We start from the raw sequence: 563052 nt of genomic DNA on the forward strand, positions 1-563052 counted from the left end.
GTTGAGAGATTGATTACATATAGGTAGCTGAGCAAGTAAGTACATATATCAATTATAATGGGAGCCAGGTTCTTAATGAAATGTGAGGCAATGTTAGCTGCTAGGGTGGGAAGAGCTGTAAGAGGAGATTTAAGAAGAAAGTAGCCTCGAAATACTCATTTTGGAAAGTAGAAAAGCAAGTAAACTAGGAGGTATAATACAATTGTCAGATGGTGTTCAGTGGGCATTTGATATTTGTTCTATGTATTGGTTTCTTATTGGTGCTGTAATGAATTACAGATGACTTGGTTACTTAAGACAGCACAGATTTATTGTCTTAGTGCTGGAGCTCAGAACATGAAATGAGGTTCACTGGGCTAAAATCAAGGTGTCAGCCATCCCTCTGGAGACTCTAGGGTAAAACCTGTTTCCTTACATTTTCCAGCTTCTAAAGACCACCTGCATTTAAAAAATTTTTTTAATTCTGATTTCTTCCCACATCCTCAAAGGAAGCAGTGGAGCAACTTTAAAATCTCGCTCTCTCTCTCTCTCTCTCTGTGTGTGTGTGTGTGTGTCCCTCCCTCTCTCTCTGACTGCTGTTTCCATTGCCACAACTACTACTCTGACTCTGCTTCTGTCATCACATCACCCTCTCTGAACCTCCATCTTATAAGGACCTTTGTTATTCCATTGGGCTCAGAAGGTATATCCAGAATAATCCTCATTTCAAGACACTTTTTAAAAAATTATAGCTGATTTACAATGTTGTGTTAGTTTCTGAGGTACAGAAAAGTGATTCATATATATATATATATATATATATATATATATATATGTATATATATATATATATTTCTTTTCAGATTCTTTTTTCATATAGGTTATTATAAGAATCTGAAAAGGAATACATATGTATATATATATATATATATTCCTTTTCAGATTCTTTTTTCATATAGGTTATTATAAGAATCTGAAAAGGAATACATATATAAATATATATATGTATTCCTTTTCAGATTTTTTCATGTAGGTTACTACAAGATATTGAATACCGTTCCCTGTACTATATGGTAGGACCTTGTTATCTGTTTTAGACATAGTAGTGTGTATCTGTTCATCCCAAATACCTAATTTATCCCTCCCCCGCTTCCCCTTTGGTAACCATAAGTTTGCTTTCTATGTCTGTGCTCATTTCAAGATTCTTAATCACATATGCAAAGTCCCATATTCAGTTTCTAAGGTATAGAACATGTACATCTTTGGTGGGGAGTATTATTCTCTCTACCACATACTATGACTCTGAAGTGAGAACAGTCAAGAAAGTTTTCCTTTTCTGCAGCTGATACGCGGAAAAAAATGGAGGAAGTAGAAAGTTTGGTTTTACCAAGATTGTAACCCTGAAGGGAGAAAGGGAGAAAAGGTAATTCTAGTGATGGATCTTAGACTCTAAGTTGGGTAAGAAAGGAAGAGAAGACACAGTGGAGTGGGAGGGATGATTGATAATTAGACCGTGGTAAGACCAGTGGGCTAAAGGTCTCAATGAGGTCAAAGAATTGCTGAGTGCAATGCCTAAAATAGGCTAGTGGATGCAAGGAATTAAGATTTCAGAAGTGTGCATTCATGCTTTGGATGAGGTCAGAGGCGTGACCATGTGAAAGGACATCTGAGGTGGGATGAAAGAACAATTATTGGATGCAAGGGAATTACTTGCAATTGTTCTGTTTAAGAAATTGGAAAAAGGGAAGTCACTGAATAAAGGGAACAAGGTTGAAGTTTGTCAACAGATGCAACCCATGGAGCCAGAGTAAGGTAAATAATAGATAGATAGATAGATAGATAGATAGATAGATAGATAGATAGACAGACAGATAGGGTTAAACAACTAGCTATTCATTTTTTTAACCCTGTAACTTTTGCTTATTAGCAAAACCAAAAGACAAGTCAGGGGTGTTATTGGATAGAAAATTAAAATCATTCCTGTGCTCCATCTCTTCATGGAATGCTAATAATCTGGGTTACTTAGTGTTATGGGCTGAATTGTGTCCCAAAAGTCGTATGTTGCATGGACATATATACACTACCAAATGTAAAATAGATAGCTAGTGGGAAGCAGCCACATAGCACAGGGAGATCAGCTCAGTGCTTTGTGACCACCTAGGGGGGTGGGATAGGGAGGGTGAGAGGGAGAGGCAAGAGGGAGAGGATATGGGAACATATGTACATGTACAGCTGATTCACTTTGTTATACAGCAGAAACTAACACAACATTGTAAAGCAATTATACTCCAATAAAGATGTTTAAAACAAAAAAGAAAAAACAAAACAAAATTCATATGTTGAAGCCCTAAACCCAATACCTCAAAAGGTGACTATATTTGGAGATTGGACCTTTGAAGTGGTGATTAAGTTAAAATGAGGCAGAGTAGGCTGTAATTCAATCTGACTGTTGTCCTTATAAGAAGAGGAAATTGGACACCTAAAAAGAGAGACACCATGGATGTTTGTGCACAGAGGAAAAACCATGTGAGGACATAGTGAATAGGCAGCCATATATCTGCAAACCAAGGAAAGAGGCCTTAGAGAAACCAAACCTGACACCTTGATCTTGCACTTTCCAGCCTCCAGACCTATGAGAGAATTCCTGTTGTTTAAGCCATCCAGTCTGTGGTATTTTGCTATAGCAACAACAGCAAACTAATGTACCTAGTTTGTTTTAGAGATTATTATTTAGAAATTGTTTCCAATTTTATTTATTTATTTATTTATTTTGCGGTACACGAGCCTCTCACTGCTGTGGCCTCTCCCGCTGCAGAGCACAGGCTCCGGACGCGCAGGCTCAGCAGCCATGGTTCACGGGCCTAGCTGCTCCCTGCATGTGGGATCTCCAGACCGGGGCATGAACCCGTGTCCCCTGCATCGGCAGGCGGATTCTCAACCACTGTGCCACCAGGGAAGCCCTATTTATAAATTGTTCCTAATTTTAACACTACTGTAGAAAGTTCTTTCTAGCTGGAAGTTCTTTTTAGTAAGGATCTCAGGATTCACTCCATCTTACTTCCTCTTAAATTCTCTGAATCTTAATGAAGAGGGCAATGAGAAGCATTCATGTAAGTGAAAGGTGATGGCCTATTTCCCTTTGGTTCCCAGACTTTGCTTTGATCTGCAGAAATTCAGCCTCGATATGAGGAGATTATGTTGTGAAATCTTCATTGGCCAGGACACACATCAAGTCTTTTCCACAGACTCTGCCTGGAAAAGTTTGAGTGCAAGCTGGCAGTAATATAAGAGCAACCTAGGAGTCCAAGTTCTTTCCTGCCTGCCTCCACCATCTGTCTTCCCTGTGGCAACTGATTTTACACTTGCAGGCAGGCAAAGAGGTTTTGCTATTTATAAATTAAGGTGTTTGTGCTAAAACACCCAGGAAACAAGCAGAAGTAGAAGGAAAGGTTGTACAGTCTTACACAAGTAAGAAGTGAAACATGAAAATTAAATACCTCATGAAGGATGGCTTGGCAAGATGACCCACATCCTATTACAGAAGACATTAAAGAAGTAATTTCATCTATTTGGAAATATTACAACAGCAACATAATGTGTCCTTGTGTACTCCAATTCTTGCTTCTGAGCTACAACATTAATTTGTGGGTACCTTTCTACTCTCTCTGATCTTGAAATGTTTACAGAAATTACCAAACTTTTGGCCACCAAGCAATTTGTGAAGTTCCTGTAAGAAAAAAAAAAAAAAAAAAAAAAGAATGAAAATGTGTTGGTAAACACAAGCTGGGTGAGAGTCTTGGTGTAGATTATGTCCCATGTCGTCAGTTGGGCACATCATTGGCAGCAGAAGCCTGTGGTAAGAGTCTACACCTGGTGCACTCAGTTGAAGCAGGCCACCAGCCCAGTCCACTGTGAGTACCTTGAGAACCACTGCTACAGCACCCATCAAGTAGTTCACTCCATCTTTAACTTGCCCAGTGAGGCCTCCCCACTGTTCCATCAGCTAACGCAGCAGGTGCAGTGTGTATGCTCTCATCCAGAACATGTCTGGATTTAATGATGCTCCATGTGATGCCAAAGAGGCTTTGTATAAACAGTCGTCCTGCCATGAATGCCTGTCATTGCCAAAAACACATGGCAAGAGAAGAGCATGTTTTACAATGCTTACGGTGCAAAGGGGTGCATGCATGTATTTTAAAACAAACAACAGAGTTAAAGGCATAATTATTGCTATTGCCTCCTTCACACTGGAGTCTCCCGTACTGTGAGAAAACAACCAACCTTAATGTGTTACATAAAATCATAGAACTCAAGCCCCTCATTTTACAAATGAGGCCTAAAGACTTTGTTCAATGTCACATGGAAGGTCACGCTGATTTCTTAATATCTGATCAAACGTACTTGCTAAAAGTTCACGGGCCCTATGCCTACAATTTCAGATTCAGTGAGCCTGGCTCAGGCCCAGGAATCTGCATTTTAACAAGCGCCCCTGGTGACTGCATGCAGGAGAGACATACTGGGATAATTAAGGGCAAGTCTCAAGCATCCTTTCATTTTATCTGGAAGAACTCATTTCAGCATTTTTTTATGGCAGCTCAAGTGGTAAGGAAACTCCCCTAGCTTTTGTTTCTCTGAAAAGTCTCTCTCTCTTCTTCATTTCTGGAAGACAAAATTTGCCAGATATTCTTTTTTGGCAGTTTTTTTTTTTCTTTCAGCAGTCTGAATATATTATTCCACTTTCTCCTGGCCTATAAGGTTTCTGCTAAGAAATCCACTGATACCCTATGAGGGTCCCCTTTTAAGTTAAAGCTTCTTTTCTCTTGTTGCTTTTAAAATTCTGTCTTTGATTTTTGATAGTTTTACTTTAATGTGTCCTGGAGAAGACCTCTTTGAGTTTTGAGGGGGACCTATGAGCTTCATGAACTTGGATATCCAAATCTCTCCCCAGATTTGGGAAGTTCTCAGCCGTTATTTCTTTAAATAAGCTTTCTTCCCTCTTTACCCTCTCTTCTCCTTCTGGAACTCCAGATTGTTTCTTTTGCTCCACAAATTCACAGGTTGTTTTTTTGCTCGTTTGTTTTGTTTTGTTTCGATGATATCCCATAGATCACATGCCTCCTTCTTCACTCTTTTTTTTTCTTTTTCTTTTGTTCTCTTCTGATTAGATAATTACAAAGGTCCTGTCTTCTACTTCATAGATTCTTCATTTTGCTTGACCGTTCTGATGTTGATGCCCTCTACTGCATTTTTCATTTTCTTCATTCTATACTTTAGCTCTAGAATTTCTGGTTTCTTTATTATGATTTTCTCTTTGTTAAACTTATCATTTTATTCATGTATTATTTTCCTGATTTTGTTGAATTGTCTGTCTGTGTTTTCTTGTAGCTCATTGAGCTTCCTTAAGATAGCTATTTTGAATTCTTTATCAGGTAAATCACAGATCTCCATGTCTTTGGAATCAGTTCCTGAAAGATTATTGTCATCTTTTAGTGGTGTCTTGTGGTCTTGATTTTTCATGTTCCTTGAAGTCTTGTGTTTCTGTCTTTACATTTAAAGTAGCAGTCCCTACTCCAGTTTTTACTAACTGCCTTCAAGAGAAAAATATCTCCTATCAAGTCCTGCTAGGGTTTCTGAGGCCTTTGAACAAAATTAAAAATTAAATAAACTTACAATCAAATAAATTATATTACAAATAATGGGTATATATAATCAAAACTCATCACTTCTTAATGATTCTACTACATTTTACTCTTACCTATATTCTTGAGGTTAGGTCTAGGATATCTGCATGGTGAAAATACTATAAAATAATATTCCAACTTCTAATCCAGTAACATCACATTGGTAGCTTGAAATCAGCCATGATGGTAGTATTTACACCACAGAAATGAGAAAATGCTACACATCAGGGCTTGATTTACTGTTTTGTTGATAATCCAGATGGAGATTCGGCAAACACTTTCTATAAAAGGTCAGGCAGTATTTTAGGCTTTGCAGGCTGTACAGTCTCTGCCACAACTACTCAATGCTACTGTGATAGAGAGAAAGTGGCCACAGACAAAACGTAAGTGAATAACACAGCTATGTTTCAATATGACTATTTACAAAAACAGGAGCAGCCAGACTGGGCCCATAGGCTGTAGCTTGTCAACCCGTGGTCTACACTTAACAAAGTGATAGATAAAATGCTAATGTACATCAAATTTAAAAGAATGCCATAACATAAGGTAGTCATTAAATTGTACAGGGCACACACAAAAAAAGAGAAAATATTCTTCCAGTATTCTAAAACTATCATCCAATTCAGCAAAAAGTCTGTCATCTCTTTGATAAGCCAATGAACTTCTAACGTACATCATAGCTATTTCACTTTCATCTTACTTGCTGACATGAATAAAAATATCAACAGACATTTATGTTGGAATCATGCTTTTAAAAAAATACGGGTATTTATTCTGAAATAATAAATGTGCCTCCATTTTTTGGTCAGATATAAAAATAAGGTTTTTAAATAGGCTGACATATAATCACAGTTTTTTTCTCATCTTCTTTTCCTTTTCTTCCTTTCTTCCTTTTAAATATTAGGACTTAGAACACTTACCTCTAGTACTTATTTTACTAATTTGCTGTACAAACTAGGATGCTTTGAGCAAGAGATAACAGAAAACTTAGTTCAACCTGTCTTCAAATATAAGTTTCTTGGCTTATATAAGACATACATCTAGGGGATTGAGCAGGTTTCAGGGTTGGTATCATCTATGGCTCTGGTTCCTGCTGTTCTGCCCTCTGTTGTGTGTGGCTTCCTACTTAGGCCGGATTTGAAATGACTGTAGCACTTCTGGTCCATACAACAACATCCAGAGGAAGACAAGAAAACTCCCAGAAGAGGGATGAGGCACTTTTCCCATAATCCATAGCAAGTCTCTGCTTCATGTTTATTGGCACAGATTGGGTCATGTGACAATTTTTGAACCTATCCCAGGCAAGGTGTATAGGCTTAACCATAGGCCCACCCTGGAACTTTTAGAATCAAAATATAAAACAAAGACCACCAGTGTTTTAAAAGGAAAAAAAAAAAAAAAGAAACGAACTTATATTCATTATCTTGGCACACAGGGAAACCTAAGCCAGTGAGGAAATCACTGAGTAATTTGCTCAGTGGGGAAAGTAGGTGTTAGTGGCACTTATACTTATTAAGCATTGAAAATTATCCTCTGGGAAACAATGGAACAACTCCATCTGTCTGTAAACAGTTGATAACAATAAGCCCCACTGCTCATTGATAAGCATCTTCAATTAGTTCCAGTAAGGGTCAAATTTCATAGTCTTTAATCAACTTAATTACTTAGGACCACTTGTGATGAAATGCAGCATCCAATTTTGGTATCTCTAGATGAGAGTAAAATTATTTTTATTTCACTATCAACCTGCATCATTAGCATTCAGCCACTAACATTTAAAATAGAGGGAATTGAAATCAGAGAATTGGATACACAGGAGATGAAAGAGTTGAGAAATCAGGAGATGAGATGACAGATTAGCAAGAGTAGGAAGCTACTACCCAGACCCTAGACTCGTGGGACAAAGGGAAATGTGGTGACAGTATAGCCCAAAAGCTAAGGTCAACTGATGGAAACTAAGACCTCCATCATCCTGTCTCACAGAAGCTGGAAGAGATGCTCCTCAAGGCAGAGAGAGGGAGATGGAAATACCCTGGCTTCTCCCTTCCTCCTGCCCTCCAGTCTCTCACCAAGGCCACCCATTGGCCAAACCTCAATGAAACCTGGATGATGAGATAATGGGGGGAAACAGGAAGTGCTATTTGCCATGGTCATACCATTCTTTATATATAGCGCATAGGAACTGATGTATTGATATCTGACTGCAAATAGTTCTAAGCCTGGTACAGAGAACCTGCCAATGAATGTGTGAATGTATGTAAATGTACATTTACAGGGATGCTTCTAGAAGTCCATCTACATGGAAGAATGTTAGTCTTTTTTTTCTAGGCTATGATAGTTTTTTTTTTCTATTTAATTGTTCATATTTTCTGATTCTCTTCAATGACTATATATTACTAAAGTTATTTTTTTAAGATTTACAAATTATTTTTAGGAATTAAGTATTAAAATTGGAAGTTTTATTGCAAACATTTGGTCAATAAATCACTGCTTCTTTCAAAAAATCTATATTGTTACTCATGCCCACATTGTCCAGAGGGCATGTAGGTATAATCCATCATAAGGAATAGTCACACTCCTCAGAGTGGAGTATTTACAAAAACAAACAAGTCTTCTTTTTGCTCCTATTAGCTGCCTCTCAGAATAAAACATGAATATATTATTGTCCTCACAGATGGACTCCTTACTCTTAGCAAAGCTCCCACCTCCTCCAGGCGTGAGGAGTGGAAGTAAGGAAGTAGTTACAGGGAAGATAATCTCATCCTGCCACAGTCTTAATGGTTCAAATATTTTCTTTCTCTGTAAGAGTAAAGTATTAATTGCAGGATTATCACAAAGCTGGCAGTAAGCAATTGCAAGATGCTGATGGATGAAGTTTTAAGTTTAATGTACTTAAAAGTGACATCTCAGTACACAGGAAGACATAGATAGGGAGTTACACAGCAGCATGTCCAAGCTTCCAAATCCCCAGGAACACCCCCAAGATACTGAGGGCACGAGGGGAGATGGGGTGGAATCCAGTCTGCTCTCCTCCGCCATTCTCACAGGGTTTTCATAATCTCTTGACCCTGCCACTGTCTGCAGATTCTGGCCATCTGCTTGTCTGTCCAGTAGATACTAGTAACTACTAACACTCCCAATACATTCCCAAATGCCTCCAGATAGGTTGAGAAACTGAGTGAACTAAAGGTCAATTTTTGCCTGGCATACTACCCCCCTGGTACAATGCACATCAATCCGGGCTGCCTGTTAAAATCAACAGGGAAGCTTTTAAAAATGCCAATACCAGGGCCCAAGCCTAGAAACTGTGAGTGGACGAGTCTTGTGTGGACCTGGAGCATCCACAGTTCTAAATACTAGTCAGGTAGAGCCAGGGTTGAGGATCACAACTCAAAACCAGGCACAGATCTACCAAAAGTTATTTCAGAAAGTGCTTCTTAATAAGTGTACATGCATCTCCCACTGGGAATGACACCACAGGTTCTCTGTCTCTCTTCCCCAAGGAAAAAACTAAATGGAATTTTCCAGTTGTTAACTTTAGACACTTTTAGAAAGCCATTTGCCTCACTATCACCCTCACTTCAAAAGGAGGATTGAAGGAACCCAGGTCCACTTAGCCTGCTGCCTGGGCCAAAGATCCCAGAGTGGAGTGAAAGGTTCAAGAAGGGTAAACCATTTACTCACTTCTCCACAGGTGTTTTGGCATATTGTAGTTTTATTAATTTTTAGTTCTCAGATAAGACTTGTCCATATTAAAATTTACATGCACAGACACACACACACACAGGTAAATCTTCTGGGCTTAGCCCAAGTCCTGTTTTGAATAATGGGCCCTTAACTACATCACTTCTCTCATTTTACTAGTGGAGAAATTGAGAGAGGTCAATTTGGTTTTCAACTTAAATGTCTCTTCTCCCAAGGAAGAGTCCCAGTTCCCCCATAAGTTACATTAAAACCCTTGTTCGGTAGTCCCATCACCCCTTCTATTTCCCCTATCAGACCCCATTCCACACATCTTACAATAGCCTGGGATTGCCCATCAGACTCAAGTCCCTGAGAATAGACTGTGTTCTCTTGTTCATCAGTGTATTCCCAGTGCCAGGTACTAACTATATCACATTTTAGGGGAGATAATAGCTCTTCTTTCATTTTCATCAAGTGAATGCCATTTTTGGTATGCATGGAGTCAAATATCCTAATTTCTCTTTTACAAAAACACATTCCACCTTAAGGAACACGATAGGAACATGCATTCCTTCAAAGCCATGTCACTGTCATCACATATAACAACACCTTCAGAGTTGACTTGGAGGTTTGGGCCAAGTCTAATAATTTTAAAAAATCCTGACAGATAACTGAGTAAGATTTAAGAATGTAGTTTAAATTGTGTCAGAAAGAATTACCAAGGTTTTTATTTCTAGAAAGAAATATGACATGTGAGGGGAAGTGAGTTGAAAAGTGAGCACAGGCATGAGGCAAATTGAAGAGGAGCCCGCTGGCCAGGACACAGGAGAATTTTTAGATGATTACATGTAGTTTTGGCTGTTTTAGAGTGCTTGGAAGAAAATCAGCAGTCTGATTTTCTAAAAAAGTAAAACTGCAAGATATGAGCCAACAGTACAAGGCACTAATCTCCAATATCTAGAAATCTACCTAATTTTTCAGTTGAGAATACTGTGGAAGAAGATGTCTAATAAGTTGTATATGTTCAGAATCTCATACTTTTTCAAATGCTCTCACCTTTCCTTTCACTTTGAAGAAAAGCATTTTCTTATTAAAATATTCTTTCCCAGCTTCCACATCAACTTTCTATAGCCTTGAATGCATGAATATTTTGCTTCTGTTTTCTCATCATTCTTTTAGAAAGACTACTATGTTGGTTTGCTTTAAACACAAGGTCTCTGCTAGGTGACCTGTGTCTTTTAAAAAACTTCTTCTTTCACATGAAAATATAAAAGAAAAAGACCCTACTAAGTCTCTTTTCAAACGATTCTGTAGAAATTTTTTTCCTCCTTGTCTTCTTTATCTTGTGAACCCATGTGTGTTACTACCAATACCTCCATCTGCCTCTCAAAAATAAAGATCAGGTACATTCACTCCTCTACTAGGTATTTGGCAAAACTCAGAGGGGAGGTTGTGATCATCTTTTTCACAAGTTATCTTGTGTGCCCTCTGCATTCTCCCATGGGCAGGATGGAAATGCACTTTGTATTTCCCGCTCCCCATCTCACCAGCTGATCTTCCTGTCTGGCCTTCCTGGTGGTGGGAGAGGGTAAGAAGACTAGTTTCTACAAGTGCAACATGTGGTCAGAAAGAAAAGCAGGGTCCACAGAACAGCATCCCCTTGGTGATACGAAAGACAGGCAACAAAAAGATGCAACAAAGAGAGTTGCATGAGAACAAAAAATAAATTTGAGCACTTGGGCCACCAGGAGACAAGTTGATGGGTTGTGAGCCAAGCTGAATTAGGAACTAAAGAATTAGGAGATAGTAGTGAACATCATACTGTTGGACTTAGTCTCAATAGTCAACATCAGCATGGTGAGCCAGGTCAGGACCAGGTTATTACCAGCTCTGACAACAGAAGGCCTTGTTTAAAGCAGAAGGGAAGAATAGACTTTTCAAAAAATGGTACGGAAACAGTTGGGCATCCCTCGACATAAACTAACAAAAAAATGAACCTTAACCTAAACCTCCACACCTTACACAAAAATTAAATCAAAGTAGATCATAATCTTAAATATAAAAGCAGAACATTTTTAGAAAAAAAAATAGGAGAAAATCTTTGGCATCTAGAACTAGGTGAATAATTCTTAGACTTGACACCAAAAGTATGATCAATAAAAGCAAAAACTGATAAATTGGATCTCATGAAAATGAGTTTAAAATGCTTCATAGAAGATCCTTTTAAGTGGATGAAAATTCAAATTACACAGTGGGAAAACATATTTGAAAATCCCATGAGACAAATGACTTGTATCTATAATATACAAAGAACTCTCCAAACAACTTAAAAAAATCCAACTAGAAAACAGGCAGAAGACAGGAACAGACATTTCATGGAAGAGAATATACACATGGCAAAGAAGCACATGAAAAGATGCTCAACATCATTAGCCATTAGGGAAATGCAAATTAAGACCATAATGAGATATCAGAGAATAACTGAAATTAAAGTATAGTGACAACATCAAATGCTGGCGAGTACGTAGAAAAATTATATCACATCACTGGTGGGAAAATAAAATGGTTTAGCCACTCTGAAAAAAAAAAAAAAAAAAAAGAAAGAAGATGGAGATTTCCTGCCTGACCTGGGAATTATGCCCTCATGAGCCTCAGAGTAGTTCTTAGCTGCCTGATACCATGTGTAGTGGGATCATATTTTAGGAAGTAACTGAAGTTTATACTTCATTTATAAAAACAAAAATTGTTAAACCCACTGGTGATGAGAATATATAAAATTTTTAATAAATCTTGCTTCAAGGGAAAAAGCCTATAGCAGACCAATTCAAAGATTCAACAGAGAATTTACAGGGAAAGAGAATGGCTAGATCAGTGTTTGTCATGCTCAGTACTATGGACACTTTGGACCTGATAATTCTTTATTTGGGGGGTAGGGGACTGCCCAGTGGATTATAAGATGTTTAGCAGCATTCCTAGCCTCTACACACTAGATGCCAGTAGAAAACCCCGCTTCCTCCACCAGGCTGTGACAACCAAAAACATCCCCAAACATTGCCAAATGTTCCCTAGAGGGAAAAAATACCTCTGATCGAGATGCATGGGGTTAGATTACCATTGGTTAGACTCAAATCAAAAAGAAAAGAGTGGTTGGTTAAAGGTTACTAAATTCTTGACAGATATCAGCTGGGTATGTAGGTAACTGGGCTCCCAGATTTTTAATCCCATTAAAGTTCCTCAGGAAATGGTTTAAACATTTTTTCAGGATTGCTATTTTCTCCCTGAAAGGAGATTGTGAATTACATCACACAAAAGTTCTGTTCCAGATCAGATCCGACTTGGGACAATTTTCTTTTACAACCTCTAGGACACATTTATATTCATGACCCTCTTCCCAAGCATTTAGGCAATAACAATGACAGTTTTTCATATGCTCTGCTCTTGAGGAAAGCGAGATACAGCAAGAAAAAATCAGGTAGACACATTTCTAAATATTATTATTAAATGCCTAGCAGGACCAATCACAGGAAACTTAAAGAACAAAAGCCAGACCTTCCATTTCAAGAACCAGGCCTTTTGAAAGACCAAACATGTGTGCAACTCAAGGTTTGAGAATCTGGAGCATTCAGAATAGAAAACACACACACACACACACACACACAAATACAGTATTCACACACAGAGGGAAAAAATGCTCAGAATACAGAGATAACACAGGGAGTTATCTAAAAAAGCTCTATTCCTGACCCCAACCAGGGTGAAAACAGATATTGGAGAATGAGTGGTACATCAAGAGAAACACTTAGCTCCCCAGAGCAATGAGGGCAGGTATAAACAGACAGAGGGCCTAAGGAAATTGCCCACACCACTCCCACCCCAACCTGTCTTCCTCAGTTCCCCATAGCATGGGGCAGGCAGGCACTAAAGAGAGCTGAGAGTGCCAGTGGCCAATTTGTGGAGCGGGAATGTGTCACTGAACAGGGACAAAGTGACCTGCTAGCAGAGGGCTAGAGAAGTGACCACCCAAAGTGAGGTTTAAATGAGAGTCACAGCTAAATCTTGGAGGAAGCTACAGCTCCACCAAGAGTCTGGGTTGTCTGAGTTGGCAGGATGAGACCTCATCTATGGGCCATGCTAAAAGAATGAGTGAGTTATATTAGAGGTGGACACTCCAACAGTGGATGCAACAAGAGCAGAGCGGTGAAAGGGAAGAAAGGGGGCAGGAGAGAGGACAGATCTCTGAAAGTACAGGCTTGTAATATTTTAAACACTTCATGATAAGAACAAAAGAGAACCCCAGAGTGACAAAGCTAGGCAAACTATACTGATTCCTCATCCTCCTCTCCTGAGAAATTCAGGAAAACACACCCCCTTAAACACTAGCAACAAAAGACAATTGCAAGTGAATTTCCTATAAAGTTATGATAAGCGGAAAATGAATAAACAGCAGAACAATATTGCTGCAAATAATAAAGGCATTCGGAAATTTGTGGATGTCTATTTATTTATTTATTTAGGCTGCATCAGGTCTTAATTGCTGCGCGCAGGCTTTCTCTAGTTGTGGCTCGCGGGGGTTACTCTTCGTTGCGGTGCGCGGGCTTCTCATTGTGGTGGCTTCTCTTGTTGCAGAGCATGGGCTCTAGGCGTGTGGGCTTCAGTAACTGTGGCACATGGGCTTAGTTGCGCCACAGCATGTGGGATCTTCCCGGACCAGGGCTTGAACCCTCATCCCCTGCATTGCAGGCGGATTCTTAACCACTGTGCCACCAGGGAAGTCCATAATTAAAGCAAGCTAAAAGAATATAAGAAAATTATAGAAGCAATATAAGAATAGCATAAGTCAAAATTTTAAAAATCTCAGAAATGAGGTGATTGAGCAAAAGAGAGCTGACAAAGGAGAAAAATTAGAACTCATAATAAGGCATGTCGGGAATTAAGACAAACTAGAAAGAACACAAGAGCAAATAATAATGCCATAAAAGAAATAAGAGATTAAAAGAAAGAAAAACTTTAAAAGCGAAAGGAAAAGAAGAAAAAAATTATAAAGATTTGAGAGAAGCAATCAATATAGTAGATAGGCAAAGAAGCTACAGCATACATAGGAGTCACCAAACAATGTGTAATTCAATGATGCTTTCTGAAATATAAGAAAACTTGAATCTACATATTTAAGGGGCATTTTGTATACTTGGAAAAAAAATCAAATCAGGCAGTCAACATCAAAACATTGCCTAGTAAAACTACTGAGCATTTTAAAAAGAAAAGGGAGGGGATCCAGGCAAACAGACCAAGCCACATAAGGGGAAAAAACAGATTGATATTACACTTTACAACAGCAATGTTTTACACCAGAAGACTACTGAGTAATATATCTAGGTTGCTCAAGAGAAGAAAATGTGAGCCAAGTATTTTATGTCCATTCAAACTGACCTTTAAGTATAAACACCACACACACACAAAAAAAAAACTATTGTGAACATGTAAGAATAGGATATTATTCCCATCAGCACTTGCTGAGAACTCTTTTAGAAAATAAGCTTTTCTAGAATCTGGAGAGGCACTGGCAAGAAGAATGTTCCTGATCGTTGAATATATATTTACCTGTAGAACTGATTTTTGTTTAATTTTTGGATGACGGTTTCATAAACTGCTACTTTACTAAATTCTCTTTTTGTTTAGAGTAGTTTTTCACTATTTCTTTTGGGAATCAAGCTATATAATAATATTATCCACAAATAGAGAAAGTTTTACTTCTTTTTTTTTTTGCGGTGTGCGGGCCTCTCTCTGTTGTGGCCTCTCCCGTTGCGGAGCACAGGCTCCGGACGCGCAGGCACAGCAGCCATGGCTCATGGGCCCAGCCGTTCTGCGGCATGTAAAGCCCCTTGACAAGGGCTTTACATTGCAAGAAAACTTTATATGGTCATAATGTAATATTTTATTAATGAGCTGTTAGATTCTTTTCCCTAACACTTTATTTAGAACATTTTAATTGATGGTCATAATGAGATTGACTGGTAGCTTTATTTTTTTGGTGCAAATTTTGTCAGATTTGGAGATCAATTTACTTCATAAAGAGAATTCAGGAGTTTTTTTTTTCTTTTCTCAAGCCATGCTCTGGAATAGTTTAAATACTACTAGGATTAGGATTAACTGATCTTTAAAGTTTTAGTAAATTCATGTGAAACCATCTGGCCTTTAGAGTGGAGTGCTGTTTGATTTTTCTATTTCTTCTATGTTAATTGGTCTATTTATAGATTCTATACCTGTTGGTGAATTGTATTACACCAGAAAATTACTTGTTTCAAATTTATTTGCAGAGAGTTATGAAAAGTAGTCTTTTATAATTTTTAAAGGTTTCTCTCTTCTGAACATCCATCTCATGATTTCTAATTTTGTATATCTAAGTTTCCTCTTTTCTTTGTTAGTTTGACCAGTGGTTTTTCTATTTTGTTGATTTTTTTCCCAAAGAAGCAGGGTTTTTTTTTTTTTTACTTATTCATTAGTTCACTCTTTTTGTTTTATTTTGTGTTCTAATTCATTATTTTCTATTTTTGTCTTTATTAATTTATTCCTTCTGTTTATTTCCTTTGTAACTCTTTCTCTAGATTTTTGTGTAAGGTATATGATTCATTTGCTTTTATTTTATTGCCATAGTTATTTAATGCCTTTTGTACTCCTGTTCTGATATATTAATGGCTATAGAACTACATTCTGAAGATCTAACCTAATATGAATATTACAAACACATAGGGGACTGGCTGAATTGAGTTACATTCATACCCCTATGCAGCCATGAAAATAAATGAGTTAAATTTATATAGGTTGCCTGGCAGAAATTTCTACAAATATTTGTTTAGTGAGAAAAGCAAGATGTAAAGAAAACTCCATCATTTTCTTTAAAACAATGACAAGCCTTTAAATACATACTAGAATATGATTACATATCCATGGAAAGAAATGGAAGAATAAATACATCTGTTATTTGGGGGGAGGAGGGAAATCATGTGAAAATAAGAATACACACAGAAAAATGTTTTTAAAACATGACCAATAAAAATTACATGCTCACATTTAAGATAATTATAAATACATGAAAATCAATATAAAGAGAAACAAAAAGATGATCACTAAAATGTTAAATCCTGAAACCTCAAAATGGTATGACCCTAGGTGTTTTTAACTTTCTTCTTTATACATATTTTTTAAGAAGATAAGAGAATGACAAAATATTTTTGTGATATGGGCAAAATCTCTCACAGTTATTTTCATCTGAACTGATCCTCATTTCTACCAATATATATTTATATATTTTCCATTATCTCTATCTTATTTTTTATATAGATTAAAAATCTCTCAAAGAGAAGCTAATTTTCTATCTGACTTGACAAGGGCTTATAGCTTTGCAGAAAGTGGTGAGAGTGACATTTTTTCCTTTTTTGTCAGAAAAACCATGAAGATTTAGGAGTTGATTTAATAATGATATTTATTTTAAAATGAATATGATACAGGAATGAGTAATCCTTCCATTCATTTAAAAATGTTTAGAAATGTATTAGAGTTTCATGAAAACTGGATCCCACAATTTTAGAGCAGTATGGTAAAATTACAAAGGATTCAGAGAAGCATCGAAAAGATTACTAAAGGAGCGGGCTTCCCTGGTGGCACAGTGGTTAAGAACCTACCTGCCAACGCAGGGGCCACGGGTTTGAGCCCTGGTCCGGGAAGATCCCACATGCTGCAGAGCAGCTAAGCCCTTGTGCCATAACTACTGAGCCTGCACTCTAGAGCCCACGAGCCACAACTACTGAAGCCCGCGCGCCACAACTACTGAAGCCCGCGCGCCTAGAGCCCATGCTACGCAACAAGAGAAGCCACTGCAGTGAGAAGCCCGCGCGCTGCAATGAAGAGTAGCCCCTGCTCGCCACAACTAGAGAAAGCTCACGTGCAGCAATGAAGACCCAACACAGCCAAAAATAAATAAATAAAATAAATAAATTTATTAAAAAATCAAAGATCATTGAAGGATCTGAAAAATAAAATGTATGGGGCAAAGTTAAAGGAAAGTATTGTTCAGCAAAGTAGTTGAAGAGAAACTGAATAGTCCTTTTCACATCTATAAGAGCCTGTTCTACAGAAGAAGGGGGCCAGCTGGTTCCAATCTCCATTAATGATGTAACCAGAAGGGGGAAGATGGAGGAGGAAATTGCAGCAGATGAGACATGGGCTGACTACAAAGACCCCGGTGGCCACATTTGTCAAACATGAGGATGAGTTACTAAGGGAGGCTGTGGGATCACTTCTCCCTTCTCCTCAGGGGCACTTCCCCCATCTGTCTGGAGTGGTTTAAATGCAACCCGGCCTCGAGAGAGGTGAACACCCTCATGACTTACAGGCTCATCTTGTGCTGTATGTCTACAACATATTTGGAAGGGTAAATTTAAGGCTAAAACTATTACATTCCCTTCCATCACTCTCCACCCCAGTGTCCAATAATGGAATATTTACTGTAAAAGTTTATGAGCAGCATGGCAAAGGTTGGCTCCAGCAGGCAATTTAACAGAGAGTGGCCCATGGAACAGTATAAACCTGGCTCCACTACACACGATTTCAACAAAGAAATTTCACTGTGTCCTGTAAACCTAATTAAAATGTTTTTGCTGGTTTCCTAAACAATTTGTTTTACTTTGGACCATTCTATTAATATAAGATCTTAAAAGTTGTTGTGAAGCAGAGCCTTTTTGCAAGATGGCTGTGTCTTATTTTGCAACCATATTTCATAAATAGTTGTTTTTATCATTTGTATTATGATTATTATTAAAGTAACAATGAAGAAGAGATCAAAAATCATCCCAAAGCGCTATGGGAAGAGGATCAAGGATTCTCCAGGAAGCATTGTGGAGAAACCTATGGAAATCAGGCCGAGAAATTAGTAAAGAGACCTAAAATGGCTTAGAAATAGCCAATACTTAAGAGTCCTAATGTTTTTATAATATTTAAAATTTCTTATTTGTGGTAAAAAAAAAAAAACCCGATAACAGGAAATCAACCATCTAAACCATGTTTAAGTATTCGGTTCAGTAGTGTTAAGGGTATTCACATTATCGTGTGACAGATCTCCAGAACCTTTCATCTTTGTAAAAACTGAAACTCTATACCCACTAAACAGCAGCTCCCAATTTCCCCTCCCCCAATCCCTGGAAACCACCATTCTTTCTATTTCTCTGTTTGACTACTTTAGATACTTCTTATAAGTGGAATCACACAGTATTTGTCCTCTTGTGATTGGCTTATTTCATTTAGCATAATGTCCTCAAGCTTCATTCATGTTGTAGCATGTGGCAAGATTTCCCTTTTTTTTTTTTAATTTTATTTATTTTTGGCTGCATTGGGTCTTTGTTGCCGCCCACAGGCTTTCTCTAGTTGTGGTGAGCAGAGGCTACTCTTCCTTGTGGTGCACGGGCTTCTCATTGTGGTGGCTTCTCTTGTGGCAGAGCATGGGTTCTAGGTGTGCAGGCTTCAGTAGGTGCAGCACGTGGGCTCAGGAGTTGTAGCACACAGGCTTAGTTGCTCTGTGGCATGTGGGATCTTCCCAGACCAGGGCTCAAACCCATGTCCCCTGCACTGGCAGGCAGATTCTTATCCACTGCGCCACCAGGGAAGTCCTCCTTTTTTTTTTTTTTTTGAAGGCTGAATAATGTTCTCCTGAATGTATGTATATACCACATTTTGTTTATCCATTCATCTGTGGATGGACATTCGGATGTGTCCTAATTTTTTAAATGTAACATAAAGTATTTTGAGAAACGTGTCAGTTATTGTGCTATTGTCTCTCAGCTCCAAACTCACCCTCTTATTTTCTGTTTGAGGCTAATGGGACTGAGTCTCTGTAAATCCAGTCTCTTCTTTGTTGGCTGACTCCATTGGACTCTGTCCATAGGAGGCGCTAGAGGGAGTGCGCTGGCTGGAGGAGCCGGTAGAGCTTGCTCCGCCTTGGCCTCCATTGCCTTCTGTGTACTTGGAGTTCCAGGGTCTCTCTGGCCTACCAGTTCCTCCCAGCACGATAGCAGCAGCTGAATGCAGCCTGCAGTTTTTCTAACAACTGCAGGGCCAGCCTCACTGCACCAACACCAGCAGCACCAGAGCAGCCCCCTTCCAGGGACCTGAGAGGCACCTCCTTAGGCCCCTCCTCTGAGCTTTTGCCTTTTAGTAATTTCCACCTTGGCCTTTTACCTCCAGCTTTAGTTAAGGGTGAGAGCTGCCTCCTGCAGTTGTTACCTCTGAGCTACATCAGCATCCTCTTCCTGCCATTTCACTACCTAGTTAACAACTATACACTATACCTAGTTAATGATTCTCTATATTCAATTTACTCTGTTTAAATAGCTGATCTGATTTCTACCTGCTGACTGCACCTGAACTGATACAGAAATCATGCAAAAAAAAAGTCACCTGAAGTTCTCAGGACCTTCCAGAAAGGAAGAACAAGCATAGGCATGGCCAAATAATTGAACAAATATATTGTCATTCATAAGCGAAAGACAAGTACAGTATAGAATGCTAAGCTATGTTCCAAGGAGAAGGAATGTAGGTTGTTATGGAAGATAGAGGTTGGCCCCTAACCCAGAGGGGAGTTATCTTATCAGGAACAGATCTGTGCATGAAACAGTGTTGGAGAAGGGCTGGAGCAACCATGGACCTGGAACCTCCACTCAGAGCTGAAGCCTGCACTCAAGGGCTGCTGCCACCCTCTGCTCTCCTCTGGGTGTTTCTCCACAGTCACGGGTCACTGGTGAAGGCGAAAAAGCAAAACATGTGAGTGTGTGTGTTCTATCTCCTTTACATTCCCAGTCCCCCAAGAGAGCAGCAAGGAACACTTTAGCTTTAGCTCTGTAACTCTTCCAGCCCCGAGGAGGGCCCAGCCAGAGGAAACAGCTATTGTAGTCAACAATCGAGGTCTCCGTTTACCACAAAATTCATTTATCTGGGAGATGTATATGAGCTATTGTAAGGATAAGCCCGTGGGTGCTCATCAGAATAACTGACATTTCCTGCACCACGGCTATGTGCCAGCCATTGTCTTGATAGCTTCTTATCCATGAACTCCAATTCTTCAACAACATCCTTAGTATCATTACTACCATTTTACTGATATTCAAAGAAATTAGTCTTGAAGAGAGTTAGTGAGCTTGCCTAATGTCTCACAAGCAGGGTTTGATCTAAGATTCTAAGATTCTTTGGACACAACAGCCTGCAGTGTTCTCTCTACTGCCCATTTTTATGAAAGAACATAAAATTTCAAGAAACTATCCCGTTAGTCCACTGATTTATCTTCTATTTATACAGCTTCAGACAAAATACTTAATAAAAATCTGCTGCCTGGCTTTTAAATATAAACAGGCTCTTCCTTGGAAGTAGAAAGAAACTATTCACATGATGATAGTATGTCTAAATGTAAAGTTATTTATATGTTAAACTTTGGGAGTTAGACTAGTAGAACCATTCTAGAGAGTGATATTCTGGTAGTACTTAGCCAAAAAAAAGTGTGCATATACCCTTTAACCATGCTATCCTAAGCCCTGGGTATGTATGTATGTATGTATATATATATCCCAGAGAAAATATCACACAGTCCAGAAGAATCTTCATTGTAGTTTTGTGGTTGCAGAAAGCAAGCAATCTCAGTGCCCATACTAGGGAAGCAGACAGGTAAAATGTGATGGATGCACGTTATTGAGTTCAATGCTGGAAAGCTTAAGAACAAACATCCCATTTCCTGGGCTCCCTTGCATCTAGGGCTCTGGATCTGGTTGAGGCTACTCTGTCAGATGGACTTTCATGACATTTGGAGGGCAGCAAGGAGGCAGAGGCTGGCATCCTGCTGCTTCAGCTGGTTCTGTTAGCAAGAGGTTCCCGAAGACGCCTGCTCTGCTGCTGGGCTTCCTGACCGCAGTGGCCTCCTGATTGTGGCAGGGCCACATGATTTGGGCACCAGCAGCTTCTTAGTTCTGTGGTTTCTTGTCGGCCTTTAAGCTCTTAAAGCAATTCTTTGAGGCTCAATTTTTAACCTTCCTAACAATTCTGTAAACCGTGTATAGCCCTGTCATAAGTCCATTTCTGCTTAAACTAAATAGAAGAAGTTCTGTTCCCTGCCCTGACCAAAAACACCGCATCACTGTCTACCTTGAAAGGGATGCCTTAGACAGAGCTTGTCAAGATCTGTGAAGAGTAATCTGCATTTCTGCGGCAGAATAAACAGCTTTTTGCTTTTCTTTTTTTTCTAGAAACAAAACTAATGTCTAGCATGCTTCGTGATCAGTAAATACGATGTTAAAAATAAAATTTCTTAAAAATAAACATGCAATGATATCTCCTACTAGCTATATACACAAAATATTTAGAAATATAACTTTATTTATACCAATATACTTTGTGCAAGACTTGCAGGCACCTCAAGGGAAACCTTGAATCATGTTCTGCTTATTTTTGTTTTACTTTATAGTCTGAGCTAAAATTGAATTCACTTTCTTTGTTTGTCTAGCTTTATTTTAGCTTATATGAAACTAACTATGGAATTTGAGGAATCTTAAGGAAGCTTCTCAGATTCCCCTGCGACAAAACCAACAGCTGTACCACTGGATAGGATGTATACTGTGCCTCTATTCTTACAAGGCATTTTATGCAGTCTCTTTCCAGCTAGAAACAGTAATTTTCAACATGTACGGAAGGAGGAGAAGCATTTAAAGCTAGTTTTATGAAAGCACACATTGTTTTATAGAAATAGCATATTCCGGGCTTCTCTGGTGGCGCAGTGGTTGGGAGTCCGCCTGCCGATGCAGGGGACACGGGTTCGTGCCCTGGTCCGGGAAGATCCCACATGACGCGGAGCGGTCTGGGCCCGTGAGCCACGGCCGCTGAGCCTGCGCGTCCGGAGCCTGTGCTCCGCAACGGGAGAAGCCACAACAGTGAGAGGCCCGCGTACCACACACACAAAAAAAAAAAGAAAGAAAGAAAGAAAGAAAGAAATAGCACATTCCTGGTAGGTTGCCTGGGCCAGGGTCTGAGCAGCTGAGGCTAGAAAAGAGGACAGATAGGCCAGTAGGAGGAAACCTCCATTGAATGGCTACAAGTCCCTAACCATTGCACCTACCACCAGGGGCTCCAACGCCTGGAAGGTACCTGAACTTTGGGCACCAAAGTTAGACTCCTGTCACCTCTGTCCTTAATTCTGCAGCCAGTTGTATCTTGGGAAAGGAATTGGTTTAAAAAAAGCATCTGTTCTCATTTGCCAGATGACGAAGGGAAAAGCTTAACTCGATTTTCTGGAAAGGGAAAGTGAACCCTAACATCACTGCTTTTATTATCTGTTTTAACTTAATTGCTGAACTTGAGAATGAAAAACCTATGTATGAGTGCCCACCCCACTGCTTAGCCCTGAGACCTGGGTCAAGTCACTCAGCATAGGCTTCTGTTGCTTCACTGTGGGGATCATTGCTTTCTGGTCTAATCCCAAGCTTGTGGCTAGGGTGACATAAAATATTATGCAAGAAATCTCCTTAAGAACTTGAGAAAAATCATACAATTGTCAGGCATTAGCACAGAAATGTGTTATACTCTTATCATCCGTGTGATGACTACCAAGTTCCAAAAACAGCATCTGCTCCTAAAACTGTTGCTAACAGACATTGATCATTCTTTCTTTAGTAAATATTTATCAGGCACAAGTGTCTGTTGAATGACCATATGTATGAATGAATACAGTGTGCTCTGAGGGAACAGGGCCGATGGAAGTCACAAGGCAAATGCACGACCCAATATTGCACAGAGCCAGAGGAAAGGAGAACAGATGCTTCCTTGCTTCATCCTCTGTATTTTTCACTCGCGATACAGCAACTAAACTGTAATCACTTTTGAAATCCCTTGCAGGTGTTTCACTTGGCTCCTTTGCTCAAGCTCCAATGACTTTCCACATTCTGGAATCTGTGGTAATGGCGGATAATAATGTGCAGTGACAGTAATTAAATTATGAGAGGGAGGAAGATGTGTATCATGGCTGCTCTCCACGACTACAAAACATAACTCTTTTATCTACTATGATATTAGAGCAGTTTAGTAATGGATGCTGTGGTGATACCCAATGTCCCAAAAGACCCACTGTTTTTCCAAAGTCATTTCACTGGCTTGGTGCATCTGTGTTGGTAAAAGCACAGCCCTCTAATGCATATAGATAGCAATTGCTGGGCCGAGGAACAGTATCGTACCATTAAATTTTGTAAGATGTGTATAGACCATTCTTTAATTTCCTCTTTTTCTAGGATACTGGCAGAACATTCTCAAATGACACTGAAATGTGAACTTGGTTGCTTATTTTATACTCATTAGAAATAAATTTTCAAATTCACTTAATTATAATAGTGACTATTTACACGTGTAACACACAAGGTCTTATCTGATTTTTCATCTAAATTTGAAACAAACTCTGTGAGCTCTTGAAGTTTTTCCGTGTTAATATTTTATAAAAGATTTCTGAAGACTTCATAATCCCAAAGCAAAGAACATTAGAAATGGGGAATCTTGCCAAATTTAGAATCTTTGCATTTTGATGTAGACAATCCAACTGTCTGGAAAGTATCCTCCTAGGGATTATATGAAACATGTGCTGTTTCACTAGTCCAAAAAACTTTCCCTAATACATTTACCAATCTTTGGGTGGAAACTATTTTTTAAGAAAACTTTCTCTCCAATAATAGCATATTACCAAGCCCCACTCCAGACCTGCTAAATCAGCAACTCTGGGGCAGAGGAGATGCAGGGGGCTGGGGGGATGGGGAGAAGCTGTGTTTTAACAAGTCCATCAGGTGATTCTGATGCAGTGGTTCTCAAACTTTTGCCAGCCCGAGAATTTGCATGTCTGAGTTCCCAGGTGATGCTGATGCTACTGATCTGGGGGACCAAAAGATAGAGACCACTGCTCTACAGTATTTTTTTAAATCTTATTATCACTATAACTGTTTGACAGGCTAAAACAACCTTCCCAAGTAATCTTACTAAAATTATCAGTCATTGAAAAATCTCTGTGAATTTTCTTACTTTTATAGAGACAGTATATAGTGAGTAGATAGGAATGTAAGAGTATTTCATCATACCATAGGAAAGCTCCCAATTGATTTATTTTTTTATTAATTTTTATTAGAGTATAGTTGCTTTACAATGTTGTTAGTTTTTGCTGTACAGTAAAGTGAAACAGTTATACTTATGCATCTATCCACTCTCCTTTAGATTCCCTTCCCATTTAGGTCACCACACATTATTGAGCAGTTTCCCTGTGCTATATATTAGGTTCTCATTAGTTATCTACTTTGTACATAGTAGTGTATATATGTCAATCCCAATCGGCATTTTAAAAGTACTGTGCTTTTCCCAAATGGCTGGGTCTTGAATCCTCTTGTTTATGTTCTATTGCCTTTTGGTGTTTCTTGTAGACATTATCCCTGTTAAGCTATGTAAGGCTCTATTTGGCTTCATCACTTTTCATGGGTGGTAGACATGGGAAGAGGTAAAACTTGGTTCCAGGATCCCTCTAGCCTTGTGGTACAAAATTTATGAATGCCACACAAGTGATTTCATGGTAGAAAAAGTCCTTAAGCCAAGTTGAGAACAAGATTGCTACTTCGCAAAATTCCAGCAGAGTGCCATCCACATTGTTGCAGAATGGTGTGCCTGGAGTTGCATTATGCACAGCCTGCTTACCCTTAACAATAACCCTGGTTGTGAAGTAGACACGATATTTCTACCATCTCTGTACACACATTTTGTACTTTTGTTCCCGACCCTTAGTTACGGTGCCTAAAATTAATCACCTTACCTCTGTCCTAAGGACAGAGCTCTGATAGTATGCTAATGACTTCATGCAATGTAGGATAACTACTCTTACATCTGAGTAGCTGTTACCTTTTGGGGTGCCTTCCTATTTATGGTCCTCTCTCTAAAATGCTTTCGTACCCAAGGGAGTGAACACCTTCAGCCATCTCTATACCACATGACATAAACCACTGGACATAGCTAATTGGATCATTGGTGGCACCTGACAAGGGAAAGAGACTAGACTGGCTGTCTGATGGCCAATAAAAATTTGTCAAGGATTTGAACTAAGAGATATAAAGACTAAGTATTGGGAGCTGAATCATATCGATGCAAAATATTAACAATAGATTTCAATGAATCATTAAATTTCCTGAAACTGACCAGGTTCCCACCCTTTCTGAAGTCTAGTAGTTTTCACTGATTCTACAAGATACTCTATTCTTTTTCGGTACTGGTTATACTTCACTTACCAGCTCTTCCCCCAGGTCTTCCCTCCCTTCTCTTACATGCTCTGAGCTCCAGCAGCTCACCAAAGTACACTGCGTCACTCTGGGTCTCCTGCTGCCTGGCTTCCATTGGAGTTGGCCAATGGAAGCACCTGCAGGTCATCAGAGTATTTCTTCCCCTCTCCCTTCCTCCATGCTTCAGTGCCTTCTCTGCTAGTAGTTGCAATCCCCCCAACTACAACTCCTCCCTGACAATCCCTCCCTCAAGGTTTCAACTATCACCAGGCTCTAGAAATACTAGAGGTGTTTAGCATTATAAGTGGTACCCGCTTTCCACTGTTGCTGATCTCTAGGTACCTCGCCACCCCTTGTTGCTTTCTTTAACCATGCCCTGTAAGCATCCCTTTCATTAATGTTCATCTGAACCATTTGGGTGAAGTCTACTTCTTGTTGTAACCTTAACTGACACCTTCCAATAAATTTTCCTATTACTGGTTAGATAGTAGTATTCACTTAAATGGGTTGTAAGTGGACCGTGGCACATGCAAGCAATCATGACTTAACTAAAATATGCTACCTTTTAGAGAGGCATTCAAAATTTGAAAAGATGATATCACTTTCAGGTAAACATGGTAGATTTATCTCTGTTCCTTCAAAAATTCCATGGAATAGCAGAACAAAACTATTCAAAAAGTACCAATGCACAAAAGAATGGAATGGGAGAGAAGGCCACAGTGAACTAGAGATGGCGGTGAGATTTAGGAGATACTATGTGGGTGGAGGAGTAAATGACCAAATGATGACACAGCCCAGGAAACCAGCCTAGCAGAGGGGATGCCAAGAGGCAGTGAGCTGATTTCCCCATCCACAGCCTCAAAAGCAAGGACTAAGTAGTACCAGGGAAGGGGTGGGTGTGGAGAATTGCCCTAAACAGGAGGATTGGTTGAGAGCCTGTATGTGAAGTTATTGAAACTCCACGTCTCCTCATGGACTCCCCAGATTTTGCTCTCAAGAAATGTAACCAGAACTAGTGAAGGATGGGTATGTAAATTGTGGAACTCAGTCTGAGTAAGAGTCCCCCATCCTTCCCTGACCCCCACTCCACCGAGCCCCACTCCCACCCTTTCACCTACTCTACTTGAAGATTCTAGCAGCCACAGGGGATTGGAGAATTCTCCTCTAGAGAAAATGACATACCCAGAGAGAAAACGTCCAAGTATTGACAATTGAAAATCCAACAAAGGGCAAGATTTATGTCTGTTCACCATAGAGAGAAACATACAGGTTGACAAGCCCCACTGCTAAACAAAGAAAAATGTCTTTTTAGTGTCCTGCTCAAGTATGAATGGAAAACCCAAGCAGAACCTGTCTTTGGCCTCTTGCCTGGCTCTCCATTTAAGATCCCCACATATCATAGGCACAAAAACTAAATATATTAGAGAACACATGATACCTCTCACTCCAGACTTATCACAGAGCCAGTACAGTGAATTACAACCACAAGCATGCATTCTAAATATCTTGAATAAAAACAAATTTTTGACAATACTCTTGAAAAATGTTTACATTCACTTTAACTTGCATTTTCTGATGAAAATGTGTTCAAATTGTATACACTCTGAATACAATTATGGCTATTTTTAATTCTGTAGATCATTACTATCAATAACATAAATCATGTAAAAATCTTGCTTATAACATAATTAGTTTGCTGAAATAAAGGCAAGAAAAATAACTTAGAGAATGTGTTAATAAACATTCATAAATTATATCTATTTTATTGCTTGTCCAGACATCTATAGCTCTATGGAATACTCAGACATGAGCTGTAATAATTAAATTCAATTGTCTTTGATGTTGTAATGATTTCCAGGCATAATAAAATCAGCTTTGCATACTTTTAAAAAATTATTATAGTCATTGTTTTGAAAGTATGCTTATAAATTGAGGAAAATTGAACAGTGTGTTAGCTTGAATTGTATTTTCTAGATGTTTAGATATATGGTATATGGGCTTCCATTGGCGTCTTGGGCTGGGTCCCACAATATTAGGGGCAGACCTAAAGCACTCACCATTTGAGGAAAGCCTCAATAGGGAAATGAAGAAAGAGTATAAAGCAAGTGAAAGAAAGGAATTTTAAGGATAAAAATGAAAAAAGAAAAGAAAAACCAATGCAGATGTCAAAATTCTCTTTAAAATTTTTAAATGATTAGTAATCTCAGAAAGATAAAAGAAGCCATGTATTCCTAAAAAATGGATCGGGATCTTTTTTATTATTTGAATTCAGTAAGAAGGCTCTCTTGGAAATAGAGAAAGCAAAAATTAAAAGTACCAATACACACTGGTAAAAACTCAACAGTAAAAAACAATTGAATTAGAGCATGGGCAAAAAATATGAATGGACGTTTCACCAAAGAGTATATACAGATGTCAAATAAGCACATGAGAAGATATTAAACATCATCTGATGTCAGGTAAATACAAATTAAAACCACAATGAGGTATCACTGTATACCTATCAGAATGCATTGAATAAAAAATAGTGACAATATCAAATGCTGATGAAGATGTAGAAAAACTAGATCACTCATACAGTGCTGTTGAGAAAGTAAAATGACACATCATTATGGAAAACACTTTAATAGTTTCTTATAAAACTAAATATACAACTACCATACATGTAATCCAACAATTGCACTCGTGTGCATTTACCCCAGAAATATGAAAAGGTTATGTTCAAACAAAAATCTGTACATGAATTTCCATAGCTGTTTTATTCTTAATAGCCAAAAACTGGAAACAACCCCGATGTCCTTCAACAGTTGAATGATTAGACAAATATGTTGTGGAATACTACTCAGCTATAATATGGAACAGCAATTGATAAACTAAACAAATTACATGAACCTGGAGGGAATTATATAAAGTGAAAAAAGCCAATTCTAAAAGGTTACATAATGTATGATTCCATTTATAGCACTCTTAAAATGACAAAGCTATACAAATGGAGAACAGATTACTGGTGGTGAGGAATTAGGGATGGGGTGGGGAAGGAAAGTGGGTGTGGCTATATATATCTAAAAGGCCTAGATGAGGGATGTTTGTAGGGATGGAAAAGATCTCTATTTGACTGTTTTAGTATCCTGGTTATGATATAGTAGTACAGTTTTGCAAAATATTATCATTGAGGGAAACTGGATAAAGAGTATTCAGGATCTCCCTGTATTATTTCTTACAATTGGATATGAGTCTATAATTATCTCAAAATAAAAAGTTTAATTTAGAAAATAAAGAAGTACTGGAAGATCAATTCAAGGAAACCTAGAAAATAGGACATAAAGACAAAGATGTTTGAATACAATACAATAGATTAAAAGAAAAATTGGAGAACCAATTGGGTCCAAGCAAGTCCTGAAGCCACAAGTAAGTTACATAAAGAAATAGTCCAAGTGCCCATGGTCCACACTCCTGCTCCAGTGCCTTTTCTCTCCCAGCCTGCACCTATGGCCTCATGGGCAGTTCCCTATGATCAGCTGACAGAAGAAGAGAAGACTGGCACCTGGATTACAGGTATGCACAATATGCAGGCACCACTCAAAAGCAAATAGCTGCAGCACTACAGCCCCTTTCTAGGACATCCCTGAAAAAGAGTAGTAAGGGAAATCACCTCAGTGGGCAGAACTTGGTGCAGTGTACCTCATTGTTCACTTTGCTTGGAAGGGGAAATGGCCAGATGTGTAATTACTGATATATACCAATTTGTGGGTTTTGGCCAATGGTTTGGCTGGATGGTCAGGGATTTGGAAGGAATATGATTGGGAAAAAAATGGTGACAAGGAAATTTGGGGAAGAGGTGTGTGGATAGACCTCTCAGAACAGACAGAAGACATGAAGATATGTGTGTCCCATAAAGCATTTGATAAATGTTCACCAAAGGGTGACATCAGCAGAGGATGATTTTAATAATCAAGAAATTAGGATGGCCCATTTTTTTGGATACCAGTCAGCCTCTTTCCCCAGCCACCTGGTCATCACCCAGTGGGCTCATGAACAAAGTGACCATGATAGCAAGGGTGGAGGTTATGCATGGGTTTACCAACATGGACTTCTATTCAACAAGTCCTACTTGGCTATGGCCACCACCAAGTGACCAGTCTTCCAGCAGCAGAGACCAACACTGAGTCCTCAACATGACACTATTCCCTGGAGTGATCAGTCAGCTACGTGTTGGGAGGTTGATTATATTGGACCACTTCCATCCTGGAAGAGGCGGCATTTTGCTCTTACTGGGATATACATTTACTGTGAATATGAAATTGCCTTCCCTACATGCAACCGAAAACTATCATCCATGGACTTACAGAATGTCTATTTACTGTTATGACATTCCACACAGCATTTCTTCTAATCAAGGAATTCACTTCACAGCAAAAGAAGTATAGCAATGAGCCCACACTCATGGAATTCACTGGTCTTACCATATTCCCCACCATCTTGAAGTAGCTGGCCAATGGAACCATAGAATAGCCTTTTGAAGAATTGGTTACAGCACCAGCTAGGTAATATCTTGCAGGGCTGGTGCAAGGTTCTCTAGAAGGTTGTATATGCTCTAAATCAGTATCCAGAAATGATTCTGTTTCTCTCATAGTTAAGAATCAAGGGGTAGAAATGGGAGTGGTACCACTCACTATTACCCCTAGTGACCCACAAAATTTTTGCTTCCTGTCTCCATGACTCTATGCTCTTCTGGCTTAGAGGTCTCAGTTCCAAAACGAGGGATGCTTCCTTCAGGAGACACAACAATTATTCCACTGGACTGGGAGCTAAGACTGCTACCTGGACACTTCAGACTCTTCATGTCTCTGAATCAACAGGCAAAGAAGGGAGTTATTATGCTGGCTGGGGTGATTGATCCAGACTACCACAGAGGACATGGGACTACTACTCCCTAATGGAGGTAATGTTGCATATGTCTGGAATACAGGAGACCACTAAAGATATCTCTTAGTATCACTATGCCCTATGATTAATGTCAATGGAAAACTACAATAACTCAATCTAGGCAGGAATATTAGTGGCCCAGACCCTTCAGGAATGAAGTTTTGTATTACCCCACCAGGTAAAGAATGACAATCAACTGAGATGCTTGCTGAAGAGTAAAGGAATATAGAATGGATAATAGAAGAAGATAGTTATAAATACCAGCTATAACCACATGACCAGTTACAGAAATAAGGACTGTAATTGTCATAAGTATTTTCTTATTTTGTTATGGATATGTGTGTGTATATTAAGTAAATATCTTTGTTTTCTTCCTTCTCTTATTCCCTTATCATGTAATATATTGTACCATAAAAGTACAGTATAATAAAATGTACTTACTTTACATCATAGTACTCAAGTTACAGGACATCAAAGAGTAAACATGATTCATGGACTTTTCCTCCTCTTCTGGAAAAGGGGTACGTGCATTTTGGTTGTATGCAGGATAGTTGTATCATGTTAGGTGGAATTATGACCTTGTTATTATCTTTATTTGGGGATTAATATGGTTTAAGAAGATGCATTGGGTGCCAAGTTGACAAGGGCTGGATTTGTGGCATTTAATTTTATGTAGAATATACACCATCGACCATCTTGGTTCTCAGGCCTTCTGAAGTGGACTAGAACTATACATCAGCCCTCCTGGGTCTTCAGCTTGCCGACTGCAGATCTTGGGACTTTTTAGCCCCCATAATAGTGTGAGCCAATTCTGTATTACACACACACACACACACACACACACGCGTGCGCACGCGTATATGTATATGTTTAACTTATTGGTTCTATATTTCTGGAGAACACAAAATACCTCACCAAGGGCCCCTAAAATAAATGACAAAGGCTCATAGCCAATCACCACTGTCAATAACTATGAAGGGTCTGAAATTTTATACAACTTGTAAGCAAACAAATAAGCCTGCCACAGTTTCATAGGTTCTGGCAGAAGAAGAGATCCTCCTGGATTAGAGACAAAGGACTTTATTACAATACAACAAGCAGGATGCCTTTCATATTCACATGGTTCACCTCGCTCCATAAGTCCCATGGGGGAAACACAGAGCAACCCAGGTAGATGTTGCACATGCTGTGGGTTTGTGTCACAGCTGAGAAACCCTGAGCTTGGGAAACCCAATTCTTTTATAGTAGGCTACAAGCAAAGCTGCCCAAACTTTGCACAGAGGGAAACACTGCCTTAATATGTTGGATGACAACCAAATACACCCTCTGTTAAAGAGAGAGGCACTATATCTTCCAAGGCTGTTTTCTATACAAATGTCTTTGAAAAGATAATTCAGAACAAAAGGCTATCAGTGCCTCAGTTCACAAGACATGTAGAAATACAAGAGACACAGGGAGAACTGTCTCCCCAAACCCAGAAATAAATAAAAATAGAGGATTTTAAATGTTTACACAAGGAAAGAACAGGTCTATTCAGGCTTTTAATTACCAACCTTAGAAGCTAGAGGACAATGAAGCAATGCCAGAAGACTGAGGGAAATTATTTTCAACTTAAAATTCTATACTCAGTCAAGTTATCAACTGAGTAACAGATAGAATAAAAACATTGTCAAACATGTACAGATTTTAAATTAATTTCTGTGAACCTCCTACAGAAAACTACCAAGAAGCTATGCGCAAATCAAATGAATTTAGAAAAGAAACAATATGAGATCCAGTATACAGGAGATTCAACACACAGGCAATCAACAGAGAGAAATTCTAAGAGAATGGTGAAAGAAGTCCCCAGATAACTGTGCAGTAGGTCATAAGAGCATCCACTATAGACTGGAAAAAGAGAAGAGATGGCTTTGCAGGGAGAGATCCGGTGGTAGCAGAGTGGGAAGGAGGGAGAAATGACCATTTAGTTGACCATTTGGAAAATTATATTGACAGGAGTTGACAGAGCTATTTGAATTTGGGGCCCAATTAATAACAGGCATAATTTATTTTGAAAACTAAGCAAATGGAAAAAAATTGAAACAGTTATTAAGTCCAGGGAAAGCAAGGAGTTTTGAAAAATATAATAAGAGTACAGTATCTGACAAGCAGAGAATAATATTAAATAGCCAAAATAATTCAAACAAATACTAGCTGTTAAATTACTGTGTTGTAACTATATTGGGAAGATGGGTGGAAAAGGATTAGAAGTGATGGTTATATAGAAGCTAAATTCTTGTCCACTAGTAGAATTCAACAAATGATGTCTATAATTAAGAGCTAAAGGAAGTGGCGATTTGAGCATTTCATTTTAAAATGTGGAATTAATATCAGTAGCAATAGCTAAAAATGCTGAAAGTGGTTTCTTCATCAAGGAGTGGGACCAGGAGCATGTATGAGTAAGGTAAGGAATGTCTTCTGGGGAAGGCAGTAATAGTAAGTCATTTTCTCACTGACTTCAAACTTACTTTTTTTTTTTTTTTTTTGCGGTACGCGGGCCTCTCACTGTTGTGGCCTCTCCCGTTGCGGAGCACAGGCTCCGGACGCACAAGCCCAGCAGCCATGGCTCACGGGCCCAGCCGCTCCTCGGCATGTGGGATCTTCCCAGACAGGGGCATGAACCAGTATCCCCTGGGTCGGCAGGTGGACTCTCAACCACTGCACCACCAGGGAAGCCCCAAACTTACTTTTATTATGTATATTTAAATTCTATAAGACTTAAAAATTTATGCTTAACTGATAAGAAAGAAAAAAAAAAAAAACAGACCTAAGAGACTTCTGATCCTTAATCCAGTGGTTTTCAAACGATATGTTATGGGCTCCAGGTCTAGATGGAGGTGTTTTAGGCCTCATCATTCTCTTGGTTACCAAAGTATCACAGTTTGAAAAAGTATCACATATATTTTTCAATAAGTACATTGGGACTCTCTGCAGGTTAATTTCAAGACACTTCTTCTGTTAAAACATAAGTAGTGAATAAAATGAAAACCCAAAGTAATAATATAACCTAACAAAATAAAATAGTGAAATGAAATAAAAATATAAAGGAATAAAATACACTTGGAAAGGACTATCTTAAAATAATAAATTCCTAATCACAGGATGGCATATATCCAAAATGGTCTGGCATAGAGCTAAGTTGAAGATGAAAGGCAATTTTTGTTGTTTTAAATCAACCTACACTGTCAATACACAGAGCAAGCTGTCTGACAGTCAAGTTGTAATTCTCTTCAGGAAGGAACATATTCCCTTCCATCTTTGTCCCCTGTTTATATCAGCCACATCTTATTGATGCATTTATAAGTGAAGATCTTTTTACTGCAAGGAGCATAAGTTCAATTCAAACTAGCTTAAGGGGAAATAAAATGGAACATATTGACTTGTGTAACTGAACAGCTCGAGAGTAGATTTTTAAACTGGATGGACCCAGGAGCTCAAATGTCAGGTCTCTGCCCATCTCTCAGCTTCCTCTGTTTTGACTTTATTCCAAGACAAGTGCTCCACTCATGGCATGACGCTCCAAGCATACAGCCAACAGTCTCCGCTATCCCCTAAGAAAGGACTGCTCTTTTCCAAAAACTCCACAAAAGTTCCATATTGGTTCTGATTGAACCAACTTAATTTGCTTGCCCTTCTATAAATCAAAACCCTCTAGACCCATATGGGACACTGCCGATGGAGAATAAAAAGAGAGGGCTGAGCAAATTCTTTGTTAGATTTGTTAATAAATATTTAATACGACGGTAAATGGTACTACAATCCTGAGCGCCAGTTACAACAAGTGGGTTTGTTTTCCTCACACCAAGCAGTTCTCCAACAATTCAACTCAATTCTCTCTCGAGAGGGCAGCAGCCTGCAGGTTAAGGGCTAGTGCGACAAGACCGCCCCTCACTCCCAGCACTTCAGATGCCAGTCACAAGTCCAGGTTGCCACTTGTGCTTCTCACTAAGCACCTATCGAAGATTCCGATGACCCCCTCCTTGAGTTCCATTTATTCACTAGAACAGCTCACAGAACTCAGAAGCACATTTTATTTACTAGATTGCCAGTGTATTATAGAAGGATAAAACTCAGGAACAGCTCAATGGAAGAAGTGCCTAGAGCAAGGTGTGGGGAATGTGGGTGAGTTTCCATGGTCTCTGTGGACACACAATTCTCCCCAAATCTCCACATGCTCTCCAACCTGGAAGCTCTCCAAATCCCCTCCTTTGGGGTTTTTTTTTGAAGGCTTCATTGCATAGGCATAATTTCAACCTCCAGCTGCTGTCTCTTCCCCAGAGGTCAGGGGGCTGGAACTGAAAGTTCTCATCTTCTAACCGCATGGCTGGTTCTCCTGGCAACCAGCCCCCATCCTTAGATGGGGGGTGGGTGTCCCAAAGTCATCTCCCTTAGCATAACAAAAGACATCTTTTGGCTCTCACCACTTAGGAAATTCCAAGGGTTTTAGGAGCTCTGTGCCAGGAACAAAGACCAAATAAATATTTCTTATTATAAATCACAATATGACAGGTATCTTTTAAAAAAGTATTTTCTATGTGTTTGCTGCTTCTATTTTCTAGAAAGAGTTCACTAATCTGCTGCCTTCACTGCTTCTGCCTTATAAACTCCCAAATGTTCTACTACCTTCTAAAGTATAGTTTCCACCCCTAATACCTCTGGCCAAGGGCAGGAATGTCCTCCCTAATCCATACCTTACAGACAGTCCTTTGACATTGATGATCATTCCCTCCTAGAAATGTTCTCTTCACTTAGATTCTGGGACACTGCACTCTGACATCTCTGGCTCTGCTTTTCAGTGTCCTTTTTGAGTCCTTTCTTTGGCCATTCCTTAGGTTAATATGCTTCAACATTTGTATCCTAAGTCCTCTGCCCAGTCCTATATATTTTACATTGGCAATTTCTTCTGCATTCATTATTTTAAATACTATGTTTAACCAATTAACTGTTAACTGTATATTTCTGCCCCATTCTTTCTCAGGTTCAGAAACCTTGCCAGAGACTGTTGATGTTCACCAATATCCCAATTCTCCTGTTCTTTATGGGCACAGAGCTAAAATGTATTTTTCAGCCGCCTTTGCAGTTCAGAGTGATTATATGATGGGTTCTAGACAGTAGAAATGAGAGGAAGTGATATTTTCCACTCCTAGGGCTAACCCATAACCCCCAACCCCACTATGTGCAGTACTTATTCTGCCAGGTGAATGAAAGAATGCCAGATATCTGGAAGAAAGACTTAGGTAGAAAGAGTCTGAATTATTTTATGGAGCAGATTACATCCCGCCACTCCAACCCACATTGTACTTTTTCTTTTTTCTTTTTTTTTTTTTTTTTGCTGTACGCGGGCCTCTCACTGTTGTGGCCTCTCCCGTTGTGGAGCACAGGCTCCGCATGCTCAGGCTCAGCGGCCATGGCTCATGGGCCCAGCCTCTCCGTGGCATGTGGGATCTTCCCGGACCGGGGCACGAACCCGTGTCCCCTGAATCGGCATCATCGGCAGGTGGACTCTCAAGCACTGCGCCACCAGGGAAGCCCCGCATTGTACTTCTGAGTGAGAAATAAACTTGTATTGTGTTAAACTACTAAGGGGTTATCTGTTTCAGCAGCTAACAGTATTTACCTGAACTAATATAGAACCATTTACCTAACTGCTTCCATAGCTTTGTCAAACTCAAGCAGATACAAAGCAAGCTCATCTTCTTCTTCCCCCCCGCTCCCCCCCAACCTCCTCCTCCAGTTCTGATCCCTTAGTGATTACCTCATCGGCTTAATTACCTCAAAGGGAAATCTGCCAATCTTGAGTCCTTCCTCTCCTGTATCAGGCAAGGCCAATCATCAAGTGATCTCTGGAATCAAATCACTTTTCTCTATGCCCTGGCTGGATCACTGCCATGGCCTCCTAAATGCTTTCCCTGCTTATACTCTTGCTTTTTTCTAATGCATTCTCCACAGTGCCACCAGATCAATCTTGGAAAACTGCAAATAGAATCATGTTACTCCTCCACTATGCTGAAGATAAAGCCCAAATACCTTCCCATGGCTTAAAAGGCCCTATATGATCTGTTTCTTGCATATCTCTCTAGGCCCATCCTGTATGGTACTCAGTCCTCTACCAGGCTGAACACCTTCCTGTTCCTTGAACAGGTTGTGAACTCTGAGCTTCCATCTGCTACTGCTTTGGACTAGCGAGCTCAGTGATGGCAGTGACGTCATCTAATTTTTATGCTGGGGTATTTCCAGACTGTTTGGTATAAGTTAGCACTCAAGCATTGCTGAGTGTCTGACAGACTAAGTTTGGTTTGACCACAGACAAAACCTATGTAAATACCCCATGTAAAGACTGATATCAGAGTCTCAGCCATGTTAATATCCATAAATAGGAACGCAGAAAGCAACAGTACTTTTGAAATGGTAATCATATTAGTTGGGGGGAAAGGTAGGTAGCTGTAACAAAGAGACTCTGAAGGAGAATGGCTTAAAGAACAAAAATATTTATCTTCCACTCATATAACAGTTCTGATGTCGGTTGTCCAGGTTGGCAGGGCAGTTCTTTTCCATATGGACATTCAGGGACCCAAGTACCTCCCCTCACAGTGCTCCTTCACTCTTGGGGATAGTGTCATTATCTACAGGGACAAAACTGGATCACCATAGGTTCAAGCCAGTGGAAAAGGAGAAGAGAACATGGGAGAGAAGGTGCACAGAGGAGAAAAGAACATACAGGATGTACCAGGCAGGATTCCACCAGAAAAACAGCACCAGTAGATAATATATATATCTAGCGATTTATTGCAAGGAATTGGTTTATGTGACTATGGGTGCTGGCTAGGCAAGTCTAAAATCCATAGCACAGTCTCTCCCAAAGGGTGGACTGGAAATTCTCAGACAGAAACTGAAGCGTTAGTTCCCAGGTAGAATTTCTTCTTCCTCAAGGAAATATCAATTCTGCTTTTAAAGCCTTTGAACTGATTGGATCAGCCCCATCCTGAGCATAAGCTCTTTTAAAGTTAACTCATGTTAATCACAGCTACAAAATATCTTTACAGCAACACCTAAATTAGTGTTCTATTGAGTAACCGGGGACTATAGCCTAGCCAAGTTGACACATAGAACTGACCATTACAGAGAAGAGGGTAACAGAGAGGAGAAGGGAACAGAGAAGAGAAGAGCACATAGAGGAGTATCATCGGCTGCCTTGGGTCCCAGGTGAAGTGAGCAGTTTCACTTCGACTCACTTTCCATGATGATCACATGGGTGTACCCAACTGCAAGGAAGCCTGGGAAATGTAGTCCAGCCACGTGCTCAGTAGAAAAACAAAAACAGTTTTGGTGGATAATTAGTAATCTCCACCACAGCAATGGTCAGTTTTGAGAAAGAAGGTCTCCGTTCTTTGGCTATCCATGCTTGTTCCTTGTACTACAGAACTGAGAGTACACTTTACTCCTTCCGAAGAAAAGTCTTACCTGATACCTAAAGACCTGAAAGCACTGCTGGATACAGATCAGCTTATGTATACAACAGATCACACAAGGTTATCTCCTTGGCACTGCTTGCCCAGCTGCTCTTTTTACAGTAACGATATGGGTTTTGTGATCAAACTTTGGTACTTGCTTCTGCAAATTTCTATCATTTATAACCCTACTAAATATACTGAGTCTGTATAATATCACTGACACTCTACCACTGACATTAGATTAAAACTATTAAGAAATTGTGATTCTAGCAATTAGCTAACTAAGAGGGAATAACACAATAAAATATTTTGGCTATTTTAACCAGAGATTTCACCACGTAAGAGCAAGCTTCCTGCCTTTGGTACGTATCCAAGTGTGTGAGATAAAGCCAGGACTGGAGATGGAAGAAAGACATGTTTCTGTCCTCTTAGCAGCTTTATTTCATTTACTCTTTTTTGAATCTATAGAAATGCCTAGAATAACTTTTCTGCTGGCACCTATCGGTTTGTCTCCTCCTCATTCTCACTCTTCCTAAAATCTACTGGTAAGCAAGGAAGGAAGGGAACAGGAGACAGCCGGCAATGGCATTGCTTTATCCTCCCTCCAGTCCTGACTCCTCCACATTTCACAACACTGCTGAAGCTAAGAGGCTTAAGTGACTCTCATGCTAGTGAGATACCCTATCAGTGCACTCCCATCACGACAGGGTCCTTAAGACATTATATATAGGGGCTTCCCTGGTGGCGCAGTGGTTGAGAGTCTGCCTGCCAGTGCAGGGGACACGGGTTCGTGCCCCGGTGCAGGAAGATCCCACATGCTGCAGAGCGGCTGGGCCCATGAGCCATGGCTGCTGAGGCTGCGCGTCCGGACCCTGTGCTCCACAACAGGAGAGGCCACAACAGTGAGAGGCCTGTGTACCGCAAACAAAACAAAACAAAACAAAAAACAACATTATGTGTAGATGCGGATTGTAGTTACTATTCTAATATATGTCCTGCTGCAAAATGAGGTGAAGGTAATAAGGAATCCAAATAAGATATGGTGCCTATTCTCCAAAAATTTACAAATAAGCAACATCATAGATGAGGGCAGAACAAAATTAGGGCCCATCACTTATGCAAAGAACTTTTGGGCTTTTTATGAACATGCTCTCCCTCCTCCCCTTGAGGTCTGTCTCTAGTTTTTTCTGACAATATTACTGAAGCCAGCTGGAAAGAAAGAGGGTTGGAATGAGGCTAGATAAGAAAGTTAATAAAACTAAGTCGTCTATGAAGGATAAACAGTTGATACCACCATTCTGAGCCGTAACACTGTTTCCCACAGTCAATGAGGATTCAAGATTTCTTGAACTGTTTGCATTTCAAGTCAGGAACTGTGTTAAGCACTTTATGTTTACAAGTAGATTTACTTCTCCAAAAAGCTAATTCTGTGAGGTAAGTATGATTAGCCCCAATTTTCAAATAAGGAAATCAGTGTTTAGACAGGTTGATGAATTTGTCGAAGATCAAGTTGCTAGTATGTAGCAGAGACATTACCACATCTTTTTTTTTTTTTTTTTTTTTTTACCACACACACACAAGAGATGCTGAGCTATAAGGAAGAGTCTACAGCAGATTTAAAATTTATTCCCACTCATTAAAGATGTGAGAAATAAAGACTAAATCATTAAAGATTTTAATAAGGAGACATTGCAGAACACATTTTCTAAAGGTCGTAAAACTACTTGGATAGATTAAGTTGAAAGCTAGGTGGGTGCAAGTACAAACAATGTTATCCATGTTGGATATTGGATATCCATGTTATCCAATGGCTGCTGAAATGTTGTCTGAAATTAGCCTTAACTAGAATCAAAAATAAATTCCAACACATACTCAGAGTCAGTGGGTCTTAAATTACAATCATGTGAGATTTCTTCAGAGACCCAAGATATTAAAAATGAAATTGTATTTGTCTATAATATTTTTGTCACTTCATGTTAAATATGTCCTTTAAACTATTACTACTAAATAATAGTTTTCACTTTCTAAATGACTTCAATCTCTATTCTAGTTTTCTTTCAAAACTTATCTATGTCGTACCTCATCCACAAAGACAATTTTCAAAATACCAAACTTCATTTCTGCCTCTATTAACATACTTTTTGCCTGTAAAGGAACTCTTTTTTTATGAACATGCAAATAGCATCTAACATGATTCCTGAACCAGGGTAGATAATAATAGTTTGTGTTAGAAAAGAGAGACAGGGAGGAAGAAGGAGAGAGAGAAAATAAAAGAGAGAAAGAAAGAGTATTGATTAGTTTCCTTGAGGACAGAAATTTTGGTAGACACGAAGAAAGAAAATAATATGTTTGCCCAAGATGCCCTCACAGTCACAGAAGAGAATAACAGCAGCATTATCACTGATAACATTAGTTGAGCACTTACTATGTGCCATACTTTCCTTGCTATATAGTTACCATTATTCTTCTCATTTTAATAATTGAGCACACTGAAAAACAGATTACACAACAAGCCCAAAGTCACAGGAAATGGTGAAGCCATCATTTAAACCTTAGCAATCCAAGTCTAGATCCCACACATAACCAACACTCTGCTGACTTCCAAACAACCAGATAACTGCAGTGTTCCATGGGAAAGGAAAACTCTGTTCCAAGTGCCAAAGGAACAGAAAGGAAGGAATATTCTGCCCAGGTGGGAGAAGTGAGGGTGTTTGGGTGAGACTAAGGCGTAGGTGGCAAGTGGTGTTTAGAGAAGGGGTGATGTCGGACTTCACCTTTGATGGTGGAAATCACATAAGTGTTGGATTGGGGATGTTGAGGAAGGAAAGACAAGCCCAGGCAAAGGTAAAAATTTGCCCCAAACTATAGATATCTGAAAGTACATGGTATATTCTGTGTGTGCAGAAGGCAGTAAGGGGGTGGGGGGAGCATGCAGCAGGGCTAAAGACTCTCAGTGTGAGTGGTAAACTGACTGTGAGAAATATTTTTAATTTTCATTCAACAACTATGTATTGAACACCTAGTACATGCCGGCACATAGCAGTGAATAAAAGAGGCAGACACTCTTTATGGTGCTTACATCCTAGTGGAGGGTGACAGGTAATAAACATATAATGTAGCATGTGGTGATAAGTACTAAGAAGGAAAATAAACCAGTGTAAGGAGACAAGGAGTCAGGAGTGGAAGTTATCTGAGATAGGCTGGTAAGGGGAGGCCTCTCTGATAAGGCATTTATTTACACAGAGACTTAAATGAGGGAAGACTTCATTTTGCGAGCCAGGAAAGTTCATGAAAGATTTTAAGCAGGGATGTGACTTGATCAGCTTTCCTTTTCTGAAAGCCAGTTTTTGCTGATGGCTTCGTACAGGGAGAGGGAGTTGAGGCTAATGAGAAGAGAGGACCACTTAGAACACTACTGCAATAATCCAGATGACAAAATATGATAAACAACTACAACAGCAGCAGTGGGTGTGTAATTTTAAAATAAGAATAAGCTCTGTGGGGGACCTAGAATGCTGAGAAAATGTCTCTTTTTAGTAACTTAGACCAGAGGCAATTGTAGACATGCTAAAAGCCAGAGGATATTGAGAAAGCAGACAAAGAGAAAGGCAGAGAGTTATTTATTCCTTGGCCTGCAGCATCAATGGAAATGGGCATGAGTGGCTGAAGAGAGAACGTGGACCATTTTCTCACTTCCCAAAGCAAGTGCTACAAGAAAGGAAGACGAAAACCTTGAAGTAGTCTTAGCTTGAAACAGTGGTAGTGTCCAATGTCTCTATAATCATGGAAGAAAATGGGAGATAATGGATTCCAACAGCTCCTAATTCCTTCCCACCTACACAGATATTAGCCCCCCATGCTGTATCCCCCACCAGCGTGTGTGTGTTCCCCCCATGATGGTTATTGGTCCTGCGAGATAGGCAAGGGTGGACACCCTGCAGCAGGGCAGGGGACAGAGATTAAGGTGGTATGCAGACAGGAGAAATGGCCTGGGATGTGTCTACTCTTAGAGGATTAAAAGAACAGAAAGTAAACAACCTATAATGAAAACATACACCATAGACCATCATAGAGATGGGCAACATGGGGCTTCAGGACAAGGCCCAGCCTGGAGACCGAGGCTGGCATGAATCTTCTTTCTTTCTCCTTCCCCCAAATTCACAGGGTTGGTCCTGGTGAGGTTGGGAGGATAGCAGTCTAGAGAAAGCTACCATATAGCACTGCAGGTGTGTGATACAAATATGTTTTTTCTATGTGTGTCTTAGTGTGCAAAGACTGCTGGCATGAGGGGAGATCGGCCAAGACGGTGGAGCAGAAAGACCCTGGGTTCACCTCCTCTCACGATTACACCAAAGTCACCACAATCTGCAGAAAAACCATCGATGAAAAAACCGGAAGCTACCAGGAAAGATGTTCTACAACTAAAGACAAAGAAGGAAGCACCAGGTGACTGGAGTAGGATAAGCAGGCTCGTGATATAATCAAATCCCATACCTGCCCAGGGTGGGCAACCCACAGACTGGAGAATCATGAGTGCAGATATTCTACCATGGGAATGAGAGCTCTGAGCTTCACATCAGGCTTGCCAGCCCAGGGCTTCTGCACCAGGAAGATGAGCCTCCAGGGCATTTGGCTTTGAAGGCCAGCAGGGCCTAATTTTGGGAGCCCTGGGGAAATAAAAACTTGGTTTCTAAAGGGCGCACACAAAACCTCATGCAAACCTGGACGCAGGGCAAACGCAGTAATTTGACAGGAACCTGGGCCAGACCTACTTGCTGGTCACGGAGGGTCTCCAGGAGAGACGGGGTTGGCTGCGGCTCACGCCGAGGACGTAGACACTGGCGGCGGCCACCTTTGGGAGCTTTCTGGTGAGGGTGGTGCCATCGCGGGTTCCTCTCTGTCTCTACAGGCCAAGACTCAGCCTGTAGGGGCCGGTGCTAAGACACCTCAGGCCAAACAACTAACTGGGCTGGGACAGGCCCACCCCTTGGCAAGGAAGGTGCCTAAAGACTTCCAGAGTCCAGCAGCGGCCTCTAGATGTACCTCTAGACACGCCCCTAGACACGGCTCTGCCCACCAGAAGCCCAAGATCCAGCTCCACCCACCAGTGGTCAGGCACAGGCCTTTCCGGCCAGGAAACCTGCACAAGCCTCTAGACACAACCTCACCCACCAAGGGGCAGACACCAGACACAAGAAAACCACAATCCCCAGAGCAGGCCAGACCCTACCCTGGGACCAGCTGGTCCCCGACCCTGCCCACTAGCATGCCAATGCAAGCTTCAGGACACCCCGAATCACATACCCAACTGTGTCACAAACCACCACTCTCCCCTATGCCCCCCGGTGATCTGACACAAGCTCTGGGATCCGCAGGCCCCGCAGCCAGACTCCAGGACCCAGCTCTGCCTGCCAGCAGTCTGGCACTAATTTTAGGACCTGGCTTCACCCAGTTCTCCTGGATCCCACCCACCAGGGAGCCAGCACTGGCCCCGGGGTACCCTAGGGGTCTGCAGCCAGCCACCTCATGACCAGGCCCTGCTAACCAGCAACATCTGCACAAGGCAGGGCCTGGCAACCAACCAGACTAGGGGCAAATGAAGCCTACTAGACCACCCATATAGTCAGTCCACCACAACAGAAGGACCCACGCAGCTCTCTTAGGGGGACCCCATAGAGCATATAAGCTTGAGAGATGAGAGGGGAGTGCACTGCTGGGATGCATGGCACGTCTCCTACAGAAGGCCACTTCTCCAAGTCAAGAAACCTAACTAACTTAACACATACATAAAAATACAAAGAGCAACTTTAGATAAAATAAGGCAGCAGAGGAATATGTTGCAAACAAAGCAACAAGATAAAACCCCAGAAGAAGAACTAAGTGAAGTGGAGATAGGCAGTACCTGAGAAAAAGTACAGAGTAATGATTGTCGAGGTGATCAAAGAACTCAGGAGAAGAATGAACGCACATGGAGAGAAGTTAGAAGTTTTTTTAAACAGAGAGTTAGAAAGTATAAAGAACCAAACAGAGGAAGAATCCAATAACTGAAAGAAAAAGAAAAAACCACAACTAGAAACAAGAAAATTACAAAATGAAAAGCTCACTGATAAAGGCAACATACAGTAAAGGTGGGAAATCATCCACACACGAAACTAGTAGGGAGGTTAAAAGACAAAAGTAGTTAAATCATCTATATCCACAATAAGCATTTAAGAGATACACAGAACAATTGGATATACAATAGGATATTAAAGCTGGTGGCATGGGATTAAACTCTTACTTTTCAGAGGAGTCGTGGTCTGTGACTAACGCTTGTTTACAAGAGTGTCCTTGCCACATTATTAGAGCTTGGCACCATGAAGAGTTCAATAAATGCTTGGCAAGTGGGGAAGCCGATTTAAGAACACTGGGAAGCTGTTTTAGGGTCTCTAGTGGCCATTTTGGCAGCTGGAGCCCCATTTGGGGGTTAGAGATACCTTCAGTCTGTGAGTTGCTTTTGGTTCTGGAGAGCTAAGAGGAAGTGGAGCAGGACAGAGAGGGAGAAGCTGGCCGCTTGTCAGATTCAAGAGGTGTAGAGGGCCTCCCTGGTGGTGCAGTGGTTGAGAGTCCGCCTGCCGATGCAGGGGATACGGGTTCGTGCCCCGGTCTGGGAGGATCCCATATGCCGCGGAGCGGCTGGGCCCGTGGGCCATGGCCGCTGAGCCTGCGCGTCCGGAGCCTGTGCTCCACAACGGGAGAGGCCACAGCAGTGAGAGGCCCACGTACCGCAAAAAAAAAAAAAAAAAAGAGGTGGAGAGATACGGAGGCTTCCAAAATTTCCCTCGAGCATACTCAGCCCAGGCTCTAGAGGGAAGAAGGATGTCTGGGAACCCTGGCAGGATCCTACAATCACAAGATGAATATCATATACATGCTTAACTTCCACACATTCACCTATTTCTGCTCCACAACAGGGAGCAAGAGGGAGCAGGGATTGAGGGGTAGGGAGGGGTGGTTAGAAGAGATGAGAGATGGAGATGGAGAGGGGGAGGGATGGGGGAGGGGGAGGGGGAGGGGGAGGGGAGGGGGAGGGGGAGGGGGAGGGGAGGGGGAGGGGGAGGGGAGGGGGAGGGGTAGAGAACAAGAATCAGTGAAGAAGAAATAGCCACATAGATTTCCTTGAACTAAGCGTCTCCAAGTGAGAGACGTGAATCCATTGTTCCCTTAGCCTCTTGGTACCCACATTCAAACATTTAACTTTCTGCAGAGTAAGGCATCTAAACACAGGTTCTTTATCTGGTACTCAATTACAGAAACAGAAATCTGTTCCAAAGCATTGAAGGACCTGTAAGAGATGGTATGTTGATCTCCAGTGTGACAACTTCCTAAGGGATTTTCAAAGGTTGTTTAATGCTTCATGATCTTCAGCTTCTGTGCTGGGCTTAGTATCCACCCCAGGTCATGAATAACGTGTGACACTGTTATATTGCGCAGGGACCTGTTCCTGATGAACTGGGAAAAGGGAACCTTTTCCAGTCAGGGTGTAGGTGCTGCCATTTTGAATAAGAAGTAAACTTGCCAATTTAGTAATGTGATAAAAGGCATATGTATGAAGACATGGTTTGTAGTCAGATCTGTGTCTCTGAACATGTCAGATTTAGCCAGGACTTCGTAATTGTGAAGAAATTTCTCCAGTTCACTTCTGTCTTCAATCAGTAAGTCTCAAAGTTTCACTTCCTAAACTATCTCCCTTATCCCTTACTCTAGCTCCTAGATCATTTTCCCCTTACCAGACACTTCAATGTTCTAGAATCTTGCCATGCTGTTCCCTCAGGGTGGATATTCCTACCTCCCATCTTTTTATATTTATGGAAATCATATTCTTCCTTCAAGACTGTGCTCTAAGTGTCTTTCTTAAACTAGCCACCTTCTATATTTGCCTACTTGTCTAATTATAACTCACAATATAGTTAACATATTACTTATGAGACAACAGAAGTGGAAAAGACTTTGAACTACATGTAAAGTTTGAGCTACATGTTAAATACATTACACCAATTTTTTCTACTTTGTGTTATAACTAGTTATAATTATTTGGCTTCTTTCTTGTGTTAGTTTCCTATTCCTGTAGTCGTCATTCAGATGACTCCCGCCAAAGCTGTCATCTCACTGCAACCATATGAAATAGCCTAAGAACCACCCATCAACTCATAGAACCATGAGAGATAATGATAAATTGTTTTAAAACAGTTTTCTGGTTTTCTGTCAGGCAATAATAGAAAACCAGAACACAGCCAAGAACATTCCAAATGATACAAAGATCTAGAAGCTGTGAACAAATGTCTTTGCACACATGTGTTTTCTGAAGAATTCATGTGTTGAGGTGGCATAGTGGAGAGAGGGCTGGGACCACTCAAAGGGTCTGTACTGACGCAACAGGAAAGAGAGTGCTGCTGAGGCTTGAGACACAAACAGGAACCTCACAGTGGCAATAAATTGGAACTAAACATGCTTTGGAGCCCTCCCTGGTATCACCTAAGGATCTGGGAGCTTTAATGGCTCCCAGAAAAACTCATTGAATCACTTATACATTAAACAAATACTCAAGGAGAAATTTACCAGGGGAAAGAGACAGACAATAAATGAGTGAATGAATATGATATAAATGGACAGAGACTTGGTCACTCATGGGGGTTGTCATTATTGCTCTCATTCCCTCTGCTACCCAGCACTACTGTGTTGTGCCTGGCCTGTCACTATCCCTCAAGCTCTGCTGTCTGAGTACATGTATAGGCACCACATCCTATGGCCATAGAGTCCCTCATTGCTGAGTCTCAGCACTCAGCGTCCAGTGCCACAGCCAGTGCCTGGCCATCATGCAAGTTGGCCATGATGCTGCCATTCAAGGAACCCCAGAGGCCCCATCATTCCCCCATTTTCTGAAGGTGACTTTCTATCTCTTGGCTCTGTCCATTTCTGCCTTATTTAACCCACAAGTCTATCCACCTCTGGGAAAACCAGGCTAATCCATCTTGATGATCTAGAAACCCTTCAACTGTTTACTCCACCCATCAGGCTGAGGGTAGGGGTGAGGATAGGGAGCAGGGGGAAGGGACAGAGTTCAGCCTCCAGGGACCAAGGATGGTCTCTTCTTCCTGGGATGGGGAGTGAGAGGAGATAGTGAGTCCACAGAAAGGAGAAATACAGTTTTCATCTTCCTTTTTCTAATAGTTCGTTCTATTGCACACAGTTATTTGAGATAGGAGAATTGGTATTTTAGTCCATGGGGGAAAAAAACCATTCTGAATTCTTGCAGTACATATAAAATTGTTTCTTGAACTAAAATGATGAAAGAATTTATCAGAGGGAAGATTTGAAGATAAAAAGTTCATGAAAGAGATTTTCCTTATTTATAGCCCAGCCTTCCCTTGAAATGAACAGTATTTCAGTTCATATCAGGATAATTAATAGACCTGAGAAAGCAGTATCTAACACCTAACACCTTTTAAGTAACACCTAACAAAGGTTATATTAAAAGGCGATAATGCCTATTGCATTAAAAAGCAAAATATACTACAGAGCATAAAACTGTCCTGTGTGTCCATTTCATAAGTTCAATCTTTCCAAAAAGATAAAAACATCGTAAGGTTCAGCACTTCAGAAATTAAATGCAATCAACTAAACATGAAAGAAGGTTTTGGTATTGGTGGATTAAAACGCCAATCTGAAGCAGTAACATTTGAGAAAAACTGGCAGCAAATGAAAAAGTGTCATTTCCAGAGGTATCATTATTCAATCAGAGTTTCTTGCAATATAGACAGGGCAAAATAATGTGGGAGCTGTAACTCCTTGTTTCATCAAAAAGGAAGCACATCCATGGGGAAGATTCTGAGGCTGGAATCAGACTTGATCTGGTACTGCAAACTCCACCCTGAGTGACCTGGTGAGTCACTGACTCAAAGCTCCTCTCCTCACTCCTACCTTGGAACACTCCTACCTGCCTGCCTCTCGGGGGACTCAAGAAATATATGAAAAATATGCACAATGCTTTTTCAAAACCCTATACAAATGCTAATTCCCATTGTTACTTATTATTGTCAAAGTTATTTTGCAACAGTTGAGATATGGTTCTAGACAGGATAGGAGGATGGTGCCCTAAGAACTTACAGTGCTTAAGGTTACAGTGGGGTATGTGTGTGTGTATGTGTGTTGATTTCACAAGAGGACAATAAATAGAAAGCAATATTTTCAAAGAGTATTACACAAAGAAATATTTGTTTGGGCAGAATTTTTCCCCAGGTTAGCTCAAGTCTCTTTATCTTCATTAGTAATTTTTTTTTAACTTTTATTAATTGGGAAAATTTTCAAACATAAACACAAAAGTAGAGAGAAATACAATATAAAATGAAATCCCATGTACTGATCATACAGAGCCACAATCAATATTCTGCTTGTAAGGGACTGAATTGTCTCCCCAAAATTCATATGCTGAAGCCCTAACCCCCAGTACCTCAGAATGTCAATATATTTGGAGACAGGCCCTTTAAAGAGATGATTAAGTTAAAATAAGTTCGCTAGGGTGGATACCAGCCTAATCTGACTGGGGTCCTTATAAGAAGAAGAGCTTACGACACAGGACAGACACCAGGGTTTCCCTCACACAGAGAAAGACCGTGTGAGAACACAAAGAGAAGACAGCTACCTGCAAATCAAGGAGAGAGGCCTCAGGGGAAATTGACCCTGCCAACACCTTGATCTTGGACTTCCAGCCTCCAGAATTGCGAGAAAATATGTTTCTGTTGTTCAAGTCACTCAGTCTGTGGTACTCTATTATGACAACACTAACAGAATAATACACTACTGTCTTTGTTTCTTCTATTATTCTACTTTTATTTTGTTAGAGTTCTTTAGTAAATTTGGCTCTCATTAAAATATTGCTGTTTAGCTCATGGGCACCCTGTGCTCTCCTGAAGCAGTGGTTAAAGACATGTTCCAGGAGGACAGTTGTCATTCTGGGCCCCAGAGCCACAGGAACAGCAAGTGTCTATTACAGGAGAACCTGAGGTTGGTACCCAGCGAAGGACATAGTCACTTATGTTCATATAAGGGGACAGGGTCTAGAGTCCCTCTCTTAGACCAGGGGCAGCACCACCATATTTTCTACTTCAAATTCTCTTTATGTTATAGGCAAATTTTTAAAAAATTTATTATTGCAAAATTTGGAGACATACTGTAGTAAAGTCAAGGCATCCTTGAGCTACTCTGACTAGGAAATATTATTAAAATATTTACACAAAAATAGAAAGTAGAGCTTTACATCCCAATAAAAAATAAAATATGCTCGAAATAGGAACCTGCTAACATACAGGGTTGTCAGCAACAGAAACACAGATGGGAATAGAGTCCGGTAGCCATTCCACAGAGCTAATGTCAGAGCCCACAGTGTCAGGCCAAATTAGAATGGTATGAACTGCAGCAGGGCTGGCACCTGCCAAATTCAGCCAGACACAAGTTCTCTGGGGGTGTGGGCCAGAGGCTGTTTCCACAAAGTCCTTTCAATTCCACATCTAAGAATATGGAAGGATTCAAGACCTGTGAGTTGGAGAAGATAAGGAAATAGGAGAGGAATGGAGTCCAGACCTTCAACTTGTACCTCTGACCAATATGAAATAGCAGAGAACAGATTTATCCTCCTACACATAACAACTAAAAAACCAAACAAAATATATGAAACACAGGTTCCCATGACATTGTATATTAGGCAAAAAAAGAACAGTGATCTCTGACAGATGGGAAATAAATGAGATAAGCCTTATGAATACCTGAGTTTACTGCCTAGAGAAAGTTTATAGTCCATGCTGCAGGGATGGGGAACCCAAGCAAAGCCCAGTGGTCTCCTTGTGTTGAGGATATAGAGTTGGGAATCTAGGGCACAAAAGGTGGTTTGAGTTCAGAGGACAGAGTACTGGAAATGTGATAGGTACACAGAGGGAAAAACCCCAAGGATCTGCAGAGAGGCTCCCTCAAGTATTCTGTTGAGTACTGATCAGCACATGCATTTGAGGAAACCACCTGAAGTCTGCCAGGGGTGAGACTAGGAGGGATGGCAGAGATATGGAAATGATCAGAGGGAACAGTGCCCAGAGATCACACAGAATCAAGAACAGTGCCTGCTCTCAATAGCCAGAGTGGAAAAACCTCATAATTCATGGAACATTGCTTAGAGAACTAAGTCTCTTGCCTAAAGTAGTGGGGAAAATATAACCCTTGACTAAACACTCTAATGAATAAAGGCAAGGCACAAAAAGATCAAACCATTTTAAAGTAACTTATCTGCATTGCAGAATATCGTAGAATAAATATTGCAGAATATTTAAAAGGATACAAAGTATCTAGCATCCACAAAGGTATAATATACAATGTCTGGCATACAATCGAAAGTTGCCAGGCAGGTAAAGGAGCAAAAAAGTACAACCCATAACAATAAGAAAAATCAGGGACTTCCCTGGCGGGCCAGTGATTAAGACCCTGTGCTTCCACTGCTGGGGGTGTGGGTTCGATCTCTGGTTGGGAATTAAGATCTCACATGCCTCACAGTGTGGCCAAAAAAAAAGAAAAAAAAAAAAGAATAAGAAAAATCAATCAACCAAAACTGACCCAGAGTAAAACAGTATTATTATATTGTTTTATCATTGTAACTGTTGCTATAACTGTATTCCATATGTTCAGTAAATTAGAGGAAAGTTTAAACATGTTAAGTAGAGACATGGAAGACAGAAAGATGACCCGAATTGAACTTTTTAATGATACCTGAGATGAAAAACACACTGGATGATATTAGTATCAGGCTAGACACTGCAGGACAAAGATTATTTGAAGACATAGCAATATAAACTATCCAAAATGAAACACCAAGAGAAAAAAGGCTAAAAAAAAAAAGCATCCTTGAACTGTGGGATACCTTCAAGGAGCTAAATATATGGATAATTCATGTCCTAAAGTGGCAGAGGGGACAGAAAATATTTTAAGAAATAATGGTCAATTTTTTTCCAAATTTGATGAAAACTGTAACAGCACAGATCAAGGAACTCACCAAATTCTGAGCAAAGAAACATGAGGAAAACAAGGCACATCACAATCAAATTCTCAAAACCAGTGATAAAGAGAAATCCTGAAAGTACGCAGGTTTTAAAAGACAGGTCATTTAAAGAGGAACAAAGGTAAAAGTGACAGAATATTTCTTGTGCAAACTAGAGAACAGTACAGAAGCATCTTGAAAGTACTAAAAAAGAAAAGGGCAACCTGGAATTCTTTACCCAGTGAAAATCTTTCAAAAACATAGGTGAATGACACCAATTCTATATAATCTCTTCCAGAAAATAATTCACATTATGAAGCAGCATTACCAAAACTAAAGATGTGCAAAAAAAGACTATAGGCCATTCTGCCTTAAGAACATAGATGCAAGAATCCTCAACAAAATATTAGCAAATTAAATCCAGCAAAATGTAAAAAAGAACACTATATCACAACTAAATGAGGTTTATCTCAGAAATTCAAGGCCGATTCAATATTACAAAAAAAAATCAGTGTAAATTAGTTAAATTTAAAAAAGGAAAAACCACATGATAGTACCAATTTATTCAGAAAAAGCATTTGAAAAAATTTAACATGCATTCATGATTAAAACAACAACGAACACTCTCACAAACTAGGAATAGATACCTGAAAAGGGGTACCTCCAAAATTATTCTAAAGCCAACATCACTCTTAATGGTCAAGGCCTCAATGCTTTCTATGACCAGGAACAAGGCACAATGTCCACACTACTCACTCTTATTCAGCATCAAAAAACGGCAAGCCCTTGACCGTGTGATAAGGCGTGAAAAAGAAGCCTCTGTTTACATATGACAATTGTTTATGATGCAGAAAATCCCAAGGAATCTATAACTAAACTCCCAGAACTAAGTGTAGCAAGGTCACAAATAAAAAATCAGCATACAAAAACCAACCATATTTCTATATATACTATCAATGAACAACTTGATATTTAAAAATATAAACATATTATTTACATTTGCTCCAAAACAATGAAACACTTAAGTATAAATCCAATAAATCATGTGCAGTATCTGTATGTGGGAAACTATGAAATGCTGATGAAAGAAATCAAATATGACCTAAATAAATATGAAACATAACTTCTTCATGAATCGGGAGACTCAACATAGTTAAGCTGTTGATTCTACCCTAGTTGATCCATGTATTTAATGCAATGCCAATCAAAATCCCAGGAGTTTTTTTCAGATACAGACAAGCCAATTCTAAAATATATATTGAGAGGCAAAGCAACAGCCAAAACCATTTTGATAGAGAACAAAGTTGAAGGACTCACACTACCCGATTTTAAGACTTACAGTTCCAGTAATCAAGATAGTAATATATTGATGAAAAAATAGATACATACACCAATGAATAGATCCAGAAATAGGTCTGCACAAATATGGTAAGTTGATTTTAGACAAAGACGCAAAGGTAATTCAATGGAGAAAGGATAGTCTTTTCAACAAATGGTGCTGGATCCTCAGCCTGTACCTCGCAATTTATACAAAAATCAATTCAAAGTTGATCATAAATCTAAGTGTGAAATGTAAATCTATTAAAAAATTTAATATAGAAAATCTTCATGAACTTTGAGCAAAAATAATTCTTAGATATAACAAAAGCAGTCTGTAATAGAAAAAAATTGATAAATTAGACTTCATGAAAATTAAGAATTTTTGCTCTACAAAAATTTGGTAAGAAATTAAAAGTCAAGCTAGTGAGTGCAATATTTGTAAATCATATATCTGACAAAATTGTATCCAGAATAAAGGACTCTCAAACCTCAAATAGAAAACAGCCCATTTTTAAAACATTGACCAAATATTTGAACATGTGACCAAAGAAAATATACTGATGAGCACATAAAACATTAGCCAATAGAAAATGTAAATTAAAACCACAATGAAAGACCACTGAACATATTATAAGAGTGGTTAAAATTTTTTAAATATAACAAAAAACTGTCCATATGAAGTGTGAAAAAGGATTCGGAACAACTGGAACTTTCATATGTTCCTAGTGAGACTGCAAAATAGTGAAGCCGCTCTTGAAAACAGTTTGGCAGTTTCTTATAAACATGCACCTTCCATATGACTGACTCATCAATTCTACTTTTAAATATTTACCTGAGATCAGGTGTCACAATTTTTTTGTAAACAGAGTTTTATTGGAACACAGCCATCCTTATTTATGTAATGAGCATGGCTTTTTCATACGTTAGAGGTAGAATTGAGGAGTTATGCCAGAGACTATATATGGCCAGCAAAACCTAAAATATTTATTAGTTGTCCTTTTACAGAAAAAAGTTTGCTGATCTCTCCCTAGAAAAATGAGTGCAAACGCTCACACAAAAACCTGCCCACAAATGTCCATGGCAGCTTTGTTCATCCTTGCCAAAAAAAAAAAAAAAAAAAAAACTGGAAACAACTCAAATGTCCTTTGATATGAATGGATAAACTCTGGTAAATCCATACAATGGGATTTTACTCAATAATACAAAGAAATGAATAATTGAAACACACAACAACATAATGAATCTCAAACTAATTATGCTGAGTGAAAGAAGCCCGGGGTGGTGGGGGGGAAGAGTACATACCAAATGATTCCAATTATATAAAGTTCTAGAAAATAGAAAACAACCTATAATGACAAAGTGTAAATCAGTTGTTGCCTGGAAACAGGAGATGGGGTGTGGAAGGGCAGGAAGGAGGAATCAGAAATGGACAAGATGAAATTTTAGGGATGATAGATATGTTCATTATCTTGATTGTTGTGGTGGCTTCATGGGTGTATATCTAGTTAAACACTTTAAGTGTGTAGTTTACTGTATGTAAATATATCACAATAAAGCTATTAAAAACCCAGACCTGCTCGAGTTCAGTGTCTGCACTTTTCACCACAATGTGCTACCTTCATTCTCATGACAGAAAGGAAGTCATGAAAAGCCCTAAACTCCAACACCAGGCTGTAATAACAGCCTGTGGTCCTTTAATCCCCAATGCTCTAATCCTGGGGGTGGTAGGAAGACACAAATTGCCTCTTCACAGGACTCCTCTGCAGTCATCAGAGCCAGAGCCACACGCCTCCCCATGAATGAGCCTGCAGGACTTGCCCCCCCACCATCTGTCTTCAGTCTGCCCCATCTGGCCGTGACTGCTTCACCCGGCTCAGGTAGAGCCCCTTAGACATCCGGAGAGAGGCCCGAGCATCTCTATTTTGAGACTCCAAGAAGCCAGAGGAGTGTGGATTTATTTAAAATAAACAGTGTCTATCACAGGTTGGGGTTTCTGGAAGCAGATACTAGTTGGAATGCAAAAAGTTTATTACGGATCAATACCTGTGAAAGCAGAGGGAAAGAAGCAGGATTGGGCAGAGAGATAATCAAACAGAGAAGTCTGGCAAAGCCTTGGCCGACTTGGAGGGGAGCTGTGGAATACCTCCCATGCCCAACAGAGATGTCCTGAGTCAGGCCCAGATGCTTGGGAATTTATACCCCTGCCTGCCTCAGTCACGAGAGGCAGGCTGACCAGGAAAGCGTGTGACATTGGCTGAGCCCCTCTCCACAGATGAGGCTGGCCCTGAGGGAGGTCATGGCTGGATGCTGTCCTGTCTACCACCTGGCCCTTGTAGAGTCAGGGTGACAAAAGAGTTATATATGCTCATTTCTTTTAAGAAAAGAACTATTATGAAAAATACCGGTATACAAAATACAAATATGGTCTCTTGCACCATTTTGCTAAGCAGGAAACACAAGGAATGGGAAAAGAAATTGGGTCCCCTAATTAATAACAAAGAGATCTAGTTCACTAGTTTATCTTTTGTGTCTTTCACGTGTTGCCCAAGTTTTCTGAGGCTTGTCACCCTGTGAGATGATGTTGGGTGGCAGATTTAAGAGCTAGCTAAGAATTAAAGAGTAAAACCACATACCTACCTACCCTACCAGGAAGAAATTGCTTGTTATATTCAGAAAGAGAAACTAGACATGTATTATGGGTATGTTTGACGGATTGTAAGAAGCCAGATAGGTGTGATGCAGTAAGAAACTGGAAGAAGATAATGAGGCAGCCAGCAGGGGCTGAGAATCCTATTTATGGTGCTCTGAGCTTAAAACAAGTGCCGGCAGAAGCAGCAGGAGGAACGTGGGCTGCCAGCTCTGTCATTAACAACAGGAGAATTTCAGGGAACAGTTGCTGCAGTAGTAGGAATTTGCCAAATACCAATACAAAAAGTTAGTATGCTACGACATCAAGAATAGGAACAAGGGACTGTGAGGTGGTATTTCTCAAAAATGAACTGTCAGAATTGAGCTTTTATTAATCAAGTAATAGTGTTTTGCTGTTGGATGATACTGTTTGCAGAGTGTGGAAAAATAATGAATCAGAATTCACAGAACGTTTAAAATGCCAGTCTATGAAAATAAAATGCATTGTTTTTAATGATGAAGAAAAACTAGGATTTCCATGGAAATTAAATCAGGGGACAAGTGTAAACAGTACTGGCAGTGGAATAAGTGGTAAAATAGGCAAGAATGGGCCTCTGGGATCTCCTCTCCTCTGTTTGTCTCTTCCACAGTCTAGAGGGGGCTTTGGGGCCCTGGCAGCTATGGCTCCTCTTCCACCATGCGGCCCCCTCTACCTGCTCCGCCTGATCACCCCCAGTCACCAGCCCTTTTCCAACACACCAGCTGTGTGTCCTTTATCCCTAAGGACCTCCATGGAGAGTGCACAGCAGACAGCCATGAGGTGCCTCAACTAATCTCTGGTTAAACAAACTAACCTGAATGTGTATTATCCTTCCAGAAGCATATGGATTTTTAAAAGGACTCCAAGGGCTTCCCTTGTGGCGCAGTGGTTAAGAATCCGCCTGCCAATGCAGGGGACACGGGTTCGAGCCCTGGTCCGAGAAGATCCCACATGCCTCAGAGCAACTAAGCCCGTGTGCCACAACTACTGAGCCTGCGCTCTAAAACCCACCAGCCACAACTGCTGAGCCTGCGAGCCACAACTACTGAAGCCCGCACGCCCAGAGCTCGTGCTCCACAAGAGAAGCCACCGCAATGAGAAGCCTGCGCAGGCAATTCCACCTTCTCTACCTCCATTACCTCCCAGCAAACACCTCTCCTCCTGGGAATAGTAACAGATTTCTTCCCACACACGAGCACCTGGGAATCTTTCTTACATTTCAAAGAGCAAGGGACATCACTTCTCCATGTGGTCCAAATCCATCCTTTGTAGAAGGAACAGCTCAAATCCTCAACGGGGATCTTTTTACCTGGTGAAAGTCTTTGCTCATTTCCTTTATGTATTATTATACCCAAAATCCTTGTCACTAGCTGACAAGTAAACTGATATTCCTATAGGCCTTTTTTTTTTTTTTTTTTTTTTTTTTAGCTCCTGTGGCAGAATACAGATTTACTTCAAACTCCAGATGGTCAACTCCTTTGATCAGGGCCCACAGCTTTTTCTTTATGTCCCCCCCAAAGCTTGTTTAATGCCTGCAAAAAACCAAATGACCAGTAAATTCCTATAGAACCAACTTGCACCAGCAGAAAGACAAGTCTTCTTATACTACAATACATAAGTGGTCAATTCCTCTGAGAGAAAAATATTTCTGTAACCTGTTTCTCACTTGGAATCCTACAAGTTTCCTAGAAACATTCCTCAGGACCTGCCTGTGTTCTTCCAGGGCTGCCAGAAAAGCTGCCTCTCAGCCACCCAATTTCACCTATTCCTTTCATTCTGTGCAAATCTTCTCACAAGAGACAGGAGTACTAGTTTTCTCATCAAGAAATGACTGGTGTCTCCAAATGTCACTTGCCAAGTATAATAGGTTGAATAGGGTCCTTCCAAAATCAGTATTCACCTGGGACCTCAGAGTGTGACTCCTTTGGGAAATAGGGTCTTTACATATGTAATTAGTTAAGGATCTTGAAATGAAATCATACCATATTTATAGTGGGCCCTAAATCCAATGACTGGTGTCTTTATCAGAGAAACAAGGAAATTTGGAACAGAGACACAGAAGAGGCACAAAGAAGCAGCCACATAAAGACAGAGGCAAAGATTGGAGAGATGTAGATTCAAGCCAAGGAATGCCAGAGATTACTAGGAGCCTTGACTTTAAACTTCTAGCTCTAAAATTGCCAGAGAATAAATTTGTTTCAAGCCACCCAGTTTGTGGTACTGATATTTTGTTACAGCATCCTTGGGAAACTAATATACAGAGAGACAGTCAAACTTAATATGCCCAAAACTGTCCTTCACATTTTGCCACCTCCCTTTACCTTTTGCTGTCAGGTTCCTAGAATATAATCTGCTTGACTTATGATGAATATGGTATGGAACAGTAAAAAGAACATCAGCTTTAGAATCAGGCTGTGAGTCAAAACTATGACTGGAGTCATTTAGTTACATGAAGCTTTACTTTCCTTTTCTGTCAAGGGGGAGTAGTAACTTCCCTATTAATAAGATAATTCTAGCATTTAATTCAATTATATATTTATACACCTTGAAATATTTAAAAACATCTGGTGTATCTTGATGAAAACTGGAAGGTAGACCCATATGTCAGAGTGATATGACACAAAAGGAGACATTTTTTAATCAAACAAAATGTTAATAATTTCCAAGGTAATTAATCTAATCAGTCTTGTTCATACACTGACATCACCTGGAGATTTTTTTTTTTTTTGAGTCCCACCCTAGACTAGCCTGAGGCTGGAAGAGGCATTGGGTTTTTTGTTGTTGTTGTCGTCGGTTCGTTGGTTTCTGTTTTCGTAAAACAAGGCTCTCCTTTGTGCAGGCTTTCCCATTTGTTTCCAATTCATAAGGCATGAAATGGAATCAATAGAATTTATCTAGTAATGTCTCCAATTATTTGCTTCCCTTATGTCACATCATAAGAAATGTAATAAAATAATGAGGGTCCAGACACAGAAAAACCATCATACCCTACACAGTGATCCCTGATAATATTTTAATAACACATACACTCAGTGGAAAAGACACTGAGACAGGCTGGGACCTGGGACCCTTTACTGGAGGGCTGCACCTGGACAAATGTCTCCTCAAGCAATGGAATACAAAGAAATTTATTATAAAGGACTTAAAATAACTGCATGCAGGCACAGTTGAGGTAATTATGAACAATAAGATACAAAAAGGGCACAAACCAACTGTCACTTCCGAGGTGCCAGGACCAAAAACAGGGTACTTCTGTGTGATCCCTGCACAGAGCACCAAAGGGGTGGGCAGCCTGCTTAAACCACCCCTTGAGCCTAACTCACCAGTCCACCCCCCAAAGGGACCAGCTCACCCAGAGTGAGCAAGGGCACCTGTTTCTTGTTCTCGCTCCCTCGTGAGTCCCAATAAAGCCTTGCCTGAATTTCTCACCTGGCCTCTTATCAATTTCTATTGATTAAAGAGTCCAAGGACCCAGGTCAATAACACCAGCACAGATTATGGCTTTCATCTCCATTACAAATTCCGTAGTCAAGGTGGCTGAAAATAAACCTGTCTACTCTAAGTTTAAAGAGTAGCTATTTATTATCCCATGGTGTCTACTGTATTTTGTTGTTGATTGCGTGTGTGTGAGCACACGTGTAGGTTTGTGTATATGTGTGTATATTCCAGTTACTAGTGCATAGTTTGTTGTTTTCTGTCTATCCCCATTCCTTTTGCTTCTCCTCAGCCTAACCATACAAAAACTTCCAATCACACAGCATTGCAAAGCCCTTTCACATAATCCATATTTTGCTTCCCTGGAAAAGAGACATTGATTGCCTTCCCATCTCAAGTGTATGTACCATATAAGTTGTTTGTGTAGGCATAGTGCCTCAAAATGCATCCAAAAATAAATATTAATAAAGATAGCTTTGAATCTCAAATATAGAGCAAACCTCCTCAAAGAGAAAAGCCAGCAGTGTCCTTGGTAATAGAGTTGCCTGTTGCCATGGGAATGATTCTAAAGATTCTACGACATTTCCTAAGACCACAAGAGCTAAGTGGAAAGGATGCCTTTCAGACACAAATCCCATGTTTATCTATTTACCTGGAAAACTCTGGGGAGTTTTCCCCAGAGTTTGTGGTTCCCCAGAGTATGTGGTTCAAGCATTACAAGATTGCTATCTGGAATTTGTTATTTTTCACAGGTACACAAGCTACAAAAAAACAACATGAGGGAAAATAACAACAGATCACCTAAATTTTAATACCATTAAATCCTGAGGTATAAATGTGTGGGATAACAATAGAGTTCTCATTTTCATGTCTCTGACTCTACCAAGACAAGAACACTAAGCTTTGCTGTTCACACCATCAAGGAGCCTGTAGGTAAGAGTGTAGCAACACCATTGTCTCATGCACATTTTGTCACCATCTGGCTTTCAAATAAGACTCCCAAGGACTTAGCTGATTGGTTCTGCTGCAACAGAAACAGGACCAGGAAACCCTTCTGACTTGTTATGACTCTGTTCTTTATCATGGAACCCATGTTCGGAAGTCAAGACAAAAGTTAGCCTGCTCAGCAGCCCATGGACACCGTGTGAGAGATCACCAAGGTACAGCTTTGTTCCTCACAGGAGTGGGGTATCACTGGCTAACTCCCCCTGGCCAGCCTGCACCTAACAAAGGTTCATCCTTTTCTAAAAAGTTGCTCCTTTCCAAATACTATGTAGAAACAAACAAAATTGCCAATCTCCAACCATTTTTGGACCTATAAAAATGGCAGGTTCTTCTAGTCAACCTAATATTGTTATTCTACAGGCTCTACTTAGAATGCAGATATTAAATATTTTAATATAAAAAATCCTGCAGTTCTAAAATTTATTTAAATATGTATAGATGTAGCTACATCACGTATTCCATGCTGTGTCTAATCTAGCTAAAGGAATTTGTTTCTTAGACATTCCTGTTTCTAGAATAAATTTTGAATGTTTACTATGTGCTAGATGCTGTGCCAAGTACCATGTGTTTTTTTCTCATTTAAGATAATAAGTCTATAAGGTAGATACAGTTGGTGAGTATCTTTCCCTAGGTCTTAAAGCCCAGAAAAGGTGAGACCTGTATTTGACCTTGGGCAGTTAGACTCCACAGCTTAACTGACCAGGGTCCTATAGTGTTGGAGCTGGAAAGGTCCTTGGAGAGCATCTAATCTAGTGCTTTTCCAATTTTGTTTTACAGCAATGGAAGCTTCTTATTAAGTGAAACTTTATGTGGAAGTCCTAGTGATAAAGCAGTGGGAGCGGAGCTGCTTTGGTTGAACTAAGAGAAAGCAGAGGACTCCCTGAGACTTCTGACTCCACCAGGAATTTCCACCCTTTTTAAACTATAGACCATTGATGTGTCCAAACTTCAAGGAGCCACCCAGCAGCATACTATACCAGCTCCAAGTCTGTACCCTCTCCAGGGAACCTGTGTTACACAAAAATTCTCCCATGTGAATATACACCATCCTGTCAAGCCTTATGTTCTGTTCTCCCTGACCCAATACTTTCAAGATCCAAACCCACATGGGTTCTTCTGGTTTCATCAGTATATGTAAGCCAGTTTTTTTTCAGTGAGTAAACTGTATTCTCCTGGAGAACTTACTTCCCCTCTTATTTTACTTACTGGTCTGGAGGAATGAGACAAGGTGAGGGTGGATCTTGAGAAGAAAAAGCATCTTCTTTCAAGGCATATTCCTCAGGCCAGGTCTTTGAACAGGCTCCAGGGAAAACAAGGCTGCTTTTCTCCACCCTCTGACAAGGGGAAGAGGTGACTGCTGCAGACCCAGAACTCAGAAGACTCTGGAGGTTCAAGCTTTTATCCATCCAAATGTTCCCATCCCAGGTCTTCCTTATCAGAGTCCTTGTTTTTCAGAAGAAACCTGTCACACCTGTGCACTCAGTCCCCCTTTAGCTCTATCACCTCAGTCCCCCTTTAGCTCTATCACATAAGCATGATTTTCAACATGCTTGAAAATCTTCCCTGTGGCTTCACCAGAAGAGAACCTCTTTAAGTGCTGCCATGAAGGCCCTTTGGATTTTATGCCTCACTCTGAACTGACAGATGGCTGAACTGAGCCTGTTGTTTTCATTCTTGGAGATTTCTGCAGCCAGTGCCCAATCCTTTAAATTATCAATACCCTCATACCACTCAGGTGCTAGAGCAACTACTTTACCTTTCACCTATCCCACTTCCTAACCTACCTCAGGTGAGTCTTTTTTATTGTGATGTTTCACTATGCTACAGATTATCATCAGGAATCACCCACTGACTATCAGCAATAGGTCCTTGTTGCTATTTGACTAGTGAGTGATTGCTCCAGAATATCATCCTAAAGGTCTTCTTTCTAAAGCTATTCCTGATATCAAATAACTATTTTGGGTTCCCCCCAAATCAGTGCCTGAGGTAAGATTTCTGTATAGTAGTTTATTTAGTTGCTGCTTCTGGGGAAGAGAGGTGAATCACCAGGAAGAATGAGAATGGGGAAATAAATACATATATATGCTATTGATATTGTAACTGTGAACAACAAAGGCTTGATTTCATAGGACCTCCTGAGCAGCATAGAAAGTACCTCCCAAAATTGTCCCCTGGAGGGACTAGAGACAGAAGCACTTATTCACGACGTACCTGCATCGTGCACACTGGCCCAGAACATCATTCAGCACCTCCTTGGACTCTGGTCACTGGGTTTCCTAGGATTCCAGATTGGGAACTCTTCTCAGGCTCCATATTCTTCCTGAGTGACCTCCTATTCCCAACATTGCAACTTTATAATTGTGTATTTAATTGTGGCTTTGATTTACATTTCCCTGATGGCTAGTGATATTAAGCATCTTTCCATGTGTTTGCTGGCCATTTGTATATCTTCTTTGAAGAAATGTCTATTTCAGATCTTTTGCCTGCTTTTTAAATGGGCCACTTATCTTTTATTGTTAAGTTGTAATAGTTCTTTATATATTGGTTATTTCTCCTCTTTCAACCCCACACTTTCTGCCTGGAACACTCTTAAGTACCAGCCCTACTCACTTCTTCTCATCCCTTGTCTTCACCTGGGCTTCCCTCCTTGTGGGATATCTTCCCAGACTCCCTCTAGATTAGTTTAGGAGGTTCCCATGAGCCCTGTTGGCATCCTGTCCTTCCTCTATCATGACACTTACAAGAAGGCACTTTTATTAAGTGCCTACTATGTGTCTATTCCCATTTAATTCTCTCTACAAGCTATTGAAGTGTATACTACTATTATTCCCATTTTACAGATGTTTAAACTCCATTTTCTATTAAGCAGAGGCACTTGGATATGAACCCAGTAAATCTAATTCCAGAGCCTGTGTTCTTTGCACTACACTATTTCCTTTTTTTTTTGTATTAATATACTGTAACAAGAAAATTTATGATTGCTTAACTCAACTGTCTTTCTTCTCCACTGACTATACCCTGGATATAGAAGAACTCCAGTTTGCTCACTACTGAATTTTCAGACCTATTCCAATGCGTGCTATATCATAGTTGCTTAATAAATCATTATTGTATTGATGTATTAATTAATGACTCAAATAATCAGATCATGCCCCATTCTGCTTAGAGACTTCTAGTGGCTTTCCATTAAATAAGTCCAAATGATTTTTCAAAATATTGAAATGAAGTTGCACTCTCCCAACCACTTTCTGCCTGACTTTAGCAGTACCCCCTCCTCAGTTTTCTTTTTCTCACTTAAACTACCTGCATTACATTCCAGCAGTACTCAACAGTTTATAGCCTTAGACCTCATCAAGCTCTTTTATAGTATAAACCATTTCTTGAAATGTTTATTTCTACAGCTTTTACCTAAAAAACTCTTATCCATTGGAGACCCAATAGCCTTTTCAGAAAAGCTTCTCTGATACACCCCCTCCACACATGTACCCTGGAGTTCATCATTTCCTCTTCTGTAATACTACAGAATTTTGCATATATTTTTATTATTGCATTATCAAACTGTATTATAACCTTATTTACTAATATCTCTGCTTCCCCAATTTGACTGTAAACCCTTTAAGCACATCTTTGCCCATATATATATTTTTTCTTTTTGAGCAGTAAATGTCTTTTAGTTGATGTTATACTATTGTTTAATGGACAGGATTTTTTTAAATTTCTAAATGGGACATAAAATAATGGTGCACCTTATAATTCATGGTGCCTTAGATCAATGAAATACAGTACCTAGTAGTACAGTATAGCTGGTCAATAATGTGAGTTCAATAAATGTACCTAGTACATAATAATTATTCAATTAATATTTTTCAATATGGCATTGAATTAAGACTTTTGTTTGGTATAAAGATGTGAAAATTTTTCTCTACCAATGAATTATTATCTGTCCTTGCTTTACATGGGAATTTTACTATTCACTTTGTCACACTTTTTACCCAAGTTATCTGGAAGCCCAGATCTAATTCTTACAGCCAAGTGAAGTAAATTAACTTGCTAATGTTAGCCATTATTCCAAGGTACTAAGTCTGAAAAAAAAGGGAAAGGAGATTATATCATTATGATTAAATAAACATGAAAAACACCAGCTACCCTTGCTATACAAGGGGCAGCCTAATATATTGAACTTAGATCATAAGAGATCAGTGCTCTTTTCATGGAGATAGGATACATAGTAACAGCAGATGTGTTTGGGAGGAAGATAAATTTTAAAATGTAGAATTTGGGGACCTGGAAAAGTATCCCAGAGAAGATTAAAGAACTCCAGAATAAACCCTTTAGTAAAAGTCAAAGATTTTCCTGAAGCAAAGTATACATAATGTTCCTTATGCAGCTTCCTTATGCAGTTAGCTACTTTTTTGTTGTGCCAGTTGCCTTATAACACTCATGAAACAGATTTTTACAGGGTGCATCTTACGTGCCAGGCACTGTTCTAGAAGCCAGGAGTATCGTGGTGAATAAGACAGATGAGATCCCTGTTCTTATAGTGTTTATATTTTACTTGGAGAAGGCTGATAATAAAAATCAACAACAACAAAAAATCAACAAATAAACACAATGTTCCAACGAAAACAGGAATGGGATAGAGAATATTTGGAGACACTACTTCAGACTGTGTGGTCAGAGAAGGTCTCTCTGAAAAGATGACATTTGAAATCAGAATCACACACACACACACACACACACACACCACAGTCACTAGAAGAGAAAAAATGGAGTGCAGACGCAAGAACAAGCTTGATGGATATGAGGTTGGAATACAGTGGCAGAGTGACTGGCAGAAGATAAGGGCAGGGTCTTAGCTCGGGCTGCTATAACAAATACCACAGACTGGGTGGCTTAAACAACAGTTTATTTATCACAGTTCTGGATCCTGGGAAGTCCAAGATCAAGGTGCCAACTTATTTGCTTCCTGGTGAAGACCCTCTTCCTAGTTTGCAGACATCTTCTTGTGTCCTCACATGATGGTAAAGAGAAGCTTTAGTCTCTTTCTCTTCATATAAGGACACCAATCCCATCATGGGGGCTCCAGCCTATCGACCTCATCTAAACCTAATTACCTCCCAAAGACCCACCTCCTAATACATCCCATTGGAGGTTAGGGTTTCAATGTATGAATTCTGAGAGAACGCAAACATGCAGTCCATAACAGGCAGTAATATACATGGGCCAGTGCTCATAAGTCATGGGGATCATGTCTGGGAGTTTGAGGTTTAAGTGCAATCAGAAGCTGTTTGAGGGTTTAAAGTAGAAGCATGACACAATTAATGACACAATTATACACATACACACACACACATATATATATACATATGCACATACACACAACTAGATATACACATTTTTTCATTCATTCTGACTACTGTGGGAAAAAAAAAAAAACAGACTAAAACATCTAGTTAGAAATTACTTCAATAATCCTTGCAAAACAATGGTGGATGGTGGGTGATAGAGGTAGGTGATAGAGTTAGAGATGGAAGGAAGCAAGAAGATTCCAGATCTGTTTGGGTGAAGATGTTAACAGGAGTTGGATATAGGAGTGTGAGAAGAAGAGTGGAATGGACATGACCCTCTGGGATTTGAGCCAAAGCTCTTGGGGAGATGGTGATGCTGCTCAGTAGGAGAGAAAAAGACTAGGGGAAGAACAGGTGGTAAGGGGGATGGGAGGTTGAGAAATCAAGGCATTTTTACATGATAATTTGACTTTAAGCCTCTTGTAGTTATAATGACAGGGACTACTGCAGGCATGTTTATGACTGTAAAAGGAAATAAAGCATTATTTTGTAAATTGCCACAAAGAGGCATTGCCATATTATGATTCTTTGCACGTACCTGAGGAAAGAATACAATCTATTCATCACGGATTGGAAAATGAGCTCATAATACATAAAGCTTTCTTCTATCTGTGAATTATATATTTTTTATGATTATTTAGAAACTGTTCAAGAAGAAAAGAATTAATGAACAGTATTTTTTTACTCAGAAATTTATTTTAAATCTCAGAGATGCCAAAATGTTCTCTACCAAAAAAAAAAAAAAAAAATGGGGTAAAATCTGACACTATTAACAAATGAACAAATATAGAAACCAATTTTAAAAGCATATTCTCTTACAATTTGATTTTTTAAATAGCAAAATTATAATTCCTTGAATTGTCATGTTAAATTCCTCCTCGCAACTAAATTGAACTGATGACATGAGAAATTGAGAGTAAATTCATTGTGATATTTAAAAAGAAAAAGAAAACCTCCTAATTCGGTGACTGCTAAAATACAGTTTCAGTGTGAAAGCCCTTTGTTTTCACAATGAAGGGTGGTCTGTGAGGGACATTTGACCCATTAGAACTAGCTCAGAAACACCTCTTCCCTGAGCAAATAGAATCATTAACCAATTAGAAATGGGAATGGTATATAGGAGTCAAAATCAAATGAAGACGGTACAAGGGTAAAAGTGTATTTGATTTGGTGGAGGAGCAAACTCAGAATATTCGTTGATTTATCTTTGTGTGATAGCTTATGAGTGATTTTTTTTTTAATTTTCTAGAAATCTTGGTATTTTTCTGGCTTAAAAGGCTAAGTTAAATTTTGTGCACAGGAGGGAATCAATGAACAGATCATGGAAACATAGAAAACATCCAGAGTATGGTGGGGAAGCAGCAGGAAAACTTCCATGAAAGGGGATAGAAAAAATTCAAAAAGTGAGGCTATAATTAAAAAACCTGATAATTTTCCATGTGTACCCCTGTTGCTCTGTCAAAAGGAACAAAGGCCTTTTAGGTCCTGTGCACTGAAACCCAATCTAAATATGATGACAAGGAGGCTAGAATATTGCAAGTCCAGTATATTATTTAGGCCTTCTCACCCAAGTGCTGGGATTTCCACACTCTCCTGGCCCTACATGCCTGGCAAGATTGTATTTTATGAAGAAAAATCAGAATACATGGTGTCCCAGGTATGACTGAGCTGATGAAGGACACTGTGCAGAAAATCTAAAATCTGGACTCTCCAGCTTGCAAGGTCAAATTCCTTATGCTATATGTGCTCATTAGTAACAGCTACATCTTTGAAGTAAAGCAAATAAAGAGAAATTTAAGAATATAGGACATTAATATTAGCCACTGAGGAAAACCTCTAATCATTGAACAGTTACGATGCCCTTGAGATTTTATTTGAATAGCATTCTTTTCTTTTCAGCTGTGTCTCATTGCTTTCTTCAGAGATAAGTGTTGTAAAGTATTCTTATAAAAGCTACTGTTATCCTTTCCCATGTCAGTGGTTTGTTTTACCTATCAAGCAATTGTGAACTCCTTGTTGAGAAATGCTGAAATCTGTGGTTACATAAATAACAGACAGATAAAAATGATTATTAAGCAGTATGCCAGGAGCTGTTGTATGTTTGTTTGTTTTAGCAATCCTAAAATCTAAATATTTATACATTATATTTTATAAGGAGGACAATATTTATATGGCATATTTGGAAATGAACAAATGCAGACACAAGAGTCAGTATAGCAGCATCAAATCTACCAATTTCCAAACAAGCAAAACATATATATATAAAATATATATTCATATATGTATTCCAACATAGTCCAATATATATTCCAATTAGGCCCTGGAGAAATTTAAAGAATTCAGAAAGAATTTGGAGCCTAGAAGTACATTTATGCTTAATGCAACCAGGATGCCAGTACCATGTTCACCATGATGAAAATAGGTGAAGAAAGAAACTTCTAGCATTGTATCCTTGGAATTTTGGGGGGTTTAAGCTTAAATCAACTATGACCTAAACATAGTTTGGATGACCTACTATTCTGGTTTCCTTTACCTTGTTGACAAGATACGACTAAAAATAGCTATGGAATGAAAAGTCACCAAATTGGAAGCCAGTAAGTATAACTTCTAGGGACCCCTGGACAAAGAAAGATGCCATGGTTTCATCACCAGATGAATGAGAATTATAGAACCTGTCATAAAATGTAAGAATGTTGCAAGACAAAATACTACACCATTTGGGAATAAAATAAATAAATCATATAAAATCATTCCCTTCATTACAAGGAACTGTAACACTTGAGACTATGCTAAGTCACAAGTCCTTACCCCTAAGACAACTACATCACTAAATAAGTAACATCAGATCCTCTGGCTTAAAATCAAAGATTTAGTTCTTCACTTAAATTTTAAGGGTTTTAAAAACATCCTAAACTGAGGAAATCTAGCAAGAATAAACTTGTGTCATTTCTTAAGAAAAATATTTTCTTAAATTAAAATATTACAAGGGTAATCACAAGATAAATCAATATGAAGTTATAAAAATATTTTGTAACATAAAAGACTCTAATAAATACCCCTACACCATAAAGGAACATGACCATAACACAAGAGTTGTGGAAGGTCATACTTATAAGCATTTAAGAAAATTTGAGATGGCATCTCTTTTACACTCAGTAAAATGTAAGAAGAAATGATTTCTATGAAAAAAGAAATCTTGCTCCATTATTGTCATGTGACCTTGGGAAAATTACTTAGTTTCTCTGTGGAAGATTAAAATTTCCAAAAATGGCAAGAGGAATATTTTTGGTTTCACACGCCCTTTTAGAGCCTCACCACACTTCAGTAAGAGTAGAAATCTATCCCACCCCTCCTTGATACTGGGTGTGCCTTTGTGCTGCTTCAACAGATGTAATATAGTAGAAATGGCACTGTGTGCCTTACAAGGCTAAGTTATACAAGGTGACACAGCTTTGTCCTGCCTCACTCTCGAGGGACACTTACTCTTGAGACCCAGCCACCGTGCTCCGAGGAAGCCCAGGCCACATGCAGAGGTTACTTGTAGATCGTCCATTTAAAGTCTCAGCCAACAGCCAACATCCACGACCCGCCATGGGCAGGAAAAATTCTTCAAATGATTCTGGCCCCTAACCTTCAAATCAACCCAACTGACACTGAGTGGAACAGAGGTGGGTACCCCTGTTAAACCCTACCTAAACTGCAGAAATATTTGAAATGAAAAACATGGTCAAATATTAAGCAGCAAAATTGTATAAGACAGAAATTTTGTTGTAAGGGGAAGTCACAAGAAAATCTCCCAGAATACAAAGAAAAACGCAGAAAAATAACATGATTATAGGAAAGATGAAGGAAAGGATATGATGATGATACGGCCAACTGCCTTTCCTGAAGAAACTTCAGCACCTACATGAAAGTAAGTATGTCCCCAAACACACACACAGGAAAATACAAGAAGGAAAGCTTTTTAAGCTGAAAAACACCAACTCTACAAACTCACTATTTCCCAAGTAAAAGTAAAACTGAACTATTTGAAAATATACAGAGGCAATGTCTGTACATCAAAGAAAAAAAGAAACCAGAAACATTCAGGCAGGGGAAACGTTTACTTATAAATGAAAAAAATAAAGCTGCTTCGAAACTATTATTAATGTAGAGAAATTACTGTGCATTTTAAGAGGTTTACTGAGGTATAATTCCATACAATAAACTGCATACAGATAAAGTATACAATTTAAGTTTTGACACATGTATGACATGTGGAACCATCACCACAATCAAGATAATGAACAATTCCTCAGCCACTTTGAAACCCCATCCTCCCCGCTGCACACTGTCCCCCAGCAACCACTGACCTGTTGTTGCTATTTATTAGTGTGCATTTCCAAAAATTTATATTATTAGATATTCAGTATTCACTTTTTGTCTGACTTCTTTTACTTATTTTAACTATTTTGAGATTTGGCAGTTTGTATCTTTCAAAGAGTTTGCTCATTTCATTACAGCTGTAGAATTTATAGGCCTAAATTTTCCTATTCTTTTATTATCTTTTTAATCTTTTTAAAATCTGGATTAATGTCACCTTTCTCATTCTTATGTCTTGTCCTTTTTTTTCTCCTCTATTTGGTTAGAGGTGTATTTAATTGCATTGATCTTCCCAAAGAACAAGTTTTGATTTCATTGATGTTCTCTATTGGTTTTTTCTTTTCTATTTCATTCATTTTTGCTCTGATCTTTATTTTCTTTTTTTTTTCTACTTTGCATTCAATTTTCTCTACTTTTTCTGATATCTTAAGATGGAAACTGAGATCTTTTCTTTAAGAAATGTCTTCTTTTCTAATACAGGTATTAACTGCTATAAGTACCCTCCGACGTCTGGCTTTATGTTGTCCCATGGGTTTTGATGTTTTGTCACTTAATTTCAAAATACTTCCTAATTTCCTTTTTGATATCTTCACTGACTAATGAGTTATTTAAAAGTGCTTTATTTAATTTTCAAATATTGAGAGATTTTTCCAAAGATCTTTCTATTATTGATTTCTAATTTACTCCCTCTAGTCAAAGAACATAGTTTATATAATTTAAATTCTATTAAATTTATCGAGACTAGTTTTATGACCCAGAATATGGTCTATATTGGTAAATGTTCATGTACATTTGAAAAAAAAATATGTGTTCTCCTGTTGTTGAGTGGATTGTTCTATAAATGTCAATTATGTCAAGGTAGTTAATTGTATTATTTAAATCTCCTATATCCATAATTATTTTCTATTTGTTCTATTGGTTACTGAGAAAGATATATTAAAAACTCTGGATATAATTGTGTGTTTCTTCTAGCAATTCTATCAGCTTTTCCTTCATCTGTTTTGCAGTTCTGATATTAGTTGCACAAACATTTAGGATTGTTATGTCTTCTTGATGAAGTTACTCCTTCATCATTATGAAATGACCTTCTTTATCCCTGGTATTATTCATTGCTCTGAATTTTACTTCATCTGACATTAATATAGCCACTCTAGTTTTTTTAGATTCATATTAGCAGGGTATATCTTTTCCCATCCTTTTACATTTAGCCTGTTTATGTCCTTATATTTGACATGTACTTCTTGTAAACAGCATATTGTTTGGTCTTTTTATTTTATCCAATCTGACAATTTCTGCCTTTTAATTGCAGTATTTATTCAATTTACATTTAATGTAATTATGATATGGTTAGCCTTTAAGACAACCATCTTGCTATTTGTTGTTTTATTTTTTCCATCTGTTTTTTTTCCCTTTTTTTCTATTTCTGCCTTCTTTTGGATTAACTGAATACTATTTTTGATTCAATTTTATCTCCTTTGTTGGCTTAATTACTCATTACTCTTTGCTTTCTTGTTTTAGTGGCTATTTAAGGTTTAGAGTATACCCTTAAACTTATCACAATCTGCCTTCTAGTGATATACTACTTCACACATAGTGTTGGAACCTTCCTCTCCTACCAACTTGATGCTATCCTTATTGTACGTTACCTTGTTATTTTTGTTTACACAGTCATTTGGCTTTTTAAGAGATTTATGTAATACAATTTTTGTGTATCTACCTCTGTAGTATTTTGACTGTTCTTCATTCCTTTGTGTAGATCTGTATTTTCATCTGGCATCATTTTCCTTCAGCCTAGAGGATTTCTGTTGAGAGTTTAGCTAAATTACTCCATAATTCTGCTGCCTTGGCACCCATTTTGTGTGGCCAAGCAGCCTGTAGGGGACTTGAACTGACATTAGCCCCCTCTCAAACACCTGCCCTAGATAATAGCCTGCAAAGTCATAAGTAAATATAAGTTCCTGATATGACTCCTCCAACCACCCCTGTGATAAACAGTCTCTCCTGGCCCCCAGAGCCTTCCCCTTGTGAGCCCCTTAGATAAGAACCCCAGAATAAAGCAGCCCCGCCCAAGGCCTGTCTGGAGAGGGGGCTAGCCACAGCAGGAGCTCACACCTCCCCATTCTCCACTCCAAGAATAAAGCTTTCCTTTGTTTCAGAACCAAACTCAAAGGACACCAGGCAGGAGGACCCTTGGTGGGGCTGAACTCGAAAGGGATATCCCCATAAAAGAGAGAATACAAAACTTTTCTAAAGAAGACAGTGGGTGTTTCAGAAAAGAGGACATGTAACCAAAGAAAATAGTTAAATGGAAAACATTGTGTCAGAAATGTTCAAGAGAGGGCTTCCCTGGTGGCGCAGTGGTTGAGAGTCCGCCTGCCGATGCAGGGGACGCGGGTTCGTGCCCTGGTCCGGGGGGATCCCACATGCCGCGGAGCGGCTGGGCCCGTGAGCCATGGCCGCTGGGCCTGCGCGTCCGGAGCCTGTGCTCCACAACGGGAGAGGCCACAACAGTGAGAGGCCCGCATAGCGCAAAAAAAAAAAAAAAAAAGAAAAAATGTTCAAGAGAGAGACCTTCAAGATGGCGGAAGAGTAAGACGCGGAGATCACCTTCCTCTCCACAAATACATCAGAAATACATCTACATGTGAAACAACTCCTACAGAACACCTACTGAACGCTGGCAGAAGAACTCAGACCTCCCAAAAGGCAAGAAATTCCCCACGTACCTGGGTAGGGCACAAGAAAAAAGAATAAACAGAGACAAAACGATAGGCATGGGACCTGCACCAGTGGGAGGGAGCTGTGAAGGAGGAAAGGTTTCCACACACTAGAAGCCCCTTCACTGGCGGAGACTGCGGGTGGCAGTGGGGAAGCTTCGGAGCCACCGAGGAGAGCGCAGCAACAGAGGTGCGGAGGGCAAAGTGGAGAGATTCCTGCACACAGGATCGGTACCGACCAGCACTCACCAGCCCGAGAGGCTTGTCTGCTCACCCGCCAGGGTGGGCGGGGACTGGGAGCTGAGGCTCGGGCTTTGGAGGTCAAGATCCCAGGGAGAGGACTGGGGTTGGCTGCGTGAACACAGCCTGCCGGGGGATAGTGCGTCACGTCTAGCCGGGAGGGAGTCTGGGGAAAAGTCTGGAGCTGCCGAAGAGGCAAGAGACCATTGTTTCACGATGTGTGAGGAGAAGGGATAAAGAGTGCTGCCTAAATGAGCCACAGAGATGGGCGCGAGCCGTGGCTATCAGTGCAGACCACAGAGACGGGCATGAGATGCTAAGGCTGCTGCTGCAGCCACCAAGAAGCCTGTGTGCAAGCACAGGTCACTATCCAAACCTCCCCTCCTGGGAGCCTGTGCAGCCCACCACTGCCAGGGTCCCATGATGCAGGGACAATGTCCCCAGGAGAACACATGTTGTGCCTCAGGCTGGTGCAACGTCATGCTGGCCTCTGCCGCCACAGGCTCACCACTCATTCCGTACCTCTCCCTCCCCTCGGCCTGAGTGAGCCAGAGACCCCGAATCAGCTGCTACTTTAATCCCGTCCTGTCTGAGTAAAGAACAGACACCATCAGATGACCTACATGCAGAGGTGGGGCCAAATCCAAGGCTGAACCCCAGGAGCTGTGGTAACAAAGAAGAGAAAGGGAAATCTCTCCCAGCAGCCTCAGGAGCAGCGGATTAAATCTCCACAATCAACTTGATGTACCCTGCATCAGTGGTGGAATACCTGAATAGACAACGAATCATCCCAAATTGAGGCTGTGGACTTTGGAAGCAACAATATATATATATTTTTCCTTTTTCTCTTTTAGCGAGTGTGTATGTGTATGCTTCTTTGTGTGATTTTGTCTGTATAGCTTTGCTTTTACCAACTGTCTTAGGGTACTGTCTGTCCACTTTTTATTATTTTTTTTTAGTATAGATTTTAGCACTTCTTATCATTGGTGGACTTGTTTTTTGGTTTGGTTGCTCTCTTCATTCTTTATTATTCCTTTTTAATATTATTATTTCTAAATTATTTTTTATTTTAATAACTTTCTTTTCTTTTTTTCTTTCCTTCTTTTTTTCTCCCTTTTCTTCTGAGCCGTGTGGCTGACAGAGTATTGGTGTTCCAGCCGGGTGTCAGGCCTGTGCCTCTGAGGTGGGAGAGCCGAGTTCAGGAAATTGGTCCACAAGAGACCTCCTGGCTCCACGTAATATCAAACAGTGAAAGCACTCCCAGAGGTCTCCATCTCAACGTTAAGACCCAGCTCCACTCAACGACCAGCAAGCTACAGTGCTGGACACCCTATGCCAAACAACTAGCAGGACAGGAACACAACCCCACCCATTAGTGGAGAGGCTGCCTCAAATCATAATAAGGTCACAGACATCCCAACACACACCACCAGACGTGGCCCTGCCAACCAGAAAGAAAAGATCCAGCCTCATCCTCCAGAACACAGGCACTAGTGCTCTCCACCAGGAAGCCTACACAACCCACTGAACTAACCTAAGCCACTGGGGCAGAGACCAAAAACAACGGGAACTATGAACCTGCAGCCTGTGAAAAGGAGACCCCAAACACAGTAAGTTAAGCAAAATGAGAAGACAGAGAAACACACGACAAATGGAGAAGGAAGGTAAAACCCCACCAGACCAAACAAATGAAGAGGAAATAGGCAGTCTACCTGAAAAATAATTCAGAGTAATGATAGTAAAGATGATCCAAAATCTTAGAAATAGAATGGAGGAAATACAAGAAATGTTTAACAAGGACCTAGAAGGACTAAAGAGCAAACAAACAGTGATGAACAACACAATAAATGAAATTAAATATTCCCTAGAAGGAATCAATAGCAAAATAACTGAGGCAGAAGAATGGATAAATGACCTGGAAGGTAAAATAGTGGAAATAACTACTGCAGAGCAGAATAAAGAAAAAAGAATGAAAAGAGAACAGTCTCAGAGACCTCTGGGACAACATTAAATGCACCAACATTCGAATTATAGGGGTTCTAGAAGAAGAAGAGACAAATAAAGGGTCTGAGAAAATATTTGAAGAGATTATAGTTGAAAACTTCCCTAATATGGGAAAGGAAATAGTTAATCAAGTCCAGGAAGTGCAGAGAGTCCCATACAGGATAAATCCAAGGAGAAACACACCAAAACACATATTATGCAAACTATCGAAAATTAAATATAAAGAAAAAATATTAAAAGCAGCAAGAGAAAAGCAACAAATAACACACAAGGGAATCCCCATAAAGTTAACAGCTGATTTTTCAGCAGAAACTATGGAAGCCAGAAGGGAATGGCAGGACATGTTTAAAGTGATGAAAGGGAAAAACCTACAACCAAGATTACTCTACCCAGCAAGGGTCTCATTCAGATTTGATGGAGAAATTAAAATCTTTACAGAGAAGTAAAAGCTAAGAGAATTCAGCACCACCAAACCAGCATTACAACAAATACTAAAGGAACTTCTCTAGGCAGGAAACAGAAGAGAAGGAAAAGACCTACAATAACAAACCCAAAACAATTAAGAAAATGGTAATAGGAACATACATATCGATAATTACCTTAAATGTAAATGGATTAAATGCTCCAACCAAAAGATATAGACTGGCTGAATGGACACAAAAACAAGACCCATACAAGTGCTGTCTACAAGAGACTCACTTCAGAGCTAGGGACACATACAGACAGAAAGTGAGGGGATGGAAAAAGATATTCCATACAAATGGAAATCAAAAGAAATATGGAGTAGGAATTCTCATATCAGACAAAACAGACTTTAAAATGAAGACTATTACAAGAGGCAAAGAGGACACTACATAATGATCAAGGGATCAATCCAAGAAGAAGATATAACAACTGTAAATATTTATGCACCCAACATAGGAGCACCTCAATACATAAGGCAAATACTAACAGACACAAAAGGGGAAATCGACAGTCACACAATCATAGTAGGGGACGTTAACACCCCAATTTCACCAATGGACAGATCAACCAAAAAAAACAAAATAAAGAAACACAAGCTTTAACTGAATCACTAAACAAGATGGTCTTAATTGATATTAATAGGACATTCCATCCAAAAACAACAGAATACATTTTCTTCTCAACTGCTCATGGAACATTCTCCAGGATAGATCATATCTTGGGCCACAAATCAAGCCTTGGTAAATTTAAGAAAATTGAAATTGTATCAAGTATCTTTTCCAACCAGAATGCTATGAGACTAGATATCAATTACAGGAAAAAAATGGTAAAAAATACAAACACAAGAAGGCTAAAAAATACACTACTTAATAACCAAGAGATCATGAAAGAAATCAAAGAGGAAATCAAAAAATACCTAGAAACAAATGACAATGAAAACATGATGACCCAAAATCTATGGGATGCAGTAAAAGCAGTTCTAAGAGGTAAGTTTATAGCAATACAATCCTACCTCAAGAAACAAGAAACATCTCAAATAAACAACCTAACCTTACACCTAAAGCAATTAGAGAATGAAGAACAAAAAAACTCCAAAGCTCACAGAAGGAAAGAAAGCATAAAGGTCAGACCAGAAATAGATGAAAAAGAAATGAAGGAAACAATAGCAAAGATCAACTAAAATTAAAAGCTGGTTCGTTGAGAAGATAAACAAAACTGATAAACCATTAGCCAGACTCATCAAGAAAAAAAGGGAGAAGACTCAAATCAATAGAATTAGAAATGAAAAAGAAGTAACAACTGACACTGCAGAAATACAAAGGATCATGAGAGATTACTAAAAGCAACTATATGACAATAAAATGGACAACCTGGAAGAAATGGACAAATTCTTTGAAAAGCACAACCTTCCCAGACTGAACTAGGAAGAAATAGAAAATATAAACAAGCACAGAAATTGAGACTGTGATTCAAAACCTTCCAACAGACAAAAACCCAGGACCAGATGGCTTCACAGGCAAATTCTATCAAACATTTAGAGAAGAGCTAACACCTATCCTTCTCAAACTCTTCCAACATATACCAAAGGGAGGAACACTCCCAAACTCATTCTATGAGGTCACCATCACCCTGATACCAAAACCAGACAAAGATGTCACAAAGAAAGAAAACTACAGGCCAATATCATTGATGAACATAGACGCAAAAATCCTCAACAAAATACTAGCAAACAGAATCCAGCAGCACATTAAAAGGATCATACACCATGATCAAGTGGGGTTTATCACAAAAATGCAAGGCTTCTTCAATATACACAAATCAATCAATGTGATACACCATATTAACAAATTGAAAAAGAAAAACCATATGATCATCTCAATAGATGCAGAAAAAGCTTTTGACAAAATTCAACACCCATTTATGATAAAAGCCCCCAGAAAGTGGGCATAGAGGGAGCATACCTCAACATAATAAAGGCCATATATGACAAACCCACTGCAAACATCATTCTCAATGGTGAAAAACTGAAACCATTTACACTAAGATCAGGAACAAGACAAGGTTGCCCACTCTCACCACTATTATGCAACATAATTTTGGAAGTTTTAGCCACAGCAATCAGAGAAGAAAAAGAAATAAAAGGAATCCAAATTGGAAAAGAAGAAGTAAAGCTGTCACTGTTTGATGATGATATGCTACTATACATAGAAAATCCTAAAGACTCTACCAGAAAACTACTAGAGCTAATCAATGAATTGGGTAAAGTAGCAGGATACAAAAATATTGCACAGAAATCTCTGGCATTCCTATATACTAATGATGAAATATCTGAAAGAGAAATTAAGGAAACACTCCCATTTACCATTGCAACAAAAAGAATAAAATACTTGGAATAAACTTATATAAGGAGACAAAAGACCTCTATGCAGAAAACTATAAGACACTGCTGAAAGAAATTAAAGAGGATACAAACACATGGAAAGATATACCATGTTCTTGGATTAGAAGAATCAACATTGTGAAAATGACTGTACTACCGAAAGCAATCTACAGATTTAATTCAATTCCTATCAAACTACCAATGACATTTTTCACAGAAGTAGAACAAAAAATTTCACAATTTGTATGGAAACACAAAAGCCCCGAATAGCCAAAGCAATCTTGAGAAAGAAAGACGGAGCTGGAGGAATCAGGCTCCTGGACTTCAGACTATACTACAAAGCTACAGTAATCAAGACAGTATGGTGCTGGCACAAAAACAGAAATATAGATGAATGGAACAGGATAGAAAGCCCAGAGATAAATGCACGCACATATGGTCACTTTATTTTTGATAAAGGAGGCAAGAATATACAATGGAGAAAAGACAGCCTCTTCAATAAGTGGTGCTGGGAAAACTGGACAGCTACGTGTAAAAGAATGAAACTGTGTATCGTGTTAGAACACTCCCTAACACCATACACAAAAATAAACTCAAAATGGATTAAGGACTTAAATGTAAGGCCAGAGACTAGAAAACTCTTAGAGGAAAACACAGGCAGAACACTCTATGACATACATCACAGCAAGATCCTTTTTGACCCACCTTCTAGAGAAATGGAAATAAAAACAAAAATAAACAAATGGGACCTAATGAAACTTAAAAGCTTTTGCACAGCAAAGGAAACCATAAACAAGACCAAAAGACAACCCTCAGAATGGGAGAAAATATTTGCCAATGAAGCAACTGACAAAGGTTTAATCTCCAAAATATACAAGCAGCTCATGCAGCTCAATAGCAAATAAACAAAAAACCCAATCCAAAAATGGGCGGAAGACCTAAATAGACATTTCTCCAAAGAAGATATACAGATTGCCAACATGAAAGGATGCTCAACAACACGAATCATTGGAGAAATTCAAATCAAAACTACAATGAGGTGTCACCTCATACCAGTCAGAATGGCCATCATCCAAAAATCTATAAACAATAGATGCTGGAGAGGGTGTGGAGAAAAGGGAACCCTCTTGCACTGTTGATGGGAATGTAAATTGATACAGCCACTATGGAGAACAGTATGGAGGTTTGTTAAAAACTAAAAATAGAACTACCATATGACCCAGCAATCCCACTACTGGGCATACACCCTGAGAAAACCATAATTCAAAAAGAGTCATGTACCACAATGTTCATTGCAGCACTATTTACAATAGCCAGTACATGGAAGCAACCTAAGTGTCCATCAACAGATGAATGCATAAAGAAGATGTGGCACATATATACAATGGAATGTTACTCAACCATAAAAAGAAACGAACTTGAGTTATTTATAGTGAGGTGGATGGACTTAGAGAGTGTCCTACTGAGTGAAATCAGAAAGAGAAAAATAAATACCATATGCTAAGACATATATACGGAATCTAAAAAAAAAAAAAGTTCTGAAGAATCCAGGGGCAGGACAGGAATAAAGACACAGATGTGTAGAGAATGGGCTTGAGGACACGGGGAGTGGGAAGGGTAAGCTGGGACAAAATGAGAGAGTTGCATGGACTTATATATACAACCAAATATAAAATAGCTAGCTAGTGGGAAGCAGCTGCATAGTACAGGGAGATCAGCTCAGTGCTTTGTGACCACCTAGATGGATGGGATACGGACGATGGGAGGGAGACGCAAGAGGGAAGAGATATGGGGATATATGTATATGTATAGCTGATTCACTTTGCTATAAAGCAGAAACTAACACACCATTGTAAAGCAATTATACTCCAATAAAGGTGTTAAAAAAAAAAAAAGAAAAGATAAGAACCCTACAAGACTTACCAAACCCCTGCTCCTTTGGGTTTGAATTCACCAATTCAGCATTAGCCAGGAAACCTCAAAGCAGTCCACCTGCAGACACTCATAAAGGCAAGAGTCCCCAGTCCCACCGCTCCTCCTCTGTCTGCACCCTGCCTTGGCCTCCCCTTGTGGCCCCTCAAGGTGTGCTGTGTACCTCCTCCAGGACCTGTGAGTAATACACTTTCCTATTTCAATTCCCTTGTGGTCTTTTGTTGAACCTCACCATCCAACACGCTGGGACTCTACTTAAATGATAATTTAACAAAGTCACAACCACTTCCTTTAAACATTTCTTGTAGTGCAGGTATGCTTGTGATTACGTTTTTCAGCGTTTGAAATTCTTTACATCATCTTTATTTTTGAATGGCACTTTCACTGGTTATAGGATTCTAGGATTAAGTTTTTCCTTCTCTTCCATTATTTTAAACAATGTTGCTCCATTGTCCCCTCAATTGAATGGATTACACTGAGAAATCTCCTGTCTTCCTTATTTTCTCTGTGTAGTAGTCTCCCCTTATCGACAGGAAACATGTTTTAAGACACCCAGCAGATGCCTAAAATCATGGATAGTACCAAACTCTGTATATTCCAGGTTTTTTCCTATACATACCTATGATAAATTTAAATTTATAAATTAGGCACAATAAGAGATTAACAACTAATAATAAAATAGAACAATTATAACAATATACTTAATAAAAGTTATGTGAATATGAGCTCTTTCTCTCTCTTTCTCTCTCTCTCAAAATATCTCATTGTACTATACTCACCCTATTTCTTGTGATGACATGCGATGATAGATTGCCTACGCAATAAGATGAAGTGAGTTGAATGCCATAGGCACCGTGACATAGCATTTGGCTACCACTGATCTTCTGATGATACAATGTCAATGGTTGGGGATCCAGGCAGGATGAAGCAGGACAATGTGAGATTTCATCACACTACTCAGAAAAGCATACAATCTAAAACTTATGAATTTTTATTTCTGGAATTTTCTATTTAACATTTTGGGACCACTATTGACCACAGGTAAGAAGAAAAAACATACATACATATCTTATTTCACTGTCTACTTTAAAAATTTTCTCCTTATCACTACTTTTGAACAATTTAATGATTATGATGTGCCTTCATTCTTTTCCTGTCTCTAGTCCTTGGAACATTTTTAAGATTCTTGGATCTGCGGCATTATAGTTTTCAATAAAAATGAGAGTTTTTTCCATCATTATTTTCTCAAACACTTTTCTTTGCCCCCACCTTCTCTCCACTTCCAAATATATTAGACTTCTTAGAGTTATTCCACTATTTACTGGTGCTTTGTTCAGTATATAAATTCTTTTTTATGTTTCATTTTTTAATAACCATTTTACTAGTAATTTACATACCATAAAATTCATTCTTTTAAACTGCACAGTAGTTTTTAGTACATTCACAAAGTTGTGCAACCATCACCACTATCTAATTCCAGAATATTTTCATCACCCCAAAAAGAAACTTCATGTCCACTAGCAGTCATTCCCCATTCCACCCAGCCCCAGACCCTGCCAACCATGTGTAATTTCTGTCTCCATGGATTTGCCAATTATGGACATTTCACATAGATGGAATCATATAGTAATTGGCCTTTATATCCGGCTTCCTTCACTTAGCATTAACGTTTTCAAGAATCATTTATGTTGTAGCATTTATCAGTATTTCATTTCTTTTTATTGTTGAATAATCCATTGTATGGAGGTAATATTTTTGTTTATTCTTTCATCAGTTGATGGACATTTGGATTGTTTCCAATTTTTGGCCATTATGAATAATTCTGCTATGAACATTTGTGTACAAGTTTTTGTGTGAACATATGTTTTTATTTCTCTTGGGTGTATACCTAGGAATAGAATTGCTGGTCTGTGGTAACTATGTTTAAACTTCTGATTAAATGCCGGGCTGTTTTCCAAAGCAGCTGCACCATTTTACATTTCCACCAGCAGTGTATGATGGTTCTAACTTCTCTTCATCCTCACTAAAACTTGTTATCATCTGCCTCTTCTATTATAGCTATCCTAGTGGATGTAAAATGGTATCCCTCTGTGGTTTTTTATTTAAATTTTCCTGTAGTTAATGATGCTAAGCATCTTTGTCTATCTTCTTTGAAAAAATGTCTATTCAGATCCTTTGTCCATTTTAAAAATTGGGTTGTCTTTTTATTATGTTGTAGTAGTTCTTTTTATATTCTGATCCCAGCCTTTATTAGATATGTAATTTGCAAATATTCTGTGGATTGTCTTTTCCCTTTATTGAGGTGTCCTTTTAAGTACAGAAGTTTTCATTTTGATGAGGTCTAATCTTATTTCTTCTTTTATCCTTTTCTTTTTTTTTTTTTTTTTTAGTGTCACACCTAAAATTCATGACCTTAACCCAAGATCACAAAATTTACTCCTGTATTTTTCCTAAGGGTTTTATAGTTTTATCTCTATACAAATGGCAGAAGTTACATGTAAAATTTTTTTAATTCCCCAATAAAATCTACCAAAATCTAGAGTACGCATCATAACTAATGATGAAATATTGGAAACTTTCCCCTGAGATTGGGAATGGATTGGGAATTAGAAAGAACGTTCACTAACAACACTTCTATTGAATATTGTACTGAAGGCTTTAGCCAGTTCAACAAAGCAAGAAAAGCAAATAAAATACATAAATAAAATGTATAAGGATTAGAAAAAAACAAAAAAAATCCTCATTATTTTCAAATGACATGATTATGTACCTATAAAATCCAAAATGATACAGAGGTAATTAGAATTAACAAGTGAGTTTAGCAAGTTTACTTTATACATGGTCATCACAAAACAATTTATTGCATTTTCTATATACCACAAATAAGCAATTTGGAAATTAAAATTTTAAAATGTTACTATTTCTCACAGCAAGAGAAACATCAAATACCTAGGAATAAATCTAATGAAAGATGTGCAAAACCTTTACACAGAAATCTATAAAATTGTATTAAGAGAAATTAAATAAGGTCTTAAAAATGGAGAAATATACCACATGAATGGATTGGAACAATTAATAATGTAATTTATCAGAACTCCCCAAAATGATACATACTTTCAATGTAATACCAACCAAAATTCCAGGAGGTGCCTGAGGGAAATTGACAAGCTGATTCTACAATCCATATGAAAAATAAAAGAGCCAAAAATATCCAAGAAAATTCTGAAGAAGAAGAGAAGTGGGAGCCCACATTCTCTGATATCAAAACATTATAAAACTATAGCAATGAAGACAGTACAGTAATATTGCCAGGACAGACATAGACTAATGGAATTGAATAGAGATTCCATAAAGAGACACACACACATACATGGGTGCTTCATTGTTCACAAGGGTGGCATTGTAGAGTCATGGACAAAGGACAGTCTTTAAAATAAATGGACTGGCTCAACTGATTATCCATGCCGGGAAAAGATGGAATTGGGCCTATACCTTATGCTATACACAAAAATCAATTTTAGGGGACTTGTAAATTTAAATGTGAAAAGTAAAAAAGAAAGCTACTAGCAGGTAATATAAGAGAATATCTTCATGAACATCCAGGGCAAAGATGTCTTAACACTAACCATAAAGGGAAAAAAAACGAACTTGGACTAAATTAGGGATCTATACATCAAAAGACATTAGCAACACACATGACAAACACAGGGTTAAGATTCTTAAGTAAATGCCTCTTAAAAATAAATAATGAAAGATACAAATTTACCACCCCACCCCAAAATGATCAGAAAACAAAGACAATCTCTATGAGATTATTTATAGTCAATGAACATACTAACATGTGTTCAATCTCACTAGAGAATAAAGATAAAGAGAAATAAGATTTTTAACCTAGTAGATTGGCAAAGATGAAAATTTAAAAAAATTAAATTTAGTATTAACCAAGATTTCAGCACTTTCATAAACTTATGGTAGGAAATTAAATTGGACAAGTTTTCCAGAGACTATATGGCAATGTATCACAAAATCCCTAAAAAATATATCTATTCTTTGACCAATTATTCCACTTCTAGAAATTCATCCTAAAGACTCTGGGATATGGAAATTTTGCAAAAGTGGATTTTCATTACTACAATGCTTATATAACAAGAAGTTAGGAAAGAAAAGTCTAGCAATAGGAGATGGGTTAAATATGTCATGATAATCCATATAGAAAGAGACTATGTCATAATTATAAATAATGATTTGGATCAAGGATAACCACCTCAGATGTCCACAGGGGCAAGATGTAACATAAATCAGTAAAGAGGCTCTTTGGCAAACTGGATAGCACATGCACCTTTTGAAGAGGGCAACTCAAATCAATTGATGCCAAGTAAGAACTGGGGGAGGGTCTAGTGTTGTCAGTATACCTAATATTTTAAAAGAAGTAGAAAATTGAAGTTTTTATGTGAAATCTCCTCATGTTTAAAAGTTGTCTATTGTTTAGAATTTTTTGAAAAAATTAAGTGACCAAATAAAATATGTCATTTATGGACAGATTCAATTCAAAGGCTGAGAGCTCCAGTGTACGTATATATATTATTGACATAAAAAGATATCCATGATATATTGTTTTTATTGTTGTAAAAACCCTGTTACAAAGCAGTTTATATAATATGATCTCATTTTTTGTTAAAAATGAAAGCACATTTATATGTATTAAGAAATGCTAAACAGGGTCTAAGAGGTATAAATCTAAATGTAATAGTGGGAGATTTTTACTTTTTATATATTTTTCTATTTTCACATTTTTATATTGATCATTAATATTTTATTATAAGAAAATAGGATGAAGTTTTTTTATTTGTGATTGTAAAAGAAAGAGTTAATAATTTAGTTTAAAGTTTTGAGAATTAAATTAAACATCAAAATCATTGAATAAATACTCTTGCACAAAATTTGGACAGACCAGGATTCAAAATCAGTTCTTCCACTTACTATATCAGTGGCCTTTGGCTTTCTCACCTACAAAATATCAGTGATAATACCTACAATCACCGTCTCAAATTCCCTGGGTAATGTAAAAATTAATAAACAAAAATAGAATGAATATCTACCACCCTGCCTTCCTAGCATCGTCAAAAGCTAAGTGGAGACAAGGGGGTTTTTTCTACAGAAGTTCAAGTTTGGAAAAAAACCAGACACTTGTAGAATATAATAATGAAAAAAGGTTGTATGGCTTTTTTGTGCTATTCCATCAGGAGGTAAGACCTCTTCCCTGGCAATTTCTCTACTCTCAGAATCTAAAGCTCCTCTCTGCCCCATACCTCAATCCCTACCTACGAAGGATACCCAGAGCAGTGGAGCAGAGAGTGGCTGACACCAGAAGGAGCATTAGATGAGGTGGAATCATATCATGTTCTCAAGAATATTTGGGTACTAGAGCCTAAGTGTGCGTGGAGCCACAGGAAAAATGGAATAAACTAGAGAAGCCACTCTCAAGGATTGGATTTGACCCTCAAGTAAAGACATGAATAAATATTCTTTGAAAGTTTGCCACCCTTTAGCTTCTCTTCCCACCTCTCTGTAAAGACATGAATTTCTCCACGTGGTACTCAGGGAAGTGAAGAGGTCCACAGGTGAAAGCAACCAACTGGCTAATGCAAGGAGGGTTTTGTTTCTGTCTATATCACCTCTTTTTCATCATAAGGGGCTTAGATATCTGCATTCCACTATTCCTTCCACTGTGAAGGGTAAGTATAATGGAGGGTAAAGACATTTTTTCAGGCTATTGTAGTACCACTGGAAACCTACCTTCAAATGAGCTCATGTGTCTTCCCAAGCGCCCAGTTTTAAACCTAGGGAGAAATATCATCATATCTGGTCCATGGAAATATCATACCCTGTAAGATATTTTTTATATAGTAACTCATTTTCTTTATCATTCCTTTTTCAATTAATTCACAATAAAAGAGAACAATAAAAGTGTTGTTTCATATCTTTACTCTCTCAGTAACGTGCAACATGAACATAATAGTGTTAAGAAGTCAGAAATAACAACACAGTTGCTATAGAAGATGTTTATATTTGCAAAATTTCAACAATGATCTTCCCTAGGTTCCCCCAAATTAGCATATTTGTTAACCAAATTAATTAAGAAGCTTTTCAAAATAAAAGCAATGTTTTAAATAGATATATTTCATAACCATAGAACATTTAGTTCTGTTGGAGGTAACAAACATATTACACTCAAGTACTCTCTGAAGATATTAGGGTAAAAATGATCTGGATACAATTATAAATGTACCCTAATTAGTCATTTGCTTCTTTTGTGTGTATGTTTTTCTGCATGTGTTAAAATTATATCATAGATACTTTGTAATCGGTTAGTCCTTAAATCATCACAACGTTATCTGACCCACAGAATTTATATCAGCTCAAGGTGATGATATGATATTGTTTGAACAATGTCTTTAAATTTAAATTTAGTGCTCAATTAAATGCAATGAAAGTCAAGACCTCCTAGCTGCCCATGTATGTTAGAGTAAATGAATGCTAAGATTCCCAGTTAGGAAGAATGAGACCTTCCTATAAATCACAACCTTGAAATTTCATAACTGAATATCGTTGTCACATCAAAATCCTAATCTCAACAGAGTTTTCATGGTGTTTCAGAGTACCACATAAGTGGGTATAAATTCACTTATGATCAGCTTTTCCACTGAAAAGTAAACAACTACAGAAAACTTTCTAAAAATTGATTTTATTTAATAAATATTTTAAAGAGTTCACTAACTGAAGACTTTGCTGATCTTCCCAGAAATTCTGATCAGTTGTTTATCCTTCATTCACTTTTATTTCTACTGTGATTCTTAGGAATTTGTCTAATCTATAATCTATTAAAACATCTATGCATGATAAGTTTGGCTTCCTTCAATTATAAGCTGTGTTATGATCTCCAAATTAAATGATAAAGGTAGAGAAGTAAAATTAAACACAGCAACAGGTTATAGTTAAGTGCTCTTTAGAATTTCAGATTAACAAATTTGTCCCAAAATGATAAAGTAATAACTTACTAAATGAATAACACAACACAGAATAGATTTTAACAGCATCTCAATCTCTCTCTCCCGTCCTCACCTCTCTCTCAGTCTTTCTCTTTTGCTCCCTCTCTCTCTCTCCCTCTCTGTCTCTCTCTCTCTCTATCTCTCTCTGTCTCTGTCTCTTGCTCACTCTCTCTCACACACACACACACATACACACACTTCCGCCCACATCCATACGTGAGTGTGTACACACATCTCAGAATTTTAAAACATGGCTACTAAAGGTTTTAACTTAGATAAATTAACTATGTTAAAATACTGACATTGTGAAAATATCTGTTTATGTCCAATACCCCAGAGAGGGCATCTTTTTGTGAACTTCTAAAAAGCTTAAAGAAAGAAAACCAGAAGGAAAAACCAGAGTCCTTGGCAGGAAGGCTGGGTGAAGGCGTGGCTGCCACTCAGGGTCACAGCTTCCCATTTTCCTCGCTGCTCTCCTTCTCCTCTATGGCCTCCAGGCTGCGCTTGCTCTTGGCCTCGGCACCACTGCTGGGGGCTTTACTAAGGCCACAAGACAAGCACGCCAGCTGGATCTGCTTCATGTTCTCTATAGCTTCATTCTTGGCATTCTTCAACAGATCTCCTTGGCCCTACAAACAGGCAGAAATAGACACCAAAGAAGAATGTTATGGGCCAGGCAGCTCCTAAGTGACTTCACTCTATATCCTTCATGCTGTTGCCCAGGGAGGAAACAGACTCAGACCGGAGAGCCCACTTTTCCAACATCCTTTTCTTGCATTATTGGGGGTCTTTGCTCTTTAAGTCAAGGACCTCAACCTGAGCCTTCCTCATTGTCTCTGTAGTTGCTGGCAGCCTCTGGAGATTTCCTGTAGGAGGGAACACCGTCTGGGGACCCTTCTCTGAACGTACCAAGGACAATCAGCCCTTCCATCACCAGGGTTCGAGACTACACACTGCTGTAACTCCTAACCCACCCAGCCCAGCATTCCTAGGCTTGGGAGAAAACAAGGGAAGAAGCTCTTCCTCAAAGAACTGAAAATTAAATCAGCTTCTCAGTGTAAAAGAGCTTACAAAGCAAATCTCTGTAAAGTAAATCACACACCCTTATGCTTGGTAAGCTGGTTTGTAGTATATTGGGTCATCGCTGCAGCCTGCCTTTTGATAAGTTCCTATTTACCCATGTTCTTTTCTATTATCCTGGGGACAATGTTCCCATCTGGCTGATGGAGAGAGGCTCCAGAGGCTTATTATGTCAATCAAAACAAAAAAGCAAACGAGGATCGCAGGAAATCATCAGTTGTCAGTTATATCAGAGTCTGAGAAAGATCTTTTCCAATTATTTTTTTTCTTATATTAGGTCATTGTTATAATGATCAAGTGTATATGCTGACATTAGCCCAAGGGGCTGAAGGAGTAAGTGTGGGGAAGCCAGAACATGTTTCCGTTGTGTACAGACAAAGAGGAAGGAGCTCCGTCTCTCCCCTCCATTCTCACGACAATGCCTGGGAGTGTGACCTTGAAACTGGAGGTTACACGAGCTGCTGGAGAGTTCCTCTACAAAGCAGAGACTTCGAGAAAAGGTAAGTCACTTATTTTATGCAAGGTACTTCATCATACACTGTTTGATCTCTTTAATTTGATGAAAGCTTTTACCTTAGGGTGTATGAGAACCCTAAAATTAAAAATGCATTGCATTAAAAATGCCTTGGAATATTTCTTTCCTCAAAATCTGTACAAGCACTTGCCAATTCTATCTTATGTCATAAAATCCTTCAAACAACAGCCTTTAAATATATGGGATGAATAAGTACAACTTTGCCTAGTACTTTTGTTAAGGTGAACTTACCCCCAAGTACCTCAATCATGGATTGGGATTTTAGAAGTAGACTTGGAAGTTGTATAGTTTAGCCTTCTCATGAGGAGAAAACAAGCTGAGCCTGATGAGGTGACATGATTGACCCAAGGTCACAGCTGGTTAATGACTGAGCTGGGACTTAAGTCCAGGTCTTCTGCCTCTCGGTTCAGTGCCCTGTTCCGCACACCACGTTTATAATTTAGACTAAAACTAAAGACTAGAGAATGAACACTCTTTCAGATAGAGATAGACTTTCTAAGGGAAAAATATGCACGACACAAGCAGAACTTGGGGAGTATAGGCATAATGAGTCCCTTCTGGACGTTAAAAAAAGTCACATCCGGGCTTCCCACGTGGCGCAGTGGTTGAGAGTCCACCTGCCGATGCAGGGGACGTGGGTTCGTGCCCCAGTCTGGGAAGATCCCACATGCCACGGAGCGGCTGGGTCTGTGAGCCATGGCCGCTGAGTCTGAGCGTCCGGAGCCTGTGCTCCGCAAAGGGAGAGGCCACAACAGTGAGAGGCCCGCGTACCGCAAAAAAAAAAAAAAAAAAAAAAAAAAAGTCACATCCACTTTGAAAAATGCAATTCTGAAGTGATAATGATAATAATACAGCATAGAAAGTGATCACTCTCTGCAGGCATTTTTCTTCATACTTTACAAATGTTCATTATTTGTCACAACATCCCCACAAAATAGGCTCTTTTCTTACTTTAAGTTTACAATGAAAACAGAGGCCTAGAGTGATCCTCCTTCCCATACTCACACAGCTGCTAAGTGGTGGAGCTGGGGTTGAAATAAAGTCCAGCAGTTGGCTCCAGAATCTGTAGTCGTAACCACTACATGATATGGCATCCCTTCAAGGCAAACTGTGCACTCTCTACAAAGCACAGTAAAGCCTCCCAGTCATTGTCACCCATGGAAACAACATGGATAAAAACGCAATCATTAACCAGGTGGCACAGTCGGACAGAACTTATAGATGGGATCTACAGAGTCAGGAACATAAGATGCACCAAGATTCGTTGGCAGGAACAAAAGTCAGAGTATCTTAGTTTTGCTTTTAGCTCCAACAATTTCCCCCTGGGCCATTTTATCTCCTGTAAAAATGATGAAAATATTCTTCTGTCTTTCTCACAGTTTTAAAGATTACAAAAAATGTTGAAAAGCTATTTGTTGGAAATAAAAACAAAAATAAACAAATGGGACCTAGTGAAACTTAAAAGCTTTTGCACAGCAAAGGAAACCACAAACAAGATGAAAAGACAACCCTCAGAATGGGAGAAAATATTTGCAAATGAAGCAACTGACAAAGGATTAATCTCCAAAATTTACAAGCAGCTCATGCAGCTCAATATCCAAAAAACAAACAACCCAATCCAAAAATGGGCAGAAGACCTAAATAGACATTTCTCCAAAGAAGATATACAGACTGCCAACAAACACATGAAAGAATGCTCAACATCATTAATCATTAGAGAAATGCAAATCAAAACTACAATGCGATATCATCTCACACCAGTCAGAATGGCCATCGTCAAAAAATCTACGAACAGTAAATGCTGGAGGGGGTGTGGAGAAAAGGGAACCCTCTTGCCCTGTTGGTGGGAATGTAAATTGATACAGCCACTATGGAGAATAGTATGGAGGTTCCTTAAAAACTAAAAATAGAACTATCATACGACCCAGCAACCCCACTACTGGGCATATACCCTGAGAAAACCATAATTCAAAAAGAGTCATGTACCAAAATGTTCATTGCAGCTCTATTTACAATAGCCAGGACATGGAAGCAACCTCAGTGTCCATTGACAGATGAATGGATAAAGAAGATGTGGCACATATATACAATGGAATATTACTCAGCCATAAAAAATGAAATTGAGTTACTTGTAGTGAGGTGGATGGACCTAGAGTGTGTCATACACAGTGAAGTAAGTCAGAAAGAGAAAAACAAATACCATATGCTAACACATATATATGGAATCTAAAAAAAAAATTTTTAAATGGTCATGAAGAACCTAGGGGCAAGACGGGAATAAAGACACAGACCTACTAGAGAATGGACTTGAGGATACAGGGAGGGGGAAGGGTAAGCTGGGACAAAGTGAGAGAGTGGTATGGACTTTATACACTACCAAATGTAAAATAGAGAACTAGTGGGAAGCAGCCGCATAGCACAGGGAGATCAGCTCAGTGCTTTGTGACCACCTAAAGGGGTGGGATAGGGAGTGTGGGAGGGAGGGAGACGCAGGAGGGAAGAGGTATGGGGACATATGTATATGTATAACTGATTCACTTTGTTATAAAGCAGAAACTAACACACCATTGTAAAGCAATTATACTCCAATAAAGATGTTTAAAAAAATAAAAAGAAAGAAAAGCTATTTGTGATTTAAATAATCACAAGTAAACTATGCTATACAGTGATATGAAAAGCAATTAACATACTCTATTACTAAAATAAATATCTCGATAGTGTGCATATTTTAATATAAATTTTACTAACTTGTTTAAAATGCATCTACAAGAGTCTGTTTTTACAGAGATATGTATATTGCTACTGCTTTTACAAACGCAAAGATTCCTTTTAAAATACTGTATTAATAAACAGATTATACCCACACTCATTTTCAGAGTATTACTTTTAAGTGCTCCCTTTTCTTTTAGTGTTAAAATTTTCATCAGGCATTTTTAAAGCATAAAAAAAGCAAAATTGGCATCTTCCCTAATTGCAAGAGAGGAGTAAAACATGCAAAAATATCAGGCTTGATACTACTAATGAATAATGTTCTCATGTCACTTTTCCTGCAGCAGGTTATAAAACATATCTAATTAATCAGCCAGAATGTCAGCTCATCGGTTCTGAGAGGTGGCATCCAGGCCTAAATGTCAGACTGTGTCAGTTCTGGTAAATAGAAGTCAGTCTCTCTAGAAAACAAAGGCCAATTGGAGAAGACAGTTTGTGGCAATGCACAAAAACAAAGGACATCATCTCCTGATAACCAGGAGACAACACGCCCTGGCTGCACGATACAGGCAGAAAAAAATTGGAAAAGAAGTTAAGCTATTAACTAACAGAAGAAGAAAAAATGAAAGACTAAATTATGAAGAGTTTCCATTGAAACACTGATGTAAAACTGTTGTTTTCAATATTTTTTTTAAGAAGGAGGCATAGAGGTCATCTTTCTGTTCTGTGGTTAAACTCCTTGAGTGTTCTCGATTAAGTTAGCAGAAGCAGAAAAGACTCATTCTAGGCAAAATTGTAGAGAGGGTGAAGTTTATTGTTAACAAACCCATCTTGGCATTCCTTTTCCGGGCTGACTTTTTCCCACCATGCTTTCAGTGATTTCTGCTGACCAACTAGCATCCCTCTCTCTACTCTGTTACACTCCCTCTCAAACTCCTCCTAACTAGCCAGCTTATACCACATCCCCTCCCTCAAAACGCCTCTGTCCTATGTATCACTTCCCACAAGACATATTAGGTACTCAGATCAGCTAAGCCACTTAAAGGTTTTGGTGTGTAGTATGCATTTAAGGAGTAATATAACAGGGCATTTCTAAAGAATAGGCTCAGAAATTCTCCTCAAACAGAGGTCTTGGGAGAGAGGCAGAAAGGAGAGAAGCCCAAGAGAATTCATTTTACTTGGTGGTATATAAATTGTAACATCTCCTGGGAAAATAAATCTGGGATTGTTATGGCCTGGAATGTAAAATTAATGGACAAGTTGACCACTGAATACTCAACTTGAAAGAAATGTCAAGCTGTTGCCAACATTTCAATATACTAGCAATCTCATGGGAATTTTTAGTTTCTCTCCTCTGGTACTAGGGATGCTTCAGGGGGAAAAAAATGAGAAGGACTGCTTTAATCCAAAGAAAAGTTAAGAGTAATAGAAGGCATCTCAGGCAGACTTATGCTGATGGGACAACAGGACTATCAAAAGTATCAACAGCAATGACTACCAATTCAGCCTCCACAGTTATTTGACTTCCAAATGCCACAGTCCATGGAAATCCCAACACATTTAAAAAGTAACACTTGGAATCATAGAAAACCATAGAGAGATCATTACAGAGATTTTTTTTTTTTCGGTATGCGGGCCTCTCACTGTTGTGGCCTCTCCCATTGTGGAGCACAGGTTCCGGACGTGCAGGCTCAGCAGCCATGGCTCACAGGCCCAGCCGCTCTGCGGCACGTGGGATCTTCCCGGACTGGGGCACGAACCCGTGTCCCCTGCATTGGCAGGCGGACTCTCAACCACTGTGCCACCACGGAAGCCCACTACAGAGATTTTTGAACCTAAAAATTAGTAATGATTAATGAATTTTTTTAAAAGGAGACATTAAGCATTCATAACCAAATCCTTCCAACGTCATTAAATTGCAATTAAAATAAATCATCTAGAAATCAAGAAATATCTGATGCAATTAGATTGTAAATGGGACTGATATACTACCATACCACCACAATTTTTATTACTACTAATAAATTATTACTGACAATAAAATGCTATCACAACACTAAACAGAGGCTAACACTTTGAACACTTAATATACTAAATGTAAACCAATTTGCACATATTATCTCATTATATCAAAATCGTAAAAGGGGCTAGAATTCTAAATGTGAGTTATCTATTAGTTATATATTTGTAAGTTATTTAATAACTATATTTTATAATCTATCAAAAGACATTTAGAATTTGTGTTATTCCTGTTCTTACTAAGAAATGAAGTTTCCTTCTATTGATTGAAAATAGTTTTGGCTACAATCTGGCAGAGTAACTTACAAAAGACATTGACATCCATGGCTCTTAAAATACCCATTTTTCCCATGAACTGCCCTATCCCTTGTGATATTAGTGTATGAAAGAGTGGTCAAACATCATAACTAGTGTCCTTGTCACGTGTGAAGGAAATGTGTGGGTTGTCTCAGAGTACACCACAAATATTTAAAGCAGCTAATTGAGACTCTGGGAATGGAGAGGTCCTCACATATACACAACTACGCGTATAAACAAATGCAGCTCTGTCACCGGGCAGGCGTGTATGGGTATTTTTCAGCACACACTCAACGGCTGAGTGATTCCCCTGAAATTCTTCCCATATGAGTGTCCACACCCACAGCTAGAGCCACCCCTGGATAATACTGCAACAAAAGTCCACCACAGACAGCATGGTAGTATTAGCACCTCTTTATTTGTTCCAGCTCCATTTGGTGGACATGACCATGTTGTAGAGGGCTGTGTACTACCACCATATTAACAGTTCAAAAAGCACGCTTTTGGGGAATCTCTGTATTTTCTAAAGGGGGTAAATGTTTTGCTCCAAAGAGGTAGAAACAACTATTACAATGTCCTTCATTTGAGAAATTAAAATAGCAAATCAAAAATGTGCTGATGTCATGACAGATACATTTCTCTTGATGTTACATTACTGGAATATTGGGTAAAACTATGCAAAGATGGCTTGGGATTCTTGCTCTCCAGAATGAAAGCCTAGTTTTGTAGGGAATGTATACAACATGTTAGCAAGAGTTACAGGCACAAAGATGTAGCCATTAGGGAAATTATGTACAAAATACCTCAATTGCACAAAAATAGAAGTTTTCATTGCATAAAGTTATTAAAACTCAGATTTATTATTTTTCAAGACCTTGTCCACCAAATATTTCAACTGCATTCTACTCACCACTTAAGAAGTTGAATTTTTACTCTATGAACTTTCAAGAAATATGGATGAATAGTTGAGAGCAGTTCTGGTCTAAGAGTATTGACTTATTGGAGCTTTTTATGTTACTCTTCTTCTGAAACTCTGAACTCAAAACAAAGGAAAAAACACTACCTTTCAAATATTTATTACATAATTCAATTAAACTATTTCATTTTTATAGGAACAAAAAGTGAATTACATTGGACATGTTTACCTGAGCCATTAGATTTTATACCCTTTATAAAGTTAAGTTTTTAAAGTTAGTTTTATGACTGATACATTTTAGTATTGGTCAGAAACTCCAATTAATCAGATATTTCTGAAGATTATGGAAAGAGAACATAAGTAAATATTTTTAATATCTGAGAATCTAGATCTGGAGGAAGAATAATTTACAAAATGTAGAAGATACTTCAAAGAAATTTTAAGAATAATTCAATGCCAACAAGACCACATAACATTATAGAATAAAGCAGAATGACATGTTTAATAAGCACAGCCATACAAAAGGCTCTAAAAAAATATGAAGTCATACTCTATTAAAATTCAACATAATGAAAATTATGTTTGAGAGTTAAATTTGAAAGCATATGTTTTAAGACCTGACAAATAAGATTTTCTTTTTCCACAAGTCTTTCTCAAATAACATCTTGCTTTGTTACAATACCTTTCTCATCAGGAAATCTTGACTGACTTGAGTGTTGAAGGAATGAAGGACACTATTTACTTCAAAATGGCAATTAACCGCATCTTAAGCAGAAAGCCTTTGTATTAACCATGTTTTTTAAAAATAGTTTTTAATATAAAGGAGACCATTATTGTGTCCCTGTGTGTGTGTGTGTGCGTGTGTGTATAATACTATATGTAAATAAAGTAGTTTAATAGTATTTAAATACTAATCACTAATAATAATATAATTGCATCACTTTAACAGAATGAAATATAAAAATTGTATGATCATTTCAATAGTTGCATAAAAAGCATTTGACAAAATTCAACATCTTTTTATGATAAAAACTCTCAACAAAGTGAGTATATAAGGAATGTAGCCCAACATAAAAAAGGACATATATGACAAGCCCACAGGTAACACCACACTCGACAGTGAAAGGTTGAAAGCTTTTCCTCTAAGATCAGTAACAAGACAAGAGTGCCATAAGAGTGCCCACTCTCACTATTTCTATTCAGCATAGTACTGGAAGTCCTAGCCAGAGGAATTAGGCAAGAAAAATAAATAAAAGATATCCAAACTAGACAGGAAGAAGTAAAATGATGACCCAATCTTATATATAGAAAACCCTAAACACTCCATCAAAAAAAAAAAAACTGTTAGAACTAATAAATGAATTCAGTAAAGTTGCAGGATAAAAAAGCAACATACAAAAAAAATCAGTTGTGTTTCTATACACTAATAACAAACTATCAGGAAAAGAAATAAATAAAACAATCACATTTACATTAGCACCAAAAATAATAAAATACTTAGGAATAAATTTAACATAGGAGGTGAGAGATCTGTACACTGAAAATTACAAGGCACTGATGAAAGAAATTAAACACAAATAAATGGGAAGATATCCCATGTTCATGGATCAGAATTAATATTAAGATGTTCATACTACCCAAAGTCATCCATAGATTCAGTGCAATCCCTATCAAAACTCCAATGGCATTTTTCACAAGAAAAGAAAAACAATCCTAAAATTCGTATGGAACAACAAAAGACCCCAGATTGCCAAAGCAATCCTGAGAGAGAAGAACAAAGTTGGAGGCATCATACATCCTGATTTCAAACTATATTACAAAACTAACCAAAACAGTATGGTAGGGCTTCCCTGGTGGTGCAGTGGTTGAGAGTCTGCCTGCCAATGCAGGGGATGCGGGTTCGTGCCCCGGTCCAGGAGGATCCCGCATGCCATGGAGTGGCTGGGCCCGTGAGCCGTGGCTGCTGGGCCTGCGTGTCCAGAGCCTGTGCTCTGCAACGGGAGAGGCCGCGATAGTGAGAGGCCTGCGTACCACAAAAAAAAAAAAAAACAAAAAAAAACAGTATGGTACTGGTGTAAAAACAGACATGTAGACCAATGGAACAAAATTAAGAGTCTAGAAATAAACACATACATATATGGCCAACTAATATTTGACAAGGGAGCCAAGAATATTCAATGGGGAAAAGATAGCCTTTTCAATAAATGGTGCTAGGAAAACTGGGTATTCACATACAAAAGCATAAATTGCAGCCTTATATTGCACCATTCACAAAAATTAACTCAAAATGGATTAAAGACTTAAATGTAAGACCTGAAATCATAAAATTACAAGCAAAAAATAGGAAAAAAACTTGACATTGATCTTGGCAATGATTTTTTTAATATAACACCAAAAGCACAAGCAAAAAAAAAAAAGCAAAAATAAACAAGTGGGACTACAACAAACTAAAAAGCTTCTTCACAGCAAAAGAAACAAAGAAGGAGATGAAAAGGCAACCTATGGAACTGGAGAAAATATTTGCAAACCGTATATCTGATAAGAGGTTAATATCTAAAATACATAAGGACCTCAATATGCATGTAGTAACTCAAAATATATAGCAACTCAATAGCAAAAAACAATGTGACTAAAAAATTGGCAAATATATGAATAGACATTTTTCCAAAGAAGATATACAAATGGACAACAGGTACATGAAAATGGGCTCAACATCAACATCAAAACCACAATGAAATATCACCTCACCCCTGTTAGAATGGGTTTTACCAAAAAGACAAGAGGTAATAAGCATTGGCAAGGATGTGGAGAAAAGGGAACCCTTGCACATTGTTGGTGGTAATGTAAATTGGTATGGTCGTATACAAAAACAGTGTGGAGGTTCCCCAAAAAATTAAAAATAGAACTACTATATGATCCAGCAATTCCACTTCTGGGAATATATCCAAAGGAAATGAAATTAAGATCTCAAAGAGAGAGCTGCACCCCCATGTTTAATGCAGCATTATTTACAATAGCCAAAACATGGAAATAATCTTAGTGTCCATCAAACTAATGAATGGATAAAGAAGATGTAATATATATAGAGAGAGATTTTATATATATATATGTGTGTGTGTGTGTGTGTGTAAAAAGGAATATTATTCAGCCATGAGAAAGAAGTTAATCCTACCATTTTCAACAACATAGATAAATTTTGAGGGCATTATACTAAGTGAGACAAGCACACAGAGAAAGACTATATGTGGAATCTCAAAAAACCAAATTAATAGAAATGCAGAGTAGATTGGTAGTTGCCAGAGGCTGGGGGGTTGGGGGAAATGGGTGAAGGTGGTAAATGGGTACAAGCTTCTAGTAACAAGATGAATAAGTTCTGGAGATCTAATATACAGCATGGTGACTATAGTTAACAATACTCTTTTGTATACTTGAAAGTTGCTAAGAGAGTAGATCTTAAAAGTTCTCACCATTAAAAAAAAGTAACTACATGAGGTAATGGATTTGTTAACTAGCCTTACTGCGGTAACCATCTCATAATATATACATATATCAAATCATCACCTTGTACACCTTAAATTTACATAATGTTATATGTCAATTATATCTCAATAAAGTTGAAAAATAATAATATAATAATAATACAAAATTAATAATAATCAAGTAACAACAGTGCTGATGACAGGTAGTATTGATGGGTAACACCTGAATTCATCAATAAAACCTATTACATTGAGATGCTTTTGTTGACCAGACCATAAAAAGAAGTATGGAATTTAATGTCTCCAATTCCCACTCATTGTCTCTATTGTATCCTGTTCTAAGCTATGTATATATGAACGGCTTTCTCTCTTTGATTTAGGAACACTGGTGGTCTTTGTTAGCTATCAATTAGGACTTGGGTCTTCATTTTTGTCTTATTCATCTATCAATACATCAAGCAAATATTTATTAAACATCTACCATATGCCAGACTTTGTCTTCACCTGTGGTTGTCAACCTTATCAAAACCAAGATTCTTTAAAACAAATATTTTGTAAGGCTTCCTTTAGTATTCTAAAATGAAAGTCATAAATAATATAACCTAGTTATATACATTATTAAAAATTAAGTAAATGTAGTATCTTAGCTATAATGTAAGGAGAAATAAGAATGGTCATTTAAAATAAAATAATATGTATTTCAATATGTAAATGCCCAGGCAGGCACACAAGAAACCATAATGAAGTAGACAAATGCCTGTACTTACTTAATATGAATTCATTTAAATTTAAAAGAGAGATAAGATCAGATGCCTTTCCACACACACAAGATACAGGAAAATGACAATGCAGATGTACTACAAAGACACTAGTATAAAAACAAATAATGGCAACTGACCAGACTTATTTACATACAATAAAAGAAGGAAGGAAATAACCTTAATTAAGATAGGGATAATATGTCAAGACGAGTACAGAGCCTCACCATGGAGAAAAAGTCTGATAATCTCACAAGTGAGGAAGTAAGTAAAGTCCATACACCCCACCAAATTTGCCAAATCTTCAAAAGTACCTCAAAGGACATTTTCCTTGTGGTTGACAATATCAGCTTCTACTTCGCAGGATACTGTGGGATGCTTATCATGGATTATCAATAATAAAGTTTCATATTAAAACGAATATCTCACTTCAGTTTGTTCCAGTACTACTGTATAGCAATTATACAATCAGGTGGACAGAATGCCCAGAGCAAATACATTATTCAATAATTTGGAAACAATGTCTTTATTCATTTAGGCTTCCCTCTCATTAACTACCTTTTCCTCATGTACTGGGCCTTTCACATAACTTCTTGTTAAATAAACATCATTTACAAAAGTAGTCTGATTTGTATTTTAGAGGGTGTAGTCAAGCAGGACTTGAGAAAGTCTTGCAGGACATAGGGCAGTTCTTCATTATGTTGCACCATCCTGCACAGTGCAGGACAGCCAGCATTCCTGGCCAGTCCCACTAAATGGCAGGAGAATCGCCCCCAGTCACCTCTACAATGTTCCAAAACACCCTCTAGGGGTCAGTACTGTGCCCATTAAGAATCATCAGGCTAGACTCTGGGGATAACACGGTGAGCACAGATCCCCTCCTGCCCACATAAAACTTAAGTCTAGTGAGGGACACAGGCAAAAATTTAAAAAAATCACAAAAAGAAAGTTATGTCTAATTGCAAGTTGTGCTGTGTGCTTAAAGGAAAGGAATGTGATGCTGTGAGAACGGGTATTCTAGGGGATCAGTCAAGGCTTCCTCATAAAAGTGACAACTGAACAACAATTTGAAAGGTGGAGAGGCTTCTTCATCTTACAATCAGCGAAATACGATGTAAGGATCTTTTGATGCTCACCTTGAGTCCTCAATCCTTCTACAGTCTTACAGATACAGATATAGAGAGTATGGGAGAGTGTTCTGGAAGGATACTGCCTCTACAACACAGTACCAAAATAGTCTAATATATCCCATTTTTCCTCATATTTTATTTACTTAGAATTTACTTTGTTTCCTTGAAATTTATACTTGGGAAAAACCACTGAAAGTGGAAAATACTCAATAAAGTTTAATTTAGTGACAGTATCATTTTGTTCTGCTAAGTAAGAGATCTTAGTAATTATTTCAAATTTTTGAAGTACAGCTATAATGTTTTCATAAATATATAGATGAAGAAATGGACTCAAGATAGCTAAATAAATATATTGCCCAAGTTCACACAGAAAATAAGTGTGAAGGAAATAACTAGTAACGCCTGCTTCCCAGACCAACGGATGCTTTTTCTTCACTGCATTATTTTTCTTTGTGTTTAGGTGCATTATATGCTATATTGCTCATGTCATCTAATAGGTCTTAGAAATGTAGAGAAGAAAAATATAGCTTAAGACTTATTTGGTTTTAAAAAGAAAAATGCTTTGATAGACCCTCAAAAATGCTTTGATAGACTCACATAAATACTACTTTTGTGCTCATACTTTGATGTCTGACCTTTGCCTTCAATATGGGTACAGTTTGGAATAATTTAATAATTTTAATCTGAGCCAAATTTTCAGAAGACTGCAATACAAAAGCAATGATAGAAGATTCATGATTAGGGAAAGTGTGGAGAAGATGACTGGTTTTCATTTTAAAGACCTCATCATAAGCTCTAATAGATCAGATCCAAAAAAGAAGATTATAAATGAATCAGTCCATTACAAGTACCAGCTGAACTTTTTTTTTTTTTTTTTGGAGTATAATTGCTTTACAATGGTGTGTTAGTTTCTGCTGTACAATGAAGTGAAGCAGCTATATGTATACATATATTCCCTCTCTCTTGGACCTCCCTCCCACCCCACCCCCCATGCCACCCATCTAGGTCATCACAGAGCACCAAGTTGAGCTCCCTGTGCTATACAGCAGGTTCCCACTAGCTATCTATTTTACACATGGTAGTGTATTTATGTCAAACCTTTTTGAAGAATGCTACAACGTAAAAACTCATCAGTTAGTTCTCAGATCCCCAGGATACTGATTCTCCTTGCAGTACTCATGAACCCTAAAAGTCACCCACATAAGATGGCTGCCCAGGATAGTACACACAAGTTGAGAGCAGAACCAGAACTCCAGGAGTGATGAAGGAATATATCTGATTCTAAGGATTCCACATTTCTGTCATATAATAACAATTTGGCCTAGAGGCTTTGAACTGTAACCATACTGCTATTCTACAGGTGAACATATAGTATGACCTGCACAATCAGACTACTGGGGTTCAAATCCACCAAGTGTTAGCTTTTTGACCTTGGGCAAGGTCATTCGATGCCTCAGTTTCCTCACCTATAAAATGGCTATGATAATTGTACCCATCTCTAGGTTTAAAAGCAAGATTAAGAGAGATAATACATGTGAATCATTTAGAACAATGCCTGGCATACATGGTAAACTCTAATGATTATTAGCTATTACTATTATTTTATAAACAGAAAATGTAAAGCTTTCAGTAAATGCAATGTTTCACTATCAGTAACATTATATATATATATATATATATATATATATATATATCAGTAATGTTATAGATTTCTACTCTATTTTACCTTCTAAACTGTGAGGAAACATAAGCACTTTGAAGCTTAAAAAAGACAAGTTGGTAAAGTCAGGGGGAATAAACCATTACTGAGAATAAAATTCAGGATTGATCACCCATTAACCCTATGAAAAATCTCATAATGTTTAAAATAAAAAGAGTAACAATTGCACTGATGTGGGAACTTTCCTTGGGAAACCCCAGAACGTGTAATCTTCCCCCCTCCAGAAGTCTATCTTCTTATTTGTAATTTAGAAGTTACAACACTGTTCAGTGTAAAACACAGAAGCATTGCTCACTATTGGAATAAAAAGTTTTAAACAGCTGTTTCATTTAAGCCAGATGAGAAATTAAAAATGAACTGAAATCATCTGTCACCAAAAGAAATTAATGACAAACATTATCTTTTGTGACAGCACTGTTATATTTCTGAAGATACTATAAGATAGATTTCTGCCAGGGTACTCTGTTTAAGAAGCCGTCTATCTGCTTTGGGCAAATGGCTGTGAGCTTAATCCACTTGCAGAAAATGTCAACAAAATTGCTTCAACACCAGTGAGCTGAATAATAGAAAACCCCGAGCTAAATGTTAAAAATATGTTTCAACTGCAGAAAGCTTTGTGAATTTAGGTGTGTGTGGTGATACTGGTATCCTGAGAATTCTCTTGCAGGCATTTTGACAAAAGAGCCATTCAATAAAACAATAAGTCACTGCCTGTTGATTTCCCTGCCCTCTGCTCTTTCCTTCCCTTTATTGTGATCATCTGCCTCTATGTCAACAGATCTAATAAGAAAGGACAGAAGAGTGATATCAACCTTTAGCAAGGTGACAAAGGTAATTAATTGCACTTCAGATGAAACTTTGGTAGTAGATGGTCATCATCACAAAAAATATATTGTTTAAAAGTTCTAGCATCTCAAAGTAACTTTCCTTGTGTAATGAATGACCCTGAAATCCAACTTCATACAACTATCTTGAGTGCCACAAGCCACACACAGAACAAGCTTCTATAAAAACCTCTGCTTCACCAACTCGTGCTATTTCCATTTCAAAAAGATTATTTACAATGGCTTGAAGGATGTAGGATGCTTTAAACCCCAGAGCAGACAAAGGCTATAGAGATAGTTACTAATATTAGTTACTAGTTACTAATAGTAGAAGGATATTTTAAAAAATCCATTCTGGAATTTACTTGGTAAGGTTTCACTTTAAGAAATTACTGATTGCATTGCTTAAATTATTGGCTACTTGATTCACCCAAAAAATAAATCTGCAAAAATGCCAGAATAAGAGTGTAGATGCAATAACAAAGATCCAACATCAGGGTGAACTGATCACAAAATGGCTTCAGCTGCTTAACGGCCGCAGTGCTGAGACTTTCAGTAAGCAAGGGGTTTCTTGTGACATCTGGCCCTGTGTTGCACAACTCCAGGGCCTCCTTTCACACTGTCTTCTATGCGCATAGCATTCCCTGCAGCCCAATGACAGATGTACTGCATCTGGTCTAGACATGTCCTTTCACCAAGGACATTTATTCTTTTTTTTCTTCTTTTTTTTTTTTTTTTTCCGGTACGCGGGCCTCCCACTGTTGTGGCCTCTCCCGTTGCGGAGCACAGACTCCAGACACGCAGGTTCGGCGGCCATGGCTCACAGGCCCAGCCGCTCCGCGGCATGTGGGATCCTCCCGGACCAGGGCACGAGCCCATGTCCCCTGCATCGGCAGGCGGACTCTCAACCACTGAGCCACCAGGGAAGCCTGGACATTTATTCTTTATTCTCTGCCAAATCATAATGCTCTTAAAAAGACTGAAACTGTCCCCTTTAGGAGTGCATCATGGCATGTGCAGAACTACCCTACTCAGTGGCTCTATGGACACCCATTTACACTGGTGTGACTTCTAGTTTCAGTGTCGGTTGCCATGGCCAAATAGCTATTAGCAAGACATTGTCAAAGGGGCAACTGCCTTGTACTCTCCACTTTTTTTTTTTTTTTTTTTTTAATGAGGGTCAGGCAGCTATTAAATGAAATGGGCTACTTTTATTAACAGTTAAATCAAGCAGCAGCCAACTTAGCTCCCTCCACAGTGACTGTTTAGAGATTTAGTCATTATGAGGTATTCACTGTTGGTGGCCCAAATCCAGTAGGGCATTTGGTAAAAGACTAGACTACTGTTACTCCAAGGAAATGTCAAGACCTGCTTTCCCTAATGTGAGACTTGCTCAAGTTTCAGATCTCAAACTCAAGCCATCCACAACACCAAACTATTAGCCACACATTTTCCTCATGCTTTATATGTTTGTTTTTAAAATTATGCTGCTCAAAAGTTAAAATAATAGCATCCAAATTTCCATATTGTGTCATGTTGGCTTAATCAACTTATCTACTGCTATCCATCTGTCTGTGTAGACATCATCCTGAATACCTCAGTAGGCATATCATGAAAATAAGGACATTCTAAGTAACCACTCTACTATCATTGCCCCCAGCAAAGCTGGTATTCATTCAGTAATTTCATCTGACTGTGGTGCATATTAAACTGCTCAAATGTCCCAAAACAACTTTTACAGCTTTTTTAAAAGTCCAGAATCCATTCAAGTTTCACACGTTCCTAGCATCTTTGGAAATAATGATCCAGCTATGTGAGTTAGAGCAAAAGCACTAGTGACAGGTGAGTGCACATGGAAACTCAACAGCAAGTTCACAGCAATAAGTACCACTTCCTTGAAAGACATACATTTATTACCTCAGCTTCACTCCTGTACACTTAGTGGAATACGCACCACTAAATCATCATATACACATACACTTGTCAAAACATTTCTTCTGAATGTCAAATACCATCACTCTTATATTCTTATTTTTAAATCAACTTTATAAATATATACGCCTGGAAAAACTCACTATACATTCACCAAACCCATTCAATTTTGTGAATGTCATGCTGCTCTTCCTAGGCAGGCCTCAGATTTCTTTCTAGAATAGATGACTGTGAAAATCAGACTATCAGAAACTTCAATTCCAATATTTCAGTAGCTGGTAGTTTTTTAGGCCTTAGCTATGCAAACCAAAAAACTCCACATTTTTAGAGGAACTTTAAATTATCCCCATGTAAAAGATCCAGAACACCATTTGCCAAGCCTTGCATGACCCTGTCCAAGTCCACAGACCCCTGCTAAAGAAAACAGTGTCAGGCTGAACTTGAGCTGGGATGGCTTTGCTCTGTGCTTTAAAAACTCATCTCCCCAGCCACAACTGGTTAAACCAAACATCACACTGGCCCAAGAGTGGCCACTCAATGGGGGCCAGTGACCTATGACTCCAGGCACCAATGACACCAATTAGTCAAACCAAGCAGATGAACTCTCTCAGAAAGTGAGCCTGGGAAATTCGAAAAGCCTTAGCTGCTCACAAAAAGAGATGCTAGGAAACAGAGGGAAGAAAGAGAGAGCAGAGAGCTGAACTTAAGGCTACAGCACTAGAGTGAAAATTCTGAATTCTTGCTCCTGAGAGAGGAAAAGATAACACAGTGCCTTAAAGCCTCCTTGATCTGTCATGATCTTCTAGCCGGAGGTTCTGTGAGTCTGTGGCTTCCCTTCTTCCCAGGAGATGCGTTGCTTGCATTGTCATTTATAGTCTCACCCGAAAAAAGCTTAAATGAGTCCCTGTTCCCTGTAACTCAGGCAAAAAAAAAAAAAACCCAAAGTCTACCAAAACAGAGTTTAAACCATGCTTTCACCCCAGCTAAGGCTTTCTAAGCTTCTTGTAGAGAAAACCAGAATCCATCAAATAGATAGAAAGGACAGGGATTGTGGCTGATGTCTGCAGTGCAAAGACAATTAACAAATTATGAATTGGCCGTGTGACCTTAGGACTATCATTAACTCCTGTTTCCTTTTCTATTAAACAAGGGGACTGGATGAGATGTTCTCTGAGTTCACTTATATACCCAATGTCTATCATTTATTAATTAGGGCTCGATTTAAAATGGCTGTGTTAAAATTCATTACCTCATTATTTTAAGTAAGAGAGACTGTCTAGTGGGAAAGAGATAAAGAAGCAATGAAAGTGTTATGTTAGGGGAAGAACAGGGTGCTGTGGAAAACACGTGGCAAAGATCCGAACCTTGATGAGGCGGGAGGGGCAGGAGATGGCGCCACATCAGAAGAGGTATCCTGAAGGCCTGGCACCTGCGGTGAAGTGCCCAATGCAGAGTGTGAATGAAGGCTCCCAGGGAGCAGGGGTGCCAGCAGAAGGGAAGGCCTGTATAACTGCTCAGCATGACAGCCTAACTGGTGCCACTGAGGAAAAAGTTCAGTGTGTCTGGGGCTGTGCCTGAAAGAGGAAGGTGATGAGAGGCGAAGCTGGACGGGAGGAGGTCACAAAGGGCTCCGCAGGCAAAGTTAAGAAGTTTTCAGGACGAGCCATGGGAAACGCTGGAAGGGCTTTAAGTGGGCAGAATGGCCATGACCAGACTTATGTTTAGAAAGGTCACCAAGCTGCTGTGCTTCGGAGGGGGGCAAGGGTATATGGAGAAGGAAAGATCTTTCACTAACCAGAGGATAAATAACTAAAGCCATAGCTATGGGGATGGAGATCTCTTAGGGAGATATGTAGGAGGCTGACCCAGCGATACTTGGTAATTGCTTAGAGATGGAGGTTTAGGGAAAATAATCAAGGATAACCCCAGGATTCTTGCTTGGATTGCTCTGAGTTGTCATTCGTTCATTCAAGTAGGGTTAGCAGAGGTGTCGTGGAGGGCAGGCAGGAGATGGGGGTGGAGATGAGCACAGTTTGAGACGTGCTGGCCTCGCTGTGGCTGAGAGACCCCCAGAGTGCAATGCCGGGTGGGTCCTTGGGAGGGATGTGTGGGGAGTGGAGGTCATTGAGGGGTAGGAGGACACACTTGGACCAAAGATATACATGTGGGATTCACCAGCATAGAGGGGGCAATAGAAAACATTAGCATGGACAGGATGACCCAGAAAGAGAGGATGGAGGAAGAGAAGAGAGCCTAGGCTAGAACCCTAAGAAACGCCAGAATTTAACAGAAGAGTAGAGGAGGGGTAACCTGCAAAAACTGCTGAGAAGAAAAAGCCAGAGATGTAAGAGGAAGGCCAGGAATGTCCAGAGGATGTCCCCCAAATCCAGGGAAGCGGTGCTGCCAGGAGGGAGTGATCAGCCACGTAGAACGTTCCCAAGTAGTCGAGGGAGACAAAAGCTGAAACACATCCACAAGATTTCGTGACAAGAAGGTGACTGGTGACTCTGATGAGAACAGTTTAATGGAGTGTCAGGGGCTAAGGAGTGCATGGGAGGTAAGGAAGTACACACAGCAAGTGTAAACAACCTTGTTAAGAAGCTTGGCAGTGTAGGCGAAGAGAGAGATAGGAAGTAAAGTAGCTGGAGGGGAGCTGAAAGTATTTATAAAAGCCATTTTCTATGTATAAACACGGTTAAGCTGAACAATGAATTGTGAAAGCAAAAAGACAAAACATGAAATGGAATAACTAAAAGCCTCTACTTCTTGGACTGATTGTTATTCTCACTTGATCTTCATGGTATCCTAATGTTCCTTCTCCTTATATCAGAGCCTGTTATTTGTATGAAGTGGGAAAGTTACCCAGCAATTAAACATGCAAAGCATACTAATTTAAATATATAAGTAAATCTACCTAAACTCAAAAGTAAAAAAGCAGGGCTTGCACATGGTCTATGTATTTATAACTACCCCCAGAAAATGAAGTTCTCACTTTTTCCACCAGGTGGCGCCCCTGTTTTAGGCTTAGATAGGGAGCCCCGGTCTGTCCACAAAAAGCTTGTGTTCCAATGGTTAGAAACCACCTTCTAACACCATTTAGTTAATTCCTCTGCTTCCATGTAGATTTGCACCTCAATCATTCTAAGTATGTAAGAGAGACCTCAAATAAATTCTGAAAACTTACAATGTCATAAAAAAAAAATCCATGTATCACCAACCGGTATATGCAAGCATTTTTAGATGGAAAATATCTTTTCCAGCAAAATCTGAATAGTCATGCCTCTTCAAAGACAAAAAAAAAAAAAATCTGGCTACTTGCTTTATCAATTTGGTGAAAGGAGAAAAAACTAATTCTAAAATGTCCAATAAATTTGTTTTACATAACAATAAATAGGTTAAAATATCAATGCCTCTTTTATGTATAAGGCAGTATCTTTATACTTGCTGTTTGGAGAATTTTAACATACATAACTTAATCTAATATGATGTAAAGCTCTCAGGTTTAAATAATTTGTTGATTGTTCTAAGACATAAAGATCTTTCCTCTACTTGATAGGGGTTATTAGCATGATTTAGCATTCAGGAAATGTTATCATTACGCATGTATGAATATTCACAATAAGCAAATTATGTGGGTTGAAGGGCAGGTGGAAAGGCCCACCCCCCCCACAGATACTTCTCTTTGCCCCTCTCCCATCCTGCTGTACCCGAAACACCCATTAACACCAGAAATAACACAGGAAAGGGGAGGGGAAAGATTAGTTTTACAACTACCAGTGTACAAAGGGGTTAAACACACACACACACACACACACACACCATACTAGCTAAAACCAGTTTCCCTCACTTGCCTATCTTTTAGGAGACAGTTCTAGCATTTTTAACTTGTTAATAGTATAGCATGGACGTCAGCACCTCAGGTTTGGGACCCAAATGCAAATGAGAGAAGCACTAAGGTAGCTATGGCTCCCTCCACAGGGCCCCTTGGGAAACCCCCATGACCATCCCCGGAGACAGCACATCATGTTACTCCTTATTTATCCCTCTTTCCTCATTTTCTGAGAAACTTGAAGAAAAAAAATCCAAAACATTAGCCACTGAGCAAAATCACCTCAGAAGGCAGGAATGCCCATGGGATATTTGGAGAATTGCAGAGGGATTGCCATGGCTGGAGCACAGGGGGAAAGTGAAGATGAATACTGTACAAGAAAAATAAAAGCAGCATTAAGGTCATTAAGGAAAATAACCTACTTAACAAGGTAAAACAACCTCATCAGAGACGAATTAAAAGAACTGTATACACCCAGACAGGATCTTAGAACTTTGTTGCCCTAGAGACTTGAGAAGCTGTACTCCTCTAAGGGAAATACTTGTTTGTTTCATAGAAGCATGTCTGTTGTGCTGCTTATGTAAAAATTTACGTCATGTCTCTTCAGAACAAATACTGACACAGTCTCACCATCTGCTAGCGGGATCCCCTGGGCCACTCTTCCTTACCCTTTATTTTTTTTATTGCAGTATAATTGCTTTACGATGATGTGTTAGTTTCTGCTGTACCGTGAAGTGAATCAGCTCTATGTTTACATATATGCCCTCCCTCTTGGACCTCCCTCTCCCCCATCCCACCCATCTAGGTCCTCACAGAGCACCGAGCTGTGCTCCCTGTGCTATACAGCAGGTTCCCACTAACTATGTATTTTACACATGGTAATGTATTTATGTCAAACCTAATCTCCCAATTCATCCCACCCTCTCCTTCCCCCGCCACCATGTCCACACGTCTATTCTCTAAGTCTGTGTTTCTATTCCTGCCCTGCAAATAGGTTCACCTGCACCATTTTTCTTCATTCCACATATATGCATTAATATATGATATTTGTTTTTCTCTTTCTGACTTACCATTTAACTTTCCATATTTATGTCTTGGAGCAGCCAGGCTGACACCTACCAGAGGATGTTTCAGCACTGAGAGAAATCAATGGGTCCTGGCAGCCATCTCAGCTCCCTTCAAAGGGTGACCTTTAGGTGTGACAGCAAAAGTATATCCCCTACCATAACATATTATTTTTTTTAATCCTCCATTTCAGGTTGCACATTTTTAATAACGTCTCCCACTAGTGTCAACTTCAAGGGTGCTGAACCATCACAGCTGATTTCCTTCTTCTCTACCCACATTTCAGTCTCTTCTTTTTTCCCATGTACTTGGAAAAATGGAGCTTGGCTGTAGTGAAGTCGAGATTAGTTTTCTCGGCTGTGGAGGGTCCAAAGTCTGCTATGTTATTTCAAGGGAACAGTTTCCAACATTTCTCATCTCTATAAACCACAGGAGGTTTATTTTGTACAGTCAGGTGTTTTAAGTAAAAAGAAAAAGAAAAATCTTAAAGGTCCCCTAGTTACTATGGACAAATTGCTCATAAATATAAAAATGAACACTGTAAGAATGCAAAACCTCAATATTCATAATACTAAAAGAAAAAGAAATCTATCTCTAGTTTAAAAACAAGCCCCATTCCTCATTTTGAAGGCCAGCCTAAGATGAGATTTGTACCTTGGCCTGCAGCCAAAAGTGGACTATTTTGGTCCATATATATAGACAGATATAGATATAGATACATAGATATACAGATATCTTCTATTCTCTAAGGAATGAACAGTTAAGGACTCTCTTACTTTACTTTGTAATTCTGGTATAACTCTATAGCCCAGACAACAGGCACATGTGGCTATTGAGCAACTGAAATGTGACTAGTGCCATGAGGATGGAATATATAATTTTATTTAATTTCAATTATTTCCATTTCAATAGATACCTGTGGCTAATGTTGTCCACGTTGGACAACACAGGCTAAAAGACGGTGCCAACCTTCAGCAATACAGTGAGTTTAGTAAAATTATTTTTCACTCTCTCCAGCCTCTTTCCTGGCATAGCACTTTCCACAGTTAGAACGAAATAACTGATGATGGCTTGCACTTTTTAACATTTGCATCTCTCACGAGAACACACACTTCTTAAGTGCAGTGGCTGCCTTTGTCATGGGCACAGCTGTATGTCTAGCAGGTAGCACAGAGCCTTGCCCAAAGCAGAGATCCAAAGCATCTGTCAAATGAAAGAATAAACTAGGTGCCATTGACTACACAATCACCTCAGCCTAGAATTTCCTTGACAACCACCTCCTGCAAAATCTCATTTTCCAACTTTTTAATTCTCGCAAGGAATAGTCAATTCACCCAAAAACTAGCCCATCCATTTATAACAAATATATTGCCCCCTACCTTTTACTCAGGGCCTTTTTAACAAGAATTTTCTGGAGGATGGCCATGATACCAGTAGCAATTTCAGGGTCAGGTGGAGTGATTACAGGTATAATTCTCCACCTCTTTGAGGAGGCAGGAACCAATGGAGTAATAATGGATATATTTCGTGGGAGACGTGAACCAGTGGAATCCTTCTAATCACACGACTAAGGAGACTGTCCTATCTGCCCACATCAAGACCAAGTCATGTGACCATTGGCACCCCACGTCACATAAAAATGCATTCTAAGTAAATTATATTTTGGGCCAATTATTAATAGAATATTGTGGCATGTGTTTTCCTAATGGGTTTTATATTAGAAAATTCCTTAAACTTTAGCTTACAATCTTTCTCTTCCTGGGTCACTGCTATGGATTTTCATCTGTTGAAGCCTTAATTGCCAACATGATGGTATTTGGAAGTGAAACTTTGGGGAGGTAATTAGGTTTGGATGAGGTAATTAGCCCCCATGATGGGAGTGGTGCTCCTATAAAAGGGTAAAGAGATTTAAGCTCACTCTCTCTTCACCATATGAGGAAGAGGGTTCTCACCAGAAATCGACCTGCTAACTCTCTGATCTCAGACTTCCCAGCCTCCAGAACTGTGAGAAATAAATGTTTGTTGTTTAAGCCACCCAGTCTATAGTATTCTTGTAATATCAGCCCTAACTGATGAAGACAGTTACTATATTAGTTTCCTAGGGCTACCAAAGCAAAGAAGCACAGACTGAATGGGTGGATTAAAAAACAGAAATGTATTTTCTCACAGTTCTGGAGGCTAGAGCTCTGATATCAATGTGTGGGTAGGGTTGGTTTCTTCTGACGCCTCTCTCCCTGGCTTATAGATGACCGCCTTCTCCTTGTGTCCTCACCTGGTCTTTCTTCTGGGCGTCTATGTTTAATCTCCCCTTCCTATAAGGACCACCAATCAGATTAGGGTGCTCCCCATGACCTCATTCTAATTTAGCCACCTCGTTAAAGACACTACCTCCAAATAAGGTCACATTGTGAGGTAATGGGCATTAAGACTTCAACATATGAATTTTAGGGGAACACAATCCAGCCCATAACAGTGACCTCTCTCCCAGTGCTCCAATCTGTGACTCAAGTTAACTTGTTATCTATATCCAAACACACTGGAAACCCATGTTTAAAATTTGGGGATAGTTTGCCTATTGTACTATGAATCAAGAGCCCTTCTCTGCCCATCTGAAGACCCCCCTGCATTTATAGATTTGTAAGTTTAGGATTTAATTATTATTATAAAGTATGGCTTTACTGCTGTCAATATGTTTTTTCATATGTTATATATGAAATAGATACATAACCAGTGGAGCAGTCTTGTCATAAGATAGACAAGGACTCTGGGTCCAGAGAGCCTGGGTTTCAATTCTGGCTCTGCCACTCATTAGCTAGTTGACCTTGTTAAAGGTTAGCTATCACCTAACCTCTCTGTCCCTTAGTTTTCTCATTTGTAAATCATAAATATTAGTAGTACTACACTATCTGGTTGTTATTGGAATTGAATGGTTTAATAAGTCTGAAGCATTTGGAACACTGTCTAGCAGAGGATAAGCATTTTATAACTGATAGCTATTATTACTTGTTGTTGTTGCTAAAGTGCTTTCTGTATTAAGAAAAATATTTCTAAGAGAATCATATTCATCAATTTCAACCAGTCATATGTCTGATTCCAGTTTTAAGGTGAATATTCCCTAAAATGTCCCATTTCTTTCTGGTGTACACAAGCTGTTTTTCAATAAGTCTCTAAGTTATTATAAAAATCAATGATGATCTCAAGATGAGAGGATTTTTCCACAAGCGTAACAAAGACCAGTGGGAGAAGGTCTGCCTGATTGGGGCATAAGTGAAATCCAGGAAGGAGAGCAAACTCTCAAGGCATTTTCACATAATTATAGCCCTAGGTGTATGATGAGCTCTTGATAAATATTTAAAGAGTGACAGTGATGAAGATGGTGATGATTCACAAAGGGAGGAAGGAACTCAAAGATAAAAGTTACTCAGATTTTTAAAAAAGATCATATGAAAAATTCTAAAGTTCAGTCACTTGGATTGTTAATGATATCTGAACCATGCTGGAAAAAGACAAAAAATCCAAAGATAATTAAAGTATATTTTTTCATCCTCTTATGAGCAAATAAAGGCAATAGTCTAAAGTCTTACTGTAGTAGGGTAAATTTTAATATCATTTCAGGTTTAGATTCAAATAATTCAGTTCAGCAAATACATCTTGACAACATACCACCCGCTGCTTCTATTGCAATAGTAAAAAGCTGAATGTGGGAACCAGTTGTAAAATGTAGAATAGGCCCACCAAAAAGTGTCTGTAATGTGTACTCAGAATATTTGTGTATGTGTGTGCACACTCCGTTTACGTGGCATGAACTGAGGAAAACGGTTGGAAGTAGCTGAAGCAGTGATCTGGAAAACTGTGTGACTCTATAAACAACCTGAGAATAGTCACTAGTTGCCGGACAGAGAGAAGATGAGTACCTGGAGGATGAGAAAAGTAAAAGTGGGCAGTGGGCCTCCTGAGAGAAAAAGCTAAAGCCAAATTACCAATCTAGTGCCCATGGGTGCCTGCCTGTGTTTTGTGAAGACAGAATGCCCTGGTCAGAAAAGATGGGGAGGAATAGGCCAGGGAAAACGAAACTCCCCAGCAGTAGGAAGAGGAAGCAAGAGGACAATATGCCAACCCCATGAGGAAATGGAGCTGCCAAGAACTGCAGAAACACCCAGCTCCCCAACTGGCACACAGGCATCAAGTGGTGACCTTGGACACCATGACTGTGGACGTGAAGAACAAGCTTTGGAGTCACACAGATGAAGGTCCTCATCAAGCTCTGCTGCTTCCTAGTCAGTTATGTTCTCTTGAACAAGCTGCTTAGCTTCTGTAATCCTCTGTGTTCTCAGCTTAAGCTCAGCACCACAGTGAGGCCCAGGCCCAGCCCTGAAGAAGCGCAACTTCTTACGAGAAAAGACATGGGAACAAATCCTTACCATACAGGAGTGAAATTGTGTATCAGCTACAGATACAGCACTTCTAAAAGAAAGATTATGAGGTTTTGTTGGAAGTTGAAGAATAGGGGCATGGAGAGCAAAGAGCAGGGAAAGCTTCCCTAGAAAAGTCATAGATGACCCTGTGCTGGACTGAGTGATGAGGCAGAGCTGGGCAGGTGACTGAGGACAGAAAGAACGTTACAACTGGCAGGAACAGCATGCGTGAAGGCACAGAGTCCTGAAACTGCCCAGTAGGTCCAGGAGCCACAGAACTGTGGGAGAGTGGGAGCATGAAATGTGGAGGTACAGAGCTGTACAGAGGCCGCATCACACTGGACCTTCTAACCAGGCCAAGAATTTAGAATTCGTTCCTATGGCTGACAGGCAAACATCAAAAAACACTTCTCTCACTCAAGTCTACTTGGGCTGTTAAAAAAGCTTGTTTGTGTTTTTTAATCCTCTTAAATGAATTTAGAGCATTCTTTCCTGAAGATTAAAAAATATTAATTAAATTTTCTCTCACAAGCTTGTATTAGACTTGAAAAGAGGATCGGATATTGTTTTTCCAATGCCTCTTGTTTCTGTTATCTGGAGTTACAAATGGAATCAACCAAGTTTGGTTGTCAAAACCAATTAAAGTTAAGACCTAGCTAAGCTACAAATGAAATTTCCTCATCTGATGTATCTAATACTCTGGATTGTGGAGCTTCTCTACTGCACTTCAACAGACAAATTAAGTGGCAGGTTCACAAGAAGACACACATTGCACATGGATCCTTGGAAATTACTAAAGACTTCTCCTAAATGTAAATCTTAGTAGGAAAAATCACTGTAGTAGGCAATAAATAAAATTAATATAAGTAATAAATACTTAAGGACACTCCCCCAAAACTTCACGGAAAACAGAAGTTTAGAGATAGAAAAATGATTACATTGACCATTTCATGGCAGCTATGTGACAAATCCAGAAGGCACCATTCACATAGGCTCAAAGGGAATGGCGCCCCCTAGAGCTGTGCAGTACACAACTCATATGGTAATATTACTGCATATCAGCTCTGACCCATTCAAGGATCAGATTGTTAAAACTTGGGTTGCAAAAAGGAAACTATGCTGTGTAGAAATGTGTAATCAAGAGCTCCAGGAAGATAATTTTAGTTGTACTGATATTTAACTTCACTGAAATTCATAAAGTCTCATGTGATTAATCATCGAGGCCAGCTGTAGTTCAGAGTCTCCTGTGAAAACTCTTCCTGGGTATCCTTGACAAAGGAGCCAAAGGAAATGACCTTCCCAGGAGCAGTTATTTAAAGAGTAAAAACAGTGGTAATCACTTTACTATTTGCTCCCTTTCCCTCTGACCAGAGAGGAAGTTCAAGAATAAGATGTTTCTGAGACTAACCCAATAATCTGTAATGTGGTGGTTGGTAAGTGAAGGATGACAGAAATGATTCAGTCTGAGTGATATAACTGTAATTTAGTAGCTAAGACAGTACTTTCCAAAATTCAGAAATGGAATTTCCACCCTGGCAATGTTTGTAATTATCACATTGTTATACACTTTTATGTTTTTCACAAGAACAACTGAGGATACTTTTAGATAACCAAAAAGTCAGAAGAGATATTTCTCCAATATTATTATTATATCTACATGTATTATTACAGAGCTTACAACGAGTGAGGTTAGTAAATGGATTGTTTAATATAGTGTCAGGGGGCTATGTTATAACACACATACACATACACATACACACACACACACACACACACACACACAGAAGCACACACTATATATACACATGATTGTTTCTTTCAATGGTATTCTTCCTCTCCCGGACAAAAATGTGTTATAGATAAAAGAGAGGAGGAAGGAAGTTGCTGGTTTTTCCCTCTCTGGTTTCAGATTGCATAAAAAGACTCTATAGGCTGACTCAGAGGATACACAATATACATTGTTAAGAATCTTTAGTCTCATTTATTCAGACTTAATATTAAGCCATAGCTACAATTAAAACACACTTTTCATACACAAGCATTTACATGCCAGCTTCATTTTTTAGCAGGCTGGGGTATCAGTTTCTTGGTTGATATCAAATCCACAATAAACAAAAGAGTCTGTTTCCTCCAACATTCTTAATAAGTATAAAGAACCATCTGGAAGATAAAGGAATGAGGAAGTCATGTGCAACCAGCCATGATTTCACCAGCAAATAAACTGTCTATAGCTCTCAAACATTAATATGACTTTTCCATGATGTTCAAATTGTACTCATCAAAGCAGTCTGAAGGAATAAACTACTGATTCAGTAATGTATGCACCAGAGAGCACGAGTAATTCTAAAACTTTCAACCTTCCCTCTCTCTATATTTTTGCTTTAAAAAAAAAAGTGAAGCTCAATTAAAACTGGAGAAGTAGAAAATTACAGTGAGACAAACCCATATTTCTGACCCAAAGCAATCAGAAATGGCTGTTGAAACCCAGGCCATAATTTTAAGGCATCTTGTGTATTTCAAATGTATGTGAGAAATACATCTCAATGCATGTTTGAGGAAGAAAGCTCAACTTTCTGAAACTAGATTTGTTAGGAATTGATCAGGAACTTCTTTTTTGGCCCACAAGATTAATATTTCTCAGGCAACAGGATTTACAAACCCATTTAATTCTAGTTCTTCCATAATGTCAGCTGCTGAGTAGCAGACAACTCGGAGATCTAGGGTATTCTAGTTGATTAAAGGGTACTTCTGAGAGATTTGGATTGCAATCTTTTTATCCTGGAATACATTGTGAAGTAATTTAAGAACTTTCCATCCCTGAGTCCATTGACTCAAAACTCCATTGAGAATAGTATCTTTTAAATAAATACTCAAAGAGTGGCTAATTTTAGAAGACATAGCTTTGTCGTGGCAGATTTACAAACCAAATCAGAAGGGGTTAGTGTATTTTGTTGTAGAGTGAACGATTCTCTTTAGCTAGAAAGAAACCTATACTTTTTTGTCTCTGAAAGCAAGCAGTTTCTACCTAATAATTTGTAACCTTTCCATAAAATCATATGATAATGCAAAAGTTTAAGACTCAATTTTAAGTCATAGTTCTGTGACAGGGAGTCTTTTCCTTTCCAAAATTATCTTCTTTCAAAACATTAACATGATGATTGTAATGATGATGATGATAAGTGTTTCTTTCTTATTCAAATACTTTTCTGAACAGTTACGTGTAGAATTTTTTATGAACCTAAATAAACTAAACTTAGTTTTAAAAATCCAAAGATATTTCTTTTTCAAAAAATCTATAACTAATCTTCTCATAAAGCCATGGATTTTTCCTTAAATGGGAAATTCAGTTCCTAATTATTCTGTGTTAGTGAAAAGGTACCTCCACTTATTACAGATGCGTAAAATATCACTAATATATGCAGAGTGATTTAAAAATAGAAAATTGTTTTACAAGAAGTGGGAAATAAAGGAGAAAAAAATCCCTCCACCCCCAACACCAGTCTGTTACTATGAATATGTAATCTCATACATGCTGTATATTTGAGTACACTAGATCTACTTAAAATAAGAGAAGTCTAACTAAACTGGAAGATAATCATTTCTGGATTGAGGGAAAGTATGATCTTTTCAATATGGCTTTAAAAGAGTAACATCTAATTTCCTTATTCTTACCCTAAAATGTTCTTTACACATTAATGTTTACAGGTATGTATATATATATGTGTGTGTGTGTGTGTGTATACATATATATACACACACACACACTATAACATTTCTTATACACATATTTCTATATGTATGTGTGTATGTTGACAATGTTAAACTTTACCCGAGCCCTATGTTCTTGGAAAACAGGGATGGTTAAGAAACCCCAGCATTTTGCGTTCCAGGAAATGGCTTACTGCCCAGAGCCACCCTTCCCCATATGACTTAGATAAGACTCATGGATGCCCTCCTTGTTTACCTATGCCAGACACAGATCCTCCAAGTTCCCTTTCGGAAATGATTAGCTGAACTGTTTGTACCCATTAACCAATTTGGACAAAACACATGCTTCCCTGACTGAGCCAAACTTAAGTTAAGCTTCTCTCCTCCCTTCAGGCCCTGATCTTTGACCCTCTCCCCATCCTGAGTCAGCATTCAGCCTCTTCTTAATGGCCTCTCAGGATCATACCACTCAGCCACCCTTTCCCCAGACCTGGTTCTTCTAACCTTGTTTGCCCCTTCCAGTAAAAGAAAAATTGTTTTTGTCTGACCTTTAAGAAGCTTACAGATTTTATGGAAGGATCATTCTCCCTATTTACTGCAATGGTCCCCTTCCCCATACTGCAATAATCCTTTTAAATAATATCTCTCTTTACCTAAACCTGGGTTTGTCTTTACCTGACCATGCACACACCACGCTTACATATACATTCAGAGTAGTGAGCTCACGCTGCTCTGATTTGGGTTAAGAATAAGGAAATTAGATAGATGTATCCCATCTTCTTCTCCCTAGAGTAACAAGGAAAGAAGACAAGCTTGTGTCTGAAAAACCTAAAAGGGCTATATAAGAAATTAGAATGAAGCACTTTTGCTACCAATGTTTTCTTTCCACATATAATTGAAGAAAATAGTTAACAGAGTAAGGACATCAAACTCACCTTAGACTAAGACTCTGTGTGTAAGAAACATATTTTCTCTAAAACAAGTTTTCCTGCAAGAAAAGCAAGACCTTCCATAACCTCACAAGTTGGAGCCAAGTCTATGATGCATCTATTCATTTGGATTCTGCCATTTTTGAATTATTCAAAATCATTATAAAGTGCAGCTTTCATCTGAAAAAAATGGACTCCCCTAAGAGACACTAAATTTAGTTCTACTGAAGATAAAGTAAAGTGGTCTGTGCTTCCATAATCATATCAACAGCCTCACTTTTATCTCCACTAAACTCCTAGGCAGCACAGCTGGGATGCAGCCACCCTAGGCAGAAATCTAGACACCATGTAACCAGCCTGCTTATTGCTAAGAAGCATTAACATTCCATCTGAACCATCCTATATTGTTGGACAGGGGCTGTTTGGAATAACGTTTTGGATTTGTGATTTTTTTATTATTATACATACATTAATTATATTCTTTAAAAAAAGACTTCACTTTTTTAACACTAATACAGTTCATATTGTACGTTCTATAATGCTCTCTGCATCTTTTCAGCTTTAAATCACAGAAATCTCTCAAAAACCAACCTTTAAACATCCTCCACTACAACTACAAGCTGTCAAATGAATTTTATGGATACACATGGACAGAGAATGTTGCTGCAGATTATTTTTTAGGAGACAGATGATTAAATTCACATGTAATTAACCATATGACTCATGACCAGGTTTGATATAGTAACAAATTAGCTATGATGCTAATGAGTGGTAATGAGCGAGGCAGGCATTTTAGAACTCTGCAGACCATGTTGAGGATGTCTACCACAGTTTTATCTTGATTTGTTTTCTTTTCACCATTATTTTCAGATTGTTTTGGCAACCACACTCAAGTATCAAGATATAAGGCAGGGTTTTGGAATCCATGAAAGGCTAAAGATATTTACTCCCTGCTCAACTGGTACTTCCTCATGGAAGACTTCCCTGACCTCCCATTAGGTCAAATCCCATTACACATTCTCATACTTCTCCTTCACAGCACTGATCACAGTGACGAATATAATATGCAGTGTGTGATTATTAATGACAGCCCCAACTATGGGTCTCATGGCCCCATGAGACCACGTTTTTATTCATGAGTACATTCTTAGGCATAGAACTCAGAACCCAATAGGGGCTTATAGGTATTTACTGAATATATGAATGTGGTTTTACCCAAAAAAAACCCCAAAATTACTATTTGCTAATTTATGGATTAGAGGCCTCTTTTATGTTGTGCACTTTTTAATTCATAAATGTTAAAGTGGAAATAAATTAAATCGACTTCTTGCGATGGAGTAAAAGATCTTTATTCTGTACTAATAAGCCAAACAATAACAAGGTTCTAAAAATGTGTTTAGGAGTACCTTTTCAAACACCTAGTCTGAGTATAAATACCTCAAACTTAGCTTATAAAACCCCTGGAATAGATGCTATGCCTTCTAAAAGCATACTCTTCTTAAGGCCTAATAATATTTTCTTTTGTGTGTAAAGATAATGGTACTGACACATGAGATCAGAGTTGTTTTTCTAGTACTTATCCATTCATTCTCTCTCACCTGCCACCTTCTTCCTGATGATAAAATGACATGCATTGTAAGGCAGCTGGCTGAGATTACAAGTGAGTCTAGGCTTGCTAGGTTGAGTGAGACTAAACTGGCTGCCACTAGAATCAGATTCTCAATTTTGGCATCATCACTGTTTTGCCTTTCCCAGTTGCAGTTACCAAACATTTCCAGCATGACAAGTACCACAGCTGCTTACCAAAATTAAAATATTATTTTAAAAATATTTAACAGGCCAAATAATTAAAATACATTTTTAAATAAACTGAAAAAATTTTAAACAAATGTAACCTAGAGAAGATATATAGTAGGTCAATACACAACATTCCTTCCACTAGCTATTAGGCACACTTAACCTAACAATGTAGGAAACTCTTTAGGTTGACAGGTAAGTCTTTGAGTAGATAGATACATAGCTAGCTGACTGGATAGGTGAACAGACAGACAAGTATGTCTTAAGGTAGTGACTACTTATATGGTCCACTCTGTACAATTTGCTTTTTACTATAGAGCACTTAACCTATGGAGTTTAACAGACTATAATCTATATTTCCAGAGTAGAAGAACTTCTGTGAATTATAAACTGACTTTAATTATTAGAACCTCTATACTGTTTATTGAGTATTTTCACTGCAGGAAGGCCTTGAAGAACAAAAGAAAGAATAAAATATCACTCTGTTTGCAAAAATTCCCAACAGGAAAACAATATTGTTAAGATGTCAATACTACCAAAAGCAATCTATATATTCAATGCAATCCCTATCAAAATCCCCATGACGTTCTCACAGAAATAGAAAAACCTATCCTAAAATTCACATGGAATCTCAAGAGACCCTGAATAGCCAAAACAATCCTGAAAAAGAATAACAAAGCTGGAGGACCCATATTTCATGATTTTAAAACTTACAAAGCTACAGTAATCAAAACAGTGTGGTACTGGCATAAACTCAGACACATAGACCAATGGAATAGAATAGACAACCCAGAAATACACCATTACATAAATATGATCAAATGATTTTTGACATGGGTTCCTAGACCATTCAATGGGGAAAGAGTATTCTTTTCAACAAATGGTGCTGAGAAAACTGGATATCTACATGCAAAAGAATGAAGTTGGACCCTTACCTTACAATATATACAACAATTAACTCAAAATGGATTAAAGACTTAAATTAAGAACTAAAACTATAAAACTCTTAGAGGAAAATATAGGCCAAAATTTCGTGACATTGGATTTGGTAATGATTTCTTGGATATGATACCAAAGCCATGGGCAACAAAAGAAAAAATAGACAAATAAGACTTTATGAAAAATTTTAAACTTTGTGCATTAAAAGACAGTATCATTAGAGTAAAATGGCAAACCACAGAATGGGATAAAATATTTGCCAATCATATATCTGATAAAGGATTAATATTCAGAATATATAGAGAACTTAGAAAACTCAATAACAAAAAAAACCCCAGGTAACCCAATTCAAAAACAGGCAAAGGACTTGAATAGACATTTCTCCAGAGAAGATATACAAATGGCCAATAAGCACATGAAAAGATGCTTAACATCGTTAACCACTAGGAAAATGCAAATCAAAACTACAGTGATATACCACTTCATACCCATTAGGGTGGCTACTATCAAAAAAACAGAAAATAAGTGTTGGTGAGAATTTGGAGAAATCAGAATTCTTGTGCACTGTTGGTAGGAATGTAAAATGGAACAGCTGATGTGGAAAACAGTATGGTGGTTCCTCAAAAAAAAAAAAACATAGAATTACCACATGATCCAACAATTTCACTTCTGGGTATATATTTATAAGTATTGGAATCATGGTCTCAAAGAGATATTTGTACACCCATGTTCATAGCAGCATTATTCACAAAAGCTAAAACATGGAAGTGTTCAAGTGTCTATCAACAGATGAGTGGATAAGCAAAATATGGTATTTATATACAATGGCATATTATTCAGCCTTAAAAAGGAAGGGAATTTTGACCTATGTCACAACATGGATGAACATTCAGGACATTATGCTAAGTGAAATAAGCTAGTCACAAAAAGACAAGTACTGCATTATTCAATTTATATTATGTACTTTGAGTAGTCAAAAATCAGAGACAGATAGTAGAATGGTGGTTTCCAGGGGCTGGGGAGGAGGGGGCGATGGGGTGTTATTGTTTAATGAATACAGAGTTTCAGTTTTACAAGATGAGGAGAGTTCTAGAGATGGATGGGATGACAGTTGCATAACATTATGAATATATTTAGTACCACTGAACTTAAAAATGCTTAAGATGGTAAATTTTATGTTTTATGTATTTTACCACACAAAAAAAATCAGAAAATAATTCCTAACAAGATGGTAGGTAGAGACCATCTTATTTGGAAAAAGCAGTCAGGAAGGGAGAAGACAGCAGTAGCGGAACCAAGCAGAACTCTGGAGGCTCCCCACACCCCTACCAAGTACAAAAGCCCCTCTATGTCCTCTGCCTCTTGTTGGTAGAAAAGCTGAAGTCTCCCAGGCCTTCCAGAGTCACAAAAAAGCAGGTTTGAATAGTTAATGATTAGGACAATAGAGTCACAGACTCAGTGTCTGATGCAAATTCCTGAGTCGTTTTACAGATACCGTAACTGCCACCAGAAGGCATGACATAAGCTGCTCCATCTTGAGCAGTACTGAATCTATGGCTAGCACAATTCCAAGAACTGGCCTCAAGAGAATGGGATTAACATTATTGCTCATAATAATCTATATCTTTGTGGGCATCAAAATAATTGTAGCTTGCTCTGCCCATATACGTAAGCAGGCAACTAAAATTGTCAGCAAAGAGACGCTATAGATCCATGTTGACATCTTGCACTCTGAGAATACAGCACCCTATGTCAGCACAAAGAAGTTACAGAAGATGGACCTTCACCCCAATCCCATAAAAATGGAATGTTGTTTGACAGCGGGGAATTAAAAGCATCTCTTTTGCTCCTTTCCTGTTTGCCCATTTCTGTTCCCTTCTAACTGTAAAAGAACTTAATTATAGTAATGAGATCACTAAGCAATTGAAACTAACTCCTGACTTATACTTTCCTGAATGCACACCATGCCTTGCCTAACCTGTTGATATTTCTCATAGATAAAAAGAAGTAAAAGAAAAATTAAGTAGTTAAAGAATGTTTAGCCCTCTACCCCAAAGCTCCCCTAAGCAATCTTGCAGGCAGATCACTCTGGCAAGATAACATTTGAAAAGTCAGCTGGACTGCACACAGTGGAGAACGATGACCCAACCTCCTCTCTCAATGATTCACTGAGATACTTCCCCCCAATTTTCCCTTAAAAAACCATCATGGCAGAGCAAAATCTTCAGAGTTGGTCTCAGGACACCAGCCCACCTTCTCCCCAGACTGCTGGCTTTTCTGATTAAAGCACCTTTCCTTTCTATTGACACTTGCCTCTTGAAGCTGATCCTGAGTTCGGTAAGAGTAGGAGGAATAATAGTGGGAGACTGTGGGAAGTAAGGATAGAAACTGAGTATAATTAGGGTTTTATAGTGTCATGGGTTTTAAAAAAAAGTGGTCGGAGCAAGACATAACAGAGAAGATATATAAGCAGAAAGATTTATGTTATTGATAGGTTTAGTGACAAAAGGATCAATATCTTTAAGAATGTAATGTAGTTTAGCCACAGAAAAAGACTGAAAATAACATACAATCCTAAAATGTAAAGATGTGTAAGGATTCCAGCAGTCATACAGTCTCGTCTTATTTTTAGGTGAGAAAATCTAGCCCCAGAGAAGATAATTTTTAAAAATAATATTAATCAGTTGCAGATTCCTAGACTCATAGTCCAACTTTCTATAGGTCTAAACTCTTACATAATTCTAAGATAACACAGATGGAAATTCACAGCCCAAGAATTTGTTATTTTGTATGTATCACTAGGAAGTATTTTCCTTAGACTTAACGGAATTTAAAACTTTGTTTAAACCCTTTGAACCTTGCTTCTCAAGATCCGTGACTTAAAGGCTCCTCAGCTTTGCCACTCAGGAGGCTCCTTTCTTAGTGAAACCTGAGGAATTTACTTATAGGGACTTCACCTCACTTCTAAATCAACTCAGGTTTGTTATTCAAAGGAAGAAGATTCCAGGACTTCTGCTCTAACAGCTTAGATGATACAGGAAAGATGGAGGCTCTGAGAGGAAGAACTGAGGCTGTAGAGGCTGGGTGAAGGAAGGAATATGAACAGGAGTATGGTCTTTGCAAAGTTTTTGCTGGCAGCACGGCTCTTAAGTTTCCTCTGTCTCATCAAGATGCGGAGGCTGACAACAGCTAGACTAAAAGCCAGTAAAGAGTAAAGCTGTCCAAGAGAAACAGGCGGCTGTCTCGATGATTCACTGAGATACTTACCCCCCCATCTTTCCCTGGGTTCTCAAGGTGGGTCCAGGATCTGGCCTTCTGCTTTTGTATTTTTGTTGTTATTTTGTTCTGTTTTCTTAACCTCAGTAGTATCTGTCCAGGGGCTCAGTTGCATCCAGTCACTCAGCAGTGATCAGGCCCTGGGGAGCTGATTCATGCTAACCAAGCTCACAGGAGATGGACTGATTTTAAAAAAGGAAGTTAACTGACTCATTTACAAAGAGACAGCCAGGCAGATGGGACTAGTTATGTCACTTGATCAACTCATTCCATCTTCACCGGAAAAGTGTGCTTGGTAAGCCAAGTTGAGAACAGAGTTGCTTGATGAATGTAGTGTCAGAACAAGGAGAATTGATGTTCCCAAGCTACACTCTCTCAAAGTGCTGTTCTGCATTGTAGGAATACACTGTCAAGGTGGTTGGAATATTCATGTTAGTTGAACAGGACACTCACCCTCTTGGATGAAGATAATAAAGCACTTAGTATAATATTTCAGACACAGAGAGTACTCAGTTAATAAAAGCCATCATTATTATGGGGCTATATATACTCTGGCAATCTAGCATAATGAGGTAACAGCATGGACTTTGGAGTTAGATCCTTGCTCCATCAGTCAGTACCCATATGCCAACAGGAAGGTTACTTAACCTCTCAAGTCTCAGTTCTCCTATCTGTAAAATGAGTATTATAATAATAGTAACTTTACAGGGTGACCCTGAAAATTACTTAATATGTTGAGTGAAAATCACTTAACTGCTCACTGTAAGCACTGAATGCCTACAAACTCTTACATAGCATTTTTTATATCTCAGATACCACTTTATAGACATTAATTCATTTAGTCCTATGACTAAAGGTGGATATAGCTGAGGAACCTGTCACTACTAGATTATATTCACCAACATCTGCTCCCCTTCCTTGAGGAAGTATATACTCTCCCAACTCCACTGAAGTCAGATATGACCATTTGACTTACTTTAGCCAGTCAAATTTAAATAGAAGAGACATGTGACACTACTTGGCAGAAAAGTTTAAAACGAATTTGTGCTTCCCTACCTCTAGGATTATAGATGGATTAGTTGAGGTAGAGTTCCCATTAGCCTGAGCTCCTAACTGACCCTTGCTGACCCTGGTAGGCAAACAGTGTGAGCAAGAAATAAGCTATTGGGCTTCCCTGGTGGCGCAGTGGTTGAGAGTCCGCCTGCCGATGCAGGGGATACGGGTTCGTGCCCCGGTCTGGGAGGATCCCGCATGCCGCGGAGCGGCTGGGCCCGTGGGCCATGGCCGCTGGGCCTGCGCGTCCGGAGCCTGTGCTCTGCAGCGGGAGTGGCCACAGCGGTGAGAGGCCCGCGTACCGCAAAAAAAAAAAAAAAAAAAAGAAATAAGCTATTGTTTTAAGCCGCTGAGATTTTCATTTTTGTTACCACAGCACAATCTGGCATATTCTAATTGATTCAGAAGCATAGAGACAAAAGGAAATTTTCCCAAGACCACACAGCTAGAAAGTATCTGGCTCCAGACTCTGTACTCTTGACCACTTTATGTTTCTTAATAATTGATAGTAACATCAACATGAAGAATAGTTGATTATTAATGCATTGTTGTCAGTGGAGGTCTGTTTCTAGACTTCATAAGTAGCTGTTCTTTTCTGAAAGAGTTGGCTCAGGTAGAAACCTAGCCTTTCTCCAGCCTCTACTATAACAACAGCCAGCAGCTGACAGAACACCACTGGAGAATTTCTCAGTGGATGACATGGAGGACCCTGGACATTTTCCTTCTTTATATAACCTCAGAGCAGCCCCCAGGGGCATAGTCACTATGGCCGCCAGTAGAGCCTGGTTGGATTCCCCCAACACACACAGTATCTCAGAGAATGATTTAAAATATCTATGGTCCTTCTGCTGAGGGTGACCCTATTTCTTCTGTCACTCAGTCTTTCAGAGATGGATGCCTCTTCTCATACTTCTTTTTCCATTAGGCCATAATCTTGTTTCCCTTCTTTTCCTGCCTCTCAACAATGAGCAAAGACTTCAGATGTGTTTGCAGGCTCTATTAGAAAGCATATTACTGACATCCATGTAATTTCCCTTATGCAGCAAGATTCCCCAGAGACGTGAGGGCCTGAAATTTAGGGACTGAGCAAGAGAATCTGTCTGAGTTAGAAACACAAGTACCCAAGGAGCTTTAGCCTCTGCTCTTCCCAAGGAAAATGAAAATGTTGTCAAGATAAAAACAGAAGGAGCAAAGCTTAAGCAGTGGTAGAAGGCCAAAAAGTTAGGTGGAAAAAGATTAGTCATATCTACTGAACATAAATCTATAAAAGAGACCCAGTTTTTTGTGGCATACAATGAAATGCATTAAATTATAAGCTGGAAATCTATCTAGGGAAAGTACAGATACACATCAATTAACAGATGTGTCCATTGATGAAGAAATCATCTATTCATAATTTATTTAACACATGTCATTCAACTAGTAATCAATGAAATTCATGAACAAATAAGAAGTCAGCCACTTCTTAACCCTTTTATTTATTTGTAAGCTCTAGTGATCACCTACTTCATAGCCTTTCCATTATAATGAAATGTTTATTAATTATATTTCTTCAATTTTTTTTATATATCTCTACTTGACACTTCTCCAGCTTGGAGAATTGATTTTTTTCATCAAACTTTTGAAAATGTTAAGATAATGGAATTTAGTTCCTTAAAATAGCCAACAGGCCAAGTTAGAAAAATATATATTGGGAAACTCACTAAAATGTTACTCTCAGGTTCTTACTAGTTTCGGTTTTATAGGTGTGACCATCTTTTGATGAAATTCTTTTTGTACTTAAAGAATTAAATCATTCTGGATAGAGTCCAAAATTTTAAATGAATTCCACTTCATGATACATTACGTTTTATCAGTGATATAGTATAAATTCATATCCCTTTTCCAGGAGACCTTCAGAATTCTCGTTAGCAAAATACTTCCAAAGTTGATAACAATTTACTACAATAAACTGGCTGTGCAGGTGAAGTTGTAGTATCTCTTTCTGGAAGACGTAAAGAACAGGAAAAATTTTCATTGTAAGATTTTAATATTATGCTAATAACCAAACAAAACTCTTTTATGAAGGACAGCATGGAGAAAAGACAGATGGAAGGAACAGTTAATGCGTGAGGGTGGGATGAGATAGAGCTATCTTTGTCCAATGATTATCTGGAAAAGACACTGCAGACTGAGTCATTGAGACCTGCATCATCATATCATCCCAAATGAACACAGAAGCTATTTAAAGACTTCAATTTTATACTCAAAAGTGAAAGAGAAAGAAAGGAAGAGGAGGAAAATGACTGTAATAACTGGCTATTGGCATGTGACGAAAGTGTGGGGAAATGAAAAAGATCTGCTAAGCAATTCCCTACTCTGGACCCATGCATAGTGCTAAAATATGGGTGAAAGAAAAACACAGGTATGGGAGCTTCCAGGACCATTGTGAGTTCAGCCTCCTTGCTGGATTATAAATCCTCATTTCTAGCTTGGAAAATTTGGACTCTGTAAGTATAATTCATGTTTGTTATATTGTAGAGCTATTCATCTTTGTCTCTGCAAATTTTTCTCCAGCATCTCTGTCATATATTAATATCAGATCAATGTAATTTTGAATTGCAGAAAACACAAACTAAAGAATTTAGTTTTTAGTCTCAGCTCAATTTCCTTTAAAGCCAATGTCCCTTTCTACCACTCCATGCTGCCCACCCACCATTTTCCTGAAGACACATTTCTCATTTTTTGTAGATCCTCCCTTACTTGTTGGAAATTGCATTGGAATTAAATATTTTAGCTACTTGAACGCACATGTTCAACAAATATTGGTCAATCATCATTCTCTTCCCCTAGATATCGAGGAGTACTTGTAAAAATTGTGTGTAAGGAAACCTTTTCAGTAAGCAATGCAGAATTTTTAGGTGAGCCTTGACATATCCTACTATTTCAGTGATTACGTCTTACCAATGTGGTTGTTACTAATTCATCCAGTTGTAAGCAATGGAAATTGCCTCTAGTAAACTTAAGAAAAAGGGCATTTTTAGGAGATTGAAAATCAATAGGAAGACTGGAGAACAAAGAAGGAACTAAGAACTTCAGATCCAAGATACAAGAAATAAAGGAAGAGCCTTAGAGAGGAGGTTCTTTTCAGAGAGGCACCAACCACTAGAGTACACAACCTCCAAAAAAGCCTGGTCTCTTTGTGTCTCAGCCAAAAATTCAAATTCCAAGAAGGTCATTTGTTTAGCACTTGGGGAAAGAGCACATAATTGACAGGTCAACTAAACGCAGTGGGGGAGAGAAGGGAAATAGAAGTTTGGAGAAGTTCACTATTCTTGTTTAAGTTCCTAGTGCTCAAGCTGAAATACTAGTAGCTGGTACATGAGCTAAAATAATAGAAGATTGATTCTGTTTCAAAAGATCTGTCTGAGAACGATTTGTACAGCATTTGCTAGGCCCCATCTAGCAATCAGTTCCTGTCACTAAACCAAACACACAAACAAACCTCAGAAAATAGCAAATGGGCTTCAGTCAGAAATTAACAAAGAAACTAACAATTACACCTCAATTTAAAAAAATTAATTAGTTGATTTTTAAATTTAAATTTAATTAAGAAAAACCAAAATACTTTTATCTCAATGGTCATCCTCACCCTGGCAAAAGTAATAGCGTATATGTACAATAATAGTATAGGTATAGATATAATGTCAAGTTTTGTGCACTATGACTTAGATATTTTTATATGTATTATCTCATTTCATTCTTATAAAACCTGGGGTGTAGGTATTATTATCACCCTCAGAGAGACTACATAACTTGGCCAAAGCCTCAGCGCTATCAGGCAGTCTGCACCCAGAGCCTGTGCCCTCACCCTGTACTAGGCTTCCTGGACTCAGTCACATGGATTGAGTCTTTCAGGAGGCAGGAGGACAGGGTAGTGGTTAGAACGATGGGCATGATATAGTATCTCAGTTCTGCCACCTACTAGCTGAAGGTAAGAAACTAAAACCTTCCTGAGCCTCAATTTCCTCATCTGTGAGATGGAGAGGGTCATATCAGGGTCAGCATGAGTTGCTGCAATGTCACACAGTTGTTGTGAAGAGGAAAGGAGGAAACATACATAAACTACTTAGTCATGGGTGCTTGTCACATGTGAAGTGTTGAATAATCAATGGCTGCTATTAGTCACATGTCTGTCTCCCCTAGTAGACTAGTTCTGGAGGCCCAGGTATTACTTTTTTGTTATTTGTGTCTGTAGCTCCTTTCTTAGTGATCAGCACATTAATGAGCCCACATAAAAATATGCTGAACAGGGCTTCCCTGGTGGCGCAGTGGTTGGGTCTGCCTGCCGATGCAGGGTACACGGGTTCGTGCCCCGGTCCGGGAAGATCCCACATGCCACGGAGCGGCTGCGCCCATGAGCCATGGCTGCTGAGCCTGCACGTCCAGAGCCTGTGCTCCACAACGGGAGAGGCCACAACAGTGAAAGGCCCGCGTACCGCAAAAAAAAAAAAAAAAAAACAAAACAAAACAAAAAAACGCTGAACAGAAAGCGTCTGTATCAGGGCTCACACTGCCATGTTGTACTCAGGTATTATAAAACAAGCTCCTCTTTATATTAATGCTATAGTTCCTGTCTCTTAAGCAAATGACACCTATTTTCCCCCACCCCACCTCCTGCCCCCAGACTGTTAACTCACGAGGTCAGGGTCTGTATTGCTTTAGTTCTTCATGGGTTCCCAACGCATAGCAGAGAGCCCAGTACATAGTAGGAGCTTAACAAATATTTGTGGACTGAATTTTTAATAAACATTTGTGATATGTATTACAGTTCACCTAGCACTTTCACATAAACATGTGCAGTATCTCTCTGTAGAGCAGGCTCTGGAGCCAACTGCCTGGGTTCAAACTCCAGCTCCACCGTTTACTAGCTGAGTGACCTTGGGTAATATACATAAGTTTTCAGTGCCTTGGTTTTCTCACTTTTAAAATGAGAATAATAACATTATTGAGTTAATAAAAGTATTAAAATGTTAATTCATATAAACCTTGTAAAACAGCGCCTGGCGCATCAGTGTTCTTTAAATGTCAGCAATTATTAATTTTGTTTGTAGCTGTTTTTCTCCATCACACTACTAAGAATAAGTTATTCCAACTGCCTAAATCATTTGTCCATTCATGTAACAAAATATGAAAAGTGGCGTCTTTACTTCGAAGTCCTAAAATTAATTTTCAGTGGAGCAAATCATAATCTCAAAAAACTGACTTCCAAAATTTTTGCAAAAATAAATGTATTTATAGAGACTCTTCCTAAAATCAAATAATCCTAAATGGCTCCAGATATTCTGTAGTTTAAAGCTTTTCCTAGTCACTTGTGTTGGATCTTTCTCCAGCAACATTTTGTGTTATTCTTTCCACAAACCAGAACAGCCATATTGACTTGACTAGAAGTATGAGTAAACCACACAAACACCAGGTAATAGAATTAGGTCGTACTGTCTTCTGCCTCCACCACAAAACTCATTGTCCTATTATGGCAAAATATGTGTTAATCCCAGTATGCATCTCCCATCACTTAGAGCACAAATTAATTAGGTCAAGTGTTAATTAAAAATTCAAGTCACCGTATTTACCCACTGACGCTTCTCTACACATTGGAGAGATGAGGAGAAAAATAAAGACAAAGGGGCACCTGAGTACTTCATTTACCTTCAGTACTGTAATGTTCCAAGCAAAGCTCTCAGTTGCTTTGTTGAGTTTTCTTCCTTTCAAGCCTTCTTTTGCCCCCAGATTATGAAGTTCCTCATGGAACTCCATCCCTTTAAAAAGAGAACATAAGAGAATTCTTTGTATAAATTTCAGAAAAATAGGCATTTTATTGTGAAAATATTATCAGTAAGAATATAATTTCCCATTTCTGTCCTTCTCATAATTTCTAAATCCCAAAACTGAATTCTCCTTCTCATTCTGTTCATCACCACCAAATGGCTATCCTTAAAAGGAAACTAAAAATAATCAATGCATTAGATTAAATTAGATTTTAAACAGCAAGGGGCCATAGACAAAGACATGAGAAGTTAAGAAGCATAGACAAAGACATGAGAAGTTACGAAGCAAATTCTTCCAACAGGTGGCATCCATCTTGTTTGTTCTCTGCCTGGTTTTTATATAAAATGGTGTAATGTGTGAATGGCTACCATATGTGAAGGATGCACATATCTTACTTTGCCTTATGAATCATCCATATGGCTTGACAGTAGGCCTGGAGCCCACATAGATAACAATGGTAATTAGTAAATGTTGAGTAAAAATAAAAAGCTTTTTTAAAATAGCATTCCTGGAAACACCCAAATGTGTCAGATTTGGGAATGGCCTTAAAATTATTTTTAGCTAAACCATTCCCCCAAGCTTGAATACTATAAAAAACATCACCATCATCTGTCTCTCCAGCCTTTGTCTTAGCACCTCAGAGATGGGAATCACACTTTCTTCTGGAAAGCTCATTCCATCTTTGGAAAGCTGTGACTGATATCAAACCAGTCTCTCTCCCTGAAACTTCTACTCCTTGGTGCTAGCTAGCCTCAGAACAACAAGGTCTAATCTCTGTGTCACAGTACAGCCCTTTAAATATTTGAAGAAAGATGTTGGATAAAGTCTACTAGAGTTTTCCCTTCCCCAGATTAAACATTCTAACATGTTTCAGCTTATTATAATTTCTCTTTAAGGATGACATCCAGGAACATCGTTCTCAAAATGGGATTGAAGTTGCCCACATGACGTAGGGTTTTACCACCACCTTCCTAGTTCTAGTGACTAGGCTTGTATTAATGCAGCCTAAAACCACATTAACTTTCCTGGTGCTAACATCACAAGCCCAGTACATAGTAAGAGCATGACTGCAGAGCCCAGACCTACACTCTGGCTCTACCACTGACTAGCTACGTGAGCATGAGCGAATTCCTGAAACTCGCTGCCATTAAATCTCCTCAATGGTGCAATGGTGATAACAAGAGTATTGACCTCATGGAATTGTGTGAAGATTAAATGAGTCAATACATACAAAACTCTCAAAGTAGTGCATGGTACATAGGAGCATAATATAAGTATTTTGTATTGTTATTATTTTCATGCTTCCTGTCAACGGAAACATTTAAACCTCCAGATCAGTAGCAAAGAGCACCATTTTCAAAGTTTGGTCTGGGTTCAAAGGTCACCTCTACCACGTGTTGATATGGGATTTGGGGTAATTTGCTCAATCTCTCAGAATCTCAGATGCCTCATCTCTAGATTGGGTATAATGATGACTACATTGCAGAGTTGTTATGAGGACTAAATAACATAGCATATGTGCTTGGTGTATCAGATGCATATATATCAAGCAACTCTCAGTGTCACCTTCCTTACTGCAGTCACTAATGTCTGTGTGTGTGGATCAGGGAGAACATGGATCCAAGAGAGATAAAAGTACTGGGGTGTGGATGAAGTGAAAATAAATAAACACAGCAATGTGCCATCAGAGACATGTAACCCATCCCACCCTTAAAGAAGGAACAAATCTAAAATGAGGACAAGTAAATGAGGCAAATGCCTAGAAGGTTAACAAGATTATGGTTCAAACTGTAAAAACAAAGTGTTTCTTAAGGGGCAATGTGAAACCACAGTTTCCATATCAGTAATAAAAGGCTTTGATCGGTTCCCAAATCACAAAAGTAAATTCAGAAACCCTCACCTTTCTAGACATCTTCAGATACCCCCTCTATATACACACAGACCACCTACCTACTATCATGTAGATCTCTTCTGTACTGAACAAAGGCTTCAGTGTAACTCAAAGTATAGTTAAACTTTAAAAGTCTGCCAAAAATCATCATTATGGTTTCTAAACGAAATGGGGGCAAGGGGGGAAGGTTACCTGCTTTCTGACACTGCACGATCTTTTCCTGGACTGTGTCTGCCATTTCTATGAGAAACCGGCTCTCTTGGATCATCTGTCACAAAATAAGCATTAAAAAGGTGGTTGTCAGAAATCCTTAAACTGGCACATTGGAAAGACAACATAAAGACCCACATGAAACTGCCAGTAATGGGGCACCCGGGCCATAACCACAAGAGATGGGAGAGGGAAGGATGATCTCTGCTCCAAGCCCCATCCACTCTAACACCAGCTAGAGTCACCTACGTTATGGTTGCTCCACTTATGTAATACGCCTGGCACACCATGGGTGCCAAGTCAATAACTGTTGAATAAATGCATACACACTCTCTAAGTCCCAGATCACATTCATGAACACCTCTTATTTTATCCCCTCGCCCCAGAGTTACTGCAACATCAAGGCAAGTGGTACTGGAACAACAGCAATGAGATATCAGAACAGGGAATCACCTAGTGATGAGGTAAAGAACTACAGGACACATCGGTGAAGTCGGCAAATTGGATTTAAGTGGCGCAAAGATGGTGGAGTCCTGGTCCTTCGTCGAGAAGGGCTCCAGCTCCATTGGCAAGAATGAACTGTGGGTCATATTCACCAGCAATTCCACAGAGCTTGTAGGCCACAATACTGAAATGGTGTCCCTGTCCTCCACATTTGGGTAGAAAGAAAAAAGACCAAGAAATAATTAATATACTGAGTGAAGTAGGGAAAATAGGACAGCTGTCGGAGAGATGAAGAAAAGAGAAATCTGTATGTGAAGAAGGGGGAAGATGAGAGTAGGTAAAGAAGTTGTGATCAGAAAGACAAGGGATTGGGGCCCTTCTTTTGAAATGACTAAAGAAAGGCACCGGGGCTTCCCTGGTGGTGCAGTGGTTGAGGGTCCACCTGCCGATGCAGAGGACACGGGTTCGTGCCCCGGTCCGGGAGGATCCCACATGCCGTGGAGCAGTTGGGCCTGTGAGCCATGGCCGCTGAGCCTGTGCGTCCAGAGCCTGTACTCCACAACGGGAGAGGCCACAACAGTGAGAGGCCCGCATAATGCAAAAAAAAAAAAAAAGAAAGAAAGAAAGGCACCAATAGGCAAACACTTCCTGAATTTCCAGCCACTCTTCTACTCCTAATAAATGTTGTCCCTTTTAATCTGACTATTCCATGTTTTATCTGTCTGGCTCAATAATCTGAAGAGAGTTCAAGGCAGAATCCAAAGTGGACATAAAAAGTCTTGAGTAAGACATTCTTCAAAATTAAGTGCTGTTGTACAAGATTGTAGTTTTATACAATCACTTTCAAATATACAGTGGTTTATGACTACAAATCTTCAAATGGAAAAGAACATTTGAATCATGAATTTTTAGTGCCTAACAACTCTATAGAAGTAAAATCAAATCATTCATTCATTTAACAAATATCTACTCAGCAGGCACTATGTGTAAGCACTGTAGTAACTACAAGGGGTATGATACATGGATGAGCAAAAACAGACACATTTCTATCTCCATGGAGTTCATAGTCTAGTACGGAAGTCTACTCAAATGATTAAATGACACATGATAATTAATTCAACCAAACTTCAATTACTGATATTTTCTGCCTAAAATGATAGTTTGAAGTGACTTATTTGGAGGGCTAAAGTGACTATTAAAACCATAAAACTAGACACCCAAGAAGGTCTAAGCTGCGTCAAACTTTTTAACTGCATTAACTCTTCCAACTCCCAAGAGGAAGTGGAATGCTTCTGAATAACAATTTCTCAAATGGTTACGTGTAGCCTGAGTTACTGCAGCTTCCAAGTGAAGGAAACTTATAGGCAAAGAAAGATTTAATATGAAGGGAATCTGATTTAGTCTTTTCTAAGTTTAGAAAGATGCTAAGTTTAGCATCTACCCATGCAGCATCAGTTGAGTTTTTATAATACTTTCAAAGTTATCAGATGTTCCAATTAATCAGATAGCATACAAAATGTTTTCATAAAATTCAAGCAAGGGAAACATTCATAAAGCACAAACACATTCTGTGACTTTACCATGAGCAAAATAGCCAATATACTGCACAATTTTAGAATCATTTTATTTTTAAGGCTAAGAGAATCTTAGCTATCAGGATCACATCCTGAATTTTGTGAAAAAGGAAACTAAGATTTATAAGAGTTAAAATCCTTGTCCAAAAAATGGAACTAATTAGTGATCAAACGGGAATTAAAATCCCGGTTTCCTGGCATCCATTTATTTTCATGAAAAAATAGCACCCTCTGATTTTGTCTAGCCTGGCCATGCCTTCACACATTCAGTCTTTTGAGCCTGAAATGTAGCTTTCCAAAGTCATCTGACCCAGCCCATCAGTAATAACATGAGGCCATGAGGTAATCAATCTATTTCAACCAGGTTCAAATATGTCCTTTTCAAGAAAAACTCCAAAAAGGGACAGCATTGGTAATTTCCTTTGATAATATCTTGACAGACATTCATTTCTCTTGGTTTTGCTCTCTGTGGAGAACATATGATACCATTATCTGATCTAAAAAAAAAGAAAAGAAACTCTATTGATTTGTGGCCAGCTTTTTTTTTTTTTTTTTTTTTGCAGTATTTTACTAAATATCTCCTCAGTGTTGAGTACAAAAGGAATATACTTCCTATATCCAAAAATGCCACAGCCTTTTCGTGAGAACCTGAGAAGGAAGTGTCATCTTCACCAAGGCTAACTCTTCTACCTCGACTTCCAATCTCACCTTTCCCTCTTCCCTTCAGGAACCCATTGCTAATGACCCCTTCTTTATTAATCTACAATTTCTACCTCTCCCCTGCTTTTTCCCTTTTCCATACAACATCTCCTACCTTAGAGTAAGCAAATAAAAACAATAACAAAATACTCTATTGGCCTTCAAGTGGTTGTCCTCATCAATCTTTCCTTAAAACACTAGCCCATGCTCATTGCTTTGACTCTTGCGGGACTCCACTGAGAACCCCAAAGTTTGGCCTCATCACAGACTACCCCCTGGCCAATTCTCAGTTCTCATTCTTGCCAGCTCAGCAGTTGACCCCACTTTATATCCCCGGATTCATTTATCCATTTTCATATCTATGCATCGATATCACCTTTTCCTTATCTTATTTTGTGATACTTATTTTTTCTAGTATTAATTACCCACACATGTACACAACAGATCCCTGCTCAAACCCATCATTGTCTTTTTTGAAATCCAATCTTTCTTTTTGTCTCTAGTCTTTTTTCCTAGGTTCTCCATTTTTCTATAACCTTACATATTCTTTTTTTTAATGTTTATTTACTTGTTTATTTCCTTATTAGTCATCCATTTTACACACATCAGTGAATACATGTCAATCCCAATCTCCCAGTTCATCCCACCCCCACCCCCACCACACACCGCTTTCCCCCCATGGTGTCCATACGTTTCTTCTCTACATCTATGTCTCAATTTCTGCTCTGCAAACTGGTTCATCTGTACCATTTTCTAGGTTCCACATATATGCATTCATATACGATATTTGTTTTTCTCTTTCTGACTTACTGCACTCTGTATGACAGCCTCTAGATGCATCCACGTCTCTACAAATGACCCAATTTCGTTCCTTTTTATGTCTGAGTAATATTCCATTGTATATATGTACCACTTCTTCTTTATCCATTCGTCTGTCAATGGGCACTTAGGTTGCTTCCATGACCTGGCTATTGTAAATAGTGCTGCAATGAACATTGGGGTGCATGTGTTTTTTCAGTTATGGTTTTCTCTGGGTATATACCAGTAGTGGGATTTCTGGGTCATATGGTAATTCTATTTTTAGTTCTTTAAGGAAACTCCATACTGTTCTCCATAGTGGCTGTATCAATTTACATTCCCACCAACAGCGCAAGAGGGTACCCTTTTCTCTACACCTCTCCAGCATTTGTTGCTTGTAGATTTTCTGATGATGTCCATTCTAACTGGTGTGAGGTGATACCTCACTGAAGTTTTGATTTGCATATCTCTAATAATTAGTGATGTTGAGTGGCTTTTCATGTGCTTCTTGGCCATCTGTATGTCTTCTTTGGAGAAATGTCTATTTAGGTCTTCTGCCCATTTTTGGATTGGGTTGTTTGTTTTTTTAATATTGAGCTGCATGAGATGTTTGTAAATGCTGGAGATTAATCCTTTGTCTGATGATTCATTTGCAAATATTTTCTCCCATTCTGAGGGTTGTCTTTTTGTTTTGTTTATGATTTCTTTTGCTGTGCAAAAGCTTTTAAGTTTCATTAGGTCCAATTTGTATATATTTGTTTTTATTTCTTTTAGGAGGTGGATCAAAGAAGATCTTGCTGTGATTTATGTCAAAGAGTGTTCTTCCTATGTTTTCCTCTAAGAGTTTTATAGTGCCTGGTCTTACATTTAGGTCTCTAATCCATTTTGAGTTTATTTTTGTGTATGGTGTTAGGGAGTGTTCTAATTCCATTCTTTTACATGTAGCTGTCCAGTTTTCCTAGCACCACTTATTCAAGAGACTGTCTTTTCTCCATTGTATATCTTTGCCTCCTTTGTCATAGATTAGTTGACCATAAGTGTGTGGGTTTATCTCTGGGCTTTCTATCCTGTTCCATTAATCTATATTTCTATTTTTGTGCCAGTACCATACCAGATTACTGTAGCTTTGTAGTATAGTCTGAAGTCAGTGAGTCTGATTCCTCCAGCTCCGTTTTTTTCCCTCAAGACCGCTTTGGCTATTTGGGGTCTTTTGTGTCTCCATAGAAATTTTAGGATTTTTTTGTCTATTTCTGTTAAAAATGCCATTGGTAATTTGATAGGGATTGCATTGAAGCTGTAGATTGCTTTGGGTAGTAGAGTCATTTTCACAATATTGATTCTTCAAATCCAAGAACATGGTATATCTCTCCAGGTGTTTGTATTATCTTTAATTTCTTTCATCAGTGTCTTATAGTTTTCTGCATACAGGTCTTTTGTCTCCCTAGGTAGGTTTATTCCTAGGTATTTTATTCTTTTTGTTGCAGTGGTAAATGGGAGGGTCTCCTTAATTTCTTTTTCAGATTTTTCATCATTAGTGTATAGGAATGCAAGAGATTTCTGGCATTAATTTTGTATCCTGCTACTCTAGCAAATTCATTGATTATCTCTAGTAGTTTTTTGCTGGCATCTCTATGATTCTCTCTGTTTAGTATCATGTCATCTGCAAACAGTGACAGTTTTACTTCTTCTTTTCCAATTTGTATTCCTTTTATTTCTTTTTCTTCTCTGATTGCCATGGCTAGGACTTCCAAAACTATGTTGAACAATAGTGTTGAGAGTGGACATCCTTGTCTTGTTCCTGATCTTAGAGGAAACATTTTCAGTTTTTCACCATTGAGAATGATGTTTGCTGTGGGTTTGTCATATATGGCCTTTATTATGTTGAAGTAGCTTCCCTCTATGCCCACTTTCTGAAGAGTTTTTATCATAAATGTGTGTTGAATTTTGTCAAAAGATTTTTCTGCATCTACTGAGAGGATCATATGGTTTTTCTTCTTCAATTTGTTAATATGGTGTATCACATTGATTGATTTGCATATATTGAAGAATCCTTGAATCACTAGGATAAATCCCACTTGATCATGGTGTATGATCCTTTCAATGTGTTGTTGGATTCTGTTTGCTGGTATTTTGTTGAGGATTTTTGCATCTGCATTCATCAGTGATATTGGTCTGTAATTTTCTTTTTTTATATAGTATCTTTGTCTGGTTTTGGTATCAGGGTGCTGGTGGCCTCATAGAATGACTTTGGGAGTTTTCCTTCCTCTGCAATTTTTTGGAAGAGTTTGAGAAGGAGGGGTATTAGCTCTTCTCTAAATGTTTGATAGAATTCACCTGTGAAGCCATCTGGTGCTGGACATTTGTTTGTTGGAAGATTTTTAATCATGGTTTCAATTTCATTACTTGTGATTGGTCTGTTCATACTTTCTATTTCTTCCTGGTCCAGTCTTGGAAGGTTATACCTTTCTAAGAATTTGTCCATTTCTTCCAGGTTGTCTATTTTATTGGCATAGAGCTGCTTGTAGTAGTCTCTTATGATGCTATGTAATTCTGTGGTGTCTGTTGTAACTTCCCCTGTTTCATTTCTAATTTTATTGATTTGATTCCTCTCCCTCTTTTTCTTGATGAGTCTGGCTAATGGTTTATCATTTTGTTTATCTTCTCAAAGAACCAACTTTTAATATTATTTATCTTTGTTGTCCTTTTCTTTATTTCTATTTCATTTATTTCTGCTCTAATCTTTATGATTTCTTTCATTTTGCTAACTTTGGGTTTTGTTTGTTCTTCTTTCTCTAGCTCCTTTAGGTGTAATGTTAGATTTTTTACTTGAGATGTTTCTTGTTTCTTGAGGTAGGATTGTATTGTTATAAACATCCCTCTTAGAACTTCTTTTGCTGCATCCCATAGGTTTTTGGATTGTCGTGTTTTCATTGTCACTTGTCTCTAGGTATTTTTTGACTTGCTCTTTGATTTCTTCCGTGATCTCTTGGTTATTTAGTAACGTATTGTTTAGCTTCCATGTGTTTGTGTTTTTTACGGTTTTTTTTCCCTGTAATTGATTTCTAATCTTATAGCGTTGTGGTCAGAAAAGATGCTTGACATGATTTCAATTATCTTAAATTTACTCAGGCTTGATTTGTGACCCAAGATATGATCTATCCTGGAGAATGTTCCATGCACACTTGAGAAGAAAGTGTAATCTGCAGTTTTTGGATGAAATGTCCTATAAATATCAATTAAATCTATGTGGTCTACTGTGTCATTTAAAGCTTGTGTTTCCTTATTAATTTTCTGTTTGAATGATCTGTCCATTGGTGTAAATGGGGTGTTAAAGTCCCCCACTATTATTGTGTTACTGTCGATTTCTTCTTTTAGAGCTGTTAGTAGTTGCCATATGTACTGAGTTGCTCCTATGTGGGTGCATATATATTTATAATTGTTATATCTTCTCTTGGATTGATTCTTTGATCATTACATAGTGTCCTTCCTTGTCTCTTGTAACATGCTTTAGTTTAAAGTCTATTTTATCTGATATGAGTATTGCTACTCCAGCTTTCTTTTGATTTCCATTTGCATGGAATATCTTTTCCCATCCCCTCACTTTCAGTCTGAATGTGTCCCTAGGTCTGAAGTGGGTCTCTTGTAGACAGCATATATATAGGTCTTGTTTTTGTACCCATTCAGCAAGCCTGTGTCTTTTGGTTGGAGCATTTAATCCATTCACATTTAAGGTAATTATTGAGATATATGTTCCTATTACAATTTTCTTAATTTTGGGGGGTTTGTTTCTGTAGGTCCCTTTCTTCTCTTGTGTTTCCTACTTAGAGAAGTTCCTCTAGCATTTGCTGTAGAGATGGTTTGGTGGTGCTGAATTCTCTTAGCTTTTGCTTGTCTGTAAAGCTTTTGATTTCTCCATCGAATCTGAATGAGATCCTTGCTGGGTAGAGTAATCTTGTTGTAGGTTCTTCCTTTTCATTACTTTAAGTATATCATGCCACTCCCTTCTGGCTTGTAGAGTTTCTGCTGAGAAATCAACTGTTAATGTTATGGAAGTTCCCTTGTATGTTATTTGTCATTTTCCCTTGCTGCTTTCAATAATTTTTCTTTGTCTTTAATTTTTGCCAATTTGATTACTATGTGTCTCGGAGTGTTTCTCCTTGGGTTATCCTGTATGGGACTCTCTGCACTTCCTGGACTTGGGTGGCTATTTCCTTTCCCATGTTAGGGAAGTTTTTGACTATAATCTCTTCAAATATTTTCTCGAGTCCTTTCTCTCTCTCTTCTCCTTCTGGGATCACTATAATGCGAATGTTGTTGCATTTAATATTGTCCCAGAAGTCTCTTAGGCTGTCTTCATTTCTTTTCATTCTTTTTTCTTTACTCTGTTCTGCAGCAGTGAATTCCACCATTCTGTCTTCCAGGTCACTTATCCGTTCTTCTGCCTCAGTTATTCTGCTATTGATTCCTTCTAGTGTAGTTTTCATTTCAGTTATTGTATTGTTCATCTTTGTTTGTTTGTTCTTTAATTCTTCTAGATCTTTGTTAAGCATTTCTTGCATCTTCTCGATCCTTGCCTCCATTTTTTTTTTTGAGGTCCTGGATCATCTTCACTATCATTATTCTGAATTCTTTTTCTGGAAGATTTCCTATCTCCATTTCCTTTAGTTGTTTTCCTGGGGTTTTATCTTGTTCCTCCATCTGGTACATAGCTCTCTGCCTTTTCATCTTGTCTATCTTTATGTGAATGTGGTTTTTGTTCCACAGGCTGCAGGATTGTATTTCTTCTTGCTTCTGCTGTCTGCCCTCTGGTGGATGAGGCTATCCACCTTACATGTTCTTAATTCCCTTTCAAATTGAGTACTGAAAACTAAACTTACAGCTTTTAGTAGGATTATACCTATGGAAAATATAATACTCAAGTATCAGAAAATAAATTTTAAAACTTTATTACTTTTTTGAGACAAAATAAATTCAGGACCAAAACATACAACAAACACTATGATTCAATTTCTCTTCAAAATCTTCCAAGTAAATATTTGTTAACCCCATAGTGTAAGAAGTTTGCTTTTCCCATAGTCTAATAGATCACTTCATAAAGAGATAATCAAGTGTGATTTAACCTTCAACATAGAAGAGTATCCCCGAGGATAACTTTAAAACCTTTAGTAACAAAAGTCATAACTTTAAAACACGTCATAATTAATATTCTCAGAACTTAAAATCATTGCTCATGTGAACTTTTGTCATAAGAGCATTTGATCCTCTTCTCTATGGGAACAGCTTCCATTGTATTTAGAAGAATAATTTTATTCTATTTTCTGCAGTCAACTTTCAATTCTTAGTAGTTATAGAGAAAACAAATAAGATGGATGGCTGAAATGTACCAACAATTCCAAACCACATTTAAAGCAACAACTTCAACCTTTCCCCCCAGCTAAGTAATTTATCTAAGTTGTTAGGAAGGGAAAATGGTTGATTTGAGTTTCATGTCCTTCCTAGATCTCTACAGATACTGACGGAAATGACATACAAAGTGCTAAAGCCAAGGAGAGAAGGTGAGAAGCATGTCTTTAGATAATCCCCCAGCTGGGCAGTCAGTAGACAGCCAGCCAAGGCTAAATTGACTCAGTAGATAGATAGAATCTGGCAGCAGCCTGATTTACATATCTGATGTCTCAACCTGAGCTCCCAGTTGCCTTTGCTGTTATAGTAATACAAAGAGCTTTTCTTTGGTTCTGTCACATGAATATCTCCTAATGCATCTTATTTCCTAGCCACAGCTTTGAATCTAAAAGAATAGAGGACTTACCCACATAAAGGTTGGCATTACTTTAAGCATTAGATGTGTCCTGAACTGGGGAGTGTAAAGTTGTCAGTTAAGATCAAAATCATTTATTTAAAACAAAGACTTTACTGAAGGGGACAGTAATGCTTTTACTCAAAGGTAGATTAAATTGTCTAACCTGTGTGAAAAAAGGCTGTCTTTCCAGCTCAATAGGGAGTTTGACTAATTGCCTAGGATCATTGCAGAGTCAATGTACCTATTTAATGGTACTGAAAAGATGAGATTTCATCAAATCATGACTCAGAAACCTTCCATAGATGCCAATTTTACCCTGAATTACATCTAAGTTCTTAGAACCACAGAACTTTATATCTAGAAGTAACCTTAACAACCATCTGTCATGAACAACCCCATTTTACAAATGAAAAAACTCAGGCCCAATTGACTTACCTTAAGCCACATGGCCAGTTAGTGGAAAAGTTTAGACTAGAACTCAGGCATTCTTGAGGTGCAGAAATTATAAACTGTTCTGTGCTGCTAATATTATATTAGAGTGTAGAATTCCTATTGCAAGTGCAAGTTGGTGATAAACATTTTATAAATTAGAATTGACCAAGTAGAGCAACATGAAACATTTTTGTCATGATTGCTTCCCCCTCCAAGTCTACCTTGCAACACACTTGAACCAGTATAGATATTCTTCCTATGAAACCTAGTAAGCAATGTACTTACTTGTGTCCACTGTTTTTTCAGGAAGGAGTTATCAAATTTGGAAAGGCAATCATTTAAGAATATGTGAGTCAAGAAAAAGTCAATCTACTCTAGACCTATTAAGAAGACAAGTAATTAATCTGTCTCTATCTTCCTTCTAATCAAAATGCTGGGTTTTAGTTTTTAGTTCTATAGTGGCTCATCTGTTCAAATTGTTTAAAATAAGACTTGAATTTTATTAAACTTGGTACATTTTAATATCTGATTGTTGTTACAAATACATTTGCTAAGTAGAATGAAGATAATTTCCTTTAATTTTTAATTTACTTAAACGTTTTAAATCAGATGGTTAAAAAGCACTATTGATAGATGGGCGTCTTTTGGTTTTAAGCAAAGTCAGTCCTGTAAGATTGTTAATTTTTGGTGAAACAGGAACACATATAAGGTTAGAACATTTGCAAGCTTACCGGAAATCCACTGTCTTTGGTGTATGTGATGAAGTAAGTATTCTCTGTCCTGGAACCAGCTCTGAATCACTTTTCCTAGCCTGATTTATAATAGAGAAGGACAGGGGAACTCACACAGAGCAGGCCAAAGGACCTCTATCTCCACATCAGTAATAGGATCTACTGCATGAGCAGCTTTCTGCATAAAAGGATCATTTTATCTTTTCTTTTCTCCAGTTGTTCTGTTTCCAAAATATAGTTGTCAGCTATATCTTGAGTAATCTTGAGTAATCATTAGAAATGTTTGTTTTTATCTCACTATGATTAAAATTTAGTTCATTCATAAAATTATCAGAAAGTTCATGAAGTTTAGTCAGTTCATGAAGTAGTATATGATCTCTAAGGGGTTTTTGTTTTTTGTTCTCTAGGATTTTCTATATACAACATCATTTTATCTGTGGGTAGAGATAGTTTTACTTCTTTCCTTCCAATAGAATGTCTTTTTTTCATTTTCTTGCTTAATTGGCTTGGCTAGAACCTCCAGTGCAAGGTTGAATAGAGATGGCAGGAGGAGGATCCTTGTCTTGCGCCTGATATTTTTTATCATGAAAGGGTGTGTTGACTTTTTCAAATGCTTTTTCTGTATGTATTGAAATGGTCATGTGATCTTGTCTTTTATTCTATTAATATGATATTTAACATTGAGTTATTTCCATATATTCAAGCAGTCATTCATTCCCAGAATAACTCCCACTTGGTCATGTTGTATAATTCTTTTCTACATGTTGCTGGACATGGTCTTCTAGTATCCGTTGAGAATTTTGCTTTCCTTTTTAATAAGGTATATTGGTCTGTAGTTTTCTTTTTTACAGATGTGTGTCTGGTTTTGGAATCAGAGTAATGTAGGTCTGATAGGATGAGTGGGGAAGTATTTCCTCCTTTTCTATATTTTGGAAGACTTAGTGAAGTATTGGCATTAATTAGTTTTTAAACTTTTGGTAGTATTCACCGTTGAAGCCAATGGTGACTAAACTTCATGAACTTTCTCCAGAATTTTCAGGCCAATTTGACGATCTCACACTGCCTTAAACTAAAACTGTTTCAAGAACTTGAATATTCAGGAATGCAAAGCAAACTTTGAGGATGCATGCACAATATTCCACAAAGGAGCCCCCCATGAGATACTTACTTATTGATGCATCTGTGATATCCTGTGTCCTTGGGACCCTGGTACCAAGTGGAAATGCTGCCAACTCTCAAGATGCTGACATTTCCCCCAATATACAAAAAATGTATCACAAGACATTGCCACACCCCAGAGTAAAAGAAGTTTCAATGCACTAAATGCACAACATCTTGTTTTTAAATAAACAGCTCTGGTTGAGCACATGCCAGTGGGCTGTTCTTTTTTTTCCAGGTTCCATTACTACACAACCCAACGTACTTTTTAAAACGCAAACTAATATAAAGTTTCACACAAACTTCATAAGGAGAGAGAATGATGGAGAGAGAGTGACTTTGACTTAATTTCAATCTAAACTTATCTCAATAAGTAAAACTACATTGGGGGACTGTTGACAACTTTTTCCCATCCTGAGAGAAGAGACTGTATTTAATCCAACCATTATGTTTGGCTTAATTGTGATACCGGCCAGTGTATTGATTCCATTGCAAGAGTGATAAAAGATACTGATTGGCTCTTTTTGCTAGATTCCTAGTCATGCTAACATAATCAACTCTTCTCCAAATCACACAACAGAGGAAAAGATTAAATAACACTTGACTCATGTTATCTAGGTTGTTTTGATTTTATGTTCAGAAAATCTGTTGCTCATATCATAGCAAAGTTTTAACTTTTATGTTAATGTTAAATAATTCAGCACAGCAGTCACCTTCAGAGAATGCTTTGGGTTTATTTTTTACAGTTGCAATCCCCTGTAACTATTCCACCTCTGATTGCTATGTTTAAAACACTAACTATCCAGAAGTGTTCACATCAATTTAAAACACTTAAGAGGACCCAAATATGTTAGGCAATACTTCCTGACTCTGCATGAAAAATTAGACAGGTGAGAACAACAGAAAAGTAGTATCTAAAGAAAAAATATACAAAGTTTAGACAATATTTTTCTTTCAAAACTATTTGCAAATAAAATTCTGCTGAGCACTGGGTGAGATGGGGTGAAAGTCGGGGAGGGGGTATAGTACATTACAAGTCACTGTGAAAAGTCCACCATAAGGACTCAAGGTCCTTAGGCTCCAGCTCAGCACATAAAACATCATCTGGTTCACTGTCTGAACACTGTGTGACTCTGTCCTTCCCCTTTTTAAGTGTAAATCTCGCCTTGCTATCAGCATTTCCCGTTCCTCAAGGACAGAAATTTTGCTTCATACCATTTCTTTCCTCCAGCGACTTGCATAGTAGTGACATGTGTGCAAAATGTGTTTGTTGAATTGACTAATCAAAAGCCTAAAGACATACACAAAATGATACATCAAAAGAGTGTTGTGTTACAAGCAGCAAATATACATGCTCCCATCTCATTTTACTTACATTTCTCTTGGTTGAAAGAGCTATCATGCTTTGCACTATGGCTATTTGTGCTGATACCTCTCTCTGTTTATTCATCTCTGTATTGCACACAATCTACTAAAATTCTTTATAGTTGGTATGAGTTGAATGCCATGAATAAAGTCAATAAATGAATTTTTTCTTAAAGTCAGTTTTGCAAGAGGTTAGGACAAAGGGCTGGACTTAGGTTGATGGATAGGGAATTAAGGCTAGGAAGTCATTTGAGGTGGTATAGAATAGAAATACAAAGGATGGAGAATGAAAAGTATGTGGCAAATAAATCAGCTTGACTGAAGGAGAAGGTTCAAATAGAAGGAAATGGGAGATGAGGGTGGCAAAACAGGCAGCATGGTGGGTGAAGGCTTTGCAAGGCTAGTTAAAAATCAAAAATAGAATCTGAGGATGATTATTCCCATTGTTGAATTAGAGAAAGGTAGAGACTAGATGGAGGACTAGTCAGCCTATTGAAAAATTCAGGTGGGAGGAGAAGAAAGCCTGTTGAGAACCTTGGCTGTGTCAATGTAAGGAAATGGATACACATAAGAAATACGGTGATGAAAGAAGCAGTAGCTCTCATTGATGTTGAATTGTAAATAAAAAGACCTTATAGGATAGCCAAGACATATATATATATATATATATACACACACACACACACACACACACACACATACACACAATGGAATATTATCCAGCCATAGAAAAGAATGAAATAATGCTATTTGCAGCAACATGGATGGACCTAGATATTATCATACAAAGCAAAGTAAGTCAGAAAGAGAAAGACAAATACCATATGATATCACTTACATGTGGAATCTAAAACATGACACAAATGAACCTATCTATGAAACAAAACCAGACTCACAGATATAGACTTGTAGTTGCTAAGGGGGAGAGGAGCTAGAGATGGGAAGGATTGGGAGTTTGGGATTAGCAGAGGCAAACTATTTATATATAGGATGGATAAATAATAAGGTCCTACTATACAGCACGGGAAACTATATTCAATATCCTGTGACAAACCATTATGGAAAAGAATATATATGTGTGTGTACGTATGTATGTGTGTGTGTATAACTGAGTCACTTTGCTGTACAGCAGAAATTAACACAACATTGCAAATCAACTAGACTTCAATAGTTTTTTTTTTAAAGACCTCAGGACTTCCCTGGCGGTCCAGTGGTTAAGACTCTGCCTTCCAGTGCAGGAGGCGTGGGTTCGATCTCTGGTCGGGGAACTAAGATACCACGTGCCGTGGGGTGCGGCCAAAAACTTAAAAAAGGACCTCATTGGAGTTAATATATATATAGAGAAAGAACATTTGAAAATCACTTGGAGGAATTGAGGACCATTGGCTTGGTGTTATCTTTTGCAGGAGTCAGAAAAGGAAAAATGAATACCTAGGGAACTAAAAAATGAACCTAGTTTTTGACCTATTAAATTTCTATTGTTTGTTCTTGAGACACCTAGGTGGTGCCCTTTAATCAAATGTAGAAGTGTGACTAAAGTAAAATTTTAGGGCTGAGGCTAGAGATGGGTTTTGAAAATAATGTACAATGTCCATGCATTAAAAGCACCACTGTAGAAGGAAAAAAGTCTAACCTAGCCAAAGAAATTTTGATAGTGTTCTACTGAAATTGCAATGTATTTCCCAGTGTAATCACCCACCGTTACAACCTTGTGTTCAGTGATGAGGAACATAAGCGGATCACCAATGATCCACGTGTAAGCCTGGTTTGGACCTTACCAGGTCGCCTGCCCTGACTGTAAGCTACTGGAGCACAGGGGCTGCTGTACCTCCCACTGCGTGAACACAGACGGCTGCCCAGGGGAGAAACTCAGTAAATGTTTGTAAAATTAAACATCTCCGTTCCTGGCTCTAGCACTAAGCAATTCTTTCAGTAACTAATTTTTATTTTTAACATCCCCAAGGTTAATCCTAAACAAAAAAAGAAAACCTTACCTTTTATTTGCAAAACATAATTATACTACTTTAACAGCCTTAAAAGACTTAGCAGTGACGCTATGACCTACATTACTTACATTAGTGGATATTTTCTTAGAGAACATGAAAATCCAGAGTGGGAAAGTGACGCTTGCTCTTCAGAGACCAGAGCTCCACCCCCGCCCCACTCCCCCCCCCCATCCCCCTGCAAATCGCGGGGCAATAAAGGGACAAGTCACTTAGAAATGGCATTCTGATTTTTTTTTTTTTTTTTTTTTTTTGCGGTACGTGGGCCTCTCATTGTTGTGGACCCTCCCATTGCAGAGCACAGGCTCCGGACGCGCAGGCTCAGCGGCCATGGCTCACGGGCCCAGCCGCTCCGCGGCATGTGGGATCTTCCCGGACCGGGGCACGAACCCGTGTCCCCCTGCATCGGCAGGTGGACTCTCAACCACTGCGCCACCAGGGAAGCCCGGCATTCTGATTTTAAATTACGGTTTGGGGAGTTTCTGAAAAACTGTCTGATGACCACAGAGCCACCAAAATGGCACTGCGGCAAGGAGTCTAACACCATAGCTCTCCTCTGTGTGTCTTTAGCCTGGGAAGGAGACATCAATTTCACCTTCAATGTTTAGAGCCTGTTCTACTTGCTTGAGTTATTGATTAATAATGTTCCCAGTTTGCTTTAGTGCTTTTCAGAAGCTGTCACTTCCCACCTCTGGCCGTGACATGTCTTTGATATATCAATCAGGAAAGTCACCTCTGCTTTTGTTGCCCTAAATATCAGCCAGGCATTTACGTAGCTACAACCCTATTCAGAGCATTGAGGGAGATTTTAGACAGGGATGCTCTTCAGTAAAATTGCAATTATTTGAGCAACTTCACACCCACCTTACCCAGACTTCGGGAACTCTGTCATTAGGAGCTCTTCCTTTCCCCAGTTAAAAAACTGCCTGTAGGACAGGATAGGTTACAATCATCCAAAGGTACAAATTACTGATAACTCAATGTGTTACTACTTACTGAGATGTTTTTGTATTTTTAAAGAGATTAAATGTCTTAACCCTAAGGAATTTATTATAATTTTGCAATTTCAAGTACCAGTAAGAAGATAGAAAATATATGTCTTAAATAAGATACGAAATGGGGGTGGGGGGTGTCTTCTGAAATTATGCCATGTAAATAAATCCACTCTATTAGGGATATATTTGGCTTTTGATTCCTTTATACCAACACAGATACTATAATTTTAATTTCAGTATAAGATGACTTTTAAGACTGAATTTCCAAAACCCTCTAGAGGAAATATTTCCAAATATTAAATTAGCCAGTGTTTGGTAAAGAATAGGACCATCTCAGGTCATTAGGGAAAAGCTAAATTTAGAAAAAAAAAATCTGTGCAGATGAACTCAAGGTCAGTGTTTTCTAGAATATCTTCATTTTATTTCCTGATGATAAGTAGTAGAGTCTGATGCACTCAGGTTGACTTTCAATAAATGTAGGTTACCTGGTTGCCTGATTTGTTTCTTTTGATACTGAAATAGGCCAAACATTTGTATCTGTTCAGAAATGATTTCAGGTTGCTTTTTATTCTAAACATAATCTGTATTCTTTTTTTAGTGGTTACAACAGCTCCTCTTGGATGGCATCTATACAGTTCATTACCATTTTTGAGAAATCTTCAAGCAACTTGAGCCTAAGTCGAGCACACAAGCTGCTCATTTGGGAATACCTGTCCCCTACCACCACCACCAGGCAATAAACCCTAGATTCCTCTTCTGCCTTGGTCACCCAAGTAAGTTTTTATTAATAGTCTCTGTGGGTCTTTTTTAGGCTTTAGTTTTAGAAGTTTTAGGTTTGCATAAAGTTGAGCAGAAAGTACAGTGAGTTCCCATGTACCCTTTCCCCCTACCTCACCCCCAGTTTTCTCCACTGTTAACATCTTGCATTAGTGTGGTATATTTACTACAATTGATGAGCCAATATTGATACTTTATTATTAGCTAAAGTTCATAGTTCACATTAGGGTTAACTCTTTGTGTTGTACATTCTATGGGTTTTGGGTAATGCATAATGATATGTATCCACTATTATATTGTTATGCAGAATAGTTTCACTGGCCTAAAAATGCCCTGTGCTCCACCTCTTCATCCCTCCCTCACCCTATCCTGCCCCCAGCCCCTTGCAGCTGCTGACCTTTTTTCCTGTCTCCATAGTTTTGCCTTAGTCTATAGGTTTCCAACTGTATGTATAAGACAGGGAACAATTTGACTAGGGTAGGGTCATAGAGATAAAACAAAGGGGATTTAAAGATTTACCATAAAGCACATTCAAAGATAGCATGGGAACTACATTATTTTCACCAACTATATAGATGCATCTATTTATATTTTATTCAACTAACATTAATTGATAACATACTATGTGTCAGCAGTGCTTTAAGTGCTAGAGTTAACAATAGTAAGCAAGGCAGACAGCTTCTCTGCCCTCCTGGAGTGTATACTCAAATTGAGGGTAAAGGAAAAGGACAGAAATTAAACAAAAAGTCAAGTATTTTCAATAGTGCCAAGTAAGATAATGGAAATCAAATACAGTTATGTGATAGAGTGACAGTTGGAGACAGTGGTTAGGGAAGGCTTCTCTGAGGATATGACATTTGAGCTAAGAATTAAGAGATAAGACGCAACTATCCATGCAAGAGAAGAACACTCCAAGCAGAGGGAACTGCAAGTAAAATGGCCTGGAGATGGGAACAAGCTGAGTCTGAAAGCCCACGTGACTGGGTGGAGTGAGCAGGAGAGAGTGTATGGGGGTGAGGCAGGGAGAAGCAGGTGAGATAGATAGGCAAGGCTAGGTCATAATTGGTCCTGTAAGCCACAGTAAGGAGTTTCAGTTTTATTTTAATGGGAAGCCACTAGAGGCAGGAAAGTGATATGATCTGATTTACGTTTTTAAATGATCACTCTGGATCTGCAGAGTATCTTAAAAGACATTTTAAAATAAATACTACTGTGAATACACCAAGAGTACTAAAGATGCCAAGCAATACAATGCAAATCCTAAAGTAAAAATGGTGTTTCAAGATCATCCTGGCATGTATCTGGTCCTTATCCACAGCACCCCAGAAAAGAAATAACCAGCTGAAACATTAGCAGTATTTTTGATTATGTCCACAATCTGCCAAGTTTACCATTTGGTATAGGGATATTTACACTGAAAAATCATTTCTATAGGGAACTATAAATGAACACTTCATTAGATGTATTTCTGCTTTCCATGGGAATTCCCTGGCAGTCCAGTGGTTAGGACTCCACGCTTTCACTACCAAGGGCCCAGATTCACTCCCTGGTTGGGGATCTAAGATCCCACAAGCCACGTGGCATGGCCAAAAAATAAAATTAAATTAAATAAAAAGAAGTACTTCTGCTTTCCACTATAGCCTTTTATTTTAAACTTTGGAAAACCATGCTGTACCTGCGATTAGAAATTGCATTTTAGAAATACAAATAAGAAAAAGCTGATGTTCATATTTGGCCAGCAGATGTGGTACCAACACCATGGGACGCTTGGGGATGTGAAATGGAAATTGGCTGACCACAGTCCAGGTGCTTTTCTGCTTATTACAGGCCCAGCTCCAGGGGACCAGGCTCCCCTCTCAGTGAGTGATTTTTCTTTCTTAGCTTAAAAGAGAATTGGAACAATAAGTGATTTCCACTGTCTGTCTCTATGGCAACAGGTACCCTAATTTCACCTCTTAGATGGCAACTATACCTATTCACTGAATAGCTTTCAGTCCCTACTATTATGATGAAAAAATTGATTTCATGAAAAATGCTATTTATGTTATAAGCAAACTTATCCCCCAGCAACCATGAAGTACAGTTTGTAAGAGGTAAAATCATTCATAAGCAGAATATACTCTGTGGGCTTTTCTTCCTTTTCAGGTGTAGGATATTTATCCCCAACGTCTCTCTTCTAGTTGTTTTTGGATGATAAAATATTATTCTTTTCTTCCTTAACATTTATTTTTATTTAATTATGAAAATTAGTCAGGTTCATTGTAAAGAGTTTGGCAAATACAGAAAAAATATAGAAAAGCATATGCAAGAAAATAAAACTCACTCTCCTTACTTAAAAGTAATAACTATTAATATCCTGCTAGCATTTTAGATATGTATACATATAAATACAACTTAAATGCTATAGTGTATATTTTTTTGTAACCAGACTCTTTCACAAAACATATTATGAGGAATTCTTCACATCATTAAGTATTCTTCCAACATACAATTTTAATGGTTTCAAAGGAGTCCATAATATGGCTTACTGTATTTTATTTAACTTATCCCTCTATGCTGAAATTATTAACCATAAATGTTTATGTACACATCTATTGGCTTAGAATAAATCTCTGGATATGAAATACATGGATCAAATGGGATAAACATTTTAAATTATATTGCCAAATTTTCTCCTCAAATTATATCAATTTATTTTCCCACTGAAGGTAGATGGATAAGAGTATCCATTTCCTTAAATTCTTTATCAGAGGTACAGTTTTTAAAAAGAAAAAAATTGCCAGTTTGATGGAGAGGGGAAGTATCTCATATTTCTATAACATCTTAAATTTAAAACTTATTTTAAGGTTAAATATGTTTTTACACTTTTATTATTTTTTTAGGGTGAGGAGATATATAAATTGCCTGTTCACCTCTGAAGCAAAGACTATTTGTTGTCCCCTAATATTCATTCTACCTCTGTTTCTTAGTAACAGAAGAGGTGACTTTTAGTTGAGCACATAGCGCTTTAAAATAAAGACATTTCCCATTTTCATTTGCAGCTAAGTGTGTCTATGTGTCAACTCCAGGTAGGAAAATGTGATCTATGCTTTTTCAGAGAAACGTCCTTAAAGGGAGAGGATACTGCCCTCTTTTTCCTCTTCATCATTCCTGATGGTTAGAATGCAGATATTATGGTTAGAGCTTCAACAGCCATTTTGGACCATGAGGATGTGCTAGAGATGGTGGAGCAGAAAGCTAGAGGGAGCCTAGGTTCTTAAGAATTTTATGGAAGTGCCACCCTGCATGGCTGGTTTCCAGATTTTTATGTGAGAAAATAAAACTTTGTGTTTTTAAGCCATGATTAGTTTGCATTTTTAGTTTCATGAAGCTGAACTTAATCCTGACTGATGTAGATTAAGATTTTTTTCCTCATTTTTTTTCTCATTGATTTTTAAGTGCTCTTTCTATTTTAAGGTGATTTACACTTTACCTGGCACACATGTCGCAAGTTTTTCCAGTTTTTCATTTGGTCCTAATTTTTTATGGAATTAGGATATGCAGAAATATAGTTATTCTTAAATTTATTTGTTATTTAAATTCCATTATATATTCAGAAAAATCAGATAACAGTATTAGCGTAGAAATATAAATTCCAGAGAAATAGTTTGTCTCAACCATCATAAGGCAGTACTGAGGCATAATTTTACTTCCTATAGGTATGCGATTAAATGGTGACATTGCAGGCTAAAGCCATTTAGATGATGAGAAATTGTGTATACTTTTGAGGACTTAATCAATAATTCATTGCTTGCTAAAGCAGAGATTTTCCATTTTTAATCTGTGGAGCTCTAGGCAATGCTTTTGAGCATTGCCTCAGAGGTCTCCACTGGGGCTTAGGTGGGGCTGAGTGGGCCAGCTCTGGCTGCCACTCCCATTTGAGGTTTTAAAGGCAGTCACTCTGTGTTATTCACTGGAGTTCCACAAAAGAACCCCTGCCATATGATTTCCTTCCCACACAGAGAAAAAATAGAGAGTAACAATTTCCTACCAGATCATAAGCAGCCAGCATCTTTTTCTGCACGTCTGGAATGGCCCCCAGAGGCTCCAGATGAGGAAAGTTGTCCTTCATCACAAGAGAGACGGAGGGAGTATTGTCACTGGTAATGAGCCGAGAGGACAGGGTCAACAGGCACTGCTTCAGATTGGCAATTGGAGGGAGTCCGCACAGTTCTTTAACAGACACTATGGCATTCTGTGGGGAAGAAAACATGGAATTACACTTCTGACCACATGACACATCCCCCCCCAGCATTTCTAGGTTTACACAAAAGTATATTCATTAAAAGCATACCCTTAAAAACATATGAAATTTGAAGCAAACTAGATTATAACCAACCAAACATGTTGAGATACGCATGGAGATAACACACAGAGCTAATTCACAGCTACACTTCATCTTTCTCAGCTTTTAACAACTGCCACAAATATGCCACAAAGCAAAGCAGATGATGACCCAAGGCTACACAGTGCTTTTCAAAGCAGGGTTGTGGAATATTCTGGAATATCTGAAATGTTCTGGACAATGCACACAAATTAATATTGACTGATCATGAGTATCTTGTTAAATTTGTATCATGATAATCATAAAAGCATGTCAGTGGTTGTACATTGGAGTGCATCTTCTTTGAGTTTTTCCCCTCAAGGTAGCAGGCTGCTATTACTCATCATACTCCTTTCACATAACCATCAGTGGTATTCCTTTGTCATCCCACCAGAAATGCAGCTGACGGACACACATAATAAAACACATTTCATGTAAAGCTACATTTGTCCATGTGACAGGCGTTTAAAAGATTCATTGGAAATAGAAATTATGCCTATTAACAATGAACAATACCTAACCTAATGTGTGTCTCATGAATTTAGTGACAATGATGGTATCCATTTTTCTAGTAATTAGGCTCTAAATAATCCCAAACCAAAAAATATCTGAGATGAGATAAATTATCAGTACTAACTGGAAAAATTTTATCTATAGCCAACTCTCCTTATTATGTATTTTAAACACGTAATACATGAAAAGGACATATTCCAAGAATTACATAGAACTACATAAAATCTACTTCTAATATATAAAGTCAGGTGTAGAAATGACTTATAACTAATCTAACATAGGGGTTTATAATAGTTATAGAATTATGTCAGAAAAAGTCAGGTAGATAATGCTGATATTTGGAGCCTATTTTTAAAATAGCAGCCAAGGCAACCCACCACAAGTTGTACATTAACAATCTAAGTATTTGTATGTGGTTTATGTAATATAGTATTTTCTATCATTTTGGTGATTTAAAGTTGATTTTAAACCCATTCCAGAATTCCTCTGTGAAATAATGTAAAAATAAAGTTTTCACCAAGTCATGGTTTGGCATTCAGCATCACATGACTAAGAACCATGAATGATCATTGGGTTTTGGTGGTGGTTAAGTCTGGATCTAAAGCTCAATATTCCTATTTATTAAATGCAATATTTGGGAAATTACTTAACCTCTTCAAGCTTGTTTCCTATTTTGAATGTAGGGATTTTTGGTGAAGGTTACTATAAAAATGTTAGTTAAAGGAGCAAATAAAGTACATTGAAAAATATTCCTCTCCTGCTTTGCTCTCATACATAGACTCCTACTGCTTCTGCCAAACAACATCTTCTTGCACATTGCAGGGACTAAGCAAGCATTTGCCGTTTGATTGTTTCTTAGTAACATGAGCCTAGAATGAGCATATTAAATAGTCTTGAAGAAAAAGGTTTGCAGCCATCTCTGATTATAAGCATTAATGAAGACAAGAAAACTGACACTGAACTCCTACATGCTAAGGCTGGGGAATTTACATATACTCTCATTTAATTCTCATAATAATCCTGTGATGTAATTATTACTATTTTTCTTACCTTATGAGGAGAAAACTGATGACCAGATATCTGAAATAATTTGCTCAAGATCACACAGGGATAGAGTTTAATCCAGAATCCATGTCCTTTCAATTAAAGCACATTTCTAAAAGAAGACTAAATAGTTTTCAACAAGGTCAAGTGCTGAGTTTTGTTTGTTTATTAGTCTTCTTTGTTTCGTGGAGGGTAATTTATTATTGTTGTACACAAACAACTAAGACATCATCTAATAGGCATTACATTTGTTTTATATGACTTCAAATACCTTTCTGTGTTCTTATCTGCAAATATTTTACATGTATACTTATAATTAGTATGCATGTATTTGTATATATAAAATTTTGTATGTTACATGCACATATAATATTTTATATTCTATTCTTTTCACACTGTTTCATATACACATTCCCGTATACCAATTTAGTTTTGTACTAGGGACATTTAATGGATATATAAAGCATTTTGCTACACTGATACTCCATTAGCTGGCTTAGTTCAGGCCAGATTTAACATAGCATTCACCATTAGAAACATAAAATATATCTGTTTTACAGAAATAAAGTTACAGATTTAGAAAATAAACTTATGGTTACTGGGTGGGGGGGAGGGATAAATTGGAAGATTGGGATTGACACATACACACTACTATATATAAAATAAATAACTTATAAGGACCTACTGTATAGCACAGGGAACTCTACTCAGTACTCTGTAATGGCCTGTATGGGAAAAGAATCTAAAAAAGAGTGGATATATGTATATGTATAACAGATTCACTTTGCTGTACAGCAGAAACTAACACAACATTGTAAATCAACTATACCTCAATAATTTTTTTTTAAATATCTGTTTTATCACAGGCAATACTGAATTTAATTCAGCAGTACATGGGGTCACACATCCTCTGTGATAATATTTTGAGGAATCAGATCATTAGTAAAACACAATGTTCACTGGTGAGAGAGGGGTCAGAAGACTCAGGAGTAAGGGAGGACAGTATGGGATTTTTCCTACCTGCATATTTTCTCTCATATCTATGGCTTCTCGTAAGGGATGAACTGCTATCTTAAAGATGTCATCTATGGTTTTAAGACCGATATTCCTGAGCATGGTATATTCCCGAACTTTCTTCCCCATTCTCACTGAAAGGCTGCGCTTCTGTGGCTTTCCTCCTCCACTTCTATTAGTTATTGCTATGTGGACAAAAAGAGTTACATGCTCCATGATGTCACCCACAAAGGAGCGGAGGGGAACATGCCGATATCCAGGCTGCAAACATTCAAATGGTATTGTATATTGCCCTATAAACTCATCCCCGATGTAGTCGTCGTCCAGAACCACAAAACGGATCATGGCCAGCTCAGGCAGGTTCACTTGAAACTCAAATGTCTCATCAAAAATAGGATTATCACTGTTTTGTTGTACAGTTTTAGTTCTTTGTTCTGAACAGTCGGCTGGAATTCCATGTATCTCTATACACACGTAGGGATCTATGACATCCCCTTTGGCACAAGCTCCCTTGGGCTTTGGGAAGTTCTGACCACTGATGATCTTAATATGAAGCACTAGAGGAGACACCCCAGGTACAATGCCCTTTGTATTTGCACTGAAGTAAGAAACTTCATCGCGCATGATAGACGGCCTTAGAACATAACCACATCCTCCATTTTGAAGAAACCAGCCTGTGTGAAGGTCCATCATTGGACCCGGAGTCTGGAAATTCATTGCCACAATCTGACAGCCACAATTCCAAAAGTCCTGTGGATTCAAGTTACTGGAATCGATTCTCATGGCACTTGGATAGATTCGTGATAAGAACTTCTTATTATAATTTACAAAATCCTCTGGGTATTCATTTGCAATTCGGCTGGCCTCTGTTTCACTAAATGAACAAATTTCCCAATAGTTTTGGCTTTTCATAGATAGTTCAAAATCCCTGTACTGAACAGATTTACAGATAGACACCAAGTCAGAGAGCTCCCTACACAGCAAGATTTGTTTCTGCTCACCATTGTAATCTACTGACATCCTTCGAGACATTTCAGCTTCTTCATCTTCGTCTGTAACTTCTCCTTCTAAAACATCTGGATCAGAAGGCAATTTCTTTCCTTTCACAATGATCATTCTTTTTAATTTTTCTGGTGATGGGAGGTAGGATTCTGACGGCAAAGGTGCTTCAGTATAGAGTTTACTGCCAAAGACCTTTTTCATCTGTTGAACCATTACCTTCTGCTGGGGTAGGGAGCAGTGATTCCCCAAGCAAAGAATGAGTGGGTACTCAGAAGCCACAAAGGCAAATTTATTTATCACCTCTATGACGCTTCGAAAGGAAACGTGTGTTGTCATGTTATTTCGATTACAAAGGATTGGTTCATTGTCTGAACCATCATTTACATCAAGTTCAATGCTTCGACAGCCCATTTTCAAAGCTCTAACATACCCGTTAATGTCAGCCGGCCCCCTGAACTGGTCTTCTATGAGATAGGTGTTGTGAGAGGCGTTGATGTAATAGTGAGATAATGGCTGGGTCATATCTTGGGCAACCTTTTTTTGTTCAGGATCAAAAATGTCACATTCTGGTGACAACAAATACTGGGTAAAGCCATCAATTGCAAGAAACCCTTTCTGACGTCCCTCTTCAGAAAGCTCATATCTCCGAATGATGTCTAAGCACATGTCCTCGGTGATATGGGTGACTCCTTGCTCAGCTTCTAAAAAAAGCATGAGATCATTGGCATCCAAATACTCTTTGTTTTTACATATCTGTACAAGTAAGAAATACACTTCTGGCCTGGTGCAAAGTTCACAAAAAGCTTCACAAAACTCCTCTTCTGTCACTCGGGTGGTTAGCTTTTCTTTGCTCTTCTGGATTTCTTTAAACTTTAACCTGATCTTGGATTCCTTCAGGGTAGGGTTGAGTTGTTTTATTAACTCTACAGAGGTGTCTTCCAACATAATCCCATTCCCATCGATATCTGCTGCTTCAAACACCTTTTTCAACCACATAAACCTTGGTGTGTTCTGGTTGCCCTCCATAAAATCAAGGGGTTGCTTACTTCGAGAAACCAGATATCGTAACCCTGACACCCAGATGTTTGCTACATCTGCTGAATTGGCAACTAGGTCCAACGACTCGTAGTTTTCCCCGTGGAGTATGGAAAAGGCACAGTCCTCACAAATCTGGTCAGCAAGGCCATTGTTTCTAAATGTTTCTGTGTTCTTCCCCAGTTGGATCTCTTTTATGGCAGAAATATCAAGCTTAGCTTTCTCAAGGTCTTTCTTGGAAGGTTCCCAGCGAAGAGCTTGGAGGTCTGTGTCCAGAGTGAAAAAACGGTTGTAAATGCGAGAATTTGGCCGTACTTTCTTCAGTTCACAGCCAGCTTGCATGAAGCTGATGCAGTCACTCGCGCTACTGATTTTCTTTTCTGATGGCATGCTGCTGAAAGACACGGTTTTCTTTCTTCCACCACATTTTTGGTTTGCAGGATCCTGTAAAGCAATTTGAAAATAATGAGTCAATTTCCTTTAGAAAATAGACAAATTCAATAACACTCTATGAATGCCTCAGACTCCATTCAGCAATTATGATTATTTGGACAAGAGCTAGCCTAAATTTTACCTTTTCACTGTTTCAGAAAAGAGAAATTGCCAAGAAAATTGATATTATTAAGTTCAGGAAAAAAACTTATTCTTCCAATGCCTGTGTGTTCTTTGAAATAAAATCAAGTATTAAGTTAACTACAAATCACTCTTATTTGTTCATTAAAGTAGATTTCCTAAGATTCTCTACCTGTTGGTACTTTGACAACCTTGCTCATGTCCCTATAGATATATGGAAGAAATAAAGCTGGATTTCTTTAAAAAGTTTTCCTCATTTACACTTTGCAACAGTTTAATTTTTATACTTAAAACTAGTTCAAATAAAAGATTTTTACCTTAACATGCATTACATCAAAAAGGGCTTACAATATAGCTTAACTAAAAAAAAAAAAATCACTTTTTTTCCTCAAACTATTTTGAAGAATAAAGTCAACTTGAAAGTCAGATTGAGAGCTAACAATAGACAAATGACTCTCACTTGAGCAATTTTTCAGATATAGGTAAACAATTTAAATGAACATTATGATAGAGTTGCCATAGGATCCAGCAAAAGATGAAAACTCTAATTTGAAAAGATACATGCACCCCAATGTTCATAGCAGCACTATTTACAATAGCCAAGACACAGTAGCAACCTAAGTGTCCATAAACAGAAGATGTGATATATATATACAATGGAATATTACTCAGCCATAAAAAAGAATGAAATGATGCCATTTGTAGCAACATGGATGGACCTAGAGATCATCATACTAAGTGAAGTAAGTCAGAAAGAGAAAGACAAATACCATATGATATCCCTTATATGTGGAATCTAAAATATGATACAAATGAATCTATTTACAAAACAGAAACAGATTCACAGATGTAGAAAACAAACTTATGATTACCAAAGGGGAAAGGGAATGGGAGAGGGATAAATTAAGAGTTTGGGATTAACAGATACAAACTACCATATACAAAATAGATAAACAACAAGGTCCTACTGTATAGCACAGGGAACTATATTCAATCTCCTGTAATAAATCATTATGAAAAAGAATATATATATAATAATATATGTAATATATATCTGAATCACTTTTCTGTACACCAGAAACTAAGACAACATTGTAAATCAACTATACTTCAATAAAAAAATAAAAATAAATGAACATTATGAGATTCACACCTACATTTCAGTATAATGCTATTAGCAGCCACTGTGTAAAACCAAACAGAAATATGAATGGATCCACTAATTTTTGAGGTTCTTCCAATGTGAATTAAATTTTGAAGCCTTTTGCCATAAGATTTCACAGGGAACACTTGCATCTTACCTTTTACCCATTTCTGTTAAGTATCCTTGTATCTTAGTCTCACAGAGTCCCGATTTCCTCAGCCCACTTGGCCCTTCCCTGAACAACAGTGCCAACAGGGCATCAAACTTCATCTGTGCAGGTTAGTGTATTTTAAGCAGGTGAATTTCTTGTGGCTATTTCCTTCTTGGGTGTGTCTAGGCCTTTTCACCTATTATCTTTTCTAAATTTCAGGTCCAGTCCTCTGAACACTCATAATCATAAGACAATGTATTTCATCTTAGTCCTAGACTATCCACTGTGTCTATCACTCTCAATTCATTTGCACTGAATATCTGAACAATGCCACTTAAAACTGGATTTTTCTTTATATTTTCTTCTGTTCAGACCATAGACTCAAATTCACAATGTTCCCAATCATATTATCAATTCAGATAATTCTCCCAGGAACAAATTTCCCAAAAGTACCTTAGTGCATGTTTAAAGTGCCCAATTTTATAAAGCATATCAAAGAGGCAGCAAAGTATAGACAGCAAAAGGCATGGTCATTAGGGTAGAAATAACTAGTCTCCAGTTGGTATTATCCCACTCACTAGTGACCTTGGGTAAGTTACTTAGCCTCTCTGAATCTTAATTTTTGCTTTTAAGTAGGAACTAATAATCATTATATATAATAGAGCATTACTGTGAGACTCAAAAGAGAAAATGTTCATGAATATTCTTTGTAAGGTTAATCTTTTTGAAGGGAGAGGAACATTTCATCATACACCTAGTCTCTGTAGGACTTTCAGTAGGCACTGACCAGGATACTGGGGGTTATCCAGAAGTTGATTCATTCCTGACCTATGAGCATTTAAGACAGATCTTCAGTGAAAAACTGAAAATGTTTAAAAACAGCCATATGATGTTACTATTTTAAACACTGAAAAGTGTAGCCAAAGTAGTCTAGGCTGTTTCCTTCAGGCATTCTTTTAAAACTGGTTAGAATTTCTCTTCTAAGGTGTCATTTAATTGCAGTCTTGCCTGTAAGAGTCTCCCTATCTTATGATTCAGAAAAAGGCAGGATGATTTATTATTCAATGGACTAAAACCTTACCTGTGAAAAAGATACAAAATTTGCTTTAGTTATGGGATGTAGGTGGGATGATTCATTAACTCAAATATATATATGATCTTCAAGTGACAAAGATATAAATTTTACTAAATTTAGATTAGAGGATATTGTCTCTTGGTGCCCTGGCATTTAAGAACTTAGCTCCTGCTTTTCCAGAGAGTTGTTATTTTTAATTATCCCACAGTGGTCAATTTCCTCATCTTTAAGTTAAAAAACAACCATAAACCTTCAGCTGTTTATATGCAGATGCACTATTAGAACACATTTAAATTTGTCACAGCTCACATGCTCAGAAATATCAGATGTTTGTGTGTATTTTTCCACACCATCAAGGCAAGAACCTAAAGGTATTGCTGAGATGGGATTAATCTAACAAGTAAAATACTGAAGGAAACTGTGAATTGTGATGGTAAATTAGACTGTGACTCAGCTTTTAAAGCTACTATTTCACTAGACTTTTAAGTATTGAGAGCTTTCACATTAAAAATTATTTTTATATAAGCAGATCATATTCCAAATAAGATGGTTGTCAACAGAATTATAAAACCTCTAATAGTTTCTAACAAAGCTTAAATGGGAAATCAGTGTTCCTCTGAATGCATGTATATATTTCCTCTACCCTATGCATGGTATTATATGACCCTTCTCCATGGTCTAAGTGCCAATCTTGACTTCAGCCACTATTTTTTGACATTTTGACATCGCCTCATATCAAGACTTTCTCTCCTAGTAAGATAAGTCTTCAAGAAATAAATGTTTTGTTTTGTTTTGTTTTGCAGTACGCGGGCCTCTCACTGTTGCAGCCTCTCCCATTGTGGAGCACAGGCTCCGGACGTGCAGGCTCAGTGGCCATGGCTCACGGGCCCAGCCGCTCTGCAGCACGTGGGATCCCCCCGGACCGGGGCACGAACCCGCGTCCCCTGCATCGGCAGGCGGACCCTCAACCACTGCGCCACCAGGGAAGCCCCAAGAAATAAATGTTTTATATCTACCCTACAAAAGAATCCACCTGCCTCGTAATGCTTGTTTCTTGCCTTGACATGCAACTTTTACATGATTATAAAACTTAACCTAAAATGCTTTAAAACTTGAAACCAGTGGAAAAGATAACAATCTTTAGGTTGTCGTCTCACAAAGGACAAAATCCAAAGTTATTACAAGCCCCCAAATGAGCAAATATATATACTTTATATATATAATATATAGAGAGAGCCATAGTACATATGAACAAATAGTTTGTTTGCTGTTGACTAGAGCCAAGATTATTTATATTCAAAATATGCTGGAAAAGTTTCAGGACTCTGATGTTTCTCTACGTCTGTTCTTTCAATGGTCAAGCTATGCATTAGCTCTGAAAAGCTGGCAGAAGGGGAGATGGAAACTGTTAGAGTAGACGGGGACGACGGGCTACTCCAAGTCTCTTTCTGAGCTTCTTCACCACCAAGGCCTCTTTGCTGAGCCCTACACCCCTCTGTAGTTCCCTCAAGAAGATCTTAGCAGATTGATGGTGGGAAAGGAGTACTATTCTAATAAACAGACTGGGGGTATCTCCAACTGAAGAAAGTTAAAGTACTGGTTATAGATCTTCCTGGTGATAAATACACCAAAAAAAATTTGATGATGAAATAAGAGCACATCCATTGCAGTTATCTATATATTAGGAAGACAGGTACTTTGGGCACTTTCCAAGAGAAACCAAAGTTTGTTTTTAGTTCCGGTGTGCTTTTGCCAGTTTCTAGCTCATGAGATGATTGAATTGACTCTAATGACCATAAGGTCATTATTATAAGGAGATTATTATAAGGTATGAGAACTTGACATTTCTTTCAAAGCTAAATTTCCTCACTCTGGAATGAAAAGAAGAGGCTAGAGTACAAATTCCTCCCCCCCAAAAATTTTTTTCTTAGAGCAGCTTACAAAATAAAAAGTATGAACAGCACATTGTGATGCCTCTACCCCCTAAATTAAAGCTTAGCCTCATATTCTAGTGGGGTCCAAAAATTAGTCAGGCACTGAGCTCAATTTTTTCTATTTCCAAACGTTTTGTGTTTAAGTTTCCAAATTATAATTTCACAAGAAGGGATCACATTTAATCAAGTTATATAATAAATAAACCAAACTGTGTTTATATGTTCTCTGAATATTTCCAGATAAGACCTTACATTTGGATCTACTGTCTTCTTAAATTAGTCAATACTCTACATGAAGGATTTAATCATCAGAATCAAGAAGAGTCTCATAAACTGGCAAAGCAATAGACAAATGTTTTAGTCTTTTATTAAAACAGTAGAAGACATTGATTTGTCTATGAAAACTGTTTCTAATATATGCATATCAAAGATAATTTCTATCTAACCTCATGATATAAGGGTTGATGTCTAATCTTAAGAATAATTTCAAAATATTAGGGGAAAATGGTCAAATGTTCTAGTTTTTTTTTAATTTTTCATTATTTTCTATAGTACTGTTGCTTATACACTATTAGGAGTAGGGTACCAGTCATGATCACATGAGATTCCCACACAAGAGTAAAGGCTTTATAGCTCCCTAAATGTGTTTTATTAAACTAAAGTTGGGGGAAAATGTTCAGATAAATTGAATTAATAAACCTGTTTCCATAAGTTCCCATTGGCATTTGCTCTCTGAGCCTAACAATATAAGATATGCTGCAAGTTCCTTAACAAAACTCAGCAAACAAAATCATTTTTCGGGGCTTCCCTGGTGGTGCAGTGGTTGAGAGTCCGCCTGCCAATGCAGGGGACACGGGTTCGTGCCCCGGTCTGGGAAGATCCCACATGCCGTGGAGCGGCTGGGCCTGTGAGCCATGGCCGCTGAGCCTGCACGTCCTGAGCCTGTGCTCCACAACGGTTGAGGCCACAACAGTGAGAGGCCCGCGTACCACAAAAAAAAAAAAAATCATTTTTCATCAGAACACACTCATAAGCCCCAGAGAGAACTCTGCTTATTCAATGAAAGCACAGTTTTGAGTCTCAATAATGAATTATTTCAATATAATAATTTCAAAAAAAGTGTACTAAAGCAGCACAAAAATGTGAATGTACCCAATGCCATAGAACTATACATCTAAAAATAGTTAAAATGGTAAACTTTATGTTATGCCTATTTTACCACAAAAAAAGAACATATTGAAGCATTGTACAAAACCTTAAGAGTAAAGGAAACAAACCCAGGTTTCCCTACCTCTGACCTGATAAGCATGTTTAAACATCTAATTGTAATGTAATGTATTCCTTCCATGTTTTTTTTTTGGGGGGGGGGTAAGTTGTTATTAAGTGAATGACGATTCTTTGTTAAAACAGAACAAATTTACAAAAACTTTAAGAATGGAAATCAAAACACCAGGTATAAAACTGTGATTAGAAAGAAACTTATTTCATAATACAGAAATCCAGCTACATAAATGCAGATACACTAAAGTGACATTCGCTTTTCTTTTTTAGTAAAAGATGGGGGGAAACATTTATTTTTGAATAGTTCTCTTAAGAAAGTCTCCACATAAAAATTTAATAGACTATAACTAAAAGGCAAGCAAAAATATAGCACATAAATCTTATTTTCACCATAAGGAGCCTATCTTTTTCTAATAGACAACCTATGAACTATAACTCTATACTAATAATATTCATTCTGGTTTTATGAACTTCCAAGCAAAATTCAGAAAAGGTTTAGTTGATACATGAAACCTTCAAAGGATTGTAGACAATATAATCTAGGACCCAAATGAGCCCCAACAATGGATGCTGAGAGGCCTTTGGTCTCCATTCTTCATTCATTCATTCAACAAACAATGATAGGTACCTACTTCATGCTAAGAACTAGCACATTTAAGAGTTTTGAAGAAACTGATAAAGTCTGACTTTTGTCTTAAATATATCAATTTGGATGCACACTAGAAGGATGTGATATGGACAAAACTGAAGATGGTGCAATAGGTAAGCAGCATTAAAGGAAAGAGACTGTGATGGCCTGAGGTAAATAGCTAATAAAAGGAAGGGTGAGAAGTGGGAAGTATCAAGAAATAGGAGGTAAAATCAGAAGTTCTTTATTCAGTCTAGGATGACTCCTAGGTTTCTGGTTTGAATGAGATGTGAATGGAAATATTGCTAAAAGAGAGGAAATACAAGGAGAGGTAAAGTTGAAAATGAAGTAGGCTTACTTCAGGTTATGGTGGATTATAGATGAGTATGGGCCATCTAGGTGAAGAGGCTGGGCAGAGGAGAAGACTTAAAGGAAAAAAAAAAAGGCTAGGGGGGTAAGAGAACCAGGAACATGAGTCTCACAGGAACCAAGGAGCAGATTTGAAGGAGCAAGTGTTAGAAAATAAGATGTTAAAGTGGCTTATTGGATTCAGTCATCAAGATATTTACTGGTAACTTTAATAAGAGAATGTCTTATGTTGCCTTCAAAATGGTGAGAATGGTGACAGGGGTGAGAGCCAAATTGCAGCCTGAAAATGATAAGTCAAGAGAAGGCTACCCTCACAATGATGGCTTTATTAACTTATATTGGTGATAGCTCAAGGAATGGAATCCAAGTCTAATGTACACATTAGATGTATGTAATGTGTGTCATATATACCTATATTTAAAGTATTGTGTCCAATGCGTCTATGCCCAAATCCACAACCGTGCCTGGCAGTTAGGCACTCTGGAAAAAACCCAGCCCCTGACACAAGGCTTAACTCTTCCCACAAAACTCCAGGAGTTGGGGATGGTGGTATCATCACTACATCTGTGGCCTTCAAGTTTCAAGTAAGGGAAGGTTGCAACTATAGAATTACACCATTTTTTCACATTGAAATTTCCAAAGTTATTCTCTCACAGTAAACTCAAATTACTTAATGCAAAGTCACAAACAGGTGGTGTCACTTACTTATGATGAGCATCATGTGACCCACCTGATGTCACTGTGTGGGACAGTGGGGGTGGAGGTCCTGATGGGCATTGCTGAGAAGTGGTTGAAGCCTGACCCAAGTTCTGTGAACCACGGGCTCTCCCTGGTGGCTCTCACTAAGCCTAGTTGGTAAGAAGCTGAATTTTCTTATCCATAAAAAGTGTTCATTCTCTACACCATCTTATAATTCAAGAGGATTAATTAAAGGCAATGTGTGAAGTTATTCATGCACATATCTCTCGCCAAGTTAAGTTTTATGTCTGTATTTAACATTACATTTAATTTATAAAAGGTGATTCATTTAATAAAATGCACTAAAGCCATCCCCTTTAGGAAATCTACTCCACAGTGTACATGCCATGGCTGTGTTATGAAATTCACTGAATTATAGGAAGCCGGAGACCCTCTAAACATTCTTTTAAATGACATCTCCTAAATGACCCTCCTCACTTGAAAACAAAATTGTTGATTTTCTAAAGGCAAAGATGGAATAAAATATAGAAAGAGTCTATTTCAGCGTGGGTTCTTAGTACCTTTGATTTGTTTTGTTTAATGGAGGAAGCTTTCTGCTGTGCTATATCTCACTGCAATCAATCACTCATTAGAATTCATTAAGACATTACTCTAAATAAAAGTGATTATCTCAAGTTCTTCTGCTGCATGGTTTCTACCCAGTTAGGGTTTTTCTGCAAGTATGATTCTCATCATTCATGTTCCATGCATTAGTTCAAAATACAGCATTCACTTATGCAAAGATTAACTGAACACATACTATGTGCTAGACACCATCCCAGTGATTAGTTCTTTAAAAATTATTAATCCCAACACTAATGGCACCTGGAATAAATGCTTTCTTTCCATCACACTTTTTATGCACAGGTTTTTATAACTGATGAAATTTGTAAGTAGAATAATGACAAAATCTTCAAATTTAATAAATCAAACAAAGCATATAACGAATGCTTCTAAATAAATAAAAACAGCTTTAAATAACATTGAGGATGTTTGAGAACCAAAACCACAAAGCGGCACAAGAGCTGGAGAGGTGATATTTAAAAGGGAGTACTAGTAATTAAGTACAGTTAAGTTACATCTTTACCACTAGGGCATTTATCTAGATACTTAAAATTGGACAAGAAAAAAATTAAGCTTTGAAATGTTCAAAAACTATAAAGGTCTTAGTTAAAATAATTTTAAAATTATTGCCACTTAACAAGAAAACAAATATGGTTTTCACATGGAGCTACACTATAATTTTATGCCATGAGAAAAAATCTTAAATTACATAGCCCTACCTGTGACTCCATTATTCCTAGATGTGCTAGAAAGACCTTGCCACTAACAGTGTGGCTAGTAAGAGTTTGCTGCAAGAACCCAGAAGATGGCATCAGTGGGTTTAGTCACACCAAAGTCCTGTTGCCATGTTCTCATAGTAACTGCTAATAGACTGCAAAGCACATTATTAACCACAATAGTACTGGATTTTCAATAGATTAACGTTTTTATAATGCCTCCTAAAATAACTGGAATAGCAAAATCAAGATTAAGGAGTTACATTCTATCAGTTTCATTTTGAAACAAGAGGCTTCTTTATTCTCTAGAGCATAATGAGTGGCACAGACTAAAAAGGCTTTGGTTTGAAATTTTTAACAAAACTGGGAAGAAACCAACTCAAAGGAATGGTAAGAATAACAGTAAATCATACCGAAGTATCCTTTCTGGCTCACAATTTCAGGAACACTATATCCTGATTTATATATTTTAAATGTTATTTATGATATTTGTTCAACAGTGGACTAAAGGTGAAGAATTACTTCTGCTCGAACTTTTTTCTATATACCTTCATCTCTGTGATTCATTCAAGAGGCAAAATCATAAACCTAATGAAAAATCTCTGATCTTTCATTGCAGATCAATGCTCATAGGTAAAATCAAAGACTATTCACCTGTTTGGAATTTTTTTCACCTGTACAGAAATTAAGTCCATATAGGTGAGGAGATCTGGCCACAGAGGAAACCAGATCGATATTGACTTTGGAAGCCCGTGTCTCCAGACGTCCGATCATTCTATTGTGCCATTGATTCTTGCCATTTCTGTTTTCCCCACAGAATGAGGGCACAAACCCTGCTATTGTTTATTGTGAAATCTCAGTAACTGATGGACTTTCTATTTTCAACTCTTATTTCCCCGCAAGTCCACGAGCATAGATGTTCCTTTATAGTGTCAACTGCCTTCTTGGGAAAGTCTTGTTTCTCACTTAAATCTCACCAATCTCCTCTTGCATCCTTCACAGTCCACTACTTTGTATACAGTAGTGGTACAAGGTACATCAACACTCCCATTTTTCTAGTCAAAAACATGATGTTTTCAACTAATCCAACTGCTACATGAAATGCATGGTTTTGCTTATTGTAAGTCCCAGGAGAATATGGTACAGTACTGTGTCTTAGCAGCAGCAATATGAACAAAATGAAGTGGACACAAATAAAGGTCATCTGACAATTATTTAGTGGCTTCTGAAGAATGACATGCTGCTATCAATCCTATTCCTCTAAGACAGATGTCCACCTCACACTCAAAAGCACTACATTTAAAATTTATCAGTAGCCTGTGCAACTCTCAGCAGAGGTGCCAAGAACCAAGTGCGCCTGGAGGCTGAGATATGATTCTGTCCTTCGTCACAAGACTCCCTACACAGCAGGCTCAGGAATCCTGGCTGAACTTATGCCAGAGACTACTTTGTTGTTTCTGGTGTGAGGATTAATCAGAGCTGCTCTTTATAGAAGGCAACATGTCATGGTCCCTATGAAAAGACAGTCTGTAATGAAGAATATGTAAATGTATGCCTTTATTTTTTTTAAGATTTTTTTTTTGATGTAGACCATTTTTAAAGTCTTTATTGAATTTGTTACAATATTGCTTCCATTTTATGTTTTGGCTTTTTGGCCGTGAGGCATGTGGGATCTCAGCTCCCCGACCAAGGATCGAACCCACACCCCATGCATTGGAAGATGAAGTCTTAACCACTGGACCATCAAGGAAGTCCCAATGTATGCTTTTAATACCTATCTTGCTAACACATCTCTTTCAGTGCATTGTTGTAGAGATTAAATAGAATGCCCTAATTATTTCATAGGTATAACTGTATAATTAACGCTTAATTAGGACATCCATCAGAAATTGATATATGATTAGGGAGGCGTTCAAACCTATGCATAATTTTATATTTTTTTCATTCCAACTAATGTTGCACATTTACTTAAACTACATTATCTGAAAAATTAAAATATCAATAGGAATGGAACATTATTAAATATAGTTCATGTCAAAAGTGTTCCTGAAAAATTTTTGCATTTTCCTTTGTGTGCTAAATAACCAGTTCACAGAATAGTTTCCGCTTCATTTTGACTTTTCAATTTTTAATGGTAATATTTACCATCAAATATGAGGCACCAATATATTATTTACATTGATTTCAGTCACTTTGGAATTTAAATGTATTCTCTAGTCATCTAAATTTGAATAAAACATATTTAAAACTGAAAAGGAAATGCCCAATATGTTTCAACACTATGTGAGTTCTACCATTTGTTATCATAGGGTGTTATTGGAGCTGAGTTTCAGAAACAGATGTGATTTATAAAAATAAAATCATGTAGAATTTGAAAGTTTCTAGGAGAGTAGATCTTAAAAGTTCTCATCACAAGAAAAACAAATTTTAAATATGTGTGGTGATAGATGTTAACTAAACTTATTCTGGTAATTATTTCACAATATATATATATATCAGATTACTATGTTTTACACCTAAAATAAATACCATGTTATGTGTCAATTAAATCTCAATTTTAAAAAAGAAAATCATTCAGAGTTATATTAGCTTAAGTGGAAATAAGGCTATAGTCAGCCTTGCTACAGAGCATAAAGATGAATTAATGAAATAGAATTTGAAAATGGTCAAATTCCAAGAATTCATGATTTTCTGTGCAACATTTGTTAAGGACAAGACTTCAGACTATATACATCAGTTATAAATTCCAATTGGAGTAAATATAATATATATAACTATTAGTGGTATTTCTTAGAGATAGAATCAGTGCCATTGTACTATATAGAAATAAACATGTTTAGGTTTCTCATTAAGAGAAAAAAAATCTTACAAGAGATTTAAAAACAATAAATTTACTTTATAAAAACATCTTGGAAATGTGTGTGACTCGGGACATGAAGATTAAATGTCAATTTTATAAAAGTATAATTCTATTGAAACCTAAAATACAATTCATTTGTAGTCTAAATCCATTTTTCTCTACACTCAGGGAAGTCTAGTCTACCACTTAATAAATAAATGTATATCTTAACTAATGGACCATTTCTTGCATTTGCATTAAGTTTTACAGATTCTAAAATTTATACTTAAGTTATTTTAAGCTTCCCAATTGAATATTTCTTCTGTAATAGATCCCTAAAAGCAATCTCTAAACTTTGTATAAGGTAGATCTCTGAATCACATATAAAATATAACGTCAATTCTCTGACACAATGCAATGTAAAAAAACATCCTTAATATTTTTTTCTCTTATGATAATAATAGAATATGTGGCTTCAGTACTTGTTACCATAGAGATGTAAAATCTTTGACTCAAATAGCCAACTTGACTTGAAAATCAAGATGAATCTGATTAAAGGTTTCAAGTTTTATCCATAACTTCTGGAATGGGTTAGTAGCAACTAACACTTTAATCCTTACTGTATTACCTCTCTTTAACTAAATATCGGCATCTGTCCGTGTACAACAAACAGATGGCAGAACTCAGAGAATGTGTATTCTCAGCACAGAGCCTCATTTAGGGGAAAGGCTCCCTGATACCCAGTGAAGGCTCCCTGGTCAAAGAAGAAACAAATCTATTGTCTGAATTTAGAAAAATGTAAAAGGAAATTATGTAAGGACTGTTTTTATTTGAGATAATAAAACTCAAAGTCCATAAACACCTTACTTATAGAAATTACTGAAATAATTAAATTTCTTCTCCCCACAGCATTGGGTTGGGGGCTAATGGATTTTAGTGTCACGATCACCACCTACCTGTATGACTTTGTGACAGGCAAAAAGGTCTATATCTATTGTTCTTATTTATCAGAATAATGTAATAATTTCTGCCTAATTCATACAGCTATCTCAAGGATCAAAGGAAATAAAGCATGCTAAAGCACTTTGAAAAGCATAAAACTCAAAAACAGTGAATTGTAGATCCATCTTACTTATTAATATAAGTAAAATATGGCAATATATTAAAAGAGTAATCAATTTTTCAAAAAGTCAGGTTTATTCCAGGGATATAAGAATGTATCAGCATTAAGCAAGCCATCAATGTAATTCAATAAATAAATAGATTAAAAGAGAAAAACAATATGATCCTACCTATAAATTCCTCAAAGGCAATAAACATTAATTCCAAAGAAAACGCTCAATAAACTGAGAAAAGAAGATAACTTCCTTCACATGATCAAAATCCTATTTCAGAATCCTAAAGGAAACATCATACCAACTGGTAAAGATTTAGAAGAATTCCCATTAAAATAAAAAATGGAAACAAAAGGCTACTATATTACTCTATATTTTAACATAATTCTGGGTACTTAAGCCAAAGCAATAAGGCAAGGATAAGAAATTAAGCATAAAATATTGTAAAGAAGGTGAAAGATCATGACTAGTTGCAGAGAAGATAATTATTTACCTAGAAAATTCAAAATGATCAACTGAAAATTATTAGAAATAATAAAACTGATGGTGGGAAAATAAAATATTAATGTAAAAAAATTAATAGCTGTCTTATACAATAAATTGCTTCTAAATGTAATGGCAGGGATGCGTAGAAGTGAGAGGAACACATTCAAATTAACAAGAGATATTGTAAACAAGCCAAGAATAAACTTAACAAGATATGTGCAAAAATTATATATAGAATTTTATTTCATTTAAAGTTGAAAAAGAAGGATCAAATAAATGAAAACATAAAAGTTGCTGGAAAGATAATATTGGTAAAACTCAAATTCTCCACTAAGCGGTAGACAAATACAATAAAATTCTGATGAAAAGCCTGGTGGGATTGTTTCAAGGGGTGGGGTGGAAGTGGCATTTCAAATAACGAAGGAAACAATATATTATTCAATTATTAGTGTTGAAAAATTCACTATTCATTTGAACAAAAAATATAAGTAGATTTCTGTTTCATGCCAGGCCAAAAAATTATTTTAGATGGATTAAAGATGTAATAAAGCATGGAAGTACTAGAAAAGATGTAACCATATATTTCTATAGTTTTGGGGTGTGGAAGATCTCTTCTTAACAAATAAATCAAGGCCACAAGCCATAGAGGAAAAGACTGATGGAAATGAGCACATAAAAACTTAAAACTTTGTCCAAATTTTTTTTAAAATCTCAAACTGAAAAATATTTGATATATATTTCTTGATTTATAAAAAGTGTTCACAAACTAATTTTGGAAAACACAAATTCACAAAATTATACAACTGCTTCAAAATTAATGAAAAGATGCTCAAACACAAATACTTATAGGTACTATAAACACACAAATAAAATTATTACTTTTGCATATCAAATTACCAAAGGTTAAAAAATGTGAGGTTATGGGGAAATGGGAATTTTGTTAAATATAAAATGGTACAACTTTTTCAGAAGGCAATGTGATAATACGTTTTAAAATGTTAAAGATGTGTCTACTTTGATCCAGCAATATCATTTTTGAGACTTTATCTTAAGGAAATATTTGAACAAATGGGCAAAGATATAAGTACATGGCAGGGACTTTCCTGGCAGTCCAGTGGTTAAGACTTTGCCTTCCAAGCCAGGCGGTGTGGGTTCGATCCCTGGTCGGGGAGCTAAGATCCCACATGCCTCACCAAAAAAACCAAAACATAAAACAAAAGCAATATTGTAACAAATTCAATAAAGACTTTTAAAATGGTCCACATTAAAAAAAAAAAAAAAAAGTAAGTGGCAGTTCAGTGCTACTCTGTCAGTAATATTTAAAAAATTAGAAATAAACTAATAAACTAAACACTTATCCTCAGTAAGGACCGGCAAAATAAATTATGGTATATTCATGCAAAAAGACTCTGTGAAGCTCTTATAATCGATGACATAGATCTATAAATCTTAAACCTTATAAATCTTATAATCTGTGTATGTGTGTGTGTATATGTGTCCTTAAAAAATAGATAATATAAAAGACTACATATTATGAGACCTCATCATTTATATATAACAAATCTGGAAGGATATATTCCAACTGGTAATAGTGGTTATTCCTAGGGGAAAAGAAGCAGGATTATGAAATTAGTTTTCTCTGTTTTGCCCAAATTACTTAAAATTAACATATATTAGTATATATTATGAGAAAACATATTAAAGATATTTCCATATCATTAGTTCCATAATTACCTCATTAGTTATCTGAAAGTTGCAGTTTATAGAGATAATAATATATATCTTTAAAGACTTACTTGAGGCATAAAGTACATTAGCTTATTTTATTAAAATAATATTTTAAAATATTAAAATAACCAATGCTATTTTAGTTAAATACAAAACTTTAAACATTTACTATTCTTGGGACAGGTCAATGCATCTCTATTACAGTATGACAAAATATCCCCTAAATATCATAAGTCTTTGATTTGGAAATTATTTTAGACTCTTACACTTTAGAATTATTGACTTTAATTAGCTTGGTGTAAAGAATGTCCAAAGCACAATTCAATTTTGTAGTGTATCTGTAAAATTAACCTCATGAGTACTTAAACTATCAATTTAAATGAAAATGTATAGTATATCTCCTTTTGAATCAAACTTTTGCTACCTCTAAGCTTTGAGAATAGATATAAGCAGATGAATGGTCCCAGAGGAAGAAAAGGAGATTAAACTCAGGTTTCCTGACTAGTTGTTTAAATCAATTTGATTTCAATTAAATGCACTCCACTGATAATGAGATTTAAATCTGCTGTATTAAATTAGGACTTAAATATGCTTCAGAGAAATTGGATTCAGTAAGAATTCCACATAGGTTACAAGAACTTTAATCTTTCAGAGAACACATCCTAATTATCAAGAGATCAACAAGTGTAGCCTTAAAAGTCCTTTCTCTGGTAGCCTTGGCCTAATCCTCTATTTTCATGTCCAGATATGGATCCCAAATTTGCCTTTGTGTTCTGTCCTCAACACGCTCCCAAGTCTTTCTTTGGAAAACATACTGTAGTGCCCAAAAAGTGTCTTTCATTGTCTCCTAATCCACATTTCTTTATTGCTTTAATTATAGCTATAGAGTCCCTTCTTTAACAGAGGTTTCTTATCTAAACTCAACTAATCCCAATTCACAAAGTGGTTTTTGTCCATCTTTGCCACTTAGAACACTCTTCTACCAATTATTCTTAACTCTCTACATTTAACTTGTGAATCTTAGGAAATTTAACTAATGAACCCAATATTCTACCTTGAATGTTACTTAAAATAGCAAATATTTTTCTGAATCATTTTTACAGTTTCAGGAAAAATAAAATACACTAAATCTGCTCAATTACCACCAGGATGGTTGCCTCATGAGAATATAATCTGCAGTATGAGAATATAATCATAAGAAACAATAAGCAGTGTAACTAGAATAAAAATGCTCTCATATCCCTTGTAAATCTGAGCCAAATTCAGTTGAGATACTAACAGTCAATTACAGTTCATATTCCTAAGCATTGGCTCACTGTTTTAAAAAACTGCCAGGTGGCTTACTTTCTTGGCACTGAGAGAAGTTTACAAAACCTTATGAAATTTGAGATAGACTTGCTCATCTTAGCAGTTTTAAAAATGGGATGAACATCATAGCCTTTTATAGGGCTATAAATTAACACATACTGATCTCTAGGCTATCAATTTGTCTGAACACAAAGATATTTAAAACACAACTTGAATTGTGTGGGCTTTTTTGTTGTTGTTATATAAGGTCATTAGTTTTACTAAAAAGCTTTGAATTCCCATTTGTTGATGAAACTGACTGGCACACCCCTGAGAGGCTAAACTTCTAATACATCTACTAATGTTCTCTGAAAAGGATAAGATATTTTATCCCAGGGAGTGTGAATCCCATGGTGAAGAAATAAAAGAAAAATATTCACATTACGGATTCTTCTTTAGTACTTAATCATAAAAGGATCATGTGCAGCATGGCTTCCAAGCCGTGCTGGGTTGGTTAAATTAAAGTTGTTTCAAAATAATGTTTCATCTCTTAGATTTCATTTCTATTGTCAGTAAAAGAACATTAAACTCATGTATTACTATAAAACTGGTAGAATGACAGAAGTAAAATACTTAATGAAACCATTTATAATCTATAACCCTTTTCTTAAAACAGCATTTCTAGTAAACACTTCACAATGAAAAGGCATAGTAATTTACAAATAGCTTAGAGATTAATCTCTGATTAATCTCTTAGAAAAAGAGACTTGACACCACATCATATTTAAATTTAATTAGTAGTACTATCAGGAAAGCCTGTAAAGAATTCAAAAGTAGATCCATAATGAATTCACTACATTTACTTTCATATTATCATCACTAGGTGGTTCCTTAATAGTAATTTTATAAACTGAAAGAGAGTGACAGCTAGTCCTACTCTGAGATTAACTAAATTCATTATTCGTTTAACAACCTCCAAGTAAAATCACTTTATATTTATAAATGAAAATCAAAATAAGGAGAGTAAGAGCATCTCACATTTTTAAGACGTTTTATACTTTGCAAAGGGCTTCCACATTTGTTTTCTCATGAAATCTCCACAAAATTTTAAGGTGAGAAAATCCAAGATACAAAAGGACTGAATGGCTTGCCAAAAATATGTAAATCAGTGGCAGAGTTGAACTCCAAACCAGATAGTCCTATTCCTGATTGATTTTTTTTCTATAAGCTCCCATTACCTCTGCATTTTACTGCTCTACTTTTCTGCATATTTTCTCACCCCTTCACCATGGTAAGGAATGCAAGTTTTACAACTCTAGCTATTTTCTCTCACCCAATATTGAATAAAGGAGACTGTCACTTTACTAGTTATCTCCTCCCAACTGTGCTATTTTACTTGGCAAAAATGCCCCTCAAGAAGAAAGACCACAAAAAGAGGATACAGTATGGAAGATAATTTTGGAATATTTTAAATTCTTTCAACATAAATTTATGGAGCCCCAATTTAGTGCAGGCACTCATCTAGGTGAGTAGTTAGGCACTCAGCTTGGTAATAGGTGCATCATAATGTCACTTGTAGTAGAAAGATATGTTAAAGAATAATCTCATAAACATATTATTAAAAATTATAATAAATGCTCTGAAAGAAAGTATTTTAGGTACAGGGGCTAACTTAGATTGCAGTGGGGTCCTACAAGTCCCCTGAGGAACTGGCACTTAAACTAGGGAAATTGCCAGGCAAATAGAGTGGGAAGAATATTCTATGCAGAAGAAATAACATGGGAAGATCTTGAGGTAACTACAGTAATGCAGACCAGTGTAGCAAATGAGAGAAGAGGGGGGGGGGGAAATGAAGCTGGAGGGGCAGGCAGAAGGCAAATCAGATGAGGCTGTGAAAGCCATTTCTGAAAAAATCTGGAGTTTATTCCATTGAGATTTTAAGCCAGAAAGGTGAAAGTCCGTACATTAAAAATATCTCTAGCTGCTGGATAACGAATCTGGGGATACAGAACTATTAAGGGAGCGATCCCTTAGATGGTGATTGCAGGAGATCCAAGTATACTAAATGGGGTGGGAATAAGAGAGAAGTGGGTTTTTTGAGGACTTACTGGAACTGAAATGGGAAATGGGGAAAGGAAGACGGGACTACCACAAATGACCCCCAGATCTCTGATTTGAGCAGTAGAGGGATTGGAGGAGCCATTTGTAGAAATAAAAAAAGCAGATTTGTGAGTGGCTCTGGAGGTATTGAGAATGCAGTTGCAAAAAGAGAACTAGACCTCAGGATAGAAATGTGGTTTCAACATAAATTTGGGAATTGGGAACTGTCAAGTTAGTTGTGGTATCTGAAGCCATAGAACTGGATGAAATAACTTAAGCGAAAAAGGCAAAATAAAAAGAGAAGCATATCTAGCACTGACCTTTGGGAAAGTATATTTTGAGATCAGTTACAAAGGAGATGGATAATGAAAGCCAAAGCAGTAGGAGGAAGCCAGAAGAGTATGTTGTCATGACAGCCAAGAAAAGAGAACATTGCAAGAAGGAAGGGGTGGTCAGCTGTGGTGAATGCTAGTAAGAAGTCTAGTAAGATGAAAAGAGATGTCCAGGGACCTCCCTGGTGGCGCAGTGGTTAAGAATCCGCCTGCTAATGCAGGGGACACGGGTTTGAGCCCTGGTCCAGGAAAACCCCACATGCTGCGGAGCAACTAAGCCCCTGCACCACAACTACTGAGCCTGTGCTCTAGAGCCCACGTGCCACAACTACTGAAACCCGCACGCCTAGGGCCCATGCTCTGCAGCAAGAGAAGCCACCACAATGAGAAGACTGCACACCGCAGCGAAGAGTAGCCCCCACTCGCCGCAACTAGAGAAAGCCCACATGCAGCAACGAAGACCCAACACAGCCATAAATAAATAAATAAATAAATAAACGTTTAAAAAAAAGAAAAGAGATGTCCACTAGATTTGATAACACGAATGCTATTGGTGGTCTTAGAATGAGCAGTGTCAGCAGAGTGGTGAAGCAGTGGATATAGAGAATAGAAAGCAGTAGATTGAAGAATTAATGTGTAGAGAACACAAAAGTTTGGCTGAGGAAGGGAGTTGAGAGAAAGAGCAATGGCTGGAGAGAGATATGAATCAAAGAGGTTTTAAATTTGTTTTTCCTATTGTACTGAAGGGAAAGAAAAAGAGAGCAATTGAAGCTAAGGACAATGGGATGTGGGGAGGATAACTGAGAAGAGAGAAAGAAAGAGATCCAGGGTTCATGTGGAGAAAATAGCTTTAATAATAGAAATTATAGAAGGAAAGAAAAAGAGGATGAGTGCAGAAATACTAGATGAGAGGGATGAGTGGTGGTAAAATAAGGGAAGTCCCACCTGGTGCCTCTATTTTATCTCTAAAGAATAAGGTAAAGTCATTTGTTGAGGATAGAGAAGGAGGTAAGGAAAATCAGAGGTCTGACAAGAGCGGAAACAGTCTTGGGTTGTTTTTGCTGGCTCGTCCTCCATTCACCCTCCTATTCCTCAGGGAATCACCTTTCCCCACTCACAGTCTATGGTCTAGAGATGGAACTGATGCTCCACTCCCTTCCCCTTCAACCTAGATCCTGGGGGTGGTCTTGCCCAGGTCTGCTGAAGCATTCACCACTCTTGCATTAATCATTGTTTCAACCCATCGCAGAACTTTTGATGAAACCACTGGGAAAAAAGAAGCCCCAGGGAAAGAAGCACACTTTTTCCTCTAGGGCTCCTAACATGGGGGGATGTAAGTCTGGAACTACTGGCACCCAACTTTATCTCACCTGGGAAGAAAACCTGAGGAACACAGAACTAAAAGGTAGAAAGAAAAAAGGCTCCTGATAACTTTTTCTTGCTCTGGATTCAGCTAGATACTCCCAGACATCAGGATCTGAGCCAATATCCCTCTCTGCTTGAGAGAATATGAGTATATGATTTGGGTAATATTAATCCCTGTGGCAAGTCAGAGAATAACTTACTAGAAAACTGATTGTCAGGCATTGTTGAGGTTCGATTTGGCTTCTAGTTGTCATGAATTTGTGGTGAAGTCAGTAACCTTAGGATTTCCACTAGATAAATGAAATTCTTTGAAATTTTCAGTCATAATACCTAACACTTTGATATTTAATGTAATTAGCAATTTGATATAATCACTACTATTATGTGATAAACAAGTTTTTAAAAACAAAAGTAATATAAGAGAATGAGAAGGCAAGCTAAAGAGTGGGAGAAAATATTTGCAAAAGACACATTTGAAATAGAGCTGTTATCCAAAATACACAAAGAACACTTCAAAGTCAACAAACAACCCTAAGAAAACAAACAGCCCTATTAAAAAATGGACCAAAGACCTTCACAGACATCTCATCAAAGAAGATATACAGATGAAAAGTAAGATGTTTCACATTATATATCATCAGGAAAATGCAAATTAAAACAGCAATGAGATAACACAACACACCAATTAGAATGGCCAAAATGCAGAATACTGACAACACCAAATGCTGACAAGGATGTGGAGCAACAGGAACTCTCACTCATTGCTGGTGGAATGCGAAATAGTACAACTACTTTGGAAGACAGTTTGATGGTTTCTTAAAAAGCTAAGCATAATCTTACCATGTGATCCAGCAATCGCACTCCTTGGTATTTATCCAAAGGAGCTGAAAATTTATATCTAAACAAAAACCTACACATGAATGTTTACATTAGCTTTATTCATAGTTGCCCAAGTTGGGAAGCAACCAAGATATCCTTCAGTAGGTGAATAGATACATAAACTGTGATACATCCAGACAATGGGATATTATTCAGTGCTAAAAAGAAATGAGCTATTAGGCCATGAAAAGACATGGAGGAACCTGAAATGCATATTACTAAGTGAAAGAAGTCAATGTGAAAACACTCCATACTGTATGATTCCAACTATATGACATTCTGGAAAAGGCAAATTATGAAAACAGTAAAAAGATCAGTGGTTCTCAGGGGTTGGGGTTGGGGAAGGGATGAATAGACAGAGCATCTTTTAGGGAAGTGTTTAGGGAAGTGAAAATACTCTGGATGATACTATAACAGTGTATACATGTCATTATACATTTGTCCAAACCCATAGAATGTATAACACCAAGAGTGAACCCTAAGGTAAGCTCTGGACTTTAAACTCTGGACTTTGAGTGATAATGATGTGTCAATGTAGGTTTATAGATTGTGACATATATACGACTCTGGTGAGGGATGTTGGTAATGGAGGAGGCTGTACATGTATGGGGGCAAGGGGTATATGGGAAATCATTGTACATTCCTTTTAATTTTATTGTGTAACAGTCTTTCCCTTGTCTAAAGTTTAAATTAAAGGCATTCAGGGGCTTCCCTGGTGGCACAGTGATTAAGAATCTGCCTGCCAGTGCAGGGAACACAGGTTCGAGCCCTGGTCCAGGAAGATCCCACATGCCGCAGAGCAACTAAGACCGTGTGCCACAACTACTGAGCCTGTGCTCTAGAGCCCATGAGCCACAACTATTGAAGCCCTCGCACTCCTAGAGCCCATGCTCCGCAACAAGAGAAGACACTGCTATGAGAGTAGCCCCCGCTCACCGCAACTAGAGAAAGCCCACACGCAGCAATGAAGACCCAAAGCAGTCATAAATAAATAAAATTTTAAAAAATAAAATAAAATATAAAGACATTCAACTTAAGTGTAAAAAGGATGTAACATAAGATCACTCAGTGTCTTAACAACATCTAAACTGGAAAAAGATGAATTAAGAGGATGGCTTTCTTCTACATTTGTATCCAAGATGAGTCAGAGATAGATATTTGCCTGCAGTTTAACCAAGGGAAAACAGGCCCTATAAATTCTATTAAATTATTTAGCAGCCACAAACAGATGCAATAGTTCATTGTCAGTGAAACAAATAATTTTCTCTCTTCTCTCTCAATGCCAATAAAGCAAACATTCACAGGTGCTCAATCAGCATCCTTGCATAAAGCCAAACAATACAACCCTTTTATGAATGACAAAGGAAACACAAACAGGGTGACAAGATAATGAGTCATTCACAAGGCAGATATTTGGAGAAGTTTTTTTTAAAAAAAAAACAATCTGAAGAATATGGGAAAAAATTTTTTTACCAAGATTCTAAACATAAAAGTCATTTCACTTAATTGACATTTATCAAGCAATTATTGGAGAGAATTCTGTAAGAAAAAGATTATCAAGATTTGAAATAGCTTTTTCTGACTTTCTTATTCATGTGGACTGGAAAAGTGATTAGTCTTACCAATCCTGGGTTGAGAGTATGCTCGGACTAAAGTCATTTTCTAAACTGAAGAAAGAAATATTCTAAAGAAGTTTCCTGTAAAGGTTTTCTGGCAAGGTGATACCTAAACCAATCCAGAGAGGACTACCACAGAAGATGCAAAATTTCTCTCTATACTAGTCTTACGTCCTAAAAATTGTTCCTCATTCCTTCAAATGATGAGAGAGTGCTTCTCTCTGTTCTAATCTTAGAGGATTTTGAGCATTCCACTATTCCCACAGTGCAGGGTGTATATAATATGTGCGTGTGCATCTGCATTCTTAAAGAAGAAATCTTTGCTGCCTCCCTCCAGTCTTCTATGTTGCATTTCTAGTTCCTAGTCTTGTGTTTTCTTGCTATCACTATGTTTTTTTGCCCCCTGATGTGGGGGCTTCTGTGGAGCTCTGTTAATTCACATCCATAGGCAAATCTATCCATCTAAATTATGCTACTGATCATGCCAAATATCCTCCAGGTGGGTAGACTAGAGGGGAAACAATGTTTCAGTGTCTTCTGTGTGTCATAGAGAAACTAGTGTTTGTCTCTGGGCCAGAAAGAAATCTGCCCAGCCCATTAATGATTCTGCCTCCATAATCTTCCCCATACCAGAGAGTCCCCTGCAATTATTTTTCCAACAATTCACATGCCTGAGGACAAATGGGTGTTCTTTGGTCTTCAAAGCATAAAGACTTTCATTCAGTCTTTGCTTCAAATTAGTTACAATGTTACAGAAGAAAGTACAGTCTTAAATGAGTCACCAATAATACTTAATATAATTTTGGTATATTTTGTCAAGACTAAGATAGTACTCTCCTTTTGGCTCAGGAAACAAATTTTGTTTAAATTTTCTAACAGAAGACTATGAAAATGATGAGGTTGGCAGAATCAATAGCTTCCTAGATTTTGCAGTCAAATCTGTCCTCAAGAAAATGGAAATTACTAGATTATAAATAATGGAATTCCTAAGATAAAAAGTAAACCTAAATTTTAAAATTATAGTTACAATATTTTAATTGTGGCTAAGTCTTAAATTGTGGCTAAGTCATGAAATAGAGAGTAAACACATAGAAAGTTCACAGTTATTTGCACTGGTAATATGGACAAAATCTATTAATTAATTAATCCTAAAAGAGGATTAAAATGGACAATTTTTTTAAGTTGCAAACTAACCTCTAAATCATCAAATTAAGGAACTCAGTCTTCTGGTTAAAGCAGAAAACTCTAGTCAGGAAATCTAAATTATAAGCTAGCTGTAATGAGCCAGAATAATGTGAACAAACTTAAATATAAGGTACTGTAATGGAAGTTCGCAAAGATAAGGATTTTGTTTTTGTTTTGATCATTGCTCCATCTTTAGCATCTAGTATTATTATAGTAACTTCATCATTCTCAAGTTTATTGCCTACCTTCCAGAGCTCCCTGAGAGTAGATGTCCCCAGTACCTAGGACCATGCCTGACACCTTGTAGGCACTCGATAAATATTGAATAAAAGCTTGTAGAAATTCCATGGCTGTGTGCTATTATTATTATTATTATTATTAGCTTATTGAGCATCTACTACAGTGCAAGCACTGTGCTAAGGGCCCTGCCTAAGAGGTATAAGCAAGATTTGAACCAGGCATCTGACTCCTGGGCCCTTTCTCTTGACAGCTACTCCAGGAGTTCAATTCCATGAGAATACAATCTCCATATAATATATGGCTTCTACATGAGCATTGGATCTTTGTACTCAAATTGGCTTTTCCTTCTCATATCATGAGAAAAAAATACTTCTTAAATGTTTGACTTTATGAGAAACTATGGAACAAAGTATTCATGTTTAAATAATGGTGTTTGATCCCTGAATGTGATGACTATATTTCTTTCTTAGAACTCAATTAAATTTACAAATATCACATTAGTCATGTGTGTAAGGAGAGCAGGTAGCAATGATTTTATCCCCAAATGACATGGGAAACAGCTCTCAGATGACTGGTTTCTCCATTTCAATATTAATTTCTTCTCTTCAGTATCTAAACTTACAGAATCTTGACAGTAATGATTCAGACAAAGCATTCAGATTTATCAATGCTATCAAACTCATAGTCAAGTGAACTTTCTCTTCTCACACAGTTAACAGTTAGCTTGACTTTTACTAGATTCACTCGGTATACTTGAGTTGAATTCAGATTATGTTGTTTTACTAAGATGTGGTTATTACAGCCCAGTTATTACTTTGCTGGCTGTTCACCACCCCCTCACCCCCTTTTCAGCCTCCTCTCTTCCTCTCATTTCTGTCTTCTCTTTCTCAGTATCCATCTGTAGTCCATATTTAACCAAGGTAGCTTATACTGAACTTCGCAAGCACAATACATATACATATATATGCATAATGTATGCAAAAACTTATTTAAGTACACACAAGAAACCTGAAAATAGAGAAAGAAGGGAAGAAAGCTAAGGGTTACTAAATAACTACACTAAAGCTTCCCAGCTAACAAACAGGATTGGAACCCAGATGTATCTGGTCTCAAATTTGCATTCTTTCTGCTACATCAGTGGTTCCCAAAGTGTGATGCCTGGACCAGCAGCAACAGCATCACCGGGGAATTTGTCAGAAATGCAGATTTTCAGGCTCCACTCCAGACCCACTGAATCTGGGGTGGGGTTCAGAAACTTGGGTTGGTTTTTTTTTCTAATCGTTTGTACCATTTGACTACCTTTATCCAATTCCCATACCCTGACCATAAAAAATCATTTAAGACCACTCATTAAAATAATGTACTGCCAGGTTCTACCCGTTTGAGTCAGTAGGTCTGAGGTAGGTCCCAGGAACACAAATTTTTAATAAGTGATATCCCACCCCCACCTCAAGTGATTTTTATGGTCAAGGAAATTTAATAACACTGTACCAAATGAGGATATTCAACTTTGTACACTTTTTTAAGTAGACATTGCATATAATTATGTGATAGTTCCATGTTAAGAATATCTGTATATTGAAACCATATTGTTTCAATACCTTAACTTGAATTGTATAATTCCAGATTCCCAGAGATTAATAATTACATATAATTGTAGGCGACTTTGAGAAAAGCCCAGTATCCATTCAAATGTAGAGAACTTAATAAAGGTTTCTATTTGTGTTATAAAGGACTTCTTGCTTTAAGAAAGGATTCATCTAACATTGTTAAGATGACCATACTACCCAAGGCAGTCTAAAGATTCAATGCAATCCCTATCAAAATACCAAGGGCATTTTTCACAGAACTAGAACAAACAATTTTAAAATCTGTATGGAAACACAAAAGACCCTGGATAGCCAAAAAAATCTTGATAAAAAAGAACAGAGCTGGAGGAATCATGTACCCTGACTTCAGACTATACTACAAAGCTACAGTAATCAAAAAGGCTACAGTACAGTACCGGCACAAAAACAGACACATGTATCAGTGGAACAGAATAGAGAGCCCAGAAATAAACCCACACACTTACGGTCAGTTAAACTATGACAAAGGAGGGAAGAATATACAATGGAAAAAAGACAGTCTCTTCAATAAGTGGTGCTGGGAAAACTGGACAGCCACATGTAAAAGAATGAAATTAGAACATTTTCTCACACCATATACAAAAATAAACTCAAAATGGATTAAAGACCTAACTGTAAGACCAGGAACCATAAAACTCCTAGAAGAAAACATAGGCAGAACACTCTTTGATATAAATTGTAGCAATATTTTGGGGGATCTGTCTCCTAAAGCAAAGGAAATAAAAGCAAAAATAAACAAATGGGACTTAATTAGACTTAAAATATTTTGCACAGCAAAGAAAACCATCAATAAAACAAAAAGACAACCTACTAAATGGGAGAAAATATGTGCAAATAACATGACTGATTGGGAATTAATATCCAACATATATAAACAGCTCATACAACTCAACATTAAAAAAACAAACAACCCAATTTAAAAAATGGGCAGAAGACCTGAACAGACATTTTTACAAAGAAGACATACACATGAAACACACAAAGGAGAAGGCATGTGAAAAGATGTTACATCACTAATCACTGGAGAAATGCAAATTAAAACCACAATGAGATATCACCTTACACTTGTCAGAATGTTTTCATTAAAAAGAACACAAATAACAAGTGCTGGCAAGGGTGTGGAGAAAAGGAAACCCTCCCACACTGTTGGTAGGAATGTAAACTGGTGCAGCCACTATAGAGAACAGTATGGAGGTTCCATAAAAAACTAAAAGTAGAGTTACCATATGACCCAGCAATCCCACTCCTGCACATATATCTGAAAAAGATGAAAACCCTAATTCAAAAAAATACATGCAGCACCAATGTTTATAGCAGCACTATTTACAATAGCCAAGACATGGTAGCAACCTAATTGTCCACTGACAGGAATGGATAAAGAAGATGTGTGTGTATGTGTGTGTGTGTGTATACACACACACACACACACACACACACACAATGGAATATTACTCAGCCATAGAAAAGAGTGAAATAATGCCATCTGCAGCAACATGGATGGACCTAGACATTTTCATACTAAGTGAAGTAAGTCTGAAAGAGAAAGACAAGTATCGTATGATATCACTTATATGTGGAAAATCTAAAAAAAAATGATACAAATGAACTTATTTACAAAACAGAAGTAGACTCACAGATGTAGAAAACCAACTTATGGTTACCTTAGGAGTTTGGGTTTAGCAGATACAAACAACTGTATATAAAAAAGATAAACAAGGACCTACTGTACAGCTCAAGAAACTATATTTAGTATCTTGTAATAACCTATAATGGAAAAGAATCCGAAAAGAATATATATATATGAACACAAATAACACATATATATCTGAATCACTTTGCTGTACACCTGAAACTAACACAACATTGTAAATCAACTATACTTCAATTTTTAAAAAGTGGCCAATGTGGAAATAAAAAAGGAAACAGACTCACGGATATAGCGAACAAACTACTGGTTACCAGGGTGGAGAGGGAAGAAGTGAGGGATAAGACAGGAGTAGGGGACTAAGAGGTACAAACTATTATGTATAAAATAAATAAGCTACAAGGATATATTGTGCAACATGGGAAATATAGCCAATATTTTATAATAACTATAAACGGAGTATAAACCTTAAAAATTGTGAATCACTATGCTGTACAACTGTAACTTATATAGTATTGTACATCAACTATATCTCAATTAAAAAAAGAAAAAAAGAAAGAATTCATCACAACAGTCATATAAACTACTTACATGTACAACTAGTACTGTTAAATGTACTCAAATGAAGAGGAAGGGAGCTGTAATTTTAGTGAAGTCTAACCACTGTCGTGCAACAAAGGGTGAAATGCCATCTCTCTCAGTATCCTGCAATATGTATGGAGTGTAAAAAGTTAGGAGTCAACATATCTATTGACCTTAATAATGCATTCGAATGAGAGGAATGGTTTGATAATTCCTAAACCAGTGTCTCCCACTCTCTCAGACTATCCACCAGTGAGTGTATATTTCACCAATTCCCCTTAGCTCCCTTCTCACCCTTTCCCCTTTTCAGTAAAAGCTGCTCCTCTCCCTACCTCTACTATCCTTTACTGTTAGAGGTCATTATAGAGGATGTGAGTGGGTGATATCTCTTTGTTACATGCTAGTAGTACAAATTATACTGGGAAACACTATTTGGAGCCCAAGAATTTTTCAGTATTCAAGAAATAATAGAAATTCTACCTGCAGGATATAAATGGATTGAGTCACTAATTAACAAAGTGTGCTGCACAGGTCCCAGATGAGATTTTCACATTCCTTATGCCTTCCTCCATTATCAGTGGCTTTCAGCAATCATTCCTTTCACATCTAATCCACTGCCGCACACTGAATTCCTAATTATAATTACCCATAATCTTTTTTTCATAAGCAGATGGAACTAGGGTTCCACAATGGAACATTACCAATTCTAATCATTACACTTACTGGGTCAAATCTGCAGTCCTTACTTCCAATTGGGCCTCGTTTACATCCAAAGTAGTTTATGGAGAAAGTAAAGTAGGAAGTTCCATACAGCTACTGATATATTTTCAAGAGTGGGTCTGGGTCTTCTATACCCAACAGTGTTGATAAATGCTTTCTGTTACTAACCACAATTTTAGATACATCAGTATCAGGCACTAATCCTGAAACGATCCATTAACATTCTTTATGTTCATTTCACTTAATGGTACATTAAAGGAAGGTGACATGAGAAAGACATTTTTCAAGTCACCTCAGGAAATGAAATCTACCACTACCTTGTAACAAATTCTAAAGTCTATTCTGTCTGATATGTTTATTGCTACTCCAGCTTTCTTTTGATCTCCATTTGCATGGAGTATCTTTTTCCATCCCCTCACTTTCAGTCTGTATGTGTCCCTAGGTCTCAAGTGGGTCTCTTGCAGACAGCATATATACAGGTCTTGTTTTTGCCAGTTTATGTTTTTTGGTTGGAACATTTAATCCATTTACATTTAAGGTAATTATCCATAAGTAAGTTCCTATTGCCATTTTCTTAGTTGTTTTGGGTTTGTTTTTGTGGGTCTTTTTTCTTCCCTTCCTCACCTTGTAACAGATTCAACATTGTTATTTCAAAACAAATAGTAATACAAAGGCAGAACTCTCTGATCAATTTCACCTATTTCATTTATTTCAAAACATAACTTAAAATGAATAATCAAATGTATTAATCAAAAAGTTCTATATGAAAGCTTGGGGTGGGTAGGGAGGAAAGGATGGACTCCATCAAGATTTCCAGAGCATGTATATGTGTTCATGCATTCCCATAAGCCATCTCCATGGATAAACTGACAGCATGAGGGTGAACTGTGGGACTGAAGTGCTCTGACACATTCATAACTACTGTTGCAGCTCAGCACGAAAATGCATGAGACCAACTAAACACGTAGCTCATTTGAGTGGAAGTGTGTTTAATATTACAATGAAGTGTGTTTAATATTACGATATTCTGTAGTCTCCAATCTTGGGAATTAATATGTATATGCTAAATTTAACATCTGTAGTGACTTGCACACCAACAGCTTCAACTCACTGACTAATCCATGTACTTTTTTTTTAACACCTTTATTGGCGTATAATTGCATTACAACGGTGTATTAGCTTCTGCTTTATAACAAAGTGAATCAGCTATACAAATACATATATCCCCAAATCTACTCACTCTTGCGTTTCCCTCCCACCTTCCCTATCCCACCCCTCTAGGTGGTCACAAAGCACTGACCTGATCTCCCTGTGCTATGTGGCTGCTTCCCACTAGCTATTTTACATTTGGTAGTATATATAAGTCCATGCCACTCTCTCACTTCGTCCCAGCTTACCCTTCCCCCTCCCCGTGTCCTCAAGTCCATTCTCTATGTCTGAGTCTTTTTATTCCTGTCCTGCCCCTAGGTTCTTCATAAACTTTTTTTTTTTTTAGATTCCATATATATGTGATAGCATACGGTATTTGTTTCTCTCTTTCTGACTTACTTCACTCTGTATGACAGACTTTAGGTCCATCCACCTCACTACAAATAACTCAATTTCATTTCTTATTATGACTGAGTAATATTCCATTGTGTATATATGTGCCACATCTTCTTTATCCATTCATCTGTCAATGGACACTTAGGTTGCTTCCATGTCCTGGCTATTGTAAAGAGAGCTGCAGTAAACATTGTGGTACATGACCCTTTTTGAATTATGTTTTCCTCAGGGTATATGCCCAGTAGTGGGGTTGCTGGGTCATATGGTAGTTCTATTTTTAGATTTTTAAGGAACCTCCATACTGTTCTCCATAGTGGCTGTATCAACTTACATTCCCATCAACAGGGCAAGAGGGTTCCCTTTTCTCCACACCCTCTCCAGCATTTATTGTTTGTAGATTTTTTGATGATGGCCATTCTGACCGGTGTGTGGTGATACCTCATTGTAGTTTTGATTTACATTTCTCTAATGATTAATGATGTTGAGCATTCTTTCAAGTGTTTGTTGGCAATCTGTATATCTTCTTCAGAGAAATGTCTATTTAGGTCTTCCACTTGGGTTGTTTGTTTTTTTGATATTGAGCTGCATGAGCTGCTTGTATATTTTGGAGATGAATCCTTTATCAGTTGCTTCGTTTGCAAATATTTTCTCCCATTCTGAGCGTTGTCTTTTCATCTTGTTTATGGTTTCCTTTGTTATGCAAAAGCTTTTAAGTTTCATTAGGTCCCATTTGTTTATTTTTGTTTTTATTTCCATTCTCTAGTAGGTGGGTCAAAAAGGATCTTGCTGTGATTTATGTCATAGAGTGTTCTGCCTATGTTTTCCTCTAAGAGTTTGATAGTGTCTGGTCTTACATTTAGGTCTTTCATCCATTTTGAGTTTATTTTTGTGTATGGTGTTAGGGAATGTTTTAATTTCATTCTTCTACATGTAGCTGTCCAGTTTTCCCAGCACCACTTATTGAAGAGGCTGTCTTTTCTCCATTGTATATTCTTGCCTTCTTTATCAAAAATAAGGTGACCATATGTGTGTGGGTTTATCTCTGGGCTTTCTATCCTGTTCCATTGATCTATATTTCGGTTTTTGTGCCAGTACCATATTGTCTTGATTATTGTAGCTTTGTAGTATAGTCTGAAGACCAGGAGCCTGATTCCTCCAGCTCTGTTTTTCTTTCCCAAGATTGCTTTGGCTATTCAGGGTCTTTTTTGTTTCCATACAAATTTCATACATTCTTTTTAATAAATGAGATTTGTTAAATACAAACCTTTGGTTTTCTTTTTACACATTCTAAGTCTGTTCATACATATCAATTCAAAACAGAAAGAGAATTTTGTCAGACTACATTGTCCATTTTCATAGTTAATGTGTTCAAGGGAGAGACCTTGCTGTGCCCAAGAGGCTTGAGCTGGTTTCTGGCTTGAGCTGGCTAAATTCAAGTAAGTGTGGGGGACAGCATTCCAAATTGGGGGACCTCCTTATCCAAAAGGGAAAAATGTTGTTGAGACTGCTAATTGTTCAGGGGTAGAAATTATAGGAACTTAGCCAGAGCTCACAATTTGTGTTGGAGACTACAAGTAATGAAATAGCATATACTAATATACTCAGGATTCTGTTATGCTAGTTCCTTGAAAATCTTCAAGAAAAAGACAAAAAAAGTCATATCCTGCTCTATTAACTGTTTTTGCATGAATATGTAATCTGTATGATTTCAATTCTGTCTTTAGTTAGCCTGATTTAAGGAAGAAAGTCACTAGAATGAAATAAAATGGAATAAAACAAAATAAAATAAAGCAATCATATGTCTCAATCATTATACTAAAATCTAAAGAGGATGGAGAACTTTTTAAAATGAGCCATACAAGAAATATATTTGGGTAGTAAAACAACCATTTTTCAGGTTGCTATGATACCTGCTACAGAGATGTAGAACATCTGCTTATACAGAATATAATTAAAATATTTTTAAAAATATTTTAAACTATTTCCTTAAAATAATTTTCTTAAATGCTTAAAGAGGTCAGTTTGGTAACTGCATGTGTTTGAGCTTACAAAATGATTCTTTTTACTCCTGAATGCTCCCTTGTGGTTTGACTATGAGCGTATATTATATTATTTTAATGTGTCAGAACTCATACGGTAAAATGAGTATTTCCTCCTTCACAGTAGACAACTTGAGAAGGGATATACTTAATTCAGGATGCTGCCTTTGCTTAAAGGCATTCTTTTATTAAATATTAAAACAAAATTTCTGTTAATAGAATTATAGAAAAGCAATGTCAAACAATATGGAAAGACATAGAAAAAAAGTAAAATTCAACCAATATCACAAATTACAGAGATGCTACTCTTAATATTTTAGCAAATACCTTTCCAGACACTTATTTATGCAAACATATGTTATGTAAACAAAAAAATTACAAAAATGTCATCCAACTATATATGTGGTTCCATAATCATTTTTCACTCCACAACATAAGAATCATTCAAAATAAGCAGTTTTTTAAACCGCATAATATTTATTTACTTAAATTCCTCTTTGATGGGTATTTCAGTGTTTTTTCCCCTTGATTTTTCTTGATTATGAACAACTCTGCAACAAGCTCAGTGCATTTTCAGAACAACATTTCAGAATTCTCTTCATATGCAAATATACACCCTCAGTTTTTGGAAACTGCACTCCACTGAGTGTATCTTTCCTTGGAAATACCCAAGTCTTTCAAAGCCAGGTCTGGTTAATAGGAGTAGCACTATTCCTGGCTACAACCGGCTGTGACTGATGGAGGAAATTCCCTGGAGTTCCATCCATCATATGTTTCTTAGGAGGCAGTACGATAGAGAGAAAAGGGCATAGACTTTGAGCCAGGGAGACCTATTTACTTTGATAAGTAACTTTTATTGAAGTATAGCATATACACAGAAAAGTGCATGAATTCTAAATATATATCTTGCTGGGTTTTCACAGAATACACTGTGTAACCAGAACTGGTATTTTCTTCTCCTTCTAATACTACTCTTCTATTCACTGCGTAATCCTGGACAAATCATCTCTCTGAGTCTAAACTGGGCATGATAATACCTGCCTTAAAGATGCACTGAGAAGATGAAATGAAATTATGTATACAAAGCTTCTAGTACTCAGTAAATAAATGACAGTTCCCTCCCCTCCTCTCCCCACACTAGGGAGCACGTTCCAGCCATATCCCAATCAGCTCGTTCTGTCCCTTAGCCTAAGGCCATCAAAAGTCTAGAACACCTTGCTCCCCTGACTGTTTGCATTACAAGCCTCTCCATTGTAAAATGAGTTTTTAATGTTTGGGAGGAATACAATCACATCAAGCATCCTAATTTAGAACCACAAGGTATTAACCAGTAAGAGATAAAGAGGCTCATCTCCATTAAGAAAAGTAGTCATTAGAATGACTTGCAAGTTTAATTCTGCTACTCGCTAAGAATTATTAAAAATATAATGAAAGGCAAAGCGCCCTCGGTTTTCACAAGGGCACCCAGAGAAGCCAGGTGCAGTCTCCCTCAGCAGCTCCAAGTGTGTTATATCCTCAAGCATAAAATCTATTTTCATTCAAAAAGCCAATATCAAGGATTTGGGGTAGCAAAGAGTGAAATTGAGCTTATTTTTTGCCATTGCTGCTAAAGCCACACAAGGGCTGAATGCAGTAACCTCAAGTCCAAATGAGTCTGCAACACCCAACACTTCCATGATTCTATCTAATCTGTGAGGCCTCAACCGTCTCTCAGGGGCTACTCTATGATGACAGCATTTAGCAATGCAGTAAGCAGACTGTCAAATGCTAATAGTCACAAAAGCAAACAGCACAATAACTTAAAAATACAGCTTCTAAAGTTTGAATCTTACTGTGTGCCAGGCTCTGTCATGTAAGCTCTTTACACACTATCACTTTCTTTTTTCCTCACGACAGGTCTTTGTGGAGGTTTCCTTATCTCTATTTTGCAGGTGGAGAAATTGAGGCTTAGAGAGATGAAGTTACCTGCCCAAGATCACATAGAAAAGATGACTAAAGATTCAAGCCTAGGCCAAGGAGAGACTATTGAGCATTTAAGCCTGGGTCTGTTGGATTCCAAAGTGTTTGTCTCTAAAAACCAGATGGCCAGAAAAGTTGCCTTTGTCCACCCTGATATTTCATACAAAGTATTACGCTTTGTCCCTGATGTCTACAGAAATTTAAAAAACTAATCAATCCCTTTGGGGTGGGAAAACACTTTGATATTGTAAGGATAGGAAAAACTGCCTTAACCAAAAGACTTCTCTGATGAAAAAATTTGTTGCTAGAATTTTTCTAGTTATTTTGTTTTTAATTAGCAGGTAATTAATAATGAGATAAACAACATGAAGACAGGGAAATGCTTTTGAAGTGGAGCTGTCTGTAATAATTTTCTCCATTTCTTTGAATGCTTTTAATTTCAAGACTGCAGCAGAGGCATCTTAGTGTAACTACCACTCCATATGAAGCTAAGAAGTGGTGGAAATTTCATATGGAAATTTTAATAATCCCTTTCTCTCCAAAGCCAATTATTTTTCTTTCCTACTTGGAACCAGCCCACCCCATTTGACTTCCAGCCATGAGCTTGGAGGTTGCTTGGAAAGCTGTAATGAGCAGAGGCTGCCAGCATGTCAGGTTCCATTGTGTTTGTGTGACTGCTGATCATAGCGATGAAACAAGGATTAGCTTTATTCTTATCACTATGAATAAATGTGATCGTATGACAACACTGGAGCTTTCATCATTTATTAAAAAGGAAAGGAAGAAATATAAAAGTGGCCATACAACCCTTATCAAAAAGTCTGCTTGTTCCCTGAGGTCAGCAGTTGATACTACTTTTGTATTATTTAGGTTGTTGTGAATAAAAAGCTTTATTAATGCAAGCATCAATCCAAGGAAAACCATGCTCATCTCACTATATTTTAGAGGACATACTATGAACGGTTTTCTCCAGCCAGATCCTTCACTCAGAATTGAAAAAGACCATAGAAAACAAAAGGTTCATTTGGAAAACTATAGAATATTGATGCATTTAACATTCAGTTCAATTGAATCAATTATTTAATTAACTGAAGGTTATCTGGAAGCGAGATATAATGTGACACTCCAAGGACATCTGGAATCTCTCTCTCACACATACACACACACGCACAGGGAGAGAGAAAAAGAGAGAGAGAAAGGCTTCAATCAGTAGTCCTTGAGGTTTGTGAATGTTATGAGTTTAAGAGTTTAAATTCATTGGTTTGTGCATTTTTCAGTCCCAAGTTCCTATAAAACAGGAAACATTATAGTTGGAGAAGGCAGGTCAGAGCACTAGCTGTTTCTTCCCAGAACCTTCGACCTGCACAACGTGACTGAAAAGTATCTGGGAAGAGAGTTTGGGAAGGGCTTCCTGTTTGTCTTCATTTATTAGACTCTTCTCCTCTTTCCCAACACGCACACATAAAACACAACATGAATGCCACATAATGTGCTGTCTCTGATTTGCCAGAATGATTTTATGTTTGTTTTCCATCTGAGGTCATTTCTGAATATATCCAGACATTGTTCCTAAAGACGCGAACTCATTTCTGTCCCTCAGAGATCATCTTCCATAATGCCCTGGCACACCGAGGAAGTGGATTCCAGCCTGCTGTAGCAATGGTGACCATCCCCACCATGAACTATCTTAACCCATGAGGAAATTAAAACTTCAAGTATTTGCTGTTTTGTTTATTAAGTCTGGACCTAAAAGCTGGTCCCAAAAATGCCTCTCAATTCCTGCAGGCCATTTGGAAGTCAATTTTTATCTCCTCCCACAGCACTCTTCTCACAAATGCTACACTGGCAAGAGGAACAGCTGGCTCCTCTCAGTCCCTCTAGTGAAGAGCTGCTTCCCAACGGGCAAAGAATGGGTTCTGAGCAGCCAGCCTCCCCTTCTACTCCCCAGAGAGGTTACAGTGACAGGGCTGGAGTCAATGGAGTTGGAGGGATAGGTTCCAAGCTGAGCGAGGCGCCAGAGTGCCTTCCCTTCTGGGCCACACATGGCCTTCCTCTCTTCCCTCTCAACTTCTCCCCTTACCCTTTCTCCTGCACACTCCTGAAACTTCAGTACACTTGAGTGGGAAAGGCAAAGGGTGCAGAGACAGTAAAATTATGAAGTTTCTTCTTTGACATGCTCTACACCAAACGCATAGCTTTTACCCCAAAGCCAACTCCCCTTCCATAGGCCTATCTCCATCAGTGACAGTTACCATTAGCCTAACTGCGTGATTTCTCCTGATCATTGCCTCTTCAGCTTAATTGAAGCTCCCTGTAGCTCACAGTTAGGTTACCAAAATGGATTGAATCAATAAAGGTCCATTGAGGGAAAAAGAAACCACTCCAAGTGTTCAAAAGAAAGGGAATTTAACACAGGGCCTCATATATACAAGTGCTGGAAGAGCTGAGAAACCAAGAGCAAGCAAGGAGGTAACCCAGAGATTAGCACAGTAGGTAGTTACTACATTCCCACAAAAGGAGGAAGTGGTGTTACCAGTACCCAAGGGCCAGAGTCATGGAAGAAGCTAGAACCACAGTGAGCCTGTTTTGCAGAAGATAGAGCCACAAAGCAAACACAACATAGCTGCAGACTCTCGCCCATCTCCTAACAGTGCCTCCCATTGGCCAGAATCGGAGCTGGGAAATAGGCAGCAGGGGTTGAACCCTCTGCCATGCAAAGAAGGGGAGTGGGAAACAAGGAAAAAATCTGGTAGCAAAAAGGCCAAGAACCAGCTCATAAGCTAAATATACTCTATTATATTTAGTTCCCACAATAAATAACTGATACTGTCATTCTACATTGTAGGAAATTAAGTCTCAAGAGGATAAGTAACATACCTGGGGTCAAATGGTACAGCCAAGATTTGAACCTTGATCTCTCCAACTCTAAACTCCTTTTTCTTTCCCCTGCTTCTCTGCTTTCTCTTGCCAGTAACTCTTCAGCTATAATATTTACACCATAATAGGGTATAGTCTCAAAGTGTAAACAAGAATGTTAAGTTTTCTTAACATTAGAATACATTATTTCTAAGTTTTTCTAATTAAGAAAGTAGTAATATCTATAAACCATAGACTCAGTTTATCATAAGCATTAAAAATATAAACTATGTTAACATTAGCAAGAGCAGGGTAAAGGGTATACAGGCTGTATCTATACTATCTTTACAATTTTTCTATAAAAATTATTGCAAAATAAAAAGTTTATTTTTTAAGACCCACTGAATGTTTAATGTCTCCATCGATACGGAAGAGTGGTGTGTTTGTTCCTCTTGTCGTCCATTTCTCAGTCCCCTTTCCAATGATTTTGTTCACTGTTCAGAGCTTTCTTGTCATCCCTGATCCCTCAAATTGATTGCATTTTGTGTTCAAGCCAGGAAACTCCAGCAATGTGAACTTGAAAGAGACAGAACTCACTCAGCTTACTTTCCACTCTCTACATTGTGGTTGAAATGTTTCCCCTTCAAATAATTACACTGCATAGCACTTTCAAATGTGACTACTTGAAGAAAACCAATTTTAGAAAATCAAAAATAGCTCACAAAGGTGTTGACTGGGTAACAAACTGCTTCATCTAGGATTCTAGAGGCCTCTAAGGAGAGTTTCCAGATGTTCTTTAGCATATGAGAGAAAATAAAGGAAGAATTAGAAAAGAAGAGGCAAGGAGAGCAAAATAGTATAAGACAGAGACTTTTGGGGGGGAAGGCCAGAGAGGAATTTTTAATTCCGGATCATTTCATATCAGTCAAATTGCCAAATGAATGATACCTGACATATGTAAGTCTTAATTTAAATACCACCATCTAAGTCAAAGGAATGTTATGAGACTTATATTTTAAAACCTTCTCACAGCACACATCAGACAAAACAATCTTTTAACAGTCTGCTTTAAACTAAAAGCGTTCTATTAAGTGTTTTCTTCTTTTCTTTTTATTACTCCCATGTTTCCCAAAATAGTACCTTTGCTGGATATTCATTTTATACACTTAAAGATACCTTTTTTTCTTTTCTTTCTTCTCCCCCCGCCACTCCCTACAACCCACCACGTCCCAGGGATGGAAGAGAGATAAAGGATCTTTAAGCATCTACATATTAGTCATGTTATTGGATAATGGAAAGCGTTATTTTTACTTTTCTGGTAAAGTCTGTTTTCCTCAAGTCTCTTATTTCTTCCACATCTCACCTACCATTGTCTACATACAATAATAACCATGAAGAAAAGAAGAAGAAGAACAAAAAACAGGCCTTGAAGCCATTTCCACGGCCTTACCAGGCAAGGGTGAGCCAGAACACCTTCCATATCAGACTGAACACAAGAGGAGGCAACTTTCAAATCACAAACCTCACCTCCCCACCCCTCCCTCACCAGCCCAGCCTGTGAGGCCCACACTCATCCAGGTGCTGGGGCATTCATCCTTGTCAAAGTCTTCCTCAGAGTTTTCATACAAGCTCTTCCAGGATGCAGTGACACTGTGGGTGATAGATGTGCCCAGCAACTCTTCATATCTACCAGTCTTCAATTATAAAAGGACAGGTTTTCTTGGCACCCTCTTACTCTCTTCTCAGCAGAATCTTTCAGGCTCCCAGTCCATCATTACTGGCACAGGCCCACCCACTTTCATTGTTCAATGGAAGGTGCCATCTATTAATAAAATGTTGAAGTCAAGGACGGTATGACCACCACACAGTAGTAAACTGGAGGTGCCAAGTTTCACTCAAAAGGCGTGAAAGATGCTGTGATTTATGGCAATCCTAATGATTCTGGACCTGTAAACCCCTGCTGCTTCTGCAGCCTCTGCCAGCTCTACTGCCAGGTCCCAGGCTATTGGACAGTACCCACTCCCCCTTAGGGGAATTTATGGTTAAACTGCATTGAAAGGCTTCCTGTGCCATCCACTTTTCTTTAAAAGGCAACACTCATCAGGAAAGTCCATTTGGGGAAATGAGAGAAAGGGTCCTGTCTTTGCTCTCTCTCTTTTGCTCTATGACTGCTCTCCAAAGGATTCCGAACTAGCTCTACAGTGAAATAAAATCAGGAGGTAATTTTATTTATTTACAATTTGCATCAGATATTCTTCTATGAAAGGTTTAGAGGAGAGAGCCAGAAAGCTTCAGGGGCTGTTTGTTAAGAGAAAAGATTTACGCTGTTGTATTCGAGGCACTTGATGTTCCTTCCCTCCAGGAATGTGATTTGTCATCAGTCACAAGTAGGAGGAGATGAAACAATCCCGGTGACTCCCAAACCATGCAGATGCACTCATACCCCGTGAGCTCCCTGCTTTACTTCAGGTAATTCTTCTGAGCACTAAACACTCAACCCTGTGATGGAATGGAATCACAGAAACCAGGCTGACCAAAATGGCACCTTAGTTCCTTTATGTTCTGCCACCACCCACCTGCTCCCTCTCCCCACCCTTCTTGCTACTCAGCTGGTGTTCTAACTCTAGACGTAAACCGTTCACTCCATCCAAGATCTTCTTCCACAGGAACCATGCTTGTTCAATTCCTAAAGTCACCATCTTGTTCCTCTATCAAACCAAATTCATACGCTTCTCAGAAACCGAGATTAAATGCAATATTCTCCACGAACTTTTTCCCAGCTAATCCAGGCCACCACAATGACTTCTCCTTTCTTTTGATTCTTATGGCATTTGGTATTTGGTACAGTGTGACGAAATGATTCTACTCTACAAGGTTCTTAATCTGTCAACATGAACATGGAAGACTTATGCAAAGTGAATGGGCACTCCACTCTCTGAATTCCATCTCCCTGCCCTGTAACAGCCATTTCAATATAGAGAAGAAACAACCCACTGTTTAAAGCTAGGACCTGCTTTTTTATAATGCAAGAAAGTCAAGGTACAAGACTAAATGCAAACAAAATGAAACAAATTAGAGATACAACATGTTGTGTTGCTCATGTGTGCATGTAGTTTCACACCACTTTATAATTGCTTCTAGTGCCCCTTCCAAGTTCACCCTTCTCCCTACATACGTTCAGTTGTGTGCCAGGTTATTTCTTTCAACTCCATTTAGTCCTTGAAGATAGAGATTCACTATGTTTTGAGCCCAAGGCTCCCCACCTGTGTTCTTAAAATTAGTTTCTGCAGAAGCAGTCGTGGGGGCATCCCTATACATGAATCACAGAACTATCCTAAAGTAACTGCCTCTTTCCTAGCCTATATGCAACAAAGCCTATTTCAGCACACTTTCTGACTCTACGGTTTCTGGAAAAGCCCCAGACTCCTTAAGAACTCTGGATAATCTACATCTCACCATATAGCTGTGTGGCAAAAAGCTGGCGCTCCCATTTCTAAGTTATAAAGTCAAAAAAGTATCTCATATATTAGTGTCCTCACGCTGTACTTTTGAGAACTCTGGCTCTGACCAGATTGAAATAACTTTCAATTCATATACATTTATGATACAGAATATAGGAGATTTTTTTTGCTACTATCACACAATTAGTCCTTGATTATAAAGTGTTATATTTTTCTCTGGTTATTTCATTTACACATGTCTTGTCTGAAGAATTTTCCAAGGAAGTGAACAGGTTTTTCACTTCTTTTCTGTCTGCCTTAGCATCTTGGTAATTTGATACTATATTGAGATGTAAAGAAATTGTATGCTATCAGGTTTAAAGAATACTAGAAGGGAAGGCCCTAGTTTGACTTAAACTAGGAGCTGACAAACTTTTTCAGTAAAAAGCTAGTCAATATTTTAAGCTTTTGGTCCATATAGCTTCTGTTGAAACTACTTAACTCTGCCACTGTAGTGTGAAAGCAGCCATAAATAATACATAAATAAATGAATGTAGCTGTGTCCCAATAAAACTTTATTTATAAAAACAGAGGACAGGTTATACTAGGCCTACAGGCCATAGCTTGTCAGCCTCAAACTTAAACTGTGAAAACATCAAAAAAGACAAATGATATATTAGCACTCCACCAGTCAACACTGTAATTCAAACTCAACTCCACAAGAAGTTTTTGATTGCTAATTAAATTGAAATTAAGAGTGGTAAGATATATACACCTCAGTGAAGATCTATCAAATTAAGTGGTACACCTGTGCCCTGGCAGGGCTCACTTCCAAGATTTTTGTGCCCCTTTACATCCCACCTTATCCCTGAGTATTTTATTCCAGAGATAACTGCAGCTAAACTCAATGAGGCACTTAGGTACTATTACTGACAATTTTCATTTGTTTTTATGTTTCATTTAAGTCCAAATAAATCAATTCTTAAGCAAATGCCTATGCATTAAAAATTAACAGTTGAGTCCTTGGCAGACCCATTGATTTCTGGCAATTAAAATTCTTTACTCCAGAATGCATATCCATGAATATCTTCCCCCTTCTCTCCCACTCTTAGTTACTTCTCAAGTGCTTGTATTAAATATGTCAATGCAAAATAATTATTCCTTTTGTCCTCAATTTCAAAATGGAAATTCTATAAAGCAAAATGAACTGACACATCAAATATTTCCACAGTTAAAAAAACAGTGAAAGTACCCTATGTAATAAAAATTAGGACAACGTATCCAAATTACAAATGGTTTAACTTTCCACCTAAAATAATGTAATATGTTTCATGTTCTCTACATTCCTAAGATTCATAACCCTCAAAAAACTACAGTATTAAATAAAGCTTAATAAACTCTGGAAAATTAAAGCAAATCTGACTTGAATAGTCAGTTGACTCACTTTAATGGACATTTGACTTCCACTAGAAACCATAATGCAAAAAACCATACATAAATGTTAAAAGGAAAATAATCTGACAACATGAAAGGACTTATCACCCAAAATTAACTCCTACATTTTGGGCTGTAAGTAAACAATTAAAACCAAGGTAGAAAACTAAATTTTACCTATACTTAGAGTTAATCCTAAAAAGAATTTAGTATAAATCGTAATAGAGTTAAAGCATATCATCTAAAGATCACAGGCAATGAGGACTATACCCAGTGCAACCACATTTTTCTGAGTAGAAAGTTAGTGGAGGTTGCAAATTAGCCAGCCTTTCTATTTCCCACAGAAATGAAGCTTTCTTCTAACTCTTATGTTGTGTGCTACCTTCTTGACCCTTTCTTGCTGACCTTAGAGAGTTTTTAGAAAATGAAACTGCAATTATAAGTGAATTGACCTACTGAAGTAAGAAACAAAGGTATGTTTAATATGATTCCAGTTTCAAATAAAAACCCCACCAAAAAATAAGCAAATAGTGGTATTCTCCAGGAAGTTGGAGCAATTTTTACTTCTTTTCTTTATTTTTCAAATTTTCTGCCATTATAATGCCTCACTTTTACAAATCAGAAGAAAATAAGAGTGTAAAGACCTACTAAGGTCCTCACAATTTGCATCTATCACTTTTATCCCTTATTATTTATACATAGTTTTTATATAATAAAACTGGTGCTATAACACATATATGAAAATCAGTCCCAATATACAGAAACGACCCCTTCATAAGTTAATATAAACTTGAGTTGCACAGGATTCCTCCTGAGCTGAGAGCAAAGTTCCTTATATAGTTCAATTACAGTGTGGACGTAACACCAGTTAAGGTCTCATGCAAAATGCCATCTGCTAGCTCATTAGTGTGCTTTTTAAGGACTTTTAAAAATATTGTCCTTCATAGAGATTACTAGGAGAAGCCACTGTGAATGGATGGCAGGTTTCAGCCACACTGTCAGAAACCCAAGGCTGAGTCCAGCAAGCCTATAGCTGAATGCGTGGAAGGGTAAAATACTGCCAGAACTCGCATGTCAATGCTTTTTATTTCATATTTAGGAAGTCTTACCAAAGTGACATAAAGCTTATTAGATATGTGCCTAACTTATACTCAGCCTAAATTGTGTTTCTAAGTAAATAATACACCAGTATACTTTGAGTAAATGGCATGTAATTTCACCCAAGTGTTTTTCTGCCAAAAAAAAAAATTTTTTTTTGAAATCTCTGTTTATAACAAGCCACTGTGTCCAAGTACTAACAGGCAATGTCTGGGCCTATCCATCTCAAGGTCCTGCTCCACATCCGAGACCTGCGTTTATTCTTCTCAGGTCAGAACCCCTTTCTCTGCCACTTCCCCCACCACACCTTCCAGATCTGTTCTCTATCCTCTGGACGGTCTTCCTGCTTCCTGGCACACTAGACTTCTCATCCTCCTCCCTCCCCAGGAACATCGTTCTACACTCTCTCACCTTTGCTACTCCCCATGAAATCTCCACCTGATGCTGGGTCTCCTTCTCAGTTCCTGGTTCTCTGCTAAGGACCTGCCTAAGGAAGACACAAAATCACGCAGCCTTGCCCTTGAGAAGGATTGTTGCCATCTCACCTAGGTTAGGCCAGCTGATCTTTGCACAGATGCCTCATTAACACACATCCTCACAATAGCTGCTCCAGAGTTAATCCTTCCCAAGGCTCCCTCGTCACTTCTCCCACCACCACCCTAGCTGCTAACACCTGAATTCACCTACCCCGTGGAGACAGACACACCCAACTATGTTTGCTTCCAGCTACTAGTTTCCACAGCTCCTTTGTCGTCCTTGTCTCCAACTTCAGAGGAGCATCTGAACCTCCCTAAAAATAAAACCTTTCTCCAACATCACAGATAGCCTTGCTTTTCTGTATGTTTGGACCTTTCCCCTAACTACTTCCTTCTTGGTTTTCAACCTTTTTAAAACCATCTTTTGCTAAGTCTAAGTGCTAAAAATCAGCACTTCTCAATCTCCAACTCCTTCAATGCATGCTCTTCCTTTACCACCTTCCGTTTCTACTCCCTTCCCTTCCCTCTTACTACCCCATCTTCTTCTCAGGTCTGGGCAGCTGATACGTGGCTCTCAAGTCTGCAGAAACTCCTCTCTTGGAAATGATTGGTGTCCTGCTTTTACCAGATTCACTTCTCTCCTCAGTCCTCATCTTCCTTGACCTTTCTATGTGACCTTTGCTTTGATGGCATTGCACCGTATTTAATCTTCAAACCATGTATTATCTCCTTTCTCTGTCTCCATGTTTATACTACTGACCTCTGTGCTTCCTCTCAACTCATAATTGGAGATATTGTCTAATGCTTTTCTCTCTGTCCACATCCAAGGTCATAGGCACCCTATAGACTCCCTTGAATTCAAATGCTCTATTTCTAAACTGTTTATAGAACATTTCCACCTGGATGTCCCATCACCATCCAAAACTCAACATGCCTTAAAAGTGAATTCATTTTTATCATATTTGCATATTCTCAAAGCAGTATGGCTATCCCACTAATTTTCCTGTTTAGAAACTCTGAAGTTATGTGGCTTCTTCTCAGAGATGTCTGCCTCCTTCCTATTCCCCTTGCCATAAGTCTTGTCCAGAACTTCTTCATCCCAGCCCTATGTTGCTATGACAACCACCTCAATTTTTACCCCCTTCCAATTCACCTTGCCCACTATTACAGATTAGGCTTCTTAAAATAATGTTAAAACACTGCAAATAACTTTAAAAAACCATGACTTGGAGTGTTATACAACACATATAACATAAACAGAGGTTGATTTTTCTCACATAGCAGGAAGTCAGGAAGCAGGCATCTCTTGGTATAGATATAGCAGTTTGGTGGTGTCAGAGACAACACTCTTAGACTTTTCTTTGTGGTAGCAAAGTTGCCATATGGCTCTAGAATTTACATCTTCATTCGAGGCAGGAAAGAGGGGAAAAGGAAGTTCCTGCATGCTATCATAAACATGTTATCATATTAAAAAAAGAACTTTTCCATAAATGCCATCAACTGTCTTCAGCTTGGCCAGAATGAGGTCATAGGGCTCTTCTACTTGCAAAGGAGGCTGGGAAAGTAGGAAATAGAATTGTCATGAGTGGATTAGACCAATCATGACCCATCTTTTGAGGACAGGCACAAAACTGAGATTCACTTATCAAAGAAGGGGGGGTGCCCAAATTTATTTTTTCTTTCCTCCTGCATACTAAGCCTGTTCTCTGGTCAACCTGGTCTCTTCTCTCAGGGTCCCAAACATGGCATGCTCACCTTCACCTTTTTACCTTTGCTCCCTTTATCCGGAACATTTTTCCTCCACTTCTCTCTACTTGCCAAATCCTATTCATCCTTTGTGGCTCTGCTCATATGCCATCTACTCCATGACACATGGAGTCCATAATGATTTCTCCCTTGAATGAACACTTTTATTCATTCATTTATTCATTCATTCATCCATATTCAGTATTTACTTACATGCGGTTCCTATGGTGAGTACTACTCAGTTGAACATTTAATTCTTGTTCTTTGTTTTCTCTGACTTGGCTTCATTTCTCTACAAATACTATACCCTACACAGAAACATGAACTGTGCCTCAGATTTCTTTTGTTATGCCCGTGTTCCTTGCATAGTGCTGAAAACATGACATATGCTTAGTAAATTACTGACTGACTAAAAAATCCTATAATTGCCTAGAAAGGACAATACATGAATTACTGAATGTAAAAAAAAAAAAAAAAAAAACACTGTGGTTGGGACTTTGAAAACAGTACATTACCTACTTATTTCAGTGAAAATATACTCCACAAGACAAGAAAATAACAATGATTATATTTGCATTTCAGTGGTGAATCTATTTCCTTTGAAAAGCTTAAAAGACCAGCAAAGCTAAGTACAATTCAAAATTGTCAAGTAGAGAAGCAGTCTGCAGACATTTCAGATCTATGGGTTAGTCTCCTAAACCATTCCCTTAGGCAGAAAAAAAAGTCAAGTGATTTATTTTAGAAAGATGCTGATCTATATGGGGATTAAGAGATCTCCAACTAACACTGCTGTCAGCCACAGAGCAGCTTTCGAAGTGTACTAAGAAGATTTCAAACTGGGAACAACTTATGCAAGAGACATAATTCCCCAACCCCATACTAACCAGGTTTTTAAACAGTCCTTATAATTTGTCTATTGTACGTTCCTTGTCCTATTTACTGCATAGATAACTTAAAACCTATGGGGACATGTTTTCTCACCACTCATCATGGAGCCTGCAGGATAGAAAGCTGTGCAACATTTGCCTCATTCTTCTTGGGCCTGAATGGGGACAGCCTCTCAGAAGCTGGGAAGAGAAAATAGTTCATAGGAAGCCCATAAACCTCCTCAGGTCCTTGTCAGAAGCTAAAATTCCACCCCCAGAGAGCTGTAGCCTGGATGTACTGCACCATTGCCGGGTACTATGTTTCTCTCTGTATCTCCTCTGTCTCCACCAGGACAAGGAAGACCAACAATAGGCCTTACGGCAAAGCTGAAAAGAGGCCTCCTTTCCCTACTTCCTTTGCTGTCAACACCACAGGATAGTATTACAATGGTTGCATTCTCAAAGAGAGAAAAAGCTGCAAATATTAACTTCTGTGAAATAATCACTAAAAGGCCTACTATCACTACTAATCACTACTATGCTGCTTGCCCAAAATGCAAAGCCCAAAAGCCGATTTTTCAAATGAGCCTATGCTCACCTGATAAGAATTCTGTCACATTTTGCCTATATTTGCCCCTAAATTTCTCAGCTAGCCCCCAATGCTGGGAACATCAGCATGTTTTGTGACTTCTACTATGAAATATGATTCAAAAAAGTGGGCTTCCCTGGTGGCGCAGTGGTTGAGAATGCACCTGCCAATGCAGGGGACATGGGTTTGAGCCCTGGTTCTGGGAAGATCTCACATGCCACGGAGCACCTAAGCCCGTGTGCCGCAACTACTGAGCCTGCATGCTGCGACTACTGAAACCTGCACACCGAGAGCCTGTGCTCCGCAAGAAGAGAAGCCTGCACACCACAGTGAAGAGTAGCCCCTGCTCACCGCAACTAGAGAAAGCCCGCACACAGCAATGAAGACCCAATGCAGCCAAAAATAAATAAATAAATAATTTTTTTTAATTCAAAAAAGTAAGTACACCTGCAAGAAATATTATTGCAAGAGTTACTCTTGGATTTGGATACTGAGTACTATTTAGGACACAATTTATTGTCCTATTTAGGACACAATGTTCATATCTGATCCATTCCCTCTCCCTAACTTCAATTTCAATGTCACCCCCATGTTTTTCACTTGGACAAAGACATATGTTTGCTCATTCTAGCAAATAACTTAGGTTCTCCACTTCAATCACAAGTTTATATGGTACACTATACATTTTCGAGAAAGTAGCAACTAAAAGTTGAGCAAACTTTCAGAAAATTCTCTCATTTATCTTAATATCTCTAGTTCTTAGCAGTTATCTGACCCATAGATGTTAACTGAATGAGTGATGTGATTGCACATTTAAAATAATCTACTTTTCCTAACATAATAAAAGCTCCCACAATATAGCACTCTGAAAGTGCTGTATTGTAATCCTGTAAATTGACTCTAAAGAAGCAAAAAATAATCAGGTAACCATGACAAAATAATCAGAAACATGAAAACCCCCCAAGAATTCAATTACAATAGCACAAAAATAGAGGTCATCCCTCCTTCATGAGACTTAGAAAATAAACAAAACAGTCCATGTAGGTATACCAAGAAACAAGAAAAGATTCCATCACTGCTATAATAAACAAATCCTGTGAAGTAATTATGTATCGATTCCACAAGGGGAAAATAGAAAATTACTTCACTGACTAGAGGAATAAGATTTCAGCATAACATCAAGAAAGCTCCCTAAAATGTCTATGGGCATCGATAGCAAATAATCCATGCTGCTTAGCATAAAGTATGGGCAGATAGGTCACTAGAATTTAGAATAATTTTTTCATGTTGAATCTAAAACAACTACAAGCAGATCCCAAAAACATTCATGCCAAATAGTCCTCTTCTTGAGAGTGAAAAGCTATGCCTTTGCACCTATTCAATTCCACCTTCCCCCTTTGTCCCACTACATCCTGACCAGCTTACCCTCCAAAAAATGTACAAAGGATCTGTCAAAATGAAGCACAATGGAGTGTTTTAAAGCATTCTTTCAATTACTGCCTTAATAGAAGGGCTTTCAATGTTTCAAAAAAACAATATTGCACTGGATGGAAATATCCTTTTCATATTCAAATACCAGCTTAATATGCAGCTTGACAAATTGCTATCTTATAGCTCTGCTTCTGGTATTTGTGAAAATAAAAAAGATAAAAATTGAGTGAATTCCAAATTTCTCTGTGTCCCTTTTTTTTTTCTTTAATGAAAGGATTAGGCAATATTTTCTCTTTCTGCTCTGTTCTGTACATAAAAAAAGCATTTCCTTGTTTCACTGCTTTTATAAACTACAGATCTCTGTACAAATACAGTCTTAAATAAACCTGAGAAATGATTGTTGTATTATTCATTTCAAAAGAAAAACCTGGTCCACAATAAAACAGTTGTTTTGTTTACACAGCACATATGCGTACAGATCCCAAAAATTCTTAAATAGCAAACATAACATTACCCTTAAATCGTAGGCAGCCATGGCATAAGAGAACCCAGATAGAAATCAAATGTTATTTACTGCACATTCTTCAAGAACTTTTACTACAAAATAATATAGAAAGAGTACATTAGTAATAAATAAAATTTGTTCCCAGCCACAAAATCAAAAACAGAGGACTGGACTCAGAAGGATGCATATGTGTATATGTATGGACTCCTCTCAGAGAAAAATTAGAAGTTTAACAGCATTATGGGCACTAAGCAATTCCATGGATTTATAATAAAGCCAAAAGCATGAAGGCAGCAAGTCAAGGGGGGCAAAGGTTCTAAAGACAACTGATCCTGGCTCAAGAGACATGGACAAAATCTGTGTTGAATATTTAAAAACATACCACAGAGAATATATACACTTCCCTTTGTGAAGTCTCCTCTTCAATTCCCTCTCACTAGAACACAAGCCCTTTTATCTGACACCCACAGGGCCTGTAATTAGTCACTTAATCAAAAAATTCAGTAAAAGCAGAAAGTAATAAAAATTGATATATAGGTACCTTAGATATTTTGTTTAAATGTAAGGTTTTCAGAATGAATCCACTAATTCAAGTTATGCAGTTAATCTTTCTTGAGTAATGATACATTGCAGTTTCTTTAAATTGCATTAACAACATAAAAGAAACTTGCGAAGCAATCTACACATGAAATACTTTATTTTTCCCCAAATCTTTGATAGTTTCCCTGCTCTCATTTAACAACACTATCAGCAAATAAATTGAATGCTTTGTATCTTTCCAAAGCATTCAATTTATTTTTCAAAGAAACAATAACGCCTTATATTTGCACTCACAATTCACAGGATTATGTAATATTTAATTAAGTTACGCAATGTTAATTACAAGTACAAATGGAATAAACAGGTTTTGGAAACAACTCAATTGACTCTTTGTAAGCATACAACTCAAGTGACAGTAGAGCATGTTAGAGAAAAGACTGTCAATCCCAAATTTTAGGAAGGGAATGCTGAGTGTCAGTTAAGTGGATGTTGGTTAAGAAAGCTTCTTCTATCATCTCTAAAGAAGTGATTTTTAAAGTATGGCCTAAGGAAAATTAATTTCAACAGTGAGGTGAAAAGAAAGGACTCTGTGGTCAGCTAAGTTTGGGAAATGCAGAGTCAAAGCTAAGCAGGGTCCTTTATTGCAGGACATAGACCTCTAAATAGCTAACGTGCATTTTTAATTTCCAAAATGGTGCTATAGAATGTAGTGTTTTCCCAATGCATTTGATCACGGACTTTGTTTTCATCAAGAACCTCTTGGAACTGGAATTCCTGGGTATGTCCTGGTGCTTAGACCATCTCCTCCTCCCCCAATTCCACTGCAACTTGTATAATTTACTTTTTAAGACTTCAGCATGGACCGTGTGATATTGTGTGCATGCTACTTAGTTCAGTTTTTAACTCTAGGGGCAGTAGGTTGCCCTAAACAAGACTCCACATTCAGCCCATATCTTATTGGAAAGGTGACACTCCAGAAGCAAGCACCACTTCCATTCTCCCTATTTTTATGGCAGTATAAGTACTTCATTATCCATATTAACACCTAAGAATTTGATTGTCAGTATAACAAATGTTAGCTAGTATTTTAGTTGGTGAAACTAGTGGCTTACTAATTACTGTGAAGAAGTTAGAAATGGGCTCTCATAAGTAAAATTAAAAATGGTCAAGAGACTTCCGGTTAAGATGGCGGAAGAGTAAGACGTGGAGATCACCTTCCTCCCCACGGATACACCAGAAATACAGCTACACGTGGAACAACTCCTACAGAACACCTACTGAACGCTGGCAGAAGACCCCAGACCTCCCAAAAGGCAAGAAACTCCCCACATACCTGGGTAGGGCAAAGCGGAGAGATTCCCGCACAGAGGATCGGTGCCGAGCGGCACTCACCAGCCCAAGAGGCTTGTCTGCTCGCCCGCCGGGGCGGGCGGTGCTGGAAGCTGGGGCTCGGGCTTCGGTCAGAGCACAGGGAGAGGACTGGGGCTGGCGGCAAAAACTCAGCCTGAAGGGGACTGGTGTGCCGCGGCTGGCCGGAAGGGAGTCCGGGAAAACTCTGGAGCTGCCGAAGAGGCAAGAGACTTTTTCTTCCCTCTTGGTTTCCTGGTGCGCGAGGAGAGGGGATTAAGAGTGCTGCTTAAAGGGGCTCCACAGACGGGCGCGGGTCGCGACTGAAAGCGCGGAGCCCAGTGACGGGCGTGGGACGCTGGGGCTGCTGCTGCCGCCGCCAAGAAGCCTGTGTGCGAGCGCAGGTCACTGTCCACACCGCCCTTCCGGGAGCCTGTGCAGCCCGCCACTGCCGGGGTCCCGGGATCCAGGGGCGGCTTCCCTGGGAGAACGCACGGCGCGCCTCGGGCTGGTGCAACGTCACGCCGACCTCTGCCGCTGCAGGCTCGCCCCGCACTCCGTGCCCCTCCCTCCCGCCCGGCCTGAGTGAGCCAGAGTCCCCGAAGAGGCTGCTCCTTTAACCCTGTCCTGTCTGAGCGAAGAACAGACGCCCTCCGGCGACCTACACGCAGAGGCGGGGCCAAATCCAAAGCTGAGACCCAGGAGCTGTGAGAACAAAGAAGAGAAAGGGAAACCTCTCCCAGCAGCCTCAGAAGCAGCGGATTAAAGCTCCACAATCAACTTGATGTACCCTGCATCTGTGGAATACATGAATAGACAACAAATCATCCCAAATTGAGGAGCCAGGAGTCAGTGCTGTGCCTCTGAGGTGGGAGAGCCAACTTCAGGACACTGGTCCACAAGAGACCTCCCAGCTCCACATAATATCAAACGGCGAAAATCTTCCAGAGCTCTCCATCTCAACACCAGCACCCAGCTTCACTCAACGACCAGCAAGCTACAGTGCTGGACACCCTATGCCAAACAACTAGCAAGACAGGAACACAACGCCACCCATTAGCAGAGAGGTGGCCTAAAATCATAAAAAGTCCGCAGACACCCCAAAACACACCACCAGACGTGGACCTGCCCACCAGAAAGACAAGATCCAGCCTCATCCACCAGAACACAGGCACTAGTCCCCTCCACCAGGAAGCCTACACAACCCACTAAACCAACCTTAGCCACTGGGGACAGACACCAAAAACAACAGGAACTACGAACCTGCAGCCTGCAAAAAGGAGACCCCAAACACAGTAACATAAGCAAAATGAGAAGACAGAAAAACACACAGCAGGAGAAGGAGCAAGATAAAAACCCACCAGACCTAACAAATGAAGAGGTAATAGGCAGTCTACCTGAAAAAGAATTCAGAATAATGATGGTAAAGATGATCCAAGATTCTATTTCCCAGATCCAAAATCTTGGAAATAGAATAGACAAAATGCAAGAAACAGTTAACAAGGACCTAGAAGAACTAAAGATGAATCAAGCATCGATTAAAAACACAATAAATGAAATAAAAAATACTCTAGATGGGATCAATAGCAGAATAACTGAGGCAGAAGAACGGATAAGCGAGGTGGAAGATAAAATAGTGGAAATAACTGCTGCAGAGCAAAATAAAGAAAAAAGAATGAAAAGAACAGAGGACAGTCTCAGAGACCTCTGGGACAACATTAAACGCACCAACATTCGAATTATAGGGGTTCCAGAAGAAGAAGAGAAAAAGAAAGGGACTGAGAAAATATTTGAAGAGATTATAGTTGAAAACTTCCCTAATATGGGAAAGGAAATAGTTAATCAAGTCCAGGAGGCACAGAGAGTCCCATACAGAATAAATCCAAGGAGAAATACACCAAGACACATATTAATCAAACTGTCAAAAATTAAACACAAAGAAATCGTATTAAAAGCAGCAAGGCAAAAACAACAAATAACACACAAGGGAATCCCCATCAGGATAACAGCTGATCTCTCAGCAGAAACTCTACAAGCCAGAAGGGAGTGGCAGGACATAATTAAAGTGATGAAGGAGAAAAACCTGCAACCAAGATTACTCTACCCAGCAAGGATCTCATTCAGATTTGATGGAGAAATTAAAACGTTTACAGACAAGCAAAAGCTGAGAGAGTTCAGCACCACCAAACCAGCTTTACAACAAATGCTAAAGGAACTTCTCTAGGCAAGAAACACAACAGAAGGAAAAGACCTACAATAACGAACCCAAAACAATTAAGAAAATGGGAATAGGAACATACATATCGATAATTACCTTAAATGTAAATGGACTAAATGCTCCCACCAAAAGACACAGATTGGCTGAATGGATACAAAAACAAGACCCATATATATGCTGTCTACAGGAGACCCACTTCAGACCTAGAGACACATACAGACTGAAAGTAAGGGGATGGAAAAAGATATTCCATGCAAATGGAAACCAAAAGAAAGCTGGAGTAGCAATTCTCATATCAGACAAAATAGCCTTTAAAATAAAGACTACTAGAAGAGACAAAGAAGGACACTACATAATGATCAAGGGATCAATCCAAGAAGAAGATATAAAAATTGTAAATATTTATGCACCCAACATAGAAGCACCTCAATACATAAGGCAAATACTAACAGCCATAAAAGGAGAAATCGACAGTAACACAATCATAGTAGGGGACTTTAACACCCCACTTTCACCAATGGACAGATCATCCAAAATGAAAATAAATAAGGAAACACAAGCTTTAAATGATACATTAAACAAGATGGACTTAATTGATATTTATAGGACATTCCATCCAAAAACAACAGAATACACATTTTTCTCCAGTGCTCATGGAACATTCTCCAGGATAGATCATATCTTGGGTCACAAATCAAGCCTTGGTAAATTTAAGAAAATTGAAATTGTATCAAGTATGTTTTCCGACCACAATGCTATGAGACTAGATATCAATTACAGGAAAAGAGCTGTAAAAAATACAAACACATGGAGGCTAAACAATATACTACTTAATAACGAAGTGATCACTGAAGAAATCAAAGAGGAAATTAAAAAATACCTAGAAACAAATGACAATGGAGACACGACGACCCAAAACCTATGGGATGCAGCAAAAGCAGTTCTAAGAGGGAAGTTTATAGCAATACAATCCCACCTTAAGAAACAGGAAACATCTCGAATAAACAACCTAACCTTGCACCTAAAGCAATTAGAGAAAGAAGAACAAAAACATCCCAAAGTTAGCAGAAGGAAAGAAATCATAAAAATCAGATCAGAAATAAATGAAAAAGAAATGAAGGAAATGATAGCAAAGATCAATAAAACTAAAAGCTGGTTCTTTGAGAAGATAAACAAAATTGATAAACCATTAGCCAGACTCATCAAGAAAAAAAGGGAGAAGACTCAAATCAATAGAATTAGAAATGAAAAAGGAGAAGTAACAACTGACACTGCAGAAATACAAAAGATCATGAGAGATTACTACAAGCAACTCTATGCCAATAAAATGGACAACCTGGAAGAAATGGACAAATTTTTAGAAATGCACAACCTGCCAATACTGAATCTGGAAGAAATAGAAAATATGAACAGACCAATCACAAGCACTGAAATTGAAACTGTGATAAAAAATCTTCCAACAAACAAAAGCCCAGGACCAGATGGCTTCACAGGCGAATTCTATCAAGCATTTAGAGAAGAGCTAACACCTATCCTTCTCAAAGTCTTCCAAAATATAGCAGAGGGAGGAACACTCCCAAACTCATTCTATGAGGCCACCATCACCTTGATACCAAAACCAGACAAGGATGTCACAAAGAAAGAAAACTACAGGCCAATATCACTGATGAACATAGATGCAAAAATCCTCAACAAAATACTAGCAAACAGAATCCAACAGCACATTAAAAGGATCATACACCATGATCAAGTGGGGTTTATTCCAGGAATGCAAGGATTCTTCAATATACGCAAATCAATCAACGTGATACACCATATTAACAAATTGAAGGAGAAAAACCATATGATCATCTCAATAGATGCAGAGAAAGCTTTCGACAAAATTCAACACCGATTTATGATAAAAACCCTGCAGAAAGTAGGCATAGAGGGAACTTTCCTCAACATAATAAAGGCCATATATGACAAACCCACAGCCAGCATCGTCCTCAATGGTGAAAAACTGAAAACATTTCCACTAAGATCAGGAACAAGACAAGGTTGCCCACTCTCACCACTCTTCTTCAACATAGTTTTGGAAGTTTTAGCCACAGCAATCAGAGAAGAAAAGGAAATAAAAGGAATCCAAATCGGAAAAGAAGAAGTAAAGCTGTCACTGTTTGCATATGACAGGATACTATACATAGAGAGTCCTAAAGATGCTACCAGAAAACTACTAGAGCTAATCAATGAATTTCGTAATGTAGCAGGATACAAAATTAATGCACAGAAATCTCTGGCATTCCTATGTACTAATGATGAAAAATCTGAAAGTGAAATCAAGGAAACACTCCCATTTACCATTGCAACAAAAAGAATAAAATATCTAGGAATAAACCTACCTAAGGAGACAAAAGACCTGTATGCAGAAAATTATAAGACACTGATGAAAGAAATTAAAGATAATACCAATAGATGGAGAGATGTACCATGTTCTTGGATTGGAAGAATCAACATTGTGAAAATGACTCTACTACCCAAAGCAATCTACAGATTCAATGCAATCCCTATCAAACTACCACTGGCATTTTTCACAGAACTAGAGCAAAAAATTTCACAATTTGTATGGAAACACAAAAGACCCCGAATAGCCAAAGGAATCTTGAGAACGAAAAATGGAGCTGGAGGAATCAGGCTCCCTGACTTCAGACTATACTACAAAGCTACAGTAATCAAGACAGTATGGTACTGGCACAAAAACAGAAAGATAGATCAATGGAATAGGATAGAAAGCCCAGAGATAAACCCATGGACATATGGTCACCTTATCTTTGATAAAGGAGGCAGGAATGTACAGTGGAGAAAGGACAGTCTCTTCAATAAGTGGTGCTGGGAAAACTGGACAGGGACATGTAAAAGTATGAGATTAGATCACTCCCTAACACCATACACAAAAATAAGCTCAAAATGGATTAAAGACCTAAATGTAAGGCCAGACACTATCAAACTCTTAGAGGAAAACATAGGCAGAACACTCTATGACATAAATCACAGCAAGATCCTTTTTGACCCACCTCCTAGTGAAATGGAAATAAAGACAAAAATAAACACATGGGACCTAATGAAACTTAAAAGCTTTTGCACAGCAAAGGAAACCATAAACAAGACCAAAAGACAACCCTCAGAATGGGAGAAAATATTTGCAAATGAAGCAACTGACAAAGGATTAATCTCCAAAATTTATAAGCAGCTCATGCAGCTCAATAACAAAAAACAAACAACCCAATCCAAAAATGGGCAGAAGACCTAAATAGACATTCCTCCACAGAAGATATACAGACTGCCAACAAACACATGAAAGGATGCTCAACATCTTTACTCATCAGAGAAATGCAAATCAAAACTACAATGAGATATCATCTCACACCAGTCAGAATGGCCATCATCAAAAAATCTAGAAACAATAAATGCTGGAGAGGGTGTGGAAAAAAGGGAACACTCTTGCACTGCTGGTGGGAATGTGAATTGGTACAGCCACTATGGAGAACGGTATGGAGGTTCCTTAAAAAACTACAAATAGAACTACCATATGACCCAGCAATCCTACTACTAGGCATATACCCTGAGAAAACCTTAATTCAAAAAGAGACATGTACCAAAATGTTCATAGCAGCCCTATTTACAATAGCCCGGAGATGGAAACAACCTAAGTGTCCATCATCGGATGAATGGATAAAGAAGATGTGGCACATATATACAATGGAATATTACTCAGCCATAAAAAGAAATGAAATTGAGCTATTTGTAATGAGGTGGATGGACCTAGAGTCTGTCATACAGAGTGAAGTAAGTCAGAAAGAGAAAGACAAATACTGTATGCTGACACATATATATGGAATTTAAGAAAAAAAATGTCATGAAGAACACAGGGGTAAGACAGGAATAAAGACACAGCCCTACTTGAGAATGGACTTGAGGATATGGGGAGGGGGAAGGGTAAGCTGTGACAAAGCGAAAGAGAGGCATGGACATATATACACTACCAAACGTAAGGTAGATAGATAGTGGGAAGCAGCCGCAGAGCACAGGGAGATCAGCTGGGTGCTTTGTGACTGCCTGGAGGGGTGGGATGGGGAGGGTGGGAGGGAGGGAGATGCATGAGGGAAGGGATGTGGGAACAGATGTATATGTATGACTGATTCACTTTGTTATAAAGCAGAAACTAATAAAATAAATAAATAAATAAAATATTGAAGGATAAAAACCTTATGATAATCTCAATATATGCAGAAAAAGCTTTTGACAAAATTCAACACCCATTTATGATAAAAACTCTCCAGAAAGTAGGCATAGAGGGAACGTACCTCAACATAATAAAGGCCATATATGACAAACCCACAGCAAACATCATTCTCAATGATGAAAAACTGAAAGCATTTCCTCCAAGATCAGGAATGAGACAAGGTTGCCCACTCTCACCACTATTATTCAACACAGTTTTGGAAGTTTAAAAAAAAAAAAATGGTCAAGAATATGGGGAGTAGCAAACATACTTTAGAGACACTCTCCCCTCTAGTGTGAACGGAATATAAGAATCCAGAAAGACTCTCCCCATGGAGGTGAACTTGATGTTTGATCTCTAAATGGCCCTGAATCTGTTAGTTTAAAAGGATTTGGAGTTGCCTGATAGTTGTGAAAAGGGTTACAGAATTCAGCCTCTGAATGTTGCCCTGTCTGCCTTGAAGGAACCTTTATGAAAGATAATAGAACTGGGACTTCCTGATAAGTTCTAAAACACGCTATATAAACTTTTTTTTGCTTGCTTGCTAGTAAGTGTTTACTTAATAAATGTTTCTGTGAGCAGCAGTAGTTAGTCAGAGACTTGCTTTTATTATAATATAGTAGAAAATTTGGGGGTAGTAGATAATACGCACTTACCTCAAATCTCTTCTGAATTACGAACCAAGGGGGAAAAAAGTAAACAGCAAAACAAACAAAACAAAAAAACCTAAAGGCTGTGCATGACCATCAACTTAATGCTAATTCTCAACACTTTTCTCCAAGGCAGAAGAAGAAATTATCTACCAATCTATCCTATGATATAAGAGGAGGCCCCAAAGTCTTATTAATCCCCAACAGATTCCCTTTTACCTGTTTCCTAGACAGATAGCCCCTTCTTACCTATCTGGATTTTACCAACAGCAATTTAAAAATGCACTCACGGGGGCTTCCCTGGTGGCGCAGTGGTTGAGAGTCCACCTGCCGATGCAGGGGACACGGGTTCGTGCCCCGGTCCGGGAAGATCCCACATGCCGCGGAGCGGCTGGGCCCGTGAGCCGTGGCCACTGAGCCTGCGCGTCCCGAGCGTGTGCTCCGCAACGGGAGAGGCCACAACAGTGAGAGACCCGCGTACCGCAAAAAAAAAAAAATGCACTCACATGAGCTGACAGGGAAAGATGTTTCTGGGGAATTTCTCTAGCTCTCATCTTGATATAAACTGATATAAAATAAGCTAAGTGTTCCCTTAGAAAGTCTGAAGAATCTAAATAGATGGGGTAAGATATTAATCCAATACTGGGAAAGCAGGGTATTTCCTGATCTTAGATGCTCAGGCACATGGCAGGATGGGCAGAGGGAAGGACAGCTTAAGAACAAATTTGACATAATTTTGTGCTGAAAGTTGTGGATTGAATGACTGGGTGGGGAAGAATCAGGAAGAGCAAATCTAATAATATCAAAGCGAAAAGAATCCATTGATGATTCTTTCCTCAAACAACCATTACTATAGTAGCTGACAAAAGATGGTTTTCATTCAATCATTCCTTTTACATTTATTTTTTGGAATTCTATTCTAAAAAATAATTTCCCCTTCTTATTTATTTGAGTATTGACCCATAGATTCTTATTTTATTCTTTTACTACCATTTATTTTTATGTTCATTGGGAAGTTAGCCCTTCAAGCTGGTTCTTGAGTCCTTCTGACGTATCTCCATCATTCATTGCTCACTTCCTTATCTTCTGGCAAAACAAGCTGTTCCAGGTTTATCTTGTTCTTTTCCTACCCCAGCAAGGAAGACTTGATTTATTTTTGTTGAAGAATGGTGTTTAGAAAACAAGATATGATACTAATTGTGTTCATTGTTACCGTTATAGTTTCTTCTTTATCCTCAAAATGGATAGAGCTAGGAGGATGGGTAGATGGATAGATAGATAGATAGATAGATAGATAGATAGATAGATAGATAGATAGATAGATAAAAGATAGAATCTATATCTATATAGATATAGAAACCATGAGTTCATACTGATATCTCCAATCCCAATCCAATACCACATGGGTTCATTTTAGGTTTCTACCTTTCATTTTAGGCTTCTACCTTTCTACCTTTGTTTGCTATAACAAAATAGTTATTAATTATAAGAGGAAAAGAATAATTTTACAGTGCAGAAATATGACAGCCACCTCACTAAGTGACCACAAATAATAACACAAGTTATCTTGTGCCCCTGATATGAGACATTAAATAGGGCATAACATCGTTTCTGTGGTATTTCTGCCAAAAATATATAATCTAAATCTAATCATTAGGAAACATCAGAGGAACCCAAAATAACTGGCCTGTACACTTCAAAAATGTCAAGGTCATGAAAAACAAAGAAAGACTGAAGAACTGCTCCAAGTTAAAAGAGACTGCAGAAAATTAGAGTAAAATCCAACTTGTGATCCTAGACTGAATTCCTAGACCACAAAAATCGGTTTTTTTTTTTCCCTTTGTTATAAGGGGCATTAGTGGAACAACTGGCAAAATCTGAACCAAGTCTTTAAGTTAGATAATAGTATTGTTAATGTTAATTTTTATATTTTGATAATTGTGGCTCTATAAGAGAATGTTCTTGTTTTTAGAAATAGACACTGAGATATAAAGGGACATTTCAGAAAAGTATATTCCATACACACAGTGTTATGGGATAGGGGGTAGGTGTGGAGAGGAGGCTCCTAGATGATTCTGATGCATGGCCAGCCAAAGAATATAAAAAAGAGGGCTGGGAACAGAATCACAGGAACTAGCCAGCTTGAGTGGGTGGAGACTGGGACTTAGAAAGACAGAAGAAGTTGCAATAAATCATGTAAAAGGAGAATCAGGAAAGTTAAGAAAGAGAGTGTCAAACAGGAGGAGAGATGTGTGATTTTCAATGTTGCACAAAGGTAAACAAGATGAGGTTGGATAAAGAGTTATAGGTTTTGGTGGACTCTAAAATGACGCAAATGAACCTATCTATGAAACAGAAACGTAATCAGGGACATGAGAATAGACTGGTGGTTGCCAAGGGGAAGGGGGAAAGGAGAGGGTTGGATTGGGATTTTGGGATTAGCAGATGCAAACTGGTATATACAGAATGGATAAACAACAAGGTCCTACTGTATAGCACAGGGAACTATATTCAATATCCTGTGATAAACCATAATGGAAAAGAATATGAAAAAGAATGGATATAGGTATAACTGAGTCACTTTGATGTACAGCAGTAATTAACACAACATTGTAAGTCAACTATACTTCAATAAAAAACAAATTTAAAAAAAAGAGTTATAGGTTTTGGCAGTTTGGGCATAGGGTACTCATTCAACAACATGAATATTGTAAATATGTGAAGTGTGGGTATGCATCATGAAAATAGAGAAACTCAGATGCTGTCCTCAAGGGGCTTGCATTGTACTGGTTCCTATGGGAAAACAGTACGAGTAAAATATGTCTCATTTGAGAACACCTGGTATCTCCAAATCTCCATCTTCAGTGGAGCCTTCTTGAAGCCAGCTAGTTCCAGGCCCCTCTATGTGGGTTCTCTTAGGTGAAGGGACAATTCTTTGGAAACTGTGGCTCTCTCTGAAGCAGGGAATGAGAGCCTTTGTGGGGACACCCTGCATTCACCAAAGTTATTTCAGATGACTAGGTTTAATTAAGATAAGGCCTTAGAAAGATGCTTGTGCTGCTCCTGATACTTTTGCTCCTGATTTGGTGCTAAGTGCACCAAATAGTCTTCAGTGCTTCTCTGATTGCATTTTTTTTTTTTTTTTTTTTTTTTGCGGTACGCGGGCCTCTCACTGCTGTGGCCTCTCCCGTTGAGGAGCACAGGCTCCAGACGTGCAGGCTCAGCGGCCATGGCTCACGGGCCTAGCGGCCACGGCTCACAGGCCCAGCCGCTCCGTGGCGTGTGGGATCTTCCCGGACCGGGGCACGAACTCGTGTCCCCTGCATCGGCAGGTGGACTCTCAACCACTGCGCCACCAGGGAAGCCCTCTCTGATTGCACTTTATCTTTGAGGTTCAGATTCCAGGTTTGTCTTCATCATTAAATTTATTCTTTTGTTCTCCATTAGCAAGAATTAAATTTTACCTATTCTACAACAAAACACATTTTCAACTTGACCCAGAAGCTGAGAAGAATGATGACACTGTTCTTTGCATGCTGCCTGATGACTCTATATTTATTTGATTTTGTAAAGTTTAGGACACTTGGGCTCGTGATCCTTGAGCAGCAAATCCAAAGTCCCAGTTCTTAGCTTTTAAGCAGACACTCCAAAGATGATTCCCAGTTTCCTAATAGAGAGATGTATGTCAGAAGGAGGGGTTGAATAAACACAGGCAATTTACTTTGTTGTCCAGATAATAATAATTGATGATAACGAGTAATATTTTACATTTTACAAAGCTCTTTCAAGTGTGTTCTTATTTGATCTCACAACCTTGTAGTAACCTGAATAAATAAATTTTCAAATCAAAAGCAAATAATCTAAAAAAATGCAATAATCTAAAGAAAAGGATGTTAATCAACTAATGATGTGATTCACCTGATGCTCAGCAAATTATTTATTTTAATGTAACAGCAAACTTACCTGGCTATTTGGTTTCCTGCACACTCCTTTGCCTTCATGAAAGCTAAAGACAGACAAGGTCCTACTTTATCTTTCTGGGGCAATCTCCTGCCACTGATAACACACAGAAACTTTAATTAAAATGACAATTAACATAGGGATTGGAAGGAGTTTGGGTTTTTTTTTTTATCTCATTTACTTTGAGCCTGCTTTAGAAATGTTAATGCCAGAATGTTTGCCTAGTACAGCCGTATCTCAGAGAAAAACTTCCAAATATTTAAAGGCTGACTTCTTTTGGCTTTTGGTTTAAAGAAAGGCAGAAAAGAAAAACAACTGATAGATTTTCACAGTCTGTTAGCACACAGACAGATTTGTTCTTAGAAAATGATTAGTTTTTTGGAGACATATGTGATAAAACTGTCATAGAGATCACAAAGAAATTTTCAGTCATTAACTTTTCTTTTTTTCCAAGGAAGAGAATCAATATTTTATATCTCTCTAAATACACAGGCAGAAATAAGCTTCACTTCCACTAAATTTTACAGACTTATTCTACATACTCAAAGAACGAAAGATAACCTGTGTCTATAGGTACCATCCTTGCATAACAATGCTATGGGATTTGTGCTCTCTAATTATTTTTGATACAATAATTATCAGTTTCTGATTGTCACCCAACATATTGAGAGGCACAAAATTAATAATAAGTTAAATATTCAATCATTTGTGACTCAACTATTTATCGAGGACCTATGAAATGAAAACAAAACAAAACCTCAAAGAGCCTCCAGTTCAATAGGGGGAAACAAGACATACATATGAATAACAATAATATAAAAACAAAAGTCATGTGTACAAAGAGATTAAAAAGTACCACTGGATGGTTATCTTATAGTTAATAAATGCAAAACCTCACCCCTTGCTTTTTTTAATTTTTAAATTTTTTTTAATTGGGTTATAGTTGCTTTACAATGTTGTGTTAGTTTCTACTGTACAGTGAAATGGAGTTCCCTGTGCTGTACAGCAAGTTCTCATTAGTTATCTATTTTATACGTATTAGTATACACATGTCAATCCCAGTCTCCCAATTCTTCCCACCCACCCTCTTTTCCCCCTTGGTGTCCATACATTTGTTCTCTACATCTGTATCTCTATTTCTGCCTTGCAAACCAGTTCATCTGTACCATTTTTCTAGATTCCACATATATGTGTTAATATACGATATCCGTTTTTCTCTTTCTGACTTACTTCACTCTGTATGACAGTCTCTAGGTCCATCCACGTCTCTACAAATGACCCAATTTCATTCTTTTTTATGGCTGAGTAATATTCCATTGTATATATGTACCACATCTTCTTTAACTATTCATCTGTCGATGGACATTTAGGTAGCTTCCATGACCTGGCTATTGTAAATAGTGCTGCAATGAACATTGGTCACCCCTTCCTTTTATGTTGCTGATATTTCTAAATAAAGTAGATATCATAATTTAAAAACAACCAATTATAATACTGAAAATGCTGTTTTAAACTAAATACCCACTTACTCAAAAGATTCTGATAACCCCAACCCAGGAGATGAGACAAGCCCAAAATCGCTCTCTTGGTTCACCATGTAAAACCAAATTATATTTTTTTAAATTTAATGATTATGCAATCACAAAAAGCAGAAAATATTTATTTAACATTACATGACTAAAGCAACTAAGGTATGATGTATGGATTTTGTTTAAACATTTTGGGGCACCTTATTAAGAGAATGATGTTTTAATTAAGCTTACTAATTTTGAATAAAATGTAAAATGAAGCAAAAAAAGGAAATCTGGCAAATCTATGTGCCCTATGAACACAGGATGTGTATGTTCTCCATTACAACATTCACTAGCTCTTGTACAGATACCTATCCTGCCTCCTGGGTCAATGCAGAACAAAAATGGAATAGCAAATACTTTGTTTAGAATTCTGCCTATGCGGTGCACTAACTGTGTAAACTTGGCAAAGTTGCTCCACTAAACTCTCTAAGCTGCAGTGAGAGTAACAATGCACTTACCTCATGGAACAGTTAAGGAAATTCACTGCAATAATGAATTAAAGCAGTTACACTGTGTCAGGCACACGGTAAGTGCCCAATAATGATAACTACTACTATTATTATCATATATGATTGTAGTATGTTGCATTTGTACATAAACATTCAATAACCACACAAAAAAGGCTATGAAAAACTCCATGATCACCTTCTCTGCTTCCTAAACTTCTTTCATCTTCCTTCCTTCAATTTGCGGAAAGCCTTTTAGTTATTAGTACTTCTGGGGACCAGAATTTTGAAGGACAGAGTGAAATGACAGAACTATCATCAGGCAGAATTTGCCACTCTCCAGCTCAACAAAACCAAGTGAGAAAGGGATGCGGCTGGAAGAATGATCAGCCACTCCAGCACTGGCAGCAGAGGGCTTCCACTAGCCTATACTCGGCAAAGGGTTCTCATGTGTCCATTTGGTGATGCCAAGTGTAGCCATCATTCCACGTGGTATATCTCTCTATCAGTTGTCTAAAATACTGCTTTTCCTGTGCTCTGGTGGTTCCTCAAAGGCACAGTGATGACAATACACAAAAATGCCTGCCACCAAAGCAATTTAGATTCCAAACAGAATGTAAGTCTCATCCTCACTACAAGAAAAATATAATTTCTAATAACACCATCTAGTAGAAAATTGTCCTGTGTTTGTGAAAATCTTTAAATTACCCTCTAAAACAATTATGTTTTCTAAGCTTGATAAGACAGACAAAAATCATTCTGACTTTTTAGTGTTGTACCTATACAATGAAGTAAGCAATGGGGCATGCCAAAAATAATTAAGTTGTGAAAATCATCAGAAAAGCCTGACAGGAACTATCACCTTCCTAAAGACAGAAAGTTTTTAGAAAGATGAATTACTCTTGGTCTCAGCATCAGAGAGTTCTCAAACATCAGCTAAAATTCATGACCATGATGTAAATAACAAAGTAAATCTAGTCATTCCTTCAGTGATATGCTGTAAATATACCAAGTTAAGAATTGTCATTCATTTATTTTTTCAATTCATCTGAATCCAACTGTATCTAATTTCAGAATGTTTGCAAATCATTGTATGTTTGTTTGAAATCTCTTTATATATATATATTTTTATTGAAGTATAGATGATTTACAGTGTTGTGTTAATTTCTGCTGTATAGCAAAGTGATTCGTTTATACATGTATAATGAAATCTCTTTAAATAGACTTAAAATGTGTGTTCTGTGAAAAGAAAAAGGAAGTTCCAAGATGGAACGGTTTGTATGAATAGGCCAGATAGAAGCCACATTAAAACCCTGTCATCTAGACTTCCCTGGTGGTCCAGTGATTAAGACCCTGTTCTTCTAATGCAGGGGGCACGGGTTCAATCCCTGGTCGAGGAACTAAGATCCCACATGCTGCATGGTACGGCCAAAAAACAAACAAAAAAACCCTGTCACCTCAATCAAGGAAAATAATTCCACAAAATTTCAAATTTGCTTTTATAACAGCTCTGAACATCAGAAACTAAGGAACTTGGTGAGAAAGCAGACAATTAATATCCTTCTCCCTGAACAGAAAAAGTTCAACACTGATGTGAGGTACAGAAGGGTTTTTGTACAAAAAATGACTGTGGCTTCTCTTCCACTGTCACATGAAGGATAACTAGTTTTATTCTGGTCAGGAGAAAAAAATTAGGAAATGGGAAATATAGAGTGAAAAAAGTAACTATTTGAAGGATAAAAATAATTCCTTATTTCTGCTAAATTGAAAACAGAATAAATCCTCCTATCAGGGTTTTGATTGCAAGGCATCTGAAGCAAAGGACCCACCATCTGGCGTCTATACATTCATCTAAAATTCTGTACAGAAAAGGGAAATGCAGTGACAATCCTAATCCCATTCCTACTGAAATTATACATGGCCTAGAAAATTTTTTATTCTTAAAATAAAAAGTCCTAGTGAGGCTAGGAAAATCTTGCATTAGATGTAGCAACTGATATTTTTACTAAACTTTTTCCAGATTTCTTATATCTTCAAATCTTTCCATATTATGTACAATCTGAAGATCTGCCTTCAAACCAGAATAGGCACGTCGCTAACACCTGAGCCACAGTCTCCGCCCCTGTAACAGAGGAATGATAGTACCCTGTTCAATTCATCCTCTCTCTCCCTCCAGCTCACTCTCACATTCATAACTATAAGAAGCTTAACCATTACATCCAACTTTCCTAAAATGTGCTCCATGAAAAAATAGGCTGCATAAAGAAACAAGTCTGTGAAAAGTAGTGTTTTACATCCTTGTCCTGAGAAGTCATGGGTATATTAGTTATTAAAGGCTCTAAGAAACCTTACTATAAAGAAACTTGTCTAAGCCAGAATTTTTCAAATTGATTTGATCCTGGAACTCTGTTCCCAGGCATACACTTTGTTCCCAAGAGGACACTGTGGCAAATACTGCATGAGTCCATGAAACCGGTAAATACACCACCACCCACATAATCACCTCTACCAAGACCTCAGACACAGTGCCCAGGAATTTTTTTTACAAGACTCTAATGCCAGCCTTGAAAACCAAGCCTATAAACAGACAACAAATGACCCCATCACAAATATGATCAATCCTACCTTATTTTCAATCTGAACAAAAGTTTTGGTCTAATGGCTCCAAAATCAGTCATCTAAGCAGGTTATTAATCACTACTTTGAAAATTCACAATCGAACATTTTTCAGATTTTCAGAAAAGTCCTAAGTGATAATTAGCACCCCTCAAACACTCCTTTTACTGGGTTCTTAACATTTACATAGGAGTTTTCCCAGATCATCCATGATACGTCCTTCGAGAGGGAGTGTGTCTTGGCAGTTTTAGTTGCACTGGGTGCAAAACTCTAGGACTCCAGTGTTTTCCTCAAGGTTGCGCCATAACTGAAAAAATGATATTCAAACTCACATACACACACACACACACACACACTGATTTATATTAAATATTAGTCTGCAATGAAACATAACCACCACCGAGACAGACATTCAGATCAGCCCATTTCCTTTCCCACTTGGGAAACATTATTCAAAGTCTGATATGACAAGCCATATGTCTTTCAATAGGCAACCTAATGAATAAAATATTGTGTAGCCATGTAATATGGCACTGTGCTGCTATGAAGAGAAACAGAGTGATCTTCAGGTTCTATTGTTAGGTGGAAAAAGCAAGGTCGAAAAGAGTGTATCTATTATACCATATTTGTGTAAGAATGGGAGAGGATTTATGAATAGATATATGTATAAATATACACATATTTGTCTTTTATTTTTATATGTATGTGTACATATTTGTTTATATTTTCAAAAAAAAATAAAAAACAAATGATAGACTAAAAATTAATTTTAAAAATTAGTTTTTTAAGTATGGGTAGAGAGTGAACAGGAGTGATTGCTCCAAATGTACCTTATTTTATAGGTTTTTTTTATATAAAGTTATTTTATTTTTGGGTCTTCGTTGCTGTCCGCAGGCTTTCTCTAGTTGCGGTGATCAAGAGCTACTCTTCATTGCGGTGTGCGGGCTTCTCATTGCGGTGGCTTCTCTTGTTGTGGAGCACAGGCTCTCGGTGTGTGGGCTTCAGTAGTTGTGGCTCATGGGCTCTAGAGCACAGGCTCAATAGTTCTGGCTCACAGGCTCAGTTGCTCCGCGGCATGTGGGATCTTCCTGGACCAGGGCTCGAACCCGTGTCCCCTGCATTGGCAGGTGGATTCTTAACCACTGCACCACCAGGGAAGCCCCATATTTTATAGTTTTGATTTCAGAATCATGTACTCGTTTTAGATCATTAAAAAACAAAGTTAAATCAAAAGGAAAAAAGTAAGGCAATCCCTAAAAATAAAAACAAACTTAAGTAAATGAAACTAAATGTATATGAAGTTGAATTTAAAATACCAAACATTGTCTAACACCCCAATGGGAAATCAAAAGAACCACAAAGAAATCCTGAAAACTGTATTCAGTAGTCCTGCTTTTTATGGTACTATCATTAGAAATTATGTTAGTTTCTAGGAATAATGCAATTAAGGTAATTAGGGAAATTCATCTATTCAGAATTTCTCATGATGTCACATAAAGGAGATATTATTGTAAAAACATTTACCATTCATTGTAGTAATTGCTTCAAGGTATGAAATTATGGTGTCTATATAACAAATAATTGTAATGTCTTAAGTGGCAAATGTAGAACCTCATTTACCTTTGAAACTCCCACACAACCTGGAACAGTATAGAATATGCACTTAAATAAACAGTTACTGATGAGTGAATGAATATTTGACCAGTATTGCTCAGGGAATACATATAAAATTACTTTAAAAATCTGTTTCATGTTGTAACTTTGCAGAATAAAGTTTAGCATTTTGGACAACTATGTTCTTCCCAAAGCATTAAAGAGAAGAACACTATTATCTGTACCTATTGCCAGAAGCAAAGACTTCCTTAGAGTTGAGAAATCAACAAGCCAAATATCGTTACAACATACTACATGGGTCTGTCCAAATCTTTTTATTGTGTTAGAATATAGAGATATACAAAGAGAACATCTCTTTTTTCTCTCCTTTCATTATAAGTATTGAGGGCCTGTTATGTGGAAGATTTTTCCTAGATTCCTTTATTGTGGTAGGTAACTGCAGTGCTGACAGAAATTCTGGAAATATTCCACTGTAGGACAGAATATAACCTCTGCAGATTTAGTGGGACAAGGGCATTACCATCCTACATGGTCAGCCAACCTAGGTCTCCTCAGATTTAATTTAAACCAGGCCCTCTGCTCCCAAGCCCAGTTCTAAGGCTGAATCTCATAATTCCAGACTGCCTCAGGAGGAAGCAGATGTTTAGAATTGGCGAGAATCCAAGGTCTTGGTCCCATGACTATTGTTCTTTATCAAGGTGAATTCCCATTGTGTTTTGGAGCAGGCTAAACGGGCATCACACATTACATTATGGTTTACTCATAATACATTATGCAATTTTGGCTGTGCACAGAGATTATCAAGCGATATGGCACACTATATTTTCCTACTCACCATCATGATTTTGAGAGTCAGTTTCATATGGCGCCACCTTCTTTCCCCCATCATCACCCCCCACCAAAATCCGTGGGAGCACGGTGTGAAAAGCACCACACCCCTCATGGTCCCCTAATTTTAAGAAACTTTTCAAAACACAGACCAGAAGTGGCAATATAAACATTTAGTAAGTGCTGACTTGGCTCTGAGGACTCTGCAATAGAAGGCAGAAAAGAAGCATGAAATTTGTTTCCTGCCCTCAAGATTCTCACCACACTGTGGGGGAAATGAGGCTCACAGATGAAAGGCCATGAAAATAACCTGACACTGAGCTTTGTCACCTCAAATGCTTTCAGAGTTGAGCCTTTAGTATTAAGCAGAACCAAGTGCCTGACACTGTACAAGGCGCTTTCCCTATGGCCATCTCACTAATCCTCACACAACCCTAGGAGGGAGGTTTTATACCTCCCATTTTAGAGTCAAGGAGGCTGTCAATCAAGGAAGTTAAATAACTTGTTCCAATCACACGGCAGGAGAGAGTCACAGCCAGGATTTGAATTTAGAACTACTTTTGACCCCAAACCATTTCCACTAGGCCACAACCTCTGGTGCTTACACAGAGGCATAGAGCATCAGTTTCTAAAGGCTTTCTTAGAAGGGAGAGAGCCATATGGGACTTGAAGGGAGGCATATCAAAGAAAGCTCAAGGGTGAACAAATTCTTAACGCTTTCAAGTTAGGGGAAAACAGTTTTCTCACAGAAAACCGGTTTGCTTTTTGTGAACAACACAAGTAACATTAACGTGTAGATCTTTTACTCTTTTTCCAGCGTGCTCTCCTGTTAATTAGCTGTTCCCACCTTGATCCTAAAAGTGAAAGACTCTATTGATCAGCCAGGACTTCAGAGGTGCTGCTACCAACTGGAACCATTCGTCTGTCCCTTCCCAACAGCATCTGCCTGCCCACTGAGTGAGACATTCATGTCACTATTTTACAAGGTATTATACAGGCCACAGTAGCAATTTTGAAAGTAAAAAAAAAAAAAATTGTTTTTAATCCACATCTCAGGCTCATTGTACATTTCACCTAAATGTTTTCCAACAGATAAAATCCATTGTAATCTTGAAAAGATCTTGTCAGGTAAAGTTGTAAGATAAGTTTACCTTCAGAGAGATAGTCATATAAGGCTGCACGTGCTCAACTGGCCACAAATTACACTCAAAATTTTGGCTCCAATGTTTTAAACATGCTGCAATGACTTCATTTGTCTAGCACAATACTCTGAGCACACTAGTTAAGGTAGGTTACTACGAGCACCACCACCATCATCACAGTGACCACCCCTCATTGTCTTGTACTACCTGTATTACATATGTGATTATATTTTTATTTATTTGTTAACTTGGAACTGTCAGTCTCCCCCATTGGACTGTAGATCATTTTATTCACCATTTGTATTACCAGTGTTTAAAACAGTATCTAACCCACTCAGTAAATATTTGTTGAAGAAATTAACCATTTCCATACCAAGAAACAGTCAATATATCTCTTACTTAGTGATTTCTTAACAGCTCTTAATTAATTGCTCGCCGTAACAAACAAGATTTTCTACAAACCAACTAGATTTAGGCCAAATAAATTTTGCTTTCTGATTTTTTCAAGTAATTATTTAAATCGTGAAGAATTTGTGAAAAATTATACTTTATGAAATAATGTTCTGTATTTCTTTTGCTAAGTAGTTACCATTTCCCACTCCTGTAAATATATCTGCCAATGATACTTTACTCTGCTTTTGTAATCCTGCTAAACTCTTTTGTGCCCCTAAAATGAATGATATAGATTAGATAAGTAGATAGATAGATAGATATAGAGGCAAGAGCAGCAAGATGCCCAACAGGTAGCCATAATCTTCCCAAGATTTCAGATTTAATGAAATAAAAGGAAAACATGATATATATCTTGTCACTTTTTTTTTTTTTTGGCCACCCTGTTTCTAGTGGGGTGGAAATCAAAGAATTCCTTCATTTTATTTTCTTCTGAGCCTCTGAACATGTAAGTGCCAAGGGTAAAGCAGACAATACATTCTGAAACATTAAGACAAAATGACTCAGTGACTTTGCCAGAGAAAGCAATAAGGATAATTTCACTGGCTACAGCTATACAAAATTATATAAGATTCAAAAATCTTTGGGGGAAAAAAATTCCTGCAATCAACCTACGTTTTCAGAGTTGATGAAATAAAAAAGAAGGCAATTTACACAGACAGATGTCCTCTGCACATCTCCCAGAGATCAAGGACTTTAAAACAATTGCCACATATTGTAGCCGGTATTAAATGGATTATTTGCAAAGGCTAACCTACTTGTACATTTGAACTGAGTCATGAATCTTTCATTTAAAATAAATGAGGCACTTGGGGAAATGCAAGAATTGTTTATTCACTCATTACAGATGCTATCACATATTCCCTCTAAAAAAAATATCCAGTATCATTTATTATTCAGCACAAACTTTCCCACGTAATAATAATGAAGATAACATCAACAACAAATTTTTTTTAAAACAGCTAATACCTTTGAGAGCTTATCATGTGCCAGGCATTGTGCTAATCACTGCTTTACACATATTAGTACATTTAATTCTAATCAGAATCCACTAACTTGTGGTCCTATCATTGTGTCCATTTTTTGGATGAGGAGACATGATTGGAAAAATCACTTGATGGAGGTCACACAAATGGTAAATGGAGCAATCTGAATTTGAACTCAAGCAGTCTGACACTTGGGCCAGAGCTATGCTCTTAATTAATAAACTATAGTTAAAGCTTAAGAATTTCCATTCCTTTGAAACACATGTCACTTTTCTTTCTAATCCAGACTCTTCTACCTAAGATAGCTGGAGAATCTCTAAACCAGAGCATGTCCTCCTAGGTAGCACACCAGTTCTCAACATTCTTTTTCCTGGTTCAGCCTGGAAGCAATAATACACAGGGTGAAACAGGCAGAGGAAATAGGGGCAAAAGCTGTGGCCACGAAGAAAGCAGAGTTCACTGCTTCACAGTTGCACATGCTCAACTGGCCACAAATTACTTTAAGATCTCAAAAGAGGTGTGAACTACTTGGGCTGAAAATTAGTAAATCTATTATGCCAAATGCCCTACAGTATTCAGCCTCAAGAAAGAAAAGTTTAATGTTTACACAAAATATCATTTTAATTTGGTTTAGCTATATAAAATGATGTATTAAGCCCACAAAGTTGTCTAAATCCTCAATTGTGCTGGTTTACTGGTGTCTGATAATGATTCATCTGACACATATCCTCACAGCTTCCTTACCCATTTATCTATAATTGGTCTAATCACTGCCCATATTTGCCTTCAGTTCTGACTATCTATGGAATGTTTTCTCAGATTTTCTTAGTGAAAGTCAAAAGATTTTCAGTTAAGCTGTGGTTGAATAAAACAGCAGTGTAATAGTTATAAGCATGGTACACAGACATGGTTAGAGTCTCCAGGTAAGATTTATTCAAAGGGTACCTTGAATCAATTAATGGGATTCAGCTGGAAACAAAAAACGACCTTGAGGGTAAAGCACCCGTCTTAATAAAATGCCCACAGATAAAGGATGATGACGTCTTGTTTAGTCATAGCACTCACCATCACAGTTTGATTTTCAATATCACTGTATAAAATCCAAAACCAGGCCCAAAGAATTATTCAAGCAAACGTAATAGAGCATATAAAAATTGGGAAGAGTTTATTGTGATTGAAAATGAAAATTTAAATTTGCTTCTGGAGTTAATAACTAAAACTGGACCTGATTACTAATATTTCTATAACAATTTCAGCTTGGGAAGGGGGGAAGCAGTAAAAGTAAACACTGAAATAATGAGCATTATATTTTGCTCTTGGAGACCCCTTTTGCCTTGGCTGCCAGGGAGCTTAGAAATAAGTATTGGTACTCATTCTCAATTAATATATTAGCCTAGGTTTGGGAAGACATGTTTGTTTTCGTCTCCCTCAACAATTGTTTGAAATTTTATTTCTAGTTGCATATACCTTTTTTTATAAGCCACTTTATATTTTTTGGAGGTAGTCAGGGTGTAAATTATAAATAAATTAGGACGTATCAATGGTTGTGGAGAATGAGGAGTGGAATTGGAACTTTAAACAACTTCCTGATGAAAACAGTTATAGAAATCTTTAGTACAGCCAGGTGCTAAACCTATACTTTTAAGGTTTCGATGAAATCAGCATAACTGACTCATAAAGAGAGGGCTAACATTCCACTGATACAAATAGTGATATTTAATTAACATCTTTTCTTTGCACCATTTCAGTGAAACTTCACATCAGTGGGCTCTTTTGCTGGTACAATACATGTAATTTTTAATAAATGTATTGAATCACACAGATATACGTTAGTTGTCTCTGTTGAGACTGGTAATTTCTGCTATTCTGTATGGGTTCTTGACCTCCAAAACCACTTTATAATTAACAGCTAGTAGTTATCAGAAGAGAATACAGACAAATGAGGGGGGTAGGACAATTTTTGGTTCAATTTCTAGGTTTCTAAGGAATTTTATTTCCTTACTGTGTGTAGTGGGCTGAATGGTGACCCCCAAAGATACCAGTCCCCTAGAACCCATGAATATTACCTTATATGGTAATTTTTGTGGATGTGAATAAATTGAAGATTTTGACATGAGGAGATTATTCTGGATTATCCTGGTGGGTACTAAATGTCATCACATGTATCCTTACAAGAGAAAGGCAGAAGGGATAAGATACACAGACCACAGAGGAGAAGACAATGTGAAGACAGAGGCAGAGACTGGAGTGATGCAGCCACAAGTCAAGGAATGCCAGCAGCCATCAGAAGCTGGAAGAGGCAAGGAACAGATCCTCCCCTAGAGATTCTGGAGGGAGTATAGCCCTGCTGAGACCTTATTTCAGACTTCTGGCTTCCAGAGCTTTGAAAAAATAAATTTTTGTTGTTTTAAGTCACCAAGTTTGTGGTAATTTGTTATAGCAGCCTCAGGAAACTAATACACCATGAAACCCCTTCGGACTATAATCTGTGCTATGTGTGAAATATGCCAAATAACCCATTCCTTCTACAAAAGTTTCAGTAACACAGATTTGAGCCCCATAGTGGAAATTTCAAAACTGACGTAGCTAAGTGAAATAGGAAGAGCACTAGAGAGTTCATCTTGATATCTGGATTCTCTACCAGGTTCTAATCAGCCAGATGAACCTAAGACAAATCATTGCCTTTTCTAAGCCACATCAGTGAAATAAGAGCCCAGCTGATCTTCAATGCCATCTGCTGGCTTTGATGGTCTACAATTTTCATTCAAAATGTCTTAACATTTAAAGCACAAAAATTTACTCATTTTAGGGAATGTATTAATTCTAATAATGTGTTGCCTTTAAATTGCAGGGGTATGAATACTTCATGGTTTACAAAACATTTTTATAGACAGTGTTTCATCTGACATCAATCTTCATAGTAACAACCCAGTTTTTAAATTTCTACTTTCCTCTTGAGAAAAACAGTCCATTATTTATATTATAGCTTCGTTCATGTCTCCTAATCTGATTTTATTTTTCTTTAATTCATCAACATCATCATCAATATTGGGAAACATTTTAAAATTCTCCCACCTAAAGCAAACAATTTCATTTGTATAGATTACTTTCTAATCTTTATCTTCATAGATCTATTTCTATTTCATGGTATCTACACACAATGAGCTGTTTACTTGGCATTGCAAAGCTACAAGGGTTCCCATTGCTCACCTGAAAGACCTTCTTATGAAGAAGTAGATGCCTTATGAAACTGGTTAGAGGCTTTGGGGTACAACTCAGTTTTTAGAAGGCAGATCAACAATCATTCTACGAGGTTTTTGTAGCCAAAGCTGCCCTCTGTTTCAATGCTCCAAAGGGCACCATGGTTAGCAAAATGCTCCAGTCTCACTCTTGGAATATTAACACTGGAAAGACAGAAGCCCAGAGCAAGGAGGCAGAGCCTCATCTACAAATCAGCAGGAAAGGGGTCCTCCATCATGTTCCTGCACACTCACCAGAGGTTCCAGACTGTTGAGAAAATTCAGAGTGTAAAAATATATGCGGCAGGAATGAACTGAGAATAAATAAATACAAATATAAACAGTGTATAAGCAATGGTTTAAAATATGGGGAAATGGACAACTTACCCCTGAAGTTCTTAGAGGAAAATGTCCCTTTTGTAGGGTATTTGGGACCTACATATATGAAAAATTATTCTTTGCTTTACCTGAATTTCAAATTTAGGCATTTTATATTTTATGTACTAAATCTGGCAACCCTACTCTCTTTTACAAAAATTTAATTTGGCCTCAAATATGCACATACACATGTACACACACACGTACACACACACTGACATTTAATGGGAAAAAGGAACAGCCCTTCATAAAATCATTGCCATTATCACTCTCAACAGCAATAACTTACTTCTGAATCACAACATCATTAACGTAATTTTCTCATGTTTTCTGCCATCAGACATTTCACTCCTACTTTTAACAACCCCCATCCTTTTATGTTGCTTCTTTTGAAGGAAAGGAACTGTTAAACTGACTCTCTCTTCTCTGTGTTTAAAATATTCTTCTCCAGACATACAGGAATCATCTCTGAATGTGTTAAGCATTCTACAACTGTTGGCCTAAGTGCCTTAATCAGCTCTCCTATTTCAGTAGGTATTTATTAAGTCTCTATTACACACACACATGGGCTGTGTTGTACAGATGTGGATGTTCCCATCTTTTTATTAGAAAAGGGACAGTCCGGGCTTCCCTAGTGGCGCAGTGGTTGAGAGTCCGCCTGCCGATGCGGGGGACACGGGTTCGTGCCCCGGTCCGGGAAGATCCCACATGCCGCGGAGCGGCTGGGCCCGTGAGCCATGGCTGCTGAGCCTGTGCGTCTGGAGCCTGTGCTCCGCAACGGGAGAGGCCACAACAGTGAGAGGCCTGCGTACCACAAAAATAAAAAAGAAAAGAAAAGGGACAGTCTGAGTTGAAGAAATGTGCACCATCTGCCTGGCTGAAAAGAAGCCTTCAGTCCCCTGCATCTTCTGGCATTGCTCTGTGTGACAGTCCACTCTCCCAGCCACCAGCCTTAACCTCCCCCTCCTCAGGAGATTTGCCTGGAGCCACCTTCTCTCCCAGCTTTGCCCAATTAACCAGTCTCAGGCTTCCCTGACCACCTCCCTCACATTGCACACTCTCATGGCAACACATAGGTTTTCATCCCTTTGTGTCAGTTGATATTTATGTGTGTCTTTAATTAACGTCTTCCTCTTCCTTAACACTTCAATCTTGTGGGCAGGGCCCCAGAACCGAAGTCAGTGCCAAACACAGGTGGGCAGTCAATAAATATTCTATATTGAAGAAATAAACAAATGAAGGAAATAAAGATCTTTCTCAAGCACTGGCCTAGAGGGACTCTCAGGGTGAAAATAAAGCATAGTCTCCATTTCAGGCCCTGAAGGAGAACCTTCCTTCCCCATCAACAGAGTGGGTGTGTTCCACTGAAAGTCACATCAAATGCTGGTACAGGAAGGACATTTTAACCTTTGAAATCTAATGGAGAATTTGCTATAATTTCCCTTCTTTTTCACTCATTACATATGCAAAAATAATGTGTGTACTTCACTGTTCCCATCACTTAGCACCAGGAAGATCTTAAATGTGAAGTTTTAAGTTAGCTCACATGGAGAAAGAGAAATAAAGGAGTGGTGGAAATGAGGGAGGGTGGGAAGGGAGGAAAGCTTAAAAAGAAAATAATTTTAAAACTCACCTTCCTACCCTACCTTATCTGAATATTTTATTTTCACTAAGCTATTTTAGGAACTGAAGGCTAGAAAAAGACTATTTCTAGATGTGTTAATGGCCTCATGATTTCCTTTCATGCTCTGCAGCAACAGCTAATTTAGTAGTAAGCACTTTTGTGTCCACTGACCAAGCCGGACCTTTTTAAGAATCTGAAATTGGAAACAGAACTTAGATTTCAAATAATCAGTCTGACATGGCAAATCGATTCTCTCTTAAGAAACCTCTTATACAAAAGGATGCAGGAGGTGCTTATGCTGATAAGCAATGCTGGACGTTAAGATTTTTTGTATTTAAGACTGAGACTCATATATTCTTAAACACTTGGGTTTTAAATATTATGGATTTTTGAAAGAATCTATCTTTTCCACTATTTAAGGTTTGCTACCTAAACATAGTTGTAAAATTAATCTTCTCACTAAATTTAACCTTTAAACATTACCACCCTAGATTTTATAAACAATACTGACCATTAAGTCCCTGTATGTCTCTCAAGAACCACAAAAATTCTATAACCAGGTACATCATGGACTTAACTTGGACACACATTCTATGGATAAGTCAGCCAAAGCCTCTTATGAATTAATATTGGAAGCAAGCCTAAATAATATCTGTAGAATACACTCAGTATAACAAGGACATTCATTCAAAGAGTATTCTCAAATGACAAATTCATTCAGAATATTTTAATCAGTTAAATGTTCCCTGGCATTGGTACATTGTGAATGATCCACTAAATTGAATGGCTAATCCACTAAACTTCCTTGTAACGCTTCTCAAACTTTCTTGAAAGTGAAAAGAGGAGTAATTTAAATAAACCAAGTGTTTAAAATCTACTGTTTCCACAAAAGGCTAGCTGCTGAGCAGAACATTTATAGAAATAGGCTTAGCTCCAGACTTGCTTTAAAAAGAATGCTAAATATATTACATTGAAGCCTTAAATATTGTGTAAAGTTTAATTTAATTTATAGGAATACAGCAGTGAAATGACATTTTAGTTCCAATTTTTTATTACTCTGTTAGTTTAATAATATTAGAACAAGACTTTCTGGTCCTATGCATGCACTGATTAATATTAATCACTTCACTTTCAGAAAAGCATCACATGTATAAATTGTTACAGACTAGGTCAAGTCCTTTTTAATGGAGTCTCTAATTAGGATCTTCAGTTGTGTGCCTGTGGTGGAAAGAGGTCTTGAAGAACAACCTGGACTCATTAGAAGCCCAACTTTGTCCAACCACAACACTGTAATGGCTCCACCTCCAGTTCAGAAGTGCTGCAGAAATACTTATAAAGGTCTGTATAAAGAATGCAAAGTAAGAAATTATTTGCCTAGGCCGCATATCCTTCTGCAAACCACATAGATGATGACAAAGTGGGCATTAGTTTAAAATATTAAGCATAAGTTGGGCCAAGAAGGTACCCAGGAGAAATTATATCTAATACCAGAAGGCAGATGAGGTGAAATAGGTAGGTACTCTATCTTGAGGAAAGAATCTAAAAGCTAGAAGCAAGAGCGTAAGTTTCTGGCTATTGCTTCCCACATTACAACTAAACCCGCTGAACCAACAAAAGATTCCAGAAAGTAACTCCAAGATGTGGCAGTTTCAAGAATGTTTTTCATAGCTTGGGTTCCATAAGAAGCACCTGTATTATACATTCATTTGACCATTAAGTGCAGAACTGTTTAGACCTGTCTTCCTTGCCCCCCACAATAAATAGATTCCTTACTTCAACACTAGTTGAACCAGCATAGTCTAAGCACAAAATGGCAAGCTCTACCCCTTGTTTTTTAAGCTATAAAGATCAAAAAAAAATTGGCAAGTCTTAGTAGAGGTCTGCATTAAGATGTTTATTATAAAAAAATTCTCATTATTAGTTCAAAATAATGATTGCTAAAATTTTCATATGACTTTCTTATGATTCTGTGTAATTCATCTAGCATCTATCATAAACAATGGGTATCTTTCAACCCCTGAATCTAGAAGGCTGGCTGGTACATGCATCTGCTCCCTGGGAATTGACTGGAGCAGGTAGCTTGCAGAGGTTGATTGGGTTAGGAATGGTACATAGTTCAGATAGAAGGCTGGAAGTCCTGACAATTGATTGCAAAGGCTAGCTCCTGTTAAGCAGAGGTGATAATCAAATGTTTAACAAAGCACATGGCAAGGGAGAAACCAATTGGAGCAGTCAGAATGGATGCTGGCTCACAGCAGTACTTGTGGTAACTGCCTGCTGAACATGGGCCCAGGGAGGATGGACTGCGCCTCAGGATACCAGCATATCTTACAGGAAGAAGCAAGCCTAAACAGCAGGACACTCAAGATCCCACAGCCTGGAGACTGAATTTTTATGGCCTTTCTAAAACTACATAGTTCAGCTTTTTCTAACTTCAAGTGCAAATGAACCTTTACAATAGCAAATCCCTTCCCACAAGCTAAATTAATAGAAATGAGGTTCTATTCCATGCAATTTAAGAGCAAAACTAAAATAGGATGTCAACAACAGAGGAAACCACATCCCCATTTTTCACATGATCCAAACCGTATTTCTATAAAATCCTACTATGGATTTAACAGAATTTTACTGATGTTAAAAAATATTCTATTTCTGGAAGTGTAAATTGGTACAATCACTTTGAAAAATGATTTGTCTGTATCTATTAAAATCAAATATATGTATACCTTGTCATCCAGCAATTTCACTCCAAGGTACATATACAACAAAAATGCACATATATGTTCTCAAAAGACATGTATAAGAATGATCATTGCAGGACTATTCATATAAGTTATTAAAAATAGAAACAACTCACATGTCCATCATCTAAAGAATGAATATATAAATTGTGGTATATTCATACAACAGAATACCCTAAAGCCATGAGAATGAATGAACTACAACTGCGTGGAACAAATGGATCAACCTCTCAAACATAATGGGAGCTAAAGAAGCCAGAAATGAAAGAGATCATTTTGTATGATTCCATTTATAAAAATTTCCAGAATAGGAAAAACTAATCTACGGTGTTAGACGTCAGGATAATCATCTTTGTGGTGAGGGAATGACTGGGAAAGGGTGCCACTGGGCCTTCTAGGATGCTCCATTTTATGATATGGGTTCTGGTTACATGAGTATATTTACTTTGTGAAAATTCATTGCATTGTACCCTAATGATGTGTGTGCTTTTCTGTATACATGTTAAACTTCAATAGAAAACATATTAAAATAACTAGAGGGGTTTTTTTAAGAATCCCTCTATAAGTGTAATGTTTCATTGTTTACAGTGCCCTTTCCCATCCATCGTCTCCATGGCAATCACAATCCTGTGTGGTAGACAGGTTGTGCAGTATTATCCCCAACTTATAGATGCAGTAGGAAGGGAATAAACATCGCATACTTTAATGCAGGTTACCTCATTTTATCCTCTAAACAACCCTATATAAGAGCTATTATTCCTCTGTGAGTTGGTTACATAGCTAGGAAACAGAAAAGCTACCATGCCTTTCTGCCTTCAAAGCCCAAGTTTTTACTAACAAAGTTTGCTGAGTCTATAGAAGACTTAAGGCTCTGAAAAGTTAATTAGCTTAACTAAGTTAATAATTGGCTTACTAGCTAAATTATCATTACCCTAGTCTTCTAACTCTCAGTCCAATAGTCTTTAGAGAGCAAAATTGACTCAGACTCATGTACCAGCCGCCATGTCTATAGAGTCTGATATTAGTCACCCCTTGTTGGTGTTAGAGGCATCTTTATTACAGGGTTCTCCTGCCATTAAATAATGAGAGGATGTATACAGCACTCAGTTTTTGCTTTTACATTTGTATAACATCGTGCATGGCATATAGGCACATAATAGAAGATTAATGAATAACTTTGATTAAATAAGCAAATTAGGACACAGTCTTCATAAAAGAAGGCTTAAAAGAAAATTCGAATGATTCTTTTCAACAAAAGTCTCCAAAATAAAAACTGAGTAAGTAAAGTGATTTCTAGTTGTTCTCTAGCTCACCAACGTTGTGACCTGAATAATTCACTTAGCCCCTGTGGGCATCAGTCTCCCAGTTCATAAAATGAGGGTTTAAACCATATGACTTCTCGGATCCCTTCAATGTGTATTATATTAGGCCTCCCTGACCACACAGAAGACCCCGCAAATGAATATTAAATGTCAAAGTAATTTTGACAAGTGCATAATGCTACTAGAGCATTACACTGTCAACTCTGAGCCCACTAAATTGGCCTGGGAGAGAAGGGACTATCTCTAATGTTAAACTGAATCTCAGTTTTTCCTTCAAAAACTTCAAATTAAGCAGACATATCTGCACTAACTATCTATGGGGTGCAAAGCATTGCAATTATAATCTACTGAACTGGGACGAAACTGAAACCACACCCCTTAACCATTCTGGCACCAGCTTTCTTACAGGTAATCTAAGATACACTATGGATGCACAAAAAAGATTCTACTCTCTGCATAAAATTATCATCAACTCTGGGAGCTCAAAGGTTATTGGAGATAACACTGAGTAATTTAACAGTGCAAATGTCAATTTGGACATGTAATAATTTGCTCCAAACAAAAATATAATTAACAATTCAATAGACCTTCTAGCTATTTGTAACTGCACTACCTGAGGCATCTATATCTTGGTTTTCTTTCTCGAACTCACACACTGTGGATACACACATACATACATTCTTACACAAAGATAGGAGGTAGGGGAGAAAAAAGGGAAAGTGGGTTCTATATAACTTTCATAGCCATATCTATCCATGAAACTTGAAGTTCATGGCCCATCCCCTCCTTTCCAAAATCTGCATTGTGGTATAAATTAAGAAAAGAACAGACTATTTCTTCCTATGCATATCCATTTGGGCTGCAATGCCCTATGGGTCTAATCTACAGAATTCTGTACAGTTGAAATATTAAGTAAATTACAACTCTGCACCTTTCTATCAATTAAGAAGGCATGTAGTTATATACTCACAACTACAGGTATGACTGTGACAAAACAAACAGTTCTTACTTAAGTCTATTCCATAATAATGTTGGGATATGAAATGGAAGTTAGTTATTAAGGTACGGGTAGAGCCAGTTAGGGATGGTACAGCTAAAATGTAGTAAAAATATCCTACTCTTACTATTACTCCTACTAGCCTACATTTACAGGGTACTTGTTATGCTGCAGGTGCATAATAAGTGCTTATATAGATCATTATATTTAATCCTGGCAGTCTACATCATCTTCATTTTATAGATCGGGAAACTGAGGTGGTACTATTTCCTACTCATCCCTCCCAAACCATTCTTCATCTTTCTCTGCCCTGCTCTGTGCCCCAGGAGGCCCACCTTTACGGGCCCTCATCCTCATGCTGCTCTTGGGGTTCTGCCAATGAAGGGGCCAGCTGAAGAGAGAAATAGCAGGATGTTGATTCCTCCCCTTCTCTCTCCCAGACAGGCCAAGGTCTTGAAGTGCTTGAGTTTCTTCTACCCGTAACACAACTCCTGTTGGGAGGCCCCTCACCCAGAGTTCCAAGAACAAACTCTCTCTCCTCTGGCCCTTTTAGGCTTAAGGGTGGCAATGTTTCCTTCTGTGGCTAGTCCCTGAGTGATTCACCATCATTTGTTGGTTCCCTTCCCACCACATCTTTGTAAACTCTTCTTCAATTAGCCCTTTGAGTGTGTCATCTGTTTGATAAAGGTTGTAAGAGGGTGAGGAATAGAAGTGAAGGAGTTGTCCACTTTGGATTGGGTGAATGAGCATATCTTAATCGTGGAGGGTTGGGGTATAGGCGCAGGTTCATTTTAAGTCACTGGATCAGCTGTCTGTGGAGGTGCTCTACAGCCAACTTCTTGGTCAGGTTTAAACCAAGTGGGGAGGGCTTCCCTGGTGGCGCAGTGGTTGAGAGTCCGCCTGCCGATGCAGGGGACACGGGTTCGTGCCCTAGTCCAGGAAGATCCCACATGCCGCAGAGCAGCTGGGCCCGTGAGCCATGGCCACTGAGCCTGCACATCCGGAGCCTATGCTCCACAACGGGAGAGGCCACAACAGTGAGAGGCCCACGTACAGAAAAAAAATAAAAAATTAAACCAAGTGGGGATAAAAGCTTTCCCGATGCAATATCATCCACACTCCTGATTTTCTATGTTACCACAGACATAGGAGGCCACCATAACAGGAGGAAGTGGTTTGAATGGGCAGTAAATACATTGCTATGTAGCAGGCTAGAGACCAAGCAAAGACAAATGGTGCTTTTACAAAAGTGGTGTGCTGGACATCCATGAAAGCATCACTGTGTACTGCCTGCCTCCCTACACACACCACTCACACACACACACACTGCCCACACACTGCTCACACACCGCTCACACACACACACTGTTCACACACACATGGCTCACACACACACACATGGCTCACACACACACGGCTCACACACACACACCATTCACACACACACTGCTCACACACCACTCACACACACACACACTGTTCACACACAGACACAGCTCATGCACACACACACACTGTTCACACACACACACCACTCACACACACACCGCTCACACACACACACCATTCACACATACACACTGCTCACACACCACTCACACACACACACCATTCACACACAGGCACGGCTCACACACACACACACACCACTCACATACACACACCGCTCACACACACACACACACACATACACCACTCACACACACACACCGTTCACACACTGCTCATACTGCTCACACACACACACCGTTCACACACACACACTGCTCTCACACACACACACACCACTCACACACCGCTCACACACACACACTGTTCACACACACACACTGCTCACACACACACACACACACCACTCACACACTGCTCACAGACTCAGCACTCATGATCGTAAAATCTCCAGGGAACCTAGCATCATTCTAAGAAGATGTATGTTAGTTAAAAAGAGTACATTAGATGTCTGGCTCTTCCCAGCTGTCATTTCCTAGCCCAACCTTCCACAATACCCTTTAATACATACACGTCTCACACATGTGCAGACTCACACACACAAACACACACTCATATAATTCACACACATCCTGCTCAACTCTTCTCAAGGAAACTCCCAGGGAAAACTGGATAAACAAGTACAGTTTCTCTTCCATCGACTTCAGTTTTCATTTCCTGTGTCCCTTAGAATCACTCTCCACCAGTCCCACCCAAATGAGACTTTCTGCTCCATTTGCCTTATCAATATCTGAGCTCAGCAACTCATTCACCATAAAGACTATGATTGAAAAGAGTAACACCCTTGAGATATTTATACTTTAACATAAGACCATCCTTGATCCAAGTGTTACTAAACACATGATTAATTATAGACTTAAAGGAACCAGCCCTCAGTATACTTTTTGGGAGGGGAGGGGGGACAGGGGCAAAGGGACCCTTTTTTAAAAAAATTAATTTATTTAATTTATTTATTTATTTTTGGCTGTGTTGGGTCTTCATTGCTGCGCAGGGGCTTTCTCTAGTAGTGGCGAGCGGGGTCTACTCTTCGTTGCAGTGCGTGGGCTTCTCGTTGCAGAGCACAGGCTCTAAGCACACGGGCTCAGTAGTTGTGGCTCACGGGCTCTAGAGCACAGGCTCAGTAGTTGTGGCTCACGGGCTTAGTTGCTCCACAGCTTGTGGGATCTTCCCAGACCAGGGATCGAACTCATGTCCCCTGCATTGGCAGGCGGATTCTCAACCACTGCGCCACCAGGGAAGCCCTAAAGAGACCCTTTTTGCAGCTCCTGAAATTTCACTGCATGGGGCACAACTTCGTCAGACTAATGCAAGGCCTCTTTTCTTCTGTTTTTTTCTCTCTGATGGCTCCACTTTGAGGGAATGGGACGTGGAGATCAGGAACGGCATGCTACCTCAAACCTAAAATTCACCCTATTAGATCTCACCTAGTTAAATTTCAGAATCCAGGTAGCCCCTTCACACACAGCACTGAAGAGATTCAAGTTCCCGGCCTGTGGAGTTGTCTGTCTGAAACAGACATTGGCATGTGCAGGGTCACGAAAAGTCCTCTTTTGGGTGTGAATCAGGAAAGTCATCCAGAGCTGTGAGCAAGCTTCTTTAACAGAGGACCATTTCTACTATCTACTGTTTAGAACTGGAACAGTGCAGTGTGTGTGGACGCAGCTCTGTTGCAGGTTAAGAAGGGAATGTCATCACCTATCACTTCTGATGATTAGAGGCTGACCTCAGCAGACCAGAAGAAACCACTCAGCTGACAATTGAGCTTCAACACCAAGACCAGAAAGAGGAAGTGGGAGCGGCCAGGCACAGAGTGGGTACTTGGTATTCAGTAAGCACAAAAAAAATGACACTAAAATTATTTTACAGTTGAGTCTCCTTCAGGTAATAGAACGAAGCACAGACTCTCTCTCTTTCCCTCTTGCCCTCTGCCTCCCCTCTCCCCTTCCTGCCCCACCTGCTCTCCATACAAGACTTTTTCAAAATGCTAGAATCTGGTGTACTGAAGACTGTCCTCCAGTGTTCTAATGGGGCCCTAACACAATTTAAGCAGCCTTAAAAGCAAGCAATGTCCTCCTTTCCTCTATGCAATTTGGGTTGATTTACTAGTAAATTAGAGAAGTTAGAAAAACAGGATGTGCTACCGTCTGCATTCTGATAACTACCGATTTGTTCAACTGATTATTTCTCTTTGAGAGGAGTGCTATTTTTTTTAACTGTATTATGTAAGCCTGAAAAGAGTATGCTCACCAAAGAGATTCTGCAAAAGTAAAGTTGCTAGGCACATAGCCGATCTTCACAAGCAAAAGTTTTTTTTTAATTAACAGACTTTATTTTTTAAAGCAGTTTTAGATTTACAGAAAAATTGTGCAGAAAGTCCACAGAGTTCCCATATACTCCCCTTCCCCCCGTGAAGTTTCTCCTGTTATTAACATCTTGCATTACTGTGGAACATTTATCAATGTGTGGCATGTGAACCAATATTGATACATGTTTATTAACTAAAATCCATAGTTTATATTATGGTTCACTCTTTGTGTTGTATAATTCTATAGATTTTGGCAAATGCGTAATGTCATGTATCCACCATTACAATATCATTCAGAACAGTTTCACGGCCCTAAAAATGCTCTGTACTCCACTTACCCATCCTGGCCCCTTCCCACTGCCCCACACTCCAAGAACCACTGGTTCTCAAAATGGGTTCATTCTTAGGAGATTCACAAGGGAAAACAGGAAAGGCTTTACCTAAAATGGTAGTACAGGAAACTACATCAATAACAGAAAGAAGGCTGGAGTTATAAGAGATATGTAAGTTATAAGTGAAAACAAAGCAAAATGACAACATATCTGCACCAGAAAGAACAAAATTTGATATTTGTAATTTGTTAAAGTCATGGATATGTGTCACAAGTTAAAGCTCCAGAGTTCCACTAAATCCATTTAAAACCTGAAAATTATGGGACAAGTATTAGGAGAATGCTTTGAGAAATGACAGCTTAATACCTTGTCTCTGAATGCAGATGACAGCATCCTCTTTTCTCCACTGAAACTCTGACAAGATAGGGGAATGTGTTCCTAGAACACATCTGCTTGGAGTGATCATACACATGAAGAAGAAAATGGCTTAAAGCTCATTCTAAAGTAAATTCAAAAATTAGGTCTTTATGATTAGAAAAAATTTTAAAGTACAAACAAATCAGATGTGAAGTTGTTTATTCCAAGGAAGGTACTCTATTGAGCTTACAAAGAATTGAACAAGAATATTTCTAGTAGGAACTTTAATTTAGGCACACCTTACCAATTTGAAATATTTTTGTTTTCCCAATTTAGCTTTTAGCTTTTTAAAGATAATTAATACCTAAGTAAATTTCATGGGAATAATGAGCTATTCTAATTGATTTGTGTTTCTATATCAGAAAAGCTTCCAAAGAAAGCATATCTTATATCCCCAAATATAAAGGGACCTCAAGTATAAAGCAATCTTCCCCATTTCCCATTGAGATGACTTGGAAAAATAGTATATTTACATTAATCCAAATACACAAACTTTTAGGGATACAGATTGCATATGATGTTTGTAACAGGATGTGAAAGTTGAACTCATTCAGTCCCAGTTTCTGCTGAAGTCCCTAGAGCAGAGGTGATACATTCCAGAATGAGGTGTGAGACACTGTCCAAGACCTGCAGTTTTGTGGTTTTACCCCTTCTCCTCACTTTTCTTGAGGGCATAAAAGCATAGGTAGACAGTAAAGGAGAATATTGGAGAAAGCTATTGGTGTGCTGTGAGCCTCATCCACCCCACAAGAGGGAGGGGCCAGGGAAGGACTTGTCCCACCTCAAGCCTAAGGTGAGCAGCCTCAACAGAATTACTTAGGGTAATCTGTGTTTCCTGGATGTGGTAGAATGGCAACTGATTCACACACCCGAAAATTCTAAAGGGCAAGAGGCTGGTTGAAGCAGCCTGGGGCAGCAAAGGAGTGGCTGTGGCTTGAGAAGCAACTGCACTCCCATGATGGTGGAAGGTCCTGTGCACCCAAAGGAACTCCACACATATATGCTGGAAATCTTGTTTACCAACCCAGATCCAGCTTCTACCTTTTACCATCCTGCTCTGTGTCCTGGAGCCTGACCTCTATAGACTGTATCTACCAAGCTTCCAGCTAGGTTCACCCAATGGGAGGTACCAGCCGAGCAAGGGAGGAGAGAGAAGAGGGGGTGCTTATTCCCCCGTTCCCTCCCTACTGGCTGAAAGTTAACAGAGGCTCTTGGGAAGTCCACCCCTCCTGCTGGACTCTCCTGCAGATACAGGTCTCTCTAGGCTCTCCTTCTCCTTCCTTCCTTTGTCCCCCAAGCCCAGGAGCAATAATGGCCCTACACCATTAACAGGTGTTTCACATCCCTTATTTGTGTTCCTTAACCCTGCCCACACTTCTATGAAGAGTCCCTGCACCGAACTCTCCTCAGTTCCTCAATTGGAGTGTGCCATCTGTGTCCACCTCAGACCCAGGTGACACTGCACACAGGGGCCAGCATGAGATCTCCTTAGATTCTAACCAAGAATTCTGATCCTCAACAACAAAAACACAAACATCCCAATTAAAAATTGGGCAAAAGACTTGAATAGACATTTTCCCAAAGAAGAAATACAACGTGGCAAATAAGCACATGAAACGTTCGTCGCTCAACATTACTAGTCACTAGGAAAATGCGAACCAAAAATCAAAACCACCATGTGCAACCACTTCACACCCATTAGGACTTTTTATTGTCATAAATAAATAAATAAATAACAAGTGTTGGTGGGGAACACTTGTGCCTTGCTGGTACACAACATAACGTGGTACAGCTGCTTTGGAAGTCAGTGTGACAGTTTCTCAAAAACTTAAACATAAAATTACCATACGACCCAGAAATTCTACTTTTGAACATATTAAAAAAAAAAAAAACCTTGAAAGTAAGGATTTGAACAGATATTTGTATACTCATGTACATAGCAGCTTTATTCACAAGAGACAAAAGGTGGAAGCACACTGGTATCCATCAGCAGATGAATGGATAAACAAAATGTGGTATATTCATACAGTGGAATATTATTCAGCTTTAAAAGGGGGTAAATTCTGACACACTCTTCAACATAGAAGAACCTCGAGGACATTATGCTAAGTGAAATAAGTCAGTCATGAAAGGACAAATAGTATATGGCTCCTCTGACATGAGGCACCTAGAGTAGGCAAATTCATAGGGACAGAAAGTAGAATAGTGGTTGCCAGGGGCCAGGGGAAGGGGAAATGGGGAGTTAGTGTTTAATGGGCACACAGTCATCTTGGAAAGACTAAAAGTTTCTGGAGATGGATGGTGGTGACAGTGCAACCGCAATGTGAATGTACTTAATGCCATGGAACTGTACACTTTAAAATGGTTAAAATGGTAAATTTTATGTTATATATATTTTACCACAATTTTTTTTAAAAAGAATGCCGATAAGCAAGTAAGAGGTCTCAACTAAAGGACCTGGAAGTGTATGGCCAGAAGCCTAGGAGCCCAGCAAAGCATTGTGAGGGACCAGCCAGGAGAAATGCTGTCACCCACGTAAGAAAATTATAGATGAGCAATTCCCAGTGATGGAGAGATTTCCAGAACCCACGGAAGATAGTGAGTACTTTCCTGCCCAACCTTTCCTCTCTCTGATTACACATGCCACCGTGCTTCAAGGTTAGCAAGCTGGTTGAAGAGGAGAAGAAACAGAAGCACAGAAACAGAGTGAGAGAGAGAGAAGAGTCCCAACATCTCCCACTGCAGACAGCCAGCCTGCAACAGCCCTGGCCTGGGATGATGGGGAAGCTGTAACTTGGATACAATTTGAAGTTTGGGATAAATACCCTGGACTGGGAACATGAGTTACTAGACAGAGACTGTTTCATAACCTTTAAGAGGAAGTGGAAGTGACTGGAAGAGTCATGAGGCTATATCTAAACTTCAAACAAGAGCAGGAAGAATAAGTAGGAGCACAATAAATTTAAACGAACATCAGGTGACAAAAATTAATTTGCTTTATGATGACCCTCCATGATAAATACTTGTTCAAACCTAATGGTTATATGAGTAATTTAATTGTCCATCTTTTAAAACATGCATCCTATAGAATTATATATTAATTTTGGAATATTACAATTTTCATGAAACAATTTTATCCAGACTCTCCATTTCTACTCAAACTTTAAGTAATCAGCTTTCTAAAAATCACATCTTCACATATGTCTAAATTGTTAAAAGCAACACTTACAAGTCATGACTGTCCAGTCATATTAGGTTAGAGATCTGTTTTCCTTCTGTCCTGAGGTATACATTTGTGATATCCACAATATAAATACCTACTGTACTGCTTTAAAAGGCATGTTTAAAATTATATGCAGTACCTGCCATTGCAAACTCATACCTCCAGGAATAATAACAGAAATTGTATTAAATTGCTTTGCCTCTTTTTTTACCCATCATGTCAGCACACCTCTGTGAGCAAATAAAAATAGCACTGAGTGAGGTCATTTCAGTCTAATGGGTTTTCCCCAAATAGTACTTTGCTGTTCAAAATAAGGTAGTTGAGTGAGTGCCCTGTAACATGAGACACTTTATCAGGATTCCAATATAAGGTGATTCCCACAGGGGGTTACGGAGGCTAATAATAAAATAACATTCCAGACTCACACTATCTTCAGCAAAATAAAATTCTCCAACTGTATTCTTTTCCTGGTAGGCAATGCCCTGTGCATTTGCCCTTCATGTGGTACACTGGTCTCTGCACATTGTATGTTATGCCTTGGGGAGTCTCCAAGTGAGAGTCTAGGGAGTTATTTCTACTTAGGAAGGTTTGGGTTCTCTCCTGAGCAAACAGGCTTCTAAATTACAACTATTAGCAAAGGCATTTTACAAGTTCCACCAGGAGTTATCCTTCCCCAGACACTTTTAAGTGTACACTTAATCTTGGCACCCAGCTCCCTTGATCAACTGTAGAAACCAGATCTTTGAAATGCAAATTCTCTAGCCGGGGAGTCAAGGCCCTTCAAAATTCCAGTGGTCCAGCTCTCTCTTCCACTCTGCCAGGAAGTTCGTGTACTTCAGTCACATTTGTCTCCTTACAGCTCACTGCTGGGGGGCCTTTGTTCTCCCGCTAGCTCTCTCTAAAGAAACTTCTACCATTCCTTTGGTGTTTCACATCCCACTCATCCCTCAAGGTCTAATGCAAATCCCTAGTCCTCATTCCTGAGAAAGTCTTTCTCCAGATCAAGCCAGGAGAAGTACTGTCTCTTCCCCTAAACTGCCAAAACACTGACTCACATGGGCTTGTCTTGTACAGAATTTCCCAGCCTTCCTGTCTTAACTGCCCAACTAGGTCAAAAGCAATCCAAGGGCAAGGACTAGTGATTCTACCACTGGATATTCCATGGCAAAGTATTCACACTGCTTAGTATGGTATCTTACACATAGCAAACTGTCATAAATAATTATTGAATGAAAAATAAGAAGAAGAACAGCAATCATAACTGTCTGAAAATGTATTCATCTAACATTTTGTTTTATGCATTGTAAAGATTCATTCAAAAAAGAACCTAGGGGTAAAACGGGAATAAAGACACAGACCTACTTGAGAATGGACTTGAGGATATGGGGAGGGGAAAGGGTAAGCTGTGACAAAGCGAAAGAGAGGTATGGACATATATACACTACCAAACGTAAGGTAGATAGATAGTGGGAAGCAGCCACAGAGCACAGGGAGATCAGGTCGGTGCTTTGTGACCGCCTGGAGGGGTAGGATGGGGAGGGTGGGAGGGAGGGAGATGCATGAGGGAAGGGATGTGGGAACAGATGTATATGTATGACTGATTCACTTTGTTATAAAGCAGAAACTAATAAAAAATAAAAAAAAAATTTTTAAATTAAAAAAAAAAGAATATATTCTAAAAAAAAAAAAAAAAAAAAGAATGCCAACTACTCTTTGTTTATTAAAGTTATTTTTTGAAAGTCCCCCAGCTAGTTGTTTCATTCAATAGGATATAATTTATCCCCTTGGGTTTGAACTATATAATTCATCCTAGAAATTACACTTCAGAAAAAATAAGTGATAAACACTCTGCTTCACTCAGCCCATTTGTATACCGACACCCTTTCCTATCTCTGAGTAGGTCCGACCATCAATTCCTTTAAACCACTGACACACACTTGGCCTCTGCATATTCCTCCTTGTGACAGAGTTTCAGTCAGCCCCAGCCTACACTTCTCTCTCCAATCTCTCAGGCTCTCTTTCCCTCTTTAACATAAAGTATTGCGTACAGGAGGCCTTCCACAAAGGAAGCATTTATCACATGCCTGATGATGCTTCCATTATTTACAAAAGAAAAACATACTTCTGCTCCTAAAACTGAAACTCAGTATCTGTGCTGAAATCCATTCAAAAATACACCCTCCAACCAACTTCTCCAATAGAGAAAATAAACTCCATTCGTTCAGTTTACATGACCATGTTGTCAAGAACTGAAACCATGGTCTGATAATGAAATATTTGACATATGGCTCATGTGGCATAAATATAAAATGTATAGCAGACCCTCACTAAAACATTATCAATTTATTTAAAGACTGTGCATCAATTCTTTACTAATCCCTATGCCCTTGCCGTTCTGTTATTCTTCAGTACTGAAGAATAATATAGACATGGTGCCAGAGCTTGAGAAAGGACTCTGTCTAAGGAAAACAAGTTCTAATCTTCATGTTGCCAAATTACCTTGCTACTTCACATCTCATTTCCTCATTCACAAAGTGAGTATTCTAGTCCAGATCAGGGCTCACAAACTCAAATGCCTAGAGGAGCCAGACAGCTACTAGAGACGATTGGAGTGGTTTGGCCAGGAGGACAACAGGGAGTGGTAGAGACTGATGGAAAGTGGAGAGCAAATCCTGCTCCAAAGGACACAAGTGTTTAAATCTAGCCTATTGCCATGTCGGAATGTGGGAGCAATATGGCCAGATCTTCTGACTCGTCTAAAGAAGCTGGAAGTCAGGACTTATCTGTGATATTAACTGACAACGAATTCCTGTCTTTTTAAAATAAAACTGTGTATATCTGATACTGTGTAGGCTCAGCCAAACACAGTTGCAGGCCAGATGAGACCTATGGCTGAACAGTTTGCAACCTCAGGTTTAAATGATCTTCCTTTCTTACTTTCTTATATAAAATTCTCTGTGTGTTCCCCTCTGTATGATTATTCTATAAACTAATGAGATTTTATATTTTACCCATTTCAGCCAGTTTCAAGAAACTTGGCTGAAAGGGAACATCAGACAAAATGACATGGCAGAGAAAACACAGGATATGAAGTCAGAAAACCAATTCAAGTCTCTGTTTCATTCTCTAGAGCTGTATGGCTTTAGGCATGCGGCTTACCTTTTTGGAGACTGAAGTTTTCATCATCAGTAAAATAGGGATAACTTCAATTGTTCTAACTTGTAGGGTGATGCTGATATTTGAGTGAAATTGTGTAAATGGAAGCACTTTGTAAACTCGAAAGCACTAAACAGCTCTCAGGAATGATTATTGTATTGTCTAACTCCCCAAAGATCAATTCAGGAGAAAAAACAGACTTTGAGATTAGCTGAATATCACTTACGGTAAAAAAGGAAAGAGACTTCTCAGAGGCCAACAATTGTTCTGATGTTAAATCTATCAAAATTATTAAATCCACATGCCTCAACTAAGACCCAGTGCAGCCAAAATAAATAAATATTTTTAAAAGTATTAAATTAAGTTAAACGTGGTGTCGAACCTTTGGGTAATTTGTAGCACACACAGAGTTTAATCTATTCTGGCCCCTGAAGCATCCACTCCAATAACCAGGCAAAATCTACTCAGTTCAGGGTCTCTAGATAGATAGACTGGTGGTAATCTTGTAGCTCGGGATTTATAATGATACACAGGACCTGTTTATAATGACAGAATCCACACTGTGTTGAGAGCTCTGAACAGTTTCCTTAGCCATAGGCTGATAAAGGATGCCATACAGTAGAATCTGATATCAGTCCCTGTTCTCAAACTGAACCACAAGAGTTTCAGTCCTATCCAAGTCCCCTTCTGTAGGTCTTAGATTTGTTATTCTCACCTGTTCCGGGGACCCCACCACTAATCACAGAGAATGCTTAGACTTTTCTGGTTAACCCCGAGAATAGCTAAGTAATCCTGTGGTTCCCTCCCATGGCACCTCACTTAACGTGGGTCCTCCCATTTGTACAAACCATTACACTCCATAATATCAGTTAAGCAATCAGGGGTTGGCAAACTATTTCTGTAAAAGGTCAGACAGTAAATATTTCAGGCTTTATGGGCCACAAGCTCTCTGTCACAATGTGTTGCTGTGGTGGTGGGAAAGCAGCCATAGACTACACCTAAATGACTGAGCACACTGTGCTGCAATGAAACTGTGATTTACCAAAAAGGCGGGAGGCCACAGCTTCCCAACCCCGGTTTTGGACTATTTATTCACTTCATTCTGTGAGCTATAGTCAATATCAGATGATATTGAGCTTTTGAAGAATTATTTTCATGAAAAAGGATGCCAAGTAAAACTAACAAAACACTGCAGCATGCTCTATACAATGGAGTTTACTTTCTCCTCAAGGTAACCCTATGCGGTGGTTATTTTGCTCCCCGTTTTACAAGTGAGGAAACTGAGACGTAGCAAGCTTAATAAACCAGCTCGGATACACAGCTAGTGGATGACAGCCAGGATTTCCTCCTAGGTTTCTCTGACCCTAACTTGCCCTTCCACCAAAGCATTCAGCTGCCCATGTGGTATACTCAGGGATTTCTGAACGCCTCTAAAAATTCCTGAGCTAATCTGAGATATGGATACTCATTAAACTTTCATTAAAGAATGTTCATAATGAAAGTGATTATTTAAAAAATTTAGCTGGAATGAATCATGCAACAGGAAGAGTAAGACTAAATTCCATTCACTATCCTTTTGTTTTCGATTGAGCCTATAGAATTTTACTTATAAACCCCTTTGTAGAAGAAGCCAGTGAACTAATCACAGGCCCATTTCTAATGCAGTAGACTTTTCTAGATAAGAAAAACCATTTTTCTAGAATTGTCACTCGGACTTCCTATTCTCTCCCTACAAACAACGTCATCAGAAACATGTTTTGCCTTCTCTTGTGCTTAAATTTGAAATAGAAATCTATCTTGCAAACCTAACAAAGTCGATGTTATGGACCACCCAGGAGACAATCATTAAAAGGAAAAAACTCCGTTATTAAAAAATTCAAATATTTAGCAGGAAGAAATCATGAGCTTGATATTCTCTCTATTGAGGATCTGGTAAATAAACCATATTTAAATGGGTTTTTAAATGTATTTTCTTAACAGTGAAAATGTTGTCAATGGATCTTAGTTCATTTATAAATTCCAACCTACTGGCTCTGATTTCTAAGGAAGTAATGTAGCTTAACTTCCTTGAAAATCAGAGCCAGTTACTGTTGAAGGTTTTGTAATACATTTGAACATTACCACTTTAGTTGCTAAGAACAATTAGTTTCAAATGTTTTCAAGATAACCAAATTTTTCTAACTACAAATTACCATAAGGGGTAAATGTAAAATTAATGAAGTAATTTAAGAGTTTCTTTGTCTTCAAATCAGTAATATGCCTTTAACTACTGACACATAGAAAGTAAAACATGTTGAAACAAACCATTAAAACATGTTTATATTTTCAAGAAATTGCAAAGTACCCATTTCCCACAGATCTGCTTAATCACTACACTAATAAAAACAAGTCTAAAAAGTTCTTCAGCAAAGCAAGATTTGTGCCTTGATAACCAACTAGTTGAAGTTTAACATAAATACAACTAGTAGTTGTGTTCCAGTTATGCTTCCCTTGAAGGGATATGAAAGATGCAACTGATAAAATAAAATCAAAAACCTGGGAAGCATAGTTTAACTTTTTAACTGGAAGATGCTGGGATTTAATGGTATGTCGTGATGAAAATATTACACTTTATTCATCCTTCTGTAATCTTTTGTTCATTTTGTAGATCTGTGTATTACTTAGATACCCAGACCTGGAGTGTAAACTGGCAGATGGCTTTAAATGCAACATACAAAATAGCCAAAATTCTATTTCAGAGGGTGATGGTAATTCTAACCACATCCCTCCAGACCTCTCACCAGCCTTTGATCCCTTTGAAATAGTGTCTTTTCATCCTCTATCTATCTTCAGTGTCTAGAACAGGGTCTAGCAATAATGGCAAAAACAACAACTAACCGTAATTCTATCCTTTTCAATTTAAAGTGATCAAAATCTATCGATAAGATTATAAATGCAAAGTTCTAGGCAAACACACTAGTCTACCAAGAAATGCTACCCAGAATATCATCACTTCAAGGCCGTGATTTTGGAAAGACACTTGGCCTTTCTTCATTTGTAAACTAGGGAAACTGAATCAGAAGATCCTTATTCAGCTTCTTTCCTGCAGTATAGTACTAATTTTTCATCATGCCCTTAGTTTGAGAGGTCTTTCTACAAGGATTTCTTTTATTGATTATTATAGATAAACTCATTGTTGAAAGTGGAGGCTCCTTTTAAGAACAGGCATATCAGGCCTTTAATGAACTTCCAGTCTCCGTTTAGCCATCACAGTCTCATCAAAAACTCCATCTGAGAATAGGAAGGGAAATAAAGGTACAATTCCAGCTACTCGTTTTCATCGTTGCCCTAAATGATTGACAGAGTAACAGCTATGTGTCAATATGATTTATTTGCAAAATACCTATGCAGAAGAGGGCAAAAATGAATTAAAAAGGGATGACTTATAATTGCTTGTTCTTGAGAACTTTCTCATTAATAATTTAGTCTGAGCAGGTAAGCAGGCAAAGGAGGCATACCTCTATGATTTTGCTCTTCTCAATAGTGTTTCCAAACCTAGTCTACTTTAAAATCAGAATCATTTCTTTTCATATAACTTCCCTGATAATCTTCATTACACATAGTGTAATTCCCTAATCCCCATCCAGAGGAGCTAAGTGGGTGTCTTAATGTACATTGAAAGGTCCTTTGCCCTACCTTTACACTGTACAAGAAGAACTACTGCTGGTTTGATTAACTGTGGTTGGATCGAGGTGTAGTGTATTTGAAGGCTAGCAAATGCAACTTCAATGCTTAAGAAAAGTCTTTAAAGCTGTCACTGTTTGCAGATGACATGATACTATACATAGAGAATCCTAAAGATGCTACCGAAAAACTACTAGAGCTAATCAATGAATTTGGTAAAGTAGCAGGATACAAAATTAATGCACAGAAATCTCTGGCATTCCTGTACACTAATGATGAAAAATCTGAAAATGAAATCAAGAAAACACTCCCATTTACCATTGCAACAAAAAGAATAAAATATCTAGGAATAAACCTACCTAAGGAGACAAAAGACCTGTATGCAGAAAATTATAAGACACTGATGAAAGAAATTAAAGAGGATACAAATAGATGGAGAGATATACCATGCTCCTGGATTGGAAGAATCAATATTGTGAAAATGACTCTACTACCCAAAGCAATCTACAGATTCAATGCAATCCCTATCAAACTACCACTGGCATTTTTCACAGAACTAGAACAAAAAATTTCAAAATTTGTTTGGAAAAACAAAAGATCCCGAATAGCCAAAGCAATCTTGAGAACGAAAAACGGAGCTGGAGGAATCAGGCTCCCTGACTTCAGACTATACTACAAAGCTACAGTAATTAAGACAGTGTGGTACTGGCATAAAAACAGAAAGATAGATCAGTGGATCAGGATAGAAAGCCCAGAGATAAACCCACGCACATATGGCCAACTTATCTTTGATAAAGGAGGCAGGAATGTACAGTGGAGAAAGGACAGTCTCTTCAATAAGTGGTGCTGGGAAAACTGGACAGGGACATGTAAAAGTATGAGATTAGATCATTCCCTACCACCATACACAAAAATAAGCTCAAAATGGATTAAAGGCCTAAATGTAAGGCCAGAAACTATCAAACTCTTAGAGGAAAACATAGGTAGAACACTCTATGACATAAATCACAGCAAGATCCTTTTGGACCCACCTCCTAGAGAAATGGAAATAAAAACAAAGATAAACAAATGGGACCTAATGAAACTTCAAAGCTTTTGCACAGCAAAGGAAACCATAAACAAGACCAAAAGACAACCCTCAGAATGGGAGTAAATATTTGCAAATGAAGCAACTGACAAAGGATTAATCTCCAAAATTTATAAACAGCTCATGTAGCTCAATAGCAAAAAAACAAACAACCCAATCCAAAAATGGGCAGAAGACTTAAATAGGCATTTCTCCAAAGAAGATATACAGACTGCCAACAAACACATGAAAGAATGCTCAACATCATTAATCATTAGAGAAATGCAAATCAAAACTACAATGAGATATCATCTCACACCAGTCAGAATGGCCATCATCAAGAAATCTAGAAACAATAAATGCTGGAGAGGGTGTGGAGAAAAGGGAACACTCTTGCACTGCTGGTGGGAATGTGAATTGGTACAGCCACTATGGAGAACAGTATGGAGGTTCCTTAAAAAACTAAAAATAGAACTACCATATGACCCAGCAATCCCACTACTAGGCATATACCCTGAGAAAACCATAATTCAAAAAGAGACATGTACCAAAATGTTCATTGCAGCTCTATTCACAATAGACTGGAGCTGGAAACAACCTAAGTGTCCATCATCAGATGAATGGATAAAGAAGATGTGACACATATATACAATGGAATATTACTCAGCCATAAAAAGGAACGAAACTGAGCTATTTGTAATGAGGTGGATAGACCTAGAGTCTGTCATACAGAGTGAAGTAAGTCAGAAAGAGAAAGACAAATACCGTATGCTAACACATATATATGGAATTTAAAAAAAAAAAATGTCATGAAGAACCTAGGGGTAAAACGGGAATAAAGTCACAGACCTACTTGAGAACGGACTTGAGGATATGGGGAGGGTGAAGGGTAAGCTGTGACAAAGTGAAAGAGAGGCATGGACATATATACACTACCAAACGTAAGGTAGATAGATAGTGGGAAGCAGCCGCAGAGCACAGGGAGATCAGCTCGGTGCTTTGTGACCGCATGGAGGGGTGGGATAGGGAGGGTGGGAGGGAGGGAGACGCAATAGGGAAGGGATGTGGGAACAGATGTGTATGTATCACTGATTCACTTTGTTATAAAGCAGAAACTAATAAAAAATAAATTTTAAAAAAAAGTCTTTATTCTTTTAGCATTAAAAGAAAATGTTTAATTTGCTTAAACTAGAACATCCCTCCTCCAGATCCCCTGATGGCTAGCTCCCTCACAGTTCAGCTCAAATAGAACCTCAGAGGCCTTCTCTGACCATTCTAACCAAAGTACCAACCACCAATCGAGTCACTTGCCACCATATTACCCTGTTTAATTTCCCTCATAGAATTTAATACCACCTATCTTATAGGATTTTATGAGGATTAACATTTTAAATCCATATTAAATACTGAAATAAGGCCTGACACATAATTAAATCTCCATGGTATTAGCTATTATCAGACATTATTTCTTTTTTTTAATTTATTTATTTTATTTTATTTTTATATTTGTCTGCGTTGGATCTTCGTTGCTGCACTCCAGCTTTCTATAGTTGTAGCGAGCGGGCTCTAGAGCGCAGGCTCAGTAGTTGTGCTGCAGGGGCTTAGTTGCTCCGCAGCATGTGGGATCTTCCCGGACCAGGGCTCAAACCCGTGTCCCCTGCATTGGCAGATGGATTCTTAACCACTGCGCCACCAGGGAAGTCCTCAGACATTATCTCTTATTACCCCCTCACTGTCATTTTCCCTGCTATTTTTCCAGTGTCTAGGACACTGCCCAGTACATAGAAGGTGCTCAATAAATTTTTTATTAAATAAATTATTACATTCTTCTCTCACTCATCATTAAGGCACAGCTGAGTGAACTCATATATTCATTCTCTCATTTGAAATGAAATTTTTATGCACAAAGCAGTGTGACAGGAAACAAGGTAAATTAATAAGTGAGTCTGTGTCCTTATGCGGGAAACAAGGCACATCATGTTACAATATGGTATGGAAACAAAAGAAAGGTATAAATCAAGTACCTGGTATGTTCAGAAGTCTCCCAGACATCAACTACCATTTACTTGTTGGAATCTCCCCAACATATATTTCATCTAAGCTCTTGACCCATATATCCTATTGTGTGCTGGACATAATCCACTCATATCCTAGAGGCACCTCAAAACTGAACTCATACTTCCCATATGATCTGCTTTTTCCTTTTATTTCTATCTCCATGGATGTTCACATACCTCTTGTATCACTCAAGGCAGAAATCTGGGGGTTATTCTATTCTCTTCCACTTTGTGCATTTCACCACATCTAATCAGTCACTAAGTCTTAGTATTTCTTTCTAGTGCATTGAGAGCTCTCCAATTTGATCCCTTCCATTCCCTCTGTATTGTCATTTTCTTGTACATTTCTCTACACAGCCTCTTACAGTCCATACGGAAGGACTTACATATCATTGTATCCCAGCATTTTTCACCATCTGGACTTCAATATGTGAATGAATGAATGAATGGTATAGGAAAACAGAAAAGAAGCCACTTCTGAGGATGTCAGGAAAGGTCTCACAGACAAGGCAATATTTGAGCTGGTTTTAAATGATCAATGGGAATTGGCCAGGGTAAGAAATAAGGAGGATATTTCAGGCCTCAGAAGATCATGGGCTTTTCTTGGAGTAGTGAAACTCACAGCATGGCCGGGACAGGAGAGACAGCTGAGTATGTGGCTAGAGATGAAACTGGAAGGCAACTGGGAATCTAAAGGGAACTTCAGGTACCACAAGTGAATTTAACTTCTAGAAGGAACAGAGAATCAAAAAATGTGTATAAGCAGAGGAGTGGCATCACCACTTTATTTTCAGTGGAGACAAGTCTGCTGGAGACAGATAGCAGTAGGAAGAAACTGGTGGCAGACAGAGGTGGTGAGGGTCCGAAATGAGGCACCACAGTGGGAATGGAGAGAAGGAGATAGATATCACATTTATTTTAAAGGTAGAGGTTGTTTGTGTCTTTTCAGTTTTAATATAGTGTTTTAGTTAAGAAATAGCAAAAAAGATTTAAACAAGTATCACCAAGTTAACATTGAGGTACCATTTTATCTGACATCACCCAACTCGATTGATTCTACCTTTGGAGGCAAGAATATACAATGGAGGAAAGACAGGCTCTTCAGTAAGTGGTGCTGGGAAAACTGGACAGCGACATTTAAAAGAATGAAATTAGAACACTTCCTAACACCATACACAAAAATAAACTCAAAATGGATTAAAGACCTAAATGTAAGGCCAGACACTATCAAACTCTGAGAGGAAAACATAGGCAGAACACTCTATGACATAAATTACAGCAAGATCCTTTTGGACCCACCTCCAAGAGAAATGGAAATAAAAACAAAAATAAACAGATGGGACCTAATGAAACTTCAAAGCTTTTGCACAGTAAAGGAAACCATAAACAAGACAAAAAGACAACCCTCAGAATGGGAGTAAATATTTGCAAATGAAGCAACTGACAAAGGATTAATCTCCAAAATATACAAGCAGCTCATGCAGCTCAATATCAAAAAAAAAACAAACAACCCAATCCAAAAATGAGTGGAAGACCTAAATAGACATTTATCCGAAGAAGATATACAGATTGCCAACAAACACATGAAAGAATGCTCAACATCATTAATCATTAGAGAAATGTAAATCAAAACTATGAGGTATCACCACACAACAGTTAGAATGGCCATCATCAAAAAATCTACAAACAGTAAATGCTAGAGGGGGTGTGGAGAAAAGGGAACCCTCTTGCACTGTTGGTGGGAATGTAAATTGATACAGCCACTATGGAGAACAGTATGGAGGTTCCTTAAGAAACTAAAAATAGAACTACCATATGAGCCAGCAATACCACTACTGGGCATATACCCTGAGAAAAAACATAATTCAAAAAGAGACTTGTACTACAATGTTCATTGCAGCACTATTTACAATAGCCAGGACATGGAAGCAACCTAAGTGTCCATCGAAAGATGAATGAATAAAGAAGATGTGGCACATATATACAATGGAATATTAAAAGGAAACGAAATTGAGTTATTTGTAGTGAAGTGGATGGACCTAGAGTCTGTCATACAGAGTGAAGTAAGTCAGAAAGAGAAAAACAAATATTTATGCTAACACATATATGTGGAATCTAAAAAAAAAATGGTTCTGATGAACCTAGGGGCAGGACAGGAATAAAGACTCAGACGTAGAGAATGAACTTGAGGACACCTAGAGGGGGAAGGGTAAACTGGGACAAAGTGAGAGAGTAGCATTGACATATACGTCCTACCAAATGCAAAATAGATAGCTAGTGGGAAGCAGCCGCATAGCACAGGGAGATCAGCTGGGTGCTTTGTGACCACCTAGAGGGGTGGGATAGGGAGGGAGGTGCAAGAGGGAGGGGATATGGGGATATATGTATGCATATAGCCGATTCACTTTGTTATACAGCAGAAACTAACACAACATTGTAAAGCAATTATACTCCAATAAAGATGTTAAAAAAAAAGGTAGAATCAATCGAGTTGGGGGACGTCAGATAAAATGGTACCTCAATATTAACTTGGTGATAATTGTTTAAATCTTTTTTTCTATTTCTTAACTAAAACACTATATTAAAACTGAAGAGACACAAAAAACCTCCTATCCATAGAACTAAATACCCAGGGGAACAATTTTCACTACAGCATTTGTGATTTTTCCAGGCAAAATTATGTGCAGTCCCAAAGGACCTCAAAGCCGGATGTCCTCTAAGCACATAACAGATACTTTTAGCTTAAGAAGGATCAGAGGCCAGAAACAAAGTCTAAACAACAACTAAAATGACCAAACACCAAGCACTTGAAAAATTGCTCAAATGATATTAGTGGGAAATATTGAAAACTGGGGCTAAAGAACAATCGATAGTGGAGGTATATAAAAATAATCATACAAAATTAAAAATGACCTAAGACAATTGACTTCAAAATTCAGAAAAACTACCATTTCCCCCTAGGAATGAGAGTGATCAGAAAAACTTTTACAATAAGCGACACTGGAGTTACACTCAAAAGTGTGTAGTAATTTCATTTGCGAAGCTGAAGGGAAGTCCTCTTCAGTAAAAGGGAACAATGACAGAAGTGGGAAAATCTGGGTGGCATTGAAGGAATCGCCAATCTCCAGTTTGATTGGCTCATTGGATACATGAACAGGAATAATGGAAATTAAGATTGAAAATGTAGGATGGAGCCAGGTCATGATGGACCTCGAATGCCACAGGAAGGAGTCTGAACTTGAAGGACCCACTGTAGGTGGGTTGAACAAAATGTGGCATGCTCAACACCATGCTTCAGGAAGAGTCACTTGTCAGGGCAGGTAAAATGGAGTGAATGGGTAGGACAATAAGGGAGGGGCAATAGGAACAGATATGGGAGAAAGTTTTGAGGCAAAAAAAAAAAAGAAAGTAGGTGGGGCTTAACAAGATTGGGATTGGAAAAGACTCAGATTAGTCCCAGTAGGGAAATCAACTGGGAGCTCATTAGCAATGAGATTGCAATGGAGCCAGAGAAGGTCTAACTGAGGAGTTGATACTTGTGGTAAGATCAATCAGACCAGTTTTTCTGCTGAGTCTTATCTCTGTATGGTCCCTGGAACTGCAGCAGCTGTCCTGCAATCAGGAAGACAATTAGTCATACTGAAGTTGACCTAACAGGAGCAATAGGGTGGAGGAAGGATGGAAAGATCTCAGGTCTTTGATGATGCTATTGAGTCACTGATTTAACTAACCATGGAATTTGGGACTACATGTTAAAATGTTATAATAAATTTTCCTTATTGTAAAAAAAATAGGGTTTTTGACTTTTTTGGTTTTTTTAAAACTCAGTAATGTGAAAGAAGGAGTAGAGAAATCAGAGGGTAGAGTCTACTCAGAATTGGAGATTTGCAAAGCAAATAAAACAGGACATGGGGACCAGAGCCTGAAGGCCAAAAATTTAAATGTCAGGCCAAAAGGTCCTTGTGGATAGGGAAGGCAGGTAAGCCCAATGTGACACGTCAAGGCAATAGATGGAGCAAGGAGCTGTTTCAGTGAGAATAAAGCCAAGATTCAACAGGAGAAAAGATTGAGAAGAGGTAGAACCATAACCAACATGGCCTGAGAAGATCATTTCACACGAGGAGTGTGTCTGTGCCTACGAGAAGCAAGAGTGTCATAGAAATAAACTTGCTTAAGTTTCAGAAACTGAAGCTCTCTGAGGACAGGGATTGGAATAGCAGATAAGTGCTCAGGTTCTACAAGATGACAGAGGAAAGAGAGGAAGTGAGCAAAAGCAGACTCTTAATGGTGTAAGATGCAAGCACAAGGTGTGAGTTGAATATAAAATGGAAGAAGTGTGGTATACAAGGATAGAGTGGTGCTCAAAACACAAGTTCTTGAGAGACAGTGAACAAACAATAGTCTGGTCGTGACAGTGGGAAGCAGGAAATTTGCTGACCCCTACTCCTCACTCTGAGTGTCAGAGAAAGTAGAAGTGACCACTAGTGACGAATTTGGCTCAGGAACTTATAACTTAGAATAAAGCCAAGACTGAGTTTTGGCAAGACTGTAGGGAAATGTCGAAGGGAAAGGTTAAGAATGTGAGGTTTGTTCAACTAGTAGAATACTAGAGTGTAGCAGAAGGGCAAGAGAGGGGAAGGCAGTTATGGCATGGGGGCTGGGGCTGAAATCTATGGACAGAAAGCAGAAGCATCAGAGGTGGGCATGTGTACCTGGGGAGAGCATTTTTAAAGAGAGAAATGTGGTGGCCTCTAATTGGGTATTTGGCTAGCATAAGGGTTGATAAGGGAAAACAGAACAGGGAGAATAAACTAAGGGGAATTTTGGTAGTTTAACAGCCTTGCAAAATAAAAATCATAAATAAATTTGGAACTAGGCAGACCTAGGTCTGAGTCCTGACTCCGCTATTTACTAGACGTGTGACCTCAAGCTTCTGTTTCCTCTTCGTTAAAATGGAAATTAAATTGAGGACTTTGCAGAGGTTTGAATAAAATTTCAAGATAATGTATGTAACATTTAGTGGTCACTTGCTCAGGTGAAGCGTTCCTCTATGACTACAGCTAGCTTCCAAGCTGCTAGGCCTGCCAGTGCAAACATCTTCTGAAGGGACATCTCAGGGTGAGGAAGGCATAAGCATCTCCCCCAACAGCATTCCTCCCAAAGTACACAGTACCATTGGAGGTAAAAGTTATTGGTTTAGCAATGGAAATGAATGAAAATTCTGAATTAAACTCTCAATAATTCAGCAGCGGAGCCTAAAAAGACCTGAAGAGGAACTTCACACACATAGTTGCAGAGGCACACTTTGTGCAAAAAAAATTATCTTTTGTTTATTCAGTGAGTCAGCCTGTTACGGCACTTGGAAATTAACTCTAATTATCAGATAAAAGTGGTTACTCTAATTACCTGATAATCAACTCCTACAAAAAGCCTAAGTAATGAGTAATAATTATCGTATCATTTCATAAAGATTTTTTTTTTGAAAGTAGGACACACTCAAGATTGTGTCTGGTTTACAGACACAATGGGACTGGTTTACAATTTTATTTAGCTTTTCACAATTCATACTAGGTCCAGGGCAATGATTTCCAAATTTAAACCTCCTGTCCAGACCTTTCCATTGAGGTCCAAGAGACCTCTCTAACATCTCGCCTTCAATAGCTAATAGGCAGCCCCAGCTTAGCATGGTGAAAGAAGAACTCTTGGTATGCTTCCCAACCAGTTCCTCCCCAGACCACCCCCTCCTCAGTAAATGGCACCACCATCTACCTAGTTATTCAAGCCCAAAACACAGGAATCATCCTTGATTTATACTTTTTCTTATTGCCCTACAAGCATCCACTAACTAGCCCTGTGGGCTGCCCCTTAAAATATGTCCCAAAACCACAACACTTCTCTCTTTCTCAATTGCCACTAATCTTGCCTGAGTCACCATCACATCTCATCTGGATTACTGGATTACTAACTCACTAACCACTCTCCCTACTGTTCCACTGTCCATTCTCCACCAAACAGCCAGAGGAACCATAAAAAGCACAAATCAGATGGTATCATTCTCTTGCTTACACTCTCCAATGGTTCATTGCTCTTACAATGAAATCCAAACTTTTCCCTACAAGGTACACCTGACTTCATGCCTACCCACTTCCCTGACTTCAACTCCTGTCATTCTCCCCCGCACACACTGCACTCTGGCCACACTGGCCTTCCTTCTGTTCTTTGAACATGTGGAGCTCATCCTCACCTTCCCCTTGCTAGTTCCTCTGCCTGGAATATCCCAACACCAGACCTTTTCATGGCTGGCTCCTCCTTTTCATCGAGGAGGAAATATTAACTCCTCAATGAGGCTTTCCCAATCTTAATTGGTATCTCCTTCTAGTCTTTCTCTATTGAATTATACTGTTTTATTTTTTCATATTTGTTGTCACTGAGATGGCATGTAGTAGCCACTCAATAAATATAGAATTAATTAATAAACCATGCACAATTTTTCTTAAAATAACATCCTAACTTGGGACAATGCAATTTCAAGGTCACCTAGAACTCACCTTCAACTCAAAAGTTGCTCAAAAATATGCTGGATTGGCTCCCATCAGCTTGCAAGTTGACGAGAAGGGATGAAAGTAAAAGTCTCAGAGCAAAATGCATTTGTAGCCTGGTATAGCTTCATAATTCATACCTGCATGCACTGTTCTGGCTAAGAGCCTCTCAGAGCAGCTAGGACTCTCTTGACAAAGACCCAGATTGTGTTTCTTGAAGAACCTGAGCAGCATCCCCCACCCCACCCCAGGCAGACAGAGTCACCAGCAGTAGGGGGGCTCCAAGAAGACTTGAGGGCAAGGGACGTTTGCCCCTGCAATGGAGAATATTGCTGAATCTCCTTCTCTGTATAGCCATCTTGTAGACACAGACAAGAAACAGTATCAGTGGATTCTTCCTGTCAGTCACCATGACACTTGTGACAACCATGCAAAGGCTTTCAAAATGTGCTGACAACTTGAAGGGACTTTGAGGAAGGTCGTAGTTCTAGGCAATGCTATAAAGTTACCCACAAAGCTTTTCACACCATAGAAAAATTTGACCTTGATTTTCTTTTTAATTTTTGCTGATTCATAGCAAATGGTATATGAATATGTCACAAATCATAAAATAGATTTTGTTTTATTTTTTAAAATAAAACCAGAAAAATAACAAGATTTAAAAAATAAATAAAACCAGGAAGTCAAAGACAAATATCACATGATATTTCTTATATGTGGAATCTAAAAAACAAAAATGATACAAATGAACTTATATACAAAACAGAAATAGACCCACAGACATAGAAAACAAACACGGTTACCAAAGGGGGGGGGATAAATTAGGAGTTGGGAATTAACAGATACACACTACTATATATAAAATAGATAAACAACATGGACCTACTGCATAGCACAGAGAACTGTACTCAATAGTTTTTAATAACCTATGAGGGAAAAGAAACTGAAAAAGTTATATATATATATATATATATATATATGAATCACTTTGCTGTATACCTGAAAGTAACACAACATTGCAAATCAACTATACTTCAATTAAACAAACAAATAAATAAAAATGAAATAAAACCAGAAAAGACCATACTAGGTTTTACAATCCAAGTCCTCTAGGTTCAATAAATAAGAAAAATGGAACCCAGGAAGTTTAAATAACTCAAGATCCCCCAGCAATTCAGAATGCTTTTCATACGTAACACCTTATCTTTTGCACTTTTTTTTTTTTTTTTTTTTTTTTGCAGTACGCGGACCTCTCACCGTTGTGGCCTCTCCCGTTGCGGAGCACAGGCTCCGGACGCGCAGGCTCAGCGGCCATGGCTCACGGGCCCAGCCGCTCCATGGCATGTGGGATCTTCCCGGACCGGGGCAGGAACCCGCGTCCCCTGCATCGGCAGGCGGACTCTCAACCACTGCGCCACCAGGGAAGCCCTCTTTTGCACATTTTTGAAGATGGAAAAAAAGTGAACTGATCGTGAAGGATAATTTCTTTATTTTGCCCTTGCTCAGGAGTTTCAGTAAAATTAACCTTAGGAGGATGCTTTCTGAGGTTGTCAGACATGTAATTAAATTCAACAAGGAGACAATCTCTTGGGGGGAAGAAAAACCTCCTTTTTTTTTTTTTTAGTCTGTTCCACTTTGTTTTTCCTTTCCTCTTGCTACATGTAATTATTTTGAAGTAGAATGCCTTCACACTAAATTTATCTTGGAAAGATTTTCCAAGAAATTAGACTTCCAAGTTTTCCAGATATTGCAAAACAAACTTCATATTTGCCTTTCTTTGACAAAACTTGGCAGCCTGCCTAGAAAACTGACATTATTCAGCATGTATCCTCATGGCATAATTCCCAAATCCTCTATAATCTTACAAAACATTCTCTTTCTTTCTGAAGAAATGTTCACTTTTAGATAAGATGCTTCCATGATCTAAACCAGCTATATCCCTTTGTCAGTTAGGAAGTCAGTTGGAGCATAATTCAGGAGGAGACTACCACATTTACAAATGTGCTCATTTAAAAAGCCCCTGATTACCAAAATGAATGCATTCACTCAGTACATTTCTGATTCGCTACCCTTTTTAAATTTTTTTTCTGTCTACAACATTTTTTACTAAACTTTTTCTTTTCTTTATTGAACTATAGATGACATACAATATTATGTTAGTTTCAGGTGTAATACAAAATGATTTTACATATGCATATATTATGAGATGATCACCACAATTAGTCTAACTATTTTCCCCATACAAAGTTATTACAATATTATTGGCCATATCCCTTATGGTATACATTACATCCCCATGACTTATCTATTATATAACAGGAGGTGTGTACCTCTTAATCTCTTTCACCAATTTCCCCTTCACCAACCTCCTCCCTCATTCCTTTTTTTTATTTATAATAATTTGACAGTTATTTCAACAGAATGCAAACAATATAGGCAGCCTCTGGGTTGGTTCCTTAAACTTTGTCCTGATGTTACTCATAAAAGCAAAAATTCTGGTTCAAATTATTTACTGACTGTACAAATGATAAATGTTAATTTGGGGGAAAAATTCAAAATGTATAACAAAGAGAGTAAAAATCACTTGAAATCCAGCCACCATCTAGAGAGAGAATAATCACTAATATTTTGGTAAGCGACATGTTGTATGTCTTCCTATGCATACATGTAATATATGATTTTATGCAAATGAAATCATACATAGGTTGGTTTGTGGAAAAGTCCATCCTTATTCTATAGTCCATCTATCCCCCCTTCCCCTGTACCACCTCTTCCCCCCAACTCCTTAGCCAATGGAACAACATAGTATATGTCCTTCCATAACTCCAAGTTCATACACTTTTATGCCAATAGCTATAATTTATTATAATTTATAATTTATATTTAAAGATGCTTAAAATATTTTCCATCATCTTTGTTACTTGGTGTTTCCTCCACCCTTTATTTTTTAAAGATGTGTTGTTACCTCAGGGGCCCCTTTCACTGCCTATTTTGCTATCTATCTCACTCACCTAGAAACTGAAAGCCCTGCCTCCTCACGTGGGGGTGATCCCCACACCTGACATCGCAGAAGGTCCTCACCGCTGCTCTCTTTCTCCCTTTCTGTTTCTTTTTGATTTGTAGAACAAGGCCTCATATAAAGGGCAAGACTATATAATAAATAACATAAATGGATGACACTGGCAAATAAATAAAGGTCACAAATATGACTGAAGAAACAGGGACTTCTTGGGGGTTTTTTTGTTTGTTTTTTTTGTTTTTTTTTTGTGTGTGTGTGTGTGTGGTATGCGGGCCTCTCACTGCCGTGGCCTCTCCTGTTGTGGAGCACAGGCTCCAGACACGCAGGCTCAGCGGCCATGGCTCACGGACCAAGCCGCTCTGTGGCATGTGGGATCTTTCCGGACCGGGGCACGAACCTGTGTCCCCTGCATCGGCAGGCGGACTCTCAACCACTGCGCCACCAGGGAAGCCCTCTTGGTTATTTTTACAAAGATAAGAAAATGCTAGACATAAAGAGTGACCTCGCTAAAACTTTGATCAGGACAAATATTTAATGATCATAATCCCAGAATTTTTACATTGTGCAACATTTTTTTAAATAACATAAACATACATAAACATATTTAATTTTCTGATGGTTTAAAGAGATTAAGGATTTTATTCTTTAGCTAAGGGGAAAAAAGAGGGGATTATTAAACACAAAATACAAATAAGATTCATGTTGAAGATTGCATTATTTTTTAATGTTAAATGAAATATGAATGGGGAAATAGTTTACTTATTAAACTTGTATATCTACCATATCCCATATCTCAGACACGGTTAGATGTTGTGGGAAAGTAAGGGTAAAACAGACAGAGCTCCTGTCTTCAATAAGCTTATGGTCCAGTGCAGCACTGTCTGACAAAAAGATAATGCAAGCCACATGTATAATTTTTTAAGGAAAAAGACACAGGTGAAATTTATTTTAATAATATATTTCATTTAACCCAATATGTCCAAAATATTATTCAACATGTAAACAACATTAAAAAATTACTAATGAGACATTTTACATACTTTTTTTGCATACTACGTCTTCAAAATCCAGTGTGTGTTTTACACTTATAGCACATCTCCAGTTGGACCAGCCATATTTCAAGGGCTACTGTATTGGAAGCACAGGTTTAGTGCACCTGTCAGACCAGGCCATGTTATGCTGTGTACAAACCACCCAACAATGCAGCTGCTTAAAGCACCAAAAATATATTTCTCGCTCAAGCTACATGTCCTTTGCATGTCAGCAGGGGAGTCAGGCACCATCTCAACACATGATTACAGTTAACAGGGATGAAATGCAGGAGTTGAGCACCGGCTATCAAGTGCATCCACCTGAAAATGACATGCATTACTTCTGTGCCAAAGGGAGACAGGTAGCCAGAGGCACTGGAAAGTGCAGTCCTATCACCTGCCCAGAAAGCTGAGAGCTGAAATATTTGCTGCCCAACACCAGTGACTACCACATCTCTTAGGCAAACACCCTTAGTCAAAAAATGTGAAAAGCAAGAAGGGAGATAAAGAGGGAGATAGTTAGAGTTAAGCTACAACAGGGGGTGAAAGGTAATGACAGCACTCAGCGTGGGACAGATAAAATGCCAAAGGAGTTCAGGGGAGAGCAAAGTGACTTCTGGCACCAATGAAGAAGCAGCTAGAAATAGTAAGTACTTGCCTGGAACTACCTTACACATCTGGAAGACAGTCCCACCTAATTAGCTCAGAGGCCAGCCTTAAGAAACCAGATATCTCATCTCTATCATAGAATACAAGTTGCCGCTGCAAACACCCTGTAAAAATGTACAGTACAATATATACTAGACTCAAACTTGCACTCTGAAAGTAATTCTGGGGAAATTGTCCTTTTAAACCACTCACTCCGAAATTATAAAACAGCCATCCCTGAACCAGCCATCAGATAACCCAGATGATTCTAGTATCTCAGAAAAGGGGGAAGGAGAGAAATACTCTGCAGTGACTAACATAGCACCATGTTCTGGGAACCTCCATCAGAATAAGAAATGCAAAGAAAAACCGAACATAGTATCAAAAAGACAATTTCAATTTCCTAAGCAATATCTTGTGAAGTTATTGAGATACTGGTTGAGAAACCTTCTTGTTTGCCCTGTAGGCTTCCCTGGCTATTTGGAGAGGTGTTAGCTATATATCTGGGAAGATTTTATGTATTACAGAGCTGTGAGATTATTGAATTTAAAAGTATCAAGGGGGTTTCCCTGGTGGCACAGTGGTTAAGAATCTGCCTGCCAATGCGGGTTCGAGCCCTTGTCCGGGAAGATCCCACATGCTGCAGAGCAACTAAGCCCATGCGCCACAACTACTGAGCCGGCGTGCTACAACTACTGAAGCCCACATGCCTAGAGCCTGTGCTCCGCAACAAGAGAAGCCACTGCAGTGAGAAATCCGCGCACTGCAACAAAGGGTAGCCCCAACTCCCTGCAACTAGAGAAAGCCCACACGCAGCTACGAAGACCCAATGCAGTCAAAAATAAATAAATAAAATAAATAAAAATTTTTTAAAGTATCAAGGAATGTACAACTGCTGGATGCCACCTTCCAGGGAATAACTCATGGAAAATAGAAGACAACTTATCTTCACGTGTCTGCTTAGGTGACTGGGTTCAGTAATACAAACTTCAGAAAAAGACAATTGTATCTTGCAGAATATCTACTGATTTGCCGTACATTGCATAAGACATGTCCCATTCTGTCAATCATTAAAGGTCACATATTTGATATGCGAAATAACTTACGGTATTTCTCATCAAATACAACCTTATCCCCCAAATCATATCCTCACACAGTAACCAAATGGCAGACAATTCTGTATTAACCCTGGAAATGGCAGCATCATCAATGTTAAAATCCAGGGAAAAAAATAACAATTTGCAGAATATCCACTTACCTATCTTGTTACAAAAGATGCACCTCATTCTGTCAATCATATAAGGTAAAAGTATTTCAGATAATAACACATAGAATTTCTCACCAGAAGAAACCTTGTTCTCAAATTCTTTCCACACAAAAACCAAATATTAATAATTATTTACTATTAAATCAACATTATTAGTCATCAGGGGAATGCAAATCAAAACCACAGTGTGATACCATTTCACATCCAGTAGGGTATATACAATAGAATATTACTCAGCCATAAAAAGGAATGAAATTGGGTCATTTGTAGAGATGTGGATGGACCTGGAAACTGTCATACAGAGTGAAGTAAATCAGAAAGAGAAAAACAAATATTGTATATTACTGCATATACGTGGAATCTGAAAAAAATGGTATAGACAATCTTATTTACAAAGCAGAAATAGAGTCACAGACATAGAGAACAAACGTATGGATACCAAGGGGGAAAGGGAGGTGGGTGAGATGAACTGGGAGATTGGGATTGACATATATACACTACTGATACTAAGTATAAAATAGATAACTAATGAGAACTTACTGGGAACTCTACTCAGTGCTCTGTGGTGACCTAAATGGGAAGGAAATCCAAAAAAGAGGGTATATAGGTACACATATAGCTGATTCATGTTTCTGTACAGTAGAAATTAACATAACATTGTAAAGCAACTATACTCCAATAAAAATTATTTTAAAAACCACAATGTGAAACCATTTCACATCCACTAGCATAGTTATAACCAAAAAACAGATAAGTGGAAGCCAAGATAATAATAATGGCAAGGATGTGGAGAAATTAGTACCCTAAGCAATTGCTGCTGATGAGAATGTAAAATGGTGCAGCTGCTTTTGAAAACAGTCTAGTACTTCCTCAAAAGAATATACATAGAGGGACCATATGACCCAGCAATTCCACTCTTAGGTATATACCCAAGAGAAATAGAAACATGTGTCCACACAAAAACTTGAACATGAATGTTCACAGCAGCATATATATAATAGCTAAAAATTAGATATAACCCAAATGTCCATCAACTGATGGATAAAAAAGTGGTATATTCATACAATCAACTATTATTTGGCATTAAAAAGAAATGAAATTTTGACACTTGGTTCAACATGGATAAACTTCAAAAACTTAATGCTAAGTGAAAGAAACTATTCACAAAAGACCATATACACTATGGTTCCATTTATTTGAAATGTCCAGAATAGGCAAATCTATAGAGATAGAGAGTAGATTAGTGGCTTGCAGAAGGGTGGGTGGAGAGGAGACGGGGAGTGACTGCTAATGATTGTGGTTTTTTTGTGGGAAGTTCAGGTAAAGAGAATGTTCTAAAATTGATTGTGGTGATGGTTGAACAACTCTGTGAATACACTAAAACCATTGAACTGTACACTTTAAACAGGAGAATTGTGTGGTTATGTGAATTTTATCTGAATGAAATAGTTCTTTAAAAAAATGCAAGGTGTGTTTACAGGCAACCATAAATACACCATTCTGACAAGATAAAGTAATTTTGATAGTGAGGAACGGAAACTAAAACTGGAAAACTAAGTTGCCACTGTGGTATGCTGGCAGTACTTTAATGCAAAGAAAAAGAGTTTGAACTGTATTCCTACCTTCCCAGCTGATTGCTTTAGGATACTATGTATATAAAGAATCCAAAACCTAATAATTATCCAAAAAATGATAGCTATTCTTGTTATTATCATTATTAGGAGGTCCCTGATCATTCTATGCAGTGCATTCACCTTACTGGGACCTCTGGCTTGTCCTCCTGGGCCCTCCATAGTCTGGATTTTATGTGACCACTTGAGCTTAGCTCTCCCAAGACCATAGGTCCATCCAACTTAATTCAATATACTTGTGAAGATTAAAAGAGACAACGGAAGACAGCTTGATTTGGGGGCCCTTAGAAAACAGAAAATAATCAAAGTGCTGAAATTCTAGCGCATAATATAATACACAAAAGCAATATCCACAAAGGTAAATTAGACTTGTAAGTTATCTTGAGGTAATAGAATGTCACTGGAATAATAAGTGAAATACAATTAAGCTCAATAATGGCTATGTTCACTAAAAGTTACTCAACCAGACACATATTATTACCAGTGGGAAGCTGTTAGAGATTAGTGTGTGGAAGACAGTGGACCTTACAAGAACAAGGGAGAAACTGAAAGTCACCCAAAATGACTATAACTTTTCCAGCTTTGATGGATCAGGACTTTGAGCCACATGAGGAACCATAGAATTTTTTTCATGTTTCTCTCCGTTGAACAAAATAACTCAAAGTACACGTGCATTACAAAGTTCAGCATTTAGGGCTTCCCTGGTGACGCAGTGGTTAAGAATCCGCGTGCCAATGCAGGGGACGTGGGTTTGAGCCCTGGTCCAGGAAGATCCCACATGCCGCAGAGCAACTAAGCCCGTGTGCCACAACTACTGAGTCTGTGTTCTAGTGCCCGCAAGCACAAGTGAGCTTGCGCGCCATAACTACTGAAGCCCGCATGCCTAGAGCCCATGCTCTGCAACAAGAGAAGCTACCGCAATGAGAAGCCCGTGCACCGCAAGGAAGAGTAGCCCCCGCTCGCCACGACTAGAGAAAGCCCACGCACAGCAACGAAGACCCAACACAGCCAAAAAAATAAAATAAATTTTTAAAAAGTTCAGCATTTAAAGAGCACTGACATTTTACTAATATTAAAAATAAACCAAGAGAGAAGATGTAATTATTTTTTCTGAGTTTCTTACCTTTTCATCTAGGACCATGCGGGAGACATAACTTTTCTGAACAACTTTTTAACTGTCAAGTAGATAATGAATATACATACGAGTCATCAGAGAGTCATACACACACACGCACACACACACACACACACACACACAAACCCTAAAATAAATTAATGAACAAAATGAAAAGTGGTTTTCCTATCTTTAAGCAGGTAATAATTTCAGGTCTAATTAGCAACAGGCCTTGTTGCTGGTATGTATCTAATGAAACCCAGGTTACTTCTAAACTTAGGACAGTTATCAATGAGTGAGCAGAAAGGGAACAAAACCTCTAACATAACACGGTGTTCTCCTGCATAATAGAAAAACAGGTTTTCATAAGGTTGCAGGGACAAATCTCCCTGGGGTTCCATGGTGTCGATACCTGCTCAACTTCCTGCCTTTCTTTAAAAAAAATTTTTTTTAACTTTTTATTTTACATTGGAGTATAGTTGATTGACAATGTTGTGTTAGTTTCAGGTGTACAGCAAAGTGATTCAGTTATACATATACATGTATCTATTCTCTTTCAAATTCTTTTCCCATTTCGGTTGTTACATAATACTGAGCAGAGTTCCCTGTGCTATACAGTAGGTCCTTGTTGTTTATCCATTTTAAATACAGCAGTGTATACATGTCAATCCTAAACTCACTAAGTACCCCTTCTAATTTCCAAGCTGGAGCAGCAACCTCCTTTGCCAGGTTTGCTTCTGTCTCAGACTCTGATGCTACTGTAGGACCAAGGCTACGTAAGAAATTAGTTGGCACTAGTCGGCACACAAAGATAGGTGGTCCAGAAGAGCTGTGAGGTAAAGAAAAAAACTAAGCAGAGACTTAAAACCACCATGGACAATCTACCTGTGGTTAAATCAAATGGTAACATGGACAAAACATGTGTTTTACTCTTCTTTAAGTGTCCCAAACTGCACATGGCAATCCTCAGCATCAGCAGTCTGCTCAGGGGTGGTCTTTCCACTGACATCCTAAATGACCCATCAATACATTTACCATCTTTCCTTTTGTGTTTATATATCTTTAAAGGGAGAAGGAGGACAAAAATGAAGATAAAAGCATTAAGAACAAAATCTGCAAGCTATTTTGAGGACATAGAGTCTTTTACAATTTATTTTTCTCTCATTTCAAAATAAAAACTTTATACTATGCCATGTAAATTCCAAGGATTAAACTTACAAGTTTAATCACTTCTATTATTCAAATACAAATTATTCATGTTTCTGATTATAATAGAATTACTACTTTAAACAGATACAGTCTTTCTCCAAGTCCATTTATTTATTTTTCTGAAACAGTATATTTCTTGTTACTTTCCACCTTTACCTGATGGAGAAACAGGAAGTATCTCAGCCTTTGGGCCAATAGAAAGCACCATTATTACCTATCTTGTAGATCAAAAATAACCCCCTGAGGTCTAAAGTTTCATTTCCAAAACTACCTCTCACATAGTCTATTATCTGATTGAAGGAAAAGACATTAACTGCCAAAGCCCTAGGACCTAAGCTTATTTTGTCTCTGAGCCAAACAAGACTATAGTTCCTAACAGAATAGCATAATAAGCAATCTTCCAAGAGCTATAGTCAGTAATTTACCAAAATTACTCCAAAAGACAGCATAGGAAGCATAAAACTTTTGCTTAGTATATTTCTTTTCCTATGATTTAAAGAAAAAGGGATTTAGAAATAAACTACTAAGTGGATTTAAAAATAAGAAAGCTACAAATCAAGATGAAAATAAGCAACTGGGTAGAGTTAATGATGACCTTAATATGTTCAAAATTAATAGAAAGAAAAAATAATAGGAAATGTTCTAAAAATGGAAGATCCATAGGCAAGCTTATGCCTCCCAAGCAGAAAATCTAACATTAGACATTAAAACCTATGCATTCTCTCTCTGGAAGATCTTCATACAAATTATCCACAGGAATCCAAGTATCAAGGGAAAAACTCTGCATACAAAATTTAATATGCAAATATATACTCTGGAAAAAGGAAAACATTCTTGATGAAATGGAATACAGCAGCTATTTAGAGCTAACACATTTATGATTATTATAAACTATTATTGATTGGGATTAATAAAGAGTAACTAAATGTTGAATTCCAAAATACAGTTTGGAAACATTCCAGAATACTTCTAAAATTGTGTGTCCTATGGAGTGTAAATATATAATCGAACACTGTTTGCCAAGAAACTGACAAATATTCTAACATTCCTGAATTACTTTTATGAAGGCTGACTTCTAGAGAAACCATAATAATGCCATACATCTGAAATACATTTTTTTAAACACAGAAAAATAGAGCATGCTTGCAAAGCATATGCCTGATGGAATTAATTTTCAAGGTCCTGAAGAAAATTTATACATATTTTGTCCAAAAAAAAGTGGCCATAGGCATGTTAACATGTAAAAAAGGATGTAGCTGGCTTAGCCATACTAAGCCATTAGTAAAGAAAATCCTGGTCCTCTAAGCCTCTCCCTTACTGTTCCCCTTTTCCCTCTACTATTTTCAGACCTACAAGGCCCCTGGGTTTTTTCTTTTCCCTAGTCCCCTATTAAAATGTATTTGCAATATGGATCTAATATCATCACTTTTTTCCTGTGTCAATTTAGGCCATGTGTTGCTACTCTCAGAGGTCTCTGCTTTCTTTCCCATGATGCAATAAAAGACTGAACTTTTTCCCATTACAAAATAAAAGGCTTTGTCCTGGTTGAAGTCATTTTAGCATTCAGAGAACAACTGCAGAAGTTATAAAACTATTTTACCTTGGAAATCTTACTTTAAACAAAAGCCCATTCTGTTTTCCTATAAAACCAGCCTGGCTATAGGAAAGATAATTCTCACATTTGAAACTGCTTGTTGAACTAATTCAACTCCATGCAAAATTAGCAGGTTCTCTTCTTACATCAATGTTCCTCCATCTTTGTATCTGGTGACCCCACTAGGTAACTCTGAAGAACCCAGTTCACAATTTCTATCATTGTCTACCAAAAAAAAGTATGCAGGAATATAAAAGCATCCCTTTTATTAATCAAAAGAAGGTAGTGATCTGAGAAGGCCAGAGAGGGCAACCCTGGGAAGGGTGATAAACCACACTGTGCTCAATGAAGAAATAGCTATTTCCTAACCAGGCAAAGGTTTTCACGTATGTCAGGAATCCTACTTCTCCCTCTGTCATTTTTAATCAGGGAGGTGGAGCTGCCACAGATGTTTGGTAGCTAGTGAGACAAGGGTCCCAAACTCAAATGCCTACAGGGGCTCAGCAGCTCACAGAAATAAACGTTGTGAACAAAGTGAGTGACATATGGGCAGTGGTGGAGATCCAGGAGACAGCAAAACCCTCCAACAGGTGGCATCTGTGACTCAGCTACACTGTGGCCATACGATGTTGCCAGATTACCAAGTTTTTTAAAAAACTAAAAATAGAGCTACCGTTTGATCCAGCAATTCCACTCCTGGGCATATAGCCAAAGAAAACCATAATTTGAAAAGATACATGCACCTCAATGTTCACTGCAGCACTATTTACAATAGTCAGGACATGGAAGCAACTTAAATGTCCAGCAACAGAAAAATGGATAAAGAGATGTGGTACATATATACAATGGAATATTCTTCAGCCATAAGAAAGAATGAAATAATGCCATTTGCAGCAACATGGGTGGGCTTAGAGATTGTCATACTGAGTGAAGTAAGTCAGACAGAGAAAGACAAATATCATATGATATCGCTTATATGTGGAATCTAAAAAAGGCTACAAATGAACTTACCTACAAAACAGAAATAGATTTACAGATGTAGAAAATAAACTTGTGGTTACCAGGGAGTAAGGGGGGAGGGATAAATTGGAAGATTGGGATTGACATATACACACTACTATATATAAAATAGATAACTAATAAGGACCTGCTGTATAGCACAGGGAACTCTACTCAATACTCTGTAATGACCTAAATGGGAAAAGAATCTAAAAAAGAGTGGATATATGTATATGTACAACAGATTCACTTTGCTGTATACCTGAAACTAACACATTGTAAATCAACTATACCTCAATATAAATTTTTTTTAAAAACATAAAATACAGATTTTCATGTGAAATTTGCTAGCAACTACCAGTAATGCAAATGTTTAAAAACACTGGATGGGGTAACTCTGGGTGAGCCAAACTAAAGCCATCAGTTGTCAGGGTGTGTCCCATTGGTTACCTGTTTGGTGCCTCTATTATATAGTATGATCACCTAGCCCAACCCCTGATACTTTTACCAGTGGGATTTTAAACTATGGAACCCGGGGGGAATATGTGATATAATGATTAATTTTACGTATCAGTCTGGAGGGTATTTTTGGATGAGATTAACAGTTAAATAAGTGAATTTGGGGTAAAGCAGATTGCTCTCCATAATGTGGGTGGGCTTCATCCACTCATTTGAAGCCCTGAAAAGAACAAAAAGGTTGCCCTTGCTGAACAACAGAGAATTCTCCAGAAGAATGCCTTCAGACTTGATCTGCACCATCAGCTCTCCTGCGTATCAAGCCTGCTGGTCCACACTACAGATTTTGGACTCACCAACCTCCATAATTGTATTAGCCAATTATTTACAATAAATATATGCACATTCTATTGATTCTGTGTTTCTGGAGAAGCCTAATACAACTGATCTGGCCAAAGTCACAGAACTAGTTTGGGGAAATTTTTAAATGAATTGTTCTAACTCTTTCCCTAGAGTATGTTCCAGTATACTGTACTGGAGCAGGAATCCTTGTGGAGTGGAAGATGGCATTACAGATATGTCTTTGTGTATGTATATACAACACCTGGAGACAGCACACACAACACGTTATTTCTCAGAGTGTAGTTGCAGCACTACAGAATCATGTAGAGGCTTGTTTATATACAGATTCCTAGGTCTAGCTCCAGAAGGACTGAATCCAGATTTCTAGGTTTGGGGCCCAGGAATCTGCATCTTTGCAGCTCCCCAAGATGGTTCCTGTGCACACCAAAGTTTGAGAACGCTGGAGTAATTAAGAGGTAAAATAGATTAGTGGTTAAGAGCACAGTTTCTGGAGCCAGATTGCCTGGGTTTGAAGCCCAACTGCATCACTTAGTAGCTACATGAGTGACCTTGGGCCAGTTACTTAACCCTGTGCTTCAATGTAGAGTATACTTCACACCTTACATCTCAGAGATGGTGCGAGGATTGAATAAGGAAAAGTTGTAAAAACTTATGCATAATCAGCCTTTAATTAATGGTAGCTATTACTAAACTGTCGCATCACAGGTGTTCTGGCACATTTTCAGTATCATGCTAATTGATATTTATAGCAATGATCACAGTGGCACTTTAAGATCTTGAAATACTTGCTAAAGCAAAGATCAGTGTGGTTAGATGCTTCATTTTATGCAAATTCTTTGTAACTTGGTAATTTGCGTGTAACATCAATGGTAACTTTCTAGAGATTAGAACATTTGATAAACCTGAATACCACACCTGACTATAACATGTAACAGAGTTTGCTGTATATGTGTACCATGTAGTGTGAAGAGTGAGAGATTTTCTTAGGTAGTGTGGTCTTTCTGCAGTGTACCTCCTCTTCTTTCTCTATTTCTATAATGGTTGACGCTATATTTTATTTATGTTTTAGCTCTCCAGCCCCTAGCTTAGACAGCCTCCACACAGGCATTCAAATATAAATATTTGTTGAATTAAATTTTCACACTGACATAATGGCTTTGATCCAACATTCTTTCACTAACAAATTCTCATGATGATATCTAAAAAAAAACATACCTAAAGAAAGATATCTAAAGAAGGATATACAAACAGACGTTACAAAAGGAGGTTAGAAATAATGACACATGGAATATTTGTCTCCTCCCACCAAAAAAGAGTCCAATTCACTCAACTTTCAATCTTTCATTCCACCAAACTCTTAACCTGAGAACAGTTATCAGCTAATAAACTGAACCTGCACAAATACAGGAGCTAACACACAAGTAAAAAGAAGCCACTTGAGAGGAAATTGAGTGAGGTCAGAAATATGGTAGGCTTTTGGATCATTTAGCACTAAATATAAACTTGAGATCTCTTTGCATTTGAATTTGAGATAGTTAAAAGTAGTCTTTTAACAGAGCACATCTGCTTTAGGACAACTTAAAACATGCAGATCCCATGTGGCACAATTAAGGACTTGAAGGTGAAAAATAAAAATAATGGGGACCAAAAATAACTATAAGGTTTGACTTGGAACAGAGGGAATATGCCTATGAAAACAAGGAAAAATAAGGGCAAAATAAGGCTTCGGACATTAAAAGTATCAGGATGAGGGGCTCTCCAGGAGGGGACATCCTGGTTGAGCAGAGGCAGATGAACCAAGAGTTGGGTGGCTGTTCCCTGTAGAGCAGATGGTCTAAGGATACGGGAGAGAATCAGCAATCCAAAAACTAGACTCTGGACTAGACACCAGTGGTTACAAATTATCAGCCTAACAGAAGACTAACACATCTATGCGTGCCCAGTATCAAACAAAACTCACCAACTTCACATTAGTGGGAGATTTTGAAATCAATGAAATAAGCAAGAATAAAGAAGCTACAAGAGAAGGGGATTCAACAAAACTCTTCATTCACTCACACATGAACTTAGCAGTTATCAAGACCAAACCTGTGCAAGGTACTGTTCAAGGGAAAAACAAAAATGGCAAAAAGATATGGCTCCGACCCCAAAAACTAATAATCTAGGTAAAGGATATAATATAAAGAACATATATATAAGAAACAATAATAACACAAAGGAATAATCATAATGCTTAAAGTGAGTTTCAGTATTCTAGCAGAGTGAAAGGAAGGAAAGATTTCTCTAACAGAGTGAATTGGAAATAATGAATGGAGTTAAGGGCTTTTGAGAAGACCTGAAAAGTCAGGCTTGACTTGATTATAAGATGGAAGAACAATATGTAAAGAAGTGGCACAGGCAGATGTCTATGAAGGAGAGAACAGAGAACATCCGACTAAAGCAAATATTCAAATCTACTGGGACTTAGAGTACTGGCTGCAGAGTTATGGGGGACAAGGCTGAAATCTCACCTGACTGTCACAGACCTTCACTGCTACGCTACAGTGTTTGGGTTTTAATTGCTAAGCAGAAGGAAACTACTAAAGGCTTTGACCTGGTCATAGCAAGGTTTGATCTATCTGATGAGAAACAAAGTGTTATTTATTTACTTATTTTTTTTAGGGAAGCCCCCAACACCATTTTTTTTGAATTTTATTTTTGGATTTTATTTTATATATATTTTTATACAGCAGGTTCTTATTAGTCATCAATTTTATACACATCAGTGTATATATGTCAATCCCAATCTCCCAAATCATCACACACACACACCCCCGCCACAACTTTCCCCACTTGGTGTCCATACATTTGTTCTCTGCATCTGTGTCTCTATTTCTGCCCTGCAAACCAGTTCATTTGTACCATTTCTCTAGGTTCCACATATATGCGTTAATATACAATATTTGTTTTTCTCTTTCTGACTTACTTCAGTCTGTGTGACAGTCTCTAGATCCATCCACGTCTCCACAAATGACCCAATTTCATACCTTTTTATGGCTGAGTAATATTCCTTTGTATATATGTACCACATTTTCTTTATCCATTCATCTGTCGATGGGCATTTAGGTTGCTGCCATAACCTGGCTATTGTAAATAGTGCTTCAATGAATATTGGGGTGCATGTGTCTTTTTGAATTATGGTTTTCTCTAGCTTTATGCCCAGTAGTGGGATTGCTGGGTAATATGGCAATTCTATTTTTAGTTTTTTAAGGAACCTCCATACTGTTCTCCATAGTGGCTGTATCAATTTACATTCCCACCAACAGTACAAGAGGGTTCCCTTTTCTCCACACCCTCTCCAGCATTTGTTGCTTCTAGATTTTCTGATGATGCCCATTCTAACTGGTGTGAGGTGATACCTCATTGTAGTTTTCATTTGCATTTCTCTAATAATTAGTGATGTTGAGCAGCTTTTCATGTGCTTCTTGGCCATCTGTATGTCTTCTTTGGAGAAATGTCTATTTAGGTCTTCTGCCCATTTATGGATTGGGTTGTTTATTTTTTTAATATTCAGTTGCATGAGCTGTTTATATATTTTGGAGATTAATCATTGTCCACTGATTCATTTGCAAATATATTCTCCTATTCTGAGGGCTGTCTTTTCATCTTGTTTGTAGTTTCCTTTGCTGTGCAAAAACTTGTAAGTTTCATTAGGTCCCATTTGTTTATTTTTGTTTTTATTTCCATTACTCTAGGAAGTGGATCATAAAAGATCTTGCTGTGATTTATGTCAAAGAGTGTTCTTCCTATGTTTTCCTCTAAGAGTTTTATAGTGTCCGGTGTTACATTTAGGTCTCTAATCCATTTTGAGTTTATTTTTGTGTATGGTGTTAGGGAGTGTTCTAATTTCATTCTTTTACATGTAGCTGTCCAGTTCTCCCACACCACTTATTGAAGAGACTGTCTTTTCTCCATTATATATCCTTGCCTCCTTTGTCATAGATTAGTTGACCAGAGGAGCATGGGTTTATCTCTGGGCTTTCTATCCTGTTCCATTCATCTATATTTCTGTTTTTGTTCTAATTTCATTCTTTTACATGTAGCTGTCCAGTTCTCCCACACCACTTATTGAAGAGACTGTCTTTTCTCCATTATATATCCTTGCCTCCTTTGTCATAGATTAGTTGACCAGAGGAGCATGGGTTTATCTCTGGGCTTTCTATCCTGTTCCATTCATCTATATTTCTGTTTTTGTGCCAGTACCATATTGCCTTGATGACTGTAGCTTTGTGTATAGTCTGCATCAGGGAGTCTGATTCCTCCAGCTCCGTTTTTTTCCCTCAAGACTGCTTTCACTACTCAGGGTCTTTTGTGTCTCCACACAAATTTTAAGAATTTTTTGTTCTAGCTCTGTAAAAAATGCCATTGGTAATTTGGTAGGGATTGCATTAAATCTGTAGATTGCTTTGGGTAGTATAGTTATTTTCACAACATTGATTCTTCCAATCCAAGAACATGGTATATCTCTCCATCTGTTTGTTTCATCTTTAATTTCTTTCAACAGTGTCTTATAGTCTTCTGCATACAGGTCTTTTGTCTCCTTATATAGGTTTATTCCTAGGTATTTTATCCTTTTTGTTGCAGTGGTAAATGGGAGTGTTTCCTTAATTTCTCTTTCAGATTTTTCATCATTAGTGTATAGGAATGCACGAGATTCCTGTGCATTAATTTTGTATCCTTCAACTTTACCAAATTCATTGATTATCTCTAGTAGTTTATTGGTGGCATCTTTAGGATTTTCTATATGTAGTATCACATCATCTGCAAACAGTGACAGTTTTACTTCTTTTCCAATTTGTATTCTTTTTATTTCTTTTTCTGCTCTGATTGCCGTGGCTAGGACTTCCAAAACTATGTTGAATAATAGTGGTGAGAGTTGATATCCTTGTCTTGTTCCTGATCTTAGAGGAAATGCTTTCAGTTTTTCACCATTGAGAATGATGTTTGCCACGGGTTTGTCATATATGGCCTTTATTATGTTGAGGTAGGTTCCCTCTGTGCCCAATATCTGGAGAGTTTTTATCATAAATGGGTGTTGAACTTTTTCAAAAGCTTTTTCTGCATCTATTGAGATGATCATACAGTTTTTCCCCTTCAAGTTGTTAATATGGTGTTTCACATTGATTGATTTGCATATATTGAAGAACCTTTGCATCCCTGGGATAACTCACACTGGATCATGGTGTATGATCCTTTTAATGTGTTGTTGGATTCTGTTTGCTAGTATTTTGTTGAGGATTTTTGCATGTATGTTCATCAGTAATATTGGCCTGTAATTTTCCTTTTTTTATAGTATCTTTACCTGGTTTTTGTATCAGGGTGATGGCGGTCTCATAGAATGAGTTTGGGAGTGTTCCTTCCTCTGCAGTTTTTTGGAAGAGTTTGAGAAGGATGGTGTTAGCTCTTCTCTAAATGTTTGATAAAATTCACCTGTGAAGCCATCTCGTCCTGGACTTTTGTTTGTTGGAAGATTTTTAATCACAGCTTCAATTTCATTACTTGTGATTGGTCTGTTTATATTTTCTATTTCTTCCTGGTTCAGACTTGGAAGGTTATACCTTTCTAAGAATTTGTCCATTTCTTCCAGGTTGTCCATTTTATTGGCATAGAGTTGTTTTTAGTAGTCTCTTAGGATGCTTTGTATTTCTGTGGTGTCTGTTGTAACTTCTCCATTTTCCTTTCTAATTTTATTGATTTGAGTCCTCTCCCTCTTTTTCTTGATGAGTCTGGCTAATGGTTTATCAATTTTGTTTACCTTTTCAAAGAACCAGCTTTTAGTTTTATTGATCTTTGCTATTGTTTTCTTTGTTTGTATTTATTTCTGCTCTGATCTTTATGATTTCTTTCCTTCTACTAACTTTGGGTTTTGTTTGTTCTTCTTTCTGTAGTTCCTTTAGGTGTAACGTTAGATTGTTTATTTGAGATGTTTGATGTTTCTTGAGGTAGGATTGTCTTGCTATAAAATTCCCTTTTAGAACTGCTTTTGCTGCATCCCATAGGTTTTGGATGGTCGTGTTTTCATTGTTGTTTGTCTCTCAGTATTTTTTGATTTCCTCTTTGATTTCTTCAGTGATCTCTTGGTTATTTAGTAATGTATTGTTTAGCCTCCATGTGTGTGTGTTTTTTACGTTTTTTTCCCTGTAATTGATTTCTAATCTCACAGCATTGTGGTCAGAAAAGATGCTTGATATGATTTCAATTTTCTTAAATTTACTGAGCCTTGATTTGTGACCCAAGATGTGATCTATCCTGGAGAAGGTTCCATGCGCACTTGAGAAGAAAGTGTAATCTGCTGTTTTTGGATGGAATGTCCTATAAATATCAATTAAATCTATCTGGTCTATTGCATTATTTAAAGTTTGTGTTTCCTTATTAATTTTCTGTTTGGATGATCTGTCCATTGGTGTAAGCGAGGTGTTAAAGTCCCCCATTATTGTTGTGTTACTGTTGATTTCCTCTTTTACAGCTGTTAGCAGTTGCCTTATGTATTGAGGTGCTCTTATGTTAGGTGCATATATATTTATAATTGTTATATCTTCTTCTTGGATTGATCCCTTGATCATTATGTAATGTCCTTCCTTGTCTCTTGTAACATTCTTTATTTTAACATCTATTTTATCTGATATGAGTAGTGCTACTCCAGCTTTCTTTTGATTTCCATTTGCATGGAATATCTTTTTCCATCCCCTCATTTTCAGTCTGTATATGTCCCTGGGTCTGACATGGGTCTCTTGTAGACAGCATATATATGGGTCTTTTTTTTGTATCCATTCAGCAACCCTGTGTCTTTTGGTTGGAGCATTTAATCCATTCATGTTTAAGGTAATTATTGATATGTATGTTCCTATGACCATTTTCTTAATTGTTTTGGGTTTGTTTTTGTAGGTCCTTTTCTTATCTTGTTTTTCCCACTTAGAGAACTTCCCTTAGCATTTGTTGTAGAGCTGGTTTGGTGGTGCTGAATTCTCGTAGCTTTTGCTTGTCTGTAAAGTTTTGATTTCTCCATCAAATCTGAATGAGATCCTTGATGGGTAGAGTAATCTTGGTTGTACATTCTTTCCTTTCATCAATTTAAATATATCATACCACTCCCTTCTGGCTTGTAGAATTTCTGCTGAGAAATCAGTTGTTAACCTTATGGGCATTCCCTCTGTGTTGTTTGTCATTTTTCCCTTGCTGTTTTCAATCATTTTTCTTTGTCTTTAATTTTTGCTGTTTGATTACTATGTGTCTCAGTGTGTTTCTCCTTGGGTTTATCCTGTATGGGACTCTCTGAGCTTCCTGAACTTGGGTGGCTATTTCCTTTCCCATGTTAGGGAAGTTTTCAACGATAATCTCTTCAAATATTTTCTCAGGTCCTTTCTCTCTCTCTTCTCCTTCTCGGACCCTATAATGTGAATGTTGTTGCATTTAATGTTGTCCCAGAGGTCTCTTAGTTGTCTTCATTTCTTTTCTTTTTTTTTTTTTCTTTATTCTATTCTGCAGCAGTGAATTCCACCATTCTGTCTTCCAAGTCACTTATCTATTCTTCTGTCTCAGTTATTCTGCTATTGATTCCTTCTAGTATATTTTTTCATTTCAGTTATTGTATGGTTCAGCTCTGTTTGTTTGTTCTTTAATGCTTCTAGGTATTTTTTAAACATTTCTTGCATCTTCTTGATCTTTGCCTCCATTCTTTTTCCGAGGTCCTGGATCATCTTCACTATCATTATTCTGAATTCTTCTTCTGGAAGGTTGCCTATCTCCACTTCATTTAGTTGTTTCTCTAGGGCTTTACCTTGTTCCTTCATCTGGTAAAAAGCCCTCTGCCTTTTCACCTTGTCTATTTTTCTGTGACTGTACAAAGTGGTTTTTAGAAAAGAGTGAGAGTCAGGAGGAAAACTTGGAGACTCCTACAATAATCCATCAGAGTACCAGTAAATGCCTAAATTAAGGTAATGAGTATAGATATGGGAAGGAAAAGATTAACAGAAGTGGTACATGATCCTAATATGTGGAGTGTTCTGATATTAATTAGCATATTCACTGCTAAGAAAATGAATATGTTTATGCTCAATGGAACTAGAAACTTCCCAATTCCTGTGTAATTCCCAACATACCATCCTCAAATTCTTAAAACATTCCTCTAATGTTTCTTCTCAAAGAGAAATTTTCTTTTAATATTTTTTAGCCTCTAAATTAAGGTAACTTACCATTATCTCCTGTCAGAAGTTTTCCCAGAACTGCCATGTAGAGGAAGGACCAAGGAACAGCACACATCACAGAATGACTAAAATAGCACCTTCCTGTTAATGAGCTTAAACGTGAAATTCATAGAAGTCTGAAGTTTGTGTCACTTACATAGCTCCTCCTTTCTGAATATAATCATACTTTAGCAAGCAAGCACCTCCAAACAATTATTCTCAAATACATATTACATGATGCAGTGGAATAATTGTAAATTACCACATAGTTCTTGACATCCACTATGATGCTCGCTCATGAAAGAGACCACAGATGCTGAACCGATAGAGATTAAAATCTCTCCCCATCCTTTTGAAGGAAACAGGAGGCAAGTCATCTGAGAAGAAACTAAGCTGAGGCTCTCTGCAGGCCTTCCTGCCTTCAATTTCTATCCCAACCCAGTGAACAACATAATTTGCAGTGTTTTCTTCTATTTCTAAAAGGGTTTGTGATCAGACACCAGAAAACAGAGCTCCAATTATCTAGCATTACAGAATTCCAGCATTAAGGTTTAAATGAGACCTGCAGATCATTTCTCTCATTTACCTCCTTCCAAGGCCAAGAAAAATGAGGATCAATGTCCCACAGCTGGTATGGCAAAGTGTAAGTCTTCACACTGCCAGTTTAAGATTCTTTTCACTGCCCTCCACATTGTCTATTACAAGCCTTCAGTTCTAAATATCCATGTACCCAAATGATGGAGTGTCAACCCCAGTATGATATACTGGATCACAGTCAAGGCAGAAAAATAAAAGTCCAGACATATACACAAAGGGCACAATTGCTCCAGCTTTTCCCCACCATGGAGATGTGTACTGTTTCCAGGTTGTGAATCAGGCTAGATTCATGGAGATTTATTCCACTATGGCATTGGTGTATACTTAGGAAGTTAGTAAAAATAGAACAACATTTAAAATACAACTCTGGAATACACAATGTGTTGTTAAAAACACTTTGAAAAGATAATAAAAGCACTGAGAAATGATTTTGATCCTTATAGATCTAATTCAGTTATTAGGAGAATATCAATACATTAATGCAGATACCTCTAAAATGGAGTTAATGATGAGATGTTGATTGTTTACATATTAATATACAAGCAAGTGTAGTATTATGATCCATTTAGAACTTTCAAAAAGGAATATCTCTAACATGCCTCTAGGAATCAAAATTATAATAAGTTATTAAAAGGCCCACAGGTTCTCAGTCAGTAACTCAATCACCATAAGGTTATCATCTAATAATTCCCAATACTCCCAAGGAATTAGCCTCTGATCAAAACAGCAGACACTCAATCTGCACTGAGTCTGTGTGTACCATTTAGTGATTCTTGGTTAATATCAAGACTCTTCCACAGCTGGGTTAAATGATGATCATGGCCAGATGCCAGAGGCTTTTACTACCTTGGGATTACCATGACAACCACTCCTTACTCCCCACCTAAAGGCAAGTGAGGAGGTAACTCATACAGGCAAGGAGTCCAATTTGAAGGAAGCAGCACTGGTGAGTGTTTTCTGAGTTATGTTCTCTCATCAGCCAAAGGACCTTAGCCAATCTGCTTAACTTCTCTGTGCTGAGCTTTCCTCTCCTGCAAAATGACGATAATATCTACTTCATAACGTTTTCCTGAAGATCAAATCAATGAGATAAAGTGTGAAAGCACCAGCAGTATCTAGAATATGGCAGCTCTCTACAAATGATACCTATTATTATACTATATGGAGGTATGATTTATCCATACAAGAACAATGATGTAGGTTCCACATCAGAATATATGTATGATATAAAATACTGTTTATCAAGAATGGTTATGCTGTATGGGAGACTCACCCCTGGGAAGAATTTCAGCATCAATAAATTTAATGGCTTCTACTGCTGATAACTGGGTGCTGTTTCCACAAAAAGTCATTTCCCCCTTCTTATTACTATAGTGTCTTAAATCCACAACTAACTCACTCCAGTGAGTTAAAAGGTAAGCACTAACTGGAGAAGGCAACAAAATAAGCCATTATCAATGAATTTCACTTCAGCAAAGTAGAGTATCAAATTCTTTAGCTGATCAGCAGAAGAGTACTGACTCAGGGCAGAGGTTTAAGACAGAACATAAACTTTCACTACTTAGCTATAATGCCAATAAATGGCCTCAAAGCTATCCTGACTAAGGTTTCAGAAAGGACCTATTCGCTCTGCTAGGGGACAGAGTAACAAGGTCCTATCAGTTCTAGTGTATTAATCATGAATGCTCATCACAAAGACAGAATGAGTTTGACCAATTGTCCTAACTAACCAAAAGAGACTGATTAGTCTTTAGGTTTCTGGACTAGCCTTGTGGAGTATTAAATATTTATCAGAAGACAATTAGTCACTCAATTAATAAGATTTCTGTGACACAAGTCAATGTTCCTCAGTCATGTCCAACAACCAACCAGTTCAGAGTGTTATAAACCTCAGGATTACTTTGATGCCACAGCCTTTCAGCCTTTAATAATCTTTTCCATGCACGATGCCTATGTGTTCATCAGGATGCTTTTTGCTAAGTGACAGAAATCCAGCTTATATTAGTTTAAGAAACATGAAAATATATAGGGAGCATACTAAAGTATCCTAAGATATTAAAGGATTGACCACTTAAACTGCAGGAAGTATGTATCTCTCTACGGTCTGACCCTCTCACTATAGACTGGCTTTCTTCTCTGGGTAGTAAATCTGCTATTATAAGCTCCTGGGTTTCACATCTTATAAATTTCCCAGAAAAAAGGAAGGGACTCCTTCTCAATTCACTTGCAAACTTCAGGGGAAGGACTAGCTTGAGTCAGGTGTCCACTCCTGGCCAGTCCATTGTGGCCCTAGTAAGAGAAAAGATGGGAGTAGCGAAGAGGCAGGGTCACGTAAAGAACAAGGTGGTGCCCACAGGAAGCTTGAGCCATTCCCAAAGGAAAGGGGCTGTTGTTCCCAGAAGAAAGGCTGAGGGGAGGATTGTATAAACAACACTGGCAGACCGCTATAGGTATATATCAATACATGCAATTTTTATTTCAACAATCAGCATGGTATGAAAACATACATGTTCTTTCATTTTGTAAATAAACCTTCACCAAACTTAACCATGGGCCATAAATTTTATAATCATTCAAGTCAAGTAACCTAATGTACCCCTGACCTTCCCAGCTCGCTGTTTCCACCATTCCCACCTCCAGACTCTTAGCTGGAACACAATAAACCTCCTAAGTAGCAATTTCTACAGGAGGGAATACATTCACAGTGATTGCACAGCCATGCTTCTCTTGTTTAGAGAAGCCCTCAGGCAAGAATTATTTTCTTTGTTATTCTAGGTATCTAATTTTGGCCTCAGATAACCTAAGAAGTTTTTGCAATGCAGTTTTATTACTGGAAACAATTTCATTATAAGAGGATATTAAGCAACTGTGAGAATGAAGTCAAAAGGTCAGTATCGACATATAAATATATTCCTATCTTACAATCCTGCCTACTTAGATATAGCAAATTCTGAAGTAGCAAAACAGACTTAACAGAAACATTAAAATATTTTTAATTACCTTATATTAGCATTTGTAATTATTTCCTCCAAAAACATATATGCTGACTTTGACATTTGCAGTATACAGAGTATTTTCAAAGTGCTGGTTCTGGGGTTTACAAAACGGCTGAGAATGAATATTTTATTGCCATCTTCCTCTTGAGTTAAATGATTTTTTAATATTACTTGATATGTCATAAATCCTTACCTGTTTAAATCCATGTGACCATATAATACATGACCTTTGAAAAACAAATGCCTCACCCATACTCATGCTCAGGAAAACAATCTCCCAGAATATTAGTCATGTCTGACCTCTCTTCTTGGGTGACCAGATGTCTCTGGGGTTCAGGTGCTAGACTGGGTACAGTAGGCCCCACGTGTGAAATGGAAGAACTGCTCTCCCCCAATGCCACAGGAACAAGGAAAGGAGAACCAGATGCAAACCAAAGAGAGATTAGACAAAGGAACCTAAACCAATTAGAGAAACAGTACAAAGATTGTGAGTCAGGAGTGCAGGTTTAATGAAAGAGCTAGTAAAGTTGAAGAAGAGCCAGTGAGGCCAAATCACATTAAAAGAGCTAGAACCCTTAATTTTTTTGAGAGAAATCATTTTTGCTACCCCAAATCTTACAACTCAAGTGTCACTTGGAGTTTGGGTCTCCCACCAAAGGTCTGCCCAAAATTTCTGAGGATTCCTTAGATGTGTGTAAGGTAAGGATGAGGGCAGAGCTTGTATTCTCAAAGTCTCTCTGCACCTACTTGCACAGCCCCCTCTCTGTTCTCCATCATTAGACCCAATGTGAAGCTCAAGCTTTCTTGAGTTCCCCATCCATTTCTCCACACACATAAAGCTTCCATGAATATGAGACTTTATCAGTTATTCAAAGGGAGGTGTAAAAGGAGTTTACATGAGAGCAAAATAAACAATTTCAAGTAGAACACTGAACATCTCTGCTCTTAAATTATCTTTTGGCCACCATAACACAGGATTATTTCCACAGGTCTCTTCACCCAACTTTGCAGCATCTGCAAGCTTCTTTTTCCTCCCTCCTTTCTCTATTTACCTCCTTCAAAGAGCACAACAAACTCCCCTCCTTAGGTCAGGTGTCAACTTAATCATTCCCCTCTCCTACCTTGGGTCTAGCCTCCAACATGTTCTCCAGTTTTGTTTTGTGCCTCTACATGGATTATCAAGGCATTCACAGATAGAGATTTTCTCCCTTCAGAAGAACTTGGGTGACTACTGTTAGGATCATGGATTTAACTTCTAACTCTCATTACACAAGACTGAAGTGGAATCATTGGTCCCTGAATGCAGCTAATAAGGAGAAATGAGCTTGAGTGGCTCTCCACTCCATAATCTAGGGATACGGCAGCATGACTACAGAGAGGCGCCACCTGTTCATGCACAAGTCTGGGCATCTGAATACAGTCTGGGAAGAGTTCTCAGCAGCTTCTCTGGTCTCTCTAGTTGTGGAACTGATTCCCCTTTCCAGAAACAAATTCTGACTTCTGGTCCATTAGAAGAGATACTTACAGGCAGTTGTTGATCATCTTTGAAATCTCAGGTAAGTCAGCTCTGATCTCACATTCCACACTGCACCGAGCTGGCTTATAGGACCTCTTGCCCCTGAACCCTCTCCCTACTGTGCCTGGCAGGCCCTGGAATACAGAGAAGCAGGAGAACTTTCTGTAAAGTCATGTTCTAAATCTGGTCTGATTCTACTGAAATCACAGATGACACTAGCTCATGAAAATGAGCAAAAATACAGAGATACAGAACTAGAAACGAGACAGGTCTTCGGAGATCATAGTAACACAAGGAACACAACACTGTTTACACCAAAAACCCTCTGCCCTTTTGGATTCTGTGGATACATTTGACCAGTTAAATACTTTATGACAATCTAATCGAGACATAAACTTTGACAACTGGATATTTGGTGCCCCCTACACCATGTGATCTGAAGACACTTTCCCCATCAAAATGACAAATGGGCTTCATATATAAAAGTAAGTTCCCTCATTCATTCATTGATTAATTCAACAAATATATATTGAGTGCCTACCACGGGCCCACCAGCTTAAGCTCATGGGTTTAAGCCTCTTGAAAGCTCCTGGCATGATTCTATCCACCCATTTAAAAAGTTACACATTACAGGAGAGGTTACATTTTCCAAAATGCATGTGAAATCCACATTAAAATTAATATTATCCTAGCAAGTGATCACAATGGGCCTGTCAAAAGAGCAAGGCATCAGTTCACCCTCAGTTCCACTCCCTTTCCCTAAAAACAATCTGGTTCTTCACTGTTCCTAAGAGGCATCTTAGAGTTAATATACCAAAATTAAAAAGTTTTAGTTTCTCTCTAAACCTGTTTCTACCCCAATGTTCTCAGTTAATGGTGTCACCTCTCACTCAGTTGAAAGCTGACCTTGGAGTCATATTTGAGTCTTCTCTCTCTCTCTCTCACTTCCAATATCTAAGGATCCATCAGCAAGTCCTTTCTGTTCTACCCCAAATCCCATCTACTTTCCTGCATCCCATTTCTCATCATCCCTTCTACTACCAACAAACTGAAGCCAACATCACTTTTAATCTGGACAACGGTAACATTTTCTAACTGGTCTCCTCATTCACTCTTAACCTCTTACAAAATTCATTCTAGCAGGTGGAAATTAAATCCAAATACATCCTCTACTGTTCAATGGCTTTTCATCACATTTGAAATAAAATCTCAACTTTACACGGCTACAAAAGGCTTGTCTCCATTATTCTCAGCCTTGACTGCTTATCAGAATTACCTAAGGAACTTTTAAAAATAACTAAGTGCCACGCAGAATAATTAAATCAGAGTCTCTGGAGGTGGGCTCTGGCATTGTTTGTTTTTTAAGTATGCTTTCAGAATAGAGGACCACTGTCCTCCATGGCCTGCCCACTGTTTATCTTTCTCTCTTAGTTCACCTGCTGCCACTCTCCCCTCCAGTCATTACTCTGCAGCCTCACTAGCCTCTTTGCTTCCTTCAATCCACAGTTTCTCTGCTTTATCTGGAAAGCTCTTCTTCATTCCTACCCTCTTCGTCCACCACTGATCATCTTCACAACATTGGTTCCTTCTCATCCATCATTCAGTTCTCTACCCAAATACCACCTCTTTGGAAAAGTTTTCTAGGACCACTCAGTACCCTATACGCCAGTGGGTCTCGAAGTGTGGTCTCTAGAGCAGCAGCAACAACAGCACCCAATAACTTGTTAAAAATGTAAAATCCTGGGGCCCGCACCAGGCCTCTACTGAATCAGAGACTCTGAGGGAGGGGCTCAACAATCTGTTTAAATAAGTCCTACAAGTGATTCTGGTACACATTAAAGTTTAAAAAGCACTATTATGCATGTGTATGTACATGTGTGTACACATAATGAGTGTACATATGTATCATATGTATATATATATATTTATCTGACTACCCCCACCCTTCTATTCTTTTTTTTTAACATCTGTATTGGAGTATAATTGCTTTACAATGGTGTGTTAGTTTCTGCTTTATAAAAAGGGAATCAGTTATACATATACATATATCTCCATATATCTTCCCTCTTGCATCTCCCTCCCTCCCACCATCCTTATGCCAACCCCTCTAGGTGGTCACAAAGTACCAAGCTGATCTCCCTGTGCTATGTGGCTGCTTCCCACTAGCTATCTATTTTACGTTTGGTAGTCTATATATTTCCATGCCACCCTCTCACTTTGTCACAGCTTACCCTTCCCCCTCCCCATATCCTCAAGTCCATCCTCTAGTAGATCTGCATCTTTATTCCCGTCTTGCCCCTGCTGCTTCATGTCCTTTTAATTTTATTTTTTCAGATTCCATATATATGTGTTAGCATATGGTATTTGTTTTTCTCTTTCTGACTTACTTCACTCTGTATGACAGACTCTAGGTCCAACCACCACACTACAAATAACTCAATTTCGTTTCTTTTTATGGCTGAGTAATATTTCATTGTATAAATGTGCCACTTCTTCTTTATCCATTCATCTGTCGATGGACACTTAGGTGGCTTCCATGTCCTGGCTATTGTAAATAGAGCTGCAATGAACATTGTGGTACATGACTCTTTTTGAATTATGGTTTTCTCAGGGTATATGCCCAGTAGTGGGATTGCTGGGTCGTATGGTAGTTCTATTTTTAGTTTTTTAAGGAACCTCCATACTGTTCTCCATAGTGGCTGTATCAATTTACATTCCGGCCAACAGTGCAAGAGGGTTCCCTTTTCTCCACACCCTCTCCAGCATTTATTGTTTCTAGATTTTTTAATGATGGGCATTCTGACCACTGTAAGATGATATCTCATTGTAGTTTTGATTTGCATTTCTCTAATGATTAATGATGTTGAGCATTCTTTCAAGTGTTTGTTGGCAATCTGTATATCTTCTTTGGAGAAATGTCTATTTAGGTCTCCTACCCATTTTTTGATTGGGTTGTTTGTTCTTTTGATATTGAGCTGCATGAGTTGCTCGTAAATTTTGGAGATTAATCCTTTGTCAGTTGCTTCATTTGCAAATATTTTCTCCCATTCTGAGGGTTGTCTTTTCCTCTTGTTTATGGTTTCCTTTGCTGTGCAAAAGCTTTTAAGTCTCATTAGGTCTCATTTGTTTCTTTTTGTTTTTATTTCCATTTCTCTAGGAGGTGGGTCCAAAAGGATCTTGCTGTGATTTATGTCATAGAGTGTTCTGCCTATGTTTTCCTCTCAGCATTTGATAGTGTCTGGCCTTTCATTTAGGTGTTTAATCCATTTTGACTTTACTTTTCTGTATGGTGTTAAGGAGTGTTCTAATTTCATTCTTTTACATGTAGCTGTCCAGTTTACCAGCACCACCTATTGAACAGGCTGTCTTTTCTCCATTGTGTATTCTTGTCTCCCTTATCAAAGATAAGGTGAACATATGTGCGTGGGTTTATCTCTGGGCTTTCTATCCTGTTCTATTGATCTATATTTCTGTTTTTGTGTCAGTACCATACTGCCTTGATTACTGTAGCTTTGTAGTATAGCCTGTAGTATAGCCAGGGAGCTTGAGTTCTCCAGCTCTGTTTTTCGTTCTCAAGATTGCTTTGGCTATTCAGGGTCTTTTGTGTTTCCATACAAATTGTGAAATTTTTTGTTCTCGTTCTGTGAAAAATGCCAGTGGTAGTTTGATAGGGATTGCATTGAATCTCTAGATTGCTTTGGGTAGTATAGTCATTTTCACAATGTTGATTCTTCCAATCCAAGAACATGGTATATCTCTCCATCTATTTGTATCATCTTTAATTTCTTTCATCAGTGTCATATAACTTTCTGCATACAGGTCTTTTGTCTTCTTAGGTAGGTCTGTCCTTAGGTATTTTATTCTTTTTGTTGCAATGGTAAATGGAGTGTTTTCTTAATTTCACTTTCAGATTTTTCATCATTAATGTATAGGCATGCAAGAGATTTCTGTGCATTAATTTTGTATCCTGCTACTTTACCAAATTCATTGATTAGCTCTAGTAGTTTTCTGGTAGCATCTTTAGGATTCTCTATGTATAGTATCATGTCATCTGCAGTGACAGTTTTACTTCTTCTTTTCCAATTTGGATTCCTTTTATTTCTTTTTCTTCTCTGATTGCTGTGGCTAAAACTTCCAAAACTATGTTGAATAATAGTGGTGAGAGTGGGCAAGCTTGTCTTGTTCCTGATCTTAGTGGAAACAGTTTCAGTTTTTCACCATTGAGGATGATGTTGGCTGTAGGTTTGTCATATATGGCCTTTATTATGTTGAGGTAAGTTCCCTCTATGCCTACTTTCTGGAGGGTTTTTATCATAAATGGGGGTTGAGTTTTGTTGAAAGCTTTCTCCATATCTATTGAGATGATCATACGGTTTTTCACCTGCAAGTTGTTAATATGGTGTATCACATTGATTGATTAGCGCATATTGAAGAATCTTTGAATTCCTGGGATAAGCTCCACTTGATCATCATGTATGATCCTCTTTAATGTGCTGTTGGATTCTGTTTGCTAGTATTTTGTTGAGGATTTTTGCATCAGTAATATTGGCCTGTAGTTTTCTTTCTTTGTAACATCTTATGGTTTTTGTATCAGGGTGATGGTGGTCTCATAGAATGACTTAGGGAGTGTTCCTTCCTCTGCTATATTTTGGAAGAGTTTGAGAAGGATAGGTGTTAGCTCTTCTCTAAATGTTTGATAGAATTCGCCTGTGAAGCCATATGGTCCTGGGCTTTTGTTTGTTGGAAGATTTTTAATCACAGTTGCAATTTCAGTGCTTGTGATTGGGCTGTTCATATTTTCTGTTTCTTCCTGGTTCAGTCTCGGAAGCTTGTGCTGTTCTAAGAATTTGTCCATTTCTTACACGTTGTCCATTTTATGGCATATAGTTGCTTGTAGTAATCTCTCATGATCCTTCGTATTTCTGCAGTGTCAGTTGTTACTTCTCCTTTTTTATTTCTAATTCTATTGATTTGAGTCTTCTCCCTTTTTTTCTTGATGAGTCTGGCTAATGGTTTATCAATGTTGTTTATCTTCTCAAAGAACCAGCTTTTAGTTTTATTGATCTTTGCTATCATTTCCTTCATTTCTTTTTCATTTATTTCTGATCTGATGTTTATGATTTCTTTCCTTCTGCTAATGTTGGCATTTTTTTGTTCTTCTTTCTCTAATTGCTTTAGGTTCAAGGTTAGGTTGTTTATTTGAGATGTTTCTTGTTTCTTAAGGTAGGATTGTTTTGCAATAAACTTCCCTTTCAGAACTGCTTTTGCTCCATCCCATAGGTTTTGGATGGTCATGTTTCCATTGTCAATGTTTTCTAGGTAGTTTTTGATGTCCTCTTTGATTTCTTCAGTGATCTCTTGGTTATTAAGTAGTGTACTGTTTAGCCTCCATGTGTTTGTATTTTTTACAGATTTTTTCCTGTAATTGATTTCTAGTCTCATAGCATTGTGGTCAGAAAAGATACCTGATATGATTTCAATTTAATTAAATTTACCAAGGCTTGATTTGTGACCCAAGATATGATCCATCCTTGAGACTGTTTCATGAGTACTTGAGAAGAAAGTGTATTCTGTTGTTTTTGGATGGAATGTCCTATAAATATCAATTAAGTCCATCTTGTTTAATGTGTCATTTAAAGCTTGTGTTTCCTTATTTATTTTCATTTTGGATGATTGTCCATTGTTGAAAGTGGGGTGTTAAAGTCCGCTACTATGATTGTGTTACTGTCAATTTCCCCTTTTATGGCTGTTAGTATTTGCCTTATGTATTGAGGTGCTCCTATGTTGGGTGCATAAATATTTACAATTGTTATATCTTCTTCTTGGATTGATCCCTTGATCATTATGTAGTGTCCTTCTTTGTCTCTTGTAATACCCTTTATTTTAAAGTCTATTTTGTCTGATATGAGAATTGCTACTCCAGCTTTCTTCTGATTTCCATTTGCATGGAATATGTTTTTCCACCTCCTCACTTGTATGTGTCCCTAGGTGTGAAGTGGGTCTCTGGTACACAGCATATGCATGTATCTTGTTTTTGTATCCATTCATCCAGTCTATGTCTTTTGGTTGGAGCATTTAATCCATTTACATTTAAGGTAATTATCAATATGTATGTTCCTATTACCATTTTCTTCATTGTTTTGGGTTTGTTATTGTAGGTCTTTTCCTTCTCTTGTGTTTCTTGCCTGGAGAAGGTCCTTTAGTATTTGCTGTAAAGCTGGTTTGGTGGTGTTGAATTCTCTTAACTTTTGCTTGTCTCTAAAGGTTTTCATTTCTCCATCAAATCTGAATGAGATCCTTGCTGGGTAGAGTAATCTTTGTTGTAGCTTTTTCCCTTTCATCACTTTAAATATGTCCTGCCATTCCCTTCTAGCTTACAGAGTTTCTGCTGAAAGATCAGCTGTTAACCTTATGGGGATTCCCTTGTATGTTATTTGCTGTTTTTCCCGTGCTGCTTTTAATATTTTTTATTTGTATTTAATTTTTGATAGTTTGATTAATATACGTCTTGACGTGTTTCTCCTTGGGTTTATCCTGTATGGGACTCTCTGTTTCCTGGACTTAACTATTTCCTTTCCCATATTAGGGAAGTTTTCAACTATAATCTTTTCAAATATTTTCTCAGTCCCTTTCTTTGTCTCTTCTTCTTCTGGGACCCCTATAATTCGAATGTTAGTGCATTTAATGTTGTCCCAGAAGTCTCTGAGACTGTCCTCAATTCTTTTCATTCTTTTTTCTTTATTCTGCTCTGCAGTAATTATTTCCACTATTTTATCTTCCAGGTCACTTATCTGTTCTTCTGCCTCAGTTATTCTGCTATTCATCCATTCTAGAGAATTTTAAATTTCATTTATTGTTTTGTTCATCATTGTTTGCTTGCTCTTTAGTTCTTCTAGGTCCTTGTTAAACATTTCTTGTATTTTCTCCATTCTATTTTCAAGATTTTGGATCATCTTTACTATCATTATTCTGAATTCTTTTTCAGGTAGACTGCCTATTTCCTCTTCATTTGTTAGGTCTGGTGGGTTATTACCTTGTTCCTTCATCTGCTGTGATTTTCTCTGTCTTCTCATTTTGCTTCACTTACTGTGTTTGGGGTCTCCTTTTCGCAGGCTGCAGGTTCGTAGTTCCAGTTGTTTTTGGTGTCTGCCCCCAGTGGCTAAGGTTGGTTCCGTGGGTTGTGTAGACTTCCTGGTGGAGGAGACTAGTGCCTGTGTTCATCCAGTCCCGGATGAGGCTGGATCTCATCTTTCTGGTGGGCAGGTCCACGTCTGGTGGTGTGTTTTGGGGTGTCTGTGACCTCATTATGATTTTAGGCAGCCTCCCTGATAATGGGTGAGGTTGTGTTCCTGTGTTGCTGTTGTTTGGCATAGGGTGTCCAGCACTGTAGCTTGCTGGTCGTTGAGCTGATCTAGGCTTTGGTGTTGAGATGGAGATCTCTGGGCAATTTTTGCCATTTGATATTACATGGAGCTGGGAGGTCTCTGGTGGACCAATGTCCTGAACTTCTCTCTCCCACCTCAGAGGCACAGCCCTGATGCCTGGCTGGAGCACCAAGCACCTGTCACCCACACGGCTCAGAATAAAAGGGAGAAAAAAGAAAGAAAGAAAGAAAAAGAGAAAATAAAATAAAGTTATTAAAATAAAAAATAATTATTAAAAAATTTTAAAGTAATAAAAAAGAAAGAAAGAAGAGATCAACCATACCAAAAAACTAATCCACTGGTGATAACAGGCACTAAAAACTATACTACAAAAAAGAAGGAAAAATAACCAGACAGACAGAACCCTAGGACAAATGGTAAAAGCAAAGCTATACAGACAAAATCACACACAGAAGCATACACATACACACTCACAAAAAGAGAAAAAGGGAAAAATGTATATATATTGTTGCTCCCAAAGTCCATTTCCTCAATTTGGGATGATTCGCTGTCTCTTCAGGTATTCCACAGATGCAGGGTACATCACGTTGGTTGTGGAGATTTAATCCGCTGCTTCTGAGGCTGCTGGGAGAAACTTCCGTTTCTCTTCTTTGTTCGCACAGCTCCCAGGGCTCAGCTTTGGATTTGGACCCGCCTCTGCGTGTAGGTCGCCTGAGGGCGTCTGTTCTTCGCTCAGACAGGACGGGGTTAAAGGAGCAGCTGATTCGGGGGCTCTGGCTCACTCAGGCGGGGGGGAGGCAGGGGCACGGAGTGCGGGGCAAGCCTGCGGCGGCAGAGGCCGGTGTGACGTTGCACCAGCCTGAGGCGCGCCTTGCGTTCTCCCGGGGAAGTTGTCCCTGGATCCCGGGACCCTGGCAGTAGCGGGTTGCACAGGCTCCTGGGAGGGGAGGTTTGGATAGTGACCTGTGCTGGCACACAGGCTTCTTGGCGGCGGCAGCAGCAGCCTCAGCATCCCACGCCCATCTCTGGGGTCCGCGCTGATAGCTGCGGCTCGCGCCCGTCTCTGGAGCTCCTTTAAGCAGCGCTCTTAATCCCCTCTCCTCGCGCACCAGGAAACAAAGAGGGAAGAAAAAGTCTCTTGCCTCTTAGGCAGGTCCAGACTTTTCCCCGGACTCCCTCCCGGCCAGCCGTGGCGCACTAAACCCTTCAGGCTGTGTTCACGCCGCCAACACCAGTCCTCTCCCTGCGCTCCGACCGAAGCCCGAGCCTCAGCTCCCAGCCCCGCCCGCCCCGGCGGGTGAGCAAACAAGCCTCTCGGGCTGGTGAGTGCCGGTCGGCACCGATCCTCTGTGCGGGAATCTCTCCGCTTTGCCCTCCGCACCCCTGTTGCTGCACTCTCCTCCATGGCTCCAAAGCTTCCCCCTTCCGCCACCCGCAGTCTCCATCCACAAAGGGGCTTCTGAGTGTGTGGAAACCTTTCCTCCTTCACAGCTCCCTCCCATTGGTGCACGTCCTGTTCCTATTCTTTTGTCTCTGTTTTTTCTTTTCCCTACCCAGGTACGTGGGGGGTTTCTTGCCTTTTGGGAAGTCTGAGGCCTTCTGCCAGCGTTCAGTAGGTGTTCTATAGGAGCTATTCCACATGTCGATGTATTTCTGATGTATTTGTGGACAGAAAGGTGATCTCCGCGTCTTACTCTTCCGCCATCTTGAAGCTCCTCCTCAAATCAATTTTCCCTCTACTCTTTATTTCCTGGTTTTATCTTCTTCCTATGAGTCATCTGAAATTCTTGTTTAAGTTTTTAATTGACTATCCCTACCCCCTAAAATACAAGCTCCATGGAAACTTATGTTCACTCCTATATGTTCAATGATTACATTAGTATCTGACACACAATAAGTATTCAATAAATATTTATTGAATAAATGAACCTACAAACAAACCAATCTAGTCTCTTTCTCCCCCAGAAGCCCTAAGGGTTTATTCTGTTTTGTTTTGTTTTCCACTAGAGAGGAAGGAAGATGTGCACAGGAATCTACAGGAGAAGTTCTCAGAAAACAACATCAAAATCCAACAGAATGGCCATGCACCAGCCAACTCTGGTTCTTTCAGAAGGGACCCTTTTTTAATGTTGACCATGCTTAGCTCACATGAATGTGAGGTAACTGCTACCTGTGATTAATGCAGAGCTCGAAGGCCTCATTACATTTCAAGTACCTGCCAAGGCATTTTTCCAAGGAAACAAAATAGAGAGGAAGGGCATTCAAGAGGGTATCTTGAAAGCAGAGATAGAGAGGCAGCTTGGTACTCAGGTCAGAGGCCAAGATAATCCCACCCCCAAAGGCTATTCTCCCTTGACTCTGAAAACAGTTGTTATGTGTTCACATGGGTCTCTTCCCACCCTCCACGCATACCACTTTTCCCAATAAATGAAAAATACCTTTTATTTCATTTAAATTTCTTTAAATTGTAGTAAGGACCTTTGCAATTCTATACGTACCATCTGTAACTTTTTTTTTTTTTTTTCTGTGAATAGCCTGTTCCTGTAGTTTTCTTTTAGGCTGTTTGCCATTTTCCAATTGATTGACAAATTTATTCATTTTTCATATGTGCTGTCAATATTGTTCCCACTTTGGGTTTCACTCTTGACTTTGTTTTGATTCCTCCCACAGGTCAAAACTTAAAATTTTATTTAGTCAAATGTGCCAATCTTTTACTATAAGGTTTCTTATTTTTATGTCAATAAATAGAAAAGCTTCCTCTATTCCAAATACATTAAAATATTCACCCATATCTCCTACCAGTACTTCTATGGCTCTTTTTTTCTTTCTTTCTTTCTTTTGCTTTAAATCTTTGATCCATCTGGAGTTCATTTTGGTGTGAAGGTTGAGGAAAGTTTCTAGTATTATTTTTTTCCAATAACAAATCCATTCGGGAAAATCTGTAACTCAGCATTTGGCATAGAAAAATTATATACATGGTTGACACTCAATTTCTGTCTGTTAAATTGAATTATTAGAAGGGTGATGAAGCTACAAAATAGCTATGGAACACACACAACAACAGAGCCCAAAAAAATCATGTTCACATGTGACATTAATGTGATATTAATGTATGTTAATGTACATCTTAATGAGAAAAGTAGAATACATAGAGAATCCTAAAGATGCTACCAGAAAACGACTAGAGCTAATCAATGAATTTGGTAAAGTAGCAGGATACAAAATTAATGCACAGAAATCTCTGGCATTCCTGTACACTAATGATGAAAAATCTGAAAGTGAAATCAAGAAAACACTCCCATTTACCATTGCAACAAAAAGAATAAAATATCTAGGAATAAACCTACCTAAGGAGACAAAAGACCTGTATTCAGAAAATTATAAGACACTGATGAAAGAAATTAAAGAGGATACAAATAGATGGAGAGATATACCATGCTCCTGGATTGGAAGAATCAATATTGTGAAAATGACTCTACTACCCAAAGCAATCTACAGATTCAATGCAATCCCTATCAAACTACCACTGGCATTTTTCACAGAACTAGAACAAAAAATTTCAAAATTTGTTTGGAAAAACAAAAGACCCCGCATAGCCAAAGCAACCTTGAGAATGAAAAACGGAGCTGGAGGAATCAGGCTCCCTGACTTCAGACTATACTACAAAGCTACAGTAATTAAGACAGTGTGGTACTGGCACAAAAACAGAAAGATAGATCAATGGAACAGGATAGAAAGCCCAGAGATAAACCCACACACATATGGTCAACTTATCTTTGATAAAGGAGGCAGGAATGTACAGTGGAGAAAGGACAGCCTCTTCAATAAGTGGTGCTGGGAAAACTGGACAGGGACATGTAAAAGTATGAGATTAGATCATTCCCTAACACCATACACAAAAATAAGCTCAAAATGGATTAAAGACCTAAATGTAAGGCCAGACACTATCAAACTCTTAGAGGAAAACATAGGCAGAACACTCTATGACATAAATCACAGCAAGATCCTTTTTGACCCACCTCCTAGAGAAATGGAAATAAAAACAAAGATAAACAAATGGGACCTAATGAAACTTCAAAGCTTTTGCACAGCAAAGGAAACCATAAACAAGACCAAAAGACAACTCTCAGAATGGGAGAAAATATTTGCAAATGAAGCAACTGACAAAGGATTAATCTCCAAAATTTATAAGCAGTTCATGCAGCTCAATAGCAAAAAAACAAACAACCCAATCCAAAAATGGGCAGAAGTCTTAAATAGGCATTTCTCCAAAGAAGATATACAGACTGCCAACAAACACATGAAAGAATGCTCAACATCATTAATCATTAGAGAAATGCAAATCAAAACTACAATGAGATATCATCTCACACCAGTCAGAATGGCCATCATCAAGAAATCTAGAAACAATAAATGCTGGAGAGGGTGTGGAGAAAAGGGAACACTCTTGCACTGCTGGTGGGAATGTGAATTGGTACAGCCACTATGGAGACCAGTATGGAGGTTCCTTAAAAAACTAAAAATAGAACTACCATATGACCCAGCAATCCCACTACTAGGCATATACCCTGAGAAAACCATAATTCAAAAAGAGGCATGTACCAAAATGTTCATTGCAGCTCTATTCACAATAGCCTGGAGCTGGAAACAACCTAAGTGTCCATCATCGGATGAATGGGTAAAGAAGATGTGGCACATATATACAATGGAATATTACTCAGCCATAAAAAGAAACGAAACTGAGCTATCTGTAATGTGGTGGATGGACCTAGAGTCTGTCATACAGAGTGAAGTAACTCAGAAAGAGAAAGACAAATACCGTATGCTAACACATATATATGGAATTTAAGAAAAAAAAATGTCATGAAGAACCTAGGGGTAAAACAGGAGTAAAGACACAGCCCTACTTGAGAATGGACTTGAGGATATGGGGAGGGGGAAGGGTAAGCTGTGACAAAGCGAAAGAGAGGCATGGACATATATACACTACCAAACGTAAGGTAGATAGATAGTGGGAAGCAGCCGCAGAGCACAGGGAGATCAGCTCGGTGCTTTGTGACCGCATGGAGGGGTGGGATAGGGAGGGTGGGAGGGAGGGAGACGCAAGAGGGAAGGGATGTGGGAACAGGTGTATATGTATGACTGATTCACTTTGTTATAAAGCAGAAACTAATAAAAAAATATAAAAATAAAAAAATAAGAAAAAAAATAAGTAGACAAGTATGAACCAATACCAATTTGGTGATCACTATGACAACAACAGTAACAATAATTATAACTACTGTTTATTGAGCACTTATGCTTCACACACTAGAAGTGGTAACAGATTAACTCATTTAATCCTCAAAGCAAGCCTATGAGGAGTTTCTATTCTATCTTAATTTTACAGATGAGAAGACAGAGGCACCAGGAGATAAAGAAACTTGCTCAAGGACTGATGACTAGCAACTGGCAGAATCACATTCTGGCACAGAAGCAAAGAGGATCCTATCGCTTAACAACTATGCTATCTTGTCTCAAAGATCATTGCTGACCACAAAATAGAAAGAGCAACAGGGTGTTTTTGCTATTAACATCTAAAAGGTGTACACATTTTATTAGGACGTTTTGTATTCTAATTCTGTATTTCTAATTTGAAAATTGAATAAACATGTCCCTATACCCACCCTCACCCAACTTCCCCCCACCCCCACCAAAACAAAACCTACCTCAGAACTCAATAATGCCTCTGACTGCAATATCTGATAAAGTACCTATGAGGGTCCAACGTAAGGTAACTCAAATTTTGACATCTTTCTCAACTAACCCACATTCCTTCACATCTTTTAAGTTCAAAATCCCACCATGAACTGCTATAATTTCCAAAAATGACCAGATCTGAAATATTAATATGACAGAGCTGCACTGAATAATTTGGTGTAGCAAAGTCAAAAATTATTTCTCAGCATCTTATATTATAATTAGACTTTTAAAGATGTAGATAAGATTATTTAAAATATTAATAGTATTAACAATGACAGGTGTCATTTTAATATATTTTTTTCTTTTTCAGATTCTTTCCATTATAGGTTATTACAAGATATTGAATATAGTTCCCTGTGCTATACAGTAGGTCCTTCTTGTTTATCTATTTTACATATAGTAGTGTAGTATCTGTTAATCTCAAACTCCTAATTTATCCCTCCCCCTCCCTTCCCCTATGGTAACCATAAGTTCATTTTCTATCTCTGTGAGTCTATTTCTGTTTTGTAAATAAGTTCATGTGTATCATCTTTTTAGATTTCATATTCGACAGGTGTCATTTTATAACTCTAGTTCTTTTTTTGTTTTTAAGTTTTTATTTATTTATTTATTTTGGCTGAGTTGGGTCTTGGTTGCTGCACACAGGCTTCTTTAGTTGCAGCGAGCAGGGGCTATCCTTCGTTGCGGTACGCAGGCTTCTCGTTGCGGTGGCTTCTCTTGTTGCGGAGCACGGGCTCTAGGCGGGGGGGCTTCAGTAGTTGTGGTTCGTGGGCTCTAGAGCGCAGACTCAGTAGTTGGGGCACACGGGCTTAGTTGCTCCGCGGCATGTGGGATCTTCCCAGACCAGGGCTCAAACCCGTGTCCCCTGCATTGACAGGTGGATTCTTAACCACTGTGCCACCAGGGAAGTCCCATAACTCTAGATTTTATTTAGAAAAATGAATAGAATTTTCAGTTTGTTGATGGCAAAGTAAAGGCAGTTTCACTCCCTTCTTCTCTCAAAATTCTAAAGCCACAAAGATGACAGGAAACAAAAACACAAACTCCAACTTCAATGAAATGACGTAACTATAATCCAACATTTGAAGATAGAAAGCAGATGCAGGAAACATTTTAGCAGAGTGGAGAAAAGTCAAGCCAATGACTACAAGCAGCAAACCAATTTGCCTCTGTACATGCTTAGGAAGTGGAGACACTGGGTACTTTGAAGATGAAAATAAGGGCAGTTGCTAAAAATGAAGGCATATTTAGGCTCTCGATCATTGGGCTGCAGCTGGTTTTTACTGGCTTGCAAGAGCCAACTCTGCAATGACCTCACACTGGTAGCTTGAAATAAACCATAGTGGGAATATTTACACTACAGGAACTGGCAAATTCTACAAATCAGAATTTTGGTTTGTTTTGATTTTGTCAGAGAGCTAGCTGTTAAACATTTATCAGCACACCACAGCTCCCACGTCTTAATCTTTACCACCCACTAGAAACCTGAGGTTTACTCTCCAGAGAAAGTGAACCATGGGTGTTTCAGATTTGGGCACAGCAGTCACAAAAGAGGTCAAGTGAGAGGTACGGTGCTGAAAACAGGGATAATATATGAAAATCTGTGTTTTGTTCAACTCGAGAACATCCACCTTCAGACTGCATTCCCCTGGCAGGACACTGAGCATTCTCTGGAGAAACTAAACTGCCCAAGAGAAAAGATTTATAAATAGTGATACTTTCGGGGAGGGGGGAGGGGTGGTGGGTCTCAATGAAAAATCTAGCTAACGTGTCTGATCATCCTACAGTGAATTAGTCCATTCAGATATGCAAAGAGTAACAATTCTTTTCCCAAGCAGCTTTCTCAAGAAGCCACTATAGGATATGTCCCACCAAAACAAAGGAGAAAACCAAGAAAGAAGAGGATGTGGATTTAGGAAATACAGGAGAGAGGCAATGGCACTGCCAGAGTAACAGCTGTGCCTCAGGCCTAGTGAAGACAGTGCATACTGGAGCAGGAGACAGAGGCTCCAAGAAGCAGGAATAAAAAAGGAACTGGTAGGGGCTTCCCTGGTGGCACAGTGGTTGAGAGTCCACCTGCTGATGCAGGGGACACGGGTTCGTGCCCTGGTCCGGGAAGATCCCACATGCCGTGGAGCGGCTAGGCCCGTGAGCCATGGCTGCTGAGACTGTGCGTCCGGAGCCTGTGCTCCACAACGAGAGAGGCCACAACAGTGAGAGGCCCGCGTACCGAAAAAGTAAAAAAAACAAAATAAACAAAAAAAAAACAAGAGAACCTGTGATGAACCCATGCCAAGGATAAACCAGGACAGATTTATCTTCTGACCTTATCTTTTGGGGGATGCCAGAACCTTTACTGGGGCAACCATACTTACTCATCAGATGTTCACAATATATAATTCATTCATCCTTTGTGTATTTCTAATTTCATTTTCTAAAGAAGATGAAGAAAAACCTTTTCTTTTCATAGTTCTCTTCACAGTTTTATTTTCTGCTTTGAAACACTGATCTAACTGCTAGAAAAGAAAACTGATTTCATAATTAGAGGAAATTACTGAGGCGGGTGGTTTAGAGTTGCAAGAACAAGAGCTTAGTGGTAGGGAAGAAATAAATCATTCTTTTTGGAAGTTTGACGGGGAAAAGACTGAGAAATTCAACTACTTCAGTGGTAGCAAGGGTCATGGGAGAAAGAATTTTCCAGACAGAGGAAATCTGGATTGTTCAAAGGCAAAGGGAAAAGATGCAATTAAATTTTTTTAAAAAGGTTAAAGGTTAGATGGTGGTGTGAAGGGAAACTAAAGATGGAAATGGATAAATTGAGAAGCAAAAATGGAGGAGTTTACTTTCAACCAGGAAGCCCTTCCCTATGAAATTCAAAGAAAGATCATATCTAGAAACATGTTTCTGAGGTAAACAGAAGGGAATATGAGGGTTATTTCCTGGATGGCCTTAGTTTTCGAGTGAAGGAAAGGCCCAGTCATCTCCTTAGGGGGAAATTAGGAGTGTGAATTTACAGGAGTGGAAGGAATTAAGAAAAGTCATTCTCTTAGAGTGAACCACCAGGAGTCCCCAAAGACCATTCCCTGGAGCAGAGAAAGACTGATCTCACCAAGAATCACCCAGGGAGACAGTCAAACAGAAAGACTCCCCAGCACCATCCTCAGGAGCATTCAACAGGTCCAGGATGAAACTGGGGGATCAATTTTTAACAGGCTCCCCAGGAGATCTATGAGTAGCTAAATCTGGAAGCCACTGGATAGGGATCCCCGAATAAAAGAATTCCAAACAGTATTAAAGGTACTCGTGGGGGCAAAATGTAAAAATTTGCAATGAGGCATATCTATGAAGTTTTCTTATTTTCTCAAAACAATGGAAGAAACAGAGAAAGTAGAATTATGAGGGCTAATAATCCACACAGTAACTGGGAATTACAGTGGCATTGAGTTGCTGACCAAATCTCACTTCTGGTTCCATGGTAAAAAAAATGACTAAAATCAAAACAAAAAACCTCATTTCTCATTCTTTTTCATTCAATCCATTTTTAACCAAAAGCAGCTCCTTTCACTGAGAAAATCATTACCTCAGTCCATGTGGGCACTTGTGTCCCAGGTCAGTCCTTAGTTTGAATAAAAGGAAAACATGATTTGGTTTTGCCTTTGGGTACTTTGCTAGTGAACTTCTAGGGCTGAATTCTTAAGTGTTTTAAAATAAAATATCTATATTTACTGGTATATTTAAGTCCAGTTTAATCTCAGCCTTTTGAATTCCTGTAGAGCTTTCAGCAAGACATGGGTACCACACAACTTTAGAAAGTGATTACTTACTGCAGAGATGTAATCATAGTTTTGTTTTAAGATAAAAGCTCACATCCTCAGATCTCTGTGTCAGAAATCAACAGAGAGAAAGGACAAATAAAAATTAACTACTCTCCTGGAATTGTATACCTTTATAGTTTAAATGATGCTTTTTCTGATGAATACCTCTTCCAAATCACCTGATTAAAGCCACATAATTCAGTCAAAATGAAATCATACTATTTAAAAATAACTTTCTGAAAAAAATGAAACCAAAAATAGTATTAAGGCACAATGGGAAAGACAGTGTGTCCGCGTGTAACATAGCACAGTAGAAATGGTCTTTTGTAATTGAAACAATAGTACTGTTTCCTCAACCAAGTGCAGCCTTTTTTAAGCCCTGAGACTGAAGAAATATACATATAATTAATTTAAGCAAATTACAAGGGCAGCTGATCCATGGCTTTATAAAATAATCTCTGTCACAGTACTGCATTCTAGGAAGCAGCCAACTGTCATACAGCCTTAATGAAAAATGCCAGATAAGTTGCTTTACTTCAAAACACAGAAATTGGCCTGATTAAATCAATGAGTTTCTATCAGATATTTATATCATCTGGAAAGGAAAATCTAGCCTCCTTTTTTTTTTTTCTAGCTTCCTTCTGAAAGCTGAAAAACATCATTTCTTTCATCAAGAAATTTCACTAAAATTTATGACATTTTAGTTAATCATTTTAATGTCAGTTGCTTCACTTCATTTACTTTCTGAGTGATATGCCCAAGTTCCTTTGATTTACTTCCATTAAGCAGAGAAAAAAACACTGTAAGTCGCATGCAAAATAATATCAAAACCCATGCTTGATGTTTGAAACTATACCACCTTAGAAGTATATAGTTCTTTTTTTAGACCTGAATTGTTCTTTGTTAGATATACATCTTTCATAGAAAGAAGCTGTATTTCTTAACAAGTTTTCAAAGAAAAAACTGAGAGAAAGGCAAAAAATATGCTTTCGTTTATACAGTTAAACATATTTTAGGACAGCAATGATCAAACCTGGGTACACATTTAAATCATCTGGGAGCCTTTGGAAACTAACAATACCCCCATTCTACATAGATGAAATCAAACTTCTGAGGGTGATGCCTAAGCATTGGTGTTTTCTCCTTTTTTTAAGCTACCCTGGTGATTCTAATGCAGCCAGGTTTGAGAATCCTATGTAGGGCACTGACTCACATTTGGGTGCATGTTGGTGTCTCTTGAGGGTGGAGGTTAAAAACATTGATCCTTTGGTCCTGTTGTGGCTAAGTTGCCCCCCAAACCCCCACCATATCCATATGTTTAAGTCCTACATCTAGTACCTCAGAATGTGACTGTACTTAGCAATGGGTTCTCGAAAGAGGTCAAGTGAAGTTATTAGGATGGGCCCCAATCCTTATAAGGAGTCCTTACAAGAAGGGGAAATTAGGACACAAACAGGTACAGAGGAAAGACCATGTGGAACAACATGGAGCAAAGAACCACCATCCACAAGCCAAGAAGAGAGGCCTCAGAAGAAACCAATGCTGCAGACACATTGATCTCAGACTTCTAGCCTTCAGAATGGTGAGAAAATAAATCATAGTAAATAAATAAATGATCATGAGTCACCCAGACTGGGGTACTCTGTTATGGCAGCCCTAGCAAACGAACGCAGGTCTTATCCCCAGAATTCTGATTTCATAGACATGGCTGCAGCTGGGATCAGGAAGTTTTAAATGCTCCTCAGGTGATTTTAACGTGTGTCCAGGATTAAGAGCCACTGCTTTAGGTATCCTGAAGTCTGATTTCACCTGTTTTCTACTTTATGTTAACTTGAGAGCAGCTAGTTACACTGTGTAACATCTCCCTACTGAAGCTATTAAATGAATATTACTCAGCCATAAAAAGGAAAGAAAATTGAGTCATTTGTTGAGACGTGGATGGATCTAGAGACTGTCATACAGAGTGAAGTAAGTTAGAAAGAGAAAAACAAATATCATATATTAACACATGTATGTGGAACCTAGAAAAATGGTACAGATGAACCGGTTTGCAGGGCAAAAGTTGAGACAGATGTAGAGAACAAATGTATGGACACCAAGGGGGGAAAACCGGGGTGAGGTGGGGATGGTGGTGTGCTGAATTGGGTGATTGGGATTGACATGCATACACTGATGTGTATAAAATTGATGACTAATAAGAACCTGCAGTATAAAAAAACAAACAAACCAAAAAAACAACTAATACTAAGCTCTCTTTGGGTTATTTGTATGGAAATATGTTAATATAAATGTTTCAGACATTACATGAAATTTCTAAAAATCTTATATGTTCTGGTATAATGTTATAAGTCATAATTCTAGTTATTACTTTAAAATGTATTATCTCAGAAATAACTAAATTTCCTTGTCAATTGCATTATTATGAACTTTCATCAAATCTTTAACCGTGGTCATTTTTAAGTCTTTTGTCATTTACAGACAGTTCTGGCTTTACTCTGATGCTTTTGCAAAAATGTTCCTATAAAAGGGTTTCATCTTCAAGGAATTCATGGAAAAGACTCTGACAAGTACATGTTTCTGGTAACTGACTATACTGCTGAACTGAATGAATAAGCATTTTCAGAACTCTAATGGAAAACTGATGAATTCATAAAAGTTCTAACAAAAGATCAAGATGAAAAAAAATTAATTACATGGGACTGAGTGAACTGATGAGGATGATTATAATTTTTGTGACTTTCTGTTTGAATAAAAAAAACGCTTAAATTGATATAACCGAGAAGTTGGATAGAAAATTGTTTTTCATTTTATTGAGTATTTTGCTTCACCTAGTGAAGAATTCCCACAAAAAAAGGGTGCCATTAGTGCTGTCTCACCTCCATTCCCACCCCCATCAGTGAAAGGTATTTTTTTTCTTATTATAGTGATATATTTGTTTCATATCATTCACAAATATAGTTTTCAAACGTTCTTATTTCTATTTCTCTATCTTTTCACTCTTAATAATGCCATTTTTATCTCTACATAATTGCAAATTTTACATAGTTATTGCAAAATATGGATTTTAATAGGTTCAATGTTAATTTGGAGTGCAACAGCTATATGTTTTATTTCTTTCCTGCTACAAGTGGTCTCGTGGATTTTGAGTCACACAAACCTCAGATACAATCAGCTCTACTACCAAATAGCTGTGTAACCTTCAGGAAGTTATATAAACTCTCCAAGCTTCTAGGCAGTCCTCTTTAAGGACTGGGTATGTGTTCACCTGGCCCTTAACCCTCTACCCACTTGTGGAAGAGAGTAACAAGTGGAGTTTAGGGCCCAAAATAGAAATCATGTTTTGAGGATATTAGAATAGCCCAAGAAGCTGAAGACACTTGCCTAGCTTAGATATTACTTGAGAGAGAATTAAATGTCTTTTTTGTCTGAAACACATTATTTCAGGGATACTAGATTACAGCAGCATAGCTTGTTCCATAGTCTAACCATTGTATGGAGAAGAGCTTGAAGAAAGGAAAATGTGGAAGTTATGAGATCAATTAGAAGGTAAAACTGCAGACATCCAGGTGTAGAAGTTTGTGGCTTGGACTAACACAGTGGCAGTGAAGGTGGACTTGGGAAGTTGGTGGAGTAAAGGTACACTTTGGAAGTACAATCAACACAGATTGATGATGCACTGAATGTAGAGAGATGTGTCAAAGATGGATCCCAAGGTCCTAAGAAGACAGAGGCATTTATTTACTCATGAAGACTAGAAGAGAAGCATATTTCTAGGGGAAGATCAAGAAATTTAACCATGTAAAACTTGAGATGTCTGTGAGACACTGACTTGGAGCTGTCATATCAGGGTTGAAGGTGAAAATCTGAAATTTAAACAAGTCTGTTCCAAAGGTAATTTGGGAGTAACTTCTCTATTCATCACCAGCCTTGGGGATCATTGCTTGACCCATCCCAACTACAAAGTGCAAAGTAAGCCCAGGTGCCAGATGCCATCTTAAATGGTTAGAGAACAGTATGGAGTCCTAAGTCAGTCATTCCTCTACACGGAAAATTCATAATTCTTTTGACCTTCCCCTCAGCCTTTCTCTTTGGGATTAATGAATTCAAGTTCTTTAATCCTTATATCAAACATCTGATTGATTTCTATTTAACCTTTCATTGAAACTGTGTGTAGTTTGTGTTTGTTTTCAAAATTCTATATCTAACATTTATTTCTAAAATGTCTTTGTCCAAACAATCTCTACAATATTGAGAAGCCAGTATGGCAGAGAACACTATGGGTACTTGGGACCATATGTAATCGATAGAAGTAGCTGGTGAGAGAGGTGAGAAAAAGAGAGAAATGGACCTTAGAAAATTTTATCCGGAGGTCAGAACTCAAACTTATGCCTCTCTTACCTGAATATACTCATCCAAATAGTATTAAACATTCTAATAATGCTTTTCAATATGAGAGAAAAAGAGAGTGAGAGAGAAACATCCTGACTTGATTGCTATGGTTATGGGGAAGGCATTGTGAATGTGGATATGCTGCCTTCACAAAGTCAAAGGTATGAACAGTAATCTCCTTCTCGTCTCTAACGAACACTCCCTCACTACAGCACATTTATAAACTTCCATGAACTCAGTGAAAGTCGGTTTGGGGGATACATAAGGCACTTTATCATATTATCCCTTGCTCATACTACTTTTAAAAGAGCTGAAGAAAGAAATCCCTTCCTGTCCATTTACAACCAAGAAAGGATCCTAACAAAAGAAAAAAAACACTTGCTGGCAAACCAACATGTTTCCTGAGATAAGAGAAGGGACCATAAACACATTCATTTTAAAGTACTCATTTTTTAACTATAGCTGCTAATATTGAATGACAGTTGCCATAAATTCTAATTGGATGAGGTGCATTAGAGTTAAGTGTATCAAGCCAAAATGCGCTTATATCTATCTGCCTTACAGATTTCTGGAAGCATCTCACAGCATGTATCTCTGCATCTATAACCATTTCTAACCTAGCTTCCTTTTCCAGGAAGTCTATTTTAGGCTCAGAAATTTAAATACTGTATCAAAAAAAAAAAAAGAAGAACAAAAGCATAAGGACTTCAAAAAATCATTATATAATGTAGGCCATAGTTCAGGACAATATATAAAATAAAGAACTTTCCTCCCACTCTTGTCCAAGATACACCTTGATCTTAGGTCACTCAACAGGCCCAGTGCCATTGACTTCCACAGTCATTATCCATAATGATAATGATGAACCAGAATAAATAGCCAATTTACCAATTACTACTCTCATTATGTCCAAATATCACAGCCTTTTCCTCAACCAGTCTTTCTAGATTTACGATTAATCTTTTTCATTTCCTTTCTACCTGCTATGAAGGAATTAATGTATAGAAATGACACAAAGATCAGACAAGAGGCAGAAAGAAAAGAAGGAGAAAAAAAGGGAAACTTAGATAATTCTCCAACTAGATAATGAGCTCCTAAATAAGTAAGAATCGGCTAAGAAATGGTGCCCACCCCACTCAGTGAAATTTTTACAAGTTCTCTTTCCATAGCCTTACATAAAGGGCAAGCCTTTAAAAAAGCAGAGAGCCAGTAACTGCTCCTCTCACACACGCTTTGTTTCTAGGAGCAGGTACTTTAAAATATTTCCTTTATTAGTTTCTTACTTTTTATAGATTGACCCTAAGCCTCACCAAAAAAGGAGAAAACAAGGCCCAAACCAGCAGACCTGACCAAATCAGGATGTCTTCCCTATTAGATGTGATCTCCCTTTCCTTTCAGCACTTACAGTGTAATGCTGAAAATGCTGTCTTCTATTTCTTCTCCATTCTGAATCCCAAGTCCCCACTGACTTTAATGTTAACTCGAGGCCACAGTCTTTGCCTCACCTTGAACCCCTCCAACACCTGAAGAGTGTCTTACTAATAGTAGATGACTAAGGAATGGCTCTTGAATTAAACAAAATTGAAATCATCTTTCTATACACACACACACACACACACACACACACACACACACACACACACGATCTTGAGTTCTCAAGAAAGCACAAGTCTATGGAAATGGGAAATAACTGTATCCAGTGCAATAAAGAGGTGTTTTAGGATGGCAATTCCTCAGCCATCACAAGCTGAAGAAAAAACCCAAGTTCCCAACACAACCTCCTTCCACAGGATCAGCACAGAAACTAGCCCCATCTCATGTCAGACGGTGACTGTGGAATGGATAACCAAGTAGCAGAGGGCTATGCAATATTAGTAGCAACGTCCAAACAGAGAAACTGTGGGAAGGACCACCAAGGCCTAAAACAGAGAAACTGGTCATTCTTTGGGTCTTTTAGTGACACTATGTCTTACTCATTCACCACTCAAGAGAATTTCTTCTAAAATAGCCCGGTGCTGATCCATGAAGGATATTTGATAGTCCAACCTAAACAAAACTGGGAATACACATATATAGTGTGTAGAATGACCACAGCCCTCCAGTTTCAGTAATCTCCCAAAACACCTTTAGCCTCTCCACTTCGCCTTTCATGTTCAACTGATCTTGTAGTAATAAAAACATTCAAGAAAGAGTTTTATCATAGTCCTTTATATTTCACACTGAATTTAAACCTGGGAATAAGGGCTCTGTCCCATGGTAAAAAGATTGGTTGGTCAGTGGGTTGGTAGATTGGTTGAAGAAGGGCACAAGGTCCATCCTAATGTCCCTGAAATCATTCTCAGAAAAGCCATCTCTCGATAGGAAGGCAGAGACCCCATCGAGTCCACTTGTGTAAAGGTACTGGTAACTTCTGCATGAAAGAGAAAAGAATGGGCGGAATTTGGATGAAGAAATTAGTAACTTAAAGATCAGCCATATAAGTTGTTGTTACAGCAATAGCTGAGTTGCATGTGATTCTAGTCCAGTTCAATGACTTTATCCTCTTTAAAAAAAATGAAATATCCTCAGAGCAGTATAAATTACAGCACCAATTCCAGACCACTGCTCTGAGGTGGATGAGGCAACAGGAAAGTATATTGAAAATGACTTCCATCAGCCTGATTTAAACACTTTTATAGGGACAAAGCAATCCCGGGCTTGGCTGCTGGCAATAGACACTGCGTAGGTTCTGTCTTCCCTTCTGAGACACCTCCTACTTTCCTTTCCCTGTCAAGGTGGCCCTTATTTTCACTCCAGCTGGAATTTACCCATGAGAAACTTAAGACAGTGAGCATAGAATGTGACTTGGCCCAAACCCCTCACTTACCTTCCCTGCCATCCTCCAGCCAACCTGTCCCTCACAACTCTGCTGTCCACAAACCCTGATCACTCAGAGCTTGGATACAGAATGAAGCATGAGTATCATAAAGAATAACTTCTACATCATTCACTAAAACATTTTTATAGAAAAGGAGATAATAGAAGACACAATAAACCAAATACACCCTTTCCAGAAAGAAAGAAAAACTTAAAAAAAAAAACTTTGCCCATCTTTCTTCTTATGTAAGAACTTCTGTGAATTACAAATGCAATTAATAAAACTGAACACATGCCCCCTCAAGATTTGTCCTAGCAGTCACAAAATGGTTCTCTGAAAATTCTGGAGGCAGATGACCTACTGGATTACAAAGTCCCCTTCAATGTTCATACTTGGTAGCTCAGCAGGCCTGATTACTGACAAAAGCAGCTGTTTGATACAAGTCAATAAACTAGAGATCTAAGAACATACATCACTTTTCCTAAACTTACAAGGAAATGAACAGTATCAAAGAATAAGGCACAATAGAAAAATGAGGTCTCTTTACACAATAAACTATTAAGAAGAAAAATAAATATCCAGTTATTGCATTTTATTTTTAACCCCTTAATTTTCACATATTCAAAGTCATCAAGTATGAAATAACCCAAACATCTTTCTCTCAAGATACTGCACCAAACAGTTCAACTGCAAAACATTTGAGCTTGAGTTCAGTCACATCATTTGCATGTATTCTATTTTGTGAAGAGCAGATCTGATGGAGTCGTGTTTCTAACGACCAAAATAGTACGGTTTCTTGAAGCAATGTAGTAATTGGAGATTCTCCTTAACTGATATTTTCAAAAGCACCTCTTTAAGATGGGAGGTTCAGATATATGGTAAGTATTATATGCTAAAAGATCACTATCTTCTCTTATAAAAGTATGATCAGGTTAAAAGATGGCACATAGTCCATTTCAAACCACATTAATTACTTTTCGATTGTTCACTTATACAGAGCAGTTGTAATGGATTTTTCCTTAATCCAGAAGTCTTATGACTAGTAGTCATTTGCACAAATTACTGCACACTCTCCCATGGAGATTAACCCAATGGGAATGACTTCCTCTTCTCTCACTCAGTGACACATGTGTGCATTACAGGAGAAAAAAATGCAATAGGACAATTTTAGGCAACAAATTTGATTAAATAAATGGATTGGTATTAAGTATATTGTTTTCTCTTTTGTTCCATTATTTTACAACCTCACACTGATAGAGAGAGGATAAGAGATCATACAAGTTGAAGAATGAGAAAAAAAAGATAGAAGAGGCAGCAGTACAAAGTTTTCTGTATCACTCACTTTGCTGGTTACCTAGCACTGTTTTTATCTTTTTCATGGTTATTCATGAGAATTTGCATCTGTCCAGAATCTGAATGCATAGCATTCCTGTCCTCTAACCTAGGTCAAAATATATAAAATGCACAGCTTTCTATTATTCCTATAAAATATCCTTTAATCACTCACATCCCTTCTACCTAACCTTCTGAAGCTCCTGAAAGCTGAAAAGACAAGGGAAAGGAATTTTGCTGAGGATCCCAGTGAGCCACTGTGAGTCAGAGAAATGGGCCAGGCCACTTCTGCTGGTCTGCTAATAAGAGCTGCAGTCACTTCCAAGTGAAGAATGGGAGACTTCTTGGCCACTGAACAAAGAGTGAAAGAGGGGAAGCAGCTTCATTCACAGGTAGAGGAACATACAGCCTCATCACCTAGAAGGCAGAGCTGTTTCCACCTGGAGTGTTTATAAGACTACTAATATAAATGTATAAAACTAATAGGGGGGAGATGTGTATAACAAATGTCACTATGGCACAAATGAAGCTAGAAAATGGCTGACCTAGGTATCTTTTCTTTAATCATTTATTTATGAACATAATATAAAAACTAACAACCCAGCTGAAGCATAAACATTAGCAATTACAGGATTTCATTCAGTTATTTGACATGCTAAAATGTTCTCATTTTAGAAAGTTAAAATGAAAGAAAAGTATAAAGAAAAAATTACCAAAGGGAAAAATATCATCCAAACATATTAAGACAATGATTATTGACATGCTACTGTATTTTCTTCAGATATTTTTCTAGGTATATTTATTTTTACATTGTTATGCCCAGATGTGTACATAATTGAGATCTTATTATTTCATTTACTATTGTAGCATCTAAGTTATTAACAACTCTTAATAAATATGTTTGACTGAATTTAATCTTGAAATTATCAAAAGTAGGGAAATTCATCAGTAGAGTGACCCATTAGTGATTTAATACCCACAAAAAAAGAAAGTTCAAATATATATTTCCATCATTAACATTTCATCATACTGTTCTTATAAGAACTTTTTAAATTGTGGGATCCAGTGTAACTTAAAAGAGAGAGAGACAGAGAGACAGAGACAGACCGGTCCCTAACCATGTTTAACAGCACTTTCAAAAAATAATCCACTTCAGCAATCTTCAGAACTAAAAACTGTGCCAGTGACAATAAGGTTAGTATGGATTCCATTCACAACATCTCAAATATTTATCTAAGATATATTTCAAGCATTAGCTAGTATCTATCTTGCTTCTTTAAAAATCTAATGGGTGTATGCAGAAAATTATAAGACACTGATGAAAGAAATTAAAGATGATACAAATAGATGGAGAGATGTACCATGTTCTTGGATTGGAAGAATCAACATTGTGAAAATGACTCTACTACCCAAAGCAATCTACAGATTCAATGCAATCCCTGTCAAACTACCACTGGCATTTTTCACAGAACTAGAACAAAAAATTTCACAATTTGTATGGAAACACAAAAGACCCCGAATAGCCAAAGCAATCTTGAGAACGAAAAATGGAGCTGGAGGAATCAGGCTCCCTGACTTCAGACTATACTACAAAGCTACAGTAATGAAGACAGTATGGTACTGGCACAAAAACAGAAGGATAGATCAATGGAACAGGATAGAAAGCCCAGAGATAAACCCACACACATATGGTCACCATATCTTTGATAAAGGAGGCAGGAATGTACAGTGGAGAAAGGACAGTCTCTTCAATAAGTGGTGCTGGGAAAACTGGATAGGGACATGTAAAAGTATGAGATTAGATCACTCCCTAACACCATACACAAAAATAGGCTCAAAATGGATTAAAGACCTAAATGTAAGGCCAGACACTATCAAACTCTGAGAGGAAAACATAGGCAGAACACTCTATGACATAAATCACAGCAAGATCCTTTTGGACCCACCTCCTAGAGAAATGGAAATAAAGACAAAAATAAACACATGGGACCCAATGAAACTTAAAAGCTTTTGCACAGCAAAGGAAACCATAAACAAGACCAAAAGACAACCCTCAGAATGGGAGAAAATATTTGCAAATGAAGCAACTGACAAAGGATTAATCTCCAAAAGTTATAAGCAGCTCATGCAGCTCAATAACAAAAAAACAAACAAACCAATCCAAAAATGGGCAGAAGACCTAAATAGACATTTCTCCACAGAAGATATACAGACTGCCAACAAACACATGAAAGGATGCTCAACATCTTTACTCATCAGAGAAATGCAAATCAAAACTACAATGAGATATCATCTCACACCAGTCAGAATGGCCATCATCAAAAAATCTAGAAACAATAAATGCTGGAGAGGGTGTGGAAAAAAGGGAACACTCTTGCACTGCTGGTGGGAATGTGAATTGGTACAGCCACTATGGAGAACGGTATGGAGGTTCCTTAAAAAACTAAAAATAGAACTACCATATGACCCAGCAATCCCACTACTGGGCATATACCCTGAGAAAACCATAATTCAAAAAGAGACATGTACCAAAATGTTCATAGCAGCCCTATTTACAATAGCCTGGAGATGGAAACAACCTAAGTGTCCATCATCGGATGAATGGGTAAAGAAGATGTGGCACATACATACAATGGAATATTACTCAGCCATAAAAAGAAATGAAATTGAGCTATTTGTAATGAGGTGGATGGACCTAGAGTCTGTCATACAGAGTGAAGTAAGTCAGAAAGAGAAAGACAAATACTGTATGCTGACACATATATATGGAATTTAAGAAAAAAAAGTCATGAAGAACATAGGGGTAAGACAGGAATAAAGACACAGACCTACTAGAGAATGGACTTGAGGATATGGGGAGGGGGAAGGGTAAGCTGTGACAAAGTGAAAGAGCGGCATGGACATATATACACTACCAAACGTAAGGTAGATAGCTAGTGGGAAGCAGCCGCATAGCACAGTGAGATCAGCTCGGTGCTGTGTGACCACCTGGAGGGGTGGGATAGGGAGGGTGGGAGGGAGACGCAAAAGGGAGGGGATATGGGAACATATGTATATGTATAACTGATTACATTTGTTATAAAGAAAAAAAAATCTAATGGGGTCAAGAAAGAATTTTTGTATAAATAACTGCCTGGAAGCTCCTAATAGCTCTTCACAGTTAGGACTTACTACCAAATAAACAATATTTGCTTGCTTAATGCCACTGAGTACAGAGCCAAGGAGACTTAACCTTGACAGTTAAGCCATTTATGTTGAGCCATAATGTAAATTAGAAGAGACTGCTTGTCCAAAATGAAGAACTATTATGTCATCCTGCATGTTTGCCCACAACACAATGTTTTGAGCAAGGTTAAAGGAAGCACTGACACTTGTATGAAAGGAATGTTCTGAAACTGTATACCTTTATTTGAAATATATGCACGTAATAACTAGATGCAAATATAAAGCAATACACCAATTCAAAAATATTTCATGGGTCTTCCCTGGTGGCACAGTGGTTGAGAGTCCGCCTGCAGATGCAGGGGACACGGGTTCGTGCCCCGCTCCGGGAAGATCCCACATGCCGTGGAGCGGCTGGGCCCGTGAGCCATGGCCGCTGAGCCTGGGCGTCTGGAGCCTGTGCTCCACAATGGGAGAGGCCACAACAGTGAGAGGCCTGCGTAACCACAAAAAAAAAATTCATACCGTCAAATTTCAATCAAAATGACCTTTGGTTTCAAATTTAAGTTTAATAGTGTGTGCATTTTTCAAAACAAAAAGATAGGTCTTTCTTTGTGCTTTTCCTAAAAGAGAAAAAAAATACTACACCCTATTTGTTTATCAATTTTCACGTGCACTTGCCATAAATTCACTAATGCTAAGTATAAGTATCTGTTTGGATTATTCCCCAAAACTGCATAACCTTAAAATTTTCCATAATGCACACATAGGTTGATGCTCAAATTATTTCATCTTAGGAATGGAACCACACCATTTAACCCCTGGGAAAAATGTTAAAATCTCCCCCACACATTTGAATCAGAAGTCTGACCCATGAAGAAAGATGTCTACTAAGAATCCCTCTTCCCAAATAGTCCTTCCTAATGAGCCAGAGAAGTTGCTAAATCTGGAAACCAGTGTAGCTATATCTCCAGAATTTTTGTAAAGATGCTTTCTAAGTTGACTTATATAATACCTGGCTATTTGCCTTGAAAAAGCTAATTTTGTTAATTACAATGCTTCTCTGGGCTTTCTGTCTTTCTTCTTTGTATACTACCATTAGCAAAAGGCAGAAGGTAACCCTCTGAATGAGAATGTGAGAACATACTAGCCAAATTAACACTTGAAATATCAAAGGCAAGAGACACAGAAGAGGGTAAATACAGTAAGGAGGTGCTCACTGCCAGCACCAAGATGAGTTTAGGAGATGAATGGAGACGGAATTAAATAACATTGATTTACATAGTGAGAAAGTCATTCCCTTTTTGGTTCAGTTCTGGTTGCAACATGGAGAACATCTAAGTTTGGTGCTAGTTTTTAACACCACTCTAACAGTAAGCTGTGGTAGATTAAAGATGACCACAAATTCTTTGCCATTCTATCCCTGTATCTGTACTAGCCTTAATGACTTCTTAACCAACAGAATGTGGCTAAGATATTATGAGACTTCAGAGGCTAGGTCATAAGAAGCCCTGTAGGGTCCACCAAGACCTCTTTGAACAATTACTCTTAGATCCCAGCTGCTATATGTGAGAAGGACAAGCCACATGAAGAAGCGATGTGTAGGCCCTACAGTACAATCCTAAGGGAAGTCTCAGCAAACCGCCAGCACCTATTGCCCAACCAGAGAGAGTCATCACAATGCAGTGGTTAAGAATCCACCTGCCAATTCAGGGGACACAGGTTCAATCCCTCGTCCAGGAAGATCCCACATGCCGCGGAGCAACAAAGCCTGTGCGCCACAACTATTGAGCCTGCACTCTAGAGCCCACGAGCCACAACTACTGAGCCTGCGTGCCACAACTGAAGTCTGTGCGCCTAGAGGCCATGCTCCACAACAAGAGAAGCCACCAAAATGAGAAGCCTGTGCACCGCAACGAAGAGTAGCCCCTGCTCACCGCAGCTAGAGAAAACCCACGTGCAGCAACGAAGACCCAACGCATCCATAGATAAATAAATAAATAAGAAAGCCATCATGACATCCAGCCCAGCTGAGCCTTCAAATGACTCCTGCTCCAGCAGCTAACTGCAACCACATGAGAGACCCCAACTGAGAACAACCAGATGACCCAAGTCAACCCACAAAAATGTGAGAAATAGTCGTAAAATGTCATTTTAAGCCCCAGATTTGGGTGGTTTGCTTTGCAGCAACTGATAACCAGAACACTTCCTGCTCTCCCTTTGCAAGATAAAGAGAATAGGCTCAGGTTCAGCAAGTACAGAGGCCAATAGTAGAAAGTACAAAACGACTGTTTTCTTTTCATCTTATTTATGTTTGTGGCAATTGATAGTGAGTTTTTTATTGACGGTAATGATTAGAAAGAGAAATGTCATATGAATATACTTAGGTTGACAAATTTTTAAAATATCAAGGAAATTATCATTTGAGTTTGAAAGCTTATAACAAAAAATGTGATTGTGAATGGCTGACATTTGGAAAACACTGCACAAAGAGAAGAATGTTAACATGGAGAGGTTTTAAAAGGACAGACTGGGATCAGGAAACAGAAGTCTGTTATTTTGCTTAGGAGAGGTAAAACGGCATTGCAGAATCAAGAAGGAAGTTCAGTCCATACTTGACACATTCTCATGTTCTCTGTTCAGATGTCACCGTATATTACTGAGTTTCCATTGCAGGATCTGATGGCAACCCTGACCTCTCCCACAAGGGTTGTGTGGAGGCTCTGTAGCATTGCTGTCCTGATACTGTTCACTCCATATACTCTTTAGAGGTTAAAAGAAATCACCAAGAGCCCACTGAAGTCTGACAAGTTATTTGCTGACATGCTGTGAACAGGAAGTTCACACATGTTGTAGAACAGCAAATAAGCATTCATAAAGATGAGAGAGAAAGCAAAGACAAACCAAAAGCCATTAACAGGCAGACAGCATAGTTTGAATACAATCAGAGGTGCCCTTCAAATTAAGATTGAATTTGATTCAGAATGTGTTTGGAATACAGAAGAAAAAAAGATAAATGTGCTATGAAAGAAATGACTTTAAATGTTATACTCAGGGGAATTTGAAAATGAGTAGAAAAATCAGGCCACTGGTCAGAAGAGAGATCAAAATGAGAAGAGGCTAATGACAAAGGTATGGGAAGTGTTTGGTAGGAGGTTCTGCAGGCACAGAGAAGGTCTCAGTGAATGAGTGAGTGAGTGAATAAGTGAGTAAATAGAAACAATTGTAATTTAAGTACAACCAGTAGACCATTAACATTTGTGATGGATGTCCTCGGGCTTCTGTAATTACAAAAACAGCATATGATTTCCTCTATAAAATACACACATGAGAAGATATGGGTATAGACTTTCTCCTTGATGGTGAATGGCTCCAACAAACCAGCCTTGCATTCTCAAAGTCATATTTATGATTTGACAGAATTATAAAGCACTGCATTGCAGAGCTTAAGGTCCATTCCCAAATACTGGAAACTGAAAATGTTAAATTTGGGAAAGCTTAAGAGTCTACTTGTAGAAATTAGAACACTCCCTAACACCACACACAAAAATAAACTCAAAATGGATTAAAGACCTAAATGTAAGGCCAGACACTATCAAACTCTGAGAGGAAAACATAGGCAGAACACTCTATGACATAAATCACAGCAAGATCCTTTTTGACCCACCTCCTAGAGAAATGGAAATAAAAACAAAAATAAACAAATGGGACCCAATGAAACTTAAAAGCCTTTGCACAGCAAAGGAAACCATAAACAAGATGAAAAGACAACCCTCAGAATGGGAGAAAATATTTGCAAATGAAGCAACTGACAAAGGATTAATCTCCAACATTTATAAGCAGCTCATGCAGCTCAATATCAAAAAAACAAACAACCCAATCCAAAAATGGGCAGAAGACCTAAATAGACATTTCTCCAAAGAAGATACACAGATTGCCAACACACACATGAAAGAATGCTCAACATCATTAATCATTAGAGAAATGCAAATCAAAACTACAATGAGATATCATCTCACACCAGTCAGAATGGCCATCATCAAAAAATCTACAAACAATAAATGCTGGAGAGGGTGTGGAGAAAAGGGAACCCTCTTGCACTGTTGGTGGGAATGTAAATTGATACAGCCACTATGGAGAACAGTATAGAGGTTCCTTAAAAAACTAAAACCAGAACTACCATACGACCCAGTAATCCCACTACTGGGCATATACCCTGAGAAAACCATAATTCAAAAAGAGTCATGTACCACAATGTTCATTGCAGCTCTATTTACAATAGCCAGGACATGGAAGCAATCTAAGTGTCCCTCAACAGATGAATGGATAAAGAAGATGTGGCACATATATATAATGGAATATTACTCAGCCATAAAAAGAAAAGAAATTGAGTTATTTGTAGTGAGGTGGATGGACCTAGAGTCTGTCATACAGAGTGAAGTAAGTCAGAAAGAGAAAAACAAATACCGTATGCTAACACATATATATGGAATCTAAGAAAAAAAAAAAGGTCATGAAGAACTTAGGGGCAAGATGGGAATAAAGACACAGACCTACTAGAGAATGGACTTGAGGATATGGGGAGGGGGAAGGGTAAGCTGTAACAAAGTGAGAGAGTGGCATGGACATATATACACTACCAAATGTAAAACCGATAGCTAGTGGGAAGCAGCCGCATAGCACAGGGAGATCAGCTCGGTGCTTTGTGACCACCTAGGGGGTGGGATAGGGAGGGTGGGAGGGAGGGAGATGCAAGAGGGAAGGGGTATGGGGATATATGTATATGTATAGCTGATTCACTTTGTTATAAAGCAGAAACCAACACATTTAAAGCAATTATACTCCAATAAAGATGTTAAAAGAAAAAAAAAAAAAGAGTCTACTTGTATTCACTTGGGAGGAAATTTCTTCCCAGAAGCTGAGCATTGATGACTGATTAAGCAATCCACTGGCTAGAACTGAGCTACCCCACCCAAAATTCAAGCTAACTGATTTTTTTTTTAGTCAACTGATTTTTCAGACTTCCTCAATACAGTTTTATAGTGTATAAATAAATCCTCCACAACTCTGAAGAGTTTATTTTATATTTTTTACTTTATCACCCAAATAAAAACAAACATTCTTCTAAATACTTAAATGTTTTCAATGGGGGAAACTGTATGTGTTGTTGATAATTTCCTAGCTAGTATATTCATAAATTGGAGATTATTAATAATTATATCACTATTCACAAAAGTCCATCAGGAAAAGTCAAGAGGAATTCTTAATCCTTTGATTGATAAGCCACTTTTTCCATCTTAAAAACAGCCATTTTTTGTTGCATCTCAGGATGGTCTACTCCCCTAATTTATTCAACAAATTGGTAGGAAAACCAGAGCTAGAAATCTATATTCCCTTCACTTTATTCTATGTTCAATTCTAGACCACCCCCAATTGTTATGGAAACCCTAATTGTTTAATCCTTCACTATTCAGAATTTTCAGTCAACCACTTAAGTCCTCAGAATATAATGCTTACTTTTCTACTGAAGACCCGCAAAATGAGAAAGATATTTGAGCTGCCACCTGCCCCATGTGGAGGGGCAGGTCAGCCTAATGCTTGAGACCTTGACTGTGGAGTCAGCCTCAGCTCTTTGGACCTTCAGGAAACAGTTTGAGTCCTCCGTTCTTTTGTTTCCTTGTCTGTAAAGTGTTGACAATCACAGTATTGCTCATGGGGTTGTTGTGAAGCTTAAATAGAGTGATATGTGTAAAATACTCTATACAATGCATGGCAGAGTAAGCACTATATGAATCTTAGCCACTACTATTATTGTTGTTATTAGAATTTACCACAATTAAAATTAGCTCAAATCTAAAGGTGAATCTATCAGGGCTTCCTCCATGGTTAATACCAATGGAAGAGTCACTTGAAAAGATGTTTGTGTATCGTGATATAACTGCTTTCAATTCCCCAGCAATTAAGAATTCATCCATCAACCTGCACTTGATATCTCTAGCAGTGCCCAGAACTCTGTATATAGGGGTTTTCTTAAATCACACAGCCCAAATGCAAGGGGGAAAAAATACAGGAACACAAAATACAGAGATAATAACACAAGATTGCATAGCTGCTAGATTATAAGACACCAACCACAAAATTTGTAGAAATTCTGAGAAAAATCAGTGTGGGCCAGAGAAGTCAGCTGACATTTTGGAAAAGATATACAATTTCTGTTGGACCTTAAGCTCAAAGAAGTGCATTTCATGTGGAGAGACAGTGTGATCAAAGGTAGAGAGGCAGGAACAAGAATGGAGATGCATAGAAATTAAGCAACAAAGCAGAGAGATCTTTGAGGGTAAGTACAGATGAGTTTCTCCAAACATAAGCTAAAAAAATGCTTGTTTATTTATTAAAATTGTATTTATATTTTTATTTTCAACTTTTATCTGTTTAATTAAATTCATTGCCTTTATCAGAAGCTTACATCTGTCAGAATTAAATATGAGTACATTTCTGCATGCCAATATTTATAATCAAGGCATACATTCTTACCACAGCTAAAAACTTTTCAGCCCCAAACTTTGAAAAGGACTCCAATTAATACAGGTGCCTCTTATTTTTCTATCCCATAAGTTTTATGACATTATAAGTAACACCCAGCAAATGATACATGCCTTACATAATCTGGGTGGCTTACTACTATATTCTGAATATTTGTTTCCTCGCAAAATTCGTATGTTGAAAGCTAACACCCAATGTGATGGTATTTGTAGGTGGGGCCTTTAGGAGTCCATTAGGTTATGAATGCAAAGTCCTCATGAATTATTGCCCTTATAAAAGAATCCCCCAAAAGCTCGCTTGCCCCTTTCATCTTGTTGTGAGGTTATAGCAAGAAGATGACCATCTATGAATCAGGAAGCAGGCTCTCACCAGACATCAAATCTGCCAGTGCCTTGATCTTGGACTTCCCAGTTACCAAAACTGTGAGAAGTAAATTTCTGTTGTTTATAAGCCACCTGTCTATGGTGTTCTGTTATAGCAGCCCAAATGGACTAAAATACTTGCTATCATTTAATATAAACCAACTTTTCAGAGAAATATAATCACTAGATACTAAAGGCATAAATATACCTTCAATTTCATCTCTATATCCTTTTTCATTGAGCTGGGAAATTAAACTGCTCATAAATCAAAATACAAAGGGCTTATGTGCTTTGGTTTCCAATGAACATCAAACTGGTTAGCAAATAATGCTGGATATTTGTCCACTTTTGGAAAACAGCTGCAATGTATTTACAGAAAATATGCCAACTCATTCCATTCTTAGTTTATATATAGATAGATAGATAGATAGATAGATAGATAGATATATCCCTTCTAGAGGGCAAAAAACCATAACAAGTGTATCTTTTTACACTATACACAGTCCATAATAACTACAATAATTTGGGTATACGTTAAACTGTGAGCAACCTTAGGTACCCCTACATATTTCATTATACACTGCTCTATTTTGCAAACATTTCATCAACTTCACTTAGTAGAAATATTACAATAAAATGAAGCAACCATTTGGTTAATAATAAAGAAAAGCTGAGGATACCATTTCAGGAGCTAGAAAAATAGTAACAATTTCCAATTCCAAGTAAGAATTCTGTCTTCCTCAAGCACTCTGTGCTCTGCCTGTCACTGATGTAGCATCTCATACTATAGTGTGGTATCCAGTTTTCTCATGTTTCACAAGCCACTCAACATCAAAAGCACTAGAGAGAAAGACGATACAAGTGAGCCTCCCAGGGAGCATTCTGAGACAGTCTATGGAACAGCTGTCCCTATGACACTACCCTGTAGGAATAGCTATACTATTCTGGGCGGCATTGTGCTTAATATATTACATTCAAAAGTTTAATTTGAGAGATCACTGATAAATTTTAAGTTACAGAACCAAAAAGACAAAAGGATAAACAGGGACACCGTTGTTATTAACTTTGTGTCGAGGCATGTCATATATTATCTTAATCAATCATCACAATGACCTTATGACATAGGCATTATTATTATTCTCATTTTACACATGAGGAAATCAAAACATAGAGAAGTTAAGAGGCTTGCCTAAGATCACAAACCTAGGAAATGGTGTAGCCAAGATTCAAACTCAAGCACTCTGACTTAAGATGTTGTGATTTTTCTTCCACTGCCTTAACGTCATGAAAATTTATTTCTCATCACACTACAAGTCCAACACAGGTCATGTGGCAAGGGTGGGGAATGGTTCAGCTCTTCATAACAACTCAGAAAATTAGGCATACAGAAGGCATACAGAAGATAGATACATATTTCCTCACTCAGAAAGACAAGAAAAACGAATGTAACAAATCTCACACCAGCTCTTAAAACTTCTTCCAGGAAAAAACATGTCATTTCCTCTCCTATTTCATTGGTCAACACAAGTCAGGTGGCTATGCCAATCTTCAAAGGAGGTGAGAAATGCAATTTTACTATGTGCCAGGAAGGCAGAGAGCCAAAATATTTCAGAACAGAACTAATGACAGCCATAACGGAAGTCAATGAATGGGGTTTTCAAAGACAAAAGGAACATTAGAATTGGCAAGAAGGTGGAACTTCCAAGAACAACCTCAATATTTTTTAGTTATGTTGAAAGATCATAATGGCAAATGGTATATGGGATAAATGCCCTAATGGAAAAAAACTGTGCTTCAGTAGAAAACTATGTATTGTCTAGAAAACACCCCTCTGAGTTATCTGATTTTGATTCTATGAATGTTATTTTACAACACTGTAAACTGTAGGTAACTGACTTCAATGCAAAATAATTTTTGTCTATAGACTTGCAAATTCTCTCGTGTCCAACAGAGGTTAAAATGACTTGTCCTGCCCAGAGAATCATCTATTTCTCTAAGAAGCCCTGGTTCCTTTCATTAGAGAATGGTATTAGAAACCAAGATACGTACAAGAAGTGTGCTTGTTGCTACTAGAATGTCATTGTTTCTAGGTACTCTCAGCTGTCAGAGCAAGGAGATATGTGTGTATACTAACCCATGTATATACACAAATCTATAAATATCTCTATATGTATCCATCTTTATCCATACTAAGCTAAACATGAGTTCATACTGATGTCTCCAACTCTAATCCATTACCACATGGATTATTCTAGCCTCCTCCCCTGGCTTATTTGTAAACTCTCACTCTTACAGTGGGAAAACTGGCCCCCACCATCTACCACTCACTTATTTAATTGTTCATTTCCAGCTCACATGTATAGCTGCATCAGAATTGTTTACTCATATCCCCATGGAAAACTGAATAATATTTCATTGTATGGATATACCACAGTTTGTTTACCCATTCACGAATTGAAGGACATATTGGTTGACTCCAGTTTTTGGTGATTGTTAATAAAGCTACCATACACATTTACATTTAAGTTTTTATGTGGTCATAAGTTTTCACATCAATTTGGTAAATGCCCAGGAGTGCAATTGCTGGATTGTATGGTAAGATTATTTTTAGCTTTGTAAGAAACTGCCAGACAGCCTCTCACCAACAATCAATAAGAGTTCCTATTGCTCCACATCCTTGCCAGCAATTAGTATTGTCAGGTTTTTGGGGGGTTTTTTTTGGATTTTTGCCATTCTAAAAGATGTGCAGTGGTATCACATTGTTGTTTTAATTTGAAATTCCCTTATGACATAATTTTGAGCCTCCTTCATATGTTTATTTGTTATCTGTACATCTTCTTTAGTGAGGTGTCTGTTTAGTGATAACTCTTTATCATAAATTAATTTCCTTGGCACTGGGTATCAGAATCCATCCTTGATTTTCCCTTCACTCTAATTTTTGGGCAGCACATGGTATGCAATTTGAATTGGCTTTCTCTAAAAGCCTGCCTGTTAACTATTACTACTACATCCTGTCCTCTAAGCTGCTGCAACTGGTGATGATAAGACTATGAGGACAATGACCTTGGATCATGTTAATAAGCTTTGAGTGCTAACTAGTGCCAGGCACTCAGAGTGCATTGCATGGATTATTTCATTTACCCTTCACAACCCTAAAAGTTAAGTACTATCGGCATCCCTGTTTCATAAATTGGGAAACTGAGACTTTGAGAACACTAAGAAACTTACCCGTGTTTATAGCTAGTAAGCAACTGAACCACTATTTGAATCCAGGGAGGCTGAGTCCAAAGCCTGTGATTTTAACCACTATGGAATATTCATGCTGCCTAGAAACTAAAGGTTAAAAAGCTAAAAACAATTTATATTCTTTCTCAGTTTTTAAAAATACTCCATATGAGACACCAAATCAGTCATTTTGGGAAACTATGAAAAAAATCATCACTACCTATGAAACAGGAATGGAATAACCACTCGTCTCCACAAACAACTGATGAGTAGTCAAAATAATGAAACTTAATGCTGGAAATGTACTGCTACTGAGTAAGATACAGAAGAGGTAAGATACAGAGAGGCACAGTCTTTGCCTCAATGCTTAGGACAAAGGAAGATTCCAATGTCTCTAAGTCATAGAAATTACATGACCACAAGCAGCACAGAACTGTGCCTATCAGATTCCTCAACTGTAGCAACTAAATCTGCTGTATTATTTGATGCTACTTTAGCCATTTCTTCCATTGTCCTCTGAAAAATCTTCTGCTAATTCTAGAAATCACTGCGGCTAAGATACCTCAGGAAGTATCACTGGCAAAATTTTGAATGACCCCCCAATGCCTCCCAGCCTCCCCACCACCACGCCCCACCAGCCACATGAGCTGGAGCTTTAAGATGGAGGGGAAATCACTCCCTTATCAGAAACAAATGGGGTGTCAGTGCCTCATGGAAGTGAATGCTGCTGGGCTAGAAATCATCATTAGGACACTTGAAATCCTCGCTGAGGATTAGCCAGCCACGTCTGTGAGAGGAGCACATGCTGTTAAGATGCTCTACCTTCCTCTGCTTAAGTCTCAGCACCACTCAACTGGGAACTTCATATCCTGCTGTTGGGCAGCCATTGCCTTGTGTTGTGACCCCATCTATGCCAGTCATAGTGGGCTGAGAGCAAGAACTGTGTCCTTTCATCTCGGTATCCCCTGCACAGAGTAGGTACTCAACAAACATAGAGTTAACTGACTTAATATATCACCCTGAGACACACAGGGTTCTTATTTGATAAATCTGTTTAACAATATCTCTTTCATGTGCTGAGGACACGTTTCAACCTAAAAATATAATACAAAGTAAATAGGACCTATACATTTGCATGAAAATATAAATCAGATATTCACTTTTTTCCTTTTCTTTACATCCCACTTCACAGTGTCTGCAATTTACTCTCAAATGTTTCAACATTATGAATGTGTGAATTAATAAGTTAAGCTAAAGGGTTTCAGGTACCTTAATCAGGGACTCACCCTCCTGGGACAGTTAGCAAACATTTCATCAGAAAGACCATACTTAGCTACCACTTATGTAGCACTATTTATTGTGTGAGGCACTCTTCAAGAGTATTAATGTTATTCATGTAATCCTCACAACAATTTTATGATTTAAGTACTATAGTTATCCTCTTCTGCAAATGAAAAGACTGAGTCAGGAAGAATCTGTAACACCGAAAGTCACACGGTTGATTGGTGGCAGAGGTGGGATTCACACTCAAGCAGCTCTGAGCCAGAGTCTGCATCTTGCTGCACAAAGTTTAGAGATTAAACTCTGATTAAACTCTACTCTACTGCAATACCATGGTATATAATCATTGGGATGCATACATCTCAGAGTTTACACATCCACTGAGTTGGGCCTTCTACCAAAATTATTTACAGTCTGTCCTGTGACAGATAATGATGGTCACCAAATTTTCTTTCTGTGCTCCTATATTTTCCAGCCTTTTTATTCTAGTTAGTACAGACATCTTTATTAAACATTTTTGGTCAAAATTTTTCTTCCATTTGATATTATACAGGAATTTGAAGTCTCATATTATTTAACAACTATCTGATAATGTGGTATACAGTTCCTTTTATCAGGACCTCATCCTCCATATTGTTTAACAATCTTCTGTTGAGTGCATTCATTCAAATGATAAATATTTATTGAACAACTATTATGTAACAACAACTGGGTTCTCTGAAACAGAACAGATAAGAAATTCTTTCTTTGAAGAGCTTACATTCTAGTATGGGGGAACAGACAATAAACATAAAATATAAACAGTGTAATATAAAAGAAAGAAATAAAGAAAGAAAGGCCATACTATCAGTGGCTATTACAATTACTCCAAATCTCTTTATCTCTGATCATAACCAGAGGCTTTACTAATTAGCATAATGAATGTTAGAAATGAGTTTACTAATTAGCATAATGAATGTTAGAAATTAGTTTTCATAGTTTTAAATGGCTTCTTAGGGGAAAAGGGCAAGTTAGGGATATGGGATTAAGAGATACAAACTATTATGTATAAAATAGAAAGCAACAAGGATATACTGTATAGCATGGGGAATTATAGCCACTAACTTTCAATAACTTTTAACGGAGTATAATCTGAATCACTATGCTGTAAGCCTGAAACTCATATAGTATTGTAAATCAACTATACTTCACTTTTAAAAAAAAGAAAAAAATACGGCTTATTATTTGGTACAATGGATGTTAAAAATGGACAGTCTTTGGCAAAATTATTGATATTCAAGATACATGAATTGGTTAGAAAATATTACAAGACATTTCCCACCCTAGCATGAAAAGGGCATAGGAACCTAGGAGACCCTTCACCTCCACCCTCCAAGATGGCATTGAAGGCTATGCTAAACAATCCTGAGTCCAGCCATAGGTTTGGAGGATTCTGGGAAAGAACTAACTGAATACTGCCCCAAGAATATTATCTTATCTTGAGGGAATCTGCCATGCCATATGTGGACAAAGCATTTCTTCCCTGACCACTTGCACCTTCGTTAAGTTTACAGAACAAGTTGTCTAATTAATGTTCATCTTAAAATATCTGAAACATGTCTGTGTGTGTGATGGAATTTGGTCAAGTCTTAATGTCATTGTAACCTGGTAGGGGAGTGTAGTAAAGAAGCTAACCGTTGCCCACCCTAACTACTGGTGGCTGTTATCTATCACTAACAGTCCCATATAACACATTGGCTTAGGTCAGTTTGCAACACCCCTATAAACTGGTTGCTGTTTCTTGCTGCTTTTATTTTATTTGAGCTTATGCTAAGAAAGCTTTCACTATGAAGCAGGCTTTTCTACAGCTGAACATATTATTGACAGAGAACAGAATTAGCAACTTCATTAGGGTATGGGACTCTTAACTTGGCAAAGTGGCACTTGGGAGTACCACATATGATTAACACATACATGAAAACCTTCCAAGTCTTTTCACATAGGCATTTTTTGCCTGGTAACTAAAAGCCACCTCTGTCTTCAGAAGGAAGGAGTGGGGAACACCCATGAAGTCACAACACAGGGAGAGCTATTTACTTCCTATCCTTTATGCTAAATGCAGTTTCCACTTTGCTCCCATAATTTTACCTCTATGTATTTCAGCTTACATTGTTGAATTACAATTACACTGTTGAAGTCAATGGACCTTTCCCAAACCAAAATCCAAAGGTCTGGCAAAAAAAGAGAACGATTTTAACATTCCTTGCCTAGTCAGAAAACCGAGTTAATGGTTCACAGTCAGCACCCGCTTCCTCAACCATGACTCTGTGTGATAGCTAAGGCAATGAATAGCTTCAATGTTCACTGTAGCAGTGTCCAAGGCACCCAATTCAAACCTATTTTTAATGAGACCTAAAGGGTCTGGTATCAGGAAATAACCCTGGACATGTTACGATGTATGAAGTTGTAGCACCTCTCTCCATTTTCTTCAAAAGCATGACTTTCCAGAGATTGCTATGCATGCAAGGAATGCATTCCAGAGGGGCTTGGAATGCTTCTCTGTGTGTTCTGGCAGGGACTAAGGGGCAGCAGATACTGGAGCCTGGGACAAGAAGCACAGGCTATGTTACAGGTCATTGAGCAAATGGCCAATGTTTTACTGAACACCATTTTTGATCTGTTGTTCCAACCAACATTATATTCTAAAAGTGCTCAGGTACAAGACTTGGGTTATATGCATTTCACACAAATGAAATAGGATGCTAGGGAAAGAAGAGAAGGAAAAGAGAGGAATGATTAACAATATCGGGAACTCCCGAATTCTGCCTACCTAATGCTCATGATACCAGCAAGCAATGGAAGATCTTCAAAAGGCAAATAAAATATACTGAGCCACGCAGTTCTAATTTGTATTAAATCTTTATCATCTCTGAAGAAAACATGATTTTTTTCTATTCCTGAAGAAAATCTGATTTTTGCATATTCTCTCAAAGGTTTCTCTTTTCCAAATTACTAAACTGCCATTAAAGATGAGTAAATCATTATCACAAATACATGCTCCCACTTGGGGCTTTTAAATAAAGTGCATTGTACCCAGAATATCAACTTTCTGGATTAGGATTCATTTTACAATGTGCGCAAACTTAATTTGTTTTAAATGAACGCCATGTCCATTAATTTTACATCAGAGTGTAAAGCTTTCATTTCTGGATAGTCTTTATTGATTCCAGCTTCCCTCTTACAACTTTTCAGAGCAAAAACAAAGACACAAAGTTATTGAACTTTGAAGTAAATACAAAATGTAACATGCATTACATTGAACACAAAGTTATTTACTTCTCTAGTAATTTACTGCAGGATATTTGAGTTGGGCAGAAGAGAATTAAGAAATTAACTCTTAATTAACTGGAGTTCAAGTTGAAGAGACTTCAAGGGGGGTTTTCCAAGTTGCTGGGAGTAAAGAAATGTGGTTCAGTATCTGAGGCCTACCAGAACAAAGAGATGAAGACTCTGCTTCCAAGTAATTGCCATCAAGTGGAGAAGAGACAGACATGCAGTGAGAAACAAAATGAAACAAAATGAAACATACTTTGAGTGAGGACCAAGATTTAAACATGGTTCTGTCTCACTCTAACTTGAAGATGAGCTTGAAAGCAGAATAGAACTGCAAGAGGTGAGGATCGAAAGAAAGATACAGATAGAGCTCCCTTCTCATTTCCCTGTACTGATGTCTGGAGGCCACAGTATGTGCAAAGCCAGAACTGAAGGTCTACTGGATTTTTCATTTTCCCAAAGAACATTTACTACATCATATGACCCTTATCAAAGGGCAGACAGTATAAACTTTACAAGCTGACTGCTACTAGCACAACTTTTCCCTAGAGAACTCCACTCTCTAAAATTCCAGGCCACCATCCAAAATTCCAAATATCCTCTCAGAGAGCAAACTCTGAGGTAAACAGATCCCAACCTCAGAGAGTAACTGAGGAGCCTCTGGCTATGAGTCAGGAGATTAGGCACTGCCTTGATTCATCTCTGCAAAAGCTGTCTATGGGGCTTCCCAGGGACATGAGTAGGAAGTGGGTCAGGAAGGAATCAATAACAGCCACCCACAAATGTACATGTAAGCGCTATAAAGGGAGTGACTGAGGATACCTTGGAAAGTTTCTCAGGACACAAAGCCAGTCCTCTATGTTGGAGCAAACCATGGTTTTTCTGGGTATGAATTTTCAGTGCCCACTGCTGTTCCTTGGCAAAAAAGAACTCGGGAATGAACTTTTAATAGCATTCTCTCAAACCAGAATGGATGACAAAGGTTTTTCCAGCTATAAATGGAAACTTGTCCTGGCTAGGCCAAGTACCTGAAGGAGACTCTCCAGTTCTCCTCTGACATATGAATGATGATCTAAACAACAAATTCCAAGCTCAAAACAGTTTCCAAGGGAAGAAAAGAGAGATCGGTTAACCAAATGGGTGCATACCTTCTGAAATAGAAGCAATGGGAAATTGTCGCATTAATCTGTGAAGATTAAATCCTCCACCAAAGGAGCAGCAAAAGTCTCATGTTTGGCCTTTTTTTTTTGTGACGATACTCTTCTATAACTTTACAGACTTTTAAATGATCACTATCTTCACTCTTGAAACAAAGAGGTCAAGTACTTTTCCACAATGAGATAAATTCTTATGAAAATTATAAGTGATCTTTTATTTAACAAAGTGTAATGTATTTTACATAAATTTTCTATTTTTAAAACTGATTTTTTAGGGCTTCCCTGGTTGCGCAGTGGTTGAGAGTCCACCTGCCGATGCAGGGGACACGGGTTCTTGCCCCGGTCCGGGAAGATCCCACGTGCTGTGGAGAGGCTGGGCCCGTGAGCCATGGTCACTGAGCCTGCTCATCCGGAGCCTGTGCTCCGCAACGGGAGAGGCCACAACAGTGAGAGGCCCGCATACCACAAAAAAGAAAAAAACTGATTTTTATAAATATGACAGAGTATATAAAGAAAGAAAAACATCTGTTTCAGAGAATATCACCTCTTCTATACTGCAAACATATATAGAGTTTTTTTTTAAAGTGTTATGATATTTAATGTCATTAGATGAAGACATGAGCAGGAAGTGCTTATTCCCTTAATCAAGTTTAATCAACATTTATGTTTTAGATAGCTTGGTAAGAAGATACCTTAGAAAGCATCAGTATTACAAACATGTTAAATGAGGAACTGGTAACCTTGATCCCAAGGAAGAAAATATTTGAGAATAAGTTTCTTTTGAGGCATGGAAGAGAAAGTAGACTTGTTATGAATAGCTCCAAAGGCAGAGAAAGGATCACTGGATAGAACAAAACAGATTCAGGGTCAATATAAGGAAGAACTTTTGAACTATTTTAACTCTTCCAAGATAGAATGGGTAATTCATTCTCTATTGATGTAAATATTTAACCAAAAGTCAATATGCATCTGGCAGGCATTCTTTAATATATCTAGCAATAAAGAATAAATTCCTATTCCAATTTTAGCCAGCTCCAATATTTGAGATGTTCTTTCTTATCTCCAAATGGATGTCCCATGGGTTGCTCAAATTCTCAGTCCAAAACTGAATCATAGTTTCTCTCCTAAGCATCATGCCTATTTTTGCTATCTCAGTAAACGGGACCATCACCCCATCCACTGAACAAGTCCAAAACCTAGGCAACATCTTATATGCATCCCTCTAGGGAGGTGTAGTTGGGATAGAAATTTGAAAAATATTTTGAGACAGTTGAGAGAGATATTGGAACATGGGTGCCAACCTTCATGGCAAAACCCCAATTCTTTTCATCCCAGGTATGGTCAGAGAATATAACCTACCAACCAGTCACAGTCAGTCACAGAGGGGAACAGGTGGGGCATGTAGATGGATCAGCTCAAACTTTTTACTATCCCTGGGCAACAACCTACAGTGAGTGAGGTGAATTATCTACAGAAGTATGAAAAAAACTGGAGCATTTGTGTAAGTAGATCTCAAAGTGTTTTTCATACAGAGTCACCAAAAGCATGCCCTAAAAATTATATTTTAAAAAAGTTTCGGGTACCTAGAAAGTAATGAAATGCATTTGTCTAAAAGATAGTCATATCTAATATTCACATATCTAATATTCATGAATATGAGCATTATTTATGTTTTTGATTGTTGACCAAATATTATGCCTGAGATTGACCTTTTTGTTTATTATATGCCACAAACAAAATTTTTCTTTAAAAAATTTTCTCCAATTAATAGAATTTGGAAAGGTATGGTACTATCATATGCATTTAGTTCAAAGATAAAATCACAGTCAGACTAATAGAACTTGCCATTCCTAGAAACGGCCCCAATTTACCACAGCAATTTCCTCAGGAAAGGGGGTGGGAGTAGAAAGCCACTAACCTCCTACACTTGTCTATCAGCTCATAACGTTCCCTTCTCTGGCATGAGAAACCCAAGAATAGGCATGAGGTGAATTAAAAGTCAGATACTGTAGGCACTCTACTCTGGCTTCCCGGACTTTCTCAGCATATTGCCAAGAATAAACAAAAGAGAAATCTACAGCTCTTCACTAAGCAAAATTTGGCTATCTCCTTCTAAACTTTCTAATACTAGAGAAATGAAATAAAAGCATGTAAGAATAACTTTTTAAACCCTACAAAAAGAATAGGAATACATGGGGTGAAATCATGAAGAAAAAGAATAAAGAGCCCAAAATTCAGGCAGGTGAATACCTCTAGAGTGGAAAGAAAAAAAAGAAGGGATTGGAGAGGGGCACAAACAGAACTTCAAAGGAAATGATAATGTGCTCTTTCTTAAACTGACTTTATGATGGTTACATGGAAATTCAATTCTTTGTTATTTTTATACCTTCAACATACCTAGTGAATGATTTTTTGTAATTATTTAGTAATTAAAACTTTTTAAATTTTTTAATGGAGTAGAAAGGAAGATATCTAGATTTCTGTCCCAAGACTGCCATTGTATAACCTTTAGCCAGACACTTTTTTGGGATTTAGTAAAATACAGACGTTGGACTAGAGCAAAGGTCACCAAACTATGGCTCACCGCCTGTTTTTACAAAGATTTATTGAAACATAACCAAGTCCATTCATTTGCATATTGTCTGCGGTTCCTTGCGCATTAAAATAGTAGCTAGCCTTAAATATCTACAATAAAGACTACATGACCTGTAAATCCTAAAATATTTGCTATCTGGTCATTTGAGGAAAGACTCCCAACCCTGAGCTAGAGAACTGCTAGAACTTCTCCTAACTAATAAAGACTGAAATGAAGAAAAAAAAATCGTATTGAAACATGCTAACATCAGTTGGCCCACTAATGGACCAAAATTTCTTTTTGGTACTTTCCATAAATGTTTGTTTAGGTTAACCACCCTACAGCCTATAAAATCTCATGAACCATGTCAACAGATTTTAGAAACAAATTTTGTGCAAAATGTAGCTTCTGCTTACATCAACAGTAACACAAGTGCAGAATCATCAATTTCCTGCCCTGGATGCTAAAATCTGCCTCTGAAACTAAATCTCATAACTGAAATCCAGGTTGAGAACTCTCAGAACCTAAAACACCCTCTTGTGAAGGATCTCAACTCACTTAGAATCAGAAAGACTTATTCCTAGGACTTGATCTACTGTTTCCCCATATGCTGACACAAGGATTATCTCAAGATTTTCAGTCTCTTAACACACATATGTGTGCACATGGAAAAGCCTGGCATTTGCCATTTTTAAATGCCAAGGGTGGTAAATCCATCCTGCTCTTCATCCCAGTTAGTTCATTTTTGTATCTGTGCAAACAACCCTTCAGCCCACAAAACTATTGGGGAGCTGCCTCTGCCAGAGATTTAAAAAAATAGGGCTATACTGTCTACCGAAACTTCTCCTCTATGACCTTAACTTCTTGTTCTCCTCTAAACTCATGTGATGCCCATGATGCAATGCTGCATTCACACTTGAGACATAGCTGCCTACCCCAAACTTGCAAATGCTGCCTGAAATCCAACAATTATTGATGTTGCCACCCCATCCTTGGATGATCAAGTGGCATGAATGACCAGAAACCATTTTGAATGTCTAACTTCAAATTATGAAAAACCCATGAAACTAACTCAAAATAAGATATTGTTTGGAACTATCCATTTCAGGGTCTATAGATCCACAAGAGCAGCAGACCCAGAGTTCTGTTTCTTGGTTGTATCAGGATAGCTGGACACCAGGCCCAGAAAAACAGTGTGGCAGTAAAGAAAAGGGACTATTCAGTCTCCTCGGCCATAGCCAGGATGCTATCCTTGCTTTAACACATAGATAGTGCTTCTGTTGTGGTATTTCAGTTGAAAGCAAGAAATCTCTTTTTTCCCTCTAAGAAGACATGTTTATAAGGGTTCATCTGATTTCTTTTATAGCCTGAATTATCCTGTTCACAGATCAAAGTTACTTATTTGATGAGAAATGCTTAACTTAGAAAATTATTTTTGGTATATAGGTCTTTGGGGAATTTTGATTTTTACCAAGAAAGAACACTTGGAGTTGAAATCACAGGATATGGATTCTAGTTTCCTGTATCAAACTGTCACCTTGGACAAGGCCATAACCTTTCAAGACCTCTATCTCTGAAGCAAAATTCTAGAATAAGTGGATCTGAAGGTAACTTCTATCCCCTTCCTTCTCAAAAGATTACCTTGCCCCCTAATCTAATGAGTATGAAGCTATGAAACTATCTCCTTTACCCCTACACCTCAAATTACTCTGAATATTCACCCCATAGGTCTTTGTTTCTTTCTCTAAATTGGAAGTATTCTTCCTTCTTATCACAGGTAAATTTTCCACCCTAGCTCTCGACTTCATTCCCTTCTGCTTCTTCTGGAACATTGTTGTTGTTTTAACGTGACCCATAATTTTCCACCTCCATGCCTCTGCTCATGTGGATTGCCATTCCATTCATCAGAAAATCTTATTCAAGATCCACCACAAACACCACTTCCTACCTCTTGCCTTTTCTGAATCTTGACTAGCCACAATGCCTTTGTCTGGTGCACCTCATCAGCTTTTATTTTATTCATCTATTATGGTGCTCACCTGTATTGCAATGATTGTACACTTGCCCTATCCTTTCTGCTAGATTATAAACTACTTATTTCTTACTCAACTTTGTATACTTTATAATGTCTCACACATAATAAGTATTCAATCTGTACCAAGTAATGATGAATAAAGTAGATTGAAAGTCTCCTCATATACTGATTCCATATTCTGATTAGTAAAAGCTTAACTTCTATAGTCCCTACCATGAAAGGGGTACACTTTAGAAAAACATATCTTTATTATTGAGCAAATTGCCTACTAGTCACAGATTCAATCCCAAAAGACATCGCTTCTCAATGTATATGTACTTAATCCACTTTTCTGTTTGTCTAATTCAGAGACGTTTTTTGAAAATCCAAGGTGGTAAAGTTGAGTAACATACAGGTTGACAACAAAGGGTTTAAAAAAAAAAAGACTGTTTACAATCTTTGGAGAAAAATCACAGTAGGTGTGGAAACTTTGGGGGTAGGGACAGGATACCCACTTCAACCAACCTTCTCTTGCACCTTCAAGCAAGAGAAAAGCCCTTAGGTTTTACTGGTTATTGGAAATTAAGTTTTTTCCTGATTTGAAAAAAAGTTATCTATGGCAAACCTTTCACTTTGCAAGCAACCAATAAATAATAACTGAATAGAAAATAAAAACACCAGTAAAAGAATAGGAGACTAAGAGATAATAATAAAAACTGAGAGGAATTGCCAATCACTCAATTTATCTTGCCCAGATTCTTCAGAGATTTTGTACCAAGGTCCAAGGACTGTTCTTTCACACACTCATGGAAGCCACAGCATATTTTGCACTCAAATATTTCTGAATATTTAGACTCTTGGACAGTGCATTTAAATGAATAACATTAAATTGCCTGCCTCAATCTTTTTTCTTATTCTTTTCTTAATTTCCCCAACTAAGATTTATTTTATTTCCTCCAAGAGTCCATTCCACTTATTGTTAATCATTACTTGCCTTACTCCTCTTATAAACGCAATCATGATCTTTAGCTCCATTTCACCTAAACTTGGAATTTAATTTGTACTACTTAATACATCCTAAAACATTTCTTCTGCAAAGTCAGTAAACTCTTCTGCATTGATTTAGTCACTTAGTGAATATTTATTAAGCACTTACTATATGCCATTCACTATTCTAGATGCTGGGAATATAGCCATGATCAAGCCATACAAATTCCTGCTCCAAAGAATGAATTTTAATTTTAGTGGGAGAGACAGATAACAGACACATGTACATCAGGAAGTATTAAGTGCTATAAAGAAAAATGAAGCAGTAAACGACTGGAAAGTGCTAGGGGGAGAGCACTATTTTCAGTAGCATGGTGAAGGGTGAAGTAGGGGAACAAACCCTACAAAAATCTAGAAAAACATTCCTGGGAGAAAAATACCTAACTGCCAAGGCCCTGAAGAAGGAGCCTGCTTGATCTGGTCAATGAATAACAATGGATAATTAGAAAACTCTATAGCTCATCAGATTACACCAGCTGAAGACTTCATTTAATTAAGGTTCATAAACTTTCTACTATTTTTTTAAATTACTTTCTCAATAGAAATGGCCCTGTAAAAGACAAAATCATGTAAACTATACTGTCCCCTTGAATTAATTATTGCTGACAACCATAGGTATTCAGATAGTTCCAGATGGACAAAACTTGGCTCTAAAGCATCCTAGATGTGACATAGTGTGCTAGTAATTCAGTTCCTCTAAAGTCACCAGTTTAAAATCTCTGAGAAGAGTAGGGGAAGAAAAATAAATGGATCAGGAACAGAAACCTAAAGAATAAAGGGCAGGTGAAGAAATCAGGTCAGTGGTCAGGGGAAAAGTCAGAAAGTGAGGAAGAGAATCAAAAGAAAATATAGTATTAGAGCATTCAAGGAAAGAGAGAGTTTAAAGAAGGGAATAATTAAGTTTTAAATTTTACAAAGCATCAAATAAGAGCAGGACCAAAGAATTCTTTAGATTTGGCAAAAAGGTCACTGGAGATCTTTGCCAATTCAATTTTCCAAAATAGCAGAAACAAAAATTTGGTTTTAATGGAGACTCTGTTTTGCTCAACCCTCTATTTCCAGGGCCTAGAAAACAGTACCTGATCTGTCCACTGGACACTCAATAAATATTGAAGCGCAAATAGGAACATGACAAAAAGGAGACAGAAACATGCAGTGTTATTTTGGTCAAAGAGAAAGTATGTTGGTGTGGTGATGACAATAACAAAACTAGTAATATTTTGTGAGTCCTTAAGATATGGCAGGCACTGTGCTAACTGCTCTGCAGTGCAATATGCAGTGTGCACAACTTTATGGAGTCAGTACTATCATTATCCTCATGTTACAGTTGAGGAAACAGAGGCTGAGAGAGGTGAATGTAACCAATTTATAAGTGCCAGAACTTAGATTTGAACCCAGGATGTTTGAGTCAAAGATGAAGGAAACAAAGAAACACACACATACACACGAACAATCTCATTTTTTAAATTAATTAATTTATTTATTTATTTGGCTGCATTGGGTCTTTGTTGCTGTGTGCGGGCTTTCTCTAGTTGAGGCGAGCGGGGGCTACTCTTCATTGCGGTGCACTTCTCTTGTTGCAGAGCATGGGCTCTAGATGCCCAGGATTCAGTAGCTGTGGCGCGCAGGCTCAGTAGTTGTGGTGCATGGGCTTAGTTGCTCCGCGGCATGTGGGATCTTCCCAGACCAGGGATCGAACCCGTGTCCCCTGCATTGGCAGGTGGATTCTTAACCACTGCACCACCAGGGAAGTCCCACAATCTCATTTTAATAAATTATAGGTATTATGAGAAATGTTCCATCAGGAACATGAAACAGGAAAGGAGCACAGATTTAGGAATGAAGAGGTACTTCTCAGATGGAAGAAGGGCCAAGCATGAGTGTTCTCGGAGTGATGCCAAGATCAGCCTCTCTGTACATTTTATAAATGGACTAGAAGAGACTGAGTAATCTGATGTTTCAAATTTTGCAAATGACACACTGAGCATCTCTAGGGTGTGAAATGCCAACCTGACAAAAATAAAACAAAGTATACTTAGAGAGTGACGAGCTCTAAGTTCATAGGACCCAAGAGTGGGATCTGGCAACTCCATGAAGCAGGTAGGTGTCTCTCCAATTTCATTTTGGTACTGCTTCCCTATTCAGCATGTCTCACTGTCCCCCGATCTATTGAGGCCCTTGGATGTGGTAATCTATCCCAGGGCAAAGCTAAGGCCCCCAAGGACCCATCAAGCCAGCCAAGGACTAAAATTCAACCTGATCAAAGGCTTGGGGTTCAGGATAGGCTGTCAAGCCCTGTGGACTAGTAAGAGCCCAACCAGGCCTAGCCCCCAAGGAGCAGATGCCGGAACACTGTGCTAGGCTCCACCTCCTCAAAGCAGACATAAGTCTCTCCAGACAATGTGCCTGGTTACTCTACATGGAGATGGTGAGCCTGCTGGACTCATTACTACAACACATGGCACAAACTGAAATACCAACATGTTTAACAGCTTCTTAACCTAAATGGGATTTAAGGTAAACTAGAGCCACTTCTAAAATGACAAAGAAGATTGGTTTCAGCCATCAAATGCTTCTTAAAGCAATATTGTATATGCAGTACTAGATCTGAATAGATCACAGGCCTGAAGTGTATGAAACTTTTCATATATCATGTTTAGCATCTAGCAGACCTCAGAGTAACAAATATGTCTCTTAATATTTCTCAATTTATAATGCACGTCCACCTGACATCCAGAAACCAACAAATCCTTACGCTTTGGGTCACTATAGTGATTAGAATCTCTTTAAAAAATGTTCAGTAACAAATATCTCTATTGAATTTAAGCCAAAATTAGTAATAATTTTGTTTGTTTTCATCTCATTTAATCCATATTTTTTTAAAATACAAGAGAAAAGTACTCTTATTATCCTGATTTTACGGATAAGGAAACTGAGATTTGGAGAAGTTATGTGACTTAGCCAAGACCACATGGCTATTAGTTGGTGGAGCAGGTACTCAAACCTTTGGGCAGTTTGACTCCAGAACCACAATCTGAACCCAAAACACTCTATATTACATCCATTCTCTTCTACAAAAATAAAACGTCATTATTATATATGTCCTTATACATTAATCTGCAAACCGACCAATGTCAAATCAAATCCTCTAATCTAGCACAAGTAGATACTACATATAACAGATTAACCAAAACAAAAAAAAAAAAAAAAAAAAGGTCACTGTCTCATCCCCAAAAGTATCATTATGAAAATGTTCATCTATACTTTGTAGCTTAATCAGAAAATACTAAAAACAATACTGTATATAGTTTTCCAAATGAAAATGGGCATGTGTGCCTTAAATACCAAATCTTAAATTTAGGGATTTTTATCCTCTTTCCATCTGCTCTCAAATACAGGGAGTGGTTTCAAGACAGAAGAGCACTATTGGAGAGTCACCAGAGATCGTGTGCAACAGTTCTCCCAGATATTATTTCCATGTAAAACAAGATCAAGGGCTTCCCTGGTGGCGCAGTGGTTGAGAGTCCGCCTGCCGATGCAGGGGACGCGGGTTCGTGCCCCGGTCTGGGAGGATCCCACATGCCGCGGAGCGGCTGGACCCGTGGGCCATGGCTGCTGAGCCTGCGCGTCAGGAGCCTGTGCTCCGCAACGGGAGGGCCCACGACAGTGAGAGGCCCGCGTACTGCAAAAAAAAAAAAAAAAAAAAAAAAATCAAGATCAACTACTCTGCAGAGACGAAAATTCCATCTAGGAAAAAACCACCCATGAAAGGAAAACAAACTCAAAGCTGTGCTAACATTTTCACTAAATTATACGTAAACAAAGACCACCAAACATTAAGCAGCACAAGCGGTGGCTTGTAGAAAATGAGCTTGGAAGTAGTCAGATGTGTGAAAATCATGTGGATGTGCAATTTAATATGCCTGATGTTAAACGCCCTTCACACATTTTACACTTCTACTACATAAAAAAGCCATTTCATACAGTTTAATATTGGGTATAGTCTTTATCTTTTAGAGTCACATACTGAAATATTTGCGGATGAAATGATATGATTTGCTTCAGAACAATCCATGTTGGGAAAAGAAGGCAGTGGAAGGAGGAGCAGAGGAAACAGAACAGGCCATGAGCTGTGAATTGTTGAAGCTCTGGGATAGATACAGGAGGACTCACTATATGGTTCCCTTTATGTTTTATTTATACTATTCTACTTATTTAAATCTGACACATCCCACAATGAAAGTTTTTTTAATCTGTTTAAGAGTTTTTAAAGTATTTTTACACTGTGTTTATTTTGGTATATTTTGTACATCGAATAAAATAATCTCTGAGAACAATTTAAAATTCAGTGTGAGCAGAATACAGATGCCTCCACTAAATCATGCACAGTTTATAATCTACCTCACTGAGTTCAGTGAAAGCCTGGGACAACTAGGTCAAAGTTATAGGTTCCATTTTTTTTAAGACCTAGTTTGATTTCTTCTGTTCCTCAGCTTTATAATTCTAATGTCAGCTAGCCATCTCAAAACTTTTTTTTTCCTGTAAAACAAAGGGTTCTATACAATCCTTGAATGAGAACAGCAATTACCAATAAAAGACTTCATTATATGTGACAGTATCACCAAAAGATGATAGGTAGGAATTGCAGGGTATAGTTCCAATATGCTTTTAAACCACCATGCCTTAGAACTTCCACTGATGTTTTTCATTCTCCCTCAAGTCTTCTCATTCAAAGCCCATATTTCACACATTAATTCTGGTTCTCCTGATCATTCTATGGCACCAAACTGTAAAGTTCCCAACTTTTCTTCCATTAAATACAAATGGCATTTGTGTGGTGAGACAACTTATTACTGAAGTGCTTCTTGGTTGTTGACCAAATTTGGGCAAAAAAAAAAAAAATGTTTTCAAGGTATGCTGCTTCAAGTAAACATAATGAAATTTGCTCATTGAAACTAGCAAACCAAAAGGATGGTAACATTTAATTTTATTGTACGACCTGCTTTACAAATATCACAATACTATCTGTATCAGGAAGTAGCCCTTATTGACTTCATTAAGAATTACATGAATTTCTATATAAGAAAATTTGGTTACATGTATATGAAAAATATACAACAAAAAGAAAATTTTAAATGATCTTTGATTTACCCATATTCTTATTTTAGCTTCACACATCCAAATTAGAGTTTTCCTTTCAAAATGGCCTTATGATGGCACTTTTTATACTTTCTCTGGCTCAAGATAGCTTACTGGGGTGGGATGAAGAGGAAAGGAGGGTAGAGAAAGACAGCAGTGGATTTCATTTTGAGGGAGCACTTTTAACCAGAGTAGAGATATCCTTTCTCCAAAGTGATGATGATAATTTAATTGGGTACTTGCCTTTCTTTCATTACACAGGATTGCTGTGTATTTAATTAGAAGGGAAGTCCACTGGGCCAAAATTTCTAAATTACTTCCCCTTTCCCATTGACATTGTTTTATCTGAAACAAAAATTAAAGTTTTTTATCAAGGGAAATAGATAAACTGCTTCCAAGTTCAACAAGCCAGGGTACTGTAGGGGAAGCAAGGAACTACAGAGAGAAAAAGGAGCTAAAAACACAACAAGTACCTTCTCTAACCCCAGAACTGGGGTGCTGCCAGTCACATGGGTCACATCATGAATCCTCATAGGAAAAACAAGGAGATTGTGGTTCAGGAGGTGACCCAGGGCTATAACACAAGTGCGTCTGACTCCAAAACTTCTCTTCCTACACCACTAAACTGGGAAAAGGAACATGTGTCATCACTTTGCTATAATTTAAACAAGTAGCTTCATGAATAGGCCTGTGCTTGTCCACAGAAACACTCAGCTCTAGGCAAACACACAACCCAAGTCCTGCTCATCCTAGACAACCATTCTTAGAGACAGCAAACACATTTTAATTCCTACTCATTCCTAATTTATAAGCATGCAGAAAATGAATGTTTACAAAGGATGATAAAGAAATTGTGTAACTATCTCACAAATAATCTCATGAAATAGATATGCTAGTAAAGAACTACGAAGAAAAAACAACCCAACCTCCCATAACACCCTCCCATGTTATTACACCAAAATAAGTGATATGGAAGTTATTCAAATTTGACTTTCTTAGGAGGTGATCGGGAAAAAGCTGCCTAGCACTCAGAACAAATAATCACAAATTTCACACAGTGGCAAGAATGTACAGGGATGTTCAACTGGTGTTTATCCAATGCTGTTTGCTCCATATGGAATTACAGTAAGACTGTGACAGACACCGTAGGCTGGCTTACTCAACACCCATTGCCAACCACCTTTCTCCCTTGCCTTCCTCTACTTTTAAGGCTGACGAAGCTAATATTGACTTTCCTGCCTCTTTTATAAGGTGTGGGAAGGGGACAGGAGATTCAAGTCTCTGGCCAATATGACAAATAGAAGTCAGCTGGTGAAATTTCTGGGCAGCTTCTGATTTTTCTGATAAGAGGAACAGATAAAGTTGCATCCCCCCTACTGCACACACACTCCATCCCTTTCTGCCCAAAGCTGGGGCAGCCATCTTGCAACTATGAAGAGGCCAACATGAGGACAAAACTCAGTGAGTACAAGAATGGCAGAGCAAAATGTTAGAAAGAGTCTGGGTCACTGAGCAGCAAAACCAGCACCAGAAACTGCTAGTTCCAGTTAAACAAACACCTATTTGTTTAAGCCACTTTAAGTCAAGCCTTCTATTGCTTAAAGTTAAACATTTCCCTAACAGATAAAACAATGTCAGTGGTAAGTACCCAGTTAAAGTCTAACCAACCTAAAGCATTCAAGCACCTAACACTTTGAGTTTGAGTTTTGCATGCTGAGATGGATAATACACTGGACTCTAAACCAGGTATTGCTAATGACTGCTTTTGACCTTAGGCAAATCATTTCACCTCTCTGAGCCTCAGTCTTCTCACATTTCTAAAACAGGGATAATGATGTCTGCCCTGCCTATATCACATGATTGTTATGAGGTCAAATGAAAGGCCTGACTCTGAATAAATCCTAAAGTGCCTCCTGAATGTAAAAGTTGTATGCTCCTTGTACAGTATATCTTTAGTTGCCACCTCTCCTACTCCCAAATCCTACAGCAAATATACTATGGCACTGAGTATATTGAAGAACACTAAAAAGATATTACTTAATGGTTTTTTAATTGTTCTTCCCTATAGGATATTTAGGCTACCTGTCTAGCCAACACAGAATCTATACACCAAAGGGGTTCAAATCTAATGGAGACACAGGTTAAGTGTAGTCAAGGCAAACAAAAGGGTACTTTAAAGTTACAGATATTCTAAATCCTACTTTTTAATTCATTGGTTGGTTGGTCATACTTGACTAAGAAATTTGATTAAAGAATGACTATACCGAAGATGGCGTACTAACAGGACATGGAATTCGTGTCTCCTCACAACTAGGGCACCTATCAGGCACTGGTGGGAGACCATGGACACCTAAGAGGACGGGATGAATGCCCAGCAAGTGGTAGGACATGGGGCGTGGGGGGGGAGTGAAGGGGAAGGAGAAGTGGAGGCAGGACAGGTCTGGCGCCCTTGAGGGCCGGCTGGAGGAGGGGAAGGAATCCCACGCCCAAAGGGGGAAATTGGGAAAACATTGGGAGGGCAGAGGATCAAAAGGGAACATGGCCAGGTTTCTCCTGCCCATTTGGGCCCCCGGGAACTTGCTGAGATCCCAGGCCTGACCCTCTGCCTGCCTAAGCCCCCTCCAGCTGTGCATGTCCCGAGGGAGTGGGAGGGAGGGAAGGGGGAGCAAAAGTAAAGGCCAGATCTCTGGCACCGGCACCCCTGAGGGGTGGCTGGGGGAGAGGAAGAGTTTCTACACCCAGTGGGACCTACCCATGGTTATGGATCCAGTAGGGATGGGGGAGACCCTGGAGGAGATGGTGGGGGGGTTCAGAAAAATGGAAGGGAACAGGGGCAGTGCTTTCCCTGTTGGGCTCCTGGGCCTAATCCTCTGCCCTAGGAGCCTCCCTCCAGCCATGCAGAACACAAACCCCACCTCTACACTCCCACCCAGGGCCCTACCTCTACACTCAGAGACCCCCTCCAATGAGCTGGGCCTAAACCCCATCCACGCACCCTCACTCAGAGCCCAACCTCCAAACTCTGGAAATACACACTCCAGAGGCCCTCCTTTGGACGTGCTGCCTCTCCTCTTCCACGCAGGTCATAAGCAGAGGCTCTGCCCCATGCTTGAACATCAACCCGCCTAGGCCCCGCTCCAGACTCAAACGTCACCCCCCACCTGCCTAGGTCCCACCCCACCCTAAACCCCACCCCTGCCTAAGTACCACCCCTGCCTAAACTCCGCCCCCATAGCCAAGGCTTTTTTTTTCCTCTTTAAGATTGAGGTTCTGTTTTACCTTGTTGATTCATTGTTGTTGATTCTTTTATATTTTTATTTTTCCTAATAAATCTTTTATTTTTCTAATTTTATTTTATTCTTTATATGTTGTTATTATTCTCTCCTTCTGGCTTGTTCTCCCCCTTAAAACAATTAAAAATTGTTGTTTACTTTAATTACAATTATTTTAATAAAATACAATTTTACCTTCTTGCAGTTGTTTCAATTATAGTTTTATTTTTCCTAATATATTTTTTATCTTTCTAATTTTATTTTGTTTTTTATTCTTTGATATTGTACTGCTAATTTTTTCTCTCTTTCTTCCTTTTTCTTTTTTTCCACACCACAAAGCCTGCAGGATCTTGGTTCCCAGGCCGGAGGTCAGGCACGAACCCCTGTAGTGGGGGCTCCAAGTACAAACTGCTCGACTAACAGAGAACCTCAGATGCCAGTGAATATCAATCAGAGCAATGCCTCCCAGAGGCCCTCATCTCATCACCAAGACCCAGCTCTATCCAACTGCCTACAAACTCCAGTGCTGGACATCTCAGGCCAAACAACCAGTAAGACAGGAATATAGCACCACCCATAAAAAAAAAAAGAAACGACAAAAAAATATTTTACAGATGAAGGAGCAGGGTAAAAACCTAAAAGACCAAATAAATGATGATGAAATAGGCAACCTACCTCAAAAAGAATTCAGAGTAATGATAGTAAAGATGATCCACAATCTCAGAAACAGAATGGAGAAAATACAAGAAACATTTAACAAGGATCTAGAAGAATTAAAGAGCAAACAAACAGTGATGTACAACAAATTACTGAAATTAAAAATACTCTAGAAGGAATCAATAACAGAATAACTGAGGCAGAAGAACGGATAAGTGAGCTGGAAGATAAAATGGTGGAGATAATGGCCAGGGAGCAGAATAAAGAAAAAAGAATGAAGAGAATTGAGAACAGTCTCAAGAGACCTCTGGGACAACATTAAACACACCAATATTCAAATTATAGAGGCACCAGAAAAAGAAGAGAAAAAGAAAGGGTCTGAGAAAATATTTGAAGTGATTATAGTCAAAAACTTCCCTAACATGGGAAAGGAAATAGTCAATCAAGTCCAGTAAGCACAGAGAGTACCATACAGGATAAACCCAAAGAGAAACACACTGAGACACATATTAATCAAACTATCAAAAATTAACTACAAAGAAAAAATATTAAAAGCAGCAAGGGAAAAGCAACAAATAACATACAAGGGAGTCACCATAAGGTTAACAGCTGATTTCTCAGCAGAAACTCTGCAAGCCAGAAGGGAGTGGCAGGACATATTTAAAGTGATGAAAGGGAAAAACCTACAACCAAGATTACTCTACCCAGCAAGGATCTCATTCAGATTCGATGAAGAAATCAAAAGCTTTACAGACAAGCAAAAGTTAAGAGAATTCAGCACCACCAAACCAGCTTTACAACAAATGCTAAAGGAACTTCTCTAGGCAGGAAACAAAAGAGAAGGAAAGACCTACAATAACAAACCCCAAACAATTATGAAAATGGTAATAGAAACATACATATTAATAATTACCTTAAATGTAAATGGATTAAATGCTCCAATCAAAAGACATAGACTGGCTGAATGGATACAAAAACAAGACCCATATATATGCTGTCTACAGAAACCCACTTCAGACCTAGGGACACTTACAGACTGAAAGTGAGGGGATGAAAAAAGATATTCCATGCAAATGCAAATCAAAAGAAAGCTGGAGTAGCAATTCTCATATCAGACAAAATAGACTTTAAAATAAAGACTATTACAAGAGACAAAGAAGGACATGATATAATGATCAAGGGATCAATCCAAGAAGAAGATATAACAATTGTAAATATTTATGCACCCAACATAAGAGCACCTCAATACATAAGGCAAATGCTAACAGGCATAAAAGGGGAAATTGACAGTAACACAATCATAGTGGGGGACTTTAACACCCCACTTTCATGAAAGGACAGATCATCCAAAATGAAAATAAATAAGGACACACAAGTGTTAAATGATACATTAAACAAGATGGACTTATTGATATTTATAGGATATTCCACCCAAAAACAACAGAATAAACTTTCTTCTCAAGTGCTCATGGAACATTCTCCAGGACAGATATCTTGGGTCACAAATCAAGCCTTAGTAAATTTAAGAAAATTGAAATTGTGTCAAATGTCTTTTCCAAGCACAATGCTATGAGACTAGATATCAATAACAGGAAAAAATCTGACAGTAAAAAATCAGCAGGAAAGAAATCATAAAGATCAGATCGCAAATAAATGAAAAAGAAATGAAGGAAACAATAGCAAAGATCAATAAAACTAAAAGCTGGTTCTCTGAGAACATAAACAAAATTGATAAACCATCAGCCAGACTCATCAGGAAAAAAAAGGAGAAGACTCAAATCAATAGAATTAGAAATGAAAAAGGAGAAGTAACAACTGACACTGCAGAAATACAAAAGATCATGAGAGATTACTATAAGCAATTGTATGCCAATAAAATGGACAACCTGGAAGAAATGGACAAATTCTTAGAACAGCACAACCTTCCGAGACTGAACCAGTAAGAAATAGAAAATATAAACAGACCAATCACAAGCACTGAAATTGAGACTGTGGTTAAAAATCTTCCAACAAACAAAAGCTCAGGACCAGATGGCTTCACAGGCGAATTCTATCAAATATTTAGAGAAGAGCTAACACCGATCCTTCTCAAACTCTTCCACGGTATAGCAGAGGGAGGAACACTCCCAAACTCATTCTACAAGGCCATCATCACCCTGATACCAAAACCAGACAAGGATGCCACAAAAAAAGAAAACTACAGAACAATATCTCTGATGAACATAGATGCAAAAATCCTCAACAAAATACTAGCAAACAGAATCCAACAGCACATTAAAAGGATCATACACCATGATCAAGTGGGGTTTACCCCAGGAATACAAGGATTCTTCAATATATGCAAATCAACCGATGTGATACACCATATCAACAAATTGAAGGATAAAAACCATATGATAATTTCAATAGATGCAGAATAAACTTTTGACAAAATTCAACACCCATTTAAGATAAAAACTCTCTGGAAAGTAGGCAGAGAGGGAACCTACCTCAACATAATAAAGGTCACATAGGACAAACCTATAGCCAGCACTGTTCTCAATGGTGAAAAACTGACACCATTTCCTCTAAGATCAAGAACAAGACAAGGTTGCCCACTCTTGCCACTATTATTCAACATAGTTTTGAAAGTTTTAGCCACAGCAATCAGAGAAGAAAAGAAATAAAAGGAATCCAAATTGGAAAGGAAGTAAAACTCTCACTGTTTGCAGATGACATGATACTACACATTCAGAATCCTAAAGATGTACCAGAAAGCTACTAGAGCTAATCAATGAATTTGGTAGAGTAGCAGGATACAAAAATTAATGCACAGAAATCTCTTGCATTCCTATACACTAATGAGGAAAAATCTGAAAGAGAAATTAAGGAAACACTCCCATTTACCATTGCAACAAAAAGAATAAAATACCTAGGAATAAACCTACCTAAGGACACAAAAGACTTGTATGCAGAAAACTGTAAGACACTGATGAAAGAAATTAAAGATGATACAAACAGATGGAGAGATATACCATGTTCTTGGATTGGAAGAATCAACAGTGAAAATGACTCTACTACCCAAAGCAATCTACAGATTCAATGCAATCCCTATCAAACTACCACTGGCATTTTTCACAGAACTAGAACAAAAAATTTCACAATTTGTATGGAAACACAAAAGACCCCAAATAGCCAAAACAATCTTGAGAAAGAGAAACGGAACTAGAGGAATCAGGCTCCTGGACTTCAGACTACTACAAGGCTACAGTAATCAAGATAGCATGGTACTGGCACAAAAACAGAAATATAGATCAATGGAACAGGACAGAAAGCCAGAGATAAACCCACTCTCATATGGTTACCTTATCTTTGGTAGAGGAGGCAAGAATATACAATGCAGAAAGGACAGCCTTTTCAATAAGTGGTGCTGGGGAAACTGGACAGCTACATGTAAAAGAATGAAATTAGAACACTTCCTAGCACCATACACAAAAATAAACTCAAAATGGATGAAAGACCTAAATGTAAGGCCAGACACTATCAAACTCTTAGAGGAAAACATAGGCAAAACACTCTATGATATAAATCACAGCAAGATCCTTTTTGACCCACCTCCTAGAGAAATGAAAATAAAAACAAAAATAAACAAATGGGACCTAATGAAACTTCAAAGCTTTTGCACAGTAAAGGAAACCATAAACAAGACAAAAAAATGACCCTCAGAATGGGAGAAAATATTTGCAAACAAAGCAACTGACAAAGGATTAATCTCCAAAATATACAAGCAGCTCATGAAGCTCAATATCAAAAAAACAAACAACCCAATCCAAAAATGGACAGAAGACCTAAATAGACATTTCTCCAAAGAAGATATACAGATTGCCAACAAACACATGAAAGAATGCTCAACATCATTAATCATTAGAGAAATGCAAATCAGAACTACAATGAGGTATCATCTCACACTGGTCAGAATGGCCATCACCAAAAAATCTACAAACAATAAATGCCTGAGAGGTGTGGAGAAAAGGGAACTCTCTTTCACTGTTGATGGGAATGTAAATTGAAACAGCCACTATGGAGAATAGTATGGAGGTTCCTTAAAAAACTAAAAATAAAATTACCATATGACCCAGCAATCCCACTACTGGGCATATACCCTGTAAACACCATAACTGAAAAAGAGTCATGTACCACAATGTTCATTGCAGCACTATTTACAATAGCCAGGACATGGAAGCAACCTAAGTGTCCATCGACAGATAAATGGATAAAGAAGATGTGGCACATACATACAATGGAATATTATTCAGCCATAAAAAGAAACAAAATTGAGTTATTTGTAGTGAGGTAGATGGACCTAGAGTCTATCATACAGAGTGAAGTAAGTCAGAAAGAGAAAAACAAATACTGTATGCTAATACATATATATGGAATCTAAAAAAAATTGGTTCTGAAGAACCTAGGGGCAGGACAGGAATAAATACACAGATGTAGAGAATGTACTTGAGGACACCGGGAGGGGGAAGGGTAAGGTGGGACGAAGTGAGAGAGTAGCATTGGCATATATACACTACCTAATGTAAAATAGATAGCTAGTGGGAAGCAGCTGCATGGCACAGGGAGATCAGCTCAGTGCTTGTGACCACCTAGAGGGGTGGGATAGGGAGGGTGGAAGAGAGACGCAAGAGGGAAGGGATATGGGAATATACTTATGCATATAGCTGATTCACTTTGTTATACAGCAGAAAATACCACAGCACTGTAAAGCAATTATACTCCAATAAAGATGTTTAAAAATGATACAAGTAAAAATAATGATACAAATAAACTTTTTTTTTTTTTTTTTTTTTTTTTTTTTTTTTTTTGTGGTATGCGGGCCTCTCACTGTTGTGGCCTCTCCCGTTGCGGAGCACAGGCTCCGGACGCGCAGGCTCAGCAGCCATGGCTCACGGGCCCAGCCGCTCCGCGGCATATGGGATCCTCCCAGACCGGGGCACGAACCCGTATCCCCTGCATCGGCAGGCGGACTCTCAACCACTGCGCCACCAGGGAGGCCCCAAATAAACTTTTTTGCAAAAAAAAAGAAGGAACGACTATACCAAGAAATAACCAATAGTAACTTTGTGCCTCAATACAGTTAACCAATTCAAACCTCTTATTCTGTGAAGGCTCAAGAGCATTTTTCAGTTCTTTGAAAAGGCTTAAGATTTAACTCAAAAACTGGCTCCAAGTTATGTACACATATTGGATGGCTCCCCATTTATACTTTCACATAGTAAATCATAAGTAAACAGATGTTATTGCATAGAGAAAGGAGTCAATTGAAATATAACTTTGTTGTATAACAGATTTGCAAAGTGAGCTTACCAAAGTCCTGAGACCATAAGGCACATTCACATGTAAAGAATAAAATGGAAATCCTCACTTAATTGAAACCCTCTACTAGCACATCTTGTATGCCAGTGTAGTCCACAGACCATGGCCATCAACATCACCTGGAAGCTTGTTAGAAAAGCAGGTCAGCTCTCCCATCTGCCCAGACCTACTGAGTAGGATTCTATATTTTAACAAGATCCCTGGTGATTCATAAGCACAGTAAAAGTTGATAAGCACTGTTCTCTGCCCAACCAGCATTAAGTTCTATTCATTGTTGATAAAAATCCCCAGCAAACCAAGAAGAGCTAACTACCTTTGTACAGAAGCTAGGAAAACGCTTCCATAATAGCCTGCCCTTCTGATAAGTTTACCTAAAACACAGTTCTAATAATGACATTCAAAATTTTCAGTGACTTCCCATCATTTGCCACATAAGTCTAAAGTCCTTAGTTTGATAGTCAAGGTCTGCTATCATGTGGTGTTCCACCCGCCTTATGCCTATTTCTCAAAGTGTAAAGGGAAGACCACCTGCAACAGAACCACCTGGGGCCTCACCCTTGACCCTCTGAATCACGTTCTCTATGGGAATAAAGCTGGGAAGGAGTGATCTTAACCAGCTCTCCCAGGTGATTCTTGGGAAACAATCTCCCAACCTTTCAGGACTAAGTCTCTCATTCTCGGTCAAGTTCCTCCAGATGCACCCAAGCAGGGGGGCACTCCATCCTTAGTGCCAACACTGGCCCCACACACAGGTCTGCTGTCCACCTCACACAGTATTACATGTTTCCATGCCTGTAGCCCCTTTGAGTCCCTGAATATGGGAAATGTGTACTATGTATCCTTGTATCCCTAACATCTACCACATTTTGTGGCACAGTACGTGTTCAATATTTGCTGATTTACTGCAGCACTGTTCATACTAGGGTAAAAAGAAACTGAAACAAGCTTAAGCACCATCATTTGGGAACTATCTGAATTAACTACAGTACAACCATCCAGTGGAATGCTATGCATTCATTAAAAATGATGACATTGATTATTTATTGATTATTTATTGATTGGAAGGTACCCCAATCTTTCCTTTTTTATAGCAAAAAAAAAGCAAATTGCAAATATAGTACAAAATGATCTTAAAGAATATACACAAAAACGTTAACAGTGGTTATCTCTGATTGGTGGGACTGTGAATTACATTATTATCTTCTTTATATCTATTATTTGAATTTTTCCCAAGTGTGCATAATATTTTTTTACATTTTAAAGCTATTCCTATTTTATATGCTTATGGAATGAGTGTCGTTATAGTAAATGATAGCTTCACTTATTCAGCTTCCAAGGACAGGGATTTCCAAAGGTTGGCAATGATCCAAATGTCGGCAATGATCCAAAGGCTGGCAGTGTTGTTGCTAAGATGAATGTAGGAAATGGGTAGTCCTTAGCAACTGGCTCTCACCAACGTTCCTTTTATTGTCTGGGATTTAGAAAAATATTTAAATGTCCTTTAACATCTTCTTACATAATACATTTCTAATAAAAACTGTGGCTTTCAGTGGAAACAATTTTGACAATATCAATTAGCCTCAGCCTAAAGAAATTACCTGTTGTCAATTTTTTCAGTTGTGAAAATCAGCTTCCAACCTCATCACACTTCCCCTGTTGGCTCTTCTCTCACTTTTCATAATGTTCACTGTCCAAGATGATTTGTTAAATACTATGTTTTACTTTATTTAGCATGATACCAAAAATGGATGTCCTTGCACATGTCAATGACTTCCAGTTACTATCACCAAACTGGGGCATTGCTTCTGCTATGAGAAGGGTAGGTGAGAAGAATGAAAGGTTGCCTACAGCCTTTTTCGTTCTAGTATGAGGGAAACCTTCAAGCAAAATTCATTTCAATTAATATTTTACATGAAACAAAGATGATTTGGAGAAAAATAACTAAAACAAATTAAAATTATACCTCCAACAACAGGAAGAACATGTCAATTAATCTGGGTTTTTTTTCATTAATTTCAACATTCAACTTAAAGCAAAGCAACTCAAAGAGATCTACAAAGAGATAAAAACATAAATAATTTCATTCACCACCAGTAGGATCTTACTAGAGTTTGGAACAATTTTGAATGCTTTGAATATATACTCTGCTTGAAGAATAGCAACAGAAAAATATGGATTATTATAGATTAATAGCTTGAACACTTTTCCTACTTAGGTTCTCCTGAAATGTCCTTACTACATTAAAACATAAAGTAAATAGAGGGAAAAAACCTTAAAAGGCTTGCTAGAATATTATAATTCAGTAAATTGAAATATAAGAATTTTTAAAGCCATTTTTTTAACCTAGCTCAAAATAATCTCTCCAAAAAGGCAAGATGTGACTACAACTTATTATTCCCTAGGTTCAAGAAACATGACTGCTCATTTGACAAGTTTAGAAGAAACGTAGCTATTGTCATAAACCCGAAACATGCAGACATGCAACCTATGCTTCCAAAATGTCACAGGAGGTCAAAGGGACTCTAAACAGGAGGGAGGAAACAGAATGAGTTCCTCCCTTTTGTTCTGCAGTGACAACATTACTCAAGCTAGTTACTTTGCTTCTCAGAATTTCTGACTTCCTTACTTGTAGAAACAGGCATTGGGCTAGATGAATTCTAGGTTCTTTCCAGATCAAAAAAAATTTAAGCTGTAATTCTACACATTCTCTCCACACATATACAACCTGAAAATATCATGTTTTTATAATATATGAAAGCTACAAATAAAAGAAATGCATTTTTGCAGATTTTTTCCACTAAAATTCTGAAGAGGGAAAATAATAATTCCACCATTTTAACATAATTATTTCACTTCTCAAATATTAGTATCATCCTTTATTACTCATTAGCATTATTAAACCATGCTTTTTTTTTTTTCTCTAGTCTCATGACTAGAAAAAACTTTGCCTTTCCTAACTATTGAATCAGCAGGAATCATGAGATGAACTAAAGGCAGAAAAATATCTGAGACATAATAATTAGTTTTGTTTTCCAAAAAAGCAAGGCAGAAATTCTAATTTCCCAAAATATTATATTTCAATGTAAAAGATAGCTCACTTAAAAAAATAGCTCACTTATCAAATCAGTAATAAAAACTAATATTTACTTAGTACTATTTATAAAGCACTTTCGCATGCATGATGTTACCAAATCTTCATGACTCTATGAGGAAATATTGTAACCATCCCCACTCTACAGCTGAGGAAAGTGAGACTCCCTGACATTAATTGTCCAAGTTCATAAGGCTAGAAAGCACCAGATTCATGACAACCTCCTGACTTTTCCTCTGAATCTCTTGCTCCCTCTGTGACATTCCATCAGTTCATAAATCTGTGTTTCAAATGAAGCACATTTTCACCTAATTTAAAGTCAAAGGTTGCTCCTAAAAACCTTAAACAGTTACTTGGGAACAAATATTTAAAACATATATGACAGAAGAGGGATAATTTCATATTTTAATATATTTTGTGTCTTTACAAATTAAAAAAAAAGACCAACAACTCACAAGAAAATTAGAAGAGAAAGATAACCAAAGAGTTTACAAAGAATTCAATGTAAATAACTTTGAAATATTTGAATTAAAAAGACTTAATCTCAGTCAACTAAATGACTTCAAGTAAAAATAAGCTTCATTTTCTCACTATCTTATTAACAAATTTAAAAAATTGGTCACGTGCTGAATCGACCGTGGTTTAGGGAAAAATTTACTCTCCTACACCATCATGGAGAAGGCACTGGTTAAAGCTTTCCTAAAGGGCAAATTTCCATATGTAGCAGAACTGAAAATGTATAGCCTTGACACACAGCAATACTACTACTAGAAAGTTATTATTTACTTTATTTATGTGGGCAAAGAAAAAAATTCCCCTCATGTAAAAGATGTTCCTGAGAGCATCAGTTATTACAGCAAAATACTGAAGACGATGAAAATGTCCACCCATCTGAAATAATGTAAATAAACTTTGTGTACCTCATACAACAGAATACAACAGCCCAATGTAAAACTCTACATTTTTTCTAAAAAAAGAATACTACTACTATATACTCCTCATTTGTGTATGGAAAAAAAGAATGCAAGGAGATCATACTCTAAGATCTGAGCTAGTTCTCTGTTGCCAGAATATTAAAATATTTCTGGAAAAATACCTAAGAAATTCCCCTAATAGACAAGGGAACGGAGGACTCAGGATTCTGGTTAGGGAGGAGGACTTACATTTCAGTTTTGGTTTTGTTTTTGTTATTTATTTTTTTATACAGCAGGTTCTTATTAGTCATCCATTTATACACATCAGTGTATACATGTCAATCCCAATCTCCTGATTCATCCCTCCACCATGCCACCTGCCACATTCCCCCCTTGGTGTCCATATGTTTGTTCTCTACATCTGTGTCTCTATTTCTGCCGTGCAAACCGGTTCATCTGTACCATTTTTCTAGGTTCCACACACATGAGTTAATATACGATAATCGTTTTTCTTTTCTTTTTTTTTTTTTTTTGAGGTACGCAGGGCTCTCACTGCCGTGGCCTCTCCCGTGGTGGAGCACAGTCTCCGGACACGCAGGCCCAGTGACCATGGCTCACGGCCCCAGCCGCTCTGTGGCATGTGGGATCCTCCCAGACTGGGGCACGAACCCGTGTCCCCCGCATCGGCAGGCAGACTCTCAACCACTGTGCCACCAGGGAAGCACCGTTTTTCTCTTTTTGACTTACTTCACTCTGTATGACAGTCTCTAGGTCCACCCACATCTCTACAAATGACCCAATTTCATTCCTTTTTATAGCTGAGTAATATTCCATCGTATATATGTACCACTTCTTCTTTATCCATTCGTCTGTTGATGGACACTTAGGTTGCTTCCATGTCCTGGCTACTGTAAATAGTACTGCAATGAATATTGTGGTACATGACACTTTTTGAATTATGGTTTTCTCAGGGTATATGTCCAGCAGTGGGATTGCTGGGTCATATGGTAGTTCTATTTTTAGTTTTTTAAGGAACCTCCATACTGGTCTCCATAGTGGCTGTATCAATTTACATTCCCACCAACAGTGCAAAAGAGTTCCCTTTCTCCATACCCTCTCCAGCATTTGTTGTTTCTAGATTTTCTGATGATGCCCATTCTAACTGGTGTGAGGTGATACCTTATTGTAGTTTTGATTTGCATTTCTCTAATAATTAGTAATGTTGAGCAGTGTTTCATGTGCTTTTGGTCATCTGTATTTCTTCTTTGGAGAAATGTCTATATAGGTCTTTGGCCCATTTCTTGATTGGGTTTTTGTTTTTTTAATATTAAGCCACATGGGCTGTTTATATATTTTGAAGGTTAATCCTTTGTCCGTTGATTCATTTGCAAATATTTTCTCCCATTCTAAGGGTTATCTTTTCGTCTTGTTTATGGTTTCCTTTGTTTTGCAAAAGCTTTTAATTTTCATTAGGTCCCATTTGTTTATTTTTGCTTTTATTTCCATTACTCTAGGAGGTGGATCAAAAAAGATCTTGCTGTGATTTATATCATAGAGTGTTCTGCCTATGTTTTCCTCTAAGAGTTTTATAGTGCCTGGTCTTACATTTAGGTCTCAAATCCATTTTGAGTTTATTTTTCAGTATGGTGTTAGGGAGTGTTCTAATTTCATTCTTTTACATGTAGCTGTCCAGTTTTCCCAGCACCACTTATTGAAGAGACTGTCTTTTCTCCATTGTATATCCTTGCCTCCTTTGTCATAGATTAGTTGACCATAGGTCTGTGGTTTTATCTTTGAGCTTTCTATCTTGTTCCATTGATCTATGTTTCTGTTTTTGTGCCAGTACCATATTGTCTTGATTAACATAGCTTTTTAGTATAGTCTGAAGTGAGGGAGTCTGATTCCTCTAGCTCTGTTTTTTTCCCTCAAGACTGCTTTGGCTATTCAGGGTCTTTTGTGTCTCCATACAAATTTTAAGAATTTTTGTTCTAGTTCTGTAAAAAATGCCATTGGTAGTTTGCTAGGGATTGCACTGAATCTGTAGATTGCTTTGGGTACTATAGTCATTTTCACAATAGTGATTGTTCCAGTCCAAGTACATGGTATATATCTTCATCTGTTTGCATCATCTATAATTTCTTTCATCAGTGTCTTATAGTTTTCTGCATACAGGTCTTTTGTCTCCCTAGGTAGGTTTATTCCTAGGTATTTTATTCTTTTTGTTGCAGTGGTAAATGGGAGTGTTTCCTTAATTTCTCTTTCAGAATTTTCATCATTAGTGTATAGGAATGCAAGAGATTTCTGTGCATTAATTTTGTATCCTGCAACTTTACCAAATTCATTGATTAGCTCTAGTAGTTTTCTGGTGGCAGCTTTAGGATTCTCTATGTATGGTATCATGTCATCTGCAAAGAGTGACAGTTTTACTTCTTCTTTTCCAGTTTGTATTCCTTTTATTTCTTCTTCCTCTCTGATTGCCGTGGCTAGGACTTCCAAAACTATGTTGAATAATAGTGGTGAGAGTGCACATCCTTGTCTTGTTCCTGATCTTAGAGGAAATGCTTTCAGTTTTTCACCATTGAGAATGATGTTTGCTGTGGGTTTGTCATATATGGCTTTTATTATGTTGAGGTAGGTTCCCTCTATGCTCACTTTCTGGAGAGTTTTTACCATAAATGGGTGTTGAATTTTGTCAAAAGCTTTTTCTGCATCTATTGAGATGATCATATGGTTTTTCTTCTTCAATTTGTTAATATGGTGTATCACATTGATTGATTTGCATATATTGAAGAATCCTTGCATCCCTGGGATAAATCCCACTTGAGCACGGTGTATGATCCTTTTAATGTGTTGTTGGATTGTTTGCTAGTATTTTGTTGAGGATTTTTCCATCCTTATTCATCAGTAATGAATATAGGTCCTTTTTTTTGTAGGTCCTTTTCTTCTCTTGTGTTTCCCACTTGGAGAAGTTCCCTTTGCATTTGTTGTAGAGCTGGTTTGGTGGTGCTGAATTCTCATAGCTTTTGCTTGTCTGTATAGCTTTTGATTTCTCCACCGAATCTGAATGAGATCCTTGCTGTGCAGAGTAATCTTGGTTGTAGGTTCTTCCCTTTCATCACTTTAAATATATCATGCCACTCCCTTCTGGCTTGTAGAGTTTCTGCTGAGAAATCAGCTGTTAACCTTATGGGAGTTCCCTTGTGTGTTATTTGTCATTTTTTCCTTTGTTGTTTTCAATAATTTTTTTTTTGTCTTTAATTTTTGTCAATTTGATTACTATGTGTCTCAGCGTGTTTCTCATTGGGTTTATCTTGCCTGGGACTCTCTGCACTTCCTGGAATTGGGTGGCTATTTCCTTTCCCATGTTAAGGAATTTTTTGACTATAATCTCTTCAAATATTTTCTCGGGTCCTTTCACTCTCTCTTCTTCTGGGACCCTTATAATGCAAATGTTGCTGCGTTTAATTTGTCCCAGAGGTCTCTTAGGCTGTCTTCATTTCTTTTCATTCTTTTTTCTTTATTCTGTTCTGCAGCAGTGAATTCCACCATTCTGTTTTCCAGGTCACTTATCCGTTCTTATGCCTCAGTTATTCTGCTATTGATTCCTTCTAGAGTATTTTTCATTTCAGTAATTGTATTGTTCATCTCTGTTTGTTTGTTCTTTAATTCTTCTAGGTGTTTGTTCTTTAATTCTTCTAGGTCTTTGTTAAACATTTCTTGCATCTTCCCGATCTTTGCCTCCATTCTTTTTCCGAGGTCCTGGATCACCTTCACTATCATTATTTTGAATTTTTTTTCTGGAAGGTTGCCTATCTCCACTTCATTTAGTTGTTTTTCTGGGGTTTTATCTTGTTCCTTCACCTGGTACATAGCCCTCTGCCTTTCATCTTGTCTATCTTTCTGTGAATGTGGTTTTTGTTCCACAGGCTGCAGAATTGTAGTTCTTCTTGCTTCTGCTGTCTGCCCTCTGGTGGATGAGGCTCTCTCAGAGTCTTGTGCAAGTTTCCTGATTGGAGAGACTGGTGGTGGGTAGAGCTGGGTGTTGCTCTGGTGGGCAGAGCTCAATAAAACTTTAATCCACTTGTCTGCTGATGGGTGGGGCTGGGTTCCCTCCCTGTTGGTTGTTTGGCCTGAGGTGACCCAACACTGGAGCCTACCTGGGCTCTTTGGTGGGGCTAATGGCAGACTCTGGGAGGGCCCACACCAAGGAGAACTTCCCAGAACTTCTGCTACCAGTTTCCTTGTCCTCACAGTGAGCCACAGCAACCCCCTGCCTCTGCAGGAGACCCTCCAACACTAGCAGTTAGGTCTGGTTCAGTCTCCTATGGGGTCACTGCTCCTTCCCCTGGGTCCTGATGCACACACTACTTTGTGTGTGCCCTCCAAGAGTGGAGTCTCTGTTTCCCCAATCCTGTCGAAATACTGCAATCAAATCTGCTAGCCTTCAAAGTCTGATTCTCTAGGAACTCTCCCACTGCTGGACCCCCAGGTTGGGAACCCTGACGTGGGGCTCAGAACCTTCACTCCAGTGGGTGGACTTCTGTGGTATAAGTGTTCTCCAGTTTGTAAGTCAGCTGCCCAGCAGTTATGGGATTTGATTTTATTGTGATTGCGTCCCTCCTATCGTCTCATTGTGGCTTCTCCTTTGTCTTTGGACATGGAGTATCTTTTCTGGTGAGTTCCAGTGTCTTCCTGTTGATGATTGTCCAGCAGCTAGTTGTGATTCTGGTGCTCTTGCATGAGGGAGTAAGAGCACGTCCTTCTACTCTGTCATATTGAACCAATCATCTCCCCATTTCAGTTATTTTAAAATTTAACACTATTTGAAAAGTTTAATGCTTTGCATGCGTAGTGATTATTTGTGGGCTGCAGGCAGATCCCATGCTTATACTCAACTTGGCTGATATAAAAATTCAATTAAAAAAATTCAATTAGATAAAATAATGTATGTTATAATAATATAAGCATTTTACAAACTGAAGAGAATATGCAAATATACAGTTCAGGAAGACTCAGCACCTACTGCTTCAAGCTAAACTATGCTTACTGGTAAGCACAATTCCTTAATAGACACTTCATGATGAATTGAAAATTTCTCTATTAAAATGCAAATATCCCTCTAAGAGCTAATACCTTTAATCAGTGCTTCTCAAACCTTCCCACTAAATTGTCCCTAATGTCAAAGATACTGAGCTCCGTCCCCAAGAAACCAAGATGGTCCTCAAACTTTAACTATCTCCAAACTTTTTGGTAGAAAAATATTTTCCTCACAATCCTTCTAATAAAATTGACATTCCAGGAAGATGAATTAGGTTAATCCTGAGGCCTTGCCCAAGGAGCTAGGACATACCCATTTGAGAAATTTGACTTTAAAGGATATGTGTTAACGTCTTAGCAGAGGAGGCTTTAAATATGAGGTAAAGGGCACTGAATAAAAAAGGAGGAGGGAAAAAAAAACTGGGATCAAACAGTTGGTGACTTAATCCTCAGAATCACTATTCTTTCAATAAGTTACTGAACTCCTACTGCAGCTACAGTCCCTTGCCCTCATAAAGCTATAGTTCTTAGTTCTAATAGATACTGGAAAATTTGCCCTTCTGAGAGGTTTTAACCAATGCATTCTGCACTGATGGTGTATGAGAGTGCTTCTTCTCCCACACCATAGTCAATTCAGCACATGGCCAAATTTTTTTTCTAGCTGGGTGGAGGTACATGTCAAACACTGAATCAAATATAATTAGAAAGTGGGACAGAGGGTAACTTAGACATGAGGTTAGAAAGAACTATTTGATCTAGGTGGTCAGTGAAGGCCTACCTGAGGGAAGGATATTTGAGCTGGGACTCCACTCAAATATTGCATTAGCCATACAAAAATGGAAAATACTGCTCCAGGGCAAAGGTGTGAGGTAGTGTTACCAGACTCAATGGGTCAGTCACTTGGGGTACATACATAGCCACTGAACATGCCAAGCACTTTCGGTCAAGGTGGAAGCATCTATTCCTTGTGACAAGTAAGGAGTCAAAGAGAGAGCTCTCAAAGCACTGACTCCCTGAAGAACAAGATCAGGGAAGTTTTAAGCTAAGTATGCATGCATTTTCATGAAAGGGCGAGAGTAATCTCCCGTGTAGAAGTGGAGTTCTAGATGTGCTTGTGCAGTGTGACAACAAGCTCAAACAAACATTGCATGTTTAAAAGTGGCAGCAATCCCTGCCCTTGGGGTGGAGATTTCAGCATTAAAATGAGGCAAAGGTCACTCTAGGTTGACAAAATCCAGGCACCTTATTGAGTGAAGTCATGGGGGTTAGCAAAGGTCAGCATCATCATTCCGTAGGCTCCAGTTACTCTGGTGGTTGAGTGCTAGAAAGGGTTTGGATCCTGCAAAACTGCTCAAGAATGTGCTTCAGGCTGATCTTTACCTTTGAAACAGAACTGGAGGTCTTTATGACTGATTTATTATCTTTTCTATGGTTACTTCTCTTGCCTAATAACAGTCATTTGTTCCTGCATTCTTTGTTCTTTTTAAAATCATAATCACTGAAACCTATTCTTGTTCCACACAGAGACGGAGCAGGCCATAGTTCCTCTTTCTCCCAATCAACAGTAAAGAGAACACAAAGGGTTCTGAAATTCATGCTCTGGTTCTCAACCTAAGCTTGTCTATAGTGTGTGTTACAACTTTTCTCATTGCCTTTTATTTTACTGCTGTAAGATATGACATACTCTGGTTTGACCCCACCCCTTCCTTATTACTCTCTCACTAACAGTAGTCCATACTTGGTACATTCAAGGGACAGAAAGATGGCCACTATGATTGGAGCATGAAGACCTGGGGATGATAAGTTTAGAGAGACAGGGGCCAAACCATGGAAGGCCTTGTAGGACAAGATAAGAAGGTGGCATTTATCTTTATTGCAATGGAAGCTATTGGATGGTTTTAGGCAGGAAAGTGATATGATTTCACTTACTTTTTGAAAAAAAATCATTGTGTTTATTATGCAGGCAATGTTCTGTAGAGAAGCGCGACAAGAAACAAGACAACCAGTCAGGAGGCAACTGAAATAATCCAGATGAGAGATAATGGTGACTTGAATTGTAGATTTAATAGTGGAGATGGAGAGATGGTTCAGATTTAAGGATATATTTCAGAGCTGTGGGACTTGGTGTTTATTTGGATATGAGGTATAAGGAAAAGAAAGGAATGGTGAATGAATCCCAAGTTCTTAGACTGAGCTATCTGGTGGATGGTGGTACTGTTTACTAAGATAGGGAGAGGATGGGGAGAGATGTTCTGTTGTGAACATTGTGGTCAAGACTCCTAGTTGCCACCCAAAATGCACTTACCACATCTTCCTAAGTAACCAAACACCAACTTTATTCCAGCTAAAAGACTACATTTCCCAGCCTCTTCCTACTGCTAAGTGAGGTTATAGAACTAAATTCTGGTCAATAAAAAATAAGTAAAAGAGTTTATAGGACTTCTAAAACAGTTAAAAGAGAGCTAACTCATCTGGGAGTTGTACCTTTTTTGCCTTATGTGCCATCTTCCTTCACACTGCTTGTAATGAGGAAGATGGGTGGAGCTACAGCAGCCATCTAAGTCATGAGGTAACCTTCAGAATGGAACTCACATGTTGACCATGGCTGATAAAAGAGTTTAACTGGAGCCTAAATTGGTGGTGATTTCAGGGAGCAGACACACCAGTGCTGGACTGCCTATCTCTAGGCTTCTTTTTTTTTTTTTTTTTTTTTTTTTTTTTTTTTTTTTGAGGTACGCGGGCCTCTCACTATTGTGGCCTCTCCCGTTGTGCAGCACAGGCTCCGGACGCGCAGGCTCAGCAGCCATGGCTCACGGGCCCAGCCACTCCGCGGCATGTGGGATTCTCCTGGAAGGGGTACGAACCCGTGTCCCCTGCATCGGCAGGCGGACTCTCAACCACTGCGCCACCAGGGAAGCCCCTGGGCTTCTTTTTTTTTTTTTTTTTTTTGCGGTACGCGGGCCTCTCACCACTGTGTCCTCTCCCGTTGCGGAGCACAGGCTCCAGACGCGCAGGCCCAGCAGCCACTGCCCACGGGCCCAGCCGCTCTGCGGCATGTGGGACCCTCCCGGAGCGGGGCACGAACCTGCGTCCCCTGCATCGGCAGGCAGACTCCCAACCACTGCGCCACCAGAGAAGCCCTAGGCTTCTTTTAAGTGGAATAAATTCCTGTGTATTTACAGTTATTTTGAGTTTTCTTATCATGCAGTCACACAAAATCCTGACTGATAAACCCCAGTGTAAAGAGAGACATGATATCACAGAAAGACAAATATTATACGATATTGCTTATATGTGGAATCTAAAAGAAGGGGTACAAATGAACTTATTTGCAAAACAGAAATAGAGTCATGGATGTAGAAAATAAACTATAGTTACCATGGGATGGGGGGAGAATTAAATTGGGAGATTGGGATTGATATATACACACTACTATATATAAAATAAATAACTAATAAGAACCTGCTATATCGCACAGGGGACTCTACTCAATACTCTATAATGGCCTATATGGGAAAAGAATCTTAAAAAATAAAGAGTGGATATATGTATATGTATAATTGATTCACTTTCCTGTACACCTGAAACTAACACAACATTGTAAATCAACTATACTCCAGTGAAATTTTTTTTAAAAAGATAGACATGATATGCCTATTAAATATCCCAGTTAGTAGAGTTCCCATTTTAAGGCTGAGAAAACTGAAAGTCAAAGAAGTTATTTGCCCAATCAGTCAGTTTGAGATAGAGGCAAAATTTAAACTGAAAGCAGTCTGACTTCTAAGTTCATGTTTTTGTACTATACCACCCTGTACTATAAAAGAAAAGCAGAAGGAAGGCAACAGAGTCAAATGTTTCCAATAGCACAATCATGTCTAGGACCAGTTTTGTACATGGTACCCCAAAATATCTCTGCTCAGTCCAATATAAGGAAGAATCATCTTCTATATAAAAGTGTTACTATTTATATGTATATAGATGTCAGTATTGTATCATGCTTGCTTTACCCTTTTTTTAAAGGCAATACGTATTTTTTTAACTTTTATTTTATATTGGAGATTAACAATGTTGTGTTATTTCAGGTGTACAGCAAAGTGATTCAGTTATACATATAAATGTATCTATTCTTTTTCAAATTCTTTTCCCATTTAGGTTATTACAGAATATTGAGCAGAGTTCCCTGTGCTATACAGTAGGTCATTGCTGGTTATATGTTTTAAATATAGAAGTCTGTACATGTCAATCCCGAACTCCCAATCTATCCCTCCCTCCCACTCTTTCCCCCTGGTAACCATAAGTTCATTCTCTAAATCTGTGAGTCTGTTTCTGTTTTGTAAATAAGTTCATTTGTATCACTTTTTTTTTAGATTCCACATATAAGTGATATATGATATTTGTCTCTCCGTGCCTGAGTTACTTCACTTAGTATGATAATCTCCAGGTCCATCCATGTTACTGCAAATGGTATTATTTCTTTCTTTTTAATGGCTGAGTAATATTCCATTGATATGTACCACATCTTCTTTGTCCATTCATCTGTCAGTGGACATTTAGGTTGCATCCATATCTTGGCTATTGTAAACAGCACTGCAATGAACACTGGGGTGCATGTATCCTTTTGAACAATGTTTTTCTCTGGATATATGCCCAGGAGTGGGATTGCTGGATCGTATGGTAGCTCTAGTTTTAGTTTTTTAAAGAACCTCCATACTGTTCTCCATAGTGGCTGTACCAATTTACATTCCTACCAACAGCATAGGAGGGTTCCCTTTTCTCCACACCTTCTCCAGCATTTATTGTTTGTAGATTTTTGATGATGGCCATTCTGACTGGTGTGAGGTGATACCTCATTGTAATTTTGATTTGCATTCCTCTAATAATTAGTGATGTTGAGCATCTTTTCATGTTAAAGGCAATATATTTTTAACTATTTCACCAGATCCAATCAGCCTTTGATTTATTTCTATTGTATTAAAATGCTACTTTACACTTGCCACTAATATAATATTGTAAATCAACGACACTTCAATTAATTAATTTATTAATTAAATGCTACTTATATTTATGCATTTATCTCTTGTCATTAAATATATGCTGAACTTCATTCTGAATTCCTCTTGCCATACTAATGTAATTCTGGATTCTATTATGTACTCCAACACTGAGCCAGGACCTTCCCTTACATGACCTATTAATTATGCCCCTTGTAGGATAATAATAAATTCTCCACAGCTCCCAACACCAACAGGTCTTACTAGCAGTTCATTTTGACCACAGTTTCATGGTTTATTGATGATTATCTCGAGAAACAAATGCTTTGTACAATAAAAACATTAGGCATCTCTTACCCCTTTCTCAATCTACCAGTTTTGTCCTACAAAAGAGAAAAAAAGTCAGATTATTGAAGCAAGTCTTTTTTCTTATAAGGTCAAGTAAACAACTGGCTTAAACTTTGGGTATTCCTACATAGTCAAAAGGGTAGGATTTTTTCTTTTTTCATTGAAGTGTAATATATGCTTTGTGAGGTATACAGATCTTAAGTGGTCAGCTTGATAAAATTTTACAAAGTGAGCACACCTGTGTGGTCACCTCCCAGATCAGGTTACAGAACATTTTCAGCACCTAGAATCCTCCCTCATAGCCCTCCAGTTACCACCCTTCCCTCCATAAAATTAACTATTATCCTGACTTCAGATTCCACAGATTCATTTGCCTGGTTTTTAACGTGGTATAAATGGAACAACACAATGTTCACTTAACATTATGTCTGTAAAAATCATCCATATTCTTCTAGATAGCCATGATTTATTCTTTTTAATTACTGCATAATATTCCATTTATCCATTCTGTTAATAGACATTTGAATTATTTGCACTTTTAGGTATTATAAATAATGCTGCTATGAACATTCTTGTCCAAGTCTTTCAGTGTATACTAAGGGAGATTTTTCACTTTGAATTTTTTATTCTTGTTTTACTGTTTTATTCACGGTGTTATACAAACTACATTGCCTATACATTTGGGAGTAATACCTCCAACGCAAGCACATACTTTGGCTAAAATGTATTCCGCCTAATTCAATGCTCTCAGCAAATTCCCCTGAAGACCTGAGCATGGTCAGAAAAATAATGAGAAGAAAAGAAAGGAGGGTAAACAGGCTGTTTTAGAGAAGATAGAGAAAGCTTAGGAAACAGGTAATAGGAAATATAAAATAAAGAGAAGTAGCTGAGTCCTTCCTATGAATTTTCAAGTTCTCAGTAAGTTAGAAACTCACAGTTTGCAAAGCCTTTAGGTTGTGCCACCTACTACCACTAAGATAGTTCCTCAAGATGCAGCCATAAAGTTGGATGGCTTTTTGCTAATCTTTGGCATGTACCTTAACTTCCTGGAGCATGCTGGGCTCCCTAGTGATGGGGTGATTACATGTAATAGGTAAAGACACTCTTTAATATTCCAACCACATAAGGATTCCAATAGCTGGAAGCCTTGGCTTCTCCTCCTCCTCCACTCTGAGAATCTAAAGCTTAACAAATTTTATTAAATGTTTAAAATGCGTATAATTTTGGGTGTGTGTTGGAGTGCCATTCCCAGTCCACTCTCATTCATTTATTCACAATTTATCTTCTTATTATCTAATGTGTACAAGGTTCTGTGTTAGATGCCTGAGAGGCACAGAAAAAAGTGTAAATATAAGATATTTACAGATTAGATGACTTATCTAAGATTTGCTTCCAAATAAAGGAGGGTAAGAGAATGGGGCATGATGGGACAAGATTGGCCATGTGTTCATAGATTGATGGTTGGGGCAGGGTAATGAATTCTAGGGGTTTCACTAAGCTGATCCGTCTGCTTTGTGTGTGTTCAAAATTCTCTATAATAAAAAGTTTGAAAACACACACACGCAAAATGTGTCAGATAGTCTGACCTCCAGGAGCATACAGGCTAATAGAAAAACTAATATATGCATTCAAATAGTCAACTGGAATTTAAAGGGGCCACAGCAGTTAAGGATCCCAACCCTGGCATTTTAAAACCAAGACAACACCTAGAAAGGAGTGACTCTGAGGCCTAGAGGTTAAGTGACTTGCCAAGGTCACACAGTTGCTGGCAGAGGTGATACAGAAAACTAGGTTTCTCTCTCTCTCTCTCTCTCTCTCTCTCTCTCTCACACACACACACACACACACACACAGGCACTGCTCTTTCTTCCAGTCAGACTGCTGCAATGCAAAGTGGTGTTTGGTAAAGCCATGAAGCTAGTCTGAACTAGATGCACAAGAATTCAGATAGAAGACACCACCTAGAACGCAAAATCTTGGGCTATTTCACAAATTGTGCTCTGCCCACAAAACTAAGAGGGCTGTCCTCCTTATAAAAAAGAGAGAAAATCTGATTAGTAAGGCAAGAATTTTATGTTTATTTGCATGATTGTTGCATTAACCTTTGTCTCTCCCAAAGTCACACGGTTTCCTCATAGTGTGCTGAGACCTACACACCTGAGCAACAGAAACCCTAGTGGCTGATCACCCCTCATTTGTCAGTCAGGCAAGGTACCGTGAGCATTTACTGGATACTAAGAAAGGTATTAGGAGTTGGAGATACTGCAGAGATTATCACAGTCCCTGCCCTCAGGGGGCTCCCAGGCTGACAGAAAATTATTAATCAAATAATTCTGAAGGAGAACCACAGGGTGCTCCAATCTAAATTCCCTATTACAGGGACTTCCCTGGTGGCGCAGTGGTTAAGAATCTGCCGGCCAATGCAGGGGACACAGGTTCGAGCCCTGGTCTGGGAGGATCCCACGTGCCGCAGAGCAACAAAGCCCGTGCGCCACAACTACTAAGCCTACGGTCTAGAGACCATGAGCTCCAACTACCGAGCCCACGTGCCACAACTACTGAGGCCCGCGCGCCTAGAGCCTGTGCTCCGTGGCAGAAGAGGCCACCACAATGGGAGGCCCGCGCACCACAACAAAGAGTAGTCCCCGCTCACCACAACTAGAGAAAGCCCGCTCGCAGCAATAAAGACCCAATGCAGACAAAAATAAATAAATAAAGTAAATAAATTCAAATTCCCTATTACAGCTCTAGATTCAGATTGACTTCACTTTAAAAGGTACACTTCTGCATATTTAGACATTTTCCGATATGCATAGCTTTAAAGAAATAAATCTGCATAAATAAATAAACCAGATACAGTTATAGTCTAACCAGTAAATCATCAAGCACTAATAAGGTAAAGGCAACTTCCTATAAGAAGACAAAAACTGTCAGGCCTTGGTAAATGTTTGCTTTTGACCATGATACGTATAATCTGAATATTTTCCTAAGTGATGTTTCCATAGGGAGGAATATGAATGACTTTAAGCAGATTTAAGCTCCTTAAGGACAAAGTCCATGTTTTAGTCCTTCTAGGACAAACTAGCACAGAGTTTAAATGTACTTATATTTCATCAGTGAAGGAACAAAGCAAGACCAAACTGCATAGATTATAAATGTTCCAATTTCCATCTATACATAAATGTTTTTCATCCTAAACCCTAGATGTGCTAGATAAAATCTTAACCAGGCATATTCTTACCTCTAGTTCTTTTGGAGTAGATTGCCTTTCCCATAATAGACAAGGAAAGGTATTCAAATTTTTTCTTATGTTTTCCATTGTATATTAGAACATCTGAAGTAAAAGCAATATGACTTTAAAAGTGGAAAAGCAATAAAAATTTTTCAACTTTCTTAAGGTATCTTGTTTTTACTTTTTACATAAAAATTGGTGTCTCCTCTGATCAGTCTCAAAAATCACAGAAATAATATAATCTGTACCAAGAACATTCAAATGTATTTCCAAAAATTTCACTGTTGGGGGAATTTAGCAAGTTAAAGTGGTTTACTCAAAGTCCTTTGGCTGCCTCTAAGAGAAAAAAAAAGAGGAAAAAAAATGAAGAAACCTAATTACATAATCATTAGATCACTTTTCTCTTCATAAATAAGCATTGCCAAAACATTCATAATTTTGTGGAGCTTTTATTCCTAAAGTTGGACAAGAATTTTCTCACTCATTATAAAACATTTACCCATTCCCACATTCAAATCCCTTGAGCTTTTGTGCTATGATGCTTCCATTGCATTGCTAGCCTAGCATATATGAAAACTAAATTGTTTTGAAGAAAATATAATTGCTCCAAATTACCACACTTGAAAAGTTTTTATTTTTTTCTTTTAAAAGTTAGATAAGAATTACCTTCACATTCATAACATTACTAAACACCTCATGTTTCAACTCCTCTGTCTAAACTGCAGAATCTACCGGGATTAGAAGTGGTTTGCATAGACCTTAGATAACAAGATAAGGCTAGCCCTCCAACAAGTTGAGTATGAGTTCTGGCAAGATTTTTCTGTCTTTACCAGGAAGAGTAATTTGGAAGAACTGGAAAGAAAGGCTGCCTAAATTTGTCTCTCCCTCCATCCTGACCAAAGTAATTGAAAGTTTAGAAATTAGAAAGTTGCAGCCTCATGAATTAAAGAGACAACCCAAAATCTATTAAATTTTCCTCAGGATTTGCCCATTATACTTCAAAGCATAAAGAAAGTATAATGTCCTAGGAGTCTACATGTTTCAATGCCTGTTAAATGAATCACCTGTTTTTCTTAACACACACACACAATTCCAGGCTTAAATTCCAAAACCAGCAAGCACAATTTAGTTAAAAGCACCACTAAAGCTACAGCTTCAGACCAGTTTTGGTAGATAGCAACAACTGAATGTGTATTAGGAAAGATAAGCATTTTAGGTATTTATGTTCTCTTTATCTGCACTCCCTTCCCTTCCTGGACCCAAATTAGGAATAATTAGGAATTCTAAATCCTTCGAACATGAAAATTATTAGATTTGATGGCCAGATGTCAATGTAATAACAAATAATAAGGCTCTCGAGGATCAAGAATATGGCTTTCATACAAAATGTGGTTGTTAATCAGAAAACTAAGATGGTCTGAAAGGCAGCCTTAAATTAGTCTCAAACTCAGATGCCTCCAGTAATCCAGCAGGTAAATAAGTGCATAAATTCATTGGGGGTGGGGTGGGGGCATTTGAATGAGCTGCAGAAGGAGGCTGTGGCCCAGGGGGAGGGGGACAGCTGCTTCTCAGCTCCAGCCAAGTGTTCCCCTATCTTCTGATTTCTCAAGACAAGCCAGAAATGTAGATTACTATGTGAAATCTTCCTATTAAAATGTTGGCACAAAATTTTTTAAAACACTGCATGGGCCAAATAAAACATGTCTGTGGGCAGATTCAGCCAGCTGGCTGCCAGTTTGAGATCTCAGGGAAACTATGGAGAAAGAAAGAAAGAAGTAAAATATTTCCTTGACTCTCCCTCCATCAACTTGTAATTCACAGTCTTGGAGATCACTGTGGGAGTCTAGTCAAAGGTGGATCAAAGATGCTTTGGAGACTTCAATTTGGTCCTACGGGAAACACTACTTTTCTACCATACTTTTTTCAATGAATTTTACACACACACACACACACACAAACACATTTTATCTTTCCACAGATCCAAGATTACAAATCTGAAGCACTTCCATCATGGAGTTAAGGGATATCTTGCTTGTGTGTACCAAGATAATGGAAATCCATTAAAACACATTTATATACCAAAATATAGGCTGAGCTTAATTACAGTTTTCTTTGCTCTTAACAAAAAGCAAAATGTACTTAACAGCTGCATATTGTTCTCAGGGGCATGATGTAGCCCATTCAAAATCCAATAAGCTCATTCTCAGTGACAAGTCAAATGCTAGCTACTACCAGATCGCCCTTGCTTTATCCATCATTCATTCTATGATGTGGTACAAGCAAACTGGTAATAGGAGAAGAATAAACAGAATAAAGTACCAACTTCTGAATTACACACAGCTCTGATAATGGCGAATATTATTTCTCACTGTTTCCAGAGCAAGGCAACATGACACAGAGGAAAATTAAAGTTTTACATCATGACAAAGGGAATAAAGTACTCTATGCAAACATTTTAATAAGATAGGCATTATTTTACTGCATTCCCAGAACTATAAGTGTCCTTCATCTTTGTCACCATATACATGGACGTATTTTACAGGCTTGTTATACTTTCCAACTATTTACCCACTCTCTCTAATAAAAACACACTGGTCACATTGGTTTAGTCAATGGTTTTTAACCCTTTTAAGAACCTGATAGGGGCTTCCCTGGTGGCGCAATGGTTGAGAGTCCGCCTGCCGATGCAGGGGACACGGGTTCGTGCCCCCGGTCCGGGAAGATTCCACATGTCACGGAGCGGCTAGGCCCGTGAGCCATGGCCACTGAGCCTGCGCGTCCAGAGCCTGTGCTCTGCAACGGGAGAGGCCACAGCAGTGAGAGGCCCGCGTACCGCAAAAGAAAAAAAAAGAAAAAGAACCTGATAAAAGTAGAGGACCCACCCTGCCCTTGAAGAAATGCTTTGATTTACCATATGTTGTACACAATTTTAAGGGGTTCAAGAACCCCCTGAAGAAGTTCATCCAAGGGCCCTTATTTAAGAACACCATAGCAAAACCACTATAATTTCGTCTGGTTTCATTTATGCTAACCTCCCAAAAACATTTTTTTCAGGACAGGCTCTAAGAAATTAAGGTAGTATATTTACGTGCATTTCTTTTCTTGTTTACATATATTTAAATATTCTTTCATATTTGAGAAGCACAATCTTTTCTAAAACTGTAAGTCCTGGGCTGATAAATTAGGCTACTATATTGGCTAAGAATAGGTTACCATTCACTTGTTAAAATATATGCCTTTTGGGGAATCCTCTTGCAATGTTGGTGGGAATGTAAATTGATACAGCCACTATGGAGAACAGTATGCAGGTTCCTTAAAAAACTAAAAATAGAATTACCATATGACCCAGCAATCCCACTACTAGGCATATACCCAGAGAAAACCATAATTCAAAAAGACACATGCACCCCAATGTTCATTGCAGCACTATTTACAATAGCCAGGTCATGGAAGCAACCTAAATGCCCATTGACAGACGAATGGATAAACAAGATGTGGTACATATATACAATGGAATATTACTCAGCCATAAAAAGGAATGAAATTGGGTCATTTGTAGAGACATGGATGGATCTAGAGACTGTCATACAGAGTGAAGTAAGTCGGAAAGAGAAAAACAAATATTGTATATTAACACATACATGTGGAAGCTAGAAAAATAGTACAGATGAATCGGTTTGCAGGGCAGAAATAGAGACACAGATGTAGAGAACAAATGTGTGGACACCAAGGGGGAAAGTGGTGGGTGGCGGTAGTGGAATGAATTGGGAGATTGGGATTGACATATATACACTAATATGTATAAAATAGATAACTAATGAGAACCTGCTGTATAAAAATAAATAAATAAAATTCAAAAATTGAAAAAAAAATAAAATATATGCCTTTTTATTTCTGGACCATAAGTGCTTTTTATGGTTTCCATTAATAGGTTGTTACAAATATTTAGGGGACTTGGAAAAAGGGCAAAGGGTGAGAATTTCACTTTCAAGAGATATTTCCCTCAGCTACCACGTAAGATGGGCCAATATTTTCCATTTTACTATTTTTTTTAAATGGTATGATCAGCTTTCAAAATCCATGAATAAACACAGGTCCCTCAAGTTTCCTCTTTCGCTGTATCACTAACACCCTCTTCTCTCCCACTTGAATTTTCAAGGTACTCCTACTATAAAAAAGAAACAGGATTTAAGGAGTTATGCTTATTATCTAACTACTCTAGAAGTGATTATAAAATATTTTAGAGAGCCACCTTAGTTAATGTCATTAGACATGCTAGGATATGTCTATTGGGAAATGCAAAATAATACTTCTGAATAAAGGTTTTGATGCTATTATATTCTCCTTCTGTAACTGAATCTCATTGCTGAAATTTGGTTAGGTCTGTTTACAAACAAGAGATCACGGACTGAAAGTAATAAAAAGAGTAAGATGATGCAGACATCAGATCTGAAAACGAAAATGTCAACCTTGGGAGGTTGCCTGTGTCGGTTTTATGTAATGTATGTGAGATTTTGCTTCCTGGGAACCTTAAGCTCATTTAAAGGCCTATAAATGAAATCCATAGTACTTGTTTTTTAAAATTATTGCCATCAAAAGGCTCTATACAACTCAATCAAATTTATTTGATATGCATGACTTGACAGAGTTTGGCCAAAATAAAACATCTGAACAACACTGAACCTAACAGCTCAGCACTTTAGATCTGCTGACAAATAAGGCAAATGTGGTATATACTGAAGAAATTACTCCTACCAAAAATAGCCCCTTCTACAGAGCACAGAGTTTTTTTAGGGCAGTAAAAATATTCTGATGTCACAATGATGAATACATGTCATCATACATTTGTCCAAATCCATAGAATATACAAAACCAAGAGTGAACCCTAATGTAAACTATCAACTTTGGATGATTATGATGTGTCAACATAGGTTCATCAGTTGTAACAAATGCACTGCTCTGGTGGGGGATGCTATAAGGGGAAGGCTATGTATCCATGGGGGAGGGAAGTGTATTGGAAATCCCTGTACTCCCCTCTCAATTGTGCTATGGACCTAAAACCACTCTAAAAAACTGTCTTTAAAAAAAAAAGTTCCTTCCAAATCAGCCCCAGAACGTATTATTAAGACACTCTGTCTTCAAGGAGCTTCCCACCGTCATCTCTGGAAATTCAATCTGGTGCTTCAAATTCAAAAATATATATGTTCTATGAGAATCTAAAGTTTCCTAAAATTGGGAGGTGGAAATATCACAAGGGAAAAAAATGAAGAAAATCTAACCAAACTATCTAGTTTTAAATACAACCTTATATATTTAAGATTAGATTCAGCCATCCCCTCCTTCAGAAGACCTCCCAAATATTACTGTCATATGAAGCTGGTTACTGGCCCTTCCTCTGTGGTCCCACAAAGTCCTGTGCAAACCTTTATCATTTTGTATTATAGTCATATTCCTGGATCTACTTTCCCCAAAGAGGGACACAATACCTAGTGCTCAGAAATTTTTTTGCATCCATGAGTACCCTCTCCACCCCTGCAATGTGCTTATCCATAGTTCTTAGATACAAATGTAAATTTAATCTACAAAAATATTTTTATGGTTAGAGTCTCTTCATGCTCATGGAAATCTTTTTTTCCCGGAAAGTCAAGGTATTTTGAAATTCTAAGATATCTATGACTATAGCAGAGCTCTATAATCAGACAGCACAGAGGAATGTCAAAAGAACTGCAATTCCTGGCTCAGCAAAACGTTTACCTCTCTGTGTCTATTTTCCTTATCTGAACAGTAGAGACAGCAATACCAGCCTGTCTCACACATCTGCTGTGCACAAGAATAAAATTTATCAGCCACCTAGAAAATATTTAGACAACTTGGAAATTGTTCACAGTAGAGAAAAAAATGGTAGCAATTCTACCTTTTATTTAACCCCAATGCCTTCTTGGAAACCATGAATGAATGACAGGAAAGCAGATAGTATTTCTCGAGGAAATGATATGACGATTGAATGTCATGTGGCCAGCAAAGAGCAGATATCAAATAAATATGACTTATTTAATAATTGTTTACATTTTTACATTGAAGTATATCATACATACAACAGAGTACACAAAATATAAATGAAGGTCAATGAATTATTTTTAAAAGTGAATAAACCTATATAACTACCACCCAGGTGAACAAATAGATCATTTTGATATTCTCTCTGCCTTTCCAATCACTAACCCCTTCCACCTCCGCAAAAGTAACAAGTATCTTTACACCCTGACTGTCCTGATCATTCCAACTATAGTTTAGTTATACTTATTGTTGAACTTTATATAAACACAACCACACAGTACATGTATTAGTTTGTTTCTGGCTTCTTTCAGACAACATTATGCTTGTGAGATTTATTCCTGTGGTTGTGCATGGCTGTAGTTCACTCATTCATTGCTATGTAGTATTCCGTATAATAATGTAAACCATTTTTATCTATTCTACTGTTAAAGAACATTTTAGTTATTTTTACTATTATAAATTGAAACTAATAAAATTATGCTCCAAACCCTAAAACAAGCACAAATATACTACATACTATCAATACATAAGAAACCTCAGTGTATCATGCAAATTGTATCTCAACACAAAATTATGCTACATAATACAAAAATATAATTATTGAGTCACAAACTTAATCTAAATCTAAACACCTATGTAAGATAACTTTAATTTTTAATTTGAATTTTTTTGCAGTTTAAAATTTTAGATGAGGGTTTTTTTTTTTTTTACTTTTCTTAATGATTTGTAAGACTAAGGCCTCTTTTGAAAAATTTCTTGAGGTTATTCTAAACAGATAATTTCATTTTCTGTTAATATATTTTCCTACAATAAACAGTAATTTTAAAAAATCATTTCATTATAAAAACCAAGTTTTAACAATGATTATCTCTGGGTGAAGAAATTATTAATTATTTTCTTCTTTTTGCTTATCTACAATTAAATTTTTAAATTATAACTATTATAAAGTTTCTTTTTTCTTTAATGAAACCATTTCATCATCAAATTATAACATTCAAAAATAATCTGGGTTTCCCTGGTGGCACAGTGGTTGAGAGTCCGCCTGCCGATGCAGGGGACACGGGTTCGTGCCCCGGTCTGGGAAGATCCCACATGCCGCGGAGCGGCTCGGCCCGTGAGCCATGGCCGCTGAGCCTGCGTGTCCGGAGCCTGTGCTCCGCAACGGGAGAGGCCACTACAGTGAGAGGCCCACGTACCGCAAAAAAACAAAAAAAATTCTACTTTCCTTTCCCCACTGAATAAAGTTAAGTGTTTGGACAAACCATTAAATAAATGGCTTATCTATTTGTTTTCATCTTTAAAAGGCATAGAAAAAATTTATACATAAAATTTCATAAGCTTCTTGAAATTATGCTTACATTTTGGTTAAAGAACCATTCTAGAAATATTGATAGTACTGTGTTACTCATGTCAACGCTGGCAAATACAAAAATTGTCTCCTTGGGCTTCTCTGGTGGCGCAGTGGTTGAGAGTCTGCCTGCCAATGCAGAGGACACGGGTTCGTGCCCCGGTCTGGGAGGATCCCACATGTCGCGGAGTGGCTGGGCCCGTGAGCCATGGCCACTGAGCCTGCACATCCAGAGCCTGTGCTCCGCAACGGGAGAGGCCACAACAGTGAGAGGCCCGCATACCGCACAAAAAAAATAAAATAAAAAATTGTCTCCTTGAAGAAGAAAATGTTACCACTTAATTGAATGTGAAGATGAAATAACTGGGAGATCAACAAGAAATAAACAAATAAATGAGTAGAAATGAGCTATTGAACTTCGAAGTTTTCTTTTTATTTTCTCAATCCAGTGAAATCTTTTCCAGAATGTTTTGCATCACAGTTTAAGCCCTGATTGTGGTGTGCCAAGAATCTAGCAAAGATTGAGACACCAATTTCAGGTCTTTTATTTATTGTTTTTGTTTGTTTTTTGTTTTTTAAGACTTTTCTATTCAAGGAAGGTGGTCTGATACAGTGGCAAGACACAGAGGTAGTGCAGGCCAACTACCTGAATCTGAATGCTCTATTTCCCTCCACTCCCTCCCCTGGCTGTGTGACACTGTGAGCCATATGGATGTATGAGTTGTGACTCATCAGTCTCAGAGATAGGCACAAGTAAGGGTTCCATTACTTGCATATTCATAAAACTCACAGCCAGATGGGTGGCAGTAGCAGAGCCCACGTGCTTGCTACTTTGCAGAGGCCAATTATAGCCTGGTTGTGGGCAGCCACAGCCCAGAAGAGCTTCTCCAAGCCTCTCCGCCACAAAGTTTAGGAACTGACCATCACACCTTGATGGAACCATCTTGCTGCAGGGTCCATGCTGTTCCTCCACTGGCCACAGGCACTGGACTTTACACTGATTATGTGACCTAGGCAGCTACCAGAGAGAAAAGGGGCACTCTGTGTCTACAGGCTCCCATCAAATGCTGAGGCTTTTTACCCTTACCCCAAAGGACATGTGTGTTTTAACAGGAAAGTTTTTTTTGAATGATTTTTTAGTGGATAATTTTTATTGAATAAGCATAAACTTCATGTTGAATAATTCTATAACAAAAATAAGTAATTTGGAAATGCTCCCTCCAGTATTCTGCCAAAGCCAGTGGAGTGACTCTAATATGGTGCATGGCAGAAATTTTGAACAAGTTACTTAATCTCTCTGTGCTTCAGTTTTCTCATCAGAAAAAAATGGAGTAACAGTGATAGCTCTTACCATACATGATGATTCAATGAGATCGTGCATGTGAAACACATTAGAATGGTGTTAACATCTATTAAGAGCCTAATCAATGTTCATTATTATCAAATAATTGTATTCCAGCCAATCATCCTGTAGTCATTGACTTCTTTTCTGTTATGAGAACTTTTTTTCAAGTCCATCTTATATACACTTTAAACAAAACAGAATAGACAAAGCAGTTTAGACAACAGCAACAATAATAAAATAATTATTATTATAATAACATTAGGCATAAAAGTACCTAACACTTACTGAGAAATTATTATGTGCCAAGCACTTTATAAGGATTCCCTCATCTAATCCTGTCAATCATACTATGAGATAGGTATCATCAACATTATCATCATCATCGTCCCCATTTTTCAAACAGGAAAACCGAAGCTTAGAGAAGATGAATAAGTTAGCCAGGGTCACAAGCTAGTAAATGGTAGAGCTGGAATACAAATGTGGATCTGCAGCATAGCCCTTAACCATGAGGATACAATGCTTCCCAGCAAGGGGCACCGATCATATGTTTGGTATAAACTTCTGGTGGGCATGGATGTCTACCAACAGTTTAAAGAGGTAAAACAGAGAGGGAGAGGGAGAAGGAGGGGAAGTAGGAGAGACAGAGGGAGGAAGAGGGAGGGAGAGAGGGGGATGGAGAGAGAGAGATTGAGGATATAAATGAAGGGGGAGGCAAGAAGCAGGCAGCAAAGAGATTCAAAATCTTAAACGCCTTCCAGAATTTGTACAAAGGAATCAAATAGATAGGTGATTGGTATTGTGCTGATTTTGCTATATTTAACTCAAAGAACTTCCTCTACTTACATGGAGCAGGAACTCTGCCACCTAAAACTAAATGAAGGTCACTGAAGGACCTGATGAACTAAGCAGAAAGCTCTTGGCTTAAGCCAGGGGAAAAAAACCTGACAAACTGTTTCAGGTCAACTGACTTTTTTTTTAATTTTCTGTCTTCCTGCAAATGTAAATATTAGTCAAAGAACTGCTCACAAAATCTTTTAACCCAAGACTGGAATTTAGTATCAACAGCAATAAAGCCACGGTACAGCTGAGCAAACCAGAAGTCAAAGGAGCTAAGCACCCGTCCCAGCTTCCCACTTACTGAAGGCAAGTCACTTAGAAAGGTCACAGGGTTGACTGGCTAAAGAGCTTCTCAGGGCCTCTGTGGGGTGGTGGGTGATGGGGTACCCAGGGGAAAGCACAGATTTCCTTGTCAGACACACATCTACATTGCAGACCCAGATGTCTTACCAGCTGAGCGGTTACAAACACACTGATCAGAAATGTATGCAGAGCACTGGGGGAAAGGGCCACTAAAGAGATAACCTAACTTTATTTAAGTTATAGATATTGTTGTTTTTGTTTTGTAGTGGTTTGGGGTGGGGGTGGGGGAGGGGTGGTGTTAAAAGAAGTTTCCTGGGGAGATTATGCCTGAGCTGAATCAAGTGTTTGGAGATTGCATACCAAAGTGGTCCTCTGGTTAGGCTATCGCAGGGAACTGGGCTCAAATCCCCACCACTTACTATGTGACACTGGCAAGCACTTAACCCTTTAAAATAAGACCATAATATCTTTCTCAGAGTATTGTAAATATTAAATGAAATCATACGTTAAAGCATTTAATTTAATGCACAGTGCTCAATAATTGGCAGCTATCATTACAGAAAATTCTAACCATGATTTGCTCTTTCAAGTGTTTATAGTGCAAAAAAATCCTTCCTGGGCAGCCCGAGACACTGACACATCAGTGTTTTGCAAAAGGCACTGTTCCTAAGACCATCTGTATCAGAATCACTAGGGGAATTTGTTTAAAAGCAGGCCCCTAGACACTACCTGTAGTGGGTTGAATAATGACCCCAAAGGATAAGTCTGCCCAGAATCTGTGTAAACTTAATGGGGAAAAGAGGTTTTGCAGATGTAATTAGTTAAGAATCTCAAAATGAGATCATCCTGGATTAACATGGGGGTGGGTAAATCCAATGACTGCGGTCCTTAGAAGAGAAGGACAGAAGACACACAGAGAAGAAGGGCGTGTGAAGATGGAGGCAGAGATTGAAATGATGTGTCTACAAGTCAAGGCACACCAAGGATTGCCAGCAGCCACCAGAAGCTGAGAGAGAGGCATAAAATGGGTTCCTCCCCAGAGCCTCCAGAAGGAACTAACTCTGCTGACACCTTGATGTCAGCCTCCAAAATGGTGGGAGAATAAATTTCTGTTTTAAGCCACCACGTTTGTGGTAATATGTTATGGCAGCCTTAGGAAACTCACACACTACCCTCAGGAGATCCAGGATGGTGTCGGGGAATATGCATTTTACCAGAAGTACCTCAGGTAATTCTGGTGTCCATGAACACCTGAGACCCTCTGCCCTATCCTATTCCCACTGTCCTGAAAGGCCTCACTGCCCCTCTTCTTATGACCCTCATTCTGAGGATGAGTCCAAGAGACATCTGAAGCTATGGAGAAGACCAGGTACTTCTTCTCAGCCTCAGCACAGGATCTGTTGGGGGTTAAGCCAGTGAGTCTGCAGCTCTACAGGCCCTTCACACCCCTCACATAACTCTCCAGGAGAAAAAGTCTAAATTAGAGTCTAGAAATTTGCATGTGTCTCGCCATTCCCACTTGAGGGTAAGTGTCGAGCCTTTTTGTTTGGTGATAGGCCCAGGAAAATGCTCCCAACTCTAACACCAGCCCAAAAAAAATTTTACACAAATATAATATGTTCACTCTTGGTAAGATTCTAACCTCTAGAAAAACAGCTCTTCAAAGACTGAATGTTTGTGCCCACCCCCCAAATTCATATGTTGAAGGCCTACCCACCAGTGTGATGGCATTAGGAGATGGGACCTTTGGGAGATAATTAGGATTATATGAGGTCAGGAAAGTGAAGCCCTCATAAATAGGAGTCATGCCCTTCCAAAGGGACCCCAGAGAGTTCTCTTGCTCTCTATCTGCCATGTGAAGGTAGAAAACAGCCATTTGGAAACAAGAAAAAGGGCTCTCACCAGACCTGGAATCTGCTGGCACCTTGATCTTGAACTTCCCAGCCTCCAGAAATGTGAGAAATAAATTTTTGTTGTTCATAACTGGTACTTTGTGATAGCAGCCCAAATGGACTAAGACACGCTCTTACCCAGACTGAGCATCTGAATCAGTTACCAGATGGAGTGACTGAGAATGATAAGAGTGAGGGAAGGGCTTCCCTGGTGACGCAGTGGTTGAGAGTCCGCCTGCCGATGCAGGGGACACAGGTTCGTGCCCCGGTCCGGGAAGATCCCACATGCCGTGGAGCAGCTGGGTTCGTGAGCCATGGCCGCTGAGCCTGCGCGTCTGGAGCCTGTGCTCCACAACGGGAGAGGCCACAACAGTGAGAGGCCCGCGTACCGCAAAAAAAAAAAAAAAAAAAAAAAGAATGAGGGAAGTTGAGAGGGAAGGTGAGAGCAGCCTGGTCTATTTTTTCTTTAATATTGTTTAAGAATCCCTGCTCTAGGAAAAGTGTCATTCACATCTATCCCACCTCAATTTCTTACCTGAGGAGAAGGGGCTCTATTAGAGCTCAAGGAAAATATGAATTTTAAAGTAACACAATTAAGCCAAGGCACTTAGGCTTGGAGGTTTGGGAAGTAAAGAGGTTCAAAGTTCTCTACTCTTTGACACCTTTCTCTCATCCCTCCCTTCCAACAAACAGTAACGTTCGCTGAGGCTTAGAAAGTGCCACACAGGTTTGGGAGGTGCCATCATACTTAGGAGGCTTGCGCAGTAGTTCCCAAACATTCATGAGACTCATCTGGGGACTCTATTTAAAATGGACATTTCTAGGCCCTACACCAAGAGATTCTGAGTCAACTGGTCCAGGGTGGGGCTCTAACTACAGAAAAAGGAAATATAGCATAGATAACTTAGATAGGCCTCTAGTCTACATTTTATGCTAAAATCAAAAACAAGGTCAATCTGGCTTATCAAGATATCAGACTAGATAGGAGTCTGGAGCCTGCATGTACTTGAGTGCTCCTTGCACAGTATCCCTCTGGAATCAAACAGATTGATGGTAGTAAATGACCAGATCAGAATTCACAACAGATCAAACACCCTAAAAAGAGGACGACATCCCCTTAGAGTTTACTCCAATTTCTTCATGCTTTACTGCTTTTAATTCTGGCATAAACCATCTCTAATTAGTTGTTGGGTTTTATAACTCATTTTAGCTACAGTTCAGTAGAAGTATTAAACCAGTTAACTCCAGAGAGAAATAAAACAAAAACTCCATAGTGTTTCATGGCCTTCCAGGCACACTAGAATTTTTATTACCTTTCATGTTTGACAAAGTTTGGTTTCTACCATTTACGATTTCTGATAAATAACACACATGAAAAAGGTATTCTCCGTATGCTAACACATATATATGGAATCTAAAACAAAACAAAAAAAAAAATGGTTATAAAGAACCTAGGGGCAGGATGGCACTAAAGACGCAGACCTACTAGAGAATGGACTTGAGGACATGGGGAGGGGGAAGGGTAAGCTGGGATAAAGTGAGAGAGTGGCATGGACATATATACGCTACCAAATGTAAAACCGATAGCTAGTGGGAAGCAGCCGCATAGCACAGGGAGATCAGCTCGGTGCTTTGTGACCACCTAGAGGGGTGGGATAGGGAGGGTGGGAGGGAGGGAGATGCAAGAGGGAAGAGATATGGGGATATATGTATATGTATAGCCGATTCACTTTGTTATAAAGCAGAAACTAACACACAATTGTAAAGCAATTATACTCCAATAAAGATGTTAAAAAAAAAGGTATTCTCAAAATCGTTTTACTAAATCAGATAAGAAGCTAGAAAATAATGCTGTGGTTTTCTTTCATGCGATCCCTGAATTATGTAAGAAGTCTCACCACGAAACTTACTATTACAGCACACCTTCTACTTCGGGTTGTTGCCTCTATTTTTACATGACAGATAAAAATCAGTAGTATTAAGGGCTGGGGAGGTATTAAAACCAAACACTAGGATAACATCAAAACTTCTATCAGTCACATCTGTCCCCGTTATTTTGCTCTCTGTGTCAGCGGTGGTTCAGCAAAGAAATTACTTTTACATAATTATCTGCTCTTTTCAACCTGTACTACTGGTGGCAGTTGCCACGATTATCTTGAAAAGGGTTCTGATGTCTTCCTGGCTGTCCCTTCTTCACACAATTCCCTCACCACAAACATTCAAAGTGCAAATATATGACAGCGATTCAAACAGCATCAAGCCTGAAGCCAGAAACAGTACTATTAGAGTCACTGATCGACACAAAGTAGGAAAGTTATTTATATAAATAGAGACCGAAATAATCAAGATTTCTACATATCCTTTCAGGAGCAAAAAAGACAAAATGTAAACTCAGGAGAGTCAAAAGAGGTTACTATTAAGTCCCTCTAAGGAGTGTATTACTCTTAAAACAATAATTCCACTAAGTACATTATGCAATGTTCTCTAGGGATGTAACTTGGAATGATAGAAATAACAGGGGCTTTTATTTTTTTATTTAATTTTAAATGTATTTTTTATTGAGGTAACATTGGTTTATAACGTTTTATAAGCTTCATGTGCACATTATATTTCTACTTCTGTATACACTACAGCATGCTAACCACCAAAAACTTAGTTCCCATTTGTCACCATACAGTTGATCCCCTTTACCTATTTCGCCCTCCCCTCCCCCTGCTCCGTCCCCTCTGGTAACCACTTATGTATCTGTTTGTTTTGATTTGGTTTGGTTATTTCTTTATTTAATATTCCACATATGAGTGAAATCATAGAGTATTTGTCTTTCTCCATCTGACTTATTTCCCTTAGCATAGTACCCTCAAAGTCCATCCATGTTACCACAAACAGCAAGGTTTCATCTTTCTATGGCTGAGTAGTATTCCATTGTGTGTGTGGGGGGGGTATCACATCTATTTTATCCATTCATCCACAACAGAGGCTTTCTAGTTCAGTCACTTACAACTTAGTTTTGAGCAAATCATTTCACTCATATAAGCCTCAGTTTTCTTATTTTTTAAATGGCAATACTAATGGCTATCTCAAAGACAGGATGTAAGGATGAGAGGACATTGTAAAGAGTACATTTCATTGCTTGACAAATTAATCAGCACTGAATAAACAGTTTGAAGCCTTCTAACATAATTGTTATCAGTTTTCAATTAAAATGTAACTATAATCCACTTTTCCACTAAGTTTATCTAGTTTAAGTATTTTTTAATTATTATAATCATTGCCAAGATTCAGGCTGTTTTGTTAAATTTTTTTAATGCCATCATCACCCCTGGCTGGTTAAACTTTGGTTAACCAGCCAGGGGTGATGGTTAAAAACTTGATTCAGATCTTCCCTTCAGAAGTTAAATGTTACCCAACCCAAGTCTAATCCATAGTTTAAGTATTAATAAAGTATAATTTCTTCATGTTTTCTCTGGCAGTCTATTCTCCTCCCTCTTCTATTGAATAGTTTGCTGCTAACCAAGAAATCACATAACCAAACCAAACCTGTTAAAATCATATGTAAAATTAAAAAAACAGATGTTGCATGGATGTCTTCGAGGGGCTCTTTAGTGAATAAAGTACACAAGAATAGGCAGTACAGAAACACTGGGATATCTCAGGTCATCTCATGAGATAAATTCAACTTTTTACCTGTTTCCTGGCAAGGTTCCACCTAGTTTAGGTTGCCAGATAAGCAACACCTGATAAGAAAGATGCTGCTGTAGTCAGCTCACTGGCCAGTAAATGTCTAGCAATGTATTTAAATGGAAAAAATATGTATGAACATTTGTTTAGCTTGAAGCAATATTCATAAGAACATACAGAGTATGCAGTTTTGACTGGACACAAAAGGTTCACAGAACTTCCAGAAGAAGTTATAATATCTAAGATTATGCCCATTTTTAATGAATAATGCAGTGGTAATGAGGTGGATAGGCTTTTCAATTATAAAAATTCTTGCCCCTTGTTGACAATTATCATTTTGTATTTTACCTATAGGATCAATCATTGTCATGTTTAAAGCATACAGTATACTCATATAGTTGTCACTGAAATGATTAAGAGCAGTTTAAAAAGTATGATTCCAGGGCTTCCCTGGTGGCGCAGTGGTTGACAGTCCGCCTGCCGATGCAGGGGACAAGGGTTCGTGCCCCGGTCCGGGAAGATCCCACATGCCGCAGAGCAGCTGGGCCCGTGAGCCATGGCTGCTGAGCCTGTGCGTCCGGAGCCTGTGCTCTGCAACGGGACAGGCCACAACAGTGAGAGGCCCGTGTACCACAAAAAAAAAAAAAAAAAAAAAAAGCATGATTCCAAATTGAGAAAAGCAATTCATGGCATATAGGAATTCTCAAAAATTTCTATGAGTATTTCTGTAAGATCAGAGTAACAAAGTGACATCTCTAAGAAACTGCTGATAAGGACATCTAGTTGGGGAAGATGAGCCACAGGAAATCCTTGAGCAGAGTAGGGAAGAGGCTGGTAGTTTTCACTTAACCTGGGGATCCCAGCAAACCGCAGCCAGAAAAGCAAGATGCAGAGTGGGGTGGCCAGAGTGCTGCCAGCGAAGGCCGGAAGACTTCCTGAGCGTATGAAAGTTGCCATTCACAAGACCTTGCACAGAACTAATGAGAGTTGAAACAAAAGGTCAGAAGTAGTGCTTATTTCACAACTATTTTATCACTGGTCTTCAAAAATAAATAATTAAAGGCTAATCTTGCCAAGGACACCTTGAAGAGAAAATGGAATATTTGACAATTCTCTATAAAGTAATAGTGACAAAGACCAGGGGCCTTATGGTCCAAAAGAGACCTGTAGATGCTAAGAGTAACCAACATAACAAAATTTGCTATAGTTCCTGACAGCACAGTGTTTAGTACCTAACAGCCCATTAACCAACAAGTATTCACTATCTATGTGTATAGCACTGGCTGAGATTTAGGAAGAATAAAATGAAATCATTGCCGGCATCAGTCAGGCAAGGAAGGAAATGTAAGAGTAAAAGAAGTCATAGAAATCCTCCTCTCTGGACCGCTAGCTCTGCAGCAAATCTGAAACAATGTTGACATAGCGTAAGGAAGGCTCATCACTCTAACTTGAGTCTTACTCTCCAGGCTCAGGTCAGGGGCTTCCTCCAAAGACCAGATTTCCTGTGTTTGCTAATGCATCTCCAGTCTTGCTAGATAACACTTCCAAATCTTTAGTGTGTACTGTTGCTCTCACAGGGCCTTCTTTAGCTTTCAAAGCAATGCTTTTTATGTAAAATACTTGAGAGCTCCTAAACCATGATCTAGTTAATCTAGTAGGTTCTTGGAGTTTATCTAGTAATAAAAAGAATGCATAACGTTGTGATTTGGTTTGGATTTGCCAGAAGCAGACCCCAAGACAAGGCTTCAAGTAGAAACTGTTTATTCAGGAGGTGTAGAGAGCAATGGTAGGAAAGTAGGGAAGTGAGACAAGGAAAGGAAAGCATCTAATAAAGGGTGATCTCTCAAATAAGCTGCTAGGCTGGGTGCCTGAAGTCCTTTTAACATTTCTTGTAAGGCTGGTTTTGTGGTGATGAACTCCTTTAGCTTTTGCTTGTCTGGAAAACTCTTTATCTCTCCTTCACTTCTGAATGATAACTTTTCTGGGTAGAGTATTTTTGGTCAGCAGTTCTTTTCTTTTAGCACTTTAAATATATCATACTGTTCTATTCTGGGTGGCAAAGTTTCTACTGAGAGATCTGCTGATAGTCTTATGGGGGTTCCCTTGTCTCTTGCTGCTCCTCATATAGATAATTTATTAAGTTTATAACTAATAAAGGTTATATTGTTTATACATAGGTGACCGTAAGTGCTGATTTGTCTAGATTACTCTTGATCTCCCACTATAATTATCCCCTCTCCTTCACAACAATGTCCTGGTTTGGACAATTGATTATATGATCATCTGTTTATAATCTATGACCCAAAAAAGGCAATTTCATGACACCTTATGGCATAAAACCCCTAAACTTCTTTTTTTTTAATTTATTTTAATTTATTTATTTTTGGCTGTGTTGGGTCTTCATTGCTACATGTGGGCTTTCTCTAGTTGCGGTGAGCGGGGGCTACTCTTCATTGCAGTGTGAGGGCTTCTCATTGCAGTGGCTTCTCTTGTTGTGGAGCACGGGCTCTAGGCTTACAGGCTTCAGTAGTTGTGGCACACAGGCTCAGTAGTTGTGGCTCGCAGCCTCTAGAGCACAGGCTCAGTAGCTGTGGTGCACAGGCTTAGTTGCTCCGCGGCATGTGGTATCTTCCCGGACCAGGGCTCGAACCCATGTCCCTGCATTGGCAGGCAGATTCTTAACCACTGCGCCACCAGGGAAGCCCCTAAACTTCTTAAAGAGGCCAAATTGGCAGGAGTTAATTCATATCTGACTTGAATTTTACCAACAGGTTTTTTTTTAAGTAATACATTAATTGTGTCCCCAAATTCTACAAATAGTATTATATGACAAGCTTCTCAAAGATATGCAATAATATCAGATTAATATTTACAGACTATCTTTAAAAATTGATTGGGGCAAATAAAATATATACAGCTATCTATCTAAACACAATTTACAAAGTCTACTAATGGAGAAAAGATTTTCTTTTAAGTTTGTCCAATGTTGTATTTTATAAATAACATCAAGCCTCTTCATCATATACAGTGTCTTCCATCTGTAAAATGGGAACATTATTACTGCTAAATAACTAGGTGGAAAGAATATTGTCATTAACAAATGCTTTGAAATAATGACCAGAAAGTGCAAATTCTTATCTGTATCTACTTAGCAGAGGTTTGAGAGCAAAATAACTACACAAAAATTAGTACCTAAAATATCCTTTGTTTATAACCGTCTCTAATTCAAGATGTATTATTGTTTTTACTCTATGTCAAGAAAATGCACATTACATTTGTAATAGACCTTAGCTGTGTTTCACTTGCCATCATAACTTCTCCTTATTTCAACAACAGCCCCCAATTGTTGCTTGGGGTCCACTCTTTCCCGACCTCAGTCAGTGGAGTTGGAATGAGGGTACCTGACCTAGCTCCAGAAGGAGAGCATGTGAAGCATGAGAGAAGCTTGAGACAATTAATGTATTCTATCCTCCTGGTCATACCATCTGGGGATGGACAGACACATGACTCATGTCAAACCCCACACAACTAATCAGAGCTAATCTCAGGGGCTCTTCCTAAACAAACACTTTTTTCACTGTGCTTAAGCCTAAAACGATATAGGGATTTAAACTACTACAGCCAAATTGTTTCCAAATCAAGCCTGAGACTGACACCAACACATATAAAAGGGACACAACTCATGGAGAGGGAAAAACTGGGTCCTGATTTCCTTCTAGGGCCCCTGAGTCCAGCGGTACCTAAACGTCTTCCTCTTGACTATCCCTTTAAATGAGCTGGTAATTTCCCATTTTTCTATTTTCTGTCCTTTGCAACTAAGGAAACTAAAGACAGCTAACAGCTTGTACTTCCTTGTCCTTTTATTTTCCATATCTCTTTTCACTCCTTATTATCTCTTCAATAGTCATAAAGTCAAGTTAGTATTCATAAGAGAAACATTTATTATTGTCAACTATATAAAAAATGAGTGTTTCAAACTAATTCTCCAAATGATCGTTTTCAGTTGTGATGCTGATGATTACGATCATAGCATCACTAGGAGGACCTGGTTGACTCTCATAACCATTTAACAGGCTTTTATAAAACACAGCATGTAACTCATCTATCATTAGACTGATTGATTTAATTACTCAAAAAACAATTAACTATCACTTAAAGGGGAAAATTCTAGAAATTTGCTTTATTGGCTTGTCCTAATGCCATGTATACAATTCCACTAAACTAGTAGAGTGTCATAGCCATTATTAATAAACTGCTAAATATATCTTTTTTCTGTATTTTAAATTATTATCTCACTTTTCTTACAAATCCAAATTGTCTTTAGTAAATTCTCTATTTGATATAAACTGAATAAAGGTAAGAGATTTAATGCCTCATATATAAATATTTTATTAAAATACCATAAAACTTCTAAGTATTTTATTTTTATTAAGGTATGAATGGATTAAAAATTCAATCTAATTTAAATGATGGATTAAAAATTTACTTGGAGGGGAACTGGATGAAGGTGGTCAAAAACACAAAGTTCCAGTTATAAGGTAAATAAGTACTAGGGATACAATGTACAACATGATAACTAGAGTTAACACTGCTGTATGGTATTTATGAAAGCAAATCCTAAGAGTTCTCATCACCAGGAAAGAAATATATACATATAGTCTATATGAGATGATTGATGTTAACTAAACTTATTCTGGTAATCATTTCACAATATGTGTAAGTCAAATCATTATGCTGCATACCCTAAACTTACACAGTGCTGTATGTCAATTATATCTCATTAAACTGGAAAGAAAAAGAATTTACAAAATCAGATATCAGACACATCAGTGGAATCCTTATTTATTTTTCTCTTCTGTGGAAGCCTCTCTTCAATTCATGTTTATTTAATAAGAAGCAAGGTGGGAAGAGGAAGAAGAGAAGAAAGCTAACATATATCAGCATCTTCTATTTCAGGCACAGAGTTTGTGGTAGATTAAAAATGGCCACAAATTCTTTGCAGCTTCTTCTATCAAGAATGGAGTATAGGGACTTCCCTGGTGGCACAATGGTTGGGAGTCCGCCTGCCAGTGCAGGGGACGCGGGTTCGTGCCACTGTCCGGGAGGATCCCACATGCCGCGGAGTGGCTGGGCCCGTGGGCCACGGCTGCTGAGCCTGAGCGTCTGGAGCCTGTGCTCCGCAGCGGGAGAGGCCGCGACGGTGAGAGGCCCACGCAAAAAAAAAAAAAAAAAAAAGAGTGGAGTCTATGTCTACACTTCTTATTTTTTTATTTATGTTTGGCTGTGTTGGGTTTTTGTTGCTGCGTGCGGGCTTTCTCTAGTTACAGTGAGCGGTGGGGGGGGGCTACTCTTCATTGTAGTGTGCGGGCTTCTCATTGCAGTGGCTTCTCCTGTTGTGGAGCACGGGCTCTAGGTGTGCGGGCTTCAGTTGTGGCAGGCAGGCTCAGTAGCTGTGGCTCACAGGCTCTAGAGCACAGCTCAGTAGTTGTGGCACATGGGCTTAGTTGCTCCACAGCATGTGGGATCTTCCTGGACCAGGGCTTGAACCCGTGTCCCCTGCATTGGCAGGCAGATTCTTAACCACTGCACCACCAGGGAAGCCCCTATGTCTACATTTCTTAAATCTGGGCTGAACTTGCAACTTGCTTTCACAAGTGGAATGCAGCACAAGTGGCACTGGCATGGCCACTGAGCCTGCACGTCCGGAGCCTGTGCTCCGCGATGGGAGAGGCCACAGCAGTGAGAGGCCCGCGTACCACAAAAAAAAAAAAAAAAAAGAACCAATACAGTGCTTTACATGGTTATTCACTTCATCATAGTAAGAATCTTATGAAGTGAATCAGGACAGACCCAGGTTTTGTGAGGCATAAAGTTTATACAATTTGGGGAGTTCTCCTTAGGAAAAAAATAGTGTACATAATACAAAAATAAGATAATAATACAAAATTACAAAGAGCATAAATATATAACACTAAACCCAAAAACGTTCATGGCCACTCCAGTGCCACCTCATACAAGGGGAAGTGATAGAGGAGAAACAGAATGGAAAAAAAAAAACTTAATAAAAACATATGGGGGCTTCCCTGGTGGCACAGTGGTTGAGAGTCCGCCTGCCGATGCAGGGGACACGGGTTTGTGTCCCAGTCTGGGAAGATCCCACGTGCCGTGGAGCGGCTGGGCCCGTGAGCCATGGCCGCTGGACCTGTGCATCCGGAGCCTGTGCTCCGCAACGGGAGAGACCACAACAGTGAGAGGCCCTCGTACTGCAAAAAAAAAAAAAAAAAAAAAAAAAGAACCATATGGCATGGGAACACATGGATACTGTCCTTCCCAGGGGGCTTCATAAACTAAGCTTCACTAATGTCATAGGAAATTCACTTCAACAGTTAACATTACTACTCCTTTTTACAAAGAGGAGCTACAACTCTGAGTGGCTGTCACTTGTTTTTTGTTTTTGTTTTTGTTTTTGCGGTACGCGGGCCTCTCACTGTTGTGGCCTCTCCCGTTGCGGAGCACAGGCTCCGGACGCGCAGGCTCAGCGGCCATGGCTCACAGGCCCAGCCGCTCCGCGGCATGTGGGATCCTCCCGGACCGGGACACGAACCCGTGCCCCCCACATCGGCAGGCGGACTCTCAACCACTGTGCCACCAGGGGAGCCCCTGTCACTTGTTTTAAGGCACATGGATGGTGAGCTAAAGAACCAGGATCAGAGCTCAGATTCCTTTGTTTCCAAACATGTGCTCTTGGTACTACTCATGTTTTCATTTTTACCTTGTGACCTGCTCCACACCAAGTTTTATATTAATTGAAAACACCTCTACTTCAATATCCCCAAATGTATCCCCAGGAAAATGGAGCTCTCTAAAAGAGCCCATCTAAGCATTTCTCACGTCATTAGGTGTGCTCAACAGCCCTCTGAAGCAGAAGCAAGAGGACGTGGCTTCCTGTCCATTTCTCTGATTAAATGAAGAAAATGCAGATTGAGTGCCTTAAATCGGGGATCCTTTTAGCCTCCTTTCTTTTTTTAAATTTATTTTATTGAAGTATAGTTGATTTGCAATGTTGTGTTAATTTCTACTGTACAGCAGTTATTCAGTTATACATATATATATACATTCTTTTTCGTATTCTTTTCCATTATGCTTTATCACAGGGTATTGAATATAGTTCCCTGCGCTATACAGTAGGACCTTGTTGTTCATCTATTCTCTATGTAATAGTTTGCATCTGCTAATCCCAAACTCCCAATCCATCCCTCCCCCAAAGCCCTCCCCCTTTGTAACCACAAGTCTGTTCTCTATGTCTGGTGAGTCTGTTTCTGTTTCATAGATAAGTTAATTTGTGTCATATTTTAGATTCCACATATAAGTGATATCATATGGTATTTGCCTTTCTGTTTCTGACTTACTTCACTTAGTATGATAATCTCTAAGTCCATTCATGTTGCTGCAAATAGCAGTATTTCATTCTTTTTTATGGCTGAGTAGTATTCCATTGTATATATATATACCACATCTTCTTTATCCATTCATCTGTCAATGGACATTTAGGTTGTTTCCATGTCTTGGCTATTGTATACAGTGGTGCAATGAACATTAGGATTTAGCCTCCTTTCTTTCAGGATCCCTTTTACCATATGCCAACCTCCTCATAGATAAAGTTATATAATGCCAAAAACATTGAGTACAGCTACAGCTATTTTTGCTCTCCTACCTGTTATATGCCCTTGCCAAGGCACTTTTCTATTTATTCCCTGGCCTGGTCTCCTTGTACCTCATCTGTTTACATCAAGTTCCTAAAAGCACATAGATAAATTTGCCTATACAGAATAAGTGAAGTCAGATTTTAATAATTTCTAATGCTTCTGCGTTCAGCTATATTTATTGTTGTTCCCTTTCCCTTCAAATGACCTCCAGTAAAAAACAGGGGAATCATTACTACATGGAAACCAGATTTCTTCTCATTTAACATTTCATAGGCTATTAGTGTTCAAGGAATTTCTAGCTTTTCACCTCACTAAGCTGATCCAATCAGCTGATCATTTGTTTTGCAGCTCAGTTTCAAGGTTATAAGTCCTAAACAGGGGTACTGCAGTAGTTTATTCAATTTACCTATTCCTATCAGAGAACAAACTTTCTGTGTAAGGTTTAACCTTGGGAAAAAATTAAGTTGCTGGGGTAAATACCTAAAGCTCTCTGCAAAGGTTGTACTGGTGGTGATTTAAAAGCATACCAGGCAGCGGGATACAGTGGAAAAAATGCAAGAAGGGATCAGAGACCTCAACTAGCCACATATCAACTCTGGGCCTCCATCTGACATAGTTGGCCTGGGTGACCATTCTGGTCCCTTCAGCTATAAAATTCTATAAATCTACTGACTTTCTCTTTTATCCTTATCAAAGTGATCTTTTTAAAAGTGTTCAAGTCCCAATAAATATTTTTAAAATTATGAGAATCCTCAATACTATATACAATCTACTCAAAGTTGGACCACTTCAAAAAAACTTCAAGCAGCCCCATCAAAATGTATTTTAACAAGTAGTTTAAACAAAAGAATAATGTAGATAATAACTGCTAAGTCACAAATATTGCAAATAATGTCAAAATAAGGGTTCATTTCATCTTTATCTATACGTTGGTTATGGAAACTTGGCAACAAATCAGTGAAATATCCTTTAGAGTGGATTACTTATCCTATACATTATACAAACCACTAGACTAGCTGTAATTCTTAAACTTCCAATTAAAATATTGCCAGGTTTGGGCTTCCCTGGTGGCACAGTGGTTGAGAGTCTGCCTGCCGATGCAGGCGACACGGGTTTGTGCCCCGGTCTGGGAGGATCCCACATGCCACGGAGCGGCTGGGGCCCGGGAGCCATGGCCACTAAGCCTGCACGTCCGGAGCCTGTGCTCCGCAACGGGAGAGACCACAGCAGTGAGAGGCCCGCGTACCACAAAAAATAAATAAATAAAATAAAATATGCCAGGTTTAAATTTTAATAAAATTCCAAATGATTCAAATAAAATATGTTCTTTGGTTGCTAGTCAAAATTCATTTTTATATCATTTGTAACTGCATGTATACATACAATAAATAAAAAAGGTTTTGACAATAACATTCTGTTCAAAATAAATACTTCTGCTATTTTTCACATTCATTCCATGCATATGTAGCTTTTGATAGTCTTTTAAAAGTAACATTTATAAAACTATCACTGTAGTAACAGCAAGCCAAACAGCATAAATCCAAGAACTTATGATGATAAAATAATGACTTTATTTCAACTTCATTTTTTTCACCCAAGAGAGACTTTTAAACAGAAAAATCCACTTCCGTCTCATTTAAAGGTTGTCTTTACATGGTTTACATAATCATCACAAGAGAAAAGTCAGAGTTCCATCACAGTGTTACTATGGCCTATGGGCCTATGGACCTATAAGAGGTCCATGAACTCCTGCATTCATTTACAAACCATTCTGCATATGTGTGTTTTCTCTAGGATCAAAACAATGAAAAGCACAACTAAACAAGCAAATCAAAATTGCCTGCTATGTTTTTAAAGGTCAGTTCAGAATCACCTTAGAAAGTAAGGCTTATGCAGTGGGGAGAAAATTGGTGACGACCCTTGCTTAGATATGGCTGAATTCTGTTTTAGCTCAAAAAGAGGCAGTCAGGCTAAAACAGATGCCCTTATTGAGTAACATTCTGAAACGACACATTTTATTGTGCTCATATGGCACATTTGAACAACTGGTTGAGACATAGGGGTGAACCAGACATTTATCTTTTAATGATCAATAGCACAGATGTTGATGATTTAGCCACTGAATTGGGCTTTGGTTCTCCAAATCAGGACTCAGCTGAAGCAGGATGGGCCCTATTAAGGAAGACTAGGACATAAAGATGAAAAATACCCAAATGGGGAGATTTTTTGAGACAGGTGAAGGACATCAAGCGGGCAAGCCTATGTAGACAACCAGTAGAGTTAGATAAAGGTCTGAATAACTAAGCTCTTGACATTAGGAAGGCGTGGTGGCAGGTAAATTAAAACCCATCCAACCAGGCTGTTCCAGAGAAGACTACAGAAGCCAAGTAGGAGCCCAGGCCTGGAATAACTAGGATACCAGTCAAGGTGGAAGGCAGTAATAGAGAAGTCTGGTCACAAAGAACAAGAAAAAGGTCTATTATTGAACAGGATTGTTACCAAAACCTAAAACAGGGCAGAACCCACATGTGGAGATTAAGTGGTTTCAGCTCTGAAAAAATAGCAGTGGTGGGAAAGAGGGCAAAGGTAAAATGAAGAGTGGATTTAGTTAGGATAAAAAAGAAAGGGTAAGCATTTCAGATGAAAAGAAACTAATGCTAGGTGCTAATCACAAGCACTGATGCAAGGAAAGATGTTATTCTCTTAGTTCAACGCTCAGTTTATCAAAATTACTTCTGCATTTTCCTTAAACTTAATGGTTTACTGACCTGAGTAGTTATGAGGTTTATTAAGTTATTTGCTTCTAGAATATTAGCTAAAAGAGGGCCTCAGCAACCATAGGGGTATTTATCCTAGTGCCTGACCAATTCAGTTAACCAAAAGAATATTCACAATGACCATAGGACTGGCTGCAAAAACTCGGTCTTTATCTTAAACACAAGTAATTTTCAGAATGACATTTAACTTAAGTTCTAAACCAAAAATCCAAAGAGGGAGGAAAGCACGGCATTTTATTAATACCAAAAAAATGACATCATCCGATTGAGCCACTCCATAATAAACTCAAGTAGAGCCTGACCGCTACTAATAATCAGGCCCTTAAATAATTCATATCTACCTACATTTTCTCCTTCACACTTATACTCAAAAATAAACATCTCTTCAGTTCAGAAAAAAAGCAGTCTACAAATCCTAGTATACAAGTGTCATCCTAGTAAACAAGTTTGTTATGTACATATAAACTATTTACAGATATATAAATGTTAGTATAAATTAGGTCATCCAGAGAACTTAATTTCAAGTTTTTGCATGATACACCTTTTCAAGCATTGTAATCCTTAATGAAAGCTAATTCAAAAAGATTTTTCCCTAGGAACTAAAGAAGCATTAATATTCAAAAGATTGGCATGAGGGACTTCCCTGGTGGTCCAGTGGTTAAGAATCTGCCTTCCAATGCAGGGGACTCAGGATCAATCCCTGGTCAGGGAACTAAGATCCCACATGCCACAGGGCTACTGAGCCCAAGTGCCACAACTACAGAGCCCACCCACTCTGGAGCCTACGCACTGCAAAGAAAGATCCCAGGTGCGGCAACTAAGACCAACATAGCCAAAAATAAATAGACAAACAAATAAATAATAAAAAAAAGATTGGCATGAATCTGAAGTAATTTAAGGTGAAAATGGCCCATCTTTTTCCCTTAGGAAATCTCCTAGAGATGAAGTTGAGGCAGAGAAGCCCCATTTAGCAAAAAAAAAAAAAAAGTCAATAAATGATTAGAAGCCCTGAACTAACTTGGTACTTCCCTTGCTGGGAAAAGGTAGAGTTAATTGTCACCTCATACTACTGCTGGCCACGCCTACCCCAGGACCCATAAGGAGCATGTCCTTCCAATCTCATTTCAGTTCAGAGGACCCTACTTCTGCAACAGATATTTGCATGGCTACTTGTGCCAGGAATCATGCTCAGGGCTAAGGATGAGATGCTGGACTGACACAGGGCCCACCCTCATGGAATCTCCTAACTCACAGACCAACCTGCACAAGAGCCACCCAAGGTAAATGTTACCAGTTCAGATGTCTGAGCCCAGAGTGGGTCATCAAAACTCCCAAGTGATTCTGATACAGGTGGTCTTATACATCACACCCTGAGAAACTGGTCCAGATGGAGCTCCCTGCAGATAGATTTTATGTGTGTTGTGTCACCACTGAATCCCCAGCACTGAGCACATAGTCAATATTTCAGTATGTATGTACTGAATGAACCTACAAACAAGAGAGAGAGTGAAGAGGTAATCCCCATACAATATTGTAGGTGCAATAATAGACATGCCATAAAAGCATAAAAGGGGGCATGTAGCATAGCTTGGGGAGAAGGCAGCCCCTGGGCAAGTCTTATAGGTAAGAGTTCGTGGATGAACTCTGAAGACATTATGCTAAGTGAAATGAATTAGTCACAAAAGGACAAATATTGTATGGTTCTCCTTATATGAGGTACAGAGTAGTTAAATTCATAGAGACAGAAAATAAAATGTGGTTGCCAGGAGCTGGGGGGAGGGAGGGATGGAGAGCTATTGTTTAATGTGTCCAACTGGTTAGAGGTTGTTTAGCTATTGTTTAGAGGTCCAACTGGGGAAGATGAAAAATTTCTGGAGATAGATGGAGGTGATGGTTATACCACAATGTGAATGTACTTAATGTGATAGAACTGTACACTTAAAAATGGTAAATTTTGTTATGTATATTTTACCACAATAAAAAAAATTTTTTTAATCTTTGTCCTACTGGCTGCACTGGGATTCAAGCCCAGCTCTGTTTCCTAGAGAGAGCAATTAGTTTCATCGTTAAGGACCAAGATAGGAGAGGTTTAAAGAGTTTTGTCCAAAGCTACCAACAACCCCACCACCTTAGAATCATAATATGACTGGCACCTATTAACATCTCTGTGTGTATTTGAATATTGAAAAAAATCAATCAATGCAAAGGTTAAAATTTTAAATGAAAAGATGCAATGTGATGCATTAACCCTGAGCGCAAAGCAGTTTCAAAGGATGGTTACAGACTCAGGGCAGCTGCCGCTGCTTACAGTGGTGCCATCTCCCTGCCACCCTCCCTGCTCCCTCCCCCACCCTGCCACACTGCAGCTGTGCAGCAGGGATTGCCAGGAACTGAGAGGCACGTTGCCTTGAATGACATCTTTGCCCTCATTCTATACGCTGTTATGTCCTTCTTACCTCCAACTATCAGCACCCAGTACATCAAAAACATGGCCAAAGCCTGTCCTTGAATTCATTCACTGCATTTGCTGCAGCTTTCAAATACACGGCAAAATCAAATGCCAGCCATCCTTATTTATACATGAGAGGAATGTCATTTGGAGATCGTTCTACATTCACCTTTCACTCTTAATGGCAAATCCAAATGCCAGGCCACAAGCGATTTTTCATGTGGGCACGCACTAGTGCAGAAACTCCATCTTAATATATAATCATCAGAGCATGGGGGAGAGGGAGTCATGTGAATGGAGCCAGTTCTCCTTCTTTTTCACCTTGTGTGGGTTTAAAGCCCCTTGAACTTGGCTCAAAACTGCACCCTCCCAACCTCCTGGTCTCCTCTGCCGTGCCTCTTTCCGCACCAGGACCTGCAGGTGCGGGTGAGAGAAGTAAAGTCGCTCCCCCTGGAGCTGCTGTCTTTTCTCCCCAGCTGTCTCCGCTGCTTTTCCCCACTTCCTCTAATTCTTGTCTCTTCTGTCTCTTCCCACTTGTACCCAGGTTTTCTGTATTATTAGAAAAAGTCTCTCTTGTATTATTTGGATCATGGAAAGCATTCCCAGAACAATGACTCTAAACATGGTAATTCAGGCACCACGTCTTCTCATAAACACCAATTACCGCACATGCTTCTTCAAGTAAAGACCCCTGAGGCCAAGCATAGTTGCTTGCCTTTGCAACTAGCTAATCAATACTTCCATCACTGTGCAGTAGAAAAAAATCTTCAGGTTCTAGGCTTGTTGTTGCTTGATATTCACAAGCCTCTTCATTACCAAAAACATCTGTACTGAGTTTTTGTTTTATTTGTTCTATGTACTTCTAGACACAGAACTGCTCCCAAAGTCTGAAGTTTCCAGAAATCCCATCTCCATGTAACAAAAATTACATTCACATGCAAGAGAAAATGAAGATCTTGAGTAGCTGACTATAGTTGTTGTATAGAGAGTATGGCCTGTCTTCTTCAAGATCAAAAGGGAGATAAAAGTATAAGCAATAAAGTAACTCTCCTAAAGTGTAATGTCCTTCAGGTTTATTCCCTTTATGAAACCCATAATCTCAACAAGTACTGCACAATCCTAATTTTTCATTCCAAATATTACTAAAATTTGTAAACTTGCTCATTTGTTCCCATCTCCTGTATGTTTTCTCTCTCACACAAACACATGCTTCTATTTATTAAGACAACTTGGCAATCACATTTTCAGAATTCCAGGCAGGATTTACACTTTCTTATATCATTCCTGCATTCCTTGAGTTCATAAGCTCAGAAAAGCACTTAGCTCACTGTCTGAACCGGCAATAGTTTAATTACCTCGAATGCAAGAGGAAATGGTGGAGTGAGGCAGAGACAGAAGAAGAGGATGAGATCAATGCCTTGGAACAAAAGGGTTAGAGCTGAACAGACCTTGGAGAAAATCTGATCCTATCTTGTCATGCCAATAATGAAGGACCTGCTAAACCTCAGAAAGGTTAAATTATTTGCCCAAGGGCCTGCCAGTACCTGGTAAGTGTGGCCAGACTTTCTGGCTGCCGTGTGTGTGTGTGTGTGTGTGTGTGTGTGTGTGTGTGTGTGTGTGTGTGTGTCTGAGCATATGCCCACATTTGTGTTTAATGGAAGCAATGAAAATTTGGGTAAGAAGGCAATTTCAGATACATGCTTCAACAGTCAGGGCCATTTCAGGAGAACCTGAATAAACTTGAACCAGTCTCTCAAATGATAATCTATTCTCATTTTAATGATGTCCCCAGAGAGACCATTCTTTGGTACATAGTTCTACATTTGATCCAACTGAATTAAGGCCGGTTCCACACATCTTAAAGGAGATGTGTCCACTCTCCTTTGTAACTCTTCGAACCCTTTTGATTGCCTCAAGGTTTGTGAAGTTTCTTCCCCTCATCCCACTCCACCCCACCATTGAATATTCTAAGAAGAGAATATTTTACTTTAAAATACCACTCATCGACTTCTATGTTTCTCCAAATTTCTTGGTTTTTTTCTGTGTTACATTTTTAATTTAAAAAAGGCAGGGCTTCCCTGGTGGCGCATTGGTTGAGAGTCCGCCTGCCGATGCAGGGGACACGGGTTCATGCCCCGGTCTGGGAAAATCCCACGTGCCGCGGAGCGGCTGGGCCCGTGAGCCATGGCCGTTGGGCCTGCGCGTCCGGAGCCTGTGCTCCGCAACGGGAGAGGCCACAACAGTGAGAGGCCCACATACCGCAAAAAAAAAAAATAAATAAAATTAAAAAAAAATAAAAATAAAAATAAATAAAAAAATAAAAAAGGCAACACTGATATATTTTTCAATTTTCATCACTCTGTATTAACTGGGCAGCTCCTAATTAGTTTGATCATACAGCTGGGTAAATGTTCCTTTAAAATTCAACATAACGCTTAAGAAAGATCCCCCCTTTAAAAAGACTAATTTCTTCTCCATTATTATTTTTATGGCCTTTAAATTACATTTATGGCAGAATGCCAACGGCACTGCAAACCTACCATCCCCTGCATTTGCTATTCTTTTGCCTGCTACCATCATCCAGGGGTTAAAGGAGGCAGGGAGGCAGATTACACTCTGTAGACTGTGGCCTTGGGAACAGAACACCGCTTACTTAATTCCCTCAATACCAAGTCTTCAGCATCAACTCAATCAAGCACCTAGAGCATAAGAAATACCTTGTGATGTATCAGAACACAAAGACATACAGATCTGCAAGTACACATGTTGGCTGCAGGGACCATTCCCTCTACTTCAAGAAAGGAATTTTCCTTCTCTTGATTTCCTGCTCTATCCCCAGGGCAGGCAGCACTTCATCTCCCAGCTCCATGGCCCTATATTTCTACAGGTAAATGTCTGGATTTCCAGACACCATCACAGGGATCAGGCCCAAACCAGGCAGCAGCACAACACCGAGTAGCTGGCTTGACTGTCCCCCTTACCCAGAAAAATCATGACCTTGTCTATTTCCAACACCATTTGTTCTAATCTTTTCAATCGGCCCTTCTCCAAGATCTGCCTTGGACAGCTTTCTGCCAAGTTTTTAGCTAATTTTCCTTCCCTGTTTCTTTTGTGAACACTGCTCTCCTACAGCAGTCCATTACAGTCTGTAACAAATGGTTGTCCACATGTATGTCAAACATACTTCAGTCTATAGTCCTTGTCTCCAGGAAGACCCACAAGGAAAACTCCTTTCTCCTTTTACAAGAACCCATTTCTAAGTTTCAAATCCTGAGTGTTCCCACTTTACCAGGTAAGGTGAATTTCAACATCTTCTTCTACCCTTTCCTCTCAGAAGTCTTTGTCTCTCTCCCTGACTCTCTATCATAAACAGCATACTCATATTGGAATTTAGTGGTTAATGAGTGTCAAACACTCACCTGTGCCAAGAAGTCTGCATGCTCCCAAACCCAATGTTTTCCTTTCAACAAAACAGTTCAGAAACTTCAGAAGTTCATCTGTTTACACTGAGCCTAACTAGTTTCATTGGACTTAAATTCACTGGTATACTTTAATATATGTGTGTTTCAGTCCAGATTCAACTATTTTGTTCTATTTTGTGGGTTCTAAATAGTTTGGTCAAGTTTAACACTTTAGAAGTCTGATTACAGTTTTATTTCATTTAGCTCTTTTTAGAGGCTAGAATAGGAAAAAAATCATCTTAAATTGCACAGCTGTACTCTCTGATTCAAGCTACCTAGCAACTGTCAAAATACAACCCAAACCACAAAGGTGTTTGAAGCTGCGTGTGAAAGCTTACTCTAAGACAAATATTGCCAACTTTTCTGCTGTCTTAAATACAGCTTGTCATTTCAGCACACACACAGTGGAGAGACAACATTGAGAGTGGGAAAAGTGTTTTTTGTTTTTTGTTTTTTGTTTTTTGCGGTATGCGGGCCTCTCACTGTTGTGGCCACTCCCGTTGCGGAGCACACGCTCCGGACGCGCAGGCTCAGCGGCCATGGCTCACGGGCCCAGCCGCTCCGCAGCATGTGGGATCTTCCCAGACCGGGGCACGAACCCGTATCCCCTACATCGGCAGGCGGACTCTCAACCACTGCGCCACCAGGGAAGCCCAGGGAAAAGTGTTTTGATGATCAAAAATGTTTGAATATTTTCCCTTGCATCATTCAGAATAAAACATAAATGCATAATTAGAGCTAAACCATTCAACTTCCATGTTTTAGCAGGAGGAGAAAAGCTATCAATTCCAGCTCTAAATGTCAGTATCATTGGGGGCATGTCTTCACACAAATCCGAATATCTATATCTCTTGGGTCAGAGTTCTTAATCCTACTCTTCAAAACTTATGTTTCAAAGTTGCCTTGGAAAGAGAAGTTAAAGATCATTTGCTGACTGCACTGCTGGGAACTATAGTTACTTTTACGCCTTCCAGAGGTAAAATAAAAAACATTCTCACTACAAAATAAAACAACCATTGTGTGGAAGACCGCTAGAAAGTGGTAACAGTGGTTGCCTTTGGGGTGCTGGGGATCTGGCACTTGCTATTCATTATGTACTCTATTACACTGTTGAACTTTTGTCCATGTTCACTTGTTGCTTTTACAATACTAAAACAAGCTTGAAGAAATAAACCTACTTACATTTTCCCCAGGTTTAATTATCAGATTACCCCCTGGGCTCAGGAATGGAAACATATTTATGCTAGTGCCTGCAGACGATCACAGGTTCCTACAGTAAACACTCCTCCCCAAGTGCTTTCTGACCATATTTAAGAAATATAGCTTTTCTCACTGGGACTACTGAGAAAATAAACTGGAGTTCTATTTTGAGAATTCAAAGTACATACCATTCATGCAAACCAAAGAACACACATTTGTTCAATGACCCAGCCCACTACTTAATAGTTATAAAATGTGGAAAAGAAGCCATAAATCTCATACCAGCAATACAACTGCACAGCTCCCTAGATCCTTCCCTAAAGAACAGGACCTATTTTTCATCGTCAATATATTAAACCCATAAAACATCCTTGAGGGTCTTTCATCTGTATATGGCTCTGCCTTGCCAAATTTAGCATCTAACCACTGCATTTGCACAACTTTTCTTTCTTACCCTAAATGTTTGCACTACTTCTTTCTTACCTATGTCAAATCAAATTAGGAATAATTACAAAATAATATTTTGTAAATTGCTGGGCACTCATGCATCACAAAATATTTTATCTTTTATCCCAACTATCTTAAGTTCTTTATTGGATTTAATTGTCAGCTTCTTGAGATCTAGGGGATTCCATCTTATTCATATTTGTCGTTTCCCTGACAATATTATATGTTGTTCCTCAAAGGCAGGAAATCAGAGCTCCTGCGTCATTTTTCCCCCTATATCTTAATTTTTAATCTTATAGAAGTGCTACAAATATTAAATGATTCAAACCTAAAACTACAGAAGTAAGATTGAATAGCTTATTAGTCTACTGTAGCCAATATACACAGCACCAAAACTCACCCACTTAATGTGTGCCTTGAGCTGAATTGTATTGACAGAGAGAGAGAGATCTAGATCTGTAGAGACAGATGGATAGATAGATAGATAGATAGATAGATAATCTGGGGATAGATATATATCTCTCTGGACCCAGAGACCATGGCCTCTATCCTATCCTTCTTTACTTTGCATACATTTTAGGAGAGTTTATTCATCCTATTTCTACAGAAGATGGTGCTGAGAGTGGGAATCTTTCTTTTCATCAGGACTTGTTTGAAATAAAATTGAGCAGCTTGAGCTCTGCCAAAATCTTTTATTTTCTCACTCTCAGTCTCCCCACAATACACAAAGCAAAGAAGCTTGAAAGAATAGATTTCAGTTAGCAAACATACATTAGTAAGCAAGCCTACATAAAAATTCAGATTTGAGGGCTTCCCTGGTGGCGCAGTGGTTGAGAGTCCGCCTGCCGATGCAGGGGACATGGTTTCGTGCCCCGGTCCGGGAAGATCCCACATGCCGTGGAGCGGCTGGGCCCGTGAGCTATGGCCGCTGAGCCTGCGCGACCGGAGCCTGTGCTCCACAACGGGAGAGGCCACAACAGTGAGAGGCCCGCATACCGCAAAAAAAAAAAAAAAAAATTCAGATTTGAAAACATGTTATCTCACCTAAAGCATATGCAGACAACTCTCCAAAGCTGACAAAATTGAAAATTTCTCACCAAAATGTTACTATTCGCATTTTAATCAACCAATGAAGTTTTGCAAAATCTTTGAAGATGAAGTACCTTATTGACCCCACATGGGGAAAGTAAATTGGGTGCAAAAGAGCTGCCAAAGAAGGTGATCCAAGTTATCTTTAATTCTTCCCAATGTTTCAAGCTCTGTTTCAGAAATGCTACCGAGTTTCAGGGTGAAATAAGGAAATTTCCCTCCTCTCTAGCTAACTATTTCATTTACCCTTCTTAAGATATGTTCTTCCCTTAGAAATCTAATCTTTTGTATTTAGAGATGATCTTGCATTTTCTGCTATAATACTTTGCAGACAAGAAAACAGTCTTCTGGTGCCAGGTTTTAAACAGTTATTGTCGAAAAGAAAAATAAATTCAGCCTGAGTTTCTGTTTACATTTATTTCCTAGACTTCATCTCTAATAGGTATTTCTAGCTATACTCTCCAAAAGTTAAAATGACGAAAGAAATGAAAATGCAGCTTTGGAACATACTAATGCAATTATTTTTAATCATATATAGGTAATTTCTCTGAATAGTCTAACTAGCTTAAAGGACTCCCTAGAGATATGAAATATAAAACCTGTTTCTTTAAACTTCATTTTACTTCGTAATGCACTGTATTCTTGCATTTCATATTAATGTGGCTTGTTAGAATTATTTAGAATATAAGTTTGTTTGACATGAACCATGAGTCTAGACAATTTCTAAAGGTCATTTTCAAAGTTTTTTATAAAACTACCCTGTACACTGTTGACAGAGAGATATTAATTAATAAATCTTGTGTTAGTGAAATGTTTTTCTTTTTAAGTATTTACAGTAGTGTTGAGACCAACTGCCGTTCAAAAGTAGATACAAGAAAAAATAATGTGGTGTTAAATTTTTCTTTTATAAAAATTGACAACATTAGAGGGATTCAAAAATAGAGTGAATATATAAGGCAATACCTTTCCCATTGGATAGTCTTCCAATTAAATGCCTATGCACTAAAACAGTGGATTGTTCATCTTTACAATTTTACTAGTTGTCATATTTCCAAAATAGGTTCCTAAGAGAATTCTCAAAGTGGCCTCTTTAGATGAATCAGGGAGAAAATCATTCACGGGTCAATTACCACTGAACTACTGGCTCTACTGTGGGTCAGGATGTAGCCACCTCGGGCTCACATTACTGACACAGCCACATAAAACCCAAATCAGTTCCTCTGCTGCCAACTTCCATCCTCCTCTGTAGAGTAAAATAGGAAGGATACCTAGCAGAAGTTCCACTGCAACTCATCCCCTTACAGTCAAATTTCAATCATTCTGTGATGCACATGTTTATATTTCCTTTGAACAGTGTCTTCAGACTTAGGTTCTAATGGTAAAGAAGTACCTAGTGCAAACAGAAGGCTTTTTAAAGACTTTTTCTATTCTTGAGTTTTTTCCTAAAAGAAATTGAGAGCATGATCGTGTTCTTTCTGATCCAATATTTCTCAAATTAGAGTCATTCATTTCCTGAAAATCTGAGCTGTATCCTTTCCCAACACTAAAACTAAGGAAATATCCGCTGCCTAGATTTTTCTCCCACTACCAAGTGAACTTTAAATATTAACAATTAAAAGCATTAGGACTCTTATTACTCATCAGTTAGTTAAGTGCTTTTCTTTGGAGAATCTAAAAGCTCTTCAAATGTAGAATCACATGGGCCCTCCCTTTTAAGTGAGGAAAGCAAAAGCCAGTTTATCAAATTTGACCTCTTGAGAGAACCAAAGGGTAACTCAAACCCTGAAAGATGATTTGCCATGCATCATGAGTAGCAGCAGAACTCAAACAAATCCACAGCCCCTGGAGTGGGCTTCTTCAGAAACATGCTGGTCCTTCAAGACCAGTTTAAATGTTAAGTATTTTCATCTTTTCTTTTCTTTTGAATTTTATTTTATTTATTTTTTTATATAGCAGGTTCTTATCTCAGTTATCCATTTTATACATATTTGTGTATATTTTTATCTTTAACTTGACTGGCCAGTTTCAGCTACTGAGGAAAGAAATCTGAAGCATCACATACAAACTGGAGAATACAAGAATTATTAAATGCATGGCTAAATTCAACTTACTAATGACTTTTTGTTCTTTGAAAGATGTAATTGGAAGAAGCAGCCCTCAATTTCAAACAGAAACACTGCTACTGTTTTCCTTCCCTGGTGATGCTAAATTGCATAGTATTCTAATTAAGATGAAAGTTTCTTCCACTTTCAATATGGACCAAATGATTCCTATGATAATTAAGGACTAACACAGCTTTTGGAATAAAGTCCCCAAAATTTTTCCAGAAATCTAGTTTTAGCTAACAATGTTATTCTCTAACTTTGTGTATTGAAACTCTTCACTCACTTAGGTGAATCACTGGTTCATCCCCTGGACATTGCTAGAAGCCTTTCCATTCGCCCCACTCAATCCTGGCTCTCCATCCCCCGTCCTTCAATTCCCACCCTTAATGCAGCCAAATTGGATTTTTGGCACCCAACTGTCTGGAGGAATTGCTGAAGATGTGTGGCCTGAAGCAGACTGAGCTTGAGGTGCAATCCTAATATATTCCTGATGCCCTTCAAACACAGATTCTTCTATCTTAAAGAAGAGAAAATAGCTAAGCAAGTGGAGACCACAGAAAGAAATAACAACTGAAAATTATTATGAAACTTGATCCTTTTGTTGAACACTTAAAATATACTTACTATTTAGGGAGCAAGATTTACAAATTGTGTCAACATTCTGCTTTTTTGATTAATGTGTATAAAACCCTTTATGTAGCTAATTCTCCAGTCTTTTGTTCTGAGTCCCAGGGCCTCACTTAAATTAGGATGTCTCATCTTCATCTCAGATACAACATGACTACAGCTTAAACTGTCATCTTTCTCTCAAAGTCCATGCCCCTGAAATTACTGAACTATAACCTTAAACTTAATCAAAGATGGAACCCTTTCCAAGAGGACTGACTGTAAACTCTTTGGAGGGAAGAGACCATAATTTAGACTTTTTTAAATCCCTCATAGAAACTAATCCTTAATACTTTACAATAAGAAATTGCTCAGTAAATATTTGTCAATGGGTATATCAAAAACAGTTAAATAGGTAACTTAAAAATTTGGCTAAGTTTGCACAACTTGATTATTTGGGTGGCTGTTAGTAACACACTCCTTGATTCCTATAATACAGACTTGCTTTATAAATACTTACCAGAGTTAACAAAATTTTGGCAAACTTAAATTAAACCTCCTTTTATTTCCTCCACAGGCTCTAAGGTGGAAGTGACAGTTAGTCAGTTAGACAAATGAATATGGATTGTTTACAAACAGGATAATTTGAATAGGAGAAACAGAGAATGATTGAAAAAAAAAAAGCACCAACCAAAACTAAAATTCATGAGTTTAATAACTATTTAGTTATCTACTGGCAAAAGCTAAACTTTTTATTTCTGTAAATATATGAAACCACTGTTTAAAACTTCAGTTTGTAAAATGCAATAATTTGCAATTTTTACTTTCCCAGGTGAAAAAAAAAATGTCATTTGTAACATGCTGTAAACCTTCTGGGTAATGGGTAGATTTGAATTCACAGTGCCCTAATATTAAGCTAATTTTTACTGGCTTCTGCAGAAGTCATTTAAAATTTTTCTAACTGAAAAAGTGAGTTAATATTTTGAGAACATTCTATGGACTTGAGGACATGGGGAGGGGGAAGGGTAAGCTAGGATTTACCAAATGTAAAATAGATAGCTAGTGGGAAGCAGCCGCATAGCACAGGGAGATCAGCTCGGTGCTTTGTGACCACCTAGAGGGGTGGGATAGGGAGGGTGAGAGAGAGACGCAAGAGGGAGGGCATATGGGGATATATGTGTACCTATAGCTGATTCACTTTGTTATACAGCAGAAACTAACACAACATTGTAAAGCAAATATACTCCAATAAAGATGTTAAAAAAATTTTTTGAGAACATTCTATATATGCAATAATAGTCTGAAGCCAGATGCTTTACATACATTATCTCATCTTCCCAAAAGCACAGTAAATACCTAGTTTCATTTTAGAGGTGGGAAGACTGATGCTCACAGAAGTCAGACAATTTGGTCCAAATTACTAACTGGAGAATGACAGAAAGGGCTTGACTCCAGTCCCCGATTTTTCCCACCTTCTCATGTTGGTCCTTTTACTAGTGGGTATCAATTTTTAGCAATATTGAAAATGGCCTTCACAAATTCACAAAGACAGAAAGTAGAATGGTCGTTGCCACAGGCTGGGGGAGAAGCGAATGGGGAGTTACTGTTTAATGGGTAAAGAGTTTTAGTTTGGGATGATGAAAAGTTCTGAAGATGGACAGTGGTGATGACTGCACAATAATGTGAATGTACTTAATGACATTAAACTGTACATTTAAAAATGGTTAAAATGGTGAATTTATGTTATGTATATTTAACCACAATAAAAAAGTAGCATTCAACATCATACCCATTTTGTTGGTTTCCTACAAATTCTATAATTTTAATGCAGAGTTCAGAAGACTTTTAAATCATGGATATTTCAGTTGTATGATTGTCATACTAAGAAATTTCAAGATAATCTGAAGCTGCATACTGAAATAATGATAAATATGTTTAAATACAAATATTGTATCTGTATACAATAGAGCAGAGCACAGGCTCTAGGCACGTGGGCTTCAGTAGTTGTGGCACGGGAGCTCAGTAGTTGTGGCTCACGGGCTCTAGAGTGCAGGCTCAGTAGTTGAGGCGCACAGGCTTAGTTGCTCCGTGGCATGAGGGATCTTCCCGGACCAGGGCTCGAACCCGTGTCCCTTGCATTGGCAGGCGGATTCTTAACCACTGAACCACCAGGGAAGCCCTAGAATTACATTACTTTTTTTTTTTTTTTCGGTATGTGGGCCTCTCACTGTTGTGGCCTCTCCCATTGCGGAGCACAGGCTCCGGACGCGCAGGCTCAGCGGCCATGGCTCACGGGCCCAGCCGCTCCACGGCATGTGGGATCCTCCCGGACCGGGGCACGAACCCGTGTCCCCTGCATCGGCAGGCGGACTCTCAACCACCGCACCACCAGGGAAGCCCTACATTACTTTTAATTTCACTAACACAAACACCAGTATGTGGGAGGTAGTGATAGAGTATGGCTCTTAAGACTAACTCCCTGGGTTCAAATCCAAGCTCCAGACTGACTTACCAACTTGGTAACCAAGATATTCTTCATTTGATTCTGGAGAAATTTTATGGAAAGATTCAGTTCCATTAGAAAAATCTATTCCTTTACTGTTACCTATATTTTACCCAATCACCTACAGCTAGGATTGCCAATTTTAACAAATAAAAATACAGGATGCCCAGTTAATTTTGAATTTCAGATAAACAATGAATAATTTTTGCATAGGACATAATTATAGTGAAAAACTATATGTTGCTTATCTGAAATGCAAAATTTTTTCCAGTTTTATTGAAAAATAATTGACCTATATCACTATATAAGCTTAAGGTGTACAGAATAATGGTCGATTTACATATATTATGAAATAATTACAATAGGTTCAACTAACATCCATCTTCTCATATAGATACAATAAAAAGAAAGAAAAAGAAAAAAAGGAAAAAATTATTTGTGATAAGAACTCTTAGGATTTACTTGCTTAACTTTCCTATATATCATACAGCAGTGTTAGCTGTAGTCATCAATGTTGTACATTGCATCCCTAGTACTTAATTATCTTGTAACTGGAGTTTGTACCTTTTGACCACCTTCATCCAATTCCCCCTCCCCCAACCCTCCACCTCTGGTAACCACAAGTCTGATCTCTTTTTCTATGAGTTTGGTTTGGGTAAGTTTTTGTTTGTTTGTTTGTTTGGGGGGGCGGTATTTGTTCAGACTCCACATATAAGTGAGATCATACAGTATTTGTCTTTTTCTGTCTGACTTATCTCACTTAGCATAAGACCTTCAAGTTCCATCCATGTTGTCACAAATGGTAGGATTTCCTCATTTTTTATGACTAAATAATATTCCATTATATATATAGATAGATATAGATATACATATACATAAAATACCACAACTTATTTATCCATTCAACCATCAATAGACATTTAGGTTGTTTCCATGTCTTGGAAATAATGTATTTTATTGTATGATAATGCTGCTATGAACATGGGGGGGTGCATATATCTTTTTGAGTTAGCTGAAATGCAAATGTAACTGGGCATCCTGTATTTTGTCTGACAATCCTACGTACAATACTGCTGATAATATATTCTCTATTTTTCATTCTATTTAGTAGACACACTGTAACAACAGCATCATAAATAATGCTTTGTGCTATATGGCCTGTAATTACACAATCTGCTGGCAGCCTGTGTAAAGAACTATAATGGATTCAATAGGATTCCTAACTTTTGAAAGAAAGTGGTAACCATTTAAAGAATTATTTTAAGACAGTTAAAGTCACTCTCTTTCCATCTATTCTTTTTTTTTTTTTTTTTTTTTTTTGCAGGTACGCGGGCCTCTCAGTGTTGTGGCCTCTCCCATTGCGGAGCACAGGCTCCGGACGCGCAGGCTCAGCGGCCATGGCTCACGGGCCCAGTCGCTCTGCGGCATGTGGGATCCTCCCGGACCGGGGCACGAATCCGTGTCCCCTGCATCGGCAGGCGGACTCTCAACCACTGCACCACCAGGGAAGCCCCCCCATCTATTCTTGATATGCTTCCTAAAGGGGCATAACAGCTTTCAGTATGTGCTTTTACCCAAATGGCAATGACTAGAGTATTCAATTATGGACTTATTTACATAATTATAAAAGTGATCAGAGCAATCAATTTTCTGCCCATACACATGCATTTCACATCACCATGTGGATACTTTTACAAAGGTTTGCTTAATATGGTAAAGCTGTGAGAAGTTTTAAAAGATTTATTCTAAACATCTAATTTACCATTACTAAATGTTTTTCCAAAATCCATACTTGATTGTTAAAGCATAATCATCCAGGCATAAGAATTTTTAAATCCTATGCTAGATAACAATTCTGCTTAATCAAACATATATGTTGAATTAGCCAAAAATTAAAACTTTGATTCCAATTTAAAAATTCAAAGCCATTAAATAAAATGTTTTGTTTTGTTTTTTTACTGTCAGTTTTGTTAAGTTTTGAGTTCAAAGGTAATTTTGATCATCAAAATATCTCAACAACATAAGAAAATCATTTATGTAGTGTTTATACTATTCCAAAGAAATTCAACAACAGGCATCAGATAAACCAACCAATCTCTTGCACAAAGTTTCATTAAATAAAGCAACATCACTGAGATACTGATATTTTCAAAAGATCTATTTACTCCAAACTAATGAAAACAAATCTTCAAACCCAATTACAATGCTACAGAAAAACAGTAGTGACAAAATTTTCACTATTCATCTCTAAAGCATGACCTAAATGATTAAAACTCATTATTAATAATATTCATCAGGCTAGATGTTAAATGTTACCTAAATTAAGTTTTATTTCCTCCTTTATACACAAACACACTTTTTAATCTGTGACAGTAACAGTAATGTAGACTTTTGACCACACAAAGATCAGTAAGCTAAAACAGAAAACAGTTACATTCCTTGTGAGTCATCATATTCCATTGACTAAAAATCACAATTTAAGGAAATTCTGTAGCCAACCAAACACTTAACAACAGTGCCATGGCCATTTGGGGAACTTTGGAAAACAATGTAAATCTTAAAAAGTGAATATCTGGCAACTTTTCTAAACTAGATCATAATCTCAGGAAACAAACTTGAGATCCAACAGAGTCCTTTTTCATATGCTACACTGACTTATTTTTCAAAAACAAACCCCCCAAAAAAGGTTACTCAAAAGTTTAGTGGATTTAATAATTTCTTAATCTCTATCATGGTACCCATTATCCATTTAATTGCCAGCACCTACACAAATTTATTATATCCTCTTGTCAACTATGAACTTCTCTCCCTTCCAACCTCCTTGTTTAATGCTACTAAAAACATTTTCTTCCAGCTGTGCCACTTCCAGAGACAGCACGTTGAGAATAAGAATAGCTAACGTATATTGAGCAGCTATGGGCAGGGCCCTATGCTTTGTATATAGTATCATCTCACAGAATGGAATGTGAGAGTAGGAAGTGGTAGGAGATGGACCTGGACAATAAGCGGGGGGGTGGGGGGTGTCTATGTTGTAGCGGGTCTCCTGAGCCACCTGAAGGTATTTGCACTTTATTCATGGAGCATTGGGAAGTCATCAAAGTTTTAAGGAGGGGCGTGATACAGTTAGATTTGCCTTTTAGAAACATGACTCTAGCTATTTTCTGGATAATAGATTAGGAAAAAGAAGGCGGTGGGAGGCGGACAGCCTGCGAAGAAGATGCCATGGTAATAGAAGCTAAACGTGGAAGTAGCCAGAACCAGAGTGGCAGTGACAACTATTCAGGAGATAGAATAAAGAGAACAGGGTAATAGATTGCATGTGACGGGAGAGAGAAGGAGGGAGCCAAAGATGACGTCCAGATTGCTAGCAACGGCAACTGGGGGAATGGTGGTGCTATTCATGAGATGGGGAACACAAAGGACAGCAAAGGCGGGGGTATGGAAACATCCAGCAAACACATATACAGGCCTGGGTGCATTCATTGATTCAATAAGCATTTTTAAGCATCTAGCTCAGATCTATAGCCTTTTACAGCAACTACTTTCTATTTGGGATTATAATTTTAATACATTGTGTATAAAGTATGTCTGTGTCACTTTTGAATTTCTGTATTACAAAGTATAGTCTTGTCACAATAACAGAAGCATCAATGAGCAGATGAATGAATAATCATTAAAAGTAAGTTTGCCAAGTGTACTATGGCATGAAAAAAAATTTGATGAACTTTGCCAAAAAGGCTGTTAGCAGAGTCAAATTTCAATGGCCTTGGCTCCACGACAGAGACATTAAACATATATCTAATGCTTTAATAATATAAAACATTGAATAATGAGATATGAGGTCCACATCCTTCCTGGCCCTGGCATATGTGTTATTATGTATGAACTCAATTTCTCAGTATTTGAATGAAAGAGTCAAAATATGTCATAACTAAGAAATTCCTTTATATATAATTACCTAAAGATTTAACATTGTTTTTATTTTAGTTGTAGCTCACAGAATGAGATACAGGTAGATGACAGAGCTCAGATGCCAGACACGGCCCACATTTACACACATTAACCTAAGGGACTGCAGGGAAGGCATCTTCAGATAAGAGAAGGATAATGTGACTGAATGAATGTCATACATGGTTTGATTAAGAGATGGTGGCAGCCAATAGGACTGCTTCTTATAACACTAGTACACTGTTGTTGGGAGGGTGTGTGAAAACCCACTCAGAAGGAAATACTGACCACAGCTACTGGGAATGTATATAAACCATGACTTAAAATTTTCTGTACAGTTATAGACTTTCCATTACTGGCCAATAGGCAGTATTTTTATTAGAGGAGCTGCTAGTTAAATGGATCGCCAAGTCCTCTCTTTTTTACGTACAGCCTAAAATATATCTCAAATATATCTATAGATATATTTATTATATTACTCACCTCCAGGCCTTACAGCAAATTAGCAGAACAGCCATTATAAATACCATTTTACCAATGAAGAAACCAAGGCTCAGAAAAAATTTGCTCATGATCACACACTTAGTAAGTAGCAAAGCTGAGATTCCAGGATCCCAGATCAAATTCTCAAGTCTGTGTTCCCTTCCCTGCCCAAGCTGTCTCCCAAAGATTTAAGTTCCTACTAAGGAAAGTGAACCTAGAAATGGTAGACTGCATTAACTCAGATAAAGGATCCTTCCAGGAATATGGAAGAAAATAAGTCATTGATTCAATCTCAGGAGAGAAATAAATCAAGTACATGCCTGACACTTAGTAGGAGCTATAGAGGACACAAAGTCTAATATGCGGTGTCTCTCTCTTCAGAGTTGGTGAGATGAGACTAAAAAAGAATAAACAAAGGGTAATGCAAATATTTCCCAGTGATTTTTATCTATATATATAAATACACTTTCCTTGTTGGTTTTATTTATTTATTTATTTATTTGGCTGCGTTGGGTCTTCATTGCTGCGCGCAGGCTTTCTCTAGTTGAGGTGAGCAGGGGGTCACTCTTCATTGCTGTGCGCGGGCTTCTCCTTGCGGCGGCTTCTCTTGTTGCAGAGCACAGGCTCTAGGTCCACGGGCTTCAGTAGTTGCAGCACACGGGCTCAGCAGTTGTAGCTCACTGGCTCTAGAGTGCAGGCTCAGTAGTTGTGGCGCACAGGCTTAGTTGCTCCACGGCATGTGGGATCTTCCCGGACCAGGGATCAAACCCATGTCCTCTGCATTTGCAGGTGGATTCTTAACCACTGTTCCACCAAGGAAGTCCCCCCCACCCAGTGTTTATAGGATATTTTCTAATTTGGTTCTTTCTTGTCAAAATCAATGTTATAGCTGATAAGCTTAGGGAATACTGCCTGTATGTTCTACTGAAAAGACTTACAGCTTTTAAACTTCCAAGAACACTGGCTCCTCAATTATGTTTATTGGGGGTGGGGGCTAGGATTGGGTCCCCACATAGCTGCTGCAATACATTATCTCCAGTTCATATTGAATCCATGATTGGTTTGCACAAGGATTCCAGCCAAAATTCCAATTCTTTCAGATGCCTTAATAAAGGAAGCTGCAGATCCAGCAATTCCACATCTGGGTATTTTTATCCAACGGAACCAAAAACACTAACTCGAAAAGCTATCTACACCCCCGTGTTCATTGCAGCATTATTTACAGTAGCTAAGATATAGAACCACCCTAAGTGCCCACCAATGGATGACTGGATAGAGAATTTGTGGTATATATGCCACAGAATATTATTCAGCCATAAAAAAGTTGTTCCTGTCATTTATTACAACATGAATGGATCTAGAGGGTATTATGCTAAGTGAAATAAGTCAGACAGAGAAAGACAAATACCCTATGATCTCACTTATATGTGGAATAGAACAAACAAACAAAAAACCTGAACTCATGGATACAGAGAATAGATTACATTGGTGGTTGCCAGAGGTAGGGGCAGGGGTGGGGGGCACATGTGGAATGCGGAGAATGGATGAAGGTAGTCAAAGGCACAAACTTTTAAGTTATAAAATAAATGTCAGGGGGATGTAATGGTGACTATAGTTAAGAATATTGTATATGTGAAAGTTGCTAAGAGAAGAGATGTTAAAAGTTCTCCCAAGGAAGAGAAAATTTGTAACTATATGTGGTGATGAATGTTAACTAAACTTCTTGGGTGATCATTTCACAATATATACACATAACAAAGAATTATGCTGTACACCTGAAACAAGTATAATGTTACGTGTCAATTATATCTCAATTTTAAAAACAAAACCACGTAATACCAAAAATAGTAATAACAAAGGAGGCTGTGTTTAAATTTAAGGAGTATAAAGAGAGAGGCCAAAAATGTTATGTCTTTTATATCCACTTGCACCCCACTCATAAGAACCCTTCTTAATACCTAAGAAAGAAGACCAGAGAGACGCTCCTCAGATTCTTAGCAGCCTTAGCGGAAAAGACTGCAGAAAAAAATAGATAGCATTGCCCCTTAACCATACTATTACTCACAACAAATTGAGTAATAGCTGCCAATTTTATGGTTCACATCTCTTCTTAATTTTAAGGATTTATTTTGAGATTGGTCATTATTTATTTAAGGTCCCCATTTTTTAAACAACTTTATGGGAGTATAATTGCTTTACAATGTTGTTAGTTTCTGCTGTATAACAAAGTGAATCAGCTATATGCACACATATATCCCCATATCCCCTCCCTCTTGTGTCTCTCTCACACCCTCCCTATCCCACCCCTCTAGATGGTCACAAAGCACCGAGCTGATCTCCTTGTGCTATGCAGCTGCTTCCCACTAGCTATCTATTTTACATTTGAGAGTGTATATATGTCAATGCTACTCTAGCTTCATCCCAGCTTACCCTTCCCCCTCTCTGTGTCCTCAAGTCCATTCTCTGTCAGCGTATTTATTCCTGTCCTACCCCTAGGTTCATCAGAACCATTTTTTTTTAGATTCCATATATATGTGTTAGCATACAGTATTTGTTTTTCTCTTTCTGACTTACTTCACTCTGTATGATGGATTCTAGGTCTATCCACCTCACTACAAATAACTCAATTTCATTTCCTTTTATGGCTGAGTAATATTCCATTGTATATATGTGCCACATCTTCTTTATCCATTCATCTGTCGATGGACATTTAGGTTGTTTCCATGTCCTGGCTATTGTAAATAGTACTGCAATGAACATTGGGGTGCATGTGTCTTTTTGAATTATGGTTTTCTCAGGGTATATGCCCAGTAGTGGGATTACTGGATCATATGGTAGTTCTATTTTTAGTTTTTTAAGGAACCTCCATACTGTTTTCCATAGTGGCTGTATCAATTTACATTCCCACCAACAGTGCAAGAGGGTTCCCTTTTCTCCACACCTTCTCCAAGATTTATTGTTTGTAGATTTTTTGATGATGGCCATTCTAACTGGTGTGAGGTGATTCCTCATTGTAGTTTTGATTTGCATTTCTCTAATGATTAGTGATGTTGAGCATCCTCTCATGTGTTTGTTGGCTACCTGTATATCTTCTTTGGAGAAATGTCTATTTAGGTCTTCTGCCCATTTCTGGATCGGGTTGTTTGTTTCTTTGATATTGAGCTGCATGAGCTGTTTATATATTTTGGAGATTAATCCTTTGTCTGTTTATTCATTTGCAAATATTTTCTCCCATTCTGAGGGTTGTCTTTTCATCTTGTTTATGGTTTCCTTTGCTGTGCAAAAGCTTTTAAGTTTCATTAGGTCTCATTTGTTTATTTTTGTTTTTATTTCCATTTCTCTAGGAGGTGGGTCAAAAAGGATCTTGCTGTAATTTATGTCATAGAGTGTTCTGCCTATGTTTTCCACTAAGAGTTTTATAGTGTCTGGCCTTACATTTAGGTCTCAAATCCATTTTGAGTTTATTTTTGTGTATGGTGAGAGGGAGTGTTCTAATTTCATTCTTTTACATGTAGCTGTCCAGTTTTCCCAGCACCACTTATTGAAGTGGTTGCCTTTTCTCCATTGTATATTCTTGCCTCCTCTATCAAAGATAAGGTGACCATATGTGATTGGGTTTATCGCTGGGCTTTCTATCCTGTTACATTGATCTACATTTCTATTTTTGTGCCAGTACCATACTTCTTTTTTTTTTTTAACTTATTTTTGGCTGCGTTGGGTCTTCATTGCTGTGCGCAGGCTTTCCCTACTTGCAGCAAGTGGGGGTTACTCTTCATTGAGGTGCACGGGCTTCTCATTGTGGTGGCTTCTCTTGTTGAAGAGCGCAGGCTCTAGGCATGTGGGCTTAAGTAGTTGTGGCACTCATGCTCAGTAGTTGTGACTCGCAGGCTCTAGAGTGCAGGCTCAGTAGTTGTGGCGCATGGGCTTAGCTGCTCTGTTCCATGGGGGATCTTCCTGGCCCAGGGAGGGAACCTGTATCCCCTGCATTGGCAGCCAGATTCTTAACTACTGCGCCACCTGGGAAGTCTCTTAAAATACCGTCTTGATTACTGTAGCTTTGTGGTATAGTCTGAAGTCAGGGAGCCTGATTCCATTTTTCTTTTTCAAGATTGCTTTGGCTATTGGGGATCTTTTGTACCTCCATACGTATTGTGAAACATTTTTTTCTAGTTCTGTGAAAAATGCCATTGGTAGTTTGCTAGAGATTGCACTGAATCTGTAGATTGCTTTGGGTAGTATAGTCATTTTCACAATAGTGATTCTTCCAATCCAAGAACATGGTATATCTCTCCATCTGTTGTATCATCTTTAGTTTCTTTCATCAGTGTCCTACAGTTTTCTGCATACAGGTCTTTTGTCTCCTTAGGTAGGCTTATTCCTCTGTATTTTATTCTTTTTGTGGTAGTGGTAAAGGGGAGGATTTCCTTAATTTCTCTTTCAGATTTTTCATCATTAGTGTATAGGAATACAAGAGATTTCTGGGCATTAATTTTGTATCCTGCTACTCTACCAAATTCATTGATTAGCTGGTAGCATATTTAGGATTCTCTATGTGTAGTACCATGTCATCTGCAAATAGTGACAGTTTTCCTTCTTTTCCAATTTGGATTCCTTTTATTTCTTTGTCTTCTCTGATTGCCATAGCTAAAACTTCCAACACTATGTTGAATAATAGTGGTGAGAGTGGGCAGCCTTGTCATGTTCCTGATCTTAGAGGAAATGCTTTCAGTTTTTCACCATTGAGAATGATGTTTGCTGTGGGTTTGTCATATATGGCCTTTATTATGTTGAGGTAGGTTACCTCTATGCCCACTTTATGGAGAGTTTTTACCATAAATGGGTGTTGAATTTTCTCAAAAGCTTTTTCTGCATCTATTGAGATGATCATATGGTTTTTCTTCTTCAATTTGTTAATATGGTGCATCACATTGATTGATTTGCATATATTGAAGAATCTTTGCATCCCTGGGATAAATCCCACTTGATCATGGTTTATGATCCTTTTAATGTGTTGTTGGATTCTGTTTGCTAGTATTTTGTTGAGGATTTTTGCATCTATGTTCATCAGAGATATTAGCCTGTAGTTTTCTTTTTTTGTGACATCTTTGTCTGGTTTTGGTATCAGGGTGATGGTGGCCTCGTAGAATGAGTTTGGGAGTGTTCCTCCCTCTGCTATATTTTGGAAGAGTTTGAGAAGGATAGGTGTTAGCTCTTCTCTAAATGTTTGATAGAATTCACCTGTGAAGCCATCTGGTCCTGGGCTTTTGTTTGTTGGAAGATTTTTAATCACAGTCTCAATTTCAGTGCTTGTGATTGGTCTGTTTATATTTTCTATTTCTTACTGTTTCAGTCTTGGAAGGTTGTGCTGTTCTAAGAATTTGTCCATTTCTTCCCGATTGTCCACTTTATTGGCATATAGTTGCTTGTAGTAATCTCTCATGATCCTTTGTATTTCTGCAGTGTCAGTTGTTACTTCTCCTTTTTCATTTCTAATTCTATTGATTTGAGTCTTCTCCCTTTTTTCCATGATGAGTTTAGCTAATGGTTTATCAATTTTGTTTATCTTCTCAATGAACCAGCTTTTAGTTTTATTGGTCTTCGTTATTGTTTCCTTCATTTCTTTTTCATTTATTTCCTATCTGATCCTTATGATTTCTTTTCTTCTCCTGACTTTGGGTTTTCTTTTTGTTTTTCTTTCTCTAATTGCTTTAGGTGAAAGGTTAGGTTGTTAATTTGTGATGTTTCTTGTTTCTTGAGGTAGGATTTCATTGCTATAAACTTCCCTCTTAGACCTGCTTTTGCATGTGCATCCCATAGGTTTTGGGTCATCATGTTTTCATTGTCATTTGTTTCTAGGTATTTTTTGATTTCCTCTTTGATTTCTTCTGTGATCTCTTGGTTATTTAGTAGTGTACTGTTTAGCGTCCATGTGTTTGTATTTTTTGCATATTTTTTTCTGTAATTGATACCTAGTCTCATAGCACCGTGGTTGGAAAAGATACTTGATACAATTTCAATTTTCTTAAATTTACCAAGGTTTGATTTGTGACCCAAGATATGATCTATCCTGGAGAATGTTCCATGAGCACTTAAGAAGAAAGTGTATTCTGTTGTTTTTGGATGGTATGTCCTATAAATATCAATTAAGTCCATCTTGTTTAATGTGTCATTTAAAGCTTGTGTTTCCTTATTTATTTTCATTTTGGATGATTGTCCATTGGTGAAAGTGGGGTGTTAAAGTCCCCTACTATGGTTGTGTTACTGTCAATTTCCCCTTTTATGCCTGTTAGCATTTGCCATATGTATTGAGGTGCTCCTATTTTGGGTGCATAAATATATACAATTGTCATATCTTCTTCTTGGATTGATCCCTTGATCGTTATGTAGTGTCCTTCTTTGTCTCTTGTAATAGTCTTTATGTTAAAGTCTATTTTGTCTAATATGAGAATTGCTACTCCAGCTTTCTTTTGATTTCTATTTGCATGGAATATCTTTTTCCATCCCATCACTTTCAGTCTGTAAGTGTCCCTAGGTCTGAAGTGGGTCTCTGTAGACAGCATATATACAGGTCTTGTTTTTGTATCCATTCAGCAAGTCTATGTCTTTTGATTGGAGCATTTAATCCATTTATTTTAAGGTAATTATCGATATGTATATTCCTATTACCATTTTCTTAATTGTTTTGGGTTTGTTTTTGTAGGCCTTTCCTTCTCTTGTGTTTCTTGCCTACAGAAGCTCCTTTAGCATTTGTTGTAAAGCTGGTTTGGTGGTGCTGAATTCTCTTAACTTTTGCTTGTCTGTAAAGGTTTTAATTTCTCCATCGAATGTGAATGAGATCCTTGCTGGAGAGGGTAAGCTTGGTTGTAGGTTTTTTCCCTTTCATCACTTTAAATATGTCCTGCCACTCCCTTCTGGCTTGCAGAGTTTCTGCTGAAGGATAAGCTGTTAACCTTTTGGGGAATCCCTTGTATGTTATTTGTTGTTTTTCCCTTGCTGCTTTTAATATTTTTTATTTGTATTTAATTTTTCATAGTTTGATTAATATGTGTCTTGGTGTGTTTCTCCTTGGATTTATCCTGTATAGGACTCTGCACTTCCTGGATTTGATTGACTATTTCCTTTCCCATGTTAGGGAAGTTTCATCTATAATCTCTTCAAATATTTTCTCAGACCCTTTTTCTCTTCTTATTCTGGGACCCTTAACATTTGAATGTTGGTGTGTTTAATGTTTTCCCAGAGGTCTCTGAGACTGTCCTCAATTCTTTTCATTCTTTTTTCTTTATTCTGCTCTGCAGTAGTTATTCCCACTATTTTATCTTCCAGGTTACTTATGTGTTCTTCTGCCTCAGTTATTCTGCTATTGCTGCCTTCTAGAGAATTTTTAATTTCATTAATTGTGTTGTTCCTCATTGTTTGTTTGCTCTTTAGTTCTTCTAGGTCCTTGTTAAATGTTTCTTGTATTTTCTCCATTCTATTTCCAAGCTTTTGGATCATATTTACTATCATTATTCTGAATTCTTTTTCAGGTAGACTGCCTATTTCCTCTTCATTTGTTTGGTCTGGTGGGTTTTTACCTTGCTCCTTCATCTGCTGCATATTTCTCTGTCTTCTCATTTTGTTTAACTTAATGTGTTTGGGGTCTCCTTTTCGCAGGCTGCAGGTTCGTAGTTCCCGTTGTTTTTGGTGACTGCTACTAGTGGGTGAGGTTGGTTCAGTGGCTTGTGTAGGCTTCCTGGTGGCAGGGAGTGGTGCCTGTGTTCTGGTGGGTGGGTCTGGATCTTATCTTTCTGGTGGGCAGGGCCGCCTCCAGTGATGTGCTTGGGGGTGTCTGTGAACTTATTATGATTTTAGGCATCCTCTCTGCTAATGGGTGGGTTTGTGTTCCTGTCTTGCCAGTTGTTTGGCATGGGGTATCCTGCACTGGAGCTTGCTGGCCGTTGGGTGGAGATGAGTCTTAGTGTTGAGACTGAGATCTCTGGGAGAGCTCTTGCCAATTGATATTACATGGGGCCGGGAGGTCTCTAGTGGTCTAATGTCCTGAACTCGGCTCTCCCACCTCAGAGGCTCAGGCCTGACACCAGGCCGGAGCACCAAGACCCTGTCAGCCACACGACTATGTCTCTTTTAAATGTCAAGCCTGCTCAGCAGTTGCCAGGCAGCCAATCTCCAATCATTAAGTGTCAGGAGATAAGCTTCCACATGGTGGTTAAGAGACCAAGGCTTTTTTCCATCTTGTGCTCCACCATTTCTCCAAGTCCTCTTCTGAATGGTTTGCAACTGGAGAAGAGTCACACAGCTCAAGGTCCCCATTTTTACAGAGCATTATACCCTCTCTTTTAGAGACCACAGACTGAGAGGTTTGAATGAGCTCTTCCTTTTAAGGAATTTACAGTCTAACAAGGAAAACAAATTTAAACACACTGTAAACCTGAGTCTGAGTCAGACATGATTTTTTTAATACTTTGAGTCAAGTTTTCATTCACATTTTGTTTATATTCACAAACTTTCCCAAAATAAGCCTAATTCCAGGAGAAAAAAAAGGAGTCAGAAGTAATTAGCTGTAAGAGGTCTCTGTTTAATAAAAGCAAAGATTTAGTTGAATTGTAAACTGAAATTGAAATGTGAAAGGTTTAGCTAAATTAATGAGGAAGCTATTTCTAATAGATGTCTTTATCAAGTTTTAAGTGTCCCTTAAGGCTGAGTAATTGTCAAGGTGGAGGTTATGGGAGCTGTTTCTAAAATTTCAATCAACTTGTAGCAAGAAAAAAGTTCATTATTATGAGATTTTTAGACAAGAGAATAATCAAAGCCGAGCACACAGCACTGTGTCATAAGCATAAGTACTTAAAAATCATTCACTGAACTTTCACATATAGCTCACTCTTTTACTCTAGAATTTGAGGAAGTTGAAACCCATCTTTCCACAAACTTGACCCTCTAGCAAAACCTGTGCAATTGTCTTGTCAAGAAGGACTAAAGAGGGTAACAATTAGAAACACTGCTGGTTGGTTTACAGAACTTTTTTAGTAGGGATGGGCAGGTTTGTTTTTTCTTTTTTAATAACTGACTATATCAATTAAAATCAAAGTTTCTGTGCATTTTTCTTCATAATGCTGCAAGAAATCAGAGAAAAGACAATGATAACCAATCTCTACAACTCCAATGACCGTGAGCAGAGACAGTGGAGTTCCCATCACTTTAGAAAGGTGAACACCCCAACCCTAATCAGGTTATACACAACAGCCACAAGACAGGTTTTGCTCCATGACTCAAAGATACCACTCTCTTCAAAGTCCTCTGTGACCAAAATCTTAAGAATTATTTTTATTTAATGATTCCTTTATTCTTTTATGTCTTTGAAAAGTTCTGACTATTTGTACCTCAACACTAGTCTCAGATTTTATCTTTTCCATTTCCAAGTTATAATAACTAACATTTATTGACTGTCTACTATGTGCTTAGCTTACTTAGCTAAGCACTCTACATGACTCCTCTCATTTAATCCTCCCAACCACCCTATGAGGTGGGTTCTACTACAATAATGAAGCTGAAGGAGGGTCAAAGAGATTAAGCTACATGCCTGATATCACAGAGCTAATAAGTAGAGAATCTGGGACTCCAACTCTGGTAGTCCAATTCTAGGGCCTACCCTTTTAATGGCAGTGCTATATTACCTCCTAGACTTAGCAACTAATTCTGGAAACTTCTAGTCATTCTCTTAATCCCATTTTACCTCCATTGTTTCACATAGCTATTAAGAAAATCTTAACTACTTTTTTTTTTACCAATTACGCCCCTATTTAAGAAAAATACAATGCTTTTATATATCATATTAAACTGAATGCTGCTGCCATATCAAGCCTGGCTTCATTCAACCCATCAGATCCTCCCAAATTCAGAAGCACAGCATCTGGAATACAAAGACAACTTGCTGAACTGCTGTCAATGGAACATGTTGGGTATTTTTTTCCCCAGAAAGAAAATTCCCCTGATTATTATATTCATAGAAATACAGCCTCCAGAAAAATGGAGGTAAAACAGTCCACTATAGTGGACCACAGTGCCCCTAGTATTGTAACCAATGTTGCAGTCTAGGAACAACATTTTAAACGGAACACTGCCAAATCAGAACATACCACTTATTTGCTATGTGAATCTGAGCATGTTATTTAACCTGCCTGTCTTTCAATCTCCTCATCTGTGAAAATAGGGTAGATATCCACCACTTCATAAACCTAGTGAGAATTATATTAGTTAATAGATGTAAAGTGCTTAAAACAGTGTCTGGCACATGGTAAGCACTCAATAAATGTCAGGGGTCACTACTATTGTGGGAGTGTGGGAGGAGACATCCATATAACTCCCTTCAACTATGTCAATAGTTCTCACATGAGTATTTCACTTACTCTTTCTAGCTCCTGAGGGAGAAATCGGACTGACTAGGAAATGCATCAGAGAAGAATTGGATTTGGGCTCAACATAAGAATTTTTCAAACAACAAAAGCAGCCTGAAAATGGAATTGGCTCCCTTGTAAGAAAGGGAGCTCCTTGCTGACTAGAGGCCACTATCCCCACATCTACAGAGGCTCCTACTCTAGTGCAGTTATGCACCTGACACCCTCCAAATGCTCACCTAAGACAGTCCATCAGATTCCTTCCCAACATGTTCCCAACATGTATGGTACACGGTAGCTACTCTAGATATCCTGGATTGTCCTTGTTTGGGGTTTCTCTGTATTTCACATATGGTATGAATTTGCAAGTCAGGATTCAAAGTGTGGTTCATGCCTGTGAAACATAATTTTGAAGTTAACTGGTTCATACAGGTATTGGAATAGGACCTAGTAGCACATGAGCCATATTCTCATCAGTTGCCCTAACCAGATCAAACAGTGGGAACCTAAAAACATATCAGAGTCATGTTTAACTCCTTCAAAAACACTTTGATTCCTTCTCCAGTTAAGAATATATTCTATGACTATTTTAACCTTAACAAAATTTACAAGTCTCTTTTGCTTCATTTTACTAATAAGAATCTCCTAAACTTTAAGCTGAGCACATACTACCTAGATAGAGACTACATTTCCCAGCTGGGTATAGCTATATGGCTAACAGGCCAATGGGATAAAAGTATAAGTGATATGTGCAACTTACAGATAACTTCCTTAAAAGCAAACTGCTTGCCCCCCACTTTCTTTTTCCCCCTTCCTATGGGACAGAAGGGGGATGTGGTAATGGGCCAGTTTAATCAAAGGGACAAAACAACATCCTAAAGGATGGCCAAAAGGAAGACAAAAGGAAACTGTATCCCTGAATTACTTTATGGATCAGAGCCACTTACCTGACTCAGAAGAAACGGCCTAGTTATGGAATGTTACTTATTAGAGAAATAAATTTCTATCTTGTTTAAGAAAACATATGTTTCGTAGAGCAACTTAGCTTCCCAATAAATGCAAATATTTATAAATATGGAGAATGAACTCCCTCATTTCAAAGGCTCAGAGATTTGTGTATAAATATTCTCAGCTAAATTCCTCTTTTAATAAAGACTTTTAATAGTGAAAGTTAAAATTCTGATGTAGGTCGAGCCAGCCATCTAAAGCAAACAATGCTTTTGTTTGTACCACCAATGATACACTTCTGGAAGATAGAAACAGAATAGTTTATGAAGGAAAACACCCAAATTATAAAAGAAGAAGAGTACTTGAAGAAAACTACAAAGACAGTCCCTCGAGGGTCATAGTACCAAGATCCTTATAGGAATAAGACAAATAATCTACCTTAGTCATCTACTTGTCCTTTAAAATGTTCAAGTCATTTTCAATTGTCAAAACTGAAACCATGAATAAGAGTTCAGAAGGATCTAAGACATAATCAGATAAACACAAAGTTGAGCTTTTATGTCCATAAAAAGCCTCAGAGCAATGTTTTGTACCTTGTAAGAAAGCAGATTTTTCAAAGAAAATAACATATTAAACATAGCTGTTAAAGGACGTAAGTCACAGTTCGGTTTCTCCAGACTTTTCTTGAAGTTCAGAACAACAAAACTATCTGGAGCAAAGTTTTCATTTTATATAAATAAATATCTAATATTCACATCCAGGATTTTTTAAAATTATGATTCCAACTTATTAAATTTTATTTAATGCCACTAAACCCACCCCATCCTCAGTTGATCCCAATGTCAGTGGAGAATGCTATTTCCCTCTTCTGGCTTTTAACAGGCTTTATACAATGGAAAACATTCCATAAGCTGGTCTTACTATCCATGAAACCAGACAGTAGTTCATTCTCTATGATGTGAGCTTGCCTGGAAATTACTCTTTAATATATGCACCACTGAGGAAACTGTGGGCTTTATTCTTATTTTAACACCTTGCATTGCCATACAGGCTGGAAACTCCTTTCCTCTGACAATACATACAGGAACACAGGTAATGACCCCGGTAAGTGTGTGTTTTGTGTATGGCTGTTATGAGTAGCTTCCACAATATGATTCTTCTAATGAAACTTATTCAGTTAAGTTGAAAGTGGGTAAAATAAATAATTGATCTTACACACTAGCCACCAGGACTCATTAAAATACCTCTCAAAGAAAAAAAAAAAGAAGACCCACATCTTTAACCACAAAAAAATCTTCCTCTGTCTGGAACATCATCTCTTCTTTCCAATTATAATTTATAAAGTTTTATACTTTTAACAGTGAAGATAGTAGAGGATATCTGCCCAAAACAGACCAGCTGAATCAATTTTCCCAGAGAGTTTTCAGAAGTACATTCTACTCAGAACCAAATCAAATGCACAAGAATGTTGTGAGAACCTGAAAGTCATTCTGCAGTTCTTGTGAAGATATACTAAGAATAAAATCCAGAAATCTGAATCTCCTTCTTTTTAAATCTTATGAAGTTGAGGTAATAAAAAGTTGAAAGATGTTGGTACCAGTTCTCCACCAATTTGCTTTATGATTTGTGGAAGTATCCCCCTAAGTCTCCGTTTCCAAATCTGTAAAGAGGTAGATTCAACTATTATGAGGTAAACTCTAAGGGTATTTTAGTTTAATTTTCTATTAAAGCTCTATATATTAATGTATAAAAAGTATATCATGGGGCTTCCCTGGTGGCGCAGTGGTTGAGAGTCCGCCTGACGATGCAGGGGACACGGGTTCATGCCCCGGTCCGGGAAGATCCCACATGGCACGGAGCGGCTGGGCCCATGAGCCATGGCCGCTGAGCCTGCGCATCCGGAGCCTGTGCTCCGCAACGGGAGAGGCTACAACAGTGAGAGGCCCGCGTACCACCAAAAAAAATGTATATCATGTAAAAATGCAGATGCAGTTAGAAATGAAATGTTCACAAAATCCATAAACTAATTGTTTTTTATTAACACTACTATCAAAATCCTAAATCTTAATCCAGTGGACTGTTCATATTGGTAACAAATTATATTTGTATTTAAAGAAGCTAATAAAATTCATCTGGAATGGGAAAAAAAATCATCACTACAACAATGACCTAGTTCTAAAACCAGGATATGATAGAATAATGGTATCCAAAGATCTTTATGTCCTATTCCCCAGAACCGGTGAATATGTTAGGTTCCATGGCAAAGGGGAATTAACATTACAGATGGAATTAAGATTACTAATCAACTGACTTTAAAATAGGAAGATTATCTTGGATTATCTGGGTGAACCCAATGTAATCAAAAGGATCCTTAAATATGGAAGAGGGAGACAGAAGATTTAGAATGGGGCAGGGTAAAAACTAAAAGTTAAATGTGGTGTGAGACGAGAAAGGCTCCACTGGCTGTTGCTGGACTTTGAAAACAGAAGGGGCTGTGATCCAAAGAATGCAGCAGATTCTAGAAGCTGAAAGGGGCAAGAAAAAGGATTTTCCCCTAGAACCTCCGAAAAGGAACACGGCCCTGCCAATACCTTGATTTTAGTGAAGCAAGACACATTTCAGACTACAGACCTCTAGAACTGTAAGATAATAAATTTATAAATTTATTATAATAAATAAAAATTACGTTTGAAGACACTATGATAATTTGTCAAAGCAACAATAGAAAACTAACAGTTAGGGTTTCTAAAATGTAGGTTTTGAAGAGTAAGAAACCTAAACCTGCAATCTAGAAGGTATGCCAAAACAATCCCCTCAAATCTACTGTAGTTTCTTAGATCCTTCTGACTTTCAACTGAAATATGTGCCCCTAGCACAGTAGATGTGGTGGTTGCTTTCACTGCAGAACAATTCAGGGTTGAACCACCTCAGCTTAGTTTTAACACTGGCCCCATGCAACCAGATCAACGTATTCTTAAATCTTTTTTTTTTTTTTTTTTGGAAATTTGGGATACTGGGGGTTGCAAGTTTGAGGGATAAAGAAAATAGGGAGGAAAAAATTCTGCCCTCCCCCACACCTACCCTACCAAAGACACACAGACTTAATATCTGTGAGACCTGGAACAAGTTTCTCTACCTCACAGAGCCTTGGCTTCCTTTTCTGTAAGGTTGAAATGATAACCATAGCTATGTCTTGCCAGACTCTTGTAAGAATTAAAAATAATGTAAGATCTTGACAATGTTCTTGCCTATTATTATTCTATACCATGAAATTGTAAAAGAAGCCTCCATAACCTATCCATGGTGTCATAAACAATCTCTCTAGTGGCTCCCTGGAAGAATGGGAGAGATGGCGGACCATCTCTCCCATCCTTCTCCCATTCTTAGATATGCTTGGTAAGTGAAGGGGTAGAATTAGAGAATGATCTCAAGCTCTCCAATTCTATAATAATGTAATTGGATAATTAAGCAGTCTTAAGTTGCTGGAGTACAAACAAGTGAGTTTAATATTTCCCACAGCTGCTCCCTCCCAACTATGCCATCTCAGATCCCCTTGCCCCTGGGTACTCCAGTTACCACTAATACCTGAACGCACTCAGATTCCACAATGTGTCAGTCTCTTTCAGTTATTAGAAGGGTTCTTTCAAGCCCTTAAAAACTCGTTCCTATTCATTTTAAAACTTCAATCTCATGTTCAACTTAAGGTCCTCTTTCCATCCCATAGTCCCCAAAGCGAGCTAAAATGGTGGTGGTAGTTGCCGTGGCTGGGGGTAGGTCTAGTCTACCCGCTTCTCTCTTTCTCTTCCTCCCTACACTTCCCTTCTAGGGTTGGGCTGGAGGAGGGATAGGAAAGGCCACGGTCTCCCCGTAGACGGCATCATAGGGATGTTGAAGGCCCCACTGGGTTGGCTTTCTCTGCTCCTCAGGTTAACACTGAACTTACTGTTGGTTCTCTCTGTGAGGCAGGCATGCAAATGCTGACTCTGCGTGGAGTTGATGGTTCTCCATAGTGACCTTCTTCCTGCACATTCATCATATTGGTTTTAGAGATCTGGCTTGGACACTGACCTCTTCCTCCCACCACTTACCCAGCCCCTGCCCCAGCCTCTTGTTACTAGAGTCCCTATGCTCAAATGGGTTCTTTGGGTGGGGCACAGCAAGATGCCTGGCCATCTTCCTCCACAAACAGGATGGCATCAGGGCTCTGATGGTCTGGTAATTCAGTACCTTCCAGAGAAGAGATGAGCATCAGTCCCAACTTACAGGGAGACTTGGTGGAGAGGGGAACTGTTCCATGCCACCACCATTACCTGCCCAATCTTTACACATGATTCTCTTGAGTCCTTTCTCTCTCAACTTCAGAAAGGGTCATGAGATCTTCCACCCAAAATGAGGAAAGTGAAAGGAACAGGCTCTCTTCAGAAACCATAACCCCCTTCCAAGGTTACCTCCCCCCTCGAAGTCCTCCCTTTATTTAGCCTGGGGAAAAGGGGTGGACAAGAGCAGTAGTAAAGGCTGCCTCCCTGTAAGACTGGAAATGGTGGCTGAACACAACAGTTCATGGTCCCCTGAGTCTGTGGAATCTTAGAGTCTTTTGTTTTAAGTTGTGATGGCTAATTCCAGCACTCACAACTACTTCCATCCTGTTACACCAACTTCTATGATATCTTGTTTACCAGAAGCCATTTCTCTGTATTGGTGACCCTGTCATGCTAAGGGTGCAACTATGAAGAATTTCCTTGGACTTTCTTAGGGCTAGGGCTAGAAAAACAGAAAAATAGACAAAACTTGTCTTTAATGCCATGCATTCCCACCAACAAACTAGGCCAGTCCTTCTTAGGTCCTTCCCAGGAATCTCTAGGCACAAAGGGCCCTAAGCTGAGTATTCACTATTAGGTGTGTTAAGGTGTGAGGTGTTAATTAGTTAAAAGACTCTCCAGAAGAAGTAAAAAGCCATCAAAATCCCCAAAATTTGAATTCCCAAATGTACAACTTCTGGCAGAATGATCCAGGTAGAGAGCTATTTGTTGAAGCATTACTTTGTCCATTTATAAACATGGTCCCATCCAACTCCATTCTCTTTAGCACACATTGATCCTCTTTCTCTTCTCCTCAAACAACAAAAGTCTCAACTCTGATCAAACTTTTCTGAGTTTGGCTAACATTTCTGAGTGTGGCTTCTCATAGCCCACACAGTTACTTTCATAAAAAACATGTCTTGGGATAAAGACCATCATCCCAGCTGTAGGACATAAAGCTGGGGAATAAAAGGTCACCTGCTGTTGAGGCTTCTGACTTCCAATGTGTCTAGCATTAAGTGTGTACACACATACATACCACTGCATTTATCACAAAACCAGGTTGATTCCATACTAACTGAACATGAGAAGGTATTAGGGAAAATATTTCTTGTAAATTTCAGATGTTTGGGGAAAGCTTTATTGTTTTTACCAAAAAAAAAAAAAATTCCACTTTAAGAGAATGTGACTAAACACCTCATTGTGCAAATGCTGCAATAGAAAAAAGAGAGAGAGAAGAGAAAGAAAAAGCCAAAGTCCTATGTCCTTTCAATAATTTAATATAGGGCTTCCCTGGTGGCGCAGTGGTTGAGAGTCCGCCTGCCAATGCAGGGGACACGGGTTCGTGCCCCAGTCCGGGAAGATCCCACATGCCGCGGAGCGGCTAGGCCGGTGAGCCATGGCCGCTGAGCCTGAGCGTCCGGAGCCTGTGCTCCACAACAGGAGAGGCCACAGCAGTGAGAGGCCCGTGTACCACAAAAATAAATAAATAAATAAATAAATAATTATTTAATATAACGGCAGATAGGTAATTAAACCTGCCATATGAGGAGTCTTTCAACAAGAGAGCTGACTGTGCCTTTAACACCTGGCCAGTCTCCAAGTGATGGGGACAAACCTCTGGGTACGATTTGGCCATGGTACTGTATCTCTGCCTAGCAGAATGGACTCACTACCATCAACACAATAAAGTAGCCACAAGCACAGTAATTTCATGACATACTCACATATTTAAATTTCCCTTTTTTTTTTGGAATTTCCACCCCCCAAAAAAGGAATTAAATGATTAAACAGACTTTCAGTTTAATGGAATTCCTCAAATATTCCTCATATGTGTGATGAACTCACCTACCTCCAATGTAATTGGGAAGAAATATTAATAATAAAGCATCGGGCTTCCCTCGTGGCGCAGTGGTTGAGAGTCTGCCTGCCGATGCAGGGGACACGGGTTCGTGCCCCAGTCCGGGAGGATCCCACATGCCGTGGAGCGGCTGGGCCCGTGAGCCATGGCTGCTGAGCCTGCACGTCCAGAGCCTGTGCTCCGCAACGGGAGAGGCCACAGTGGTGAGAGGCCCACGTACCGCAAAAAAAATAAAAAATAAAAAATAAAGCATCATATCCACTACCACTTATCAAAATTCCAACTTCCTTGGATTAGAAACTCAGATACTCCTTACTGATTTATTGATGCTGGAAGACAAAACTATCAAACTATAAAATAAATCATATCAGTTTGCATTGATTAAGTAACAGTCCATCCTTAGCCTGTGTAATTTACAGCAAACTTGGATCATAAATTCTTGCTACATGGTAAAGATGCTAATTCTGATAAAAGAGTAAAAATGTACTAAGAGTAGTTCCAGTCATCTCAAGGGAAAGTGGCGTACGATATTATTGTAAAGTCATGGGTATTTTACATGAAAGGTTAAGAAGCTAAAAAAACATAATCAAAGAATCCTTATCAGAGTTTCCCAAAGTTGTTTTCAGAATTGTTTCTTTTCGATTTGTCAGCTAAACTTAGTTTTTAAGGTAGCTATATAATGTCTGCTATTTCATGCATACTAGCTAAGGTTTAAATCAATATTATTTAAGAGGATGTACATCATAAAGATTAAAAGCAACCTCTGGGGCTTCCCTGGTGGCGCAGTGGTTGAGAGTCTGCCTGCCGATGCAGGGGACACGGGTTCGTGCCCTGGTCCAGGAGGATCCCACATGCCGCGGAGCGGCTGGGCCCGTGAGCCATGGCCGCTGAGCCTGCGCGTCCGGAGCCTGTGCTCCGCAACAGGAAAGGCCGCAACAGGAAAAGCCACAACAGTGAGAGGCCCGCATACCACAAAAAAAAAAAAAAAAAAAAGCAACCTCTGGAGCTAGACCATTTGGGTCCATTTCCTGGCTCTGCATTTACTAGCTGTGTGACCTTAGGCAAGTCATATCTCTCCAACTGTAAAAAGGGAGATAACAATTAAAAATACTAAACTCATATGGTTACTGTGAGGACTGAATGAATTAATACACATTAATTGAACAATGCCAGACTCATAATACAACTTATATAAGCATTTGCTATTACTATAAGAAAATTTCTCAATAGGCAAATCTCTGCAAGATGTCCTAGGTGTTTTATCTATTAGATTAAACATAAAAATAAAGCATTTAATTATTAATAACATATCTAAATATATAATTTAATTTAATTATAGCATGGAATCAATAATTCCAAAGTATTTCAAAAGGGGAGTTCACTAAATGCTGAAGATGTCTTTGCATCTTGCATGTCAGTCTCCAGGGGGAGCACAGACTCTGCCAACCTTCATCCCCCACTTCTGCCCCTACTACCTCCTCCAAAAATTAGTCATGATAAATGGTTACAAGACTGCAAGTTCAAGGACATTGATAGACTCTGTTTTGTGGAGGTGAAGTTTTCAAAGGAGATAAAGGTCAGAGTGCACATGGCATGGTATCCTCTTTCTCCCCTCACCCAACAACGTGCTGACCTGGAGGGAAGCAGAGCAAGGCAGTTTACACTCACTTTTCCCACACAGTTGCCCTTTTCCTGAGCCAGACCCTAACCCAGCCTGAGCCAAGGGAGGTTTGGAGGGGAAATACATTCTCCTCCTGCTGACTCCTTATTCTCTAGCCCGATGGGGTGAGCTCCTGAGCAGCCCACCTTCATCATCAGCTGTCAGATCTGAGATGGAAGATATGGGCTTTAAGAACACAGGCTACTTGGCTTGCTTTGGTTTGAAATCACTTGAGCCTCAGAGAAAAGTACCTACAACATGATCAGGTCCAGCTTTCTAGAGTTCTGCCTTATAATCTTGGTCCCAGCTAACAGTAAAGGGGTTTTTTTGTTTGTTTGTTTTTTGTCTCTTTTTTACTTCCTTGTGCATTTATCTTCCTCAACATCTCACAGGGAAGGTGTTCTGAATATAATCTATCATTTCTAACCATTACATAGTACCATACAATGATACAAGTGTGCCTACTTATACATACTGCCTGAGCTCAGTCTAGTATAGATTTGCACCTGTTAACAGGCTTTTGAACAAGTCAGTGTGAAAGACTTAAGAAAGCAGATATTATCTTTCAAAGATTTTAAACTTTTGAATACAAAGTTGTGTGGTTAAGGAAAAACACAATATCCTTGCCAGTAACAGGTATCATAAATTCACAAATACAAATTAAGAAATCTTTGGGAACTAAGCACACTTACTAAAATAGTTTAGTTGTTATGTTGTTTTGTTTTGGATGGATTACATTGTTTTCAAAATTAACTTGCCTTTCTTCTTCCTGGAGTGATAATGATAATATAAATATGATTCTTTTCTACTCACAATGTGCAATCCTACTTATCTCAAAGTAATGCTTGTTTAATTATTAGTGAGGTAATTTAAAATGGTACTGTGAAAATAAACTAGATTATATCTCTCTTCAACACATCCACATAAAATGTTACAAATTAAACCAGAAATCAAATCCAATTTTAAATCCGAAGGACTATTCCAATACTTTGTCACACTATAATTTGGTTGCCATCTAATGTTAGCTGAAATACACAATACATTGGCCAAGAATTAAAACAAAACAGAATGCTGTCATTATAGAACTTGACCATTCAGTTCTAATTGTTTTTATCAATTTAGTATACTCATTAATTATAATAAATTCTGTCTGTCATAACCTTTTAGGAGCTGAGATACAGAGATGAACTGGGGATGCAAAGATAAGTAAGATTTGATAAAACTTCAAATAAACCTTTTTTACATTATTAGAAAACATTAAAATATGAGATTTTGTAGAACTCACAGGCTCCACTGTAATAGGTTTACTGATTTATTACCTTAGATTTAGATTGGAAGTGTAATCAAATTATTCTCTCTCCCCATCTAATAAACAATGGCTCATCTATTAGTGTTGAGATCCCAATGGAAAACTCAAAAAGGAACTTTACTCCTGCCTCTTCTGTTTAGTCATCTTCAGCTGGATAATTTTTTTAATGTACAATGTTATACAGGTCTCAGTTTAGACTTGCTACTGAAAATGGAATTATGTTTAATGCTCACAGTTATTAAAGCTGAGCAGTCACTGGGGGAGCAGGGAAGCCTGCTGTAATTCTTTCTTTGAATTACTCCCCAGCATGCTGCCTAACCAGTTGCTCTGGCATTACCTAGAAGCATTAACGGATTGTTTGTTCAGGAGCACCAAAGGTAAAGTCAGCTGTCCCTGATGTCTTCTCATAATACCCTGTGGTGCCTGAGGTGTTATTTGGTAATAAATGTTCAATTGACATTTTACTGTACAAAATTTAATTACCTTTTTTCTCTACTGTAAAAGGGGAAAGGCTGGAAAAACAACTCTTCAGTCTTAATTGCAGTGTATGTTTGACCTCTCAGTGGCTATGCAATTAATGTCTACCTTTTAAACCTTAATATATTTTCCAAGAAGGAAAAAAATTCTTGTTAATTCTGATGGTAGTAGCAAGCACTAATCAACAGGTACTTCTAAAATCTCTCATCAAAACATGACAAGGCTCTCTATCAAAATTTTATTCTGAATTCTCTTGAGAGATGCTATAAGACATCACATCAGAAAGGCACCACAATGAGAAGCAACCACTTCTAAGGTGAAATGTGACCATGTTTCTATGGCAATTTCAGGAAAAGTAAACACTCTGACTGAAGGTACTGGGATAATAAAACAAATCCACACAAGAAATTCAACGCTATTTATGAATCATTCCTCAGGAGGAGCACCCACGACTGAAACAACCAAGGCACACTAACTGCACGCAGTAAGGCTGGCCAGCCCCGCTGTACAATCAGGCTGTTTATCCAAAGTTCACCCATAAGTCGATTATTTGGAACTTTTAACACATATTTCTACAGGAAAACGAGTCTATAAATTCTGATTAATTCCCACGCCAATCTACAGAAGCCTATTTAACTTATAATGTGTCTAAAATTTTTTAGTTATTTTTCAGTCACACCTAATTCCCTTCATAACTGTCCCTATAAAAAATGTTTTCAGAGCTCCCACACAATATCCCCTATTTCATCACTCCTCTAGAATAATACATATTCCTATGCCCCATATATCAGTCTAAAAGAGAATACAATCCTTCACAAACTCAGTTGTCTGCATGGGCAGGGGAGAAGTGGGCCAGGCGTAAAAGAACAGGTGTACCTTTCATATACTGACAACAAGTAGAATATCTGCCAAGCTGCTCTACCTTTTAAAATACAGTACAGGCCTAACAAAATGACCAAAGACAAAAGCAATGGCAATCCCTTTCTAGAGTCATCCATTTCCAGGTGTTCTGAATTGGAGAGGTGGAGCTGAGACAAGATAGTTTACCCACAAGCCTGGGAGCCAAAGAATATGCCACTTTCTTAGATGTTCATGTTGTTTCTAACCTAAAAAAGTATTCATCGATTATGGGCTTTCTGCATTTGAGAATCAGCATGAGACCACAAGTTCTCATGTTAAGCAGACATGGGTATGAATCCTGACTCCACATTGTATCAGTAGCTGTCCATGCCTCCCTTCTCTACTTTACAGAGTTTGCTATGAGGATTGATTATAATGTATGAAAGCTCCTAGTTTAGTACTTGACTCATAGTAGGCAGCACTTCATAAAATTTCCCTTGCCCCTTTGAGGAGAGCCATAATTTTTTTTTTTTTTTTTTTTGCTGTACACAGGCCTCTCACTGTTGTGGCCTCTCCCGTGGCAGAGCACAAGCTCTGGACGCGCAGGCTCAGCGGCCATGGCTCACGGGCCCAGCCGCTCCACGGCATGTGGGATCTTCCCAGACTGGGGCACGAACCCGTGTCCCCTGCATCGGCAGGCAGACTCTCAACCACTGCGCCACCAGGGAAGCCCAGAGCCATAACTTTTATATGGGTCACCAGGTACCCAAGGTGCATTTTTGAGGCTGCAGCTCAGAAACTCACTACACCAGCCCCACAATGAACATAACAGAATGAGACTGCCCATGATATAAAATAAGAGACATGAACAATATGGAAGTCACTACTCTAGCTCCTTCAGTGCACGTCTCAGCACCTCATTTCCAACTCCTATCTTCATCGCACACACCTATGTCCATGGGATCCAAATGATAATTTCTTCTCAAGAATTCATACTGAAGTAGAATCAACAGGAAATCGAGGTGTTCCCTGGTGGCGCAGTGGTTGGGAGTCCGCCTGCCAATGCAGGGGACACGGGTTCGTGCCCTGGTCCGGGAAGATACCACATGCTGCGGAGCGGTTAGGCCCGTGAGCCATGGCCGCTGAGCCTGCGCGTCCGGAGCCTGTGCTCCGCAACGGGAGAGGCCACAACAGTGAGAGGCCCGCGTACCGCAAAAAAAGGAAATCGAAATAAGTAGAACTCTTCAATACATTACATATAGTGGGAGACAAATCAACTCCTTTTTTTTTCCTTTGGTCGCACAGTATGTGGGATCTCAGTTCCCCAGCCAGGGATCATACCCGTGCCCCCTGCATTGGAAGCACAGCGTCTTAACCACTGGACGGCCAGGGGAGTCCCACAACTGCTCTTTTATATCTCAATTCCTGCCATCTGGCATAAGGAATAAGCTACACTGCTTTCTGTTTCCAAAAATTTCTATTATAGAGTTATAGAGCTGTAAACTATAATCTAAAATGTTAAATATTTTAAATGTATACATTTGATATCAAGTACCAGATAGTTAAATGGTCTAATTCCTTAAGTAGAAATATATTTGAATGTACAATAGTACATAATTTTTAGATATTATCAACCTTGCATGTAACTAACTTGTCATGAAGAAGCAATTTTAAACCACAAGTCATGAAGAAGCAATTAAGATGGAGTCTATTGCAATATTGTGGTATATAACAATGCACTTACCAAAAAACATGCAACATTTATCAACGTCAATGTTGTCCAAAAACTCACACAGAAAAACACAGGGAAAAAATGGACAAGTTAAAGAGAACCTAGTTTAACTCTCACATTAAATTTTTTGAAACTTAGGACTGGGCATATAAGGGAAGAAACATAATTTTAGTAGAAAGAAGACTTTCCAAAGATGTGTAAAGATAAATGCTATTGTTTTCATCAGCTCAGAATGAAATTGTTTTCTCAACTAAACACATATTTTCGCAAATTAGGGAGGGCAAATTTACTGAAAACATTCCTTTTATTAATATACAAGACAGTCTGTTTTCTGGCATGACAGAGGAATGCACTATTCTGATTTATCTAATATCCATGTTTATAGAGAATTAGCAGTCAAACAATTAGACTAGAAACAATACCTAAATTGAGCTGAAAATAATTTGATATTTGATGATTCACAATCTTTCAATGGCTCAGAGTTATGATCATGAATATCAATTATCCCTGTACTAAGGCTATTTGGAACAGCATTTAATAGTTTGATTAATATAAAATGTACTAAAGCCTTTCTTTTTTGTGTATGTTTCAGTGCCAAATAAAAAGAACTCTTGGCAAAACTATGAAGAATGCAATCTTTTCTCAATACAGAACATGTGCTACTTATTTCTTATATGATCTAGACCTTTTTTAGAAATTCTCATTTTTCCTATGCTAAAGTGAACAAACCATGGCGCAGCCGATTCAAGATGTCAACAGAAAGGTCCTTGATCTCAGAGAGGGAGTGGCACAGAGTCCACCAACTGCCTCTTTCCCCACTGTAAGATAATGAAGGGCTCTGGGAATAGACCCCAAGGAACGCTACCCACCAATGACCTACCAGGTTATCCTTGAAGATTAACAGACCCACCACAATGACCTTAGACAACCCTCTAGACATCAAAATGTTTGGAGCAAATCTGAAGATATGAGGCCTATAAACTCTAGCGAAACTTTATTACATAAATCAGCAGCATCAGTAGTTCACCACAGATAAGTACAGATACATATGCTTATATATACATGGAATATTACTGGAAGGATACACAAGAAAGTGTTAACAGCTATGGGGGTGGACCATGTAAGTGGGAATGTGGAGTGGCTGGGAGTTTTCCCTTCAAACTCCTTTGCAACATTTGTTTTTATCATATGCATATATTACTTTTTCAATAAGAGCTAGTTTAAGATTATAATAATAATTCACTTCATTTTCTGGTATCTTTAATTTTAAAGGTCATTTATTAAATATTTATTTTACTATTAAATAGGGAAAGAATCAAGCTGCTACTCTGTTGCTTCCCTCCTTTTTTGTCACAAAAAGAAACTTCAAAACAACAGAGGCATCATTACTCAGCAAGGACTCTTCTGAGAATATCAACCAGCACATAACTAAAATTTAAAAATTGCAAACTTAGCTGCAAGAATTTGTATATTCCTTACACTCTGTTGCTTTCATTTTTTACAACACAACAAAAAAGCCCACTGCCTTTTATGATGGTATATTTTAAACTATCTTGAGGCTCTTGTTTTCACACAACACGTGTAGTGCCTACATCTTAGATTCCAAAATGTGTGCTATCTAATTGTGATGTTTTTTTTAAGATTCAAAGCAATATGCTTTCTGACTTGTGGGTTAAAAGGAAAAAAAGTGATCATTTCCTTTTTATCCAAATTCACACCCAGAATAGAACACTTCTTTTCACATAATCTAAAAGTCACAAAATAACAGAAACTACTACAAGTCATTTGTAACTACCACCCACTTCTGTTAATATAGAAATCTCCCTGTGTGGCTTTAAACTCCCATGTGTCAGTACTGGGGGAAAGCCTAGACTATACTTGGAGCTGGATGGATGGACTAGGGGAGCGGTCTACCCACACCGGCACTAGAAGCTCCAGTTTTAGAGCTTGAGAAAGAGACACGTATTATGTGGTGTATACACAGCTTAAACCTGAGCAAGGGTTTTTAATGTATTAACACAAGTACATTGAATAGTAAGTAGTCCCAAGTCCATCCTTCATTATCATCTTTGTCTTACTTTTACATGGAAGTAGTTTCATACTGACTGTTCTACCAAGATCGGTTTTAACGTCACGTACCGAAGATTACCCACGTGCATTTACGTTAAAAGGCCCTTTTCCAAAGCCTGTGGAAGGGTTCTGACTTCCAGGGGACCTTATCCCGATGTCATGCAACCAAGATGAAATCTCAAACAGGAAACAAGCTCCAAGTGGAAGGAAGATGGATGGAGAGAAACCCTGACTGGTAATTGAGGGGTCGAGAAGCGTTTTCCCTGCATGTGGTGGTAACCACAAGGACCCGGGGTGCTGCTTGGTGGATTGGCTGCTTTTCGGTTGCGCTCTCTGCAGCGCGGAAACTGGGCTCCACCATCGCTCTTTGCTGCAGGGGCCACTGAAAACTCTGCCTGCCTACGGGGAAAGCTCACGCTTCGTGAGATCTCAGGACAGTTTGAGTCTCGAGGGTTTGGGGGGTTTTGTTTTGCTTCACTTGAGGGTAAACTGTGCATTTCCTTTACTGTGCGGCAGAAGCTAACTTCTCGCTGGAGAGCAGTGCACAACCATCCCGCGGGTCTGCATTTATATTGAGTCCTCCCTTCCCCCGTATATCAACGGCTTAGCGAAACTTTCAGAGAAGATGAGGAAAAGCATCCATCAAAACGCAAAGACGCAGAGCGGAACTTTTCCTCCTCTGTCAAGAAAAACAAAGTCACTTCTGCTTCTCACAGCCAAGAACTGAGTCTGGGAACCTCCGGACAAGGAAGGAAGGTTCGGTCATGAAGGAGATGGGAGAAAACAATGCTAAGCCTGCGTGGCCTCCGGACACCATACATCCTGCCCCGGCCCGTGACCCATCCGCGGTCCACCATCCACACCCACGCTCCCGGGGCCGCGCGGCCTCGCTTACCTTGATGATGCTGCTGCGCCGGGGGGTCGCCCGCGCAGCCTCCAGGAGGCCGGCCTCGCCGTCCGCCGGGGCCCCTGCAGCGCTGGGCAGCGCGATCCCGCTGCGACGGCCCCTCCACTGGCCCCCAGGGGCCGCCGCCACGCCGTCCCCGGAGGCGACGTCCGGGCCCACTCGGGGGTCGTCTTCGCTCCCGGCCGCGTCTGTCGGCGCTGGACCCTCCCTGCTGGCTGCGCCCTCGGCCATAGCCGAGCGCGTTTCGGGCTACCCGGGGGGAGGCGGCACGCCCGGCAGCGGAGTCCAGCCGCTGGGCACGGGTGCGCTCATGCACCGGGAGGCGACCGCGCCAGACTTTGTTTCACCGCCCGGTGGCTGCGGCGGTGGCGGCAACTTTCTGGAGAGGAGACATCGCTCGAGTAGAGACGTCCGCGGGCTTTGATCCAGGAGGCCGGCAGTCCTTGGGGGGACCGCGGCGGGAGTGAGGAGATGTGAGCGGGAGGGAGAAGGAGAGGCGAAAAGGAGAGGGAGGTGTCCGAAATGTGATGCAAACGCCCGCTCTGCGCCAGACAAAAGGCACCGGGCGCCTGGCCGGGCTGACTCTGAGGCCGGGACGCGCGCGGCCTGAGAGGGGCTGGAGCCCGGCGACCGCTACCCGGCGCACCAGCCACCTGCCCGCGGACGGCGGCGCAGTGGCCCCAGGAAGTGCGGCGGCTGCGGCAGCGGCAGCGGCGGCGGCGGCGGCGGCAGCGGCGCCCTCCACTCCGCTCTGTTGTGACAGAGAGGGAAGGACTTGTTTTGACAGCCCGTGGGGATTGGCAGGCGTCTGGGCCTCTTAGGAGCCTCGCCTCGCCGAGGGGGGGGGGCGGCCCGACCAATCCCCACTAGGGAGGGGTGTGCCGGAGCGCGAAGAATGGAATGTGTTCTCTAACCCGGAGCCGACCCAGTCGGGCTTGTGTACTCGAGTGGGGTGTGAGAGCGCGCGTGTGCGCACCCGGAGGCGATCCGTGTGGATTTAGGGAAGTTTAGATGTTCGAAACGAACCTGAAGATGCAACAAAATCCGGGGATGGGACAGAGGCGGGGGAAAGGAAACCTTCGTCTGCAAAGCAAAGCAATTTGGAGGAAATGGGGTGTTGAGTATTAAGGTCAAAGCCTTTGGGGTGACGCGGAGTGCAGCTTCGCACCATCAGGGGTTAATTGCAGGCTCTCACCTTCAGAAGTTAAGTCCATGCAGAGATAAATTAGGGTTTACTGGGACCCTGTTGCTGGATAATTTGCTTCAGTTTCCGTGTAAACATCTTCAGTTCACTCTGCAGTGTGAATAAATATGACAAGGAAATGGAATCAGATAAAAGAGCTGAGGGTAATAGGAAGCCAAACCAACTAAATCCTCTGGAGAGTGGCTCCTCATAAAGCGTAGATATGATGCATGTTGGCTAAGCACAAGGTGAGGTAGGGGATTTAATCTCTCCCCTAAAACATCCCTATTTGATAATGAATGGTTCAACCTCCTTTCTCTAAATAATCCTATATAAACATATTTTGCTCATTTCCAGCAAGTTAGCAAGAGGAGCGATATCCTTGAATGATGCATTAAGGCAGTGAAATTAACCACAGAATGCTCAGACAGGTGAAAAAAGGATGGCTCTGAGGTTCCCTAGTAGGACAGAAGATTTGACATTTTAATTTAAAGGCTTTTTAATATTAGAATCTCTGTTAAACCTTACTTATAACATTAAATTATATTTTAATTATTAATAATTTTATAATTTGAGATGTTACTTGTTCCTTTGACTAAGAACATGAGAAACTCTTTGGCCTTTAGACCCAGAATTTGTTAGAATGTCAGAATTTTAGAGATGCAAGGGGATTTAGAGATCATCTAGCGCAACCCTTTTATTTTACAGATGAGAAGAAGGCCCACAGAGCTTTAGTTTCTTGTCTACTAGTTAGTTCAAGAGGTGAAATTAGAATCTGCCACTTAACTCCTCCGGTAATCTCTTCACTACTTTATCTGGCTCCTCTGGGGCTGCAAGCAGCCAGAACTGGATGAGGCCCTTGGGAGTTTTCAGACTTGACATTTACCAACTTTTAGGGAAGACTGAGAAGGCTTGATTTTACCTTTTCTTTAAATATAAATGCAGCCTGGTAATGAATATACCAGATTAGCAATCTCTGGTTTTAGAACCAACACCACCCTCTAGTGAGATTCTGAGAACTGCATCCATAATAGCAAATGCTTTTTGCTTTCTTTCTCATACGTAAAAGACAGGAGAGGAAACTCAGTTAGTTTCCTTTCAACTGATCTGCCCTTATAACCCACAGACAAGAGGAAGGAAGTAGAAGGTCACCCAGACTTAAAACAACCATACACGTCCTTCATCTTCAGAAATATTTTTACTTGCTATACTCACAAATATAGCCTATTTTAACCTATCACTGTTTTCTTTGGTATTCAAGTATTACTATGTTTTATTTCTGTCTTCTACAGTTGCTTTCAGAGCTTTATTTTTCTGTATTACCCTCATAAAAATTCCATTCTTGGGTTGTCCTCTGAGAAATGTAAAACTGTGGTTATCTCACTCATTATCTTGTTCTATGATATTAATATCATTTACAGGGATTTCCCATGTAAATGGTTTGTGTATACCATCCTGATATTATTTTTAATATTAAAATTACTGTCACCTTACTAACATTTACAGTCAGTGATCTTCAAAAAAATAAACCAGAAAGTAGAGCATGCAGTGTACAAAATTTTTTGGGTGTTTCAACTAGATGATGGCCAATTGAAATCTTCTCTTATCTCTTTTCTCCCTTAGCAGCCTTCTCTCTCACCCTCATGTGAAGGCAAACACACACACACACACACACACACACACACACACGCATCTTTGCTCTGACCATCTGTTCAGACTGTTGTCTAATTCATTCTGCCTTGAGAATATAGTTGGACCCTGATCTATCAAGTCTTTCATACTGTTGTCCTCTAGCATAAGCTCAGAAGGATTCTCCTGATATTCATGTTTGCAGTTTTAAAAAAAAGAACCCTCCATTGAAACTGCTCCTACCCATACACAGACTCTACTCTGTGGCCCCACTCCCAAGACTGAGAGAAAGGTGTAGCCAGACTTGGTCGGATCAGCAGCCATATAAACATTCCTACCCTCCATTAAAAAAAAAACCCTTTCCAAATTACTATGACCCACAACTCCTGTCTCCCAATCATTCACCAAGTAATGTGACAACCACTTCATGGGCAAATTGGAAGTTGGAGGAATGGGAGGGATGGGGGAAGGGATGTGAGTAAGAATCATAAATTGTCAAATTCAAATGTCACCACCTCAGAGAGGTCTTCTCTGACCGCAAATCTCATGTTGCCCCTTCAACCTCACACACATACCATGTTACTCATATTATTCTGTTTTGTTTTCTCATAGGATTTTATCACTGTAAATAAACTGTCCTGTCCATGGAATTGTTTACTTATATAGTCTTTCACGCTGACCTCCTGTCTCTGCCCCACTGAAATGGAGAATGTAATCTCCATGTGCATAAAAAACTTGTGTATTTTGTTCAGTGCTGTACCTCCAGCTCCCAGAACCATGCCTGGCAGAGTAGGTGCTCAATAAATATTTGTGGACAGAATCTTTACCTTTGCAGTCCTCTAACTGAATAAAACAACCACTTCTGATAAAGAAAAATGGCCCTGTCACTGAGGACTTCTTATTGTCAAGGATCCTGGAATTCCATCCTAGGGCAAAACTCAGAGCAGACCCAAGCAAGTACTTGCAAAATTAGAAGGATGCTTATAAATTGGAGTAACGTGAAATCTAGAATTGGACTGAAAAACAACTGATGGGAACCTAGCCAGCTGCAGCAAACCTGAAAATACCTAGCCCAGAATCGAAGACCTGGTATGTCAATGTAGTCCTTCCAGCTCAGGTTAGTCACTTCAGAACCCTAGGCCTAAGAAAATTCCAGTGAGAATAGTAAGACTTTCTATACATTACCAGGAAATCACAGTTGGGAAGAGAACTTATCACTGCTTTCTATGTACCAGATAATCCTCTATGAAGAATTCTGATCTATACTTTATAGATAAGGAAACATAGGATCAAAAGGGTCAATTCACTTGCTCAAGAGACAAAACCAGGATTTGAGTCCCAGACGATGACTTTAAAGCTTGTGGCTCTTTCTACTACACAAGGCTCTCATAGGGTACAAGTCCCGTGATCGTCCTGGAGACTTCAGTTATTCTGAAGAACCACTCCTTCAAATCTGGGACCACTCACATTAGGCACAACTACCTCTTCTCTTAACACCAGCATTACCTCTAGTTCATCATGATGGAGTATAAGGCTGATTGATTTATCAGTGTGTGAGGAAACACATTTATCCTGTGATCCACATATATGTAAGAAAGAATATTTTGATATTAAGAGCCAGTTCAAAGATGCATTTAATATGAGTACAGCATTTTCAACTGAGCCACATATATCTTAATATTCAGTCACCGAGCTCCCCAATACACATTGTAGTCATTTTGATTTGCTAGTTCAAGAAAAAGCAATTTGCAGGGTAATTTATAGTATAAATATTATAGTAGAGCAATATATGCTAAGTCAATGAAAGATAAGCAAAACTTAATACAACCTCTTAAAATTCAAGATTACCTTTTCTTGACAGGTATTCCTTCATCCCTTCTATTTCAGTAACTGAAACATAAAAATCAACTACTTTTGTTTCTAAGTAGAAGGACACTCCACTTCTTGATAACAGTCCTACAAAAATGAGAAGTTACAGGGAATTCCCTGGTGGCTTACTGTTTAGGATTCCGGGCTTTCACTGCTGTGGCCCAGATTCAATCCCTGGTTAGGGAACTGAGATCCCACAAGCCATGCAGCACAGCCAAAAAAAAAAAAAAAAAAATGAGAAGCTACTAATTGTTTAGGATAGATCTAGGTTCACCAGTTTAATAAATCTACCAAGTACTGAAAGACAATAAATATTTAAGAAATCTCTAATTACAGACAATGTCCTTCAATGTCTGATGGCTGCTGCAAACCTGTACTACCTGCATGAGAACAGAATGCCCAGGTGTTTGTCCATTAACACTGCCCCTCAGGAATCACCCCACATAGACCCTGAGGCTAAAATATACTGTCAAGAGCCCCAGGCCAATTGTCTGGGAACAGTCTGTATGTTCAGGGCAAAGGTCTTTTAAAAATAGACAGTCAGTGTTGATTTATTTTCTATGTGTTAATTTACTTTGACACAGATCCTGGAGTTGGAGCTCAGGTCGTGGTTATGTTCCCTACTGATGCAGAAGCCACAAAGGCATTTATGAAAAGTACCACTGGAATGGCACTAATGATACCCCCATGAAAAATTGTTTTTCTTCTTTATTTATTTTATTTAACAACTTGAGTTGTTTCCAGGTATGGTTTTATAATATAAACCTCTTCAAATCAAACATACACCCAATGCCTGACACTTGCGATACAGGAGTGAATATGGGGTAGGTTCCTCCTCCTCCTCTTCCCCCACCCCAGGTACAAACCCCAAATCTAATTCATCTGCATGTGATGGGGATTCTTCCTCCAATTGTGCCAAGACATGAAGTTCATTAATGCTTGTCAGTATCACAGGACCCACTGGAAGAAAATATAGAGTCATATTTCTTTCTCTAATGCACTCCTTTCCTTTCATCATGATGTATTACTTTTTTAATTTATTTCTTTTTTTACTTCTGGCTGTGTTGGGTCTTTGTTGCTATGCACGGGGTTTCTCTAGTTGTGGCAAGCAGCGCTACTCTTTGTTGCGGTGCGCAGGCTTCTCATTGCAGTGGCTTCTCTTATTGCGGAGCATGGGTTCTAGGTGCACAGGCTTCAGTAGTTGCGGCGCGTGGGCTCAGTAGTTGTGGCGCATGGGCTTAGTTGCTCCGCAGCATGTGGGATCTTCCCGGACCAGAGCTCAAACCCATGTCCCCTGCATTGGTATACGAATTCTTTTATTTATTTATTATTACTTTTTTTTTTCGGCTGCATTGGGTCTTCGTTGCTGCTCGTGGGCTTTTCTCTGGTTGCAGAGAGCAGGGGCTACTCTTCATTGCGGTGAGCAGGCTTCTCACTGTGGTGGCTTCTCTTGTTTTGGAGCATGGGCTCTAGGTGCGTGGGCTTCAGTAGTTGTGGCACAGGACTCAGTAGTTGTGGTTCACGGGCGCTAGAGTGCAGGCTCAGTAGTTGAGGCACACAGGTTTAGTTGCTCCGCTGCATGTGGGATCTTCCCGGAACAAGGCTCGAACCCATGCCCCCTGCATTGGCAGGTGGATTCTTAACCACTGCTGGCAGGCAGATTCTTAACCACTGCACCACCAGGGAAGTCCTGATCATGATGTATTACTCTTATACCTATTTTGTTAGCCTTATTATGCCTTTGCTGTAGCCTACCTCAAATCTTTTGGAAGAAGCAGAGTGAGATATTTAAATAAGCACAAAATCATAATGCATGTTCTAAATTAAAATATAAGACAAGAGTAAAGTATGGTCTCTTTTGTAAGCACTTCTTAGCTCCAAATAAGTTTTCAGGTGTATAACTCTTTGGTTTAGCACAAGTTTATCTGCTTTATTAAAATGAGGAAATTAGAAAGTGAATCCTTTCTTTAAGAAAATAAATTTCCATTTGAAGCCAAATGTCTAGTGAAAACTGGATTGCTAGCATTTGCTCTGTCATTAACCTCTGTGAGAATCTCACAGTTCCCACCCTCACTGACTCACATAGGTCACCATGGACACAGTGCCTCTACCCTTAACCCACAGTGGAGGAGCAACAGCTGTTGAACTGCACTTGGGAATTTTGCCATTCTCTGCTCTTTATAAAATGTCCTGGTGAAACTGTTCAGATAACGTCACAATTGTTTTCAAAAGATTAGGGGAGGGACTTCTCTGGTGGTGCAGTGGTTAAGAATCTGCCTGCCAATGCAGGGGACACGGGTTCGAGCCCTGATCCGGGAAGATCCCACATGCTGCAAACAACTAAGCCCATGTACCACGACTACTGAGCCTGCACTCTGGAGCCCAGGAGCCACAACTACTGAGCCCACGTGCCACAACTGCTGAAGCCCGTGCACCTACAGCCCATGCTCCACAGCAAGAGGAGCCTCTGCAATGAGAAGCCCGTGCACCACAACGAAGAGTAGACCCTGCTTGCCACAACTAGAGAAAGCCCGCACATAACAACGAAGACCCAACACAATCAAAGAAAAAAAAAAGAAAAGATTAGGGGTAAAAACATCTTGCAAGAATCATCTGAAATACTGAGCAAAAGCAAAGGACTAAAATTTAATTGAAACTGTGAAGTGAGATAACAAACAGCAAACATAGTACAATACTATAATTAGTGTAATGAGAGGTTTCAGAGCTTTCTTTAAAGTTTCTTCTAGCCAAACTGAGTTTTCAATAACTAAACTGATAGCTGCAGATAATATTTATTTGGAAGATTCTTCAGGAGCTAATACTTAAACTCTAAGCAAAGTGTACCAAACACTATTATTTTCAGACTATCATTTCTTTTTTTTTTTTAATTTATTTATTTATTTATGGCTGTGTTGGGTTTTTGTTGCTACATGTGGGTTTTCTCTAATTGTGGCAAGGGGGTTACTCTTCATTGTGGTACACAGACTTCTCATTACAGTGGCTCCTCTTGTTGCAGAGCATGGGCTCTAGGCGCACGGGCTTCAGCAGTTGCACACGAGGGCTCAGTAGTTGTGGCTCGCGGGCTCTAGAACGCAGGCTCAGTAGTCGTGGCACATGGGCTTAGTTGCTCCGCAGCATGTGGGATCTTCCCGGACAAGGGCTCGAACCCGTGTCCGCTGCATTGGCAGGCGAATTCTTTTTTTTTTTTTTTTAGTTTTATTTACTTTATTTTTGGCTGCGTTGGGTCTTCGTTGCTGCGCAGGGGCTTTTCTCCGGTTGCGGCGAGTAGGGGCTACTCTTCGTTGCGGTGTGCAGCCTTCTCATTGCGGTGGCTTCTCTTGTTGCAGAGCACAGGCTCTAGGTGTGTGGGCTTCAGTAGTTGTGGCTCACGGGCTAAGTAGTTGTGGCTCATGGGCTCTAGAGTGCAGGCTCAGTAGTTGTGGCGCACGGGCTTAGTTGCTCCGCTGCATGTGGGATCTTCCCGGACCAGGGCTCAAACCTGTGTCCCCTGCATTGGCAGGTGGGTTCTTAACCACTGCACCACCAGGGAAGTCCTGGTCATGATGTATTACTCTTATACCTATTTTGTTAGCCTTATTATGCCTTTGCTATAGCCTACCTCAAAGAAGCAGAGTGAGATATTTAAATAAGCACAAAATCATAATGCATGTTCTAAATTAAAATACAAGACAAGAGTAAAGTATGGTCTCTTTTGTAAGCACTTCTTAGCTCCAAATAAGTTTTCAGTTGTATAACTCTTTGGTTTAGCACAAGTTTATCTGCTTTATTAAAATGAGGAAATTAGAAAGTGAATCCTTTCTTTAAGAAAATAAATTTCCATTTGAAGCCAAATGTCTAGTGAAAACTGGATTGCTAGCATTTGCTCTGTCATTAACCTCTGTGAGAATCTCACAGTTCCCACCCTCACTGACTCACATAGGTCACCATGGACACAGTGCCTCTACCCTTAACCCACAGTGGAGGAGCAACAGCTGTTGAACTGCACTTGGGAATTTTGCCATTCTCTGCTCTTTATAAAATGTCCTGGTGAAACTGTTCAGATAACGTCACAATTGTTTTCAAAAGATTAGGGGAGGGACTTCTCTGGTGGTGCAGTGGTTAAGAATCCGCCTGCCAATGCAGGGGACACGGGTTCGAGCCCTGATCCGGGAAGATCCCACATGCTGCGGAGCAACTAAGTCCGTGCGTCACGACTACTGAGCCTGCACTCTGGAGCCCAGGAGCCACAACTACTGAGCCCACGTGCCACAACTGCTGAAGCCCGTGCACCTACAGCCCATGCTGTGCAACAAGAGGAGCCACCGCAATGAGAAGCCCATGCACCACAACGAAAAGTAGACCCTGCTCGCCGCAACTAGAGAAAGCCCGCGCACAGCAACGAAGATCCAACACAGCCAAAGGAAAAAAAAAAAGATTAGGGGTAAAAACATCTTACAAGAATCATCTGAAATACTGAACAAAAGCAAAGGACTAAAATTTAATTGAAACTGTGAAGTGAGATAACAAACAGCAAACATAGTACTATAATTAGTGTAATGAGAGGTTTCAGAGCTTTCTTTAAAGTTTCTTCTAGCCAAACTGAGTTTTCAATAACTAAACTGATAGCAGCAGATAGTATTTATTTGGAAGATTCTTTAGGAGCAAATACTTAAACTCTAAGCAAAAAGTACCAAACACTATTATTTTCAGGCTATCATTTCTTTTTTTTATTTTAAATTAATTTATTTATTTTTGGCTGTGTTGGGTCTTTGTTACTGCACACGGGCTTTCTCTACTTGCAGTGAGCAGGGGCTACTCCTTGTTGTAGTGCACGGGCTTCTCATTGTGGTATTTCCTCTTCTTGCAGAGCATGGGCGCTAGGTGCACGGGCTTCAGTAGTTGCGGCATGTGGGCTCAGTATTTGTGGCTCGTGGGCTCTAGAGTGCAGGTTCAGTAGTTGTGGTGCATGGGCTTAGTTGCTCCACGGCATGTGGGATCTTCCCGGACCAGGGCTCAAACCTATGTCCCCTTTATAGGCAGGCAGATTCTTAACCACTGCACCATCAGGGAAGTCCCCAGACTACCATTTCTAAAAGAAGGAATATTTTTCTGATTTTTGATAAACGTTACATTTCTCATCAACCTACTGCTATTAATTCTAAACTTCAGAAAAATAAAATATGTGGATACAATAGAATCTTACCCTTCCATCTACCTGAATTCTTCCTATATGCAAAACAGATTAAAATGGTTTTAGTTTGTGTTCCGAAAATGTCAAGAATAGTCTGTGATCTGTGCTTGAAACTAAATTAAAATCAAAAGGGGTGTCTCTTACCTGTACACCCAGTGGATGAGAAACAAGCACTTAATGAATTATAAAAAATATTTTCTATTTCTCATCATTAATTCTGCTCACTCACCAATCATTAACAACAATCATTATTATGATCACATAAAAATACTTCATTAATACCCTTTGTTGTAAAGCAGATCATCCTACTCTGGGAGATGTTCACTGATCCTTCCCTATGCAAGATTTAATACATCCTCATCCCATTGACAGCAGGCTCAGGCATGTGACTTGCTTAGGCCAATGAAAGATGAGTGGAAGAACTCCTTGTGTACAGAAGTTTTAAGAGCCAGTATATACTTACCATGATCTCATTTTCCTTTGCCACAGTATTAATTGTTCACCAGACAGAGGCTGGATCTTGAAAACGGCACGGTGCAGAGCTGAAGTAAATCTGCAATGAACATGAAACATGAGCAAGACAGCAACCTTTGTGGTAAGTCCCTCAGATTTGGAGGTCATTTGTTACTATAGGAGTCTCTAAACTCTCCTGATACAGACACATAAATTTACCGAAAGCCCTGTTCTTTCCACAACCATGCTATTGGTTCATATGGCCAGACACTGTTTGATTTGCACAGCAAATAAACAATCTTGGCATCTATTAAACCAGTAAAAACTAAAAATTTTTGTATATTCAATAAAATTTTGTATGATCATTTCCATTTCTGTGACATATTTTTCTCATTTATTTCTTTCCTGAAAGCTGTATAAGGCTGGTTTTGCCTTTCTTAAGAGATTTAGAAATAATAGCATAAATGTGATCATATGCATATTTTTTCATATAATTTTTTAATCTTCTTTTACCTGTGTTGCACATTTCTCTACTCCTCAAACCACTCAACCCTCTCACTCCTTGCAAGATAACTCAAATTAACAACCTAGCATGCATATTTTCAGTTTTGGTTTACATTCATATATGCAGATATACACATATAAATAGAGTGTGTTTTTGTCATTGTTTGATTTACAAAAAAAGCAGGGGGAGACATTTTTATACATACTCTTTTGAAACTTCCTTTTCTCATTCAACAATACCTGGTAAGGATCCCACCACCTCATCTGCAATATCTACTAATTCATTCTTTTAAATTAATGCATAATAGTCCATGGTATGGATATATCATAGTTCATTCAGGCATTTATCTGTTTGGGGTATTCAATTTATGTCTACCTTTTACCACTACAAACAATGTTGTAATAATCATTTTTGTACACACATCTTTATGAATCAGTCATTTCATTCCCATCAGAAAGATTCCCAGGACTAGAATTTTGGGTCTAAGGGTATATGTATTTTTTATTTTATTAGATAATGCCAGATAGATTTTCCAAAGAGTAACAACACTTTATATTCCATCCCAATGAGTGCTGTAGTTCTCATTAATTTCTGCCTCTATAGGTATAAAATTAGATTCCATTGTTATTTTAATTTGCACTTTCCAGATTACTAAGCACATTTCAAATATTTCTTGGCCATTTAGACTTAATCTTCAGTAAACTGTCTATACATGTGCTTTGCCTAATTTTCCTTTGGATTAAATGCCTTTTTCTTCTCAGTTTGTGAGAGTTAGATGTCAAACACAGAGATGCCACACTCAGATTCTGCTTCAATAAAGGGCTCACTCTGCAGCTGCAAGGCGTATGGTTCACTGGCAGCCTTCAGCTGTCCAGTAACTTAGGGTCCACGTCAACTTTTGAGTCATGGTCTTATTCTTCTTGAAGAAGCCCCTTGCCAATGAATGAGTGAGGCGTTGATAGCTGAGAACAAGCTCTTCTCTTCTCTGGGCAATCTCCAGCCAGTGGGTCCTGGCCATTTCCACCGTGGCAGGACTCCTCCAACAGGCAATCACGGCTCCAGAGCTGCCCCTTGGGCTGGTTGAGATTTTGTCAGGTCTGTACCTAAGCTCCTCCTGCCCAATCCTGCTCTTCCCTTTTTCCTCTGCTGTGTTACTTTCCAATAAACCTTTTGTACCTCTAACTCATCATGCTTCTCAGAGAACCCAACCAACATATTATAGATGTTAACAGTTATTATGTTATCTGCTCTTGTAACATTTTTTCCAGAACTGTTTATTGGTATTTTTGCATATACACTATGTTAATTTTCATATAATCAAATATGTCTCTTCTCAGCATTGGTTAGGAAACACTTTCCAACGCCTAGATTGTACATGTAATCTCCTACCTTTTTTTGTAAGATTTTTATTGCTTTTCTATAACATAAGTATTTGGTTTTTCTATAATTTATTTTTAAATTTAGTTTATATGTCTATATAAGTGTGTACAAAGTTAAGTAAATTTTAAAAAAATAAGATGGTGGTCTACTTTTTATTTTCTTCATGAACTAATCTATTCTTTTCTTACTGAACTGAATTATCCTTCTTGTCATATATTAAATTCTTACATGTACTTCAGTCTACTTCTGAGTTTTCTGTCCTGATTCCCATCCAATACGTATTAATTTGATTATAGTGACTTTGTGGTATGTTCTTATACCCATGCTCACTCCATATTGTAGCTAGAGGGACTTACCTAAAGAAAAAAACCCGACTCCCCACTATGAAGCTTTATTGGCTTCCCAGTGCCAGCTGAATAGGGTCCAGGCTCTTTGGCATATGTGGCCATGGCTCCTATCTACATCCCTGGCTTCCTTTCTGATTACTCCATTTCTCTTCGTTCATACTTTAGGACTATCAGGCTACTTAAAGTCCACTGAATACCACATGCTGTTTCATGTTGTCACATTCTGGTTACACGAAAAGTCTTTCCCACCTCTCTTCGCTGAACTAACCATGATTCTTTCTGCAAAATTCAGTTCAGACTTCATCTTTTCCAGGAAGACTTTCCAAAACCCACAGCTTACACTTTACCCTCCATTAATATGTTGGTATCTACTATACTACATTGATACATTTCTTTAAATGTGTCTGCCTTCTGCTTTAGGTTGTAAAATTCATTTCTTATTCGTTTTTGTACATTTTGAACTTGACCCTATGATACAAAAAAAGCATTCAATACATTTTTCTTAAACTATTAAATTAGAGCAATGGTCCTCTGGCCATTCCCCTCTGAGGATGCGGGAAGAAAATATTAGGACTTATATTTATACTTATCTAAAATGAATAAGAAGTAAATCAAGCTTTGCCCATGTTAATATGCAGGTTCCACTGACACCATCACTTGATCCCTATGTGGGTGAAAGAGGTATTTTGAGGGATGATTGGAAGTTCCAGAACTTGGAGAAGTTGACAGTGCCAACTCATAACCTGGTACATAAATCCAGTTAAATAAATTTTAAATTTATATTGTATAGTTTAAATTAAACTAACCCAAAATGGATGGATGCCTTAAAATATTCCTGGAAAACATCTTGAATTGAAGATAATTCTAGTGAGCATTTCAAAAATAGCAGAGCTGACCCTTCTCCTGTTCAATACAAGGACATAATTCCTTATATTAAGAGGAAAAAACAATGACCATATATCTGACAAGAAGTCAGCCAAAATAATTTTTTTTAGTTTTTGACATGCAGATACACATTCACTTCTGAAAACAACCATGACCAGTGACAAAACATTTTAAAGAAATATTTGCTTCATCTTTTTAAAACTCTTTTGTGTATGTTTTATGATGTGCATAAATACTAGTAAAGAAAAAAATACATATAATAGATAAATAAATAAATATAAATGACGGATATCCTCAAAAACCAGTAAGAAAGTGAAAACTAAAGTGTGGAGACCCCTGCAGAAGAGTGAGGTCCTCAGGGTCTATTCATGTTTTATTGGGTCAGGAAGATGGAGGAAGTATTCATCAAACATGTTGAGGATGAAAGGAAATCCTTTACCATGAATTACCATGGGGAAAGGATGGGAAGGAACTTAATGGTAGAAAGAAGAATCGTAAAAGGAAGCTTGAAGGAGAGTCTAGGAAAGTAAACAGGAGCAAAGCAAAAACCTCATGAAGAGGAACTGGTCCATTTCATTAGGAATCAGCACAGCAGTCAAGGCATTCAAGCCATCAGAACAATTCAAATTTATCAAGGTATTTCCCAAGGCATTCCCCTACACTAGACAGCCATTGCTCGAGTCCACTTTCTCAAAAGGAAAAAGGAACAAGCAAAAGGAAAATTTGCATTTTGAGTGCATAATCAAATAAGCTGTACCCAAACCAAACTAATAAATTCAGTGGGCCAAAGTAACTAGTATCACGAAAGCCTAAATTAAACTGAGGCATTTGTGTGCCTATATTTGTTTCATAAACAAAGTCCTTGGAGAATGGTTCAAGATGGTGCAGTAGAAAGACGGATGCTCACACCCTCTTGAGAGAGCACCAGAATCACAACTAACTGCTGAACAATCATCGACAGGAAGACATTGGAACTCGCCAAAAAATATACCCCACACCCAAAGACAAAGGAGAAGCTGCAAGGAGATGTAAGGAGGGGCACAATCATAATAAAATTAAATCCCATAACCGCTGGGTGGGTGACTCACAAACTGTAGAACAATTATACCACAGAAGTCCACCCACAGCAGTGAAGGTTCTGAGCCACATTTCAGGCTTCCCAATCTGGGAGGCTGGCAACAGGAAGAGGAATTCCCAGAGAATTAGACTTTGAAGGCTAGCGGGATTTGATTGCAGGACTTCGACAGGACTGGGGGAAACAGAGACTCCACTCTGTGTGTGCCCTCCACTGTTTGTGTCAGGGCACACACAAAGTAGTATGCACATCAGGACCCAGGGCAAAGGGGCAGTGATCCCATAGGAGACAGAACCAGACCTATCTTCTAGTGTTGGAGGGTCTCCTGCAGACACAGTGGGGGGATGGCTGTGGCTCACCACAGGGACAAGGACACTGGCAGCAGAAGTACGAGGAAGTACTCCTTGGTGTGAGCCCTCCCAAAGGCAGCCATTAGCCCCGCCAAAGAGCCTGTGGGCTCCAGTGCTGGGTCACCTCAGGCCAAACAACTGACAGGGAGGGAACTCAGTCCCACCTATCAGCAGACAAGTGGATTAAAGTTTTACAGAGCTCTGCCTACCAGAGCAACACCCCACTCTACCAACCACCAGTCCCTCCCATCAGGAAGCTTACACAAGACTCTTAGATACCCTCACCCACCAGAAGGCAGACAGCAGAAGCAAGAAGAACTACAATCCTGCAGCCTGTGGAACGAAAACCACATTCACAGAAAGAGAGACAAAATGAAAAGGCAGAGGACTATGTACCAGATGAAGGAACAAGATAAAACACCAGAAAAAAAACTAAATGAAGTGGACACAGGCAACCTTCTAGAAAAAGAATTCAGAATAATGATAGTGAAGATGATCCAGGACATCAGAAAAAGAATGGAGGCTGAGATCGAGAAGATGCAAGAGATGTTTTAAAAAGACCTAGAAGAACTAAAGACAAAACACTTAGAAGAATTAAAGAACAAACAAACAGAGATGAACAATATAATAACTGAAATGAAAAATACACTAGAAGGAATCAACAGCAGAATAACTGAGGCAGAAGAACGGATAAGTGACCTGGAACACAAAATGGTGGAATTCACTGCCACAGAACAGAATAAAGAAAAAAGAATGAAAAGAAATGAACACAGCCTAAGAGACCTCTGGGACAACATTAAATGCACCAATGTTCACTTTATAGGGGTCCCAGAAGGAGAAGAGAGAGAGAAAGGACCAGAGAAAATATTTGAAGACATTATAGTCAAAAATTTCCCTAACACACAGAGAGTCCCAGTCAGGATAAACCCAAGGAGAGACATGCCAAGACACATAGTAATCAAACTGAGAGATATTAAAGACAAACAAAAATTATGAAAAGCAACAAGGGAAAAATAACAAATAACATACAAGGGAACTCCCGTAAGCTTAACAGCTGATTTCTCAGCAGAAACCCGACAAGTCAGAAGGGAGTGGCATGATATATTTAAAGTGATGAAAGGGAAGAACCTACAACCAAGATTACTCTACCAGGCAAGGATCTCATTCAGATTCGACAGAGAAATCAAAAGCTTTACAGACAAGCAAAAGCTACGAGAATTCAGCACCACCAAACCAGCTCTACAACAAAGGCTAAAGAAACCTCTCTAAGTGGGAAACACAAGAGAAGAAAAGGACCTACAAAAACAAACCCAAAACAATTAAGAAAATGGTAATGGGAACATACATATCAGTAATTACCTTAAATGTGAATGGATTAAATGCTCCAATCGAAAGACACAGGCTCGCTGAATGGATACAAAAACGAGACCCATATATATGCTGTCTACAAGAGACCCACTTCAGACCTAGGGACACATACAGACTGAAAGTGAGGAGATGGAAAAAGATACTTCATGCAAATGGAAATCAAAAGAAAGTTGGAGTAGCAATATTCATATCAGATAAAATAGACTTTAAAATAAAGCATGTTACAAAAGACAAGGAAGGATACTATGTAATGATCAAGGGATCGATCCAAGAAAAAGACATAACAATTATAAATATATATGCACCCAACATAGGATCACCTCAATACATAAGGCAATTGCTAATAGCTCTAAAAGATAAAATCAACAGTAACACAATAACAGTGGGGGACTTTAACACCTCACTTACACCAATGGACAGATCATTCAGACAGAAAATTAATAAGGAAACACAAGCTTTAAATGATACAGCAGACCAGATGAACTTAATTGATATTTATAGGACATTCATCCAAAAATAGCAGACTACACTTTCTTCTCAAGTGCACACGGAACATTCTCCAAGATAGATCACATCTTGGGTCACAAATCAAGCATTGGTAAATTTAAGAAAAGTGAAATCATATCAAGCATCTTTTCCAACCACAATGCTATGAAATTAGAAACAAATTACAGGAAAAAAAAAACCATAAAAAACACAAACACATGGAGACTAAATAATATGTTACTAAATAACCAAGAGATCACTGAAGAATTCAAAGAGGAAATAAAAAAATACCTAGAGACAAATGACAATGAAAAACGATGATCCAAAACATATGGGATGCAGCAAAAGCAGTTCTAAGAGGGAAGTTTATAGCAATACAATCTTACCTCAAGAAACAAGAAAAATCTCAAACAAACAGTCTAACCTTACACCTAAAGGAACTACAGAAAGAAAAACAAACAAAACACAAAGTTAGCAGAAGGAAAAAAATCATAAATATCAGAGCAGAAATAAATGAAATACAAACAAAGAAAACAATAGAAAATATCAACAAAACTAAAAGCTGGTTCTGTGAGAAAATAAACAAGATTGATAAACCTTTAGCCAGATTAATCAGAAAAGAGACAGAGAGGACTCAAATCAATAAAATTAGAAATGAAAAAGGAGAAGTAACAACTGACACTAGAGACTATTACAAGCAACTCTCTGCCAATAAAATGGACAACCTGGAAGAAATGGACAAATTCTTAGAAAGGTATAACCTTCCACAACTGAATCGGGAAGATATAGAAGATATGAACAGACCAATCACAAGTAATGAAATTGAAACTGTGATTAAAAATCTTCCAACAGGGACTTCCTTGGTGGCGCAGTGGTACAGAATCCACCTGCCAATGCAGGGACGCAGGGTCAAGCACTGGTCTGGGAAGATCCCACATAATGCAGAGCAACTAAGCCCGTGCACCACACCTACTGAGCCTCTGCTCTAGAACCCACAAGACACAACTACTGAGCCCGTGTGCCACAACTACTGAAGCCCACACACCTACAGCTCATGCTCCGCAAAAAGAGAAGTTACCACAATGAGAAGCCCATGCACCACAACGAAGAGTAGCCCCCATGCACTGCAACTAGAGAAAGCCCACGTGCAGAAACGAAGACCCAATGTAGCCAAAAATAAATAAATAAATAAATAAAATTTATTTTTTTTTAATCTTCCAACAAAGAAAAGTCCAGGACCAGATGGCTTCACAGGTGAATTCTATCAAATATTTAGAGAAGAGCTAACACCCATTCTTCTCAAACTCTTCCCAAAAATTGAGGAGGAAGGAACACTCCCAAACTCATTCTATGAGGCAGGCATCACCCTGATAGCAAAACCAGACAAAGATACTATAAAAAAATAAAATTACAGACTAATATCACTGATGAACATAGATGCAAAAATCCTCAAGAAAATCCTAGCAAACAGAATCCAACAACACATTAAAAGGATCATACACCATGATGAAATAGGATTTATCCCAGGGATGCAAGGCATCTTCAATATACACAAATCAATCAATGTGATACACCGTATTAAAAAAATTAAGAAATAAAAACCATATGATCCTCTCAATAGATGCAGAAAAAGTTTGACAAAATTCAACACCCATTTATGATTAAAAAAAAAAAAACCTCTCCAGAGGGCTTCCCTGGTGGCGCAATGGTTGAGAGTCCACCTGCCGATGCAGGGGACACAGGTTCGTGTCCCAGTCCGGGAAGATCCCACATGCCACAGAGCGGCTGGGCCCGTGAGCCATGGCCACTGAGCCTGCGCATCCAGAGCCTGTGCTCCGCAACGGGAGAGGCCACAACAGTGAGAGGCCCATGTACCGCAAAAAAAAAAAAAAAAACTCTCCAGAAAGTGGGTATAGAGGGAAACTACCTTAAAATAATAAAGGCTATAGACAACAAACCCACAACAAACATCATTCTCAATGGTGAAAAACTGAAAGCATTTCCTCTAAGATCAGGAAGAAGACAAGGCGGTCCACTCTCGCCACTATTATTCAACATAGTTTTGGAAGTCCCAGCCACAGCAATCAGAGAAGAAAAAGAAATAAAAGGAATATAAATTGGAAAAGAAGAAGTAAAACTGTCACTCTTTGCAGATAACATGATACTATACATAGATAATCCTAAAGATGCTATCAGAAAACTTCTAGAACTAATCGATGAATCTGGTAAAGTTGCAGGATATAAAATTAATGCACAGAAATCTCTTGCATTCCTATACACTAACAAGAAAGGATCAGAAAGAGAAATTAAGGAAACAATCCCATTCACCATTTCAACAAAAAGAATAAAATTCCTAGGAATAAACCTACCCAATGAGGTAAAAGACCTGTACTCAGAGAACTATAAGACACTGATGAAAGAAATCAAAGATGAAAAAAACAGATGGAGAGATATACCATGTTCTTGGATTGGAAGAATCAATATTGAGAAAATGACTATACTACCCAAAGCAATCTACAGATTCAATGCAATCCCTATCATTTTACCAATGGCATTTTTACAGTAGAACAAAAAATCTTAAAATTTGTATGGAGACACAAAAGAATCTGAATAGCCAAAGCAATCTTGAGGGAAAAGAAAAACAGATCTGGAGGAATCAGACTCCCTGACTTAGACTATACTACAAAGCTACAGTAATCAAGACAATATGGTATCAGCACAAAAACAGAAATATAGATCAATGGGACAGGATAGAAAGCCTAGAGATAAACCCACACACCTATGGTCAACTAATCTATGATGAAGGAGGCAAGGATATACAGTGGAGAAAAGACAGTCTCTTCAATAAGCAGTGTTGGGAAAACTGGACAGCTACATGTAAAAGAATGAAATTAGAACACTCCCTAACACCATACACAAAAGTAAACTCAAAATGGATTAAAGACCTAAATCTAAGACTGGACACTATAAAACTCTTAGAGGAAAACATAGAAAGAACACTCTTTGACATAAATCACAGCAAGATCTTTTCTGACCCACCTCCTAGAGTAATGGAAATAAAAACAAAAATAAACAAATGGGACCTAATGAAACTTCAAAGCTTTTGCACAGCAAAGGAAACTATAAACAAGATGAAAAGACAACGCTCAGAATGGGAGAAAATATTTGCAAATGAAGCAACAGACAAAGGATTAATCTCCAAAATATATGAACAGCTCATGCAGCTCAATATTTTTTAAAAAACGCAATCAAAAAATGGGCAGAAGACCTAAACAGACATTTCTCCAAAGAAGACATACAAATGGCCAAGAGGCTCATGAAAAGCTGCTCAACATCACTAATTATTAGAGAAATGCAAATCAAAACTACAATGAGGTATCACCTCACACCAGTTAGATTGGGCATCATCAGAAAATCTACAAACAACAAATGCTGGAAAGGGTGTGGAGAAAAGGGTACCCTCTTGCACTGCTGGTGGGAATATAAATTGATACAGCCACTATGGAGAACAGTATGAAGGTTCCTTAAAAAATTAAAAATAGAATTACCATATGACCCAGCAATCTCATTACTGGGCATATACCTGGAGAAAACCATAATTCAAAAAGACACATGCATCCCAAGGTTCGTTTCAGCACTATTTACAATAGCCAGGTCATGGAAGCAACCTAAATGCCCATCGACAGACGAATGGATAAAGAAGACGTCATACATATATACAATGGAATATTACTCAGCCATAAAAAGGAACAACATTGGGTCATTTGTAGAGAATTGGATGGACCTAGAGACTGTCATACAGAGTGAAGTAAATCAGAATGAGAAAAAAATATACCGTATATTAACGCATATATGTGGAATCTAGAAAAATGGCACAGATGGAACGGTTTGCAAGGCAGAAATAGAGACACAGATGTAGAGAACAAACGTATGGACACCAAGGGGGGAAAATGGGGGTAGGGGAGGTGGTGGTGGTGGGTTGAATTGGGAGATTAGGATTGACATATATACACTAATATGTATAAAATAGATAACTAATAAGAACCTGCTGTATAAAAAATAAAATAAAATTTTAAATAAATAAAGTCCTTAAGTTAATCATATTTTTACTACTGTGGGGAAATAGAGCTCAGCAGAACAACAGAACATCAACAATCAATCAATCATTGAGCTCCTATTGAATGTAGGTTTTGTGCTAAGACTTTTATGTGCATTATCTCAATTAATCTATAGCTTGAAGTAGTAAATGCTATCATCCTTATTTGGGGGATGGAAAACAGAGGTTATATAACTCTCTCCAGGGCACACAGCAGAGTCAGAATCCAAAGCCTCACCACCACCACCACTGGATCACTATATTATAACACTACCCCCTCAAAACTTGACATCTCCCAAGCTTATCATCAGATGATAGTCAATGAAGCTACTGCAGATGCTCAAACGATGGCTTTGAATTTTGGTTGCCTCTAAAAATTTTCAGTGCTTCAAGGAGACCCAGCCTTAAACACATCCACATATATTGTGAAAGGGCAAATACAAATTACAAATAAGAGGCTTAATTCTCCCTTCTGAAAATAAGGGAAGAGACTTCTCCCCTTCTCCTTTTTCTTTCAGACTTTCTTTCTCTGTGCTTTTCAAATTATGTAAATCTGTATAGTGGCTAAATAAGCCTCTTGCCAGTCTCACAACTCAGAAATGTTTCCTCAAGAGCCATCTTTTTTTAGTGCAACTTTTGGAAATTCAAATTTCAAGAGTTATAGCTCCCCTATTTCTCAGTTTCAATAAGAAGGTAAGAGCCTAACTTAGGTGGTTGCCTGGCTCTAATTTGCAAAACTACTTCCTGTTACAAAGATATGAGAAGTTTGTTTTTCCTCTGGATAAAGACAATAAGATGGTCACCCCAGTTACCAGGTAAATTTGGGATGGACTATGTGTGATGTAATGGGTTGTATCTGCTTGGCTATATAAAGGGGTGGGGGTAAGATTCGTTTCTGTCTTTGCAGTCTCTTAAGGGTGGATTGCCTATCATGGGTACCACAGGTCTCATGCTTATTCAATAATGAAACTGTTTTCTGTCTCTATCACTTTTGTGGAGAGGTTTTCTGGGTGCAAGAAGGTTTTGTTTTTTAATTATGTTTCCCCAGTGATAACCAATATGGATATTTTCTTGAGCATGGAACCAACAGAGGACAAACTCACGGAAAGATAGTTTCAAGCCTACAAGTCCTTAAATACAATGTGCAACCTGGATTTTCAGACAGTCTTAGGTTACTGGATCTATGCTACTGGTATTCACTGCAATCTCTGAGGTGCCCTCTCTAAGAAAAAAGTTTGAATCTTTCCTGGAATTATTGTTTCTGTCATGTGTTCCTTCAACCAAAAGCAAGCAGTGGTAACCTGCTTAATCCCATTGTGGAGAAAAAGTCACTCAATAGTTATGAAGTTACTTTAGTATATGCTGTGGTGTGCCCAAATCCACTTCAGCACTGAAACCTTGTTCCACCAGATGTTGGGGGTGTGGGTTGTTCTTAGCTGAACCCCTTTCCAGAAGTTGCCATAAGCTGAAGAGAGCCATCATGTCCAAAGTCAGGTCTACTCCCTGAGAGAAGCCTGAATTCAGCGACGATAGACTGTAGAGCAGGGGGGGTGAGGGGGAATCCTGATCACTAGGGACAACTTTGAAAGTCATCCTAGGATTGCTGAGGACTCTATTGCAACATCACAATTCAACGTCTTCTGCCCAGTTCTGTTTCCCTCACTCTTCTCAGGTGCTGTTCCCAAGCACAGGTCCGCAAAAAACTCCTGCCTGCAAATCTCAGAGTCTGTTTCCTGAGGAATTCAACTTGAAACACTCACCCAGATGAAAATTTTTCCAAATGTCAAGCAGTTACGTATTTCTGAAAATGTGATAGTAAAACATGATGAACATAAAACAGTGTTTCCTGATACCATCTTAAAATGTGCAGAAGCTATCTTTAGGCAGGGCTGCAACTGTCCCATTCAGCACCTTTTTATGAATTAGAAAAAGGCTCTCCCATTGAATGGATGGGGCCCTGTGGCTACAAGGTGATGTGAGTGGAGGAGCAAGGACTGGATTTCAGCCTACTCACTCCTTTGGCCAGACACCCTTACGCACTGAATAATCTACACCACAGTACATGGTGACCTGCCTTAGGTACAAAAGATCAGTGTGCACCAAGGCAACAATTGCATGCTACTCAAACAATGTAGTTGCTGGAGGAGAGCAGGCCAGTGACAATTCAATTCAATAAATGTTTATAAACAGATGTTTGAAATGTCAAGGAGAGAAGAACACTAGGGACATGACATGACGTATTGCCAAGATGCCTAAGGGTGTAAGAAAAATGCATTAAGAGGTGTCATGATTGTAGCTGTGAAAATATCACATGCATCTGAAGGAAACCAGAATATATCACCCCAAAATATGTCTCTCTGACATACTAATTTGAAAGCAATTAAGAAGCAGTAAATGCAGAAAAATCCCCCTTTTCTTCCTAAAGAAAGAAAACAAATTCTCCTATCAGCCTAGAAGAATCTGCAAACAAATCTTGTTAAACTAACCCTATCTTACTAGTTACTTCTTCACCATTTACTATCTCTAGCCCAAACCCTTTCATCCTGTCAATTCCTTACAAATTTATTGTTTCTTTGTGTAAAAGGTATAAAAGCTTCCTGTTCTGGTCACTTCTCAGGGTCTTCATTCTCTTGTGAAGGCTCCCATGTACATGTGAAAATTCAATCAAATGTGTATGCTTTTCTCCCGTTAATCTGTCTTTGTCAGTTTAATTTTCAGACCCAGCCAAGGACCCTAAGATGGTTGAGGAAAACTTTTTCCTCCCTTACAGTTCAAATCCAATAATGAGATAAGAATGGGAAGAGAATAAAAACCAGCAAACTTAGTGGTCAGGAGGTGAGGCAAACACTGTAGGACTGAGTCTACAAGGGAATAATATGTTCTGGGTAATCATTCTCGCCCTGAAGTCTTGCTGTGGGTCGTATTTTTGTACACAGTAGTATTATTTGCCCTTAAGGAACTATCTGAGAATGTTCAAAGGATTATACAGGTGAGATGTTCCAAACATGAGGTCTTTCCCTAAAAAGCAACTGAAAACATGTGTATAATTATCAAACCATACTTGTGTGATGAATCAAGAAAAAAGTTCTCTACGGACTTGAGGACACGGGGGTGAAAGGGAAGCTGGGACGAAGTGAGAGAGTAGCATTGACATATATACACTACCAAATGTAAAAAGGATAGCTAGTGGGAAGCAGCTGCATAGCACAGGGAGATCAGCTCAGTGCTTTGTGACCCCCTAGAGGGGTGGGATAGGGAGGATAGGAGGGAGGCTCAAGAGGGAGGGGATACGGGGACATGGATACTTACAGCTGATTCACTTTGTTGTACAACAGAAACTAACACAACATTGTAAAGCAATTATACTCCAATAAAGATATGAAAAGAAAAAGAAAAGAAAAAGGTTCTCTGGCAATGATTGACTGTTCTTCACTCTCAGTCCAGAAGGAAGAGTAAAATAGTTAGGTGGAGGGTGCAGTGAGGGTTGTCTATTAATTTAGTCTCTTATTCTATAAATATTTATGAGCTCCTACCTTATGCTGCACAACAGGTTCTACATTGTATATTCTTGTGTCTAAGTAGTTGCTCAAAGTAAACAGCATAATCAAATAAACCCATTAATTTTTATAAGGAATTTTCCAATAAATCAGAAATTGCTCTAAAAATTGCTCTAAACTATCTCTATAACATTCTCTCTACATGGAAGTATTGTGTTCTTGGTAGAAGAAAAGGAAATCTTACCTCTTTGCTTCCTTAAGGCAGATTGTTTTTTGTTTGTTTTGTGGTACGCGGGCCTCTCACTGTTGTGGCATCTCCTGTTGCAAAGCACAGGCTCCGGACGCACAGGCTCAGCGGCCATGGCTCATGGGCCCAGCCACTCCATGGCATGTGGGATCTTCCTGGACCGGGGCACGAACCCTGCATCGGCAGGCGGACTCTCAACCACTGCGCCACCAGGGAAGCCCCTAGGCAGATTGTTTTTCAATCCTGTCCCTCACCTCTCCTATTTCAAATATCCAACCAGCACAGAGAAAAAGAAAGCACCTAATAATCCTCCAAAATACAACAATAGGTTAATAGAACTTAGAACAAGAAATAAATAAAATAGAAGCAGAGGCATCTTTTAAACATGTCTTTTCATGTTGTTTTATCTACCAAGTTAAGTCACTCCCTGGTCTGGGGTATCTCTGCACCTGGCAACACTTCTATGCTTCCACTTAGCACACTGAGTGTATAAATATTCTATTTACTTAGCTCCTTTTCCCACTAGACCACAGGCTATGGAAGAGCGAGAACCAGGTCTTAATCACTGACATATCCCCTGCCTTAAAGGCTGGTCCACAGGAGGTAAGCAAATGGTTATCTAGGTCTATAAGCTAGAGAAGCATCCAAAGGATTATCAAGAAGAGGACTGCTGAAAATAGATATTAGGCATTAGAATCTGAATCTAGCAAACTTAAGAGGCAGGAACAGGAGAACTGCCAGTAAGGGAAGGCAAACAAGAAAGAGGGTAAGCTTGGGTAAATCTCTTAACAGACTGTGTGAAGAAAAAAGATGAGGGACACTGGGACACTAGCACAAAATATAAGAAAATGGGATATTCCCGTTTTAAATTGCATCAAAGAGAAATAAAATACCTAGGAATAAACCTAGCCAAGGAGGGTAAAGACATACTCTGAGAACTATAAAATACTGATAAAGGAAATCAAAGGTGATTCAAGAAAATGGAAAGAAATCTGATGCCCTTGGATTAGAAGAATTAATACAGTTAAAATGGCCACACTACCCAAAGCAATCTACAGATTTAATGTAATCCCTATCAAACTACCCATAACATTTTTCACAGAACTAGAACAAATAATCCTAAAATTTATATGGAACCACAAAAGACCCCAAAATGACAAAGCAAACCTAAGGAAAAAGAACAAAGCTGGAGGCATAACCCTTCCAGACTTCAGACAATACTACAGAACTACAGTAATCAAAACAGCGAGGTATTGGCACAAAAACAGACATATAAACGGAACAGAATAAAGAACCCAGAAGTAAACCCACACAACTATAGTCAATTAATCTTTGACAAAGAGCACAAGAATATGCAATGGAGAAAAGACAGTCTCTTCAGCAAGTGGTGTTGGGAAAACTGGACAGCCTCATGTAAATCAATGAAGTTAAGACACTCCCAAACAACATACACAAAAATAAGCTCAAAATGGCTTAAAGACTTAAGACGTGACACCATAAAACTCCTAGAAGAGAACATAGGCAAAACATTCTCTGACATAAATAGTAGCAATGTTTTCTTAGATCAGCCTCCCAAGGCAATAGAAATAAAAGCAAAAATAAACAAACGGGAACTAATCAAACTTATAAGCTTTTGCAGAGCAAAGGAAGCCATAAACAAAATGAAAAAACAGCCTACAGAATGGGAGAAAATATTTGCAAATGATGCAACCGACAAGACCTTAATGTCCAAAATATACAAACAACGCATACAACTCAATAACAAAACAAACAAAAATCAAAAAAGGGGCAAAAGACCTAAATAGACATTTTTCCAAAGACATACATGTGGCAAACAGAGAAATGCAAATCAAAACTACATTGAGGTATCACCTCACACTGGTCAGGATGGCCATCATTAAAGTCTACAAATAATAAATGCTGGAGAAAGGGTGCGGAGAAAAGGGAACTCTCCTACACTGTTGATGGGAATGTAAATTGGTGCAGCCACTATGGAAAACAGTATACAGGTTTCTCAAAAAACTAAAACTAGAGTTGCCATATGATCCAGCAATCCCACTCTTGGGCATATATCTTGAAAAGACAAAAAGCTCTAATTCAAAAAGATACACGCACCCCAGTGTACACAGCGGCAACATGTACAATAGCCAAGACATGGAAACACTATATATATATATATATATATATATATATATATATATATATACATACATATATATATGTAGTCCATTTATATATATAAATGGAATATTAATATATAGTCCAGTTATATATATAAATGGAATATTACTCAGCCATTAACAAAGAATAAAATAATGGAGGAGGAGACCTTCAAGATGGCAGAAGAGTAAGACGTGGAGATCACCTTCCTCCCCACAAATACATCAGAAATACATCGACATGTGGAACAACTCCTACAGAACACCTACTGAATCTGGCAAAAGACCTCAGGCCTCCCAAAAGGCAAGAAGCTCCCCACGTACCTGGGTAGGGCAAAAGAAAAAAGAAAAAACAGAGACAAAAGAATAGGGATGGGACCTGCACCTCTGGAAGGGAGCTGTGAAGGAGGAAAGGTTTCCACACACTAGGAAGCCCCTTCACTGGCGGAGATGGAGGATGGGCGGGGGGGACGCTTTGGGGCTATGGAGGAGAGCACAGCAACAGGGGTGCAGAGGGCAAAGCAGAGAGATTCCCACACAGAGGATTGGTGCCGACCAGCACTCACCAGTCTGATAGGCTTGTCTGCTCATCCGCCACGGAGGGCGGGGCTGGGAGCTGAGGCTTGGGCTTCAGCTGGATCCCAGGGAGAGGGCTGGGGTTGGCTGCGTGAACACAGCCTGAAGGGGGCTAGTGTGCCACAGCTAGCCGGGAGGGAGTCCAGGAAAAGGTCTGCAACTGCCTACGAAGCAAGAGACTTTTTCTTGCCTCTTTGTTTCGGGGTGCATGAGGAGAGGGGATTAACAGCGCCACTTAAAGGAGCTCCAGAGATGGGCACAAGCCACGGCTATCAGTGCGGATCCCAGAGATGGGCATGAGACACTAAGGCTGCTGCTGCAGCCACCAAGAAGCCTGTGTGCAAGCACAGGTCACTATCCACACCTCCCCTCCCAGGAGCCTGTGCAGCCCGCCACTGTCAGGGTGCTGTGATCCAGGGACAACTTCCCCGGGAGAACGCACGGCGCACCTCAGGCTGTTGCAATGTCACACTGGCCTTTGCCGCTGTAGGCTCCGCCCGCATCTGCACCCCTCCCTCCCCCCGGCCTGAGTGAGCCAGAGCCCCCGAATCAGCTGCTACTTTAACCCCGTGCTGTCTCAGCGAAGAACAGATGCCCTCAGACGACCTACACACAGAGATGGGGCCAAATCCAAAGCTAAACCCCTGTAGCTGTGCGAACAAAGAAGAGACAGGGAAATCTCTCCCAATAGCCTCAGGAGTAGTGGATTAAATCTCCACAATCAGTTTGATGTACCCTGCATCTGTGGAATACCTGAATAGACAAGGTATCATCCCAAACTGAGGCAGTGGACCTTAGGAGCAATGATATATATTTTTTCTTCCTTTTTCTCTTTTTGTGAGTGTGTATGTGTATGCTTGTGTGTGTAATTTTGTCTGTATAGCTTTCCTTTTACCATTTGTCCTAGGGTTCTATCTGCCCTTTTTGTTTGTTTGTTTGTTTGTATAGTTTTTAGCACTTTTTATCATTGGTGGATTTGTTTTTTGGTTTGGTTGCTCTCTTCTTTCTCTTTTTTTTAAATTACATTTCAAATTTTTTTATTTTTAATAGTTACTTTTAATTTTAATAACTTTATTCTCTCTCTCTCTCTTTCTTTCTTTCTTTCTCCTTTTTATTATGAGCCATGTGGATGACAGGATGTTGGTGCTCCTGCTGGATGTCAGGCCTCTGCCTCTGAGGTGGAAGAGCCAAGTTCCAGACATTCGTCCACCAGAAACCTCCCAGCTCCACGTAATATCAAATGGCGAAAGCTCTCCAGGAGATATCCATCTCAACGTCAAGACCCAGCTCCACTCAATGACCAGCAAGCTACAGTGCTGGACACCTTATGGCAAACAATTAGCAAGACAGGAACACAACCCCACCCACTAGCAGAAAGGTTGCCTAAAATCATAATAAGGTCATGGAAACCCCAAAACACCACCAGATGCAGACCTGCCCACCAGGAAGACAAGATCCAGCCTCATCCACCAGAACACAGGCCCCACCAACAGGAAGCTTACAAAACCAACTAAACCAACCTTAGCCACTGGGGGCAAACACCAAAAACAATGGGAAATATGAACCTGCAGCCTGCGAAAAGGAGACCCCAAACACAGTAAGTTAAGCAAAATGAGAAGACACAAAAACACACACCAGATGAAGAAGCAAGGTAAAAACCCACCAGACCACACAAATGAAGAGGAAATAGGCAGTCTACCTGAAAAAGAATTCAGAGTAATGATAGTAAAGATGATCGAAAATCTTGAAAATAAAATGGAGAAAATACAAGAAATGTTTAACAAGGACCTAGAAGAACTAAAGAGGAAACAAACAATGATGAATAAGACAATAAATGAAATTAAAAATTCTCTAGATGGGATCAATAGCAGAATAGCTGAGGCAGAAGAAAGGATAAGTGACCTGGAAGATAAAATAGTGGAAATAACTACTGCAGAGCAGAATAAAGAAAAAAGAATGAAAAGAATTGAGAACAGTCTCAGAGACCTCTGAGACAACATTAAACGCACCAACATTCCAATTGTAGGGGTACCAGAAGAAGAAGAGAAAAAGAAAGGGACTGAGAAAATCTTTGAAGAGATTATAGTTGAAAATTTTCCTAATATGGGAAAGGAAATAATTAATCAAGTCCAGAAAGCACAAAGAGTCCAATACAGGATAAATCCAAGGGGAAACATGCCAAGACACATATTAATCAAACTATCAAAAACTAAATGCAAATAAAAAATATTAAAAGCAGCAAGGGAAAAACAACAAATAGCATACAAGAGATTCCCCAAAAGGTTAACAGCTGATCGTTCAGCAGAAACTCTGCAGGCCAGAAGGGAGAGGTAGAACATATTTAAAGTGATGAAAGGGAAAAACCTACAACAAAGATTACTCTACCCAGCAAGGATCTCATTCAGATTCGATGGAGAAATTAAAACCTTTACAGACAAGCAACAGCTAAGAGAACTCAGCACCACCAAACCAGCTTTAAAACAAATGCTAAAGGACCTTCTCCAGGCAAGGAAACACAAGAGGAGGAAAACACCTACTATAACAAACCCCAAACAATTAAGTAAATGGTAATAGGAACATATATATTGATAATTACCTTAAATGTAAATGGATTAAATGCTCCAACCAAAAGACATAGACTGGATGAATGAATATAAAGACAAGAACTGCACATATGCTGTCTACAAGAGACCCACTTCAGACCTTGGGACACTTACAGACTGAAAGTGAGGGAATGGAAAAAGATATTCCATGCAAATGGAAATCAAAAGAAAGCTGGAGTAGCAATTCTCATATTAGACAAAATAGACTTTAAAACAAAGACTATTACAAGAGACAAAGAAGGGCACTACATAATGACCAAGGGATCGATCTAAGAAGACTTCACAATTGTATATATTTATGCACCCAACACAGGAGCACCTCAATACATAAGGCAAATACTAACAGCCATAAAAGGGGTAATCGACAGTAACACAATCATAGTAGGGGACTTTAACATCCCACTAGCACCAAGGGACAGGTCATCCAAAATGAAAATAAATAAGAAAACACAAGCTTTAAATGATACATTAAACAAGACACACCTAATTGATATTTATAGAACATTCCATCCAAAAATAACAGAATACACTTTCTTCTCAAGTGCTCATGGAACATTCTCCAGGATAGATCATATCTTGGGTCACAAATCAAGCCTTGGTAAATTTTAGAACATTGAAATTGTATCAAGTATCTTTTCTGACCAAAACACTATGAGATTAGATATCAATTACAGGAAAAAAATCTGTAAAAAATACAAACACATGGAGGCTAAACAATACACTACATAATAACCAAGAGATTGCTTAAGAAATCAAAGAGAAAATCAAAAAAACCCTAGAAACAAATGACAATAAAAACATGATGACCACAAACCTATGGGATACAGAAAAAGCAGTTCTAAGAGGGAAGTTTATAGCAATACAATCCTAACTTTAAGAAACAAGAAACATGTCAAATAAACAACCTAACCTTATACCTAAAGCAATTAGAGAAAGAAGAACAAAAAAAACCCCAAAGTTAGCAGGAGGAAAGAAATCATAAAGATCACATCAGAAATCAATGAAAAAGAAATAAAGGAAACAGTAACAAAGATCAATAAAACTAAAAGCTGGTTCTTTGGGAAGGTAAACAAAATTGATAAACCATTAGCCAGACTCATCAAGAAAAAAGGGAGAAGACTCAAATCAATAGAATTAGAAATGAAAAAGGAGAAATAACAACTGACACTGCAGAAATACAAAGGATCATGAGAGATTACTACAAGCAACTATATGCCAATAAAATGGACAACCTAGAAGAAATGGACAAATTCTTAGAAAGGCACAACCTTCCGAGACTGAACCAGTAAGAAATAGAAAATATAAACAGACCAATCACAAGCACTGAGATTGAGACTGTGATTAAAAATCTTCCAACAAACAAAAGCCCAGGACCAGATGGCTTCACAGGTGAATTCTATCAAACATTTAGAGAAGAGCTAACACCTATCCTTCTCAAACTCTTCCAAAATATAGCAGAGGGAGGAACACTCTCAAACTCATTCTACGAGGCCACCATCGCCCTGATACAACAACCAGACAAAGATGTCACGAAGAAAGAAAACTACAGGCCAATATCACTGATGAACATAGATGCAAAAATCCTCAACAAAATACTAGCAAACAGAATCCAACAGCACATTAAAAGGATCCTACACCAGGATCAAGTGGGGCTTATCCCAGGAATGCAAGGATTCTTCAATATATGCAAATCAATCAATGTGATACACCATATTAAAAAATTGAAGCAGAAAAACCATACGATCATCTCAATAGATGCAGAGAAGACTTTTGAAAAAACTCAACACCCATTTATGATAAAAACCCTCCAGAAAGTAGGCATAGAGGGAACTTTCCTCAACATAATAAAGACCATATATGACAAACCCACAGCCAACACTGTCCTCAATGGTGAAAAACTGACACCATTTCCACTAAGATCAGGAACAAGACAAGGTTGCCCACTCTCACCACTATTATTCAACATAGTTTTGGAAGTTTTAGCCACAGCAATCAGAGAAAAAAAGAAATAAAAGGGGGCTTCCCTGGTGGCGCAGTGGTTGGGAGTCCACCTGCCAATGCAGGGGACACGGGTTTGTGCCCCGGTCTGGGAAGATCCCACATGCCGCGGAGCGGCTGGGCCCGTGAGCCGCAACTACAGAGCCTGCGCGTCTGGAGCCTGTGCTCCGCAACGAGAGGCCGCGACAGTGAGAGGCCCGCGCACCACGATGAAGAGTGGCCCCCACTTGCCACAACTGGAGAAAGCCCTCGCGCAGACATGAAGACCCAACACAGCCAAACATAAATAAATAAATTTAAAAAAAAAAAAGAAAGAAAGAAAAGGAATCCAAATTGGAAAAGAAGAAGTAAAGCTGTCACTGTTTGCAGATGACATGATACTATACATACAGAATCCTAAAGATGGTACAGAAAACTACTAGAGTTAATCAATGAATTTGGTAAAGGAGCAGGATAAAAAATTAATGCAGGGCTTCCCTGGTGGCGCAGTGGTTGAGAGTCCGCCTGCCGATGCAGGGAACATGGGTTCGTGCCCCGGTCCAGGAAGATCCCACATGCTGCGGAGCAGCTGGGCCCGTGAGCCATGGCCGCTGAGCCTGCGTGTCCAGAGCTTGTGCTCTGCAACGGGAGAGGCCACAACAGTGAGAGGCCCGCGTACTGCAAAAAAAAAAAAAAATTAATGCACAGAAATCTCTTGCATTCCTATACACTAATGATGAAAAATCTGAAAGAGAAATTAAGGAAACACTCCTATTTACCACTGCAACAAAAAGATTTGAATACCTAGGAATAAACCTACCTAAGGAGACAAAAGACCTGTATGCAGAAAAGTATAAGACACTGATTAAAGAAATTAAAGATGATACAAACAGATGGAGAGATATACCATGTTCTTCGATTGGAAGAATCAGCATTGTGAAAACGACTATACTACCCAAAGCAATCTACAAATTCAATTCAATCCCTATCAAACTACCAATGGCATTTTTCACAGAACTAGAACAAAAAATTTCACAATGTGTATGGAAATACAAAAGACCCTGAATAGCGAAAGCAATCTTGAGAAAGAAAAAAGGGCTGAAGAAATCAGGCCCCCAGACATCAGACTATAGCACAAAGCTACAGTAGCTTTTTACAAAGTACAGTACAGTAATCAAGACAGTATGGTACTGGCACAGAAACAGAAATATAGATCAATGGAACAAGATAGAAAGCCCAGAAATAAACCCACACACCTATGGTCAACTAATGTATGACAAAGGAGGCAAGGACATACAATGGAGAAATACAGTCTCTTCAATAAGTGGTGCTGGGAAAACTGGACAGCTACATGTAAAAGAATGAAATAGAACACTCCCTAACACCATACACAAAAATAAACTCAAAATGGATTCGAGACCTCAATGTAAAACTGGACACTATAAAAAAACCCTTGGAGGAAAATATAGGAAGAACACTCTTTGACATAAATCACAGCAAGATCTTTTTTGATCCACCTCTTAGAGTAATGGAAATAAAAACAAAAATAAACAAGTGGGACCTAATGAAACTTCAAAGCTTTTGCACAGCAAAGGAAACCATAAACAAGACGAAAAGACAACCCTCAGAATGGGAGAAAATATTGCAAATGAAGCAACAGACAAAGGATTAATCTCCAAAATATATAAACAGCTCATGCAGCTCAATATTAAAAAAACAAACAACCCAATCCAAAACTGAGCAGAAGACCTAAACAGACATTTCTCCAAAGAAGACATACAGATGGCCAAGAAGCACATGAAAAGCTGCTCAACATCACTAATTATTAGAGAAATCGAAATCAAAGCTACAATTAGGTATCACCTCACACCAGTTAGAATGGGCACCATCAGAAAATCTACAAACAACAAATGCTGGAGAGGGTGTGGAGAAAAGGGAACCCTATTGCACTGTTGGTGGGAATGTAAATTGACACAGCCACTATGGAGAACAGTATGGAGGTTCCTTAAAAAACTAAAAATAAAATTACCATATGATCCAGCAATCCCACTACTGGGCATATACCCAGAGAAAACCATAATTCAAAAAGACACATGCACCCCAATGTTCCTTGCAGCACTATTTACAATAGCCAGGTCATGGAAGCAAACTAAATGCCCATCGACCGACAAATGGAATGAAGAAGAAGTGGTACATATATACAATGGAATATTACTCAGCCATAAAAAGGAACGAATTTGGGTCATTTGTTGAGACATGGATGGATCTAGAGACTGTCATACAGAGTGAAGTAAGTCAGAAAAACAAATATCGTATATTAACGCATATATGTGGAACCTAGAAAAATGGTACAGATGAACCGGTTTGCAGGGCAGAAATTGAGACATAGATGTAGAGAACAAACGTATGGACACCAAGCGGGGAAAGCAGTGGGGTGGTGGTGGTGGTGTGATGAACTGGGTGATTGGGATTGACATGTATAGGCTGATGTGTATAAAACTGATGACTAATAAGAACCTGCTGTATAAAAAAATAAATAAAATAAAATTTAAAAATTAAAACAAAAAAAAAGAATGTGCTTTGCCCACTGCTGGGTACATGACAGAGGCGGATCAATTTCTTTTCTCACCTTGCCACTCACACCAGCATTTCAGCTTTGACGGTGCCCTTACCCAGCCCTGGACACTGTGCTCCACAATGCTGTTCTCTGTACTCCCACAGGCCTTTGATCATAGTTCACGTACCACTTACCCTATTTTGTATGTATCCTATTTATTATAAGCAATTTAGATGTAATTATTTTGAGTAATTAGTTTTTTCTCTCTTTCTAGATTAAAAACACGTCAAGGACAGAGGTTTGATCTTGTTCATCTTCTTATCTCTCACTGCATATAGTATTATGTACCAAACATAATAGGAACTCTATAAACGTGTACTACGTTGAATTGTATAATTTTACATGTTTTATGCAAGTTTTAAAATAAAAAAAGTTTTGCTTTAAGGATTAAAAGACTTAGGAGAACAGAGAACTACCATACTGCAAATACAGTATAGCCCCCTAGCACCCAACACGGGTCTTGAAATATACAGTCAGTGTTCCCTAAATTGTGTTGATTAAATTGTGTGTCACAGACTGCACACCTAGTATGGTGAATACAGTGTTCAAAAATAAGTGTTTTTAGTCAAAAAAGACTTGGACAAAAGAGATGTCAGTAATAGCTACTTAAACCCATCATTACTACTGGGAAAAAATGCCCAAAGAAGATCAGTTATAATGGTATTGAACAGCAAAATTATTCTGCTCTGGAATATGAGTTTTAGTTATAGGTTTGTAGTCTCTGTTTCCAAAGAAACTAAAACCTGAGAAATTGAGCTTAAATTGTATGCACAAATGTATAATGACTTTTAGGATGCTTTACCTGAACTGTATTCAATGAAAATAATTACGTTTCCCATTTTATTTGTGGTAAATAATATAATGAGCTAATGTTTGAACAGATTAAAAATTAAATACATAATAATTTTTAACTATTTATCTTGAAAGTAAAAAAAACAAACTTTTATAATAGAGAGTATGAAAGTTATTACTGAGGTAACTTTTAACAGTCGTTGCTGTTAATTCTTTAAAAATATATGTCAAAATGGTTAAGATCATGACCTGCTGTCAGAGAGACACCGGGTTACATCTATAGCTTTAGACCTTGACCAAAATACTTAACCTCCATATCTCCATTTGCTCACCTGTAATATGAAGATAACAGGAGCATCTATTTGAAGGGTTGCTGTAAAAATGAAATGATTAAATGATACTGATTGTAAAGCACTGTGCCTGGCACCAAAGTGAGGCCTTGATAAATGGTAGCCATAATCATCATCATTATTACAGAAGTTAAGCTAGTTGTAATTATTTAGAACTTGGTTATATATTTTATATACATAAAATATGTGATATCGGCAAGATATGTAAATAAATCGCAGCTACCTTCTGGCAATATATTTTACGAAGCAGTCTTCTTCCAAAGGATATCCCAAGGCGGCTAGAGCCACTCCAGCCAAGTGGCACAGTCCTCACCCCTCGGGAGCGTGGGTGGCTCTGTGGCGGGCCGGCTCCCCAGGCTGTGCGGCGGCCGCGCGGTGCTCAGCGGGCGCGGGCCTAGGGCGGGCGCCGGAGCCCGGACGGCGCGGCGGGCCCCGGACAAGCCTCCTGCGCCGCCCCGCCCGCTCGGCTGGGATGAGTGACGGCGACAACAGGTGCGGTGCGGCGCGGCGTCCGCGGCTTCTCCGGAGCCCCCGAGTTTGGCGCGTCAGGCCCCCGGGAGTCAGACTTTGACTCTGCAAACTGGCCTCCTCGCCCCGCACCAGCCTTCCGAAGTCGCCCCTCAACAGGCTTCTTGCACCTTAGTAAAGCCTGAGGTCACCTCCACCTCTCGAAATCCACCAGTCCCAGAGGCCAACTTTTCTCCAAAGGGGAGAAGGAAAGGCGTGAAAGGCGTGCGGTGCATGGAACTCTGCATAACCGTTCGCTCTCCTCCCCAGCCGTCCGAAAACAGGCGAGAGTGGCTCCAGAAGGGAGCCCTCGCTCCGCACACCCCACGCCCGCCCCGACCTGCTGTACGCTCTGCCCCTGAGACGGCCCAGCTCGGCGACCACTGGCCACCGCCGAAACCCGTCCGCCCGCGCCCCTCCCCGGGTTGCGGCGCCCGCCCGCACCGCCGTCCGCAGCCCTAGGCGACGCCGCCTGCCCTCCCCACACACCCCCGGGTGGCAGGTTCAGGCCCCGGGTCCGAGTCTGCGGCCCTGCAACTGCCACCAACGCCGTCGCCGCCAGGGGGAGAGAGTCTCCGTCGGGAAACGTGGTGTTGCTTCCTGGGTGTGAAGGTGCTTTCAAACTTTAGGTTTCTGTTCCTTTCCCCCTGGCTTTTGAAGAACAGAGAGGAAGATGGAGACCGAGTCCGGGGCGGTGAGTAAGGCGGTCAAGGCCCGGGGTCCTGGGCCCCAGGGTTGTGGGGAGAAGGAGCAATGTGGACTCCGTCTGTGAGGGGCTGGAAGGGCGAGTCTAGAGCCTGCGATTTTGTCGGGAAGTAACGTGGTCAGGGAGCCCCATCGACTGCCGCGAAGAGCGGCCCGCCTGCAGGCCCCGTCGGGTTGTGTCGTGGGGTCGCAAAGGTGCGGCCACCGGGGCTTGGACGGGGTGTAGACGGGCTGGGAGACCTCGGCAGCGACCGGGAGGCGGTGGGTGGCTGGGCCCTGTGCACCAGGCCGGGTCCAGGCTAGAGAAACAGCTTTCCCGCCGAAATTAGGCTCGCTGCGTCTTTGACGCTCACTCCCACCGGACTCCGCCCAGCCGCCCCCCTGAGGCGTTGCCCCGGCGGCTGATGCCTCCTCTCCTCGACTGGTCAGCGGGGACCAGAAGGCCCGAGAGACCTGGCAGGGGGCGGGGGCGGGGCTGGGTAGCGAGTATCTGTGCCCAGGTCGGACCGGAACCTCTAGCACCAGGTGCGCGCCCAAGCCAGACAGGGATGAGGGGGATACCACTTAGGCCCGAGGGGCTGCAGTAACGTGCCGCCGCGCCCCGCACGGCGCCCCGCCCGGTGCCCGCCAGCAGCCAATCAGCGAGCGCCACGCGAGGCTCGCAGGGCAGGCCAGGCCGCACACTAGGCCGGCGTCGGGGTCGGTGCCGTTGAGGGTTCCCGCCACTGCTGCTGGCGGGTTTGCAGGGCAAAATTTCTCACTGGCTAGCTTTCTTTTCCCTCCCTCACTTTGGTGGGGAGGGGGTGGATCCTCGAGGCAGTGATCAAGTTCACGATGACCCGAGAGAACCCAAGGGAGTTGTCGCCTCGGCCATTTCCCCCAGCGCCTCAGCTTTCTGGCTTCGGAGGGGAAGGAGCACGCAGGCCGTAACTGCAACGGTTAGCTCGCCCTTTTCCTGTTGTCTTTGTTGGCAAAGTAGATGATAGATTTCGAGGTTAATTTTAGAGGGGAGGAGGCAGTGGGGGCACATTACTTTGGAGGAAATTTTAAATAAACTAGTACAAGAAGTTTTACTAAGGACCCTTACTTCTAACCCCAAAACAGCACCAATCTAAGTGATTTTCATACGTTTGCAGAATTATTGCCAGCAGAATTTGAGGCTTTCTTAATTAACTCAGTGAACCGCTAACCTTCTCTGAGGAACTTAAAGATCGTATCTACCTGAGCCTTGTTACTACCAAGATTAAGATATTTTCTAGGCTTTTATTCATGTTGTAGTCTTCAGCCCACAACCTAAGGGTTGGCATATCGTGAGCAGGAAGAAATTATTCATTTATTCATTCGTTCAACAAATATTTATTGAACACATGCTATATATGGTCCCTACTTTAGATGCTGCAGTGAACAAAACAGGCAAAACCCTCTTCCGTCTTTCTTGAACATTACATTATAGTGGAAAGAGACAGACAACAAACATAATAAATAAATTACATGGTATTACATGTTGGTAAGTGGTAAGGAGAAAAATAAAACAGTTGGAACCCACAATAGAACAGGAGTCTTAGAAAATGAAGAATGAAGTGAGTGATATGTAAAAAGTTCATGTTTTTCCTTCCTCGGTATCATTTAACTGATTTCTCAAGATTGGAAATAAAGCACTCTGTTCCCTTCCATTCACGTCATTCCTCTCTTAATGAAAACTAATGGAGTTGACTTTTATTTAAACAAATTTGGAACAAAAGAGTTCATCCATTGAATTCATTTTGTTTTTAAGAAGAGAATTTCATGAAGATTGATTTTTTTTTTTTAACTTTGCAAATAGGTAATGACTACATTCTGTAACCCGGCAGAGAGAAAAGATTGTATCTACCAGAGCTGTTCTATTATCTCTAGCAATACAAATCCACAGTTGAAAAGTAAAACTAAGCATCCCAGAATCATCCAGTCTGGGCACTACGTCTTACAAGTACAGTGACTGAAGTTACAAATAACGTCCAGATGCCCAGGGAGGATGCTGTTAGGATTCCCAGTTTCTTTAATTGGCAACTACAACATAGCAATTATTAAATATGAGGACTCTGTGGTTTAAGAGATGTTTTTATGAACTCCCTTACTAGGGAGTGTTTTTCCTCCTTAAGACTAGATGGAGAATAGAGCCCAGAAGGTCCAGCCTATAGCCCCATAGTCACTACTGGCCTAGTCATTTCTCTGTACATCTTGCAGAGATTAATTTAGGGATTATGGTTTTATTGGCCAATGAAGTGAAAGGAGAGCAAATGTGAAAAAGAACAACTCCATTATCTAAGTTGGAACTTCATTTTCATGAATTTGTTTCTCAGAGAATTTAAATCAACTCCAAGCTTTCTGAAGCACTCATTTAGGGTCTCAAAAGTCTGTTTCATTTTCCCAGAAGGAGAATAATTAGCAAGTTCTTAAATTGGTTTCTCTTTAAAATTCTATTCTCAAGCCTTGTTTTTCTTCAGATGTACCTGAGGAATCTACTATCTTGCCATTGTCCAAAGGTGTATATGTTAATATATATTTATTAAAATCTAAATTAGGTCCCCTGCCTTAGAATTGTGAACATATGAATATGAGCTCAATTCTTTAGCATAAAGAAAAAATTAGTATAAAAATTTTAGTATAAAACTTTATACCTATGAGTTATAGGTATACAATTTTTTTTTTTTTTTTTTTTTACTAAATCGGTCCACTTTTCCAATTGCCAAGTGCATTTTAAAAATTTGACTTTAGAGTTGAAAAACTGTGAATTTGTGTCGGAGTCTGTTTACTTGTCAATGCCCTTTAGCCAAAGACCATCACAAATTCACCTGCAGTTTATTAAAGTTGGATCTTCTGAATTAACAACAAAGAAGAACATACACCATGCAGCCTCTCAGCAAGAAGGTGTTAGAAGAACTTATTATAGGATTTAAGCTTATATTAAGCACTTTTTAGAGAGGATTTAATGAAGAGGGCTTTACTCTGAAATACGTGTTGTCAGGAAGTGGGAGTAATTCTATGATTGGGTATGTTAATTCTCACCTAGGAGACAAAAATAGATTGAAGCTAAAGCTGTGATTGATAAAGAAGGAGTGGTCTTATCAGGCAGGATAGAAGGACGTTTGGTCATTCTTGTGGTTTGGGCAATGCCTTTGTTTTTGTCAATGTACAGATATGATTATGGAGTGATCTTGTTTTTATCTTCATCCATCACAATCACAGAGGAGCCTTGCCCGATGTTGGTGTTCTGTTAACAAGAGAACACCACAGCCTAGCTGTGAGTTCCTGGCCAACTCCTAACACCAGGGCCTAGTTGGTTGTGCCAGGCCAGCTCCTAGCTGTCCAGGGTTACTCTTCTCTTTTTCACACTTCTTTTTGAGTTTAATATTCCTCCTTAATGCTTATAATATTTAAATAGTACAGTTAATAATAACTAACATATGTATGTTTAAATAATATATTTAAGATTTAAGATCGTCTCTGTAGAGGAATGAATTCTACATTTCTTATATTTTTGTTGCCCCCAAAAGTTATTAGCTCTAATTATAATCTTCATAATATTAGCATAAAATTAAAGTCTGACATACTACATTTTGTCAATGACTTATCTTTTTGAAGGATATATGCTTTCATCCTGCATCAAAACTTATACCCAGTACTAAGAGTTTAAAAGAATTTTATTTTACAGCAAACATCAAATCAGATGCAAACGGATTCATTATCTCCATCCCCTAATCCTGTGTCACCTGTGCCTCTGAATAACCCAACGAGTGCCCCAAGATATGGAACAGTGATCCCTAACCGCATCTTTGTAGGAGGAGTCGACTTTAAGGTACCTAATTATGCATGCAACATAGTGTATTCTTTGTATTAGAAGTGTTTTATTTCTCAGAAATTGTTTCTTCCTGCAACTTTAAAAATAATAACATATTTGCTATTTGCATAATGATTAGTAGGTTTCAAATTGTCTTAATATAAAGAATCTTTTCAACAACAATGTAGGTTAAATAGAGTATATATAATTGTCCAATTTCACATACAAGGAAATTGAGGCTCACTGACATATCTATAGGCTCCTAGCTACTTAATGACAAAGTGAAAACTAGAATTCTATTTTTCTGACTCATATCTCCACATTCTTTATTTCACCATACCACACTAATTATACTTTTTTACATAATACTCTAATAGCCCAAATAATGAGTGATTATAATTTTCAAAAGAAGACTCAATTAAGGAAAAAGAAAACAAAAACAGAGCAGTTTTATGAAATCCTGTTTCTTTATCCCAACTTTCATCTTAGACTCCTGAGTAACTTCCTAGACTTCTATCTTTTGCACGTTGCTTTCTATCACCTAATTTAGAATTTGATCACTAAAAAAGGCCTGTGTCCTAGTCAGAATAAAGCATTTTAACAGTAATATGTTTAAATAATGTAATCAGCCATTTCACTCTTTCAGAGAGGCATAGTTTTGTGAGATGTTTTGCAGCACCACCATGTGGGAGGTGGTAGTTAAACACCTACAGGAAAGGCAAGCATGGATAATTTAGGAACACTCTTACTTCCAAGTGGATATATCGAAGGATTTCCAAGCTTCCATATTACATAATGGAAATTTCAGGGAGAGTTGTCTTAATAAAAAAAAATGTGCAATTAGGGTATGATATTTGACATTTAATACTCGCTATCTTCCAATGATCAATCTCTCACAATTTGTATGGAATTACTTTTTTCCTGCTCAAGATAAATGTTACACTTAATGTATTTGTCAAAACTGTGAGTCTTAAGCAAGTATGTGATTGGTTCACTAAAAATAAATAAAGGAAAATAATTTCTTATGAAATGCTTATTTTTTAAAAAAATTTTCTGTTTCTGTAGAAAATATTAATAGCTGACCATAAATATTCAAGTTGAATATTCTTGTTCAGAATTTATATTATATTAGCTTAGTATATTTTTAAATAAATAATCAATAAATGTACTAATTTATATGGCTAGGTTAGTGTAGGTTTTTATTGAAGCCAATCAGCTACAATATGAACTTTAGGGGCCATTGTTACAATACAGTCATAGCTTTAACATAACTGCTAGGGTTCTCTCCCTCATACTTATACCTTTCGCAAAACCATAGGTAATTTCCAGCAAGGAAATACTTTACCATAGTAGCAAGCAGTCTCAAACTTTTTAAAATTCTTCTTTTTAGAACCCTACAGCCCATCCCTTTTAATATTTAATCATCTTGACTTTCTGTCTCCTTACTTTTCAGCAAAGAAATGGAGCTGCAAAATTGAGCTAGTGATTTTTCTATCAGAGAATAGTTTGAATTAATTCGTTTTCAAGTCTCTAATAGAAACCTTATTCTGACATTGATTCCATTTTGTGTTTATTGAAATGAGGCAGTCAGTTATTCTCAGATTAACTTAGTATTTGTCATCATCCAGTTTAGCAGGCTTTAGGTTACCAACTAAAAACCAGTAAGTAGTGAAGTAGCAGTGGAACTCAAGAAATATTGCTCTGCTGTTAGGCATGTCTTTTCCTAGATATATAAAGAAAATTTTTTTCTATGGATATTTAAAGTTCCTCTTGGGGGCAAACACTTATAGCTGAACCAGAAAATGAAATTGCAATGAATTTAGTGTGAATACTCTAGAGAAAGGTGATATGGGTCTATTATGAGACTATTTCAATTAAAACCAGATATGCCAAACCATATTTGTAGGCATCTTGTACATGATAGTCTAATTATGACTCAATTTTTTTGCATATCATCATAATGTCTGTATTTAGCTGACATGTATATTGAGTACAGATAAAGCATCTAAAAACTTTAAATCTTGTAGCCTCTCTGTTGTTATCACAAATTGAGTTCAGCTACTTTTGGAAATATATTTCCTTCCTAAGACCTTACTTTTCCTGGGGACTCTGCTGATTAAAATAGAGTGACTGGTATAGGCCAGCATAACCTAGTTCCACTTCTATGACTGTGGGCCTCTCTGAACCACAAGAACCAATAGTAGTATGCCCTTAGTATAGTTATAGCCATGCCTAGTACAATTTTATTAAAAACTGGCTAACTAGAGAACAAGAATTCCTTTAAATAGTGAGCTTTCTTTGTAGTTTTTTAAAAATTCAGCTTAAAATATTTTATTGCAGTGTAATATTTTAACGACATAGTATTAACAACTCTGCATAAAGCAAAGTATTCATATTGATTTTAATAACCTAGTGGTTTCATGCACTGTTTTTATGATGAGAGGCATTCTTACATCCATATTGTTATTTATGTTACCTTTTGTGTCTCCAAACCAAGCATAGGAGTTGTTTCATCTTCTATCAATTAAAATGGTTTTTGTGTGTTTTCTTTTTATACCATTAGACAAATGAAAATGATTTAAGAAAATTTTTTTCCCAGTATGGGTCTGTAAAAGAAGTGAAGATTGTAAATGACAGAGCTGGAGTGTCCAAAGGGTTAGTATCACTATAGATAGTACATGGAATTGACAACTGTATTTTTATTGGATTACTAGGTTTTGTATACTAATTTACTTTGGTTCCATTTTTTAAAAGAGAGTTTCATGCCTTCTTCTTTCCTCCTACCTTTTGATTTCAGTGTGTGTGTGTTTGTGTATTTTGGAGGAATGCTGACACTATAATATTCCTTAATTTATTGGAAAGTTATTCTTGCAAAGGCTGAGGGGCCACTCATTGTTCGGGAATAAGCACTTAATGTCGAGTAGCTCTTGTCCAGTAGCCAAGGAACCAGAAACTAAAGGAATCTGATATTTTTGGAATTGTATACCTGCTTTAGACTAGAGAGAACTTTACTTGAAAAAGGATGACACAAAAGAATGTCCATAGGTTGTGCCTCAAAGACCTAATTAGGGGACTAATCTGAGAAATATAACTCTTAATGCGAATGATTTTTAATTGCCAATTCAAGGAGAATGAAAATTAAGGGGAAAAAGCAGTAGGATTTGTCTAGAACTGTCTAGTGCCCTTAGAGCTGTTTCAGTGGATTGGTATATTCAAAAGCCAAATACCAGAGAAGAAAAAGGTAGTTTGCATAGGGTACTCGCTTAAGAAGTTTGACTGCAAAGTTAAAGAAATTGATGAAGGATTATGTTTGTTTTCCTGAAAAAAAGACAATATATACATACTTATAGGCATAAAGGAAGGGACCAATAAGGTGGAGGGAAAATTATATTAGTGGGAAACTACATGTACGTATGACAGGTGGACACTTTGGAAGAGATGAGATCCTGCAGAGGTTATTTTTAAACAAATGAGATATTTCCTGAGACTGACAATCAATATTAGGATGAAGTGAGATTGTACCTCTTTTATTTGGCTTAATAGAATTTGTAATATACATTTTTTAATCATTGAAAAACACACATAGAAATGTAGACTGTATTTTATGCTTTTTCCACTGGGTGGTATATGTGTTCTACCAAAAAAAAAAAAAACTAATAATAGTGTAAAAATATTTCTTTAGCCTTTGTTTAATGTTTGGGCAAATAGAAAAAAGAAATTCCTTTGTTGAAAAAGAAAATTCATATATAATACAGTAATTATGAATTGAAGAAACAGTAAATGTTTACTAATTATACAATACATAATTATATAATAGTAATTATGAATTGAGGAAAATAATAGTTTAGCACTACTCAGAAGAGTTTCCTTAAGTTATCCAAATAGAGATTACATTTTGGGGGGATATACTTTTTATTTCTTTCATTCCTTTTTTTCTACCTATTTTGGCTTTTTGGACATGGCATACATTGTGTATTTGTGTCTTGATCGTATGTTTTATACTCTGAAGGTAACAAGTATATATGAAAAAGCATATATAAAGTCTGGGTTGTACATATTTTTAATTGATTTTATTTGGGAAATATACTAATAATTGCATTATCAGTTTATATATGCTGATAATAGTAAATAATATGTTTGTATACTCATTTACCAACATAAAAAATTTTATTATGTTGAAACTTTTAAATTTTTAAAGGTTTTCTTCTACTTTGATTTCTATTTAAACCAAACTTCTATCATTTTAAAAGGAGATTACTGCTCTGCACTGAAATTTATTGCATCCCAATTTGTAAACCAGAATACAAATCTCTCATGCTTTCCTGCCTTACTTACAGCTCAGGTCTGAAACTGTTTCAAGATCCCCGGGTTTTTTTTTTTTCTTTTAGGCCCCTCCCTTTAAGAGGAGGTGACAGTGTTAAGCTGTGAATGATTCTCCTAAGTTTTGCATACTGGTGCATCAAGAAAAAATGTTCACTCCTACCACGGCCCATTCTTTCTTTTTTGTTTTTTTTCTTTTTTGGGCTGCGCCTTGAGGCATGTGGGATGTTCCCCAACCAGGGATCGAACCCATGCCCCCTGCACTGGGAGTGCAGAGGTTTAACCGCTGGACTGCCAGGGAAGTCCCCCGCAATGGCCCATTCTTTAAAAAAAAAAAAAAAATTTATCTTAATATAATTCCAATGTAATGTTCTAAGATAATAATTAATACATTTATTTAGGTATGGCTTTGTCACTTTTGAAACACAAGAAGATGCACAAAAAATTTTACGAAAGGTAAGATATTTTGGTGTATTTAACTTAATTTTTAGAACTTCTTTCTTTGAAACTAATCCTTTAAGGTATTAATTTAATAATAGTAGGGTTCCAGTACAATGATTGATTGCTAAAAAAAAAAAAAATTTTATCTTCTTTGCATCTTAAGATTGACATTGGTCTCCAAAAAAATGAATTAAAAAAAAAAGATTAAAGAGAAACTTTATCTGCAGAAAAACAAATTCCAAATAATTATGTAAGTATGGTTGTGAAGTTATAATATAATTTTTCACTTTATTTGCTTAAACTAAGAATTTAAGGATGTATCTTTCCTGAAGTGTTAATAGCACTTTGAATTCCTAAAAAACATTACAAATGTAGATTCCTAGAGTGAGGTTATCTGAGATCATTTCCCTCCTCTGAAAAACTTTATATAAACTAAGAACATTCATAGAAAAAGTCTATAGCCTGCAGTTCAATATATAATAACTTTAAATTTGGCAACTGTAACATTTAAGTTTTTTAGGAAAAAATTTTATTTAAATTGTATTTAAGTCATATGCAGTTGATTCTCATTATTTGTAGTGGTGTGTTCTATAAAATCACCACGAACACTGAATTAGCAAATATTGAAGTGCTGCACCTAGAAGAATACAGGCCTAGGTTCCCACAAGCTTCTGCTCACAATCTTTTCATCAGCCAATCAATACGTAACTTTGTCTTATGTGTGCTTCTGTTTAAAGATATTTAATTTATATTTTTGATTCATTAACACTGAACTCGTGGCCAACAGCACTATAACTCATGCCTGAATTAAATCCAGCTAGCACATATTTTCTCCATTAAGGCACATGACAGTCTTTTTGCACTTAGGAACACTAGCAAGCACTTCAGCACTACACTTGAGGGCCATTTTAAATAGCAAAACTACCAACATAAGGCACAAAAATGTGAAAAACATGACACTAAATAGAACATGAAAAGGACAATTGTTTACAGTATAGAAGATGGAAAAAGAAAACAGTGTCACCCTATTTGACCTTAGCTGGGACCACGTGTGTAAGGCGACTCAAATTTTTCACCTGTCTGCTCACATACACTAATAACTAGTAAATCGCTAGATGAGGAATTAGGGTCAGAGCACTGGAACCAAGATTCACACTCAGATCTATTTAAATCCAAAGACTTTGTCCTTTCCTCTATGCCTTGCCGCTTTCAAAGAATGATAATAAAATAATTTATTTTTTCTTATTTTAGGCTGAAAAACTTAATTACAAGGACAGGAAACTGAACATTGGTCCAGCAATAAGAAAACAACAAGTAGGGATCCCTCGTATGTATTGAGAACTAATGTATTTCTCAGAATTTTTCAATGGTTCTTTTTTGAAATATTAGACTTTTAATAGAACTTCATTAAAATATCAGCTTTCTTTCATTTAATAAAGTACATTTAGTGAAGTTGGTGGTCAAATGAATATTTCTTACCACAAATTAAAATATATTAGTTTGCAGGGTGGGGGGGGCTAGGCAAAATTTATATAAATAATGATGTTTAACTATATTCCATATAGTTACATCTTCAAAGGAAAAATCTTTTATGATAAAAATATAGTTTAAAACTACAAAAGAAATTAAAAGTAGTTAATTACTATTTAGAAAATTTTCTAATTAACGAAGTAATTTAAAATTACAGTAAAATTACAGAAAGTGAAAATATAGAACAAATATCAGAAACTCTGGTTGTATGGTACGTACTGTATCCCAACCACATGTATGATAATTAACAGAGGAAACAATCCCTAAAGCTTTAGGAATTGGCTAAGTTAGATGCCTTCCTCAAATTTTGGTAATGCTTTTGACTCTACTCTTTTTTTCCTCACTCTTCCCATTTATTAAGTTAGACATCTTTACAGTTAACATTTTACCTATAATACTTATTAAAATCTCCAACAGAATCTTTGGCTAGAAGGAGAAACTTTGCATAAAATTTGTAACTCAATTTTTTATTCTTCCTTAGCTGTGTCCTAGTGTCTACTGGGATGTTTAAAATATTAGGTGGATATTGTACACCTGTTAACAAATTAATAGATTGTGCTCATTTGGACTGTGCTGTTTTTGACTTAGAAGTTAACAGATATCAAGTTTAGTTTTGACTTAGTATTTGTTAATTTAGAAGATAACTGAAGTGTCCTTAGTAAGTTGATATTCCAAAATGGAATGCAGTAAATATGGCAGAATGCTGAATATTTTCAGACTACTATTGTTAGTTGCAAGAGTTAAGCTGTAACATGTAATAACAGTTCTTTAGCCCATTATCACCATCAGTAGGAAAAACTAGTAATGTTCATATTATGACCCACAAGTTGCTAAAAATAGAACATAAATCAGCACTATGCTGAATGCTTTCAAACAGATGAATAGTTATTTAAGAACTATTCAGTGCAAGGGTCAATGTTATGGGTTTTCATTTATTTCATTTAATCTTTACAGCAATCTGTGAGGTATTATTTGTTCTATTTTTGTAAATAGAAAATTCAGCTTATAAAGGTAAAGTCATTGTTTTAGAAACATTTCTGCTGAAATAATCTTAAATGTAGAGGAGAGTTAATCTGGTCATGCTGTGGGTCTTAACCCAGTGGCACCATACCAGAATTCTAAATTTTATTTAAATTCTTTAATTTTCTTTAAACTTTCTTTAAAGTCTCATGGTTTATGTAAAACTTCATGCGCAGTTTGGATTCTGTTCTATAACACTGTATTGTTTATTAAAATGTTTCCTAAAAATAATTGGTTGAATAAGACTGATTCTGTAAGAAGATCACCGTGTTCAGCCTGTGCCTTTTCATATTTCCTGACGTAACCATGCTAGGCCCAAATTTGAGAAGTATGGGGTTAAATAACTTAACCAAATGGTAGCATTAGCCTTCAAATCCAGGACAGTTTGACTCCAAAGCTACTTTTACTTTTCTACAAAGAAAGAATAAGTATTAAAGGTATATTTACAAAATATAAGGGATTCTTATCTCATTTTTTTCAAATCTATCACTTCTTTTTCATCTCCATTACCAATATTCTAGACCCAGCTACCCACTTTGCTTGCCTTAATTTCTAGAAAAGCCTCCTAACTGGTCTCTCTGAATCCAATCCTGCTACCTTCCAACCTATCACACACAAGGCAGCCAGAGTGATCTTTCAGAAGTGCACATCTTATCATGTTATTCTCTGCTTATTTTGAGCTTTCCTTCTCTTTTCTTTCCATGCTTTAGCCATCTAGCCTTCCCTCAGTTTCAGAACTTAACCATATTCCTGATATACTATTTTCTTTACCTAGAATCATCTTTGCCATCCCATTCATTCTTTAAAGCTCAGCCCAAAACAAATGTCATTTCCTCACAGATGCTACATATATACATATATATATTTGAAATGTTCACCACTGTACCCTATACTACCTCTTCATGTCTTAATCAAAATTGTATTTAATTAATTGTTTAATTAACCAATGACTGTCTTCCTTACCAGAACCTAACTTCTATGAAGATAGAGGCCATGGCATGCCCAATTTTTTTCTTTTTTCTTTTTGGCTGTATCACTAGGGCCTAGTTTAATGCCTTGTAATAGTAATCACTCAAAATTTATTTATTTAACAGATAAACCTGTGGTTTCTTGATGATCTTTGGAGGGAAATCCATGAACCTTCTGAATTGCATGCAAAATTTTGTTTGAATATATGTATTTTTGAGAAAAGGGTCTGTGGCTTTCATCAGATTCTCAAAAGCATTGGATTAAGAACCACTAAAATATGCTATAACAATACTAGATAAAATGTGGTGAAAATATAAAAACTGAGAAGTAGTAGTGCTATTTAGAGTGGCAGGTCAGTGCTGCTTACAGTGTGGTTTGCAGCCACCAGCAGTTCACTTGGAATCTGTCAAAATGCAGTTCCTCAGGCCCTATCCCAGGCCTCCTGAATCAAAATCTCTTGAAAGACCTGGAATTTGTATTTTAATAAGCTGTCTAGGTTATTATAATGAATTTTAAATTTTGAGAAGCACTAGTATAGTGGAAGGAGGATTGCCAGTTCAGTAATTTATATAACCTGTTGGTCAAGTACTTAAATCTAACTTGGCATATAAAATTTTTAAAGTCTCCTCCTGACAAAAAAGAATTTTTTTTTAATTTTGGGGGGAGGAGTATATATAACTTTCACCTAGAAAAAGAGATGAGGACCCAAAATTAGAAACATAAAGGTCTGTGGTCATGTTTGTAATAGCAGCAGTTGTAGCAAAGGGAGACTAGAGAATAAAATACAGTCATAGCATGAGTGAGTGCTTGCTGATAGTAGATCCAAAGAATTTGTAAGGTGGAACAAGTGTCTCGAGGAAAGTAGAATTTTGTCTAATTTCACTGCCTCCATCTTCTTTGGCCTTTTACAAATAGACAGTCTTACTAAGATCTTAGGAACTTCACTACAGTGTAGTCTTCAGGAAACTCTAAATTGTATGTAATTTATATTTGTAAAAATAATGACTTTGCTGATAATAATCTCAATTGTTAAGTTTTGTGTTTCATTATACTAGTATTAAAATCTGAATTGGTGAATTTTTAGTATTCCTTATTAAACTTGTTTCTTTTTCTTTCATTTACCTTAAGCTAACAAAAGCTCTAAGGTAGTGAGTTTGAAAATATATATTTCAAAGGTACTTTAACATATGGAATTTTTTAAAGAACTTATAACATTCAATTTTTACTGTAGCTATATATATATGTGTTAAGGTAAACATTTTCCATTGTTCAGAAATTACATTTTTAAATGTTAAACTGAACATTTCAATTATTACCATTTACACTTTGTTTTAGGTTCCAGTATAATGCCAGCAGCTGGAACAATGTATCTATCAACTTCAACTGGATATCCTTACACTTATCATAATGGTGTTGCTTATTTTCCTACTCCAGAGGTAGCTTCTGTCCCACCACCTTGGCCTGTAAGTAATTTCATTTTAGAAGGGTTTCCATCTATTACTATTAAATTTTTTAATTCTGAAATATTTCAACCACAGAAAATTACAAATAATAATAGCCATGTAGCTACCACTCAAATTTAATAGAGGTTAACATTTTACCATATTTACTTAAGTTCTTTTAATAGGGGGAATAAAATATGACAAATTCAAGTAAAGTCTCCTTGCCCCAACTATCTTACCTTCTTTCCTCCTTAGAGGTTAACAAGAGTATCTTTTCTGTCCATTTTATATGTTTTTACTACAAATGTAGATATCCTTAAACAATAGTATTGCTTTAGGCAGTTTTTTTTTTTTTTTTTTTTTTTTTTTTTTGTGGTACGCGGGCCTCTCACTGTTGCGGCCTCTCCCGCTGCGGAGCACAGGCTCCGGACGCGCAGGCCCAGCAGCCATGGCTCACGGGCCCAGCCGCTCCGCGGCATATGGGATCCTCCCAGACCGGGGCACGAACCCGTATCCCCTGCATCGGCAGGCGGACTCTCAACCACTGCGCCACCAGGGAGGCCCACTTTAGGCAGTTTTTAAACACCATATAAATAATCTGGTTTTCCTAGTCAACATTATGTTTTTGAGATTAAACCATGTTGATCCTAGCATATCTAGTTCATTTATTTAAATTTTTTATAATATTCCATTGTATGAGTGTATATTCCCCTATTGATGGACATTGTAAGTTTTTTCTACAATCAAGACTACATTGAGGAAACTATACTCAATATTTTGTAATAATCTATAAGGGAAAAGATTCAGAAAAAACAGTTTTATATATATATATGCATAACTGAATCACTTTGCTATACACCTGAAACTAACAAAACATTGTAAATCAACTATACGTCAATAAAAAAATTTAGTAAGATGAAGTATTTTCAATGCAGTTTTGATATTGCATGTACTCTTTGTAAATTGCTTGTGATTCTTAAAAATTTAACCATCGAGGTCCTATTTTTTATTCTAATCAATTTGCATGACTTAATGTAGAATCAAAACTTCATCATTTTATATATAAATTTTATACAGTATTATTTAATCTTTTTCATTCTTTCTGAGTTTAAAAGTTTTATAACTGAATCAATTGATTTTTTCATTTTACTTCATCACTTAAAATTTTGCCCCACTAGGGATCTGATAACTACTCAGATTTATTTTCTGCTAGTTATTCCATGATTTCATTTTACTTAAGTCTTTAATCTGTTTGGAGCTTTCTTGGGGTACGTTCTATGGTCATATTCCACAAGTTCAGAGAATCACATGTGGAGTTTTGTTTGGTTTTTTTCTGAACAAAAATGGGCAGAAGACCTAAATAGACATTCCTCCAAAGAAGACATACAGATGGCCAAGAAGCACATGAAAGCTGCTCAATATCACTAATTATTAGAGAAATGCAAATCAAAACTACAATGAGGTATCACCTCACACCAGTTAGAATGGACATCATCAGAAAATCTACAAACAACAAATGCTGGAGAGGATGTGGAGAAAAGGGAACCCTCTTGCACTGTTGGTGGGAATGTAAATTGATACAGCCACTATGGGAGAACAGTATGGAGGTTCCTTAAAAAACTAAAAATAAAATTACCATATGATCCAGCAATCCCACTACTGGGCATATACCCAGAGAAAACCATAATTCAAAAAGACACATGCACCCCAATGTTCCTTGCAGCACTATTTACAATAGCCAGGTCATGGAAGCAACCTAAATGCCCATCGACTGATGAACGGATAAAGAAGAAGTGGTACATATATACAATGGAATATTACTCAACCATAAAAAGGAACGAAATTGAGTCATCTGTTGAGATGTGGATGGATCTAGAGACTGTTGTACAAAGTGAAGTAAGTCAGAAAGAGAAAAACAAATATCGTATATTAACACATGTATGTGGAACCTAGAAAAATGGTACAGATGAACCGGTTTGCAGGGCAGAAGTTGAGACACAGATGTAGAGAACAAACGTATGGACACCAAGGGGGGAAAGCCACGGAGGGGTGTGCTGAATTGGGTGATTGGGATTGACATGTATACACTGATGTGTATAAAATTGATGACTAGTAAGAACCTGCTGTATAAAAAAATAAAATTCAAAAATTTTTTTAAAAAATGGGCAGAACCAGCCCCTACTGATCTACATTTAGTAGGTCTGTGAGTGAAAAATATATATGTATGAATATAATTCTATAAATATAATTAATATATTGTTTATGATTATAATATATTGAATATATAAATATAATAAATACAATTATTTATTATAATACATTACCCTATTTAGAAAAGTTGCAAGTTGCCTAACAGTAAATAAATAATAAACAGAGTATAAAATTCTTTTGGGCTTCCCTGGTGGCGCAGTGGTTGAGAGTCCGCCTGCCGATGCAGGGGACGCGGGTTCGTGCCCCGGTCTGGGAGGATCCCACATGCCGCGGAGCGGCTGGGCCCGTGAGCCGTGGCCGCTGAGCCTGTGCTCCGGAGCCTGTGCTCCGCAAGGGGAGAGGCCACAACAGTGAGAGGCCCGCCTACCGCAAAAAAAAAAAAAAAAAAAAAATTCTTTTAAGCAGACTACATTGAACATCTAGGCTTTGTATGTATTGTGTGAGAGTTTGTCTATGACAGTGATCTTCAAAGTTTTTTGTTTATATATACTCTAAAATTTTTTTGAAAAATTATGAATACTCTCATTTTTAAGTTGAAATCTGAAATTTACCATAATTTTAAATAGTTTAGACATATTATATATTGTAGGTTTGCTTTAGATATATATTTTATAAAAGTCTGTAGCTATAGATTTCATTTAAGACTGGAAAATGTCCTACATGTAGTGATGGATGTTAACTAGACTCATTGTGGTTATCATTTCATTCTTTTTATATATATATATAGTCATTATGTTATGCACCTGAAACTAGGGTAATGTCATATGTCAAATATCTCGCAATTAAAAAAAAGAAAAAAGAACGGAAAATGCCTGCTCTATAATTCAGTTAACAAAACTAGTCAACCAAATAAAATTAGCCAGTCAAATAAAACTTAATCTCTATTAGAAAATTCTGACTCTATTTTTAAGTTCAAATAAATGAATTAATATGTATCCCTGTGACCATCCTGTAATTTATTTTGTTCCCTGGATATGAAATAAGGTACCATCTTCCCCTTAATATTTCTTATAAAAATTCTTTTTGCTTTGCTCTTTCCTGTTTCTCAAGGGCATTGTCTTCTTGAATTGTCTGTTTGTTTGATGCTCTGTTAATGTTTACATTCCAAAACAAAGCATTATAGCAAGATCCAAAATGAGTGAGAGTGTGCCTTTCATAGTGAAGGGGAAAAGTATTGTAAAAGGGGAGTTTTGAAAAGAAGAATCCATTGTACACAGATACATTCACAGACAGATCAAATCAGAAAGGAGACCATATGAAATATCTAAAAATTAATACTCTTAAACCTATTCATTCTCATGCACCACTGGAAGATTTCTGTGTTCTCCGACATTGGTCTTGGCTATGACATACGTGTACAAGTAGAATTTCACATTTATAGACTATACACATCTTTGACTAAATGTTCCCAAATATCTTTCTAAAGTGCACCAGTATAGGGGCTTCCCTGGTGGCGCAGTGGTTGAGAGTCCACCTGCCGATGCAGGGGACACGGGTTCGTGCCCTGGTCTGGGAAGATCCCACATGCCTCGGAGAGGCTGGGCCCGTGAACCATGGCCGCTGAGCCTGTGCGTCCGGAGCCTGTGCTCCGCAATGGGAGAGGCCACAACAGTGAGAGGCCCACGTACCACACACACACAAAAATTAATAAATAAATAAATAATAAATAAAGTGTAAGTATAAAGGTTAGTAACAGTTTATGAGAGCTTCAATTTCTCCATAATCTGCCAGCCCTTTAATTTACTAGATTTTTATATTTTTGCCAATATTCTTATGAAATAGTATCTTGTTTTACCTTTCATTTGCCTAGTCAGTGGTAAGATTAAACGTATTTTCATATATTTATTTGCCATTTCAGTTTCTTCTATGAGCTGCCTCTTCATTTCTTTTGCCCGTTTTTTCTGTTGGGATTGTTTGTCTTTTTCTTGAGTTCATTATATGAGTTCTATGTGTTGTAAATATGTTTTAGTTTGTGGCTTGTCCATTAACTTTATGGTATTTTTTGTCATACACAAGTTTTTTGTTTTAATGTTGATAGATGTATTAATGTTTTATGGTTTCAGCTTTTAGTGTTGTTTTTTTTTTAAATACTATGCTGTTGCTGTTTTTCACATCTAGATCTTAAATCTGCAGTTTACATATTGACTAATCCATCCTCTTCCACTGTTTTGAAATGAATCCTCTGTCAAATGCTGAGTTTCTGTGTGTGGAGTCTCTTTCTGGGCTCTCTGTTATGTTCCATTGGTGTATTTGTTTGCCCTGCCCAATTCTGTTTTAATTCCTGTTGCTTTATAATAAGTCTTAAAATCTGATAGGGCCATAATCTTACTCGGTTCTTTAAGAGTCCCTCATCTATCCTTAAGTCTTTGCTTTTATAACTATAAATTTCATAATTCAGCTTGTTCAGCTCTGTGAAAAGCCTTAGTTTTTGTTAGAATTGCATTAAATATATAGGTTAACTTGGGACATTTAGGCATAATACTGAATTTTCCCATTCATAAACATTATTTAGAGTTTCCATCCATCAATAAAATTTTCTTTCTCTGTAAAAAAATGTTTGGCGTATCTTCTGTTTGATTTATTCTTAGGTACTCTGTAGTTCTTGTTGCTTTTATGAATGGTGTATTTTTTTAATCACACTTCCTAATAGATTGTGACTGGTGTGTACTAATGCTTTTGATTTGTAAATGTTGGTATTTTGTCAGTAACCCTGCCAAACTCTCATATAGGCGATCATTTCGGACTCAGTATACTTCTGTTTCTTTCTGCTCTTCTGTTACTCATTTTTTCTCATCAAGTTATTGACTGGCAATGTCTCTGCTACAGTATTTATATAACACTTGTTCTTAAAAAAAGAAATAAGTTCAGTAATTCACCATTAAGCTTTATATGAGCATCTTCCAAAACCTACATATATATGTTAAGATACTCTTAACCTTAACCAAGTTTTCTCCACCTCAGCACTATTGACATTTTGGGCCAGATGACTGATTTTTTTTTGTGGGAGACTGTCCTGTACATTGCAGGATTTTTAGCAGTATCCTAGCCTCCCTACATTTATGAAAACCAAAATATTACCAAATGTTTCCTGGGGGCTGGGGGCAAAGTCGCACCTGGTTGAGAATTATTGCCCGAAGTCAATTAAGGAAGTTAATTTTTATTCTGTTTACTAAGAGTTTTTATCATGAAAGGGTATTAAATTTTAACAATGCAATTTCTGTATCTGCTTAGATTATCATTTTTTCCTCCTTTAATCTATTAATATAAATTACATTATTATTTTCTAATGTTAATCTGGTACAATTTTATTAGCACATGATAGTCTGAAAATTATGCAAAACTATGATACTTTTCTAAAGTTTTGGGGGGAGGGGTAAACATTAAAACAAAACAATGCAAATTAGATCCCATGTTAGAAACTGAATTTTAATTGCTATCATTAAAGCCTATTTTACCTATTTTGTAATACAATTTGCCTGTTTTTTAATGATCTGATTTTAAATAACCTATTTCGGGACTTCCCTGGTGGCACAGTGGTTAAGAATCCGCCTGCCGATGCAGGGGACAGGGGTTCAAGCCCTGGTCTGGGAAGATCCCACATGCCGCGGAGCATCTAAGCCCGTGCGCCACAACTACTGACCCTGCGCTGTAGAGCCCGCAAGCCACAACTACTGACCCCACGTGCCACACCTACTGAAGCCCACGTGCCTAGAGACCATGCTCCGCAACAAAGAGAAGCCACTGTAATGAGAAGCCCGCTCACCGCAGCGAAGAGTGGCCCCTGCTGGCCGCAACTAGAGAAAGCCCACGTGCAACAACGAAGACCCAACGCAGCCAAAAATAAACAATTTTTTAAAATAATAACAATAAATAAATAACCTATTTTGGGGTTTACTCCATTTGAATAATCAAGTGTTACATGTACTTTTTTAAGATGTAATAAATCACCTGTAAATTTATTGGATGACTATCTCATTTAAATATCAAAATGATAAAATAGAATTTAACAAATTCTTCAATAAATAATGTATTTGCTTTAATTAAATGTATAACAAAGGAATAGGATGTTGATTATTCATAAGTAATGGGAAATTAGTGGCAAAATCAGGTATGATTATTCATTCAGTTCTAAATGCTATGTAAACATTATCTACTGCTGGTCTCCACAATGGAAATAGGCAGTGTCACCTTAAGTCCAACTGCCATTTTTCCTCTAAACATTCTCTTAGAACTATATTTTCATAATCTTTGGACTAAAAGGAACTTTTCTGGTAGTTGTTTTAGCATTACTATGGAAATGAAACCACATGGAAGTAGAAATACTGTGATAATTTTAATAGACTTAAAGTGGAGTTGTAATAATATAAGAGGTGGAAAAATGACATTTCCAATCATAAACCGTAAGTTGACTGGGTTTAGGTGACAATGCAAGATAAATTTCATTATAAACTATTTTAAAGAATTTTGCTTAAAATAATTTTTCTTTTTCTTTCCTCTTATAGTCACATTCTATATCTAGTTCCACTGTGATGGTAGCTCAGCCCGTTTATCAGCAACCTGCATATCACTACCAGGTAAACATTAAATTACAATGAAAATCTTCTTTGATACTTTCAGTCCTTTTTTGAGTAAGTTTCATTTTAATCTTTCTCATACAAATACTCTCATAATTTAAAAGAGGTAGTTAAGCCTTGATAACAGTGGCATTCTTTTTTTATGAGGGATCTAAACAATGTCATACAAGAAGATGAACTGTTTACTTCCTTTTATCAAATGTAATGAGGTCAGTTTTGCTCCCCTGGTTAGCATGGAAATAATTCCCAAAGTAAGATAAAGATGTTGGACTACAGGCTGATATATGTTTAATGCTACTGTGACCATTATGTCAGTTTAATAAGTATATATTAGAATAAGTAATATATTATGGTTTATATTATGACAGCCCCTTTTAGTTAACCAACACTCTTTTCATTAATTCTTGTGAGAGATTGAGGGTAATGCCAGACCATTTTGGTGTATTGTAGATAAAGTGTAATTGGAACACAGCCATATTTGTTTACATATTGTCTGTGGCTGCTTTTGTGCGCAGTGGCAGAGTTGAGTAGTTGCAACAGAGATATACGGCCTGCAAAGCTTAAAATATTTACCCTTTGGCTCTTTACAGAAAACGTTTGCCAACTTCTTATCTGTAGCATTCACAAATAATATCACATTCTTTTATACCTTTGAAATAATGGAAGAGACTTTATTTCTGGGGTTTTTTTTTTTTCATTTTGAACTTTTAAAATAGACCCACATGAAATGTTACGGCTACTGGAATTATTTTTAGTGTTAGACTAGGTTTTGGGGAGGTCACTTATTTTTAAATTCTGTTACTATGCTAAATATAAAATTATCTAAAGTGTTTTATTCACTTAGTAAAAATGAAAGTAACTTAATGGCATTTCTTTAAAGTATATATGTAGGGACTTCCCTGGTGGTGCAGTGGTTAAGAATCCGCCTGCCAATGCAGGGGATACGGGTTCGATCCCTGGTCTGGGAAGATCCCACATGCCACATAGCAACTAAGCCCAAGTGCCACAACTACTGAGCCTGCGCTCTAGAGCCCAGGCACCACAACTACTGAGGCTGCGTGCTGCAACTACTGAAGCCTGCGCACCTAGAGCCTGTGCTCCGCAACCAGAAAAGTCACCGCAATGAGAAGCCCGCGCACTCCAATGAAGAGTAGCCCCCGCTTGCCGCAACGAGAGAAAACCCGGGTGCAGCAACAAAGGACCAACGCAGCCTAAATTAAAAATAAAGTATATATGTAGTGTGACTATTCCTAATTCAAACTTTTGAGAGGCCCCAAAGACAACATTAGGTACCAGGCCATTTAACATGACAAGCCAAAAGTTGTGAAACCAGTTTTGGGACCCTTAGCTTATTGCCCACCTGGAGCATGTGAAAGGATGAGGTTAAAAGGGGAGATTGGTAATGAGGCTTTTTAACAAGAGAGTTGTTAGAGTGCTATGGCATTTCCCATTCTCCTCAACCAAGTGAAGATGACTTCAGAGAATGACTAAGAGAGTTTAATATTTGTCCCCTGAAATTTGTGAGATAGTATCACTTGGGCGTGACCTCTCCTTAAAAAAAAAGCCTGAAGAAAAAGCTGGAGTGGTCTATGGAGGCAGAGCCAGAAGAGAAGGCTACAGTAGGAATGTGCTGCACGTCTCACAGCAAGCAAAGGTTTATGTTTCCCAAGAGCAAGATACGAACCTCACAGAAGAGACTCTTTCCAACAAACTTTAAGCTGACCCCAGGAGAGAAAAAAATCTGTGTGAAGTAGACTCCTAGAATCAAGGTCTAGAACTGCAGTCAGAAGTTCTCAGCAGGGAGATCACCAAAGGAACAGAGCAAAGTACCTAACCAGAGTGTCAGCATTTGCAATCTGCCACACGCCAAAAAGTGATCTATCCTAATTTTTATCCAGGGGCAAGGAAAAACAGCTCAGCACAGTGGTTTTTATTTGTTTGTTTGTTTTACCCTTTGAAAAGTTTATTTTTTGTGTTGAAATATAGTTGATTTACAATATTATATTAGCTTCAGGTGTACAACATAGTGAGTCAAACTTTTTCTAGATTATACTCCATGTATAGTTATTATAAAATACTGGCTATATTCCCTGTACTGTACAATATATCCTTATAGCTTATTTATTTTATACATAGTAGTTTGTACCTTTTAACCCCCTACCTTTATTTTGCCCCTCCCCCTGTCCCTCTCACCACTGGTAACCACTAGCTTCAACACAATGCTTGGGATGAGAAAGACTAAAGTTGCTTTCTTTCTGCTTGCACCTTGTGGAGACCAGCTCCTCCTTCATTAATTGATTACATATATACATACATGACATAGATGTATTCTGAATAGAACTCTAATAAAATTTAATTTTATACTTTGGCTCTGGTTTTCCACTTGACACAAATTATAAAATTGGAAGTATATTACCTAGATATACTCGGGAAAGACTTTTGTACCAATTTGTAACATAGTATTTTGCAATGTAAGAAATAATTTCACTTCACATATTTCTTTACAGTTATATATTTATTCATCATCATTCTGCCCTAAAAATTGCCACTATGATAATATCTTCCCCTGCTCTTTCTTTTTACAAATTCTGGGATTGATAGTTTTATCAATTTTTGTTAGTCAATATAAAATAGATAAATAGTGAGAACCTGCTGTATAGCACAGGGAACTATGCTTCACTTCACTGTACAGGAGAAACTAACACAATATTGTAAAACAACTATACCCCAATAAAAAATTTAAAAATTTACAAAAAAAATAATAAATAAGCAGCATCCTTTAGCAAGCAAAACAGAAATTTTTATTAGTCAAATTGGATAATGCCTGGTTCAATCAGTATTTATCTCCTTGTATTTCTTACCTCCTAAGTAGATAGTGATTTTACTTATCTAACAAATCTACAAATATGTTATTTTATTTCAGATTTTTTATTAAAATATTTTCTTAAGAGATTATACATTATCCTGCCTTTTTAAATATGGTATACAGAACATAGACCTCACGTTATCTTGGTCATCATTATAACACAGTGATGTAATCCATTAGAAGTTGATGTGGTCAGCACGAAATTAACAGTTTAGATGGTAGATTCATGGGATCTTCTTTTTTTCTGTTTTTTTACTTTAATAATTAAAAAAAGCCTTTTTAAAGGTGGAGAATAAGTCAAAAGTAAAACATTTATTATGAAGGAATAATACAACTAATTTAAGAAATAAAAAGTCTATGTTCTATATTATCATCTTACAATAAGTACCTTAAGTAACTTGACCCTCTTTTTTTTTAAATAACAGCTTTATTTAGATATAATTCACATACCATACAATTTACCTTTTCAAAGTGTACAACAGAGTGGTTTTTACTAAATTCACAGAGCTATGCAACCATACCACCAAAAAAAAAAAAAAAAGCTTACCCATTTGTAGGCATTCCCCTTACCCCCTCCTCCCAGTCCTAGTCAACCAGTAATATACTTTCTGTCTTTATAGATTTGCCTGTTCTGGACATTATTTGGATATATACCGCATTTTGTTTATCTCTTCTTACTTTGATGGACATTTGGGTTGTTTCCACTTTTCAGCTTTTACAAATAATGCTGCTATGAACATTCGTGTACAGATTTTTGTGTGGACATACGTTTTCATTTCTCTAAGGTCTTATACCTAGGAGTAGAATTGCTGAGTCATATGGTATCTCTATGTTTAACCTTTTAAGGAAGTGTCATACTTTCCAAAGGCTGCACTATTTTACACTCCCACCAGTAGTTTATGAGGGTTCTAATTTCTCCACATCCTTGCCAACACTTATTATCTACCTTTTTGATTACAGCCTTCCTTGTGTATGTGAAGTGATATCACAGTGTAGTTTTGATTTCCACAGCCCATGGCTAATGATGTTGAATATCTTTTATATGCTTATTGGCCGTTTTTGTATATCTTCTTTGAGAAAATGTCTATTCATATCCTTTACCAGTTTTTATATTGGGTTACTTACCTTTTGCTATTGAGTTATAAGGGTTCTTTGTATATTGTAGATACAAGTTTCTTATCAGATTCTTATAATCTTATAAGTTTCTTATAATTTGTAAATATTTTCTCCAATATTGTGGGTTTATTTTCACCTCCTTGATGGTGACTTCTGCAGCACAAAAGTTTTTCAGGTTGATGAAATCCAGTTTATCCTTTTTTTCTTTTGTTGCTTTGTTGCTTGTGCTTTTGAGGTCATAATTTTTTTAATTACCTGGTTCAAAGTCACAAAGATTTGCACCTATGTTTTCTTATAAGAGTTTTATAGTTTTAGCTCTTACATTTAGATCTTTGTTCCATTTTGAGTTAATTTTTGTATATGGTTTGAGGTGTAGGGGTCCAGCTTCATACTTTTGCATGTAGATATTCAGTTTTAACCCTTGTTTATAATCTGGTTGGGTTTTTTTCTTTTTTTCATTTTAGGCCCCTGCACAGTGTCTACCAGGTCAGTGGCAGTGGGGTGTTCCTCAGGTAAATATTAATTTTTTTCATTGTTTTTGTGAAGACTGCCTGAATATTTAAGTCAGGAGAACTAGATTTGAGACCTTCCTCTTGTATTTATTAACTGTGATACCTTTGGCAATTCATTTAATCACTTTATTTCTCAGCTTCCTCATTTGCAAAGTGGAAGTAATGATACAATACCATTGAAAGTTTTCTCACATGATTTTTGTGATGGTCAAATGAGATCATGTAAGTGAAAGCATTTTATAAATAAGTGAGCGCTATGTAAACTGAAATGAAAATTTACTTCTTTTTACTATTAGTATTATTAGAAAATTTAGCATTTTTCTAGCTTTACTTCAGATTTTGCTTGTTTTATTTATGCTCCTAAATAAGTATTCCATCTCCCAACTTTTTTTTTTTTTTTTTGCGGTACGTGGGCCTCTCACTGTTGTGGCCTCTCCCGTTGTGGAGCACAGGCTCCGGACGTGCAGGCCCAGCAGCCATGGCTCACGGGCCCAGCCGCTCCGTGGCATGTGGGATCTTCCCAGACCGGGGCACGAACCTGTGTCCCCTGCATCGGCAGGCGGATTCTCAACCACTGCGCCACCAGGGAAGCCCCCCATCTCCCAACTTTTGATAACAAATAGTGTACCATCAAAAAGATTGTTTAATGATACATCCCACTTCCATGGGAAGTCAGAAAGCTAAGAATAGACATTTATGACAATTTAAATACTATAGGTTATATTATTACAACCTTTAATTGTGATCTTAATGATTATCTTAATTTATATATGAGGTTCTAAAGTGCTAAGAAAGTTTTAGTACTTATAAGTGATAAAGTTATTAATAACCTCTACACAATTGGAATTTATAACAACCCAGAGTTCCCAGTTTGTTGCTAAGATACTTCTGTGCTGTCCCTGAAAAACAACTTTAGGAAAATGTGAAACCAATATTTCTCTCGTGTGTTGGGTAAGTCATTTGGTTTAATTGAGATAACTAATCCGATTTTAATTAGAAGTATGGTTTTGTGTTTTAGTCTCCTGCCTCTTCTGCTTCATTTTTATACCTGCAACCTTCTGAGGTTATTTATCAACCAGTGGAAATTGCACAGGATGGTGGATGTGTTCCTCCTCCGCTGTCTCTGATGGAAGCTTCAGTTCCAGAGGTATGTGTTAGTCTCAAAGTAAGTTATCTATAACCACTTCCTCTTAACACTTATTTCTTTTTCTTTTCTAAAAATATTTATTCAAGACCCTCATTGAAGTTGAACATCTTATGTTTTCTTTGATTTATTCACATCTCTTCCCCTTTTTTATATCTAAGAATGCTTCATCTTAGACTTCTTCACTAACTAATTCTGAACCATTTCTCAAATCTGTTCACTCTACTAGGCTATTCCCTGACTCAGTCCCCTTGAAAGAGTAAGATAAATGCTTCTCCTTCTGGTTTGCCTGTCAATCTGTATTGTTACTAACAGTCTGTCAATTAAAAGTGTACAAAAATGAAGTCAAAGAAGAAAATAATCTTTAAAAAATTCTTCCTTCAAAAATGTAAATCAAATTTATTTTATAACTGTAAACTGTAAATATTATCTTCCATGTGTTTAAATTATATTTGCAAATCATTACTAATAACCTCAACATCTATACACCAGAAACTGTACATGGTATGTTTTAAATATGTTGTGAAAGATTGGGTACCTATTGGGTATCTATTAATACCCACCTCCCAATTTGAGTGTATTTTTGTAATTATTATTGCTAAGGTTTATAACATAATTTTTCTGGAACAATAATTTCCACAATTTTGGATCTTAACGTTTACTATCAATACTTTTACTATGATTTCTCCATTCTTCATCTCACCCTCCATTTATCACTTGGTTGACTGAATCTGCAGGCAGTCTTTGTTAAAGAAGGCTTATATGTGCTATATACTCTCTGAGTTTGTACATCCTTGTTTGTTCAACATGTTTGTTGTCTATAAGTCTGAAAGAAATTAAGACTAGCTATAAAATAGCTGCATCATACTTGTATAAGTTTGCTAAGGCTGCTGGAACAAAGTACATGAACTGGATGGCTTAAAAAATAGAAATGTATTTTCTCACAGTTCTGGAGCCTAGAAGTCTAAAATCAAGGTGTTGGAAGAATTGGTTCCATCTGAGGACTGTGAGGGAAGGATCTATTCCAGGCCTTTCTTCTTGGCTTGTAGATGACCACTGTCTCCCTGTGTCTTCACATTATCTTTCCTGTTTCTAGGTCCAAGTTTCCCATTTTTATAAGGATACCAGTCATACTGTATTAGTTTCCACCCTAATGACCATACTTTAATTTGCTCACCTCTGTAAAGACCCTTTCTCCAAATAAGGGCATACTCTGACATACTGGGGGTTAGGACTTCAACACATAAGTTTTAAGAGAACACAATTCAACCCATAACAACACTTTTTTCTCTTAGAACTTCTAGTCTACTCTTTTCTGATGTTCAGTATAGCTGTAAAGAAGTTTGAAACCAGCCTGACTTTCCCCCTTATACGTAATTTACTTTCTCTTCCTGCCTGCCTAAAAAGTCTGTCTTAACTTGAAATCACTTCACCAGGATATGTCTTGGAATTTATCAGTCTTTATAATATTTTTCCTGGGACACAGTTTGCTCCTTTGATTCTCAGGCTAGTTTTTATTTCAGTTTCTTTTTTCCTGTTAGAACTTTGAAAAAAAATTTTTTTTATTCCAGTTGTGTTTCTTCTTCTTCAGGAACACCATTTATGCATATGTTAGATCTCTTTTTTGTTTTTCATATCTGTCATCTCTGAGGTAATTTATCATAGTAGTTTTTAATGTTGTTTTATATGCTTTTTCAAGACAATTATGACTGTATTTTTCATTGTGCTTAGTATACATTTTATTATGACTAATGAAGATTTCATCTCTATTTTATTTTTATCTTTTTTATCCCAAACTCTGCCGCTTTGCTTACATCATTGCCTGTAAATGTTGTCTGTTGGCTTAAAATCTTTTTGGAGCTCTTTTTAGAGATCATGTTACTATAATTTCTTTAAGATCAAAAGAATTATATTTATCTGAACTTTTCTACTATTTTCTGGAGTGATTTCTCATCTTTTTCTTTTTTTCCCCCTTTTTGCTTTTCCCTTGATGGAGTTGGAGAGGATGAGAAGAGTCTTAGGTTGCTTACTTTTCCTTCATATCTTTACATGTCTTTAAATGATGCCAGCTATTTTTTGAAATACAGGGCAGGAGAAGCATGCTGTTGTCTTAAACAGCCTACCACCAAATCTGTTATGTCTCCTGCTTGAGATGCTCTTCCCTCAGTTTTTAGCATTCTGGAGATCATTTGGCTCCTGGCAAAGTCTCTTTTTTTGTAGATTTTCTGTATGGGGATGTAGTAATTGTTACTTCACTTTCCACTTGCACCCTGCTTCACCTCCAGCAATGTTCCTCAGCTATAATGCAAGGTAGTAGACCACAAAATAGTGAAAACCTAATTTCTCCTTCAATTCTGCCTCCCCTGCTATTAAGTAAAATTGGATCTCTGTGAAGATCTTTCCTCCTTCTGCCTTGGCCTGACACACCCCTACACTTGAGACTCTAAAGAATCTTTGAAAAGGCCTTTCAGAACATTTACCTTCAGGGAAATTATAACCTTCCTCAGGCTTCAGAATTCTCCCTTATATTGGTCCAAATTGCATAGCATTTGGCAGACATTCTACATTGTAATTAAGGATCGTGGACACTTCCTCGTTTACTTGATGATGGCATTTTAAAAATCTATCTTTTGTTCTTTTTGTTGTTTTCTGGTTTTCAAGGAGGGGGACAGTGAGGTAAGAATGCTTTTACATTAGGTTTTTAGCCATAATCTACTTTGGCACTGAACCATATTCTTAATTCCTGACATCAGGTAACTTATCAGGTTATATTTCACTATTTAGTGGAATCTAATAAGACTTTTCTGGAAATATTGCTTCTATTAGCTTATAACTTATACCATTAATTTTATGATATTTCCATACAAAATGATATAAGCATATTTTTGTTTTAATATTGTTTCTGGTAGAAGATATAAGTCTAATATATAAATTAAAAAATAGGGTGAGTGGTTTATATTTTAAGTGTTTTTTCCCTAAAATTAAAAAACACAGGGCTTGTTCTTCTGAGTTTGATAGTTAGATTCCCTAAAATATAAAAATGAATTAACATTATTTCTCACTTATTTCAATAGCTATTTCCCCCTTCACTCTTAGAATATAGTGCCTTCTACTTTGCAAAGTAAATACAAACTACTTTGTGGAAACCAACTCAGCTTCCAGTCCCCAACATACAAACTTACCTGACTCATAACCCATCCTTAGCTTCTTATATTTTTTTAGTAACCTTTCTCGTCCAAGGTTATTTGTGCCTCTTTGCTCTGGATACTATAACTTCCCTCTTCCTCAGGGACCTCATTCCACTATTATCCTTCTTTTCTCATGTATTTTAAGACATTTTCTCTCCATTGGTTCATAGCTTCACCACTTACTAGTGTGTTTCTTTGAGTAATCACTTAACTCTTCACAGGGTTGGTTTTGTAATATCCACATTAATAACATAAAGACATCCGGAAAATCTATTCTGCAAGATTGATGCAAAGATTAGAGTTGTTGTATACAGAAAGTTCTTTGTATAGTGCCTAGCACCTGGTAGGAGATAATTACTATCCTTTGACACACCTCACCAATGCCTTAATTCTCTTCTACCTTTCAAAGCTAAGCTTGAAAAATTAGTGTACATTTAGTATTTCCACTGCCTCACTACCCATTCTCCCCTCACCTGCTGAAGTCTACTTCATTACCTTTCCACTGAAGCTGCCTTTGATAAAGTTCCTCAGTGATTCCCTAATTGCCAAATACTTTCCTTTCTTTTCAGTCTTTCTTGACCTGTCAGAGACATGGGACATACTCCTTGAAACTCTTCCTACCTTTGGTTTCCATGATACTGCTCTCTTCTGGCAATCCTTTTACCTCCTTTCATTTTCCTTTGTAAACTGATCTTTTGCTCCCCATGATTTTATATTCGATTCTCTGTTGTTTCACCCTACATACTCACTCCGACGTTATCATCCATACTCATCTCTCTAGCCCCAGCCTCACTTCTGAATTTTAGACCTGCACTATCCAGTACAACAATAGCCATTACCACATGAGGCTATTGAGCGCTTGAAATGTGTGGCTGGTCTGAATTGAGATGTGTTGTAAGTGCAAAATACACACCAAGTTTTAATGACATAGTATGAAGAATGAATGTAAAATTTATCACTAATTTTATATTGAATACACTTTAGTATATTTTTAATATATTGGTTTAAATAAAATATATTACTGGAAATTAATTTTACTTGTTTCTTTTTACTTTTCTAACATGGCTACTGGAAATTTTTCTTTCGGTTTTATTGAGATATAATTGACATACAGCACTGTGTAAGTTTAAGATGTACAGCATAATGATTTGATTCACATACATCATGAAATGATTATCACAAGTTTGGTGAACATCATCTCATATAGATAGAAAATTAAAGAAATAGGAAAAAATTTGTGTGTGATGAGAACTCTTAGGATTTACTCTCAACAACTTTCCTATATAACGTACAGCAGTGTTAATTATATTTATCATGTTGTACATTACAGCCCTAGTACTTATTTACCTATAACTGTAAGTTTGTACCTTTTGACTGTCTTGATTTTAATTAACATGTAATTCACATTATTTCTATTAGTGCTGCTTTAGAGCCACATCTACAATAGCTTTTGATTGACTGTATACCTCTACTAGAAGTCCTACAAATATCTCAACTTTTATGTGTTACAAAACTAACTTCTTCTCTTTAACCCCCTCACAATAACATAAACATCAAACTTGCTTTTCTTTTTTTTTTTTTTTTTTTTTTTTTTTTTTGCGGTACGCGGGCCTCTCACTGTTGTGGTCTCTCCCGTTGTGGAGCACAGGCTCCGGACGTGCAGGCTCAGCGGCCATGGCTCACGGGCCCAGCAGCTCCGCGGCATGTGGGATCTTCCCGGACCGGGGCACGAACCCGTGTCCCCTGCATCGGCAGGCGGACTCGCTACCACTGCGCCACCAGGGAAGCCCAAACTTGCTTTTCTTATATTCCATATTTCACTGAATGGTGCCACCATCTGCTGGAAAAGCCATAAATCTGCTTTTACATGATCTGTTCCCTGCCTGTTACTCTACTGCCTCATCTTTCAGCTGTCTTTCGGTGAATAATCTTCCTTCCAGCTGTACCAAACAACCTACACAGATCTCCCAAATGAGGTGTGTTCTTAGTTGCCTCTCTGCCTTTTCACATACTGTTTCCACCTTCTCTCCCTAATTCTTCAAATTCAAGCATAAATTCCACTAGAAAACTTCCCCTGACCACCTTCCCAACTTTCTAAAGCTACATCAAGTAATTCTTTTCTTTTCTCCCATGCATCCCTATACATGTATCATAGGACTTAGGGTAATTTTGACTAGTCTGTCTCAGATAAGTCTATAAGTGAATTAAAGATAGAGAATGTGTTTCTCCATTGTGTAGCAAAATGCCTAGTAAATTGTAATGCTGAATAAATATTTTTAATTAATAAATGAAAAACAATATTTTTTCCTTTGTTTTGTTATAGCCTTATTCTGATCATGGAGTTCAAGCAACATATCACCAGGTTTATGCTCCAAGTGCCATTGCTATGCCTGCACCTGTGATGCAGCCTGAACCAATTAAAGTAAGAAGTTTGTTTTGATTTTTTTCTGTTATTCTTCAGTCATATTTCAAGTTTTCCAAATTTCTCTTCTGAAAAGAAACAACTTTGGATATTTATGTCACATTTGCGATCAGAAGTACAGAATTAGTTAATTATTTCATGTGAAGGAAATACAATTCTAAACTAGCTATAATTTCTATTAATTAGTTTTGAACAACTTATAAACCACACATGGTCAAAACTTTTTATTTACTGTAGTAAAATATATATGACTTAAAATCTTCCATTTTTAAGCGTACAGCTAAGTGGTATTAATTACATCCACATTGCTATGCAACTGTCACCACTATCTAGTTCCAAACTTTTTCATCACCCCAAAGAGAAACTCTGTACCCATTAAACAATAACTTTATATTCTTCTCTCTGCAGTCCCTGGTAACTTCTAGTCTACTGTCTGTCTCAGTGAATTTGCCTAGATACTTCATATACTAAGATTTTATTATGCTAATGGCATGTAACATTTATGGGGAGATGAAAGCAGTTAATGATCTACTCTTCCAGTTTGGGACTTTTGTGCTCATGCACCTTAAATCAGATCCAGGCCAGGAGTGGTAATCTAGTTAGATCCATGTGTGTATTCAATATATAAATATATTAGGGAAATGTGACTACATCTCTAAGAACCCAAACTGATTAACTATTATGATGGTACTATGAATCTTGCTTGCAGTGTACTCTTTACAATAAAATGATGGAGGTTAGCGATTTCACACTCATATTTTTGCTTCTGACCCAGACCATATATTGGAACTCAATATCAGGACAGTCTACTTTAAGGAGCCTCCACAGTCTTTCAAATCTCCTCATCTTTTCACTGCATTTCTTCACTGCTCTTGCCACTGTACTGCAAACATAGACTAAAATCATAATTTTGACCTAATACCAAAGCCTAAAGTGTTAGTAAACGTTACTTATAGAGAGCTCATTCTAGTATCAAAATCTTCTAAAACAAACTTCTCCTAATGTTAATACTTTCTCCAGATACACTTCTCTAGAAATAGCTGAAATAGCCATGCCATATTAGATAATCAATTGCAGATTATATATATATTATACACACACACATTATATATATATATATAAATACAAATGATTGAAGTTGTACTTCTAAATAATTCCAATAGAGGATAGAGTGGTAGTTGGATAGGAGAAATTTCCAAAGAATATTAATGTTAAACATCCTTGATTTAAAGTTTAATTCTTCTAGTTTAAGAGTATACACTTTTCTACATTTCCTTAAATCTGTGAGTAGTTAATTCAGAAATTGTACAGAGAAACTGGTATCTTATTCTTTATCATATAAAAATTATACATATGTTGAATATAAATCATAACAGTGGTGTGAAGAGACACATTTCTTTGTGCATATAAGCATAAAACTGGAATCAGAAATCTGCCTCTTGCATGTCTGGAGAAATGCTGCTAAGAGGAACTTTACCCTTTCTATCCTGATACAGATCTTTGCTCTGCTGTGCCACAGGCTAAAGGCTAACAAAACCACTAACTTGTTTCTATTTGTATTTAATCTGTCTTGTTAAGGCTTATAATAATTCTGGTTTTCACATGGGATACACCCTAGGGAAGATTTTGATCCTGACAGAGTTAAGATTTCAGGACTAGGGAAGAGTTTAAGAGCTATGAACTGTGGTTAACTACCTTACTCCAAAGCCCATGTCTCACGAAACTGTAATTAGATTTCATCGAATCTGAGCTAGCATGGATTATACAACACACCATTATTTTATGTATCACTATGAAAGAAAAAAACCTTGCCATCAATCGTAAATGTATACTGATTCAGGGTTTTTGAAATATGAAAAGATATATATCTCAGAATCAATGAAGTTTGGCATGTTTTATTTTTATTCATTTATTTACATTTTTTGGCTGCGCTGTGCAGCATGCGGGAACTTAGTTCCCGGACCAGGGATCGAACCCATGCCCCCTGCATTGGAAGCACAGAATCTTAACCACTGGACCACCAGGGAAGTCCCTGGCATGTTTTATTTTTAATTTAGATATGCAGGATTGTAGGAAGCTTGAGTTGAGGGGCAGAAAAAAACCCACAATTCCCCTTTTGTTAGAGATGAGGGGGGGAAAAAGAAAATTCAATTAAATAAACCTTCAAAATCAAAACTGGAACACAGGGCTTTTGTATAGAGTTTTATAGTTCCTATTTTATCTTTCAAGGTTGAATGTTCCATGTTTTGTTTTGTTTTTTTCTTTTTGCGTTACGCGGGCCTCTCACTGTTGTGGCCTCTTCCGTTGCGGAGCACAGGCTCCGGATGCGCAGGCTCAGCAACCATGGCCCACGGGCCTAGCCGCTCCGCGGGATGTGGGATCTTCCCAGACCGGGGCACGAACCCGTGTCCCCCGCATCAGCAGGCGGACTCTCAACCACTGCGCCACCAGGGAAGCCCTGTTCCATGTATTTTATACTCAAATATTTTTCTTTAGGTGATTTGATGGCACTCAATAGAAAATGGTGCCCCACTCAGCAACAGAAACTCCAAAACCAATTCTATAGTTTTCTAAAACTATACAATCTCATAGACATACTTTACTATACAAATTTTCCTGTGTGGAAAATTATCTACGTTTGTTTATAGTGCATTTGTATTATAATATAGAAATATTAATCCACAAATGTTACTAAATCAATAGGAGACGATTGTTTCCTAAAATTTATTAAAGTAGACTAATATTAAAATATTGACATTTGAAACATTAACCTTTTTTCTTCCTATGCAAATTTTCCCTGGTGTACCAAAAACCTTGGTGACTTAAAATTATAGAAAAGTTGGGCTTCCCTGGTGGCACAGTGGTTGAAAGTCTGCCTGCCGATGCAGGGGACACGGGTTTATGCCCCGGTCCGGGAAGATCCCACATGCCGCGGAGCGGCTGGGCCCGTGAGCTATGGCCGCTGAGCCTGCGCGTCCAGAGCCTGTGCTCCGCAACGGGAGAGGCCACAACAGTGAGAGGCCCGCATACCACAAAAAAAAAAAAAATCTTAGTCCTTTTAATTTTTTTCAGCTTTGTATTCTGAAATAATTTCAGATTTACAGAGAAGTCACAGAAATAATAGTTTCTATATATCCTTCACCCTCCTGTTCTTTGACTGGAGGGCACTGGTACAGGAAATGAACAATAATACAATTCTCTTAACTATATACCTTCTTCAGATTTCACTAGTTTCACCACTAATGTGATATCTGAAATAAATTACATGTGAAAGGGTTAGACATTATAGGCAAAAGATTTTAGAAAATAGATTTTTAAAAGACAGAGGTGAATAATAATAGAGAAAATGATAAAATCAGAAGATTAATTCAAGAAGTCAAATATTAATTCTGGAAAAAGACATAGAGAAAATGGTTTGGGGGAAATTAGGAAAAAATTAATACAAGAAAATTCCCTAGGAAGTTAATGACAGGAGTGTCTAGATTAAAAGGGCCCAGAGGGAGAGCATAATGGTGGAATAGGAGGATGCAGGCAAAGCTCATCTCCCGCCATGAACACATCAAAAATATATCTACACGTGGAGCAATTCTCACTGAAAACAAACTGGAAGTCATCTGGCAGAAAGACTCTTATACAACCAAGGTTATAACAAAGATCCAAGATCCAGATGGAATTGGGTAGGAAGGGAAGAGAAATGATCAGGTTGGGAGGGAACAGGGAAGAGGAGAGGGATTACACAGGTTCAGAGGGATTACACAGGCTCACTCCCTGGGGAGTGAGAGGTTCAATCCACGTTTCAGATATCCCCAGCCTGGGGGTCTGACACTGAGAGGACAAGTTGCCTTAGCAGGTTTGAAAACCAGAGGGACTGACAGCAGGGCTGTAAGAAACCTAGACTCCACTTGTGAAGATCACACACGCTACCGAAACAAGGCAGAGGAAGCAGATAGAAACTGCCTGGGACTCTGGCCAGTTTCCTGCCACCACCCCGGTGTGCACCCCGGCCTGAGACAAACACCAACTCCAGCCCCACTTGCTCTGCAGTACAGCTTCACACTGGCTCATAGGCTGCCATGGCCAAGGGGAGTGCACAGTTCTGGGGGACAGAGCCAGCTCAAACACAGAAAAGCATCTGAATAGGGCAAGGGTGGCCATTTCTGGCACTAGTGGAGGCAGTGGATCGGGAGTGGTCCAGAACTCTCACCGGTGCTGGGACTGCCACAGCCCACACCCCGACCCACACTGGGCACTCCAGCCCCACCTACTCTGTGGTGCAGCTCCATTCCAGGCAAGGGCTCCTGCAGCCGAGGGGAGTGCACAGTTGTGGGGAACAGAGCTGGCTCAGACCTGACACAGCATCTAAACAGGGCAAGGGCAGCCATTGCTGGCACCAGCAGAGTCAGCGGATTGGGAGCAGTCTGGAATGCAGACTGCTGCCAGGACCACCACAGCCTACACCCCAACCCATGCCAAAAGCCTGTTCCAGCCCCTCTTGTTCCAGCACTGCTCCCTTTTGGGGCAAGGGTGACAGTGCTGGGAGGAGGGAGAACACAATTAGAGGGAAGGGAGCCAGCTCTGACTTGACCTTCAGGACTTCTGCTCCAGGAACTTGGGACCTGATCCTTCCTTCAATAGGGTAGTGTTGGCCACTGAGCAGCGGAGAATCCCTGCTCACACCTAGCTCACACCTAGCTCTGGCTCTGGCTCTGTCCCCTCCATGTCCAGCCCCACCTCTTATCAAGGTGATAGCTGCCAGCATACCCTGGGGAAAGACGTAACTCATGATCACATCAGATCCAGCTTTCCCACCAAAGCCACTGGGCACGAACAGACTGTATAGGGTCAGTCCCACATAAGGACACCCTTTCAAAACCAGAATAGGTAACTGATTGAGCTAATTTCATAGAAACGGAGAAATTTAAGCAGAACGAGAAGAGAGAGCAGTTTGTTTCAAATGAAAGAATAAGAGAAAAACCCTGAAAAAACAACTAATGAAACAGAATAAATAATTTACCAGATAAAGAGTTCAAGCGTTAGTAATAAGAATGCTAACTGAATTAGGGAAAAGAATTGATTAACACAGTGACAATTTTAACAAAGAACTAAAAAATATGAAAAAGAATCAATCAGTACAGAAGAATATGATAACTGAAATGAAAAGAAACTAGAGGGAATTAACAGCAGACCAGGTGATGCATATGTGATCTGGAAGGTAGAATAATGGAAACCACCCAATCAAAACAGCAGAAAGAAAAACAAATTTAAAAAATGAGAACAGTTTAAGGGACCTCTAGGACAACATCAAGTGTGAAAACATTCACATTATAGGGAGAAGAGAGAGAGAAAGGGGTTGAAAATGTATTTCATGAAATTATGGCTGAAAACTTACCAAACCTAAAGAAGGAAAGAGATATCCAGCTACAGGAACCACAGAGGGTCCCAAACAAGATGAACCCAAACAGACCCACACCAAGACATATCATAAATAAAATGGCAAAATTTAAAGATAGAGGATTCTGAAGGCAGCAAGAGAAAAACAAAGAGTCAGTTCAAGGGAACCCCCATAAGGCTATCAGCTGATTTCTCTGAAGAAACTTTGCAGGCCAGAAGGGAGTGGTGTAATATATTCAAAGTCCTGAAAGGGAAAAACCTGCAACCTAGGACACCCTACCAAGCAAGATTATCATTTAGAATAAAAGGAGAAATACAGAATTTTTCAGACAAGCAAAAACTAAAAGAATTCAGCAATACTAAACCTACCCTAAAAGAAATGTTAAAGGGTCTTCTCTAAGTGAAAAAGAAAAAACTGTGTCAGTTTCTCCAATAAAGATGTTTAAAAAAAAAAAAAAAGACCTGGTGCAGCCAAATAAATAAATAAAATTTTTAAAAGGTAATATAATGCCTTATATGTGTATATTACATTGTATCTATATATGCAGTATATATTATATATTTATATATAATATTATATAATTGTTGAGAGTTTTTGTTTTTTCCCACATAAATAGCAATTTATATCACCACACTTTACTTTTCATCTTATTAACACATTTTCAATGGTAGTATATCCTAGCTCAATCAAATTCTCTAAAACAATTAGGGAATTACATTTTTAATCAAGTTCAGAATTTAGTTTCTGCTCTTAAGAAAATATATAGACCTGAATATTGTTGTCCTTGGTTTTCCTGAAATGTTAAAATCTAATCTAAGATTACCTTAAGAGAGTCAAACTGAATATTATGTCATTTATACTTGAAATGTTAATGATGATAGTATGCAAGATGGGGGTCTATATGTTATTAAGTACCTTTGCAGCAAAAAGTGTGATATACTGATTCTTGATGATATTATAGAATAATCGCCATGCCGATCATTTACATTTAATCTTTGAGTTCAAGGAAAAGAGATACTAAGATTCTGCATTGAGTTTTAAAGTTAATCTGCTCCAAAGATCCCCTCCTAAAGAGTCTGAAGCTATGTGTATTACAGTATAGCTTGTTTCCCTTATAATCTTATGTATTTTATTTTATATATTTAAAAACATGATTCTGAGAAGGGGTTCATAGGCCTCAGTAGACTGCCAAAGAAGTCCATGGCACAAATATACAAAAACAATTAACTGTTTATGAAGACCTCTATTGTACCTATAATAAATATATAGAAAAGCAAACATTTTTTTAAAATAAAAAGTTAACCTTTGTGTTAGAGTCACTTTATTTCATTTGTAACATAAATTTTAACAGGAGGAATTTCTTTAGCTACATGTTCACCTAATTCTAAGAGAGGTTTTTAGTCTTCCATACTAGTTGAGGTTATTCAACTAGATAAACAATGACATAGGAAGTAGGTTGATGAGGAATAATACCAATCAAATATTGCAAATACAGTTTACCACATTAAGTAAACCCAACTTTCTACAACAAACATTATAACAAATGTAATTTTCTATTAAGAAAAACACTAATAGTCTCAACGTTAAAAAGTCAAGGCCTTAAGAAGTATTAAACTTTTTAATATTACAAGAAAGCTCTTTGTGCTTTTGTAAAGACTTTCTGACAGTAAAACATAGAATAACTGTTGTATAGATTTAACTTAAACACCGTGGTAACTAGAGCACTAATATTTATCTCCTTTTTTGTTTGTTTATTTATTTATTTATGTATTTGGCTGCACCGGGTCTTAGTTGCAGCACACAGGATCTTTTAGTTGAGGCAAGCGGGAGCTTTTAGTTGCGACCTGTGGGATCTTTTAGTTGCAGCATGTGGGATCTAGTTCCCTGACGAGGGATTGAACCCGGGCCCCCTCCACTGGGTGTGTGGAGTCTTAGCCACTGGACCACCAGGGAAGTTCCAATACTTAAGTGCCTTAGGTACATCTTATATACCTAAATATATAACCTAGTTAATCCCTGTTCTTTGTAGTCTCAAAAGCATTAGTATCAATAGTTTCTTAGTTTCTCTTAAGTTTCTATTAAACTTGTAATTTCTGATTTTGACTTTAATTAAGGTGAATCCAATATATTTGAGGGTAGTGATAATTTATTTCCACAATAAAGAGTAGATACACTCTTAAGGCACCTTATTAATGTTTTCTTTCAAAGATTTTCAGAAGTTCTCAGCCTGAAATTTTTTTTCCAGACTGAATAGTTTAAACCCCAGTGGTCAACAAACTTTCTGTAAAGGGTCCAATAGTAAATATTTTAAGCTCTTTAGGCCACATGGTCTCTAGCTCAACTATTCACTGCAATTGTAGCTTGAAAACAACCACAGATAAGACATAAACAATGACTGTGACCGTGTTCCAGTAAAACTTTATTTACAAAAACAGATGATAGGCCAGATTTAGCCTATAGACTATAGTTTTACAACCCTTGGGTTAACCCACTGTCAGGTTCATGTATCATCTTAAAGTGTAATGTGAAATGTAGTACAAATGCTTTGGTTATATTTCCATTTTTTTTTATTACCTATAGTTGATTTACAATGTTGTGCCAGTCTTTGCTGTACAGCAAAGTGACTCAGTTATACACATATATACATTCTTTTTTATATTATATAAAATATATAATATATTATATATATTTTATATTATATTTCCATTTTTAATTATTTTTGATCTGTGTTTAACCTAACATGGATTATTTGACCCTTAGCCTCTAGACTGCTTTAATTTCACATTGTCCATAAGTTCTTACCAGTCAGAATACTTAGTCAATGTGGGGGAAATGTGAATAAGGATAATTTGAGATATTTGGGGGTTTTAGGGGGGGTTGTTTTTCTGTTTTAGGGGGTTTTTTGGCCACACTGCTTGCAGGATCTTAGTTCCCCGACCAGGAATTTAACCTGGGTCACAGCAGTGAAAGCCCGAAATCCTAACCACTAGGCCACCAGGGAACTCGAGGTATTTGTTAATTACTGTGTAAGGATAGGTACTAATTGACACAGTATTCTGAGTAAATTTTGTACTTCATTTAGAGGGGGAACTCTGCTTCATTGTGTGGCACAATCCAATTATGTATTCCCATTCTTAGTTTTAGCACTCATTTCCCTTGCATTCTGAGTCTGTCATTCCCTCTATTTGAACATTTTTCCTCCTTTTACCCAATCTATTTTCTTTCCTCTTAGCACCCATACTACTTGGATGAACATCTTTTTTTTTTTTTTTTTTGCGGTAGGCGGGCCTCTCACTGTTGTGGCCTCTCCCCTTGCGGAGCACAGGCTCCGGACGCGCAGGCTCAGTGGCCATGGCTCACGGGCCTAGCCGCTCTGCGGCATGTGGGATCTTCCCAGACCGGGGCATGAACCCGTGTCCCCTGCATCGGCAGGCGGACTCTCAACCACTGCGCCACCAGGGAAGCCCTGGATGAACATCTTACTTTCACAACTGAACTCATCAAACCTTAATACCTTACAGAATTGCTTCCTGAATTTTTTTTGGATAACATCTTTCCCCACTTTGACACAGGATAATAAGCAATAGGATTTTGTATTCCACACTTCACTAAAACTATTTTAAATTTATCTGTTTTGGAAAGGCATGAAGGAGGAGTATAAGGGTATCTTTTTCACTCATATGAAATTACTATTCTTTCAGTACTGAGATCTAGTCAAAGCACTTACCTAAGATTTATTGCCAAGATTTGATGATTATTAGCCAAACCGCAAGGGTCTTGTCCTAGTGCTTGTCCTCTTAGATTCTCTTTAATGCAATACTGTCAACTAACCTGTGCTCAAATTTTATTCATTCTTATATGTGACTCTCTTTCCTTGCACTCTATTTGATCTTTCAGTATCTCTTTCAAAAAATATATTTTTTCCTTTTTTACCAGCTAATCATGGCATGATTCTCTTTGTCCTCTAAATTGTCTTCTCAGGGAGTTTTCCAGTTTTCTTCTGAATTTTAGTAGTGTTTAATAGTGATTCTGACCCTAGTGTTTTGATTCTGTTCCTATTTTAACTCTAAAACAACAACACCTGGATGGATGGTCACTACCTCCTCAAACTGAAAATCATGAATACACAATTTCGTACATTTTATTTTCAGAATCCTCACCTCTTTTATTTTAGTTTGCCCATCTCCCTTATCCCCTGAAATCAAAACAATACCAGTGACTTTTTCTGACTTCTTTAAGCCACATGGTCTATTTATACTGTTTTGTGTCCTTTTTCAGACCACTAACTTGCTAAAAATAATATATTCATTTCTCTTTCCACTAAGCTCTATTATGGACTAATCAGATTACTGTATATTTATTTCTTCAAGACTTCTCTGTCTTCAGTTTCTATCCTTTAGTCATGCATAAAATCTGAATTTAGTTTTTTAATCTGTAGTTTCTTTTCCTCTTATCATTCTCATCAACTCTTATCCACATACTTCCTTGCCAAATTCCTTGCCATTGCATATTCTTCCTTCAATATTCCCATAATTATCAACCTAAATTATTCATATACAACTGTTTATATTTTATTTCTTTGAGCTGTAATGAAGTTAGCTCCTGTTCTCTCTAGGCTTATTGAGCTTCAGTCAAGCAATTCCACATACAGAGAACAGTTTAACTTCGCTTCTCTTATTTTTTTTCTGAGAGAACCAGGGCATATTGCAAGTAAGCTATGAGTAGTTGATTAGGCATGAATAGCTGTATATTACCACAGTATCTTTCATTCATTTACCAAATATTTGTCAAGCATCTACCATGTGCTAGCCAGTACTCAAGACACTGAGAATACAGCAGTGAATTATATTAAGTGATATTGGACAGTATTGAACAGGCCAGAGAAATCCTGGCCTGTCTATAGAGTTTAGCAAACCAGACAAGTTTGAACCCCTAGAGTCATGCTGTTCCCAAAACATGGTAACCACTAGCCACATGAGGCTAATTTCAATTTTAAATTAATTAAAATTAAATGAAATTTAAAATTCAGTTCCTCAATTGCAACTAGCCACATTTCTTTTGTTTTCAATTGAGGTATAGTTAATTTACAGTATTGTTTTAGTTTCAGGTATACAGCATACTGATTCAGTACTTTTGCAGATAATATTGCATTATAGGTTATTACAAGATAATGGGTATAACTCCCTGTGCTGTATAATAAATCCTTGTTGCTTATCTATTTTATATATAGTAGTTTGTTAATTCCATACCCCCAATTTGTCCCTTCCCCCTTCCCTCACCCCTTTGGTAACCACAAATTTGATTTCTATGTCTGTGAGTCTGTTTCTGTTTTTTATATACATTCATTTGTATTTTTTTTAGATTCCACATATAAGAGCTATTATATTGTATTTGTCTTTGTCAGACTCACTTCACTAAGCATAATATTCACTAGGTCCATCCATGTTGCTGCAACTGGCAATATTTCATTCTTTTTTATGGCTGAGTAATACTCCATTGTGTGTGTGTGTATAATGTGATATATATATATATATATATATCACATCTTCTTAATCCAATTGTCTATTGATGGGCATTTAGATTGTTGTTTGGCTATTGTAAACAGTGCTGCTATGAACATTGGGGTGCATGTATCTTTTCAAATTAGTGGGGTTTTTTTCTGGATATATACCCAGTAGTGGAATTGCTGGATCATATAGTACTGCTATTTTTAGTTTTTTAAGGAACCTCCATACTGTTTTCCATAGTGGTTGCACTAATTACATTCCCACCAACAGTACAAGAGGGTTCCCTTTTCTCCACATCCTCGCCAACATCTGTTATTTGTAGACTTGATAAAGGCCATTCTGACAGGTGTGAGGTGATACCTCACTGTGTTTTGTTTTGTTTTTTTCTAATGAGAAAGTATTTGATTTTTTTTATTTATTTTATTTACTTATTTTTTGGCTGCGTTGGGTCGTTGCTGCGCACAGGCTTTCTCCAGTTGTGGCGAGCGAGGGCTACTCTTCCTTGCAGTGTGCAGGTTTCTCATTGCAGCGGTTTCTCTTGTTGCGGAGCATGGCCTCTAGGCACACAGGCTTCAGTAGTTGCAGCATGTGGGCTCAGCAGTTGTGGCTTGTGGGCAGTAGAGCACAGGCTCAGTAGTTGTGGCACATGGGTTTAGTTGCTCTGCAGCATGTGGGATCTTCCCCGACCAGGGCTCAAACCCGTGTCCCCTGCATTGGCAGGCGGATTCTTAACCACTGCACCACCAGGGAAGTCCCTCATTGTGGTTTTGATTTGCATTTCTCTAATAATTAATAATGCTGAGCATCTTTTCATGTGCCTATTAGCCATCTGTATGACTTCTTTGGAAAAATGTCTGTTCGAGTCTTCTGCCCATTTTTTGATTAGATTTTCTTTTTTATATTGAGTTGGATGAGCTATTTTGGATATTAACCCCTTATCTGTCACATTGTTTATAAATATTTTTTCCCATCCTGTAGGTTGTCTTTTCGTTTTATGGTTTCCTTTGCTGTGCAGAAGGCTTTCAGTTTAATTAAGTCCCATTTGTTTATTTTTGCTTTTATTTCTTTTGCCTTGGAAGACTGATCCAAGAAAATATTGCTACAATTTATGTCAAAGAGTGTTTCACCTATGTTCTCTTACAGGAGTTTTATGGTTTCATGACTTACATTTAGATCTTTAAACTATTTTGAGTTTATTTTTGTATATGATATGAGAGAATATTCTAATCTCATTGTTTTACATGTGGCTGTCCAGTTTTCCCAGCGCCACTTGTTGAAGCCACATTTCAAGTGCTAAATAGCCCCATGTGGCTACTGACTAGCATATTTGACAATGTAGATATAGAACGTTTCCATCAACATAGAAATTTCTGTCAGATAGTACTTCTCTAAAGAAATTGGAATATGGAAAATTTTGAGCGTATGCAAAATGTAAAAATATGTCATAGGACAAGTTGGTTCCCTAAATTAGGAATGCACCTATGCTCAAAGTGCCAAAAAGGTGGTAGGAACTAGGTTGTTTCTTTGGCCCAAACTAGTATTAGCACAAAAAAATTCTCAGGATAACACAGATATATGGAATTACTCTATATTCTATACATAGGTACCTAAGTGCCTGTTCTACCAATGCCAGCTTGAAGAGTACTTTTGGGGTTTTAGACAACTTTCTAAATAACCTTCTACCAATCTCCACTCCCTTTTTTAGAAACATGTTTTTAAAACTCACCTAATAATGTTTTCAAAATAGAAGGAATGTTGTAACTCACTTGTTTCTCTGTTGACCTATTTCTCATTTTTATATATGAAACATTTATACTGTAACACTAGACTAAAGATTGTGTAAAATAGATTGTAAGCTCTCAGAGAGCAGAGAGCAAGCCTTTCCTGAGTTCTGGACCCCTCCTAATCTCTACCCTCTCACTTCTTAACACTCTAATATAATTAGTACCACATGTCCTGCAAGTATTTAGTAAATGTTCGTGGATGTCCTACACTCATCTATTCTAACTTATTCTTTTTTTTTCCCATTCAGGTTTTCTGATCTATATTTTCTTTCTCTTTACTTAACAGACAGTGTGGAACATTCATTATTAAGACAACTGGGCAGCTCTAGTCTAGCTCAACTGATTTCTTGTCCTATGATCCTTGTGTGGCCGAGATCCAGCTTCAACGAACCGGCTAGAAGCTGCCCATTGTGAAACTTAGGGTTAGTTAATACCTCACCATACTTATTTATTCCACTATAAGCTGTCTAAATTTGATGAAATTTGCTTTTTCAGTTGTTCTAAAAAATTATTTAGGTGGATGTGGCATGTTGGTTTTTTAATGTGTTAATCTAACTGTAGTGACATTTTCTACAACATGTTTTATCCATTCCATAAATAATAACCACATTGGGAATAGTGAGGTGTCTTTCATTTTCTCTGCTTTGTGTTATTTCTTTTCCTCTCAATGTTTTAGAAGTTATGTTTCATATTCTTTGATATTTATTTTAATATTTAGGATGAGTCATTTCTAATCCTAATAGAATTTTAGTACTTTCATGCCTTTTATCATATATTTAATCTTAATGAATCAGTTCTACTACTTTGCAATTCTGTCATTTTTTGTCTATTTTTTTTATTTGTTACTGCTACTCCTTATTTAATTTTGCTTCTACCATGGTTTTCAGAATTTGAATAGTACTTATACTCCTTTTTAAATAACATTTCCAAACATTGGAAATACCATCAACATGATCAGTATTCTTGCCTTTTCCTGTGATTAATTTGACTATAGTAAATTTTTTCTCTAATATTTGAGATAATGCTCCAGCCTTCCTATAACATAAGCCAGTTGGTACCAAATTTTATATAATATGGATCACCTAGTAGAGGTGTTTTGATAAAAGAAGGCTCACCTCTGACATGATCTCATAACATTGACTGATATTTTACTATATTTTGGTGTTCTTTTAATGTTTTAATCTTTTGACCTTTCCTTATGTTTTACCAATATATTCAGTTATATATGTTATCAGTTCTTAAAAGGACAATTAATTATTTCCATAAAAAGCAAAACTATTTCTTACACCAAAGAAAAACTTTAAATTCTGATTCTAAAGCCAATTCTTATTATAAAATTGGAAAATAGGTGGGGAGGAGAAGCCGTTGTTCAAAAGTTACAGAACAACTCATAAGTGTTTTTATCAATAAAATTTATTTGTAGTATGAAAAAAGCCTTCTTCAATCCATTTGCAGTTCTTTCACTGACCTCCTAATTTTAGCGAGAAGGGGAAAAGCCATAAATATTGGCATTACCCTAATAAATCTCTTTCCTTTCTTTTTCCATCCCCAAATATATTCCATGCTCAGCAGCAGAAATAATAAGACTTGGACCCCAAAGTTTTTCCTCATGAGTCAAACAGGGAGTTTCTTTTGAAACCGTAGTGAATGTGCTTGCCAGTCAAGTGGTTTCATGAGAACAGCAGGACCATATGAAATATATACTAGCATATGAGGATTCCATGTACATTAATTACTCTCAGTTTTTAGAAATGTAAAAAGACTAAAGTCCCACAATGAAATTTCAAGTTTTTTGTTCTGTAAATAAAAATTATTAACTACCAGTGTTAGAGATCTTCTTTTAATAGTACTATCCTTGAGAACAAAAAAAATTAATGTTTTGATTTTTAAAATGTTAAACATGATGCTAAACAAATCCTGGACTGTTAATAAAAATTAATGATGTATTATTGGATAAGGAATTTTGATAATTATGCATACCCAGGTGTGTTTTTCCACAGAGCTATATAGATTATATGTATGCACACATCTAATATATATACATAATATGCATACACACATACATATTTTATATATATACATGCATATATAATTCATACATATAGACTTTCTTAGAATTTAGCTTTATTTTGAGAAGCTAATCAAAACTGTGGAATTTATTGAAACCTAAATATATGGAGGATATCATCAACCTTCTTTATGGCCTAGCTTGATAGCCTAAACATGTTTTTCTAAAAACAGATTAGGAGGATGAAAATTCTCCCGACATATACTAAATAAAGCTCATTTTATTTTTTTCCTTTCTGTAGATTTTTTGTTTTTTTGTCTTTTGGGGGTTTTTTGCCGGCGCCACGCATCTTGCGGGATCTTACTTCCCCTACTAGGGATCGAACCTGAGCCACAACAGTGAAAGCTCTGAGTCCTAATTCCCTGGCAGAATTCCCTGTAGTATATCTCCTATAGGTAAATTTGAAAAGAAGTTTTTACTTACTTAGTACCCATTTTGAGAAGCCAATCTTAAGACAGCTGAAGTTCACTCTGTTTTAGAATGAAACGGGTAATACATTATTAGTCCCTGTACCAGAATCACAAGGTAATAAATTTGCAACCTATTTTCCTAAAACCTCTAATACAATCAGAGATAGAAAGATGGTAGCATGTCAAAAGATAAAGCATCTTGGAAAATTAAGACTTTAACTTCCTGTCAGCTGAGTTTTCAGGATAGCTTAGAAAAAGATGTATGATTTAGTTTATAACATTGCTTTATAAATTTCTGCCAATAATGGCAGTACATTATTTTCAAACATGTTTATACATGATAACTCCCATATGTTAGGAGTGTGTTTCCTGGATTTATGCTATATTTAACTATAAAATAATGAATTGGGGTCACACAAAAATTCTTTGTATTTTTTCCAGAAGTAGTGCTTCGATAGCATTAAAATATAGAATCAAAGGACTAGAAAAAATTTTAGGAGGGCATCCAATACAACTTTGATATCATGCTTCAACATGCCCTATTGTTATAATAGTAAATTGCTGGACCCTGAACCTATACTTTGACTAAAATGTACTCTGAAATCCCTATAGACTTCAGGGGGAAAGAGCCAAATTATACACAAAGGATGAATATAATATTCATCTTTGGTACCGTTTCTTTCAACCCTATTCAGTGTTTTCATTCCTGTATATAAATTCCTAAAACTAGGCTATCAGCTTCTGTACTTGCATGTTGAGTACTACTCTCTGATTAACAGCTAAAGTTATTGCTGTTGTTGGACCTGCTATGTGTGTTTCTGTCTCTCTGCTTTTATGTATTGCATAAATTTGCTAATATTTTCTGCATCCTCCTGGTTCCTCTCAGAAATCAAGTACCATTCAAGATCATTTACTTTAACATTGTCATTATTTCTCCTTTCCATGTGACATAATCCTTCTTCAGCTTTCTATATACAAGATTCATGGTTATCTGATGTTACCTGCTTTCTGACCTGTCAGGATCCACAGATATAAAATAGAAGGTGTAGATTTCAAACTAGTGAAATAACAGATTAAGAAATTCCCATTTTATCATTCTTTTTAGGCATGGTGCTTAAAATAGTATCAACTAATATAATGACAAGCCTGAATCTATCAAAGTAAAGATACATAGTAACAGTATGAATAGTCATTAAGACATTTTACTTAGGCTAGTGAGTGATACCATATTGACATCTGACTTATTTTTAAAACATGTAATTTTAAAATTTTCCATTTACTGATTTGTCAGTTTTCCTCATTTGGTATGTATTTATTAGTTAAAAGAAGCCATTACTTGATTATTTACTCATATTTTGGTACATAATTTTCTTTGTGAAGTTAGTATGTTAACCTCAGTTTTGCATTTCTGTTAAGGTGTGTACCCATAAGTAATGGTCATTCAGTATTTCTCTAAAGGTTATATAAGTCATAAATATCTTTCTGTACTTTCTCCCCTTTGGAAAGAAGGGGTGTAAGAAGCTACCTCTCTATACACAGGGACTAAAGTCCTTCTCTTCCTCCCCTGCTAAGAGTCTTTTCCTCAATTCAGCCCTCTTATTTGTTGGTTTTTGTTCCTCACCAGAGAAAACTGGGGGGACCCTAGATCCTCACACTCCTTTGGGATGTATGTACCTACAAGATTCCAGTATGCTCTTAGGCTTAACGAGAGAATTTCTAAAAAGAGGTTTTTTTATTAGACTAACTTTTTTCTTCATTTTTTCTTTGTGGAATAGAGAGGGTAAAATACATCTCTGAGAGTTTTTCTTTCCTGGGGAAAATAACACTTTTCAGGAAATGGTAGTTCCTTTGTGTTATTTTGTTATTTAAAGTGAGTCAAGTATAAAGGCTTCAAAGTAAATGTCTCAAAGTTCGTAGCATTTATTTTCCTCCCATTACTTATCATCAACAGGTTTTGTTGCATTCTCTCTAGATCTTTGTCTTTAATAGGTTTCAGTGCTTTTTTGCAGTTTTCCCTTTGGAAAATTACAAGTGAAAAATCAAACTACAATTAACCCTTAAACAACACGGGGATTAGGGACACCAACACACACACACACACACACACACACACACACCCTGAGTATAACGCATAATTGGCCCTCCATATCCACCATTCTGTATCTGTGGTTCCTCCCTGGTTCCTTATCTGTAAATTCAACCAATGGTGGATTAGTACTGTAGTTATTTATTGAAAAAAATCCACCTATCAGTAGACCCTCACAGTTCAAACCTGTGTGTCGTTCAAAAGTCAACTATATATTCTTCCTGTCCCTTGAATTCCCTAAGCCTACCAGTTGTACTCTTTCAATCTGGAAACAATTCACTGTCTATTCACCTGAATATCTCTTTTCCAACTTGTTTGCCAAGTACCATATCCTTGATGTTTGAATCAATTAAAAAAAAAAAAAAACTGTGCTGGCCATGAGAAAGACCTCCCCGTCCATCTGGCTTTCCCCCTTCTGGCTCTTAGCATTCTGAGTACCTCTATTTTCTATTTTGGATAGAATTTCTCCAAATTTTTAGGGACCCTGAGTCTTTTCTTATCCACCCAATTCAATTAATTTTCTTTTTTTTTCTTTCAGACAAACATTTTTTTTTATTGCATACTCTCCTGTCTTTTTATGGCTGCGTTGGGTCTTCATTGCTACATGTAGGCTTTCTCTAGTTGCAGCGAACGGGGGCTACTCTTCATTGCGGTGCGCAGGCTTCTCATTGTGGTGGCTCCTCTTGTTGCGGAGCACAGGCTCTAGGCACGTGGGCTTCAGTAGTTGTGGCTCACAGGCTGTAGAGCACAGGCTTAGTAGTTGTGGTGCATAGGCTTAGTTGCTCCGCAGCATGTGGGATCTTCCCGGACCAGGGCTCGAACCCGTGTCCCCTGCGTTGGCAGGTGGATTATTAACCACTGCACCACCAGGGAAGCCCCCAATTAATTTTCATTGACTGAAAATGATAGAGCTTAAGTATATTTACTATGTAGCCATTATATGTACACTGTCACCTCTGCTTTCATTTTCAAATATGGCTCTAAACTGAAAGAAAAGAAAGCAATCAAGCATACTTAATTTTGGAAGAGTTTTGCCAAATTCCAACCATATTACTGATGATATTTAAATTCACAATATAGTCCCAGAAAAGATGTCAATATTGGGCTAAGTATGTAATCTAATAACACTAACCTGAATTCTAGATTTGGGGAATAAAAGAAAGGGAGAAAAAAGGATCTTTCCCCTCCTTGACTTCCCTAAGAATAAAGAGAATGTTAGTTAACGCAAACACTCAATCCAATTTAGTAGAATTTCCAACAGTATAATGTAACATGAAAAAATTCAGGCAATATGGGAACGATGTTTTGGCTTAAGGAATCCAGCTTACAGGTAGCTAATTCATACTTAAGAGAGTGTCATTCTTGGTTTTCACAGCTTCTTTCCTTCTTCCATTTCTGAACCCCTTGGTAGTCTTTTTTTCTTTTTTTTTTTGGCTGCGTTGGGTCTTCATGTCTGTGCTCGGGCTTTCTCTAGTTGCAGCGAGGGTGGCTACTCTGCACTGTGGTGCACGAGCTTCTCATTGCGGTGGCTTCTCCTATTTCGGAGCATGGGCTCTAGACACACAAGCTTCAGTAGTTGTGGCACACGGGCTCAGTAGTTGTGGCTCACAAGCTCTAGAGCACAGGTTCAGTAGTTGTGGCACACGGGCTTAGTTGCTCCACGGCATGTGGGGTCTTCCCGGACCAGGGCTCAAACCCGTGTCCCCTGCATTGACAGGCGGATTCTTAACCACTGCACAACCAGGGAAGCCCCCCACTGGTACTCTTTTTTTTTTTTTTTTTTTTTTTAGCTGCATTGGGTTTTCATTGCTGCATGCGGGCTTTCTCTGGTTGCAGCGAGCAGGGGCTACTCTTCGTTCTGTTGCACAGGCTTCTCATTGCAGTGGCTTCCCTTGTTCCGGAGCATGATCTCTAGGCACGCAGGCTTGAGTAGTTGTGGGACCTGGGATTAGTTGCTCTGTGACATGTGGGATCTTCCCGGACCAGGGCTCAAACCCGTGTCCCCTGCATTGGCAGGCGGATTCTTAACCACTGTGCCTCCAGGGAAGCACCCCCCATTGGTCCTCTTAAGGCTCCATATTGTTCACAATGCTTCCTAATAATAACAGAGAGAGAACTTTGGAAGTATGAAAAAAAAAGAGAGAACCAGGATAGCTTTTGCTTGAATGTGGAATGTTTTATCCTTTTCTTTCTTTTGCTTTATGTATTATAAACATTATAAAAGGAAACTTTAAAAGATGATGATCAGGCACAGTGATATTTGTGTCTAATTCCTAAAGATCAGATGAAATTAGAAAGGATGATAGTTGACCAGAGGGCAAACAGCAGAAGCAAGAAGAACTACAATCCTGCAGCCTGTGGAACAAAAACCACATTCACATAAAGATAGACAAGATGAAAAGGCAGAGGGCTATGTACCAGACGGAGGAACAAGATAAAACACCAGAAAAACAACTAAAGAAAATGGAGATAGGCAATCTTCCAGAAAAAGAATTCAGAATAATGATAGTGAAGATGATCCAGGACCTCGGAAAAAGAATGGAGGCAAAGATCGAGAAGATGCAAGAAATGTTTCACAAAGATCTACAAGAATTAAAGAACAAACAAACAGAGATGAACAATACAATAACTGAAATAAAAAATACACTAGAAGGAATCAATAGCAGAATAACTGAGGCAGAAAAACGGATAAGCGACCTGGAAGACAGAATGGTGGAATTCACTGCTGTGGAACAGAATAAAGAAAAAAAGAATGAAAAGAAATTAACACAGCCCAAGAGACCTCTGGGACAACATTAAATGCAACAACATTCGCATTATAGGGGTCCCAGAAGGAGAAGAAAGAAAGGACCCAAGAAAATATGTGAAGAGATTATAGTCGAAAACTTCCCTAACATGGGAAAGGAAATAGCCCCCAAGTCCAGGAAGCACAGAGAGTCCCATACAGGATAAACCCAAAGAGTAACACGCCAAGACACATAGTAATCAAGTTGGCAAAAATTAAAGACAAAGAAAAATTATTGAAAGCAGCAAGGGAAAAATGACAAATAACATACAAGGGAACTTCCATAAGGTTAACAGCTGATTTCTCAGCAGAAATTCTATAAGCCAGAAGGGAGTGGCATGATATATTTAAAGTGATGAAAGGGAAGAACCTAAAACCAAGATTACTCTACCCGGCAAGGATCTCATTCAGATTCAGTGGAGAAATCAAAAGCTTTACAGACAAGCAAAAGCAAAGAGAGTTCAGCACCACCAAACCAGCTCTACAACAAATGCTAAAGGAACTTCTCTAAGTGGGAAACACAGGAGAAGGAAAGGACCTACAAAAACAAACCCAAAACAATTAAGAAAATGGTAATAGGAACATACATATCGGTAATTACCTTAAACGTGAATGGATTAAATGATCCAACCTAAAGACACAGGCTTGCTGAATGGATACAAAAACAAGACCCAGGCTTCCCTGGTGGCGCAGTGGTTGAGAGTCCGCCTGCCGATGCAGGGGACATGGGTTCGTGCCCCGGTCCAGGGAGATCCCGCATGCCGCGGAGCGGCTGGGCCCGTGAGCCATGGCCGCTGAGCCTGCGCATCCGGAGCCTGTGCTCTATAATGGGAGAGGCCACAACAGTGAGAGGCCCGCATACCGCAAAAAAAAAAAAAAAAAAACAAGACCCATATATATGCTGTCTACAAGAGACCCACTTCAGACCTAGGGACACATACAGACTGAAAGTGAGGGGATGGAAAAAGATATACCATGCAAATTGAAATCAAAAGAAAGCTGGAGTAGCAATACTCATATCAGACAATATAGACTTTAAACTAAAGAAGGTTACAAGAGACAAGGAAGGACACTACATAATGATCAAGGGATCAATCCAAGAAGAAGACATAACAATTATAAATATATATGCACCCAACATAGGAGCACCTCAATACATAAGGCAACTGCTAACAGCTCTAAAAGGGAAAATCGACAGTAACAAAATAATAGTGGGGGACTTTAACACCTCACTTACACCAATGGACAGATCATCCAAACAGAAAATTAAGGAAACACAAACTTTAAAAGACACAATAGACCAGATAGATTTAATTGATATTTATACGACATTCCATCCAAAAACAGCAAATTACATTTTCTTCTCAAGTGCACATGGAACATTCTCCAGGATAGATCACATCTTGGGTCACAAATAAAGCCTCGTTAATTTAAGAAAATTGAAATCATATCAAGAATCTTTTCTGACCACAACGCTATGAGATTAGAAATCAATTACAGGGAAAAAAAATGTAAAAAACAGAAACATATGGAGGCTAAACAATATGTTACTAAATAACCAAAAGATCACTGAAGATATCAAAGAGGAAATCAAAAAATACCTAGAGACAAATGACAATGAAAACATGATGATCCAAAACCTATGGGATGCAGCAAAAGCAGTTCTAAGAGGGAAGTTTACACCTATACAAGCCTACCTCAAGAAACAAGAAAAATCTCAAATAAACAATCTAACCTTACACCTAAAGCAACTAGAGAAACAAGAACAAACAAAACCCAAAGTTAGCAGAACAAAAGAAATCATAAAGATCAGAGCAGAAATAAATGAAATAGAAACAAAGAAAACAATAGCAAAGATCAATAAAACTAAAAGCTGGTTCTTTGAGAAGATAAACAAAATTGATTAACCATTAGCCAGACTTATCAAGAAAAAGAGGGAGAGGACTCAAATCAATAAAATTAGAAATGAAAAAGGAGAAATTACAACAGACACCACAGAAATACAGAGCATCCTAAGAGACTACTATAAGCAACTCTATGCCAATAAAATGGACAACCTGGAAGAAATGGACAAATTCTTAGAAAGGTATAACCTTCCAAGACTGAACCAGGAAGAAATAGAAAATATGAACACACCAATCACAAGTAATGAAATTGAAAGTGTGATTAAAAATCTTCCAACAAACAAAAGTCCAGGACCAGATGGCTTCACAGGTGAATTCTATCAAACATGTAGAGAAGAGCTAACACCCATCCTTCTCAAACTCTTCCAAAAAATTTCAGAGGAAGGAAAGCTCCCAAACTCATTCTATGTGGCCACCATCACCCTGATACCAAAACCAGACAAAGATACTACAAAAAAAGAGAATTACAGACCAATATCACTAATGAATATACATGTAAAAATCCTCAACAAAATACTAGCAAATAGAATCCAACAGCACATTAAAAGAATCATGCACCATGATCAAGTGGGATTTATCCCAGAGATGCAAGGATTCTTCATATACACAAATCAATGTGATACACCATATTAACAAATTGAAGAATAAAAACGATATGATCATCTCAATAGATGCAGAAAAAGCTTTTGACAAAATTCAACACCCATTTATGATAAAAAAAACTCTCCAGAAACTGGGCATAGAGGGAACCTACTTCAACATAATAAAGGCCATATATGACAAACCCACAGGAAACATCATTCTCAATGGTGAAAAATCGAAAGCATTTCCTCTAAGATCAGGAACAAGAAAAGAATGTCCATCCTCACCACTATTATTCAACATAGTTTTGGAAGTCCTAGGCATGGCAATCAGAGAAGAAAAATAAATAAAAGAAATACCAATTGGAAAAGAAGAAGTAAAACTGTCACTGTTTGCAGATGACATGATATCATGCATAGAGAATCCTAAAGATGCCACCAGAAAACTACTAGAACTAATCAATGAATTTGGTAAAGTTGCAGGATACAAAATTAATGCACAGAAATACACTAATGATGAAAAATCTGAACTAGGAAATAAGGAAACACTCCCATTTACCATTGCAACAAAAAGAATAAAACACCTAGGAATAAACCTACCTAGGGAGACAAAAGACCTGTATGCAGAAAACTATAAGACACTGATGAAAGAAATTAAAGATGATACCAACAGATGGAGAGATATACCATGTTCCTGGATTGGAAGAATCAATATTGAGAAAATGACTATACTACCCAAAGCAATCTACAGATTCAGTGCAATCCCTTTTAAATTACCAATGGCATTTTTTACAGAACTAGAACACAAAATCTTAAAATTTGTATGGACACACAAAAGACCCCGAATAGCCAAAGCAGTCTTGAGGGAAAAAAATGGAGCTGGAGGAATCAGAATCCCTGACTTCAGACTATACTACAAAGCTACAGTAATCAAGACAATATGGTACTGTCATGAAAACAGAAATATAGATCCATGGAACAGGATAGAAAGCCCAGAGATAAACCCACGCACCTATGGTCAACTAATCTATGACAAAGGAGGCAAGGATATACAATGGAGAAAAGACAGTCTCTTCAATAAGTGGTGCTGGGAAAACTGGACAGCTACATGTAAAAGAATGAAATTAGAACACTCCCTAACACCATACACAAAAATAAACTCAAAATAGATTTGAGACCTAAATGTAAGACCAGGCACTATAAAACTCTTAGAGGAAAACATAGGAAGAACACTCTTTGACATAAATCACAGCAAGATCTTTTTTGATCCACCTCTTAGAGTAATGGAAATAAAAAGAAAAATAGGGCTTCCCTGGTGGTGCAGTTGTTGAGAGTCCGCCTGCCGATGCAGGGGACACGGGTTCGTGCCCCAGTCCGGGAGGATCCCACATGCCGCAGAGCGGCTGGGCCCGTGAGCCATGGCCGCGGGGCCTGCGCGTCCGGAGCCTGTGCTCCGCAACGGGAGAGGCCACAACAGTGAGAGGCCCGCGTATCGCAAAAAAAAACCAAAAAAACAAAAATAAACAAATGGGACCTAATGAAACTTCAAAGCTTTTGCACAGCAAAGGAAACCATAAACAAGATGAAAAGACAACCCTCAGAATGGGAGAAAATATTTGCAAACGAATCATCGGACAAAGGATTAATCTCCAAAATATATAAACAGCTCATGCAGTTCAATATTACAAACAACCCAATCCAAAACTGAGCAGAAGACCTAAATAGACATTTCTCCAAAGATGACATACAGATGGCCAAGAAGCACATGAAAAGCTGCTCAACATCACTAATTATTAGAGAAATGCAAATCAAAACTACAATGAGGTTATCACCTCACACCAGTTTGAATGGGCATCATCAGAAAATCTACAAACAACAAATGCTGGAGAGGGTGTGGAGAGAAGGGAACCCTCTTGCAATGTTGGTGGGAATGTAAATTGATACAGCCACTATGGAGAACAGTATGGAGGTTCCTTAAAAAACTAAAAATAAAATTACCATATGATCCAGCAATCCCACTACTGGGCATATACCCAGAGAAAACCATATTTCAAAAAGACACATGCACCCCAATGTTCCTTGCAGCACTGTTTACAATAGCCAGGTCATGGAAACAACCATGACCGACAAACGGATAAAGAAGAAGTGGTACATATATACAATGGAATATTACTCAGCCATATAAAGGAACGAATTTGGGTCATTTGTTGAGACATGGATGGATCTAGAGACTGTCATACAGAGTGAAGTAAGTCAGAAGGAGAAAAACAAATATCGTATATCAATGCATATATGTGGAACCTAGAAAAATGGTACAGATGAACCAGTTTGCAGGGCCGAAATTGAGACATAGATGTAGAGAACAAATGTATGGACACCCAGTGGGGAAAGCAGTGGGGGGGGGGGGGGGGGTGATGAATTGGGCGATTGGGATTGACATGTATAGGCTGATGTGTATAAAATTGATGACTAATAAGAACCTGCTGTATAAAAAAATAAAAGAAAATTTAAAAAAGAAAAAAAAAGGATGTTAGTTAATATTCATCTTTTTGTAAATCTATATCTTACTAGATTTCAAATGGCCTGTCCTGTTTCCTCAAGGGATCTCATAAGTAAAACCCTAGATAATGAAATACAGACATTTTGCTTTGCAGTTTAACAGATTTGTATTTTTGAAGTTAAAAACTTTTTAATCCATTCACTTGCTTCTTGAAAATTACTTTCTAAATCATCATCACCTTTGCTTAAATTTTGTACACCCATTACAGAGAATTCAGCTTCCCTTATTTTCTTCTGAATGATGAATTATTGGGGAAAATATCCAAAATTCACTCTAAAGATTATCTCTTCATGTAAATCATCCAGTTGGTCTATTTTCTTTATTAAACATCCTTCAAACCAAACATCTTTATACACTCTAGTTAAAGGTAGCCAACAATATAGTATTCACTGACATGATTTAATCTCAGGTCATGCAGTTTCAAGACTCTTGTCTCTATTGTTAATAAATACAGTTTGTTCTAATAAGACAAGCTTGTCATTAGAGTCGGTCTGAATAGAGTCATGTGTAAGAATGTAACTTCATCTTTTCTCAGAGATAATTATATTCTCAGAGACTTGTCAAGTTCCAATATGAATATTAGCTTAACCTTCTCTGAAATACGATTATATCGATTCAGAATTACGAGTCGTTGTCTCTAGCACTTATTTCCTCTTGAATCTCACTCCCACCTTCACTGATGAGCAGCAGACAGACTTGATTTGATTATCTTATACAAATGAAAGCTATTTACCTATAGACAAGATCCTCTGATGTTTTATCAATCATATCGTTCCGTTTTCACTTCTGCTCCTTGTAGTAGTCAGAAAGTTCTTGACTTTGCTCATCTCTGCTCCCAGTTCTTACTAAATGCAGAAATGATATGTTTATCATTCAAATCAGGACACTTGAAAGGGGACACCAAAAATATTTTAAATTACATAATTTTTAAAATATGTACTTATTGACCAACAAAGAAGTTTATCACATTAATAAACCTATTAAATCATTCTGTTCAAAGGCTATTTTTCAAAACTTAAATTCTAATATTACAAAAGGCATAAACCTAGACTGTCCCTGGGAAATCGGAATGTAGGTAACCCTATTAATACATTTTTAAAAATGAAGGTAATATTAAAGTAGGATCAAAAAGTACAGTCTGAAAGACATTAAGCCATAAGGAATAGGTGTGAACTCTTCTATTACTTTAACCCTTGAAGCTTTATGGTTTCTGGCTTAGCCATTGATACAGCTATATAAATAAACTGAATTATGTTTAGGTATAATAAACCTGTTTCCCTATGTTATAAACATGAAATCATAGAATCATATAACCTAAGGACTACAGGGTCTACAACTGTGGAATAGCCTTACAATGTTAGTCTTAAAATATTGGTAACTTAACCTGTGTAACTAAATTTGCTATATAATTTCTAGGTAGTTCTAAAGAAAAGCTTCAGTTTAGTCACTGAAGATTGTTTAAAGTCCATGATAACATTCCTTATAAAAACTGCATTAATTTTGTTGATGTTGATGATAATTTGCTATAAAATCATGCTTAGAATATCACATTTTTGCTTATTATATTTTTCTAAGAATAACACCTCATGTTTATATAGCACCTTAAAATTTATGAGCACTTCACATACATTAATCTCATTTTATCCACTCAATATTTTTGTGACATAATCAGGCAACTTTTTACAAGAGAAGTGAGGCTTAGAAAGGTTAAGAAAATTGCCAAAGATGACATTACTATTAAGTGATAGAAACTCGAACTTCTGATTACTAATAAATTGTCACCTGTAAGGAGGCAAATGGGAAGTGGTTGGGTGGGGACCTGAGAAGATCCTTAGAGAACACAATATTTTTCAGAAATAATTTGTCTTATTCAAGAGTTATAGACCATCTATCATTGAATCACTAAAATTAAATCTTAAGACACAAATAAAATGTCTATTCTAATCCCTTAATCATCTAGGAGTCAAGATCAAAAAATAGTTCAATTCTAAAATAAACAAATTGGGCTTCCCTGGTGGCGCAGTGGTTGAGAGTCCGCCTGCCGATGTGGGGGACGCGGGTTCGTGCCCTGGTCCGGGAAGATCCCACGTGCCGTGGAGCAGCTGGGTCCGTGAGCCATGGCCGCTGAGCCTGGGCGTCCGGAGCCTGTGCTCTGCAACGGGAGAGGCCACAACAGTGAGAGGCCCGCATACCGCAAAAAATAAAATAATAAAATAAAATAAAATAAAATAAACAAATTGTAATAAACATGAAACTGTTTAGTCATGCTTTTATCAAGTAACCTAAGTATGAACAGTTTCCCAACCAAAACAGGAGTAATAGAATTACCCTAGAATTTAATTTTTTAGATTGTTAGTCAAAATTTTTCTTTAAAAGTGTTGTGCAATTCAGCACTCTGGGAAATATAAGGAACACAAGGTGAGAAAAGCCTTCTAAGTATCTCAGAAAAACTTTAATCCCTCTGAGAGTGAAAGATACCCACCTATAGGCAGTGCCATCTACTCTATATTTTGGGAACATGGCACATTTCCACGTTTTTGAGAACATAAAGTCCACCAAAAACAACAAATGAACCTTTGGTTGCTTTTCTTCTTCTTTTCCATTCTTCTTGCTAGTAACTGCAATATAGGCATTTATCAGTCTTTGTACAGACCCTCCATGTAGTGTTTGCTATTTGGGGTAAGGGTTATTCTAGTTTAGTTATCTTTTTTTACATCCTAATGACAAGTACCAAACTCATGCTACTTTTTATACTGATGAAATGTGACTCCAAGATAAATGGATCACTATCATAATTGCCTACTGAAGTCTCCTTAGCTCAAAAATTCTAACAGTGCCCACAGTTAAATATAGCTTAATGTCACTGAAATGAATTTTCTCACAACACTTACTTTGGTAACTATCTTTTCATTTATTTTACAATACTTTATAAATGTTTCTTTTCTGGTTAGGAGACTATTTTGTACCTTCACAAAGTATCCTTAAGTGATACAGTAAACTCTGTGTAACTGCACAATTTAAAACATTTTAAACCCTAGAAGCATCTAGGTCTGATATGCCATTAAAAAATTACCCATTGTTTTTATGACTTACTCCTGATAGTTAACTATTCTAGCGTTGGCAAATTGTTTCACTGTTAGTAGACATGCTCAGTCTTAAGTCAAAAGAATGGCATATATGCCCAAATCCTGGAAAGTACAACAGGTAATCAACCATGCCTCTTTAGAGAAATGGGGCTTATCTTAGAAGCTTTAGTTCATTTCCCTTAACTAAATATAAATTGCTAGTTTTTAGAAGAACTACTAGAACACTTGTACCATTTCTGTTGTCACATTCAAGCTGGGCAATTGATTTAGCCTACATGCTACTTCCAGTGTTTTATTCAGCTTTATGAGATAAACTTGGGCTCCTTGATATATTCGTCTTGAATCACAATATTTAAACTCAAATCATCTAAAGCAGGCAGAGCAAATAATGAGATTTTTTTTAGACAAAAGGATTTGTCTAAACACTGATGCTCTGAAGTAGGCATTTAGTCATTAGAGATGCCTTAGCTAACATTTTCCTGTTCTCAAGTGCATTGAGAAAAGCAGTATCTCCAGCAATCCTTATGTTCAGCAGTGAATCAAATAAAAATCATTTGTTGGGACTCATTCTATTCATGGAAGTTTTACTTAACAGTAGGATGTCACTCTATTAACACAAAAGTTTATTAATAATTACCTGATTTTCTCTGGTTAGTCGCTTTCTCAACCATAGGGTCTGCCTTCTAATTTTGTATATCACTAAGTACCTAAATCTTTTTTTTTTTTTTTAACAAATCTTTACCAAAGTTCAGGGCTGGCACAAAGGAAGTATAACCTAATAATTTAGTAATACCATTTGATGTAGCTATTCTCAGATCCTTTGTAGTGAGTCTTTTTTATAGCCCTAAGATGCCTCCCTGTCTAGCAGTAGGTTATAAGGTAACCTACTCTTTCTAGTGGGAATTTCCTAAAGTACACCTTCTCTCCTCAGAATGCCGGCCCAGTTAATATTATTTTTAAAATCTTCCCCTTATGGGCTTCCCTGGTGGCGCAGTGGTTGAGTCTGCCTGCCGATGCAGGGGACACGGGTTTGTGCCCCAGTCTGGGAAGATCCCACATGCCGCGGAGCGGCTAGGCCCGTGAGCCATGGCCACTGAGCCTGCGCGTCCGGAGCCTGTGCTCCGCAACGGGAGAGCCCACAACAGTGAGAGGCCCGACTACCGTAAAAAGAAAAACAAACAAAAAAAGGAGCGAAGGCAAAAATGTGTACAATCCAAGTAGATTCTCAGATTCAGAAGTAGGAATATAAAGCTTCTATTTTATTTGTGATAAATAAGACAAAGTGAGGGGTAGTAGAGAAGTGAAAGCACACACACACAAAATCTTCCCCTTAGGTAATAATAAAATAAGAGCCATTTAAAATGCATTAAAACCATTATTTTCTTTAAATCTCTTAATAGGAACCAAGGTTACATTCTGTGAGAAGAAGCTTTTCTCAACCTTCATCTGTAGGTTTGAAACCTCGATATTCTCGAAGCCCACACTTTCATCCTAGAAAACATTTCAGAGCAGAGAATTGAATTCTTACTCCACCTTCCTCTACTGATTCTGTTAAGTAGAGTCTTGGATAACTATTTTATCCAATAATAGAAAACAACTAGCCCCATGTGTGGTCTGGTAACAAGTATGAGGGTTTTGGATGTACTTAAGGTTAAATGTTTTTGCTTTTTTAAGGGAAGTAAAGAAATCTTAGTAGCCAGAACACTGGAGTTACAGGATAAAATCATGGTTTCCTTTATTAATTCACACACACTTAAGTAACACAGACTTATAATCTGTAACAAATAGAACAAAGGTTATATCTATAAAACAAGTATCGTGATAAAGTTTGAAAAATTTGGTCATCATCTGGCTATCTTATCAACATGATAATGTCATATACAACCACTTAAAAACATCTTTGGTGTTTGGATTTTACAGTTTTATTCCAGATGTTTTATAGTTTTTAGACACAGCATGGCATATACAGAATATACATAGCAACAAACCATTTGTTGTAATAAGGTAAATTCAAAAAAACACTATCTCGATAATTAGGAAGATAATATGTATAGAAGATTTTAGGTTCCACATTATTTTGTTTTCACTATATCTAGGTTTGTGTATATTTTACTTATATTAAGTGTTTTTGATAAAACATTTCAAATTCTAGGTTTACATTAGAAATTTTGCCAGATATTAATATATATATAATTTGTATATATAATATCTGGAAATCTGTCATATGATGACCATTTATTTTATACTAATTACGATGGCCAAAGTTGACACAATTCTTAAATATACTTAAAGATATCTCCATATTTATTTCTGGCCCTCTTGTTATTCATACTAGAAGTATAAGGGTTCTTATAGCATCTTAGCAAGTGTAAGCATTCACTGCATATATCATGTCTGATTCAATACATATTTCTTCCTTTAACACAGTGACACTGTCAATATTCCTTTTTATCTTTCATTCAGGTCTTAGTTTGTGAGGTCTTTAGACTTTAAAAACATTAACTTTGGGCTTCCCTGGTGGCGCAGTGGTTGGGAGTCCGCCTGCCGATGCAGGGGACACGGGTTCGTGCCCTGGTCTGGGAAGATCCCACATGCCGTGGAGCGGCTGGGCCCGTGAGCCATGGCCGCTGAGCCTGCGCGTCCAGAGCCCGTGCTCCACAACAGGAGAGGCCACAACACTGAGAGGCCCGCATATAGCAAAAAAAAAAAAAAAAAAAAAAAAAAACATTAACTTTGACTAAATAAAACTTAACCACAACATTATTTTTCATCTTTTAAATACAAAGCTTGATTGTCTGCTCTTACAGAATTGGAAAAGTTTATAATTTAAAAAAGTGCCACATTAAGTAGAACTTTTTAAATTAAAAAATGGTCATGCCAACTTTTCTTTAAATGCTACCTGTTTAATATATATCCCAACTTTCTTCTGCAAAAACATTATATTCCTTTTATAGAAGGTTGGGCTAATAATAAAGAATAAAAATTGTTACATAAATAAGCAATATTTAAATTGACTACATGGAAATTATAGCATTTATTTAAATTTGATTGCACAATGCTAGGAGTCTTATTTTTTTCACTATTTTAATTTCGTGTCCTCTCAAAGAAGTAGAGTTGGTTTGCACTTCTGTTAGGAAAGAATAAGAATTATTTATTTTTTTAAATTATATTTTAAAACTTTCTTACAATATTAGATAACCCAGTTATAATTTGAGTTAATTTTTTAACCCTGTCTCATAAAGAATAATGAACTATCCACTGATGTATATATTTTTGGAGTATATCACCAAAATGTTTCTGGGCTAAAATATTTATGTTGAGGAATAAAATGTAATAGCACAGTGTTATGGAATAAATAATATAAAGAATATTCTGGCACATCCAAAGGCCAGTCCACCTATTGAGAATATTTTATTTTGCTACATTAATTTTGAAAGTAGCATGCTATATGTTATGGTCCAGTGTTCTATAGTTAGAGCCCTAGTCAAAAAGATCATGAAACGATATAATACTCCACTTGTCTTGTCTGGTGTTTTCAGTATACATTTTAATCCCATATTTATAATTCAGGCTTATTCAGTATATAACAAGGCATTTTTGTTCTAGAACTTTTATAAATTTCTAGAGTCCAAGAATAATTGCATTTTGCTTCAAAAAAAGATTTACATTGGTATTTTTCTTAGCTAATATATTGTAGGCAGTTGTGCTCTTTACCAAAATGTTTTTATGTACTTCCACAGTGCATTCATTCAATTCTGTAAAGATTATACTACTTCATTTTTCTCTCCAGATATAAAATACAGAAAAAATGGAGGTAGTATGAAAGTTAATGTACCCAAAAAAACCTGTTCTGCTTACATTGTGATGTTTTCCTCTTATTTTATAGCTAATATAACATATCTATGATAGCAAAAACAGCTTTAATAACTATAAGAGATCAATATTTTAGCTTTTAATTATCAAGGTCCTTTTTATTATGTCCTGATATAAAAATGAACAAAGATAAGGAAACTAAACCCTTATGCTTAGCCTCATATAGTTCTGAAACAGCCAATGATAGTACATAAAGGAAATAGTATTACCTAAGAAAGCATATCTTTTTTTTTTCCTTTGGTATTTTGGAGAAAACATCTAAAGGATAATAATTTTAAAGTATACCCTAACAATTTGAGATTACTTTTAATACTTTCAATGTGTTTCTTGCTAATCATATTTAGGATTTTTGTTTTTAACATGTCTAACTTTGGTACCAAAGCAAAGAAAGCTACACAATATCCACTTACATATTTTTAGAAACACATAGAACAAACTTCCTAAAATCCTTATTAGTATCTGATCTATTATACAAACTATTTTTTAAAAGATACTAATAGATGTAAATTTTTCCTACCCTATACATACCCAAATACTGACTAGTAAAGTCAACCTTAGGGTTATTTTATTCAGGCAATATCCAATTGTTTGTGAGAATGGCTCTCAATAAAATAACATTTAATATCCTAATGTCTGTGCCAAAGGAAAAATGAAAATAAACTCAGCAACAATCCTGTGTTTACCAAATACATTTTTATGCCTGTGCCCTAGCTGTGTGTCTATCTTTAAAGAATGACTTGTTTAAAACTCAAGCTCAGACTTACCTACCTTCACATATTGAATATTTAAAACATTTACCTCTACAAACTTACCAATGATGGGTTTTGATAACTTAGTTGAACTTGGCTAGCCCCCTTCACACTACAATTGATGTTAAGCAGTAAGTTTTCATTATTTTTCCTTTGTTTTTCTGTCTGAGATTAGGTTGATTTCCTAATTTTTACACTTAGCTACACAGTTATATATTTCTATTGGTTTTTTGCCCCATAACTCATAGCTTCACTTCTAGATGGTCTCCATGAACTGTGGAAAAAGGAAGAAGTGCTAAATACTCTCCTTAGACTAGAAAACCAATTTTATGACATTATTTACATCCAAAAATGTTTTATTTAAAATTTGTTAGGAATTAACTACCTTCTAGAAGCTGATTTTTATGTGGACATTTTAATAAGAAAAAACTTTATTCTTTGAGGATTGATTAACTAATAGATTTTTTTTTAACTGGGTCAATGTCATAATGAATGTTAAAAATATTTCCTTTATACTCAGCAAAAAATACTCCTTCTAAATCTTAAAATGGTGTGAAAATCCAACCATCAGCTTTCATGCACTTAACTATATATATTTTCAATAATTCATTTAATTTTAGTACTTAATGATCTTCTTCTATAATACCAAAATGGGCTTCTTACACATTGTAACTTGATTTATTTAATTACATTCCAGTAATGAGCTGTAAAATGAAACTGAACTCAGGACTAAAAAGTTTTGCTTTTTAAAAATGTAGGGAGTTTCCATAAAATAATTTTTATAGAAATTTAAATATACAAAGTTAATGCAATAATTTCAGTTTACCAGGATTGAAGGTTCTTTGCTTTAGGAATGCCTATATAAATTCTTTCAGCAAGTGATTTTTTTTTTTTTTTTGCGGTACGCGGGCCTCTCACTGTCGTGGCCTCTCCCGTTGCGGAGCACAGGCTCCGGACGCGCAGGCTCAGCGGCCATGGCTCACGGGCCCAACCACTCCGCGGCATGTGGGATCTTCCCAGACCGGGGCACGAACCCGTGTCCCCTGCATCGGCAGGCGGACTCTCAACGACCATGCCACCAGGGAAGCCCAGCAAGTGATTTTTAAAGGTAATCTTACAAATGCTATATGTAGGATATTTTTTATAATATATCAGTCTGATTCTATAAGCAAGTCATAATCTACCATGCAAAACATACTGGAAAAGTACCCATCATGCCTTGCTAACTATGGGATTATATAGCTTGAATTTAAATAGAGTTCTGAAGAAATTATTTAAAACGTAAAATAAAGGTGTAGATGTTCTTAGCTTCCAAGTTAGGAAGGACTTTAATACCTTTTGATATATTTTTAAAAATACAATTCAGATGATAGCTAAGAGACCTATATACGCTTAGGTTTCATCCTGAACTTCTGCAAGGTGTAGCCCATGTCCAACTTTAGCTACATTTCATTTAAAAAGTAAAACATGACAGAGTATTCTTTATGCAATTCATAATAAAGTCTCTAATCTGTGGAAGTTAAAACATGTCTTGACCATCATATATGACATATATCAGATATAATTTACCAGGAATTATCCAGTATGTGGCATTTTAGCTAACAGGGTGGTATTTGCTTTGGTAATAACTGGAGTCAAGGGCATTTAATCTGGTTTCTGCAAGCTTGTTAGGAAAGATGTCATAAGAATATAGTAAGAAATGTTCAGTAAATCCATAGAACTTAAATTGTTAATAAATAGATGAGTCTTTTAATAAGTTCATTTGTATTAAAACTGTATGTATGAAATGAAAAAATTTCAGTGTTTGTGACCTAATAAAATTCTCTGGCTTTGTTACTTTAATAATTAATTCAAACTCTTGAATACTGATATGTTTTCATGTTTAGAGATAAATGTATAAAGTATTGATTAGTAAAATGTTACTTTTAAATACTTAGATTTATGAATTTATGACAACATTCTTTCACTTTGGGAACTGTTGGATTCAAAAATTTGGAACACTCTTCTGAAAATAAGAAACAAAATAATCTTAAGGAAAAAGAAAAATAGAGGCTATAGAGTTATTAAAATTTTTAACAATTTATACTAGAACACATAAGCAGGCTTCAAATACAAAGGAAACTATTGAAAGCAAAAAAAGAAATATATTTCATGATAAGGTAAGCATTTTTTCTAAGTTTCATTTTTGGCACTCATATGTTTCATAATCTAGCTATCAAGAACCAATTCCTCTTCTTGAAACACTGAATGTATTTTAATTAAGTGTTCTTATTTAGACTTTTCATCTTCAGATCTTTGGATCTGATTTTACTGCTTCCTCTTCCCCACAGTACAGTTCCCTCAATATACACTCAGGGATTGTCATGGTGTTGATGTTAAGGATGGTGCTGAGGCTCTGGCACTAAAATAAGTTTGAGTCTAGGCTCTCCTGTTTTATAAGCTGTATAACCTTAGCCAAGTTACTTAATGTCTCTGTGTCTCAATTTCTTATCAGTTAAACAGAGTTAGAATAATACTTCATAGGGTTGATGGAAAAAGTAAATGAGAGAACACAAATAAGGAACACAGAACTGGTGGTCCTCTTCCTTCACCTTCATTTATCTTCAATTAGAAGATTTCTTCAATTAGAAAATTTGGCAAAATTATGGCCATGGGGTCCTCCCCTTTTAATAATCTAGAGAGGACTCACTGAACAAGTATATTTGCTGACATTTCTATTCAAAAAGCAAGTTATTATTTTCGCAGAAGCATGCATGGAAAAGATAAGGCTTTAGAGTCACAAAACCTTACCTGCTATAAATTTTTCATTTTTTTCTCCCCTTAACAGTGATGATACACTTGGGTAGTGAGCATTAAAAACTGAAATGCTAATGTCTAGTGTAAGTTATTAATTTTTACTTTCTCATTGCCTGGTTTCTCTGAACTCACAAATGGCAGTCTCATTTCTTTCCAAATTTGAACATTTCTTGTCATTTTCAGTTTTAACTTTTTATATTTTGAGGCTGTTGTTAGATTATACAAGTTTAATTGTCATAACTTATTGGTATATTATTCCTTTTATATTAAGTCTCACTTCATCTTTAGTAATGGTTTTCCCCTCAAAATAGACTGTCTACTATTAATATTATGATACCAGCTTTCTTTTGGTTAACATATGCCTAGTGTTTCTTCATGTCTTATTTTGTTGTTTAAGTATATACCTTTTAACTACATATAGCTAACTTTAAACTTAAGCTTGAATATTGATGTCTTTTGACAGAACGTCCATCCTATGATATTGTTTTATTATAATTACTGATATATTTATATGCATTTCTGCCATCTTATTATGGGTTTTCTTTACCATATTTTTCATTTTTCTTTGTCCTTTTTTTAACCTTCCTGTCTTCTGTTGGATTGAGTTTTTTAACATTTCATCTGGCTAAGAAGAAATACATTCTAGTTGTATTATTTTAGTGATTAACTAAATTGTGTAATATTTACACAATTAATATTTATTATTTAATTATTTAATATTTATTATTTAATTTAATATTTACAGGCTTTTAACCAGTAGACATTTCTAGATTAGTTCAAAGGAAGTCAGATTACTGAAACTATCATATTTAATGTGTTCCAGAGTAAAGGTTATTACCCTTTTAAAAGTATTTTAATCAGGAAAGTGTAATGAGTCATATTTTTATTGAATGTATTGAATTAAGAGAATAGAACAATGATTCCAATCTGTAACAGTCAACCATAAACTAGTTTTTGAAGGTTCATCTTCCTGTTCAATCCCACAAACCAGTGACTGTCAGCCAATGAGGGGGTATATGTACAAGGCATGGCCTTAAGAGTGGTAGCATAGGGAGGTTAGTACCATTTTACCCCTACCATACACTAAGAAAATTAGCAACATCCATTTCCACAGTTATTCCTAGAGCTGTCTCTCCAGCTTACCCAGTGAGTCTTCCAGGCCCTCTGCAGATGTTTCATCCAAAAATCCTTAATGAATTGAAGGCAGAGCTCATCTCTCCTTGGAGTTATTTTCTTCTTGCAGATCATACATTTGGTTTCCTGAAACATTCTGACATCGCATACCATACTGTTCTTAAATGAGGAGCTGTGGACTTGAAAATCTATGGTGAGTAAACTGTGTCATAAACTAAATGGGAATGAAATACAGTTCATGGCCAAGGATGGAACTTCTATAGTATAGTCTCACCTTACTTTGGTGAAGATCCAAGTAAGGCTGAAGCTCCCAATAGCTATTCATGAGAAGAGGTACAGTACAGAGTATATTATTTGTAGTTGTCAAGGCCATAGGAAGATCCTCTTGGTGTGTACCTCTTCCCAATCCCCTTTACTCATCATGGAAATTTAAGTAGAAACTAATTAATGTGATATAATCTTAAGCAAGGTATTTTACATATGGTCAACTATTCCCTTACATGGTTCCCCTTAATTCAGAGGATCTATATTGGGTAACCCAGGACCACCTAAAAAATAAGTCAGTTTCACCTCTAAGGTTACACTAATGCAGGCCAACACTGGTTAGTCCCTTCCTCTCAGCTCAAAGTAGTTCTTGATGATAGAAGAAAGCAGCTTAGGCTGGGCTTCTCCTAGCCTCTATCTCAAAAAAGAGTAAGACCCTCTTCTTGAAAGGCTAAAATCCCAACTAATTAACCTTAATTAACTTGGTTGTTACTGTTCTGGCCCTTCCAGCAATGTTAACCTCCAAATTTAGTGTGTTCCTATTGATAGAGGTTAATCAGTCCTATCCAAAGCTCCTACAAGAAGGGGCAGGGCCAGCTGTGTTGTGCTGAAATGACATATTTCATACTGTCTTAGTTTTGCAAGGGGCTCCAAGTCTTTGTTCTAGAACTGAACCCCCTAACTTGTACTCTTGGTTACCTCGACCTGTGCCCTAGCTCCCCCCAGGCTCTCTGAACTAGGTAACTTTCTCAGCAAAAATAGACCAATGACTGCCAGTAGGTCCATACCTTTTCAGATCCACTGATACTACTCATTCTGGCAAAAGATGAGGGCAAGGACCCATCAAGGTTTACAGCGTCCCAGACCTTACCAGCAAGAACAGTTGTTCTCCATCTGGTAGAACTATGGATGGGGGGGACTGCCTCTAGGAGGCAATTATAGATTGTCAGACAGCAACTTTATAGACAAAGTCTTAGTCAAGAGGCATGGCTGCTTCCCCACTGTAACTCAAGGTTACACTAATGCAGGCCAACACTGCAACTACACACTCACTTAGGGGTGAAGCAGCCAGCCAGGAAACCATCCCTACCATAATGCCCAAGGAGTAATCTGTTGAATGGTTGGTACTGCCACCTGCTACCCAAGCTACTTCATGATTATAAGTCTTCCTAGTTGGAGGCCCACAACCTGACCAACTTTACTTCAATTTCGGAACTTCCCAGATCTAAAGAGTTATGTGCCAATCATAGATACAGCTATAGGGGAAAAAGAAAAAAGGTTTGTGCCTCAGAGCCCACGTCCCAGTCTATGCCTTCTTGAGCACATCAACTTAAAATTCAATTTATCAGGCTCTTCTTAGCCCTTATAGAGTCACACAGGTGCTTAAGAAAAATAATGAGGCCTACTTCCAGAATAAGTGTGAGATTTCAATGAAATGAGACTGCAACTATTTCTTGTTCCTGCCTATTCTTGACCTCCACATAGCCATAGGTCTTCTGACTTCTGAGGTGCCTAATCTACGAGTTCACTTGTGGAATAGCCCTCTAATATACAATGGTGCCACACATATACATTGCCCACAACTTCTTGCATGACTTCATAGTAGACTGTAGTCTACTGGGTTGACAGCTTATTATTACTTTAACGTGACATTCCATGAACACCTGAACAGTGCTCTATCACTCATGCAACACTGCCTCCAAGAATACTCGAAAATGAATACTTGACAGCCTTAGGGTAGTACTTGGGAGAAACTTCCTTTCTGGTCAAGGAACCCACAGATGCCAGATAAGGTGTTAGCAATTCTTGAATAGGGGACTTCTTAGATGTCTACAAGTTTATCATCATCTCCCACAAGTGGTTAGGATGTCCTCTCTTGGAAGTGCATCCCTGCCAGTTTTAAGTCTCACCTATCCTCCACTTGCCATTCTTAAACTGCTGGATTAAATAACATATCACCTCGGTACCCAAAGGGTATTTGCTTTACCTGTTTTGCCTCCTACAGAGAATCCAACTGGTTCATCTTCCATATCACCACAGAATAAGTCATATCCAACTTACCACACTTCTTCACTCAAAATATCCTGTCTTCTGTAAAAATTATGCCCTCTCCTCTTTGGTTTCCCTGTTTTCCTGTGTCCTCCAGTACCACAAATACTCTGGTAGAAGTTAAGTGCCTACACAAATGACAGACTGAACAAAAGGCACTCTATTAACACCCAGCAAGCCAATGTCCAGTGTACTGACCAGCATTAGGCCATAGGAAAGATCATTCAAGTGGAGGACACTGTCCCTCCGTTCATGATAGGAACTGTAAGACTTATAATGGCACTTCGAAGGCAGAAGTTATCAATGCTGGTTTTCCAAGTCTGTTTTCCTTCATCCATGTAAACACATCCCATCTCTTTCACTACTCTGCTATCCAGTTCTGAGACATTACACTCCATCCTAGGTCCCAGTAATCTACTCTAGTAATCCCAGCAGGTAACTGGATTCCATTATGAAGAATAAGGAGAATCTAAAGGAACACTGGTAGAAATGGTCCTTCCACCTTTAGGATGCCTTCGAGCGTTCTTTTCTAAGCAATGTTTCCAAGCAACCAGAAATCTTTCGCCACACCAACTAATAAACAGAAACTGGAGCTGAACAGTAGCACCCAGAATAAATCTGGGGGAACTACCAGCACAGTTTACTTCATGGTGAGCCCTCTCTGCTTGCTACCATGCTTAGAATGGATATCTCAAGGAAAGTTCTCATTTTCAACTTTGCCCTAGCTGTCCAATCACCTATGAGATATAATGCTGGCTTACTATGTTGTAGTCATTGTATAAGTTGATACCTTAACATCTTCTCTGTGATGTTCTCTTATGGAGCCTTGGAGAGATCCCTAAATCCAGTTTGAGATTCCTGGAACATTGATCATTTCCTCCCTTCACCATTACCTTCAACAAATGCAACAGAACAGATCTGGATAAGGTACTTAGAAACTTTTAAACTTTAATAAGTTAAAGGAGCAAAGGAAATAATTAGTAAAAACTACTTGAAAGTAAATGTATTAAGATTTATATTAGCTATTCCACAATTTCTATATTGTATTATAGATCCTGATTGACCAAAAGAAATCATATAAGGTAAATTATGTATGTGGATAACAAAATTAAGACCAAGAAATATAAAGAAAATATTGCCCTTTTGAACTATCTACAGATTTTTAAAATCATACCTGTAAACCTAATGTTATTAAAGTTTAAAAAAATTTTAACATACCAAGTACCTCAAAAGAGCTTTATAATTCATCATAGTCCAAACAAAAGTGATACCTTTACTTATTAGCTTACTAAACATTTAATAGAGTAAATGTCCTTTTTCAGTAGTCTGAAAAAAACTAAGGATTCTGATCTTTCTATTGCTTACTGTAAAACAGCAGTGGTTGCAGTTATCCTTATTTTAAGGAAAGCAATAAAATGTTTTCTTTAAATTTAAATTATGCAAAATTAGGAAGCAGAAAACCTATTCTAAATATTCTGAAACCTCAATGTTAAGTAATTAAATGTGTGAGACTAGAGCCATCTACTGGTTAAAGTGTAATGTTACAAAGCACAACTACTGGATTATTAACTAGCAAAGCAGGGAGTCATGGTTGTTAAGAATTGAGAATATAAACATAGGCAAAAATCATCTAGTCTAGGACACTGGTTTTTAAAGGTTTAATGAAACAACCTCTTTTTAACAGGAGACCCAACATATATAACAAAGTAAAAGCTGAGGGAGGGGGCTTCCAACCCCCACACGCACTAATTTGCCCAGCAGAGGCCAGGCCAGTGACAAACAAGCCATGAGAGGTAGTCTGGGCAAATAACTGTGGTTTGGACAGAGGCTCAATGAGAAGGAGTAGTATCAGCAAAGTTGTCTCTTACCCACCTTTCCTCTGGAGACATCTTAGAGACACTGGGGTGCAAAGGACAGTGGTTAATGGACACAGAGGACTGAAGAGTAGGGAGTAGGCTCCTGAAAGGCTACAAACCTCTTTTCACAGGGACATTACTTATGTGCTCATTTGATGCAACACTTTAGAAGCATTAGTATAACTTTCCTGAAAATGAAAAATAAGAAAATAAGACGTTTGCTTTTTTACCACAAGCTAGTAAGAACTGAGTTTCTAGGTCTTATGGGCTTTTACCAGCCAGGCCCTGGACTGGTCCAGCCTTGGAAACAAGACCCCAGTTTCAGGTCCCAGCCTCCTCCCTTCAAAAGGGCATGGATGTCCATAGAATCGAGGCAAGAAATGGAGCTCTCCAAGGCCCCTCTCTGTGGCAGAGACCCCCAACCTAGACAGCAGCTTGTCAGCTAGGCTTGGGGTGACAGGCTGGAGCAAAGTTCCAAAGACTCGCAAACATTCCAAGGCCACATGAAGCACAGTACCCAGCCAGGGAGCATCCACTGGGCTCTCCCAGTTCAACTTCCACGGTGCATGCCTTTGGACAAAGCCATTAGTTTGCCGGACACAGCTGGATACTGCCTCCAGAGCCTTATAGATCTGAAAGTTATCATAGTGGTCTGCCACCTGCTTGGGCAAAGTGGCCACTGCGCTCACCAGAGCATAGTCCTCTGCCTGAGCACGACCTGATGGCCCCACCAACCCTGGCTCACTGGGAAAGCAGGTAGTGCAAAAAGCCGGATAGGTCCCAGAAGGATTTATTCTGTTGGCAGTGCATCGGTTCAAGAGACCTCCCAAAGCAAATGCCAGCTCAGAATCCAACAACTTAACCACCTTTTCACCATAGTAATCACAGTCCCAGTTGGGGACGCCCTGACGAAGGAGAAAGTAGCGGAAGCCATCCACAGTATAGCGGTCAAGGCATGTCCTGGGATCCACCACGTTGCCCAAACTCTTAGACATCTTTTGACCACAGACCGTCCAGTGGGAGTGAACATAGATGCGGTGTGGTGGGCTCATGCCGGCCCCTAAGAGGAGGGCAGGCCAATAGATAGCATGGAATTTGAGAATGTCCTTGCCTATGATATGAGAGGTGGTGGGCCACCAAGATTTGAACTCAGCGTTTGGGTAGCCAATTACAGTAAGGTAGTTGACCAAGGCATCCAGCCATACGTAGATGGTCTGCGAATCGTCCCCGGGCACCGGAATGCCCCAGTGCAAGTGGCTACTCCTTCGAGAGACGGATAGGTCCGGCAGCTCCTCTTCCAGCCACTGAAGGACTGCGTGATGGAATGGCTCCGGGGTGATGGCCTGAGGGTCGCCCCGCAGCCACCGCTGGAGCGGCTCCCGGAACTGGGAAAGCCTGAAAATGTAGTTTTCTTCCTTGGTCCAGGAGACGGGATGCCCGCTCTCCAGAGATACAGGACACAAATCCCCCGACGGGCCGGGCTGCCTGGTGACCTTGGCTTCAGGCAGGAAGCACTCGTCGGAGGCGCAATACCAACCTTCATAGAGCCCCTTGTAGAGAAGACCCCGAGCCTTCAGCACCCCCCAGAAATGCTGCACAGCCATCCGATGCCGGGCTTCAGTGGTGCGGATGAAGTCGGTGGAGGAGATGTCAGCCTCCCGGAAAAGCTGCTGGAACTGGGCAGAGACTCTGTCGCACAGCTCGGACGGAGCCAGGCCCGCAGCGGCTGCTGCCTGCTGAATCTTGAGGCCGTGCTCATCGGTACCAGTAGAGAATCGCGTGGCGGCGGCGCTGGGAACTCGGAGGCGATGGTGTCGGCACAGGGCGTCAGCCAGTAGCGCCGAGTACAGGTGCCCGATGTGCGGCGCCGCGTTCACGTAGAAGATGGGTGTGGTGAAATAGGCGCGCGCGTAGCGGGTATCGTCCCGGAAACCGAGAGGGTCCGAACTGTAGTGGCGTAAGCTAAAGTCCTCCAGGAGCGAGAGCCTACTCGCCCCCGTGCGCCCTAGCAGCCGAAAGGCAGAAATCCGCAGCATGACGCCTGCTGAGATGAAGCAGCGGAGGGGGCGTTCTGGAAGCACGTGTGAGGGGCGCATGCGCAGCCGGGCCGCACCGCCGCTTCCGTCCAGAGAGCCAATGAAGTCCGGCCCCGAGCGCCGGCCCTCCGCCGCTCCGCCCGCGCTCCCCCCTCCGTGGGCCTCGGTTACAGCGGTTATGAATTACGGGAGCGAGCGAGGACGATAGCTTAGAGGAACTGGCTGAAGGAGAGGTTATGAAGCAGATAAATCTTTATCTTTCTATATCATACTGCGTGTCCTGCTTTCTAATTTTATATTTATGAATCTGGTTTTTTTCTCCAGACTGAGTTGCTTGTGGGCAAGAATTTTGTATTCAGGCATTTCTGAAACACCAGCCAGTGGCTGGCACATTGCAGGAGTGTGCCCTCTACGTAGGCTCTGGTAAACATAGGGATCTGAAATATCATATACCTTTCCTCTCAGAACCTAGTGGGCACAATAAATCCAGAAGGGAGGGGGGAGAAGGGAAGGAAGAAAAACAATGACCTAAAGCACTTGAGGGAAGGATAACTGAAAAAGTAAGAGAAATCCTTTCTCTAAACGCAGTTTTTGTTGAATCAACAAAAGAGGTAGGCTTGTGATGTTCCCAGTCTTTGCAAAGATTACTGAGATCCAGAAAGCTGGAATGCAGTACGTTGTCACTCTGCACCTAAGGAAAAAGCAGTCTTCAAATTTATTTCTCAACGTAGTTGTTAGTAATATTCTTTTTAAATGGTCTTGAAGTTCTTCTAGAGCAGTGCTTTTCAAGTTTGCTTTAGTAAGGGAACCCTAGCTCTTTTCGAAAAGGATGACTCAGAAGCCCAGAATTGGATTAATATTAATCCTTGCTTCTTGACATACTCTCATCTTTGGTCTATCTTTTTTTCCCCCCATTTAACTTAATAATTAAAATAATAATAATTTAGTAATAAAATAATTTTATTTTATTAATTTAATAATAAAATGGAATGGAACACCTGTGACCCCACAAGCCAACCTAAGAACTAGAAGTGGTTCTCTAAATGTGGTCCCAAAAGAACAGCATTAGCAGCACCTGGAACCTTGTTAGAAATACATATTCTTAGGCCCCACACTCCCCTCCTGAATCAAAAACTCTGGGGGTGGTACCCAGCAGTCTAGGTTTTAATGAGTTTTCTAGGTGATTCTGATGCACACCAAAGTTTGAGAACCACTGAACTAGGAGATTACCAGTGATTTAGATCTATGTGCTCTTTTTCTCCTTGTCTTCCTGTCTTCCTCCCAGAGGTAATCATTGTCCTGAATTTTGTACTTTTGCATCTATCTTATTATATATAAAGTATGTCTAAGCAACATATTGTTTAATTTTGCTTGTATGAAACATTCTAAAAAAGGATATCATGGGAATTCCCTGGTGGTCCAGTGGTTAGGACTTGGCAGTGGCTGCAGTAGCTGGGGTTCAATCCCTGGTCCGGGAACTAAGATCGCAGAAGCCACGCGGTACAGCCAAAAAACAAAAAAAGATACCATACCACGTATAGTGTATTCATGTTTTAGCCTGTAACTAGTTAATTCATTTTGACTGCTGCATAATAATTTATTAATTGAGGCATATGGTAAGTTGGATCTGATTTCCGTGGTGATATAGAAAGTAGACCAATCAAATGCTCTTTAGGAGTTACAATAGATACAACAAATATCCTTTGGCTACTTAGTTAATGTGCTATTTGATCCAGCAGTTTAAGGAGGGCAAGAGAAGGATAGGTAAAACTTAAAACTGGAGGGTATGTACGGTACCCTCCAGAACTACAAGACAACCCCAGTTTAAGTATCTGAGAAATCAGTTTCTCCAGAAATTATTTTTTTCTCCCCCAATTCTTTCTTCCCCCCCCCAATTCTTTTTTCCCCCTTGTCCATGGAATCAGTTCTCCAACCTACAAACATGCTATTTTTTCTCCCATCTTAAAAAGAAAAAAATTCTCCATCTCCACTACTGCTCCATTTCTTTCCTTTATAGCAGAGCTTCTTAAGAGAAATGGCTGGTAATGCACATTTGAGTGGTTCAAGTTTTTTGCTCTAAGAAATCGTACTGCTATTAACTTTCTCATCTACATATATCTCCTGGTACTTATATGCTAAAGTTTCTCATGGGTGTATACCTAGGAGTGCTATTGCTTGATCGTAGAGGATGTGAAAGTTCAATTTCACAAGATAATGCTATTTTCCAACATGATTAAACAAATTTACATTCCCATCAGTGACATACCCTTAAAGAGGTCTCCCTAATTCTTGATATCATCTACTTTTTTTTTTTTTTTTTCGTGGTACGCGGGCCTCTCACTGTTGTGGCCTCTCCCATTGCGGAGCACAGGCTCCGGACACGCAGGCTCAGCGGCCATGGCTCACGGGCCTAGCCGCTCTGTGGCATGTGGGATCTTCCCGGACCGGGGCACGAACCTGTGTCCCCTGCATTGGCAGGCGGACTCTCAACCACTGCGCCACCAGGGAAGCCCTCATCTACTTCTTAATTTTTTGCCAGCTCAACTAAGTATAAAATGAGTTATCTCACTAATATTCGTAGAAACACTAGTCTCAATAACCAAAAGACAGAAACAACCCAAACATCTATCATCTGATGACTAGATAAATGTGGTATTGAATATAACCACGCAGTGGAATATTATTCAGCCATACGAAGTACTGAATGAAGTACTGATAAATGCCACCACATAGATAAATCTTTATTTTTTTAATTAATTAATTTATTTTATTTTTGGCTGCGTTGCTGCGCGTGGGCTTTCTCTAGTTGCGGTAAGTGAGGACTACTCTTCTATGTGGTGTGCAGGCTTCTCATTGCGGTGGCTTCTCGTTGCGGAGCACAGGCTGCAGGCACATGGCCTTCAGTAGTTGTGGAACGTTGGCTCACTAGTTGTGGCTCGCGGGCATTAGAGCGGAGGCTCAGTAGTTGTGGCGCACGGGCTTAGTTGTTCCGCAGCATGTGGGATCTTCCTGGACCAGGGCCCGAACCCATGTCCCCTGCATTGGCAGGTGGATTCTTAACCACTGTGCCACCAGGGAAGTCCCTAGATAAATCTTTGAAAATAGCCAGACACAAAAGACCATATGTTTTAGATTCCATTTATATGAAATATTCAGAATAGACAAATGCACGGAAACACAAAGAATATTAGTGGTTGTCAGGTGCTGGAGGAAGGCTGGAATAGAGAGTGAATGTTTAAAGGATATGAGTTTTCTTTTGGGGGTAATAAGTTCTAGAGCTAGATAATGATGATCATTGTACAACACTGTGAATGTACGGTTGGCTCTTGAACAGCATGGGTTTATCCACTTGTATGCAGATTTTTTTCAATAAATACATACTACTGGGGACTGACTATAAAGTTATACTCGAATTTTCCATCATATGGAGGGTCTGTGTCCCTAACCCCCACGTTGTTCAAGGGTTAACTGTACTTAATGTCACTGAGTTGTACATTATAAAATAGTTAAAATGGTAAATTTTTTACTTGAATTTTACTGCAATAAAATGTTATCTCACTTTGGTCTTGATTTGCATTTCCCTAAATAGAAGTAAAGTTGAGCATCTCTTCATATATTTATTAACTACATATGTTTCTTTGCCGGTGAAGTGCCTATTTATATTTTGTGTCTATTTTTCTATTGGCTTGTCTTTTTATTTATTTGCAGGAGTTCTTTACATATTCTTGATATTGTTCCTTCAATGGTTGACAAATATCATCTACCATTTTGTATCTTGTCTTTTCACATTAAAGAGGCTTAATGAATAGAAGTTCTTAATTTTAATATAGAATTTATCAACATATATCTTATGATTGTCACCTTACAATTAATCATTTGGGACTATTTTATGATTATCTTTTTGCCTTAAAAATACTCTTAGTACTCTGATGTCAATAAATATTCATATTTTCATATAAAAATATAACAGTTTTGCTTTTGATGTTCAAGTTGTTTCTGTAGAATTAAAATTTTTATATATGATATGAGATGGGGATCCAATTTCTTCTCCATATATAGATAGCCAATTGTCCCAGCACCATTTCCCCACCATCTGCCATGCCACCTCCATCATATGTTAAATTTCCGCATATATATGTTCCCGTTTCTAGGCTCTTTATGCTGTTGGATTGGTTAATTTGTCTATGCCTTGCTAAAAATAGCTTTAATTACTATGGATTTATAATAAGTCTTAATATAGAGAGAAGTAATCTCTCCTCATTCTTCTTCAGAAGTATCTTGGACCTTCTTGGCCCTTTTATCTTCCACATAACTATTAAAATCAACTTGACAAATTCCATGCAAAAAAAAAAAGCCTGTTGGGGTTAAGGTCACCATTGTATTAAATCTATAGCTCAGTGACAGGTGTTAAGAGCTGAGAGGGAGATATACTTACAGTATTTTTTTGGAGGGGGGTAGGAGTTTATTAATTAATTTATTTATTTTTTTTTTTGCTGTGTTGGGTCTTCGTTTCGGTGCGAGGGCTTTCTCTAGTTGTGGCAAGCGGGGGCCGCTCTTCATCCCGGTGCATGGGCCTCCCATTATCGCGGCCTCTCTTGTTGCAGAGCACAGGCTCCAGACGCGCAGGCTCAGCAGTTGTGGCTCACGGGCTCAGTTGCTCCGCGGCATGTGGGATCCTCCCAGACCAGGGCTCGAACCCGTGTCCCCTGCATTAGCAGGCAGATTCTCAACCACCGCGCCACCAGGGAAGCCCCATATTATCTCTTAAAAGCTTCAAGACTTTGGTAAACTCAAGTGTTCCGAACTTGAGTAGTTACTATAAGAATAATATGCTACCAGTTATGGAGAATGTTTTCATAAGGCTCATTCATTCATTCAAGGACTAAGTGAGCTCATACTAGAACACAGACAAGAACTGGTACTATATCTCCATCATATCCAGCCACATAAGAGTCTGCGCTTGGGGAAACCCCCTTTACAATACAGAACTGAAAGCTGTCCCTGAAATTTACAATTGGCAGCAAATGTAAATCAATACTGAAATAATGACCAATGTTAGAAAACATTTATTCCAAAAATTTATCCTAATTACTGTAAGTACTCAATATACAACAAGCCAATATACGATAAAACAGACATTTGTTTCAAATGGAGAAATATGTTATTGAAGAAATGTACATATTTCTGGAGATACAGAAAATTTTTTGACTAAAAGTATTTGTCTAAAAATGTACAAGCATTAAAGAGGTATGGAGCAAATACACGTGATAACCAACAAAAGCTTACTGCCCAAAATACAGTTTTAAAGGAAAAGAAAAAATCTGGGACTTTCCTGGAGATCCAGTGGTTAAGACTCCATGCTTCCAATGCAGGGGGCACGTGTTCGATCCCTGTTCAAGGAACTAAGATCCCACCTGCTGCAGAGTGTAGACAAAAGAAAGAAAAAAAAAAACTAAGGTTAATATCTTAAACAGTTTATGGCCAACCACATATTTATGTAAGTAATGTAAATGAATTATTTACCCATTAGAATACATTTTATCTGCTTATTACTTTCTAACTGATTTCTTTGTATGTAAACTCTTTCCTTTAACCATTTATGAAGTAAAATCTAAGTGTTTAGGAAATAATCCAATGTGGAGGAAAAAGTAATCTTTATAAAATTCTTCACCATGAAACTTTGAAAATAGCCAAAATGCTGCTTATTAAACATAATATTAATACAATGAAATCCCACATAATTGTTAAAATAGAAGGAATGTGTGCCATATGGACATGTAAATGTGTTTTGAAACATCATTAAGGGTCAAATAAAATTTTATTTTGTTGGACTTTTGGAGAGAAAAATGATTAAGTGATGGCTTAGTTGTGAACAAAAGGAAGTGCAGTTCCTTTCACTAGAGATAAAAGAAATTCTTTAAGGACATAATGATGCATTCTATTCATTCATTTGTTCAGTCATCAACTCAACTGGACTACTGCAATACTCTCCTGAATGACTAGTCTCCCCCATTCTTGCTCCTATTAAGAGCATCTTCCTCAAAGCAGCCATAGTAACCCATCAAAAACACAAACTTATGTCACTTGCCTATTTCAAGCTCCTCGTTTGATTTTTCCATTGGATTATTTGATTCTCATTTGCTGCCTACAAAATAAAGTCAAAATTCCCTTTATGCAGCATATAAAACCCATTACAACTGGCTCTTGCCTCCCTTATAGCTTAGCTTAGTCTTCTTTCAAATTTTATGTTCTAGTAATTCTCAACTGCTTCATGTTCCTTCAAGTTCATGCCATACTGTTTCATGATTCCATAACATTGCTGGTGCCTTTCCCTTTTCCTGGCACATGCTCCCCACCTTTCTTTATCTATCTTATGCATATTCATCCTTCAAGACAGCTCAGATATCATCCTCCAAGCTGAGTTAGAGACCCCTTCTAGGGTTTCTATAGCATCCTATGCATACTTCTATCTTAGCAGCTACCAAATCAAATTGAAATTATCTGTTTATAAGTCTGTCTTCTTCCCCATTAAGCCTTAAGTTCCTTTAGGGCAGAAGCCATGTTTAGTCAACTTGTGTACCCAGCAGCATCTAATTTAGTGCCTGGAATATAGCAGGTGCTTAATAAATATAATGAGTATTTCATAAATAATCCTCCAGGCTCTGCAGTAGGAACTAGTGAACTTCAAATATTCTATTTCTGCCATCCAGGAGCTCACAGCAAAAGAGGACATGAAAAATGACAGGCATTGAAACACTGGGAATAGTCAAATGAGTCACACTAGGTCAGAGTCTGCTGTCTTTTTAGCCAAATTTACCCAGAAATTGCTACCACCAACCATGCTCACCCTTGAGAATGAAGGACTATGGAATTTTCCTCTGTTAAAAAACACTTCTGAAAAGTAAATTGTTTAAAGACAAGGAGGTGGAAGGAAGAGACAAGACGTCATAGTGATCTACAAACTAAATAATCCATACCCTTTTGAGAGTTTTCATGTGCACTCTTCAATATAATTGAAAAATCTTTTCAGGCTTGTATTCTATGAAACCTGAAATGTGAGGTTTATTTTGTAAATAATGGGAATGGTGGCAGAATCACTTCCTTTCTACTACTATTCTCAACACTGTTTTATAATGTAAGCACATTAACAAATTTATTTTATGCTATTCGCCAGGCATAATGTTAAGATATGAGATAAAATTATCTCATTCAACCTTCATAACAAGCCTATGAGGTAAGTATTATTATTAACTCCATTTTATAGGGGTGGAAATTGAAACTTGAAGAGGTCCAGTAAGTTGCCCAAGATCACCTCTCTAGTAGGCATTAGAAGCAGTATTTGAAACCAGGAGGTATGATTCCAGGGCTTACAGTTTTGATGGGTACACCACACCACATGGCGCGTAAATGGTAAAATACAATAAACACTCATTACAATTGTTCCATTAGAAATTGTTCTTGACTTCAGGTAAATAGCAATTTATAAGACTGAATGAATCAAGTTGTCAGTTTTGTTGTTGTTATTGTTGTTGTTTTTAATTAATGATACTCTGGGACCTGTGGAAGTGTTACTAGTTATTATCATAAGCCTTCTAATAGTAGAGTTTTTTAAACTTTATAAATGTTAGGGAAACTAATTATCCACATTACTGTCTCGTCTTTGCAATTAAATAGTCTTTTTATTATGATATTTAAATATAAACATTTTATATGTGGCAGTTTAACTAGTACATGATTTTTCCAGCCAAAAAAAACCCCTTCATTTGGAAAGAAATCCTCAAAAGTGCTATCTAAAGACTAAAAGTGGGTTGTTGTTTTTTTAACTTTAACTTTTCTCCTTTTAGACTCCA

General features: G+C 38.2%; 3 protein-coding genes across 3 annotated transcripts; 1 reads left to right on the top strand and 2 right to left on the bottom strand.

The window, feature by feature from the left end:
* Window positions 1–86507: 86507 nt before the first annotated feature.
* Window positions 86508–444175, bottom strand: PLCL1 (phospholipase C like 1 (inactive); the record flags this gene model as incomplete). The annotated part of the gene is made up of 6 exons (XM_079710337.1): window positions 443852–444175; window positions 156097–158571; window positions 153187–153390; window positions 132363–132438; window positions 130160–130269; window positions 86508–86690 (listed from the first exon to the last, which is right to left on the bottom strand). The coding sequence occupies exons 1-6, from the start codon at window positions 444092–444094 to the stop codon at window positions 86508–86510; spliced, it is 3291 nt and encodes a 1096-aa protein (XP_079566463.1). The 5' UTR covers window positions 444095–444175.
* A 36503-nt stretch (window positions 444176–480678) lies between these two features.
* Window positions 480679–541965, top strand: BOLL (boule homolog, RNA binding protein; the record flags this gene model as incomplete). Its single annotated transcript, XM_079709874.1, has 11 exons — window positions 480679–480699; window positions 484402–484545; window positions 487091–487182; window positions 489249–489303; window positions 490540–490615; window positions 494143–494270; window positions 500963–501034; window positions 505481–505528; window positions 506547–506675; window positions 512184–512282; window positions 541846–541965. 11 exons carry the CDS (start codon window positions 480679–480681, stop codon window positions 541963–541965), a joined length of 984 nt encoding a protein of 327 aa, XP_079566000.1.
* An 11455-nt stretch (window positions 541966–553420) lies between these two features.
* MARS2 (methionyl-tRNA synthetase 2, mitochondrial) lies at window positions 553421–555308 on the bottom strand (the record flags this gene model as incomplete). The annotated part of the gene is made up of 1 exon (XM_079710636.1): window positions 553421–555308. Exon 1 carries the CDS (start codon window positions 555260–555262, stop codon window positions 553421–553423), a length of 1842 nt encoding a protein of 613 aa, XP_079566762.1. The 5' UTR covers window positions 555263–555308.
* Between the last annotated feature and the right edge of the window lie 7744 nt (window positions 555309–563052).

This window comes from Hyperoodon ampullatus (genome assembly GCF_949752795.1).
Source record: "Hyperoodon ampullatus genome assembly, chromosome: 8".
Lineage (NCBI taxonomy): Eukaryota > Metazoa > Chordata > Mammalia > Artiodactyla > Ziphiidae > Hyperoodon > Hyperoodon ampullatus.